A 526657-nucleotide genomic window follows, 5' to 3' on the forward strand; every position below is an offset into this window, starting at 1 on the left:
CCAGGCTAACTTGCTCATATTGCCTAAGAGGGGTGGGTATGATACAGGAGGATCTTTCACCTGGTGACAAGCCCACCAGGCTGTCACTTGGGCCTATCTCAAAGGAGTGCAAGTGGCTGCCTGAACCTTTTTGTTCTGTGATCCCTCACTGCAGGAAGTGGACCTCATACCACTAAAAGTTGACTAAAAGTGTGAATTCTTTGGATCTAGCAATGGGATCTCTAGAGTAAGGGCAGTGTACCTCTGTTTGACTTTCTGTCTTTTTCTGGTTTGTACCCTTGGGGATTGAAAGAAACTCCCATCACAGTAAACAGCAACTAGACCTGGCTAGCCAACAGTGAAATGAACTGTGAGATCAATTTTTCCTGAGATAGCTTTAAGGTCATCAGAGGGGATGCATCTCCCAAAGCAGAAAGGGACCTGTGGAGGCTGGAAGCCCTTGACTTTGACAGCTAGACTGGGAAAACTTCAGCTTAGGAGAGGGGGCCCACACTGATACTTTCCTGATTCACTCGGGTATGTTCTCTTCAGGTAGCAGCTTTTAAAAGAAGGGGAAGCCACTTTGCCTGATGCCTAGGAGGGTCACTGGGCAGCCTGATGAGATTTTTCAGGAAGCACATGGGGCTGTGCTAGGGACCCGCCAGGTCACCCTCACACATTGACTTACTTTTGTTATGTGTGTTAGAGGAGTCTGTCATTATTTGAGAGGAAAAATCAGTCATTTCACATCTGTATAGCTGCTAATTTGTTATTTAAACTTTGAGAAGCTAGGATCGAACCCTAAATAAGAACTCAAGGGTATGGGGAACCTGACCTCTGTATCAGAGCAAAGCCCATTAGGGTTTATTCTCTAAACACTAGAAGATTTTGGGGTATTCAGACAAAGCCTATTAGGGTACATTATCCAACACTAGAAGATTTTTGGGTATTCTCCAATAACTAAAAAGAAGATGATTTTCTTTTGTAACACAGCCTGGCTACGGTGTGTCCTAGGTAGCCAGGAACAATGGCAGAGGGACAGCTCACTTAATTACCATGTCATTCTTCAGCTGGATATTTTCCATAAAAGGCAAGACAAAAGGGATGAGATATCACATGTCCAATGTTTTATGGCCCTTTACCAGAATAGGGACCTATATATAAAGTGTGGATTTTACGCTCTCAAGGTCAGACCACCTGGATCTCCAGCTAAGCCACTGGAGAAAGTGCTGCCAATCCTAGAGAGCCTTGTGGATGAGAAAAACTCCCTTCACCCCATGAAACCCAGGAAAGAAGAGAGTGGAGAGAGGGAGGCTGTCATTCTAACAGATTATCGGGGATGTCCCCTCCCACATAACCACCTGACTTGGCAGATAAAACCCAACTAAAATGCCAGAGACCTCCCCAACTAATGTGTCAGGGGCTTCCTCATCCTCCTCTTGGAATCTAGCCTCCTCTTCCAGATAGCACAATCCCGGAGTGGGAGCTTTTACAATCTGGGAGGCGGGATGTTTCCCCTCAGGCAGGTTTTGGATAGGATATGCGTTTATTTCAAGTACATGTGCCTTTTACCACCTCTGACAACTGTAATTGTGAAATACATACAAAAGGCTTTCAAGCTAACCTGAGGAATTTACTTCCCTTATAGGAGGCATATTTCCCATTTACAACCTGACCTGGGCTGATGCTCAGACCTTGGTGACCACTTTTTTAACTACTGAGGAAATATCCATAGTTTTAGCTGAGGCTGGGGCAGAAGCTGGCAGGCAGTATAATAACCAACCCAATAGCACCATCTAGTGACCAGAAGAGCAATTGGTTCCGAATGCAGAAGCCCATTGGGACCCCAATAACAGAATAGGGAGGGAGAACTTGGAAAACTACCAGAACATATTATTGAAAGGAAGGAAAGAAGTTAGCAAACCTCCTTTTAATTGGAGTAAGCTTAGGGATGTTCGTCAGGGACCTGGTTAGAACCCCTCAGCGTTTCTAGAATGGCTGGGAGAGTGCCTGCAGGACTATACCTCCTGGGACCCTGAGGTACAGGGAAGTCAGATGGTCCTTAGCACCTGTGTATATCTCAGAGTGCCCCAGATATCCACAGAAATATCCAGAAATTGGCCATAGGCTCTGACATTATCCCCTCTCCAGTTAGTAGAGATGACCTTCAAAGGTTTCAATAACAGAGATGTGGTTGAAGAAGGCAGAAAGCAAGACGAAGAAACAAGCAGCTTTCTGGTAGTTGTGCCTCAGTCCATTCCAGACAACCCAGAAAGAAGAAGGGAGCCAGCTTGGGTGACTGATCCCAAGCCCTAATGTGGGATCAGTCTTGGGCCACCGAAAAACTAGGACCTAATCAGTGTGCCTATTTCAAGTTAGTGAGACATTGGGAGAAGGACCATCCCAGCTGTCTCCAAAGACAGAAGGCTAGGGACAAGCTCTCCTCAACCAAAGAAGACTGGCAGGACCCAGGGTCTCCCCAACTGGCTCCTCAAAATAAGATCTCTATCTCCTTAGAAGCAGGGGGAGAGCCGATTGAGTTTCTGCTCAATACGTGAGCCACATTCTCTACACTGGCTAGCAGAAAGGGTACTCAGAGTGTGTAATATTAAGGGGATGTCAGGAAAGGGAGACAGTGAGCAGTTTCTGGAGGCTCTGTGGTTCAAAGACCCTGACCCACTCTTCCCTGTATGCCCCTCAGTGGCTCATCCCCTTGCTAGGGAGGGACATACTGACAAAACTTGAAACCATTGTCTGCCTCAACCAAGTCCACTTAGAAGTAGAGGTGCCAAGAGCTCAAAGAGCTGCCTTCCTGGCCCTTCTTCATGAAGACCTTGATCCTCCAGGAGAAACCCTAGGTGATATTCTAGCACAAGTCAACTCTGAAGTATGGTCACAGGGCCAAATAAGAAGGGTTGTCACAGCAGAACTTACTAGGATACAGTTAAAACCAAACAGCCCAACACCAAGAGTAGGACAATATCCTCTAAAACCTGAAGCACTGCAGGGAATGGAGCCTGTGTTAGAGAGTCTCTTACTCCAAGGACTGATCAAGCCTCATCACTCCCCATATAATACCCGACCCTTGCTGTTAAAAAACCAGAAACAAGAGAGATGGTTAACAGTACTGCTCAGGACATTTACCCCGTAGAGCCTAGTCCTTCTATATTGCTAGCCAGTCTCTCAGGGGACAGCAAATACTTTAGCATGCCAGCTCTCAAAGATGCCTTCTTTTATGTGCCTATAAGCCATGAATCTCAGGAATTATTTGTCTTCGAATGAGAGGATCCTAAGATGTTTCAGAGAAGTATTGCTGGATGGTACTTCTCCAGACTTCAAGAACTCCCCGAACATTTTGCGGGGCCCTAAGCTGAGCTCTATGAGACTTGAAGATATAGTGGATCATTGTCTTGCAATATGTGGATGATATCCTCATAGCCAGCCCCATTGAAGAAGATTCTGGTAAAACTATCCTTCTAGTCCTGAACTTTCTAGCAGAAAGGGACTGTAAAGTGTCAGAAAAAAGCCCAGATTTCAAAGGAGACTGTCCAGTATTTAGAGTATGTTATCCCTCAGGGCCAGTGCAAACTTCCCTATGAGCAGAAAATGCTGTTTACCACCTGGTCCCTCCTAGGAACCATACACAATTGCATGGATTCTTGGGTACAGTGGAATTCTGTTGCATCTAGACCCCAAATTTTTGGCTTATAGCTAAGCAACTTTATGACAAACTCCAAGGGCTAACAACCACCTTTTTCTTTTCTTTTTTCTTTCTTCTTTTTTTTTTAAGACAGTCTCGCTCTATCACCCAGTCTGGAGTACAGTGGCATAATCTCACTGCAACCTCTATCTGCTGGGTTCAAGAGATTCTCCTGCCTCAGCCTCCAAGTAACTGGGATTGTAGGCATGCACCACCATGCCTGGTTAATTTTTATAATTTTAGTAGAGACAGAGTTTCACTACATTGCCCAAGCTGGTCTCAAACTCCTGGCCTCATGCAATCTGTCCACCTTGGCCTCCCAAAGTGCTGGGATTTCAGATGTGAGTCACCGTGCCTGGCCACACCCACCCTTTTGAATGGGATGGGCAATTTGATCAGGCTTTCCAGAAGCTTCAAAAGCTGTTACTTGAGACTATGGCCCTACAGCTCCCCAACATAACTGAGCCTTTTGACATCTACATCCATGAAAGACAGAGAATAGATCTTGGAATGCTGACCCAGATGCTAGGACCCATGAAAAAAGTACTGGACTACTTCTCTAAATAATGTGACAGTGTGACAAGAGGTTGACTCCCCTTGCATAGGGCAGTGGCTGCCATTTGTATGCTTACCCAGGAAGCTGAGAAGGTTACAGAGTCAAGAATTGACTATTCAGATCCTCCACCAAGTGACAAGTGTACTGGAGTCTAATGGAGTTATTGGTTAACAAGTTCCAGAATGCTGCAATATCAGGTCTTGTTGATAGACACCTCTGACAACTGCATGTGTACATGCCAAGCCTTATCCCTGCCCTCCCAATGCCCATCATCCAGGATTCCCTAATCCATTACTGCTCCACCACCATAGAAGAACTATACTCTGGAAGAAAAGATTTGTAGAGTGAACCTCTTCCTAATTTGGAAAATGTATGTTTGTAGATGGCAGTGGCTTCAAGGAAAGAGGCAAAAGAAAGGCAGGTTACGTGGTTGTCTCCCCATGAGAAACCATCAAAGATTAGAGCCTCCCCATAGGAACCTCTACCCACAAGGCTGAGATAATAGCATTAACTTGAGCCTTAATGTTAGGAAAGAACAAGGCCTTGACACTTTATAGATACGTGAGATATGTGTCCTCTGTTTTCCATGCCCGTGGAGCAACCTGGAAGGAAAAGGGACTTCTAAATGCCAAAAACAAGGAAATCCAATACGGAACTGAAATATTGTCACTGCTGTGGGCTGTGGAAATGCCCAGAATGATTGCTGTAGTCCTTTGCCAAGGTCACCAGGAGGGTCTACGAAATAATACAGGAGAACAACCTGGCAGTCACCATGGCCAAAAGGGCTGTGCTGGGTGGGGAGGGGAAGTCCTCCAAACTTCCTTGCTTCCTTTGGTACCTTTTCATGAATATAAGCCAAGATGCTCCCCTGGGGAATTATAGGAAGCCAAGCAAGAGGGATACCAGAGTTCCCTGTCAAGGGAGTGGGCTCAAATTTAAAGAGGTAGAATATGGCTGCTCAAAAACCTAAGTTGTGCTATTACAAAGCATATCCATATTTCCTCACACTACAGCAAGGAGGCTATGCACACCTGGCTCCTTAGGATAGTAAAGACCTCAAGGGTAAAGAAAATTATGAAGTGGCTGACCAGTGTGTCTTGTTTCAGAAAAGCATGCTCAAACCAGACCTCCCATGTCTACTTTGGCCAAGATGGTACAATTCAGGGGAACCATGCCAGGGGAAGACCGGCCAATTGAGTTCATTGTTATGCCTACAGCTCCTGGGGGATTTAAACACCTCCTGGTACTTACAGATATCTTTATCTGTTGGACAGAGGTTTTTCCATGCTGGACTATGAAGACAGGAGAAGTCATAAAGGCTTTATTAAAGGAAGTTATGCCTTGATTCAGTCACCCTGTGTCGGTCCAGACTGATAATGCACCTGCATTTGTTTCTAACATAGTGACAAAAACTTCCCATGCCTTGGGCATATAGTGGAAGTTGCATGCAGCCTGGGGTCCACAGGCTTCAGGGAGAACTGCAAGAGCTAATAGAACTCTCAAGGGTATCCTAGCCAATTTATGCCAGGAGGCCCAAGAGAATTGGTTAAAGGTATTTACCATAGCCTTGGCCCACATATGGGCAGTACTCGGAGGTAAAGTGGGGTTTCACCCCTTTGAAATATTATAAGGAAGGCCTTATCCAGGCAAGCAAAGTCCCCTTTTTTGCCCAGATACAGAGATAGAAAGAACAATAGAGCATATCATTCATCAACAGTCAGCAGTATCCTCTATAAATCATTATGGCAATCACAGCCTCCCAGTCCCCCCTGGGGTAAACCTTCCCACCCATACAACCCAGGAGATAAGGTATACCTTAAGATAGAGAAGACCAAGCCCCACCAGGACCAGCTTTACCCTTTATGGACAGGGACCTACCTAAAGCTTCTAAGCACTCATTCTCCCCTTAAACTTCAGGGAGTAACCCATTGGATCCATCACTCAAGAGTGAAGAAAGCCAAGAAGCTCCCACGTTACCCCCTGTCCAAAATACTTGTGAAGCTATCATGGACTTCAGATTGGTTTTCAGAAGATAAGGTCCAGATAAGTAAAAATGAACTCTCTTTCCTTTATGCTGCCTAGCCCTTTTAGTTCCGATGGCCAGTGGTCTCCAGGAGGCCAAGGTAATAGTAAACTTCCAGTGGGAACAATCTGTCCCAGTGCTGGATATGCCACAGGCATCCCTAGACCTGGGATGGTGGCTGTTGCCTTTCCTTTGAGGGGAGACATTAACATCACAGTGGTGGATGGAGATCCAAAATCTCACCCAAGCCTATAGCTGTCCAAATGGGCCCTTCATGTTCTATGTTTTGTGTGGACCTCACCCATAAGAGCAGTGTCACCAAGAGAATAGTCCCCATTTGTTTAAATTGCCCAAAAGAATAGAAAAAGTGTCAAGAATGTTCAGATCAAGAAGATAATGAAGGCAAGCCTGATATCTACCCCTTTAGCTTTAACCTCACTCACCCTTGCACTCCAAACACTACCCATTTGTGTCCCATCACAAAGGGCTATCAGGCCCCAAAAGATCTTAACACCAGTTATTACCATCAATGTAAAATTTGGCAAGCAATAAACAAAGCCTTTTTCCTCTGTTGGGGCCCTGAGTGGCCACTGTTCTGTTACTTTTCTATCAAAAAAAAAAAAAAAAAAAACAGTACAGGTGACTTTGAAAAGGTACAGTAGGGAGCACCAAGCTTAGACTTGAGGGATCTGCTTAGGCTTTACCTAGGAAGAAACATTTAAAAGCTTCAAGGAATCTCATTATTGAGCCTCATACTATTAAGTAATTTCTTTCTCTGTAAAAGATTTGCCATTATTATTTATAAATATGTTATGAGAGACATGTACATTTATAGATATCGAAATATAAATTTATCATAAATGTATATCATATATATGACATACAAATGATATATACATTAATATATCATACATGTATAAATAAATATGTAAATAGATATATAGGCGTATTTGCTCCTGAATTTCTCCTTAAAATTGTTATTCAAAAGAACTGACAAAGAGGAATGAAAATAATCTCTATTGAATGATAACCCACAAAATATTTCCCACTAACAAGTTATTTGTCTTTTATAAAGAGTAGAAGTCAGAAAGATGTTTAAGGAATATAAACTTATTACTGATTTTGGTATTTACCATGTAGGTTTGTTTCAGTTCTTGTTATCAAATCTTAACAAAATTTTAAACTTTGCATATAGGACAAGAATATGTAAGCAGGCTGATAGTTTATAGTACCATGCTTAGCCTTTATCTATTAAAAAATAAAATTTAGAAAGAAAACTAATAATTCTTTGCTTCCAGGGAGAAAAAATTTGTTTTGAAGGCTCAAAGACATTTATCAGGAGCTTAAAAAGCATCATAATCACTTCCACATTTAAAAACCTTTTGAAAATATATAATCAATTTTTGATAACTTTTTAGAGAAGTGGTGTTTATGTAAGCTTTTGAAAATTTTAGACAGGTGTGTTTTGGCAGCCTAATCTTGGTTTTCAACATCCAGCAAAAACAGAAAAGTCTCCTTACTGTAAAAATTATTAATAATACAGAGTATACTTTTAGTTGCTTTCCGCTTAGTTTTTGACAAATAGTAGTAATTTCAAAAATGGGAATTATTATAATTTGATCAAACATGAATTGAAAAATCTGATTGTAGTACATATACCCAAGACCTTTTAAATAGTGATATGTTTAACATCTTGGTTGACAGACAAAAAATTATACAATAGAACTAATGAATGTATTGTTGATTTAAGTTTCCAGATTCAATTTATTTATGTTAAGGAGTGTTTACTATGTATGACTTCATGATCCACCCACCTCGGCCTCCCAAAGTGCTAGGATTACAGGCGTGAGCCACCAGGACCGGCCTTCTTTTTATCTTTTTAGTATCCTTATTTGTTCCTTATTTACACAAAATTCCACAAGTAGGGATGGAACTTAGAAACAAAGTCAAGTTTTCTGTGTTTTTTTCTCACTTCTCTGCTTCTAAAAATCAGCATCAGCACATAATATTAGAAATAATAATTACAACTGCAACATTTTCATTTACTAAGCGCCCTTCATGAGGCTGTCACTACTGTAAGAACTTTAAATTGATTACCTAGCTTTATACTCACACCCACTCTTGAGGTAGATGCACTTGTAATCTTTGTTTTACACATGGGAAAAGTTAGGTGCAAAATGTGCAAGGCAAGGTCTGGTGTGTTTTGACTTCTCGTGCTTTGATCTTTCTCCAAGACTTTGACTTAAATAGGAATCAAACTTAAGGATCCTAAAACTTGTTTAATCTTCAACCTTAGAGCGAGACATCTTTGTACCTCCAATGCATGTGCTGAATTTTACTTTATAATATTGGATAGTTAACCATTATTATTGAGCAGCTTTATCATGTTATCAGTGACTTTAATTATTAACTCCACAGTGTGTGTATTTCTCACCAGTTCACAGTGCAAGGGCTGTAGCCCGCTTGCTAGGTTCAAATCATGGATATAAATCTTCCTAGCTGTGAATTTGGGCAAGCTCCTAATCTCAAATCACAGATTTTTTTTTTCATCTATAAAACAGAATAATAGAAATTAAAGGAAGGCTGCAAAACAGTCTTTCAGCTATTTCAAAAATCACCATCTATGCATCCCAAAGTTTCACCAAAGGATGAATTTTCAAAGACGCCGCTGAAACTATTTTTAGAAAGCCTTTTGAAATTCATAATTTCAATTTTTTTTTTTACTTTACATTTTGCATGGTGAAATAAAAATAGGAATAATTAAAAGGATACCACTGTCATATTAGTATCTGCAGATAGCTGATCAATCATTAGATACATAGAAAAGGGGTGTGTGTGATTGGTGATTGTTACTGTGTTGCACTATTTCTTAAATTTAAAGATAATTGAGAAGAACTTTACATGATTTATCATTTAGAGGACATTAAATTATATGTGGATGCAATATTTGGCATTTTACTCATATTAGTTTTTTTTGTCTAAGAAACAGATTGACACCCTTTTTTTTATTGCAGAGTATTTTTCAGGAATGTAAAATATCTAAGCATGTAAATTGTCTCTGTTAATGGACCTCTGCGTATTTACTTTGTGTCAGCTAAATATAAGGTTATAACTTGCAGTTTCTCTAAGGAAATGATATAAGGTTGTAGAATAAATGTAGACAACACTCTCTAAATTTATGTAGTTTTAAGCATTATCTTTGGCAGCCATGAAATATACACTACTTAATTCCATTTGGATTGTTTATCCCCAACCTCCATTTTTCATCATTCTCTCAGTACTTTATCTTTCAAACTATCATGAAAGGAATGAAGAACATATATTTTTAACTTCATCAATAATCCTGAAGTAAATTTTAAAAATAAAAATAGCTCTTAGTCACTGAGCTCTGTTTACAGAATGAATTAATACAAAGCTTTCCTTTGATTCATTGCTATGTATTTTCTCTCTCTGGATTTAGTAATTTTATTACCCATGTCTCCACAGTTACTGATGCATAAGAGTTATGTATACAAAATCTAAATATTTCTCAACCTGGGAATATTAAACCAAGAGAGAGACCATATTTAACATTCAAATACATATGATAATATTTATTTGGTCCATTTTTCTAATTCCAAAAATGCTAACCTCACATTAATGGTTTATAGATTCGTTTGATCAGCAGATGTTTTTAAATTATTTCTTCATCATGAGATACTATGATAGACTCTGCTATTAGATGCCTAAAAAATAGTAACTGTCCTCAAGTGACTAACAACTGGAATACAGTTTCATTGATGCCAATATTTCTAATTGAGAATACAGAGGAATAAGTAAATAAGGGCATCTGGGTGACTGGGAGGCAGAGGATAGTGACATAAAGGAAAGAGTCACCAAGGAAGAAATGTTGAAACTGCCTCTTCAATGCGTACCTGGAGGACAAGGCGAAATAGGGTTTGAGGCATGGGACAGTCAGTCTATAGAGAAATAAATCACTCCCACTGGCAGCTGTAAGCATAGATTAAAAACACAATGATGTGTTTAAGAAATTGTTAGTAGTTAAATATGTTCCAAGTGCACATTGCAAGAAAAGAGACAGGGTTGAGAAAAGATAATTTTCAGGAGAAAATTAGGGGCCAGTTCATGAAGTAGGCCTGCCTTTGATGTTCATGAAGCATGAGGGAAGAGTACAAACAAAATGTGCACACCTTGCCTCAAAAATTTTATAACTTATAAATGAAGTTTACATAAGTTCTATTTTTTTACTGTGACTTATAAACCTTGTATAACTTGGAAGGCCAGTTTTTAATTTAAAATTCTAGGACATCTTGGGAATCTATATCAGAATGTGACAGTAAGAGAGAAAGCTGTTTCGGATCCTCTGGCATGCAGTCTGCAATGCCACTTTTCTCGCCCGTCTGCACCCCTTACCTTTCCCTTTAGAGTCCCCAGTGTTTATTATTGCCATCTGTATGTCCATGTGTACCTATTGTTTCACTTTCACTTATAAGTATCAACATGCAGCATTTGATTTTCTGCTTCTGCATTATTTCACTTTAGATAATGGCCTACAGCTGTATCCATATTGCTGCAAAGGACAAAATTTTATTCTTTTTTATGACTGTGTAGTATTCCATGATGTATATGTACCACATTTTCTTTATCCAATCCACCATTGATGAATACGTAGGCTGATGTCATAACTTTGCTATTGTGAATAGTGCTGCAATAAGCATACCAGTGTAGATGTCTTTTTGATAAAATGACTTCTTTACCTTTCAGTAGATAACCAGTAGAAAGACTGCTGGTTCAAAATGGAGTTGTATTTTTAGTTCTTTAGTTCTTTGAGAAATCTCCATACTGTTTTTTATAGAGGTTGAACTAATTTACATTCCCACCAATAGTGTATAAGTATTCCCTTTTCTATGCATTCCATTACAGATTTTTTTTTTTAAGAGATGGAGTCTCGCTCTGTCGCCCAGGCTGGAGTGCAGTGGCACAATCTCAGCTCACTGCAAGCTCTGCCTCCCGGGTTCATGCCATTCTCCTGCCTCAGCCTCCTGAGTAGCTGGGATTACAGGCGCCCGCCAACTCGCCCAGCTAATTTTTTGTTTTTTTTAGTAGAGACGAGGTTTCACCATGTTAGCCAGGATGGTTTCAATCTCCTAACCTCGTGATCTACCTGCCCCAACCTCCCAAAGTGCTGGGATTACAGGCATGAGCCATCACACCCAGCCCAACATCTGTAATTTAAAAAATTTTTAATAATAGCCATTCTGGCTAGTGTGAGATGGTAGCTCATTGTGGGTTTTATTTGCATTTTTTTGATGATTAGTAATATTGAACATTTTTTATCTGTTTGTTGGCCATGTGTATGCCTTATTTTAAGTATCTGTTTATGTCCTTTGCCTACTTTTTAATTAAGTTATTTGTTTATTCTTGTTGATTTGTTTAAATTCCTTATAGATTCTAGATATTATTCTTTTGTAGGATGAATAATTTGCAAATATTTTATCCTGTTCTCTAGGTTGTCTGTTTACTCTGCTCATTGTTTCTTTTCTATGCAGAAACTCTTTAATTTAATTAAGTCCTATTTGTCTTCCTTTGTTTTTGTTGTATTTGCTTTTGAGGTGTTAGTAATTAATATTTTGCCTAAGCCAATGTCAAAAAGAGTTTTCCCTAGGTTTTCTTCTAGGATTTTTATAATTTCAGGTCTTACACTAAAGTTTTTAATCCATCTTGAGTTAATTTTTGTCATGGTAATAGCTAGGGGCAGAGTTTAATTCTTATGCATATGGCTAGCCACTTATCCCAGCACTATTTATTGTTAATCCCCAAAACAAGAGGAAAATGTCTCCAGAGCATATCAGAGGTCTTCACAGCAGCCCCTCCCATCACAGCCCTGGAGGCCTAGGAGAAAATGATTCTGTGGACCAGGTCCAGGGTCCCCGTGCTGTTTGCAGCCTAGGGACTTGGTGCCCTGCATCCCACCTGCTCTGGCTGTGGCTTAAAGGAGCCAAGGTAGAGTTCAGGCCATGACTTCAGAGGGTGCAAGCCACGAGCCTTGGCAGCTTCCACATGCCGTTGAGCCTGCAAGTGCACAGAGGTCAAGAATTGGGGTTCAGAAACCTCTGCCTAGATTTCAGAAGATGTATGGAAACGCCTGGATGCCCAGGCAGAAGTTTGCTGTAGAGATGAAGCACTTAAAGAGAACTTATACTAGGGCAGTGAGGAAGGAAAATGTGGGGTAGGAGCCCCCACACAGAGTCCCCCCTGGGGCACTGCCTAATGGAACTGTGAGATGAGGGCAACCATCTTCCAGAACCCAGAATGGTAGATCCACTGACAGCTTGCACAGTTTACCTGGAAAAGCTGCAGACACTCAATGCCAGTCCATGAAAACAGCTGGGAGGGAGTCTGTACCCTGCAAAGCCAGAGAGACAGAGCTGCCCAAGACCATGGGAACCCACCTCTTTCATCAGCATGACCTGGAGTGAGACCCGGAGTCAGAGGAGATCATTTTGGAGCTTTAAAATTTGACTGTCCCACTGGAATTTGGACATGCATGGGCCCTATAACCTCTCCTTTTTTGTGCCAAGTTCTCCCATTTGGAATGGTTGTGTTTACCCAATATCTGTACCCCCATTGTATCTAGGCAGTAATTAGCTTGCTTCTGGTTTTACAGGCTCATAGGCAGAAGGGACTTGCCTTATCTAAGATGAGACTTTGGACTGTGAACTTTTGAATCAATGCTGAAATGAGTTAAGACATTGGGGGACCGTTGGGAAGGCATGACTGCTTTTGAAATGTGAAGACATGAGATTTGGAGGGGCCAGGGACAGAATGATATGGTTTGGCTACATGCCTACCCAAATCCCATCTTGAATTTTTCTCCTATAATTCCCACATTTGGTGGGAAGAACCTGGTGGGAGATAATTTAAATCATGGGGCAGTTTCCCCCATACTGTTCTTGTGGTAGTGAATAAGTCTCACAAGATATGATTTTATCAGGAGTTTCTGCTTTTGCATCTTCTTCATTTTCTCTTGCCGTTGCCATGTAAGGAGTGCCTTTCACCTCCCACCATGATTTGGAGGCCTCCCCACCCATGTGTAACTGTAAGTCCAATTAAACTTTCTTTCGTAAATTGCTCAGTCCCAGGTATGTCTTTATCAGCAGTGTGAAGATGGACTAACACACCACTCTATGTCTTTTAATTGGAATGTTTAGGCTATTTACATTCAAAGTTAATATTAACATATGAACTACCATTTACCTTGAGAGCTTCACCTTTGTAACTCCTCAGTGGGTGATTCTTGCCTGCTGCCCAGATACAGCCAATATACCAGACAGGGGAATTGTTACAGAGAAAGGGTCTTATACTCATAGAGCTGGCTAAAGGGAAGACTAGAGTTTTATTACTATTCGAATTAGCCTTCTTGAGAACTTGGAGGCTAGGGTTTTACAAAGATATTTTGGGTGAAGGGAGTGGTTAGGCAATGAATGCTGCTGATTGGGCGGGGGTGCAATTATAGGGATGTGGAAAATGGTCCTTCTGCACATTGAGTCGCTTCTGGTTGGGGCCACAGGACCAGTACCAGTTATGTGTCCAGGTGGAGCCATCACTCATCAGAAATGCAACAAAACCCTGAAAAGATATCTCAAAAGGCTAATGTTTCAATAATAATGATGTTATCTGCAGGAATAATTGGGGAAGTTGCAAATCTTCTGACCTGTGGAATAATGACTGATAATCGTTTCATCTACACCTTAGCAGAATTTGGGCTCCTCATCCTCCTAACCTGATGGTCTCTCAGCTTTAAAAGGGTGTTTGAGTTTGGGGGAAGGGCTATTATCATTTAAACTATAAACTATATTTCTCCCAAAGTTAGTTTGGCCCAAACACAGGAATCATTAAGAGCAGTTTGAAGGTTAAAGCTCCACTTTGTCACCAATAGCTGGCCAGACATTACTAAGAAATTACAGAACAAATGTTTCAAATGTGGAAAAATAGGTCACTTTAAAAGACAATGTCTTGAATAGGAAAAGGAAGAAGTCATCCCATATATGGCTTTTGAAGAAGATTAGGGAAGTCAGAGGCTCTATCTTTTATCTTGAGTCCAACTAAGAGCCCTTGATAAATTTAGAAATGGGACCTAAACCTGAGCTTATTACCTTTTTAGTCAATTCAGGAGCAGCTTGCTCCCCAGTTTGTTATCTTCCATCTAGTGTAACTTGTTCACAAGAACTTTTTATCTCCAGGGTAAAAGGAGTAGGGTTTACAGCAAAAATCTTAGAGGAGACAGAAGTAAAATATAAAAACCAATAAGCTGGTATCAAATTTTTGTTAGTTCCAGAAGCAGGCACAAATCTATGAGAAAGAGATTTAATTCTAAAATTAGACTTAGGCCTCCAAATCAATCATGGAAAATTCCTCCCCTCCCTAAACTTGCTCACCACCACAGACAAAGAACACATTCATCCCGAGGAATGATCCAAAGAGAGGAATTAAGGAAAGGTACAGATTCCTCCAATTCATGTCAAATTAAAACCCCCTGGGGAAGTATTAAAGAGAAAGCAATATCTTATTCCTTTAGAAGCCAGGGTAAATTTAAAACATATAATTGAAGTCTTCTTTGTGATGGGCTTCTTGAACCCTGTATGTCTCCCTATAACACTCCAATACTGCCTGTAAAGAAGCCATACAGGTCATACCAGTTAGTGCAAGACCTTAGAACTATTAATTAGATAGTCCAAACTGTACACCCTGTTGTTCCCAATCCTTATACTATTGTCAGTAGGGTCCTACACAGCCACCAGTGGTTTATAGTAATAAATTTAAAAGATGCCTTCTAGCCTTTTCCATTAGCAGAAAACAGCTGGGACCTATTTGCCTTTGAGTGGGAGACCCTCACTCTGGTCGAAAATAGCAATACCGATGGACAGTCTTATCCCAAGGGTTTACAGAGTCTCCAAATGTATTTAGTCAAATATTAGAACAAGTCCTAGAAAAATGTTCCCTGCTCTCGCACATAAACCTCCTTCAGTACATGGATATTCTTCTAATGTCAGGAGGCAATAGAAAAGGAGTTGCAGCCTTCTCAATTCATGTCTTAAATTTTCTATGGGATAAAAGGCTAGGGGTCTTGAAAAACAAACTCCAATTTGTAGAACCTGAAGTAAAATATTTAGGCCATTTAATGAGCAAAGGTAAACAGAAAATTGGGCGTGAATGGATTGAAGGCATCATATCCTTGCCTCTGCCAGAGACTAAATAAGAACTTAGAAAATTTTAGGATTAGTCAGATACTGTCATCTATGGATAGACTCTTATGCTCTAGAAATGAAACCCTTATACAAAAAGTTCATGCAAGACAAGCCAGACCCCCTCATTTGGCAATTACCAGAAATCCAACAGGTGGAAAGGTAAAACATCTATTAGTAACTGCCCCTGTCCTAGCTTTACCCTCCTTAAGAAGCCATTCCATCTTTTTTCAATGTAAACAAAGGCATAGCCTTAGGAATACTTATGCCAAAGCACAAAGGCCACCGGCAACTCGTAGCCTTCCTATCAAAACTCCTTGACCCAATAACCTGTGGATGGACCAAATGCAATCTGTAGTGGCAACTGCTTTGGTAACAGAAGAAAGTAGAAAAGTAACTTTTGGAGGAAACCTCGTTGTAAGCACACCTCACCAGGTCAGAACTATCCTATGTCAGAAGGCAGAAAGGTAGCTTACTGACTCAAGAATTTTAAAATATGAGGCTATCTTGTTAGTAAAAGATGATTTAACCCTAACCACTGATGATTCATTTAACCCTGCTGCCTTCTTAACAGAAAATCCAAACCCAGAAAAACAAAACAAAACAAACAAACAACAACAACAACAACAACAAAACCCACGCCCTAGACCAGAAGAACTTGGGCATAGATGTTTAGATATCATTGCCTATCAGACAAGTTAGACCAGACTTAAACAAAATTCCCTATCAAGCTGGAAGACACTTTTTTGTAGATGGATCCTCTCAAGTAATAAAAGGGAAAAGGCATAACAGGCACTCAATAGTAGATGGAGACACTCTCACAGAAATAGAATCAGGAAGATTTCCTAATAGCTAGTCTGCGCAAACGTGTGTTATTAGCACTAAATCAAGCCTTAAAATTTCTACAAAACCAGGAAGAAACTATTTATACTGACTCCAAGTATGCCTCTGGAGTAGTCCACACCTTTGGGAAAATTTGGGCAGAGTGAGGCCTCATTAACAGTAAAGGCCAAAACTTAGTCCATAGAGACTTAATAATCCAAATACTAAAGAACTTACGCTGCCAGAAGAGATAGCAGTTGTTCATGTTCCAGGTCACTAGAAGAATCTTTCCTCTGAGAACCAAGGGAATAATCTAGCTGACCAAGTAGCCAAACAAGCTGCCTCTTCTCAAACAGCACCCATTTTCCACCTAACTCCTTTTCTTCCCCCTCCAGCTGCAGTCCCTATCTTCTCCCCCATAGAGCAATGAAAGCTAAAAGAAATAGGAGCCAAAGAAAGCCACAAGGGAAAATGGGTACTACCAGACAAGAGAGAAATGCTGCCTAAGCCCCTCATGGGAGATATATTGTTACAGCTATATCAAGGAATTTGCTGGGTCCCCCAAGCTATGTGTGATGCAGTCCTTAGAGTTTATGGATGCATAGGAATTTATACCCTTGCTATATAAGTTACAGATAGTTGCATAGTGTGCAGAAAAACAACAAACAAACCCTAAAGAAAATGGGAATACCACACGCCACAGCATCCGCCCTTATCAGGGAAAGTAGAAAGGTATATTGCCCTGTTGATAGGCTTATCCTCTTATGAGATGCTTTATGGATTGCCTTATCTACATTCTACTACTGATCCTCCTACATTTGAAACAAAAGATCAGTTTCTTGGAAACTATGTATTAGATCTATCTTCTACCCTTTCCTCCCTCAGGATTCAAGGCCTCCTAGCACAAACTCCATGCCTTGAATTCCCAGTTAATCAACATCAGCACGGAGATCACATCCTTATCAGAAGCTGGAAAGAGGGAAACCCACTTGGGAAGGACCTTACCTGGTGCTCCTCACAACTGAGACAGCAGTCCAGACCACTGACAGAGGATGGACCCATCATACCCAAGTCAAAAAGGCTTTACACTCTCCAAAGTCATGGACTGTCATTCCAGGACTTACCCCCACCAAAGGTTAAAAAGAAAAGCTTAATCTGCCTCTTCCTCCTTTTCCTCTTTCCCCCAGCTACCCACATCTTATTATTCATGTTACTAAGTCTAGCTCACCTCGAACTATCACCTTTGATGCTTGTCTTGCTATAACCTGTGGAGATCTGTCAGGTCAAAGAAAACTCTCTACTTCAGAAAAGTATCTTTGTCTTTCCAGGTTCTCCTCAGACTGGAAATCCATTACTGGTATCAGTTGGTCTGGGAAGATTTTAACACAGATTCCGTTAATTGGGAATCTTGCCCTCCTAAAGCAGCGCATCAGCATCTCTGCCGTAGATGGTCTAATGTTCTATGGACCACCAAAAACCAAGGATGGATGACCCCAATGAGTAGTTGTATATTCCTAAAACCATACATTTATTTTACTAAAGGGAGTACTCCTTCCAATTGCCAATATAACCAGTGTAATCCTGTACAAATTTCCATTACTATCCCAGCTTCCCAAGGTTCTTACCCTTCCTTGAGCCGTTTTTACGGTACAGAAGCAGAATTCTCAGGGACAGACCCTATAGACTATTTTGAAATGCACTTCATCACTCCTCCACCTCCTTCACCCACTTCTCCCTCTCCTAAACCCTCCTCTAACCAAACCTTTTCTTGCTTCATACCCAATGATAAAACTAGCCATTGTGGAAGTTAAAGATTTAAAGCAAATTCTAGCTACTGAAATAGGATATCAAGATGCAAAAGCCTGGTTGGAATGGATTAATATTCTATCCACATGCTAAATAAAAGCGACTGTGAAACTTGTGTGACAGATAGGCCAGAAACTCAAATTGTGCCATTCCCACTTGGATGGTCAGCTGACCAATGAGGCATGAGCTGTATGGTAGCTCTCTTCCAGAATCCCACAGCCTGGGGTAATGAGTCATGCAAGACACTTTCACTGCTGTTCTCTGAAGCCAAAGCCCTGTGGGTCTGACCCCAACTGCCATCCAGTCTCCAGTCCCTGATGTTAATTTCCTCTTGTACCTTTCACGGTAGGGGGAAAAGTTAGCATTCCTTGGAGATCTAACAGGGTGCAGTGAAACCAAGCCTTTTCAAGAGCTTACCAATAAGTCTGCCTTTGTTCATTCCCAAGAAGGTGTGTAGTGTTATTGCAGGGGACTATTGCTGGGTACTCTGCCAAGTAACTGGAGTGGCACTTGTGCTCTAATTCAATTGGCTATCCCTTTCACCTTGGCATTTCATCAACCAGGAAAGTTGAAGACAGAATATCGTAAAAAGAGAGATGTCCCTCATGGATCCTTTGATCCTCATGTTTATATAGATGCTATTAGAGTACCATGAGGGGTACCAGATGAATTCAAAGCCCGAAATCAAATAGCTGTAGGATTCAAGTCTATATTGTTCTGGTGGTCAACTATAAACAAGAATACAACTTAGATCAATTATATCTATTATAATCAACAATGCTTTCTTAATTTTACTAAAGATTCAATTAAAGGAATAGCTGAACAATTAGGCCCTACCAGCCAAATGGCTGGAAAATAGAATGGCCCTTGACATAAAATTAGCTGAAACAGGGTTTATGTCATAATTGGAGTCCAATATTGTACTTTTATTCCTAATAACATCGCCCCTGGTGGAGCAATAACAAAAGCCTTATAAGGCCTTACCTCCTTATCAAATGAGCTAGCTAAAAATTCTGGAATAGATGACCCTTTTACAAGCCTCATGGATAAATGGTTCAGGAAATGGAAAGGAATTATGACCTCAATATTCACCTCCCTTATAATCGTTATAGCTGTGCTCATTCTTGTAAGATGCTGTATCATACCCTGTATTCATGGTTTAGTGCAAAGACTTATAGAAACAGCTCTCACCAAAACCTCCCTTAGTTTACCCCTGCCTTATTCAGATAATCTCTTCCTTCCTGACATCCAAGAAGAACAACAGAGCCTAGAAATGTCAAGGTGTTTTAAAGAGGAAAAACTATAAAATCAAGAGGGGGAAATTGTCAGAGATGATAAATTCTTCTCAAAAAGCTTTAGTTCCCTGTTCTTTGTTTCTTAAGACCAATTTCCTTGTACTTCTTTGTCTCCTAGCTACCTGTTCTGTAAACAACCTTCCCACCTTTGCCACTCCCAGACAAGTCCAGATATGCCTTCCCATCTAGTAACAGACAGTCCCTCTTCCTCCTGCCTAATATACCCTATTCAATTTTAAACCTTAGCCAATACGAGTTAGCTTAGATTGTGAGGTCCAACCCCAGCCAATGGGGAAAGGACACAGAAGTGCTAGGAACTGCATTAGGGATAAAATCCCCTGCCATACCCCGCTCGGTGTGCTCTTGCATTTGTGACTGGAGCAAGCTGCACCCTTCTGCAGAAGTAAATTTGCCTTGCTGAGAAATCTTTTGTTTGAGTGCTCGTTTTCTTTATGATTCTAAGCTCTTACTTCTAACACTGTGACCTTTTACCTTCCCATGAGGATCTGGCTAATCCATAATGCTAGTAACAACATTCATTTGGAAGAGGGCATTGCATGACTCAGCTTCCAGGTTAACCTTCCCTTTTGCAAAAGAAGTTTGGCAGTCCTGAGTTTTTGTTTTGCTTTGTTTTTTAATTTTTTTTACAAACCAACATAAGAGATAGAATTAGCAAACTACATAATTAAGGTATATGTTACTATTTGTCAAGTGTAATGCTTTATTATTTTTAAATTCCTTAATAACCACACAAGCTGTAGATTTAATCCTGATAATGTTCACTCTGATCACTGAGAATGACAGATTTTCTTCAATGGAGATTTGCAAATGTCTAGGCTAATCCTCACAGACTTCCTGAGAAGGGACAGGAGAAGGGAAAGAGACATAGTTTTTAAAAAATGGAGACTTAAGAATTGAATCTAGGCCACCTGCTTTTCCAATAGCCCAATCATATTGTTCTACATGTATTCCTTAAATTCACTGATTGAGACTATCTACGAATCCTCCAATAATTATCTTATTAAATATGATTTACCCACATGAGTCATACAATATATAATTATAAGAATGATATTGACTTATAGTAGAATTTAAATCTCAGAAAATGTCACACACTGTAGTGCATGGTGTGGTATGCCAATCCCCACCATCTCTGGAACAAAAACACTTATTTCCTCAAATGCTTGGTGACTGAGTCCCTCTTTAGGAATTGCCCTTTTCTGAAGAGAACCACTTCTTCCAAGGTTATACCTCCTTCCCAGGGGGAGTCAACATAAAATTAGTAAACTTAAGCCTCCTTATAAAGATCCAGCCACTTTGCCTCCATGTATGCAGGGGGCCTTCTCTGCAACAAAGCTGATTACTTAACAATCTCTTCCTTGTGAATCCTGCTTCCATCACTCTCCCAGAAGTGTTGATCCTAAGGATTCCCCATTAAACTCCTTTACATAACTCCTTTACATACATTTCTGTTTCTGAATATACTTTTTGGGTAACAGGACCAGAAACATATACTGAACTCATTATCCCTTAAATTTGTCATCTCAAGGGATGGGAAAAAATATTATAGTTCATATGTGAAGCCAATACCCTCATATTTTCCTTAATATTGTAATTCTGGAAAGGAATTATTTTACCCTTGTAAGTGTAAATTAAATTTTTTTGAAGAAATTTCCCTGATGCCCAAAGTCAAAAAAATCTATTTTCTTCTTCCTTTCTTAGAGCATTTTCTTGAGCTGTAAAATGCCTGCAAAACCTCTCTATCCCTAGGATATGTATGTAAATCTTTTTAAAGGGTGAATAAGCTAGTGTTACAACCCAGGAATGTTTCTCTTAAGAGCCTAGGAGCTATCTCTTTGAAATGTAAATGTCATGGATGCTAGAGTCCCTATCTACCTATCCTCGGAATTTTAGCCTAAAGGCCTTCTCCAAGCTGTAACCATCTACTTGTCAGAAAGATACAGAAGTTTTCCTATTTCTTCAGAGTAAAGCAATTAACTAGCCCAGCTGGCTACTCCGTTACCAGGCAAATATGGGATGAACTATGAAAAAATGTATAACAAGCGATGTTGCAATGTCATCTTCCAAGAAGGCAAATTATCATTATTCTTGAGAACCTGTACATAATGGATTATATATTTTTGATAGTATAAAAAGGATGAGATTTATTTCTGTCTTTATCATCTTGTTAGTAGTAGATATACCTGTGATGTATATCTCAGTCTAATTTAATGTTTATTCAATAATAAAATAATTTTCCTACATTTGTGGAAAGGATTTTCTGAGTCCACAGGGAAATTAATTTTAATTTTTCCACAGTATCTTGAACAAATTTCTATTGCAAGTACAAATATACAATAAAAAAAATGCTATTATTAATCCTAACTCTGCTGATATCACTGGTTCTCCTATCACTTTAGCATTCCTGGGGATGTAGTTTTAAAGCTAGATGAAGCTTCACAGTGGAAAGAGTTAGAGAGGTGCTTGCTTTCCGTCTTTGGAATCCTCATTTGTGCAAAGGGATATGAACAAAGTCACACTTCACAACACTATACAGTTTGAGTCTCCCACCACAGATCGAACACTGGATATGAATAAGCTGGATCTGGACATGTGTTTTGAGAGGACTCTTCTAATCTAGAGCTAAGCGTTCTTGTCCAAAACCCATCTTTCCCGTCTTTTGTATCCAGGACAGTAGTTATTAATTTTTGGGGGGAAGTCATTAATTCTTGGACACTCTAATGCCAGCCTTGAAAAGCACTCAGAAAAGTACACATATCCACTTAAGTTCAAATTTTTGCATGAAAATAAGGAAACTTCTGAAATAACTCAGACTTTTTTTTCCAGTTATCGTAAGAATTAAACATTCCTTAATAGTGTACGATTTGCATCCAGTGGGCACTCAGTGAATATTGGTTAGATAAATCCTGGTGCTACTCAGAGAAGTGAATGATGCCTGTGATTTAATTTACAAACTAAGTATTTTTTCTTGTTTACCTATAAAGAACTAAGTTTCCAGAATAAAAGGGTCCTCAGTCATCTTAGAATTTCAATTCAACTTTATTGGGCTTTTACTAAGAGCTCTGTGCATACTACCATAATATAATATATGAGTGAGGATAATGTAGTATTTAAGAACACAGGCTCTGGAGTCAGATTACCTGGGCTTCAAATAACAAATCTCTCTATTCCTCAGTTCCTTATAAAAAGCAGATAATAGCAGTATCCAGCTCATTTGGTTTTTGTGGATTTTTTTTTGTGAGAATTAACAAAATAATCTATGAACTACATTTAGTAAATATTTGACATAGCAAAGGCCCAATAAGTGATCATAGAAGAAATTTTATATTCAAGAAATACTATTTAAGCATTCTTCTGGCAAAAAGCAACCATTAGAAAAGTTAAGATATAAAATACTGATATTTATATTGTAACAGTACTGACTCTATGTTAGAGAAAAGCTTATTTGCTTGGATATAGTTATTACTTTGATTAAGTTTGTAAATTATTCATTATAAACAGCCTCAGGAAGACAGGACCTTCAATGAAGATAAAAGAAAATATCCTAGCCAGCAACTCTGAGAATGGGCTGACTGGCCTGATAAGAATAAAGAATAGCCTGATAGTGACTGTAGAAGGCCACAAAACAATAACCAAGAAAGCAATGATTAACTGCCAACTTGAGACAGTGCACATTTCACAAGAATGCTTTGATCATCATTTGTACTCTCCTAGTTTTCCTTAAAAACTCCTTAACCAGAGACACAACTTGGAGATGCAATCTCTGAACAGAGATTCCTAGCCCCTCCCCAGGTTGCTGGTTTGCCAAAAAATACTGATATGATTTGACTGTGTCCCCGCCAAATCTCATCTTGAATTGTGACTCCTATAATCCCCACATGTCATGGGAGGAACCTGGTGGGTGGTAATAAAATCATGGGGGCGGGTTTTCCTGTGCTGTTCTCATGAGAGTGAATAAGTCTCATGAGATCTGATGGTTTTATAAAGGGCAGTTTCCCTGCACATGCTCTCCTGCCTGTTGCCAGGTAAGACATGACTTTGCTCCTCCTTTGCCTTCTGTCACGATTGTGAGCCTCCCCAGCCATGTGAAACTGTGAATCCATTAAACCTTTTTTCTTTATAAATTACCCAGCCTCAGGTATTTCTTCATAGCAGTGTGAAAATACACTAATATAGTAAATTGGTACCAGAGAGTTGGGTACTCTTACTAAGGATACCTGAAAATGTGGAAGCAACTTTGGAACTGGATAACATGTAGAGGTTGAAAGAATTTGAAGGGCTCAGAAAAAGACAGAAAAATGTGGGAAAGTTTGAAATTTCCTAGAGGTTTGCTCAGTAGATTTGCCCAAAATGCTGATAGTGATATGGACAATAAAGTCCAGGCTGACGTGGTGTCAGACAGAGATGAGGAACTTGTTGGGAACTTGAGTAAAGGTCACTCTTGCTATGCAAAGAGACTAGTGGCATTTTGCTGCTGCCCTAGGAATTTGTGAAGCTTTGAACTTGAGAGAGATGATTTCGGGTATCTGGTAAAAGAAATTTCTAAGCAGCAAAGTGTTCAAGAGGAAGTAGAGCATGAAAGTTTGAAAAATATGTGGCCTGAAGATGCAGTAGAAAAGAAAAATCCGTTATCTGGGAAGAAATTCAAGCCAGCTGCAGAAAGTTGCATAAGTAATGAGGAGCCAAATGTTAATCACCAAGACAATGGGGAAAAGGTCTTCAGGGGATGTCAGAGAACTTTGTGGCAGCCCCTACCATCACAGGCCCAGAGACTTAGGAGGAAAAAGTGGTTTTATGGATTGGATCAGGGTCTCCCTGCTGTGTGAAGCCCAGTGACTTGGTTCCCTGTGTCTCAGCTGCTCCAGACTTGGCTAAAAGGGGCCAAGGTACACCTTTGACCCTTCAGAGGATGGCTTCAGAGGATGCAAGATCCAACCCTTGGCAGTTTCCATGTGTTGTTGAGCCTGCAGATGCACAGAAGTCAAGAATTGAAGTTTGGAAACCTCCACCTAGACTTCAGAGAATATGTGGAAATGCCTGGATGTCCAGCAGAAGTTTTCTGCAGGGGCAGGGCCCTCATGGAAACCTCTGCTAGGGCAGTGTGGAAGGGACATGTGGGGTGGGAGCCCCACAGAGACTCTCCACTGGGGCACTGCCTAGTGGAGCTATGAGGAGAGGGCCACTGTCCTCCAGACCGTAGAATGGTAGATCCACCGACAGCTTGCACTGTGTGCCTGGAAGTATTGTAGACACCCATCACCAGACCTTGAAAGCAGCTGAGAGGGAGGCTGTACATTGCAAAGCCAAGGGGGTGGAACTGCCCAAGACCATGAGAACCCACGTCTTGCATCAGCATGACCTGGATGTGAGACATGGAGTCAAAGGAGATCACTTTGGCTTTAAGATTTGACTGTCCCACTGGATTTTGGACTGGTATGGGGCCTGTAGCCCCTTCATTTTGACCAGTTTCTCCTATTTGGAATGGGTATATGATATGGTTTGGCTGTGTCCCCACCCAAATCTCATATTGAATTCCCATGTGTTGTGAGAGGGACCTGATTGGGGGTAATCAAATAATGGGGGTAGCCTTTCTTTTCTGTGCTGTTCTTGTGATAGTGAATAAGTCTTATGAGATCTGATGGTTTTAAAAATGGGAGTCTCCCTGCAGAAACTTTCTTCTCTTGTCTGCTGCCATGTGAGACATGCCTTTCACCTTCTGCCATGATTTTGAGGCCTCCCCAGCCATGTGGAAGTGACCAAAAAGCTTCTTTCTTTCATTCAAAACAAAAACAAACAAACAAACAAAAAAACAGAAACAAACCCCACAACCTGTGCAGGTTCTTGCTGAAAGCAAAGGGAATACAGAATGGGTAGTAGAAAAAGGTATTCATATATAGTAGCTATGACCATGTGACTAGTTGCAGAAACAAGGACTATAATTGTCATGAGTATTTCCTCCTTCTTTTGTTAAAAACATATTTGTGCATGTATACACTTGTACTAAGAAAAATCTTCATTTTATTTCCTTTTCATTTTATCATGTGACATAAGATTTATTGACTTCATATCAGCAATTAAGTATTGTTAACTTTGTGTGATAGCATTTTGGTTGGGATTGGTACATTTCCAGTTTTACAAAGGATAGTTGTATCATCTTAGGCATAATTATGACCTTATTATTGTCTTTATTTGAAGATTATGTATGATCTCAGGAGATGTGTATGGGTTCAAGTTGACAAGGGGTGGACTTGTGATGTTTGATACTCAGTGCCAAATTGATTGTATTGAATGATACAAAGTATTGATCCTGGATGTCCCTGTGAGGGTGTTGTCAAAGGTGATTAACATTTGAGTCAGTGAGTTGGGAAAGGTAGACCCACCCCTAATCTGGGTGGGCACCATCTAATCAGCTGCCAGCTCAGCCACAATATAAAGCAGGCAGAAAAATGTGAAAACACTAGACTGGCTTAGCCTCCCAGCCTACATCTTTCTCCCATGCTGGATGCTTCCTGCCTTCAAACATTGGACTCTAAATTCTTCAGCGTTGGTACTCGAACTGGCTTCCTTGCTCCTCAGCTTGCAGATGGTCTATTGTGGGACCTTGTGATTGTGTGAGCTCATACCCCTTAATAAACTCCTATATATATATTAGGATATATATATATATGTGACAGCATTTTGGTTGGAATTGGTGCATTTCCAGTTGTAGATAGTTGTATTATGTTAGGCATAATTGTGGCCTTATAATGATAGGATAATAGGATATATACATAGATAAATATATATATGCATGTAAATATGTATATGTGTATATATGTAATATATATATTATTATTTCTGTCCCTCTAGAGAATCCTGATTAATACAGTATATTTACCCAATGCTTGTACCCCCATTGTATCTAGGAAGTAGCTACCCTGCTTTTGATTTTACAGGCTTTTAGGCAGAAGGGACTTGCATGTCTCAGATGAGACTGTGGACTGTGGACTATGGACATTTGGGTTAATGCTGAAATGAGTTAAGACTTCAGGGGACTGTTGGGAAGGCATGATTGACTCTGAAATGTGAGGACATGAGATTTGGGAGGGCCAGGGGTCAAATGATAAGGTTTCGCTCTGTCCCCACCCAAATCTTACCTTGAATTATAGCTCCCATAATCTCCATGTGTCATGGGAGGGACCTTGTGGGAGGTAATTGAATCATGAGGGTGGGTTTTTTCTGTCCTGTTCTTGTGATAGTAAATGAGTCTCATGAGATCTAATGGCTTTATAAAGGGCAGTTTCCCTGCACATGTTCTCTTGTCTGCCACCATGTGAGACGTGGCTTTCCTCCTCTTTTGCCTTCTGCCATGATTGTGAGGCCTCCCCAGCCATATGAAACAGTGAATCCATTAAACCTCTTTTTCTTTATTAATAACCCAGTCTCGGGTATTTCTTCACAGCAGTATGAAAATGGACTAACACAAATACTAACTTTACTTTTCACCAAAGTTTTTCTCTTGTGTTTTGGCTTTCCAGTGACTAGTGTCCCAGATATGAGTTTGGTTACAATATGTGTACTTGAAAAGCAAAATTGTTAATAAAGTATATAAGAAACATGTACAGACTTCTTTTCTCTTATTCAAGGTATAGGAATAGGAAATAGAGAAGAAGAGAAGAAAAAGTAATAGTAGTCTGATTTTCATAGGTGAGTAAAATTAAGCTGAGAAACAAACCATATTTGAAATTTTCACACAGGGAAAGAAGCTTTAGAAGTTTTAATAGGGCACAGATAAGTTTCTTTCCCTTTGAAACATATTAAATTTCTACTTAAGCATACATAGATTTCAAGCTGATGAATGGGGAACGAGAAGTGAGTCTTTTCTTTTTTTTTAATTTTAGACAGAGTTTCACTCTTGTTGCCCAGACTGGAGTGTAGTGGCACTAATCTTGGCTCACTGCAACCTCCATCTCCTAGATTCAAGTGATTCTCCTGCTTCAGCCTCCCAAGTAGCCAGGATTACAGGACCATGCCACCATGCTCAGCTAGTTTTTTGTATTTTTAGTAGAGATGAGGTTTCATCATGTTGGCCAGACTGGTCTCAAACTCCTGACCTCAGGTGATCCACCTGCCTTGGGTCCCCAGAGTGCTGGGATTACAGGTGTCAGCCACCGTGCCTGATAGAAAAGTGAATCTTGATTATTAGGTTGTAAATCATTTGATAGAATTTGAATAATTTGAAAGAGATTGGGAAACATAGTTATACTGACACTTTCTCTGCTTTTTCTAGCACCTTGCCCAAAAAATTATATAGATTTTTAGTTTTCTGGTGGAAAATTATATTTTGTGAAAACATAGCATTATACACTTCAATAGGTATTATTTCCCTTTTAGTATAATTGTACTAAATGTGAAAATTCATATCATTAGGCTCACTATTTGTGAATTGCATATAAGGAGTTAATGTTCCAGTTTTTATTTTGCAATTTAGCTAGGCAGCCAGAAAGCAAAAGCATTTTTTTTTCTACTTCATTTCCATTGCAGGCCCCAAAAGGGACGTGTCTTTCTTTTGTATAATGTCCTGGGGATAACAGCTACAAATCCTATCCTCCACAAAAGGTAATAACTTTTCATAGCCAAAATAGTCAAGGTAGATTTATTACAGAGGAGCTCCATTTTATTCTTTTTTTCTTCTGCTTCTATAAATTCAGTCTGTTGGATTGACCCTCTGGAAGAGGGAGTCATTCTCTTTGTTTTTATTTGACCTGAAGATGAAAGTTTAATGACCTCTATTTCACATATGATTGTAGGATAGTATACTACTTCTTCATAAACATTGGCAATATCCACAAAGCCAGTATTTTGTGTTGTTGCTTTTATAACTTCCATAAATTATTTGTAGTTATTTAAAATTAATGATGTCTTACACCAGATTCCTGCTTTCATTGTTTTTGCTCACTGTTTATTACACTTCAAATGTTTTTCTCCTACATAAATTTACATAAATTCTATTTGTGGATCTAGACTTTATTAAAGTTCCAAAACTTTTGGGTCCACCCAAATTTGAAATGATATCTTATTTCTTTCTATAGCATTGATTACAATCAATATTTATGATTTGTTGCCTGGACAAAATCGTAATGGGTTATTTTGTGTGTAAATAGACATGTAAATGAATTCTCTGAATGAGATTGTCACTTCTTCCATGGCAGAATCATTGGGTGTGCCACAGGAAATAAGTACTTTATTTTCTATGTTTCAGAACCCACAGGGATATTTACTATGTAGCTAAAGATGCTTAAGATACAGAATAGCTCAGTCACAAAGGCTTCCTTCTCAAGCTCTGAGTGTTCTCTGGGACAAAAAAAAAAAAGAGAAAAGAAGATCCCATCAGGGGTAGAGAGTGAGAGAGATGCCCCAGCCTGGGAAAATTTTCTTTGTTTTGGTGGCAATCCTGGAGCTGCAGATGAGGACGACGGTTGGCAGCATGACTTTTTCACCCATCCCTCCCCACACAGCAACCTGTTCTCATGACCTCCTTGTGCATCTGGACTCCATTTTTGTCTCCAGAAAGGACTGAATGAGCTATTTCTCCACTCCTTGCTTTGGCAGCACGAAAACCCAGGCTTCAGGAATGCTTTGCTCACCATAAAAAAAATGTGATTGGAGTAGGGTGAGAGTGGGGTAGAGAGAGAAACAATGCTGAGGAAATGGATGGGCAGACTAGGGTCTATGCCAAGGCCAGTGTTCCCAACTGATATGGTTTGGCTGTGTCCCTACTCAAATCTCATATTTAATTGTAGCTCCCATAATTCCCACATGTTGTGGGAGGGACCTGGTGAGTGGAAGATAATTGAATCATGGGCAGTTTCCCCCTTACTGTTCTCATGGTAGTGAATAACTCTCATGAGATCTGATGGTTTCATAACAGGAAACCCTTTTCACTTAGCCCTCATTCTCTCTCTTGCCTGCTACCATGTAAAACATGTCTTTCTCCTTCTGCCATGATTGTGAGGCCTCTTCAGCCATGTGCAATTGTGAGTCCATTAAACATCTTTTCTTTGTAAATTACCCAGTCTTGGGTAAGTCTTTATCAGCAATGTAAGAACAGACTAATACACCAACCATGAAGCAGTGCCTGTTTGTAAACACCCAGAAAGAAAATTAAAGACATGACATTATCAGTAAGGGCATGTAAAGGTGGAAGTAGCTTTTCTAACCTAACCTAACCTAACCTATTATTTTAAAAAATCAACTATGATGGAAGCAAGATGGATTCATCTTTCCTTTCCTCTATAGAAAATGGTGTTAAAATATGTTTATCTTATGAAGTGGCAAGCAAGGAACACGAAGTAAAAAAGAATCAAAGAAAAAAGTATTACAGATCTATGGCTGGCAGTTAATTAAAAAAAGCAAAATTGATACAATTTTTCCAGAATAATTTATAATGTTTTTGGTGTTTGTGAACTTTTCAAAAATGTGTATTTTGTTGTGATATTTTTTCTAAGAAAAATAAAATAAGTCTTTCCTTTCGTTGCTAATTTTGTATTCCTTTTTAAAAAGAAAATGCCTAAGATTTAAAATTTGAATCCCAACCCAGATATGACCTACCAGAACCTCATGCTGTCTCAAACCCTCCACCTTCATGTCTCAGATTCATCTCAGACTCAATATGAACTAATCAGCTTTCTCAGCCATAAATCTTTTTCTCATTCTGTGTTTGTTATCTAATTACATGACTTCACCATCACTACCTTCACCCATAGGACCCAGATTGGAAGAAAATTCCTCAAAGGAGAATTCTCCAACTATCTTACTCACCAGCTGAATTATTTCATTTCTGGTGAAGTAGCCCCTAGCGTCTTCATCTAAAAGAGCACTCTTCACTCTTTACCCTGATTGAAACACTTTGGCTTCTAACTGTTTATTGAGTGTCTCTCTAAATGGTTTTTTTTTTGTTTTTTTGTTTTTTTGTTTTTTACAGTAGAGTCTATTAAGTCTTCTCTGTTTAGCATCTTACAATTTAGCACAGGGTTTAACTTCATAGTTGGTAGGAACAGACTAATTATCAAATGGTTAAATAAAATCTTCCTGAACTTCCTGTAAACTTTATTCCTTACTTAATCAAGTCATTGGTACATTTATTTGATAAACAAATTTTGATTAGATATAAGGCACCGGGTATTCTGTTACTGGGGACACATAGTGTTGCATTAAAGATCAGAACCTAGTATCAGGTTACTTTCAAGTTTAGGAGAAAGAAATGTTAAGTTGACTCATAAAAAAAAAAGTTTGATGTTTCCTGGGTACAGAAAAGAACAAAAGATATTGGAAGTACATCAAAGGAGCAGGTATCACAGTTTGGAATTTTCAGAAAACATTTCCCCAAGATATAAAACCAAAACCAAGTCTCAAAAATTAATAAAAGTTGAAACAGGAGAAGGGCGGAGCAAGATGGCCGAATAGGAACAGCTCCAGTCTCCAACTCCCAGCGCCAGCGACACAGAAGACCGGTGATTTCTGCATTTTCAACTGAGGTACTGGGTTCATCTCACTGGGGAGTGCCGGACGATCGGTGCTGGTCAGCTACTGCAGCCCGACCAGCGAGAGCTGAAGCAGGGCGAGGCATTGCCTCACCTGGGAAACGCAAGGGGGAAGGGAATCCCTTTTCCTAGCCAGGGGAACTGAGACACACAACACCTGGAAAATCGGGTATCTCCCACCCCAATACTGCGCTTTAAGCAAAAAGGCACCCACACCTGGCCAGGAGGGTCCCACACCCACGGAGCCTCCCTCATTGCTAGCACAGCAGTCTGTGATCTACCGGCAAGGCAGCAGCGAGGCTGGGGGAGGGGCGCCCACCATTGCTGAGGCTTAAGTAGGTAAACAAAGCTGCTGGGAAGCTCGAACTGGGTGGAGCTCACAGCAGCTCAAGGAAACCTGCCTGTCTCTGTAGACTCCACCTCTGGGGACAGGGCAATAACAAACGCAGCCGAAACCTCTGCAGACGCAAACGACTCTGTCTGACAGCTTTGAAGAGAGCAGTGGATCTCCCAACATGGAGGTTGAGATCTGAGAAGGGACAGACTCCCTGCTCAAGTGGGTCCCTGACCCCTGAGTAGCCTAACTGGGAGACATCCACCACTAGGGGCAGTCTGACACCCCACACCTCACAGGGTGGAGTACACCCCTGAGAGGAAGCTTCCAAAGCAAGAATCAGACAGGTACACTCGCTGTTCAGAAATATTCTATCTTCTGCAGCCTCTGCTGCTGATACCCAGGCAAACAGGGTCTGGAGTGGACCTCAAGCAATCTCCAACAGACCTACAGCTGAGGGTCCTGACTGTTAGAAGGAAAACTATCAAACAGGAAGGACACCTACACCAAAACCCCATCAGTACATCACCATCATCAAAGACCAGAGGCAGATAAAACCACAAAGATGGGGAAAAAGCAGGGCAGAAAAGCTGGAAATTCCAAAAATAAGAGCGCATCTCCCCCGGCAAAGGAGTGTAGCTCATCACCAGCAACGGATCAAAGCTGGATGGAGAATGACTTTGACGAGATGAGAGAAGAAGGCTTCAGTCCATCAAATTTCTCAGAGCTAAAGGAGGAATTACGTACCCAGCGCAAAGAAACTAAAAATCTTGAAAAAAAAGTGGAAGAATTGATGGCTAGAGTAATTAATGCAGAGAAGGTCATAAACGAAATGAAAGAGATGAAAACCATGACATGAGAAATACGTGACAAATGCACAAGCTTCAGTAACCGACTCAATCAACTGGAAGAAAGAGTATCAGCAATTGAGGATCAAATGAACGAAATGAAGCGAGAAGAGAAACCGAAAGAAAAAAGAAGAAAAAGAAATGAACAAAGCCTGCAAGAAGTATGGGATTATGTAAAAAGACCAAATCTACGTCTGATTGGGGTGCCTGAAAGTGAGGGGGAAAATGGAACCAAGTTGGAAAACACTCTTCAGGATATCATCCAGGAGAACTTCCCCAACCTAGTAGGGCAGGCCAACATTCAAATCCAGGAAATACAGAGAACGCCACAAAGATACTCCTCGAGAAGAGCAACTCCAAGACACATAATTGCCAGATTCACCAAAGTTGAAATGAAGGAAAAAATCTTAAGGGCAGCCAGAGAGAAAGGTCGGGTTACACACAAAGGGAAGCCCATCAGACTAACAGCAGATCTCTCGGCAGAAACTCTCCAAGCCAGAAGAGGGTGGGAGCCAATATTCAACATTCTTAAAGAAAAGAATTTTAAACCTAGAATTTCATATCCAGCCAAACTAAGTTTCGTAAGTGAAGGAGAAATAAAATCCTTTACAGATAAGCAAATGCTTAGAGATTTTGTCACCACTAGGCCTGCCTTACAAGAGACCCTGAAGGAAGCACTAAACATGGAAAGGAACAACCAGTACCAGCCATTGCAAAAACATGCCCAAATGTAAAGACCATCGAGGCTAGGAAGAAACTGCATCAACTAACGAGCAAAATAACCAGTTAATATCATAATGGCAGGATCAAGTTCACACATAACAATCTTAACCTTAAATGTAAATGGACTAAATGCTCCAATTAAAAGACACAGACTGGCAAACTGGATAAAGAGTCAAGACCCATCAGTCTGCTGTATTCAGGAGACCCATCTCACACGCAGAGACATACATAGGCTCAAAATAAAGGGATGGAGGAAGATTTACCAAGCAAATGGAGAACAAAAAAAAAGCGGGGGTTGCAATACTAGTCTCTGATAAAACAGACTTTAAACCAACAAAGATCAAAAGAGACAAAGAAGGCCATTACATAATGGTAAAGGGATCAATTCAACAGGAAGAGCTAACTATCCTAAATATATATGCACCCAATACAGGAGCACCAGATTCATAAAGCAAGTCCTTAGAGACTTACAAAGAGACTTAGACTCCCATACAATAATAATGGGAGACTTCAACACTCCACTGTCAACATTAGACAGATCAACGAGACAGAAAGTTAACAAGGATATCCAGGAATTGAACTCATCTCTGCAGCAAGCAGACCTAATAGACATCTATAGAACTCTCCACCCCAAATCAACAGAATATACATTCTTCTCAGCACCACATCGTACTTACTCCTCAAAATCGACCACGTAATTGGAAGTAAAGCACTCCTCAGCAAATGTACAAGAACAGAAATTATAACAAACTGTCTCTCAGACCACAGTGCAATCAAACTAGAACTCAGGACTAAGAAACTGAATCAAAACCGCTCAACTACATGGAAACTGAACAACCTGCTCCTGAATGACTACTGGGTACATAACGAAATGAAGGCAGAAATAAAGATGTTCTTTGAAACCAATGAGAAGAAAGATACAACATACCAAAATCTCTGGGACACATTTAAAGCAGTGTGTAGAGGGAAATTTATAGCACTAAATGCCCACAAGAGAAAGCAGGAAAGATCTAAAATTGACACCCTAACATCGCAATTAAAAGAAGTAGAGAAGCAAGAGCAAACACATTCGAAAGCTAGCAGAAGGCACGAAATAACTAAGATCAAAGCAGAACTGAAGGAGATAGAGACACAAAAAACCCTCCAAAAAATCAATGAATCCAGGAGTTGGTTTTTTGAAAAGAACAACAAAATTGACAGACCACTAGCAAGACTAATAAAGAAGAAAAGAGAGAAGAATCAAATCGACGCAATTAAAAATGATAAAGGGGATATCACCACCGACCCCACAGAAATACAAACTACCATCAGAGAATACTATAAACACCTCTACGCAAATAAACTGGAAAATCTAGAAGAAATGGATAATTTCCTGGACACTTACACTCTCCCAAGGCTAAACCAGGAAGAAGTTGAATCCCTGAATAGACCAATAGCAGGCTCTGAAATTGAGGCAATAATTAATAGCCTACCAACCAAAAAAAGTCCAGGACCAGATGGATTCACAGCTGAATTCTACCAGAGGTACAAGGAGGAGTTGGTACCATTCCTTCTGAAACTATTCCAATCAATAGAAAAAGAGGGAATCCTCCCTAACTCATTTTATGAGGCCAACATCATCCTGATACCAAAGCCTGGCAGAGACACAACAAAAAAAAGAGAATTTTAGACCAATATCTCTGATGAACATCGATGCAAAAATCCTCAATAAAATACTGGCAAACCGGATTCAGCAACACATCAAAAAGCTTATCCACCATGATCAAGTGGGCTTCATCCCTGGGATACAAGGCTGGTTCAACATTCGCAAATCAATAAACATAATCCAGCATATAAACAGAACCAAAGACAAGAACCACATGATTATCTCAATAGATGCAGAAAAGGCTTTTGACAAAATTCAACAGCCCTTCATGGTAAAAACGCTCAATAAATTCGGTATTGATGGAACGTACCTCAAAATAATAAGAGCTATTTATGACAAACCCACAGCCAATATCATACTGAATGGGCAAAAATTGGAAAAATTCCCTTCGAAAACTGGCACAAGACAGGGATGCCCTCTCTCACCACTCCTATTCAACATAGTGTTGGAAGTTCTGGCTAGGGCAATTAGGCAAGAGAAAGAAATCAAGGGTATTCAGTTAGGAAAAGAAGAAGTCAAATTGTCCCTGTTTGCAGATGACATGATTGTATATTTAGAAAACCCCATTGTCTCAGGCCAAAATCTCCTTAAGCTGATAAGCAACTTCAGCAAAGTCTCAGGATACAAAATTCATGTGCAAAAATCACAAGCATTCGTATACACCAGTAACAGACAAACAGAGAGCCAAATCAGGAATGAACTTCCATTCACAATTGCTTCAAAGAGAATAAAATACCTAGGAATCCAACTTACAAGGGATGTAAAGGACCTCTTCAAGGAGATCTACAAACCACTGCTCAGTGAAATAAAAGAGGACACAAACAAATGGAAGAACATACCATGCTCATGGATAGGAAGAATCAATATCGTGAAAATGGCCATACTGCCCAAGGTAATTTATAGATTCAATGCCATCCCCATCAAGCTACCAATGACTTTCTTCACACAATTGGAAAAAACTACTTTAAAGTTCATATGGAACCATAAAAGAGCCCACATCTCCAAGACAATCCTGAGTCAAAAGAACAAAGCTGGAGGCATCACGCTACCTGACTTCAAACTATACTACAAGGCTACAGTAACCAAAACAGCATGGTACTGGTACCAAAACAGAGATATAGACCAATGGAACAGAACAGAGTCCTCAGAAATAATACCACACATCTACAGCCATCTGATCTTTGACAAACCTGAGAGAAACAAGAAATGGGGAAAGGATTCCCTATTTAATAAATGGTGCTGGGAAAATTGGCTAGCCATAAGTAGAAAGCTGAAACTGGATCCTTTCCTTACTCCTTATACGAAAATTAATTCAAGATGGATTAGAGACTTAAATGTTAGACCTAATAGCATCAAAATCCTAGAGGAAAACCTAGGTAGTACCATTCAGGACATAGGCATGGGCAAAGACTTCATGTCTAAAACACCAAAAGCAACGGCAGCAAAAGCCAAAATTGACAAATGGGATCTCATTAAACTAAAGAGCTTCTGCACAGCAAAAGAAACTACCATCAGAGTGAACAGGCAACCTCCAGAATGAGAGAAAATTTTTGCAATCTACTCATCTGACAAAGGGCTCATATCCAGAACCTACAAAGAACTCAAACAAATTTACAAGAAAAAAACAACCCCATCAAAAAGTGGGCAAAGGATATGAACAGACATTTCTCAAAAGAAGACATTCATACAGCCAACAGACACATGAAAAAATGCTCATCATCACTGGCCATCAGAGAAATGCAAATCAAAACCACAATGAGATACCATCTCACACCAGTTAGAATGGCGATCATTCAAAAGTCAGGAAACAACAGGTGCTGGAGAGGATGTGGAGAAATAGGAACACTTTTACACTGTTGGTGGGATTGTAAACTAGTTCAACCATTATGGAAAACAGTATGGCGATTCCTCAAGGATCTAGAACTTGATGTACCATATGACCCAGCCATCCCATTACTGGGTATATACCCAAAGGATTATAAATTATGCTGCTATAAAGACACATGCACACGTATGTTTATTGCAGCACTATTCACAATAGCAAAGACTTGGAATCAACCCAAATGTCCATCAGTGACAGATTGGATTAAGAAAATGTGGCACATATACACCATGGAATACTATGCAGCCATCAAAAAGGATGAGTTTGTGTCCTTTGTAGGGACATGGATGCAGCTGGAAACCATCATTCTTAGCAAACTATCACAAGAACAGAAAACCAAACACCGCATGTTCTCACTCATAGGTGGGAACTGAACAATGAGATCACTTGGACTCAGGAAGGGGAACATCACACACCGGGGCCTATCATGGGGAGGGGGGAGGGGGGAGGGATTGCACTGGGAGTTATACCTGATATAAATGACGAGTTGATGGGTGCAGCACACCAACATGGCACAAGTATACATATGTAACAAACCTGCACGTTATGCACATGTACCCTACAACTTAAAGTATAATAATAATAAATAAATAAAAAAAAAAAAAGTTGAAACAAGTGAAGAAAGTATAAGGAAATAGATCTTCCAAGAAGAAAGAGCAGCTTTTACAAAGGCACGGAGTTTTAAGAGCATGACTTGTTAATGCCACTGTAATTATTTTAGTATGAATTGCACATATAAAGCATGGAACAGAGTGAAAGAGGTACAGTTGCAGAGTCTGGTGTTGTTACCAAATGCTAGGAATTTGATTTAGTCCTGTTGTTCACTGCAGAGAAAGACAATTACTGAGACAAAAAGTATCACAAGGAAAGAAGGCTTTATTATGGGTGATGTCAGCTGTAGAAACAAGAGATAAGCCTCAAATCTGTTCATCGTCCTTCATGCCCAACTAAAGTTAGGAGTTTTTAAAACAGGGGAGGAAAACAGGAAGTGCAAGAAAAAGGGGTTAACTAACAGGAAGCAGGTATGTCTTATTGTACAAGTTTCTCAAGCTTCACTTCTGTGGACATCCAGCTTACTGGAAAAATGGGTGGGTTTCAGGTGGACCCATAGTTTATGATTCCCTCCTCTTACTTAACTCTACCAATGGCATGTTTCTGTTATCAAACTATATTTGTCATACACTCAGTCAATTACTAATCTATTTTTATCTTGATGTTATGACTATATCTTAATCACATTACTTTTTGTAGTTCTTAAATTCTGTCGCTAAAATTATCCCTATAAACTTTATTAAATTAATCAGATAAAAAGGGAGAGGGAGAAAAGATAAACCAAGCTGGCAGCATATTCAGCATTAATCATTAGGTCAGTTGCTCTCTGACCTGCTTCTCAAGTTTGCTGACTATCATGTAGACTCTGTCACAGGATTATAGCAACCCCCGCCCCATCTGCTCTATAGATAACAACTTGAATGTTTTGAAACGTCAAATTTTCTATTTAAGACATTCTTCTAGGTCCTGCATATCGATGAAACTACTGACAGCAGCTGTCTGAAGGACCCCACGAGAAGCTGACTTACCAAAGAATTCAGTTTCCACATCCTGGTGATTTAATACTCCTTACTATGACAAATCAATGACCTTAATTTTGTAGCCCCTTATCCTCCATAATCCCCTTTAAAACCCTAGCTCAAAACTCTTCGGGGAGATGAATTTGAGGGTTTCTTCCTACCTCTTCACTTGGTGTCCTGTAATCATCAAACTCTTTCTCTGCTGCAAACACAACTGTCTAAGTGTATAGATATGTTACTGAGCAATGTGCATACATACCTGTTGGTCCTATCAAAGTGCTGTTTGCAAAAAAAGCTAATGTGCTTTGTACATTTTAGATGCTCAAAAAATGCTGCATTATACATGCATAAAATTGATTTAGCATTTGTTTAAAATCAATATTTGAACTAAAATCTCTAATTTAGTCTAAAATGATGAACTAATGTAATGAAATGGCATAAGGAACATAATATCAGTGCATTTGATTGAAAATAATTGAAGAATTTCGTAGGCCTTTTTAGCATCCATGCTTTATACCAATTTCTACCTTTAAATGCAACAAGTTTAAAAACTGTTGAAAGTGGGGATAATATTCTAGATTTGGGAAAGAGGGAGATAGTATTTATTTGGATACCCTCTCTTTCTAATTCTTCATGTTTTAAAACCAGCACCTCAACATCAAGAATGTCTGCTGTCATATATACGCCCACTTTGAATCTACTGGCCTTTAAAGAAGACCGAAAGATTGCTACAGCTTTTGCTATGGCAACTGAAATTTACCAATCTAAAATAATATAGCTTCAAATAGAATACAGCTGTGTTTTTAAAGTAAGACTCAGAACAGAAACCATGACTTATTTATCCAAGTATGTCACAAGAGACTAACTTCACTTCTTCGTGAATAAATGTTTATTGAGACAAATTAAGTTGTAAGTCAGATTATTTGGGGTGTTGAAGATTAGGGGTTCTTTATGACAGCAATTCCAATATTTCAAAGCACATGAGAGGAATAATTAATGTGAGTTTTGTGGCAAATCTAAAATTAAGATGTTCAGCTTGTTAGAGCCCACATAATATTTTTAGTTTGAAAATTAATTCCAGCCAGGCGCAGTGGCTCACGCCTGTCATCCCAGCACTTTGGGAGGCCAAAGCGGGCAGATTGCCTGAGCTCAGGAGTTTGTGACCAGACTGGGAAACACAGTGAAAGCCCATCTCTACTAAAATACAAAAAATTAGCTGGGCGTGGCAGCATGCGCCTATAGTCCTAGCTACTCGGGAGGCTGAGGCAGGAGAATTGCTTGAACCCAGGAGGTGGAGATTGCAGTGAGCCGAGATTGTGCCACTGTACTCCAGCCTGAGTGACAGAGTGAGACTCCATCTCAACAAAAAAAAAAAAAAGAAAGAAAAAGAAAAAAAAAAAAGAAAATTAATTCCAGGAGCTGATTCTAGGTGATATTATAAAATGGGTCACTTTTGATTTTGATTCCCTTTTATTTGTTGCCCAATTACTAAATCCATTTGGTGGATTCTCCCAGTAGCTTTGTTTCCCTCCAGAACCCAACACCTTCACTGTGATACTTCACTTAAAGGCTCCCAGTGAAGGCTCCCAGGTGTGCAAATTGCACTCCCTTTCCTGTCATTACAATTTCTCATGTTATATAGCATTTCCCCACAACTTGGATGCACAAAGTATTCTCAGGTGAGGATCGTTGCAGTGTAATACTTCATTATCATAAAAAATTAGTATGGAAATTTTAGGAAACCAGGAAGACAAATGGAATATTTGTGAGAAGGAGACTTTTACAGGGATTACAGAGCTTTCATTCCTCCACTACTTGTAGCAAGCATTTATTGGACACTTCCAATGTTCCAGCATTGTTCTGTATACTTCACATATACCAGCACATGTAATTTTTACAACAATCCTGTGAGGTGGATATTGTTATATACACGTTTCATATATGAGAATCTCAAGGCTCAGAGAGATAAAGAAACTTGCACCAAAGTTACACAGTTTGTAACTGGCAGAGCTGAATTAAATTCGGGTAGTCCAGATTCGAAGTTCATGCTCTTAACCCCTTCGCTTTCTAGTAAAATGCTATTCAGTTTTGGTTTTGGGGGCATGTCAGGTAACAGGAATACTGACATGAATTTGACATTGCTCTTGCTCTCAAGGAGCTCATAGTAGGGTGGTGAAAACTGGTATTTAAACCAATAATAGTAAAACTGAACACCTTATGCAAAGGACTTTCATTATTTCATATTACTCACATATTTTTATTTTGAAATAATCAAAGCAAAATATTTGCTGTTAGAATAATGTAAAATAAAAATTAAAATGATAAAAAGAAAAGATATTTCTCAAGCCCTTCATGGAAAAAAAAATCACATTTCTTTTTTTTCCATGTTTTCCTACTAGACCTTTTCAAGTGTTTAGAAATTATTCCATATTTAACTTTTTGCTACTTGCTTACCTAATATGTCACTGTATATAATGCACAGAATTTGACCTTCATAAAAAGAGCTCTGTCCGTACTTTGTCCTTGGCTTCTGGGAGGTAATCTACGTCACACATAATAGGACTATCTTTGCTTCAGGTGCGGCTAACCCTATACCTATTATAATAGGGTAAGTATTGCTCACATCTCGAAAAATCAACCATGTGATTTAGGGTTTGGACTTTGGGTCATGCTGTATTAGTCAACCTAAAGGCTGAATACTGATGTTCAGCTGGGATTCCCTGGGTGACAATCCTCAATGCCCATTGTCACAGATCAATAACAGGAAAGTAACACACTCTGAGGACAACAAAAGCTTCATGTTTGTAACCTTCACAGACCTTATCCTGTGCATCTCTTCCTTTGGCTCATTTCAATCTGTAAATTTTCTTTGTAATAAACTGCAATCGTGATTATAATAGCTTTCAGTGAGTTCTGTGATTCAGTGTAATGAATTACGAAAATCAGGAGTAATTTTGGGAATTTCCTGAACTTTCAACTTGTGTCAGAAGTGGAGATACTCTTGGAAAATCGACCTTCAAACCTCACTATTTAGCTAACTTGGAAAGTCATTCAGAATAAACCATACACTTAATTTTTCAGTTTGGGACATTTTGGTTGTTTCTAATTTTCTACTCTTAGGAGTAATTCTGCAATGAAGATTTCAGTCCATATACATTGACTCTTAGATATAAATATGTATCTCTTTTATTTCCCAGGAAATTAATTCTCATATAAAAATTTCTAATTGTAATATCACATTTTTGCATAAACCAAAAGTTTTTCTTTAGCTTCAGTTGTTATATTAGTCAGTTTTCAAGCTGCTGATAAAGACATGCCGACATGCCTGAGACTGGGTAAATTGCAAAGAAAAAGAGGTTTAATTGGACTCACAGTTCCATGTGGCTGGGAAGGCCTCACAATCACTGCAGGAGGCAAGGAGGAGCAAGTCACATCTTGGGTAAATGGCAGCAGGCAAAAAAGAGGGAGCTTCTGCAGGAAAACTTCTGATTTTAAAATCATCAAATCTCATGACACTCATTCACTATCATGACAACAGTGCAGGAAAGATCTGCCTCCATAATTCAATTACTTCCCACTGAGTTCCTCCCATGACACATGTGAATTGTGAGAGTTACAATTCAAGATGAGATTTGGGTGGGGACACAGCCAAACCACATCATTCTGTCACTGGCCCCTCCAAAATCTAGCACCCTTTTTACATTTCAAAACCAATCATGTCTTCCTAACAGCACTCCAAATTCTTAATGCATTTCCGAATTAACTCAAAAGTCCATAGTCCAACATCTCATGTGAGACAAGGCAAGTCTTTTCAGCCTATGAGCCTGTAAATCAAAAGGAAGTTAGTTACTTCCTAGATACAATAAGAGTACAGGCATTGGGTCAATACAGCCATTCCAAATGTGAGAAATTGGCCAAAAAGAAAGGGGCTACAGGCCCCATGCAAGTCTGTAATCCAGCAGGACAGTCAAATCTTAAAGCCAAAGTGATCTCCTTTGACTCCATGACTCATGTTCAGATCATGCTGATGCAAGAGGTAGGTACCCATGGTCTTGGGCAGCTCTGCCCCTGTGGCTCTGCAAAGTACAGCCTCTCTCCCAGCTACTTTCACAGGCTGGTGTTGAGTGTTTGTGGCTTTTCCAGGTACACAGTGCAAGCTGTGGGTGGATCTAACATTCTGGGGTCTGGAGGATGGTGGCTATCTTTATAATGCTCCACTAGGTAGTGCCCCAGTAGAGACTCTGTGTGAGGGTTCCAACCATACATTTCCCTTCCATACTGTCCTAGCAGAGGTTCTCCATGAGAGCCCCACCCCTGCAGTAAGCTTCTGCCTTGACATCCAGGCATTTGCATACAGCCTCTGAAATCTAGGCAGAGGTTCCTAAACCTTAATTCTTGACTTCTGTGCACTTGCAGGCTCAGTACCACATGGAAGCTGCCAAGGCTTGAGTCTTGCATCCTATGAACTCACGGCCCAAGCTCTACCTTGGCCGCTTTAAGCCATGGCTGGAGTGACTGACACAGGACAGCAAGTCCCTAGGCTGCACACAGCATTTCCCTAATTGTTACTTATGCAAATGCCTATAGCCAGCTTGAATTTCTCCTCAGGAAACAGGATTTACTTTTATATCTCATTGTCAGGCTGCAAATTTTCTGAATTTTTATGCTCTGCTTCCATTGTAAAACTGAATGCCTTTAAAGACACCCAAGTCACATCATGAATGCTTTGCTGCTTAGAAATTTCTTCTGCTAGATACCCTAACTCATATTCCCAAATCTCGAGGGTAGGGGCAAAATGTCACCAGTCTCTTTGCTAAAACATAACAAGAGTCACATTTGCTCCCGTTCCCAATAAGTTTCTCATCTCCATCTGAGACCACTTCAGCCTAGAACTTAATGCTCATATCAATGTTGGCATTTTTGTCAAAGACTCATATTCCCAAATCTCGAGGGTAGGGGCAAAATGTCACCAGTCTCTTTGCTAAAACATAACAAGAGTCACATTTACTCCCGTTCCCAATAAGTTTCTCATCTCCATCTGAGACCACTTCAGCCTGGAACTTAATGCTCATATCAATGTTGGCATTTTTGTCAAAGTCATTCAACAAGTCTCTAGAAGTTCCAAATTTTCCTACATTTTTCTATCTTCTGAGCTCTCCAAACTGTTCAAACCTCTGCCTGTTACCCAGTTCCAAAGTCACTTTCACATTTTCAGGTATCTCTTAAGCAAAGCCCCACTCTACTAGTACCAATTTACTGTATTAGTTTACTGTACTTGTTTTCATACTGTTGATAAAGACATACCCAAGACTGGGCAATTTACAAAAGAAAGAGAGGTTTAATGAACTTACAGTTCCATGTGGCTGGGGAGGTCTCACAATCATGGTGGAAAGCAAGGAGGAGCAAACACATCTTACATGGATGGCAGCAGGCAAAGAGAAAGAGCTTTTGCAGGGAAACTCCCCTTTTAAATGCTCAGATCTTGTGAGACTCATTCACTATCACAAGAATAGTGCAGAAAAATTCCACCCCCATAATTCAGTCATCTCTCACTGAGTTCTTCCCATAACACATGGTAATTGTGGGAGTTACAATTCAAGATGAGATTAGAGTGGGGACACAGCCAAACCATATCAGCTGTCATGTGTACTTACTTATTTAATTTTTATCTGAATCAGTTATGTTTTTGGCTAATAGCTTCATTAAAGTATAAGTTAGAGGTTGTGGCCAAGATGGCCTCTTAGAAGCAGCTTCAGTCTGTAACTCTCACAAAGAGCAATAAAAACAGCAAGTGAATCCTGTGCCTTCAACTGAAGTATCCAGATTCTCACATTGGGGCTGAGTAGATAGATGGCTTTACCCAGAGAGAGTGAGAAAAACAGGGTGGGACACTGCCACTGGGGAGTGTCACAGAGTAATGGGAGCCCCCACCTTCAACCAAGGAAGGCAACGAGTGACTGTGCAACCCTGCCCGGGAAAGCACGCTTTTTGTATGGATCTGTGCAACCCACATATCAGAAGATCACCTTGTGAGCCCATGCCATCATGGCCTTGGGTCCAAAGCACAGAAATATGCAAGTCTTGGTGAAAACACTCACTAGCTCACTCAGACATGCAGGAAGACCCAGGAGTTTTGCATATTCCAGCCTCAGAAAGTCCAGCAAGGCAGGGTATCTATCTATGCATTCCCCTAGGAAGGGGGCTGAATCAAGAAAGCCAAGTGATGTCATTCTGCAGGCCCTACTGCTATGGCACCTCACAAGGTAAGACCCACCAGCTTGGAATTCCAGCTGGCCAGTGGCAGCAGGCTGGAGACAGCCTGAGATGAACAGAGTTCCCAGGGAGAGGGGCAGCCACCATCTCTGCTGTTCCAGTTGGTGACTCTAGCCTGCCTGCACTGGGGACTGGGAGCAGGTCCCCTCAGTGCAGCCCAGCTCTTGTGCCTGATTGTGGCCAGACCACTTTGTTAAGTGGGACCCCAATCCATCCCTCCTCACTAGGTAGGGCCTCCCTGTGAGGAATTTCAGCAACCATAGCCAGGGTTATACAGAATTCCTGAGGGGAGGGGCAGTCACTGTCTTGGTGGTTCAGTTTACTTAGTCTGTCCAGTCCGCTGGCTCTGAAGAGTCCAGGCAGTTAGCACAGTGCACTTGCTCTTTGGGCAGCCAGGCCGCTTCTTTAAGTGGGTCCCTGATCCTATTCCTCCTGACTGGGTGACACCTCCCAACAGGGGTCTCCAAACATCTCCTACAAGAGTGTTCCAGCCAGCATCAGATTGGTAGCTCCCTGGGACAGAGCTCCCAGAGGAAGGAGCAGACTGCTATCTTTGCTGTTTTGCATCCTTCACTGGTGACACCTCCAGGTGTGGGAGGAACTAAGGCATCTAGGGTCTGGAATGGACCCCAGCAAACTAGCAGCACTAGAGAAGAATGACCCAACTATTAAAAGAAAAATAAACAAACAGAAAGCAACAACAAAAACAACATCAACAGAAAAGACCACATAAAAATCCCATTCAAAGGTCAGCAACCTCAAAAATCAAAGGTAAATAAACCCACAAAGATTACAAAGAATCAATGCAAAGATGCTGAAAACTCAAAAACCCAGAGTTCCTCTTCTTCTCCAAGTGACTGCAACACCTCTGCAGCAAGGTCACATAACTGAGCTGAGGCTGAGATGACTGAATTGACAGAATTAGGCTTCTGAAGGTAGATAATAATGAACTTTGCTAAAATAATGGAGCATGTTGTAACCCAATGAAAAGAAGCTGAGAATCATGATAAAACAATACAGGAGCTGATAACCAGAATAGCCAGTTTTGACAGGAACATAACTGACCTGATGGAGCTGAAAAACATAACACAAGAACTTGACAATGCAATCACAAGTATCAAAAGCTGAATAGACCAAACACAAAAAAGCATAAGAGCTTGAAGACTATCTTTCTGAAATAAAACAGGCATACAAGAATAGAGAAAAAAGAATAATAAACAATAAGCAAAACCTCTGAGAACTATGAAATTATGTAAAAAGACTAAACCTATGACTGATTGGGGTAGCTGAAAAAGATGGGGAGAACTGAATGAAGTTAGAAAACATACATTAGGAGAACAGTCAGGAGAACTTCCCAAACCTAGAAAAACAGGCCAACATTCAAATTCAGGAAATCCAGAGAACCCCAGTAAGAAATTCCACTAGAAGATTAACCCCGAGACACATAATCATCAAATTCTTCAAGGTTAAAATGAAAGGAAAAATACAAAGAGTGGCCAGAGAGGAAGGCCAGATCAACTACAAAGGGAAGCCCATAAGACAACAGCAAACCTCTCAGTGGAAACCCTACAAGCGAAGAGATTGTGGGCCAATATTCAACATTCTTCTAAAAATGAATTTTCAACCCAGAATTTCATATCCACCCAAACCAAGCTTCATAAGCAAATAAATATGATTGTTTTAAGACAAGCAAATGCTGAGGGAATGTGTCACCATGAAACTTGCCTTGCAAGAGCTCCTGAAAGAAGCACTAAATATTGAAATGAAAAATCATTACCAGCCACTTCAAAAGCACCCTGAAGTCCACAGACCAGTGACACTATGAAGCAACCACATAAAGAAGTCTGCAAAATTAACCAGCTGCCATCATGATGACAGGATCAAATTCACACATAACAATATTCATCTTAAATGTAAATAGGCTAAATGCCCCAATTAAAAGACACAGAGTGGTAAGCTGGATAAAGAGTCAAGCACCATTGGAAGGCTGTCTTCAAGAGACCCATCTCACGTGCAAAGACACACATAGGCTCAAAACAAAGGGTTGGAGGAAAATTTACCAAGCAAATGGAAAACAGAAGAAAGTGGAGGCCGCAATTTTAGCTTCTGACAAAACAGACTTTAAACCAACAAAGTAAAAAATACAAAGAAGGGTATTACCTAATGGTAAAGGTTGAAGTTAGCCCTTCAACAAGAAGAGCTAACTATCCTAAATATATATGCACCCAATACAGGAGCACCCAGATTCTTGAAGCAAGTTCTTAGAGACTTTCAAAGAGACTTAGACTCCCACACGATAATAGTGTGAGGCTTTAACACCCCACTGACAATATTAGATCATTGAGACAGAAAATTAACAAAGATATTAAAGATCTGAACTCAGCTCTGGATCAAGTAGACCTGATAGATATCTACAGAACTCTCCACCCCCCAAAAAACAGAATATACATTCTTCTCATTGCCACAAAGCTCTAACATCCAGAGTCTACAAGGAACTTAAACTTCAGACACCTACTCTAAAACTGACCACATAATCAGAAGTAAAACACTCCTCAGCAAATGGAAAAGAACTGAAACAATAACAAACAGTCTCTCAGACTACAGTGCAATCAGATTAGAACACAAAATTTAAAAAAACTAACTTAAAACCACACAACTACATGGAAATTAAACAACCTGCTCCTGAATGACTACTGTGTAAATAATGAAATTAAGACAGAAATCAAAAAGTTCTTTGAAATTAATGAGAAAAAAAGAGATAATGTACCAGAATCTCTGGGATGTAGCTAAAGCATTGAAGAGAAAAAATTATAGTGCTAAATGCCCACATCAAACAGCTAGAAAGATCTCAAATAAACAAACTAACATCACAAGTAAAATAACCAGAGAACCAAGGGCAAAAAAAACCCCAAAGCTAGCAGAAAACAAGAAACAGAACCAAGATCAGAGCAGAATTGAAGCAGATAGAATCACGGAAAGCCCTTCAAAAATTAACATAACCAGGAGCTGTTTTTTTGAAAAAGAATAATAAAATAGACCACTAGTTAGACTAATAAAGAAGAAAAGAGAGAAGAACCAAATAGACACAATCAGAAATGATAAGGAGGATATCATCATTGACCACAGAAATGTAAACAACTGTGAGAGAATACTGTGAACACCTCTATGAACATAAACTAGAAAATCTAGAAGAAACGAATAAATTCCTGGACACATACATTCTCCCAAGACTGAACCAGGAGGAAACTGAATCCCTGAATAGACCAATAACAAGTTCTGAAACTGAGGTAGTAATAAATAGCCCAGGATCAGGTGGCTTTACAGCTGAATTCTACCAGAGGTACAAAGAGGAGCTGGTATCATTTCTTCTGAAACTATTTCAAACCATTGAAAAGGAAGGACTCCTTCCTAACTCATTTTATAAGGCCAGCATCATCCTGATACCAAAACCTGGCAGGGACACAACAACAACAACAAAAAGAAAACTTCAGGCCAATATCTCTGATCAACTTTGATGCAAAAATCCTCAATAAAATACTGGCAAAGTGAATCCAGCAGCACATCAAAAAACTTATCCACCACAATCAAGTTGGTTTCATCCCAGGAGGGATGCAAAGTTGGCTCAACATACACAAATTGATAAATTTAATTAATCACATAAACAGAACTAAAGACAAAAACCACACGATTATCTTAATAGATGCAGAAAAGGCCTTTGATAAAATTCAGCATCCCTTTATGATAAAAACTCTCAATAAACTAGGTACTGAAGGAACATACCTCAAAATAATAAGAGCTATCTATGACAAACACACAGCCAATATCATAGCAAATGGGCAAAAGCTGGACGCATTCCCCTTGAAAACTGGCACAAAACAAGGATACCCTCCCTCACCACTTCTATTCAATATAGTATTGGAAATTCTGGTCACGCAATCAGGCAAGAGAAACAAATAAAAGGTATTGAAATAGGGAGAGAGGAAGTCAAATTATCTTTGTTTGCAGATGACATGATCCTATATCTAGAAAACCCCATCATCTCAGCCCAAAGCTTCTTAGCTGATAAGCAACTTTAGCAAAGTCTCAGGATACAAAATCAATGTGAAAAAATTGCTAGCATTTCTATACACCAACAAAAGGCAAGCAGAGAGCCAAATCATGAATGAACTCCAATTTACAACTGCTACAAAGAGAATAGCATACCTAGAAATACAGTTAACAAAGAAAGTGAAGGATCTCTTCATGATGAACTACAGATCACTGCCCAAGGAAATCATAGAGGACACAAACAAATGAAAAAATATTCCATGCTCATGGATAGGAAGAATCAATAACGTGAAAATGGCCACACTGCCCAAAGTAATTTATAGATTAAATGCTATTAAATCACTATTGACATTCTTCACAGAATTAGAAGAAACCACTTTAAAATTCATATGGAACCAAAAGAGAGCCCAAATATCTAGGACAATCCTAAGCAAAACACTACCTGACTTCAAACTATACTACAAGGATACAGTAACCAAAACAGCATGGTACTAGTACAAAAACAGACATATAGACCAATGGAATAGAATAGAGAACTCAGAAATAAGACCACACACCTACAACCATCTGATCTTTGAGGAACTAGACAAAAACAAACAATGGGGAAAGGACTAAATGGTGCTGGGAGAACTGGCTAGCCATAAGCAGAAAATTAAAACTGGACCCCATCCTTACACCTTATATACAAAAATTAACACAAGATGGATTAAAGACTGAAATGTAAAACACAAAAGTATAAAAATCCTAGAAGAAAATCTAGGCAATACCTTTCAGGACATAAGCACAGGCAAAGATTTCATGACAAAAATGCCAAAAGCAATTGCAGCAACAGCAAAAATTGACAAAAGCTATCTAAATAAAGAGCTCTTGCACCGCAAAAGAAACTATCATCAGGGTGAATAGGCAACCTATATAATGAAAGAATATTTTTGCAATCTACCCATCTGACAAAGGCCTAACATCCAGAGTCAACAAGGTACTTAAACAAATTTACAAGAAAAAAAGAAATCACCCTATTAAGAAGTAGGAAAAGGACAGGAACACACACTTTTCAAAGGAAGACAGACATGCTGCCAACAAACTTATGAAAAAATGCTCAACATCACTGATTAGAGAAATGCAAATCAAAACCACAATGAGATACAATCTCTTACCAGTCAGAATGTCAATTATTAAAAAGTCAAGAAACAAAAGATGCTGCTGCGGTTGCTAAGAAAAGGAACACTTTTACACTGTTGGTGGGAATGTAAATCAGTTCAACCACTGTGGAAGACAGTGTAGTGATTTCTCAAAGATCTAGAAGCAGAAATACCATTTCACCCAACAGTCCCATTACTGGTTATACACCCAAAATAATATAAATCATTGTATTATAAAGATATATGCACGTGTATGTTCATTGAAGCACTGTTCACAATAGCAAAGACATGAAGTCAATCCAAATATCCATCAACAATAAACTGGCTAAAGAAAATGTGGTACATATACAACATGGAACACTATGCAGCCATAAAAATGAACAAGATCATGTCTTTTGCAGGGACATGGATGAAACAGGAAGCTGTTATCCTCAGCAAGCTAAAGCAAGAACAGAAAAACCAAACAATGGATGCTCTCACTTATAAGTCAGAGCCAATGAGGAGAACATATGGACACATGATGGGGAACAACACACACTGGTGCCTGTAGTTGTGGGGGCTGGAGAAGGGAAAGCAGGAAGAATAGCTAATGGATGCTGGGATTAATACCTGGGTAATGGGTTGATCTCTGCAGAAAACCAACATGGCACATGTTTAACTATGTACAAACCTGCACATCCTGCACATGTACCCTAGAATTTAAAATAAAAGTTGAAAAACAAAAAAATACACAAAAATAAAGTATCAGTTACATACCATAAAGTTCATGCATTTAAAATGTGCACTTAAGTTGGACATGGTGGCTAATGCTTATAATCTCAGAACTTTGGGTGGCCAAGGCAGGAGGATTTTTTGAGGCCAGGGGCTTGAGATAAGCCTGAGCAAAATGGTGAGACCCCCCATCTCTACAAAAATGTTTTAATATTAGCTGGGCATGGTAGTGTGCACCTGCAGTTCTAACTACTTGGGAGGCTGAGGCAGGAGGATGACTTGAGCCCAGGAATTTGAGAATGCAGTCAGCTATGATCACTTTATTGCACTCAGGTCTGGGCAAGTGTATTTCAATGTTTTTTAAAATATATATTTACAGAGTTTTTCTTTTATAGCAAAAAGTTATCAGTAATATAAAACAGAAATACAATTTTATCCTTTCCTCTTAACAGTTATTAGGCAGAAAAAAATGGTAAATTAAAGCATTCACTTTACTCTAGCCATGGAACATTATGTAAGAAACTTATTCTTTTTTTTTTTTTTTTTTTTTTTTCCTGGCACTTTGAAGGTATTGATAACTATATCTCCTCTTTCCAGAATTTTTTGTTCCTAATCTATTATTACAGTTGTCAAATTGTATCAGCTCTCTTAGTTTTGTTTGTTTTTCATTCTTATTGAGACCATCTATAGCCTATCAATCACCACTCTGACCTTTAAAGACTGCTGGAACTCAAGAGAAGACTGCTGACTTGCAAATAATTATTCAGATGTGTAAAACAATGAATCTGATTAGGTTTTGTTAACGTTTTATTTAACATGATTTTTAAGCCTTGTAACAACTTCCTCATAGCTGTATCCTACACTGTACTAGTTATTCAGGAATTCCTATGGAGAATCTTGCCAAAGAGTCATTCCCCCCAATTCTTAAACTTACATTCCCTTATAGTTTGCTGTGAGGCTTGTTCTCAGCTGATGAAATAGGAAACACCAAACATTTAAGGTTTTTGCCTGCAGTTACTTTGATGGATTACCCTAGGAGGTAGAAGAGCTACAACACTGTCAGAAATTGTCTTGCTATTGCAGCACATTTCCTAAACTAAAATAACAGCACCATCAATTTTTTGAAATACCTTTGAGTTTGTATTGGACCTATGTTTTCCATAAGGTGATTCCTTTCTTTAAAAAATATTTTCTTTCTCTGCAGTAGGAAAAAACATGGTAGTTTCTCATAAATATACTGTAAGCTGCAATATAATTTATGACAGAAGTTATTCCTTCCTTTAATTTCCACTGGTTCTATCCTAACCTGGATACCATTTAATACAATGTACTTGGTCATTGCATTAGTCTTTTAACTTCCTGATTTTAATATGTCTGCTCAAAATCATGACACTGATTTGCCATATGAAAAATTCTAAAATACAGCTATTTCTATGTTTTCTCTGGCTCAAAAATCTTTACTAGCTCCCCAGTTTTTCATAATAGAAGTATCTTAGGCATTATTTAATAAGAGAGTAAGTTGTACAGACAAGATTTTGAATTCCTACTTTGTTACTTAGCAATTTTGTGATTGGAAGACTATTGTGTATCTATGCACGTCACTTTTTTTTTTATTAAAAATGCTTAGAAATTGGCTGGGTGCAGTGGCTCATGCCTGTAATCCCAGCACTTTGGGAGGCCGAGGTGGGCAGATCACAAGGTCAAGAGATCGAGACCATCCTGGCTGACACAGTGAAACCCCATCTCTACTAAAAATACAAAAAAATTAGCCGGGTGTGGTGGCAGGCACCTGTAGTCCCAGCTACTCGGGTGGCTGAGGCAGGAGAATGGTGTGAACTCAGGAGGCGGAACTTGCAGTGAGCCAAGATCACACCACTGCACTCCAGGCTGGGTGACAAAGCAAGACTCCGTCTCAGAAAAAAAAAAAAAAAAGGTTAAAAATTATTTCATATTTAACTTTTTAAACATGAACTTTTAATTTTGACTCTTCTTTCAAAGGTTCTGAGAAAGTTAATTATGTTAATGAGTGCACAGTTTCTGAGAAACTATACATGCAAAATCTAGATTTCCCACATTTTCTTAGCCTCATATTCAAGATTTTCCATGATCTTGACTCAATTACTTTTTAAAAATAAATATTTCCTGAATACGTACTATGTTTTATACATAGTACAAATTTCAGCGAGGGACAAAAGAAAGAAACAGCATGATGGCTGAATAGGAACATCTCCAGTCTGCAGCTCCCAGGGTGATCGACACAGAAGATGGGTGATTTCTGCATTTCCAACTGAGATACCTAGTCCATTTCACTGGGATGGGTTGACCAGTAGGTGCAACCCAAGGAGGGTGAGCCAAAGTAGGGCAGGGCACCACCTACCTGGGAAGTGCAAGGCATTAGGGAATTTCCCTTTCCTAGCCAAGGGAAGCCATGAGAGACTGTACCTGAAAAACTAGACACTTCCATCCAAATACTGCACTTTTCCCATGGTCTTAGCAACAGGCAGACCAGGAGATTCTCTCCCATGCCTGGCTCGGTGGATCCCACACCCATGGAACCTTGCTCACTGCTAGCACAGCAGTCTGAGATCAGCCCATGAGGCTGCAGCCTGGCACGGGGAGGGGTGTCCACCATTGCTGAGGCCTGAATGGGTAAACCAAGCAGCCAGGAAGCTTGAACTGGGCAGAGCTCACCACAGCTCAGCAAGGCCTTCTGCATCTATAGATTCCACCTCTGTGGGCAGGGCATAGCTGAACAAAACGCAGCAGAAACTTCTGCAGACTTAAACATCCCTGTCTGACAGCTCTGAAGAGAGCAGTGGTTCTCCCAGCATGGCGTTTGAGCTCTAAGAATAGATAGACTGCCTCCTCAAGTGGGTCACTGACCCCCGTGTAGCCTAACTGGGAGACACCTCCAAGTAGGGGCTGATGGACACCTCATAAAGGCAGGTGCCCCTCTGGGACAAAGCTTCAAGAGGAAGAATCAGGCAGCAATATTTGCTGTTCTGCAGCCTCCACTTGTGATAGCCAGGCAAACATGGTCTGGAGTGGATCTCTAGCAAACTCCAACAGACCTGCAGCTGAGGGACCTGACTGTTAGAAGGAAAATTAACAAACAGAAAGGAATAGCATCAACATCCAACAAAAAGGACATCTACACCAAAACCCCATCTGTAGGACACTAACATCAAAGACCAAAGATAGATAAAACCACAAAGATGGGAAGAAACCAGAGCAGAAAAGCTGAAAATTCTAAAAACCAGAGAACCTCTTCTCCTCCAAAGGATTGTAGCTCCTCGCCAGCAACGGAACAAAGCTGGACAAAGAATGAATTTGATGAGTTGACAGAAGTAGGCTTCAGAAGGTCAATAGTAACAAACTTCTCCGAGCTAAGGGAGCATGTTCTCACCCATTTCAAGGAAGCTAAAAACCTTGAAAAAATGTTAGACGAATGGCTAACTAGAATAAACAGTGTGGAGAAGACCATAAGTGACCTGATAGAGCTGAAAACCATGGTATGAGAACTTCATGATGCATGCAAAAGAATCAATAGTTGATTTGATCAAGTGGAAGAAAGGGTACCAGTGAATGAAGATCAAATTGATGAAATAAAGTGAGAAGACAAATTTAGAGAAAAAAGAGTCAAAAGAAACGAATGAAGCCTCCAATAAATTTGGGACTATGTGAAAAGACCAAATCTACATCTGATTGGTGTACCTGAAAGTGACAGGGAGAATGGAACTAAGTTGGAAAACACACTTCAGGATATTATCCAGCAGAACTTCCCCAACCTAGCAACACAGGCCGATATTAAAATTCAGGAAATGGAGAGAACACCACAAAGATACTCCTCGAGAAGAGCAATCCCAAGTTACATAATTGTCAGATTCACCAAGGTTGAAATGAAGGAAAAATGTTAAGGGCAGCTAGAGAGAAAGGTTGGGTTATACCCTAAAGGAAGCCCATCAGACTGACAGTGGATCTCTTGGCAGAAACCTTACAAGCCAGAAGAAAGTGGAGGCCAATATTCAACATTCTTAAAGAAAAGAATTTCAATCCAGAATTTCATATCCAGCCAAACTAAACTTCATAAGTGAAAGAGAAATAAAATCCTCTACAGAGAAGCAAATGCTGAGAGATTTTGTCACCACCAGGCCTGCCTTACAAGACCTCCTGAAAGAAGAACTAAACATGGAAAGGAACAACTGGTACCAGTCACTGCAAAAACATGCCAAATGGTAAAGACCATCGGTGCTATAAAGAAACTGCATCAATTAATGGGCAAAATAACTAGCTAACATCATAATGGCAGGACCGAATTCACACATAACAATATTAACCTTAAATGTAAATCAGATAAATGCCCCAATTAAAAGACACAGACTGGCAAATTGGATAAAGAGTCAAGACTGATCAGTGTGCTGCATTCAGGAGACCCATCTCACATGCAGACACACACATAAGCTCAAAATAAAGGGATGGAGGAAGATCTGCCAAGCAAATGGAAAACAAGAAAAAAGCAGGGGTTGCAATTATAGTCTCTGATAAAACAGTCTTTAAACCAACAAAGAACAAAAGAGACTAAGAAGGCCATTGCATAATGGTAAAGGGATCAATTCAACAAGAAGAGCTAACTATCCTAAATATATATGCACCCAACACAGGAGCACCCAGATTTATAAAACAAGTACTTAGAGACCTACAAATAGGCTTAGACTCCCACACAATAATAATGGGAGACTTTAACACCCCATTGTCAAAATTAGACAGATCAATGAGACAGAAGGTTAACAAGGATATCCAGGACTTGAACTCAGCTCTGCACTAAGCAGACCTAATAGACATCTACAGAACTCTCCACCTGAAATCAACAGAATATACATTTTTCTAAGCACCACATCACACTTATTCTAAAATTGACCACATAATTAGAAGTAAAGCACGCCTCATCAAATTTAAAAGAACAGAAATAACAACAAACTGTCTCTCAGAACCACAGTGCAATCAAATTAGAACTCAGGATTAAGAAACTCACTCAAAACTGCACAACTACATGGAAACTAAACAACTTGCTCCTGAATGACTATTGGGTAAATAATGAAATGAAGGCAGAAATATAGATGTTCTTTGAAACCAATGAGAACAAAGACACAACATACCAGAGTCTCTGAGACACATTTAAAGCAGTGTGTAGAAGGAAATTTATAGCACTAAATGCCCACAAGAGAAAGCAGGAAAGATCTCAAATCGACACCCTAACATCACAATTAAAAGAACTAGAAAAGCAAGAGCAAGAGCAAACACATTCGAAAGCTAGCAGAAGGCAAGAAATAACTAAGATCAGAACAGAACTGAAGGATATAGAGACACAAAAAAAAAACCCTTCAAAAATCAGTGAATCCAGGAGCTGGTTTTCTGAAAAATCAAAAAAATCGATAGACCACTAGCAAGATTAATAAAGAAGAAAAGAGAGAAGAATCAAATAGATGCAATAAAAAAATTACAAAGAGGATATCACCACCGATACCACAGAAATACAACTACCAACAGAGAATACTATAAACACCTCTATGCAAATAAACTAGAAAATCTAGAAGAAATTGATAAATTCCTGGACACATACAACCTCCCAACACTAAACCAGGAAGAAGATGAATCTCTGAATAGACCAAAAACAGGCTCTGAAATTGAGGCAATAATTAATAGCCTACCAACCAAAAAAAGTCCCGGACAACATGGATTCACAGCCAAATTCTACCAGAGATAGAAAGAGGAGCTGGTACCAATTCTTCTGAAACTTCTGATCAATAGAAAAAGAGGAAATCCTCCCTAACTCATTTTATGAAGACAGCATTATCTTGGTAGCAAAACCTGGCAGAGACACAACAAAAAAAGAGAATTTTAGACCAATATCCCTGACGAACATAGATGTGAAAATCCTCAGTAAGATATTGGCAAACCAAATCCAGCAGTACATCAAAAAGCTTATCAACCATGATCAGTTTGGCTTCATCCCTGGGATGCAAGGCTGGTTCAAAATATGCAAATCAATAAATATAATCCATCACATAACCATAACCATGACAAAAATCACATGGTTATCTCAATAGATGCAGAACCAGGGATGTGAAGGACCTCTTCAAGGAGAACTACAAACCACTGCTCAATGAAATAAAAGAGGACACAAACAATTGGAAGAACATTCCATGCTCATGGATAGAAAGAATCAATATCGTGAAAATGGTCATACTGCCCAAGGTAATTTATAGATTCAATGCCATCCCCATCAAGCTACCAATGACTTTCTTCACACAATTGGAAAAAACTACTTTAAAGTTCATATGGAACCAAAAAAGAGGCCGCATTGCTAAGACAATCCTCAGCAAAAAGAACAAAGCTGGAGGTATTATGCTACCTGACTTCAATCTATACTACAAGGCTACAGTAAGTAAAACAGCATGGTACTGGTACCAAAACAGATATATAGATCAATGGAACTGAACAGAGGCCTCAGAAATAACACCACACATCTATAATCATCTGATCTTTGACAAATGTGACAAAAACAAGAAATGGGGAAAGGATTCCCTATTTAATAAATGGTACTGGCTAGCAATATGTAGAAAGCTGAAACTGGATCCCTTCCTTACACCTTACACAAAAATTCATTCAAGATGGATTAAAGACTAAAATGTTAGACCTAAAACCATAAAAATCCTAGAAGAAAACCTAGGCAATACCATTCAGGCCATAGGCATAGACAAGGACTTCATGACTAAAACACCAAAAGCAATGGCAACAAAAGCCAAGGTAGACAAATGGGATCTAATTAAACTAAAGAGCTTCTGCACAGCAAAAGAAACTACCATCAGAGTGAACAGGCAACCTACAGAATAGGAGAAAATGTTTGCAATCTACCCATCTGACAAAGGGCTAATATTCAGAATCTACAAAGAACTTAAACAAATTTACAAGAAATAAACAAACCCAACAAAAAGTTGGCAAAGGATATGAATGACACTCCTCAAAATAAGACATTTAAGCAGCCAACAGACATATGAAAAAATGCTCCACATTACCCAAAGTTTATGGATCAAGCCAGTTGTTAGATGGCAGCTCTTATTTTACAGTGTTTTATTTTTCAAATGTTCTCTCTTTTTATGTGGATGCCCACTTCCCTCAAATGAATTGGACATCTCTTAAGCTCATATGCTATGGTATAGAATTATTTACAAATACCAAAGAACTCTGTATATAAAACAGCCACTCAATAAATATTTGACGAAGGAGTAAATGCTTGTAGGGAAGAAGAAATTTGGAGGCAAGTGAGGTGTGCCAAGGATGAGAGACTTTCCTCATTACTAGCTGATTAATTCAATCTCATTAAATAGTACCAAGACTTTACTGACCCCCATAGTGAATAGAATTACTTTAACAAAATTCCAAAGATGAAAACAACTCTATTTCAGTCATTTTAATTCCATCTCTTAAAGTTCTTAAAAAGCCAAAAATAACTGACCTATGTTTTACTTTTGTTTCTTTTTTAACTTAATAGTGGCAAAGGCAAACTGAGAAAATGTATGCAGATATTGAAAGAAGGAGAAAAACAAAGAAATAGTTTATATAAAGAAAAACTATATATTTTTTACTAACATTTTATGATAAACTACAAATAGCTGTTTACCAAGGTGTTCTAATTCATATACACAAGTGTATACATATATAGATATAAAATACACAAGTACATACACCCATGTATATATTTAAACTACTGATTAAATTACGAAATTATTTAAAACATTTAAGTTTTGGAGAACAAAATATTTTTTAAAATAAAGTAACCAAAGTTATTTTCTATAGTACTTCGAAAGAAGGTAAAAGAATGTAAATATAGTACATCCATTTTTTTCTTTCGTTCTTTTTTTTTTTTTTCTTTGAGATGGAGTTTCACTCTTGTTGACCAGGCTGGGGTGCATAGAGTGCAATGGCGGAATCTCAGCTCACTACAACCTCTGCTTCCTGGGTTCAAGCAATTCTCCTCCCTCAGCCTCCCTAGTAGCTGGGATTACAGGCATGTGAGACCACACCTGGCTAATTTTGTATTTTTAGTAGAGACATGGTTTCATCATATTGGCCAGGCTGGTTTGGAAATCCTGACCTCAGTTGATACGCCTGCCTTGGCTTCCCAAAATGCTGGGATTACAGGTGTGAGCCACCATGCCTGGCCAGTATATCCATTCTTAGTAGGAATTTATAACTGGTCATTCATAAAAATATGAGGTTGAAGGGGAAACCGAAATAGCTCTTGGTTTTCATTCAGAAGCAGAATGTTGGATGGAATTGAACATGGCAGTGGCTGGGAGTTGTGTTTTGGTTATCACAATAGACCTCACCTACTGAAGGAACAGAAATACACTCTCATTACCACTTGTAGTTGTTACTATGTGATGCTGTCCATCAGGTAGTAAGAACAGTTGTTCCCCAAGTATAAACTAACTACTGGGGGGCAGGCTTGTTTGTAAATGATGATACTGACATGAAGAAATTATCTCTGTTACAGAAGCTTATGCTTGTGGAGTGTTAGGCATGTAAATAGAAAATTATAATGAAATATGACAAGGATGACCCCAGGCCCACAAATGACATCTCTAATCTTGCATGGAGCTCTTTTCCACTGAATCCCGACTGAGCTTCCCACTGTTTCTCAACACGGAGATCCTAGGTGCTTATTTGGGTCATTTGGAGTTGGCTAGTGCACTGAGGTTATATGTAATTTACAAGAGCTTCTTCCTTGTAATATGAAGAGAGTTGGGAAAGCATAGATCCTATCTCTGATCTTATCAAGGCAACCTACTTCAAACCAAGTGATTTTGATCTTGCTGAACGAACAAACAACAACAGGGTTCCTAAAAAACATAGCAGCAGTATGAATTGCAAGCACCTTAAGCCCACTCATTAATGGAGTAAATCCTTTTAGGAAAGCTAGTCCCCTACTAAGTAAGTTAAAGTACAGATGGCTCAATGAGAAGTTGCTTGGTATATTTAGAGGGGCATATGTTATGTTACATTACCCACATCCTCAGATTTTTTTTTTTTTAATTTTTCCTCTCAGGAACTGTATCTAGCAATTGGCAATACTCTATACCTCATTTAGCATGTCTGTAAGTCTGGCATGCTTCTGAATTTTCCTCACAATTTTAACAGTAAAATATCTGGAAATAATTTTCACAGCTACATTAAAGAAAGGTAGATGCTCTACGGAGTCACGGCTGAAAGCACCTGCAGTCTCCATGCCACTGTCTGCTGTGTGGTAACTCACGCATGGCCCAAGTCACGTGTCAGGCTCAGAAATGTCCTTAAAGAGCCAAGGCTCCTGCCCATATATAGGTTGTCTCACTCATTCATATTTTTCTTGTCACAGGAAATTGAGTTTTTGAGTCAAAACAGTTTTTGAAGTACTCTACTTTCTCCTAGGCTGAGTGTCAGGGAAAGAGAAGAGTTTAGGAGATTCTAAAAGTACGAGGCAGAATTTATAGAGCAATGACTAGGATGTCAGGAAGCTGAAGAAAATAGTGCCTGGCTTTTAGTGGGCTCTCCATAATTCTTATTGTATGTGGGAATGAAAACCCTTGCAACCTGAGCTCAAATAAAAGGCTTGTCTTCCCTAAAAGCTGGAATTCAAATCTCCTCTTTGGTCAAGAGGATATAAGGTTGTCATAGAGAACCTATATTTTGGTGTTAATCTTAATAATAGAGAATTCTGTAAATAGATGATATAACTAAAATTTGTCTTATTTTTTAGTTTTTTAATAGAGTAATGTTGAGACTTTTTTGTATTTCTGGTTTTTTAAAAAAGGAAAAATTATCAAATTTAGTTGTTCTTCAATATGCTTTATAGATTAGTATCTTTGACATTACCTGGAAAGATTTTTAACGTTCCTAATCTTGGATCCCATCCCCTACACATTCAGATTACACATTAGGAGGTTGAATTAAAGTAGGTACATCAAATTGACCTGGTGAGCATTTAAAGAATACAGATGACTCGGCCTCAGGTAAAAACTAATGAATCTGAATGTGTCTTGGAGAGATAATTTGCCACCATATTTTTGGTTTTTATGTCAGGGGACTCACTATTCTCCAAAGTAATGCACTTTCTTACTAGTTACGGTTGCAGTCACTGTAAGCATTTCTTTTACTAGTTACAGTCACTGTATATGCAAGCTGGAAGAGAACAATTATATCTGTGTGTTAAACTCTTCCCAATATAATACATAATATTAACCATGTTTGAAATATCACCTTCAGCAAGATTAAGGAGAATATAGACTCAACCATTTGACAGGTGTCTCTGTTCATTAATTGAACACTCACATGTACCACATGTGAGACTTGAATCTTTACATTTCTTCTCTGATTGGAGCTGTGGAAATAAATGAAAACCACCCAAATGAGAACAAACAAAGGATATTTATTTAGTTTGCTATGTAGATCACCAACATTTGGCAGAGACTTAAAAGTAGGCAGAGTCATGGGAAAGATTTACAGTGAAAAAATAAAAAGGGGAATCGTTCAGGCATTTTTTTAAGCAAGTTTTTGGAATGGGGAGGCTTATGCTAACTACAAGTGGAGGGTCTATGTGACTAGTTTAGGGGAATATTTGACTTTCTATCATTAGTCCTGAGTTGGAAATAAGGACGACTGAAAAAAAAAAAAAAAAAAAAAGGAAAAAAGAGAAAGTTTGGTGATCATGAACTAAGTCCTGTTCATGCTGGGTCGATTGCTACAGAAGTAGTGGCTTGGCTCCCAGGGATCGTTGCTACAGAGATTGTAAGTTAGTTTACTGGAATATATGGTCTGGCCACTTTTGGTTTGTATATGTGTCTCTCAATCTTTACCACTAACTGTTTGGTATGTTTTATTACATCTATTTTAGATGACAAAGAAATCGAAGCACAGAGAAATTGAATAACTTTCCCAAGATCATAAATGTAAGTCAATGTAGTAGCTGGGATTTAAAATAAAGTCCCACTGATTGGAAGTTCTTACTCTTTCTCAACCACTACTTTACCTGCTTCACAATTAGAAATGATGTTTAAAAAATAACAATCACTCTATCTGTATTATCCATTCAAGGTTTTGCACTCTTCTTTTCCCATTTAAGAGCCCTGGATTTATTCCAACATGGATTATGGCTCATGCAAGATCAAAAGGTCTCAACTAAAAGACAATGTTAATTTGGCCAGATGCAGTGGCTCATGCCTATAATCAGCACACTCTGGGAGGCTGAGGTGGGCAAATCACCTGAGGTCAGGAGTTCAAGACCAACCTGCCCAACATGGCAAAACCCCGTCTCTGCTAAAAAATACAAAATTAGCTGAGCATGGTGGCATGTGCCTGTAATCCCAGCTACTCAAGAGGCTGAGGCTGGAGAATCACTTGAACCCGAAAGGCAGAAGTTGCAGTGAGCTGAGATTACGCCACTGCACTCCAGCCTGGGCCACAGAGGGAGACTTTGTCTAAAAAAAAATACACACACACACACACACACACACACACACACACACAAATTCAAGACAGGAAATTATAAATATCAAAATAAAAATATTTTTACTTTGTGTTGTTTCTAAAATCAGTATTTTCATAAATAAATGTTTATTTTAAAAATTTCTTCATTATATGTTATTGGGATGGGGTGCTTAATTATAGATAATTTTGCCATGTTTTGGATAGACAGGCAATTTTCGCAATATTATCAGGCACCCAAGAGAAAAGTAGCCTAGTGGTAAAATCATAAAATGTTTAGTGAGAAAAGAACCTTCTCTATACTGCTGCATATTTTCAGCATGACCTTAGAAAACTCTCCCTTTTTGCTTTTTTTATTTTCAAAATTGTATTTTTCACATGTTCCTATTTCCTCACAGGATTTAATAGGTAGTTCTTGAAAGTGATCCCACAGGATTTTTTAGAACTACCTGAACTCCTTCTATATTTTTAAATGTGAATTCTGTGGGCAAGGTAGAAATGAAGAGAAAAGAAAGAAATCCTGATTTGACATACGTGTTCTTATTGAAGTTGATAATTCAAAAATAAAGAATAGTCTGGTGATGATTGAAAATTTTCAGTCATTTAAAAATATTTATCATTTTAATAATATGAACAAAGAAATTGCAAGGAGATAATGTATTTGGTAAATGAATATTGTTTTAAATAATGTATATTTAACTTATTTCCTTTTACTTGGATTGGTATCTTCTTGTTAGGCTTAGGAGATAAAATGGATCTTGATACCTAAGAACTTTGATATAGAAAGGGATTTCAAGGACAATTTTTTTTTGGAATGTTGCATATATTTCTATGCTCTAGTGAAGAAATGTAAGATTTAAGATAAATGATACTTTAAAAATGACATTTCCTTATTAAGTTTTTATCAGTTTAGAGTAATTTTAATTCGAAGTATATACTTTAATATGAGAGAAATATTCATTTCTCTCATCTGATCATTATTATATTCATTTTATTAACCATCATGGAGCTTATTTTGCTTTGGAGAACAATTTTCATCAGCTATGTAAGTAGCAAAGGTACTTTTTGCATTGAAGTATATAAAGGTGGCTAAGTGTCTAGTCTTTCTAGTTTTAATCTCTCTCTCTTAAAAAGAAAGTGAAGGGACAAAGTTCTTCAATATTAAGTTGAACTAAAAGAAATTACATGAAAGAGAATCATAACCTACTTAATCAGATTTTCATAGGATGTAAAATACATTATATGACAAAAGTTTTTGAGCTTAAAAATGATTCATAGTAACTTTTATACAGATGCTCCTTGACTTACAATGGGGTTGCAGTCCAATAAACCCATCAGAAAATGAAAAATTTTAAGTCGAAAATGAATTTAATACACCCAACCTAGTGATCACCATAGCTTAGCCTAGCCTACCTCAAATGTGTTCAGAACACTTACAGTAGCCTACAGTGGGGCATAAACCTCTGACACAAAGCCTGTTTTATAATAAAGTCTTGGATATCTCATGTAATTTATTGAATACTGTACTGAATGTGTATTATGTTTGCATCATTGTACAGTTAAAAATTGTAAATCAATTTATTACATGTTGAGGGTCATCTGCAATTTAATAGATTAAAAATGTCAATTCTTTATAATGATAATAATTATTAGAGTAAACAATAATAACAATAATAGATGATGTCACATTTATTTCTTTTAAAATATTACTTAAAAGCTGGGGTTAGCAATAAGAACTATCCCAGGTCTATTTGTATTTAAGAGTAAACCTAAAAAAATATGATTTCTTAGGAAGAATAGCATGTGTATTTCAGTAAATTTGTTTTAATATGTGAGATAAAGGTGGGTTTCTTCATGCATTAATTTTAGCATAAAGATTTAAAAACTATTTGATGAATGTTTTCATTGTTTGCATATGACACCAAGTTTTCAACTGGGCAATTTATTAGATTTTTATTTTCCACTTAGGACCTGTATCCTATTATATGAGCTGGATATGTGTTGAGAGTGAGAAGTGATGAAATTGGAGTTTGGGATGAAAAAGTGGGAAAGGAAAGGGGTGACATAGCACGAGTATATATATATTTAAATATACATCCAAAACGTTAAAATAAATTACAGAAAATAAATTTGCACTGGGGTGGAAAGGAATAATACATAAGAGGAGTTGGTGGGGAAGGTCAAGAGTGCACTTTTATTGTTTTTGGTGTTGTTATGAAGTCATCGTGGGTTGAGTTAGGCTTATCCCATTTTGTCTAGTAGGAGAAAGTTTGAGATCCATAAAGAACATCATTCTCTATCAAAATACTTTCTAAAGGTAACTTGGCAATATATTCTGTCCTTAAAAAGTTCTTCAAATTTGGTATTTATTATGAAGTTAGCACACAGAGGACACTGAGAAGTATGTAGTGGAAATAAATATTATCAGGGCCCAACCACAGCCCTGTGTTGAGAACTACTATAAGCAAATTATTGGCCATGCTATAAAGCAGGTTTAAAGAAAGAAGAGTGGATATAATTTTGAAAGGAGATGATATTGAAAGAAGAACTGTTTTTTTGAGACATTTTAGGTTTATAATCTGAGTTTAAATTAATACATAATTTAGTTTCAGTTATTCTAGCTGATATTTAATTATCTAAGAAAAAAAACTGCTCAAAATTTGACAAGGTTGAACAAATTATTTTATCTTATCTTCCGTCACAGTCACCTTTCTCTGGACAATTTTCTAGTATCACAAATTTAAAGATGAATGTCAGAAAGTGTGATAGTACTTGTACTATTTGTACAATAGAAAGAATATTCTGGAAATTAAAAATCTACAATTTTTTTTCTCTCAGAACTTCTGTTTGTGAAAATAAAAACAAAAATCTGTGAATATGATTTAATATATAAATTTTGATCATTTCTAGTGTTGGGTATTTAAATTTAACTTTAGCTCACTCTTAACAGGTTAAATTGAAAACAACCTTGTCAAAGCATGATAATACTTTTTTTCTTTTGAAAAGATATACTTTGCATTTAAATAATAAATGCATAAGAAAAGCAAGAAAAGCAAAACTTTGTCTTTTGGGGATATTATTTCTGATAGCTTTGACAATTCTTACATTTTATGGAATTTACTGAAATACAGATGTCATTCTTCAAAGGATGAGTTGAGTTTATGGCAGGAAGAGAGAAAAACATTTTAATAAATTTATCTTTAAAGCAACTCATGTAGTAATTGATAACATACAATAAATTATGTAAGTAATTTTTCAGAAACAACTATTAAAAACACTGAATTTTTATACTTTGGTCCAGTCCAAGTATTGGACATGTTGGAAATAGTGTAGGCTTGTTTTGCAAAATGTTACCATTGGGAGAAATCAAGCAAAAGATGCATGGGATTTCTCTGTGTTATTTCTTAAAAGTGTATGTGAACCTACACGATTCTCAAAGGGAGTTTAATTTTAATTTTTTAATTTTTTGTAGGGCAGGATCTCACTATGTTGCCCAGTCTGGTCTCCAACTACTGGGTTCAAGCAATTCTCCTGCCTTGACCTCTCAAAGTGCTGGATTACAGGCCTGAGTTACAGTGTCCAGAAATTCTTTACATTTTTAATGTGTACTCTGCCAAAAATGTGAAGACAATCATTATGATAATTCTATAATATAAACATGAGGAAGGAATTAGTATTTTCTTAGTATCTACTATTGGCCAGGCAGTGCAGTAGGAAAAGTCTATATAGTAATTAATCTCACATAATTCTCAGTTAAATCCCAAGGAATACATATTATGATCTCCATTTTGCATTCTAGGAAATTATGGTATAAAAGAGTGAAGGAATCTGTGCAAGGTAACATAGCATACAGATTTCAGAGTTTCAATCTAGCTCTGTCCCAAAGTTCATGTCTACCGTATTTTTGTGCAGACATAGCTCTGCATACCCGCAGATGAATTAGGTTGTTCTAGGACATGTGAGGAACCTACAGAAGGAGCCAAGCTGTAAGGAAGCAGGAAGTTACTTCCCACCTATCTAAAAGCTGTAGTAGAGAAAACACCTGAGAAAGAAGAAAGACAATGGTCCCAGTAAGAGAAAGGAAATAAGGACCCCAACTTTCCCAGTAGGCATATTTGTAAAATCTGCGTATATTATTTATGCTATTAAGAGTTATAGGGAAAATAAAGGAAAGTGAAAAAAAAAAAAAAACCCAAAGTCAATTACAGTCAAGAAGGGGAGGGAATAATAAATATGATTTTGACCCTATATGTCATTGGAACACTAATTATAAGGAGGGTCTGTCCCCAAAGACAAAGAAATAAAAATGGAGAGTCATCTTCAAGAATAGCAAGGAAGATAACTAATATGCAAGCTGGTAATTTGCTAACCTATGGAAGGAGTCTTTCCAGTTTCATCTAGAAATCATTAAATCAGTGTTACTAAATATTGTTTTCTGTTAATAAAATCTTAAATCTATGTTATGTGCCTCAAAAATGTCATAAAGAAATTTATCTCCTTTAACAAGTTCACCAGGAGAGGTAAGTTTAATTTACTGAGACTGATTCCCTGAAATCTGGCCCCCTAGAAACAGAAGTTACATTCTGCTGAGCTCCGCGGGAATACATAGTGCTTAGCAGTTGCAATCTTGATCCACTTATACGGCTTGAGGCTCAGCCTCCCTGCTCTCATTCCAAAGGAAAAACCAGTGCTAAGATCAACTATGAATGTGAGCTTATAATATAAACTGAAGTCAGTGTGAGACTGGCAGGTAGAGAAAGAACAAAAGCCCCTTACTCAAGCTGCAGCTTACCTAACTTCTAGCCAGTCAGCAACAAAAGACCCAAGAAGCTATGAACCACAAGTTCCTGTCAAAGGGGGACTGCAGACTTCCCTGGGACGCTGCATGTGCAATTAGAAGTAAACTTCACCTTATACTGGACTCTTCCTCATTTAAATGGCGAAAATCACACGCAGGGTGGAGATTTAAAGTGCTAATGCTACCTGCAATGTATGAAAAAGCATGAGAAGCCATTGTGCAAGCACTAGAGAAATCCCTCTTATACATGCCCTGATGAAACCCTCCCATACAGAAAAGCCCACATACTACTCTCAGGGAGCAGCCAGTCCTTCTTCCGTGGTGCTGGCTCCCATGTGCACAAGCTCCATAAACTTGCACTTTCTCTTTGCTGTGTCTGGTCATCTCTCTTGACTTCTATTCTGGGAGATTACAAGAAGCCAGGGCAAGCCACCGGTAACAAATGTTCTGCCAGTAAATATGGCTATTTAATCTGGCTCTGCTTCCACTAGGGAAGAGTGTGGACCTTGCCTAATCATATAGTTTAAAAGCCACAGAGCTCAAGGACTTAGGGTCACATTCTGGCTCATGACATCTCGTCCTGCAGGATATCTGTGAACTACCCTAAAATAAAAGGGTGATGCAGACCTTCAATACACACACACACTACTGATGCTGTCAATATGAGTTTTCACCAATGAACATAGCTCCATTGGCTACATGTGTCTATTCTTTGGCCGTGTACCCTTGCTTGTATTCTACAAGGGTAACACATATCAAACAAAGATATTAATACTCATACAACTCTTAATCTCAATTGGCAAGCAGTATTTAAGATGACGGTAATATTTTTGTTACCCAAATAACCGGAAACATCACGAGTTAAGTGTCAAAGCTTCATAATCTTGAGTTGAATGTTTATTTTAAGATCCCTGGGACTCTTAGGACAAGAAAGCTTTACCACCTTTTGCTTCTACTGTTCAATCAGAAACTTTCCTAATATTACCCACTCCACCCCTTCTCTGTCCTCTCTCTGTCTCCCTCTTTGATGTATGCATTTCATTTGCATACATTGTAGTTATTATGTAATCTGGAATGCTTTATATATTTAAGGCTTCTGTTTCCTAGAGTGAATTGTTGCTAATCATGTTGTTTTGGTAAGCATATTTCTATGGCAAATTGTGAAACAATGCACAGTATTCAGAGGAGCAATCTGTGTTTTCATAGGGAGAATGTCTCTTTTTGTTAAGAGGTAATTCTCTTTTGGGAAAATAATTTCTATACTGTTTTGCACATTCTATGTCCTTTTTGGACAGTGCATATACACAAGATGTTTAAGTCTTTCCATTGATGTGCAGTCGAGGAAGACTGACAAATCAAGAATGTGTCATGAGACCTACGTTCTAGAGTGGTAAGAGAATTTAACATCAACCCTTTTTTACCCTCTGACTCAATAATTGTATAATAATCCACAGGTGTATTGTTGCTCCACCCCACTGTTGTTTCAGGGTTAGCCACTAAAATTGGCAGGCCATATTCCTCAGTGTTGTTTTCTCAAGATGCTGTTTACGGCTATTCTAAGGCAACAAATAATTAGAAACATGAGTCCAGATAAGCTAATGACAATATATGTTTATGAAGAGGCAATAAGCATTTGCTTTTTCAACACATATTTATCATTATTTTTGTGAGTTTTTGTCTAGGGGGTAATCACAGGCTCTGATTCTCTTCTCCCTGTCCTTACACTGACACATCTAATTCCATCGTTCCCTACTGACTGTGAGGATTTTAAAGATATATTACCATGTTTTGAGCTAGATGTATCTCCGTGGATTATGAGCAAGGACATTCTGCTGCTTTGTTCTGTTTGTGTTTATCTTGATATTTACAGATTTCTTCATTCCAAAATAACAGTAGCTATAAATGTAATGAGTCTTCTTGTTCTTTCTTCCATGGAAACATTAGATGTCAGATAGGCTTGAACATTTATTCACCACCTATTTGTACAAACTCTTCTAATTTCATTTTTCATATCAGAGCCTTTGGGGATTTTGATGATTTTCTTATGGCACTAAAGCTTTTCTAGAAAGAGTCACAGCTTCTGATGAAAAAAAAATCAGTACTAGAGATTAACATAAAATCCTGTTTTGTAAATCAATAAATCCCCACTTACACTAAACAAATAAATGTGTTTGCTTTCATATTCAAGTAAGTATGGATAGAATACAGGTTACATTAGCAATGCTATAATAAGTAACTTGAAACACAATAAAGCATAAACAAGGCATTAATAAATGAAGCATAAATATTGATGGGTTTTTTTAAATGAAATAATGTGTTAGGAATATAATATCTCTCCATAAAAGAAAGGACTATATAGAATGTCATTAGTAATGTTACTTTCTTTTGGCATATTTTAGTTTAGGAAATTGTCTTCTAATTAATCTAGATGATATAAAAGAGGTGAAGATCTCTGATATGCTACTTTGGATTTGTTCTATATCAAGAGAAAAATCTCATTAATACCTATTTACTGTGAAATAATATAATGATTTTCACTGTAAAACAAATGTTTTACCTCGATTTGAGCTTCAAAAAGTAAATAAATTGAGAACAGTTTGGATAACATTTAACTCTAATCTCCCCAATCCCCCACCATCAAGTCTCTTTAAGTAAACTCCAATTACTCCATTTTTTACTCTCTGTAATAGAAAAATATAAAAGACCATGTAACTGCAGCCATTCTCTGTATCCATGGGTTTCACAACAAAGGCTCAAAATTATTTAAAATACATTAATAGAGTAAAAAATAAAAATACAATGCAAATACAAATAAAAAAGCAATTTAATGTAACAACTATTTACATAGCATTTATATTGTATTATGTAATATTATTAGAAGTCATCTAAAGACGATTTGAAGTATATAAGAGGATGTATGTTACATGCAAATATTATACAATTTCATGTAAAGGACTTGAGCATCTGTGGATTTTGGTACCTGAGAAAGGAGTGGGAATGGGGGACATTCTAGAACCAATCCCCCCGGATACCAAGGATGATTGTATTTTTAAAAAACATACTTGACTGGGGGAACCCAGGATATAAATGTATTAAACTTTAAGCAATAATTAACAATGAATGCAATCAATATAGAAGAAAGCATCTGTATAACTACAAAATAAAATGAATGGTGCAGACAATAAAAACTATGACCTCAGAGAGGGAGACACACTCATGAGGCTATGGGGCAAACAGCCACCCTAAATATGGAGAGGCAGTTTCATCTGCAAGGATACAACCAAAATCTACTTATATGGAGCAGAAGCTACTGCAACCATAAACTAATAGGAACACTTAAATGATGAACTTCTGGAAGCTGAGTGCGAACTAGCATTAGTATAATATTCTCCTGGGGAGCACAGTCCTTTACCTCCTATATCTGCACCCAGTTCTTATAGTGAAGACATAAAGAAAGATCCTCTATGAGTTCCAGAAGGGGAGGGGAAGAACGACTTTCAGGAAATATGTCCAGAGTCTTCTATAATGCAAAAGCTTAAGTTCTAAGGGAAATGACTTTGCAAAGCCCTTAGCCCATTGGAAAAGTGTCATGTGATCCATATCAAATGATGCAGAAAAACATTTAATAAAATTCAACATATATTTAAGATAAAAACTATCAGCAAACCAAGAGAGGAACTTTCTCAACTGGATAAAGAACATCTATAAAAGCCTATAATTAATATTATACCTCATGGTAAGGCACTGGAGTCTTTCTCCTGAAGATCAGAAACAAGGAAAGGATGGTTTTTCTTACCACTCACACTTATTTAGTACTTAAAGTCCTACCTACTGAAATAAAACTAACAAAATGCAAAATATATACATATTGGAAACAAATAAAACTGTCTTATTTGCAGATAATATGATTATCGAGGTAGAAAATCACCAAAAAACTATAAAAATCCTCTTGGAAATAATAATTGAATATATCAAGGTCACAGGATTCAGGATGAACATACAAAAGTCAATTGCTTTGCTATGTGATAGCATATTAGTCAGGGTTCTCCAGAGAAACAGAATCAATTAGAGACACAGATAGATAAAAGTAAATTTATTATGGGAATTGGCTTAGGCAATTACGGATGCTCAGATGTTCCACTGTATGCTGTGTACAAGTTGGAGAACCATGAAGGACAGAGAACCAGGGTTGGCGGTGGGGGATTCTGGAGTCAATCCCAGAGTCTGAAGGGCTGAGAACCACAAACTCTGATGTACAAGGGCAAGAGAAAATGAACAGCCCAGTCTAAAAGGGGGCATTCTAAAATATACCTGCCCAGTACCCGAAACTATCAAGATCATCAAAAACAAGGAAATTTTGAGAAATTGTCACAGCCAAGATAAGTCTAAGGAGAAATGAGGACAAAATGTAATCAGGAATCTTGGATGAAATATTGAGATTTTAAAAAAAGGGGGGGGCCATTAGGCAAAAACTAAAGAAATATGAATCAAATGGACTATAGTTAATAATTTATTCATATCAGTGCTTTCATCATGACAAATATACCATACTAATGCAATGTGTAAATGATGAAAGAAACTGGGTATGGTATATACAAGAACTTTCTGTATTATCTTTGCAATTTTTCTATAAAGCTAAAACTATTAAAAAACAAAAAATTTAAGAGGTACTTGAATCTACATTTCTGAATAAAAGCAATGACCTTACAGGTACACTAATTTTGTTAGCATTAACATGTCTAAAGATAAAAGACATTTATCCGAGGTTTGATTTAAAGCAGCTATGGCAGCTACTAGCTAATTCCCTATTCAGAACATTCCACCAAATGTTTTTCTATATATTATTGATTTCCAACTTGACTGGATATTGTTTTGTGTCAAGCTAAAAAATAACCAGAGCATAATATTTGCTGAGAGCTTAAAGTTTACAATAATTGGCTATTTTCAGCTAATAAATTTGCTTTTATTACTTTTGGCAAAATTCATAGTTCATTGAGTGAATGTGGAAGAAATGTCTTATTTTTCTTCCTGAAAGGTTATAAATATTCTGGAACACTTTTTTAAGAAAGCTGAGTCAAAATGGCAAGTCAATATCAAAGTGAACTCCAAAAGAAATCTATATTGAAATCTGTTCACAGCATAGATGTTTTGAAAGTCTTTATTTTGTATCTGCTTACAACTGATCGTCTCTGAAGAAATACTAAAAAATTGCTAATTGTAAGGTAATTTAATGCTGAAAGATAAAAATCCATGTCTTCAAATCCATGTATTTTAAAATACTGCCTTTAGTCTCAGTTCTTCCCTAAAGCCTCTATTACACATTCTTGTAACCACATTTTCTCTAAATTGTTAATAAGCAACTTTTTGAAATACGTAATTTAAAAAAATTATAATTTATATTGAAACTTAGGTCTTACACAGATGCTATGAAATGACTACTAAAGAATATTTTGTTTCCAAAGAATCTTTGGCTAAATTAGACTCAGAATGTATAGGTGAATTAAATACTTTGCATTTTCTGCATTCTGTATCCTAAAGCTGTTCTCTTTTCCTTGAGGAAAACACCACAGTAGATAAGACATGCAAATGTAATTATTCCTGGCTGCCATTGTTCTCTGATCCTAGGATTGAGAGAAAATTTGGAGTCTTTAACTGTGAAATGTAGGGAACACATATGCAAGAGTCTTCAGTAGATCTATCCCTCATTTCAGCAAATAGGCACAGCAGCAGGGCAATCCAAGAGACAAATTGGAAGCACATTATCTTCCTAATACATGCTAGCAAGATCAAGACTTCCAGTCCTTAGGGAAGACACAGTTCAGTAAAATCAAACATATTTAGCAACCTTTTCTAAATTTGTTGCATTCATTGGTGCATACAGAATTGGTAATTGTACATGTAAGTAGCTATTTTGTTCTATGAACATCTGTTTGCAGATCCAATGTGCCGATTAATGGAAAGGGAGATATTGGAGAAATGATAACATCTGTCTTTAGAAGATTTACCTTTTTATACTTAACACACATGCCCTAAAAGCCTCCTGTTTTTAAAAAATGAGAAAAAATATAATCATGTGTATTCATAAGCAGCTACTATATTCTCATCCTTCAGGAAACTGCCTATGAATAATATAAAAATATGAGACATGATCCCTGACATTGGCAGGTTTATAATATATTTAGAATGATAAAACTAAATAGCTAAATCAAAAAATGAACAACTCAAAACACAGTCATTTGCAAAGGACTCTGAGAACAATAGGAAATTTTGAGTTAGGACAGCTGGGTTGAAACACCTGATGGAAGTGACAGAATGAACTTGAGCTAACCAACCTCTCTGAATACAGTTTCCTATTTGATACAAAGAAGATGCTGTTACTATTATTTAACTTATTGGACTGTATTTTGTAATACCCATTGAGCATCCATGTGCAGGCAATAAGACAGTGAATTTGTTTGACCCACTCTTAAGACTTTCAGATAACACAGGTAATTGCATCAACAGGGACCTATTATATTCTCTGACCAAATAAGAAGTATTGCTATTATGAAGATGAGTAATCCAGGAAGAGTCACAGGTGATTGTTGACCCATGCCACCCTTAATCTCCAAAGGGCAGATGTCTTTGTTCATCTTCTTAACTGCAAAATCAAGAAAAGCCTGAAAACTACAGATAATCAATAAATATTCTTAAAGAGCAAATTAAAATGTGACCAGAAGTTCAATATAGTTTCCCAGTTACTGATATGGTTTGGTTGTGTCCCCACCCAAATCTCATCTTGAATTCTCACGTGTTGTGGGAGAGACCCAGTGGGAAGTAATTCAATCATAGGGACAAGTCTTTCCTGTGCTATTGTCATGATAGTGAATAAGTCTCATGAGATCTGATGGTTTTATAAAGATGAGTTCCCCTGCACAAGTTCTCTCTCTCTTTGCCTGCTGCCCTCCATATAAGATGCTACTTGTTTCTCCTTGCCTTCCACTATCATTGTGAAGTCTCTCCAGCCACATGGAACTGTAAGTCCATTAAAACTTTTTTTTTTTTAATCTTCCTAGTCTTAGATATATCTTTATCAGCAGTATGAAAGCAGACAAATACAGTAAATTGGTACCAGTAGAGTGGGGAGCTGCTGTACATACCTGAAAATGTGGAAGAGACTTTGGAACTGGGTAACAGGCAGGGATTGGAACAGTTTAGAGGGATTAGAAGGAAACAAACAAAAAAAAATGTGAGAAAGTTTAGAGCTTCCTAGAGACTTGTTGAATGGCTTTGCCCAAAATGCTGATAGTGATATAGACAATGAAATCCAGGTTGAGGTGGTCTCAGATGGAGATGAGGAACTTGTTGGGAACTGGAGTAAAGGTGACTCTTGTTATGTTTTAGCAAAGAGACTGGTGGCATTTTGCCCCTGCCCTAGAGATCTGTGGGACTTTGAACTTGAAAGAGATGACTTAGGGTAACTGGCCGAAGAAATTTCTAAGCAGCAAAGTATTCAAGAGGTGACTTGGGTGCTGTTAAAGGCATTTAGTTTTATAAGGGAAACAGAGCATAAAAGTTCAGAAAACTTGCAGCCTGACAATGCGATAGAAAATAAAATCCCATTTTCTGAGGAGAAATTCAAGCCAGCTGCAGACATTTGCATAAGTAACGAGGAACCAAATGTTAATCACCAAGACAATGAGGACAATGTCTCCAGGGCATATCAGAGACCTTTGCAGCAACCCTTCCCATCACAGGCCCAGAGACCTAGGAGGAAAAAATGGTTTCATGGGCCAGGTACAGGGTCCCTCTGCTGTATACAGTCTAGGGACTTGGTGCCCTGTGTCCTAGCCACTCCAGCCATGAATAAAAGGGACCAAGGTACAGCTCAGGCCATGACTTTAGAGGGTGCAAGCTTCAAGCCTTGGCAGCTTCCATGTGGTATTGAGCCTATGGGTGCACAGAAGTCAAGAATTGAGGTTTGGGAACCTCTGCCTAGGTATCAGAAGATGTATAGAAATGCCTGGATGTCCAGGCAGAATTTTGATGCAGAGGCAGGGCGCTCATGGAGAACTCTACTAAGACAGTGTGGAAGGGAAATGTGGGGTGGAAACCCCCACATAGAGTCCCCACTGGGGCACTGCCTAGTGGAGATATGAGAAGAGAGCCACCATCATCCAGACCCCAGATTGGTAGATCCAACCACAGCTTTCACCATGTGCCTGGAAAAGCCTCAGACACCAAGGCCTTGAAAGCAGCCCAGAGGGAGGCTGTACCCTGAAAAGCCACAGGGGTGGAACTGACCAAGACCATGGGAACCCATCTCTTGCATCAGCATGACCCAGATGTGAGACATGGAGTCAAAGTAGATGATTTGGAGCATTAAGATTTGACTGTCCTGCTGGATTTTGAACTTGCATGGGGCATGTAGCCCCTTTGTTTTGGCCAATTTGTCCCATTTGGAATGGCTGTATTTACCCAATGCCTGTACCCCCATTGTATCTAGGAAGTAACTAACTTGCTTTTGATTTTACAGGCTCATAGGCAGAAGGGACTTACCTTGTCTCAGATGAGACTTTGGACTGTGGACTTTTAAGTTAATGATAAAGTGAGTTAAGAATTTGGGCGACTGCTGAAAAAGCATGATTAGTTTTGAAATGTGAGAACATGAGATTTGGGAGGGGCCAGGGGCAGAATAATATAGTTTGGCTGTGTCCCCACCCAAATCTCATCTTGATTTTCTATGTGTTGTGGGAGGGACCCAGTAGGAGGTAATTGAATCATGGGGGCAAGTCTTTCCCATGCTGTTCTCATGACAGTGAATAAGTCTCACAAGATCTGATGGTTTTATAAAGAGGAATTCCTCTGCGCAAGTTCTCTCTCTCTTTGCCTGCTGCCATCCATGTAAGATGTGATTTGCTCCTCCTTGCCATCTGGCATGATTGTGAGGCCTCCCTAGCCACTTGAAACTGTAAATCCATTAAACTTCTTGCTTTGGTAAATTGCCCAGTCTTGGGTATCTCGTTATCAGCAGGACAAAAACATACTAATACAGTTACTATCTCAGTCAGATTATTAAACAATGCATCATGAATCGTAGTGCAACTCTATATTGTGAAAGTCATATAATTGTAGTATGTTTCTTTACATTTTATCAAATGATTTTATACAAACTGAAAATAAAAGGGACAGTCTGTTTGTTTGGGGGCAGCAAGAAAAGTGATAAGAGCTATAACTAAGGAGGAAGGAAACTATCAAGGGATAGAGTAGATGAAAACAAGAGAGAGGGAAGTATCTAACAATATTGTTCAATGCGGGGTTGAGTGGTACAGACTGAAAACTTTTTAAGAGTTTCTTGATGAAAAAGGCATCCTACAAAAGGTAAAATGAAATGTTGAACTTTAAGACAATATTGGTAGAATCTCCAAAGTGAGGAAAGTGTTTGCAGAAGAAATGAAAAAAAGCCTGAGTGAAATACAAAAAGATAAGTCTACTAATTTGTAATAAGTAGACTATAAAAGAGCAAAGTCAAATTCCTTTATCTTGTTTCCTAGGCTCCTACCATTGTTCATTAATGTTGTTCAGCAGATGCTCCAACATCTCAAGCAATCCTTCAGTTAGGGGTTTCTAAGCCATAATACCTGCCTTACAGAAAGGACTGAATTGAAGATAGAATCAATATTGCAGGAAATAAGAGAATAATGTGTGTTCTAGAGCACTAGAAATAGTATTAGCCAAGTATTAAAAAGTAAAAAGTTGTTTAGAAGATGCTATGCTTTGTTAGTGATGCTAAGAAAAAAATAGAACACTATTGACAATCACATTAAAGAAACAAAATGGTAAGTATAAGATTTAAGGAAGGGATAACTACAATGGGTTAACAATATCCTTGAAAAAAAAAAGCGGGGGAATTGGTAAAGGTATACAGGTAGGAAGGGAAGTCAATGCAAACAAAGACAACTTATTCATGATTAGACCAATGAGAAAAGAAAGGAAGGTAGTAATGAAATGATATACTTTAAATAAAGTAAACACACGTGATACTTTCAAAATAGCAGAAAGATTAAAGATGATGCCATGATATGGATTCTCAATAACATATGTACATTAAATATAAAGTTCAGAGGGAAAAAAAACAGTACTTTTCTTATTTTAGAGACATGTTTTAAAACTTGTTTTTTTACTTTGCCATGTTGTGTGACCTCAGAATATTTGTCCACTTGTTAAATAATCTTAAATAATCTTACAAAAAAGTGATCTTTTTTTTTAAATATTCTCCCTTGAGCATTGTGATAAAGGGGAGGTAAATACCAATTATTGGCTTCATTTGTACACTTAAATTTTAAATATCTGAGTTCACTAAAAGAGATTGGCCATTCTCTCATTTCAAAATCACAAGTTTAGTTTTTTACTAGTGTTGTCAGATTTAGCAAATAAAATTTAAGGGTATCCAGTTAAATTTGAGTTTCAAATAAACAGCAAAGCAAATTGTTATAAGTATGTCCCAGTTTTTTTCAAAAACTTGTCATCTTTTTAATCTGGCAACCAATTTTCAATGAATAATGTTTTCAGCTCAAGAGCAGCAGACAAAATTATTAAACATCTCTTACGTTTGTGTTTTTCATAACCAAGAGATGGACATATGGGACACTGAGTCTAGCTGTGATGTTCTCGTCCCTGAAGTTATGACAATGAATAATAGTAGATTCATTCAGGTAAAAAATACTCGAGAGCTCTGGACTTGAACAAAGATTACATGATTAAACTACTCATATTTTTTTTGACTGTAGGAGGACCTAACTAATGCATGTACTAACCCAGTATTTTCAAGTTTTCAAAGAATACAATAAATCTATAATAATATTTCTAATATTTCAAACTTTAAATAAGTCATTTTAAATAAAATAAATAAATTAGTCTCCTAACCTTTCAGAAAAATTAAATGAGAAATAAAAAATATCCCTCTGGGCAGCATAATTAAATTTTCTTCAGTTCTGAATTGCTACTTTTAAAAATTAAACACAATATGTTAGAAAATAAATAACTCTATAAATTAACCAAATACTTTAATCTAAAACATTAACTCACATCAAATGTTGACCCCAGATTGAGAAAATGCATAATATATTTTACTAAATTTAAGGATTATAAAATTATTTTGTCCACTGTCATTTCACAAGTGAGATAACTAGAGAGCACAAATATTTAAAACTGTTGAGATTCCCTGAGCTTCCTCTAAAGTATCACAACCATGTGGAAGTTCAAAAGGCCACTCTCTTCCCTCTTACCCACTCCAATCCAGGGCCTTCAATAGCCCACATGAACTTCTATGTAGATTGGAAAAACATCCCCGTTTCTTAAATGGATTGAATAAGAAGAATATCTGCCACATCTATCAACTCAGTTGTTCAGGAGATGACAGGGAAGCTTCTGTAAGGAGAATATTCCCATCTCCTTTCTGGCCCATACTTGTTCTGAGCAAAAAATTAAGCCAGAAGAGCACAGGCAAACTTTCAGTTCCCATTTGTCCTTTGAGAAGATGTTTTTATGCCATGCACAAAATGCACCGCTATCCAAGGTGGCTGTGTACTCATTGTTGGTTCCTTTGTTAGATTCTCAATTTCATACTGTTTTCCCAAGATTTTGTATGACCAACCTATTGGTTTGCTTGTTTTTATGTCCATGGTAGATTTGTCCTCAGTGGAATGTCAGGAATTCTTTTCTAACCACCATAGTGGTTTTAGAATTCAGAACCACAATAGTGGTTCTTCCCCTCTATTCCTACTGAATGCCCCTCCCTCATCATCTACTGATTATACCCTAATTATACACAGTCACGTGCTGGCCCTATTGATGTTACAGTGCCTCATTTCTATTCCTAAAAAACAAAATGAAACTGTAAGATATGCAGCACAACAGGTCTGCTTCCCTTTAATGATACTAATAGTTATCAAGGAATTTCTCTGACATAAATCTGTGCTTGCCTATGTTTTATTTCACTTAATCAAATTATTACAGCATCATATTAATACATGGACATGACTTCCATGATTAATTATCTGTTAATCACATAATTAATGTTGAATATGCTATATTAAAAAAACTGTTAGTTCATATGAAATAGCTTCCAAATTATAACACATTATTTTAATTTAAAAGTTTGTTATTTTTAGAACATTCTATAGCTTTCTGGAGGTGTCAGTTTCATCTAATACAAAATTAAACACATTTTCTCTCCTTCTGGGCATCCAGCTATATTATATTTCTTACTTTTCCTTGCAATTAGTTGTGGTAATGTGACAGTTTTAGCCATAAGATTTGAGGGAAAAGATGGAAGCCATTTCTAGGCCTGGCCCATAACACACTCCCAATCCAGAAAACTTGGTATTCTTTTCCCTTTTGTTAGATTGACACAGACTAGCACCGTGATCATGGAGACCACTTAACAATTACAGACCCATGTGTTAGAGGATCCTAACTCCCCAAATCACAAATTGGAGAATAGCTATCTACCTATTAGGAAAACCTCTTTTAGATTTCATTTGAACATGAAATAAGCATTAATTATGTTTAGGCTTTTATCATTTCTGGATTTGCCTGTTATAGGAACTAACATTAGTTTAACGAAAACATGGTCTTCATCATAAAATTAGACCATAAGACAGAACTCTTAAGCAGTGATGGGCATAGGATTATGTTATACCTCAAAAATTGTTATATTTAATCCTCATTTTATGGGGAACATTTTGTGGGGAACACAGCATTAAAATAGAGAGTAACAATTTTTTTTTTTACTAGGGTAATGCCAGACTTTACCGATTCCATTTTAGGCAGAAATGCTATGCAACACAAATCTGGAATTTGGGAACTGGTTTAAACCTCAAGCTGGCCAAAAAGTTATCACTGAGAAAATATGTTCAAATGTTTTATGAATCTTTGAAAGATTAACTTTTCATATACTCTAGGATTCAGATTCTGGTTGACCCCTCGTGTGAGAAGTATATCCTTTGTCTCAAATGCATCTATCTCAATTTTATAGGCCTTTATATCTCAGTGTGCTACACATGTGCCCTTTGACTGATGACACATAATAGAACCTGGAGTTCACTTTGAAATACATAGACATTTTCTGTTTTGAGGACAAAGAGGTGATTGTATTCAGAAAATAGTTGCCAACAAGACTATTAAATTCAGAAGAGTTAGAAAACTTAAGTGCTTAAAGATGGATATAGACATAGATGATATAGATATATCTCCAATGAATAATTCAAAATAACCTTACTCATAACTTACAAGGCTGAAGGCATGAATAAAAACACTACAGCATATAATTCATTTCCACAGTTAGGCTTTTCCCCAAAAAATAGCTTTTAAAAGATTGGACAATATTTCTAACTTCATCTAATAAATTATGGGTGATGTTTTAATCTAAAATTTTCAACAATATAAGAACAGTATTCTTAAGACTGAATATTTATAAATTATTGTATGCTCGTGCCCAAGTTAAGCATAAGGACGATGCTGGAAACTTTAGGAAGACAGACTGACATTTTCCACTATCGAAAATCAGGAATTACATCTGCCATTATCTGTCATTTCTGGACACTGAGTCAATGTTAAATTCTTTTTCTTAATTTTTAAGAAAAATAAATGGAGAGGACAAAAGACTGCTTTGGAGAGAAACAGCTTGAGCTCATATATTTGGCTAATGATAACTTACAATCCCACTGTATTTCACTGTGAAACAAAAGATCTGGCACTTTTACAGCATACTGACCATACAGCAAGTATCCATGGACTAAGTGAATGGATTAGTTCCCAATGACAAAAATAAAATAAGGCTTTACAATTATTCAAATTGTTCATGAAAAACCACATAAATCCTAAAAAGGAGAATACTCATATTTTTAAACTTTTAAGCAAAACCAGAAAAACTTGCTAGAATTACTGTTGATTCCCCAAAGAAAAGGCAATATATACACATATAATACATAACAGTGAAAATTTAAAAATAATTTCAATTTTTAAAATATATTTCTGGGGTTATATTCTCACTACTTTTTTATATGTAGTACTTTGGTACACTTCCTATTATCAGGTGCCAGATACTACATAAGTAGTTTGTAATCATTACCTTATTTAATGGTTGCAACAATTCTATGAGGTAACACATTGTTTTCCTCATTTTTACAAATGAGGACTATTTATTTTACCTTTCTAAACAAACATTGTGCTTATTAGTGCTGGAAAGCATGCTAAATATTTTAGAAGTATTAACTTGCTTAACCATCATAATAACCCTCTGAGGTAAGGACCATGATTATCTACAATTTTCAGATGAGGAAACTGAGGGGCAGAAAGATGAACTACTTTGCACAAGGTCTTACTTGGTGGAACAGGAATTGAAACTGGAACATTCTGGCACCAGACAAACACTTAGAGTGGTAAAGTTAATTGTCTGAGAAAACACAGCTCTTAATTGATGAGTAAGATTTACACTAAGGTCTATCTGCAGCATCACCATCAGACTCAAGGAAAAGGGTTCCCTGCCCTGGCCCTGTTTTTAGAGGATCTCTCTCTAGTCCTCCTCTCACCAAGCTTCTTTCTATGCACCTGAACCTCATGCCTTCCTTTTGGAACCATACTGCTAGCAACTAGCCCCCAGAATTGCCCCTGCTTCGAGGTTTACTGATGCCTCCAAAGAACTGACTGCACCATCAGATATGACCCCCAGGTATGACAGAGCTTGGACATATATGCTAAGGGCTTCCATACATGTGTATATAAAAAACTCTGATGGTTCAAGACACATCCAGAGTTGGGGAGGAATGGAGGTGGGTCATAGTCCAGAGGCCAGCAGCCACATCTCTTCATGCTTCCATGTTTCAGTGCAGAACTCCAAAGAGTTTGAGCATTGTAAATGTAAATATGAATATCCAGGTATTGTGAAGAATATTTATCAAGTGAAAAGATAAGATGTAATTTATTAGTTTCTTTCCTTTTTTTTCTTTTTTTTTTTTTTTTTTTTTTTTTTGAGACTGAGTCTTGCTCTGTCACCCAGGCTGGAGTACAGTGGCACAATCTTGGCTCACTGCAACCTCCACGTCCTGGGTTCAAGTGATTCTCCTGCCTCAGCCTCCCGAGCAGTTGGGACTACAGGCACATGCCACTACACCTGGCTAACTTTTGTATTTTTACTAGAGATGGGGTTTCACCATATTGGCCAGGCTGGTCTTGAACTCCTGACCTCGTGATCCACCCACCTCAGCCTCCCAAAGTGCTGGGATGATAGGGGTGAGCCACTGTGCATAGCTTCTTTTTTTTTTTCTTTTTTTTTTCTTTTTTTTTTTTTTTTAACAGAGTCTTGCTCTGTTGCTCAGGTTAGAGTGCAATGGTGTGATCTCAGTTCACTGCAACTGTCACTTCCTGGGTTCAAGCGATTCTCGTGACTCAGCCTCTCAAGTAGCTGGGGTTACAGGTGTGCACCACCATGCCCAGCTAATTTTTTTTGTGGGGGTGGATTTTTAGTAGAGATGGAGTTTCACCATATTGGCCAGGCCAGTCTCAAACTCATAGCCTCAAGTGATCCATCTGCCTTGGCCTCCCATAGTGCTGGGATTACAGGCTTGAGCCACCATGCCTCGCCTGTATTTTATTAGTTTCTTAATTTGCAACACTTCCTCATTTAGATATACGGCATGTGACCTCAATTTGAACTTTGGCTACGTGCTACAATTGTTGGGATCGGATTCATCTATTCTAGAAAACACTCATTACTAATCCTATGCTATTTGGCATCTTTATATGTGGATATAAAATGTGAAGACAAAAATGGTTGAGCAAAGGCTTCTAGCATTTCCATGGAAAGATGAAAATTTTCTTCCCTGAAATGTATCCTATCTGTCTTTTATTGAACTTTATAATTTAGACGTACAGAAGAGTCAATAATGAGGTGCAGAGAAATTTTTAAAATGGTGATCCAAGAACAGCAATAGCAGGACTGGGACTAGGGTAAAGCCTGAGGGACAACTAAGGTCTCGAGTTTGATGAGACACTTCCTCAAATGTTGTTCCCTTGGCATCTCACCCTCAACCTGGCCCTGAAAATTGGCCCTGGACTCCACCTTAGGGATTTCTAGATTTATTGCCCCTTGGCTGGTACCTTAGTCCATTTGTGCTGCTATAACAAAATACCTGAGACTGAGTAATTTATAAAGAACAAAATTTATTTCTCACAGTTATGGAGGCTAAGAAGTCAAAAACCAATCATCTGCAGGCCCAGTGTCTGGAGAAGACTCAGTCTCGTCTTTCAGGATGACACCTTGTTGTTTCATCCTCACGTGGCAGAAGGCAGAAAGGCAAAAGGGTCTAGCTAATTCCCTTCAGCTTCCTTACAAGGTTGCTAATATCATTCATGAGGGTTCCATCTTCATGACTTAAAGACCTCCTAAAGGTCTCACCTTTTAACACCATCACATTGGGTCTTAAGTTCCTATATATGAATATTGGGGGAAGACATACATTCAAGCCATAGCGGAAGCTACCACCCCTTTTCTAAACATTTATTTCGACTGAGAAAATAGAGTAACTTGAAGTTTCCACACTGCTTCACAAAGTATTTGCAAAGTCTGGCAACTCAAATACCCTTCTTACAAATTTCTGTGACACTGTTTTTGTGGATGGCACCAGAACTTTTGATAAATATTCCACCATGTTAGCAATCCATCTTCTTTAAAAATTTTAGCAACAGTAAAGAAACAGTATATCATTTGAAGTGAAAAATGCTTCCAATTTGCAATAACATATAACTTCAGAAGAAATCAATGTTATATTAGCTAAGAGTTTAGCAAGAATATATGAAAAATAGCAGTCAACCACACTAAGACTAGCCATAAAGAAAAAAGAAGAAAAGACAATTACACAAGGTCAACCTTGCTTCTTAGAGATAGAATTTCCAGGAAAAAAAAATATCTTTTTATTATGTTATTATATATCCATTTTGAAAAATGGGCTTTGAAAACCTAGTCACATATGAGTAAAAAATGATGCTTATAGTGAACCCACTAGATTAAAGCCATACACTTTGTGAAAGGAAAAAAGCTATTATTGAAAAAGTTCCTGAACTTTTTGTATTCCATTAAAAAGTTTTCTATCTGACCATTTTTAATAACTTTTCTATTGGAAGATTTTTATGTTATGAAGGTAAAATGGAAGTGTGGTCATATCTAGTCCTTTAAAAATGTTCCAAATTATATAGGAAGAGCTCAAACAAGAAACCTAAATCGGATTTCAGCTTTTTCTCTCCTTGTAGTCTTTTTTCTGGACACTCTGCTATTACATGGTCCACTTCACCTGTCTAGTTAGAGACGGTTGCACTGATATTGAATGACACCTGTCTTCCTAAGTCTTGGTCTTTGCAATAAGGACTCATCACTCATCTTTTAGCAGTGGGTCACATAATATTTATTTTATGATGCATCCTTTAGAAACAACTCTTTTAAAAAAATTCTGATCATGAACATAAACAACAGTTGATATTGAGGGGACAAAAAGAAAGGAAGGAAGAAAGGAAAGAAGGTAGGAAGGAGGGAAGAAAAGAAGGAAGGAGAATAGGAAGGAAAGAAGGAAGGGAGGGAAAGAGAGAGAGAGGAAGGATGAGAAGATAATCAACAAAGTTGCCTCTTCCTCAACATCAAAATATGTATATAAGGATAATGCAATCACTCATTCTGATATCTTATCTATATAATCCCCAGAATCTGCATCTTTACATAAGTTAGAGTTTACATATCTTTTTTTTTTTTTTTTTTTTTTTTTGAGATGGAGTCTCATTTTGTCACCCAAGCTGGAGTGCAGTGGCATGATCTCAGATCACTGCAACCTCTGCCTCCTGGGTTCAAGCGATTCTCCTGCCTCAGCCTCCTGAGTAGCTGGGATTACAGGTGTGCGCCACCATGCCCAGCTAATTTTTGTATTTTTTAGTAGAGACAGGGTTTCAACATGTTGGTCAGGCTGGTGTTGAACTCCTGACCTTATGATCTTCCCGCCTCGGCCTCCCAAAGTGCTGGGATTACAGGAGTGAGCTACCGCACCCAGCTGATTTTATATATCTTTTAGTAAACAATGATCAAGGCCAAAGAAAATGATGTGTGGTATAAGGAGAAAATTACATTGTGACACCCAAAGAAACATATGGAAATCAAAACAAGTTTAGTACATTTTCTCCAAAATCCTTCTTATTTCTATTGTATTATGACCTACTATTCAAAAAATGAAAAAATTCTATAAAGTTGTTGCTTTTTTAGATATAATTCTAAAGAGTTTGACTAACTGTATTTTCTTACCAAATGAACCAATTTGGGAACTAGTTAGTATTGTTGATTACTTCTTCAAAGAGTTAGTGGATATATGCTAATTGAGGAAACATTGGGAAAGTCTGTGTTCCAGTGTGAAATTTGACAGGTTAGGATGACGTAAGCTCTTTTGAATGGCTATAGTTAAAATGCATTGGGGAAGTCTTGGGGAGAAAAAAAGTTGAAAAATGTCACGTATTTTGTTTTTCTTTCATTTTCCTTTGTCAAAGTATCATATAAGCAAAGTTTTGAGCATATAGAGGAATTTTCTGATTCAGACTCTTAAGCGGGAAATGAAATAATAAATTCATATGTGCTTTAAAAAGATATTTAGTAGCTAAACAATTTATTTTTGGAAATAAGTGTGTCCAGAAACACAATTAAAGACATTTTGAATTTTCCTCCTTAACTGTGGCCAATTGACTTTTCTTTGGAATCAAGTTAATTCATAGTGATGATGGTACACATGTACAGTGAATTTCAGTAGTTTTATGTTGCCTTCACATCTATTTTGAATACAGGTTTCACTTTCTCATATCACAAGCAGAGCTTAGTCATCCTTGACACAGTTTCAAGTGCCCTGCCTCACCCCAGGTCCTCAATGTGGCTGATCAGATATCTGCCTTATACATTCAACTCCTGGTGACCACCTTCCTCTGAAAAATTTAGATATAACTTACTTGACTTGCTTCACTGACCCCCACACTTGGCATGGACTGTGCAGATATGCTGTAGTGACAACCTCTCAAGTGTGACTCCGTGGAACACATGGTGTATTAGTCTGTTTTCACATTGCTAGAAAAAACTACCTGAGACTGGGTAATTTATAAAGAAAATAGGTTTAATTGACTCACAGATCCACATGGCTGGGAAGGCCTTAGGAAACTTCCAATCATGGCAGAAGGCAAAGGAGAAGGAGAAGCAAGCACCTTCCTCACAAGGCGGCAGGAGAGAAAGAGAGAGCAAGGGCGAGTGGGAAACCACCATACACTTTAAAACTATCAGATCTCATGAGAACTCACTATCACGAGAAGAGCATGAGGAAAACTGCTACACTGTCCAAAACAATTTACATATTCAATGTAATCCATATCAAAATATCAATGAAATTCTTCACGGATATTTTTTTAAAATTTTAAAATTTAGGTAGAATCACCAAGGACGCCAAATAGCCAAAGCAATCCTGAGCAGAAAGAATAAAGCTGAAGGTATCATACTACCTGACTTCTAAGTATACTACAAATCTGTAGTAACCAAATCATTATGGTCTTAGCATAAAAACTGATACATAAACCAATGGAACAGAATATAGAACCCAGATAAAAATCTACACATTAACACTTAACTCATTTTTTGACAAAGGTGCCAAGAACCTGCAATGGGGAAAGACAGTCAGATAGTCTGTTTAGTAAATGGTGCTGGAAAAACTGGATGACCATATGTAGAAGAATGAAACTAGATCCTTATTTCTTACCATATACAAATATCAAAATCAAAATGACTTAAAGATTTAAATGTAAGACCTGAAACTACGAAACCAATATAAGGACACTGGGGACATGTTACAGGACATTGCTCTGGGCAGAGATGTTTTGCATAGGCAGCAAAAAAAAAATGGACAAATGGAATCATATGAAATGAAAAAGCTTCTGCACAGCAAAGGAAATAATCAACAAACTGAAGAGATAACCCACAAAATGGAAAAATGTTTGCAAACTGTTCATCTGACAATCAAAATATAAAAGAAGCACAAACAACTCAGTGGCAAAAAAATTTAAATAATTTGATTAAAAAGCAGGCAAATGATCTGGATAGACATTTCTCAAAAGAAGACATAAAATGGACAACAGTTATATGAAAAAATGCTCAACATTACTAATCATCAGAGAAATGCAAATAAAAACCACAAGGAGATATCATCTCACCCCATTTAAAATGGCTTTTATCCAAAAGATGGAATAATGAATGCGGTGAGAATTTAGAGAAAGTGGAATCCTAGTACATTTTGGGAATGTAAATTAGTACAGCTGCTGTGAGAAACTATATGGAAGTTCCTCAGAAAACTAAAAATAGAACTACTCTATAATCCAGCAATTCTACTACTAGATAGATAGATAGATAGATATATAGATAAATGTGTATATATAGACATAGATGTATATATACATATATACACATATACTAGATATACACATATACTATATATATGCAATACTATATATAGTATATATAAATACATATAGAGTATACATATATAAAAGAAATCAACATATCAAATAAATATCTGCATCCCCAAGTTTATTGCAGCACTACTCACAATAGCCAGAATATGGAATTAACCTAAGTACTCAACATGAATGAAGGGGTAAAGAAAATGTGGTATATAAACACAATGATATATTTTTCAAGGTTGAAATGAACAAAATCATGTTATTTGCAGCAACATGGATAGAACTGGTGGACATTATGTTAAGTGAGGTAAGCCAGGCACAAAAAGATAAATATAGCATGTTCTCACTCATATGTGGGACCTAAAAAAGCCATTCTTATAAAGATGAAGACCAGATTGGTAGTTACCAGGGACTGGCAAGGGAGGTGGTGAATAAAGAGTGGTTGATTCACTGGTATAAATACACAGTTTGGTAGAAGAAATAAGACCTACTGTTTGAGATATCAGTAGGTTGAATATAGTTTATAATAATCTATTTTATATTTCAAAATAGCTGGAAGGGAATCATCCAATGTTTCTAACAGAAAGAAAAGACAAACATTAATGCTGAGAGATATTCCAACTATAGTGATTGGACCTTTGCAATTTATACAAACGCATTAAATTATCACATGTATCTCCAACATATATACATCCATTTTTATTCATTTAAATTGTTTTAAAAATATGAATTTAAATACTAATATATTAATGAACTACTGGTGAATTAAAAAACAACCTTGGATTGAGCTTGACACAAAGATCACGGAACTAGAAAGAAGGTTTTGTTAACACTGTTTTTTCATTTCAATCCCTGACACTCACTGGCATCTTCAACTCCAGTTCCCCGATTCTTGTATCAAAATATGGGTGCTATAATGTTTCTTAATATTCCAAATCACTAAATTTACTACTAATAATAATAGCTAACACTTACATAAAGCTTACTATGTGCCAGGTACTACTCAAACATTTTAAATAATTTAAATATGGTACGAGCTCTATGAGATAAACAATACTCTTCATTTTAAAAAGTAAGCTCTTTGTTCTTTTCTCCAGTTATCACTATCCCCATATTTATTTCAGTTATGTATTCATTCAACAAATGCTTGTTGATCCCTGCTCAGTAGAGGGCACTGTACTGGGCACTGAGAGAACAATAGAAAATACACATTCTCTTTCTTCACAGACAGTATGATGATCTAGTAGGGGAGAAAGGCAAATAAACCAACAGCCACAGGAGTAGTTAGAATAGATGTGTGCAAAGAATGCCTTAGAACCACAAAGGGGGCATCTGAACCAGACCAGGAAGATCTTGGAAGACTTTTGGTATAAAGAACACCTCAGCTGTATTGAGAAAGATCAAGTAATAGTTAGAGAAATAAGTTTGTGTGAGCAACAGTAGATGTGTGTGACTGTGTGTATGTGTGTGTGTGCATGTGCTCATGTGAACTCACAGGCATGCACATGTGCATATGCAGCAGAATAGCATTCCAGCCAGGGAAAGTAAGATGTGTAGCAACAATTTTGATTATTTATAAGCAAGATTTTGACTGGTAAAAAAATACAATTTTGATGAGATGGAACTTTTAATCAAAAAACTGCTGGGAGTGGGTGGTTACTTAACTAGCAGAAGAGCCTAGCTTACTGCTCAGCAGCCATATATGAAAGATGTTATTGTTTGTCCATGCTTATCTAGTTCATCATAAATCTTATTGTGAGATAAAAAACACACTTTATGGGTTTATGAAATGTATAATTCTGAGATGAGTACCTAGCTAGCTGACTGTAAAACACAGAGCACTTAAGAGAGACTTAGGAAATCTCAGGGCCATGTAAACAGAAAATGAAGTCATTCTCCGATAGTAAACAGCTATTTGCACATGGGAAGGAACTTAAGCCTCCTTATCAATACGGTTGATAAAGATTGTTTCTCTTCCTAAAGGGAATCTTAAGCAAGTACACAGAAGGGCATAGGATTAAAATAACAAGGGACATGGAGAAGATGATAAAAACATCTGGAAAACTGATAGAGAAATCATTTCCTTAACCAGTTTTGTGAATGGATTTCATCAGTTTCTCAGGAAAGAAGAGTGATTGAAAATTAAAGTCATTAACCTATTTTGTGTAATAGTTTTGTATGTATGAATATTTCTAAGTTAACCCTCTTGTAACTAGCATAATGTCTTCATTCTATATTGTGAGTTGAGCCAATCACTAGTAAAGCCTGAATTGAAAAAAACTGCTGTATTTACTTGGATCATATAGAATTCTTCTAAATTCTGCTGCTAAACCTCTAATGCCACAGCAGACAGATTTGGTAAGGAGAACTTTAAAATGAGTGCTGCCTACTGTCTTTCCAGATTTTCTGTATGTACCTGGCTCGTATTTCATAAGCATAAAATGTAAAATAATATGTACAGTTGAATTAATTAGCAATAGCATAATTTTATCCCGCCCAATTCCAAATGAGCTTGATGCTCAAAATAAAAGCACAATTACGATAGACCTAAATAATAGACATAGCAAAATAAGGTGTATAAAACTTGAGTTGGCAAGATGTGAAGAAAATCAGTATTAATTTATTCTCTTTGAGAAAATATAAAGTGCAAAACTTAGCCATGAGCTTCTAAGAAGGGATGACAACAATAAAAAGAAATCGATGTAACTATGCTTTAAGTGGAAAAAAGGTCAGATTCATTGATAGGATCGGAAAATTTCCCTTATTTAAAAAATAATGAGTTGTTTTCATGTAAAATTATTTTTGGCATAAATTTTGACTCCATCCTTTGAAATATCCATGAGTCAATAGATATAATATGTTTGTGGATGCCCATGTGGGTTTGCAGCATTTCCATTTTTTTCCAAAACACCTTAGAAGTTAGTTTTTAAAAATAAATGTGGGTTGCAGATAGTTGAGATCACTAGTCTAGATAGAATATGAACTAATATGGTTAAATTTTTGTCACAATGGATAAAATTCTATAAGGCGAGGTCATTTATATTTTTCTGCAGTGAAAATGTACTATTAATTTTTATCAAAATTGTGTGTAATATGAATTATAAAAATCACTGAAGAAAAAGTACTTTCTGTGTTGCCTTTACATCAAATTGTTATCATTATTATTATCATCATCATCATTATTATTGAGATACATGGTCCCTCTTTGTCACTCAGGCTAGAGTTCAGTGACATTATCATAGCTCACTATAACCTTGAACTCTTGGGCTCAATTATCCTCCCACCTCAGCCTCCCAAGTGACTGGGACTACAGGTGTGCACCACCATACCCAGCTTATTCATTCATTCATTCATTCATTCATTCATTCATTCATTTTTGTAGAGATAGGGGTCTCCATATGTTGTCCAAGCTGGTCTCAACTTCCTGGGTGCAAGCAATCATCTCTTCTCAATCTCCCAAAGTTCTGGGATTACAGGTGTGAGCCATTGTACCTGGCCCACAATTTTTTTTTTTTTTTTGAGACAGAGCCTCGCTCTGTTGCCCAGGCTGGAGTACAGTGGCGCCATCTCGGCTCACTGCAAGCTCCGCCTCCCAAGTTCACGCCATTCTCCTGCCTCAGCCTCCCGAGTAGCTGAGACTACAGGCTCCTGCCACCACGCCCAGCTAATTTTTTGTATTTTTAGTAGAGAAGGGGTTTCACCGTGTTAGCCAGGATGGTCTCGATCTCCTGACTTCATGATCTGCCCACTTCGTCCTCCTAAAATGCTGTGATTACAGGCGTAAGCCACCATGTCCCACCCCACAATTTTTAATAAAACAAAAAGTATAGTCTGTGGTACTTTTACATCAAAATGATTTTAGTAAAAGTATCTTTTTCAATATGTTTAATAAAGAAATAAAAGGTAAATCCAGATTTATTTATATTATTGAAAAGCCTTCATATTACCAGGTATCCACTGCTTGAGTTTCTCAAGCTAGTGCAACAAATATACTATGCATGAATCAACAGAATAACTATGGAACACACTTGGAGTATAATTTTTTCTGGAAGATTTCAAAGCAATTAACCTTCTAGTTAAAGAAGGTGTGTGCCAGAGTAGACTAAAATATCTGCGTGATATTTTCGGTCAGCATTCTAGACTCCAAGGCCTATGGTGCTATTGATGAGGCAAGTTAGATCACATTTCCAGAAAATGGTGGGCTTGAGGAATGGCTAAGCAGGATGTGAGATCTTCTTATAATGTCTTTTTCCACCACCCCCAGTCAAAGAAAATGAAAATAATCAATGCTACTCTTTAAGAGATATCATAGATTAAAGATAAATGGAAAACTTTTATTTATTTTTTATAATATACAATCTAAGGGAAAAAAAATCTTCTTGCCTCTTTCTCTACACCATTTCCCTAAGCCTCCCTAAATCACCAGCTCCCAGAACTCTTGCGTGTACACGTTTACTTTTCTCTACAGAAAAACAAAAAATATATATATAGGAAGAAAAAATTTAAGATACATGATCTTAGACTATATGATGTTCAAAAGCAAGAAATTGATCCGATTTCTCTGTGTGTTCCCATGACCAATGGGGTGTCTGAACTCAATAACTGTTTATTATAGTAGACTTTCCTCAATTCTCTCACCTTAAATATCCCAAATTCCCAAAGAATACATAAACCCATTTCTAAACTTTTCACCAAACAAAAGCTCACAAAGAAATCTTAAATGTAAATGTTTTCCTTTCTTACTGGCTATTTCAAATGAGAATATTACTGGCAATTTGTCACTTTGCGAAGCAACTACAGGAACCTGGAATAGCTCAGGGTCTATTCAGAAGTTCTTTGTTAGAGAGGCTTTGGGGTGTCTATCTAGTTGGAGGTAGGAGATGGGGAAACAGGAGAAGTTGCATGATTACAGCTAGCACATTGTTCTTGCTTAGAATCTCTGTTTATTTGGGCGGACCCATCACAAATATAAATTACTAGTACATTACATATAATAATAATAAAAATAATAAGTTTTTATAAGTTACTTGAAAAGCCAGTAATTTAGAAGAAAATCACAAAGACAGAAGCCTAAACTGGATAAAAGTTTATTTTTCTAAAACGTTTAAACTATTAAAGTTAGAAAACTATACCATTTATAATTACTAGAATCAAAATTTTACACAAAAATTATCTGAGTAAAGGTGAATTTTTAAAATTTAAACTACGTCTTATAAAAGATTGTTTAAAAATAAAACCATTCACCGTTCTATTCATTGTCTTGTCAGTGTAAATAATATATGCATTACTGCATGAGCATTGTTTGTATACCTACATATATACAAATTTAAGAGCAATCTGAATTGCTTAATGTTATAAAATGTCCCATAGTTTCTATGTACAATGGATGTACATAGTGTGCTAGATTGTGAGTAATTACAAATTGGAACACAAAGAGAAGCAAAAAAGTAATGAACACTCAGCATTATTGTTAAGACATAATTATGTATGTAAGTATTGTTTGCATTCAGACTATCTTAGAGAACAAATTTGACAGTTTAATTAATCTGTCTTTTCTCTTAAGCATTTCTGCCTGTCAAATCATCTTTGCCCTCTAAAACAATGTGTTATTAACATCAGCAGTGGCAAAAGCCATGTATCTTCACTGTACACATGCCATCATCTTTTATTCCAAGAGCATATACAGAAAAGTATTTCCCTGGGACATAGACAGGATTATATACAACAGTTCTGACACATAAACACTTCTTGCCCTAATCTAAGAATATCTGTATATTTTAACTTTGTATTAGAATTCTGCCAAAATAATACTCTCTTTTGTTTGTGTCTGTCTCTCACACTGCAGGCCTTCTAGAATTCCTAAACCCTACCAACATAATGCCTGTGGCACTTTCAATTATTTAGGCAACTATTCTCACAGATTATCTAAATACTGTCAGGAGGGTATAAAATTCTCATTGGAAAATAGCTACCTAAAGTGAGTCATTAGAACTAAGAACTGTAATAATTTAGACGCTAATGTTAATGTGGCTTCATTTGAACAAAAGCTGGTGAGACTTACATTTGGGTTAAAGCTTCAAGAAGGATGGAGTCAGTTATCAAGACTTTTGTACAACAAAGAAACTATTGTTAATTAGTGTTATGACATGGTTTCTGTGTTAACCAAGCAAAACTGTACCTTCAATGGGATTACAAAGTACCAATAACTCATTAATTATTGCTCACCAGCTTACTTTCACTACTCTGAAAACATGTAGCTCTAAGTAGTCAGGTACATAGAATGTGCATCTGTCTCCTTTTTGCATTGAAGATGTGTCACACTAATCAAACATGGAAGATGTGTCACACTATTCAATCCAGGTACACCTTCCTGATAAACATTATGGATCCTCTCTATTCTTCCCAGACCCACATTCTAGGTACCCCAAATTAGATGACCTTGAAAGAACTTTAGATGAAATTCGTTTGCCATTGTTTTTGTAGATAAAGATGAACAAGCTGTTAATGAGGTAGTAGTGTGAATAAAGGAGATTGTTAAGTTCATTTGTTACATCTTAAAAATATCTGCAAAAAAAATGTACAAGTCTAGGTGTTCTGAAGTCACCACAGTAAAAATAAAGGACAACAATAAAGCACCAAGGGCTTTACTCTCTGGCAGGAGGTTACAGTTTATCTGGGAGGCATGTATTCCGTTAACAAGCCTATTCTAAAACTCCTTTTCAGAAAGTTTGCTTACATCAAAATTATTGAGATAACACATGCTCCTATTTCAAGTAAGATGGAGTAAATGCATCCCACTCTATCTTTCATACTTATTGCAACTATAAAATGTGCACAGAATGCATGATGCAGCCATTTGAAAACTGTGAAAAGCAAGCAATAGTTGGCAGACTCAGGAAGAAGATGAGTATTTGAAGTACTGCTATATCACAGGTGAGTTTACTTGTGTGTGTCGGGGGTGGGTGGCGGTGTGTGTGTTTCCATTTGGTATAATACCCAATCTCCCCAGGCTTGGAATCCCAGCCTGGATTCAATATAACCTTAAACTTGGAACTGCAAAGGGATGTGGATAGAGAGAGCTCCACAAGGAACCTTCTGATTCTGGCTCTAGGAGCTGGAAATGGGTTTCATAATGCAATGCTCAGGGGTGGAGGATAGGGAATCCCTTGTGTATTTGTTTGTTTCTCTATTTTCTCATGTATCAGTTCTCAGGCAATCCTGAAATAATGGGGCTCACAGGACTAAATCTCTGAGAAAAGAGAAACTCTTCTAATTAGAGGATCTGTGGTGCCAAGAGGGTGAGACAAGCTCCTATTTCCTTTTGTTCTCTGTCTTCCTGTTGCTTGGTCTTGAATGAGGGTATATTCATGGGAAGTGTGAAGCTAAAGGAAGATAAATAAAACCTGGCTTTCTGGCCAGAGGACAGATAACAGAGCCTAGAGAGATCACAGAGAGGAATGAGCTCAGAAAAGCAACCTCATAAAGTAGTAAGCTGTGCATTCACAGATCTGACACTAAATAGCACATCAGACATTAAAAGCTAAACTAAAGAATAGATAAGTGTCAAAGTCCCATCTAGCCATTTACTGGTGCACACATGGAACACGTCGTTGGAGTAGCACTACAAATGCTTTGAAAACGTAACTGAAACCAAAACTCACAAAAAGCAGGTTAAAATGTATGACCTGAATACAACTGGGTAAATTGCATGCTAAAACAAAAATACCAAGCCAGGCACAGTGGCTCATGGATATAATACTAGCATTTTGAGAGACTGAGGAAGGAGGATCCCTTGAGCCCAGGAGCTTGAGAACAGCCTGGGTAACATAGAGAGATCCCATTTCTATGAAAAATTAAAAAAAAAAAATACAAATCACAAAAAAACAAGTTTCATATGATGTTTAAAATTTCCAAGAAACAAGCCAAGATCACTTACAATACCCACAGCCAGGAAAATCACAACTCACATGAAAATGGTAACTGACAGAAACCAATGACTAGGTGATACCAATGTTAGAATTATCAGAAAAAAGACTTCAAAGTTGCTTTAGAAAAATGCTCTAAGAATTAAGGATTTCAAGGGCCAAGTGCAGTGGCTCATGCCCATAATTCCAGCACTTTGGGAGGCTGAGGGAGGCATATCACTTGAGGTGAGGAGTTTGAGACCAGCCTGGTCAACATGATGAAACCCCATCTCTACTTAAAATACAAAAATTAGCCAGGCCTGGTGGTGCAAGCCGGTAGTCCCAAATACTCGGGAGGCTGAGGCAGAAGAATCGCGTGAACCCCGGAGGCGGAGGTGCAGTGAGCCAAGATCGCACCACTGCACTCCAGCCTGGGTGTTAGAGTGAGATTCCATCTCTAAATAAATAAATAAATAAATAAATAAATGGAATTAAGGATTTGAAATCCTTGAAATAAATGGATACGTTAAAAATATCAGGAATAAATTTCCTTACTCCTTATACGAAAATTAATTCAAGATGGATTAGAGACTTAAATGTTAGACCTAATACCATAAAAATCCTAGAGGAAAACCTAGGTAGTACCATTCAGGACATAGGCATGGGCAAAGACTTCATGTCTAAAACACCAAAAGCAACGGCAGCAAAAGCCAAAATTGACAAATGGGATCTCATTAAACTAAAGAGCTTCTGCACAGCAAAAGAAACTACCATCAGAGTGAACAGGCAACCTACAGAATGGGAGAAAATTTTTGCAATCTACTCATCTGACAAAGGGCTCATATCCAGAACCTACAAAGAACTCAAACAAATTTACAAGAAAAAAACAAACAACCCCATCAAAAAGTGGGCAAAGGATATGAACAGACATTTCTCAAAAGAAGACATTCATACAGCCAACAGACACATGAAAAAATGCTCATCATCACTGGCCATCAGAGAAATGCAAATCAAAACCACAATGAGATACCATCTCACACCAGTTAGAATGGCGATCATTCAAAAGTCAGGAAACAACAGGTGCTGAAGAGGATGTGGAGAAATAGGAACACTTTTACACTGTTGGTGGGATTGTAAACTAGTTCAACCATTATGGAAAACAGTATGGCGATTCCTCAAGGATCTAGAACTAGATGTACCATATGACCCAGCCATCCCATTACTGGGTATATACCCAAAGGATTCTAAATCATGCTGCTATAAAGACACATGCACACGTATGTTTATTGCGGCACTATTCACAATAGCAAAGACTTGGAATCAACCCAAATGTCCATCAGTGACAGACTGGATTAAGAAAATGTGGCACATATACACCATGGAATACTATGCAGCCATCAAAAAGGATGAGTTTGTGTCCTTTGTAGGGACATGGATGCAGCTGGAAACCATCATTCTTAGCAAACTATCACAAGAACAGAAAACCAAACACCGCATGTTCTCACTCATAGGTGGGAACTGAACAATGAGATCACTTGGACTCGGGAAGGGGAACATCACACACCGGGGCCTATCATGGGGAGGGATTGCATTAGGAGTTACACCTGATGTAAATGACGAGTTGATGGGTGCTGACGAGTTGATGGGTGCAGCACAACAACATGGCACAAGTATACATATGTAACAAACCTGCACGTTATGCACATGTACCCTAGAACTTAAAGTATAATAATAATAAATAAATTTAAAAAAAAAGAAATAAATGAAAATTTTAAAACAGTAAATACAATAACTGAGATGTAAAACCTCACTGAATGGCCTTGAAGGCAGAATGCAGATTTCAGAGCAAGAAACCTATGAGCTTGAAGACAGATGAATAGAAATTATCCAGTCTGAACAACAGAGAGAAAAAATAAAGTGAGGGAAAAAAAGAGATTCAGGAACTTGCGAGATAGTAACACAAGTTTTAACATGCAGTGAGGTCTCAGAATGAGAAAAGAAAATACGATGTGCAAAAAATTTTTCTTTTAAATAATGTGTGAATATTTTCTAAGTTTGGCAGGAAACAAGAAAATTTTTAAAAAGCTCAGCAACCCCAAACAAGAGAAATCAAAAGAATCTATATACAGACACATCACAAACTTCTAAAACCTAAAGAGAAAAAATAATGTTTAAAGTAGCCAAAGAAAATTGACACAGTACCTCTATAGCAGTGATTCTCAACGGGTGTGATTTTGTCTTCTGAAACAACCCAGGGACAACTGGCACAGTCTAGGGATATGTTTTACTGTGACGGCCGGGGATAGGTGCTACTGACATCTAGTGGGCAGAAGCAATGAAGTTTCCTGCAATGTACAAGAAAGCCTCCCATGAGAATTTCTGGCCCCAAGTATCAGTGCTGCTAAGGCTGAAAAACCCCGCTTGTAGGAAAATAACTATTCAAATGACTGAGAATTTCTCATCAGAGATCGTAGAAACCAGAGTGAAGTGGAAAAACATTTTTTAAGCACTGAAATAAAAAAGCTGTCAGTCCAGAATTCTTCATCCAGTGAAAACATCCATCAACAATGAAGATGAAATAAAAACATTGCTAAATGAAAGAAAATGAAGAATTTGTTGCCAACAGACATGCCGTAAAATTGTATAAAAATGTATGTCAAATGTAGTAATAATAAATTAAATGAAATATTAAAGGTGTTCAAATAACCTAAAGGAACACAGAAAGGGGAAACAGACAAATGATGAACAGACAAAACTAAAAAAAAAACTTAATAGAGTAAGAGAAGCCAGCCTCATCCTGGCACACCTGTAGTCCTATACAGAGGAGGCTGAGGCAGGAGAATTGCTTATACCCAGGAATTCAAGGTTACGATGAGCTAGGATTGTGCTACTGCACTCCAGTCTGGGCAACAGAGCAAGACCCTGTCTCTAAAATAAAATAAAAAGAAAATAAAGTTAAATAAAATATTGTTTAAGGAAAGAAGCCGGTCTTAAAGATTAGATAATAGATGGTTTCATTTATATAATTTTTTTTTGCAATAACAAAACTATAGTGCTAGAGAACCCCTCAGTCATTATCAGAAGTTAAAATTGGAAGGAGGGTGTATGTGGAAAGGTATTGCAAAAGGAAATTTGGAGAGGCGATGAAATTTTTCTGTATTTCAATTGTGGTGTTGGCTACTCGGATCTATATATGTGTTAAAAGCCATAGAACTGAGAGGAGGTGTCAGCCGGGCTTCCTAGGTCGAGTAGGGACTCAGAAAGCTGTGAAACTCACTCATTTCCTGCATCAGGACTTACTTCAGTCCTGGATGAATAATATTGAAGATATATGCTTAAAATATACCTAACACCAGGATTTGTGCATGTGTTTTCTTCCCCAAGAAAGCTATAAACAGTGAAAATTTTACTGTAAGTTTCCCTGTATCCTCTCTCCCTTCCCCCACCCCCAAAACTAAAGTAAAAGAAATGTTAACTGCCTGTTTTTCTGTGACCAGCCGACCTTATCTATGCTCCCAATTCCAATTCCTTGTAAACATACTTTGTAAAGTCTTGTAAGATACTGTCTCCTTTGCCATGCCCCTGCAAGGTCATAAAGTAGATAAAACCTAAGTTGCAATTCTGGTTTTCCTCAAAATCTAAGACATGTCACAAAATAATTTGCTGCCTTTGTTTCTCGCTCTGGTAACATCTTCCCAACACACGTAAAGAGTTTAAAAGGCAATCACCCAAAACCAACAGTGGCTACCCGTTCAGGACCCCTTCCACACTGTGGAAGCTTTGTACTTTCACTCTGTTCAATAAAGCCTACAACTTTTTCTTGCTCTCTGCCCATGTCTCTATCACTCCTCGTGGTCAGCTGCCACACCAATTCTTTGGCGTGGCTAGGCAAGAACCTTAGGCGTTACAGAACTATACACAAAAAAGAGTCAATTTCATTATAACATAGTCTATGAAAATAAAAATCTTTAAAGAGAATATATTCTTTGTAGGTAGCAGAGTATTGAAAGCACGATTTTAGACTAAGGATTTTTTTTCCAAATCGGTAAATCAGTTCACAAACAACAAAAGAGATAACCATTGCAAATGCCTCCAGGGCTTAAATATTTTTCCAACTCTTAATATTAACAATAATATAATACAATAATGATAACACCAAAAATTGAAATCATATTCAGATACGAAGGCAAGCATTTTTGTACCTTTCTCATATATTTACATGTGGGTTGGATTTACACATTATATAAAAAATTCGAGTATTTTTGTATATTTATTGGCCTCTTCAAATTGAAAACTTTTTAAAGCACTATTGTCAAGTGAGAGAACAATATGGCAGAATAAAGAAACCATCATGTGGGCATTCAAATTCTTTCTTCCCAGCTTTATTGAGGTGTAACTGGCAAAATAAAAGTATTTACGTAAGGTGTATAAGATGTATTATGTGATTGTTGGAAACACATATATATGTGTGCGTGTATACATATATATATATAGTGAAATGATTACCACAGTTAAGCTAATTAGCACATCCCTCATCTTTCACAGTTACATTCATTTATTTATTTGGTGGTAAAAATACTTAAGATCTAATCTCTTAGCAAACTCTTTGAAGCTGTAATTCAACTCTCAAGAATTCTTCATATGAGAATAATTTACAGAAGTATAACAAAAAAAGTAAAAGTATTTCATTCGCTAATCACTTATAATAGTAGAATTGTAAATACATAACAGGAAGGAAGGAGAAGAAGAACAAAGAAAGAAAAAAGCAGAAAAGAAAGAATGAATGAAGAATATTAGGTAAGGCATGGTGGCTCACACCTGTGATCCCAGCACTTTGGGAGGCCGAGGCGGGCAGATCACGATGTCAAGAGATCGAGACCATCCTGGCCAACATGGTGAAACCCCATCTCTACTGAAAATACAAAATTAGCCAGGCATGGTGGCAGGCGCCTGTAGTTCAAGCTACTCAGGATGCTGAGGCAGGAGAATCACTTGAACCAGGAAGGCAGAGGTTGTAGTGAGCTGAGATCGCGCCACTGCACTCCAGCCTGGTGACAGAGCAAGACTCCATCTTAAAAAGGAAGGAAAACCAGAAAGTCAAATATACGTTCAATAAAGGAATTTGCTAAACTATATCAAAAAATACAATATAACATAAGCATGAATAATTATGTAGTCTTTCAAGATACAGTAGAGATGCTTATAATATGGCTTCAAATTTAGAAATATGATTTCAAAATCAGAAATGGTGTGGAAATAATGACTGCAACTATCAAATGCATAGGCATGTGGATTAGAAATCAATTTTCATCTGTGAGTGAAAATTAATGTCATTAGGATGGCAAAGTTATGAAAGGGTTTCTCTCTGTTTTGCAGTAGTCTTCAATTTGCTATATTTCTTTCCTCATTCATAAAAGAAAGTACTTCAATTTAGAATATATATAGGTAAATAATTTATAAACCTGCACACAGGAGGTTATTCTCTACTAAGATAATTATGATCACTATAGCAGTTTACCTTTAAATAAATCTTTAACAAAGAGTGTCTTAGAAGACCCACAGACAAGACAGAAATTTTTAGTGAAAAGGTAAATAGATTTAAATAATGCAATTTATTATATACAAAATTGACTTAAAGAAATATTTGCCCATGATAATATATATGTGATAGCACATCTGACAGCAAAATAAAGCCATGAAATATTAAGTAGCCTAAATGAATGAATGGATAAAACACAATTTTAGCTACTTTTATTCAAGCTCTATCTCAACATACTATAAATTAAGAAAAAGAATGAAGAAAATTCATTCCCAGAGCTTTGTGAAGAGTGTCTTATACATGTGAAAGCGATAACTGATACACAACGATGAGTCAAACTTTGTGAAATAAAAAGACTAAAATCCAGAACGGAAAAGACTGCAATTAAATATATGCATACATTCATGAATAAAGAATCTGAGAACCCAGTATTCTGTCTAAATGTCCAGTTACACTCAGTTATTATGTCCTCTCTCTCTCTCTCTCTATTAGTCCTGTAGCTGATAAAACTGTTTATCTTTATGACTCTAGTTATTATGCTTTTGTAATTTGTATTCCCAGAGCTTGTACTTGTCAGGCAAACCAATAAATCATAAAGCTTTAAGAGCCATTTTAGGTCTAAAATAGAAGCAGCCCTAGTCTAGCATGTGATTCTATACTAACTGGTGAGACGTCTGAGCTTGGGTCACTTTAGGTCACTAGTCCAGAGACCCATTAGGTCGGAAGCTATAGCTAAATGGGGCCAAGTATTGTCCAGTTGTGTTAGTGATGACCCCCCACAAAAGAAAGGAAATGAATAATTACTGAGCAGCCATTGTGACCTTTCCATCTTTCATATCAATTTTCCTGAACAACCACTCTCTGAGGTAGGTATTATAATCCTTTGTATTTTATTTATTTATTTTTTTATAAGGAAATTGACAATCAGTTTCTTACATTTTCCAGATTTACTTGCTCCTGAGGGAATAAAACTGGCTCTCTCCCTCCTAATCGTTTCACTTTCATCTCACTCTCTCTATATATTTTTGGTTTTTGTTCTTCTGATGCATATCAAAACACTCACAGATATCAACAACTAAAACCATTTTTTAAAATAAAATAAAAGAATACTTATGAATACCAGAATGAAATACCAGAGTTTCTAACTGGGCAAAACCAAAAAGGCAGCCTCACATGAACGCTTTGGTAGAGGAAGATGAAGTACAGATAGCAGGAGCCATAGGATAGAGGTTTCAACATATTCTTTCTGTAGAAAAACCATATTCCAACTGTGAAACATACTCGTGTTTGGAGATAGAAGGCAAAATAAAAGGCATAAACCATACTTAGAGTCAAAGAGAATCATTTCTGTCCCTGTATATCCTTTTATTCTTGGCAGTTGCATAGAGCAGCTGAATGAACAGTATGTTCCAGCTGCACACAATGGAGACATCCACGGCAGGTGCAGCACAGGTATGTCATTTCTTATTTGTTAATTATTAAACAAACATATAAAGAAAGATTGCAGCAGTAGTTTGAAATAAACTGATGATCAAAATATTTTAATAATTTATTTTCTTCCCAATTTACTCTTTGGTAAATAGTGTTTTTGTTTTTAGTGCAGGTCAGTAAAATAGCATAACTAAATTATGCTCTTTTATATCTGATTAACTAAAATCATAACAATCAAATGACTCTTCAGCCCACCCAGCTTAAGTCTCTCACTTTATAGTTGGCAAAAAGTGAGACCTAGTGGGGTGGATGTGAGAAGGAAGTTACGGAGTAAAACCTTTGCCAAGGTCTAACCAAAGGCACAGAGTACTTGCATGATTAGTAGCTTTGGACTTGGCCAGGTGCCTTGGGTTAGTCAGTGTAAAAAGGCAAATAAAACGATGTGCTAGATCTGAATGTAGGCACTGAAAACCCTTGAAAGTCTCCACCTGTAGTCTTTTGCTTCTGCAATTACCATGATAATAACCTTCCCCACTGGCCGCTGGTCCAAAAGAGTATTAGAGACATAAGAGGACTACCTTTAGGTCAGATGCTTGAATCGAAGCCTCCCAGCTGAACCTAATCTAGATCAGAAAGCCATTCGCTTCACCCCACCATCCCACCCCTGCATAGCTGATCTGCAGAAACCATGAGTGAGCTCCTCTGAGATCAACAGAGCTGCCCCAACTGACTTGCATGTTTATAAAGATAAATCAATTTTGTTTTAAACCAATGTGTCTTGTGGTGGTTTGTTATCAACACCATTTGAGTAATAGCAAACTGAGACACATGAATATTGCTTGCCCCAACAGGAAAATCACATGTACACACACACACATACACACACACAAAAAAAAAAAATAAAGTTGTGAGAATAAAAATTGAGTCACTTACGCAAAATCCTAGCAAAACGTAATCAGGGCCAGAAAAGAGAGACTTTCATGCATCTATGATAAATGCAATGACAAAGACTCACTGTAAACCACAACCTTGCAGAAGGACCACCTGAACTTTAAACAAAGAACACTTCTAGGAGGACTTCTGCCCAACAACTTCCTATTCAACCTTGGACCAATGCCACCTTTGTTGTCTATCCTTGCAGCTAAGAATAATTATTTCAAAACAACCTATGTTTTGTATAGCTTTCCTTATTTTGCCTTTAAAAACCCTAACTTTTCTTTGCTTTTCTGGGTATACCCATTGTCAGGCCTCTGAGCCCAAGACCAAGCCAAGCCATCGCATCCCCTGTGACTTGCACGTATAGGCCCAGATGGCCTGCAGTAACTGAAGAATCACAAAAGAGGTGCAAATGCCCTGCCTCGCCTTAACTGATGACATTCCACCACAAAAGAAGTGAAAATGGCCAGTTCTTGCGTTAAGCGATGATATTATCTTGTGAAATTCCTTTTCCTGGCTCATCCTGGCTCAAAAACCTCCCCCACTGAGCACCTTGTGACCACCCCCCCCCACTCCTGCCCGCCAGAGAACAAGCCCCCTTTGATTGTAATTTTCCTTTACCTACCCAAATCCTATAAAAAGATAAAAATCCTTATCTCCCTTTGCTGACTCTCTTTTCAGACTCAGCCCGCCTGCACCCAGGTGAAATAAAGAGCCATGTTGCTCACACAAAGCCCGTTTGGTGGTCTCTTCACACGGACGCGCATGACATTTTGGTGCCATGACTCGGATCAGGGGACCTCCCTTAGGAGATCAATCCCCTGTCCTCCTGCTCTTTGCTCCGTGAGAAAGATCCACCTATGACCTCCAGTCCTCAGACCACCCAGCCCAAGGAACATCTCATCAATTTTAAATCAGGAAAGGGCCTCTTTTTTACTCTCTTCTCCAACCTCTATCACTATCCCTCAATCTCCTTCTCCTTTCAATCTTGGCGCCACTCTTCAATCTCTCTCTTCTCTTAATTTCAATTCCTTTCATTTTTTAGTAGAGACAAAGGAGACACGTTTTATCTGTGGACCCAAAACGCCGGCGCTGGTCAACGGACTGGGGAAGGCAGCCTTCCCTTGGTGTTTAATCATTGCAGGGATGCCTCTCTGATTACTCACCCACGTCTCAGAGGTGTCTGACCACGCTACAGGGACGCCTGCCTTGGTCCTTCACCTTTAGCGGCAAGCTGCACCTTTCTGAGGGAGGGGCAAGCACCCCGATCCCTTCTCTCCCTGTCTCTACCCCTTCTCTGCTTTTCTGAGGGAGGGGCAAGCACCCCGACCCCTTCTCTCCCTGTCTCTACCCCTTCTCTGCTTTTCTGAGGGAGGGGCAAGCACCCCGACCCCTTCTCTCCCTGTCTCTACCCCATCTGTGCTGTTCTGGGGGAGAGGCAAGAACCCTAACCTCTTATTTTTGCCTCCCCTCTTATTTTTGCACCCCAATCTCTTTTTTGCACCCCAATACCTTATCTCTGCTCCCTGACCCTGCTTTTCTGGAGGGCAAGAACCCCCAAACTCCTTCTCTCTGTGTCTCTACTCTCTGTTTTCTCTGGGCTTGCCTCCTTCACCATGGGCAACCTTCCACCCTCCATTCTTCCTTCTTCTCTGTAGCCTGTGTTCTCAAGAACTTAGAACCTCTTCAACTCACACCTGATCTAAAACCTAAATGCCTTATTTTCTTCTACAATGCCGCTTAACCCCAATACAAACTCAACAGTAGTTCCAAATAGCCAGAAAAGGGCACTTTCGATTTTCCATCCTACAAGATCTAAATAATTCTTGTCGTAAAATAGGCAAACGGTCTGAGGTGCCTGACTTCCAGGCATTCTTTTACACATGGGTCCCTCCCTAGTCTCTGTTCCCAATGCAACTCGTCCCAAATCTTCCTTCTTTCCCTCCCGCCTGTCCCCTCAGTTCCAACCGCAAGCGTTGCTGAGTCTTTCTAATCTTCCTTTTCTACAGACCCATTCCACCTCTCCCCTCCTCGCAAGGCCGAGCTAGGTCCCACTTTTTCCTCAGTCTCTGCTCCCCCACCCTATAATCCTTTTATCACCTCCCCTCCTCACATCCGGTATGGCTTACAGTTTCTGGCTTACAGTTTCCTTCAGCAACTAGCCATCCCCCACCTGTCCAGCGATTTCCTCTTAAAAAAGTGGCTAGAGCTAAAGGCATAGTCAAGGTTAATGTTCCTTTTTCTTTATCCGACCTCTCCCAAATCAGTTAGCGTTTAGGCTCTTTTTCATCAAATATGAAAAACCCAGCCCAGTTCATGGCCCATTTAGCAGCAACCCTGAGACACTTTTCAGCCCTAGACCCTGAAAGGTCAGAAGGCCATCTTATTCTCAATATGCATTTCGTTTTATTACCCAATCTGCTCCTGATGTTAAATAAAACCCCAAAAATTAAATTCTGGCCATGGGGTGCCTAGACATTTGGTCATGCAAAACACATCCATGTAAAGAATTGTTCTCAAATGTTCATATGAGATTTATTTAGTAAAATCTTGTGAATGAAAATACAAAGTGTTCTTTATTCACCCAATTTAACATCATAAAATGATTTAAACGAGGAACGAACTGTTGTTACGAGAGATAATGGATTAGTTGCGGTAAAATTATAGAGGCAGAAAGCAGATTGGTGGTTACTAGCCTGAGGAACATGGAGGGATCAGTTGCAAAGGGGTGATTTCAAGTGATGGAAATGTTGTATATCTTGATTGTGGTAGCGGTTGTACAACTATGAATATTCGTCAAAACTCGTTGAATTAATTGTATGCTTAAAACTTCTGAATTTGACTACATTATATTTTAACAATGCTCTTACCATTATATTGCACTAATTTTATAATTTTTTATTTATATTAACTTTCTGATGAATTAAGTATAAAACAATTGAGAGACAAGAGTTAGCAATGTTTGCTTCTGTACAGCATCTTTAGGTATGCCAGAATTATTGTCTAATATTTCACAAAATAAATGTCTTTCTAATATATTACTTACTATTATATTTTCTATCTGTTTTTTCTTTACCTTTCTTAGAGCAAGTTAAAGGTTTGTTACCAATCCTGCATTGGCCCTTTTTGAATTGCGGATAAAATTTACCTTTTATAACTTGGTTTGGAGTATATAATCAGACTTGCAAGTTTTCATTCCATTACTCTTCTGAGCATCTTAGTGAGATGTTGCCATGCTAAATATTGCGAATGCAATTTTTCTTTGAGTGGTAGTTAATAATGACATAATGATGCTTTTTAATGTTAAGGATATTTTTATTAAAATCTTATATGTTTTTTTCTGATTATAAAATAATTATGCATTTATTAGAGAATACAATAAGAAAAATAAAATAATTTGTTATTCTAGCCAGACGTGACTGCACTTGAAATTTTATGAATATTCATACATTCATCATGTATATAATTTCATGTATAAAATTGGGAACAATGACATCTTTATAAGCTCTGTAACTACTTTAAAAACAGAAAATGACTTTGCCATCAAGTTTTTATAAATTTTTCATGGTATTTAAAGTGACTAAAAATTGGTTATTCTGCAATATACTGTTTATTAATCATATGTATATCAATAAAGAAAAATTTTTTAACCAGAATTTAAGAATCATATACTTACCGAAATCCACAAACATGCATAGAGTGGGAAGAATGAAGAATTGGTTATTAATGAAAAGAAATACTAGAAGGTCTCAAAATATACATTCGTTTATCATTAAATTTTATAGTTAGAAGGAATATTAGTGATGAAATAATATGCTTTATAAAGACTAAGGTTGTGACTAACAAAATGATTTATCCAAAGTCAATAAGAAATTTAGTGTTGAAAAAGTACTCAAATGGCCCACCTTGGTGGTCATTCTTCTTGTCATGTGTCTAGTCTGCTTTCTGCTGCTATAAAAGAATACTACAGACTGGGTAACTGACAAAGAAAAGAAATGTATTCCACAGGTCTGGAGGCTAGGAAGCCTGGGAGCACAGCACCAGCATCTGGTGAAAACCTTATTGCTGCATTATCCCAATGCAGAAGGACAAGGGAGCATGCAATAATGGCATTATTTTACTCATGAGAGGGTAGGTTTCATTACCTAATCATTTTTTATGGGGCCCTTCTCTTAATACTGTTACATTGGCAATTAAATTTCAACATGAGCTCTGAAGGAGACATTCAACCTACAGCAACAAGCTATCTCTTTTTCTTTCTGTCATAAATAAAGATAGAAGCACTACAGTCATACATGGTGCTTCCAGGGCTGTCATGTTCAGCTGCATAGTGTATTGTACGGCTACAGACAACTTTATTTAAAATGCAGTCAATGTGATTACATGCCATAGAGTTGCAAGACATGCAAACTATACAACTTTTTGAAGTGTGGCCTCTATTTTTTGTCTTTTGTCCTCCAAGGAAGCTTAATAAATATACACATTAGAGGATATGCTTTTGAAGTTTCAAAGGATTAAAAGAATAACATTAAGTAAATTTGTATTAATAATCCCAGTATTGGTTCCTGTAAGCCAATATTCACACAGTTGTCAGTATCTGATCATTTCACTCTCCTGTTTAAAATTTCTTCATTGTTAATGAGACAAACCAAAGGTAAAATGCTGATTTCCAGATTGACCTCATCCTTCTCCACACAATCAGTAAATGCCAAAGAAAACTGGATCAATCACCTTATTAGATCGTTAGATGTCATTTAATATTTGATGATCCTACACTAGATTTTCAGCAGAGAAACAAAAAAGAGAATAATCCCCCTAAAATCTGAGGCTACAACTGATTAAGGCCATAATGATCAATAAAATTCTACGAAATATGTTTTCCATAATTGATGTATGAGATTTGAATTACTGCTATAACAAATCATCACAAATTTAGTAGTTTAAATGATAAAAATTTATTATCTTTTCAGTTCTGTAGGTCAGAATATTAGATCTCACTTGTCTAAAATGAAGATTCAGCAAGACTGTTCTTTTCTGAAGCCTCGAAGAGAAAATCATTTCATTTCCTGCTCATTTAGAATTTGATTCTGTGCAGTTGTAGGACTGAGGTCCCATTTCCTAGAACCAGGTGATGGCTGTTCCCAGTTGCTATAGGCAGCCCACATCCCTTGGCTTATGACCCCACCTTCCACCTTCAAAGCCAGTAACAGTGGGTCAAATTCTTCTTGTGCTTTGAAACACTTCTCATTCTTTTATCTCATCTCTCTCTACCTATTCTGTGTTCTACTTCCTATCTTAAGGACCATGTTTATGATGGGTCCACCCAAATAATACAGGATAATCTCACCATGCTAAAATCTGCTGATTGGCAAACTGAATTCCACCTGCCACCTTAATCCCCCTTAATCATGTAATGTAACACGTCCACAGGTGTAGCACAATGGGGAGAAGATCACGGCTGCCAAAATCCTGCCTATAACCACTTCTGAATATGTTATTCTGATTGTCATCCCAGCGGGCATATCAATCACTAAAAATTGTAGTTTAATATGCAGATTCCTGTACCACATTTCAAGAAATTCAAACTTACATAGGTCTTTTGGGCTATCAATCTTTATTTTACACATACCCCAGGTGATTCTAACACTGGCTGATAATGAATCATACTTTCTATTTTGTAGAGCATTAGTGTTTCAGGCCATTTAGAATGCCAAGACAGTTTGTAAACGAACTCATCAAACACAAATGAGCACCTGCCATGCATCGGGCACTGTTAGAAATGCTTCTGGGAATGAACACTGAAAAAACACAAAATCCTTACAAATATGGGGCCTACATCGCAGGGCATGGAGATATTTGTTAAGTAGCTAAGTAGCTAACATTTATAGCATGTCAGATGATGATGAATTATAGGAAGAAAAACATGGAAAGAGAAGAATGAGCAGTGCCAGTGTTGGGCATGAAAGAAAATGCATTTTTAACTAAGAGTCAGGAAAGACTTTGCCAAGGTGGGCAAAAACCTAAAAGAAAATAGAAAGTAAGCCAGCTATATCTCTGGGGCAAGAGAATTGTGGAAAGGTTAAACAGTTGATGCAAAGTCTTTGAGAGTAACTGGCATGTTTAAAGGTAAACAGTAAACAGGCTTATGTGGATGCTGCCAATAAGGCCAGAGAGGTATGTAAGTGGTTGTATGTTTTGAAGTAATTACCATGGAGGCAGAGGGATGAATAAACTATGGACAGTCAAGGCAAAAGCAGTGAGATAAGCTAGGAGGCTATGGTAATTGTCCACCCAAGAGGTGGTGACTAGGCTGCTAATGGAAAAGTGGTGGATTGAATCCTAAGTACACACAAGTGCATTCAGACAAGAACAATTATATCTTATAAATGGAGTGAAAATTAGATAAACAACATCAAAAAAGAGTCAAAGATGACTCCTGTTAGTTCAGGAACTAGCAGGAAGGGATCACCTCATTGAGATGGAGAAAAACATGGGAGGGCAGGAGAAAGAGATGCTTATTAGACACCCAATTGCATTTGTCAAACAGCCAGCTGCCTATTTCAGCTTAAGTTTCAGGGAGAGTTTAGAATAGAGATATAAATTGGTGAATAATCAACATATACATGGCCTTTAAAACCAGAAGATGAAAGAGGACATCCCCAGGAGAGTGAGAGTAAAAGAAAGAAAAGTTCCAAGTCCCAAGCTTTGGGTCAGTTTCACTGTTTTGAAATTATAAAAATAACAAGAAACCAAAACAAGAGACTAAAAACTGCAACAAATGAGAAAAGAGAAAAATCAGATTTAACTTTAGCCCGATTTTTTGACTTAAAAATATACAGTGACCTGCTAGGCCAAGGTTCTGAGTAAACATTCTTTCAAAGAAATGCAAAAAAATGACCAACATATATGTGAAAAAATGTTTAACATCACTAATCATCAGAGAAATGCAAATTAAAATCTTAATGAGATATTACCTCACAACTATTAGAGTGGCCATTATAAAAAAGATGAAAGATAACAAGGATTGGTAAGGATGCAAAGAAAAGGGAACCCTTGTACAATCTGGTAGGAAAGTAAATTAGTACAGCCAGAATGGAAAACAGTACAGAGGTTTCTCAAAAAATTAAAAATATAAATACCAGAAGCTACAGCAATCCCACCACTGGCTATATATTCAAAGGATATGAAGTCAGTATATCTAAGAGATCTCTGCACTCCCACGTTCCTGGTAGCATTATTCACAACAGTCAAGATACGAAATCAACCTAAGTGTCCATCAGTGAATTAATGGGTAAAGAAAATGTGGTATATATACACAACGGGATTTTATTCAGCCTTAAAAAAAAAAGAAAATCCTGTCATTTGCAACAACATAGATGAACTTGGAGGACCTCATGTTAGATGAAATAAGCCAGATGTAGAAAGACAAACACTGCTTGCTCTGACTTGTATGTGGAATCTAAAAATGTTGAACTCACAGAAACTGAGAATGGAATGGTGGTTACTAGGGGCTGTGCAGGTAGAGGGAGGGTTAGAAAATATTGGTCAAAGGATATGAAATTTCAATTAGATGAAGGAATAAATTCAACTAATGCATTTCACAGCATGATGACTATGGTTAATAACAACACATTTTATACTTGCAAATTACTAAGAAGGTAGATTTTGCGTTCTCACCACAAAAATTAAGTATTTGAAGTAATGCATTTGTTAATTAGCTTGATTTGGCCATTCCACAGTATATACATGTATCAAAACATTATGTGGTACACCATAAATATATACAATTTGTATTTGTCAACTTACAAATAAGTAAAATGCAGTGACCTCCAAAAAATGTATGTCAATTCTGAAAATCCACATTCTCAGAGTTAAGGCTGGCTCATATTTTAATAGTTAACTGATGAATGATCTTACTCTCTATCTTAGTTAATAAATTTATTTAACTGTAAGCAAGTAAAACCTCAACAAATAATGGTTTCACATAATGGTTTCATAAGAAGTCCAAAAATCAGAAGTTCAGGGTTGGTGTGTCACCTCCATGATTCCCTAGAGGCCTTATGTTCTTCCTACATTTATACTGCCAGCCTTAGCATGCAGGCCTTGTCCCTGTGCCTGTATAATATGCAGGTAACATGAAAAGGCATTGTGAATAATTTGGGAGTAAGAAATCTATGGTGTGGGCCACTATGGTCCAGATATAAATCCTAACCTTTGTCTTGATTGGCATATATGTGCATAATCACACACATATATACATACACACACACACCACTCACACCAGGCATTTTATTGCATAGAATTTACTAATAGGTTGGGAAAGAAGCTGTAAGGTTTCCATGCAGAAATGTGCACTCTTTAAAATTAATTATTATACATTTCTTTTCATAAAAGTTCATTAGCAATTCCACTATGTTCTCAGCTATTTTCTTCTTTTTTCTGCTTTCTTCATCTGCCAAGAAAATTATGAAGAAATTGCCTCCCATCACAATTTATAACCAAGAATCCATTTTTATTTGCTTTCATATCACTTCCAGAAATTATTTTCTTTTTTTTTGAAGCGGAGTCTCGCTCTGTCACCTGGGCTGGAGTGCAGTGGCCGGATCTCAGCTCACTGCAAGCTCCGCCTCCCGGGTTTACGCCATTCTCCTGCCTCAGCCTCCGAGTAGCTGGGACTACAGGCGCCCGCCACCTCGCCCGGCTAGTTTTTTTGTATTTTTTAATAGAGACGGGGTTTCACCGTTTTAGCCAGGACGGTCTCGATCTCCTGACCTCGTGATCCGCCCGTCTCGGCCTCCCAAAGTGCTGGGATTACAGGCTTGAGCCACCGCGCCCGGCCCAGAAATTATTTTCTTTATTTCCATTTGTTTTCAATATTCTCAGCAAGAAATGCCAGTGCTCAAATAATAAATTTACTGGTTGTTAGGAAGATTTGTTCAGTGGGGCATATGGGCTTCTTACAGAAATGAAGAACATCAAATTATTTAAAAAATTAAGTTCCAAGTCTTTAAATCATCTGGAAGGTAGAAAAATGGGTCCTCTTATTTTTAGTGGGTCTTTCCTAAAAGTTGTTACTAGGTGGCTATGAGTAACCAGTGTTTCCCAAAGTATGGCATGTATATAACTAGTGACACATGAAAATATATTTTTATTTTAATAATGATGTATTAATTTTAATATGCATGAGAGTAGAAACATAGCTAGCAAATCAAAACTATTAAATTATGAATAAGCATATTTCAAACAAAAACAGTAAATTAAAAAAATATTAAATAATAGTACTAGTGGAATCCCAATAACACCATAAAAGTATAATGAGAACAGTAGAGGGAAAAGTCTAAGAGGCATTAGATTATGCCATCTAAGATTCTCCCCCTGAGTCACTAGGGTGCAATTCAGAGGTGCCCAGGTCATCACCAAGTCACCAAGTAGAGATTGGATTGATAGCAGGGTCTCATAGAAGGATAATCACAGAGATGCAGAATCCAAAGCAGTGACACAGGAAGTCACTAAATAAATTTAGTAAGGAGAACATTACTTTTAAGAGCATGGAACCTGGCCATTTGATCACAACAGCCAGGAGAGTCTTCAAAAAGCAGCTTCTCTCCAAAAGCCTTTGCTGCCTCTTGTCTGTACTTCTCTTATATATCAGTCCCTTTGAGGTCAAAGGATTTTTTTTCCCTGCCTCTGACAGGTATAGTCCTGTTGATTTCAATAAGCTGGCGTATGTCCCCAAAGGACTGAAGTCAGGAGAGATTCCCGTATTACTTGGGAGCTGGGGGTCTGGGCTGGGAGGCAGAGCTGAAGAGTTTTTTTTCCTTTTGGTGGTCTCTCTTCAAGAGCAGCCCAGGGCATGTTTTCAGGGATGTTGATACCCTACATATTACAACTACTTCAAAAAAGCAAGCTGCCAGGTTGTCTCTGACATCCTCAAACAGAGGAGGAATGTTGTCCGGAGCTGCACGCCCCGGCCATAGCGAATAATAACTGACGATTAAAAACGCCTGAGCTCTATTCATTTCCACCTTCTACCTCCTCCCTAGATCTGCCTTTTTTCCCTGTATTAATACCTCATAAAAGATGGCGCTCTTCCTGCTTCTTCTTCACCCATTTTTCCCGCGCCCGCGAAAATTACTACCTGACAGCGCAGGTGCAACATGACGTTCGACCAGAGAAACCAATACCTACTTGGTCACGCACTTTGCGATGAGATCATCTCCGCCTCTGGCCCAACCCCTTCCCCTCCAAGTGTATATAAGGCACTGCATTACCGCCATTAAGAGAGACTTGATCAGAGCACTGTCTTGTCTCCATTTCTGGTATCTCTTGTTCCACAAATTCCCACCCCCTCCTCCAGGGCCTGCTTCGACTATCCCGCGGGCCGGGATAGAATGTCAGCTATTTCATTTATTACATGATTACATAATCCATTTGGCAAGTTATCTGCATATCTGTTAATGACAATTTTCAAAGCTCTAAAATGTTAAAAGTTCCAGTTACAGTGAAGTCAAATTCAGTCTATGTGATTTTGAAACTTAGTTCCCTTTAGCAAAAACATTGAAATACCTTCTCTAATGCAAACCTGCACCTGTATATATATGATATCCAGAAAGGAACACGTTTCTCCTAGACTTGGGAATTACATGTTCAAATTCCCTTGGAAGCATATGCATTATAAATTAGCTGGACTAGTTCTCATGATTAGTATTCAGTTGCTCAGTATACAGTGAGGCCCACTATAGATCCCTGAAGTTAATAGACGGAAGAGAAATGGATCCAATCTATGAAACAGGTGCAGGTTCCTCTGAAAATCATCCATGACTAAAGGACCAGAAGAATTTTGTATTTCTGATTATTTGCCCCAGTACCTCAACCCCTATGACTGCCACCTCTAATCATGTCATTACAGGAATTGTATCCTGGAAAGCCACTGGGATTTTTGTTCTGTGATCTACTCTGATATAATTACTTACCAGCTTCTAGAAGTAAATTAGGTTATTTTTCTGTTTTTCTACTTGGCTGATTTACAGCTATAAGTAATTGCTATAACGAATCTAAAGTTTTATAATAAAAAAGAAACCCTTCCATTCAGACCAGCTCCACTGATAATAGAAAATTCCTTTATTGCAGTCAAGGAGTGAAGTTTGCTCTAATGACTGGCAAGGAGTGGATTTTAATTAAGTATATGTGTGTCTCTGTATACATATACTTTAGTTAAGTATATGTGCACACACACACCGTCTACACTAGGTAGCCTTCATTTCTTCATCCACTCTACTATCCACCTATCTCCTTCTTACTCGGCTTTCAGAGACTGACTTGTACAGACTACATCAACCAGCTTTAACACTCTCTGGCTTCCATTTAGATTTACCCAATTAGCAGCCCCAGCAGTTGCTCAAAAGAAGCAGGAGAGTAAAATAATGGTATTTATTCCATTAGATGTCTCATTTTAAGTAATTTGGTCTCTTGATCAGAGATCTTTTCTTTTATCAAGATTAGCATCTTAGTTGATTCTGCCCATGGTCCTGTAAAATTTCCTCCAATTATGCTTCTAGGCCTGGTTCAGGGAGATGGGAGACAGTCATAGAGGTTGTGATCTTTAAGGTGCACTCAAAGTCTGAAAGTTTCTTTCAGACTAAGTAGCAGTGAAAAGGAAGAATACAAAAGAAGACAGTGCCTATTTTCTGAGATGTTTCCAAATATCAGTGTGAAAAAGATTACCAGAGGTCAGCAGAACAGAAGAGCTTCTTCCTGCTGAAGGATTCATTATAGAAGATAAATGGTTATCAAGAGAACTGAAAGCAAACTATCTACTCTACTGGTTGCCAAGCATCAAATACCATGGATGGTCTGACTTTCGGGAAGGTAGAAATCTTTCCACAAAGGAGTTTCCAGTAGCTTCATGTGATTATTACAATGCTAAATATTGACCCACAGAAAATAAGCATTCAATAAAATTTTACTCTTTTAAAGTAATCTAAGCACTTTATTGCTTCTTTGTTGATTAAATCTCTTATATTCATGCATTTTATTTGCTTGGTTTCTGTAGCCTACTATTTATACTCCTTCCAATGGGCCCAGCTTCTTTGAATTCACATTTTACACAGTATTATACTGTAGAGATTCCCAAACTCACATAAAAAAAATGTGTTCTATAAATTGATTCCCGGGAAAAAATTCAGAAGCAAAGCCAGTTCTTCATCATTTCAAGATATAAGAATAACTCAAGTCATCTAAAATGGTAATTTTTAAATGAGGTACTTAAGATACCTAAGGGCAGGCAGTGTAATAAGATGGTTAAGAATACGGCTTTGGGTTAGGGCTGTTAGACAGATCTGAACTCCAGGCTTAACTTTTCTGGTTACTGGCTGTGTGATTCTAGGCAAGTTACTGACCTTCAAAAAACCTCAGTTTCTTGATCTGTAAAATAAAGAAACTTGCATATGAATATAATAATACCTACCCTGCAAGATCATTGCGCTGACAACATTTTTTTAAAAATACAGGTAAACTGAGCACAGTGGAGGTAGTACAGTGTGAAAGTTCAATAAATTTTCCTATTATGTATTAGAGATGCCTTAAAAGGGAAATTGATACTAATTGAGTGAGATACAGGAACCTCATTCTGTCTTTCAAAGCAGCTTTGCCATTTTCTAGTTTCCATTTTGAGTTTTCAGGTAAGATTTTACTTAAAAAAGATTTTCACTATATATATAGTGTGTGTGTGTGAATATATATGTGATATATATTATATATGGAATATATATGTGATATATATTATATATGAAATATATATGTGATATATAATATATATGAAATAGATTTGTGATATATATATATATCACAACCACAACTTTAAAAATAAAAATAACCAACAGTCTTTGAATATTCATTATATTTTAGACACTTTTCTAAGTGCTTCCTGTGCATTAATTTACTTTTCACAGCAAATCCTGTGGTAGGTACAATTATGTACACTTTGTAGAAATGAAATGAGGCACACAGAAGCTGTTAAATTTGATGTAGTTTACCCAGCTAATAAGATGAAGGGCCAGGATTTGAACCCAGGAATACTAGTGCCTGAGCTCATACATTTAGCCTCTCTACTGACTTGTGGAATATTTTTTTTTAAAAACTTTAGATTTCAAATGCCACTTTTTCCTTAATATTTTGAAGGAAACAATTACATCATTCACTTCCACATTATCTAAAACAGGATATGGACTGAAAATATAGTTATACATGAACAAACAATGGTGGCTAAAAATAATTCCAGGGCCTACATACATTAAAATACTATGAATTAGTTCAGTGAAAAGTCATAAACTGTTAAGTCACACAGACATAGTTCAAATTCAAGGTCTGTCCACAGTAGCTGCATATTCTATATTAGGACTTTTAAGGTGGCAACTGACAAAAACTGAACTTTATACTGACATAAGGATTACAGGATTGATTGAAAAGATACTGGATGCTTCAGGAAACCTGAGGGTCAAGACAAGGGACCTCAAGAATGAGAGCAGAGGACTCAGTACCAACAGAACTTTCTTTTTCTCTCCTCCTGACATTATTTCCTTGCATTCTCTCACCTTCTCCTGCAGCATCAACAAGACTACCCTCAACTCTGGGATTACATACATAGCATTGGTGGTCAAAAATAAAGAAGTTTTCACTGCCAGCTCCAGCACAGAATCCAAGCTAGTGACTCCAATTGCCCCAGCTGGACCATCTCCTGTTTCCACACAGATGAGATCTGTCATCAGAGGAATGATGATAATGAGAATGTCACCAAGTAACAAAACCATAGTTGCCACAGAAACTCAAGCCGTTATCTGAAAAGTGAGGTAATTCCATTCCCCACTGGCTTATAATAATGGTAAGTTAAGTAATGTATGTAAAACAACTGGCACACGACAGATGCTAAACAACTGTGAGGCTCTTCAAATTCTACAGCCCTTCCTCCAAGTTTTGGGAAGCTGCTGACAAAGAACAGGAAGACGGGATAAAACGGTGTATGTATGTGTTCATGCACACACATGTGCCTGTGTGTGTTTTGTAGGGGAAATGAGCTTGCCTCTCTTGCTCTGTGCCTCTCTTGCTCTGTGCCTCTCTTGACTCATGTCCTAAATATTATGTAATCCATGGTGAAAGTAGAAATAGAAAAAGTTGTCTCTTCTTTCTGGAGCTTTACTGTATGCCTCCTAAAAAGTAACATTTTGTAATTGCTCTATTATAGTTTCCATCATTCTAATTACAGTTATTAATTTACATGCCTTTCTCCTCTGATGAAATGCAAACTCTTCAAATGCAGAAAGCATGTTGTATTCATCTCTGCACTTTTAGAATTCAGAATTTTCATAAGGTATGTGTCTAATAAAATTATTGAATGAATTAGTTGAGAGGGTGTGGAGTTTATGGCTGTGGTTATGTTTTTATTGCATTGTTTATAAGGTATACATAATCATAATCAAAGTAATTACATGTATCCTTCATTAATAAGTTACTAATAAAGACATAATATCTAAATACTTTGCATGTACCACCTCATTTAATTCTTCCAATATTTTCTGCATTTGGAGTATTTCTTTACTTTTCCCTTCTCTCCTGCTTCTCTCCTTACTCTTCCCTTCTCTCCTTACTCTTCCCTTCTCTCCCTTTTCTCTTATTTTAGATAGAAAAAATAAGAGTTAAAGACATGAGGTAAATGAAAGTTAGAGGTCAAGTAATATTTCCCAGTTACTTACCCAAATAGTGTCAGAATCATCAGTATTTTACTGTTCACAATGTAACTTTTTCTGAATGTTATATAGTCACTTACAGAAATGTTTACAGGAAGCAGTATATAATTTTGGCAACTTCATTTTTTAACATCATCTGCAGGTATTGATCTGACAGCGTATGTCAGGATCAGGTGGGTTTACTCTGCCCTGACTTGGGGTTGGTAGATATCCAAGTACTACAAATTGCTTGTTGTGCTATTGCTACCCCTCACATTTATTATTCTGTATTTCATAGAGAAATACATATTTTTATGGAAGCATTTTTCTCCCACTCTGTTAGCTTCTTCCTAGGAAATGCTCCTAAACTTCTGTCACGTACCCTGTCTTGCAGCATTTAGCTCAGCAGCCTTACAACCCGGTGCAGCTAGCTAATGAGGCTGAGGAAGAAGGTAAAGCCTGCTTCTGAAGCAAAATCTCTGCTGATCACTGTGAAATCAGTGCTAAAAGAGACCCGCTTTCACTTAGAGGATATAATGTTCTTCTCCTCCCCCAAATAACATTTTCTTCTGATAGCCAATTTTTACAAACAAAACTCAAATGAGAGATACAGATAAACCTGGATTCTACACTTTTCCATTTGTTATGGGAAGTATTCTTAATGGTAAGGTCTGAGTCTGTGATCCAAGGTGCTTCTTCTGAGTAGAAAGTTACCCAGGAAGGCAGATCTTTTCTGAGCAAGTTATATGAAATGTGCAGAATTAGAATGAATGTGAGGGAATATTTGCCTTGAGTCAGAGATCACTAATAAGCTACTGATGGCTCTGAACCAAAGAATGAATGTGTGTGCGTGTGGTCTTTTATTTTTCTTAACTAATGTATTTTGCAGTATTAGACTCCATGACAAAGTTCCTTCTCTGTATCCTTTTTTTTTTAGACAGTCTCGCTCTGTCGCCCAGGCTGGAGTGCAGTGGCACGATCTTGGCTCACTGCAAGCTCCGCCTCCTGGGTTCATGCCATTCTCCTGCCTCAGCCTCCCGAGTAGCTGGGACTACAGGCACCCACCACCACGCCTGGCTAATTTTTTTGTATTTTTTAGTAGAGACAGGGTTTCACCGTGTAAACCAGGATGGTCTCGATCTTCTGACCTTGTGATCCGCCTGACTCGGCCTCCCAAAGTGCTGGAATTACCAGTGTGAGCCACTGTGTCCGGCCTCTGTACCCTATTTTTCTAAGATGACAATTCTTCTATCCTTGCCCTCCTCAGCTCTGGCAAGATTATGGTGAATTGTGGTATTCTACAGTGGGTCTCACAGTAGTTTACCAGTGGCTATTTTACATTTACATGCATCCACATTATATAGCGCTGAAATGGAAAAACTTTCACATCATACTACCATTACTGGATGTGACATACTCTCACATCTATGTTTTCGTCAATCCTTTTTAAATTGTAGTTAAGGCAGTTCATAATTGAAATCGTTTGGCTCTGTCCCCACCCAAATCTCACCTTGAACTGTAATAATCCCACATGTCAAGAGCAGGGCCAGGTGGAGATAATTGAATCATGGGGGCAGTTTCCTCCATGCTGTTCTCATGGTAGTGAATAAGTCTCACAAATCTGATGGTTATATACATGGGAGTTCCCTGCACAAGCTCTCCTGTCTGCTGCCATATAAGATGTGACTTTGCTCCTCATTCTCCTTCTACCATGATTGTGAGGCCTCCCCAGCCATGTGGAATTGTGAGTCAATTAAACCTCTTTCCTTTATAAATTACCCAGTCTTGGGTATGTCTTTATTAGCAGTCTGAGAACAGACTAATACAATTGGTCCATTAAATTGATTTCAAGATTCATTAAAAGGTCATGAGGTCATGATTACCACTTTAAAATACTAAGACCCTGGAACATGAGGGGACATCTTGGATGGAACAGTCAGCTGAGTGCAGCCCTATGCATGAACTGGCCTTCATGGTATCCAGCAAAAGGGTCCAGCTGAGCCCACTGAACCCACAGGATAACAAGAAACAATGCATTATTTTTATTTTTTTAAAAAAAAACCCAGAAACAACAAAAAATTGATTTTGGTAACAGTGAGGAAGGTCAAGGGGTGAGGAGCTGGGTTTTCTTTATTTGTATCAGTTGTATTAGGTTTTCTCTCACAGTTTTAAGGATGCCTCTTGTGGTTGTCCAAGGGAGAAATTGTGAAGCCAGTGCTATGAATCCCTTCTGAAATGCACACATGGAATGACTAAGGGTAGAAAGACAATGAGCAACTTGATGATACTCTCAACCAGAATAAGAAAAACATGGACTGATTAGTAACATAAAATGTTATGTTTAAGAGCCCAGGACTTGAGTTTACATGGTTCTGAGTATAAATCTACTACTTAGTTTATAATAATTATTTAAAATCTCCAGTTCTTAACCTTTGTCTTCTGGATAATAGAGATGGAAGTAGTGTAGTATCTTCTCATTAGATTTTTAGATAATTAAATGCATCAACATATGAGAACGGAAATAACCCGCTATATAATTTAGGATATAAATAATAGTCTGCAGTACATTTCCTGAAACACAACCTTTGCATTCATACATTTGCAGCTTATCAAAGGATCCAGTGTTTCTAATCCACTGCAGCCTTCCCCATATATGAAGGGCTTATTCTTGTCTAAAATGTATGTTTTCTCTTTCCTTGTCTCTGAAGTCAGTGCTCAGATATGCCCCCTGGAGGCTGGGAGATTTTAAAATTGCTTCTGCCTCTCAAACTTGGTTGCTACAGAACAATACCCTATACTATGTATACGTCATAGCTAGTGTCAAAGCCCAAGGCTGATTGACACCATGACACTGACACATTTCAAAAGGATCCTAGGCTTGCTGCTGTGGGCAGGTCTAAAATGTGTCATTATAAATGAATTCCCTGTTCTTGACCTTGCAACTGTTGACACACAGGAGTTTTCTCCAAGTTGTAGAGAATCTTTCAGGCAGGAGAAAGAACATTCTTTACCTCTCTACCCCCAGTGATGTGTCAAGCAGAAAATAGTGCTGCCTTGGGACCCAGTAGATAGTGGATACAGCATAATAGTGAGTGAAAGGAGAATAGAGGAAATAGTAGCCCTACAGCACCATTAAGGAATGCTACTGCGGTCTTAGCATCCTCCTCTTTTACATACCAAGACTGAAGAGACAGTAAAGTGCTATTCAGTTAATTCAACATATTTTACTCTTGGTTCCATGTAAGAGACTGGCTTCGGTTCTCCTGGAAGGGGGTTAAGAGATTCCTAATTCATCTGGAGGGGTAACATGCAGGTTGACTACACTATGTATTCAGCTGGTTTCAGGATGATCGATGAAAATGTAATTGTGGACTCATTCCTCATTTCTTGTGTGCCACATCTAGACTTTCTAAAAAGATCCTAACAACAATTTTGTAAACATATTTCCTGTGGTCCCAGAGAGCTACAGAAGAACAATATGGCAGAGTGGAAACATTATGAGCCTTGAGGTAGGTTGTGGGTTTTTAGTAATGATTCTGTTATTTATTATTTTTGTTATCTTAAGCAAACTATTGACTTTGGTGAACAAATTTCCTTGCTGATAGTTGATATGGTTTAGATACATGTTTCCTCCAAATCTCATCTTGAAATGTGGTTCCCAATGTTAGAGGTTGGGCCTGAAGGAAGGTGTTTGGATGATGGGGGCAGATTCCTCATGAATGACTTTGGTTCCTCCTGGTGGTAATGAGTGAGTTCTCACTTGAATTTACATGAAATGTGGTTGTTAAAAACAGTCTAGGACCTCCCCTACCACTCTGTCTTGCTCCCTCTCTCTCACGATGTGATACACCTGCCCCCGTTTGCCTTCCACCATGACTGGAAGCTTCCTGAAGCCTCACCAGAAGCTGAGCAACTGCTGCTGCTATGCATGTACGGCCTGCAGAACCGTGATCCATAATAAACCTCTTTTCTTTATAAATTACCCAGCATCACATATTCCTTTATAGAAATGCAAAAGCGGATCTATTACATCTTCTTTTTGTATGTCTTTTCTCACAAAAGATAGAGAAAGAGAATCACAGCAAAGGATGGAAACTGAAAAGACAAACCAAATAAAGAAGAAAAAAAATTGGCCACTGTTTCAATACCTGTGATTGGCCACATGTATCTGAGGCTCTATTTGTCCTTTTAAGAGCAGAGTTTCCCAGCAGAGGCACTACTGACATTTCAGACCAGATAATCCTTTGTTGTCATAAACTGTCATGTATATTATAGGATGTTTAGCAGCATCCTTGGCCTCTACCCACTAGATGTCAGTAGCAAACCCCATGACCCTCCATCGCCTGCCAAAGCATAGCAATTTAAAAAAAAGATATGTCTGCAGAGAATGCCAAATGTTTCCCTAAGTCACCAGTTTGAGAAATCTCCATATAATGAGCTACCTTATTTCCTACTAAAGAAAGGAAAATTCCAGATTCCCACTTTTCTGGCCTTTCTTGCAATTGAGGCTCAGGGACATTATCCGTTCTCCTCCAATTGCATACATCCATTTGAGATTTTGAGTTAGATTTTGAGTTATACGTTAGTAAAGCAAAAAATTGAGAAGGAATGAGTCTGTTCTGTAAAGAGTATCATTTATAGTAAGGCTAAACAAGAGATAAGCTACACCACAATTTCAAAAGCAGTGTTATGGACCAGTGCTGATGATATCTGCAGAGTATACTGTGGTGACTATGACCAAACGAGTACAGTGGTGTCTAGAATAGACCAGTCCTTCAGTGTGATTTGGGGTATTATTATGGGCTACCTAGTTTCTAACACTTATAGCCTTCTCAGAGATTCTAAGAGCTACTCAATCTTTCAATAAATTTTCTGCTCAAATTAGGTAAAGTGATTACTGTTGCATGTACTTAAAAACCCTGCCTGATACAGTAGCTAATGCATAAAATCAGATCTTCCAGGAGGCTTTAGCAAACGACTTGGATAGATATTTTTAATTTTTTTTCTAAGTCAATTTTCTTGTCTTTGTCTTTAGAAAGGCTAGCCAGCCCCTTTTTGATATCTACTCATTATAAGATAAACTAGATAGATAGGTAGATAGATAGATAGATAGATAGATAGATAGATAGATAGATAGATAATGATATATTAGAGGAACAGGTGCCAAATCTGATAAATAAAAATTGCTTCTAGAGAGAAAAGCTAGCTTGATAGAAAAAGAAAGTGTACCTTTGTGATTTTCTGTGTAAATTTTATAAGGTTCCTGTACAATATGCACTGTCATTTCTGAACAATGGTAACTGGACCAGTACCAAGCTCATAAAAGGGTCTCAGGGAAAGCTTCTTAACTTGACTACTTGCGGCACAACATATAAACATTTCCTAAACATATTTTTCCATTTTCTAAACAGAATGTTGATTCAGCTGGTGATTTCAGAATAGGAGCTACTCTTAGAAAATCACATAGTAGAACTTTTCATTCACATACCTACATATTGGCTTTTTTTTTTTTTTTTTTTTTTTTTTTTTTTTTTTGAGACAGAGTTTCGCTCTGTTGCCCAGGCTGGAATGCAGTGGTACAATCTCAGCTCACCACAACCTCCACCTCCTGGGTTCAAGCGATTCTCCTGCTTCAGCCTCCTGAGTAACTGGGATTACAGGTGCGTGCCACCATGCCCAGCTAATTTTGGATTTTTGGTAGAGACAGGGTTTCACTATGTTTGCCAGGCTAGTCTTGAACTCCTGACCTTGTGATCCACCTGCCTCGGCCTCTCAAAGTATTGGGATTACAGGCATGAGCCACCACACCCAGCCCAAATCCACTTCTTAACACAAGAGGCCTTCTGCAGTGCAGAGCTCACGGAAAGAAGAATTTAAAAGATGCTGAAATGTTAGGGAAAAATTAAGAAAAGGACTTATTTATCTCTCTGAAGTTGTGCTTTCAAGTCAAGATCAAACATTCATTCAGGGGTAGGAAAGCATCCAGTGCTACCAGCCTTGGGCACCCTATCCTTTTCATGAAAATACACTTAATTATCACACTTGCCTCATACACTTGCTCTGCTCTCCCATCTGGGGACTTCTGATCTTTGCATTTTACCCTTCAGACTCAGCCTTAGGTATACTTGGATTGTAAGCTTTCTTTTGGCTTTGAATCTCTGAGCTTCCTGGAAATTATCCTGCACTCACCTGCAGACCTTTTCCCCATCTGAATGCTTCAGAATACCCACACCCTCCTGACCCAGTTCTATCTTGCTACACTCCAACACAAGTCTACTGAAATGAAATCTCAGCCTTCTCCAAAAACCAAAGATGGTACCAAACACCACATCTATCAGTGAGAAGGCCTGCCACTGGAAGAACGAAATCCTCTAACTAAAACCAGTTTAAGCAACACTAGCAATTACTATCTCACCTAATCAGAAGTCTAGAGGTAAGAACTGCTGGTGTTTGTGCAGCCATTAAGCATTTTTATCAAAGATCCAGACTTCTCTCATCCTTTCTCTCAGCTATCCTCAGATTGCTGGCAATGAATCCCAGTCTGGCTGCAAGATGGCTGCCACACAAGGCATAAAGAAAGGGCCTGGGCAAAATGGGTTTCTTCTTACACGGCTCTCTGACAAGGAAGGGAAACCTTTTCCAGATACTCCTATCAGACTCTCCATATATCTAATTTCCCCTCACTCTCAGAACGATCACTAGTGAATATCCTGGGGTTGTGTACCGTATCTCCCGAACAGTTTGGAATTCTGTTGTCCAGAAAAGAAGAGATGGTTTTGGATGTGCAACCAGAAATGCTCACCAATCTGTACTGAGCAGGAATAAAGAAAAACATGGCAGTGTATGTGCTATCCTTGTTCTGTCTACCTTTTTCTCAAAAAATAACCAAGCCTCCAAAGTCAGAAGCTTGGAAACAATCTAAATTTTATTCAAAACAGTGTATTTATTGTTATTAATACTACCTATTTAATACTAGTATGCAGCCTAAAATTGGAACCTCCTGTTTGCAGAAGGACCCATTTGGTAGCTGTCCCATGAGAAATCATCTTAGACACTACCATCAACAACTCTGTTCCTGTTTCCCTTCATCATATTTGTGCTGCAATAAGGCGGGAGTGGTGGCAGCAGCAGCAGAGCTAGGACATCCACATGATGGAGATGAGTCACATCAGTGCTTTCTTCTGAAGGATCCCAGAGCACAGCACAGCACTTTATGGGGTAAATCATGCATGTGGAGAAAAATGAGCCAAAGGCAGATGTAAACTGTTTTTTTCTATGGGTTGTGTAACCCTGAGATGCCTTATGGAGATGTAGCCCATGATGATAAATGCTAAAGAAGGAAAAAGAGAGATTCAGCTGAAAACTATTCTGACTGCACCACAGAAAATGCTGCTGACTTGCTGGCATATCTGCTCAAATAGAAGGTTTTAGGATAGACATTTAAAACCAAATTTTTCACAGTGCAGAAAGTCTTCAATCAATAGCCATGCCTAAATAACACATTCTGCAATTGCCTCTGCAAATGGAATAGGTTGGACTGAAATAATCCCCACAGGATAGAAACTTCTTTGGGAACTTTTAGTTTCTTGGCATTACTTCTTCCAGAAAATAATCTTTAACCTGAGTCACTAGGCTTATTTCATCTCAAATAAGTACATTTGATAAATCCCTATGTAAAGAATGACCACATCACTATTAGTAGCAATTGATTTCTAAAGACAGACAATGACAGAGGTAGAAATAATGTTCAGGAAAAACAGTCACGTTCCCCAAAAACCCTATCAAAAATAAATAAATAAATAAATAAACAGAAAAAAAGACATGAATTCCATCTTGTACTATGAAGAGCACACAAAGGACTGACGAAAAGACTGATAAAAAGTTCTCTTTATAACACGGCACCTAACAGTTGAGAAATGTTGTTCTAAGTAGCAGAAAAAGTAAGAGAATTTAAACAGCACCTAATTTTTTTTATGCTGAATCTTCACATTGGCAACAATCATAAAGCAATTCTCATCATTCCGTAGAATAGTCTAGTTTTTTTAGTCCAATTATCATAAAAAATAGTAATTTATTCGCTTAAATATTTATTACTACGTAACCCATGCCACGCAATTTGCTAAGCCTGAATCACGAAGACAAAAATATTTAGTCCCTGTTCTGAAATGTCTTACAGTTTAATGAGTGGAGCAGGGAAAACAGAATGGCTATATAAAGAAATACATGTAATAAAGTGTCACATTTAGAGAGAGGAGACAATGTATAAATAAAAAAATGATTATAGCTTCCTTTATACTGTTAGCTCTAATGTCAGGCTAGGAAATATTAAATTTATTACTCCTTTGTTTAGTATTTATTGTTTCTATGGTCAATGATAAAGAGGAGCTACATATATATCAAAAAAGAATTTGTACTCAACATTGCTATTTGCAGCGGAACAAATACATCCCTTCACAAATAATTTCCTAGCCAAATAAAAATATTTACAAAACTTTTCTGAAGAGTAATGCTGGAATGCAGTGCATGTTTCTTTCTACTGCCTGACAAAATAAGACTCCAGAGCTGGGATGACCAAAGTTCCAGTTTTCTTGGGATAAGGGGAGTTGCCAGGATCTGGGACTTTCAGTCTTAAAAGTTGGATAGTCCCAGGCAGATCAGGACGAGTTGGTCACTCCAGCTTCTCCATGTGGACAATACAGAAAATTCAAATGACGTCAAGTTTCATGTTCTAATCCTGGTAGTTCTTGATGGGGGTCTAAATTCTGTATTTTTTCTTCATATTTTGTGAGAAACCCTAGTATCTTTCCAAAACCCTTTTTTGTTTAAGCATTTCAAGTTTGGCCTCTGTCACTTGCAACCAAAAGTAGTCCTAATTTACACACCCATTTAAACTTCAATGTGATGCAAGTTAAAAAGTTAGAAACAAATTATGAATTGAACAAGTTATGGTGAATCCAAACATTGTAATGTTTTGTAGCCATTAATAATTATGACAGATATTTAACTTATTACCTGAAAAAAGAATTGATATATTTATCCATGAAAAAAGCAGGCTGCAAAGCATTTCCTAGTCTATAAGTCACCTTTAGTATATACAGATATACATTGGGATTTGTCAGATGACATTGTCAGAAACTATAGTCAAACATGATTAGGGCCAAAAAAAAAAGGAAATTCTGGGCTCATATAATGTATTATTAGGATTTGAGGGTAATGGGGTTGAAAGGGATAAGGTTTGTTGGTCAGGAAAACATAGATATGGATTGAGGTAGTTTCCAAATGTAAAACGGATCCTGTTTTTACCCAAAGAATGGTAGGAAGGGCTACTAAACAAACTAGAAAAACAATTATTTCAAATTGAATGGATTAGGTAGGTAGGTAGATAGATAGATAGATAGACAGATAGATAGATAGATAGATGGAAGATAGGTAGACAGACATGGAAAGAAAAATATAGTAGATATGTGACCATGTTAACAGCTATTTTATATGGATGGTCATGTTACAAGTGATTATTTTTTTCTACCTGGAGCTTCTCTGTTTGTGAGATATACTCTGACTCTCAATCTCTTTTCCACTCTTTGATTTGGAGAGTTTGGAAAGCTACAATCTAAATTGCCCCTAGTATTCTTGCAGCTAACATTCTGGATGCAAATTATCTACTTCCAGTACTTGAGAGAAATTGAGAAAATCGAGAAAGTCTGCAAGGTAGAATGAAGAAAAGATGATAGCATGTTCCTGCAACTTTTGGCTCTTGCTGCTGGCATTTTAGAAATGTGAGACTTTCCTGTAGCTGCATTCCAGGTCTGTGAACCATTTTTCCGGGTAGGAAACTGCAGAATGACATACTACTCTGGCTTCCTAAAATCAGTCACTGTGAGAGGCAGCTGTGGCAGCAGTACTAGCAGCTGCCTCAGGGATAGTAGTAACTCCTCTTTGGATCAGCTCGGTATTCTTTTGGAAATCAGTTCAGAAAGTCTGGAACAGAACCTGTTCTTTCAGCCCTTCCAACAATAAGCAATAATAGTTGCTAAGCTGTAAGCAACTAATATCTCGTATTAAATTCCTTTCTACTTGCAGCAATTTCTGTTTTCTGCATTCAACATTACTGATTTGCCTATATTTTATTATATTGTGATTGTACATATATATATATAGTGTAATAAAACATACTTAAAAAGTCATTTTATTCTCCACCAACCCAAATTCCTTATTTAAATTAAGCTGGTCATAATGTATGTATCACATACATCTGTGTCTCCTCCTGTCTGTGTCTCCCTCCTGTCTACTCAGACTTAACTGGGAGAAACCACAGCACATAGTGCAGTAGCAGAGAGTTCCGGCTGTCCCCACCATGTGCACTACGCTCAAAAAAGCAACAGTAGTTTCCACAGGAAAACTGTTGGGTCCAATATGGCAAGACAAAAAGATAGTGAAGTGGAGATATGAGGAATCTTCTAAACTCATGGAAAAACAGGGGTAAAAAGAGGTTTTGCAGAAGTCCAGAATTTCTCTTTGGCATGGTAAGAACAAGAGTAAGAATGATTTAAAATTGTACATTTATATCATCTAATCTTTATGCATGCTTTCATTATCATTTTTTGCCCGCAAGAACTCTGAATTGACAGTGTCCATTGGACTTTAAAATCATCTACCTGTTTGCTTGACTATGATTAATTTCCTCTTCTTTACTCCTATAGAATAAAGTTGACATTAGATTGTATTATTTTGTGTCTTTTTTAGTTTTTTTTTTTAAAGGAAATGCACTATGGGAATTGACCCATATTAGACTCTGTCAAATGTATCAGGAGGGAGTTTCCAATCTTCATCCCTGTAGCCATCAAGCAAGGAATTCCATTGCTCAGAGATAACTGGTGACACCAGCTTGGATAAAGACTTTCTGACATTTTTTTGATGCATTTGCATTACCTTACTTTCTTTTTAAAATGGAAACACACTGTACATACTGTTTACTACTCAATACTTCCTCTCAGCAATGTATCATGAAAATATTTCCATGTCAATATACAGTAGAATCTATCTTTTTTTTTAACGGCTGCACTGTGGACCACTTTATGTATGTAGCTATTTAACATGTATTCTGTTGATCAACTTAGCGATCGTTTCCTGATTTGGCCTCTTAAAAACAGTGAGGCAATCTATAGCTTTGTTTACACGTGAATTAACTTGATTTGAAAAAACTCTTCAAGTGCAGGTTTCATTGGCCACCTAGCAAACAATGTTAAGAACTGGCCAAGTGCAGTGGTTCATACCTGTAATCCTAGCAATTTGGTAAGCCAAGGCAGGATTGCTTGAGCCCAGGAGTTGGAGGGGGCAGTGAGTCACACAATTATATCACTACACTTCAGCCTGTGCAACAGTGAGGCCATGTCTCCAAAAAAAAAAAAAAAAAAAACTACGTAGTTTATATAGTATGAAGCCTGAGAATGAATTAATATTTTTATTATAGTTATAAAATCTGGGTTGAGGTGCAAAAGTCAGGAGCTATTAGTATATTGAGTGTAAACTTCTTCACCCTTTCTCCTGCAGCAGACCAAAAATAGATTCATGAAACAAAGAGGTTATTAGTCACTTTGCTGTATGGATACATTTGAGAATATTTACATATTTGAAATAGAGAATTTAGTCTACCATCAAAAGCAAATTAAACATGTTTCATTGTTCTAAAATACAAATGTATTATCAAAAATATATCAATGTTATCAGTGATTCAGTAAAAGTTATACCAGAAAAAAAATAAAGTAGATAATTTCAGTTAACAGAGAAAATAACTCATCTGAAAAAAAGAATCTATCTATATTTTATTTCAAGTGTTTCCCAAGAAGAGGCTGGCAATGCGAGCTAAAGCTGAAATTAGTTATAGATGGTGTTAGGAAATCACATATCCTTTAAAGTCCTAAACTCAATAAAACTTAATTCCAAGAACTCTAAGGTGGAACCTCCATGCACTCATCATTGGCCTTATAATGCATTCAGCACGGCAAATACAGAGATAATCTTTTTAACAAAGTATACCTCCATAGGATCTCAAAGCTCAAAGGGAGTTTGAAGTTCATCTAATTGTTCTACCAGACTACTAGTTTATACAAATGAAACAGTAACTTATGTTTGAATATCTCTAGTTACAGGCAACTCTACCAATCACAGACATTTGTTCTATTTTTAGATACTCGGGTTTTTTGGTTTGTTTTTAGTTTTAGTTTTGTTTGTTTGTTTGTTTATCTTGGGTTTAATTCTTCCTGCAAGCTTTCGCTCTTAGAGCAGCCTTGCACATACCAAAGTTATCATCTGCATCCTGAACCTTCTCTTAAGGGTGAATAGCTTGCCATTGAAAAATATTCTGAATCCTTCAATTTAATTTTATTTTCCAGAGGCCTCTGCTTTTTTATTTGTTCATTCATTCTGTCATGATATGATATGGTACGCTCATTCACTGCAAATCCAGTAGTGAGAAAGGTGATGAACATGCTTCTGTCCTCATGAACTTACACTAGGCGTAAGGCCAGATTTAGATAGAGGGAGGACAGTGTGATAAATTTTGTATAGAAAGAAAATGCTATAGAAAACGATTGGAAAGAATGATAAGAGACAGACCTGGAGAGGTGCCTTTTGGGCACATTGAGGTTTGACAGCTTAGAGAAGTAAAAAGTTATTGAAAGCTTTTATAAAAATAGAAATGAAATCATCAAATTTGTATTTATAAAACATTACTCTTGATCTCTTGAAAGAAAACGGATTAGAGGGGGCAAGAGGAAGGTAAGTCAATTCCTAGTAGGCTATTGGATTGCCCCACTAGCTGAAGGTAGGAGATAGAAGGAAGTAATGTGGTATGTGAGAAATGGATTCATTTCACAGATATTTAATAGGCAAGTATTTAGAATTCAATGATCTGACAACAATTTTTAGAAAATAAAGTTTCTGCTAATATTAAAGCTTAAACAAAGTTATGAAGCTGTTTAATTTTTACTTCCTATTGTTTAAAGTGATTAAAGACTTAAACATTGGCAACAGAATAAACAAATAAATTAAAATTAAACAGTATTTTAGAAAAACTCATGAAGTATTATAGAAGAAATATTTCAAACCTTTTTTTTCCTGATTTGAACATGTTAGAAAATGTGTCTGCAGTTTCCCAGATTTCCTAATTCAGTGTTTCATCTTCCTAAGAAAATCACAGTGGAGAAATAGAAAGAAAAGAGCAGAGGATTAAGTGGTGTCTGATAAGTACATACTTTTTAAAAATGTATAATCTTCAAACATATACAGAAACAGTACAATAACAATATTTAAATATGCTCTCTTTTTTGCAAAGACTATGAATAATAAAAATTAAAGTATTTCTTGCTTTCATGAGCTGGGCCAGAATTCTTTAATTGTAAAAACAATACACTTAAAGTTGAAATTTAAAGGTATGGAAGGTAGAGGATTCAGACAATGCTCTTCACAATACTCAGATTATAAATCCTGTGATTCAGTAAAATTGAAGTTATCTATTTCAAATGCAGACACTGATTTTAAACATTGGTCACCTAGCTCCACCTTCTGGCTAAAACAATAACTTTTGTTTCCCTACCCACTCCTGGCATAGTTTCATGGTTAAATATTATGATGTTGGCGCCACCTGCTGGAATGTTTTTCTAAAAACAAACACATACCCTAGAGATGGGAAATTAGATAGCTGCTATACTGCAGAAATATGACTTCTAATTTATCTGGAAAAATAAAATATAATATTTGAAAAATAGCTAGATTATTCTAAAGATTATTATGAACTATATTTATTCTTATGAAAAAAGTTATATATCCCTTTAGCAATTCATTTTCTATTTCCTCTTTTGCTGTACCAATGCAAACTTTAGCCACAAAAGAAACTATCCCAAAATAGTTTGAGGAAAATTAATATTTGAGCACACTGAAATAGATTATTCCTTAAATTGTATAATTTTAAGAAGTAGATAGTATTCGTCCCCCATTTACCCACTAGAAAATTGAGATTTATTTAGTTTAGCTGCATCTAAAGTGTCTTATACCAAAATAAAATACAGTAAAATTTGAATTAAGGTATTTTTACACTGAGATTTTGCTTTTTCTACTCTACTTGTTTTCATTGCTAGTTAAGGGGGGTTGAGAAAATGTGGATTGTAATTAAATATGATTTTTTAAGCCTGTGAAAACATTTGCTAATCTCTGTTAATAGTAGGTCTTTGTCAGAAGTAAACAACTACTCTTAGCCAAGATCACTCTATTTCCTTTATTAGTTTTCCACAGGCTGCATGCCACACTTTCTATTTGTTGCCTGGGTTTTTTTTTTCTGCCTAGCTATCTCTAAAACCAATCATGATATTCAATATTCAAATCAAATTTGAATATTGACATTTGGGCAGAAAGGTACAAAAGAAGAAACAATAACTTGTTAATTATTCCAAGATCTTGATTAGATTCTACATAAACATTAGGATGCTAAAAGTTCCATCAAATTAAAAACAGATGCTTCATGAATTTACTAATACTAATCTTATTTGATCTAAACTTTTTAAAGGATTTCCTTTTTGTGTTTTCATTGGTATATTATAGCTATGCATAATTTGGAGGTACCTGTGATATTTTGATATAGTTACACGATGTGTAATTATCAAGTTAGGGTAACTGGGATATCTATCACCTCAAACATTTATCTTTTCTTTGTGTTGGCAACATCACAATTCTTCTAAGTATTTTGAATTATACAATAAATAATTGTTAAGTGTAATTTACTTACAGTACTATTGAATACTAGAACTTAATATGAGCTTTTAAATGCATTTTGAATAGCGTTTTAGCTACTAATAAATGCCAGTCAGGATCCTCCATTGCAGCTGGCAAGGAGGACTCTCTTTTAGGTTAAGTTGTGAAGAAGGATGGCAGCCTAGCAGAATGAAGGTGGATGTGAGAAGCCTCCCTCATCTGCAGAGAGACCTATTAGTAGTAGGACAGAATAAGGTCAGCATACAGAGGGAATAAAGCTAATACTAAGACAAATAGTTATTATTTGAACAAAATTTCCTTTTGTTTTTAACCTATTATCAAAACAAAATAATATTCTTTCCAGTGTGCTGCTTTCATAAGTGTTTCTGCTCTTGCAACTAAAAGAGTGCTAATACAGTACTCCAAAAATACTTACTGATGAATACAGTACTAATCCTTATAGTACTTATTGACTAATACAGTACTCCAAAAATATTTATTGACTTAATATATTTAGAATGGAATGATCTTATTCTCCTAAGTTCTCTTTCATTACTTTATTGAATTATGAAAGTTAAGGTAATCATGTACACTTTACCTTTTCTCATATTTAATACGGTTTATAAATGTGCTATAGAAATATCAAAGATCATGACATTTAACCTGCCATATTGTTCAACAAATGAATCCATGCACCCGGAAAGTGTTCCTTAAATATGGTATATGTTCAATAAAGGTAAATGTGTTTGCCAGAGTAATCTGTTTCCATGTGTCAGTTCTAATACATAAAGACAGGAAGGGAGAGTTTTCCAAGGGTTTTATAATTTCATACAGAACTGTAACTCACTGTTACGACAAAGTAAGTTAAGTTAAAGTATCAGTATAATGATTACTAACATCTATATTTGTCATATAGTAGGTGCTTGAAAGAAAATCCTTTGTATGAAATAATAGTGCATTTACATTTTTTCTCTTTGTAAAAAAAGTAATTCTGTCAATATAAGAGGAAATAATTTCTCACACAAATTTTTCAGTTCTTGCTATCTGAAAAAATATCTTATCTAGGATGCTAATCCAACTGTTAGTGTTCCTGTGATTGTGTAAGTATCAGAAGAGCAATTTGTATTTATTTCTGTGATATTAAATACATAATGCAGTTTTCAAAGACTACTTAATTAAATACCTAGGATACAATAAAATCAAATGTCTTTAAAAATGTCTTCAGTAAAAATGAGCATATCTTAATAAGGTTACTTTTTTTGCTTAATAAATAATTCTGTATGCTCTTTGGATAAATTTCCAATCTTCCATTCTGTATCATCTATTTTCACTTTTGTTCTCAAAATAGTAACTTACTGTAGAAAATTGTATGACAATCAAAACTAGAGAATGCATAGAGGAAGACATTTGTTATCTCTGTGAACTTGAATACAATTATTTGCTATTATAACGCAATGACAGTTTTAGTACACTCACCCTGTTATCATCCTAGCTTTCCCTTGATTTGAGATTTTAAGAATTATAAGTACTGCAAGAGGAACTCTCTTCATTACTAAAACTTAGCTGGAAATTAATTTTTGTTCTAAAAATATATTGCATTGTGTTTTTCTAATAAGTGCAAGCTAAATAGTTAAATAAGCTGAAGACTGCAAAGTAACAAGAGGCTTCAAATGAGTCCCTTTATTCTCCTGTAAGCTCACACACATATAGTATAAACCTAGAGGAAAACGGAGAGTAACAGGAAGCTATGACTTGCCATACAGACTCTAAGTCTTGAGTATTACTGATCCTAACATCAAGGTACTTTCAATATACAATTTCTAAAAAGGCATACTAGCTAATAAAGATACATCCAATATTGATCCTTTTAGCCACGCCTTATCTAGATTAAAAGTTAAGTACTCAACAATTGTAAAGTGTGACTATTAATCATTCATTTCACCTTTGCTCTGATGGTTGTCCAAAAATTAGTATTAGGTCCTGAAATTCAGGATTTTTTTTTTTTCAGTAGGCAGTTAATTGTCACTCCAGCTAAATAATCAACCAGTATTTCCTCTTTAGATTTATATCATTTCCAGGAGCAAATATGACATTATCATCGCTTTTGAAAGATTTCTTCAGATCAAAATTAGGCAAGAAGAAATTTTTCTATTGCTCTGAAGATTACCCTTCATGGGGAGGGAGTCATTTATTTTGCTATGAAAGTTAATCACCATTAGCAAAAAAAGAAAAAAAAAGGTACTTTTGTGTTGATACTTTTATACTTTTATGTGTGAGTATCTTCCTTTCACTATGAAGCAGGACCAAAGGATTCTGTAACCTTGACTTCCATAAATCAGAACACAAATGAGAAACCAGGAAGAGCAGGTTTCTCTAGACATGTTTCTCTAGACTGATTGCTTGCAGGAGAAGGTGAGTCAGGGCAGAGACTGGACAGCATGAGAAAATGTTTTATATTAATCTTTGGATTCTTGTATGTGTTTGATGAGCTGATGGTACACTTGGGTCCTTTCTAGAAAGAAGTTGTGTTTTCAGTCTTTCCCAAAAATTTTTATTTACTTTGATACAAGATTGATAGAAAGTTAAAACATTCCAACTATGAGAAAAATAAACTATTTGGGGTGCAAATATCACAAAAGTTTGTTGTCAATTTGACTCTTTAAACTTGTAGAGATGTAGCTAAAATAGCTGTTTCTACTTGTAATAATTTATTAATTTATTACACATCTCTATTTAAACCCATGTTTTATAAATAATATTTACAAATGTCCTACATAAGTTTAGAAATATTACTTATTTTCATGCCCACATTTCTTTAAACAGTTGTATTCAACTTCTTCTTATGTGTGTTCAACATTACTGTCATAATTGTCACTGGAGGCTGGTCAAAGTGGCTCACACCTGTAATCCCAGCACTTTGGGAGGTTGAGGCAGGCAGATCACTTGAGGCCAGGAGTTCAAAACCAGTCTGGTCAAAATGGCAAAACCCCATCTCTACTAAAAATACAAAAATTAGCCAGGCCTGGTGGCACACACCTATAATCCCAATTACAAGCATCCCTTGAACCCAGGAGGCAGAGGTTGCAGTGAGCCGAGATGGTGCCACACACTCCAGCCTGGGCCACAGAGTGGAAACTCTGTCTCAAATAATAATAATCATCATCACTACAACAAGTTTTTGCATCATATAGTGATTTTCAAAGCCTTATTATTTCACTCCCATCTCAGTGTCTTCAAACACAGCACTTTTTAAGTTCTAGTTTTATGCCATTTCATGTTACAGGGAATTTATCCAACGCCTCGACACTCTTTCATATTACATTAGAATAGTTGTTCATTTTTATCTGTCCTTTAAGTGTATATTTAGGATCTCCAAAGTGTAGCCATTTATTTATTCTATTAGCTTTGAAAGTGATCTCTAAAAGACTTGCTTATAATTACTTTCAGAACTCTAAAAGGTGAAGTTTTACCCCAAGAGATAATTAGTAACTTTTTCTTGACTTGTGTTTTTATTGATTCAGCTAGGTAACATTAATAAATATTAAAAACTAGCATTCATTACTTCCATTTCCAACTAATGTGTTTTCCAAAAAAAAAAACCAAAAAAAAACTTTATTTTCCAAAATAAAATAATTGAGGAAGAGCCCTGAAATAGAGACTTCATAAGGGACCTGAGATGAAGCAACTCTCTTCTGTGAAATAACTTAGCGAAATAAAATGTAGATCAAGTTCAAAATAACAGGAGAAAATCTAAATGAGTGGGCATAATAGTTCCTTAAACTTACGAAGTTGGAGAGATGGGTAGAGGAAGGAAAGGAGAGAGGCAGTGAGAAAAATAGCAATCACCAAGGGTTTGGGATCTCTCAGCTGAGTTATTTCCCTTTTCTAATCTCAACTCTTAGCTCCATTTCTAACCATTTAACCTTATCTTCTTCAACTGCTAGATTTCACCCATCAGTCTCTTATGACTATAGGCAAATGAAAAGATGGCCCTTAAATGGTCCCTCCTGGCCTATAAAGCCATTTCTTGTTAATTCTGATTTTCCTCTTATCCCTCCTCCGATACATTCATAACCGATGCATTAATATAAAGTTAATTTAGGAAAAGGGCAATGCCCACTTCTAATTTCCTGAACCTTGTGGAATCCCTCTAGTCCAGGCCTCTTACTGTCTCTACTGAACATACTTGCTCTGCCTTATCCTTTCTGGCAGCCAACTGATGACTTTTGACCTTAGTTTCTGTTCATCTACCAAGACCCATAATTTATGAGGCACCATCATCAGCCAGCAGCTCACCTCTGCCAGCTTGTGCCTATCCCCAGCCTCTACTTATCCACTAGTCTAAAAGGAAATCAGAGATCAGAAATGGTGACATACGACAGTCAAACCAAAAAGGATATGTGATTAAAGTGCATAAAAAATTGTCAAAGAAAAATTCCCATATGTAATAATAGCAAAGGGGGCCATTTGTTACTTTTTTTTTTTTTTTTTTGACAAAGGGTCTCTCTGTTACCCAGGCTGGAGTGCAGTGGCATGATCACAGCTCACTGCAACCTCAACCTTCCTGGGGGTCCAGTGATCTTCCAGTTCCGTCTCCCAAGTAGCGGAATACAGGCCTGCACCACCATGCCTGGCTAATTTTTTGTTGAGATGGGAGGGTCTTACTTTGTTACCCAGGCTGATCTCGAACTCCTGGACTCAAGTGATCCAGAGATTTGAGATCAGCCTGGACAACAATTGTTATTTTTAACATTCAAACTGCAGCTCCTGGTTAATTGCTTTCCTTGCAATGGCCCAATGACCTAGTGACACATTAAGCATGGCGCTAACTTTGTGCCAAAGCTGTGAGAAGCTATAGCTCCAGGCAGTAGGAAGAATAAGCAGGTCTTTATGGGGTAAAAGGGAAGGAGGTGAAATTAGCCCCTATCCCAGAACAGGTTAAGACAAATCATAGCCCTAAAGATGGAAAATGTGACATGCTTTCTGCATATAATTCAAAACTAAAATGCAATATTAAATCTGACCTGCTGATAATGACTCCCAAAAGCGTGTACACATCCTATCTCTAATCCCTGGAACCTATGAAAGTTACCTAATTTGGAAAATGGGTATTTGCAGATGTGATTAAGAGTTTTGAGATGAGGAGACTATCCTGGATTATCTGGGTGGGCCCTAAATGCTATCACAACTGTCTCTATAAGAAGGAAGCAAAGGGGGAGATTAGATACACACAGAGGAAGGGGACATGTGAAGATAGAAACAGAAACTGGAGTGACATGGCCTCAAGCTAAGGCAGTCACCAGAAACTGGACGAGTCAAAAAATTGTTTCTACCCTAGTAGGTAGCAAAGCCATGCTGGTATATTAGTCTCAGACTTTCAACCTCCAGAACTGTGAGATAATACATTTCTGTTCTTTTTAGTAACCAAGTGTGGTGACTTGTTACAGTGGCAATAGGAAACAAATACACTAACCCATAACATAAATTTAGGGAAGTACAACAAAAATGCTGCCCCTCCACCCTGGTGTGACTCCTTCATTGGTTTTCATTGATTTCTCTCTTTTTTTTTTTTTATTTTAAGACAGAGTCTCACTCTCACCCAGGCTAGAGTACAGTGGCGTGATCCGCTCACTGCAACCTCCACCTCCTGGGTTCAAGTAATTCTCCTGCCTCAACCTCCCAAGTAGCTGGGACTTAAGGTGTGTGTCACCACGCCTGGTTAATTTTTGTATTTTTTTTTTTTTTTGAAAAACAGGGTTTCACCATGTTGACCAGGCTGGTCTTGAACTCCTGACCTCAAGTGATCTGCCCGCCTTAGCCTCTCAAAGTGCTGGGATTACAGGCATGAGCCACCGCACCTGGCCTCCTTCACTGATTTCTTTGTTCAACACTAAGTCTGTAGAATTTCACCTAAATTGTTTCCAGAGTTAGGGAGAAATTGCTGAAAAATCTTCAACATGGACGTTTCTATATTTTAGCAATACATTTGAAAAAGAATTTTATGATACACATTCAGACGAAATGGATATAGAAAGAACTAGTTAATTGCAAACTTGGGTGAATGGGAACTAAGTAAACAATTCTGTCAAAAGGTATTGGCAAATCAACAATGATCAACATGAAAGGAAGCTTTCTGTGCTGTGCTACAGAGCATGCTTCTCAGTGCTGTTCTATGCAAGGTTTGTATCACAAATCTGGATGACAACATGACACGATATGGAGGCATTATGTTGCAGAGATGAATAAAAATGACTCTCGACAACAGAGTGATAAGTTAAATCTAAAAAGATGTAACTTAATATAGACAAATTAAAAATCCTATAACCAAGACTTCACAAGTTAACTGTATAGGCATGGAAAAGGAAAAATCCGCCATATATTCCTTACATGACAAAGATAGGAAAAAAGAATATTAAATGTTACAATGAGCCAGATGATAAAGAGATGATAGAGATAGACAGGTAGATAGAAGATAGATAGATATGCAGATAGAAGATAGAAGGCAGATAGATAGACAGACAGATGATAGATTTCTCGCAAACTTTGTGGTGTAGATTTAAGACCACCTACATAATTTGCAGGTTCTAGCACCAAATAAAAATGCAGAACCACTTGTTCAAAAATTAAGAATTTTATCAAAAGGCTGCAGGAAAACCATATTAACTCTTCTTTGTACAAAACCTCGTGTGACTGCACAGGCCATATACCATGAAGCCAGCCCCATACTGGTATTATTTTACATGAGATCCATTTATATAGCAATCATAAGCCATCATATCTGCCTTGTTGAGTACTAAAACTGTAACACAAAATACAGAGCTTGGAATCATAGGATGCTCAGTAGATATTACAGAATGAAAGGATGGCCAAAAAGAAAGAGTCATGAATCTCTCAACATCCCATTTACTAAGAGGACAAATAACATTTTGTATGGAAAGGTAAGAGACTTTAATTATAAGAAAAAATTCCAGTGTTTAGAGAATCATAGGACCATAAACACAGTTTACCTCCCTCAAACTTTGTTTTCAATAAGAAAGTCACAGGATAATACTACAGATCTGAATTACTCACAATTCTCTCATTTACCTTGAAAAATAGCTTCAGATTGTATGATAAACAGTTATATTGAAATCAAACTAAATAAGTGAAAGTCTATTAATATTCCCAAATGGATTCCACGGCCCACTGGAAACCCAGAAAACAAACTAATAAAACAGAAAATTAGTGAATCGTACAAGATAGATCAGTGTTGATATTCCGTTTGTATTTCTGCTCAAGTTGTTTCATTTATGTGAAAAACCTTACAAATTACTTTTTAAGAACTTACACTGTGTTTGCATAAATTTACAAATGTATAATCTAATTACAGAAGCATCAAACAAACATGACAAACATTTTTTCTTAAAATGTAAATAGACGGGCGGATCACGAGGTCAGGAAATCGAGACCATCCTGGCTGACACGGTGAAACCCCGTCTCTACTAAAAAATAAAAAACTTAGCCAGGTGAGGTGGCGGGCGCCTGTAGTCCCAGCTACTCGAGAGGCTGAGGCAGGAGAATGGCGTAAACCCAGGAGGTGGAGCTTGCAGTGAGCTGAGATCCGGCCACTGCACTCCAGCCTGGGCGACAGAGCGAGACTCCATCTCAAAAAAAAAAAAAAAAAAATGTAAATAGAATATTTGGTGTTTCTATAAATTTGGTTGCCAAATGACCAAGTTTTAAAACACTGGGAGTGAAAGAAAGGAAAAATGAAGAGACACACACTTCAAATTATTTTATCTACAAAAAATAAAAAAACAATATTTAATATTAATATTTAAACTAACAAAAATTGTGTGGAGGCTCGGAAAATTCTTGTTTTATGGGACATAGATATAGCATTTATTAGTGCAATGGTACTTTAACTAATTTCATCAGTATATATGCATCAAGCACCCAGAGAAAAATAATAAAAACGGCAGCTGAAGTACAGCAACATCTTAATAAGTTAATCTTACTTGAATTATGAAATAGCACATCAGATATAAAATAAAAATTAGCATATATTTCTTAGACAGAAAATGAGAAAAATAATCAGATGTGAGAAAATCTGATTTAAATATTAATATTCCAAATTCTTGGTGTAGTTAATGACATAAAAAGATAACATTTAAAGTAATATAAAATTACATCTAATTTTCAGACATAACTGATGCAGGATTTTTCTCTGTCTCTTTGCTAGACTCACAGAAGGGGCACCCTGTCTACTCGGCCTGCCATGCTCAACCCCTTGCAGAAGGGAGCTCATGAGCAAGTAAGTGGGATCTGACTGGCTCAAAGCACCAACACAGGAGCAAGCTCTGTGTGAGGCCCATGGCCAGACCAAGAATGTTGCCATGAGGAGAATGCAGTGGTGCCCAGGTGAGGGTGCCTGTGACCCTGAAGTTCCAGAGAGGGTGGTTCAGCACTCCTGCTGTCAGCAGATGGTTGTGTGTTAGCAACTCAGTTGGCCCCTTGCCTTGTTGCATGGGGTGGTTGCCTTCCACTAGTGAGGGCAAAGGGCCAGTGTGACAGCCCTTTCTGGTTTCCCACACTCAGTGGGCCCTAGGTTCTTGCCCAATATCCAAGAAGAATGAGGTCACATGGATGGTTGAAGGATGGTGAAGGCAGAGAATTTGATTGACAGATGAAAACAGCTCTCAGGAGTAAGGGGAGCTGGAGAGGGAATAGGAAGAGTAGGTCATCTTCCCCAAAGTCAGGTAGTCTCTTCCCCTAAGTCATGCCATCTCTTTTCCCCAAAGTCAGGCCATCTCTTCCCTAAAGTCAGGCTGTCTCCTTCTCTTGACTGAGTCTGGAGTCTTTATAGGCACAGGATGGGGAGTGCCTGCTGATTGGTTTGTGAGTATGCAAAAGGGTTAAAGCAAAGACACCACTCAAAGGTGAGCATGACAGTGAAGAAAACCAATTAGGAAAGGGTAGGTATATGTAAAATAGGTGAAGGGTAGGGATCAATCAGAGGAAAACACTCCAAACTTAAAGACAAGTTCTCAACCTGGTCCAAGAACTTAACGTGTAGCTTGGCTTTTGGGCTTTAAACTGTCTTTGGCTTGGAGGTGGGGCTTCACCAGGTACCCACCACTATCTGCCTAGGCGTTTGGCTGCCTCCGGTCACTATCATAACTGCTATCTTTAATATAGAATCCTCCACATATAAGTTAGAGATTATATAAGGCACACTGCCAGGGAGTCCCACAGGCAAGTAAATTGAGGAAACATTGTATAATATATACCCTTCTGAAAATTCATAACCACTTTAACATACTATAAGTTCTGAAAAGTTCTACATAAAAATATTTGTTTAACTTTGTTTGACCTAGAATTTCCCAAACTTATTTAAATTCGATACCTAATTAAGGTAGGGAAATACGTGGCTTGTTTACCTGTTTATTTTTACATAAAATTATAGGCATTTTGAGATGGTGTTTTTTCTGGAGTTTACTTTGAATCATAATTCTATATCAAACATGTACAGACAAGAATACTGCCTATGCTTACATTTAATAGTCACAACTTTTCACAATTCATTTTACAGTTTAACTATACTCATTTTGTGAAAATGTAATGTTTATGCAAATATACTGTATGGAATCAGGGAATTAATACTCTTTCTCCTTACAGTTTTTACTTTGTGTATTAGTCAGAGTTGTCTACAGAAATAGAACCAATAGGATATATTCTACTAAAAGATACATATGTATCCTGTTTTATATATAAAGGGATTTATTACCTAAGAGATTTGTTTATGTCTCTAATCAGAGACAGAGGTAAGTCCAAAAGAGCCTATGCTCCAGTTTGAATCTGAAAGCAGGCAGGCTGCTTTACAATCAGAAAGAGCTGGTGTCTCAGTTCAGAAGTCATCAAGTAGGAGAATTCTCTCTTAATTGGAAGATGGCTGTCCTTTCTTTCTATTTGGGACTTCAGCTGATTGGATAAAACTCCCCCATAATATGGAGGACAATCTGCTTTAACCTACCGATTCAAATATCAACCACATTTTAAAACATCCTCACAGTCACACTCCAAATAATGTTTGACCAAGTATCTGGGCACTCTGTGGCCCAGCCAAGCTGACTCATAAAGTTAATGATCACACTTGGCCTGATCAAAATTTTGAGATTTCTGTCCTGTGCGGGACACTGGCTGACTATAGTATAATAAAGGTTATCAACCAATGGTGGGGAAAATAGAAACCATTCTAAGAATGTCTCAGTCCCTTTTATAAAGATATAGAGGAATACCTGAGGCTGAGTAATATATAAAGAAAAAAGGCTTATTTAGGTTACAGTTCTGAATATCTACAGGATATTCAAGAAGTATTGTGCCAGTATCTGCTTCTGGCAAGGGCCTCAGCTTACAATCATGGCATTAAAAAAAGGGGGGCCAGCGCGGTGGCTCACTTCTGTAATCCCAGCACTTTGGGAGGCCGAGGTGGGCAGATCACGAAGTCAAGAGATTGAGACCATCCTGGCCAACATGGTGAAACCCCATCTCTACTAAAAATATAAATAATTAGCTGGGTATGGTGGTGGGCGCCTGTGTCCCAGCTACTCAGAAGGCTGAGACAGGAGAATCACTTGAACCCAGGAGGCAGCGGTTGCAGTGAGCCAAGATTGGGCCACTGCATTCCAGCCTGCGCAACAGAGCGAGCTCTGTCTCAATAGATAGATAGATAAATAAATAAATAAATAAATAAATGAATGGGGGGCAGGACTAGGTGTGTCACATGGCAAGAGAGGAAGAAGAGGAGGAGGATATGCCAGGCTCTTTTTAACAATCAGATCTTGTGGTAACTAATAGAATGAGACCTCATTCATTACCACAAGGAGGGCACCAAACCATTCCTGAAGAATTCACTGCCATGGCTCAAAATGAGGGTCACATTTCAACACTAGATTTGGAGAGGACAAATATTCAAACTATATCACAGAGGTATCATTGAAGGAATGCTTGTGGTTTAGGACCTGATGGTTGATGCCACTTATTAAGCTCTTGTCTTTCAAATGTAAATCCACTCTTTCATAATCTACTTTGTGAAGGCAGGGTTGGAACTGTTCATATTTTATTTCTCTTTAGAAATAAAGAGCTGAAAATTTAACCAGCTGGAGTCTTGGAAGGTGTATCCAATAAGTGACACTGGAAGGAGACTGGAAGGCAGGTGGAGGGGTAGGATATTGTTTGTTTGTTTGTTTATTTATTTATTTATTTGGCTCGCAGTGTCATCCTAGCAAGAACACTAGACTTTGCAGCAGCAAATATTTCTAGCAGCAGTTCTTTCCAGTTTCCAAGATCTTTCCACATTCCCAGAATTGGTTTTATCATTCTTCCTTAATCATACCAACACCTACCAGATACTGCCCCCTTCTAAAAACTCTCCAATCCCCAGCTCTGAAGGACCTCCCCCCACCTCCCTCCGCCACTACCCTCCATCCAACTTCTTGTGATACTCGCTCAGATTGGCAGTGTTCCCCTCCTCAGAGGTCTGGTTCCTAGTTTACCGGGCTGCTCCTCCAAACTTCTGAACTCTGACCATCCCAGCCTCTTCCCCAGCCCTGTTATCACGTAGAAAAAAATGAATTTATTGAGTGAGGACTTTGAGAATATAACTAGGATAATAGAGTAACATATTTCAAATCAATGTAGGTGAGAAGGTTTCAGTAATTAGAGGTGTCAAAAATTGAATGGGTTGGATTGAATTTTTGATCATTGATTTAATCAAAACAAGCTGAATTGCCACTAAATGAAGATATTGCCAAGGGAAGGCAGTGTCTTCATTTAGTGGCAACTCCCTTGACAATATCGTCATTTAGTGGCGATTCAGTGGGAGACTGGGCTGAAAGATGTCTAAGGTTCTTTTCATTTGGATGATCTTACAATGTAATCCATAGTAAAATATAATCATAACTACCATGATCAATAACCACTACCTAACAAGTACTGGATCCAATTCTTTATTTATATTATTTATAATGATTATAACAACTCTATATTGTTGGATATTACCACTGTCATTTTATAGATATAGAGAAAGTAATTGAGGATCATGCATGATAATGAATTGGCCAGGGTCACAAGAGTTTTCAAGTAGTTACAATAGGATTTGGGCTCTTATGGGTTCCACTACCAACTTCCTAATAAGTCTCAGACATGTGACTCTGGAATATTCTTTCATTCAGTCTTACAGTTCCTGATTCCTGCTAACCCTTTTGATTTTTTTCCGTACAAAATATGTTAGGAGGAAAAGCAGTGAGACATCATGAGTAAAACTTGATGACAATAGTTACATATTCATCAAACCCATGTTACTTATCTGTACCCACTGCCATTTGGACATGCTGCACCTCTGTCAGAAATGCTCTTTCTTTAGCTACCTGGCAAACTCTGGCTACTCTACTCCACTGAGAAGGCTATTTGGGCCCATCTTCAGAGAGCATTAGGGGCTCCCAAATGTCCGTACAATACAACACGTGTAATTATTGAAGCTCACTGTACATTGTTCTACCTTTTTGTTTTTGCTAATCTATCTGACTGCCTTTGAGGGCAATAATTTATTCATTTTGTATGCATAGGACCTGACAAAATAAGTAATAGTAGCATTCAAAACATTTTAAATAGTGTGTCAAGTCAATTCCTGGTTTGTGATAATGGGGAAGTTTATACAATTTTTCTACAACTTATTGCTCCCAGAGGGGAGCATTTCAAGAAGGGCATGGGTAATGGTTTTGAACATTACAGTTGGGCAAAACTGTTTAATTTTTCTAAGCCTAGCTCATCAGAGAGACTTTTCAGCAGTTTCTAACATGATACAAAAGTCATATGGCAGAAAGTGTCCATTGAATTCAGGAGAAAGATCATTTGATTAACCATTTTGAGACAAGCCCCAGTGGAACAGTGGGAGTTGAAACAAGGAGTTGAAACCAGAGGAACAGTGGGAGTTGAAACAGTGAGCCAAACATTACACTGAACATAAAGAAGAGGCAGAGGTACAGACCACTCTCATGAATATTTATATAGAGGGGATGGGCAATAGATACAATTGGTTGTTGTTCTAAGGAGTTTCCTTTATTAGTTTGGAGAAGGGGAGATTTGAACATATAGTAATGAAATGTTTAAAGGAAAGAGGCAATATAGAGAAGTTAACAAGGAGAGGAACAATCTGCAGAGCTAGATCCGAGGAGGCTCCTAGGAGGGAAACGGCATGGAAATGCAAATGGACGGATTTATTTGAGACAAGAGAAGGGATGCCATTTTTTTTTTCCCCATTTCGACAGGGTTACATGGAAAAGGATAATGTGGATAATGACAAGATTATAGGCTTTGAAGTAGTATTGATGTAACCCCAGTGAGGGCTTCAAAAGCAATCGTAGCATAGCACACAATTAGGAGCACACGGTCTAAGGGACAACTCTGGATTTACATTCCAGTTCACCCTCTTAAGAGCATAACCTTGAGAAAGCAATGTAACATGCTAGTGCCTTCTTTCCCAGTGATTATAATCATGCACTTACCCTCCTTGAGTGGTCTAAAGAATTGATCAGTTAACACACATAAATTCATATAACAGTGCTGTGCATAGTAAGCTCTATATATGTTCACCAGCATCAGAGTGTGAAGCACGGATTGTCCCACTTCCACTGGAAGTGCCTGAGTGATGGTAGATTCAGAGATTTTAATAGAAGACTATTTGAAGGGAATAACGCAGAGCACAAAAAGACCTGGTGCAACATAAAAGTGTTAAGCAGCATCAAGGACCCAGTTTAAATTGGGGGTCACGGCTGGACGTGGTAGCTCACGCCTGTAATTTCAGCACTTTGGGAGGCTGAGACGGGCAGATCACCTGAGGTCAGGAGTTTGAGAACAGCCTGATCAATATGGTAAAACCCCGTCTCTACTAAAAAGACAAAAAAAAAAAAAAAAAAAAAAAAAAAAAAAAATTAGCCAGGCTTTGTGGCGTCCGCCTGTAGTCCCAGCTACTTGGGAGGCTGAAATGGGAGAATTGCTTGAACCCTGGAGGCAGAGGTAGCAGTGAGCTAAGATCCTGGCACTGCACTCCAGCCTGGGTGACAGAGAGAGACTCGGGAAAAAAAAAAAAAAAAGAATAAATAAACAATAAATAAATAAATTAAGGGTCACAAATATGTATTCCAACCATCTTCAAGCTTCTCCTCGCTTCACCTGGTATAGATGGATGGGAAGAAGGCAGACAGTTGGGTCAACCCAACTAGAAGCTGTGAAGGAACAAGAATGAGGTAGTGGAATTGAGAACCCTAACAATAGATAGACAGTCTGAAGTAACAGAACATGTAGACTAAGTTAGGTATGTTAACAAATAAAAGGGGCTTTATAAAGAGAGAGACTAGAGAAATGAAGGGTAGAAAAGGTGGGAAATTGGTATTCTTCAATTTTCTGAGGAAGATGGATAGAATATAGGGAATTATGGTAAACTGACTTCCATAAGTCAAAGACACTGCAGACAACTTGAGGCCTTGCCTTCCCTGCACTGGACTGGAATACAACTGGGCAAAGGGCGGGGCCCATAGCAGGGAGGAGAATAAAGAGAATTGTGATGGAACTGGGTGGGGGCAGGGTTTGAAGGCTGTGAGTGTTGGACCCCATAATCACTTGGTCCAGGACAGGCAGTAGGCGTCAGGGGGTGCCCTAAGGCTCCACGGCATGTGCCTGTACTGCTGGGACATCGAGCCTTCCCAAGTCAGCCCTGTGAGTCTGCTGGGGTCTATAACCTCACCTCTGCTACTCTGTCCTGTGCCTTGAGCTCCAGGCCACTGTGGCCTTGGCCATGGTACTTCTAGCTCTTACAAATGTGGTTTGGTGGTTGGGGTTGGGAAATTCCAGGTGATGTAAACAGACTACATCCTGACTGCTGGACCCCCCTGAAACAAGACAAAGCTCCACCTATTGTGTGCTTAGAGGTCAGGTACATCAACTGTATGTTGACTGCCCCATTGACCTGCCCTAGGAGGTGGAGTGGAAATTACAGAAGTAGGGAGCAGGATAAAGTTCTCAATTGCCAGATGTGGAACAGATTTCTCTTGGGTCTTCTGGTTAAAAGATTAGATGAAAATGAGTGAAGGAAGAAGTATTTAAGGTACAATCAAGAAATAGAGGAAGTGGTGAGAATCTAACAGCCAAGCTCCCTGTGCTTCAGAAAACCACATGATCTCAATACATCACCAATTATTCCTAGGCTTTGAAACCAGATTGAAGACTAGATTGTTCAATGGCACCGCTGAAGTCCTATACAAGCAGAAACATGCATTTTTCTATTTCTTGTACATTCTTTCCCTCCTGAATAATTGTTTTCTTATTTCTCATACTCTGCCTTTTATCTGTAAGGTGGCTCACAGTTGGTTCTTTTTATCATAATACTGTCTCCATCTTCCACCACAATTTTTATCTTAGATGTTTTAATTCTGAACCTTTTTTTCTTTTTTCTTTTTGTTTTTTTTTAACCTGCCTCTTATAGTCGAAATGATTCATATAATACATAAATGTAAAAGTAGCATAGGCTTACTAATAACTAATTTACTATTTTTTAATGACTTTTTTGTGTGTCAATGTGTTTTAATTTTGCATATTATATAGGAAGGACCAAGACAACATCATCCTTCAGAAGTCACTGAGCGGCAGGTAATGTTCAAATAAAGAACTAGGTTCTGGTTGTTTAAACATTGTGCATGTAACTTGTTCCTTTATGTAGTTGTCCCTAACATAATAGAACTTGTATTAAGTAGACACTTCGGTATATTTCTTGGGACTCTGGGATCTCATGACTACTATTGGAATGGGTCTTAACTAGAGTAAAGTAAATGACTTATGTTATTTTTTAATGTAACATTTGATACATATACAAAAACATACGTGGCAGATATAATTTATAAACTATAATATGTCTCCCATTTAAGGATTAAGATATTCGGTATTTCTGAATCCAGCTAGGGAATGCTTTTCTATTCTACCTCCTAAGATCTCTCCGAGAGGTAACCACCATCTGGAATTTTAGTTACATCAATCTCTTCCTTTTCTTTAATAGTTTGTTACATAGGTGCCTCTATGAGTGCATTATCTGCTTTTGCTTGGGTTTGAACTTTATAAACATAAGATCACACAAAATTTAGTGTATGATTTACTCTTTCTTCTCAGTATTATTTCCTAAGATCTATCTATATTGCTGTATATAGTCTCTTTATTTTCACTGCTGTTCAATATTTTGTCATGGAACATATCACAGTTCATTAATCCTTTCTCTTGTTTATGGACATTGTGTTATTTTTACATTTTCCTAAAATGAATAGTACTACTGCAAACATTCTAGTACACGGCTTCTTTCCCCATGCACAAGAATGCCTTGATTATTTAGGCAGGAGTGCAATGGTTAAATCATAGGGAAAGCAAATTTTCTATTGTTAAAAAGTAGTGCCACATTGTTTTCAAAGCAATTGTTCAACTTTATACTCCATTAGCAGTGGATTTTTTAAAAAGTTTGTTTTCAAAGCAATTGTACCAATTTATACTTTATTGGAAGTGGATAAAAAGTTATTGTTATTCATATCCTTTTTATTCTATTACTGTATTTCATTAGCTTCAAAGAATTCTAGTTTGATCTCCTAGGTCTCTGCTACTTGTAGATACCATACAATGGTGGCATAAAAATTTATGTGCGTCATGCAACATTTCAAAGGAGTGAATAATTGTTTTCTTGCTTCTGTAGAGAAAATTCGCTAGGTGTCTTTAATAACATTATTTTTAAAGGAAAAGTAAACACACTAATCCATGTGTCTGGATCTATTTAAATGTACACAGTGGTAAGATGAGAATCAAGAATAGTCTATTTGAAAACTCTACTGATGCTCCAATGTGGTTTTCTTCACCTATGAACCACACATTTGAACAAAAGGGATTTTCCTCCCTATTTCTATGTAGTTACGTAAACCGTTTGCAGTGGTGGTGTTTACCTTTTTTATTGACACAAACCAAAAATATAATCAGCATGTTATCTTTATATGTTACAAAAAAGTATGATTTTTCTTTCATTTTAATTTTTTTAAAGCTTGCAAATAAACGTATTCAGAATATGCAAAACCTAAAGAAAGAGAAGAGGAGATTGAATAAAAGGTTTGCAAGGCCTTCTCCTATTCCAGAACCAGGACTCCTAGTAAGTATAGAGGTTTCACTAAAATTAACAGATCATTAAATGCAACTGACATCCTCATTTTAATTCATGTAATATTCACTATAAATTTTGTTTTTCCCTTTCTCTTTGAGAAATTTGTAATTTCAGTCTTAAAAGTCTTATAATCAAAGTCTCATCTATTATTTAAATATCCTTTGCAGTCATCTCCTGTAGGTGATATGGTTTAATGAAAAGAGGATTATCATTGAAACCAGGTTGTTCGGGACTCCAGTCCTTGTTTTGCCATATGTTCGATGACTACATAAGGTTAATCACTTAAATCTTTTGGCTATATATCTGAAAATTTATTGCCAAATTTAAGGTCATATTAGTTCTCTTATATATTATCTCCTAGAAGTTTTGCAGTTGTATATGTTAAATTTAGGTCTATGATCCATAGCGAGTTAATGTTAATGAAAGGTGTCAGTGCCCAGATTATCATTATCATTTTCATGTAGATATCAAGTTCTAATACCATTTGTTGAAAAGACTATCTTTTCTCTATTGTATTGCCTTTGCTTCCATATCAAAGGTTTATTGACTATATATTTATGTGGGTTTATTTCTGAGTCCCCTATTCTGTTTCATTGAATCCTGCTTTTCACCAATAATATACTGTCTTGAAAACTATAGATTTACAGTAAGTCTAGAAATCAGGTAGTGTCAGTCCTCTTCTGTTCTTCTCCCTCAATGTTGTGTTGGCTATTCTGGAACTTTTCCCTTTCAATATAAAATTTAGAATCAGTTTGGTGAAATCTACAAAGTAACTTGCTAGAATTTTTATTGGGATTGTGCTGGATCCAAAGGATCAGTTTGGAAATAACTGATATCTTAAACAATATTCAGTCTTCTTATAAATTAACATAGAATTTCTCCTATTTATTTAGATCATCTTTTTTACCGGAGTTTTATAATTTTCCTGATCCAGATTTTATACATATTTTCTTGGATTTATGCCTAAGTATTTTATTTGTTGTTGTTAATTTAAATGGCAGGCTGTTTTTCACTTTGCATTCAAATTGTTCATTGTTGGCATAAAGGAAATCAATTGAATTTTCTGTATTAAACTTACATCCTGTAAACTTACTATAATTGTTTATTACTTCCAAGAGTTTTTTTGGTTGTTTTTTATTGCTATTATTGATTCTTTGGGATTTTCTACTTAGACAGTCAGGTCATCTGTGAAGGAAGACACGGAACAATTTATTTCTTTCTTCTCAAATGGTGTAACATTTATTTCCTTTTCTTGTCTTACTGTATTAGCTATGTCTTCCATTATGATGTTGAACAGAAGTGAGAAGGTACATTTTTGCCTTTTTCCTAATGTTAACTGAAAAAAAATCTGGTTTCTTGCCAGTAACTATAATGTTAGGTGTAGGTATTTTAGAGATGTTCCTTATTAAGTGGAAGACATCCCTCTCTACACCTACTACTGAAAACTTTTATCATAAATTGGTGCTGGATTTTGTCAAATTCTCATTATTCATTGTTCATATGATCATATGATTTTTCTCCTTTAGCCTTTTGATATGATATTTTCATTACATAATTTTTAGATGTTGAAACAGCCTTACATTCTTGGGATAAGTCTCAGATTGTGTATACTTATTTTTACACATTTGGATCAATTTGCTAACATTTTGTTGAGAATTTTTACATCTATGTTCATGAGAGATATTTGTCTATCATTTTCCTTTCTTTTAATATATTTTTCTGGTTTTGGTATTAGGATAATGCTAGCCTCACAGAATGAGTCAAGAAGTATTACCTCTGCTTCTATTTTCTGCAAGATATTATAAAGAATTAGTAAAATGTCTGCTTTAAATATTTGGTAGAATTAATCAGTGAAACCATCTGGGTCTAGTATTTTGTATTTTGAAAGACTGGTAATTATTAATTAATTTTTTAAATATATCATAATCCTATCTAGATTATCTATGTCTCATGTGAATTTTAGTAGATTGAATCCTTTTTAGATTTGGTCAGTTTTACCTAAGTTTTCAAGTTGATGAGCATAGAGCTGTTGATTATATTCTTTTATTTTTCTTTTAATGTTCATGGGATTGGCACTTATGGTCTGTCTTTTATTTATGATGTTAGTAATTTGTGTCTTTTTTGGTTAGTCTGGCAAAAGTTTATCAATTTTACTAATATTTTCAAAGAATTATATTTTGGTTTCATTAATTTTCTCTATTGTATTCTGTTTTCAATTTCATAGATTTCTGCATTAGTTTTTATGTCTTTTCTACTGCTTACTTTGGGTTTAATTTGCTCTTCTTCTTCCGGTTTCCTAAGGAGAAATCTTAGAATATTGAGTATAGATCTACTTCTTCTCTATTAATGCTATAAAATTTCTCAAAGCATCACTTTTACTATATCCTATAAATTTTAATAAATCATATTTTCATTTTCATTTTGTTCAGAATAGTCTAAATTTCTTTTGAAACCTCTTCATTGACCCATGTGTTAGTTATAAGTATATTCTTAATTTCCAAATATTTGAGGATTTTCCAGTTATCTTTCTTGTTATTGGTTTCTAGTTTAACTCCACTGTGGTCTGAGAACACACTTTGTATGATTTCTATCCTTTTAAATTTGCTAAGGTATATTTTAGTGACATTGAATGTGATCTGTCTTCGTGAATGTTCCATGTGTCTTGAGAAAAATGCGTGTTCTGCTGTTGGTAATTAAAGTAACTATTAACGTCAATTAAATTCAACTGACTGATGGTGCTGTTCAGTTCAAATATATTCTTACAGATTTTCTGCCTGCTAGATCTGTCAATTACTGTTAGAAGGAACTGACATTTCCAGCTATAATAGCAGATTTGTCTATTTCTTCGTGCACTTTTATCAGTTTTTGCCTCACATATTTTGACGTTGTGTTGTTAGGCACAAACACATTAAGGATTACTATGTAATTTTACCTCATTATTACTATGTAATGCCCCTCTTTATCATTGATAATTTTCTTGTTCTGAAGTCTGATTTGTCTGAAATTAATAATCCTTCTTCAGCTTTCTTTTGATTATTGTTAGCAAGGTATATCTTTCTCCATCCCTTTGACTCTGTCTGCCCTTATACTTAAAATGAGTTTCTTGTAAACAACATACAGTTGTGTATTGTATTTTTATTTATTCTGACAGTGTTTGTCTTTAAGATCATTGACATCTGAAGTGATTATTGATATAGTTGAGTTAGTATGTGCCTTATCTGTTACTGTCTTTTAGTTGTGGACTTATTTTTTCTTTCATTTATGTCTTTTGTTTTTCTACTCTTCTGCATTCTCTAGTTTTGAGCAATTTATATTATTCAATATTCTCTCCTGTCTTAGCATATCAATTATACTTGTTTTATTTTATTTTTTAACTTTTTCAGTGGTTTCCTTTACATTTGAACTATACATTTATAATTTGTTCAAGTTCACTTTCAAATAACACTATACTACTTTATGGGTAATGCAGTTACCTTCACAGTATTCCCATTCCCCTTTTCTTATTCTTCATAACATTATTGTCATTCACTTCTCCATAAAACATAAAAAACACATACATTGTTGCAATTATTATTTTGAACAAATTATTACTTAGATCAGTTAGAATAAGACAGATAAAATATTTTATTTTACCTTTTTTTTTTTTTTTTTTTCCATTTCTAATGCTCTTCCTTTCTTTATGTGCGTCCAAGTTTCTGACTTACAACATTTTCCTTTTCTCTGAAAATTTCTTAACTATCGCTGTGTGGGCAAGCTTACTAGGAACAAATATTCCTTCCATTTTTGTTTGTCTGAGGAAGTCTTTAGTTGTCTTTCACTTTGGAAGGATACTTGCACTTGATACGGAATCCTAGGTTTCTGCTCTTTTTCTTTGAACACTTTAAATATCTTACTCCATTCTCTTATTACTTGCATGATTTCTGTAAAGAAATCCTATGTAATTGTTGTTATTTATGTTCCTATTTATGTAAGTTATCCTACCACTTTTCCCCAGCTTCTTTCAAGATTTCATTTTCGTCTGATTTTTTTGCAGTTTAAATATCATATGTCTAGATGTAGACATTTATCTGGTGTTTATCCTGCTTTGTGTCTTACAAATTTTCTGGATCTGTGGTTTGTTGTCTATCATTAACTTTAGAAGTTTCTCATCTATTTTTATGTCAGTATTTATTCTGTTTCTCCTCCTTCTCTTCCTTCTTTCCTTTCTTTCTTCTTCCTTCTTCTTTCTTCTTCCTCTTCCTCTTCTTCCTCTTCCTTTCCTTCTTCCTTCTTTTTTCTCCAATTATGTATATTTATACTTTTGTAATTTTTGCTCAGTTTTTAAATAATGTATTCCTTTTTTTAATACTTTTTTCTCTTTACTGTTAGTTTGGGAAGTTTCTATTTACATATCTTTAAGCTATTTATTTTTTTTCCTCTGAGTTCAGCCTATTAATGAGTCTATCAATGTCATGCTTCATCTCCATTAAAATATTTTAGACTTTTAGTGTTAGTTTGATTTCTTCTTAGATTTTCCATTTTGCCTTATATTACCCATCTTTTCTTGCATTATGTCCACTTTTCTATCAGAACTTAGCATATTTGTCATAATTATTATAAGTTCCTAGTCTGATAATTCTAAAATATCTGCTATTATCTGAGTCTGGATCTGATTGATGCTTACTTTTTCACTTCAGATTGTTTCTGCCCTTTAGTGTGTCTTGTCATTTTTTACTGAAAGCTGGAAACGATGTATTGGGTAACAGAAACTAAGAAAGATAAGCCTGTAGTGCAGGTTTTATGCTTATCTGACTAATATTTAGGCTGCATTTTCTGTTCACTTGCAGCTGTGATATCAGAGGGTAAAATTTCCCCTGATTCAGTTTTGTCTTCCTCCTTATTTTTGGTCTTGCTAGGGACTCTTTCTTAAATAATATCTGCAGCTTGTAATTTTTTAAAGCTGAAATCCTCTGATATATACAGGAGACTAATTGATGTGTTGGTAAGTTGTAGAGGAAGAAGGGTTCCACAGCTTATGATTAGGATTCAGTCTTTAAGTGAGTCTGTATCTATAACTGCCCAATGGGCTCATTTTGCAAACTACCCAGATAGAGCCAATTTATCAAGACTGGGAATTGCAATAGAGAAAGAGTTTAATACACATAGAGCCAGCTAAACAGGAGACTAGAGCTTTATTATTAATCAAATCAGCCTCTCTGAAAATTCGGAGGCTAAGCTTTTTCAAGGATAGTTTTATGGGCAGGGGCCTATGGGAATGGGCTGTTGGTTGGTTGGGAATGAAATTACAGGGGTATGGAAAATGCCCCCTCATGAGACGAGTCCACTTCTGGGTGGGGACCACAGGACTAGTTGAGCTAAGGGTCTTGGGTCAATATCAGGCTGCCTGGTCATCAGAAATGCAAAAGCCTGAAAAGACATGTCAAAAGGTCAATCCTAGTTTCTACAATAGTGAATAGGGGAAGTTGCAAATCTTGTGACCTCCAGAATAATGGCTGGTAATCATTTGACTATGCCTGCATCATAGCAGAATTCAGGCCACTCTCATCCTCCTAACCTTGTGGCCTTTCATTAGTTTTACAAAGGTGGTTTAGTTTTGGGGACGGGCTATTATGAAACTGTAAACTAAATTTCTCCTATAGTTAGCTTTGTCCATGCCCTGGAATAACCAAGGGCAGTTGGGAGGTGAAAGGCAAGATGGAGCTGGTTAGATCAGAAGTCTTTACTGTCATAAGTTTTCACTGCAAGAGCAGTTTCCTATCCCTAGGATGTAAATTTCACAGCTTTTTCTTTGCTATTCTCTCTATTAGGTGAGATAGGAAAGCTATAGGGAACAGGAGTTGTGTATTTCCTTTCCCCTAAGTCACTTAGAATTTGGTAAAATCCAATTTATTTAGGCTCTGCTAAAATAGTTTCTCTTGAGAGCATGCTCTTGTAAAGAGAACGGAGAGCTCTGAGGTATTTTTAAATGATTACTTTTCCCCTTTCACTACTAGAAGCAAAAAAAGATTGTTCTCTGATCTTTACAGTGAGATCTAGTGAGGCTCCTGGAGGTAAAATTTAGGAAACTATGGAAGCTTCCTTAAGACTGTCCTCTCTACACCCAGAGCTTTTAATTTAAGCTGATGCATACTGAGCTTCCAGCCATTCATCAAATAAAGTTGACATGTTCCCACTGGTATTGGCCTTAGAGAGAAGGCTTCTGTTCCTGGCAAGTTCTGATTCTCCACATCCACTTGTCTGTCTCTCTGGTTTTCAGGGTAGTAGTTTGCCCTGTGCCCTCACTTCTTTGATGAATGTAACAAGATTAATTGCTTTTCAGTTTGTTCTGACTTTTTCTTATTGTAAGGATGGAAGGAACAAGCTCTTTTTATGTCAGACTGGAAAGCTCCACTTAAATCTCTTTGATCAAAATTGGTTTACTGGCCACCCCTAGCTGCAAATAAATTTAGAAATGTGAAAAATTAAACTGACTTCCTTGCTGCCCTGAAGAGAATAGAGGTACCATTAGCATGGAAGAAAGTACTTTCCTTCCTTTTATAGACTGTGAGGATTCTCTTTCTGCAACTTCCTCCTCTCTGAGATTTTGGAGAAAATGCATATTATGAGTAAAAGTTCAACCCATTGGCTTTGTTTTCCATTTTGTTTTTGCATAATGAAGGGAACTTACACATTGCCATACAGAAACCTAGGACCATCAACTATACACAGTTAGTGTTTTGCCTTAAATATCAACAAACCTCTTCCCTTGCTGATATACCAATGTTTATAACTCCAACCCCATAATCTGTGTCTCTCTTTTAAGCATTAAAATATGCCTATGCAACATATATTTTCACCTTTCAAGTTATCTCTTAGTATAAAGTATAATAATTTGAGATATAGGAAAGAAAAGAGAATTATTCCTGAATGTACCTTTCTATAGTGCAAGACAATTGCCATCATTTCTGAACCAAGTACCTCTTGATTCATTTACACACAGTTATTCGTTACTCTTTCTATCTCTTTGTCATTTCAATATCTAGTACCATCAATCTTTTTTTCTTCCATGACTTGGCCCTTAACAAACCATAGAAGGTTTTTAATTTCAAAAGCTCCCGTTTTTAACTAAAGTTAGAACTACCATTTGATCCAGCAATCCCACTACTGGGTATCTATCCAGAGGAAAATAAGTCATTATATCAAAAAGGCACTTACACAGGCATGTTTATAGAAGTGCAGTTTGCAATTGCAAAAATGTGGAACAAGTCTAAATGCACATCAAACAACCAGTGGATAAAGAAAATCTGATATATAGATAAAATGGAACAGTCATAAAATGAAACAAAATAATGGCATTTGCAGCAACCTGGATGAAGTTGCAGACCATTATTCTAAGTGAAGAAATTCAGGAATGGAAAATAAAATATTATGTATTCTTGATACAGGAGTTAAGAAGAAATTACTTAGGCAGATAGTGAGGGCATGGAAGTCCTTGTTAAGGTTTTCCCTTTAATGAAAAGCAGCCCCAAATCATTTTCCTTCTAACAAAGGGCAGGCCATAAAATCGAGCTGCAGACATAGATCTGGCCATTGTGCCAATCATGTTCAAAATGACAGTTCCATCTTCCCTTCTCTGCCAGCCACGTGTATAGTAAGAAGCAGAGAAGATGTCAATGGTCAAGGGGAAAATTCATCTGCATAATAAGGTTAGGGTGAGATGGCCAGCCTTCCCTGCATGCTGTGTAAACATCATACCTGATTGAACCAATCTGTGAGCCCTATGTAAATCAGACGCCTCCTCAAACCTGACTGTAAAATCTGTGGCCTCCACCACCGGCCAGTCTTTCCTCTCAGGAATCTCCTCTCCCTCACTAGAGAGAGAGCTGTTTTCCGGTCTCTTTCTTCCTCCTATTAAACCTCCACTCCTAAATTCCTCATGTGTGTCCGTGTCCTAAATTTTCTTGGCACGAGACAATGAACCCTGGATATTTAACCCAGACAACGTAGCTGCCTCATTCTCACCTACAAGTGGGAGCTAAGCCATGAGGTCACGAAGGCATAAGAATGATATAATGGACTTTAGGGACACATGGGGAAGGAAGGGAGGAAAGTGAGGGCTAAAAGACCATACCCAATGTATAGTCTTTATATAGACCAATATAGTGTATATTGGTCTGTTGATGGGTACAGCAAAATCTCGGAAATCACCACTAAAAAACTTATGAATATAACCAAAACCACCTGTTCCCCCCACAAATTAAAATAAGTTGCTATAAACTGAAAGAAAGCACCCCCTTTTTTCTTGAAGTGCCAGATGTTTTTTAAAGAAATGTCTACAAAACTGTTCTATACCATTCATCCCACCAACTCGTTTGAGGTTTCAGAGACAACTGAAATGTTTCATAAACAAATAAGAATATACAAAATAAGATATATTAAATATGAAAATCCTAAGTTCACTCTGGTACTTATGTTTTCATTTCCATTAATACAAAAATTCTGGGATTGTCTTCAGAACATCCAGATACTTTTTACTAATGGTATTGGGCATTTATAAAAGCTCTGACAACTCATAAAAGAGAAAGTATACCTTTCTTCCAAGAAAGAACACTGAGGAGCTCAAAGGTCCAAAATACACACTATGCTAAAAGGCTTCTCTTCACTTTTCAGAGAATGATAATAACAAGGAGTTACTGTGAAAACCCTATTCTAGTTTTTCTTCTATATATTGACCAAGATGTATAGTATCTCCTATTTAAGCTCAGGCATTCAGTGATTCTCAAATGTGGTCAAAAACAGTTTTTTTAATTTTGCTTTGTTTCATTTCAATTTTCAAATCATTGTGGATTGATAATTTTTAACATATACAATCACTCATAACATCGTCACAGTATCAAATTGTTACAAATGAATATAAATGTTTACTCTCAATTTCTCTATTAATCTTCTCTCAAAGTGATAATGAATATGACACACCAGAAACCATACTGCAGAGTAATACTGCTTTAATCTTTGTTGATTCTTCTCATTTTATCTTTTCATCTCTTATACATTTTGCAGTTTGCTTTGTTATAAGCAGTATCCCTACTATTGCTCTCTTCTTATTTTTTTCTGCTTAAATCGATTTTTAAGAAAAAATGCGATAATAGTTTTTGTACAATTTAAATGTTTTGGAACAAAATAAAGGCCTGAATTCCTAAAAATAAGTACTTTATTTGGCAAATAAGTTGTGCTCAGTAGAACAGAGGATGTGTGATGAAGCTAGAACACAGTTGTTAAAAGAAGTTTGAAAAAATATTTTTGTTTTTATTTTTGTCTGCTAAACTTCTTTTTTTTTTTCTTTTGAGACAAAGTCTTGCTCTGTTGGCCAGGCTGGAGTGCAGTGGCACAATCTCTGTTCACTGCAACCTCTGCCTCCCCGGCTCAAGCAATTCTCCTGCCTCAGCCTCCCGAGTAGCTGGGATTACAGGCGTGTGCCACCACGCCCAGCTAATTTTTGTATTTTTAGTGGAGATGGGGTTTCACCATGTTGGCCAGGCTGGTCTCAAATTCTCCTGACCTCAGGTAATCCGCCCGTCTCAGCCTCCCAAAGTGTTGGGATTACAGGCGTAAGCCACCATGCCCGGCCAATGTTTATATAATAAAACCTTTTAAAAATTATATTAAGTATATGTACTTACGAATGTTAAAATTATCGTTAAATATTATTTTAAGGTTAAACTTCTGCCAGTACTGATGTAGACAGTTTTTTCATTTTTCTTGTCTTTTATTTGTCCCTGTTGCTGACTTTATTCTGGGTCATTTTAAAACATAAACACACTCATCAGATGCCTAAGATATGCTGCGTTAGTGACTCACATAACATAAGACCTGGAAAATAAAAGCTTTATATTAACGTCTCTGTCACATCTATTATGTATAGAAATGACTTTGACCTTTCTCGTAACTGATATCCTCGGTTTCTACAAATTCTTTCTGCTTGCAGTATTTGTTGTATGAATTATAGAGGATTGTTCTATATCATATCCATCTTCAGATGTGATTTATTTGATGATAATGTTTTCTGTATCTGGCTTCTATCTGAATGTGACCTTACTTTAGTTTAAAATAGCATTCCTAGCTATTAAGAATTAATTTTTACAATAATTCTTGTATGAAATAGGTTTTCCCTGAGACCATTTCCAAATCATTTATGATATATATAATCTTTCCTTATATAAATTTTAATTACATTTCTTATTCTTTGTGTATTTTAATCTTGTTTAGTGGTCATCTTGATAAAGCAGGAGTCTATTTGAAGGAAACCATGCTCCAGATCAAAATGTGTGGATTGTGAACATCAAGTGACATATCATGAATTGATCATCTGAAAAATAAATGCAATACTCCACCATTTCAGGAAAATAAACGCAGTACAAGTATTTAATATCCAAGCTACATGCTCTAGAATTTTATTAAATACCATATCTCACTAACATGTTTTTTTTCCCCCTGTGGTAAACTTGAAATTTGCTGCTTTTCAACAAATAATAATGAATATGTGTAGCTAGGCTTTTGAAAAATATTGTTATCATGTTTAAATTTTTGCAAATGTTTTATGACATATTTAGATGTTTAGAAGTATGTTTTAATAATAGAACACCACATTTCCTCTGACGTATATTTATAATGGCTTACACTTAAAATGTTTAAATACTTTAAACAGTCCTAGGAGACTGTTATTACAACTAACTCCTATATTATGTGTTGCTATTGCAGATAAGCCATAGTATAATTAAAATTTCCATTTAAGGTAAAATTTGAATATTGAATTAAAATTTTACTTTTATGTATGAAATAAATGATAATTATCCCTGTCTCTCTAAAATTCTTAATTATAGTACTTAAGTAATTTGTAATATGTAGATTGAATTATCACAATTATTTTATAAATTAAAAGATTACAAAACTATTGGATTCACATGAACATTATATTTGGTAACCGACTTGCAATCTCTAAAATGCAATTTAAAGTGAGGTACAGGGAATTCTACTATTGGAAATGATGAACGTACTGTAATTATGTTTCCAAAATAAGCAACTAGAAAATAGGACAAAATACTGAAAACAATGGTTTCCCAGAAATGGAACAAAAGTGAGAAGGACTGTGATTTCTGAGACAAGAGAAATAAACGAGAGGAATCTATAATTATCCATTTACTGCCTGGAGGAGCATTCCAGATTATCGTCCAGGGAAAAGGATTATAAGTAGAGCACAGCAGTAATCCTGAGTTGAAGGTGAGTTGATGAACAGAAATAAAAAGTCAGGGAGTCTGAAGAAGCTAGAAGTTGTAGGGAAGGGTTCCACAGTAAGAACTATGTGAAGAACTTTGCAGATGTGCATATTGCTCATGTTGAGTCTTTGCTCATTGGTAAGCTGCATGTGCACAGAATGAAACTGAAAAAGGTCACATCATTTTATTCCTTCTGTTCTCCACAATGCCAGGTAGTAAAGAACTGGTTAGTGATAAGCTAAACAACCCTCAGCATTCATACCTCCAGAGGTAGATACTTGAATTTTGGCCAGCAAGCATGGAGAGTCCTTGTTGTTCAAACAGGGCATTTAGTAGAGAGACCACAAGAGTCATGTATTAGTAGAAGTGGTAAATTACCTGTAGCATAAAGATGACTCTAGGCCCAGCCTAAAGATGCTTAAAAACTTGTTTGAAAAAATCAGACTTATCTACAAGTAACTGCCCACCGGAACAAAGACTACAAAATCCAGGTATTTAACATACATGATGTCTAGTATACAATAATAAATTTCTAGGCATGCCAAAAAGCAGGAAAACAAAACACAGGATTGGGAGAACATAAAATCAATAGAAACCGAAACAGAAATGAAAAAAAATAGAATTAGAAAAAATTAATTTAAACATATATTACAAATACGTTAACTATGCTCAGTAATTGAAACAAAAACATGAACAAAAAGAGAGGAATGAAATATTTTAAAAAGAAGTAAATGGAACTTTAAAAAATATCAAAAATTCAAAAATTCACTAAATTAAATTAACAGTATATTAAATACAAATAAAGAAGTCACTAAAATTGAAGATATAATAAATATAGCCAGAAAAACCCAAACTGAAGCAAAGATAAAAAAGAGTGGGAAAATGACTAGTGCTTCACTGACTTGTGAGACCATATCAACTGGTCTAACATATAAATAACTGGGTATGTCAGAATGAGTTGGGATGAGAATTTTAAAACCATTTTGTATTAGTCTGTTCTCACACTGCTAATAAATATATAGCCGAGTATGGCTAATTTATAAAGAAAAGAAGTTTAATGGACTCACAGTTCCACATGGGTAGGGAGGCCTCACAACCATGGTGGAAGATGAAGAAAGAGTAAAGCGACTTCTTACACAGTGGCAGGCAAGGGAGAGCTTGTGCAGAGGAACTCCCATCTATAAAATCATCAGGTCTCATGAGACTTATTCACTACACTGAGAACAGCACAGGAAAGACCTGCCTCCATGGTTCAATTATCTCCCACTGGGTCCCTCCCATAACATGTGGGAATTACGGGAGCTACAATTCAAGATGAGATTTGGGTGGGGTCACAAACTATATCATTCTGACCCTGGTCCCTCCCAAATCTTATGTCCTCACATTTCAAAACCAACTATACCTTCCTAACAGTCCCCCAAAGTCTTAACTCATTTCACTATTAACTTAAAAGTCCACAGTCCAAAGTTCCATCTTAGACAAAATCCCTTCTGCCTAGGAGCCTGTAAAATCAAAAGCAATTTAGTTTGTTTCTAGATACAATGAGGGTATAGGCATTGGGAAAGTACCCATGCCAAATAGAAGAAATTGGACAAAACAAGAGGCTAAAGGTTCAATGCAAGTCCAAAATCCAGAGCAGAAGTCAAATCTTAAAGCTCCAAAATGATCTTCATTGACTCCATGTCTCACATCCAGGTCATGCTGATGCAAGCGGTGGGTTCCAATGGTCTTACACAGCTCCACCCCTGTGGCTTTGCAGGGTACAGCCCCCTCCTGGCTGCTTTCATGAGCTGGCATTGTCTGCAGCTTTTTCAGGCGCATGGTGAAAGCTGTCGATGGATCTACCATTCTGGGGCCTGCAGGACGGTGGCCCTCTTCTAACAGCTCCACTAGGTAGTACCCCAGTGGGGACTCTGTGGGTGCTTGCACCCCACATTTCCCTTCCTCACTGCCCTAGCAGAGGTTCTCCATGAGAGCTCCATCCCGGCAGCACCCCTGTCTGGACCTCCAGGCATTTCCATACATTTTCTGAAATCCAGGCAGAGGTTCCCAAACCTGAATTCCTGACTTGTGTGAACCCACAGGCCCAAAACCACGTGTAAACCCACCAAGGCTTGGGGCTTGCACTCTCTGAAGCAATGACCTGAGCTCTATGTTGGCCCCTTTAAGCCACATCTGGAACACGAAGCTCCAACTCTTGAGACTGCATGAAGCAGCAAGGCCCTGGACCTGGCCCACAAAACCATTTTTCCTCCTAGACCCCCTGGCTTGTGATAGGTAGGGCTTCTGTGAAGACCTCTAACATACCCTGCAGACATGTTTCCCATTGTTTTGGCAATTAACATGTGGCTCCTCATTATTTATGTAAATTTATCCAGCCAGCTTGAATTTCCCCTCAGAAAACAGTATTTTCTTTTCTATCTCATTGTCAGGCTGCAAATTTTCCAAACTGTTATCCTCTGCTTCTTCTTGAACGCTTACCACTTAGAAATTTCTTCTACTCAATATTCTAAATCATCTCTCTCAAATTCAAATTTCCACAGATCTCTAGGGCAGGGGCACAATGCCACAAGTCTCTCTGCATAGCAAGAGTGAGCTTTATTCTAGTTCTCAACAAGTTCCTCATTTCCATCTGAGACCACCTCAGCCTAGACCTTGTCGTCCACATCAACATCAGCATTTTGGTCAAAACCATTCCACAAGTCTCTAGGAAATTCCAAACTTTCCACATCTTCCTGTCTTCTTCTGAGCCTCTAAACTGTTCCAACTTCTGCATGTTATCCAGATCCAAAGTCGCTTTTACATTTTCAGGTACTTGTACAGCAGTACTCCACTCAACTGGTACCAATTTACTGTATTAGTCTGTTCTCACATTGCTAATAAAGATATACCTGAGACTGGGTAATTTATAGAGAAAAGAGGTTTAATGGACTCACAGTTTCACATGGCTGGAAAGGCCTCACAATCATGGCAGAGATGAAGGAAGAGAAAAGGAACTTCCTTTTCTCGTTTTTGAGATGGAGTCTTGCTGTGTTGCCCAGGATGGAGTACAATGGCACCACCTCAGCTAACTGCAGTCTGCCTTCTGGGTTCAAGTAATTATCGTGCCTCAGCCTCCCAAGTAGCTGGGACTACAGGCGTGTGCCACTACGTCTGTCTAATTTTTGTTTTTTTTGTTTTTTGTTTTTTTTTAAGTAGAGACGGGGTTTCACCATATTGGCCAGGCTGATCTTGAACACCTAACCTCAAATAATCAGCCTGCCTTGGCCTCCCAAAGTGCTGGGGTTACAAGCATAAGCCACCATGCCTGGTCCTACAAAGGAACTTCTTACATGGTGGCAGGCAAGAGATAGCTTGTACAGGGGAACTCCCATTTGTAAAACCATCAGATCTCCTGAGACTTATTCACTACCATGAGAACAGCATGGGAAAGACCTGCCCCCATGACTCAATTATCTCCCACCAGATTCCGTCCACAACTACACGTGGGAATTATAGGAGCTACAGTTCAAGATGAGATTTGGGTGAAGACACAGCCAAAACATGTCACATTTCTAAAACATTTCCAAATTAGATGGAAATGAAACCCACAGATCCAAAATGCTATAGAGAACACTAAGCAAAACAAAGAATAAACCTGCTCAAGTTACCTTGTCATAAAATTTCTCAAAAACATTGAAAAGAGAAAAGAAAGCAGCAGGGGAGGGGCCACCTTAAATGCTAAGAAACAAAGTGTAAGATATGAATCCCTCTCTGGCTGCCCATGAATCATGGCTGATGTCTTTTGCACTGACGTCCTCGGGGGAGGTGTCCTTCCAAACTGGGGAGCTTGTCCATGGAAATGGACTGGACTCCATGATGTGCCCTGCAGACACTGATGTGGCTCTATCCATTACTGTCTCATAGATCTCAGCCTTATAGGTGGACAGAACATGAGTTACCATACCAGCAGCTGCAACTACTTGAGTCTTATTGGAGGCAAGAAAGCTGAAGTATGGGTAGGGCCAGTATTTTCTGTTTTTTCCTTTTATTTCTAGTTGACACATAATCGTACATATTTATAGAATACAGAGTGGTATTTTGATACATGTGCAAAACACGTATTTTCCATATTCTTGATTCTGTGGCACCCAGGACTTTGTAGAGCCAGGGAGGGATTACCTTTTACAGGGTTACTTCTTAGAGGCAGTAAACAATTTGCTTGTGAGCAAGCCTTGATATTCAACCAATCCTGAGTCCACACTCTCACCCATCTCCTTTTATCAAGCTCCTGCAATCTGGGACACTGTCCCTCCAGTCTAGTCACCTCAGGGTCAGGGACTAACAACTAGGGGCCAACCTATAGCTGAGACCTCACTGAAATTATACAAGTTATTCAAACTATTTAATACTCAACTTGTTTAACTTGCTTACTTTTCTTCTCCGATTATTTTTTTCCCAGGAAAACCACAATAGTCACCCTCCAGTGCTCTCTCTGCCTGTTCATTTTGTCTCTGTGCTTCCCTGAGTGGCCCTTAACAGCATGACATGCCTACTAGTTCTTGGCGACTGTGATGTGACTATAATAAAAACATTTTCCTTCATGACAAACATTTTCATGTCTGTATGTCTTGCCATACCTGATTAAACAAAATCCCAGGTACATCTTAAAACTCCTTCATAAGATGAATTGGGGCATATTCCTTCTGCCTGTGTTTTCTGAAAATATTTGTATGAGATCGGTTTAATTTCTTATACGTTTGGTAGAAAACACCAGTGTACCCATCTGGGACTGGAGAATTGCTTATAGAAAGATTTTTAATTACACATTCATTTATATATATAAATAATATATACATTTCAAATTATATATGTAAATATATATATTTCAAATATATATGTGTTCAGATTTTCAATTTTGATCACTTTTAACATTTCTGCTAATAGTTATTTGTGTCTTTTCTTTTTGATCACTCCATCTAGACTTTATTAATTGTATTGACCTTTAAAAATATAATTTGAAGCTGGGCATGGTGGCTCACGCCTGTAATCCCAGCACTTTGGGAGGCCGAGGCAGGCAGATCACAAGGTCAGGAGATAGAGACCATCCTGGCCAACATGGTGAAACCTTGTCTCTACTAAAAATACAAAAATTAGCTGGGCATGGTGGAACATGCCTGTAATCCCAGCTACTCGGGAGGCTGAGGCAGGAGAATCGCTTGAACCAGGGAGTCAGAGGTTGCAGTGAGCCGAGATTGTGCCACTACACTCTAGCCTGGCGACAGAGTGAAACTCTATCTCAAAAAAAATATATATATATATACACACACACACACACACACAAATATATATATATGTATATATACACACAAACATATATAAGTATATATGCATGTATACATACAAATGTGTGTATGTATATAAAATTTAGAGTTTCATTTATTCTGTTATTTCTAGTTCATTTCTAGTCATATTTTCATAGTTCCTTCCTTCTACTTAACTTGGCTTAATTTACTCTTCTTTTCCTATTTTCATAATATACAACACAAGTTCAATTTCATATCTTTTTTTCTCATTGAGAAGAGCTATATGTGTTCTTTTAAGCACAAATTTTAGCTGTATTCACAAATATAAAGTGCATTTTATACTGAATTTTTATTCATTACAAAGTATTTTCTAATTTCCATTGTGAGTTCTTCTTTGACCCATGTATTATCCACATCCTTGTTTAATTTCCAAATGTTAGCAACTTTCCAGATATATCTGTGTGACTGATTTTTTTCATTAATTTCATTTTGACCAAAGAACATATTCTATATAACTTTAATCCTGTGAAATTTACTAAAACTTAATTTATGGCTCAATAGATGGTCTGTTTTTGTGTTGCAAGTTGCACTTGAGTATGTGTTCTATTGACATTGAGTGAAATATTTTATAAATGTCAATTAGGTCAAATTGTATGATAATGTTAAGTCTTCTGTATTTTTACTTATTTTCTTTTTGTCATGTCAGCTTACAAGAGAGGAATGTTTATTTTCCAACTATATGACTTATTCTGAACTATAATATGTTCTATTAATATAGCCATTTCACATTTTTCAGATTTATGTTTGCACAGTATTATTCCACCCTTTTATTTTTAACCTATAATAGTTCATACAGGCATACCTCATTTATTGTGCTTCACTTTATTGTGCCTGGCAGATATTGTTTTTGTTACAAATTGAAGGTCTGTAGGAACCTTGCATCAAGCAAGTCTATCAACACCATTTTCCCAAGAGCATGTGCTCACCTCTTGTCTCTGTGTCACATTTTGATAATTCTCACAATATTTCAAACTTTTTCATTATTATTATATTAGTTATGGTGACCTGCAATCAATGATCTTTCATAATACTGTTATAAATGTTTTCAGGTGCCATGAACCACACCCATATAAGATGATGAATTTAATCAATAAATGTATGTGTTGACTGCCCTACTGACCAGCCATTCCTCAATCTCACTCCCTCTTTTCACAACCTTCCTATTAACTGAGACAAAACAATATTGAAATTAGGTCAGTTAATATCCCTACAATGGTTTCTGAGTATTCACATGAAATAAAAAGCTACATGTCTCTCACTTTAAATCAAAAATAAAAAAAATTATTAATCTTAGTGAGGAAGGCATTGTGAAAGATTACAAAGGTCAAAAGCTATGCCTCTTGCACCAAAGAGTAAGCCAAGTTGTGAATGCAAATGTTTTAAAGGAAATTAAAAGTGCTACTTCAGTGAAGACGCAAATGATAAGAAAGTGAATCAGTATTATTGCTGATACAGAAAAGGTTTTAGTGGTCTGGATAGAAGATCAAACAAGCCACAATATTCCTTTACACCAAAGCCTATCCAAAGCAAGGTCCTAACTCATCAATTCTAAGAAAGCTAAGAGAGGTGAGGTAGCTGCGAAAGAAAAGTTTAAAGGTAGTAGAGGATGATGATACATGAGGTTTAAGGAAAGGAGCTGACTTCATAACATAAAATATCATAAGATAGTGAAAGTAGGCGTCCAAAAATGTTACAGGTAGAGTTAGAGGACAGTAAACAACCTAAGCGGCCAAAAACGTCACTGCATGCATCATCATATTCTTTGATCAGACTCACAATGTGTTTACCCTCCTTATCCACGGTCATTTGAACCTTATGATAAATCTTATTTGAAGATTTTATGAACATTAAATCATAATCCAATAAATAGTCTCTCTTCTGGCCAATATATCTCCATGGGTATAACATCCTGAGAAGGGTATAAATCAAATGCAAGGAATGCCTGGTCCTCAGTGTCTAAATTGTTATAAACTTGTTAACAGTAGACAAATCTATTTTTCCTACCACTTTTGTATTGCACCGTATACTTGTATTTGGGAGAGAAAAGGTTTGTCACAGGAGAAGTCATATAATTCTACAGTGTCCTTTTTTTTTTTTTTCTTTCCTGTCCCTTGGTGGAACTCCCTGTGGCCAAGGGCCTTAACAGTCAAAAGAGAAATAGTTAATTAATTGTTCTAAACCACATAGGAATGGATGTGGACAGACATTTGTTACTTCTTAAAATTATTATTTTAAGTAAAAAAGCCAACAACAAAACAAAACAAAAAAAAGTTACAAGACAGACTTATTTTTAACTTCTATGTGTTGAGCTACTGTGAGCTTGGTTTTTGTTACAGACTTATAGTAGTTAGCCTTATATACCAAACATAAGCATTGTTCTGAGAAATATAGATACATAGATAGATAGACAGACAGACAGACAGACAGACAGACAGACAGATAGATAGATAGATAGATAGATAGTGTTATACCCAGGAGGCTTTGTTACAAGATATTTTTATCCTGTTAGTAAAGAATTTCCTTTAATTCTATAGTAAGCAGAAAATTTCTATGGTTGGGGTGGATGCAAAAGTGACACATAATAGCTTAGAAGGCAACTAAACTTGTTTTACCAGCTGTTTAGGCATTTTTATACTCCCTTCTTGATTTGGAGGATTTGACCTTAACCTAATTTTTTCGCTGAAAGCTGGCCCTTACAATCTTATGCACCCACCTTTTCTCCAACAGTCGAGGCAGCTTGTATAGTTTTGGCAGCAGAATATTAGCAGTGAAACAGGTCCAGGCCCAGTGGGATACAAAAAGACGGAGATTCATACCTCTGGTTTTCAAAATACCATGATTTTGGTTTCCTTGGATGTAAAACAAGGAGAGATAATTAACATTTATAGTTTGACAATTATAAGAGTAATTCATATATCAGAATAGAAAAAGGAACCTATTACATTAGGGCACTAACTAAAAATATGAAGAAAAATTATAACTTGGTGCTTTCTAGAGGATTCTTGTAGCCAAGAAATAATGATCTAATCTGTTCTCAAAAAGTTAGGGATGAAATCTAGTATTAAGTGTTATGTCTTACCCTTGAAACATTTTTTAGCTGCCCTTTTAATCAAACAAAAAATTATAGCAAGGCCAATTTGTGTGCGAGGTAAGGTTTAGGCTTATGATGCTTGCCTGAATAGCTGCATAAAATGCAGCAAGAATTGATTGGCCATATAGACTCCTTTTGAGTTGGTTTTGCTGAAAGTTTACCTAAAAATAGGATACTTTAGTTTCAGTCTTGGTAAAATATCCAATGTCTCCAATTGTTTGAAAAAAATAATTGTAATTGAACTTATGCAGACAACTACATTGTCATAACATTCAATCTGAATTTTGGAGGACTCAGAAAGGTAAATTTGCTTAAAAAAAAAAATTTTACCCAAAAAAATTAAAATATTTTTTGACCCTTTTTAAACCAGAGCCACAGCTTTTAAAACAAGTGTTTGCCTTGGAAATGCCATTTACAAAACAAACAGCTCCTGAGAACTATTAGGCAATGTAGAATTTAGCAGCTCCTCACAATTAGTCCTAGAAAAGAGGCTCTTTGCTTATTAGGTAGCAAGATTTTGTGTAAGCCATTTTTATTTTACCATGGAACTCTTTTGGGAAACATTATTTCCATTATCATAGGGGTAGCTTCAGTTAATATTTCATAGCAAGGCAGTAAATGCCCTATCAAGTAGAAATTGCCTAGTTCGGTCATCGTCAGTGAAAGGTACTCACAGTTTTTTCCATCAGCCCCGATAAAAGCTCCACATAAAGGGCTATGCAGCAGAGGAAAGCGTTACCCTATATTTGTGGGCTTTTACTAGTTTCTATTTAGTGTGTTTAAATAACATTTTTAAACAAATAAATTTAGTAAATGTTTAAATAACATTTCCTAAAGAGCTGATTTATATGTCTTCAGTTTGTATAGTACCAGAAAAGGGAAAAACATCCTCCAGGTAGATATAGTACCCATTTTCATAAGACTTTTCAGTAAAAGGGGGTTACAACTACCTTACATAAAGCTGGTTTAAACATCTTAAAATCTATAATTCTATTAAACTGCATGTTTTTATGTTCAGGTCTCAGGAACCCTTTTTTACCCCCAGACCATTTTACTTTTTCTGGTGAAAAGGGTTTGGTTTCCCAGCACGGAGTTACATCTATAAGACCTATGAGGGACCGCAGATTTGATAAGCCTTCTTAAACAGTCCTGTCATTCTGTCACAGAGGCACCCATGTAAAAGGGGTCCCCTTAACCCCCAAATTTACCATGACCTAGGTAATAGGCATATTTGGCACGAGGTTATCCCAGTTATCATAAAGCTAGTCCAACATGGCTTGCATATGAAGCATATTAACTGCTTCATCTGCGGTACTTCACTTGGTATTTTATAGGGAGAGTGGGGCAATCCCCTTCTCGGTGCAAACAAACCTTACAATGGCATTATCTGGCCCACTAGGCTGATTGCTTTCTTAGGAATAACCTCCCGTGCATTTGGAACACATATACTCAGTGATTGTTCAGTAAAAAGCTGTGGGTCTTACATTAATCCAAACAAGCTCTTAAATTCTATAGCATTTAAAATTAATACTTTTGTCCTTAGAGTGTTTATTTTTGTAATCCACTATAGTAAAGATGTTTTTGAAGAAGTTGAATGATACCAATCTACAAAATGGAACAATTGCTTTACATTGCACCCTTTGGTTTTAAACAGTTACTTGGTTTTATCCTTCCCCCATATCGACCATTTTCTTGGTAACCACAGGGCTCACAGTTTTGTTGCCCTGTTTTTTTTTTTTTAATTATTTAGTTTTATCTGTATATTTTCCTTTTTTTATAAAGCAACTCTTAAATAGTTTCTTAACCAAAAAAACTTAAGATTTTTTGAAAATTGACATTCTTGTGTTTATAAAATTTTAACAAAAGCATACTTTATGCTTCTACTACTCTAACTTTTTAGTAACCCAAATTTCCAGTGGGGAAAAACTGAGGGTTTAAATATGACTTTAAGATTTTTAAATTACTGAAGAGTTTTGAGATTAAACTCACCGAAGTCATTTTACCAAAGATTATCAACATTATGTGAATTAAAAGGCATCTGAGCTAGCTTCTACCAATTTGATAAGCACTTACATTTTTTAAGTTACTCCATCAGAGCTCTTTTATGTAGCTTGGTGGTGAAATATCACTTCCACATGACAAATATAAATATAGGAATATAACAGGCATGCAAAATAAAAGTCATGTTCAAAAGTTACTTTATTTGCCGGTTTTCAAAAAAAAAAAAATTATTTCCCTTACTTTAGATAATTAGTAAAAGTTACAGGAACCAAAAAAAGGTGAAGGAAAGAGCCATCATTTTAGGCCTTTTCAAAAGAGAAAGAGTGGCACTTTTAAGATATCAATCTGAAGAATGTTAAAGAGGAGATTATAGAATTAAAAAACTTAAAAATTTCCTGCATTAAAAATAAGTCAACATTTCTAATAAAATATTGTTTTAATCAATTATTTAGTTTTGTATTAGTGCATTTTTAAATATTAAAGACTTATCTCTAGAAATATTATTATAGTTTCTTTTTAATTATAGCCAACTGAATTATACAACCCCTTAAAAATTCTTTTTACTAACCATATTACGACTTACACAGACCACTCACAGTAGTTAGACTTTCTGTTTTGCCCTAAATATCTCTCTTTCTTGAGCAACCCAGTTGTTTTGTTTTAGGGCAAAAGTTCACCACACAAGATTCTTTCTTTCCTTTTTACCTCCTTTACCAAAAATACCTCTTCATATCTTTAACATCCTTTATATCTCTCATTTCCTGATTCCTTTACCTTGTTTCATACATAACCCTTAAATAAGCTTTGAATTAGATGAAGATATTTTACCTTCAATAAGAACACTAAAAAAGTTTTTTATATTTTTTAATTTGGAAATTACCCAGATAGTTAATATCAAATAACCTTAGATCCTAAATTATGACACGTTTGTTCATAAGTATTTATTCCATTACACTTACCTGATTAATAGTTTACCTAGATTATTTATAAAAACTGTGATAGCTAGTATTTAAAGTTATTTTCCTATTAACCATTTTTATAACTTAATTTCAGGTATTTACTTAAATAATAACACTTATTAATTTTAAGGGTATTTATACCAAAAACTCAGGATTTAGCTGTTTTCTTTCAGCCAACAATATTTTATAAGCATATACAAGCAAAGATCATTCTTTCTTGGACTGGGTTTTATAGTTTATAACCCTTATGGCAAATCTGATAGTATTCTGCAGGAATAAACATGAAACTACTTGATCAATAAATGCAAACAAAATGCTAACATTGCTGATATTATTTTACCAATAGTTTTAAAGCCACCTTATTTATTAAAGATTTTACTTAAGTCATGCAAACTCGAAAAAACATTTTACTACTCTTTTTTTTTTAAGCCTCTGATTTAAGCACTTTTACCTATTTTATCTGTATTTTAGTAGTGAAACACTGTATGCATGACATAAATACATGGACATATCTAGGCATGCCGATAGAGGTACATTTATAGATTCATAAAGACTTCCTTCCTTTTCATTTTTTTTTTCAATTTTAGACTTTCAAATTCTTGATAACATGTTGCACCACCTAAGTAGTTTTCAGTTAAAAAGACCTAAATTTGCATATTAAAGGAAACAACTCAGGTGACAATCAGATAGCAAAATTTACATCATAAGGTACAGAAAGAAAAAGTTTGGTACGCTAAAGGAAAATTAAAATGAATTCATCTGCCAATTAAACATAAAATTATAGAATTTATAAAGGCCTTCAAATACATACACACATATATACATACATACATATACATACACAAAGATCCTATAGATTTACTTTAGTACTTTGGCCATGAGATGAATATAAATTCGCCAGTTTGCAAAAAAACGGTTAGATCCAAACAGTGGGTTTTTTTTTTTTTTTTTTTCTCAGTCCACCAGATTTAAAGCAGGCAGAAAATAGAGAAAGAGAACTTAAGAACTCTATAGTTTGCAGGTCGACCTTAGGGCTCTTTTTCCTTAAAGTAATATGTGCACAAAGACCATATTACTTCTATTTTACATAAACTCTGGAAAGTAGAGTTGCCACAAAACCTACGGAGTGCTCAAAAGGGGGTCATTCTCCTTGTTTATTTCCATATTCTTAGTGAATTTATTTCCTACTTTTTTTTTTTTTAAGGAGGAACTGATGAGCCGTGGATGAAAACGACAGTTCAGTTCCTCACTCAAACATGCACGGACAAGCCAAATTGAGATTAATTCTGAGAGAAAAGCAATTGAGGAGACCCTTTAGAAATGCATCTCTGAACTCAAATTGGGATCCTAAAGCAACAAATTCCTAGGAGAACAAAACAGCTCGGATAAATCAAGGACTATCAACCAAAACTGGAGGTCCGAGGCGCAGGAGGACTCACCAGTTCCACAGGAGGAGAAGCTCAAACTTGGTGAGGCTTCAGTGGGCTCCAGCTGGTACCTTAGCTCTGGTTTTGGGATACACCTTCGGGATCCAGAGTCTTCTCTGAGGCCCCGTGTGTTTGGGCGCCGTATTATTGTCGACAAAAAGAGTCGAACTCTGTAAATTATTTGAAGAGATTTATTCTGAGCCAAATATGAGTGACCATGGCCCGAAACACAGCCTTCGGGAAGTCCTGAGAACCCAAGGTGGTTCGGGTGCAGCTTGGTTTTATACATTTTAGAGAGGCATGAGACATCAATCAAATACATTTAAGAAATACATTGGTTTGGTCCAGAAAGGCAGAACAGCTCAAAGCTAGAGCTTCCGGGCTATAGGTAAATTTAAACATTTTCTGGTTGACAATTGGTTGAGTTTGTCTGAAGACCTGCGATAGATAGAAAGGGAATGTTCAGGTTAAGATAAGGATTGTGGAGATCAAAGTTCTTTTGAAGCCTTATAGTGGCTGCCCTTAGAGACAACAGGTGGCCAGTGTTTCCTATTCAGATCTTAGTTAATCTCTTTAGGATTGGGAGGGTCTGGAAGAAAAATATCTAGCTATGTTAATAGAGATTCTTTACAGCTGCACATTTTCCCCCACAAAGAAAAGCTTTGTAGGGTCATTTCAAAATATGGCAAAGAAACATGTTTTTGAATAACATATTTTGATTTTTTTTCTTTGTCTTGTAATGTTATGCCAGAGTTATGTTGGAAAGTAAATCATGATATATAGGATTAAATAAAATCCATCTGATGAGAATTTATGATTTGTAGGGCATGACTCCCCAGACCCCTTAGATAGGGATTTGGGCAAGATAAAAAAAGTCAGAGTTTAGTCCTCATTCCATACATGTAAAATATAAATCAGTTATTCCATTTTTAGGTAGTCAAGACAAAAAAAACTTCACACAAATAACTGCACACAAATATTCATGGAGCTTTGTTCATAATGTCCTGAAAAGGCTCAAAGGAGCCCATACATCCATGAATAGGTAAATTGACTTTTGGGGGGTTTTGGGGTTGTTGTTATTGTTTGTTTGTTTGTTTTGAGATGGTGTCCCACTCTGTTGCCCAGGTTGGAGTGCAGTGGTGTGATCACGGTTCACTCCAACCTCGACTTCCTTGGGCTCATGTGTTTCTACCACCTCAGCCTCCCCAGTCACTGGGACTACAGGCACACACGACCGTAGTCAGCTATTTTTTGTATTTTTTGTAGAAATGGGGTCTCCCCACGTTGCCCAGGCTGGTCTCAACCTCCTGGGCTCGAGTGATCCTACCTCTTCACCCTCCCGAGTAGCTGATACTACAGGCAAGAGCCACTGTGCCCCCTGGTAAATTAACTTTTTAAATGTAGCATACTTATAACAATGTAATATTAAGAAACAGACACACAATAACACTGATGAATTTCAGAAACTTTATGTAGAAGGAGCAGAGCCAGACAAAAGAAGCACTTAGGATATATTTCCATTTCTATGAAATTTTAGATAATGTGTAGTTAATTAATAGAGACAGAAAACAAATCAATATTTGTCGTGGGCTAGAGGTCAATGGGTGGTTGTTTGGAAAGTGGCACAGGGTAACCTTGAAGAGTAAAGGAAATGTTGTATACCTTCTTATGGTGTTTACAAGAGCACATATAATTGTCAAAAACTCTAATATCAAAGAAAATTTGCACCTGACAGAGTTAAACAGGAACAAAAGACTTTATTTAAGACCATTGTAATAGGGCACAGAAAGAGGGCTCAATGCCACTGAAAAAAAAAAGCAGATAGATTTTAAGCACAGAGTGAAAAAAATCACAGAGGGGAGAGATTTTAAGCACAGAGTGGAAAAGTACTGTATGTTGGTCAATAGAGTTAGACCATCTGTGTTCAATGATTGGTGCTTAGGGAAGTCAGGCTCCTACTCTCCCACAGAGATTAGGAGATAAGAAAAGGTTCTACCTTTCTTAATTATTGCATTTCAAAGAGATGGCACCTAGGTTTTTGAGAAAGATGGTTCTGCATTGTAGAACTGATAAGAGACCAGAAGATTTACATCTTAAAGGAGCAGAGAAAATGTACACTTTGCAAATTTTTTTAAAGTGAATGGTCTAAAAATAGGGAAGTCAGAGGCCAACAATCAGGAAGAACCCTGTCTAAAGGTTAGTCAGGCAGTGGGAAACATTAGGCTATCTTGATCAGTGACTGTATCTGCATTGTTTTTTTGTATACATAATACCTATGATAAAGTTTAATTTATAAATTAGGTTCAGTAAGAGATTAACAAAAACGAATACAACCATTATAATAATATGCCATTATCACTAATCTTGCACTTGGATCATTAATATGTAAAATAAGGGTTACTGGAACACCAGCACCATAATACCAGAATGGTTAATGTGACAACTGAGATGGCTACTAAGTGACTAATGGGCGAGTAGCTTAGACACCGTGGATATGCAGGACAAAGGGATGATTCACACCATTCACATCCTGGGTGTGATGGATTAGGACAGCCTAAGATTTGATAAGATACTTAGAAGGCAAGCAATTTATAATTTATAAATTATTTCTGGAATTTTCCATTTAATATTTTTGGACCTCAGTTGACCATGCAGTTGACAATATATGCAAAACAATTATTGTATATTTCATTTATGTAACTTAAAGATTATAGTGATATTAATGTTGAATAAACTGAAACTTTACCAAATCAGGAAAGGAAGGCACTACTGTACACCTAAAGTAGATGTGTTAATTGTATTTTATATCTCATAAAGTTTATTAAAAATAAAAATCAATAAACCATGGAAAGTGTTGGGGAAATAATTATGTCATGGAAAGTGTTTTCATAATAATTAAAACCAAAATCCCTACAAACGCAGGAAATAAACAGTTTTATCACTGAATAAGCATTAAACCAATTGTGATTTCTATCAGAAGCAATCTACTAAAGAGTTTGCAATGAAAAAATTCTTCACCGTTTTTATATAGCCTGGCAGATACAATCCACTACACACATGTTAATTGTTTTTATCTAAAGAAAATCTAAAGGAAAGAATAACACTTGTATCTCTTGACAAGCAGAAAGCTCCATCTTGAAGCCAAGGGCCTAGACAGTAAACTACCATGAAGACGGGGAGACAGGTGCCACTCTTGGATGTTTTCATTTCTAACAGAAAGCCAATAGGCCTCCAAAGACATTCGGAGGATACAAAACTGGCAAGAGACTTATTTAGATTGATTCCTTCCTTCCTTCCTTCCTTCCTTCCTTCCTTCCTTCCTTTCCTTCCTTCCTTCCTTCCTTCCTCCCTCCCTCCCTCCCTCTCTCCCTCTCTCCCTCTTACTTTCAACTGAATCTACTGGCGCGAGCTAGGCTCACTGCAACCTCCGCCTCCCGGGTTCAAGCGATTCTCCCTGCTCAGCCTCCCGTGTAGCTGGGATTACAGGCGTCCACCACCACGCCTGGCAAAGTCTTGTATTTTTAGTAGAGAAAGGGTTTCCCCACGTTGGTCAGGCTGGCCTTGAACTCCTGACCTCAGATGATCCAACCACCTTGGCCTCCGAAAGTACAGGCGTGAGTCACTGAGCCTGGCCTGCTTTTTTTTTTTTTTTTTTCCATACATTTCAGTGAGACAGAGATAGAGCTTACAATTTCAAGTTTTCTAAACACAATGCTAAAGAGGAGGTGGGTAGTTATCTTTCTCTTTTTGCAACAGAGAACCTTCACAGATTTTTATTTACCCTTAGAAAGCGCCCATGCAATCGAATAATAGTTTTAAAAAAGCATCATCCCCTATTATTTAAGGAATAAACTACCATTTCCTTCTATAATATGGAAGAATTTAAAAAACATTATGGCTTTTGCAAAACATATCGTATATTTCATTTATGTAAAACTTAAAGACTATAGTGATATTATTTATGCAAAACTTAAAGACTAAAGTGGTATTAAACAAATTAATAGTTTCCTGGATCTAGGTATAGGATAGAGTATTGAATGGGATTGGGTATAATAGATTTTTGGATGATGGAAAACTTACATATCTTGAATGTGGTGATCACATGTTTGTTAAAACCAAGTGAACTCTACAATCAAAATAAGTGCATAATATTATATGTAAATTATATATCTATAAAAAATTAACCAGTAAGAATATGTATCAAAAAGTTGACAATGGTTTTGAGATGCTGTCACTATACATCCTACCTTTTTGTAATGTTTCAAAATTTTCCAATAAGCAGAAATAACTAATAGAATGCAAAAATAAAATAAAATAAAATAAAAGCATTTGTGTGGGGACGAGGTCAGTAACTTCAGTATCACCTGTGGGTTTACTGGAACTGAATCTCAGGTCCCACCTTATACTCACTAAATCAGCATGTAAATTTTAACTAGTTGCCCAGGTGATTCTCATACTTATTAAAATTTGAGATGTTATTAAAATATTTCTCAATAGATGAAACTTTATTATTTCTCTCGGAGTGATAAGTGACTCCTAAATACCAGAAACTAGTGGAAATCTCAACTAATGCCACATTTATGACGCTAGATTCATCGTCATAATAATGGATTTTATATTCTGCCCTCTGTTCTGGTACAGCATTGTCACTAAGGGAGCAAAGGGTACTGATGTTGACTTGGAATTTGGGCTTTAATTTCTAGGATACCAGAGTCCCATCTCATAAAAAAGGTAGCATGAACTACCCAGAGTTGTGCCACTTACTCATTTGTAAATGGTAAGGCAAGGCTAGCAGGAAGAGCTTTGGAACCGTAGCGAAGCTTTTCCATCCCTTCCCTGCGTTGCTACCCACAGCAGGTGCTTCCTGGAACCTAGGCTTTGGCCACAAGCCCTGCGCTCTCGGGGCGGGGCTACGCGGAGCTGTGGGTGAGGAAGGGGCAATGCCTTATGGGGACGCAGCTGAGCTGTGGGGACTGGTTGGTGTCGCGAGAAGAGGGGGGCGGTGTCGCGAGAAGAGGGGGGCGGTGTCGCGAGAATAGGAGGGCGTTGCCGCAGAGAGGCGAGACGGGGCGGAGCCGCGGGGTGGGGGCGGGGCGTTGTCGCAGGGGTGGAGCCGAGCCAGTGGACGGTGGTGGGGGCGGGGCAAGCGCGGAGGACCAGGGACGCGCTTCCGACCGCGCAGTTAGCGCCTCCTGGCCTGGGGGGAGCCCGGTCAGGGTTCCCCAGTTGTTGTCCCTATGGGGCTGTGTTTTCCTTGTCCCGGGGAGTCCGCGCCTCCCACTCCGGACCTGGTGAGTAAAGCAGGTCCCTACGTCCGCCGGGCTGCGCCTTGAGCACCTGTCCTCGGGCTGCGGGGCGGGCCGGGCCGTTGGACCTAGGGGCGCAGGTCGAGAGCCCGCGAGGGGGACCCTGCTGGCGAGGACGGGTGGACGGGTCAGGAGGGTCGCTGGGTCCTGTCAGAGCGACCTAGGCCGCTGCCTCCGTGTAGATCTCCACTTTTGTAACAAAAAATTGTCCAAAGGCGGCTGTGGCGTCTTTTACCTTCCACTGAGTTGGGCTGCACCGGGAATTCGTAGGGCGCCGGCGCACGCAGAGGGCGTTGCGCGTGGGACATTCTAGGGGATGCGGTAGATGGAATTCGGCGCAAAAAGACATTGCTTTCACCGGGAGCTCTTTAGTCGTCTAGGAGAAGTGCATTTTCAACTGTGTCTACCATTTTTTAAAAGAAGGTGCTCAGAAAGTCGCTTATACGCCTGAGCTTTATCGGATATGTTATTTTAATGATTTCTTTTTAGTATTTATCTGATTATTTTACGTTCTCCCTTTAAAAGAATATGTAGTACAGAGTGTCCAATTTGTAATGTTGTCGTATTTGACAAAAATGCTGGACACCCAGTTACATTTGAATTTGAGATATACAAGTAATACATTTATAATATAGTTTTGTGCTGTGCAATATTAGGGATCTAGTTCTACAAAAACATTACTCATTGCTTATCTGAAATTCAAATGTAACTAGTGGGTGTGTGGTACAATAACATGTACACTTTTTGTAGCTTTCTGTTAACAATATCTTTACGTTAGTACTCCTTACAGGGAGTTAACATAAACCTGTTTCTCTTCTCTAACTAAACATTAGTTGAAGAAAATGAAGTATTTAGGAAAGTACATTAACTCTTCAGCTATTATAGATACTAAAAATTTAGTACTTATAAATTTGATGTGGGAAAGTTCAGCTTCTCTTTGTTGTTGCTGTTGTTTTAAATTATGTTGATTTTGTTGTTCTGGCTGTTGATAAAATATAACATGTCAGATTGGTTAAGCCCTCCCCCATCCTCATGCTATACCCTCTTGATACCCTCATGATAACCACACGGCTCGCTGCTTGGATGTCACTTTATTAGTGAAGCTTTTACTGACCACGTTAAACAAAATATATTCCCCACAATACCACCCACCCATTCTCCCATTACTTATCTGCCATACCATCTGAGAGGCATTTACTTACTTTGTTATATTTGTCTGTGTGCCCGCAATTGAAATTTGTTTCATTTGGGAGGTGACATTTATCTGTTTTTACACTGCTGTATCCCAGCACCTAGAAAAAGGGTTTTAATAAGTAGTACATGGTCTAGAAAAATAACATTCACTGTTTTCTGATACGGAACAATACCTGTCATGAAATTACTCCAATCCGTCTCTCCTGCACACTGAGATTAGCCCACTTATGCATTAACTTTTGCTAAAAACACAGGGTTACTTCAGACTCCATTTTAACTGGCAGTATCAAACCATGTATTTTCCTTCTTGTATTTGTAAACATTATTTGTTTTATTATTGCCCTGACTAGCTTGTAGGCCTTTTGATTTAAAAAAAAAAAAAAAAAAAAAAAAAAGAGTAAAGAAATGATTATATAGGCAAACCTTGTATCTGTTTTAGCATGTGCTGATTTGAAGGTGTATTGATTAGGAGAATAAAATTCAGAAAGTTGAGTAGCGGCATTCTTTGTGGGACATTTAGGGCCAGTACTGAATATTTTTGTGAACTGTTATAGTACCTATGAAATAAATGTTTATAATTTTTTCCCAATAATGTTTGTTATTATTTTAATACATATTTTTACGCATTTCCTTAGGAAGAGAAAAGAGCAAAGCTTGCAGAGGCTGCAGAGAGAAGACAAAAAGAGGTAAGATTAAAGATCAAGTTTTGCCTACTTAGATAATTTTGTACTTTATTCTTCATAGATGTCCATAGTTAAATTCTCTAACGCAAATGGCCTTTGATATCCCAAAAATTTACCTTTAAAGGTAATTATTTTCAAAATGATTTCCTTGTTTGTATGAGTTGCATTAATATATTTATATTATTTAATATATGAAAACTATCATATCTTCTCTAAATTCAGATACTCTTTTAGTAACATCCTTCCTTTTAAAATGGCTGTGCATTGTAAAATACAGATGTGAAGCAAGTTTAGGGGAAAATTTGTACAGTTACAAAATACCCAGTGAAGAAATGATGTTTTATGTAAGGCTGTTGTAGAAATACTCCTTCGTTACCAAAAATAAACCAACTCCCTACCCCCAAAGAAAAACCTAGAAAGCAAAGATAGATAAAAATATGTTTTGCACACTGGACAGATTTTTGTTGTCTTTCTGTATTTCTTACCAAATTTCTTCAAGGCTGCATCTCGGGGAATTTTGGATGTTCAATCTGTGCAAGAAAAGAGAAAGAAAAAGGAAAAAATAGAAAAACAAATTGCTACATCTGGGCCCCCACCAGAAGGGGGACTTAGGGTAAGTATTAAAATTTTCTTGTGCTTAACTTAACTGGCATTTTAAAAAACTTAAGTAGCAATCCATTCAATAATTTTCTCCTGAAATGTATTATCAGAAAATTTTGAAATAGTGTAAAATCATGAGTAGTAAATATTGGAAGTTATATCGATTTATTTTAACATTTATTGTAATCAATTAGCTTTTTTTCCCCAAAATAAAATAATAGATTTATTATTTTAATGCTATATTTTAATACTCTTATGCTTACTACTAATCTTAAATAATTCAAAAATTCAAGCAATATGGAAAAGTATAAAGAAGTATAAAAGTCATCTAAGTATCATTTTGATAGACATAATTTCTAACCTTCATTTACATACATTATTAAATTGGATTACACTATAAATTCTGAGCTCTTTTACCCATTGATTTGGAATCTTTGATCTTTCCATTGCCACCCTTTATTATAGTTACGTAAATGTTAATTTGGATCACAGAATGCATACAGGTGTGGGTACACATACCTCCCAAGGTATGGATCACAGAGCTAGACACTGGGAATATAATGGTGGACAAGTTAAGCAGAGTCTGTGAATGCTGGAGTCTTTACAGTCTAGCAGGACTTTAAAGGATTTATTTTTAAAATCCTTTAAAATTACATAAAGCTCAGGAAAATAATGGTTCAGATATTAAGAATTTATTCTTGGTCCATTTTTTAAAGTAAATATAGAAGTTTATTTGTGAAAATGTCTTTAATTTCAGTCATTTATATTTAACTTGTCAAGGATTTCTGAGTACTTTTCAACAGATTCATTTTTTTTTCTTCTCAAAACTACACAGACACGCACATACCTACACATGTACATTTACACGTATACTTGCCTACGTGTAGATACTCTCCTAACTTGGGGGTCAGGCAGCTTATGAACACCCTGAGCAGTTTATTTTGGCTCAAGAATATCACAGAAATAAGAATGTGTGTCTGTGTGTTTTACTATTGTAAGTTACTTCATCTAATACCATTTAATGAATGAAATTTTTTTAATAAAGTTTGTTTTTTCATGGTGATCTTTTAGCAATGTATAAGGTAATTAGTTTCAATATAAGATAAATAAGTCTGACCATTTTGCTTATGCTTTTTATAATTCCATAATAGAACAGAATAGGTCTAGTGTAAAGTAAAACAGTTGGGTGATAACAAGGTCAATTCTTTATCAGAAATATAGATTCTTTGAATATTCTGTTGAGATAAAGTGCTGTTTCACTAGGTTTACTTCATATAGGGTTCTCAAAAACAAACACAAAATTACAAAAATTACATTGTAGGACTGGAAATAATGTTGAGATCCACTATTTCACAGTAGAAGTGGTGAAGGTATTAAGTTAAAGTCATATATAATGTTATAGGAGGATACTTTAATCAACACTTAATCATAATTGAGAAGACACTTATTTCACAAGTTCTAACCTAATGAAATTAATATCAGCTTTTAAACTGTAAGAAAGAAAGAGGCTTTCTTAAACTTGAAGCTTCTTACACTCTGAAGTCTATACATTAAAAAAAAAAATAGCCCCTTTATTATCCCTTCAAAAGTGCTCAAAATGTAAAATGTAAAACATACCCAATGTTAAATTTAGTTCCTGTTTTTCTTTATGTACTGTTCTTGGAAGAAATCTCTCAAACTCCCTTAGTAAAAATTACCTTCAGGACCATGAAACTAGATAGTGGCAGGAGGATTTTCTCCAGTGGCTCACTGTCATTAGCCACTGCTGTTGTCCACTGTGAGCAATTTTTCCTTGGAATATTCCTCATCACCTATCACTAACACACTGGCTTCAAGGGGCATGCTTCATTCTGCTTTACACATGCACAACATGTCAAGAGCATCAAGCGAAAATCAAAATTCTGGAAGGCTCAAGGATAACAGAAGGGAAAAGTACAAGGCAAAAGTACTTAACCCTCAAAACTCTTGGCCTGTGGTCCTTTAAGGGCTCACTCTATCGCCCAGGCTGGGGTGAGATGGGAATGGCTCACTGCAGCCTCAACCTTCTAGGCTCAAGTCATTCTCCCACCTCAGCCTCCAGAGTAGCTAGGACCACAGGCACAGGCACATGCCACCACACCTAATTAATTTTTTTATTTTTGTAGAGACAGGGTCTTGCTATGTTGTCCAGGCTGGTCTCTTAACTCCTGGCCTCAAGTGATCATCCCATCTTCTCAGCCTCCCAAAGCCTCCCCCTCTCAGCCAAGATTACAGGTGTGAGTGACTATGCTTGGCCTCTTCATGTAAATGTTACATGCATGGGTATTCTGTCCTTTGGACTCTGAAGTTGGTAACCACTGGCTCATTTCATCGGCTGGCCTGAAGTATAGGTAGAGTCTTCCTAAGGTAGGAAGGTTAGGAAGACTCTTCCTTAGGTAGAGTGCTGCATCTTTCCAGGGTAATTAGCATGGGTAATGCTGTCTTCTGACTTCTTACCTGAAGAAGTCAATGTAATGATGGCATTAGGATGCAAAGTACTATCAGTACAGGATATAGCAGCACAGGAGTAAGGGCAGACCTCTAGTACAATGGCTTTCAACCTTAGCTGCATGTTGGAGTCTCATAGGCAGCTTTCAGAAAGGATTGTTCATTGAGCTCCACTTCACACCAGTCAGAGTCTCCGAGAGTGGGGTTTAGCCATCAGAAGTGTTTTAAGCTTCACAAGGAAATCTACTGTGAACCCAGATTGAGAATCACTATCCTAGCGTTTATAACACTTGTCCTAAGAAAGATGTTTTGGAAGATAGAGTCCCATGGGAATAAATGTTTAAAAATGCTAAATTGTATATTGTAGACTTTATCCCCTTCTTAGAGATTAAAAAAGGCACAAAATTATGGCCTCTAAGAAATTGTACAACGAAGGAAAGTTTACTTGGATTAATCTTTAATTTTGAAAATTTATTTAAACATAGATTTTATATATATGTATAACACCCAATAATATTCCTTGGATGTACTTGGAAAACACTATCAAGAGATTGCTAAATATCTCTAGTTCTATCCCAGTGGCTCTTCAGGACCTATCACAGATTTAATAGACTTGATTAAACAAAGGAGCAATGGAATATTTTCTCAACTCAAGCAAGGAAAAGACCTTGCCAAACCATTTTTTAATGGTTTCTGCCATTTCTTGACTCCCTGGCCCAAACAAGGATTTTTAAATTTTTGTTTTGTGGTGTTTTATTTTGTGTTCCTTTACTGATTATTAGATATTTAGGATCTTGCTACCGAATAGCAGGTTCACTGTGCAGTGGTTACCAACTGCAGAGTCCAATGGACAGAATACCCATGCATGTAACATTTACATGAAGAGGCCAAGCATAGTCACTCACACCTGTAATCTCAGCTGAGAGGGGGAGGCTTTGGGAGGCTGAGAAGATGGGATGATCACTTGAGGCCAGGAGTTAAGAGACCAGCCTGGACAACATAGCAAGACCCTGTCTCTACAAAAATAAAAAATAAATTAGGTGTGGTGGCATGTGCCTGTGGTCCTAGCTACTCTGGAGGCTGAGGTGGGAGAATGACTTGAGCCTGGGAGGTTGAGGTTGCAGTGAGCCATTCCCACCTCACCCCAGCCTGGGCGATAGAGTGAGACCCTGTCTCAAAAAAAAAAAACAACAACAAAACCCCAAAACAAACCCAAAAACATTTAACATGGAGTGAGTTTATTACTTACAGATTGGCAACAAGGGACAACAGAAGCCTAGGATTCATTATAAGCTTGTCTCCCAAGGATAACTGCCTGGGGTTGATGGCATCTGTGTGTGCCCCACTTGAACCTCAGATGAGTGCCCTGGGTTTTATGACCTGGGGGTTAGAAGGGGAGGTACTACATGACTCCTTGGGCTAAAGCACTAAAGGACATCCTGTTCTTAGGGAGGGACTGGAATAGAGCTTGAGCTATTCTGGCCATTCACTTGCTCTCCCAGGATGTTACATTCCCAGCACATTTACAGTTGTTCCTGAAAACTACAGGCAAGACAGTGGGAGAGAGCTATCCTGCTACTACTCACTGATCTGACCAGATATTTTGTCTTCTTTATACTTTTAAACTATCACCTTATTTCAGGCTTTGGACTGTAATGTTAAATTTTATGAATAGCTGCTATTCAGAAAAATCATTTTGCATTTCTGTGTCCCATATTCCTCTTTTTACCTGTTTGTTCAATAAAATACCGTTATGTAACTTTAAGTAAAATGTACTTTTCTGTCTCTTTTTTATCTTTTCTAGTGGACAGTTTCATAAAGCATAACATGAGTAGAAGAATCTACTGCCAATAACTGTTTATTATCTGCAATCAAGTAGACTTCATCAATTTAATTTCTTCTCTTTGAATAAATGAAGATTCAGACTTTGTAATATTATTGCCCTTAAGTGCAATGCTAAAAAACTTTGATTTTCAAGCTTAAAAAATGGCTACACTTTTCATTAAATACTAATTTTTCTACATTTGCTCTTCTGCCGTTAGTGGGTGATTTGCTATTTTTCTTAGTAATTAAAAAATGGAACTAAATAGTGAATATACATACATTGCATGTAAAAATTCTGCATATACCTCTAAGATTAAAATTTGCAGTGGTCTTTTCATCCTTTGTAATATGATCTAACTACTTATATTTGTGCTGCGTCGCCTTACATCTGTTTTTATTTCACTATATATGAGGACGTTTGATGAAACTTACGGACTTAGTGCCTTTAAACTGATCATCAGGGAGAATCTTGAAAAAATCATTTGAAGGGCTGATGTGAAGGAGCACTGTAAAGCTTTATAACTTACTAAGTAATGAATCTTCTTAGGCAGATGTTAAATTTTTTCTAATTCATTTTTATTTATGTAGCTTGTAAAATTAACATACCATGTTTTACATTATGATAAAAGGTTTTTTTTGTTTGCTGAATTTAAAATTATATGTTACTGATACCATCAGAGGGCAGTGATGTTCTATTGTATATTAAATTCAGCTCTGTAAAGATCTTTGTAGTAATTGAATGAGTTTAATAATCTGGATGGGTTATAATGAGTAGTAATATATTTGTCCATATTTCATAAGTAGTGTTAATCTTGTGTACTAGAGCTTGATCATAAGATTTATACAGATGTGAAACTGCCAAGGCAAGTATGAATGTATAAAAAAAAAATGTAAGTACTGTACTTACAAAAGGTCTACTTCAGATGTAAAAATATTAGGAGGTAATTCTGTACAATGCATAGTCATAAACCTTAACGTTGTTTATTACAAACATGAATTTTATAGCATTTTTTGTTTCTCCTATATAATACACTGAAATAAAAGAATTGGTGTTAGCTATTAAGGCTGATAGCTCTTTTAAATGGCAAGGCCACATGTTGAGCCCTAAATTAGAATTTGCAGTTATTAAGTGCCAATAGAAATTTTAAGTTAAATCAACCAAGTTCACTTGCTTTACGCAAAGGAAACTGAACCACTATCTTCATCTATCCTTCCCACAAAACTTATACTGTGGTGTTTTGTACATGTTAATTTTTAAAAGTTTGAACTATTATAATAATACAGGTCTCTTGACTTCTCATGGAAAAATTATTTTTTCTATTATGGCGTGAAATAGTCTGTGAATATCTAGGAAAACATAAAATTTGACTCAATTTTCTTTATTCTTTAGAGGATTCTTGCTGTTTTTGTTCATAAAGGATAGTGAAATCATTGAACTATAGAATGAAAATTTTTGATTTTATTAAAATGATTTTTTCAAGGCAAAAAGGAAAAGGAATGATCAATAGCTCAGTACATATAGAGCTAGAGCATACCATCCTTGAACTCTGCAAATCCTTTCTCCCATTTTAATATAGCAAGAACAATTTTCTCTTTACTGCATCTTAAAGAATTAGAACTTGGGTTGGTGTAAATGACTTCCTTCCAGGGAATCATGCCCTATTTCTACCAGCAGTTCATACCTAAATGTCATGTTTGTCTATTGTTAACCATGAATGATACTCAGATATATTACTTTTCGGGAAAAATGGAACATGTTACTTCCAACCATGGCCTGTCACCATGAGTGTGATCAGCTTTCTCCAAAACCACGTGGGTTGCAGTAGCTAAGGGGTGGTACCCAAATGTTAGGAACAGTGTTAGGAAAGGGCAAGGAAAAAGAGGTGACTGGGTGTCTGATGAGAAACCAGTAAATGCCAAAAAAAAAAACAGTAAATGACTAAAAACATGACTAAAAAACTATATATAATATATAATTATGTGTGTATATCTACATAATATCTGCAAATTCTAATTTATATATGTGTGTGTATATGCACACACACATACACACACAGTCCAGACATCTCCCTCATAAAATAACTAGCAGTTCCTATGAAAACCTTAAGTGGAAGCCAATTTCCCATAGTAAATAATTTAGGAGAAAATTATAATGCTTAAAGTGTTGCTCAAAACCCCTAACTTATTACTAAACTATAATTGGAACAGTAAAATGCATATATGTAATTATCCTATCATGATTTAAAAATTGCTTAAACCATTGCTGCGTAATACTAATCAAACTTACGGCTGCTAACAAAAGTTGTGAATTATTACACGACCCCTTTGTAACGTGCTGCATGTTTTTTGAAACATCTCTATGTGTTTCTATTTGTTCCACTGCTGGTATTTGGAATGTAATTTAACAGTTCCCACACTTGGTTTGGTTATAAATTCTGTATTGCCTTTTAGGGATATAAATACACATTTTTTTCTATGTAAAAAATAGCTTTAGCTGTCTAACAAAATTTTGTCTTTGCTACATCCTCAATACTTAGAACCTGAGTTGGTAGTTAGGGAAACCTCAGGAACATTTTAATCACATTGGGATTCAGAATAGCAAGAGAACCAAACATTTTTTGGTGTGTTCATACAATCCCTGGATTTATAGGTGGATTTTCTATAACGGAAAAATGATGTAATTAGTATCCTGTTTTTTTCCTAAAGAAATAATACTATAATAAAAATTCTGTCCTCTATACCCCAGGAAAATGGACATGAACTTTGAATTTTCCCTTTCTCCAAATGTTTGACTTTTTATTTTCACTGATAAGTATTATGTGATGTCTTTAGAAGACAAAAGCAACTCTTGCCAGTTTTGAATACTTTCTGCATAAATAGACCAGTAAGAGGTAAGTAGCCATGACTGCCTACATGTGTTGAGACATAAGGTATATTTCTTTAACATCTCCAAGCAAGCATTTCATATTCTCTTAACTACTATACATGCTCTAAGCTAATTCAAATATAGTATTGTGGCTTTTTTCTTCAATTTTATCAAAAGCTACAGACACAAGGCATTTGTATGTATAACAGACTTTGATGAAGTTTTAGTTCCAGTAACTCAAACACTAAGTTTCCCATTTGACATGGCTTTTTATTGTCCTATTCTCCCTCTTCTAGTTATGCTTCATCTTGCAAATATAAACTTGAAATGTGATTACTATTGCCTACATTACTCCTGTGGATATCATACTTTTTTGTTATATCCTGAATTGCATAGACATTTTTTTTTTTTTTTTTTTTTTGAGATGGAGTTTCACTCTTGTTGCCCAGGCTGGAGTGCAATGGCGGCGATCTCGGCTCACCGCAACCTCCGCCTCCCAGGTTCAAGCGATTCTCCTGCCTCAGCCTCACTAGTAGCTGGGATTACAGGCATTTGACACCACGCCTGGCTAATTTTGTGTTTTTAGTAGAGACGGGGTTGCTCCATGTTAGTCAGGCTGATCTGGAACTCCTGACCTCAGGTGATCCGCCCTCCTTGGCCTCCCAAAGTGCTGGGATTACAGGCATGAGCCACTGTGCCGTGCCTGCATTGGCTATTTTTATAGTACCAAATTTGTGTTGAGTTTTGAGTTAATGTCTTCTAGTTATAAAAACAGGTTTGATCCATTCTTTGCAAGCACCTCGAACTTATCTCAAGTGGAACTAATTAGTTTTGCATACAGATTGGTGCTATCTAGGCTATTTCTCTGAAATTTATCTTGTCATATAAGTCAGATGTCAAGGAGTTATGCTAAACTCCTTTTCCTATCTAACTCCTAAAATGTCCTTTTCTCTGTCTGTATTTCTTAGACATAGTTACATTATAAGTAACAGACATATTTAAAGTAGGTTAATACCAAGTATCTCATAGGTAGAAAATTCTCATAAGTTCCACAAAAACTTACGGAACTAATAAATGACTTTAGCAATCTTGCAGAATGAAAAATATATGAAAGTCAATTCTATGTTTATATGCAAGCAATGAACAATCTATAATTGAAAGTAGGAAAATTTAAATTACAATATCAACAAATAAAATATTTAGGGAAAAAGAAAACTGTAGACATTAAAAATGACAAAACGTTGCCAAGAAATTAAGATCTAAATGAAGAAACACTGTATGTTTTTGGATTGGAAGATGGTAATTCTTAAATGGGTCTTAAATTCAGTGCAAAATCTCAGCAAACTTTTCTAGAGAATTAAGAATTCTTATTAAGAATCATCTTAATAAGATGATCCTTGAATTTATATGGAAATGCAAGACTTAGAAAAACCAAAACAATTTTGAAAAAACAAAGTAGGGAAGTACTAGCCAAAGCAATCAGGCAAGAGAAAAAAATACAAAGCATCCATATAGGAAAAAAAGTTGTCAAACTGCCTCTCTTTGCTGACAACATGATGCTATACCTAGACAACCTTAATATCTCTGCCAAAAGGTTTTAAAGGAGATAAACAACTTCAGTAAAGTTTCAGGATACAAAATAAATGTGCAAAAATCAGTAGTATTTCTATACATCAATAATATTCAAGTTGAGAGCCAAATCAAGAATGCAACCCAATTTACAATAGCCACACACACAGTAACTACCTAGGAATGCATGTAACCAAAGAGGTGAAATATCTCTAAAAGGTGAATTACAATACACACTGAAAGAAATAAATGGAAAAATGTTCCATGCTTATGGATTGGAAGAATCAATATCATTAAAATGGACATACTGCCCAAAGCAATCTAAATTCAGTGCTATTCCTATCAAGCTACTAATGTCATTTTTTCACAGAATGGAACAGAATAGAGAATTCAGAAATAAAGCTGCACAACTAGAGCCATCTGGTCTTTGACAAAGTTGATGAAAATTGGCAATGGAGAAAGCACTCACTAGTCAATAAGTGGTACTGGAATAGCTGGCTCACCATAAGCAGAAGAATGAAACTCAAGATGGATTAAAGATTTAATTGTAAGATCTCATAGAAGAAAACCTAGAAAACACTATTCTGGATATCGGCCTTGGGAAAACATTTATGCCTAAGTCCTCAAAAGCAACTACAACAAAAACAAAAATTGGCAAGTGAGACTTAAATAGTTTCTGCAAGCAAACTATCAACAGAGTAAACAGACAATCCACAGAATGAGAGAAAATAATCAAACTATGCACCTGATAAAGGTCTAGTATGTAGAATCTATAAGGAACTTAAACAGTTCGACAAGTAAAAAAAATAACCCCATTGAAAAATGGGCAAAATACATGAACAGACACATCTCAAAAGAAGACATACAAGTGGCCAATAAATGTGAAAACATGCTCATCATCACTAATCAGAGATATGCAAATCAAAACCACAGTCGGATACATTTCACGCCAGTCAAAATGGCTAGTATTAAAAACTTTAGAAAACAACAGATGCTGCCGAGGCTGTGGTGAAAAGGGAATGCTAATACACTATTGGTGGGAATGTAAGTCACTCAGTTCAGCCACTGTGGAAAGCAGCTTGGAGACTTCTCAAAGAACTTAGAACTGGCATTAGACCTGATCCAAAAGAAAATAAATCATTCTACCAAAAAAGACATATGCATTCGTGTACGTTCATTGCAGCACTATTCACAATAGCAAAGACATGGAATCAACCTAGGTGTCCATCAATGGTAGACTGGATAAAGAAAATGTGATACATATGTGCCATGGAATATTACACAGCCATAAGAGCAACATAATCATGTCCTTTGCAGCAATATGGATGCAGCTGAAGGCCATTATTCTAAATGAATTTATGCAGAAACAAAACCAAATACCACATGTTCTCACTTATAAGTGAGAACTAAGCATTAGATACTCATGGATGTAAAGACGCCAGCAATAGACACTGGGGACTACTCTAGAGTGGGGAGAAAAGGATGAGGGCAATGTTTGTAAAACTTAACTATTGGGTACTATAGTCACTACCTGGGTGATGAGATCAATTGCACCGCAAAGCTCAGCATTATGCAATGTATCCGTGTAACCTTCATGCGTACCCACTGAATGTAAAATAAAAGTTGAAATTATCTTTTAAAATTGCAATTTCTGAGAAAAGTAGGAAAATTTATACTACCTGATATCAAAATGTACTATAAAGCCACAGTAGTCAAGATAGTGTGGTATTGGCCTAAGGGTAGCTAGCTAGATTAGTGAAACAGAATAGAAGGTTTAGAAATAAACTTACATTTTTTACAGGGCACTTCAATGGAGAATGGGGAAATAACATTTTCAACAAACGGTGCTGGGAAAACTGAATCCATATGCCAGTAAAATTAAACTCAAGCCTTTACTTCACACCATACACAAAAATTAAAATGTATCATAGAGCTGAATGCAGTAACTAAAACCATGAAACTTCTAGATGAAAACATGGGAAGAAACCTTATAATCTTGAGTTAGGCAAAGATTTCTTGGATATGACACCAAAAGCATTATTAATTTAAAAGATAAATTGAACTTCATAAACATTTTAATTTCAAAAGCACTATTAAATTTCAAACGCAGCTGGGTGCAGAGGTTCACGCCTGCAATCCCACCACTTTGGGAGGCCAAGGTGGGTGGATCACTGGAATTCATGAGTTTGAGACCAGCCTGACCAACATTGTGAAACCCCGTCTCTACTAAAAATACAAAAATTAGCCAGGTGTGGTGGTGCGCGCCTGTAGTCCCAGCTACTCAGGAGGCTGAGGCATGAGAATTGCTTGAAACCAGGAGGTGGAGGTTGCAGTGAGCCGAGATTTGTGGTACTGCACTCCAGCCTGGACGATATTCTGTCTCAAAAGAAGAGGGAGGAGAGAGAGGAGAGAGAGGTGGGGGTGAGGAGGCGGGGAGGTGGCGGAGGTGAGTGAGGAGGAGGAAGGGAGAGAGAGAGACAGGAGGAGAAGAGAAGAAAAGAAAGAAAGGGCAAACTGTAAACTGTAAATAAGTAGCTTACATCCAGAATTTATAGAACTCTTACAACTCAGTAAGATAATCCAATTAAAAATGGGCAAAAGATTTGAATAGTATTTCACAAAAGAAACTAAAACAAACATTACCACGTAGGTGTTCAGCTTCATTAGTCATTAGAAAAAAGGAAATTAAAGTAAAAAACATGATCTCCCTTTTTTCCTCCAATGGCTATGATTTGTAAAAGTGGAAATACCAATTGTTGGCAAGGATATGGAGAAACAAACTATCGTACATTGCTGATTGGTCCACCCATTTTAGAAAACAGTTGTATATTTCTCAAAATGGCAAAAATAAATTTCCCAAAGGGCCCCAAAAATAATATGAATTACTTTTATAGGAGATAAACACATGATATAGCAATGTGAACAGCAGTTATCAATCAGGCCATTAGTCTTCAATACTTCAAGCCACCTTCCAACTCTCAGCTACTAAGATCCTTTTATGCACAAAGGTTTTGACACTAGAAATAATAGAAATAACATTTAATTGTGCATCTAAAGGCCTGAATTTTAGATGCATGTTTAACTTTGATGTTTAACTTTGGGGAAATTTAGCTAGAAAATTTCCTCAACTCTAAAATCAGAGGATTTGAGATAATTTTTTATCTTTCCACTTTTGAGTTTCTATGAATTGGGATTGAGATTTGACCTGTTTTACCCCACTCTGATTAAGAGTCATGAAAGAATTCTAAGAAAAGAAGAGCATTGGAATTAGAGCCATTACCTGTTTTACCGTAGGCAAATTATTTAAACTTTCTGATGCCTTATGGCCCTTAAAATGCAAAATGAGAGGATTATAAGATTTCATAACTTCATTGTTAATCTGAAGATATTTTACATATTAGAGATGTAGTTGGTTTCCTTCTTCATATCTAGAAAAACTCATTTCATGCTCTGTTCTGAGAGAGAGTCAATGGTCTTCAGAAACCCTAAGGACAAAGATAGCCACAACATGATCCAGAGAGAGCAATCTGAGAAAAGATTTAATTAATCACAAACAAGTTTAAATTTAGTTTACTCACCCAGTGTTTTTAAATGTTCCTGTGGTAACATCTTTGAGGAAGTCAACTCTAGTTGATATTGTCTTTTCAGTGACAAAGTGTCAAGTACATTATGAGGTGGGCATTGTGTCGTGAATCATTTTTGTAACACAGTTCCTCTTTCCTTTGAGCTACATTGGTGATCCAGAGTTTTCTCCTCATTCTCCCTGCTTCTATTCTTTTCACTAGTACAAAACAATCTGTAGACAAGACAGCTAACAGTTCCTCCAAGTAATTTCTTAACAGTAAAAATGAATACCTCTCAGTGTTCCTGAAATCATTCCTTATATGTCTCTGATTCAAGCACTTTTACCACATATCTTGTAGGTACTATTCTGTCCCCACCCACATCAGGAGACACTGAATATGATAGCAGTGAGTCACTTAATTTCAGAATCAGCCTAGTCTGCTCAATGTGTTGATATTATTTCTCACTGTGGCCTTTTTACTATTTACTTGAACTTCTGGTTTGAGATGTTTCCACTCTGTTTGCAGCCAGATTTCTAGACTACTTAGACTTTTTAATTCTTTATTCATTGGCTATTGGACCCATCTCTCCATTGTCCTTCCTTGGATCTTACATCTAGCTGAGAATAAGGTGACATAAACCTACTTTGTCTATGTCCTGGCCAGTCTTCAATAAGGAGTCGAGGAGTAAGAGGCTGAATATAGTCTAATTTTTTTTCACATCCTTGGTTGGTGCTGATTGACTAGCAGCTAGACTCCAGTGGCAGTTGTGACCATGTTTTCAGTGACACTTCAAAGACCATCTTAGATGTGGTATGGGTGTCATAATCCTTCCCTCCCCACCAAATACGTTCATGTCCTAATCCCTGGAACCTGTGAATATGTTATGTTACACGGCAAAGTGGATTCTTTAGATGTGCTCAAGTTAATCACCTTAAAATACATTATCTAGGTAGAGCCAATCTAATCATGTGATCCTTAAAAGCAGAAAACCTTTCTAACCTATGAGAGAAAGAGATATGAAGAAAGAAGACGGGTCATAGAGATGCTGCATTGCTGATTTTGAAGATGGAGGAAGGAAATCATGGAGCTTAGGAATGCAGGTGGCCTCTAGAAGATGGAAAAGGAAAGGAAATGGATGCTCCTCTAGACTCTTCAGAAAGGAAAACAGCTTGGTGACACTCTGATTTTAGCCTATTGAAACCATGTCGAATGTCTGACTGCAGAAACGTGAGATAATAAACATGCTTATTCAGCTACCAAGTGTGTGACAATTTAATGCAGCAATAGATAACTACTAATGCAAAAGATAAAGAGGTTAATATTACTTTTGTTAAGCTGCACTTATTCTTTAATGAAGTTGACTATTATTTTAATTTTTGTTTGTTTTAGACACAGGCAGTGAAATTATATTATTAAGGATATAAATATGCTTATGGAACAAATTTAGGCACAGGAGAAAATGTTGATGGAAATATTGTCATTAACTATACAAAGAAATTCAGTGTATTAGGTAACTTAAATATCTTAATCACTCAAGATTATACTTTTAAATATATTAGAATTATTCACTGTACCAATGTGACTATCACCTACAACACCTCAGGGGTTTTTTTTTAATCTATTTTTTTTTTTAGGTTTCACTGACTTTCTCTCCCTGAAATGATTATCATCACTTCCAGCACCACAAAATTATGCCACGCATGTTGTTTAAGAACTTCTCAATTATGTATGTTTTGACTAAATTTGTCATGTAACAAACATTCTTCCTTCCTGACTTTTTGGAGAAAGAAAGGTGGATTCTTTTGTTAATGTTGAAAAATTAGTACATGAAAAATTAACTTTCTATCCTTTTTATACTCAGAGCAGCACTTACGTTACTACCAATAATAAAACCTGAACTCTCTACTAAGGAAGACTAACACCACCATCACTCATCTCCCAAAGTGAAGAAGTGCCAGGGAGCCCTAATTTGATTCTTCTTATAACTCTTGGAGAAAGTTGCCATTTGAAAATTAACTTGATTTCAGAATGAGGCACTGATTTAGAGACAGATAACATTTTTAAAATATATCCTTTTAATTCTTGAATGAGTAAGGACAATATTTTGCTGTTTATTGGTATAAAACAGCCCTGTCCCAGGTATACAAGGGTATACGTGAGTCTGTAACATCATTAGCTACAGTGAATTTACTTTACTAGAAGGCATAGCAAAATAGGATTAACTAAAGATATATTTTTAATAAGAAAATGCTTTGAAATAACATGAAATCAATGAACATTTTGACTGTACAATTTACTCATCAAAGTATCAACGTATGTCAGCTCATGTGTGAATTACACTAGATCATTCTAAACACAGCCATGTGCTCAGCAATGTGAGAAATAACTCATAAGCTATTCTCTAAGGGGGTGTACTGAAAACTTCTAAAAGTACCCCAGATATTTGGTCACAGATAAGAGATATACTTTAAGGCAACCTTCCAAGTGAATGTAAACTTTTCTGAAGTGGCCTTTCCAGTAACATATTACTATTGTGAATACTCTGTACTTATTTGTAGTGCTGTTGGATATTTTTTTTTTGTAGCACATTATCACACTAATCAAAAATGTAATGTAAAAAAAACAGCATAAAAATCTTGCAGTTATAAAAATGTCTGGGGTGCTTTTACTCATGGATGTAAAGCAGGCACTTTCTGTTGACTTATCTGCAAATCCTAAATGTTCTCTCCTTATAGTGTTTATCTTTAATTAGAATTGTGTTTCTAATAGTTTGTGTTCTAAATACTGTGTTTGCATATTAAGAAATAATAATTTGCCTAAAATTTGGCTAATTTAAATTTGAGTTTAGAATTTCTTTTAATAGGTCATATTCTACAGAAGCGTTAAAAATAAATAGTGCTACTCTTTGAACATTTTTCAATATGATGACATTTTTCTGTCTATCTTTCTCCAAAACAGTTTTCAGAACATATGAACTAAACTGACTACACTGGAGAAGCGGATACAGGCCATTATGAGGGTCCCCTTGTCGTGACCAATTTGTTTCACTTAATTTCCTTCTTAGCCTTATAATTGGCAGAGACCACCAAGTAGTTATCTGGATTCGTGTCCTTTAGAGTTGGAGATTTGCTTTGGATAGGGGATGTTTTGCCATCCACACGGGAGATCTGCAGCATTCGGCAGGGGTCGTGTTTCAACAAATACCCTGCAAAAGTTTCCCAGCCTCCTCCCACACGGACCATGACATGTTTGTTGTGCAGCATCTGAAATGAAAAAATATCAAAAGTGTTAAATTATGAAAATTCTTATAGTATCTTGAATCAACCCCTGATTCTAGTGAAATTAGTGTTTTGGTTTGGATTTCATGACCCACTGTTTTTCTACTTGGTGCACAATGTCTGAGGTAGCATATAGTCTATGAAAGAAGTCCTTTTTTTCTATGGAAGTGAATTAAGGATAAACAACTCCAGAACCCAGCTTTGCTGTGCTATGGGAACCAGCACCTATGTACAATTCTTTGGTTTAATGTGTCTGGAGGCTTCTCTCTGACATCTGATGTTCTATTACAGTTCTTATCACTGTCTCTAGTTCCTGCCTACTGACTCAGCTTAGTGCTCCATTTTTCCCAGTGGGTTATTCCCCTCTGAATCAGGATTTTAAAGACCATGGAAATGTCTGCTAATGAATTATAATGCTAAGAGTCAAACAAATACTCAATACAAAATAACATGGAAAAATGCACTAAAAAAATTATTGAAGTTTTCCCCAGTCATTGTCTGAGCCCTTGAAGGCAAAGTGTTTTTGAATAGGCAAACATTTATGTTTTTCTTTATTCTTTTTCTTCCTAATTATCATAGAATATGTCTTTGAAAACAAACAAACAACTTACCCCAAGCCCAGGAGCCATCTAGAGCTCCAACTTAACAAGGTTATTGATTTAAATGTGAAGAATGCATGATTCTTTGTATCTAGTAAAAATATGTTATGGCAGTTTGACATGGAAAACCAAATAATTTGTCATCAACTTCTTTCAAATATCAGAAAATTTAATATTAAGAGGTAATGTTGCACAATCATCAAAGACCCTGTTGACGCCCTCTCCTGCCCAAAATGTTATGGATACATATGGGCACTGTAATGTTGGGAAGAGGATGTGATTGCGAGAGAAAATCTGGGAAGTCACATCATAGAGTCTATAAAATCTGTTTCAATTCTTCTTACTTGGTGTCAGCTTGAGATCTAGACTTTTTTTTTGACTCCCAGCCAGTGGGAGATGACTTGTGTTCTTACCACTTTCATGTAGCTTTTGATAAAGGTTTTGGACCTGCTTTCTATCTGCCTGTATCTAAAATTTCTGCATGTGTATTTGGGGGTTTCATAGAACTTCATTTATGTGGTTGACATGGAGCAGTTTTCAAAATCAAATGTTGTGCCAACTAATAAAAATTTAATGAAAAATAGTAATTAAAACTATTTGATTTATATGAATTAAATGTATTTCTACTGGTTATTCTCATTTGAGTATTAGAATTTTAGAACAGAAAGTGAAACCAGCACTACTGTCCCATAGAAATGATGTTTGTGGTTTCTTTTGAACAAATACAGAAACTGACCCTCTCAGTCTTAAAATTTGAGAAAATTACAATTGTCTTATTTGAGTTCCCTTCTCAGGAAACCAAACATCAGGCATCCCAGTTAGTATCAAGGAGCTGCAAGTTACCAGATCACCACATCTGGACAATGAGACATCAGACCCCTCATCTGTTGTGATTGCCTAATAGACCATCTGTTCCCTGTTGACCAATTACTCTTCCTTACCATTCCCTAATTCCTGTTTTCAAGGCTACATATCTTCCCTGCTATATAAACCCTTAATTTTAGTCCATCAGGTAGATGGATTTGAGACTGATCACACAGCACCCGAATAAAGCCTCTTTCCCTGGAAACACTCATTGTTTCAGTGACTGGTGTTCTATGCAGTGAGCAGCAGGACCTAGACAGAATCTCTGACATTTCAGTAGCAAAAGGACCTTATAACACATCTTCCAGTTTGAAGTCTTCAAACTTATTTTAGCATCAGAACGTACTCATTAAACAAAACATCAGTGAGAATCCCTGAAACATAAAGCAGATAAAAAGAGGGTTTAGCTTGGAATTACTTTGCCTTTCCTGGCCCTGCCAGTGGCACTGAAATTGGCTCAAGTGTCACACAGAACTAATAGTTACTTTTAAAAATAAATAAATATGGTCGGGGATGGTGGCTCACACCCGTAATCTCAACACTTTGGGAGGCCGAGGCGGGTGGATCACCTGAGGTCAGGAGTTTGAGACCAGCCTGACCAATATGGTGAAACCCCATCTCTACTGGAAAGAAAAAAATATAAAAATTAACTGGGTGTGGTGGCAGGCACCTGTATTCTCAGCTACTCAGGAGGCTGAGACAGGAGAATTGCTTGAACCTGGGAGGCAGAGGTTGCAGTCAGCCGAGATCGTGCCACTGCACCCCAGCATCAGTGACAGAGTGAGACTCCATCTCCAACAATAATAATAATAATGAAAATAACAATAATAAATATAGAAATTGACCCTCCCTGGTCTTAAACTTGAAACTTAAATTTGTCTTATCCGAGTTTCTTGCTCAGCAAACTGACCTTTAGGCAAGGAACAGATGACACCAGACAGTTAAATGCCAGACTCCTTGCCCCTCCCTAAAATTCCTGTTTTCCTGCATGTAGCTACATTCCTTCTGCATTATAGAAACCCTGAATTTTAGTTGATTGGTGAAATAAATTTGAGACTGATGTGTTCTTCTTGGCTGCAGCATCCAAATAAAGCCTCTTTCCCTGGCAATACTCATTGTCTTAGTGATTAGCTTTCTATGTAGCAAGCAAGAGGACCTAATCCCTGGTGTTCCGGTCACAGTACCATGTTGTTTTACAGATGCAGACACCAAGAACCAGATCTTAGGATCTAAGCAAATCAAATCAAAGATCTGGTTCTCAGTGTCTGCATCTGTAAAACAAGAACCTAACTGGAGGCAGGTTGGACTGGAGCCAGGTTCTTAGCATCTGACTCCAGTCTAGTCCTTTTCTCATGACAGCTTTTACTAAATAAATAAAATCAACTAGGGCTTTTATAATTTTATCCACATATTCATAGTCCTACAAATTTCTGCATATGTTTTACTACCACCAGCTTCCAAAACTTGAATTCACTGGGACAAAAACTGCAAAGGTCAGTGTCAGAACAACACTTGGATTCTTTCTACCACTGTTCGAGAGAACAACTTTGCCTATTTTGAAGTTCTGGCACCTCCTAGCTCTGTAAATTACATTTAAGTCTTGTCTCCAAACATTCTTGGTATCAATGCCCCTGGCAAAATGCCCAAGTCTAATTCAGTGTTTGTGAGCAGGCCATTTCAACCAGAAAGAACCGCCAGTGAGAACGGTTTTTAAACAATTCTAGGAAGCAGTGACACAAACACTTTTCAGCCTGGAGTATACTGACCATTTAGGCACATATGCAGTTTGCTAATTTCTTAATGAATCAATAGTACTTTGCAAAGTGGATACAGCATGGAACAGAGTCCCATATCGAATATGAATAATACAGGAATTAAATTTCTGCTCACTTCTTCTTCCACATCCTTTCTACTGCAGATGTTGGTTTCAGTCCAATATTCTTACCACAGTCAATAGAGGAGGATTAGCAGGAAATACTTTTACAATGTATCTAGGTTTACTTTCCTGCCTTTGTAAGAGTAGTCTAATGGACATAATTGTATTTTTGCGAATAACATCCATCTCCAAAGTCTAGCTTCATCATGTGAAAGTTCCTTTAATAAGAACTACAGTTGGAGGAGGCATACAGCTTTGTTGATTGATTTTGTGTGACTGTGAGGTGGAGGGATATATTTGTTGTTTTCTCATTTTGAACCCTGAATCTAGGTGTTTCATGAGATTATCTCATCCTTTTGAAACTTGCCCAAGGGTCCCATAGAACTGATGTTTATGATTTCTTTTGAATAAACACAGACATTGACCCTCCCAGTCTGAAAATCTGAGAAAGTTAAAACTGTCTTATCTGAGTTCTTTTCTCAGAAAATCAGTCATCAGGCCTCCCAGATAGTGTCAAGCAACTGAAACTTACCAGATCATCACATCTGGACTATGGGAGCCAGACCCCTCACCCACTGCCTAAGGGAACACCTGCTTCTTGTAACCAACTTCTCCTCCTTACTCATCCCTAATTCCTGTTTTCCCACACATAGTTACATTTCTTCTCTGCTATATAAACCCCTCATTTTAGTCAGTTGAGATGGATTTGGGACTGATCTCCCATTCTCAGCTGCAGCACCTGAAAAAGCCTTCTTTCCTGGCAACACTCATTGCCCAGTGATTGACTTTCTATGTGGAGAGCAATAGGACAAACACCAAACCTCTAGTGTATTGGTAACAATTTCCCTTTGATTGTGGTTCTGTAGGCAATAACTGGAGAGGTGTTTTTCTCCAAAGGTATAAGATGACCTCCTTCCACTCCCAGGCTTTTAAAGGAAATAATGAACAGACAATTTATACCTACATTTTAAAAACGTGTTCCACAAAATTAGAGAATTGTTTTCCTTTTAGAAACAGATGCAACTTCCTATAAAACACTTTACATGAGACACTGCTTTATATGGACACCTTAAGAATGGGACATTACTAATAGTAAAATCAGATATCAGAGGTTTCTTTCTCTTGGAAGATTTCTTTTAGGTATCAGCCTTAGTAGTTTGTTTGGATTTTCCAATTATTACAAAGAGAGTTTATATTTTTCCTGATCTTCTCTATGGACCTAGTCAGTGCTCTGCAGCTTGGGTCCTTAAAAATTTATCAGAACTGTAAAGTGCTTCTCTCTTTCTTTGAAGTAGTCGTTTTTTTCTTTATTCTTTGCTTTTGTGTTTCTAAGCTACACTGAAAAAAATGACAACATACATAAATATACTATTGCCTTTCACTGAATGCTTCCTTGATGCTGTGTTTGACAAGGGTGTGAGCATCCATGATTCATGTACTTACCCATGATACTTAAAACAGAAAGGACTTTCTACATCTTCAAAGAAGAATATTGATTTCATATTGAAGAGGAGTAATTGTAGAATCCATTACCTTTCCTCATGCCTCATTTTGGCTACTCTCGGGAGATGGAAGGGTTTTAGGTCAATATTATAATGTTTCCACAGCAAACCTTACAAACTATCTCCATGAAATAGGCGGCCCTGTCTGAGGATATCCTCTAGAAAACAGATTTTCACTTCTGAGTTATTCTTGCTGATGTCTCAGTTAGACCTTGCTAATCAGTAACCTAAAATTTGCTAAGAAAGCCAGTGGCTAAGCTGTTCAGAGGTTTCAAGCATGGGATTAAGATATTAGGGTCATACAAAAGATAACAAGTGTTGGCAAGAATGTGGAGGAAAGGGAACCTTTACACACTATTGGTGGAAATGCAAGTTAGTACAGCCATTATGGAAAACAGCACAAAGATTCCTCAAATTATTAAAAATAAAGGTACCATATGATCCAGCAATTCCACCCCTAGGTATATATACAAATGAAATGAAATCAGTGTATCAAAAAGATATCTGCACTCTCATGTTTACTGCAGCACTATTCACAATAGCCAAGATATGGCGTCAACCTACACGTCCATTAATGGATGAATGAGTAGAGAAAATGTAGTATATGTACATAATGGAATACTATTCAGCCATAATACGGAAGAAAATCCTGTTGTTTGCAACAACAAGAATGAACCCAGAGGACATTGTGTTACTTGAAATAAGCCAGGCACAGAAAGACAAAAATACCATATGATTTTGTCGGAGGCGTGTGAACAAGAGCAACACCATCTTGAATAGGGGCTTCAAAATGAGGCTGAGACCTACTGGGCTGCATTCCCAGATGGTTAAGGCATTCTAAGTCATAGAATGAGATATTTCACAGGATAATTCATAGGATAAGATATAGGATAAGGTCAGCACAAAATACAGCTCATAAAGAAGCCAACCAAAACCCATCAAAACCAAGCTGGCAACAAGAGCGACCTCTGATCATTCTCACTGCTACACTCCCACCAGTGCCATGACAGTTTACAGATGCCATGGCAACATCAGGAAGTTACCCTATATGGTCCAAAAGGGGGAGGCATGAATAATCCATCCCTTGTTTAGCATTTCATCAAGAAATAACCAGAATATGGGCAACCAGCAGCACTCAAGAATGCTCTGTTTATGGAGTAGCCATTTTTTTGTTTGTTTGCTTTTTTACTTTCTTAACATACTTGCTTTCACTTTTACTCTGTGGACTCATCCAAAAACCCGCGCTTGGTGTCTGGATCCAGACCCCTTTTCCGTAACAGTTTCACTCATATATGGAATCTAAAGATGCTGATCTCATAGAAGTAGAGAAAAGAATGGTGGTTACTAGAAGCAGGAGTGGTTGGTGGGTGAGGGGGATAGGAAGGTGTTAGTCAAAGGATATATAATTACAGTAAGTTAGGAGGAATAAGTTCAAGAGATTTGTTGTACTGCATGGTGACTATAGTTAAGAATGATATATTGTATCCTTCCTTAATTAAAAAAATGCAAAAAGAGTGGATGTTAAGAGTTCTTGCCACAAAAATGATAACTATGTAGGTAATACATTTGTTAATCAGCTCTATTTAGTGATTCCACAATGTATACGTACTTTAAAACTTTATGTTGTACATGATGAATATGTATAATTTTATCTGTCAATTTAAACAAATACATACATAAATAGAAGAGGATCCATATATAAATTCTTTTTTATAAAAGATACTACTGTCATAGAGATTTATAGCCCTGATTAAAGAGATTAAAATTCCATGTTTTTCTGGTATGTGACCGATCTAAAAAAAAAAGTTGAACACTCACCTCCATCTCCATAAACCAAACTCCCACTGTTTAACCTAAAAGCGAATCAGCCTGCTATTATTATTCAAACTCTTCCCTCCCTTTCCCTAGAATGGTTGCACTGCAATGAGCTTTTCCAGCACAGATGCTGAGCTGGTTTAGAAGGAAGATTATATACTTCATCCAAGAACTCTTCCATCTCACAGATTAGTGACATTAGGTCAATTGCAATTAATTGATTCTTTTAGTTTTGGTCAGCTCCATTTCCCATTTTATCTATTACCCTCAAACACACCACTTGTCCCCCTCCCTCCATCAGCCTACTGATGACTTCACCTTTATCAAGCATGCATCCTCTATTGACACCTCTACTGACCAATATACCTGAATCTATATTTATCATTTACTCCACCTTTCTTATCTCAGAAGTTCTCCTGTCCAAGTTCAATTCCTCCCACTATGTTCTAACTCTCGTTAATTTCTACTCTTACTCTTATACCTTCTGCTTACATCTGACCTTCTTGATAGTTACATTCACACTTGGTGTCTTCACTTCTAACTTGCTCATCACGGTATAACCTACAGTACACTTTTCTTCTGCCCCGTACCTCTTAACTGACTGCACAGGGAAAGGGAGCCAGATGGCATCTACTGTATCAAATACAATGTATGGCCCTTAAACTTTATTTCTCATGATAACTCTGTCAAGTAAGGTATCTAATGATGTTGACCACTCCTTCCTTGAAACTCCCCACCTCTTGACTACCTGTGACAAGTATGTCTCCTGAATTGCCTACTACCTATCTTGTTGTTCTTTCTCTGACTCCTTGATAGGTTACATTTCTTCTACATTTTAAGTTTTGCCATTCCAACATATTCTGTCCTTTGTTTACTGCTTTTCTGACTCTAACCACTCTCTATTTGCAACCTCATGGTTTCCACTACCACCTACTTTTGTCTCCAAATTGTACCTCTAGCCCTAGCCCTGATGTTCAAAACGTCACCCTCAACTGGAAAATCTTCCATGGTCATCTCCTTCCCCAGATAAGTGAATCCTTCCTTGCTGTGTACTGTTTAGTTTCCACATGATTTCACTGTTACATGCACCCCACAATATTGCAATTGCTGATTTACCTGTATGTCCCTTTTCAGAATATGTGAGCTCTCCGAAGAGAGGGATGATGTAGTCTTCATTTCTGGAATCTCATATATGCAAGCTCAGAACAGGGCCAATATTGTTATCATATAATACTTCTTTTCATTTGATACTGCCACAAGTTGTACTCACTTTATCTAATCTATAATGTCATTATCAGTATTACTGCTTTTATAGACAGGAATATTGATGCTCTGAGAATTTAAGCAACTTAGGCAGGATCACACAACAAATCAGTAGCAGAACAGGGCAAGAATCCTTTATTCCATTAAACCATACCTGCTAGAGTTTGGTTTTCACCCATGCTTGGTTACTTACCTGTGGTAATTCAGCACAGGCAAGACATCACTACTATCAGAAGTAGTAAGTAGGGTAAGCAGATTAACTGTGCTCATTTAAAATGAGTCATAGGCTTATGTCCTAATAAATCTTAAATAAATATTAAATTTAATTTCAGAAGATTATCCTCAAGTAGCCCTAATTATTTCAGAAGTAAATGTGTTAAGTGAGGTAACACGATGGAATACATTCATATCTAGTTATCTGTTGGCATAAGTAAGAAGGGGCTTTGATTTCTGTCCAGTGTGTATCTCACTGGTTTTTTTTTTTTAATTTTAATGCTTCATAGAGTTGAACATTTTGTTCTTCATTCCAAAAGGTAGCGGCTCTTGCCCAGTAGCATCAATGCATATGTCAATTGAGGATGGTCGTGCAACACGTAATAATGAGAACACAATCTGAGAAATGTGTGTCAGGCGATTTCACCACTATGTGAACATCACAGAGTGTACTTACACAAAACTAGATGGTACAGCCTACTACACACCTAAGCTATATAGGATAGCCTGTTGATTCCAGGCTACAAACCCGTACAGCAAATTACTGTACTGAATATGTAGGCAATTATAACACATGGTAAGTATTTGTATATCTGAACATATCCAAACACAGAAAAAGCACAGTAAAAATCAGTATTAAAATCTCATAGAACCATTCTTATTGACTGAAACAGTTATACAGTACATGACTACATTCAATATCGAGTCCTATGTTGTTGTTATTTTTCTTTATTCTTGTTGTTGATAAGAAACACAAGAGTTGCTACAAATAGCCTCCAACACCATATGTTGCAAAGCAGTAGCTTTTGCTTGTTAGTTTTATTATGGCTGTCACCATTTTGAACAACTGGTTTCATTCCTTACTGTGCCTCTGATCATAGCAAAGCCCAGGCGATCCATTACTGACTTAAGCAACATTTCTCAATTCTGAAGGGGGGAAAAAGACAGTGACCAAAATCTTCTCTCAGCTTTTATCCCAGTGGCCCTAATGAAGTTCTATAAGCATAATCAGGCTGTTGCAAACACTGTAAATCGTTTCTTTGTTTCTATTAATGACACACATTCCTTGAGGAAAGAATCAACATGCCTCAAAGTTGTCTTTTTGTTGCTTTTTTTTTTTTAAATATTTTCTCTCAGTAATGAGAAGAAACACTCCCATTCTTAATCAAGAGCATTTTGTTTCATGACTCTGTCTTACTGTGATGCTTAATTATGTGTTTTAATTAGAAAACCTCTTCATATGTGACACTAAGAGGGAAAGCGTTTCCTTGGATGACAGAGTCATACAATAGTAGAGTGCTTACTATGTGCCAAGTAATCTACAAATACCCCCTGTTGAAATTAAGAGGATAAAAAGAAACATTGAGGTCACTGGTAATGTTTCACAGATGCACAGTCTGAGAGGTCACATAGGTGGTTCACTAGAGCCAGGCTAGAAACCACATCTTTATTCCCAATCCAGCATATGACCTTACAATTAAGGACCTGTGTTATTTCAAAAATTATTTTCCTGGCCGGGCACGGTGGCTCACGCCTGTAATCCCAGCACATTGGGAGGAGGAGGCAGGCAGATAACGAGGTCAGGAGATCGAGACCATCCTGGCTAACACGGTGAAAACCCGTCTCTACTAAAACTACAAAAATTTAGCCGGGCATCGTGGTGGGCACCTGTAGTCCCAGCTACTTGGGAGGCTGAGGCAGGAGAATGGCGTGAACCCAGGAGGTGGAGCTTATAGTGACCTGAGATGGCACCACTGCACTCCATCTAGTCTGGGCGAGAGAGTGAGACTCTGTCTCAAAAAACAAAAACAAAAACAAACAAACAAAAAAATATTTTCCTAATAATGAATGCAATATTTAAGGGTGGATGTATCATTTAGTATATTGAAACAGCAGTGATTTACATCAGGTCAGGTAAGTCACTATGTTTTACTGAATTGAATACACATTTTTGAGACTATCATATGTTTACTTAATGCCTACTTTTTAGTGCTATCTTTTAATTTTATTTTCCTAACATTAAAACAAACAAACAAACAAACAAACAAAAAACTATCTCATGCTCCAACCCCAATCAAGTTTCTTAGCTCATCCAGATACTTAATCCAAAGGGGAAAAATAAGTTGATATGAAATAAGTTAACTTTCTCATGTTAACTCAGAATGTAATAAAAATTTTGTAAGTTGTGGAATGATCAGTCAGCAGCTTCCTATGGGTCTTGGGGAGGTCACTGCAGCATCAAGGGGTCTAGCGCTCTGGCTCCTATGACACATGATAACAGGATTTCAGAAAGTAGTTTTTTTTTCCCCCCTCTGTCTTAATTATGTAGTTTAGCAAGATAGGTTGGAATCACATTATATGGAGTTAAGAACTTAAAGCAATAAAAAAAAAAAAAAGAAGAATGTCTTTTCCTTTTTCTTGGGAACATTTGTGTTTAGAAACAGAAGCATATCAACTCAATTTTCATTGAAAAGGTAAGGCCTACATTCATGTAGATCACAGAAAATCATATATTTTACTAAGTGAAAAAGGCCACATAGGACAGCCAGAAAAAAATGTGCATTTATTGGTAACGTACTTGTTTTTTAAGATAACCAAGCTGTATATATCTTAGCTATATTACATAAACAACAAACAAGCAAAACGACTAACAAAAATAAAAACTACCCAACAGAAAATGTCTTTTAGATGAGAATTTTAACTTAAAAGGTTCATGTTTATATTTTATAGCTTTATTTAATTCCCCAGCATAGATCTGCTTGAATGTCTGTGTCTGTTTGAAATCATAATTCGTATGAAATGCATCAGGTCATCGCCCTCTCAGGATGACAGGGACAAATCTGTTTCATTCTGTCTCTAATCGTGCGCTGGTGGCCCTGAAATCTGAGGGCAGCAGGAGTATCTGTCAAGTGCTCTGAACACAGATGTCATTAGACCTTGAGGACGTGAATGCTCTTCTGCAGGATGCCCCCTCATCTCTCACTCTTCACTAATCCACCTTCTACTCCAGAGCCACAGTAACATTCCTCAAAGGAAAATCTGAACATGCTTCCGCCTTCTTAAAAACCTGTGAGTGGCTCTCCATTGTCTAGTGTTTCTCAGACATTCTTAGCTATAGCTCACCTGAGAAATATGACTCACAGTAAATTAGCAATGTGGCAAAGATCCTGGGAAAGCGGGGGTGGGGGGTGGGGGTGGGGAGGGTAAGGGGAGGATATCAGCATCTCCATGGTGGTCAGAAGCATACATAATGTGGAAAATTTGACAGCAATTCTGATAACCTTCTCTTTTACCACTACCCCCATCCCTCCATAAGAATAAGTAACCTGGCTCACAAAGCACTTTATAGCCCAGCTACTATTTTCTTTTCCCACATTCTTTCTCACTATGCCAGAGTTACCATGTATTACTGTTCAGGATGTGCGCTGCACAACTGTACTATACTGTATGTAGTCCTACCTTCTGAGCCCAGGCCCACTCTCCAAATTACTCACTCCATAGATATTCGGAACTCCTTAAAATCCCAAGAAAGTTTCCTGCCTTTATACATGCAGAGAATTGTTCCACATTCACCAGGTGAAGTAAAGTGAATCCCTTCCTTTGACCATTCAACAAATATTTGTTGAGTGGCAGGCAAGGTTATTCCTTGCTAAATTTCATACCCTAGGGACCTAGCACAATGTCAGGCACACAATGCTTACTAGATGAATATTAAATGAATAAATGCATGCTAAACGACTGGATGAACAACACTAATACTTACTAATGCCCCATTCTGAGCAACACTACCTTTATAAAATACATCTGCATTGCTTATTTATGAAAGGATAGGAGAAAGGGAAAGGTAAAATGGTTTGTGCCCTTATTTAGAAAGAGAAGTCTGAAAAAGAAATCTGTGTGTGAATAATTCAGACACCAAGTTTTGCTTCAAGAATTTCTTTGAAAGAAAGATAGTTTTGGGTCAAAAATTGAAGCTATAACAGGAATTGCATAAGAAAGTGGGAGACTGTATTGAGAATCAAGAGAGAAACAGAAGAAGAAATGGGGAAAAGGGAAGCAAAAAGAGAAGAAACAAATACCATGACAGAATCCATAGTGAATTAAGTACATTATTCTCTTCATGATCTTCATTCACAAATTCTTATTATACCTGGAATGCATTTTTTAAAAAACATGGTTTACAGGAGTAATAAATTGCTTCATAAAATTTTCACCCCTTCCTTTTCTCTCTTTTAATGCCTAAGTGCCATGGTTCCCTCAGTACAATTCTGGGTCTCATTAAATGATTCCCCACTTAATGGACCACAGAGGCTCATGTTTCTGCACAATCTGTTAACTGCTATTCACTGAAGTCATCCTTTTAAGAGGCAATGGTATCTGACACCAACTGCCTAGAAGAGACAACCCACCTAAATTTAGATCTGTTCAGTCCCCTGGGATATCATACGCTTCCCAACACCTTCTTGTCAACTCCATTCACTGTGTGTTTTTACAAGCCATCATAACTCGAGAGAAAATATTGTTTTTAGAATGCAGTCATCTGCTCTCCAGAGGAAGAATGTTAAATTAATTTATAGGACAACAGACTCTGTCATTGTCTACTATTATTCTGAAATGGCATATGCTCAAAATTGGGCGATTGGGAATTCAGCTATTTGCCTGAGGTACCTTAACACATGGAGGAGTGAGACAGCAGGTGTTCCATGGATAGTTTGCCATGTTGAAAGCTTGATTCTAGCATTTTCAAGATAACTGATAAGGTCACCGGTTAGCAGGGCAAACTGAGGCACTACTAATAACAAATGACATTTGAAGACGTCCTTGCCAAAGGTGGGGAATTCATTTCAACCTCTCTAGTTATGTGCAATTATAAATAGTTAATCACAACCCAAATAAACAAGCTTCTGGAATTACCATTTTACTGTTTACAAGCATTTTTCTTATTTATCATCTTATTTACTATCTCATTTTAACTTCCCAATAGTCCTTTAGCCTATTATACCCTTTCCTTAGATAAAACTTCAGAGAGATAAATAACAGTAAATAAAGCAGAAACTACTATTTGTTTTTCCTTTATCAGACTGCTAACTTGCTGTATGACCAGAATAAATTTATTTAATCTGTGTCTCAGTTTCTCATCCACAAAATAATGACTATAGTAATTCCTTCGCCCCATAGTTGTTCACACACAGATATTAATATGTGTAAGCATGTAGAAACAGTGCCTGGAACATAATGTAGACAATAATAACCTGCTATTGTTATTTTTAAATAATAATGTTGTGCTGCTGCTGCTGCCACTGATAATGATAAGGTTGTTACAGGTTTTATTTAACTTAATCCTTGGAGCAACTCTAAGTGGTTTGCATTATGTCCATATTTAAAAATGAGAAAACAGTGGCTCGGCAAGGTTGAGTGAATTGCCCAAGGTCACCTAGCTTAGAAGCAACAAAGTTTAGCTTTGAAAGTCTCTTATGATTCAGATAATACTCATTACTACTCAACTATACATCCTAAAGTGACTTTGCCAAGGGTTAGAGCCACCTGAGTTTTTATCAAAGGTCTTTCCATGGGCAACACCCCTTTTCTTTACGGATACATATTGCCATTTTATCAAGTCCTTGCTGACGGTCATATTGCCCAACTGGGAATGAACTCCAAAACCACAATAAAGAAGGTGTTTTACATGCTTGGAACAATTTACATGCTTGAAACACTTTACTTGAATCTGAACCTCATTGTTTCGGCCATACAAAAATGCTGAAAGCTAGGTGCAGCCTGAATGCTTAGCCCTTGAGCCCACATTCAAAAATGAAATCTTATTAAAATCCTGACAGTACTTCCTCCTATTTAATTTTGTTATCACCATTACCCAGTGGCTCAGTAGGCAAGTATTACTGTTACCATTATTCGGATAGAGAAATAGGGCCTCAGAGAGGTTAAGTGGGTAGCTCAAGGACACACAGTGCACTAGTCTTCTGATGCCCAGTTGTGAGGCATTGTCTCCAGTGATAAATCACACATTAGGGTGAATGTCATCCTCAAACCTTTATTTGAAGGGTGAACTACTATAGTGCCCTAGATGTTGAGAACCAATCTCCCAACATGGACAGGGACTTGGGTCAGAAATATTCTGGCTATTAGAACTGAACAGAAAAAAGTTCCTGGCTTGCTATAATTGTCTCCCTCTGGTGGGGGAGGGAATTCAGCTTTATAAAGCAGGCTCATTGTAGAGACAAATGACTTTCACTAGCCTCTTTCTGGAAGCAAACATGGGAAAAGCAGCAAGTAAGTGACATATGATGATGGACTGGTGAAAAGTTCCATTTGCATCTTCTTGGAAATATGTGTAGGAGCACTTAACGCCAACTGCCTGTCAGTCCTCATCTCCTTGTTATGTAAGGTCTCCATTTTCCCAGCCCTGCATCAAATGAAATTAAGAAGGCTTAGTCTCCATCTAATTACCAGTGTATAGCACCATTTCAGACAGAGAAGACAGTCATAATAAATATTTTATAGAACAGTCAGCATAGTGAAAGCAATGAGATAGAAAATGTTAGTGTTAGAGGAAGGATTGGTAGCTGGTCTATACCAGAGTGAAATTAGAATTTACCCACTCCAAAGATGTAATAACCTATTTAGGAAGGGAAGCAGGATTCCATAGGGCAAAGAAAAACCATTCCCTCTACTAAGCAGACAGGGTCACATTTGCCTGATTCAATCTGAATTCCATTATCACTTCTAAACACTAATACCAAAATCCAACAAACAGGCTAGAATAAGTAAGCACTGGGAGAGCCAAAGTTTAACACTGCATGATGGTGATACACAACAGTGGTTTCCAAACTGATGTCGTCTTGAGTCTTAAAAGGCAACAAAAGAGTTAGTAACCTAGATACTCTGAAAAACTATTACTTTGCTACTGGTTTTAATGTGCCTTTAGTATATTGATATTACAATGGAAAATTAAGTATTACTAAATATATTCAGTTTTTTCTATTGGTAAAATATTTAAAAATATGAGCCTCCTTCCTTTTAAAACCCTACTTAAATGAAAAGGAAAGAATAATGTTACAAAGTCAAAGGATAAGGGAAGTTGAGAGGATAAAATGATAGAGAAGAAAGAGCAATACATTTTTAGAAGCTGGAAAACAAATGAGTTGTAACTAAGAGAACAGAGGTGGAACTCAAAGCCTGAAACAGCAGCTGTCAAAAAGAAGCAAGCAAAGCAATGCCTGGAAACTATAGAAAACGTAGGCTTTAGAATCATCATACCTCCATCAGGTGAGGAGAAAAATGCAGTTTAATAAAGTAGAATGGGTTGAAAATTAGTATAAGGATTGGTTAGCACCCAGAATTACTATGTCCCCACCCCAGATTTCCCATGCCAGTGACTGTGTCATCACAGCAGGAGACTGAAGGTTTATCTCTGCAGAAACTGAATCAGAGAAATGTCTGACTGGCAGATGATTCAGCCAGAGGATGGAGAGAAGGAAAAATATATGATAAAGCAAATACAGCAAAAATTTCATTGCACTATCCATTTGGTAGTTACATAAGTATTACCATCTCTATGTGTATGAAAATTTTCACGGTAAAATATTAGAGGAAAAATACATCTAGAATCCAATCTTTTCTCACCATCTTCACGGCTGTCTCCTTAGTCCAAAATTCTTTGATCTCACCCAAATTATTGTAACAATTTTCAAATTTGTCTTTGGGCGTTCACTTTTGCCCTTCAGTGTATTCTCAATGGAGCAACTAGAGGGATCTTGTTAAAAGAGAAGTCACCTCATGCCATAACTCTTCAAAACCCTGCATGGCTCCCTATTTCCCTGGGAGTAAACTACAGAGTTCTCCCAATAACCTAAATTTCCTAGGGGATCTGGACTCCTGTTACTTCTCTGACTTCATCTCCTACCACTGCACCCTTCAAATGCTCTGTGACAGCCACACTGGTGTCCCTATTTCCCAAACACTCAGGTCCACTCTAGATATTCTTCACTTGGTGTTCTTTCTGTCTGGAATCTTTCCTCCCAGATAACCTCAGAGTAAACACCTCACCTCCTTCATACCCTTGCTAATAACTCATCTTCTCAATGAGGGTTATCCTAACCACCCTGTAAAAATTGCTATCCCTCCTCCTGTTACTCCCAATCTGCCTTACCCTGTTCTGCTTCTCCTTCCCCATTGCAGCATGACATTGATCACTCTCTACCATGCTATTTATTTACCAGGGTTTTCTGGTATACAGTCTAATCCCTCCCAGTTAGGGTTGTCATATTTAGCACATAAAAATATAGGACACCCACTCAAATTGAATTCCAGAGAAAAAATTAAATTTTCTTAGTATATCCTTTACAATATTTAGAAAATATTCGTACTGAAAAGTATTCATTGCCTGAAGTTCAAATGGAATACAGCACTCTGTATTTTATATGGCTAGCCTACACACTACACACATAAATATGATGTCCTTAGAGAGTCATGGATCTTCTGTTTTGTTCCCTGATATATCCTTATTTCCTAGAACCCTTTTGGTTTCATAATAGATGTTGAATAAATATATGTTGGATGAATGAATTACTGATTTTCTCAGGATGAGCTCTGGAAATTGAGGGAGTAATCTACAGAAGACTCTGATCCAGTAAATAAGGGATCCAACAGAACAAGGTAGAGAAGTTTCAGGGTGACACTGTGAGATCAGGCTGGAGAAATGTAGGGGACCGGAAATGAAATGGAGAAATTCACTGGCATGTTTGCCTGTGACATTATTGTGAGGGTCCTACCCTTCCCTAAGGGGATCTGGTAAGGGCCTTTTCATCACACTTAGGACAACACAATGAAGAATTATTGACTTCAAGAAAAATTGAAATTATTTCAAAAAGGAAGAGCAATCATAGTACACTGTAATATTAACATGATCATTATAAAGTAAATGCTGAATAACGATTTGACCAACGTTATGGCATGGCTAATGATGTTGAGCAAATAGAAAGAAAGAAAGTGTAATATGTGTGGTGAGTAGGGGAAGGGGAGAGAAAAGATGGCTAGATCGTCATCTCCCTACTCCTGCTACACTGAGTTCATGAATATGCCATAGAAAATATCTAAAATTTAAAACTAAGATAAAGCAGCGTAAGTGAATAATGTTGAAGCTTGGAGATAAATACAAGAAGAAACAGCCATAACAGCTGTCTCTGGGGAGAACTAAGGAGAAAAAAAGAGTGGAAAGGGGTAAGAAAGGAGGAGCAGGTTTGCTGTTTTGAGGGCATAAGTCTTATAGCACCATTTTATTAACAATGTATATGTATTTCTTCATAAAAATAAAATCGGGTTTAAAATGCTCAGCTCAGCTACTTAAAAAAAAGCAAGAAGACAGAAATATTTCCAAAATGTCTACATTCAGAAAATGTTTTTCTTCACTGAAAAAAAATTGTTTTATTAGTATGAAGACCTTATTCTTGTTGTGCAGACTAGCTGGCATGCTGTCATACAATTCACTACATAAAGATGCAATTTTACCTGAAATCATTACAAAAGTAAGGATGAATAATGATCTATTCCCCCTCCCCCACCATACTTCAGGAGTAGCAGATAATGGAAGAGTCCTCAGACCTTAGGCACAATCTAGCCACCCAATTTCAAATCCATTTCCTAACATTTTAATTGCACTTTATGGTTATAAAATCCTCTCTTACACCATTTCACTTTATCCTTTAATGTTACTTTTTAAACTATTTTCATATTACACATTATTTGAACTCCTCCCATCACAAAACACAACCATCATAATATCCTCAGACAAGGCCATGACTGAATTAGGACTCAGAGCTTTGCTATCTGTATTGCTTTTCCTTTGTTTTATCTTCCCCTTTCTATAACATACTTCTGACTTCTGAATAACTATAAGCCTTCGTATTTCTCTCTCAGAAAATTTCTCCCCAAGATCATCATTCCCTGTTCTTCCTATTTCTCTTCACACTTTCCATAGCTTCATCATTTTGTTCCCTATAAATCTAATAGGCTCCAAACATTTTATCTGGGGCACAAAGTGTTCTTCTTTCTCTAACTCTGTGTTTCTCAATCATTTTTTGCCCAGACTATACTAGTTGACTTCTTTCAAAGCTTTAATGATCATAAAGTTTTCCTACTATCTGAACAGTTAATGAACATAGAAGAAAATTATAAACCAATTTCATTTACCTATATGTAAAACTGACTTTTGTAATTGTGTTCTTTTTAAAATTTTTATTTTATTTATTTATTTATTTATTTATTTATTTATTTTTGAGATGGAGTCTCACTCTTGTCATCCAGGCTGGAGTGCAGTGGCATGATCTTAGTTCACTGCAACCTCTGCTTTCCGGGTTCAAGAGGTTCTCCTGGCTCAGCCTCCCAAGTAGCTGGGATTACAGGTGCGTGTCACCACACCCGACTAATTTTTGTATTTTTAGTAGAGATGGGGTTTCACCATGTTGGTCAGGCTGGTGTCAAACTCCTGACCTCAGGTGATCCACCCACCTCAACCTCCCAAAGTGCTGAGATTATAGGCTGAGCCACTGCACCCAGCCATGGCCTCTTTGTAATCCCTGTTTTTGTCTTCCATACATATGATCTTCGTTATGTCTTTTAAATTCTTTGACCTATTCTGAATTACAAAGTCTTTCTTTACTGAATATTCTGATTCCATCACTCATTTTCCAATATGAGTAGGTGACGCTTGGAGCTCACTTCCAAATTGTTCAGTCTTCTTAAAGATGAAGTCCAGAAGAATTAAACAATTCATCACTGACTATGTCTATCCACCCTAGCTTCAGAGCTGGTCACATGCTGACTTATAAATGAGCCTATTGTTCCATGGGGCCACCCAGAGGTCTCCGTAGGGAGGATGACACAAATGCTGTTTATAAAAGCCACACATAACGAATGCCCTAGGAGCTTTTCACCACAAACTGCCTGCTGAAATTCAGCCACTTTTTAGACATAAACTCCCAAAGCTCCCATGTTGACTCTTTGCTCTTAAATTTACTTTTGCCTCTAGAAATTCTAGTAACTTTATTCCTTTCAAAATTTACACTAAAAATTGTCACCAGTTCATCTTCTATTTTTGTATTTCCACAATTGTATATTTCTATTCTCTCATTTCTATAATTTTTTCTCATGATTTCCTAAAGTCTGTCATATATGTGTGTACAGGTCTCCTATATGCACACATGTAGTAGAGAAAAATGTATATAAATTTATCCCATCTGATATAAAATATATACATCCATCCCATTCCCATGTCTTTTTTCCTTCAACTATTGTTAGAAGGATGTTGTTTAACTAATTAGGGCCCAGCTGGCATACTGGAACTACTTTCTATTCGTTTAGTCCACCTCTCTCAAATGATGTGTGTTTTCTTATGGCAAACTATGGCACAAATCTTCAGCTATGTGGATCCCTCAGCCACTTCCTTTTCTTTCCCCAGTAACCCACTGTGTGCAATGATATGCTCCTGCTTGCACAAATATCTTTAATATTTCAGAATTTTCCCTGCATACCCATATCACTTTGTGTCAGTGAGAAACTGTAAGTTTTCTGATAAACACCTTCCTGGGCCTTTTGTATTTTAAGCTAAAAAATGATGTTGAAGGAACACCAATATTCACTCCTCATTGATAAGTCTAACCTATATATCCTAATACCTTGTTTTCAATTCAGCTCAGCCTCCAGTGATGTGCTTGTTTATATAAGGGCCTAGTATACAAAACCATTCCTAAGTTGCCACCACTTTGGCTTCATGAAGTCATCCCCTTATCCATAGTATATGTGTAGGGAGGCAAAGCTGGCAACAGTGTAACTCACTCTGATTCTGTTCATTCCTTCATTTGTCTTAAAAGCCCTCTTTCCTTGGCTCCAATATCTTTTAAGTTCACCCATATCTCTTTTCTGCCACTTTGTGATTCATTCTCCCTAGTATCTAGCCAGCTTATTTTAGTGAGATCAGAAAAAGAAAATTAATTAACGTTCAAGTCACATTAGCAGCCTCCAGATTTTAAGATCCTTCCTCTTTCTTTTCCTGTATATTATGATTAACACATATACTGTAATGGAAATGGATATTTCATCTTTGGCCCATTAGCTTCTAAAAGTAGTTGCAAAAAGCATGTCTGTCAGGTCTTGAAGACCTCAGCACTGAGACCTGCAAACTGAGACAGATGTGCTATCCATCTATACCACAGACCTGGTGGTAATCTCTGATGTGTGATGTCAGCACCTAAAAGGCTTGCCTCTCCCTTTTTTATTTTTGCCTATTTCTCCATTTAGAGATTCTTCCATCCCCTCTATACCTTTTCTAGATTTTTAACTCAGTGTCACAAGAAATTCCATTATCCAGTCTCTCAGCATCTTCACCATAAATTCATTCTCAAATCTCACACTTACCATTTTTTTTTTCTTCTCTGTCTATCCATTACCCTAACAGGTCTTCAGGAAGGGGATTTAATCTTGCCTAATCTATTCTTTTTCATTTTGAGTTTATTTGGTCTCTGATAGCAGCCATTTCTGCTAGAATTTCTTCACCTTTGTGATTTTATCTATGCTCTCAGTGTTTTTATTTATCCTCTGATGTCCATTTATATAGCTGTTTTATTTCTCCATTATCTTTGATACTCTGAAGCAAAAAATAGGTCTTCTCTGCATGTACTACATTTCAAATTTCTCATTATAATGTAATTTTAATAATCTATATTAACTATATATATATTTAATAATATATCTTTGTTAAGCTTATTCTAATAAAGGATGCTAAGAAAGCATACTGAAAACCGGGTGTGGTGGCTCACACCTGTAATCCTAGCACTTTGGGAGGCCAAGATGGGCGGATCACTTGAGGTCAGGACTTCGAGACCAGCCTGGCCAACATGGTGAAACCCTGTATCTACTAAAGATATCCTGATGACAGAGCGAGACTCTATCAAAAAACAAAACAAACAAACAAAAACACAAAAAAAAACAAAAAAAAAAATTGAGGATACTTTCAGCCTAGTCTTTGAGGGCAATAGGTTTTGTGAAAATGTCTCATTGGAGGAAATGATATGAGCATTAAAGAAAAGTAAGACTTTGTTGGAGAAAAAGGATAAAAATGCATTCCATCTGAGGGAAATCAGGTGCAGAGGGACAGAAATGTAAAGCAGCATGGCTCTGTACATAGCACTGAGTAGTTCACTATTAACACAACTGTGAGAGGGATAGGAGAGGCCAGTCTGAATGCTATTGCAGTGGTCCAGGCTAAAGAGGGTTGACTGCACCAGGGGTGGTGTAGCTACTAGAATCTTTCTCGTAGTGTTCCAGTTACCTCACTCTCATCCAATTTCCCACCAGATTTTTGCTATCATTTTCCCAGGATGCACCACTGATTCACAGAGAGAGATCATGCCGTTGGCTGTGACATGTGTTAGGTAGGTAGAGTAGGTAGGGGTACACATAACCCATTGAACAGAGGAGAAAAGGGAGACACAGAAGAAAAATGTGCTTACCAAATATGTTGTCTTTCTAATGACTTCCAGAACAGACTCAGAGAACCATGTTTATATATCATGCCATGTTAGAAAAATAAACATGCTTTCTCATAATTAATGTGTTATAATGAACCGTTTACTTGTTTTATAACTCAGTCAGCATTCTGAAGTAAAATATATATCTATATATCTATCTCTCTATATATATAGATATATATTTCTTTTCTGCTAGTTTCAAAAACTACATTAAAATATATATCATATGAGATACACACACACACACACACACACACACATGAAATCTAGGCATACTGCCACAAGAAATTGAACTTTTTCTACTTCAGCCAGTTAACTGCTGACTAGCATTGATTCCCAAAGGCATCTCCAACAAATTGGTGTCAATCCTAATAACAATGACACGTCATAGGATCTTGTACTTCTTCTCTATTATAGTAGTGATCAAGATAATTATATATATAACTATATTTGAATTCTTTTCCCACTACACTGATCTACTTTGGGAAATGATGGATAAATCATCATTATTTCCCTAGTAACTGTAACAATTCCTGGCACATAGAGGGATTTAAAATATCTATTAAATGATAATTAATACTTACTGAGTTATTACTAATTGGTAGACACTGTGATATGGACTTTAAATGCAATATCTCATTTAATTTTTACACTTATTTTGTGAAGGCAACGCAATAATTATCTCCAGTTTATGGCTGAAGAAAATGGAACTTTAGATTTTAATATTAATAGAGATAGTAAATTATTTAATCACAAAATTTAGTAAGTGGCAGAACTGAGATTTAAACGTATACTACTTATCATTATATGATGTTGTCTCTCTCAAATACATAAATGAGGGAATAAGTAATTAAATAGCTTGAATTTGCTGGCAATTCCTGAGGCATCACACAAGCTCTGTCCCCAATTAGTACAAACCCTAGACTAATTAAAAATATAAAAATCACTTTTGATCTGTAATTACCATAGTGTGCTTTTCAGTGGTTCTCAATCCATGAGACATTTGACAATTTCTGGAGACCTTTCTGGTTCTCACAAGAAGGGGCAGGGAGACGGGTGCTTATACTGGCATCTAACGGGTAAAGGCCAGTGATGCTACGAAATCTCCTACAATACACAGGACAGCCCCAGCCCCCAAACAAGGAATCATCTCATTCAAAATGTCAAGAGCCTGAGTTTGAAAACATACTATTCTATATCATGTGATTGTTCATATGAAGAAGTCAAATCATACTGAAACTTTTCCTGTCAAAGGAATAAAAACATGTTTTCCTCATATTCTACATCTCAGTGATAATTTTTTGTTTTTCATGTCTCTTGGGCTTTCCTTTTGGTGCCACTTTTTTTTTTTTTTTTTTTTTGATGGAGTCTCGCTCTGTTGCCCAGGCTGGAGTGCAGTGGCCGGATCTCAGCTCACTGCAAGCTCCGCCTCCTGGGTTTACGCCATTCTCCTGCCTCAGCCTCCCGAGTAGCTGGGACTACAGGAGCCCGCCACCTCGCCCTGCTAGTTTTTTGTATTTTTTTAGTAGACACGGGGGTTTCACCGTGTTAGCCAGGATGGTCTCGATCTCCTGACCTCATGATCCGCCCGTCTTGGCCTCCCAAAGTGCTGGATGGTGCCACTTTTACTACCATGAGCTTAATTAGCATGCAAGACTCACACTATAACATTCTACTATAACATAATAACAGCGAAAATGGAGCAGATTTAGTGCTACATTCCTTTTTCTTGCAGAGCAGAAGTGTCTTGCTTAAATAAAAACGTAAGGAAATGCACACCATTTCATGTTGCAGAGGCACTCCGGCAGCTTTCAAAAAGATGAGCTACATGACAAGAAGCCAACAAACCATTCCACTTAAGCCAGAAGCTATTCAAAATTACATACTCTAAAAAGAAAGGTGAACCAATACACTAACACAAACATATATCAACCATATTTAAGATTCCTTTCAAAAGAACTAACAAAATACCATGCTGTTTTCCAACCCTGAATACCGGACATTAAAACCCGCAGAGCAAAATAGTAGTTATTGAATCTAAGCACTAGGTGGCAGCAGCACATTAAGTGCGTGGGTTTGTCCCGGAATAAAAATGTAGTGCTGCATTGTTTAAATTCTATCGGAACTAAAGAAGCAAACATGATTTTCCCCCAACGCTTCTCACCAATGTCTCCAATGCATTTTACAGGGCTAAAAACTATTTAGCTGCTCTTTTTTCTTTTTGTTTTTTTTCCGGAATAAATCTACTTGTCACTCCGGCACATGTGTTTCTCTGTGTGAAAGTAACAAATATTTAATATGCATATGTGTATGTATACATATATATACACAACAATTATGTATACATAACTATGTATATGTGCATGAACTGCATATATTGCATTTAATTGTATAAGTTTTGCACATGAAATTGATAATAAATACTGGATAATAGGAACAATATTACTTTCTATTGAGCACTTTATCTCATTTAATGCTTCTAACAACCTTACGAAGAAAAATATTTGCTTTCTACCTTTGCAGTTTAATTGCCAAGGATCAGAGAGATTGAGTAGCCTGTCCAGGGTCACACAGCATAAATAGCTACAGAGCGAGCCTGGATTCACGTCATACATTTCAGAAAACTCTAAGTCTGGGAGCTTTTTGAGAGAAAGGAATCTTGTTTCATTAGTGTCTATTCTCTCGCACCAAATATAGACAAATGCTCAAAAATCTATTATATCAGTTTTAAGAACAATTGTGTATTTTCATGGTGGTGAGGAAAAGAATTCATGTGGGGAAATGAAAGTGATTATTGGAATACATATTAAAATGTGGATTATCAGGCCTCACTCCAGACAAATGAAATCAGAATTTCTTACGGAGGGTAGTTTTCTAAAAGTTATCCATGTGATTCTAATATGCATCGTTTGAATCTATATTGCTATAGTAGTGATATATATCTCATAGTAGCAACTATGAGAATGAGATTTTAAGTAGTAGTAGAAGCCTTTCTCACTTTTCTGAAAAAGTTCTCAAAAATAAAACTGAAAATATCTAATACCTAATAGTGTGATGTTTAGCACTGAAGGAGATACAAGTTTGTAGCTCACCAACATTGACAATGTCCTGCCCATTTGCATCTACTTTTGTGGTCAATTTTGTGACTTCATTGTCAGAGGCAGGTATCTGTTTTTGTCTATTTCCACACAAGGCCAACATTCATAGAAGTAAATGACAGATAAAATTACAATCATTTCTGTACTACATTGCCGATTATCTTCTAGAAATTCAGCAAATTGTTCAAGACACATCTTGAGATATGACTTATTATTAATACTCTCCTATATTACTGTTACTGAACACCAATCCTTGCATAGTGGACAGTGATAAGTTCTTTCTGCATGAATAAGTGGATAAACGCTTATCTATCCATAAATAAGTAAATGAATGGACATAGGATGACTTGTTAGGTAATGAGATATGCAGTTGATCTTATTGGTTAGTCTTCAAAAACCCACTTCAAGACATTCTCAGTAATTTCTACCAGTATTTCTATCTGGCCAATTGTTTTTAAAAATAATACAAATTAATGGTGACAGCTTGGATGAAGTTCATTTTCACAATTTTTTAAATCCAACTCATGTAAATGTAAATCTCTTTTCACAAATAAAAGCCTGGTAAGCTTTGTGATTGTTCTAACAGAACTATGAGACATAATTAAGAACATTTTAAGCCATTCTGAGGTGGATACCACAGAAGCAGAATCTGTTTTTGGACAGATAGAACAATAAAAGGGTAGTTCTTTGCTTGGTTTGCTTTGGATTTTAACCAAAACTCCCCATAGAAAACTAAGTCCTTTAGAAGGATTTATCCAAGAAGTATGCCTTGCATTTATTATATCCTTTCATGTTCAGAAATTCAGAAACAATTTCAGATAACTACATATTACTCACAGTCCATATCATCATGTAGGTAATTCCTGAATATGCTAATATGCTGACATCTTCCAGAATTATAATGCCAGTTCTCCCAAAAAAAGCACAGCTATCTATGCTTACAGTTTTTGCCCTATACTTCCTTATAGACTTACAATCCTGAAGAGAGAGACAAGGAAGAGGACACTAGAAAAAAAACTTTTCAATGAAAGTGGCATATATCTAGGACTTTGAATGGCAAGCAGCTTAGAGCAAAAAACCAAGTGCTGAAGATATAGTTTAAAAAAAAAAAGGTGAAAACATGCTTAGCAAAGAGTCCCCCACAAAACTTGTAGTCTGCATAAATTGTCAAGGCACAGCTGTGGAGGTGACCGGGGCATTTCCTGATTCCCAAGACATCAGCAAAGTCCTTTAATCAACACATACATTATTCTGTTCTGTATGTAATATTGTTCTTGAATATTAAGCAGCCAGCGATTCAGTGCCATCTGGCACTTCCTGGTTAAGCACAGCTCTGATACAGTAAGAATGTGTCAAGAGTCCAGAAAAGCACTTTCCAAGGAGGATAATGCAACAGTGAATTAGATGGGCTAGCCAGGAGTGGGACAAAAGAGACACTCTTCCTTCACCCAGGATGAATGGAAAAAGAGGAGGTGGTAGGGCATCATATGCTTTGTGCCACTGACCCTCTTCTTCCATGCAGACTATAAAGATGCACTTTCTGAGTGCTATGGGGGGATTTTTGTTTCTGTTTTTTACCCCTCAGCAATGATGTAAAGTGTGGCAGAGTACATCGGGCTTAGATGACAAAACATCCACGACTCACACAGACCAAACAAGTTGTTCTTGGCCTTCAGAATCTCTAGATTTGGAATATGTCGAGTGTGATGGAGGAACACTGGAATTTTTGCTATTCTTTTTCCTCTTTTTGTCCTCTAAGACTGAAGACGTCCTTGCAATTTAACCACAGGATTTTGCCTGTGTCAGGTTTACTGGAACCTTCTGTAGCCATGCCAGAAGATGCAAAATGGTCTTCAAATGAATCTAAACCATGACCTCAGATCTTATAGTTGAAAGCAACAATGAGTTGGGGAAAACAGGTAGAAAGAGAGACAGGAGAAATGTCTCAGAAATGAAAGTGAATGCCTCTACATAGGAATAGAAGACAGAAGATACACAGAGGATTTAGGCTACTTATTAGAGCATATTTATAGGACTGGGTTTGATTCTGAGGCTCATATTGGAGGAGGGATATAGTCAACTTGGAGCATATACAATAAATGTGCATAGGATGGTGAAAAACCTATGAAACCTTGCTTGTGGGGAAAGGCTGAGTAAGCAGCTACCATTTACATTGTGAGCAATGACTATTATATACCAGGCTCTTAATGTATAATCACTTGGAAGGCAGTTATTTCTATATCCATTCTATAGATAAGGAAATTTAGAGTTACAGAGGATTCATGCCTTGCCAAACAAAACCATCTGTATCAGACCTGGGGAGGTTGGTATATGGTAAGGAATATGAACTATCTGACCTAGAAAGTACCTTGAAATTTAGTTAACTTTACTAGTAACTTACTATTATCAATCCAAAGCTTTCCTTCTTATCATTGAAGACAAGGAACCCTTAAATGATATCATTACTTTCCCAAGATAGTTTATAACAGAAAATACAAACACAGATCAGTTGAGTCTTGACTTCATGAGTACTCAAACACTGCTTCCCAATTTACAGATTCAACACTATTCCTATCAAACTACCAATCATTTTTCAGACATAGAAAAAGCTAAAATTCATATGAAACCAAAATGAGTCCAAATAGCCAAAGCAATCCTAAGCAAAAAGAACAAGACCAGAGGCACTGTATTACCCAACTTCAAACTATACTATAAGGCTACAGTAACCAAAACAGCAAGGTCCAAGTATAGAAACAGAAATACAGACCAATGGAACAGAAGAGAGAATGCAGAAATAAAACCACACACCCACAATCAACTGATCTTTGACAAACTTGACAAAAATAAGCAATGGGGAAAAGACGCTAATTCAATAAATGATGCTGGAACGGCTGGCTAAGCATATGCAGAAGAACAAAACTGGACTCCTTCCTTACACATGTACAAAAAATAATCCAAGGTGGATTAAAGACTTAAATATGTCTCAAACTGTAAAAATCCTACAAGAAAACCTAGGAAATATCCTTCTTGATATGGGGATTGGAGTAAAAACTCACAAAGGGCAAATAAAGAATTTCCACTCCTCCCACAGGCGTGCTAACTCAAAAAAAGTAAGTAAGTGGAATCCTTAAAGGGCCAGAGAGAGGCTCTATGCAGGTGTACAAACTGTTTCAAAAGTTACTGGAAAACTCGGCCTGTGGGAGTAACAGGAACAAAAAGCACATGGCAAGTCATAAGGAGCCTTTGCAAAGAAATTATGGCTAAGTCCTCAAGAGCAGCACTGCAATAAAAACAAAAATTGATAAGTGGGACCAAATTAAACTAAAGAGTTTCTACAAAGGAAGAGAAACTATCAAGGAAGTAAACAGACATGTTACAGAATGGGAGAAAACATTCACAAGCTGTATCTCTGATAAAAGTGTGATATCCGGAATCTATAAAGAGCTTAAAGAATTCAACAGGCAAAAACCAAATAGCCCCATTAAAAAGTGGACAAAAGACACGAACAGAACCTCTCAAAAGAAGACAAACAAGTGGCTAACAAACATGAAAAAATGCTCATCACTAGTCAAAAGAGAAATGCAAATCAAAACCACAATGAGATGCCATCTTGTACCAGTCAGAATGGCTTTGTTATGTCAAAAAGAAAAGGATGTTGGCAAGGTTGCAGAGAAAGGGGGACATTTACACAATGTTATTGGGGTATGTAAATTAGTCCAGCTCTGTGAAGACCAGTTTGGAGATTTCTCAATGCACAAAGAGTGGAACCACTATTTGACCCAGCAATCTCATGACTGGGTATGTACCTAAAGGAAAATAATCATTCTACCAAAGGAACACATGCATGTGTATGTTCATTGCAGCAGTATTCACAAGAGCAAAGACATGGAATCAACCTAGGTGGCTATTAGTTGTAGATTGGATAAAGAAAATATGGTACATATATACCATGGTATATACACACTATACAGCCAAAAAAAAAAAAAGAACAAAATCACATTATTATGGTTATTATTATTTGCAGCTACATGGATGCAGCTGGAGGCCATTACCCTAAATGAACTAACATGGGAACAGAAAACAACGTACTGTATGTTCTCACTTATTAGGGAGAGCTAAACATTGGGTACATGTGGACATAAAGATGAGAACAATAGACACTGGGGACTACTACAGGGGAGAAGGATGTGGGAGCAAGAGCTGAAAAACTCCCTGTTGGATACTATGCTTACTACCTGGATGATGGGTTCAAGTCATACCCCAACCTCAGCACTGGGCAATATAGCTTTGTAACAAACCTGCACATACAGTCTCTGATTCTAAAATAAAAGTTGAAAAAGAAAGACAAAACACAGTGCTTTCCATTTGACTCACAGCTAAGGAACCCCTTAACTTTTTCTTTTAAACTTCCGGTTTTGAAAGAAAAAGAATGATAATGATGCTACTGCTGCTTCTACTGCTGATGATAACTCTCCATCATTAAGAGGCTAGGCTACTATGTGCTAGTTATGAGCTGGGTGTCCTCTCCAACTCTCACAACAAATCTGTCTAATTAATATTATTAATCCCTTTTATGTAGATGAGGGAATTCATTCCCACAATCATTGCATAACTTATTCAAAGTGACAAAACAGTCAGGACCAGGGTTCCACCTTACAATTCCTTCCAAAATCTGCATTATTTTTCACATACCATGCTGAAAGACTTTATCAGCAGATGTTATTCATTAATAAATAACTTGGTCCCCATTTTAATTAAGAAAAAAATATATGAAATGCAGAACATCAACTGATTAGTAGAAAGAAGCAATTTTTATATTAATTTGGCCTAAAGTATGTTATTTGGTGAGTCAATGCAACCTAGCTATTGGTAAAGGTTCAAGTTCCATTGTCCTTTCTGAAACACTGAAATTAACCTATGAATCCCAATTTCTATAAGCACAAGACCCAGGGATCTAGACGGTCCTAGAGGGGAACTGCTTTGTTACATTACAGTATTATAAAAAAACAATTCCTGCTAATATTATATTTTTTGGACCATATAATATATTACACTGGGGTCAATAATAGACCTCAGGGAGTTTACCCACATATCTTTAGCTCAAAACACAGACTAACAATTACGATTTTCTTTCAATCAAGGTTCCCAATGAAAATCTATATGTTGTTAAAGGGGTTACTAATCTCTTCCTACAGAAAGAAAGGCACCATAACCATGCAAGAGGTCATGAGCACTGAACTTTTTTCTCTCAGAGAGAAAAAATTACAAAACAGAAATGATAGATGGTGCTTGCTAGAAATTTTAATTAAACCTGTGAGTGAAAACATCTAAATCAGGCTGAGTGGCAGCTGCACTCATACATGACCTGCTTCAGCAGCAGAGGCGGGAACATGTCAGGATATAGATATTCTGTGAGAAAAGCCATAATACCCTTGAGTTTCATTTAATCTAACTCTCTACGTGGCCTAGTTCTGAAGGGCCTTCTAGGAGATCGCCCCGCACCTCCCGCCCCCACCTCAGTGAATAGCTCGGAATACAAAGAAATCTCCTCTTGATTGCTAAGTGACAGTACAGTGTGGACCACAGGATGTCTGTAGTGTGTGTGGGCTGTCCCTTGTTTACCAAAGGACAGCAGACTCTGCCATTCTGCAACTTCCAGTTTTGCTGCAGTAATTAAGCAAGACTCTATATGCAATTTCGCTAAGAGCTATGATTAAGAATGCTAGCTATCCATAAAAATACCATAATGCATGCTCCCTTTCTATATTGCCTACTTTACCAGAAAGACACTTAGGTGATCCATCTTTTTTCATCCATAGCTTTACATGTCAGGCTTTGACATGCCCTTGGGAACAGGATGAAGAACTTGGACTTAACATAGGACGAACATGGTTCAGTCTTGACTCTATCACTTATAAGCTGTCTGTCTCTACTCTGATCTGCTTTTTTCTCAGGTTCTCACCTCTTAATCTATCTAGTTTTGGGGGATGTTATGAGGTCAAATGCCCTAATTCAGAATGCTCTGCTTTGTAAATGGTCAAGATGCTGTGATTATCTTTTTAAAATTTCTGAACCACATTTACTTTGTCATACTTTTTGAAATTTACAGACATAGAAGGCTGATTGAATTTAATCCTGAATCCAAGTTAGAATTAAGCTATTTCCAAGTCAATATATTCATCAGAAAAACATGCAATTCCTAGGCCGGGCGCAGTGGCTCACGCCTGTAATCCCAGCACTTTGGGAGGCCGAGACGGGCTGATCACAAGGTCAGGAGTTCAAGACCATCCTGACTAACATGGTGAAACCCCGTCTCTACTAAAAATACAAAAAAATTAGCCGGGCAAGGTGGCGGGCTTCTGTAGTCCCAGCTACTCGGGAGGCTGAGGCAGGAGAATGGCGTGAACCCGGGAGGTTGAGCTTGCGGTGAGCCGAGATCGCGCCACTGCACTCCAGCCTGGGTGACAGAGCCAGACTCCACCTCAAAAAAAAAAAAAAAAGAAAAACATGCAATTCCTTATAAAAGCCATCTTTTTCTCCATCTTTTTGCCTGAGACACAGAACCACCTTGGACCATATGTGTCTGAGACCTACCACCAGTGATGGCAGAGTATTGAGCTTGAGTAACTGAGTCTGTGGGGACTTCGAGTCATCAAACCACCTGGAATTTTATGATGAAGAAACAATCTTTTATCTTCTTTAAGTAACTGCTGCTTGATTGTTTTCTGTTACTGTTGTTTAAGTAACTACTGCTTGATTGTTTCTGTAAGATTGTTTCTGTAAGACAATCTTACAATCTTTTTTTGAGACAGAGTCTTGCTGTGTTGCCCAGACAGAGAGACAGTGGTAGGTCTCAGTCACATATGATCCAAGGTGGTTCCGCTCTGTTGCCCAGGCTGGAGTGCAGTGGCACAATTTTGGCTCACTGCAGTTTCTGCCTCCCGGGTTCAAGCAATTCTCCTGCCTCAGACTTCTGAATAGCTGGGATTACAAGCGTGCGCCACCACGTCCGGTTAATTTTTGTATTTTTAGTAGAGACAGGGTTTCTCCATGTTGGCCAGGATGGTCTCAATCTCCTGACCTCGTGATCTGCCCGCCTCAGCCTCCTAAAGTGCTGGGATTACAGGCGTGAGCCATGTCCGGCCCTCACAGCCAATCTTAACCCTAGCTAGTGAAATTACTTTTCTACTTTTCAGAGTTCCCTGACTTCCCAAAATCCTGTATTATGTCTAAACAGTACCTGTTTGTTTTAGCTCAATTCATTTGACAAATAATTATTAAGCAACTCATATATACCACGCAATGTACTAGAAAGTACACTGCACTGGGAAGAGAGTAACAATCAACCCCAAGTCAACCCTTAAGGTCAAAAGCAGTAAAGAACGGAATAAAACACAGCAAAGATTATGGCATCATGAATGTCATGAAAGAAAATTACAGGGTGGTTGGGATCATTATCCCCAACAGGGAGACCTAATCTAACAGTGGCCTAATTTTGGGAGGAAGGTTGGTTAGTTGTAGGACAGGACATTGGGAGTAACCACTAAAAAGAATTGAAATGAGATGTTAGACAATGGATAGAGAAGGGAGGTACATCCCAGAAAGAGTTACTGTAATTCTTTTTTTTGTTGTTTTTTGAGACGGAGTTTCGCTCTTTGTTGCCCAGGCTGGAGTGCAGTGGCACGATATTGGCTTACAGCAACCTCTGCCTCCCGGGTTCAAGCAATTTTCCTGTCTCAGCCTCCCGAGTAGCTGGGATTACAGGCCCATGCCACCACACCTGGCTAATTTATATATTTTTAGTAGAGACAGGGTTTCACCATGTTGGCCAGACTGGTCTGGATCTCCTGACCTCAAGTGATGTGCTCACCTCAGTCTCCCAAAGTGCTGGGATTACAGGAATGAGCCACCGTGCCCAGCTGAGGTATTGTATTTCAAAAGGCCCTTGAACAAGATACAACACACTGTGTTGAAAAAAGAGAAGACCAATATGGCTACAGAACAAACAAGAACTCAGATATAGGTGTAGAGGTGGGCACCATCCCCACATTTTCACTCTATTCTCTATTGTCTCCCCATCATCTCCAAAACTAGGGAGATGGGCACAAAATGAGGGCAATTACTAGGGATCATGAAGAAAAAAATTCCAAGAACCATTTTTCAGAATTTTTTTGTGGGTGGAGAGATAGAATTTAAACCCACACAACAGAATCAAAGTATTCCCTGATTCTATTTTTTTTCCTTTATTTTATCCCCCCCAAAAAAACACTGAAGTGAAAAAAAAAACCTTAATGGGGTCATTGTTTTGCCCTAGTTTATATAAGAATGAACAGACCAAACTAAAATATGCAAGTCATCCCTCTCAACAGAACACTTCTTGTTCCCCTCTGTTTCCATTCCTTCTCATTTACAAAAATAAATAAATATATTCCTCTTCAACAGAGCTGCCTTCTCAGAATTCTGTTTCCTACATAAAGAAAGAGTAATGCATTTCACAGAACCAATGCACACATTCACAGTTTCAACATTCTTCATGGCACTTGGAAAAGCCTATTAACAGGATTAAATAAGCCATAGAGGACACTAGAGGGCATGTGACCCTTTTAAATCTGCTATGATTGCTACCCACAGACTAACAATTAAGTATTACATTTGTAAGTGCGCATTTCCTAAAAAGTCTGCTACACTGCTCCTCAAATAAGCCAGCCTTTGCACTTGCTCTTCCTGTTACCTCTGAACTGCTTTTCCTGCTCTTCGCAAGCCTGGCTCCTTCTCATCATCTCACTTCAAATATCACTTCCTTGGAGAGGCCATCTCTTCAAGCTTTACCCAAAGTAACCCCTCCTGAGCCCTATTATTCTACATTGAATCAAATGTTTCCTTTCAACTCAAGGTTTAATCTTATTAGAACTCAAAATTACCTGTATATTTGCTCACTGAGAAAGAATCTGTCTCCACCAGAAAATATACTTAATGGCAGGGACCTTGTCTCATTCATCACTCTATTCCCAGGAGCTAGACAATAATTGATGGAATATCAGCTGAATGAATAATCAGCCCTCTAAAAATGAGTAGCATTATAATTCGCATCATAGATGAGTCACAGAGACTTGATCAAGGTTATGTAGCAAGTGGACGACAGAATCATTTCACCTCAGAAACTCTTTTAAGCTAGAAAGATTTCAACTAAATTTTTTTCTAGGGGTGGAGTTATTTGTTTTAAGAAATCACTATTTTCAAAATTCTAGTTTCTTCTTCACTTTTTCCCTCTATTCCATTAATAGCCAATCAAGTCTACCCTCAAAATACCACTAATATTGCCTGTCATTTTCCCATTCTACCATTTTTGTGAATGTGCATAGCATATGAACAACTGAAATAGCCTCCTAATTGGCAGAATTGCCTTTGGTTTCTTTCTGCTCCACCTATAATTGTACATACAAATCTCTGTCAGATTAATTGGGTTAAATTTCAATTTACCATGCTATTGCTCAGTATCTCCAATTGTTGTGTAATGCCTTCAGGTTAAAATACCAAAATTTTGACTTTATCAAGGCCCTCCAACAATTGCCCCCAACCTACCTTTCTCACATTATTCCCTGCTGGAATTCTCTACATAATCTCCAGTCAAACTAATTGTGCTCATTGTTCGAAGAGACCTTGAGTTCTTCCTATTCCTCTGCCATGCTTACCCTTTAAAATGGTGCTCTCAAATTAAAATCCCAAATACTTCTCAGGACACTGGTGAATTTATACCTTCTCTTTGAAAGCTTTCCAGATAAATCTATATCATATTGATCCTACTTGTTACAATTCATCAGTGTCTAGAACAATATCCAGCTCATTATAAGTACTCAGCACAATTTTGTTGAATGAATATGTACTCTAAATAATGCTGCTTCATGGAACTTTTCATTTTGTCTTATTTTATTTGTGTAATTAACTCTTGAGTCTTTCTTAAACTGGATCGTCGAGGTCTGAAGCCATGGCTTCTATCCAGTTCCTTATATACAAGAGGTAACACCTGTTGTCTGACAGATTATTCCACATGCATCAACAAAGGGAGCCAAATGACACAGAGTATTGTTCATAAACTTGTACTCTTTAATTTGTTGTATGGCTTAGGATTTAACAACAACTACAGTACACATAAAACAACTAAGTCTACAAATCTTAGAGAGATCACTTGAGATTCACAAGTAAGCCTCTCCTTTTCCTTCAGCTAATGTTTTCCATATAGGAAGTTTTCGTGCATTGTGAAAGCAAATTATCAATCTGAGCCACCTCTTCTTGGAATACTAGCTGCACTCTCTTTTAACTTTTCTGATCCTCATAAAATGGTAATTCAATGGTTATGACATGCCAACGACAGAAGATGCCAAGCTGAGAGGCCAATTTAGAAACTAATATATAACACTGCCCACACACTTCAGGTCAGCATACACAAAAGATACACTAACCAATGTTACATTTTCTTGGGGCTAAGTGAATCTCATCATTTAATAAATGCCATGGAAATTCAGAGGGAAGTATGAATTAAAGAAGCCTGGAACTTTTGAGAAAGATATTATCTGAAACTCTCTTCAACAATAGCACAACAATTATTGAGTCCAGGTATATGTCAGCATGTTCTATATGATTCCCACCTCCTATAAACGTGTGATATATAACTTAATTTTCATAGCTTTATATATAATTTTAAGAGAACGGTAAATAGATGATAAATAGATGATATTGACAACTTGCTCTTTAATCACTTGGACACTGATTTAACCCAATCACAAAAAAAGTCTTGCACAATCACTTTGGCGAAAGCTGTCACAACTACTTCCTTCCATATTATCCTATTCTATTTTCTTTCTTATTAGTAGATAAGATGAACTTCCTTATTTAATGATCTATGTTAGGGGTCAGCAAACTATATGGCTTATAGAACAAACCTGGCCCATACTCTATTTTTGTAAGTACAGTGTTATTGGAACACAGACACGCAAATTCATTGCTAAAACAATAGAGGTAAGTAGTTGTAACAGAAACCATACACCCCACAAAGCCTAAAATAGTTATATCTGGCCCCCTTGGTCTATGTATTTATTTCTGTCTTCCCACTCCCAGAACATAAAAACAAGACTGTTTTGTTCACTGCTCAATTCACGACACCAGTTCCAGGCACATAGTAGGTAATTACTCTCTGCTACTGACAATCAACAGGCATAATAGGAGGTAAATAAATTGTGTTAACATGTACCCAAAGTTCTTAACTCAGCCGTACATCTGAAATCAATGCTTTCTGGGTATATTTGCAATGAACTCACGTAAAGAAATTTGTAAATGGCCAAAGAATGCTCCAGAAAGGATCTTGGCCCAAAGAACAGTTTTAATATAATGTCTTGGTCTCTATGAAAGGTTTACTGTGGGCAGAGCCCTATATTTTTTATAGTTCTTCTATGCTAAATGAGGCATGTACTAAATCATGAGGCAGACCTAGAACTGAGAATCTGAATAACATCTGGAGAATAAGAGCTTAGGGTAACAAATTTCTAAAAACTTGCTGTTAGGAGCACCAGTCTATGCTTTTTATTAATTTATTTGACTCTTGTCAGTTGATATTACCTGTTTTTTAAAATAACAATAAAAAAGAAACTCACTACAGCGGTAAAATGTTAAAATACTATTTCCCATCACTCTCTTTTAGTTTCTGTGAGTAGCCCCCAATTTTATTCTACATAAAATTCTCACCGAAGAAACCACACATTAACAAGCAGAAATTCTAATATTTTGAAACCCAGTCAATTCCTCTATGCCAGGCATATGTATCAGAATAAGCCAAAATCAACGCGTTGCTTTTCTGTTATTGTTTGCAAGACAAAGATGAACTTAACGGTGTTTCCATTTTAAATAACCAAAACACCAAGATAGAAAGCCTCACCCAGCAGATAATAATATACATATCTGGAATTTCATGAGATAGGTTCCCAGACTGAGCTGCCACTCTCTTGACCTACACATTCTCCAAGCCAAAACGGTGGGATGCTATTCCTCCAACTTTATACCATTTCAATTCATTATCTGCATTACAGCCTGCATGATTTAAAATGCAGTATACTCATGTTTCTCCTTGTCTAAAAATTATTTAGAATTTCCTTATTGACTTTAGGAGAAAGCCAAAGCTTTCATCATACAGGTAGCTCTCCATGAGCTGGCTCTGTGTGTCTGCCTGGCATCATGTCTCCCTTGCTACACCAGCCCCTCACTGCCCACTCCTCCTCTTGTTCTCAAGGCTGCACTTCTACAGTTCTGATGAGGTCTCACTCTTTCTCTTCCCTTCATTCCTCCTCTGTTACTTCTGGGCCTTTTTGTATGCTGTTTCCTTTCTTTCTGATTCTGATTGAAACACTTTCACTTTTACTTTGTTTAGCCAACATGTGCTTATTCTTTGAGTCTCATCTCAGACGTTACTTTCTGCAAATACCCTTTCTTGACTCTTGACGTCCACATTAACAGCAAAAGAAATGTATTGCATGAAAGATTCATGAAAGGAAAATCTCTACCTTAAGTTTGATGTTAAATTGGTATCTCCTCAAACAGAATCTCAGTTTTTAAAGTCAGCATACCAAATACTGCCTTTAGTACTTGCCCATGCAATTCAGTTTGGGTCTCCCAATATTCAAGCGCTTTGCTACTAAAAAAATCTAGGAGTTGTTACTTTAAGAAAATGTCTTGTTTAAAACATGATACTAACTACATTTCCATGAAATATATGTCTTGTTTTGAAAGCCTTCACTTTAAGAAAATCAGAAAGAGATCATGTTTGAAGATAAGTCATTTGTAGTAGCTCTAACACCTAGTAATTTGAGATAGTTCTGGGTTATTTTAGAGAAATACTTGTAACAGTAAATAAATTTGGAGATCATTGAACATAAAATTGCACAAAAGGCTGGGCGCAGTGGCTCATGCCTGTAATCCCTGGACTTTGGGAGGCTGAAGAGGGCCAATCACCTGAGGTCAGGAGATCAAGACCAGCCTGACCAATACGGTGAAACCCCATCTCTACTAAAAATACAAAAATTAGCCGGGTGTGGTGGCACGCTCCTGTAATCCCAGCTACTTGGGAGGCTGAGACAGAATTGCTTGAACCCAGGAGGCAGATATTGCAGTGAGCTGAGATTGCACCGTTGCACTCCAGTCTGGGCAACAAGAGCAACACTCCATTTCAAAATAAAATAAAATAAAATAAAAGTGCACATAAAATAAAAATGGAGCTCTTATGTATTTAATTGAGAATGTCTAGGAAGCACATGCCAGTTGGGAAGCACATTACATACATCAGTGCCTCCCTCACTAGCCTCTGGTTATGTGAAAATTGCTGGAATCTAAATGCTTAAAATGGTCTTTGCCACTTTTTTTTATAACCTGCTGTGGAAGGGGGGTCAGGAAGGAGATCATGTTGAAATGATGATCAAGTGAAAGAAACTGATCTGAGAAATGCAAACAAAAACAAGTAGAAAGGGCAATCTTGCTTCAGAGAGAAAATATTTCATAGCAAATAAGCCCCAAGGAGAGTGCCAGTTCCAGCCGTGTACAGATTTGGCAAGACTTGATGGTGTTCTAAAGAGGAGAGATTAAGATTGAGGTGTGACATTGGACATAAAGAGCAAAGATGACTGGAGCATAAGTTCCATCCTTGGAAAAGTGCTTGAAATTAGGCAGGGAAAACTGGGCCCAGATGTGGGTAATGAGACTCAGGAATGAAGATATCTTGGCAAGCCTCCTTACCAAAAGTCAGAAGGGCCAGAGGACAGAGGTTATTCTGGGGAATACTGGGAAAATGAACCGCGACCACAGACAGAAGGCTGCAGCCTCTAGGAGGAGGAAGAACTAAGAAGTTGGCACTACGTAGCCTCTGCTGGCCTCCAGGTGTTTCAGCCCTAGGTGCCAAGGTATGAGAAAGCCTGAACCTCTTAGCATTCTCCTGGAACTTCCTGAGTTCAAGAGTAGAAGGAGAGATGACCCTGGAAGGGGTTATACACACTAAAGCTCCCTCTCTTTATTCTAGGACTGAAAAAGAGCCCACTGGTGTAGCTCAGCTCCAAATTATTTCTTTGGGCATTGCAGAGTGTGAGAAATGTAGGAAGCATGCTTTGCTCTTGATTTTATTGCATTTAAACTTTAAGTAGGATAATGCCAATGCTGTCATTCGATACCTGCATTTAGAAAGAAAAACAAATCAAAATGGGGATGCTACTGCCAAAACTTAGCAAATTATCCTCCCTCCTTATACTCATCTCTGGGAAAAGATGGAAGGCAGAGGAAAGGAAAGAAGAGAACTCTGCATGATTTCTAGCCCCTCCAAATGGAGACCTGAACTTCCTTCAAAAAACTATCATGCAAACTCCATTACAAACCTCCAGAATAAAATCCATGATGCCTACAGAAATCATACTAACTTTAGCGATATTTTTTTGAAATTTATTCTAAAATAAGAATTATTCCTAGGGTTTTTAGAAAATACCACCTCGTCTATATAGTCCAATACACACACCCCTTTAAAAGATACTGATGAAAAGTAAAAAACAAAAAACAATAATTTTATAAGACACAAGGAGAACAGCAGCAATTTCAGGAGTGAAAATAACAGAGGTACTCATATTATTTGAAGAAAACCTGTCAGCCAACATCTTCCTCTTGAACCAAGTGACACCTGAATAGTGAAAGGGGGAAACTTAACACCAGCCAGCAAGAGGGGTTCAATCGACTTTGGTGACGAATGGGGGTCAGGGCTGTCATGGTCAGATTAGCTCCACAGACTTAGGTTTCATGTTCATTTACAAGTAACTTGCTTCATAAGTCTATACAATGCCTTTCAACAGCTCCAAGAAAAGTCATGTCTGGTGTTTCTGTCACACAACTGAGTTATACTTGTATCTTGTACGACACATTTGCAGGTCTGTTGAAGGAATTTTAGAAGTAGATTTTCAGAAACTCACATCTGGTCTTTGTCAATTATTAATGGGGATAAGAAATTAAATTATATTGAACTGTCAAAATAATTAGTGGTATATGACCAATATTTACATTATTAAGCATTATCTTTACAAGGAAACAGAACCTACAAAGAAATCACATCCTCAAGATTTCTCACAGTTCTTTCAAATAGCACACCCTCATGTATGTGATGAATGAATGACAAAATAAATGATGGACAAGGAAATACATTTAACCGTGCTCTTTTAGAAATCTAAACATTCTCATAATGTAGTTTCAAGATACATTCATCTAGTTTGAAGTAGAATTTATAATACAGGGTTTCTCTTATAACTATTATAACAGACAAGACTTTCTCAAGTAAGCTGTGCTTCCTAGATATAATCATTAATATTTAAAAACTAAAAATGAGCCAGTTTTCCTGCATGCAATGCAACTTCAGTACATCAAAATCAAGTCCCATTCCATTTCCATCCTCTCTAACTTTCATCATACTGAAGTGTTAAAACATGACTGATACATCTGGAAGTTTGGTATGGTGTCAGGAGCAAAAATGTGGTAGAGGTCCATGAGGTTCCTTTTGCATTAAACTACAAATAGGAGTAGAAATGAGACATTCTGAAATTATATAGTGTTTCATTTTTTATTCTATAAGTGTATTGTTTCAAACATTTGAAAGCAAAGACCAAGATGATATTGCATACAGAAGCTAAAACCCAGGTTTATACAGACAATTTTTAACAGTAAGCTCAACATTCCTGGAGCACAAGAATTTTACTAAGAAAATGACAAATATTATATTACCAGGTTACTGTCTTCTAACCGCCCACAATAAATCTGAGATTGCCATTTTTAAAAAGTATCATGGTAAAAACAAAAGAAGAAACAGTGTTTTAGTACCTCATGAAAAAAAGGTAAAATATGAACTTTTGAGTGCCCAACTTCCCTCATTTGACTAAAGGCCAAGGCACCACAGTGAAAGCAAAGTGGAGATTTGCCCATTAATTATCTAAGTAATTACCTTAAATGTCTGCTTTGCTTTGGCTGTGGAGATATAGTCACAACCATGAAGACCCTACTGAAACAAGAAGATATTAAGTTCATAAAATGCTCTCCGTCTTCAATGAAGAAAGGTACATGAACGCCACCTAAAAATGCAAACTATGATCTTTTGTGACAAGACTAAAGAAAAGCTTTTTGAACGACAATGAGAATAACTATTTCTATATTTTTCATATCTTATAGTGAAGTTTCATTGCATAGTAATCCACATTAAAAGATATGTGAGACATATATACTCTGAGAATCACCAGTTACATTGGTAGTTGGCAGTTTGAAATACATATGTTAGAATTACCTCTCTTCTGGGGTTTTAGTCTCCTGTTCCAAAATAAAAGATACCTGTAAGGAAATATTCTTTGCTTAAGATGACAGATATCAAGTCTGTGTCTCAATTCTACAAGAGAAACATATCAGACTCTAGAGAATGTCTAATAAAGTCCTAGAGAAAATTGTTAAGTAAATGAAATGTTTAATTTCAGTGCAAAACTTTCTACTTTGGGGAAATATCCTACTATATTGTTCTGAGTTCCCTCTCACCTCACTCGTGTTGGCCCCTTGCTTCCTGTCTAGGCCCTACCACTGTATTATGAAAGTAATGAACCTACCATTGCTATTTATTTATTTATTTATTTAAACTTCAGTTAAGTTCCAGGGTAGCTGTGTAGAAAGTGCAGGTTTGTTACATAGGTATACATGTGTCATGGTATTTTGCTGCACCTCTCAAGCTGTCACCTAGGTTTTAAGCCCTGTATGCATTAGCTATTTGTTCTGATGCTCTTCCTCACCTCACCTCCCCTACTCCCACAGGCCCCAGTATGTGTTGTTCCCCTGCCCTTGTCTATATGTTCTCATTGTTCAACTCCTACTTATGAGTGAGAACATACGGTGTTTGGTTTTCTGTTCCTGTGTTAGTTTGCTGAGGATGATGGCTTCCAGTTTCATCCATGTTCCTGCAAAGGATATAACCTCATTCCTTTTTATGGCTGCATAATATTCCATGCCTACAATTTGTTTCAATGGCAAAAACTGCAATTACTTTTGCACCAACCTAATATTTACCCTCAGAAAGTTACATGACACAGGAGGCACTCTTTTCTACTCTACCGCTTTCTTTTGCTGTAATTAAAAATGTAATTTAGGTAGCATCTTAAGCTCACAATTAGAGAGATTAACTCAAAATTAGAGATTCCAAACTCACAAGGAGACAGTTTATCTGAAAGGTAATTTGTTGAAAGGCTTTCAATAGGAATCAAAGGATATGTTTCAGATTTTCTGACTAAGCATCAGGATGACAAAGTTAAGTCATCTTTGGGAAAACTGTTTCCCCTCCCATGATTACACAGTATTATGGCTGTAATTTTTAAAATTTACTATTTCAGGCTACTTTCCCTTTTGTCTTTAGAATATTTCATCTTCACTTTTCCTCTAGTTAATATATGTATGCATGTTATCTATCAGATCTACGAATGCTGTACATGAGGGAAGAGACTGTTCATGTCGCTGTTGCCAAGCTGTCAATTAAATTTCAGGTTCATCTGGAATTCTTTCAGTACTTATTGGTGGATTTATTTTTGTTACAAGATGTTGGGGGAAAAACAGGAGATAAATAAGATCTTCAAGGTTGGACATGTTATTCCTTGCTGTGCTCCTTAGAATGCATGCCCTTACCTGCTTGTCATGTTGGCTGTAGGTTGTTAGAGAAATAGTAGGAGGTATGAAGGTGTTTTGTAAACATCAACATGGGAGAGGAGTTTTGTGATACGTATCTTGTGGTTCAAAGTGCCTCCCTGGGCAATGCTAAAGCCCACCTTAGGTTAAGTCCTACCAGGTGGACAGGCAATGTGATGTGAATAAAATTGTGTGCCATATGAGTTTCCATACTTTTTCTATTAACCCTGGACCTCATTAGGAACATAAAGAGTTCCTTAAGATCTTAGCATGATTACCAAAATAGAGTCCGGGACTGAGTAACATTAGCATGCATAACACATTGGTAGATGATGACAAATTAATGTGTTACTTTGTCTGCATGTTACAGTTCTGGAATGAAATTCTTAGAGACCTTATGCCTAATGCAAAAGTTAGAAGACAAATTTGAAATAAGACCTGCCCTTTATCTGCCTTTAAATGAGATCTTAGGAAGACTATTCAGTCGTCTCTGCATTCCCCTATAGTCTATGAAGCTAGATTTTAGGAAAAATATGATAAATGAACTATGTTGAGAGTAAAAGTTAGAGACTGGGAACCAAGGTATCAGTTTCTGAGAAAGGGAACTAATAAAACGTTGGATAGGTTGGTTTAGCAACAACAACAAAAGGTCAGGAAGCCCATTACAAGGTGAAGTCTCAAATAATTTGTTCCCATGGAGTTTGTAGTCCCTTAAAACTTGCTAGAGAGAAGGCAGTTTTCCATAATTGGCAAGAGTGTTTGAAGGGCAAGGTGTGAGTGTGGGGCTGGGAGATTAGAAGCTGGCATGAAAAGCTGGTGTGTAAAAGAGATAGTGATGTAAAAGAAAGCTACAATTGGGAGATGAATAACACCTTGATGTAGTGATTTCTTATTGCTGGTGTTTGTTTAAAGAAAGAGACAAAATGCCATTAAATAACTTGCCAGGGTTTTTGTTGTCATTTTGCTTTGTTGTTGTTTTAATAATATCTGGAATTTCTTTATAAAGAAAATTGAATAATATATCTTTAGGACAATATGTAACCCAAATTTTCACACACTGCTCCTCCCAAAACCTACCTAAAGAGCTCCTTAAGATCTTATTCTGCTTCTAACAAGATGGCAGACTATATCATGAAACACTGTACACTGAGCCTTCAAATGAAAATGTTAATACACCGTTTCAGTGAACTAAAAGTTGCATGTGAATCAGTAAACCTCTTGCAATGGAAGGACTGGCTGTTTAGATGAAGGAGGTGCCTGCTGGGTCCAGGACCATGATTATGTGTTTTTACTGAGGAGGTGAAATTCAAAATGTCAAGTATTAAAGGGAAATGCAAGGCAAGCTCTAAAATGACCAGTCATGTAGAAACTTAACTCACTAAGTTTATGAAAAAGATAGCACTAAACGAGTCCTAATTTATCATAGTGAATCTTGTAACAGCAGCATTTCCACCACGCTTGACTATGTTCAACAAAAACTCAAAATGGCCACAAGTGCAAAGCATATTTCTTAATGAATCTAGCTACATCCTACTTATGCAACTTGAGCCCATGGGAGAACTATAGACAATTTATATGACAGTTATTTCACAGGTTTTTTTCTTTGGCAACTAGAAGACATCAATTATTCAATAACAAAACGTATTGTGCATAATTATTTCATTTCTTTCCCCTTTGCAAAAAAATCATTCACATATCAGTATAGAACATATAAACCAAGAAATATTCTTGTCAGGATGTCTACAAAAAGATAAAAGAAAAATCTTACAAACATTGCGAGTAGACATTACTGTGTTGTTTACTTTGGAATTTAAGGAAAACAGTGCCAAAATCAAAAACACAGGGAGCGACTATTTTCACTTACATAAAGTTTTTTTTAAAAAAGAAAACTTCAGGCTGGGCGCGGTGGCTCACGCCTGTAATCCCAGCACTTTGGGAGGCCGAGGCGGGCGGATCACAAGGTCAGGAGATCGAGACCACATTGAAACCCCATCTCCACTAAAAATCCAAAAAATTAGCCGGGCGCGGTGGCGGGCGTCTGTAGTCCCAGCTACTCGGGAGGCTGAGGCGGGAGAATGGCGTGAACCCGGGAGGCGGAGCTTGCAGTGAGCCGAGATCGCGCCACTGCACTCCAGCCTGGGGGACAGAGCAAGACTCCGTCTCAAAAAAAAAAAAAAAAAAAAAAAACTTCAAAAGGAAATTTTATTGTGTGAAGTTTAAATCATATAAAATTTAGACATAAAATTTTCATACTATAATTAAACCTGGATCAATCACTTACTAACAGGATTACTTTAGGAAAATTACTAAATTTCTGTTAGCTGCAATTTCCTCATCCATAAGTTTTATAAATTAACAATCACACTAATTTTTGTCATAGAGTACTAATGAAGCTAAATTGAGATAATGTATAAAATGAAAGTACTTTACAAACAATATAAAAGAAAGATATCTGTACTGCTATCAAGAAACAAGACAAAAACAGTTAAGAAAAAATGTTATGTAAAAATTACTTGACGCTTAATTTTAGGAAACTTGCTTTCAAAGCATTAGTTGCTATGCCAACGTTTTCAGTTTGCACTTGGTCATATATTTAGTTTAGACCCTTTAATAAAAGTAAACAATGATATAAAATGCAAATTCATCTCTACGCTATACCATAGCATGCTCAGAAAATCCTTCCATGCCTAATGAAATTAAGAGGATTTAATCTTGACTGACCAAAGGCCATAAATATAAGTTTATAATTGTAGTAAATTGTAAATATTCCTTAGTTTCTTCATTCCTAGATAAATTTTTGTTTCTGGAAGACTTTTCAAGTAAAGAAAAGAAAATCAACAACTATACTGAACTATGCTAAACTACTGAACTATTCTTGTTGGGTTTTCTAGTTTATGTTGTTGTTGTTATTGAGGCTGTTTTGTAAGATTCTGTTTCCTGGGTGCTTTTTTTGTTTTGTTTTGTTTCTTTTTTTTTGACTCTAGAATAGGGATTGGCTGTTAAATTCCTTGTTTTGCTAAAGCACAAAGGCAAAGGAATAAGCAAACTAGGAGCCATTCATCGAGTATAGGTAAATTACTAATGGATTGAGCAGTAATACTTACAAAATGACATGCCAAATGTCTATATGGTCTGAAATGGAATGAATAGCATATAGTTAAAACTGTGGGCTCTGACATCAGATACATTAAATTCAAATAAAGGTTTTGACGTTTACTAACTGTGTAATCTTTGACAAGCAATTAACTCGCTAACACTTAATTTCCTTATTGTTACTATTAGGATAACAACAGTGCCTACCTCAAAGAGTTGTGAGAGTTGGAAAAAAAAAAATCCAAGGAAAGCACTTAGACATCAGATGCACAGAAAGTGTTTGGTTAGTGTTAATTAGTATATGACACAGTTTAGATATTTGTCTCCCACCCATGTCGCATGCTGAAATGTAATCCCCAATGTTGAAGCTGGGACATGGTGGGAGGTGTTTGCATGATGGGGGCAGATACCTCATGAATGGCTTGGACCATCCCTTTGATGATAAGTGAGTTATCGCTGAGTTCACAGAAGATTTGGTCATTTAAAAGTGTGTAGCACCTCCCCTCCCACTCTCTCATGTTCCTACTTTCACCCTGTGAAGTGCCTGCTCCCTCTTTTTCTTCCACCATGAGTAGAAACTTCCTGAGGCCTCCTGCGAAGCAGATGCTGCTTTCTGTACAACCTGCGGAACCATGAGCCAATTAAATCTATATTCTTTATAATTACTCAGTCTCAGGTCTCTCCCTCTCTCTCTCTCTCTCTCTCTCTCTCTCTCCTCCTTCCTTCCTTTCTTTCCTTTCTTTCATCTCTCTCTGTCGCCCAGGCTGTAATGCAGTGGTGCGATCTCGGCTTACTGCAAGCTCTGCCTCCCGGGTTCACTCCATTCTCCTGCCTCAGTCTCCCAAGTAGCTGGGACTATGGGTGCCCACTACCATGCCTGGCTAATTTTTTGTATTTTTAGTAGAGACAGGGTTTCGCAGTGTTAGCCAGGATGGTCTCGATCTCCTGACCTTATGATCTGCCCGCCTCATCCTCCCAAAGTGCTTGGATTACAGGCGTGAGCCACTGCCCCCAGTCAATCTCAGGTATTTCTTTATAGCAATGAAATAATGGCCTAATGCAGTAAATGTATATATAAATATAGGATAAAAAGGTGGATTTTTCCACAACATTTTTAAGTTGGGATTTCAATTTCAGTTGTAGAAAAATCAACCTGAGATCCCTGTTAAAATCAGTTAAAATGCCAAATCATTGGACCAATTCAACTCTCTACTATATTGTTGCTTTTCACTATACACACATGTATTTCTGTATTTTTTTGTGTGTGTATGGAGGTGTGTGTTTATCTGTATAATATATACATACACTATATATATACATATATATATACACACACATCACTAGGTATAAAATACACATATATGGAACAAATTTATCTAAATGGCAGGAAGGCCATAGCAATGTAGAAATCCGAATGCAGATTATAGAAGCTGTGCAGTTTATTCAATGAAGTCATTTGACTTTTCAATGCTTCCTTTAGTTTATATAATTTTGATTTGTGGCCAATGAAAAAGCAATTGTACATTGATTCTAGATACAGCGTTAACGGCAAAAGAAAATTATTCAAACTAAAGTAAGGTGGCATGTGTATTGTACAACTTAAAACCATAGTAAACCTTGCTAACTGAGTTGGAGATGAGTAAGAATGCTTATCAGGGCAAGTGAAAGTAGACACTATTGAAAAATCTACTCATTGCTAAATGGCCAATGGTGGTAAGTTTTTAATGAAGAATAATTTTTGGTTTTGAGCTTCTATTTATTTAATGTTTTTCACATTTAATATGTCAGTGGAAGAAGAAATGAGTTATCTAACTTAATTTAGAATATAGAAAACTGCCCAGATGTATTATTAGGTTGGTGTAAAAGTAATTGTGGTTTTTGCCATTACTTTTAACTATTGTAATAAATACCAAATTTCATTGTCTTTCTTGCTTTTTGAAAAAAATGGATGTAGTTTCAGGGTGCAATTCTTGACAAAGCTTGTTTTGAATTTTTAAGATTTTTTTAAAGGTTTTCAACCTGAAAGGGTAACTCTCAGAAAAAAAAATTACCTGAATTATTTACAGCAATGGTTAGTTACTTAAACTGCATTTATCTAAAACATATGCCTTTCTTAGACACTATAGGTTAAGAGTATTTATCAATATCTGCAAAGTCCTTTGAGATACATTTTACCAAAGTGTCATCAATGGATGATAAAACAAATGAGAGTGTCTTTAGTGAAGCAAAAACATAAAAGAATTAAAAGCTAAAAGCATTTGAACATATTTAAAATACTATTACTTGCATTTCCTGAATTAGTGTTTAGTTTCGAGGCAGTTGGGAAAACTGAGTTTGGAAATATTCATGTATTAATAGCACTCATATTTCTCTTACTATGGCTTAGAGCACTATAAATGTCTGAGGTTTTATATACCTCAGAAGCAAACACACCCATATTTTCCCCCTAGAAACAAATCTAGGCATTAATATAATTTTAAAATTGTATTCATTGTTCTCATACATTGCTAAATTAGATGATCTGTGTGTGTGTGTGTGTGTGTGTGTGTGTGTGTTTTAAGGAATTGTTGACTTTCAGCTGCTGAGTAATGGCTGCTTCTGCAGCGTTTCCACTAAGGATAAATGGAGGTTTTAACTTCCTTGCTAGTTGTTTAAAACTCCTTTACATTTTCACACAACAGCCCATTTTTCATCACTAGGAAAAATATGAAATTTGAACCATGCTACGTTTTACTTACAGTAAATCAGCATGTGTCATAAGAGCAGAAAGGAACATAATATCACTCCCTATCATGGACCTTTCGTTAGAGCAAGTCCCAGAAGACATTGCCAAGTTCAGTTGCTATAGCAACCGAGCTCTGGTGCCTCTCTTGCTTGGTTTGTTTCAGAGAGTTGATTTTTACCACACAGGCATAATCCTGAAGAATTTTTATGCTAAGGAAGAAATTACACAGAGTCAATAACAATGTGTGTGATCTTTCTATTGATCGGTGATGATTTAATTTAAAAGTAGTACAAAGGAGGTTAACGCCATAACATTTCAAATCCCTTTGCTGACTTCCAATTAAATTATTCATTGTCTTTTCTTTAGGCCCCTCAAGTACTCATATTTCTTAACTAGAAAAGTACTCGTAAGCCACTGGAGGGTCAGTATGGAATTTCATATTATTTTACCCAACTGTGAAGTTCTGCTATGAAAATATCTTGAAATAATACCAATATACTTTAAAAAAAAAAAACTACAATTAGCAAGAGAAGACTCAACAAGACTATACGAGCAATATGGGAGAATTATCTTCTGATTTGTATTGAAAAGATATCAGGATGGATAACCATATGTCTTATTATAGAATGCTAGTTAATTTTGCCTATTAAGGAGATAGACCACATAAAGCATTTTATATAGTGTCCATCATACAGTAACAAAAATATTATCATACGTTTTATCCTGTCATAATATAGTCAGGCAAATATATTATATATCTTTACATTAGGCACTATTGATTATGCAATTGAATACCCTTTGGATACTGAATACTTTTAAAGTAAAAATGGTATAAAAATACTTTACTATGGTTGAGCATGAAATATATTATAAAATATATTATAAAAAATATATTTCTACACAAAGTTATTTTATATGTAAATATAATTTAAAAGCCTATTTTTTCACTTACAATGACATCTTAAGCATTTCCTTCCAACAATACATAAAAGTCTTCAAAATGATCATTTTTAGCACCTAACTGCTAATGTTCTTTCATGATCAGACATGCAAATGATTTTGAGTTGTGTTGATTATTTTTAGAGGACTAACCTTTTGAATAATATATTTGCATTTAATGGACATGCCACAGGCAGCAGCTTAGAGAGGAATGTGTTGTAGGTTTGGCAAGTCAGGGCTTTGACTTTTATTTATTTTACTACTTACTTAAGAACTTCTCTAAGACTTTATTTTTTCACCTGTAACAAAAAGATAAAAACAATTTCCAAGCTGTATGGTTTAGAAAGAATCCTGTGATATAAATATAAACATAAAGCAGCTGGTAAAATGCCTGGAACAAATGATCCTTATTAAATTTTAGCTGTCTTTTCTTTAAAGATTTTCCAGTCATGTCCTTGAAAATCATTTCCAAATGGGATCTGAAGGTAAAAATGAGTACAAATTAAATATTCCTTAATACCTTAAAAATATATGAGTTTTAATTGTGGCAAGATGTGGAAAACTTTCAATATAAATTCTATGTTACAAATTATTCCACTTGCTTCAGTTGACTTTCTCAAACTATGTTTTCATGACCTCCTAGCAAAGGAAGATGATCTGGGGGGAAAGAAAGGTGGGAGGGAGACTATTTCTATGGTTAAATACATTTGGAAAATGCTGAACAATATATTTCCCTCTAAGAGCTTACAAATCACATTAGTATTTTGAACTGTCCAAGAAATTCCAGGTAAAGTGATCAATACTGTTTAGTGGTAAAGAGTATACATTTAGGAGTTAGGCTGCCAGGGTTTAGTACCCACTTCCAATGCTTATTACCTTAGAACTTTGAGAAGTTACTCAACCTCAGTGTCTCAGTTTCCCCATCTGTAAAACGGAAATGGCAACAAAATTTTCCACACGAGTTTGGGAGGTTATAATGAGATATGTCAAGTGTTCTGATTCAGGCTAACAAAGGCAATTATCAGTAAATAAGAGCAATTAAAGAAACCTGTTTCAACCCTTAACCATGTTAATTTTACAAATAATATTTTTGAATGTCATCTGGAACTATTATTCTTGGGAACACACTCTGAACAACTCTAAAGTAAAATATTAGGGTAGTGATAAATTGCAATTAAGTAAAAAAGTATTCATTACATTAGTGAGCAAACCAAGAAGCACAAAATGTCATCTACCTCACAACATGTGACCCCACTGGCTGCTACTTTGTCAGAAATTTTTATTATCAGAACATTAGAGCAGCTTAGTTAAGTGTGAAGACCTTATCCCATAGATGTTCTATTCACCGGGGCTGTCTGCATCCATTTCATAAATTAGCACAGATAAGTTTATCATATTAGGTTATTTTCCTGTCACTAAAAACTGAGCCCTAAATGAATGGAACACCAAATGGTTAAAATTGTAATGATTAGTAGAGAAAAATCTGAGTATGTAGATCACTGATAGAGTCTGCAAAGATAAGGAAAGACAAGGCATATTATCCAGACAGTAAACATTTGCATATTTCCAGGTACTAATCCTAAACAACATCAATTTCCAAAATGGAGACATAAAATAGTAAAGGAAGACAGCTTCATCTAACGAAAAGTATGCTACAAGTTCACAAAAATATGCAATAATTCTCTGTAGTCTAAATAATACCATGACTCCAAAAAACCTCCCCACCCTTTTCCGGAAGATAGGAAGCTGAGCAAAAGGACCATTTAAATGAGCAGTCTGCTAATTAACCTGACAACTTTCAGAGGGCTTTTAATTTATTCTCAAATTTTTAACTGTATCTGGTTGCTGGTTTATCCTAAAGAGTTCATATTTTTTAAATGATCATCAGAAATTTGCAGAACAGAAAAAAATCACTCACTCATAATTCCATGTCCTTGACAAATAAAAACTATTTTCTATGTTTCCCGTTTTCTTTGTCTTTATGCTAATCATTTCTACACAAAGTTATTTTATATGTAAATATAATTTAAAAGCCTATTTTTTCACTTACAATGACATCTTAAGCATTTCCTTCCAACAATACATAAAAGTCTTCAAAATGATCATTTTTAGCACCTGACTGCTAATATTCTTTCATGATCAGAGATGCAAATGATTTTAAGTTGTGTTGTTGGTGCACTGAATCCCTTCCTATATATTGTTCTAAAGTGATTTTCAAACTTCAGGACACATATGAACCACCTGGAGGACTTATTAAAACACAGGTGGCTGGGCCCTGCCCTCAGAGTTTCTGATTTAGTAAGTCTTGGGTGAGCCCCAATGATTTGCATTTCTAACAAGTTTCCAGATGATGCTGATGCTGCTAATCTGTGGCCATTTTAAAAATTACTGTTGGAAGAGGCTGAGTGTGGTGGCTCATGCCTGTAATCCCAGCACCTTGGGAGGCCAAGGCAGGCGGATCACTTGAGGCCGAGAATTCGAAACCAGCCTGGCCAACACAGTGAAATCCTATCTCTACTTAAAATACAAAAAAGAAAAGAAAAAGATTAGTTGGGTGTGGTGGCACACATCTGTAACTCCAGTGACTTGGGAGGTTGAGTCACAAGAATCACTTGAACCTGGGAAGTGGAGGTTGCAGTGAGCTGAGATCACAGCACTGCATTCCAACTTGGAGTACTTAGGTAGAACATAGCCATCAAATCGGAATTGATAAGTCAAATAACACAGACATTATTATTGCATCTAAGACATATTTCTGAAGTCCGTTTTTACAGGCTCATTCGGATTTGTAATGCCAGGTGACTTCTTGATACTTGAAGCCTATATAAATACCAACTGACTGAATAAACAAATGAACAAGAGAAAATTCTCTCCTCCCTGAAATCAAGACATTAGTCCCGAGATCCACCTATTTACATTTCAAAGATATGTATTATGATTGAACGGAAATAATCCAAATCTCTATTACTGCAGAAATCAGCAAGGTTTTATCATCGCTCTCCAAATTCCTGAAAAATAACTGAAATATTTATATCTTGGAGGAGAGTATATTTGCATGTACACAATACAGACAAAAATTAGCTGCATTTGATAGTTCAAAAAAAAAAAAACCGTTGCTCTTTGGAAAGCACAGGGCAAAAATCTGGCTTTGACAAATTATTTTTCATAAGCTAGAAACAAAAAAAATTCCCATTTGGCAATGGATTATTAGGATGTTTGCCTAAATCCTCAGAGGTTTTTCTTTGTATTAAAGGATTCTTAATATTTAGGCATGGATTAATCCTCACCTGTAAAAGAGAAATATGAACATAAACAAGTCTGTCTACAAAAGTACATCCACGCCTCTATTAATACATAAGTACACATTAGATAGCCATGTATGTGAAGTATCTATTCATACATTGGTTTCCAGAAACCCACAGACAAGACATATGCTTAGTAAAGATATTCTCTGCAGAAAATATCTTCCTGAGTCTTCCTTTGAAATTTGCGGGCATTCTTATTTTTTTCATTCATAGTTGTTATTACTGTATCTGTTTGAATGTATAGGGAAGATACATTCATATACATACATAATCATAAATTGACACATAAAGTAGTTATTGTCAACAAACCTTGTAAGGCGGTTAGCAATGGAATTGTTAACTCTGGCTTAGTTAAGCATCAGTCAAGAGTCAACTGTGTTAGGTACAGGCTTATCAAAAGACCATGATTTTCTTTTCTTTTCTTTGTTTCTTTTTTTGAGATGGAGTTTTGCTCTTGTTGTCCAGGCTGGAGTGTAATGGCATGATCTTGGCTCACCACAACCTCCACCTCCAGGCTTCAAGCGATTCTCCTGCCTCAGCCTTCCAAGTAGCTGGAATTACAGGCATGCCCCACCAAGCCCGGCTAATTTTATATTTTTAATAGAAACGGGGTTTCTCCATGTTGGTCAGGCTGGTCTCAAACTCCTGACCTCAGGTGATCCACCCGCCTCGGCCTCCCAAAGTGCTGGGACTACAGGCGTGAGCCACCGTACCCGGCATATCTATGACTTTCTAAGGAATAATTCTTACTGAGTTAGTGTTCTGATAATTGTTTTATCTTTAAGTAAAAGTAAACAGTTTCATTAGCCTTAAGTGACTCTGAATTGTTCTTTGCATTTGGCATGTTCATTATGACCACATGAATACACTGCTGCTCTCAGGGTGAACAGCCAACTAGGGGACAAATGTTAAGACACAATGTATATGTCATCGTATGTATATTTTATAGAATAATATACATAAATACTGCCAGTAAATATGACCATATTAGGCAGCCTCTAAAAATATGTGACAAAGTTTAAAATATGCCCATGTGAAAAATGCAAATTTAAGAAATGCAAGAACTGTAGTGAAGACACTATGAGGCAGTTGTTCACCTAGTATGTGTGAGAATTTGACTATAGGCACTTGCTACTTAATCCAGGTGTTCAAGGAAATACAGGTAAAACATTAGCAGTGACAACCATATGATCATTTGAAAACCAATTCAATACCTATGAGATTTTTTGAGTAGTAACTGCCAGTTTCTTACAATGAGTTGGAGCAGAATGACAATCCCTACCACAAATCGAAAGTACTAGCATATGTATATGCACATTAAGGAGACATTTTTAGTTTCTCTAGTTAACACAGAGGAGGAAATAGGGAAAAATATGCAATTCAAGGCACATGTGACCTGCCTATGAAATTTTAATTTTTAAGCCTCCACGGATAACCAGACACATAGAGAGAAGCCTTTTTTGAATCACGTTACTCCTTCAGGGTAGAAATGAACTCATGACAAGCCAAAGGATAAGTATTTCAATCAACATATGTTCAAAAATGTTTTCTTTTTTTTGACAAATAGTTTTGGTTTGTAATTTAGGCAGTGATGGAAATTTATCTTTATTAAAAATTAAATTTTTAAAAAATTTCATTTTAGAGGGAAATGTTATAAAAATAGTAAAATTGTATGTGGATAGTACAAAAATCAAGAGAATAAATTATTAAAGTTCGTTAATACACTATTCTAAAACATGTCATAACAGCATGATGCCATAACTTGCTGGGCTAATCAGTGAATAACCACATCACAGTTAACTCTTATTGCAGGTTCACCTGGAACATTAGAAGTAAGAAACTGAGTGTGCACAACATGTTCTTATGTATCAGTTGCTATTAAATTAATATCCCTAAGAAATTTGATACAATTTTTTTCAGTACAGCAAATCTCAATTTCTCTATAAATAATGCATGAATAGATTTAAAATCAAAAGATAAATATTTCTTGAAAAGAGAAATGGAACAATGAAAAACCTGTCTTATATAGTAAGGACTATAAAAACATGTTATTCATAAACGTGAACATTAAAATCTTTGACGAATGACTAAATTTGCATGTGAAAGCTCAGATGCAAATAAACATATGTAATATATATATTTTGACTGAATAGGTTACGTTGGAGGGAGCAGTATATAATTTATTAATCATGTGTTTTAGTAACACTTTTATTGCAAAAAGGAGTAACTGTTTAAACAAATGACTCTCTATGTTTTGATTCTGAGCTCTGGAGCCTAATATTCTAAAGGAGACTGATTATCAATTGAGAAAGGTCAACCTGGTAAAATTTAAACACATCTGTGGCGATTCTAGATCACTATTATTTAACGTACTAAGTGACAGCAGGCAGTTTGACTTAACAAAATATGTATGCTATCTTTGCAATAAAGAAGAAAAAAACAATAAGCAACCCAGACAACTGCCTTTCCTAGTGAGGCCATCTACCCAGATCTCATACCCCTAATAATAACACATTGTTATATCATTTTTGCTGCTATTCCAAAGCAGAACAGCAATTTTTTCCTGGAAAATTAAGAACTATATTAGTAAACACTAATCTAAAATTAGATTAAAATTCAAAATCATTAACATTATATTTTAAGGCTAAAATTATGATTAAACTTTCTTTTTTCAACTACATGTTGCAGAGTCTTTAAAAAGACCTGTTATGCAAATAAGTTTTGGTCAAAAATAGAAATTAAGAAAACTTTACAAGGGCAAAATTTCAACAGAGTCATTACAGATTTGAGTATTGTGAGAATACACATTGCTGGTACTAGATGTACGTATTCAAATCATTGTGTTCTACAAAACAGCAAGATATTTTTTAACTTTTTCAACTGAGGAAAGAATATAGTTTTTTTAAAAAAATCACAACCTCTGTTCCTTTAGAAATGACTAAACCATAAAGCAGAAAATTACTTTTATTTTCAACTGCCGATTTCTAGGAATGTATCGCTATTTTTCATTTTCTTATTTTTTAAAAAAAAAAAGAATTATTGGTCTTAGTAAAAGTCACAAACTTGCTTTGATAGATTAAATTATCTTGATTCTTAGCAAAACAGAACACAAATGGAAAGGCTTCTTCATTCTATTTGATCTCCACCTGTCTTTGGTGTGTATGTGTTTTGGTATATGTACAAAGAGAAAACAGTTCTATTTAGCCTTCAGTAGAACATTATAATGTATGCTACTTAAAAAAAAAAAAAAATTCGTACCATGTATCTTTAAATGTAAGCACCATATGGAAGTTCCTGCTCTTATCTGTCATATTTCCCCTAACTCAAATTCTGAATGTTTCCATTAGGAACAAAATAAGTGAAAAGTAAAACTTTACCCTAATGAAAAGGATCTTCTCTCCCACTCGGTATCGTCCTTGGGAGAGCCGCTCCACACAGAACTTGTTTGGGCATTTGCAAGGAGGATCTTCAGAAATTCGTTTCACCTGAAATAGAAGAGCAGGTAAATTCATTCTTCTTAATTAGGTTGCATTTATGTTAATTTGCTCCAAGGACTCCAGGGCCGCTGAACCCTTAATGACTTTAAACTTGTTCTTTATCTATGGACATCATGTGAGCATAAGAATATCACATTAAATCATAACTACATAAAGTTCAGGTCCCAAAGACATCTGAAGGCAAATGACTGCACTAAGGCATAAGCTAGCTAATGACAGTGACGAGGCTGGAGGATAATGAGCGGGAAATCAACTGAAATTATAGAATATAAATAATCAGCTGGGTTCCTACTTTTGGAGGACTGAAAAGACGATGCACATTTGGGTTGTCAAGGTCAACCTGTTGAAAACTAGAATAGAAAGTATGTTAACATAGAGTTTATGTTACTTCAGTATAATTTTAATTGTATTAATTTTACTCAGTTTCAGAATAAATTGAGAGTGAATTTAACAAGTTGTTGTTGTTGTTGTTTTATAAATGAGACTATTGTTTCACCTTATTTTGAACTCTAAGATTTTCTCTAAGAATTAATCTCATTTACTCAGATTTACCCTGCAACTCATTCCATCTCAGTAATTCCTACCTATCAAACCCTTCTTCGACCATGTTTTACAGCTTACGTGTGTTCTATGTAATCGATGCCTGAATATCAGATTTTCATCCCTGTTATATCTATTCTTCCACTCTTTTAAAAATACATAATCTAAATGATATGTGCACAAAGCTTATGAATAGTTGTCATTACTAGAAGATGATATAATAGCCCATGATTTTAGGAACAATTTAATGTTTATGTTTTCCCTGACTGGGAACCACCCACTCTGTCTGCTCTTCCACTAACCAACCAACCAATCAACCCAAAACAATAATCTCCTGTGTTTTGAGGAAAAGTTTCCACAGAAGAAACAGAAAGCTATAAATGATGTGCAGCCTGCATTTAGAAGCTAGATAGAACAAATTTAGAAATTGGCCTGGATTTTCCTCACCGAAATTCTTCCACGAAGATGTCATGGTGTCTACATTTATGTCACAAAAGAAATGCAATCATTCCTTCAAATAATTCAATTTCTGACTTTAAACAGCCTTCTAAGCAAAAACTGTGCAGAGGGTAAAACATGAACTCAATTGCATGTTAATGTAAAGGAATTAAATTGTTTTTCCTAGAATAAGAAATGTTCCAGAAAGTATGGAAGCATAAGACACTGGAAGAATAACCAAAAAAAGGAAAAAAACCCTGAAATTAAATTTATCTCATAAGCAATTATGACTCAATGAGGATGTATACAAAGAGAATCAACACTATTTGGGGGGGGGGAAAGAACAAAAGAACCAACTTTAATATATACATTGCCATCAGTCCCTTTTGCTGTCCCTAATTCTGCTGACATATAAACCTATAGCTTTTGGTACTTATTTTTATCATAGCATATTGTATCTCATTTAGTGGTTAACCTTAATGTCTTCTCGCTAGACTGAGTTCCTTTAGAGTTAAGATGGTATTTCACTATATTTTAAAATCATTGATATAAAGCACGTCTTAACTGCAAATAAATATTCATTAAATATACATTGACAAAATAGATAAATAAGAACATGAATCTATACAGGCCACAGGGGGAAATTAGAGGAACAAAATAATCATGGATTCACAGAATCTTAGAAATAGCTTTCATCAAAAAGTGAGAAAACTACTTAACATTAAGTTAGTGATCAGGGCAATTTCTTTGTGTTCTGTGTTTGTTCTATCTTCTTATACTCGGCCCATAGATACATTCACCCCAGTACTAAAAGACTTCTGTTCTAAGAAATTGTTTGAAAGGTTATTTCTAATGGGACGATGATAATAAAACAAGATGCACAAAAGTTGAATAATGATCATATCATTTCCTTCCAATAATGCAGAACCACATTCTGGGACTGAGGGTAGGGTCACAGGACCAATGAATGTTGTCTATGGTTCCTGTTTTCAGTGTTTTTTCTATGTGTATCTCTTTCTATATGTGTTTTAAAATATGTTTAAATATAAATATGTGTATATATATGTAAATTATGTTTATGCCATTGCTAGAAGTGGTACAGTTTTTCTTTTCACCACAAATAAGGGCTTCCATGAGGAAAGCAAGGATGAAGAAATGGAGGGGCATTGGGAGGAAGGGTTGATCATCCAGAAGAAAATCAGACTGACAGCATCAAGAAAGCACATGGCCTGAGGCCTAAACTTTAGGAGGATCATGCTTGGCACAATTTTGCTGCCATGTGGTAATTAACCAAAGAGTAAATTGATGTTCAACTGGTTCCTCCAATAAAAAATGACAATCATAAGTCTGTGTGGAAAGTATTTCCATTTTTCAGTGTTCTTAGACAAAAGACAGAAACTCTTGGTATCAAATGAAGTAAAATACAAGAAACATTTTCTCAAGTGGCCTGCCCTTCTCTAATGCCTTTCTAGCTTTGAAAATGGAGTTGATTTTAAAAATCAAGGGCTGTTTTTGTAGTTGTATGAGAGGTGGAAGCAGAAATGAAAGAAACAAGGCCAGACTGTGGCCAGTGGAAATATATTGTTAAGTAAACAGTGACTGATGACATCTATGCTTCTTACATTACCTAGGGAAAAGTCAGTCTGGCAGGTGTTCTTTTTTGGCTAGGAACCCAGCCAGTTTTCTGCTGAAATGGGATTTCAAGAGGAGCCTGATTACTCAGAATTATGCTATCTCTCATCCCCAGACTGAGGAAGTTGATGGAGAAGAGGAAGAAAGTAAGAATGATTTCTGAGAACCGTATTCAACTCATTGTGTGAGAACTAGCCCAGCAAAGAAGAGAACTAAACCTGACTCCACCGTTTTATCACAGCTGAATCACTCTATCAGGACATCTGGAGAATAAATTAATCTGAATGGACACCACTGTGTTTCTTTCATGATATCTTGATTAAAGAAGGTGATATATTTTCCACATAAATGGTCACCTATTTTTTCCCACTATTCCCCTAAGTATCAAACAAAGAAATGTGAAGAAACATTGAAGGTTTCAAAACTGGCAGTTATTGCTGAAACTGTTCACTGGAATATAATAACTTAACACAGATCTGCTTATTTTGCTTTCTGTCTTTTATTTTTATTTCTTGTTTATTTTCCCCCCTTTTATTACCCCTCTTCTCTTTTTCCTCCTCCTTTTCTTTTTTGAGGTGGTAGATAATAGCTTTCCCAGAGTAAAAATAGCCAATATTATTAACTAAATGCAGAAACTCTGCAAGCAATCTCTATTTTATATTTCTATTCTAAAACCCATGTTGGGGTACATCAATTTGAACTCCCAACTGCTATATATGCCCCACATGCAGTGAAGCGGTTACTATAGGAACAATTTCCTTTTATATTAGATATATTAATTTCTGATTTAAAACGTTAGTGAAGTTCAAATTACTTTTCTCTCTGTTCCACTGTTCCTGAAATAAAACACTTCAGTAAAAAACAAACAAACAAACAAACAAACAAAAAAACCCTATCAAACAGAATGCAAATAGTTCAATGTAGTTTTCTCCAGTGTAAAATGAAGGAACAAGAGGCTTCTGTGGTCAAATAAGTTTGGAAGATTCCAGGTTAAACAAGATCTTATTATGGAACTCACTAGAGTCTTTGATATGCCAAACTAGAGTCTTTGATATGCCAAACTATATCACCAGACTCTAGATGAGGACTATAGTAAGTTGTATTTCTCAAACTAATTTAACCATGGTGTCTTTGATCAAACATTCCTTGAAAAATGCCATTTTAAAGACTTGTGAAACATAGTATTCTAGCTGACAAAGGCACAGAAATATCCACATTGTATATTTCCTACATTCGATTAAAACTTTTAACTAAGCAGATGGTTATGTTCTAAACTCTGGTAAACTTTAAAGAAGGTTTAAAGTTCCTGTGAAATCCCTTCCATTGTTCTCAATTGAGAGCACACAATTTGGGAGTAGGGGAGAACCACCATGGACTGACTGACTGGCTTACAATTGTATGGAAAGTCTTTATCTCACTCTCTTTTTCTGAACTGGAGTATTGGTTTAATTCTGAAATCCTTTTCATAGATTTCCTACCACCTTCCTGCCCTCTCTTGTTTTTCTCCCGATCCCAAGGATTGTCAGATATGAGACAAGCTAGTGAAGAAAGAAAATCATCCTAGCTACTTTTTCTAGGTTCACAGAAATAGCTTCAAGTGGCAGCATCTCCTCCCTCTACAAAGTTACAATAGAAATGAAAGGTGCATGCATTTTCAGAGCATGTGGCCAATTTGGATAAATAGAATAAGGGAGAAGGTTAAACTTTGATTAGCTACATTGATAATTTATCCAACAAACATGGTACTGGATATAGATCGATAAAATATGGTCCTTGTCTTTGAGTACAAGGTCTGCACCTTGAGATGAAAGAATATTTGTGCCTAATACAGTAAATGCTTCATTAAATATGTACAAATACTTGTAACACCAAGGAATAATTTGCCAAGTATACCTGGGATGAGAGATACCAGAAAAATCTTTATATAGGAGGTAGCACAACCTTAATTTTAAAAGATGGAAAGGTGCTTAAAAGTAGTGTAATAGGTGAGTAGGCAGAAATATGGTGAGAAAGCAACAATGGCTTCATCAAAATGCAGGGACAAGAGCAGCAGACAAAATAGCCAGAAAACACACAGTAGGCCAGAACATGGAGGGCAATGGACTATATAACATGTGAACGATCTTGGGTTTCACCCTAGATGTTATAGGGAACCCTATATAATTTTAACCAAATCCAAAGCGCATTCAGTTTGATCCTTCTGGTAGCGGAAATGTTGTGGAGATGCATTTCAAGAATGGAGTGGTCAACAGTGTCAAATACCAGGAAGCGATCTCATAATTTCAGGACTAAAAAAATTCATTTGATACAGTAATTCATTCAATAGGAGGTTAAGACGAACATTAACCAGATACTCTTCAGTGGTCTGGAACTCTGACTATAAGGTATTTTTTGAAAAAATGAATGAAGGTGATAGCTGAGAGGATATGGACTATAAGCAAGTATATTTGCCACAGGAAAATACATTTATAACAGAAAGACTAGAGGTACATCTTACCCTAAAGTAAGTCTAGTCAAAAAAGTATATTGACAGAGAAGAAAGAATGTTCTCATCAATATATAAACAATAGACCATTATCTACTATTAACATAACGTTACTCAATTTCCTTACAAAATAAAAAGTGAAATACTATGAAAAGTAAGGTATATGACCAATTCTTCGATAAAGTTATGTGATTTTAAAATCCTTTTCAGTAGCATTAAATCAAAATGTCTTACCTGTTCTTCTTTAGTTCCAGAGTGATTGAACAGTTACCCAGAAGAAACCAAATTAAACTGGCTAAGATACCTTTAAGAGCTAATATGTTTGCTGCCCTTAAAAGAAATGAGGGTTCTTAATCTATGAGACAAACCGTTATATTTCGGCTCATCTAAGTCTGCAATAGCGTTTATAGTGTCACATGGGGAAAAGCAAAAGTCAGATAAATCTCTTTTTCTGCATCCTGTAGTGTCGAATCATTTTCTCAACTCTTTTCTGCTCATATCCTGGAGGAAGAAACTCACAGCTATGGACAACCAGTCCTTTTCAGTTCTGCCTGTTTTTACAGCTGGCATTGTGGTTGGTGCTAGTTTCTAAGGACTCTCTCCATGTATGTGAGATATACGTCAGTCTAATGCCTCTGGCATAGAGATTTTCTATAAAATTCATAAGCAACTACAACTCCCAAAATACAAACTTTGCATAAACAACATCCCAGTCACTCATGATTTATCTCCTTTATTAATATTTTTTACATTTGCACTTAAAATATATGTGTGGAGGGCATATGCATACACACACTCAACCACACCGCTTTTCATAAGCAGTAACTACTTAACAGACAACCAAGGTACCTTGAGAGTTTTAATTCACCGTGTTTGCTGCTATACCTAAAAACAATTTACTGTGATTCTGAGAGAATTGTTAAAACATTTTCTAACTACAAAAAATTGTGACTCAAGTACTCTGCTGAGTAGAGGGACCTTGAAGAGTTAGACAAAACTCTGTTGGAATCTAAGCTCCTCCCCTCCCCTCAGCAGGTTACTCAACTTCTATGTTTCCATTCCTCAAGATGGAACCTGCCTTTCATAGATGAGAGCACTTGAAAAACAATGGTAGTCCATAAAAGGCACTTATCTTCTCTATCACATACTTACTTTCCCTTCTTTAACAATCCTCAAGATCTTGTTTTCAGACTTCTTATCTGTGAAAGTGGGAATCGTGATCTAGTGACAAACAGACTTTCATGTTTTCAAATACAATTTTCAGGGAGCTGACTTATTCTAAAGTTTTAGATATTGCTCTGCAGCATTACGTGACACTTTATTTTAAACAACTAGTTCAGTTTTGAATCTCAAAATGAATTGTAGGACTACAAAGTTTTTCATATGGGCTTAAAAGAAATTTCAAGAAAATTGATATTGGTAAAGATTAGACTGACATGACATTGCACAGAATATGTTTTGTAGTGCAGGAGAGACTAACCGTTGGTAAGAAGTCTGACTGATTTTACTTACTGCATCATCTAGTAAGTTTCCTGTACTCTTTTTTCCAGAAGACTTTGATGAAGGAGAAGGTGAAGGAGAAGGGGCAGAAAGTGTTTCTTCTTGTTCAATCTCTTTTTCCAATTTTATCAAACCAGGAGGCTCCACACCATACCTTTAAAAAGACACTGGATCATTACACATGCATAACTTATAATGATAAAATTACAGTATATTACGTTTGATGACGAGCACCATGGGAGTAAATTGCTGACTTTTAAAAGCAACATTCACTTTTTTCTGGCATTGAAATGGTAAGCTCTTGAATTAGCATCCTTCTAAGCAGAGGAAAAACACGTATACCTGCTGTGTATTCATATGTGCACATATATGGACACATATAGTATACTAAAAATAAATAAAAGCACTCAATGCAATATATTAATGAAACAGCAACATGAATAACCATGTAAAATTTGGTCTCCAGCATTCACATTTACCAGCTTTACTGATATTAGTGCTGTAATTAAACTATTTTGAACCTAAGTTTGTTAAAAATAGAAATACAATCAGAGGGTCAGAGTCAAGTCTGCAAACAGCAATCCCCAGAAATAAACATCTTCAAATGATTTAGCAGGAGAGAATTAACTTTGAATATATTTCCTATGGGCCCAGAACAATGTACTATGGGTTATACAATGTCATAGGTTATGCTCCTAGGAACAGCATAATGAAAGCACATATATTGTGTTGGGAAACAACTGAGCAGAGAGGAAAGAGACATAATTTAGAGAAACAAGGTACAAAAAATGTGTGTTGCAAATTATAAATGCCAGAAAAGTTCAAAGAGAGAGACATAGTTACTATCTCCTGTAATCATGTATTTCTTTACCTAAATATTAAATTAGATTTGGTTTCCTAAGTAGATATCAACTGTACCTAGAAGGCCCACAATAATTCTAGAATTTGAGAGTTGTGAAGGGTTTTGGGGGTCATTAATTTACACCCTTTCACTTTTACAGGTAACAATAGAGATCTAGAGAAAATATATAACTAGTGAGAAGCAGGATAAAGACTTGAATGCAGATTCTCTGACTTTAATCAGTTGACTGGGTGTTAAAAAGGAGAGGGAAAAATCACTTGGAGAGTTATAAAAATAGATACTTTTAAAAATCAACTATTATCTACTTTTTTTAATCTACAAAGTAAATAATCTATAGGTAGATAATACATTGACAATATGTTTTAGTACCTCTTATTGAACAGTATATGAAAACATCATTAGATTTAACCTTAAATAGCTGTCCTATTCTAATGGCTTATTATTTTAACTGATACCATTACACATATGTTCAGTACATACTCCTAGGGGAAAGCAATTTCCCTATTCTTGGTGTTTGGTTTTTGCAGTGGATGCTCAAGTAGTTTTATTCCTGGCTTTTCTGCTTCATTAACCATCCGCTACAATGTAAAGGGATTTATAAAATCAGTAAATTTAAGAATAAACTGAACATGCTTTACTTAGTTTACCCTACTTCTTCTGGAGAAGAAGCTGTCCACCAGGAGCCCTCCACATGGACCCCCACTTTGCTTGTGACTAGGCAGTTAATTGGCCTAATTCTGGAGTTCTGTTAAAGACACTAAGCATGTCTCTCAGCTTGGATCTTTTTAGCTGTAAAGGTGATATGTAAGTCTTTTATTTTCTATTTTTTCAGAATTCAGATAGTAAAGAGGGGTGCTATGTGTTAGGAGCCCTTTGAGAGATGGAAAATTTAAACAAAACAGTCTAGTGAGCTCAATTCTACTGAACAATTACTGCTTTGAGAACAGCCTCTAGTCCACAGATTCGTGTTTACTTACATCGATATCACTAGCTAAAAGGCTGTAGGCACCACTGAACATATTTCTAATCTTTCGTACATAGGTAACAGTTTATGGGACAGGACAATGGCGGAAACATGCTAGACTGCAAACTCTGTAGTGGTCGAGACCACCGTCTGTCTCATTCCAAGAATCACAAGCATCTCCCATAGACCTGGGCACAGGGTGATTACCTAATAGCTACCATTTGAATGTAAAAAAAATTCCTCTATTCTCATATGAAAATAAGGTTCTTAATATGAATTCAGTCTTATGATTTTGAATCCCTAACTGCACACAAGGCTTTAATAAAACATGTAAGTATTAAATGTACCAAAATGCTTCACCAAAAAAAGTTAATCTGGAAGACTTTAACTTTGTCGAAAACTAGAGCACATTTTTTTATTTTTTTATTTTTTAGTTTTCTAGTAATCATTGATTATGCTGAATTCTAGACAGCATCTGGTTACCTTGCTCTTGACAAGTACCAACAATACTCACACTAAGATTTATTTCTCATTCTTCTCTGAGTTCGATTTTGAACTAACTGCTCCATTAATCTACTTTTTAATTTTTTTGTTTTTTAAATAACTTCAACTTGTATTTTAGATTCAGGGGTACATGTGCAGAATTGTTACATGGGCATACTGCATAATGCTGAGGTCTGGAGTGCAAATGATCCCATTACCCAGGTAGTGATCATAGTACCAAATAAATAGTTTTTGTTTAGCCTTTCCTCCCTCCCTTGCTCTCCACTCTAGAGTTCCCAGTGTTGATTGTTCCCATCTTTATGTCCATGAGTACCCAGTGTTTAGCTCTCATGTATAAGTGAGAACATGCAGTATTGGGTTTTCTGTTTCTGCTGTGTTAATTTGCTTAAGAATGGCCTTCAGCTGCCTCTATGGTACTGCAAATAACATGATTTCATTCTTTTCTATGACTGCATAGTATTCTATGTCTTACATTTTCTTTATCCAATCCACCATTGATAGGCAATTAGATTGATTCCATGTCTTTGCTATTGTGAACAGTGCTGCTATGAACACATGAGTGCATGTGTCTTTTTGGTAGAATGATTTATTTTCCTTCGGGTGTATATCTAGTAATGGGATTGGTGAGTTGAATAGCGGTTCTAAGCTCTTTGGAAAATCTCCAAACTGCTTTCCTCAGTGGCTCAACTAATTCACATCATACCAACAGTGTATAAGTCTTCCCTTGTCTCAGCAGCTTCACCACTAACTGGTGGGTTTTTTGTTTGTTTGTTTGTTTGTTTGTTTTTGAGACGTGATCTTGCTCTGTCACCCAGGCGGATATGCAGTGGTGTGATCATGGCTCGCTGCAGCCTTGACCTCCTGGGCTCAAGTGATCCTCCAACCTCAGCCCCCTGAGTAGCTGGGACTACAGGCACATGCCACCATGCCTGGCTAATATTTTTTTTTCTGTATTTTTTTTGTAAAAGTGGAGTTTTTGTAATTTTTTGTAGAGGTGGAGCTCATCTCAAACTGGAGTCCAGCGATCTGTCTGCCTTGGCTTTCCGAAGTGCTGGCATTACAGGTGTGAGCCATTGTGCCTGACTTCATTATTGGTTTGATTCACATTTCTCTGATGATTAGTGATATTGAGAACTTTTTTGTATGTGTTGGGGCCAGTTGTATGTTTTTTTAAGTGTCTGTTCATGTCTTTTGCCCAAATTTTAATGAGGTTATTTGTTTTTGCTTATTGAATTGCTTAAGTTTCTTATAGATTCTGGACCTTAGATCTTTGTCAGGTGTGTAGTTTGTGAATATTTTCTCCCATTCTGTAGGTTGCTTGTTACTCTGTTGAATTTCTTTTGTTGTGCAGAAGCTCCTTAGTTTAATTAGTTCTCACTTGTCAATTTTTGTTTTTGTTGCAATTGCTTTTGTGGATTTACTCCTAGTATTTAGAAATCCTAGTATTTCCCAGGATTTTTTCTAGAATTCTTATAGTTTGAAGTCTTACATTTAAATCTTTAATGTATCTTGAGATAATTTTTGTATATAGTGATTGGTATGGATCCAGTTTCATTCTTCTGCTTATGGATACTCATTATCCCAGCACCATTTATTGAATAAGAGAGTCCTTTCTCCATTGCTTATTTTTGGCAACATTGTCAGAGATCGGATAGCTGCAGGTAGGCAACTTTGTTTCTGGCTTCTATATTCTGTTTCATTGTTCTGTCTGTTTTTGTACCATTACCATGCTATTTTGGTTACTGTAGCCTTAGGGTATAGCTTGAAGTCAGGTAATGTGATGTTTCTGGCTTTATTCTTTTTGCTTAAAATTGTGTTTGCTATTTCGGCTCCTTTTTTTTGGTTCCAAATGAATTTTAGAATACGTTTTTCTACTTCCATAACAAATGACAGTTGCAGTTTGATAGAAATGGTGTGGAATTTATAGATTGCTTTGGGCAGTATGGTTGTTTTAATGATATTGGTTTTCCCACTTGTTTGTGGGAAAGAAATAATAATTTCTTTTCTGCAGTGTTTTGTGGTTCTTCTTGTAGATATCTTTCACTTCTTTAGTTAGATGTATTCCTAGGTGTTTTTGTTTGTTTGTTTGTTTTTTTGTAGGGAGATAATTTGACTTCTTCTTTTCCTATTTGGATGCATTTTATGTCTTTATCTTGCCTGATTGCTCTGGTTAGAACTTCCAGTACCACGTTGAATAGGAGTGAAGAGAGTAGGCATCCTTGTCTCATTCCCGTTCTTAACGGAAATGCTTCCAGTTTTGACTAGCTTTTGCTTCAATATGATGTTGGATGATGTTGGCTGTGGTTTTGTCATAGATAGTTCTTATTCTTTTGAGGTAGGTTCCTTTAATGTCTAGTTCATTGAGTTTTTTTTTTTTTTATCATAAAGGGATTTTGGATTTTATCAAAAGTTTTTTCCATATCTATCAGATGATCATAGGATTTTTGTTTTTAATTCTGTTTATGTGGTAAATTACATTTATTGATTTGCATATGTTGAACCAATCTTGTATTCCAGGAATAATGTGCTGTTAAATTCAGTTTACTACTATTTTGTTGAGAATTTTTGCACCTGTGGTCAACAGAAATATTGGCCTGTAGTTTTCTTTTTTCATTGTGTCTTTGCCAGATTTTGGAATCAGGGTGATGCTGGTTTTACAGAATGAAGTTGGGAGGTGTCCCTATTCCTTAAATTTTGGAATAGTTTCAGTAGAATAGACACCAGCTCTTCTTTGTATGTCTGGTAGAATTTAGCTGCGTACTCATCTGGCCCAGGGCCTTTTTTTTTTTTTGGTAGGTTTTTTATTGCTGATTCAATTTCAGAATTCAATATTGGTCTGTTCAGGGTTTCAACTTGTTCCTGATCCAATCTTGTGAGGTTGTATGTTTCCAGGAATTTATCCATTCCTCTAGAGTTTCTAGTTTGTGTATATAGGGTGTTCATAATAGTCTCTGAGGATCTTTTGTATTTCTTTGGGATCAATTGTAGTATCATCCTCGTCATTCCTGACTGATCTTCTTTGGATCTTCTCTTTTTCTTTGTTAATCTAACTAGTGGTGCATCAATCTTGGTATCCTTTCAAAGAAGCAACTTTGGGTTTCATTGATTCCTTGTATGGATTTTGGGGTCTCAATTTTGTTCAGTTATGATCTGATTTTAGTTATTTCTTTTCTTCTGCTAGCTTTGGGGTTAGTTTGTTCTTATTCTCCTATTTCCTTTATAACCTACTTCTAAAATTTCACAAATCACTTAACCTCGATGAGTCTATTTTTCTATCAGAAAAGTAGAAATGAAAATGGCCTGTTCTCAAGATCTATTGTAGCAGTGGAGGGAGGGAGGCAAGAGGAAGAATCTTAGAAAAGCAACTGTTACTGAACATCTTCCATGCACCTGACATTGTTGGATATCTTGACATATATTATTTCTGAATCTCAGTTTTATTTAAATATAAAATGGAAATTCTAATTTCTATGTTTTAATGTTATTAGAAGGAATTAAAATAGTATACTTTATGTGTCCAGTATAGTGTCTGACACATGGCACAACATCTGAGATTGTTGATAAGTTAATTGACAAATTACGTGTTGCACAACCTGGAAACTGCAGCCCTAAGGTTCTGTTGCTAAAATTCTTGGTTTTTAGAATATATTATACCACTGAATGACATCGTGTTGACTTCAAAATTAAGGTGTTAAAATACAAAGTAATATTGTTATATTCTTTACCAAAAAAATTACTGTACGTATTTTTTAAATAAATTTCCCTAGAATTGTGAAATATCAGAAAAATCTCAGTTCTGGAGTTTAGCAGATCAAGTTATAAATTCAGCTTTGCTACTAACTCACTGGATAAAATTCGGCAAGCAGTTCCTTTTAAACTCTGTAAACTTTTCTGCCATCTTAGTTCCAGGAAGCTATAAAATTTGGTTATGTATAATGTTCTTAAGAGTATAACATAAACTTGGTAGTGAGGCTAGAGTAACTTAAGACATGAGAAGTCACAGCCAAATAAAAGTCATCCATAAGTGAAAATATCATATTTGAAACTTAAATTAGGTGAATTGGAAAAATATGATTTCATTTGTAATTGTAGGTGGATTCATGCCCCCTTTCAGGGAAAGATTGCATAATTTTTAAATTTTTTTACAAAGTGAAATAATAATAAATATGTTAGAGTAACAACAGACTTGGCTCTATGTCCAATATAAACAAAGTAGACTAGGTTTGAATAAAATTGGTAACAAAGTCACACATGGAAAACCTTTCTCTGGAGATTTTTCTTTATCTGGGAATGCTGAAAATTAGTTATGCCACTGAACATAAAAAATCAACACTAAGTCCCAAATCTCTGCTTATATTGGCTTTTGAATACTTCAAACTGCCTAAGGTACAGTCAGCCAGTCCTGAAATGCATACTTAAACACAATTCATTGGCTTCCTGTCTGTCTGGAGATGTCAACAGATTGTAAATCACAAAATTCCCTTTGGGTTGGGGGCTTGCACCTGCAAGCCAACTTAGTCATCAAATAGATCTTTTTTCTGTTCTCCAAAAGGCTGCTTCATTCTGGTTTCCATGAACTCTGTACCACTCCACATTTTTATTTTGTCTATGAGGTTTTTACACATTTATAGTATTTTCCACTCCCTTCCAACTACAAAGATTTCAGAGTTTTAGAATGGAGTAGCTGTTGTTCTCCAACAAATTAAGGGTCACACCAAAGAGACCAAGAAGGTCGAATCTACTAAAATCATATCCTCATACCTTTATACCCCAGTGATATGAAAGTAGGGTGAATACTCAGAGGGCAACATACCCTTGTCTTTTTTTGAAAAAAAGTGATAGGGAACAGGTCTTATGGTTAATGACTTTATGATGAGGTTTTAGGAATGGATTTCTCATTTTTCTGGCACTTGACACAATTTTCGAGCTCTAGGTAAAATAACTAAGTCCCCAAACTGAGACCTGAACTAGAAAATTTACTCAAACTATTTAGTAGTCTAGAGTTTTCAAACAAAAGACATCTGGATCCTATTTTACTAGGGTTAGAGGAACAAATTTTACAGCCTAGTGTAAGAAACTGCCCTTTTAAAGGCATATAACAGACAGTTTATAGATTCTTGCAAGATAATTTTTTCCTCATTTATCTTCTGTTTTAAAGCAATTTAAAGATTGATTTAGATTTGGAAGGAAATTTCAACCATGTGAAAGTATATGATGTTCTCAGCAGTTAGCTCAAGTGCTTTAAATAGGATGGATCAGTTAATCATCTTTGTATAAGAACTTTTTTTCTTTTAAGTAACTTTTCCTTTCATAATACCATGGATTAAAATGAGAGATTAAAGAAAATGTTCAGAAAGTATATTTCTTTTAAATGGTCATAAATTTTGCTCCAAATCAAGGAAATACTAAAAATTAAAAATCACAAAAACTCCACTCTACCACTGATTATTGATTATGACCCCAAAAGAAAATATCAAAAGTTGTTTTTTACTTCTATTATAAGGATCATTTTAATTCTACAGTCAAAAAATGTTGAATTTATACTAACTTCGTTTTCAGCAATGAATATCAAAGCACTGTCATTAAAAATATCTTTGAGGTTTTATTAACTTGCTTTTATACAGAGTTTTACTTTTCACAAGTCAAACACATATTTTATATTCAGAAACTGATATTTTTCCGAAATATTAGCAGAGGGATTTCACTCTCCAGTGATGATAGCTCTATTTAGTTGAAAATAAAGGAAGTTTTACCCATGAGAACAAAAATAAGTGGTCTCATTCAGCCATCTCAGAACTCAGAGAAGCCCACAGCTTGCAAAGGAGCTTCACTAAGTGTCCCCAGAGAGGAAAACATGGCAGAGAATCAGAAACTCACTGGGAATCATTTCCAAAGTGATGTTTATGGTTTTAAAATTATGTTTATGTAATCTGGAAAAGTGTTTCGAATCAAATATAAGAATACATCGTCTTTCAATGATGAAAAACACAAAACTCACAATATTGTACTGGAGACTTCATTAAGGTTTAAACTCATCTGCTCTGTGTGCAAATTACTGTTGTGATTATTGAGAGTGCTCCCAAAATCAGTTCTAGTTCTGCCTAAAACTGCTTTAAGTTATTACTTTGTATAATCCTTTACGGGTTTGTGAGAAGCACAAATTTAAGCATTTAGATGTAAGTTTAATGTATGGAAGGCAAAATTTAGGAGTAAAATTAGATTAAGAGAAATTTCCCTTTTTTCTTTCAACTAATTATGCTTCAACACAGGGGTAAAACAGTAAGATCTGGGTTTATTGGGTTGTTGTTTGTAAAACACATTTGAATTTGCATCAAAATGAAAAAAACTTTAAATGTATCCAGAGAGAAACCTAGACATTCTTACTTAAATGTTCAATCTATCCTACTGGTATTCAACTGTTTACCATCACGTCACACACTGAAACAACAGTAGCACCATGAGTAACTCATAGGATATTTTTATTGCTGGAAGTACACAATACTTCACACCATCCAAATGAGTAAAGAAGATAAAAGACCAAATTTGCAAATTAAATATTTTAATGTAAGGGGTATCTTAATCCTTGTGGATCTTCTTTTGTAAAATCCATAATTTATTTTTTGGTAAAGTGAATAATCACTGCTTTTATCAGGTTGCATGGTAATGAAGCACGGTCAGAAATGGAACAACCCCAAATCACAATTTTAAAATATTTGGGTGGGAGGAACCCTTCATATAATGTATCACCTTGAAAATGACAAGGCCATTATAATTCACTTTCATTTACCAAGATTTTAATTTGTTGTACATCCTGTAACAAGGGACAATTTATGCCAGACTCAGAGCTGGAGGAAAGGTGATCCTTAAAGGCATTTTATAATTGGGCAGCTTGTCTTGCTCTTTGATGGCTTGCCTATGATTAAAATGTTTATTCAGCGGGCTCCCTAATCAGAGTGCTCATGTAATATAATACATAATAACAATATATAAAATAAAATCCAGAAATAAAGCAAATGCTATAAACTTAAATTGGAGGAAAATTTATAAATCCCACCTAATTCTAGAGATAGAATAATCCCGTCTGTTTACTTCTGTATCACAACTTTCAGAAGCAAGATGCTTATCTGATGAAATATTTAGAATATTTAAGTAACAAAAAAGTTTTTTTTTCTCTATTCTCTCTTTAAGTAGGAACTCTAGACAATCTATATTTCTTTTTGTTTGTTTGTTTTTGAGGTGGAGTCTCGCTCTGTGGCCCAGGCTGGAGTGCAGTGGCGCGATCTCAGCTCACTGCAAGCTCCGCCTCTCGGGCTCACGCCATTCTCCTGCCTCAGCCTCCCGAGTAGCTGGGACTACGGCGCCCACCACCTCGCCCGGCTAGTTTTTTGTATTTTTAGTAGAGGCAGTTTAATCCTGTTAGTCAAGATGGTCTCGATTTTCTGACCTCGTGATCCTCCCGCCTCGGCCTCCCAAAGTGCTGGGATTACAGGCGTGAGCCCTGGCTTCCGGCCAACTTCCCCTTTCTTAAGCGATAGATGCTAAGGCCTTGGTTTTCACTTGACTCAAGGCCATTTGTCTTCCAGGCCAGAAGCCCCAAGGTTTGGTGGGGGAGTAGGTGTGGCGGGGTCCTAGAAGCAAGAGGTGTATCTTTATCCTGCTCCTTCACAGAACCCAAGTATGTGGCAGCAATGATAGAGAACAAAGTCCTAAGAAACAGCCAGAGGCCACAAGTTTGAACTCTGCCTGCGCAGTGGATATCTGAGAGCACCAAGACTAGAGAGTTCTCCCCCAGAGGCCTTCCCACAATTAACTGGGAAGAGTGTGAGGTAAATAGAAAAATCTTCACATGTCTCAAATTGTTTTATTTACTCCCTGTTGAGGTAAGACTCAAAAATATTCAATTTGAATTGAAAAACATTAAAGCAATATTTTGCACACCCAATTATTGTCGCAAAATAAAATTTATACCCGATGCACAATTCACGAAGATTGTATTGATATGATGATATAATTTATTGTCGCAAAATAAAATTTATACCCGATGCACAATTCACGAAGATTGTATTGATATGATGATATAAAGAACTTGAGGTTACACATTCTGATTACAGGTTAATTTTCTATTGGATCAAAGAAAGGTCTATTAATTGGCAGCAAGTTTTCTAGCCATGTTGTAAATTGCTGGTGTGCTCACCCATTTTTTTCTTGATTTTATTAATAAATTATTTGAGAATATTCATTCAGTGTTAGTTCTCACTTTATCTTACTTGTTCATCTAATCTCAACCCTAAAAGTATACCGAGATGTGGATAAGAAACCATTTTCTAATTAATCTTAAATTTTTAATTTGCATCAAGACTTCTTCAAACATTTGTATCTTCATTTCCTGTTCTTTGGGCTTCACGGACTGGCCAGAAGCCCTGTCTGATGGTATATGCAATATAATAAATGGGAAAACATGAAACCAAAGCAAGTAGGTTTAGCTAACAGAGTTCCTTCCTCTGCTTATTTAGCTATGATTTCTGCAATTAATTCTTCTTTTGCCTTCCTACAGGAAAAAACAGGTTTCAAAGAGGCTTCTACATAAGGATAACATTCTATATCTTTTTCTAATAAAAACATAGATAATTTTAAAACTATCATCCCAGTCAGAAGTGGAAACGAAAAGAGCAAAATGTTGAATGAGGGAAAGTAAAAAAAGGAATAAAAAGGGAGGCTGAAAATTATTAAAAAGTAAATAGGAAGCTAGGAGGTTAAGGAGGAGGAAGATAGACAGAATATGGGAATAGACTTCCACTAAGGAGAACTGTCATATAAAACTGCATGTACGATGTCCTCCCCCACCCCCAGGAAAGTTTTGGAGGGAAAATGTATTTTATTAAACGATATTAGCAAATGCTTAGACATAGTGGCTTTGACAACAAGATCTTGAGGTTAAGAATATTGGTGGCACACTTTTAGTTTGGTCAACTGCTGCCCTAAAGAAGTTCATACTATCATTCCCGAATGAGTAGATTCTCAACATCCAGGTTAAACATTAGCAATGAAAAGCCAGCAAGCTTCTGTGTTGCTTGGATGCTGAAATCGTCTATGTCGTGACATAGTTGCAGTGGTTTGACCTACCTGGCTGCAATCCGGCCAAGCTCTAGCAGACAGAGACACACTTCTCTGGGTTGCTTGTGGAGGACTGAAAGACAAGATAGAGGCAAACACCTTTACAATAGGAGGAATAAGCAGCTCAACAGTACTGGCTTGCCAGTGACCCTCATCCCTCATGCTCCCAGGAAAGGATCTAGTCTTCATTCTGACAGTCATAGAACCCATCGCATTCCTCAATTCACCTGGCTCTACTAAAAGTTTAAATTCGTTCTCAAAACTCTGCCTATGCTTCCTCTTGAAAGCTATTCGTCTCAGGAACTCTCACCCCAGGTAAATCTCACCCTAAAAATGTTTTCTTCAATTAATTAATATTGGTAAGTCAATATTGGATACCTATGTAGCTGTAATTATATCTGTCAATAATTGATATTTAAAAACACAAAACACAACTATGGAGCAAGGGCTAGCCATTTTAATATTATGGGCCTACCTCCAACAGTGGTTTTAGCAGGAAAAAAGTGAAATAAGGATAAACATATTATACTACATTCTTTTGTTATCCTCCAAAGATGAATGTCAAAGTGAGACCCTGTCACTTCATGTGCCCTTCGAATCAAATCTGATTAAATAATACTTTAGGAAGAAACAGTTTCAACTGACTGAATTTTGTAAATATGTACCAATGCACCATCAGCCAGTTTTGCCCGTCACAAAAGCAAATCAGAAGGTTATACTTTGAATTGATATTTCTATTATAATGTGATTAATTAGTGCATTTGCTTTATTGATAGACATTCAGTAACGTTGACAAATCATACTTGTTTTTGTCAAGCCTACAAGAAGAGCATGTAAAAGAGCGTACTATTCTCTTTTTTAAGCAAAATGTGGGGATTTTTACAATATTCTTTTATTCAGCACTGAATAAAGATAAGAGAGATTGGAAAAAATTTGCACTGAGTACAGTCTTACACTGATAAATAATATTCTAAAAGAAAATATTAGCTTATTGATTGTTTATTGATAGACTTTAAGAAAAAGAGAATATTGCCTTTATTTTTAAACACAGAATTCTGTAATAATTTAACTTGCCAGCGTTAGTCTATTCACTCAACTTAAATATTCTAATTCCTTCTTTCTACAGATTATGGTAGTGGCAATATTTGGTCCAGTGACAGCACAGTGGAATTTGCTGGGTGTGTGTAGTAAATAGAATAAACAGTTTTACCTGATTGTAAAAGTATGTGATTTCATTTGGTTTTAGGGAGACATCCAAATGTATTATTATTTGGTTATAAAATGACATTTTAAAGCTTTTAAAATAAATTTGAATCCTACCAGAATTCTAATGCCTCCATTAAATTTTAAATCCTACAACTAATTATGGAAAATCTGAATTGCAAGATATTTCTATTACTGATAACACAAATTTTAGATTCAGATGACCATTAGTAAATTGTCACAAAGTCCTAGTTAGGGAATTCTTAATTACTTTTAATTAAAAGGGTTTAAAATGAAGATATTTACTACCTCCAGTTTCAAATGTACTACAAGTTGACTGTGGCTAGAATGGTATCAACTTCATAAGGTTTAGCATATTAAATAAATTCCAGCACATAGCAACCTAAGGGCTGTAATATCACACAGTCATCAATTTCATACAGAGAACAATAACACATATTACAAAACAGAAATAAACAAATGAAAATGGATCTTCCTGTCTAGATCATCATTTTTTTTCTGATTCAGATTTTTTTTTAACATATCCATGGTACAAAATAACAAAAGGGAGTTTTGAGTGGGAGAAAAAAGTATATAAAAACTGAGGAGAGGAGGACTTTTAAAGCTAATGCTTTCATCCTAAGTAAAAGCTGTGTGAAGCAGTGGCTGTAGCATCAAGAGCTTTGGATACGATGTCATGCATTTCTTGATGACAAGAGTGTCAAAATCTAAAAACTATTAGTTAACTGACTAAATTATGTCAATGTGCTGCTAATAACCAACTATAAAAGGTAATACCTGATAATAATGGTTCTTTAACCAACTTACTGTACATATTCTGAGTACTAATTTGGAAAATCAAATTCATTCTGAAGAAAAATAATAATGTGAGTGCTATAAGAAAGACAATTTCACATGTAGGATGCATCAATTTTGTGTATTTCTTTGCTTCTTCATTTACCAATTTAAAACAGCTTTTGCATGCCAAAACTCAATATCAACTCTATCATAGACTCATTAGGAAATCAGTTTGGCAAACTGAGAAGAAACTGCATGATTCTCCATTTTATTTCCTTAACAGAATCAGCCCATTAAAATTTAACACAGATAAACCTCTTCCCCAGTATCACTTCTTAGGAAAATGCTAACAGAAAAATGGTGTTTTACTTTCAATTTTTTGTGTAACTATCGCCTTTTTATAAAGCAATAACATTGCTTTAAAGCACATCTGTAATATTACCTCACACGTTAATAGCTTTTCAAATAACGAATATACCAAGCCTGGCCACTAATGGACCAAAAAAAAAAAAAAGAATGATTGGTGACCAGTAAGCAATGACTTAGATAAATCTGTAGAGTTGCATAACTTAGCTCAATACTTAAAACAGAGAAAGGCCTTAGTAACTACTATGCCTTATAAGACAAGGAAGATGATGGTTATGTGGTGGTGGTGATAGGGATTGTGATGCTGAACAAACTGAATAAAGGCTAACGTTTTACCTAGCATCTTTGGAAAAGGAAAGAATTTAAATCATGCGAATATTTAATTGCAAAACCAAGCACTCTTACCTTCTGGCTATAAAATTTAAATTCAAATGTCTGTATGTAGTATCTATATTATACTAAAAAGGTGACTTTTGTTGTGGCACTAGAGCAAGTTCTAAACTAAAGTTAATAGATGAAAAGAGTATAATGGCTGTGTAATTCAAGCCACAAAGCTCTGAGTGTGAGTATGAGCACTAATATTTGCTAGTCATGTTATTTTGGGAGGTTATTCTACAAAATCACATTTTTCTGCAGGAAAATAATAATGCCCACCTCATAATATTTTTGTGATGATTAAACAAAATAATATTTACTGTTATGCTTAGCACAGTACTTGGCATATAGAAAATACCTGCCCAATGTTAGTTTTATATTTTTTCTTTTCATTATTATTATTTTATTTGGTTTAGTCGATTAACATTAATTCACTTTTTTCCCCATAGGCACTTTTTTTTTTGTGCATCATAATGTGTCAGTTACTAGACAGTGAAAGAAACTCTGAAATGAAGAAAAGATTACTGTTATGAGATGTAATTTCAATTGATTCTGTTATAATGAGTATACATTAAATTTTTATCTTTTATATTATATCAGATATAATTTTAAATTTAATAAAATTTCATGTCAAATGAGTCAATTTGGCCAACATATAAAATATAAAGCAGATATCCTTCAGTGATTACAAGTTGATGCTAAGTATAAAGTTCAAGTAACAATTGCATTAGGACATATATCAGTTTCTGAAACACCAAATATCTTGCCTTTAATTTTCCTTTGTGATTAAATTTAGTAGAGTTCACTTTTAGTAATTATTTATGTTGATTATGTATTATCTATTTTAGAAGATAAAATAACTGAATGTATACCTTTGTCAAGATGATTAGACAGGGAACTTTCATTGTATTGTGTTTGTACTAAAGCCCTTGCATCCAGTCATATGTACTAGTCATTTTAAGCACATTTCATCATTTATCTTTTTCAAAAGAGCGTCTAGTTACTTTAAAATTTATAGTAGGAGAAATTTTCCCCACTTTATCATTGTAACATTAACGAAGTCTTTTGCTTTGAGTTAGGGGTAGAAGAGAGGATTGCTGTAGCTTTCCTCTGAACAAATTCTCTTCAAAACAAATAAAGAGCTCTCTAGTCAATGGTGATTATTACACAAATGGTTTTATCATTGGCGGCTTCTTTTTAAATAATCAAAACCATTTCAAGAAAAGCATAATGTAAAACACCTCTGGGAAAAGTAACACAGGTTTCCATTCTAAAAATATGTGGCAAGAGACTCAATCTCATAACCTAGATTCTATAAAAAAAATCTCATGGGCATCAAATGTCAAATGGAATGCTGCTAGCCCCAGGAATAGAAAATGAGGCCTTCCACTAAAGCAAGCGGGTAGAATTTCAATGTCACAGAATCTGCAAGGATAAAATGCATTGGACCATGAATATATAGTTTAGCTAAATATATTAAGTTTTAACAGATGGGCAAAGAAATAAAAGCATGAAAAATTGTGTTGTCCATTTGGTTTCTATATAACTAGAGGTTATAACATTAATGGTAATGTTGAAGAAAATTGCTTTTTAGCCTTTTGTTTAGTAAGGAAACTTGAAAAATATACTTTTAGATAAATGTTGTTCACTTATAAGAATATCATAAATTAATGACTGCATACTTTCCCAGAGTAGAGAATTGCTTCTAATATGCCAAGGAGAGTGGTATTGTAGAAGAAATAGTAATCTAGAGGTCAGAAGAATTGGGTTCCACTTAAGGCTAATTTCTTCAACAAGTGCCATGTTTTCTACTTGCTCTTCTTTATAAGGTAACCATACAGTTAAGAACACTTGGTACCTGGCAAACACTCAATAAATGTTACTCTCTTGCACTAAAGTGTGACCCACAGACCAACAGTATTGGCATGGCACAGAAGCTTGTTAAAAATGCAGATTTGGGGCCCTATCCAGCTCTAATAATCAGAAACTACATTTAAACAAATTTTCCAGGTGATGCGTATATAAAGTTTGATAAGTACTGTATTAATCAATGTTATAATAATAAATAGTGGTTAAAACTCCTACATCTGTTTTGCTGAAAATATTTAAGTGTGCTTTGATATATGTAACATGCTCTACAAATGTGAAGGATAACAATGGTGTTAGTGGTGATGATGATGATGATGATGATGATGATGATGATAATGATAAATGGAAGGGAAATAATGTGAATGTTGGATTAGCCCTTAATAAATATTATAGGCATTTCTCTCCTGCCAGAATCTGTAAGATACATAAAAACTTTCATGCTTCCCAAGAAAGTGAAGACAGTCACAAACTACTTTCTGTGTCATGTCACTCTGAGTAAGACCCACACAAAAATCTGTGAGGTTAAATGTAGGTGTCAAATATGGATAGTAATTTAGGGGCTATAAAACTGATCTGAGGCTAACAAGAAGAAGGAAAAAGCAAACAAAGAAGAATCTCACAAGCTCAATAATCATATGTGTGAGTATCCACATTTCCCAGAATCACCAGTAAAAATGATTTAAAATGGAATATGGCATCCATATAAATCATTTGAACAAGGAGCTTCCATTCATAATCTCATCAGTAATGGAAACCCTACAGAGTAGAACGTATTTCATTGCCTTTGCCCCGGAGTTGAGAAATATCCTGGAAGAAAGAATGCTCTTTCTCTAGCACCCAGTGCCCAGGTTAAAATAATGGATTAAGCCACCATCACTCAGAACAGTAATGAGAGGTGAGTCTTTTCTAAGTTGGTGTATATTTTTTCCTTTTGCTTGAAATAATTCTAACAACATCTAAAATGAATGCAGACAAAGTATACATTTCTATAACAGATGGGGCATGATTTTTGAAGGTGACTGGAGTTGAATTCAAACTGTAGCTGGGCCATTTAAAAGTTGTGTAACATTGGGCAAAGGATTTAATTGCTCCCTCCTGCATCTTCCCTGGCATAGGGGAGAGGGCCAGATTTGAAAAGGGTTTTCTCAGTTCCAGAGTAAAAGTGAATTCAAATGCTAAATTTCATAAAACCAAAATGTGTTAAAAAGCAAAAAGTCTAAAAGAAAATGATCCTGGGAAATAAATGAATATAAATAATCCAGGGCTGAATGAGTAGCCTGACATTATTTTTGTAAATTAATACTAACAAAAGTAATATAGCTTTTTTTCCACAAAAATACTCTCATAGTCTTCAGTATAGACAAAAACAAGAATAAGGAGTGATTTATCAAACACTTAAAGGCAGGCATAGATTCTTTTTCTGATGCAACATGTGACTTTAAGAAATGAAATGGAAAATGCCAGTATTTAAAAATCCACACACAAACCTTTTCACTTCAGGTAGACAATGTTTGGCTCTGAAGCAAAATGCTGGCCAATGTTCAACAAAACAAAATATTCATAAAATTCGTCATCAGAATGATGCATCAGAAGAAGACAATACCACACAGCAAACACAAACACAGAAAATAAAAAGTTTTTAAAGTTATACTCAAACAAATCACACACATTTGCATGCTACACCGCAGATAGCAAACCCTTTTCTTGTTGAGTAGATTCTTTCTCAGAGAAATAGATGAAGCATAGTCACTGGATTCCAAGTCCTATAATTATCCAATAACATAATGATATTGACACAATTATAGCAAGCAAAAAAAGTGTGTATTTTTAAAGTACTTCCCCATTCCTTTTTTCTCCAGCTCCCAGCTCACCAGAATATATATAAATAAAACAAAATAAACAAATTTCTAGCAAAAAAAGTTAACTTGACAATTTCTAAATTGATAGGCCAATGTAAATTACAAATAATAAACTGTACAGAAAGACTAGCAGTAATTTAAGAAAATGGTTACTCAAAATATCTTGGTAAAAAATGACATAAAACCATCAACTTTATGATTCATAATTGAAAACTCTTTTTAAGCTTGAAAATAAAGTATTGATTTCTGATCTTAATTTAAATTGTAAAAATGAGCCCCATAAAAACACTCAACATCGTTTTAGAAAACGTGCTTAAATTTTTTATTTAAATGAACATTTGAAAAATTACTAAATTTACTGTTAGCAAGATTATTCATTAATACAGCCCAATAACTTTTACATTTTGGTGAAATTGAAAATATAAATGCTTTCACACCTAGAGCCTTCTATAGATATATATTTTTTAACTCTACACTAAAAATTAATTCCTTATGAAATAATTATTGGGGTCTATTTTGTTTTAGACTGATCAACTACATACTTCTGAATTCAAAATATTTATGCTCATCTTTTTACCTTAAAGCACAATCCTAAATATTTTAAAGGAATCGAATGAAACTGTTGTTCATCTTAATATATCAGAGTAATGAAAAGAAATGTTTCTCTTGTCACTTGTATGTCAACATGGTTTGAACAGCAGGGGTCAGAGTGAGGGTTATACGTAGACCCTTCTGGTTACAACATGCTCCGCAGACCACGCAAAAACCTTTGTTATGATACAACATAGAATTCTGTAATCACTTAAAATATCAGTTTAACTTCAACAATGTGAAAAATCCTTTTAATATACTGATGTATAAAATTTTATGTCAATAAATCTCTAGGCTAATTGGTCCAATTGCATAATATAAATCAATTGTTCATGTTTCAGATTACATGCCATAATTGTTCACTATCTTAAGTTTGTTTGTTAATAGATAATTAAAGAAAATGATATAATTTACAACCTAATTACTATTTATTTTTCTTTCAAAGTCTGAATATTAAATTTTATTGTTACATATAGACACAAACGGGTGACCTCATGTTAATCATATATCATATTTCCCATATCCTTAAATAGTTTCAAGAATATTATCTTTGGATGGTATCTATGGATGACTACAATGTGTTTAAGCTGCTACCAAATATCATGGGTTCCAGCTATTTTTTGTTAATGTTTCAGTAGACATTCTGGTTCCTATCTCTACTAATTGCCTTTTAATACATTTTTGGAAGCAGAAGAACTTAATCAAAGTGTATAAATATTTCTGAGGTCTTTGATATATAATATCAAATTGCCTTCCAAAGAAAGCATGCCAATTTCCAATTTTCTTCAGCAATGTATGGAAGATTCTGATATAATATATACTTACCAATACTAACTATATAATTTTCTTAATTTAGCTATTTTTTCATAGCTTTTATTCACATCTACCTTATTACTAAAGTGTCCAATATTTTAATATCTTAATTGGATTTTTATAAGTCTTTTGCTAATAGGTTCTTCATGTCCACTTTTCTATAGGTTTATTTCTGAAACAGTTCAGGATGTAGCGAACATATGATCTAAGAACGGACATTCTACAGAGGAAAAATTATCTCTAAAGAATGCCACAGAGTATAAATTGCAGGTTAAACCCTGTATGTGGCATAGGAAGTTACCTGCCAAGCATAAAAAAGACAAGAAGCATGACATAAACATATGGAATTAGTTGCTCTCCATTCTCCCCAGTTCATCCCTTGCACACCTTCCCTCACCCACTGAGGTTTCTTGTCATTAGCTGTTGTGAAAAGAGAACAGTGAGTTGTGAATCAAGATCCTCTAACAAATACTTGTACAAAAAAGCACTGCAACAGAGGGTAGCATATCAGTTGCCACAAAGATAAGGATGCTTTATGCAGGCAAAGACCTTTGAACAGCTAAACACAGAAGCCTCTTCATACGCACTCTCCAGCGATCTACTTTATCATTCAAACACATTTTTTTCCCGTTCATCAGAGCATCTTTTCATTTTATTTGCTGTTCAAAACACTAGGACACAAAGGATGTGCTTCATCTTCTGTGCCACTGAAATGAAATCTTGAGGTAAAAAAAAAAAAAAAAGCCTTGCCCTAAATTTCCTTTCAAAAGTGAAGTGTGAAAAGACATCAAGCAGAGGACACAGTGTTATTGTTGCAAGAAAGTCACTTCTGCAAGTAGAGTCCAAAGTCATCAGCAGCGGCTCAATCTCTTCCTCACCCATAATGAATAATAATAATAATAATAATAATAATAATAATGATTATGAAAACAAGGAGAAAGGGTTCCACTTGTGGAAATGGAATTTCTTATTGTGCTTCCTCCTGATTATCATGAACATCTATGAGCACAGCTGTTTCCTTTCTCTGACTAATCCTAAAGTCAATGCCATAATATTGACCCCCTTCTATTACATCCTTAGAGCCTATTATATATCACTTTGGGTTCTATTCTGAGCAGGAGAAATTGAAAATGTATCTTTTCATTGAGCAGCAACTGGAAAACCTAACTAATTAACTTAACTTGGTACTGATAAGTTTAGAAATGATTTTTAAATTTTTATAACCTTTAAAAATTGTACAAAAATTTTTGTACAATTATATATATATAATATAAATTACGGACATTTTATAATGTCAGAATATATTTTTTCAAACAGACTGAAGAAGTAGGGCATCTAAAAGTTCTTCCTGACATAATTTTGTTTGCTACAGAATATGCATTTATGTACCAGGGTCATTATATAAGTTGCTTTAAACTTTATAATTTTAGGGTAAAATGTATTATTATTTGAATGGAGTTTTTAAAAGCCATCAAAGTAAATACCCATGAGAACCTTCACCTATAGTGCTATTTCTAGCAGAGAGGATTTAATATTAGATGGATTCTTTTCGGTGTCCACAGGAAAATTTTATTAGTTCGAATAACAAAAGAAGTCATGGACAATGAGAAAATAAGACAAGACCATATTTACATTCATAGATTTTATTAACCAATTTCACCTATAGTAATCACTGAGAAAATACTTCTTTAATGAAAAATTGTACAATGAATAGACTAGCAAATTAACGATAGTTCTCCATGTCATTGTTCTTTGGCAATTCAGAGGCACTGTAGAATTTTAAATCGTGATGTTAATTGTCCACACGTGCAGAGTGTACTACTTGTTACTAAGATTTGATTTTATGGCTATATATTTTTACAAGATCTTAACATTTACCAGATCTTGTAAGTGATTTTATTTAATTGTGCAAATAATTCTTCTATACCCCCTTCCTATAATCCTCCACTCACATGGTTTCCTACAAACCTGAAAGTTAAAATTGATCTGTAAATTAACCACAGGACTGAAAAACAGGTATTATCTATGTACACACACATCTTCCACCAAATTTTTTTACTTTGATATGAGGAAATGGTAATAATAATCAAAAGCTGATTTATTTACTGAGCATTTCATGAGCACACTATTGTATACAGCAGACTACTGTGAGATTATTCTGTTTCCTTTTTTTAAATTCAGGTCTAGAATATTCCCCCAGGCTAAATTTATGCTGTTCCCATCTTTGCTAAGAGAATTTTCAAAAACTTGATGGTATTTCTTTGCCATATCACACCAACTCCTCTGAGAACAAATACAGATTTCCTTAAGCAGATAAAATGAGTAAGATTTCAGCTGTTTCCATAAATTTCCTAGGTTACGCATGGGAATGGGGCCTAGGGGCAATAGGCATTTTGGCTCTTTGGAAGGTAATTTGTATACTTGTTCTCTCTGAAGGATGCTCAGCTTACTTTGATATTAATATTCTGTATTGTATGACCTATTAAGTCGACTTTTTAAGGCTTCAGGCAAAAAGAAAGCAAAGGTTTTTTCTCTAGATGTCTCCTTTCTCAACTTGGTTGCATTTTGCAAAAATGAGCCTTTAGTTCTATTATTTTACATATTCGAGTTATACTGTGGTGGAGCCTACAAGGAAAGTTTCAACATTTTATCCTAGTATATGGAATGGTATTGAAACACTGAATGCTCCAATATATGTTTTCTTCCAAAGAAATAAGCTCATTCTAAGATTTGGAAGTGACTTTGCCAAAATCCAATCAGAACACAACTACAGAAATCTAGACAGTTATCTCAGTAGGTGTAGGCACTAAGGTATCTGTCTTTTAATTCAACATCTTTGATGATATCAATCTCTTGTTTTCTTGCCTGATTTTTAACTCACTAAAAAATAAATAAATGAACTAATAATCTGTAGTTTCAATAAAGGTAGAGCTTATGGGCAATAGTGTTTCCATACTGCTGTAGAGGTAAACAGACAAGAGTGCTCTCTATGGCTAGAACATGCACAGCTACCCTTTAATCCAGATCAAAGTCTGGGGGTAAAATTTGGCCCTGTGTTTTCCAAATACCCACAGTTTTACACTAATGGCCCTTGTATTTAGCTTGGAAAGAATTGTGCTACTTCTGTTTCTATTCTTGTATCCATGAGGTAACCAATAGTAAGAGGGCATATTCATTTTTCTATTTTCAAAGTATCAAGTTAGCAGCAAACCTGCAAGTTTTCAACAAACTCAGACTTTTTAAGCTGATAATCTGCAAAATGACATCATACAGAAAACTTTTTGATGGCTATACTGACAAAGACAAAAGATAACTTGAGTATCTTATCAACTAAAATTCTGAAGGAAATACATACCCAAACCTTCCGATTCAAATAGACATGTTTCATCCACCCCTAAATCTCGGCACCAGGATAAGAAATTTGCTGTATTGTCTCGGGCAAAAAAGGAGCCCGAGGGTGCATTGGCTTTGCATGGGATCTTCTTCAATGGTAGATTCTGAAAAATAAAGAAATTCATTCTAGGAGAAATCTGTCAAAGTTAGCACAATGATGTTTTAAAAACATGTTTTCAACAAAATGCTTTGGAATGACCTCATGCCAATAAATAGGCTTGTGAAGAACCCTAGAAAGGAAATATAATGCTATGCAATTAACCTGGCAGTAAGGGACTGAAAATGTGTTCCTGCAAGCACATATCCTTTTCTTTTTCGTACCTAGAAGGAAAGATAGTTAAGTACTTTTCTTGGCTCGGGCTGCCGCTTCTCTTTCTCTTCTATAATTTTTATGGCCTTCCCTTTCATCTAAGCATTCTATCAGTATTTTTCACAAAGTACTTATTAATGTATTTCTCATTGGTGAAAGAGGAATGGGAGAAACACAAATATATTATATGAATATGATATACATATAACATATATACACCTGCATTCTTACAGATATAAACACATACTGTAAAAATTACACAAGAATTATAAAGTCAAAAGAGAGCAGCGGAATTATTTAACATCACAAGTCTCAATCATCAATACCAAGAAAGGGAAATGCTAAAAATAATGTAATGATAACATTTGCTGTGTGTGGTGGCTCATGCCTGTAATCCCAGCACTTTGGGAGGCCGAGGCAGGAAGATTGGAGTCCAGGAGTTTGCAACTAACCTGGGCAACATAGTATATCCTATCTCTACAAATAAAAATTAGCCAGATACTGTGTGCACCTGTAGTCCCAGCTGCTCAGGGACCTGAGGCAGGAGAATTGCCTGAGCCCAGGAAGTTGAGGCTGCAGTGAACCTTGACCATGCCACCGCACTCCAACTTAGGTGACAGAGTGAGATGTTCTATCAAAAATCTAACATTCTACAGACTTTTTTCCAGACTATTTTCTTTTAAACCACAGGATATAGCAATAGCATATAATACAAACATAATTCTGGTCTGAACTCTGCTATCCGACCTTGAAATAGATTGTTTACTTTCTGCATCATTTCTATTCTGGGATAAGAAAGTGCTTAAGATAAGGGTGGGGGTGAAACTGGATAGAGTTTTCTGTTAACCATCTCATAAAATTTTAAGCAGGAAGTCTCCCTTGGAACCATACCAAGTGTTATCTTTTTTCTTTAATAGAACATAACTTATTTCCATGACATTCCATGAAACTAAAGAATGTAATTCTTTATGATGTGAAAGAATGAGCCATGCCTTTGGGTGAGCTGGGCTACATAGGACTTTGCCTCAACAAGCAAAAAAATCAAAGAAGAAGCACTCTGTGATTTAAATTTATAAAATCTTTCTTATATTCACAGTGAACCCTTAAATACAACCAAAATATTGTTGATTGTTGAACTCATTTACAAGGATGGTTATAAAAAAATAAAATAGTGGCTAAGGTGGATTGGTGAAGTCCTGCCAACATGCAACTCTTACTAGAGTTCTTACTAGAGTTCCAGGGATTTTTTGATTATATATAACAACTTAAAACATTCAGTTACTACGTCACTCAAAATGCATGTCTGTCTAATCTCAAAGATCCATCTCTTTGTTGCAACTTGAATTTGATTTAGGATAGATGCAATCAAAGTTTCTGCATAAATACACAGATACATACTTCAAGCACTATAGCTATATAAACCATATATAGGGTTACCTATATAACAATATTTCCTTAAATGATTTTGCCCAGATATCAAGTAATGGCTTTCAAAAGAATGCTTTCCTAGATGAGTTATAAAAACAATCAGAAATAGTGTAGTATAATGTCTCCCTTGTAACGTATTCATAAGCATTAATTAGCATGTATTGAAATTAAAATATAAATTCCTTAAGTCTAGCAATTCACTTCTAAGAATATATTCTACACATAAAATAGCACTCATGATTAAAATATATGTACAAGTATATTTGTTGCAACACTGATTGAATAGGAAAAAAACAAAAACACATCAAGAGAGCTAGTGGAATGGCATATAATATATAAATACAATGAAACTCTATATAATCATAAAAGTACAACATATGTACATGTATTGAACCAGAAATATGTTCAGAATATACTCTTAAGCAGAAACAAATTTGCAAACAGATATTTGTTCCATAATGTATCATTTTATGTTGTATATACATGTGTACACATTAGTGTGTGTGTATATACATGCAATATAATTGGCCATATATAAAGTTAAATTGCATGTAAATATATTGTGATACATATATAAATATTTACATAGTTATAGAATGTAGATTTAGAAATAATTCAAGAAGGACCTGCCTAATTGATAGTAACTGCCTTTGAGGAAAGGAATTGATTGATGTATCAAGGAACATTTACTTATTTTATATAATTCCAAAACAAGTAATAGGATTTTTAGTGTCTTTTATGTTTTATCAATACTACCAAATTAAAAAAAATCAAAGTAGTAGGCAAGTTATGTCAGCCAAAACATATTTTTTAAAAATCTGCTGAATAAAATCTCCAAGAGATGATGGTAAAGCTTTTTAAAGACACGAATAAGGCAAAAACTATGTTTAGGAAAAGAACATAATTAAATCCAAACAATGAGTCGCTTTAAGATCTACCACCTGTATCCCTGGTGGGCAGGAAAAACTACATGTGAAACCACTTCAAACCAATATGAGTTTGCAGGTAAAAATTGTAATCTAGGAAGTATAAAATAAGTCACATAGCTACAGACTTGCTAAATGACATGAGGTACATGATCTATGTGGCAAAAAGGAACAAAATATCCATTTTGCACTGAAGAAGCAAGAGATTGATTTGACACTTAATCCACCAAGGGGTACATTTTGAAAGAACAGGCACAAGTGACAAGCCCTCAAATATCATTCAGCCCACTCTTGAAGAATTTACAAGGACAACCACTAAGCGTGTAAATGAAAATAGCATTTATTTTCCCTTTACAAAGTCATGTACCTATCATATGCCAGAATCTCACTATTTACTTAAAATTCAATGCAATCGTACTGGAAGATGGGAAAGTCATTTTAAGACAAAATGATGCTGGCTATTGATACTGAAAAACTTGGGAATTCCCAGTGTAGAAGAATTTAGCAGTAACCCTGATCTAACTACTTGGCATTTAGGTAATTTATGGGGTGTTTGCTTCTGAGGAAGAGCTGTTAAATTGAGTGTTCCCATGCCAGCTGAAGACTGGAAAGTAGTAAACAGTGTGAATAGAAGCTTCCAATTTTCATCCATATAAAACATTTTGTTTGAGGATTTTTTAAAGTCACACTCATTAGTCCTATCAAGTCCATCACATATAACTAGAAATAAGCATCTCTGCTCATCAGGAATTTAAAAGAGAACCTTCAATAGTTCACCTGATATGTTTTCCATATTAGTTTTATTGAGCATATTGAGCAGTATTAACCACTCAATTCTTCAAATAACTACAACATTTAAATTATATATTATCTTCGTTTACTCAGGAAAGTTTTTTTAGACAATATTATGTTCTCAAAAACGAATTGATGAATGAATGAATGAATGCTAGACTGCCTCCTCAAACTAGATCATAATCGACTTGAGAACAGGACCAAATACTCTGTATTAGAAGTTTTACATCCCCAAGGGACATGTTCCCAGGCCTTCAAAATTCACTAAGTTAATGGGATAACCATGCATAAAATGCCTTCCAGAAATTCAGAAAAGCATAACTGAAAAATTTAATACCTTCAAACCTTTTCTGAAAGTTACTGAATATGAATAATGAATAGAAAACAGTCAAGCTGAACCTAAGTTGGACAGAAATTTAGTCTCACTCACTCACTAGCAAGAGTCATGCTATATTGTACAATAGTGTCCAAAGTGTAGGATTCAATATTTTGTGTTAGCAAAATGAGAAGTTACTACCAATAAGCTATTGGGATTGTGTGCAAGCAGTCAACAGGATGAACAGTAAAATTTCTAACATCAAGACTCTACTGATTTTATCTCTCAACAAGATTAATCCAACATACATACTTATAGCTTCTAAAATACTGATAGATTGGTTGATTGACCTATAAGAGAACAGTTATGCATTCCAAAAGGGCCCTTCCCATTCCCGTCAGGAAACAACCAAGATGGGTGACAATAAATAGAAAAAAAATTAAATTTTCTTCTAAAGGTTGTTATTACTAATTCAATCCACTGCTTTTCAGATTAGTTGCCAGGTAGGGCTCTGGAGTCCAATTACCTGAGTTCAAATTCAGCTATATTTCCCTTCATGCTGTGATTGGTAAATGTACTTAAAATCTATATTTCAGTCTCCTCTGCTATACGATGTTCATAAAACAAGATGTACACCCCATTGACTATGTGTATTGGGGTGCAAATTAATTAAAGTGTATTAGTAAGTATTTAGAAAAGGTCATCAATGCAAGTAAAAACATACTGAATATCTGTGATTTCCTTCTCTCATATTTTCTTGCCAGCATTGCATTATTTCCATTATGGGTATAAGAATTCAGAAATAGACTGCCAAATAATTTAGTTCTTCTTATCTTTACCCTAAATTTGAACCTTAGCTTCTGAATAGTTTTCTAATATAACTTTCTACATTGATAAAAATGTCCTATATCTGTGCTAACCAATATGGTAGTCATTAGCCACATGTGGCTATTGAATATTTGAACTTTTAAGCATTTATTTCATTTATCAACCTAAATTTAAATACCCACATGTGGCTAGTGGCTATCATATTAGACAGCACATTCATGGGGGGACAGTGAAGCTACAATTTGGAGTTTTATAAAGTGAGGTGTTTGACTGCCTGACTAGCTTCCCTCCTAAATCATCTCCATGTCTCTCAACTCCCATCAAATCCAGTAGTTACCCTGGGTGTAGTTACTAAGACATACAAACATGAAAATCATTTTCAAATATTGTACATATATGCTTCAGTATGTCCTAGTTATGGTGTCATGAAGCGCATTCATAAGTAATTCTATTTATAATGTTGTAATAATCTGCATCTGGAGAACCAGGATCTTATTTAGCATTACACTGCCACAGTGCCAAATATGGTGCTTTACATACAGGGGGTACTGACTTACTGTTTCCTGAAAGTTATGGTGGGAGTGGGGAGGAGGGTACGCGTGTTGTAAGTGCCTTCAGTGCTCTAGGTACACAACGTTTACTTTCATATGACTTGTCCTATTTAATTCTCAAAAAACACCACTAAATGAATTGGGTAGGTAAGAGAAGCCCCATTTTCCAGATGAAGAAACTGAGCTTATGCACAGTTCAAACCAAATCATTTGGTCTCTTATGCTCCTACACTTTCAACTGTTCTGTGATAGCCCACCAATGCCTTGAAGGTAATATATTTCAACATTTGATTTATCTCCCAAATGTTTGTCCAGGCAGCATTAAAATCAAGAATCATATATTCTCTTTCACCTATTCAAGTCAGAAGAAAAAAGACTGAGAGAATGGTATCTTTAGTTCCCTTGCATTGTGTGAACTGAAAATTTAATACTGGTAGTTTAAATAATTCATTCTTCACAAAAGTTTAAGTCATACTACTCCCCTTGATTACATCAAGTAGACATTTGAGATATAAAACAGAAGAGATAAATGAAGACACGAGGCTTGCCAAGAACTAATATTTTTTTCTTTTCCAAAGGGTATATAAAGTGTACTGTTCAAATAGGCAGGCAATAAAGTCACCCTTTCCATGATGAAATTAATGTTTCTGCCTGTATCCCCTTGCTACTTTTAGTTTCACTGTATATTTAATAGAAAAATAATCTCTTTCAATAAAATTATTTCCTTCCTGATTCATAGTATCAAGGTGTCTAACTATAACAACCAAGTGGCTTGATAAATGATGAAAATATAGTCTTTAAGATAAAAATTATAGAAATGTTTTAAAAGGAAAAAAAACTTTTGTGGCACCCTAACCCTCTCCTGGGGACTCTCCAGTAAGACCCTGTGCCTCAAGCAGTGAGCTATGATTTAGGACAGTTGAACACAGTAAGCTTGAATCCAAAATTGACCCTTTCTCCTTTTTCTGTCTCCAAGATAAATTCCACTTTATATAGAACACATCTTACATCAAAATTTTAGTGCAATATTCATGCTGTAATGCCATAGGAATATTCACATGCATAAAAAGGAAATATAAAACAAGTTTCTCATAGCAGAGTTTTAGTACACCCTTCTTCCTCTGAAATCATGAAATTAATCACTTAACTGACAAAGTTGGCAAATAAGTACAGCATTTTGAATTATCTGAAATCATCTCTGGCGTAATATAAACTAATGTTTGAAATGAAGGTCAAACCTAGTCCTCAAGCCTCAGGCTTACAAGATGGACAATAAAAGTTACTATGTAAAGGAGTTGAAAACATTATCTACTAAAAATCTGCCCATGGATGCTTATAGCAGTTCTATTCGTTGGAAACAACCAAGATGTCCTTTAGCAGATGAATAATAAAGAAACGATGGTAAAGTCAGACAATGGATTATTTGGTGCTAAAAAAAAAAAAAAAAGGGCGCTATCAAACCATTAAAACACATGGTGGAACTTTAAATGCATATTTCTAAGTGAAAGAAGCCAATCTAAAAAATACTACAGACTGTATGATTCCAACTATATGACAATCTGGAAAGGCAAAACCATGAAGACAGTAAAAAGATCAGGGGTCAGCAGGGAGGGACAGATGAAAAGGTAGAATACACAGAATTGTTAGGTCAGTGAACCTATTCTGTATGATACTATATTGGATACATGTCATCTGTAAAAACACATACTGTTTAACGCTAAGAGTGAACCCTAAAAACTATGGACTTTGGGTGACAATGTGTTAACGTAGGTTCAATGACTGTTAACAAATATCCCATTCTGGTGTACTTTCCACTCAATTTTGCTGTGAACTGAAAGCTTCTCTAATAAGTGAAATCTAAAAATGTTGAACTCATAAAGTCAGGGAGGAGAACGGTGATTGCCAAGGGGAGGAGAAAGGGGTTGAGGTCTTGGGAGATGCTAGTCAAGGGTACAGTTTCAGTCAGCCAGTATGAGTAAGTGCTAGAGATCTAGTGTACAACCTGGTGACTATTATTAATAACAATGTATCACAATAATTGCTAAGAGAGAGGATTTTAAATGTTCTCATCACAAAAAAAGTAAGTGGGGTGATGAATATTTTAATTATCTTGATTTAATCATTTCACAATACACACATATATGAAAACATCACAAATACACCATAAATACATGTAATTTTTGTTACACGTTAATTATACCTTAACAAAGCTTTAAAATAATGTCTGCAAAAAAGGTTACTATGTCATTGATAGTTTGAGAAGCAACAAATGCTTCCCAAAGGAGAAAGTACAGGAAGTTTGACAACAAATGCATTCCTTCCATTTTTTTATACTGTGTGCCTAATTTATATATCCATCCACATGGAATCATCATCAACTATGAAAAGCTTGTGTTCTCCCAACTAATCGTTTGCATATGAACACACTGAGATTAATTTCTTAAAACCTCCAAAAGTCTAGTTCTACACTTTAAAATTAGTCAATTGGTGAGGCTATCGAAAAAATTTAAATAGAAATCTCAGTGTTCATAATGAGGAGTAACAGAAAGATTGTAACATTTACTATTATTATTATTTCAATAGTTTTGGGGAGACAGGTGGTGTTTCATTACATGACTAAGTTCTTTAGGTATAATTTCTGAGATGTTGGTGCAGCCATCACTTGAGCAGTGTTCAATGCACCCATTGTGCAGTCTTTTATCCCTCGACCCCCTCTCACCCTTCCCCCAAAGTCCCCATAGCCCATTATATTTTTCTTATGCCTTTGCATCTTCATAGCTTAGCTCCCAGTTATAACAGAGAACACACAATGTTTGACTTTCCATTCCTGAGTAACTTCACTTAGAATAATGGTCTCCAACTCCATTCAGGTTGCTGTGAATGCCACTATTTCACTCTATTTTATGACTGAATAGTATTCCATTATATATATATATATATATATATATAACATAATATATATACACACACACCATATATATACACACCACATTTTATCCACTTTTTGGTTGATGGACATTTAGGCTGGTTCCATATTTTTGCAATTGCAAATTGTGCTGCTATAAACATGTGTGTGTAAGTGTCTTTTTCATATAATGAATTATTTTCTTCTGGATAGATACTCAGTGGTGGGATTGCTGGATCAAATTGTACTTGTACTTTTAGTTCTTTAAGGAATTTCCATACTGTTTTCCGTGGTGGTTGTACTAGTTTAATTTCCCACCAGCAGTGTAAAAGTGTTCCTTTTTTACCATATCCAGGCCAACATCTACTTTTTTTTATTTTTAAATTACGACCATTCTTGCAGAAGGTGGCATCACATTGTGGTTTTGATTTGCATTTCCCTGATAATTAGTGATGTTGAGCATTTTTCCTGTGTTTGTTGGCCATTTGTATATCTTCTTTTGAGAATTTTCTATTCATGTCCTTTGCCCACTTCTCGATGGGATTATTCAATTTTTTTCTTGCTGTCTTGTTTGAGTTCCTTGTAGATTCTGGATATTAGTCCTTTGTCAAATGCATAGTTTGTGAATATTTCTCCCATACTGTGGGTTGCCTGTTTACTCTGGTGATTGCTTATTTTGCTGGGCAGAAGCTTTTTAGTTAAGTCCCATCTATTTATCTTTGTTTTGTTGCACTTGTTCTTGGGTTCTTGGTCATGAACTCTTTGTCTAGGCTAATGTCTAGAAGAGTTTTTCCTGATGTTATCTTTCAGATTTTTTACAGTTTCAGGTCATCTTAGAGTTGACTTTTATATAAGGTGAGAGACAGGGATCCAGTTTCATTCTTCTACATGGGATTTGCCAGTCTTCCCAGCACCATTTATGAAATAGGGTGTCCATTCTCCAATTTATGTTTTTGTATGCTTTGTTGAAGATCAGCTGGCTGTAAGTATTTGGCTTTATTCTGGGTTATATATTCTGTTCCATTGGTCTATTTCCCTATTTTTATACCATACCATACTGTTTTGGTAACTATATCCTTACCCAATAGTTTGAAATCAAGTAATGTGATGCCATCAGATTTGTTCTTTTTGCTTAGTCTTGCTTTGACTATGCAGGCTCTTTTTTGGTCCCATATGAATTTTAGGATTTTTTTTCCTAGCTATGTAAAGAATGATGATTGTATTTTGATGGGAATTGCACTGCATTTGTAGACTGCTTTTGGAAGTATGGTTATCTTCACAATGTTAATTCTACCCATCCATGAGCATGAAATGTGTTTCCATTTGCTTGTGTTGTCTATGATTTCTTTCCTCAGTGTTTTGCAGTTTTCCTTGTAGAGGTCTTTCACTTCCTTGGATAGGTATACTGCTAAGTATTTTATTATTTTTTGCAGCTACTGTAAAAGGGGTTGAGTTCTTGATTTGATTCTCAGCTTGGTCATTGTTGGTATATGGTAGTGCTACTGATTTGTGTACATTGATTTTGTATGAATTACTGAATTCATTAATCAGATCTGGAGTTTTTTCAAGGAGTCTTTAGGGTTTTCTAGGTATATGATCACATCATCAGTAAAAAGCGACAGTTTGACTTCCTCTTCAATAATCTGAATGCCCTTTATTTCTTTTTTTTCTCTTTCTTTTCTTTCTCTTTCTTTCTTTCTTTCTTTCCTTCCTTCCTTCCTTCCTTCCTTCCTTCCTTCCTTCCTTCCTTCCTTCCTTCCTTCCTTCCTTCCTTCCTTCCTTCCTTCCTTCCTTTCTTTCTTTCTTTCTTTCTTTCTTTCTTTCTTTCTTTCTTTCTTTCTTTCTTTCTTTCTCTTTCTTTCTTTCTTTTTTCAGAGACTTGCTGTGTGTGTCACCCAGGCTGGAGTGCAGTGGCGTAATCTTGGCTCACTGCAACCTCCACCTCCCGGGTTCAAGCAAGTCTTGTGCCTCAGCCTCCCTTGTAGGTGGGATTACAGGTGTGTGCCATCGCACCTGGATAAATTTTGTATTTTTAGTAGAGACAATGTTTCACCATGTTGGCCAGGCAGGTCTCAAACTCCTGTCCTCAAATGATCTGCCTGCCTCAGCCTTCCAAAGTGCTGGGATTATAGTCGTAAGTCACTGTGCTTAGCCTGAATACCCTTTATTTCTTTCTCTTGTCTGACTGCTCTCACTAGGACTTCCAGTACTATGTTGAATACAAGAGGTAAAAGTGGGCATCCTTATCTTGTTCTGGTTCTCAGGGGAAATGTTTTAAACTTTTCCCTGATCAGTAAAACATTTGTCATAGATGGCTTTTATTAACTTAAGGTATGTCCCTTCTATGCCAATTTTGCTGACGGTTTTAATTATCAAGGGATGCTGGATTATTGCCAAATGCCTTTTCTGCGTCTACTGAGATGATCGTATGTTTTTTGTTTTTACTTCTGTTTATGTGGTGTATCACATTTATTGACTTGTTAAACCACCCCTGCATCCCTGGTATGAAACCCACTTGATCATGGTGGATTATCTTTTGGATATGCTGTTGAATTTGGTTAGCTAATATTTTGTTAAGGATTTTTTCATCTATGTTCATCAGGGATATTGGTCTGTAGGTTTCTTTTTTTGTTATGTCCTTTCCTGGTTTTGGTATTAGAGTAATACTTGATTAATAGAATGATTTAGGGAATATTCGCTCTTTCTCTATCTTTTGGAACAGTTTCAGTAGGATTGGTACCAATTCTTCTTTGAATGTCTGATAAAATTCAGCTGTAAATCTTCCTGGTCCTGAACTTTTTTTTGTTGGCATTTTTAAAAATTACTGTTTCAATCTTGCTACTTGTTATTGGTCTCTTCAGAGTTTCTATTTCTTCCTGGTTTAATCTAGGAGGGTTGTATATTTCCAGGAATTTATTCATCTCCTGTAGGTTTTCTAGCTTGTGTGCATAAACTTGTTCATAGTAGCCTTAAATGGTCTTTTGTATTTCTGTGTTATCGGTTGAAATATCTATTGTTTTGTTATGTCTTCCTTCCTTCCTTCCTTCCTTCCTTCCTTCCTTCCTTCCTTCCTTCCTTCCTTCTTTTTTTGAGACAGAGTCTTACTGTGTCGCCCAGGTTGGAGTGCAATGGCACAATCTCGGCTCACTACAGGCTTCACCTCCCGGGGTTCAAGTGATTCTCCTGCCTCAACCTTCTGAGTAGCTGGAATTACAGGCATGTGCCACCACGCCTGGCTAATTTTTCTATTTTTTTGTAGAGACAGGGTTTCAAAATGTTGTTCATGCTAATCTTCAACTCCTAACGTAGTGATCTGCCCACCTTGGCCTCCCAAAGTGCTGGGATTACAGGTGTAAGCCACTGTACCTGACCTGTTTCTATCTGGAGCTTATTTGGAAATTCTCTCTTCTTTTCTTGGTTAATCTCATTAATGGTCTATCAATTTTGTTTATCTTTTCAAAGAACAAGCTTTTTGTTTCATTTATATTTTGTATTTTTTGTCATTGTTTCAATTTCATTTAGTTCTGCTCTGATCTTTGTTATTTCTTTTGTTCTCCTAGGTTTGAGTTTGGTTTGTTCTTGTTTCTCTAGTTCCTCGAGGTATAAGCATAGATTGTCTATTTGTGCTCTTTCACAGTTTCTGGTGTAGGCAATTAATGCTATGAATTTTCCTCTTAGCATTACTTTTGCTGAATCCCAGAGATTTTAATTGGTTGCATCATTGTTATCATTCCGTTCAAAGAATTTTTAAATTTTCATCTTGATCCTTGGGTCCACAATGAAATCAATAACAGATTATTTAATTTCCATGTATTTGTATAGCTTTGAGGATTCTCTCTGGAGTTAATTTCCAAATTTATTCCACTGTGGTCTGAGAGAGTACTTGATATAATTTCAATTTTCTTAAATTTATTGAGACTTGTTTTGTAGTTTATCTCAGAGAATGTTCCAGGTGTTGAAGAAAAGAATCTTTATTCCGCAGTTGTTGGATGGGATGTTCTGTAAATATCTGTTAAGTCCATTTGTTCTAGGGTATAGTTTAAGTCCACTGTTTCTTTGTTGACTTTTTGTCTTGATGATCTATCTAGTGCTGTCAGTGGAGTATTGGAGTCCCTTACTATTACTGTGTTGCCATCTATCTCATTTCCTATGTGTAGTGGTAATTGTTTTATAAATTTGGGAGCTCCCATGTTAGGTGCATATATATTTAGAATTGTGATATTTTCCTTTTAGCCTAATCCTTCTAACATTATATAATGTCCCTCTTTATCTTTTTTTAACTGTTTTTCCTTTAAAGTCTGTTTTGTCTGATATAAGAATAACTACCCCACTCGCTTTTGGTTTCCATTTGCATGAAATATCTTTTTCTACTCCTTTACCTTAAGTTTAGGTGAGTACTTATTTGTTAGATGAGTCTCTTGAAGATGGCAGATAGTTGGTTTGTGGATTTTTATCCATTCTGCGATTCTGTACCTTTCAAGTGGAGCCATTTACATTCAACATTAGCATTGAGATGTGACAGAGTAGTGTTCTATTCGTCATGCTAGCTATTACCTGAAAACCCTTTTTTTTTTTTCTCATTGTGTTATTGTTTCTCATTGTTTTCTCATTGTGTTATTGGTCCTGAGAGATTTATGATTCAAAGATGTTCTATTTTTGTGTATTTCAAGGTTTTGTTTCAAGATTTAGAACTCCTTTTAGCATTTCTTATATTGCTGGCTTGGTAGCGGTGAATTCTCTTAGCATTCATTTGTCTGAAAAAGACTTTATCTCTCTTTCTTTGGTGAAGCTTAGTTTGCTGTGTACAAAATTCTTTGCTGATGATTATTTTAAGAAGGCTATAGATGGGACCCCAATCCCTTCTGGTTTACAGGGTTTCTGCTGAGAAATCTCAGGTTTTATTTTATAGGCTACCTGATGCTTTTGCCTCTCATCTCCTAAGATTCTTTCTTTCATCTTGACTTTAGATAGCTTGATGACTATGTACGTTCCTAGGTGATGATCTGTTTGTGACGAATTTACCAGGTATTCTTTAGACCGTCTTGTATTTGGATATCTAGATCTCTAGCAAGACCAGGGAAGTTTTCCTTGATTTCCCTCGAATAAATTTTCCAAACTTTTAGATTTCTCTTCTTCCTTGGGAACACCAATTATTCTTACGTTTGGTCATTTAACATAATCCCAAATTTCTTGGAGTCTTTGCTCATTTTTTAAATTATTTTTATTTGTCTTCATCATATTGGGTTAATTCAAAAGACTTCTTGGAGCTCTGAATTTTTTCTTCTACTTGTTTGATTCTATTGTTGAAACTTTCCAGTGTATTTTGCATTTCTCTAAGTGTGTCTTTCATTTCTAGAAGTTGTGATTTCCTTTCTTTATGATATCTATTTCTCTGGAGACTTTTTCATCTGTATCCTATATGTTTTTTGTATTTCTTTTTTCTTTTTTTTCTTCCTTTCTTTCTTTTTTCCTTTTTTTTTTTTTTTTTTTTTTTTTTGGTTTTTTTTTTTTTTGTTTTTTGACACAATCTCACTCTGTTGCCCAGGCTGGAGTGCAGCGGCACAATCGTGACTCTGTCTCCTGGGTTCAAGCAATTCTCAAGCCTCGGCCCCCCAAGTAGCTGGGACCACAGGCTTGAGCCACCACACCTGGTTAATTTTTTGTATTTTTAGAAGAGATGGGTTTTCACTACCTTGACCAGTCTGGTCTTGAACTTCTGACCTCAGGTGATCCACCTGCTTCAGCCTCCCAAAGTGCTGGAATTACAGGCATGAGTCACTGCTTCCAGCCTTTAATTTCTTTAAGTTGGTTTTCACTTTCTTTCTTTCTCTGGTGACACCTTGAGAAGCTTAATAATCAACTTTCTGAATTCTTTTTCTGGCATTTCAGAGACTTCTTGGTTTAGACCATTGCTGGACAGCTAGTATGATCTTCTGTGGGTGTCATAGAATGTTGTTTTGTCATATTACCAGAATTACTTTTCTGGTTTCTTCTCATTTAGATAGAATGTTTCATTGGAAAGATCTAGAACTCAAGGGCTGCTATTCAGATTCTTTTGTCCCACGGGGTAATCCCTTGATACAGCGCTCTCCCCTTTCTTCTAGGAATAGGGCTTCCTGAGAGCCAGACTCCTGTGACTGTTATTGCCCTTCTGGATCTAACCACCCAATGGGGCAACTGGGCTCTAGGCTGGTGCTGGGGAATGTCTGCAAAGTGTCCTGTGATGCAATCTATCTTCAGGTCTACCAGCTGTGGATACCGGAACCTGCTCTGGTGGAGATGGCAGGGGAGTAAAGTGGACTCTGTGGGAGTCCTTGGTTATAGTTTTGTTTAGTGCACTGGTTTTCTTGAGTGTTGGTTATGCTAGCAGTGAAGTTGTCATGTGGACAGACTCAGGACCTCTGGTTAGCCAGGGTGTGTCAGGTGGTAGAATTAGCTGTTGTTTTTTCCTGCTTCGAAGCAAGGTTGTTCTGTTATGAGTTGCTGTAATGACTTGAGTTGGCTGGCCTCCAGCCTGGAGGTGGTGCTTTCAAGAGAGTAAAAGGAGGATAGCAGTAGAAGAGGGATATAATTTTGCCTACATTGACCAGATGAGTGCTCAGGTTTCTTAGGTGATGGCAGGGTCACACAGCTCTCAAGAGATTATGTCTTTTGTCTTCGGTTACCAAGGTGGGTAGAGAAAAACCATCAGGTAGGAGCAGAGTTAGGTGGACCTGAGCTCAGACTCTCCTTGGGCAGGACTTGCTGCAGCCACTGTGGGGGTTTGGGGGTGGTTTTCAGGCCAATGGAGTTATGTTCCCAGGGAGAGTATGGCTGCCTCTGCTGCATTGTACAGGTCACCAGGGAAGTGGGGGAAAGCTGGCAGTGACAGGGCTCACCCAGATGCCACATAGTCAGCAAGGCTAGTCTCACTCCCACTGTGCCTCCCCAACTGCACTAAGTTTATATCCAGGCAGCTTGTGGGCAGGGCTGAGATCTTGCCCCAGGCTATAAGCATCCCAATTGAGAAAGCAAGCAGGGCTCTCAGGCCTTGGCCTGTCTACCCACACCATCTGTGGCTTCTGTACTTGTATCTGCACTTCCTGTTCTCCCTCTCTCCCCCTGATTCTGCTCAGGAAAGTTTGTGCTCAGTCGAAATTATTACAAAGTTAAGCTAGGAGTCTGCCTTACCCTGTGCACCTCCCAAATTCCACCAGCTGCTTTCCTTTCCCCAAGGACCTCTGTGAGATAAGGCCAGAGATGGCTTCCCTGGACTTGAGCTGAAGACTGGAAGTGCCTATGGGGCTCTTCCCCGCTGCTTCTTCTACTTTTCTTTCATTTGGCTTCCTAAATCTGTTTTGGCTCTCGGTAAGGTTAAATCCTTCTCCCATGATCAGTATTTTTTGGTTCACAGTGGGGATATATGTTTAGAGGCTGACTTTTTACCCCACACACTTTGGGAACTCATAGTTTTTTCAGCTGTCTCATGGCATTTGCAGAAGCAAGCTGCTTGTTTCAAAGGGTCTTTGAATTATTTCTGTTTTCCTGATTTGTTCCTGTAATGGTTCTTGGAGCAAAAGTTCACAACGTGAGTCTCCAGACACTGTTCTGTCCATCTAAGTGGGAGCTGCTTGTTAGTCCTGTCTCCTATCTGCCATTTTTCCTACTTGAATTGTAGATTTTAACATTTTAAACTAAGAAGTAACATAGACTTTGGAAAAAATAATTATGACATTGCTCTCAAGGAGGGACTAAAGGAAAAAAATTAATAATACTTCTGCAGAAGTAAAAACACTGATTTCTTTTTCTCCTGACACTTTCATCTTGGAAACCCTTAAGTCATAGCTGAGTGATAAGACAGAAAAAGTGACATACAAAATGGAATATGAAAGATTTCTCAGAAAGAGGAAGGAGTTTGAGACAGCAGGTATGACAATCCTCAGATTCTCCATACGATTAATAGAAATTATTATTAATTATAGATCAATCAAATTGATGATAGTTTTATTTTTGAGAATGTGCATCAGTTTTTCTGTCTCTTCCACAATTGAGTAACTTTCTTAGGAGTATGAAACTTTCATATATATATATATATATATACACACACACACACATATATACACACACACACATATATATATATACACACACACACACATATATATATATATATACACACATATATATATATATATATCTTGAATTTTTCATTTCCAACAAATATTCTGCACGTTCCATGACATCATAATTTATCATTATTGGCAGCAAATTGTGAGTTCAGAGTCTCTGGCTCTAATATTTTAGTCAAAACTACTTCTGGGTACTCATCTGTAAATTATATGTGAGATAAGTATTTTCAAAAGTTCAAAGATTTTTTAACAGATGGATTCCAAGAAAGGAATTTATTTTAGTGGCTCACAGATTACTAAATGATTTTAGGGGAAACTTTTTTTTTTTTTTTTTTTTTTTTTTTTGCTGCTAATGTCACTGCACTAATAATAACCAAGAACAGCAATTTAATCTAATTAACCTTTCAAACTGAAGGCCTAACATTTGTAACATGTTTTGAGAATTAAATAAGATATCCTAGAAAGCACCTAATACCAATCCTAGAAAATAGCTTATCTTCAACTAATTTAATATTTTTTTCAAATACATGTCTACTTTTAATTACTTTTACAAATAATGCCCTGAGGAGAGTTGATTATTAGTTATCTCACCACATCTGTAATTACTGTAGTAAGCCCACATATACACAGGAAAAAATAAACATTTAAGACAAATGTTTTACCTTTCTATGGTGATTTAATTACAATATCTTCTGTTTTGTTTTGTTTTGTTTTGTTCATTACCATGCTGTCCATTCACCTCTGAGTTCTACAGTCTAATCAAATTAAGGTTTTCAAACGGAAAATTTGATTGAGATTTTCCCTGCTTAAAAATCTTCAATGACTTCCCAGTGCTTTTAGGATAAAGACAAAGCTCCCTATGATGTGGCTTCCATGGTTTGTATTAGCCTGCACATGGTCTGCTCTAGTACCATAGGCCCTCTGTCTCCTGTAGCCATGCTAGCATTTGTTCCAATTCCTGCATGTTCTCCATCGTGCCTCCCACCACACACTTCTTGCACATTATGTGTCCTCTCTGCCCTTCTCATACTTCTTCACCCAAATAACTGCAAGTCCCACCCCTTACACTTCAGTTTACCTGGGTAAAATCCACATTGTTTAAGTGGTCCTGCTATCAAGTTCCTTCATATGATTAATTGATTAACAACTATCTCTCCTTTTAGGCTGTAGGCTTCATGAGGAATGGAACAGTGACTGGTTTTGTTCACCACTTTATCCCTAGCACCTAATGTAACAACCCATCAAATAGTACTTATGAAATATTTATTGAATAAATACAAATATGATTGTAGCTAAGGCATATATTCCATATATAGTGAGGGGCAGCAGAATGGAGTGGTCATAAGTACATTTGGAACCAGACTGCCTGAGTTTGAATACTGGATTTTCAATTACTAGTTGTGTTGACATAAGGCATATTAACTTCGTCTGTGAAATGGCATAATAATAGCATCTACATCATGAAGTTGCTATGAGGGTTATATAAGTTTAAACAGAATTTCTTGAAATAATGACTGGCATATAGTAAAATTTAGGTACATGTTTGTTAGAAAACTGAAGAAAAGGACATTTAAAGTAATTGAAATAAAATTCAGTCTGGGGTGCCAATGAAAATTTGGGGATTTTAAAAATCACTAAAAAACATAAACACAATCTCAAAAATATCTGTAATATCTACCTACATATCTTGCTATTCAGTACATCTATCAAGTCATTATATGTCTCCCACAAAAACAGAATTTCCTCCTTTTGTTTTGTCCCCTAATCATCATATTGTCTCAAGTTGCAAAAATTATAGTAGCTTTGATTCTTCCTTCATCCCTTCTTTTTGTGCCCAGTAAATCACCAATCTAGCTCATTGTTGTTTTCCAAAAATATCTCTTCAATTACCCTGCCCCTTTTAATCAAATGTTGACACACTAACTTCAGACCATTTAACATCTCAGATCTCAACAAATGCAGAAACTTTACCCCACGATCCTCCTGTCTCCTACCTCAAATTTCTCCAACTTAATAGGAATATACATCAACCTCAGATTAATCTTCCTAAATTTAATGATCTCATTCTCCAGCTCAATGCTTACAAAAAAAAGTTCAAATACTTAAGTCTTACAGTTATGAGATGTGAGCTTCACCAGTCTGTGTGCCAAATGTTCTCTCCATATATGATCCACATCAACCATGTTTTTCTATTCACTATTCCTGGTATATGCTTGCATTTTTCCAACTTTAATACTTGGTTCAGTCACTACATGTTTATATTGCATTTGCCACAAATTTCTCTGTACATTTATTTGCACCATGTTTGGACAATTTAAATTCCATTGCTGACATGCAAGCTTCCCCGAGCACTTAGACAAACTGTTTCTGAACCCTTACAAGAACCTACTATGTATATCAGCAGAGGTCTGTCTAAACAATGGTGTGTCTAGATCAGCTGAGAGGCAAGTCTATAAACATTTGTTACTTTTAAAAGTATAGATCTTAACAGCTTACAACTGAAATATTTTTCAAGGACTAGGTCAAAGAAAATTCAAGTTTACGTCTAAAGCACCTCCTTACTCATTTGTTTACGTTTCCTTGAGCAGAAATGAAAGGAGTGGCGTGACAGGGAGCCGACAAGGCCCATAACCCTCAGGTACTCGTGAAGATAGAATGCACATGTGTGTAAGAAACAACGATGTTTCCCCAATCCTACTCTTCCGTGGCCTTTCCAGTTGCAAAACAAAGCACCACCATCCATCTGTGTCCTCAAGTCGGAAACTCTGGACGAATCTCCCTAACCCATTCTATCCAATTTATCACCAAGCTCTGACAAGCCCACCTGGTCTCAATATACCTCAAAACCATCTATTCTTTCCCATTCCACTGCCACTACCCTAGGATAAGTGGTCATTATCTGTCACCTGAGCTGGGAAATAGCCTTCTGACTTGGGTAGTTAGTTCCACCTTCACTTCTCCTTTCCAATCCATTCTCTATACTGCTAATGTTGTCATTTTAAAGGAGTCTATCATGCTTCTGTTTAAAATATTAATACTTCAATGGCATATTGTTATACTTAAGATAAATGCCAGCATCCAACAAGACTTAGCTCTGGTCTCATCTCTTGATTCTCTTGAGTTATGTGCTAGTCTCCAGACATACTTGCTTTCCTTTACTTCCTCAAAGCCATCATGCACCTTCACATCTGAGGGCTTTCACATGTGCAATTTACTGTATTTCGCACACTCTGTATTCCCTCTCTGTCTTATTTATTCTCATTCTGCTCCAAAATAATCTAACATATCCTTTGTACATGACTAGTTTAGGTCCTCCTCTTAAAGCTGTTCATGTATGTACACTTTCTTGTATCTATACACAGCAGTTGAAATTCACTGTTTGCATACTTTTTAATTACCAGCTTAATGCTATTATCCCCTGCTAATCCACAAAGGCATGAAGCATGTGAGCATTGAATATTTTGCCCTGTATATTTTAGGTGTTCAATATACATATGTTGAATAATCAATGGAATGTTATCACTGTAATGTATGTTATGGTTAAACAAAAGTTGAGAACCACTGGTGGGTATCATTTATTTAGCACTTGCCATTGATATCTATATTATTATATGTTCATATTTTATGTACCTAACTAGACTGCAAGTTCTTGGGGAGGACCCAGTAATGCTTTACTCTTCTTTATCAGATCTTGTACACAGTTAGCATTCAATAAATGTTTGGCAGTTGAAGAGTCTGGAAGAGCATTCTTGAAAGGTTCTTTATATAGGTTGGTCAGGGAAGGCCTCAGATAAAACATGACATTTGAGCAGCGACATGAAAAGAGTGAGAAGCAAGTCATACACATCCCTGGGAAAATAATACTCTAAGAAGCTAGGAGAACAATTGTGAAGGCTCTGTGGTAGATGGGACCTACTTGTCAGGTTCAAAGAATTGCAAGGAGTCCAGTGTGGCTGCAACAAAGTGAGGTAAGGGACAAGTTAATAATAAATGAGATCAGAAAGGTCGCCAAGGAACAGTGCATATAGAGCCTTGTAGGCTGTCATATAGATTTTGGCTTTTTCTCCAAGAAAGTTGAGGTGCCATTTGAAAAAATTTGAGCTAAGAAGTGGTAAGCTCTATCTTGAGTTTTAAATTATTTGATGATTTAATACATGTAAAAAGCTTACTCTGAATGACATGAAGTAAATACTAAGTAAATGTTTGCTTTATTATCATATCAGATGGCATTAATTAAGTCTGTGGAAAAAAAGGATCATATATCTACTTTTCAATCTTTGAACAATTTTAAATGTAGCAAATATAACAACATAGAACAACATATGGTTTGGTTCCACACATATATGTTTGCACACACATTTATTAGATAAGTAAAGATTAATCTCTCCTGTATTAATCTTCCCACTGCATTTTGTTTATTCTGTAAAAATCCATTTATTCTGAGTTTTGTTTGTTTATTAGAATATGCCTTACTACAATACTCCTCACTACAAGAAAGGGTCCTTTTCTGGGAGAATCATGAATTTGAGATGAGCAAAAAAAAAAAAGGATGTTTATTTTCACTAGCTTGTATTTGAAATTTAATATCCCTTCAATTATAAATGTAGACAAAAAAATCACAGTAGTTCTATCATCAGTAAAAATTGTAGAAGCTTTTATTTCATATTACAATTGTTCCTGATATCTAGAAATACTGGGTTTACTCTCTTCTCTACTTTATAACTATAGGATTTATTAGAAGCAATGCCAGATTAACCTTTTTAAAATACAAGCACATAGTAACCAAAACAGCATGGTACTGGTACCAAAACAGAGATTTAGACCAATGGAACAGAACAGAGTCCTCAGAAATAATACCACACATCTACAGCCATCTGATCTTTGACAAACCTGAGAGAAACAAGAAATGGGGAAAGGATTCCCTATCTAATAAATGGTGCTGGGAAAATTGGCTAGCCATAAGTAGAAAGCTGAAACTGGATCCTTTCCTTACTCCTTATACGAAAATTAATTTAAGATGGATTAGAGACTTAAATGTTAGACCTAATACCATAAAAATCCTAGAGGAAAACCTAGGTAGTACCATTCAGGACGTAGGCATGGGCAAAGACTTCATGTCTAAAACACCAAAAGCAACGGCAGCAAAAGCCAAAATTGACAAATGGGATCTCATTAAACTAAAGAGCTTCTGCACAGCAAAAGAAACTACCATCAGAGTGAACAGGTAACCTACAGAATGGGAGAAAATTTTTGCAATCTACTCATCTGACAAAGGGCTAATATCCAGAACCTACAAAGAACTCAAACAAATTTACAAGAAAAAAACTAACAACCCCATCAAAAAGTGGGCAAAGGATATGAACAGACAGTTCTCAAAAGAAGACATTCATACAGACAACAGACACATGAAAAAATGCTCATCATCACTGGCCATCAGAGAAATGCAAATCAAAACCACAATGAGATACCATCTCACACCAGTTAGAATGGCAATCATTAAAAAGTCAGGAAACAACAGGTGCTGGAGAGGATGTGGAGAAATAAGAACACTTTTACACTGTTGGTTGGATTGTAAACTAGTTCAACCATTATGGAAAACAGTATGGCGATTCCTCAAGGATCTAGAACTAGATGTACCATATGACCCAGCCATCCCATTACTGGGTATATACCCAAAGGATTCTAAATCATGCTGCTATAAAGACACATGCACACGTATGTTTATTGCAGCACTATTCACAATAGCAAAGACTTGGAATCAACCCAAATGTCCATCAGTGACAGACTGGATTAAGAAAATGTGGCACATATACACCATGGAATACTATGCAGCCATCAAAAAGGATGAGTTTGTGTCCTTTGTAGGGACATGGATGCAGCTGGAAACCATCATTCTTAGCAAACTATCACAAGAACAGAAAACCAAACACCGCATGTTCTCACTCATAGGTGGGAACTGAACAATGAGATCACTTGGACTCGGGAAGGGGAACATCACACACTGGGGCCTATCATGGGGAGGGGGGAGGGGGGAGGGATTGCATTGGGAGTTATACCTGATGTAAATGATGAGTTGATGGGTGCTGACGAGTTGATGGGTGCAGCACACCAACATGGCACAAGTATACATATGTAACAAACCTGCACGTTATGCACATGTACCCTAGAACTTAAAGTATAATAATAATAATAAATAAAAAAATACAAGCACATTATTTTAAATTTGTGTTTTAATGCTGATTTTTAATATTGAAATAACTGTATTTTAATAAAGTTGGTTCCTTTTATTTTGTATTTATTTCATGCATTTAAAAATAGCATGATGAGAAATGATCCACAGGCTTCACCCAAGTGCCAAAAAGAACATGGCACAAAAGCACTTAAGTGTTCCTGATCTAGAAGAAAGAATCTATGACTTATTTGCTTCACATGCTCCATAACACCTACAAAACAGACTCTCAAAAGACTTTCTGAATTTATTGAATTGTTTCACCTTCATTTTCGGGTTCTTTTCTTCCTTGTCACTTCAACGATTTAATTCTTTTTTTAACAATTTTTGATTGAGCTGGGATTTTTGTTTGTTTCTTTTGGCTTCAAGATATGTAAATTATCACTTTTTTTATTTCTTATATGAAACAGCAATGCTAGCGAGCCATCTGTTAGACAAGCAGCTTACACTGGTGTGAAATTAGACATGACCAGCCCAGTAATATAAACACAAAACACATACTAGAAGGCTTCATGCATGATATGTAATGCATTTTCAAACTGCAAAGTCAAACAATAGAAGGCATTCATGTAGTCAGCCCCTAAGAGCTTAAGATACAGTTGAAGAGCTCTATATACTGTAAACTCAGTTACCTCATCTAAAAAACATTATTCCATTACTCTGTAATGTACCAGTACCACATACCTTGGACCACACACACATAAATATGGTGAGTGCTTACATTTTAAATTACCTAGCAATTCTCAGACATTTTTAAATGAAAAAGCAACTCTTTTCCCCAAATTTCAGCCTTTTAGAAAAGGCTCTTAATATAAAATGTATGAATGTTCCCCTTTAAGGAATAGCATACATATTCATTATTGATTTGTTCCAAAGACTTGAGTTTCTCCAACACATTTAGTAACAGCTCATTTTAAAGTAATTAATTTTCCATTTTCCATATGGTGAGAGTGACTTTTCCTGACATGATATTCTACATCCACAGTGCTTTGAAAGCAGTGACCACAATTAGTGCTATCAAATATCATGAAAACAGTTCCCCAGTTAGACTCCTTTTACAATCTTGTCTTACTGATGTGCCTGCATGTTGTTAAGTGCAGGATGTGAGACTGTAAGTAGAAGGGATGATATCATCATGGAAAAATTCAGTCAGGTTTACTTTTATGCTCAAGGGACAACACTGTGCTAATGCTAGGAAATCACGTAGATGAAAAATGTGTGTGTGTGCATGTGTGTGTGCACCTCCCTTTTTTTCAATCCAGAATTTGTTCTTCTTCTTTTTATACTTTCTGGAGTTTCAATTTAACATATTTTATTTTCAGTCATATGTTTCATATGCCTTTAATGCAACGGTTATTTACACTACCAAATAATATATTATGGTTTGAGCTCATAAGCAAAAAGAACAATTTTGAAGGGGCCCTTTATAAGCAGATTCATATAAATGTAGTAGCCTCTGGAATCTAGACAAATTTCTAGGTTAGAATCCACCACCTGGTCTTTCCCCATCTCTTCTCCCTGCTCTGAACTATGTAGATTCTCAGCAGGGTACAGAATAGGGCTAGATATACTCTTCCCCACATCTCAGCACAAAGTCCTTATTAGGAGCATATCCCAATATGAAGAGAACATTAGAATTGTGGAAATGGCTTTTTGCTCATATGAGAAGGCTAGCAGCTACTGGCCTACAACAAATAAGAAAGGAGACAAATATGAAGATGATAGATTTTATGTTACCCTCTTATAATTTAAGGGAAATTCTAAAATAAATTTTACTTTTGCCATTTGCTTCTTAGGGCGTAAAAAGTAAGCTATCTCAAACACGAGTGCTTTTTACAAAGGCTTTCCAGGCTTTGCATATGGTCATTTTTCATTTTGCTAGGGCCTATATACTCTTATCCAAATAATTTTAAATACATAGGCCATAAAGTACTTTTGTTCAATTTGTAATTCCATCTACAGATAGTTCAACAAACTTCATACTCTTTTAAGTATTATTCCTAAAGAACTTCAGCCCAATATCTTAGACACTGGCTTCTTCTGCCACCCACCTCTAGAGTTATATATCAAAAGGATGAGAGACAATTCCTTCTATGATTCATTGAAAACAAATAAATGAGATTAATTTGGATTTTGACCTTGTGATAATAAAAACAGTAAAGAAAATGATAATGTATGGGTAGTCAGAATGGTCAAATTAATCAGTTTAAACCCACTTAAAAATCATTGTAATAGGTGTATACATAAGCACTTTAGACATTGCAATGCATGTGTGGCTCCTGTATTTATATTATATGGCAGGTATTTTCATTTTTAATTAATATCATTTTTGATTTAAGAAGATAGGACACACTTAAAATAATTTTAAAAGCATGAAAATGTTTCAGTATGTACTGTTATATCTTTTAACTTCTATTCTAATTTAAGCTCCATAATAAAATAATGCCTTTTTCTGAAGACCTGTGACTGCTTGCAACTAATTTTTTTCCCAACTGTTTTGTTTTTTTTTTTGAGACAGTCTCACTCCGTTGTCCAGGCTGGAGTACAGTGGTATAATCTTGGCTCACTGAAACCTTGAGTCTTCCAGGTTCAAGTGCTCTTCCTCCCTCAGCCTCCCGAGTAGCTGGGACTACAGGCTTCTGCCACCATGCCTGGCTAATTTTTGTATTTTTAGTAGAGACAGGGTCTCACTATATTGGCCAGGGTGGTCTTGAACTCCTGAACTCAGGTGGTCCACCTGCCTTGGCCTCCCAAGGCTGGGGTTACAGGCATGAGCCACCGCGCCCAGCCCTTTCCCAACTTTTTTTTTTTTAAGCTTGATCTCATAAGCTATGCATTACCACATACAACACATTTCTTCCTAATAGAGAGTAAACTCTTTGAGAATATTCTATATTTAAATCACACCCTTTAAATCACAACTATCTTTCTCACCATCAAGACAAATGCATATTAACACTCACAGCCAATAACATCATCTTTTGTTGCTAACATATACTAAAACTATTCAATTCTAAAGTAACGTATATAAGTAGGACTCAATTATCATGAAATATTTGTAGTTGGTAATATTCAATATTATAAAAGATTGATACAATGAACTTGCTGTACTCCATGATCATATTTAACTCCTTTTTGAGTTACCCATTGTTTAATAACACATTTTCAGAAAGTCGATAGCAGGATTTATTGTGCAGTTTTCCTAAGTACTAGAATTCTGATTCTCTCCTGCAATTTTATAGAATTTGTATTTTTACATTGGTTGTTAAACAGTGCTTTGACAGACAGCTAATTAGGTGCTCTGAGAGAAAATAAAGGTTCTAATATTCTCATTTCCCTCACCAACTATTTTATTGAGCAAAAGAGGCAGTTATTGGGAAAAAGATGCAAAAGAAAAAAAATGATTTCATCTTTATGGTTCCTTTAGTCATTGAAAGACACAGCATTTCGTTTCAGGTCAAAAAAATATCTTGAGAACCTGTTACCTAAGAGCCCTACAATTATTTTTCTTCCTAATTTTCAATGCTCAGCAAATTCATGAAACCATTGGCTATCGTACATCTGATGCTTATTTTATACTGCAAGCAGTATAATCAGGCCTTGAAAAGAAATCCCCAAACTGAATGAACCATTGGATATAAATATGCTCATTTTTATCCTAATTTTTACCTTTATATAATGCTCCGAACTCAAATAATACATCATGTGACTATATAATAACATTTACAATTAACTAAATGATTAACCTCCTCCAAGATTCACTTTTTCCTAACTAGTTTAAATCCCCATGGTCTGTTACTTCAGCCAATCTCTTGTCAGTGCTTTTAACATCCTCAGATCCTTGTTCTTTCCCTAGACCATTCTAAAATTCTCAAATCTTCCGTCTTTACTACTTGAAAAGTCAGATTTGCTCCTCATGCTTTGTCATATCAAAGACTTTTGAGCTAAGCAAACAGGCAGAGGGAGGAATTTCAAACTTAATGAGAATAAAGTCTTCAGGATTAATAATCAAAGATGGCTAAAACCCATGGATAATAGTATTCTGGATCTAAAAGTAAATATCCATATCAGGGCATGTATTTATTCATTCATCCAACACCATGTCTACTGAGCATCTATATGCTAGGCATTATGTTAGACTCACAGATGAATAAAACATAAACTAGGTACTCAAGGATCTTAGAGTCCAGCAAAGGGATAAAGACTAGGAAACAACTAAGTACGACAGTGTGGTACAAGAAAAAGTGGTTAACATGCAGATGGAGAGCAACCGTAAGAGAGAGGCCAGATCTACAGATACAGAGTGTAGAAACTGCAAGAGCATCTCTACACTTCCAGTATCCTTTTCCCTTCTTAGGTAAGAGTATATTAATTTTCCTTAGGGACACTATCATTCTTTCATTTTATTCAGTCTGAGCAGTCAAGGTATGAAGCCATGATCTAATCAGAATATTGGCTGTTAATCAGGCTCTTTCTTGCTGAAATTTTAGTCTTCAGAGGAATGATACAATAAAGTTAATAGCTAAATGTTAATGTGCACCCATATGTGCTAGGTACCACTCAGTGCTTGTGCATACTAACTTACTTAGTCCCCATAATAACTAAATGAGGTAGTTACAATTATTACTACATTCTACAAATGAGAAAACTAAGGCACAGAGGAGGAGTTACGATTTCACCCCAGGTAGTGTGACAACTGAGTTTAAACTATTAACCATTTCTGTTCAGCTGCCCTCTCTAAAAAATTTCTGAAATTATTTGCCCTAACAGTGGTACCCTGAAATGACTGTGGATCTCTGCTGCATAATCCTTGCAAATAGTCTAATTCTTAAGCCCTCAAAATCCAGTTTAACTTTCCTTCACATGTCTTTTCTCTCTAAGAAGTACCCCCATATCTTTCCAACAAATTCTTTTGGCAATAAGTTCATCTTTTCCAAAAATTTTAGATTTTAAAAAATCTACCTGTCACCTGATTCCCCACAAGGCATTTCTCTTCCCTGAATGCATAATAGAGAGTCTGGATCCCTTTAGAAATTAGAAGGAAGCAGTACAGTAAAGACTTGAGATCATTACTCCCTTCATTCAGAATTCTCCCTTCATTCTGTAAATTTATCTCAATAAATTCATCTTTTCCAATAATTTATTTGGTACCAGAGTATGGAGTTAAGTTGTCAAGACTCAGAAAAATATGTTATATTTGGAACTGGTGTTGAGACTGATAACGGAACACAACTGTGGAATAGAAAACTAGCAGCCCATACCATTTACACAGGGGCTAGAAAAGAAACAGTTTTTGTGGGGTCTTGAGCTTATTTTATTTGGGGGCTTTCCTTATAAAAAAGAGCAGAATTATAATTACAAAATTAGATATGGAATTAAATATTTTAGCATAATAAAAAATACAATAAATTAATAACTTTTAAAAGATGGCAAACACTAGAGCCATCACAAAGCACAGAAAATTAACATAATATTTCTTATTAGTTAACTGCATGAAGGAATGCTACTTCACATTTTCTTAAATATCTTCATTTTAAACTTTTTGGTCACCTCTTCTTAAAACAATGTTTTAGAAATATTTACATAGGAAAAATATACATACATAGGAATCTTTCCTTTAGCATGATTAATCAGGATAAAATTTCTAATAATTCAGGAAAATCTCTTTCAAACTCACAGCTCATTATTGGTGAATATCACAAAATTTTGAAATTTTTTCTTTATTTCAAATTTGTTTGACAAATATTCTGTTGTCAAATTTAGAGAAATCACCAAGTTTCTTTCATTTGTGAGCTGTTGCATACGGAAGAATTTTCCACTGAAGAGCTGTGATATATGGAATTTACAGAATAATATGACTTGCATTTGCTACTGTTTCCTGTCCTTTGCTAAAATCCTGTCCCCTTGCCAGATCCTGGTCTCAGATGAGAAGGGACTAACATTCTTTTCTTGGGAAGAGAGTCAGAGACATGAAAAGAATGGACAAGTTGGGAAAGAAAATAGCAAGCATACCCTCCCAGGAAATAGGGAGGGTACATGGTGGATTCCTCTACATCCGGTATGCTCCTGGACCAGGTTAAGAAAAGTATATCAATTAACTTGGACAGTTAGGAAACAATGGCTCTGTCCTTAAATTTTAGCTAGCCACAGAATAAAGAATTTTTTTTTTTTTTTTTTTTTTTTTTTTGAGAAAGAGTCTCACTCTGTCATCCAGGCTGGAGTCCAGTGGCATGATCTTGGCTCACTGCAACCTCCGCCTCCTGGGTTCAAGCGATTCTCCTGCCTCAGCCTCTCAAGTAGCTGGGATTATAGGTGCACACCACCACACCTGACTAAATTTTTTATGTTTTTGTTAGAGACAGGGTTTTACCATGTTGGTCAGGCTGGTCTCAAACTCCTGACTTCAAGTGATCCGCCTGCCTTGGCCTCCCAAAGTGTTGGGATTACAGGGGTGAGCCACTGCACCCAGCCAAACCCACACTTTTTTAAGCCATTGCTGACAACCTCTACCAGGTGTCAAAATACTGCAGCCTGGCTAAGGATTAATTTAGATACATGTTACAGTAAAGCTCAGGAATCCCTGGATAACTAGTTACAAAGCCTCAATATACATTTAAAATGTTGAGTGCCACTAAATATATTATGGCAGAGCATTTTTTCGTTTTGTTTTCTTTTTCTTTTTTTTTTCTTTTTGCTGTCTTTGCAATAAATTTTGAGGGCATTAGTCTGAGGAGAGCAGAATGTAATTTTAGAATCAGCAAAATTAATTTACTCATACTGGACTAAAAAGATGTCCCCAATTCAATAGGCTAGCATGAAATGACCCTATTAAAGTTTGCTAGATTTGCTAATACACAGGTAGATTCAACAATAGCTTACATTAAATGACACAAAAAGGCCAGGAATCACTTGGTATGATATAGATAAAGGAATTAAGAACTTGAAGAAAAAATTCCACATTCCATTCAACCTATAGTGAATACCTCACATAAGCATACTTTTCACTATGCCACTCAGTGAGGCCCAAGAGGCTCTATTTTCCACTAAAGGATGAAGAATAAGTTGATGAAGAAAGCTTCAAAAATTTTAAGGTGACATTATTCTTCAGAAAGTCTTAGGAGCTGTTGTTGAAATAAGCTTCCTCATTTTAGTGTGAATGGAAATTCTCAGGGTAGCAGTAACACGTGTTGGCACTTAATTTCCAGAGGCAAAATAGATATGGTGGATAGAACACAATCTGGAGAGGCCAATCAGATCTCCTAGAATGACCTAAAGCACAGGAAATCTGATTATGGTTTATTAATCATGGGGCCTTGGGAAGTAAATTGAAAGTCAGCTCCCTAAATTCTTGTTTGTTTGTTTGTTTTTTTTAACTTTTATTTTAAGTTCAGGGGTATAAGTGCAGGTTTGTTACATAGGTAAACTTGTGTCAGAGGGTTTGTTGTATAGATTATTTAATCACCCAGGTATTAAGCCTAGCACCCATTAGTTATTTTTCCTGATCCTCTCCCTCCTCCTACCCTCCACCCTCTGAAAGGCCCCAGTGTGTGATGTTTCCCTGTGTGCCCATGGGTTCTCATCATTTAGATCCCACTTATAAGTGAGAACATGCAATATTTGGTTTTCTTTGTATAACAAAAAGAGCAACAATATGAGAGAATCTTCTGATTGCCCAATTCCCAGACTGGAGCCAAATTATAGATCCAGAGCTCACTGAATGAAGGCAGTAATGATCTCAAGTCTTTATGTAAAGCTTCCTTCTAATCTCCAAAGGGACCTGATCTGTTTACTATGCATTCAGAAAGGGGAAATGCTTTGTGGGGAATCAGGTCACAGTGAGAATTTTTACCTAAACCTACTTTATACTATGACTAGTACACCTTTGCAAACATTAGATGTTATTTTTATAGTTTTTCCTGAGTGCATAATTTGCATGGATATTCTCAACAATTGTCCTAATTTTTATCTTTGACACATGGAATAAGTTCTTTTGTGGTAAAAGGATCAAATAAAAAAAGCACACCTATTTAAAAAGCCAGAGATTCATGCAATTATTAATGACCTGAATATTGCAAAAAAATAAAAAGTGATTTCTACCACCTCTCAATGAAAATCAGTAAAAAAAAAAGATTGATATGACTTGGAAACAGCAGGGAGATTACAATGAAGTAACATATTTAATCAGAATCGCTGTTACAGATGTGCTCTTTTCAATGAAGTGTATCACTCAATATCCTGGTTCTTGACATTCATCTCTTGGTTTGGAGAATGCAGCTTTCTTTATTCTAATGAGTAGAAAATTCCAGAATCAGTTTGCATATGTTTGACAGTAACAATAGAACTCTTACTATCCTATACACCATCTCCAGCCTTGTGACATAACCGACAGGGACCATGGATATTTCAACATCACAGGTCATCAAGCTCCTCTACTATTTTATGATATTTGACATTGGAGATTTGATACTGGAAAGCAAGAATAGTAGGCAAACCAGACGGTTTCATAAAATACACACATTCTGGAGGGTAGAGAATAAATCTCATGAAAATGCAGAAAGGGGGTTCTGCCAACTAAACAAAGTTTCTGGGTCTAGTAGTAGGGGCCAGGTAGGAACATTGCCGTTTTAGGAAGGGCACGATTCAAATGTTCCTCGCTTGTTCTTGTTGTCTGATGGAGACTGAATTTCTACCATGGGAACCAGTAATCACGAAACATTAACTGTTTATGATGAACTTATTGCCATGTGATCTACTGGGCCATATTTTTTATTGTGCCCAGCACTACTTTATCATTGAATATGTGAAAAGAAAATATCTTGGGCCCCCAAAATCACTAAGCTAAAAGGAAAACTCAAGCTGGAAAGTGCTTAGGGCAATCGTGTCTCCCATTCTATTCAAAGTTATACCTCTGGTCACTCAGATAAATGGGATTTCTGATTGCCTCCTTTGGAAAGGTTAATCAGAAACTCAAAAGAATGCAGCTGTTTGTCTCTCATCTGTTGGTGACCTGGAGCATCCTCCCCACTTCGTGTCTTTCTGCCTCTGCCTCAAGTTGTCCTGCCTTTCCAGACCAAACCAATGTACTTCTTACATATATTGATGGATGTCTCATGTCTCCATAAAATGTATAAAAGTAAGCTGTGCCCCGACTACCTTGGGCACACGTCATCAGGACTTCCTGAGGCTGTATCATGGGTGCACGTCCTCAATCTTGGCAAAATAAACTTTCTAAGTGAACTGAGACTTGTCTCCGATTTTCTGGGTTTACAAGTTCGAGTGCCATGTATGGGATGGGCTCAATTAGACATTAAGATCTAAATAAGTTCTATAGGCACATCACTCATTCCCTATCTTGCCCACTTTTTCACATTACTGCTTTCTGTGCCCCCCGCCAACTGCAAATGTAGCCCGTATCAAGTCTCCTGTGACCAGTTTTATTTGAAAAATAAAAGTCAAGTTCCTTTACGTACTATTCTTTTTATTCTATATGATATACCAACATGTAATGATATGGCATTGAAACCCCATTTAGGCATATCTCTGGAAGATGGTATAGAACAGAAACACTCTCGGGGAAAAGAAAAAAAAAATTAAGGAAGACATTTCATTGTCTTTCATTTGGAGGTGAATAATTTGGCTATTTGGTCAGACTTAGAAAAATAGTGACAGGGGGATTTAATTTTATACTGAGAAATAATTCAACCTGAGGAAGCAATTACAAAGTAAATAAAAAATTTAAAAAATTCAGTGTATTTAAAGCTTAAATATATTTTACCTATATTTTACAAATCCTGAGGAACTGGTCTTTACCACTAACTTTCTTTTTCCTTTAGTCTCTGGTAGCAACATACCTATAAAAAATTATTTCTTTCCTCATCATTCCACCTATATTCTTCCCATCTCATCATAATATATTCTGTTTAATTCTAGCATTATGTTTGCAATTTAGAAAAATAAATTTTTAAGGGATATAAAATCATTTAGCTGTATAGCCGGCAACGAATGACTCCAGAATAATCACAGCTGAGATTTTATCTTCTTTTTCATACAAAACCTTTTATTGCATCTACCATACTTTCTTGTTCTGCCAGAGTGATCAGCAGTAAACACAAATATCTGGATTTCTCAGAATTAAATCTTGATAAGATGTTCTCTGAACACAAAGTGCTACTGATTTTTCTGAGAAGAAAATCTCTAATCTTTATGTCTTATTTAATTCCCGGAGGGCACAAAACAACATCCTGAGGTATTGTTATCTTGCAGCTCAAGGAACCAAGTACTCTTGATGGGCAAATGCTTGCAGCTATTCTATCTGCAGGATGTTCTTTCTCCTGAACAAGGACTGGATTCTACATTTAGACGGTTAATGTTCAGTTCCTTCCTTGGAGCATAATGTAGCATTCTACTAGGTAACAGAACTTCTTTTTTCCCCCCTCCTTCATCTGCTTCAAACTTGATCTAACCACCCAGGGTTCTTTGAAGTCAGAGGAAGCTCTGAACCCAGAGAAACTCTGATGTCTGAAGAAGAGACTCAAAATAAACGAGACAAATGCAAAGGAAAATTAGTAGAAAAAGAAAGGTTAAACCTTTTGAATGTCTTGCCCTACACTGATGCCCCTTGGTTGAGAGAGTCTTTTGCATCAATCAGCAAACTTGTGATTGGTGGGGGGGAAAACAAAAAAGAGAGAGCAAATATACAATAGGAAGGGGTTTGTACTGTGGAACACTATTTGCACCAGGAAAAGAAAGTTCATGCATAAATGTAACAATTCCCCTGTCTTGATTAGAGATGCCAACTGGATCAGGTAGCTGAGAGCCAAAAGGCATAAAACTTAGCCTTAAACTTGCCATTTGGTTTGGTTTTCTCATCCTAAAACGATACTGCAAAGATTCGTTTCATTTATATTTTTGTCTTTAAACATTCTCAACTCCAGAAATATTGAGATTTATAATTACAGTGAATTTATATTATACTACCTATAAATGAATTAAATAAAATTACACATTAAACGGCTGCACACTGGTCTCAAATGTTTCCACCCATCTACTGCCCAACTCTGCGAAGTCTCTGCATTGCTCTCATGCAGAGTTAGAAAATGGCCCACTACACGAAAGCTAAGATTAACTACTTAGAGCTCACACACACAAAGAAGCTATTTTTAAATTGATCTATTGATGTTTACAAGAAAGAATCATAGGACAGAATTGTTTCCATTCAGAGTATTTTATCAAAGCAAAGCTGGATATAAAAGAGTCATGGATTTATATCTAAAATATTAAATATGTGAACTAACATTTATTAAAATTTGCTTTCAGATTTAAGAGCATTTAAATCATCCTTAATACAGACATACTTCACACATACCAGGCATAACTTACTCGTTCAAATTTGTTTACACAGCTGTAAAATCTCCAAATTAACTATCAACCAGGAAAAGTAAAAAATATTGCTATGAAAATGAGGAGATAAGATTAAAGCTGCTAGAAAAAAAATTACAGAGAGCTTCCTGTGGCGTAGCTTTGGATGGGAGCAAGTTCGTTGTCAATTTTTTAAAAGTAATTCTGTTTCGACATCTCCCTATGCACAGTTTCACTAATTCAGAGAATGTATTGACTAATGCATCTATTTTTGCCACCATTTTTTTGGAACTTCAAAATGCCAAAATGAGAAATAATTCTGTACAAACCATACATGAACACATGAGTATAAACACATGTAAAAGCAGACTTAATATTGTAACCTCCAGACTATTTAAACTCAATTTTAAAGCCTCATTTTTTCTCATGGGAAATATTCACTGTAATCCTAATTACCTGGGTTGTAGTGAATCCATTATTGTTTAAATTTGTATTTAGATTTAATAATATCAACATGCTTACAATCTCATAACTTTTTTTTTGTTTGTTTCTAGACCAAAAATGAACTGAAAATCTTGAGTTCAACAGAAGTATATTTATGAACAATAGTAGCCATGAAGATATACATACTAACGTTTTGGCTTTTCATCTTTTAAAATTTTACTATAAAAGGCAGAAAAGAAAATGTAGTGATCTTTGCACTTTTCATATGGTAAGGCACAAATTATTATTGATTTAAGCTGCATATTACTGGCGGTCAGTTGTGAATATATAAATGCTGCTAAGAACACAGAAGGCAATTCAGTCAAGAGCAACTATGTCAACTTTTACTTCAGATCAAATTTGATGTATTGAGCAGTGAAAGTGAGGTCATAACTGGTATTTTTTTTCAACTTTTATTTTAGGTTCAGAGGGGAGACATGTGCAGGATTGTTACATGGGTAAATTGCACCTTGTTGAGGTTGGGTATACAAATGATTTCATTACCCAGATAGTGAGCATAGAACCCAATAGGTAGTTTTTTGACCTTCACCCTCTTCCCGCCCTTCCTGCTCAAGTAGGCCCCAGTGTCTTTTGTTCTCCTCTTTGTGTCCATGTGTATTCAGTATTTGGCTCCCACTTATGCGTGAGACCATGTGGTGTTTGGTTCTGTTCCTGCATTAACCTGCTTAAGATAATGGCCTTCAGCTGCCTCCATGTTTCTGTAAAGGACATGATTTTGGTTTCTTATGGCTGCATGGTATTCGTGGTATACAGGGACCATATTTTCTTTATCCAGTCCACTGTTGATGAGCATCTAGGTTGATTTCATGTCTTTGCTATAGTGAATAGTGCTGCTATGAACCCACAGGTGCATGTGATTTTTTGGTGAGATGACAATAAGTATTTTTAAACCTGCACTTGTTCAAGTAACACATTTAAGGTTTTATACTAAAACCTTTATCACAATCTGAAAAAAAATTTAGCTTCATATTCAGTCAAACAAAATTGCCTAGGTTCACAGAACTATTTCAAGTTTAATAACTTGCTGCAGTTCTACTACTAACTGAAAAATATTCTTTTGTTTCTTTATGTTTTATAGTTTTATTATAAAAATTATAATATTGAAATAAATGTTTAAAAGGAAAGTGGTTACATAACTTTCGATCCGTAAATATCCTCAATATTACATATTATCATGGAGATTGGGGCAAATGTATACATATCTGCACATAGCAACTCTCATGCTAAATACAAACATTTATAAAGCATTTATTTTCTCCCTTCCGAGTACTAACCAAGCCCGATCTTGCTTAGTTCCCGAGATCACATGAGATCGGGCATGTTCAGGGTGGTATGGCCATAGACTATAAAATATTTATTTTCTTATAGTTAATCGAAAATTCTTATGAGGGTCTCTTACCTTCCACATAGGAAAAAGATATTTTATCAAGAGTCCTATTTTGTGCAATGCTCTATGGAAGGTATGCATGCATAAGTATTACTCCTATTTCACAGATAAGGAAACTATGGCTCAGACATGTCCAATGAATAAATAAAACTAGAACCCAAGCAAAATGCACTTAATGTCAAAGCCTTTGACCTATAGGCTAATGCTTTAGGGTTATCTTACATTTGAGTCTTACAATTGCAAATCTATTTGGGAATCTTTGCTTCTGTTTTAAAAAAGCAAAGACTTACAAACAAAGCAAAACCAGAAAACCGCACAAAGGCCTTAATAGAGTTGGTTAATCTTTATTACTCTGGAGGATTCAAGGATTCTTAACACTGAGGCATTGGGCTCTCCATCCTCAAAAACAAGCAATACGGGTTTCAGGAACCTCGTAATGTGAAGGTAATGCTTTCAAATGTCTGGGCACCACAGCTTATTTCCCTCTGTTCATTGCTTTACAGTAAACCTTCTATACAAATTGTCCTCTTATTGGCATTATATTTTCTCATCAGTAGCTGATGTAAAGGCCAGTTACATCACGATGGAAATGAGAGCAGAAGAAAAATTGGTGTCCTAACATTAAGCTTGACACAAAGCATTTTCATAAACAGTCTCCTCATTCCTGGGCTACCCATAATGAACCAAAATGAGACAGCATTAAACTTGCAAAGTTGTCTGTATCAGCTTCATGATTGGTCATTTACTAGCCAATCTTGTACAAATTACTTAGAGTCTTCAACCATCCAATCAAGGAGAAAATTAAAAGAAATTCATGGTTATCAAACTTTGCTGTGCATTAGAATCACCTGGGGTGCTTTTTAAAAATTCCAGTGCCCAGGTTTCACCCTATGGGATTAAATCAGAATGTTAAGGCATGGGATCCAGGTCTCGGTATTATTTTATTTTATTCTTTTTTTTGAGAAAGGGTCTCACTTTGTCTCCCAGGCTGGAGTGCAGTGTTGTGATCTCGGCTCACTGCAACTTCAACCTCCTGGACTCAAGTGAACCTGACGTCTCAGCTTCCCAAATAGCTGGGACTACAGGAACCCACCACCATTCCCTGCTAGTTTTTTTGTGTTTTTCTTACAGATGGTGTTTCATCATGTTGCCTAGGCTGATCTTGAACTCCCGAGCTCAAGCAATCTGCCTGCCTTGACCCCCACAAACTGCTGAGATTACAGTCATGAACCATCACATCCAGCCCAGCTCTCAGCATTTTTCTTAAAGATGCTCAGGTAATTCCAATGTGCAGCAAAGTTTGGGAGCCACTTAATTAATTAATACCTTCACAGAGCTGCTTTTAAGATTTAAAAAAATAGAGGAAGGTTTTGTATATTATACAATACAGAGTAATAGAAAATATCTAAAAAATAAATTCAGTGGCAATACACACATATACACACACACACACAAACACACACACCCCTTTTATTTTTTCTGTCAGAGTTGCACAAAAGCCTTAACAGTTGCTTTCTGTAGTAAGTTGTCTTCAACATTTTTATTTTTATTTTTTTATTTTTATTTTTTTTAGATAGAGTCTTATTCTGTCACTCAGGCTGGAGTGCAAATGGTGTGATCTCTACTCACCACAACCTCTACTTCCTGGGTTCAAGCAATTCTCCTGCCTCAGCCTCCTGCGTCGCTGGGATTATAGACATGTGTCATGGTGCTGGGCTAAATTATTTTAATTTATTTTTTATGTATTTATTTATTTATTTTAGTAGAGATGGGTTTTGGCCAGGTTTGCCAGACTGGTCTCAAACTCCTGATCTCACGTAATCTGCCCACCTCAGCCTCCCAAAGCAAAGTACTGGGATTACATGCATGAGCCACCATGCCTAGTCAACATTATTTTAATATTTTTTATATCTCTTTTCATTCTCTATTAAAAATTAAGTACAATCTCTCTTGTTTTCTTCAAAAAAGTCAAACACCATACTTTCATCAAGTGTTTATAATCACTAGAAAAGAATATTAGAATTAATGTGGAGAAAAGAAATCTGAGTAGTTAGAAATAAAATATATAATTTGTCCAAATTTACTTAGTTCAATGGTACTATTATTTAGAATAAACAAAAAATTACAGTCCAGAAATTTTGATCTAGTATTCTGCCATAATATTTTTGAAAACAAAGATCTATTCAGTAAATCTTTCTTGGCTAGATTTGTGCATTGCCTAATGACACAATTATTTCTCTGCTAAGATTTTAGTCAATACTTTAGATTCATTGAGTTTATATACAACACTCTTTTAATACCATCATTTTTCATAAGCTTTTATTTAATTAGATTCACCAAAAGGATTATGCAATTTATGTAATTAGAGTGCAAATAACACATTACCTAATTAAAAAGAACCCTCTGTACTTTGTTGTTAGTATAGACCTTGATGCATCTGTTCACAATAAATTTTTTTATTACATTCAATTTATAAGCAATTATAAATGTAATCTACCACCTAAGAGTGATTTTTGCATTGGGATCTTTTACCTTTGTGGGCTTGTTAACATCCATGCTCTCCTTGAATTTCTCCTGCACAGTTTCTGCAAGTTGACAGAGCAAGGCACCATTGTCCAACTTCTCCATAAAAGTTTCTGCTGTAATCTCCTTCCCTGAAATGACAAAAAGAAGCATTATAAAAAGAAAATCAAAATGTCAGATTCACACTAAATAAAATATTTGACACAATCTTATTACTAAAATTGCTATTCTAGCTGAGTTACGTATCTGGGATAGGAGCTTACCAGAAATAGTCATTTCTTTGGAATTTTCTATCTTCCGTTGGTTGCAAGAATTTCAGCATTTAATATTTTCATAACATAGTGCTAACTGCATAAAAGTTTTATTTCATATTAAAGGTGGCAAAATGATATCCTGGGTAAAAGAATTCCATCATTTAGTAATCAGGGGGAATGAAAACTAATCAACAAAACTCAAAGAACCAGCTTTACCAGTGATTTCACAATTTGGCCTCCATTAATCATTCCATTCTCATCCTCAATGGCCCATTCAATTACTTTGACCCATAAGGCAGGACATAATGCAGAACAAGTATTTTTTGTTAGGTGTATGTCTGACTACAAGAACAACGTAGGTCTCTCTCTCTCTCAACAGGATTGTACTCTATCACCCAATCTGGAGTGCAGTGGCAGGATCATAGCTCACTGCAGTTTCAGACTCCGGGGGCTCAAACAATCCTCCAGCCTCAGCCTCCAAAAGTACTGGGATTACAGTCATGTAATCTGGGGTGCACCCAGCCAGATCAATTTTCTTTAATTTAAAATAGAGCCATGTATATATTTTTAAAAACCACCACTGGGAACTTTAATAACATGGCCAATATATAAAACCATATCTCTAGATTCTATTGAAATGGTTTTCCTGATTAAAATAACACAGGTAGGCTGGGCACAGTAGCTCAGGCCTGTAATCCCAGAATTTTGGAAGGCCGAGGTACGTGGATCACTTGAGCTCATGAGTTACAGACCAGCCATGGGGCAACATGGTGAAACCCCATTTCTACAAAAACACAAAAATTAGCCAGTCATGGTGGTGCATGCCTGCAGTCCCAGCTACTTGGGAGGCTGAGGTGGGAGGATGGCTTGGGTCTGGGAGGCAGAGGCTGCAGTGAGCTGAGATCCTGCTACTGCACTGCTTTCTTATATACTCTTTCAAATCATATCTTTCTCAAAGCCCTCTCCTTTTTTTGTTTCCTATTAATCTAAGTTTCAGAATATTCCATTTTCCTGCCTTATGTTTCTGTAAATTATTAGTCAGAAGTCCTACAGATTCAAGCTTCCTTCTATTTCTCATGCCATAACCTTAATAAAAATCTTCATAATGTGATACTTAAACCTCTAGCAACAAGAACAATGGCTATTCTTTCTGTCCTCAGCTTCTCTCTCCAATACATACCATGCTCACTGCTAAAATTAAGATTGCTAAACACCGTCCTCACTGAGGCATTCTCCAGACACCTTTATTGCACAATCCCTAATTTTCTCCTTTACCTGGAATATGAAAACTACTTACATTATTTATAATATTTACTTTCTGTAATTTTGTGAAATAATTTTCTTATTATTTGAAAATGCGGCCTGGCATGGTGGCTCATGCCTGTAATCCCAGCACTTTGGGAGGCCAAGGTGGGCAGATCACCTGAGATCAGGAGTTCAAGACCAACCTGGCTAACTAGGTGAAGCCCTGCCTCTACTAAAAATACAAAAATTAGCCAGGTGTGGTGGCGCACGCCTGTAATCCCAGCTACTTGGGAGGATGAGGCAGGAGAATGGCTTGAATCTGGGAGGCGGAAGTTGCAGTGAGCAGAGATCACACCACTGCACCCCAGCCTGGGCGATAGAGTAAGACTCTGTCTCATGAATAAATGAATAAATAAAATCTGGCTGGAACAACAGATGAACCATTTACCATTTAAGTTAAACTCACAATATCTAATATATTTGAATTTCAAGAAACATCTGCTTAAAATGAATTTTTTTTTCCCATTTTGGGGGGCAGTCTTAGGGACAAAGAATTACTTTTTAAACGAATGTTCTTTTTCCCCTACTGGGTAGTTCATATTTTGGCCCCCAATTAGAATAATGACTTCTGCAGGTGGAAAAACATCAGTAGCTTTAAATATTCACCACACAGGTAGCCTGTGCAGAACTTTCATTTCAAAACTGTGTGCAGCTCCGTTCAGAAATGAAAGTAGCATGCCGAAATACAAAAAGCCAGCATAACAGAATGTGTATTGTGTATTCATCATATTGGCCTTCATTTTCCTTTTCTTTTCTTTTTTTTTTTTTCCAACAGAAAGTGACTAGCCACAGACTGGAGTGCAGTGGCACAATCTCAGCTTTATTGCCGAAATCTATTGCTAGGCTGGAGTGCAGTGGCATGATCTCGGCTCACTGCAACCTCTACCTCCCAAGTAGCTGGGACTACAGGCATATGCCACCACGCCCAGCTAATTTTTGTATTTTTAGTAGAGACAGGGTTTCACCATGTTGGCTCCAATGGTCTCGATTTCTTGACCTAGTGATCTGCCCACCTCAGCCTCCCAAAGTGCTGGGATTACAGGCATGAGCTGCCACGCCAGGCTGCATTTTTTAATAATAACAAAATTATTTCACAAAATTACAGAAAGTAAATATTAGCAATAATTTTCTTAATTATAGTGTTATTCAAATAAATTTAAATTTTAAGATAAAGAAGATAAACTTTAAATTGTTGAATTATTTCTTTACACATTACTTGCAAGACTTTCCATTTTTAATAGATCTTTATATATTTTTATTTCATTAAATTCTATGGCAATTTGAAGATTCTATTCATAATTTTAAGTTATAAGATGTTTACAATATACTTAAAAGAACACATAAATCATAAAAAGAAAAAAATTGCTTTCATTAAAAACCCATTAACAATTTACCAAAAGGTACGATTTTTACTTTTTATGCATTATATCTTTTTAGTTATCCTGTTTTTCATGAATACTTGTAAAAAGAATTTTACATTGAACATCTGTATCTAATGAAAAATATATTAGGTGTCAGCTTTCAATTCTGTACATTTTATAGCTCTGAAAGGTGAGTTTTTTTTGGCTAAAACAGACTATTACATACTTTATAGTTGAAATGTACTGCCTCAAATGAAGAAAAAATACAAGTCTGAGACTTTTATAAATAACTTCATGTGTAACATATTTTCCTTCCAATGATTAAAAATTATTAAATATATACTTTATGATTACAATCACTGTGTGATTGTAAGAAATCAGTTGTAATCTTTATATGGGGATGATATATTATCTAGTTCTTTATTGCATTAATATTAATAATATCAACAGTATTTTTTTCAAAAAACAATACAATATAAAAGTAGTTGAATTTATCTATGGCAAATTCTTAAGAACGGGCTATGTAGAAATAATTACAATTTCTCAAGTAAAAGTCATACATAGGTAAATATCTCTGTTAAACAGAATCAGATCTTCTGTAATTTAAATTGTGCACCTGGTTTAACACATCAGACTACACGTACTGGAAACAGTGTGATTTTAGCACCAGAAAATCATTTCTTCCCTAACCCTAGCATTTCATTGTGGTTGGTGTTTGCAGGGAAAGAAAGAACAATAAATAGATACAATTAAAGTATGTTAAAGTCCTGACCAGTGCTGGTCCATAAAGCCATTGGTTTGAACATTAATCTAGCGTATCCTAGTCTAGAAGTAATAGTTTTGCTTCCTGAATTTATAATTGTGATATTTAATCTTCACATGATTAATTTAGTCAAGAATGACAACTTGCCAGTAGATCAAAATCAGGAAATTTGATTAAATATTGTGGCTAGTCGCTTTCTGTTAAAACATTATAGCTCAAAGGTGGGATATAAACATCTGCCTGAAATCTTTTGCCAGGCAACTATAATCAACATGCACACACATACACATCAGCGTATTCCTCCCAGAAATATGTTTGCCATAACTTTTGTAAAGATTTACATATCAGTCTATAAAGTGTTTTAGACTGGGGCCACCTGGAAAAAAATAATCCTTTTAATCTTCTAAGTTGCTGAGAAAGAATGTTTTCTTCCCAATAAATTAGCAGTATTAAATTTCTAAAGAATTCTAATAATAATATTTAACAGTTGAGTTATTATTATATGTCAAGTACTGTTCTAAGCATTTTACATGAATTAATGCATTTAATCTTCTCAAGAAAACTGTGAAGTGGGTGCTACTATATATCCATTTTACAGATGATGAAACAGATGTATAGATTAAGTAACCTGCCTCAGGTCACCTAATTCGCGGGCAGAGGAACTTGGCTCTTTGGCAATTTAGGTTCAGAGTTTATGCTTTTAGCCACTATGCTTGACTACTTAAATATTTGCTGAATACACAAATGACTATTTTCCATGACAATGAATTATCCCTCTTGCAGTTGTCTTTTTCTATGTAGAAACACCACAGAAACCTCTTTAGGAAAAAAAGAGAAAAAAAATAAAAGCTTGAGGTTGAAGATTGTGGTGCTGAAAAATGAATCGCAATCCACCTTGTAGGTTGGAGAATGGCTAACAATATCATTCAGGCAAGTTCTGGTACTTGGCATGATTCACTGAAGAAGAAAGTTGGTATATTTTTAATCCCTAAAGATGATCCAGATACTATCAAATTCTATTTTCATCCCCACTGTACCTCTCAATACAAATATATTTTTCTAACTGGAGAATTCAAAGTGGTTCATATGCTGTCTACAGTTTCAAGGTTGTAAGATAGGAAACAGTTCATTATATGCAAAATCCCTAGACCAGCACCTGCTTCACACTAATTTTCAAGTGTCTACCCTGAATTTACATCAAAAAATATAAAGCTGGTTCTGCTGCACAAATCACATACAAAATTAGGATAACTGCTCTGAAAGGTGTCAACTTGTGAACATGAAGGTGATTCTGTAAGCTTTTGAACTAACACAAGATACCACCTGTCCTACGGAATTTTTGTTGGCTATACCAAGAATATGAGAACCCTGCAGAATAAGTATCTGGCAAAAGGGCCACAAGAAAAAAGAAAAGCAAGCTGTTCCAAACTCATTAGATAGTAGCTGTATTTGACAGCAGCAACCCTAATAAATAGGTGCTTAAATGTTTAATGCTGAAAATTTTATTTTTTAAGAATAACTGAAAATAATGAAATGTTACATATTGCTTGTATTAAGTAGAAAACAACTGCATTTTATTTTGTATGCATGCACAAAGCTCAGAGAGGGGGAAAATCACCATGATATCAACTGTCAATGCATTTTCTAAATATAAGTAAAATCAATTCAGCATAACTTGACTTTTAATATATCTGATGATGTATTCAAAGTCCCTGCATTATCCAAACACATATGCCTATATCCTAAAGATCTATAAGCTTTAAGAACAATTTTAATTTATTTGATGTTTAACAACTATAATCCTTTCTTTGAAATACACTCCCATGTAATTTATACAGCATTAGACAAATATTAATTGAAAATAAAGGCAAGCCATCATTTTCAATTAAAAATACATATGAAATAGACAATTTGAGAACATTTATTTTAGTGTATAATCAAAGCCAAGCCAGTAATATTCTTCAAAAGTCCATCAATAATTATAAAAGTAGTAGAATATGCCTAATGTATTTGAATAATGGGTGGTTGCCATAATCCAGGACTGTTAATGTAATGACATGCTGTTTGCTCACAATGACAATTAAAAATTTCCCCAAGCTTTATTTACATATGCAATTCATGTTCTAATATACCCTAAGGGCATAGTTAAATAACAGATTAGTAAAGGCCGGGCGCGGTGGCTCAAGCCTGTAATCCCAGAACTTTGGGAGGCCGAGGCGGGCGGATCACAAGGTCAGGAGATCGAGACCACAGTGAAACCCCGTCTCTACTAAAAATACAAAAAATTAGCCGGGCGCGGTGGCGGGCGCCTGTAGTCCCAGCTACTCAGGAAGCTGAGGCAGGAGAATGGCGGGAACCCGGGAGGCGGAGCTTGCAGTGAGCCGAGATCGCGCCACTGCACTCCAGCCTGGGCAACAGCGTGAGACTCCGTCTCAAAAAATAAAAAATAAAAAATAAAAATAAATAAATAACAGATTAGCAATATTTGGTTCATGAGCAAAAATAGCAAAAGACCTAAAATAAAAATAAAATGTGTATATTTAATGTCAATAGGCAACAATGGCTGAAGAAACTTTTTATAAAGAAAGACGATAAGATCTTCATGACTGTTTTGCTGTCTTTTTTGAATGTTGGTCACAAAACTGCTCCGTGGTGCCAGCCATTATTCAAAAACATACTAGGACTGCAAAGAGTATTTTCTATAAGATCAGTAGATATATCCAAGGATATGTAAATAGTCAGTAAATATTACATGATAATCTTCTCGTTAATTAATGTGTGCTACCCCCTAGATAAATCTCAGCTACTATAAACTATTTATTCATTTTAACTAGTTAACATCACAAGACAGCTTGTATTTTATATTCTAATATATAAATTTCAGTTAGCTTAAAAGTTTGCAGTTGATGCTTTAATCCTATGCCTAGGAATTTAAAATGATATTTATTATTATTACTGATTAAGTAAGTATATTTCTGGGAAATGACAGTATAATACATATATACATTACATGAATATGAACATTGGTTTATGAACTAATAAAATTACTTTCTTCTCCATCGAATCATTTTGATCCATCAAAATATCAGAATATAAATGGAGTATTCTTTAAGGAACCATATTTTTAATAGACAGTTTATATGTACGATCAGAAATATCTGAATTTAGAACATCATTAATACTCCTTTTGAAAAACATAAAAGGAAAAAAATTACATTTTAGACAAGCATACTAGAAATCAGGAGAAAAATCTTTCCACAAGTAAACTCTAATGGCACAACAGCAACATCTAATTAAAAGCTTTAATTTAACATGTAAATTTCTACCTCAGTTAGGAATTCAGAGGAGATATATCAATTCTGAAGTTACTTTCAAGACATTTTCTTTTTATGTTTTTTACTTTGTATCTCTTTCAAGTAGATAAAAAGCAAGACTTGAAAAAGAGTGGCATAATAAAAATCTGCAAATATTTCTGAAGTGACAAAACAGCCAATAATAAATTATTTTAAAATATACTTTAATTGCTCTATTTCCAAAGTATGTGAGTACTAAATGTACCTAAGTGTAAGAAAAATATCTTCTAACATAACCATAAATTTATTCTTTCCCTCCTTATTATCACCATTCTAGTACACAATGCATTTTTCTACCTCCAAATGTTTTACCACTTTTCAATAATCTCGGGTTATTAGTCCACTTATCAAATTGCGATGAGAATATTGACTTGAAGTCTATTATCTGTCTACTTTGTATGAACTGAAGTCAATTCAAAGGTTAAACTTTACTGTATCTTGAGATTCTTTTAGGATTCCTTTTCTGAGAAAATTTCACAAGTCATCAATTGCATTTGTGTTATAACTACTAACATTTAAAAAGTCTTAATTTGAAGGAAAAAAGTCATTCATTTATGTAAATCTCCTCCCTGTTTATGTATATTGATGACTCTCTCAACTACCCCAAACTGGGTCTCAAGAGATGGATTTCCTAAAACTCAGACTTTGGGATCTGGAAAGGACATTAGAGATCATCTACTTCAACCCCTTCATTTTATGGTTGAAGACACTGAGCCCAGAAAAGATGGCTGAGTGACTTTGGGCAAGTTTCCTACCAAGTAGCAGAGCCAGAACCAGAGGCCAGGTCTCCTGACGCCCAGTTAGGAGCCAGGTCTCCTGACTTTTAATCCAAGGATCTTTCCATTACAAACACTGACTCTCTATTCTTTGAGGCTGTCTTGGGCTGCTCACACTGATCAAGCTGCCTTGTAAATTACCACACTCACTAAATAAAATGCCTTTGATGACAAGTCATAGGACATTATAGCATACCTTTATAAGCAGGCTATACTCTAATTAATCACACTCTTCCTCTGTTTAGAACATCTCAATGGTTTCTCATAGATCATACTGTAAATTATAAGCTCCTTAATATGATCTTCAAAGTAATATATGATCCAGCCCGAACATGTGTCATGAAACTCTTTTTCTATTTCTTTTCTGTTGAAACTAGACTTGCTTCATTTCTTGCAATGTACCAAGCTCCTTCCTACCTCAATACATGCCCTTCCCTCCTTGCAAAGGCTCTTACCCCATGTTTGGGCTGGCTAGCTATTAATCTTAGTTCTCAGTTTAAATATACATTCCCATAAAGAAGATTTCCCAATCCCTCTGATCCTTTGCCCTACTCCTACCTCAATTTACATTTTAATTGCAACTTGTATCTTTTAGTGTTTATAACAAGTAATAGATTATACATTCAATTACTTATTTACTGTGTTTTTTTTTGCTAATCTACTCTAAGCTTTGCAAGAATAGGTACTACATCTATTCTTAATCACTATCTTCCAGTACCTAGATGACTGTCTGGAACACAATAATCATAATAGTTATTATTTACTGCTTGATTATGTGCCATACCTTCTTCTAAAGGCAATTATCTCATTCAAACCCCCAACAATCCCATAAGGTCGGTTTTATTATGGTATTTATTTTATAGATTATATAACCAAGACACAGTGCATAAGACACGTGCCCAGTATCACATAGTAAGTGATAAAACCAAGATTTGAATTGAAGCATTCTTATTCCAGAGTCGATGTTTTTACCAATGCTTATGCTGCTGCACACTCAAATGTTTGTTGGAAAAAAAATGAAAAAAATGATGCACAAAATCAAATTTTCACTGAACTATATAAGTAGTATAATAACAAAAACAGTATAGTGTTTACTAGGACCAGATACTGTTCAAAGTACTATACGTATTTTAATCATTCACTCCCACAGCAGCCCTACAAAGTAGTTACTACTGTTATTACCACTGTACAGATGAGGAAAATGAGGCACAAGAGAGGTAAGTAACTTGCCCAAGATCACACTGCTACCAAGTGGCAGAGCTGGGGTTCAAACACAGGCAGTCTATTTCCAGAGCCTGTGCTCTTAACTTTTATTCTATACTACCACACTTGTGATTGCCTACATCGGAAAACAGATAGCTCAAATTTAATAATTAATTCCTAATATAGCAATCATTAGTGAACCCAAAAAAGACAGAAGAGAGAGAAAAATCCATCTGCTTAGGCTTAAATAACCCCCACTCCTTGATGGAGATAAAAGATCCTCTGCATGAATGAATTGCTGAAAGGTGTAGCCCCTTCCTTCTGGAGGAGAGACTTCCATAGCAGCGTAAAGGGTCTTTCTGGGGAGTGTCTTCTTTTTCTGACCTCACTATTTGCTGGTGAAGGGTACAATTTGCATACCCATATTCAGTAGCCTTGGTTAGACTACAGCGTTGCCAAAATTGTGTGCACACCATGAAGAAAAACGAAACATAGGATAAAGAAATCCTAGGATAAAGACTAAAAAATAAATAAATACAAAAGCCATGCAAAAATCCAGAGCCATGGAGAGAAAGCAAAACTCTGATAAAATGTGCTAAACCCCTGCCAAAAATTGCTAAAATTTCAGATGGACGGGGTGCACCTTCCTAAGCTCTTTAGTTTCATTAGCTAGAAAATAAGGATAACAGCCCTTACCTTGACAGATTCTTTAAATAATAAAATAGTGTTGATGAAATCTCCCCTGCAAATGATAAAGCTGCATGCAAGTTCTATGTTTACGCAATGCTCAAATCTTGTATCTTATAAAGTCTACAGGGATCTTTTTTCTCACATTTAAATTAAATTTATTCTCTGTAAAAAACTTAGTGGAAATAGTGTTGCTATATATGATGATCCTTTAAATATGTGATTCTATTTTTCACATAGTTGAAATTTTATCCTGTGAATATGAAAGCACAACAGCAACAAAAGGAGAGGCATCTTTACCAGGAGGTAGCATGAGGTCAGCAAAAGTACTGTTAGACTAGACCTTAAAAACAAAAGCAAATGGAAATGAAAAATTTTAGTTCAGGGTTAGATGATTCCAGTCAGCTCATTTGGAAAAAGGATACATGATTTTGTTCCTGAGTTTGAGTATTCAGCAGTTTTAGAAGGTGTGCTGTAAAAGTAGGGCAAAGAAATCCAGATTTAGAAGCCAGATTTTACAGACACTGTGGCCTGTGTACAATGTCAAAAGAATAGGTCAAATTGGTCAGCTGCATGAAAGAAAAGCCAAAAATAAATCAGACCAGCATATAGATAAAATAAGCAATCTGACCGCATATTTCCACATTTGAGTGCATCATATTGGAATTACTAAGCACAGTTAATGTGACAGACATTGGGAAATTCATTAAAATTTTCCACCTGCCTCAGGTTTCCCCAGTGCAAATGCCAAATAGTAAAAGTCTTTCTTTCCAAGGTGCTATCACATGCTTAGGTGAAGGACACTACAGGAGGAAAAATAAAACAAAAACTGTTATCTTTGATCACAAAATGAGATCTTATAACCTTACCTAATAGATTGGTTAACCACAAGGCCAGATCTTCTTTCATTGGTAGCAAATTAGCTTCATGTCTGCTGGCTAGCCATTGGCTATACTGATGCATATCAGAGAGGCCAGGTCCACTGCGTACCTTTGGGCTCAGAGCAGTGCACATTATTTATCCACTTGTAATACCTGTTTTGGAAACAAAAGAGCAATTGCTTTTTATACAGACTTCTCTCACTAAAATGTTGTCATCATGACATTATAATGAACTGGATCTATGGGTTTTTTGATGACAGATCAGTTTGTTAATTATTAAACCCCAAGAAACACTATTTGCTTTATCTGTACTGGCCCTCTCACTTTTGGCCAACCACTTAGCAGGAAAACAGCAGTAATCAAAGGTCAAATAGAAAATCAAACAAGAAGCTCCAAGTTTGTATGAAACAATATACTTGGAAAGAGCCAGCTTCTAAGCAAGAAATTCCACTTATTGAAACACAAAAAAATGTTAAAATGTTAGTGTCCAGTTTGTTAGCTCCTATTGTTTGGCTACTATTTAAAACCATAGATTTTCACCAAATTTTATGAACTGAACACTAGCAATGACAGCATTTGTACAACTCACTGTAAACACATGATCATTACCTTTAATATTGTAGCCTAAAATGTTAAGCAAATCACTTCCTTTTTGGAGACGGCCAAGCAATCATGGACTCACAATTTAGAGAACTGGATAAAAAGCGGGGGAAGAGGTATACCCAAAGACTCTCTACTACACTTCTCTCTTGCAGTCAAAGGAACCAAAAAAAAAAAAAAATAAAGAAAAAGAAAGAGAGAGAGAGAGGATAAGTGACTTCACCAAGATCATATAGCTAGGTCATGACAGAACTAGTCTTGAACCTGAGTCTTCGTATTCCCAAGACCACTGCCCTTTCTGTAATGACACATTTTTACAAAACGGAATAGTTAAGAACCCATATTGATGATAACCCAAGAACTGCACCATAGTTCTAACAAATGCTGCCAGAGGTGTTTGTTTGTCCTCTGCTATCGCTACAATAATCTCTTTCTCTTTCTTGCTTTTTATCTTTCCACTGTATTTGTTTTACATGCAGGGTTTTGTTTGAAATTATCTTTGGAGTAGAAGTACTTAAATATCTTACACCTATAAAAACAAGGATGCTTTCATTAACCTGACCATATTGTAAAGTAGTGCAATCCCCCACTTGGGTTGTAGAAAAGGTATTTGAAAAATAGTTGGCCTTGAATATAGCATTTTGGTTTATTTGTTTGTTTGTTTTGTATTTTTTAGTGGAGATGGGGCTTCATCATGTTGGCCAGGCTGGTCTTGAACTCCTGACCTCAAGTGATACACCTACCTCGGCCTCCCAAAATGCTGGGAGTACAGGCGTGAGCCACCATGCCTAGACAGACTATAGCACTTTTGTATGCATTATTTATAGGATGTAAGACTACAGAAGAACTAATGAAGCAGTTAATATAATAGTCATAATGTTTAACAACATGTAGGATTCTACTCTGTATATAAATATGCTTATGAAATAACCAGATGCATTATGACTATATGACAGTGAAAATGAAAATATTTACAATAGGCCAGAAGTAATGTTTATATGGTATCATGGGGTTTTCAGCGATATTCCAGTATTTATGGCATTTTAAAGTTACCAATAAGTTATGTATTCTCCTTTTGGTTTTATCATTTGAAACTCTACATAGTATTCCTTTCCAGGTAACCTCAAACTCTAATTCACTTAACATAAGTTAATTTCTTTTAAATATTGCCTTTGAAGAAAAAATAAGACACTGGTGTTTAGAAAAATGCAAAGTGGGAGCATCTCCCAAATATTTTGCTGTAGCGATAGAAAAGACTGTTGGGAGTATGAGTAAGTACCTAAAAGGTATCATAAGTACACTATTTAAAAGCATAATTTCATTTATAATTAAATTACTCTTGAGTAATTTTTTGAAAAAAATACCATAAATTTTCTCTGAAAACATTACATATATGTGTGTGTATATATATATATATATATAAATTCAACCATTATAAATGTGAACTGCTTTTAATATACTTTGCCATATGTTGTTAGATTGTCATTACGGGAATCAGAACATCACCACTTTTTATTATTTCATAGTTAATAATGACATTATCCATATAAAGTCCTAAAGTTTTCTCCAAATTCTGTGATTAAACACCAAAAACCTAAAGCATTTTCTGCCCCAGTTAAAAAAAATATATGTCTAGTCCCAGAAAAAACAAAACATCTCCCTGTAGCTGGTTAAGATTCCTATATGCCAGCTAGCCTCAGAAACATTTAAGTAATACATGTGAGCACAAGATTCATATATTGAAATAACTAATTGAAATCTTAAAAGGGTTACCTCTAAAATGCCTTTCTTCTCAAGACACAATCTCTCCCACTACTTTCCTGAAAGTGAGATGTGGCCGTTCAGTAACTTTACCTACACCCTATTATGTGCTCTGCAACTTCCATTTAAGCATCAGAGTCCTATTTTGCTCTACAAAAGCAAGAAGACACCTCAGATTCTTAAGCTCATTGTCCGGCAAAGAATTTATCAAGGGATAGTTTACAGTAAGCCTAATGGCATGTAACAATTTCAATGAGCCAGAAGGACACAATCCTTTCCCTCAAAACCTCTAAACAGTGAAGTTTTTATTTTCCTTGACAGTGGCACATTTATTTCTCATGTACTCTGTCCTGTGTTTTGCCAGAAAACTAACTCAAACTACCTTCTAATAATTAGAGATGAACATTAAGTAAAAACAATAAGAAAAATTAGGCAATTTTTATTTTGCTACTTTGTATACAGTCAAAAGTTTAGTGGTGAAAAAAAAAAAGCAAAAATACAGTTACATTTTCCCACAAGATAGAGGTGAGAGAAAGAAGGCTTAGTGAGTAATTAACATGCAGTAGAAGTTACACAATTAGACTTATGTCAAATATGTAGAAACCTAAAGTCACTGTCATAGATAAGGACTCTTCTGTTTAAGTCCCTTCTTAAAAGAATTCAGATTCTCAATCCAATTTCTCCTGATCCTTTAAAAGAATTCAGATTCTCAATCCAATTTCTCCTGATCCTTTTTTCACATTTCAAATCACTGCCAAACTTAACATGACTCAACGGTTTGGCTGAAAGTCAATACATGGAGGTCTTGGATTTAGATTTGGCTAATCCATGAATACGAAACATGAAAATGGATTCAGCTAGCATGATCAAAATTTGGAGTATGGAGAATTTACCCCTTGGTGAAGTAGTTTCCAACTACAATGATTATATTGTGGTGAAGAAAGGTCAAATTAATTTCTATTATTCCCATAAAAAGATCACTATGGAATTTTACCCGTCTTATAACTTTTTAAAGAAATGTTTAGTCAATATGGATCAGATGAATTACATCCTAAAGAACAAGCTACACAAAAAGATCATTTCAGTTCTTTTAATTCATTCAAAAGTGTTCAAAACCACAAGAGATGCCAAGGGGTAACTTTTAAAGGTGGGAAATAAAGTGACTGATGATTCATCAGACTTGAAGAAAACAGTGAGGTTAGGAAGAAAGAAAAACCTTTTTGTATAATGTGCCTAAACATTGAATGATGTTTCCAATAAAGTATATATAGTCCAAGTATTTTAAAAGCTTGATAAGTAACTTTGGTAATTGTTAAACAAAGTCAATACTTTAAAAAGAAGAGTAAGACTCAAATACTTCTATGGCTCCTCCAAGCTTTCTCGGTCTTCCTAAAATGGATAACCAACCCTTAGGTCTAGGAATTCAGAAAAATAAAACTTAAAGAGAAAAACATGCAGAAACTTAATACTAAATCCTTCAAAGACTGTGTGTGTATATATTTTTTCTTTCTTTCCATAGTAGAAGTGATTCTGGAATAACAATTATGAATATGATGAGACTTGAAATAGCCCAGGAGAAAAAGAAAAAAATAATGACTTTGTAAGTAAAATATCACATGTTTAAAGACTTTGTCTAGTTTGTTGTCCCAGAATCCCAGCTGAGGACATCAGTTTTGACTCTGAAGAAAAAGTATTCTTCCATGCCACCTAGAGGTGTGCTTTGACTACGACCAAGATGATTTCTGGCTTATCTCTAGACTGTGCCGACATGTTAGAGAAAATGCATTGCGATATGACATAGAAAAGCAACTGAAAAGACAAAAAAATGAAATGATATACACTTCTGTCTGCTATGAGGTTTCACTTAGAAGCCTGAATAATGGATAGAATATTGGAACTGGAATGAGAAGTCCAGGATCAAATAATAGCTGCACTACCTAACCATTTAGTAGCTATTCTATTCTAGTCATATGAATTTTCCTCTTTGTACCTGTGTTTTCTACTCTATACAAGGGAGGCCAAAACCTTAAAGATAATTGTGAAGATTAAATATTTATGCCAATGCTTGGCATATATTTAATATTCAATATATTTTTATTAGCAAAATAGAAATGATCACCATCAGAAATGTGCCAAAATAAAACTTCTATTGACATATCCCAAAAAGAAAAGCAATTCTGTGACAAAATAGGAATATTTTATAGAACTCTAAATCATTAAGAAAAGACAAAGAACAAGGGGGAGAACAAATAAATGTATTAATGATACAACAGATAATGGATTATTCCAAGTTTTCTTCATATTGAGAAGAACGCTACCCCTAAGATGATGATTAATCAGTTAATAGGGAAATGCTATATGCCTCTCAAAGTAAGTGTGAGAGGACATCACTACCGCCATCCCATCTACACACACAGATTCAACTGTGAACATTGAAAACAATGAATCCTAATCAACCCACAGTCAAAGGTCTCCTCCCTAAAGGTAACCTTTGTTTTTCTCATCTGCAGCACTTGTCCTTACATCTGTTCAGTTTCATGTGTTACAGGTGTCAAACACTGAGGAAATAGTTTATCAGTCAGTCACATTACCTTTTAAAATTAAAAATAAACAGTGCTCCAAACTGAATACCCTTCCAAAATCTGGAAAGAGAAAATGCCATTTTTCTAGCTGAACTCAAAGAACAAATTACCCAGGAAAGTTGTAGATGTCTCTTTCATCATTGTGGGTTCTTTACTCTTGTGATTCATTTTGACTAATTAATAGTATCTCACAAAATATACAATTTCAACCAATGTTATGGATGCAAAATCTTACTATAAAGGTCTAATCAGAAAATAAAGTCCATAATTTCAACCGAAAGGCAATTTCAGACCTTGTAATGGTACCTCCACCTCGGGTTCAGTAGAGCAATTTATCCACAAATTGAAAAGCACCAAACATAAAGCAAAATGACACTTAATGGTAGTTTATCTAATTCCATAATAAATCTCTTTAATTCAAAGGAACCTTAGAATAACAATATATTCAGACTCCCCGTTATTAATAAGGGGTTGGTAGCCTAAGAGGATATTTTGTCCACAGTAACAAGACTGTTTAGTCATAATTATTAAAAGTATCCTACTCATCTCTTGTGATTCTTAATTTTGTATAGTGCTGACTCCCTTTTAGAGAGTTCTTTTTTATCCCACAGTCCCATCTTGATTTGTCTTGGGTGAAATGATGGTATAGTTACAAATAACAATTTCTTCTCAAATCATGATTTTAAAAAAACTGAGTGAGAATTGATTTTCTATATTTTCATGTTGTTAGGGATATTTTAAAGTTTTAAAAAAATCATATTAAACCATCCTTCCAAACAATTTAGCATAGTTTTTTTTAACCCCTACCAGATTAGCTTGGAACATAATTAAAATAGAAAACCATCTGACAGTTATTAACAATATTAACAACTAGAATATTTAAGGATTTACATCAAAATTTTATCTGAGTTGATTAGGTAAACCTCAATTCATGAGAAAATTCTTTTCTGTTGTTTAAATATAAATATTTCTGTTTTAATTAGCTATAATGTAGTTAAGAACCAGCAGGGTTCTACATTCTGTGGAAATATATATACGTATATGACATGGTCTCACATAAGGGAGTAAAATCAACAAAGTTTTAATTGTATTGACCCTGAAAACATTTAATACAGAAAATTACATAAGCCTCTTACTTAATTTTGACAACATATTATTTTCTACTTCTACTCCAGTTCATTTTACTAGTCAAAAAACATTCAGTGGAAACCTTCCTAGTTGCTCAGGTTTAAAGAACCAGTTGGATCCTGTTTGGACCTTAATATCAAAACCACAAAGATACCAAACTAACCTCACAACATACCCTGAAGTTTTAAACAGGAGTCTCTCTGTAAACAGTGATAGCCTCATCATGCCGTTTCAACCAAGGTAACTTAGCTTTCCAAAGTTTCCCTGAGTCTTCAGTGCAGACTTCCAGTCTTGAAGTAAGATTTTTAAGTAACACACAACATACTTAGGGTTAATATAAGACCAGATATTTCACCATACTTGAAAGTTTGAGGTTTAACTGAAGTTTCTAACCAAGATGCTAAAAAAATTCCAGGGCAATCACATGACCTTTTGCACCAGGTGAAATAATTTTTTGCCATGTGAACTTATTTCCCAGTAAACCACAGTCCATAACTCCACAGTATAGTGTTTAACAGTAAAGTAATGAAATAAACCCAAACTTCAGTAGCATTCAGGCTGAAATCCAAGCTACCTTTTCCATGTAAGGGACCATGCAGGCAGCCCCGTGCAAAGTCTCCAGTGTGCATTGCAAAGGCACACTGTCCCATGCCTCATCCATCTGTCCCTTACCTTCTCTTAGGCAGTCAAAACCCAGACACCCATGTTGGAGAGGACCACCAGAGCCACCACCTTCACCGCAGTTAGAGGAAAGCATTCCTTGAGAAGGAGTTCATTGATCAATATCAAAGTCAAGCTGGGCGAATCAGACCCCACCTGCAGTTAATCAGTGTCCACACTGCTAAGAGTTTGGGGTAAAGAAGCAATGAGCACAGGGCTTGTTACCTGCCTTGCCTCTGTGAATCTCAGGGGATAAGTGGGGAGGAAAGGTGTTCTTCCTCTGCCGGGCTGGCACATCCAACCTATCCAAGCCTTTATTTTAATACTAGAATGTCTAATGGATGTTCCTGTGCACAAGCAGATCTTATTTCCTTGGCATAAGAACTCCCATACACAATTGATCTAACTTTGTTGGAGAGGGTTGGAGGAGATAATTTTATAAGAATAACGTTTTGCAAACACTTCACTGTAAGAAGATCGCAGAGGTGAGAGGATGAAGATGAAGATGGAGAGGGTAAAGACTGTGGTTTCAAAAAGGTTAACTGGGAAAATAATAACCCTCCCCCAACCTCAACTGTTTTTGGAATGTAGAAATAGAATATGTTAACTCTCACTTTTGCTCCCTCTTCATTCAAGACAATGGAAACTTCTTCGGATGTCTGAGCTAAGTTAATGGTAATTTACCATACTGAGTTGACAGAATTTAATTTTGCCAGTGTAAATAATGTCTCCAAACCAAAATTGCCTCCTTTGTTCCCCAAACAATTTCAGATTCCAGTCTCAACTTTGGACCGAACAAAAAGAACAATACCATGCAAAATCTTCCCAAAGTGTGTTGATATATATCGGCTAGCGTTTTATTCACATAAAACCTAATTTCATCAAACTTATCAGACACAAACAGTGAGTATCACCGCAGATCACACATGTGGTGCTCTTTTCTCCCACCCTGGCCTCAACGACTGAAGTAAAACATTCAGGATCAGCCCTTTAAGACCATTCTGGCTCCATCCCACCCACTGCCCGCCGCCCCCATAACAGGCAATGCTGAGCATGCATTACAGATATTCTTGTGCACGAATGCATATGTGTACATTTATAATCGATGTGTTCATTAAAAATCCTCACTCTGTCCCTGGTTTGCAGAGCCACCTCAGCGGGCTTACGCGCTGCGGTCATCTGGGGTGTTCCACAATAGGGATAAGGAACACATGGTTGTTTCCAGGGAATCAGAAAGTCACCCCCTGCAGCGAATACCCACTCTTAGAGAAAAAGCCTGTACAACTGTCTGCCGCTCTTCACTCTTCCCCGCCTCGTTACTGAGGTTATTTTTTAATGACCTCTCCCCTCCCCCGCCGCCCCGGGTGCAGCAGACAGGCAGGGGCTCCCGTGAGCCCCGGCTGCAGAGCGCGCGCGCTGCGGCGGCGTTGGCGCAGAACTGGGCCAGCCAGTCATGCTCACCCCCGCTTCCCGAGCTGGGCTGCTGGCGGCTCTCAGAGGCTCTTGGGCTCCGGGCTGGGCTCCTGCAGCTTCTCGGGGCCGGCCCCCTCCAGGCGCAGGTCCTGCAGCAGCCGATCCCCGCACCCCACCAGCCTGGCGGCAGCGGCAGCAGCTACAGCCGCACTACCCTTCTTCATACTTCTCTGATGGCTCCTTTTAGTGCTGTTTGGGAAAACGATTTTTTCTCCCTGCCAGAAACAGATTTCCTACATTTCATCAGTCCTCATAGACTGAGCGGAAGTAAAATGCTTACTTTTTCTGGTGGACAGCAAATGCAATTGACACTGATTTACCCTTCAAACGGGGAGAGATTGTATTACAAGCCCTTGGCAGCAATTCCGAGGTTGGGGCCAAGCTCCAGCCCCCTCCTTGTCCCCCAAACACTAACCTAAGAGAGAAAAGGTGGGGGGTGGGGAGGGGATCATATTTAACTCTAGAGGTTTAACAGAGTCAATAGCTTTAGCAAAATATTAAAATTGGGTGTTGGAAAAGTTTTTGCTTTCCTGGCCAGTGATTTTGCAGACGGAGGCACGAGCTTTCCAGTAACTTCGGCCACTCTTCATTCCAAATTGAACATTTTGATGTCTTACAATTCTCTTTAAATATCACATTTTTAGAAGAGCCTGCACTTAACGGCTGTTTTTGCTTTACCAAAGGAAATACAATTCCACCCTTCCTTCTCTCAGCCTCAGCTCAGAATTATGTTGAATGTCAGAGACAATTGTCTCCAACTGTTGTTTATTAGTACGTGTATTCTGAGATGAAATGTCTTCCACGAAGTGGACAGATGTTCAAGTGTCTGATTCACCTCTAATGCGCGTGGACTGCTTGTTGAGTGTACTGATTGCCACAGGTTACCACTTCCCACGGAGCATAGATAAAACGTATTACACTTTTTATTTTGTTTCGTTCTCATGTTCATCAGTTTCATGTATATTGCCATCCAATGTTTACAATGGCAGTGGCACAGGTGTTCTGATCCTTGCTTGGATACCATTTTTATAATGATGAGTTACCTAGCCTCACTCCCAAATAGAAACTACCTGTACCTCCACAATAGCTAAATGATGTAGATGATTTTAGATATAATTTAAAAAATTATTCACATTTCACATTTATTATTGCTATTATCTGGCAGAAACTGCATCAGTTATTTGCTTCTAGTGGCAATACATGTAATAAAGAAGAGAAAACAGACCGAAAAGTTTGGAGTCATCGAACTCCAAACTTTTTATTTTAGTTTAATTTGGTTTTGCAGCTATCAGCTCCACATTTCCTCCTTAGCTTTCTAAAAGAAGGAAGAAATAGTCATTCTTAATTTTAAGGAGAAACAGCATTTTAAAGAGCTCTACATAACAGCTTGGATAAACATAAATAACAACAAAACATACAGAACTCGTTACTGATGAGTTTTAGTGAACGAATCTGAATGATAAAATTTCCTAAAATTTGATCAGATCTGAGTATTCCTAGAGCCCCAACAAAGAATTTTGAGTGTCTGAACACATACAATTTAGTAAAAAATCAAATGTTCTTGATAAGTTTTCCTGATCAAAACATCATCAGCCAATAAATGTTAATTTAAGAATTATCCATATATGTAATGAGTTCAAAAAATTTAGCACCTTGAACTTTCAAAATCTTGCATCCTATTTCTCCCCAGATATGAATATTCTTGTCACATTGTTCATTATTGGTGTTATAAAAAGCAAAGAGTAAGGCAATGTTTTTGTTGATTCAGGAACAATGCTAAATACAGTTTGGCGGGAAAGAAAAGGAGGCTTACATCTCCATGTCATTTCTTCCAGGCATTTTTTTTTTTTTTTGGCCTTAAATTTTGCATTATAGCAGATCCTCTGTCTCTCAGAAAGATCCACAAGAAAAATACCAGGAGAAATAAAGAATGTGTTTTTTCTTTCATTAACATCTAAGAGTTGCGCTGAATAATTTTTTGTGTGTGTGACAAAAGAGAAGTAATACCAAAGATTTCTCAAGAGACACGAATATAGTGTTTTTATTTTAATTTTTTTAGCATATGTAAAAATTCCCATTTGATTTTTATCTTGTGTTTTTCAAAATCGATATTTCTATTTATATATTCTGATCACTCACTGATACATTTATCAAAGATTATCTTTTGTCTAAGTATTTTATTAGCTTAGTGTGGACTCAACCCAAGCTGTTCACCTTAGGAAAATGTAGTCCAACTGAAGCAACTATAGCTTATCTCATGTGAAGGCAAAGGAAGCAAATACCTCACTTAATAAGATGAAAAAATATTTAAATATATCCTTGAAACTTAACACCATTAAAAAGAAAAGTCAAGCCAGATTTAAACAGTTTAGCTTTTATTGTCAAGTGATCACAGTTAGAAGACTTTAACACGGGAATTTTCTGGGTTACTATGTGTGTCCCACATTCTAAACTTTCAACATTGTCTCAAACATGAATTTTCTCATTTCTCTAAGAAATACTTAAATTTTGAGTTTAAAAATGATCAATAAAGACATTATTTTTTTCCTCCTATGTAGATAACTCTCCTTTTCTCTCATAGTCTTTCTCCCAAATGAAAATAATATATGTAGCACTCACTCTTAAAAGTGAAGCAAACCTTCAATAAATAATTGAGGTTAGAGGACACTTTGAGAAAAAATTAAAAAACACGGAAATAGACACTGGGTTAAATTTGGTAAAATAAATTTCCAGAAGTGACCAACAAAGACTTATATTCCTAAACAGCTTCCAAGGAGCAATTAAAAATGACAAAAGACAGCCTGGGAAGCAAGTGAGAATAATGATACAGAAAGCAGTATGAAGACATACAATGGTATTAAAAAATACATGAAGAAATATATTTAATAATAACTTAAAACATTTATTTACATTTTGTTAAAACACTTCCTCAGTGAGGTCAAATATGTTTATTTTTCCCAACCTACCATCTTACTCTATAATACAAGGCCTTCAATTAACATATTGTGAAATACAGTTTTTTAATGTCATAAAGCAAAGAGAATAAATTTTATAAATCCTAGCACAGTAATTACAAATACTGTTAGGAATAAAAACAGACTGTTTCTGAAATTTTAAACGATAAATGCTATTACTTTCCACCACCATTCATATATAAAATTACAAAGGATAAATCAAAGAAATTTCACATGTAAAGTTCAAGGTTTACTCACCATCTAATACGCAATTTAAAAAATCTATTACTTTACTCTCAGTGGAGAACTTTAAACTTTTTAAGTACAACACAACAGTAGCATAAATATTAATTCCCTCCTGTGCAAGACTCATTTTTTTGGCAAATCATGTTATATATAAGCATATGTTTTCTAATTTTTACATAAGAAATAGATTAAAAATCATTTCATGAAATATGCCATTTGTCTTATCTAGTTTTATTTATTTTAAATTTTTGTTTTTTAATTTTTTGTTTTTTTTTTGAGATGGTATCTCACTCTCACCCAGGCTGGAGTGCAGGGGCGTGACCATGGCTCACTGTAGCCTTGACCTTTCAGGCTCTAGCTATCGTCCCATCTCAGTGTCAGGGTAGCTGGGACAACAAGTGAGCACCACTGATATGGTTTGGCTCTATGTCCCCATTCAAATTTCATCTAGAATTGTAATCCCCAAATGTTGAGAAAGGGACCTGGTGGGAGGTGACTAGATCATGGGGTCAGTTTCCCCCATGCTGTTCTCATGATAGTGAGGGAGTTCTCCCAGACCTGACGGTTTTAAAAGGGTGGCACTTCCCCTCTCTCTTTCTCTCTCTCCTGCCGCCATGTAAGACATGCCATGCTGCGCCTTTGCCTTCCCACATGATTGTAAGTTTCCTGAGGCCTCCCCAGCCATGCAGAACTTAAAGTCAATTAAACCTCTTTTCTTTATAAATGACCCAGTCTCAGGTAGTACTTTACAGCTGAGTGAAAACAGACTAATACAGCCACCAACTCTGGCTAATTTTTTATCATTTTTTTTTTTTTTTTGCAGAGACAGGGTCCCATTGTTGCCCAGGATAGTCTCAAACTCCTGGCCTCATATGATGCTCCTACCTCAATCCTCCAAAGTTTCTGGGATTACAGGCATGGGCCACCACACCCTGCCTCATCTAGTTTTAAATATCCTATGCAGTACATGCTGTAGTGTGACGTCTGTTGTCTAAGTTGAAGGTGTTTTTTTTAAGTTTTCTTTATTTGTATGTCTTGTAGTTTGCTTCTAAATCTTTAAAAAGTCTATGTCCTGTCACTTTAATCACAAGTACCTCAAGTATAATATAAATATTTAATGTAAAATATGTTTATTTCAACAACCTTTCTTGTCTTTTCCACCACTATATCTCTAGCATGTAGAATATCATTAGACATAGTAGACATTCAATAATTGTTGAAAGAAATGAATGATTATTTTAGAAGAAGCTTGTGTCTTAGAAAATATACAACTAATTGGTTATATCTTTACATATTGTCTCTAATTTAACTGTTTAGAACTCAGAATAGAAAAGTAATGTTAAAATAACATTACAAATGATAGTTTCACTCCCAAGCTAGCAGCATTTCATCTGGTAAAATGTAACTAGAGTTCACTAAAACAGATGCTTGCCTGTGTGCCAGGCTTATAAATGAGGTCAGTCTGTGTCACTTGTCACTTCATTAAAAACCAAGGTTCATTTGGACTCAAGGTTTAATCATAACCAATATAAAAAGAGTGCAATGAAAAGTAATAGAAAATATTACTACTGCAGTGGCTTTCAATTTTTTTTTATTGTGACCCACAATATGAAATACATTATGGAACAGACGCATAGAAACACACTTAGACACAAATAAACTAAACATGTTTCACAAAACATTACGTACTTTCCTATTATATTGCACTCTGATATTTTTCTACTTGACATTATTATAGTCTCTTCTATGCTATTCAATTTAAAAGAAATGCTATTAGAGAACTGCTAAATTTGTTTTATGACCTACAGTTTTTTAAAAAATCTGACTGTAAGGAAACTAAACCAAGGGGAAAATCAATAAAAAGTGAGGTAGGGTCTCAATTTAATGGATGGTTTCATTATAAAGTATGCAACAGATATGTTTATATATTGTCATTGGTAGACTTGATGCGATGTAATGTCACAACATCCCAAACATCTTAGACCCTCACACTTTCAAGCCTTTGCTCATGCTAACCAAAATGATCTTTCACCTTCACTGTCTCCCTCTGAAGAAATCTGATTCACTCTTCTAGGAGAAGCTTAATTGTCACCTTCTTTGTAGTTCTCTTGATCTCTCTGGTAGAGATATTTTTTTGTGACTCTATGTTCAGTGCTCTGAGCACTTTGCTATTTCTTTTGTTTCTCACTTATAATGTAGCATCACAGTTATTTGCTTATGCATCTATCTCACTTACCAAACTGTGAGTAAGTGAGTAAGGACTAGGCTATTCATCCTTATATTTCAAGTCTTTATCACAATACCAAGCCTAAGGTTGCCAAATAATTGAGTAAATAAATAAATAAGTAAATAAATAAATCACAAAACCACTGCATATCCAAGGGAGGAAAAAGTGGGGGCCATTGGGTGAGAGAAGGGATACAGCAAGAACTGTGCTCATCAAAGGAAAATTCAATGGAGATCCCTCTGTAAAGACAATACCAGTTATTAATTTTGCATCTTTATTCCTAGCACAATTTACTTACAAGTGAGATTTTAGTATCACATTTCTTGGGATTCTCTTGCAGTTAGATATTGTTCCAGTTGTTAACTGATTTTTAAGTACGCTGATAATTTCAAATTTAGGATTATTTTGTTGAAGAATGAGAAGTTTGCTGAAACTTCCATTATTGTAACTATAACATAGGTCACAAATACGGAATATTTTCCAACTGTTGATTTATACAAAGCACTTAGAGATATGACACTTAAAGTAATCTCGTTAAAGCATTTTTGTAGCTCCAAATAATGGATCAGGAAGCATCCTATAAAAGGGCAGTACTCCAAGCCCAAAGTGAGAGAACTGTCTGAGGATGGGGTCAGTGTCAGTGGGGCTTTTCCTAGCATAAAGGAATATTGCCATTCTGCTATGATCACAGTAGTCACTGAGTCTCTAGAGTCATTTGCAAAGAAGTTTCACCAGCCATCATCCCCACAGAAGTTCTCAAGGAATAGGCATAATAAATTGTAATATAGTAGTCACTACAGTTAGCAGAGTAATCTGGAGTCCAGATTGGGTCATGGATGAAATCAGGCAGGGTCCACTTCTAGCTTCTTCGCCTGTTTGCTAAAAGTTATAAGCAAATGATTTTACCTTTTCAGTATCAGTTTCCACATCTGTAAAGTGAGATTAACAAATACCACTCTCTCATAGGCATGTCTTGAGAGTTATACAAGTTAATACATGTAAAATAGTTTACTGTTTGACATATAGCAAGTTTTAAATGAATGTTAGGTATGTTATTGATAAGTGAGCACCCAAATATTCTTATTGACTCATTAAACAATTCCCTAAGATAAAGATATTAGCAGCATTAAAAATATAAACGTTCAGAGAATCTTATACATTCTTTCTCTGAGTCTTCCCCTCCTTGCTTCCTACCATTGCATTTTACTCTCTTTAGACATCCAGTGGCTTCATGATTTGTTGGTTTACTCATTCATTTATTCTCCAACCTCCTCTGCATTAGGCACTTGTATCAAAATGAAGCCATATTCCCTGCATTCCAGGAGCTCATTCTAATAACAAAAAATGGTTTTAAAAAGCTTACCTAATGACACATATCTATTAAGCAGCATAGGTAAGATTTCAACTCATGCCTGAGTCTGACTGATTTGAAAATATGCTCATTTCCCAACACAAATGGGAAGCAACTTCAAGCAACTTATTTGAAGCAACAGAGCTTTCCTTTCCTTCCCTCCCTCCCTCCCTTCCTTCCTTTTTCCTTTCTCCTTCCTTCCTTCCTTCCTTCCTTCCTTCCTTCCTTCCTTCCTTCCTTCCTTCCTTCCTCCCTCCCTCCCTCCATTTTTTCCTTTCTCTCTTCTTCTTTCTTTTCCTTCCTTTCTTCCTTCTATCCTTTCTTTTTGTTTCTTTATGAGGAGGTGTGGGGATTCTATATATCATTTTTAAAAATTTCTTAGATAAAAACTAGAAGGATTTTATATTTAAAAGTTAAAATGTGATAATAAAATTATTTGAGAAAAAAATCATTTTTGAAAAGAAGTGTGTTTCTGTCAGGTATCCTAACTCCAAGCCAGATGAGCTGCCCCCTGTACTGAAGTTTCTGCATCACAGAGAATGAAGTCAGATGCCTCATAGAAGTATGAGAAGGAACTCATGAAAAGAATACTGAAGAAGGCTTTTGAGGAAAAACTTTTAACCAGGAAAAGTCACGAGAAGGTTTCAAATCCTACACAGAAATAATCTCTTTTCTTTTGGATTTGGTATCAGTCGAGGATAGATGGGGGTCAGGGAAGATGTCTTCTTAACTAGCTCCCAGGCCTAAGCAGGCTGAATAGCCAGGAGACTCAAAGTGCCTCTTAAAGGGGAGGGGTTGCATTCCTATTTTTAATAATAAGCTGACTAGGAACTGAGTCAAACAAATTTGACTTCAAAATAAGATGCAGAATAAGAACATACCAATCAAGATCCAGAGTTGGATTAGATTATCAGAGCTAATAGTAAAAGATCTTCCCTACCTAGACCATCTAGTCTCACACATTAATCGCCTCTGGAAACACCATCATGGACATACCCAAAATAAAACTTCAACAGGTTTCTAGGTATTCCTTAATCCAGTCACATTGACACACCTAAAATTAAGTTCACACATCTACTCCTTGTCAATTTAGCAACCATATGCATCTCCTTAAACTATACTTAATTTCCAAAAAGAGGCAATAACAAAATCATAGTTATATCCAATATGATGCTGCTAACATGATGCAACTATGCTGCATACAACCAAAACCACACTAATCTCATCCCCACAAGTTGGCTTTCGTAATTTCAACATTCAGACTTACGGCATTTAGAATTGCATCTTTAAGGAGTATAATCCAAACTCCTATGGCAGAATCAATAAATGAGGGGAGAGGAGATAAAAGTCAGGGAGATCTTTTGAGTGGTTATTATCTTCTCTTTTATTCTTTCTCAGTATGCTCATCTTCTAAAAAAGCAGGTGAATTATGTGAGCATTCAATCCTACTCTACAAACATACATCATCCATGATATAATTCATTATTTTAAATTACGATTTAGAGTTTATTATGATTTGCTGATAGATGGGTATGTGGTGTGAGAAACAGACAAGGAAAACTCCTAGATTTTTTTTTTGGATAGGAGGTTGCAAAAATTATGCTGCCATTTAATGAAATGGGAAAGATGGGAAGAAGTTGTTTTGCTTTGTTTTGTCTTGTCTCATGTTCAGTGGAATGAAAATCAGGGTTTTAGTTCTAGACAAGTTAATTTTGAGATGCCTATCTGATAACTAGAGGGATCTATCGTGTGGTCAGTGGGCACAGGAAGAGGGTAAATCAAAGTTAATTGAGTCTTTTTTAAAATTAATTAATTAATTATTATTATTATACTTTAAGTTCAAGGGGACATGTGCATAACGTGCAGGTTTGTTACATATGTATACTTGTGTCATGTTGGTGTGCTGCACCCATCAACTCGTCATTTACATCAGGCACATATACACCATGGAATACTATGCAGCCATAAAAAAGGATGAGTTTGTGTCCTTTGTAGGGACATGGATGCAGCTGGAAACCATCATTCTTAGCAAACTATCACAAGAACAGAAAACCAAACACCACATGTTCTCACTCATACATGGGAACTGAACAATGAGATCACTTGGACTTGGGAAGGGGAACATCACACACCGAGGCCTATCATAGGGAGGGGGGAGGGGGGAGGAATTGCATTGAATTGAGTCTTTTAGAAGCAAAGGCCAGGCACAGTGGCTCACGCCTGTAATCCCAACACTTTGGGAGGCTGAGGCGGGCAGATCATCTGAAGTCAGGAATTCAAGACCAGCCTGGCCAACATGATGAAACACCGCCTCTACTAAAAATATTTTAAAAGTTAGCTGAGCATGGTGGTGTGCACCTGTAATTCCAGCTACTTGAGAGGCTGAGGAGGGAGAATCGCTTGAACCCAGGAAGTGGAGGTTGCAGTGAGCTGAGATTGTGCCATTGCACTCCAGGCTGGGTGACAGAGTGAGACTCCGTCTCAAAAAAGGAAAAAAAAAAAAAAAAGAAAAAAGACAAAACGCAAATTGTGTTCAGTTGCCTACATTCCACCACTTCTCACAGATACATCTGGATTGTTTTAAATTTCTAACACCAAATAGTGGCGAATTCCTACATAAAAGTAGAAATTATAAATAGTTCTAATTGTTTACTAGTTGTTGCACAACTGTGTGGGAGACTCAGTTCATTACTAAATTGTGAAGTAAATTTAAATTCTAATAAAACACATTAAAACTAATACATGATTGTGGGCCAAGATTTGATGCTCACATAAGTCAGCTGCCCCGTTTGACAACAAAAGACCTGGAAAGGAGTGTGAGGAAGTAGGCAGTCATGACCCTGCAGGTTAAAAGAAGAAAATAACCTTGTAAAGAACCTTCTGTTCAGGAGCAAACATATATTTTTTTCTTCCCTATTATTTTCTCTGTTTTATTTGCCTTGTTTGTATTTAGAGTTTATTCAGCTCTTTTTTACTTCGTGTATGTGTGTGTGCATGTGTGTTGGGGGGGGCACACACACACACACACACAGGAACAGCCAATGAAGCCCACACTCCAACCACTTCCCTTAGTGAGTTCTCACCCTCTGAGCCACTACACACTCACCTTAATCTCCCCTGGGACCAAATATCAGACAACTAGGGGGAGACCCTCTGCTCTAGAGTCTTCAGAAGTATTCAAATTAGCAATCCACAGGGAGGGGAAAACCAGCTAACCCCACCTTGTTTGCCATACATAGCTGCTCTCCACAGCTGCAGCTTGCTGTTACCCTGTCCCAGGGTCCAACCCCTGTGTGGTTCTGACAGCCTTCTCATTTGGAGAGGTAACAGAGTCCTACCTTTCATCTATCAGGTGTCAATGTGTTGTGTCCCACCATCAACAGAATCTTTAAGTTTTACAAATCAGTAAGGGACGAAGAAGTCTGTTTTTAGACTGACCACTTAGCTTTCTTCATCTTATTCACACTTCCAGAATTCCTCCTCTTATTTGATTGCTAGATTCTTTCTACTTCACTGCCTTCCTCTTTTTACGAAGTTCTTTCACTCCCACTGTCTTCTCTCTATGGAAATATAGTGATCATACTTACTGGGATCAGAAATTTCTGTATGTTATCTCAAAACACATCATAAAAGTTAAAGCTAAAGAAATGACATGTGTAAAATATATGAAGTTTAATAGAGTAAAAATGAAAATATTCAGCACACAGCATGAAAGCACGTAAGTGCTATAAGTACGTCTCCTTAACACACACACACACACACACACGTACGTCATGACAAACACTATCGCTGAGAAAGTAATAAGCAATATCTCTGTGTCATGTGCACTGTGATATGACCTGCCTTTGACTATTTCCACTATTACAATCTTCTCCAGCTCATACATCTTACAGGTTATTATTGTAAGTTTGGGGATGATTTTTAGGTGTTAATGCTGCTTTACCTTTTGATTGTGGACTCATGAAAGCATACGGTTTACTTCTAGATGCTTTTAAGTTTTTCTTAAGCTCCAGTAATTCTTTATAGTTTACTTGGATTAGGCATTGTACTTTGTTTTCCTCAATATATGAATATTCTTTTTATAGTTATTCAATTTATCCTTCACACAATTTTGTAGTATTTTTTCTTTTCTTATATCAACCCTCTTTCATTCAACAGGTATCTTTTTCAACATTCTGTGCCTTAGGCAGATCTCTCTAATTGGTGTTGGTGTCTGTCATGTGTTGATTTAAGAACAATAGCAAGGGAAGTTACCCAACTCCCTTCATTAATGACATATGTTGCTGCAACTCAGAAGGAGATGATGAAAAGTTTCAGGTTTCAAAAAACATAGCCAAGTTTAAACGCCCAAAATATAAGTCAAGAATTAAAAGAGACATCAGCAACTAGTATATGCTGTGGTTTTAAGATTTGTAGAAATTATAGGTATGACTGAAATTGAAAAATTCAATTTGTTTTAAAACATTTTAGTTCCTTGTTCATTAATAAATTTGGTCCACAGTTTTACTCAGACAACATGACACCACCCAAAAAGATATTTTTATTTTTTAGTGAATGAGAATATTTCTATGAAACAGTGGAAGAATGTATGACCCACTAGGAACAGGAAGTATAAAAACATACTATAGAAAAAATGTTTGCTTACCATTCTTCCTCAGAACTATTTAATAATTGATAAAATCGCATACATTAATCCTTAAAGATTGTGTTAATTTTCAGTCTAGACACATAGAAAGTAAAGAAATAAAAGTAGGCTCTGTATGAAGGAAGAATATGATTTACATCTTACGGTTTGGTTTAATTTATTTGCTGAATGAGCAAACAAGACATTTGTGAGCCCTGCCAAATCATACATTAATTTTTTTCATTGAGGCAGATTTTATAAGTGGAACCAAATTATGTGTAGGAACAATACAGATGCCTTCATGAATAGAGACACTAATTTTTTCCAAAGAAAATTGGCAATTTCCACAATATGAAGTTTATGACTTCAACGAAGTGCAGTGATTTTTGTTTTTGTTCTTGTTTTTCAAATACTTGGATCAAATTTTTGAATCAGTGAAGAGTAGATGGAGATTCTGCTAATGTTTTTGGAATGTTTCCTTTTTTTCATATTGTTTTTAAACATTTATGAACTCTTTATTGAGTACCTAAACTGGGCATTGTGGGAATACAAGATGAATTAGACAGAATATTGTCCTTGAAGAATTTTCCATTGGTGAAGGAAACATAACCTAATGCAGAATCAAATAATTGCTACATATAAATAGAGATGACGTTCCATGGGAGAGCAAAGACACGCAAGATAAGTATGCCTCTGGGAATCAGGGTAGGTGGCAAGGTTCAGTGGCCCTGTCAGGATAAGGTAAGTGATTGAGCCCTAGCCCAGAGGTCTGAAAATGTACAGTCTTCAGAAAAGGACAGACCGTCTGCAGAACTTAGGAGATCAGAAGATAAAGGGCAGTAGGGAGGGAGAGAGGAGGCTCTGATCAGGTTTAAGGTGGTTTTGAGCACCATTTTAAGACGTTTGGACTCTTAATAGTGACACTAAGGTTTCCATTCAATTTTCTGACAGATTTGGTTATTAATTCAGGTTTAAGAATCACACACTACGTATTTCATTCTTTGATGAAAATGTTCATTTTCTAATCATGAAGACTAGTATGTAGTTCCAAGTTAACCGTAACTCTTTATGCTCTTTTAGTTTTATGATAAAATTTCAGGGAGATACTACCTGGGGAAGGAATATATTCTTTATCAGATAAATAATAAGTGATTGTCATTTGGACCTATGAGTTCTTGCATGTCATTTTATTCTTACTTAAAACAGTCCAAGCGTGATGGCTTGCATCTGTAATTCCATCACTTTGGAAGGCCAAAATGGGAGGATTATTTTAGCCTGGGAGTTCAAGATCAGCCTGGGCAAAACAGCAAGACTCTGTGTCTACAAAACTTTACAAAGTTAGCCAGGCATTGTTGCACATGCCTGTAGTCCCAATCACTCAGGAGTCTAAGGTGGGAGGATTGCTTGAGCCAAGGAGCTCGAGGCTGCAGTGAGCCATGATTGCACCACTGCAGTCCAGTCTAGGTGATGGAGAAAGATAAAAGAAAAGGAAAAAAGAAAGAAAGAAGGAAGAGAGGGAGGGAGGGAGGGAGGGAAGGAGGGAGGGAGGTGAGGAAGGAAGGAAGGAAGGAAGGAAGGAAGGAAGGAAGGAAGGAAGGAAGGAAAAAAAATTATCTAAATAATTTCAACTAGAGGGGTTTAAAAATATCCCTGGATCATCAAGTGATAATGACCTTATAGTCTTTAGCCTAGTTTTGAATTAAGCACTCCTGTTCAAGCATCACCTAATGCTCCAGTTACTACTGTTGTGAAATAAACCATCCCAGAATTAGTGATATAAAACAACAACAAAGTTATTTTGCTCATGGATTCCATCAGATGAATCAGACAAAGCACTGTATTGTGGCAATAGCTTACATCTATCCCACAGTGCCTGGGACGTCAGGTGGGAAAACCTCAACATTCAAGAATCAAAATAATTTGGGGGCTTTGCCATTCACATATCTGATGCCTGGTGTGGGATGACTGAGCCTTCTCCATGTGACTTAATTTTCTTACATTATGGAGGGGGGTTCCCAGAAAAAGCATTGTTAAAGGAGGGCCCTAAGAGTGAGCAGAATAGAGTGGAAGCTGTATGGCCTTTTGGGATTTTGCCTCAGAAGCCACAACGCATGTCTTTTATCATGCTTTATTGATCAAATCAGTCACAAGTCCATTCTCTCCAGACAAGGAGTGTCAAATAATTCTGAAGACATGTTTAAAACTGCCACACCTAGTGTCTCAATCCTAACTGTGACTGTCCACCATTTGAAGTTTCTTTTCTTTTAGATTATGTTTTGCTAATGCAGACTCTATTTTATTCATTATTGTATCCCTAGAACATAGTATAGCATATAGTGCAGGTTCAAGAGTATTGATTGAAAGAATAAACAGATTATTTCCCAAATGCATCCTGATCACATTATTTTTTCATCTTCCAGTCTTCATATAGATCTGGAAGTGATTAAAAACAAGAAAGTTTATTGATACCTTTTTCACCATATTTGCTATTTACACTATTTTGCTACTTGCTAATGTTAACTGTACACTTATAATGTACTAGTCACTGCGCTAGGTGCCTGGCAAACATTTCATTGAGTCCTCACAATGAAATGTAATTATCTAATAAAAAGTTAAGTAACTTGCCTGAGGCACAGTTCTTGTTTAAATTCTTCCCATACACTAAATGATAACAGCTCTCTTTTTTTTCTAAGTACTTACATGTGAGAATATTGGTACTCTGCAATCGATGAGTCTTATTCTGACCATATATAGAAGCAAATGAGTATACATAAGGAGAAAAATAAGCAGGAGGAGAGGAGAGGAGAGGAGAGGAGAGGAAAGGCAAGGAGAGAGGAGGAAAGAAAGGACGGAGGAAGGAAGGAAGAGAGGAAGGAAGAAGGAAGGAAGAAGAAGGAAGGAAGGGGAAAGAGAAAGAAAGCAGGAAAGAAAGCAAGAGAAAGAGAGAAAGAAAAAAGAAAGAAAGAAAAGAAAAAAGAAAAGAGAAAGAAAGAAAGAGAAAGCAAGCAAGCAAGCAAGCGCGCACAATTGAGAAGAAAAGAAAGAAGGAAGGAAGATGGAGGGAGGGAGGGAGAGAAGTTTATAAGAATGACAAAGCAAGCTGTGTGTCAATACCACTTAACTAAGCCATTTACCGTGGATGGTGTATGAAGTAGGTTTTTGCTTTCTGGATTAAGTTCTAAAAGAAATGCCATAAAAATACAATTTAACAGAGGCAAATGTCATGGCTCTCTGTTTCTAAAATACCGTGCTTTTCTCAAAGTAGATTTTTGTTTTAAAAGTTTCTGTTGCATATTTCCTTTAATGCTGTCAGAAGTCCTTACAATGCCCTGTCATCTGGGTATCATAGTTTATGTTCCTTGATTATATACCAAATGAGATTACAAAATTCAAAAACACATAGATCGACTGGAAGTTGAAAATATTTGGAATGCTAGAATTCAAGTGCTAGATTTGGTGTATGCTAAACTCTAAATTGTAAAGCATAAAAAGGGAAAATTTGGCAGCCAGCATAGGCAATAAAAGGTAAACTGATCCTAAAGCACACTGTAACGACATTAAGTCATTCTGCTAAAATTAAGTTAAGCTATTTTTTTAAGTATAATCTGTAAACAAACTAATTGAAATTATCACATCAGAGAGCTAGAAAAGAATTTAGCATTTCCCTTAATACGTTCTCATTATACAGAATTACAGATATTACATGATATTCTCCTGGTGAGCAGAAGACAGAAAACCAAATTGTTTTTTCTCAGTAAATAAAGATGCCCGTAATCCCAGCACTTTGGGAGGCGGAGGCGGCTGGATTACCTGAGGTCAGGAGTTCGAGACCAGCCTGACCAACATGGAGAAACCCTGTCTCTACTAAAAATACAAAATTAGTCGAGCGTGGTGGCGCATGCCTGTAATCCCAGCTACCCGGGAGGCTGAGGCAGGAGAATGGTTTTTACCTAGGAGGCGGAGGTTGCAGTGAGCCGAGATCGTGCCATTGCACTCCAGCCTGGGCAACAACAGCGAAACTCCATCTCAAAAAAAAAAAAAAAGAAAAGAAAAAAAAAGCAAATGAAACAAATACCACTTTTTGCAACTAAGAACACCAAGACAGAAAACTTTATCTGAACTAGAAAATTATAATGTCACAATTCAAAATTTACAATTTTTACTAACAAAAATTTTCACTATAAAATTTGACATTCTTTGTTTGGAATTATATCATTGACTGTGATCCCTAACTTTGTAATATTTTAATAACAATATTATTTAGAACAACATCTCTCTGAAAATTTTCTCAATATTTCCCACTAAATAAATTTAGCCTGAAAAATTTTATGTGTATATATGTATATATGTATTTATATATGTATATTTATATACATATATTTATATTTATATGTAAATGTGTATTTATATCTATATACGTGTGTATATGTATATATGTTTATGTATATATGTGCATATATGTATATATGTGTAAATGTATATATGTATTTATATATGTATATATATCTGTATATATACCTGTGTATATGTATATTTTAGACAGTTTCACTATGTCACTCAGGCTGGAGTGCAGTGGCACGATTTCACTTCACTGTAGCTTCTGCCTCCCAGGTTCAGGCGATTCTCAGCCTCCTGAGTAGCTGGGACTACAGGCACAAACTACCATACCCGGCTAATTTTTGTATTTTTAGTAGAGACAGGATTTCACCATGTTGCTCAGGATGTTCTTAAGCTCCTGACCTCCTGATTCACTCTTCTCGGCCTCCCAAAGTGCTGCGTGAGCCACTGCACCTGGCCATATATACATACTTTTAATCTCGCCTTTATTATTATCACTGCTTTCCTCCTTCTACCCTACAATTCTCTCTGTAATTTAGACTTGTTCTAAACTCTTGGCATTTTATGATATGCAGAATTGGCTATGGAATACAAAACGTCTTTGAATGGATCCAGGTACAACCATCATCCTGGTAACAGTGATATTGCTCCATTGCGTACTTCTCCTCCTCTATGTACAGCATCAATAAGATAGAAAATTCTAGTTATATCAACAAGAGAGAAGGTGAAGACACATTTTATTCTAAGATAACAAGAAATAGGCAGCGGTAGTGGTGGCTCATGCCTGTAATCCCAGCACTTTGGGAGGCTTAGGCAGGCAGATCACTTCGAGCCCAGGGGTTCAAGAGTAGCCTGGCCACTGTGGTGAAACCCCATCTCTACTAATAATACAAAAATTTATCCAGGCGTGGTGGTGCATGCCTGTAGTCCCAGCTACTTGGGAGGATGAAGCATGAGAATCATTTGAACCCAGGAGGTGGAGGGTTGCAGTTAGCTGATATCACGCCACTGCAGTGCAGCCTGGGTAACAGAGGGAGACTGTCTCAAAAACCAAAAACAAACAAAAGCAAGTAGGAGCTTTCACTCAACATATCTGTTTAAATAATATATGCAAATTCTGAAATTATAGCATTTATTAATCTGTTCAAAAGAACAAAGGGAATAGAAATGTAAGCTATAGTAGTTTTGACTTCAAATACCCCTCTATTCCCTTAGAGTGGTTCTCTCAAATCTGATAGAATATTCTCTGTAAAGCCTCCCTTTATATTTGGAAATTAACTGATAAAAACAATACTGGAAAAAATTTTTACATTCTAACAAAATGCCTCTGTGATATTGCAATTTTTTAAAAAATCACTTATTTGGCTTATTTCAGCCAGTTTATTTTGAAATGCTAGGGAGCTCTGGGAAAATGCTCCTTGACATTAATGATATTAACAGACTAACCCAATCTAACTACTCAGATTACGTCTGGAAGTAATTTTAAAAAAGAAATTTCCTGATACCTTTTATATCATAATTGCTACTTAGTGAAAGAGTAATAAGAAAAATTAGATTCATCTATTATCTTTTAAAGGAAATTAAAAATGAGTTTACATATCTACATACAGGTAATGCACATGCAAATTTTTCTTTGCTTTACATTTTCTTAGCTTTTTTATATTAATTCTCTTAAGACATTTTGTGTTATATGTCTGGAAATTTCAGCCATCCAGAAAAAAAGGAGGTTGGGAAATAATGAAAAAAATGTGCTGAAAGAATTCACATAAAAGTTTTGGAGATTTGAAAATGGGAACAACAGACACTTAAACAGTTATTGAACCAGAAAAAAAAATGTCCTTCCTGGCAGGTATATAGCAATATACTGATAACTGCTGGATAAAAATAAAGGCATCCAGACATTATTATAGAGCTCTTCTATATGAAATGCAACTTCTTATTCAAAAGTAAAAACAGAGCCTGGTCTGTATTTTTTTTTTCTTTGTGGTTTGAGCATTAGAAAAATATCATCAATTGTAAAAGAAAAACGAAGTCTTAAAAATAAATTTAGTTTATTTAGTTCAAATATCTGCTTAATAAGTTCTTCCCATTTATTACTACACAAAAACACACTTACATACTACAGAAGATATGTGGGTTATCTGTATATTAATAGGAAGTTTCAAAATAATTTCTGTTAATATGATTGCCATTGTTGTCCCTTCTATATATATATATATTTTTTAAAAACAGATGTCCAAGAAGTGGCAAAAATGTAAAAATGGTAAAGTCATAGAAGCCCCTTCCAGTGGGACTAACTCAAGTATTTATGTAGTTTCTGAATATTAGCAATGCAAGAGGTTTCGAATTAAATGCTCAGATTCTGGGCATTGAACTGATGATTATTTTAAGGAAGAGGATAATTTCTTGTTTAAATTCTTCCTTTTTTATATTTTAATCCATGGTTTAATAACTCATCTCTCATGAATTCAAGATGTTGTCTGGTAGACTTTGAACCAAGTCTATCTGCCTTTAAATCTCATGAATTAATAAAACCAACCAACCAAAGCTGGAGGCTTTTTATACTTTTCCCATTATTCATTTATTTGAACTTTATTATATAAAGTTATTTAGAAAAAAAAAGTTAGAAAGCAAAACCAAAAAAAGTTAGAAAGCAAACTTTATAAAGTGGAGCCAAAATATAAAAATAGAAACAAACATAGGACCTTAGATTCTATGCACTGAGCAATAAGAAGTCGTGAAAGTCTCTCAAACTCAAGAGTAAGAGAACAAAATGCCACGCAGATGTTGGTCTTGCCGCTGTTTTAACATCCTTTTCCTTCCTGAGTTTGAGCCCAACTACAGAGCAGGCAATGGGTCTAGAATAATTTATAGATAAGGTTCCACATTATGGCATACCTATAAAACATATTGATAATTTAGCCAGAACATAAAATCATTTTTTTAGTGGATAGAACTATCTTGTTCTTTATATTCCGTGTAAATTTTCAGATGTCATTTTTAACATAATTACAAGATACTGACAAAATAAAATAAGCTTTCAGCTGGTATTGATTGCTGATTTAAAATAATCCAGATGTCTTCTGGACATTTTGTGCATACCTTATTATCCACTAATTATCTATTATATTCTATAATTGTCTTATCCAGGGGCTCTTAAAGAGTGTGAGGAATGACAGTAGTCTGTGATTAAAAAACAAGTTTATAAGAATTTCCACTGAGTCAATGTTCTGCTATGAATTTTGTTTTATTTTTCCTAATTACTGGCATCAGTCTAAATCAACACTAATTCAATTCCAGAGGTAAAGAGGCTTCACCCAATCACGTAAACGAGAAAATGCAGAATAATCTTTCGCATTCTTCTCTCCATTAAGATTTGTTTATTCTTCATCAAAATTTTCAAATCTCAGCACCATCCTATCAAGACTTCCTAATATTTCCTCTGCCACTGCTGTAGTGAGGCATCATTTTGCTCATGAGGACTATTGCAATATTTTTCCAGCGATCCTCTATCTGTATTCAGTTGTTCCAGCTAGCAGTAATCAATTCTCTACATTGTTTTATAACAGATATACTCATCATTCCTGTGCTTCAAAATTCTCAGTAAAATTGGAATGTCAATTGAACACAGACTCTCTTCCTTAGCAAGGTATTCTAATGTCTTCACAATCTTAGTCCATCTACAAATATTTCCACCATTTCCCACACTATAAGAAATGCTTTTCCCCTTCAATTTATTTAATTACTTTTATGAAAACACTTCATATTGTTCTGTCATATATTTTTCATTTATTACTGTAACAATGATGACTTTGTCATAGATTGGCAACATTGCATGGTAATGACAGGTATTTGGGAATCACTGTATTAGACTTCTCATCATTTTCTGAAAACACACTGATGGATAATATTATGACTCACTAACTTATATTAATTATAAGAATGGCTGATAGTTCAGGCAACTGCGTCAGTCAAGCTCCTGGCAGGAATCAAAAGCACATTCAGCAGGAATTTTTAAGACCATTTAATAGAGTAATATTTACAGAAGTATGGGTAGGGTTAAGGGAATCAAAAAGGTATGTTAGAGCAGTTAGGAATTAGCAACATCAGGAGGCCCCTACAGTTGCAAGGAATAATATGTGTTACCTCAGTCTGGGGGACATCTTACAGGACTTCTAGAAGGGCCTGTTGTGGGGTGGGGGAGTGGGGAGGGATAGCATTAGGAGATGTACCTAATGTAAATGACGAGTTAATGGGTGCAGCACACCAACACGGCACATGTATACGTATGTAACAAACCTGCACATTGTGCACATGTACCCTAGAACTTAAAGTATATTTATATATATACTTTATATAGATATAAAGAATATAAATACATATATATATATAAAGAAAACCCTCTATGACTGCCTTGTTTGAAGACGTGGAGTCCAATTCTATTTGTTCATATAAAGAAATATTTCATCAAGCAAAGAGCTGTAATTAGTGTGCACGTCATTGAATTTTTATATATATATATATAAAAAATCTATCTATCTATCTATCTATCTATCTATCTATCTATCTATCTAATCTATCTATCTATATATATATAGAAAGAAAGAACGAACCAGAATCCTGGAACCTTAGCAGAGACCAGGGAATAAAAACCCTTAGTCTCTCTCCTCCAGTTCTAATTTTTTGCTAATGCCTCCCCTTGGTCAATTAAAAAAAAAAGCTGGCGCACAAGGGAACAAGGCCTCACACAGTCAGTAAAGCTCAGTTCACTCCTCTGCACAGAGAGGCGGTGGGAAAAACAGAAGAAACAGATGAAGCTAAGAGGGAAAAACAAATGGAGATTAACTAGCTAACTTACTTTCTCCCAGTCCTATTTACACAAATCTAGCACACACTAATTTGAATCACAATGCCCTTTCTTTTGCCCCCTTTTCTTAGTTAATTGTGTTAGAATGCCTGTATTAGAACAGTAATTCCCAAACTTTTTCAGACCAAAGCATAGGCAGTCAACCAAAGAGCATTTAAGAGGCATACATACATACGTGGTGAAATAAATTCTTTTGCATTTGCTTTGTATGATAATATGAATACAGGTGATTAAATATACAATTTATATAAAAATTCCCAACATCTAGAATTCTCATATTTTTAAGAGAGAAATTAAGCTTGCTTCATGAATGCAATTTTTTTTCACATTGGTTTTTATGTTTGAAATGGTCAGTTACAATTCCTGATCAAGACTTTTAAACACGTTCTCTTTATATTCTTGAGAATCTCCGTTGACTCTCATAGAGAAATGTTGTTGACAAAAAAGGTAAAATTATTTTGTGAATGTCTATAAAGCCATTCAAGGTTTATAAGAAATGAGATTACATTTAAATAAAAGCTCTTTTCTATCCTTATAAAAGCAATAAAATGTTAAACATTACTATGATGATGCAAATACATTTTAAATTCAAACAACATTTTCCATATCACAAATTTCAAAGTGTTGATGAAGCTTGAATTTGTAGAATATACATACATTGTTATAGCGGTCTTTCTGCTGCTGGCTTTAAGGCCACTTAAAGTCACACCCACTGGAACTAAAAAGATGTATCTCAAATTTGTGAAAACAGATTTGTGGCCAACATTTAGATGTGTGCCAACAAGGAAATTCTATCTTTAAATTCCTCTTCCACTATGTTCCTCTGAATTCACTATGTTCTATTATGTCCTTCTTGGACATCTGAAATTCTTCCACTAACTTCATGGGCCCTTCGTCTATGATGGATTGCAATGTATGCCCTTTCTAGCTAGTGTATAGATGTCCAGGTGGTAATGAATATCTAAAGAAGACCACAGGATGGATTAAAGGATCTCTTCCCATCTCAGCAATGACAGTCATGTCCCAGACCTCATTCATATGCCCCAAAGGTAAAGGAGATTGATATCTCAGGCATACACTTGTAACCCTTTCTGCTGTACACGAAGTAGAATGCTCAGGAACCAGAAAATTTTTTGTCTAGTTACAGTCTATTATGGCCTACTGAAAATAACTCTAATGGTAGGAAAGGTAAACCTAGTGTGTTTTCCCCATTAAAATATAAATTTAATTTTTTTTAAAGATTTAGTATGGCATTTATAGTTTGATCAGGGAATAGTTATAATATCATAGGATGCAAGACTGAAAACCTAATTACCAGATTTTACATGCATAAAGTCTTCTATCCATTATAATTCATTTGGCGATTTTCCCCTTTTGTAAGGGAAATCAATGAAATGAAGAAATCACGATTTTACAAGTAAATACCACTAAGATCTATGTCTCAGTCCATTTTCTGCTGCTATAACAGAATACCACAGACTGGTAATTTTGAAAGAAAGGATATTTATTTGGCTCATGGTCCTGGAGGCTGGGGAGTCCAAGGTGAGGACCTTCTTGCTGCTTCAAAACATGGTAGAAGGCAACACATGGTAAAAGACGGCAAGAAAGAGAGGAAATCGATCTATACTTACTTTTATCTGAAACCTACTCCTGGGCTAACTAACCATTTACTTAATATTATATGAGGACAAAGCCCACGTGACTTAATCACCTGTTAACAGCCTTCCATTCCAATACTATTATGTTGGCAATTAAATTTCACATGAGTTTTGGAGAGGACATTCAAACTACAGCAATATGGAAAGCTTTTTTCCAGAAAGATAGTTTGCAATACCACAAACATGGCAAATATGTTTGCAAAGTTTCTATTAGAAATCTCGATTAAAAAATTGCTCCAGCTTGCTCTTTATAGTTGCTACTAAAGCACATAGAAAGACCTAACCTTATCCCTGACTTGACTGAGATAGTGAAGTGGAGTTGCTATCAGTATAATCACCACCTATAATATTTACCCTCAGAGTGATTGCCAACACATCAAAAAATTTCCCAAAAAGTAGATTTCTGGATGAGGAAAAAACCCTCTATGACTGCCTTGTTTGAAGATATGGAATCCAATTCTATTTGTTCATATAAAGAAATATTATTTCATCAAGCAGAGAGATGTAATTAGTATGCATGCCATTAAATATAATATTGTTCAGAGTAAAAACATCAGAATAACTTGTTTTCATTCGTCCATCAGTTGCATAGTGTCCTATAATTTCTTGCATATCTTAAAATAATAACAAGCCGGGTGCGGTGGCTCATGCCTATAATTCCAGCATTTTGAGAGGCCGAGGCAGGAGGATATTTGAGGTCAGGAGTTCCAGACCAACCTGGCCAACATGGTAAAACCCTGTCTCCACTAAAAATACAAAAATTAGCCAGGTGTGGTGCCAGGTACCTGTAATCCTAGCTACTTGGGAGGCTGAGGCAGGAGAATCGCTTGAACTGGGGAGACAAAGGCTGCAATGAGCCGAGATCACGCCACTGCACTCCAGCCTAGGCAACACAGTGAGACTCTGTCTCAAAAAAAAAAAAAAGTGTTATAATAACAACAAAAATTAGATTCAATGTAGAGAATGAAATCAACTCAAGTTTTCAAGTCCTAATATTCCATTGGACAAGATTTTTTAGAAACCTCTCAGGACCCAGAGTACATGTTGCAGCAGCAAGTTGTGTCTTTGATAACATTTCCTCCACCACAGCCCATAAAGATGTTAGTGGTTGCCTTTTTACATTTGGCAGTGGTGGAATAGGGAGAAGACATGGGAAGATGTAAACTTTGGAGGCTTATGTAATATTTATAACAACAATAGCCAATGCTCATTGAGTATTTGTACCACACAGTATTCCAAAGGGCTTATACTTGGGTGCATTTAAATGAAAACAACAGAAAGTAAAACTGAAACTGGAAGAAAAAAAAAAAGCATTTGGGAATACATGTAAGGTTACATAATTTTAAACAGGTTTGTTTAAGGTCTGTCTTAATCCAATTTTTATTTGTGATTCTGAGATTTTCTTGGTTTGGGGAAGGAGATATCTATGGCAGCTTTGGGTTTCAGGTATATATACAAAATATATATGTAATTTATATATAAATCTATAGTTTACATATATGAATAATATATAAATGTAAACTAATTTACATTTAAAAATAAATATTTATTACTACAAATACATGACTATGTAATATTAATTATATTATAATACAATATAAATTGTATTATATTAATATATAGATTATACTACTATAATATAAATTATAGTAATATAATTTATCAATAATATAAATTACATATATAATTTTTACATATAAAGGGAGATGTATGGTATATACATAGTTATATGTTATATATAGATGTTATATATGTCTAGTAAGTATATATAAATATATAACATTATTTTAAATAAAAATTTATATTACCTTTTTATATTACCTAACATAAACATAATATACAATATTTATATTAATAATAAAATATTATTTTATTAATAATATAAATGATTTAAATAATATATTGTTAATAATATATATCAATAATGCATTTAACTATATTAATATTATTGCTGTAATATAAATCATTATATTAATACTAATATAATTATATTACTAATTATATAATTAAAATATAGTATATTATAATTTTTAATACATAAAATATATTTATATATTATATATTATATATTTTAATTATATAATTAGTAATATAATTATATTAATAACAATATAATTATTTGTATCAATAATATTAATAAATATAAACAATAATACAGTTAAATGTATTGATATATATTATCTACAATATATTATTTATATTAGTATAAATAATACATAATATGTTATCATGTATTATTTATACTAATATAAATAATATATAATTATTAATATAAATATATTGTATATTATTATATTAATATAATTATATATAAATATATTTCATATATTAAATATATTTATTATATATTATATATAAAATACATAATCATTTAATATATAATCATATAATTAATATATTATATAATTAATTAATATATTAATATATAATTAATCATATATTAATATATAACTTATTATATATTAATATAATTATATTAATTATTAAGTGTATAATAAAACATGATATATTAATATTATATCAATATATTAATATAATATAAATATTACTATTATAGTTAAATGTATTATTGATATAAATATATATTAACAATATGTTATTTATATTATTAATATAAATATTGTATATTGTTATATTTAAATAATATAAATAGGTAACAAATTTTTATATAAAATGTGTTCATATATACTTACTAGACATATATACCATCTATATATAACATATATAACTATGTATATAACACATATATCTTCCTCTTTATGTAAAGAGGAAGAGAGAAAGTATCTAGTATGTTTGATATTAAGCCTGTATACTCTAACATTCTCTTATGGCTAACTTAAAATTAATTAATGTTCATGTACTGACACTGAAGAAAGTAATAAAAGTTTTCACTAGATCCTCTAGGCCTAATTGATTAAAATTAATTCAGTTCATATGGATATTTCTGAACAAATTTCTGACATTAGAGAATGCTATACATTGATTGGCTTAAGGCTAGGTTCTTGAATTAATTACTGAATTAGAACGGGATTGAATTAACATGATTGGCTCAAAATGATCAAATCCCCCATTGAGCTGAGCTGTGGTCAGTATCCCAAATTGCACGGCTGTTATGCAATGTGGGTGGGTAAGCGGTAGAATTCATATTAAAAGACAGCCACAATTTTATATTTGTGGCATTTTATATTTGTTATCCCATTTAATCCTTACCAGGGCCCATGAGGTAGATTGTTTGTGAAAGCATCTTTTCCTGATCCTTAGTTGTTTGTGTTGCTAACTCCTATCGTTTGAATGACATCTTAATTTAATACAACCTCCTGTTTTTCCAGAATGGTGGATTGGAGGCATTGTTAGCATGTCTCTCCCACTGAGAAAGACAAAACACTGTGTAGAGATTCATGCTGTGAACTTTTCTCCAAGAAGCAACACAGGAATTTAACAGAAAAACTGAAAAAACAAAAAACAAGCAAACAAAAACATAGACCCTTTGAAAGAAGCAGTGGGCAGCAACCTACACCCTAAGCCAGGCAGAAAACTGAGTCCCCAGAGTGTGAGTGGGGAGAGACTGCCTCCATGGTAAATCCACAAGTCAGGCAGAAAACTGTGAGTCCCCAGAATGTGAGTGGTGAGACTGCCTCCATGATATATACTCCCATTGGGGAACCTGCCCCAGGCCATGGAGGAAGGCCTTAACCCTATCTAACACTGGAGCTGATTTAGTGAGTGGTGAGGAGTATATGAGAAGGAGCAGCATCAGGACATGCTTTGCACGCACTCCCAGACTCCAGTGGAGACAGAGGAAAGCCATTCCAAATCCTACCTCACAGAAGTAAGCCAGCTAACTCAGGCAGCAGTCACAGGTTGAAAGAAGCTCCCAGTGGAGATTCACAATATAATCTTGAACAGGGATGAACCACTTTGGTGAGAACTGAGACAAGTGGGAAGTACTATAAGCCACAGGTGCAGGACCTGGGTACCCCAGCTCTGCAGGCAGACAGGGAGGGGTGTGGTCTGAAAGCCAGCGTTCCTGTCTTGGTAGGGAAGGCTTATGGCCTGGGGCAGTTTTGAGTGCTGAGCACAGGCTATCTGGAACCCAGTTAGCTGCTGCAAGTGGAACACTGCAGGTGTGAGATGTGCCTTGACAAGTGCGTAGGCACCAGGTGAGGCTTACTGCTATTGACTACCCACTGCTCACCATACGGATTCTTCTGCACAACAAAGGCAGCTGTGCTCCTCCCTGGAATGTTCCCTCAGAGGCCACAGAACTGCCCTTTGATCTCCACTAGAGCTGCTGCTTATGCTGGCATGTGGGAGGCCAGAGTGTGGGACTTGATTGATCCAACAACCACCTGGCTTTGCACCTCCATCTACCCTAGTATCCTAACACAAAGGGCAGGGACTTTGGGGAGTCCCACGACCCTGCCCATTGCCTGAGACAGCACAGTACCTACCCTGGGTAACATAACATAAGCACAAATCCCATCACAATCACTGCAGCTGACACTCTTTTGCAAGCACTGCCTCCTGGCTGTAGGCCAACTGACACAGTCCATTACAGCATCTGTTGGCACAAAAACACAGCTCCCCTGAAGGAGAAAACTTTTGGATGACCTCAGCACCACTGCCTGCATTACTCTGGGTAACCAGGAGGTCTTTAGTCTATTCACGTGACTAGCATATTACTACTAGAGCTGGCATTTTAGAATAGCAATGCATTAAGGCTATGTATAACCAAGAAAATCTCAGAGTCTACATCACTCCCCTGCCACCCCCATCAGAACTTCTGCTGGTACCCACTACTGGGAGATTAGAGAACAGGTCCTATCACTGGATCCCTTCCAGACATTCCCCAGCACCATCCTGGAGAATGGCAGCCCCACTGGGTGGCTAGAACCAGAAGAGAAGCAGCAGGATTGACAGTAGTTTGGCCCTCAGGGATCCCTCCTCCTAGGGGAATTGGGAATATACCACATCAAGGGAGCACCCTGTGAGACCAAAGAATCCAGACTGCAGGCCTTTAGTCCCAAAACTGTCCGTTTGTGGGAAGTTTATTTCAGCAAAGGCACAGGTACAGTGCAGGGCTCAGTGGAGAAAGTTTGTGCCTCTACTCCAACCATCAGGTAGCCCTGGTGCTCATGAAGCATCCTGGGGAAGAAGACTTTTTCTTCCTGATATGGTTTGGTTATGTCCCCACCCAAATCTTACCTTGAATCGTAGTTCCCATAATTTCCATATAATGTGGGAGGAACCCAGTGGGAGATAACTGAATCATGGGAGCAGTTTCCCCCATCCTGTTCTCATGGTAGTGACTAAGTATCACAAAAGCTAATGGTTTTATAAGGGGAAACCCCTTTCACTTGGCTCTCACTCTCTCTTTGCTAGCCATTGTGTAAGACGTCCCATTGCTCTTCCTTCATCTTCCGCCATGAATGTGAGGCCTCCCTAGTCATGTGGAACTGTGAATCAATTAAACCTCTTTTCTTTATAAATTGCCCAGTCATGGGTATGTCTTCATCAGCAGTTTGAAAACAGACTAATACACTTCCTCTTGCCCATCACTGAAAACATAGCTGTGGCTTCTCCCACAGGAGCTTGGCATGGGTGCACATGTAGAGAGGCTTCCTGGAACACTTCCGGGTGACTGCATCCCCACAGGAGGAGTGTCCTCCAGGTTCAGACTTACATGAGGGATAGAGTCATAGTCCTTTTCTACATGTAACATCATCATTCCTGCAGAAGAAAAGGGATGCCTGTGTCATCTGAATAGCTGGAACACTGGGTCAGGAGTGTGACTGGGAGTTGGATCACTTTCCTGCTGGCCTGGCTGGGGAACTACAGTGGCTCCTCCCTTCACCATGAAAAGACCTTAGTGCATTTCACTGAAAGCTTCTCCAGATGCCTCTGTCAAGGTTAGGACCTCTGTCCATCACCGGATATTGCATTAAAGTCCCTGCTTTAGCTGCAGACTGTTTTTACCCATGAATACCTCCTACTTGCCTGAAGCCTGAACTGTTCAACCCAGTAAATAAAATACTGAGAAAATAAATGAATTAATGAATGAATTAATGTACACCACTGGGGAACAAAATAAGCTTCGTGACATCTTTGTCATTCTGGCCCCATAGGAGACAGTGAACCTGCTCACACACTGAGCACATTGCTACTATAACCAGTAACTGAGAAGGCCATCACACCAAGGAGTTCATACAGATTTTTCATACAGATTCTTCATCATTGAAAACACCAAGAGCTGAAATAAACTATAAACATTAAAGTCACATCCTCAAGAGGGAAAAATAGAAATTGAAAAACCACATTTGAATAAAAAATAAATTCAAAAAATAATTAGAAGAAATGGTCTACCCAAATGAGAAGAAATCAGAAAAATAATTCTAGCAATATGTAAAAACATGATTCTATAACACCACAAAGATTCTACTAACTCTCCTGCAATGGATCCAAACCAAATGAAATCTTTAAAATACCAGATAAAAAGTTCAAGAGGTTGATTATTAAGTTCCTCAAGGAAATACAAGAAAAAGATGAAGAACAGCACAATAAAATTTAAAAGAAAATCAGGTTATGAATGAAAGATTTCCTAAACAGATTGATATTTTAAAGAAAAAAAAAAAATCAGAACTCTGGAGACAAAAGACACATTTAGGGAATTATAAAATGCAGGGAAAAGTTTTAACATTAGACCAGACCATGTGGAATAAAGAATTCCAGAACTTGAAGACAAGGTTTTTGAATTAACCCAATCACATACAAATAAAAAGAAAGAATTAAAAGAGATGAATAAAATCTCTAAGAAACATGGGATTATGTAAAAGCGTCAACCTAAGAATCATTGATGTTCCTGAGGGGGAAGAAAAAGCAAAAAGTTTGGAAAACTTACTTATTTGAGGGAATAATTAAGGAAAACTTCCCTAGCTTTGCCAGAGATTTAGATATCCAAATACAAAAAAGCTCAAAGAACTCCCGGGAAATGCATTGCAAAAAGGCCAACACCAAGACCTAAGTCATCAAGATATCTAAAGTCAATGTGAAGAAAAGAATTCCGAGAGCAGTATGAAAAAAGCATCAGGTAACCTATAAGGTAAAACCTTTTAGACTAACAACCAACTTCTCAGCAGAAGCCTTATAAGCCAGAAAGGGCTATGGCCCTATTTTAGCCTCCTTAAACAGAATAACTATCAGCCAACAATTTTGTAACCAGTAAAGCTAAGTTTCATAAATGAAGGAAAAATAAACTGTTTCTCAGACAAGAAAATGCTAAGGGAATTTGTCACTGTCTGACTATTAGCTAGTTTAACCAAGAAAAGAAGACAGAAGATCCAAATAAGCTAAATTAGATGAAAATGGAGATGTTACAACCAACCCCAAAGAAATACAAAATATCTTTCAAGACTACCAAGAACACCTCTTTGCAAACAAACTAGAAAATCTAGAGAAAATGAATACATTTCTGGAAACACACAACCCTCCTAGCTTGAATCATGAAGACATAAAAATACTGAATAAGCCAGTCACAAGCAGTAAGATTGAATCAGTAATACAAAATTTGTCACACACACACACACACACACACACACACACACACAAAGTCCAGGGCCAGATGGATTCACAGCCAAATTTTATCAGACATTCAAAGAATTGGTAACAATCCTACTGAAACTATTGCAAAAGATTGAGAAAGAGGGAATCCTCCCTATTTCATATGAAGACAGTATCACCCTGAAACCAAAGCCAGGAAAAGACATAACAAAAAGGAAAATTACAGACCAATATCTCTGATGAACATAGATGCAAAAATATTCAACAAAATACTAGCAAGCTGAATCCAATAGCACATCAAAAAGATAATTCATCATGATCAAGTGGTATTCATCCCAGGGATGAATCAATGGCTCAACATATGTAAGTCAAAAAATGTGGTTCATCACACAAACAGAATTAAAATAATAGCAACATGATTATCTCAATAAATGCAGATAAAGCAATCATTAAAATCCAGCATCTCTTTATGACATAAATCTCAACAAACTAGGCATAGAAGAAACACACCTCAAAATAATAAAAGCCATATATAACAAACCCAAAGCCAACATTTATGTTGAAGCATTCTCCCTAAGAATTGGAACGAAACAAAGATGTCCACTTTCATCACTTCTAATCAACACAGCATTGGAAGTCCCAGTCAGAGCACTCAATCAAGAGAAATAATAAATAAAGGTCACCCAAATTGGAAAAAAAGGAGTCAAACTATCTCGGTTTGCTGATGATGTGATAATATACCTAGGAAACCCCAACGACTTCTCCAAAAGACTCTTAGATTTGATAAATGAATTTAGTAAAGTCTCAGGTTACCAAAGCAATGTACACTGCTTTATACCAATAGTGTCCAAGCTGAGAATAAAATCAAGAACTCAATCCCTTTTACAGTAGCTGCAGAAAAATAAAACACCTAGGAATTTACTTAACAAAGGAGAGGAAAGATCTCTACAAGGAGAACTACAAAACACTGCTGAAAGATACCACAGATGACACCGAAAAATGGAAATACACCTCATGCTCATGGCCTGGAAGAATCAATATTATGATAATGACCATACTGCCCAAAGCAATACACAGATTCAATGCAATTCCTATCAAACTACTAACATTATCTTTCACAGAATTAGAAAAAGTAATCATAAAATTCATATGGAACCAAAAACCAGCCTGAACAGCCAAAGCAATCCTAAGCAAAAAGAACAAATCTAGAGGCATCACATTACTCGACGTCAAATTCTACAAGGCTGTAGTAAGCAAAGCAGCATGACACTGGTATAAAAGTAGATATACAGACCAATGGAAGAGAATAGAGAACTCAGAAATAAAGCCAAATACTTACAACCAGCTGATCTTCGACAAAACATACAAAAACATAAATTGGGAAAAGGTCACCTTATTTAATAAATGGTGTGGGGAAAAGTGGATAGCCCTGTGTAGAAGAATGAAACTGGATCCCTATATCTCATCATTTAAGAAAAATCAACTCAAGATGTATTAAAGACATAAATTTAAGAGCTGAAACCACAAAAATTCTAGAAGAAAACTTAGGAAAAACTCTTCTGGACACTGACCAAGGCAAAGACTCATGACTAAGACCCCAAAAGCAAATGCAACAAAAACAAAAATAAGTGGGACCTAATTAAACTAAAAAGCTTCTGCACAGCGAATGAAATAGTCATCAGAGCAAACAGACAACTCCCAGAATGGGAGAAAATATTTGCAAAATATACATCAGATAAAGGACAAATATCTAGAATCTATAAGGAACTCAAATCAGCAAGAAAAAAAATAATCCCATTAAGAAGTGAGCAAATGACATGAATACACATTTCTCAAGAGAAGATACAGAAATGGCCAACAAATGTATGAAAAAGTACTCAACTTCACTAATTATCAGGGAAATGCAAATTAAAACCACAATGGGATACCACCTTACCCTAGCCAGAATGGTCATTATTAAAAAGTCGAAGAACAATAGATGTTGTCACGGATGTGGTGAAAACGGAATGCTTATACACTGTTGGTGGCAATGCAAACCAGTACAACCTCTATGGAAAAGGATACTATCTTACTCCAGCCAGAATGGTCATTATGAAAAAGTCGAAAAATAGATGTTGGCATGGATGTGGTGAAAAGGGAATGCTTACACACTGTTTGTGGGAATGCAAACCAGTACAACCTCTACGGAAAACAGTATGGAACTAAATGTAGAGTTACATTTGATCCAGCAATCCCACTACTGAGTATCTACCCCAAAGAAAATAAGTCATTATATCAGAAAGACACTTGCATGTATATGTTTATCACAGCACAATTCACAATTGCAAAGATACAGAACCAACATAAGGGCCCAACAACTGAAAAGTGGATACAAAAAGTCATACACACACACACACACACACACACACCATGGAATACTACTCAGCTATAAAAAGAACGAAATAATATATTTTGCAGCCCACACACACACACACACACACACCATGGAATACTACTCAGCTATAAAAAGAATGAAATAATATATTTTGCAGCCACTTGGATGGAACTGGAGGCCATTATTCTAAGTGAAGTAACTCAGGAATGGAAACCTAACACTGCATGTTCTCACTTGTAAGTGGGAGCTAAGCTGTGGGTATGCAAAGGCAGACAGAGTGGTATAATGGACACTGGAAACTTGGAAGCAGGGGAGGTGGGATGGGGTGAGGGATAAAAATCTACATGTCGGGTACAACATACACTACTCAGTTAAAGGGTACACTAAAATCTCAGGCTTCACCACAATAAAATTCCACCAAGTAACCAAAATCCACACTTGTACCCTTAAAGCTATTGAAATAAAAATAAACAAAAAAGAAAAAAAATAAGTCTGTTAAAGTAATGAAAAGAGGACAAAAAAATTTTATGAGCTACAATATTTGAAAACTTCACCAAATAGAAAAAATCAAAATAAATAAATAAAAATAAAATCTGCTGAAATTTGGCCTTTTTCCCCCCCAATTTACTGTATTCAAGGAATTTGGGGATCAAAACCCAAAGGAGGGAGACTGTTCCTGGTATTCATGGCACACAGTACACACATTTGTGTTCTCATATATTTTACCTTATATTATTTATCTCACTTGGATTTTCTTCTGTCCCATGATTGTTCAAATACTTCGAGGCCTAAATCAAGTATCAGTCCTCTGTAGTCTTCCGAGAACTCTCCTGTCAGTTTATATCTAGTCTTTCATAGCAACATTCTTAAAATTTTCAAAATATATAAAATCTGCTTTGCATTATAATTTTTTGTATCCCTACCCACCCTGCCTCAAGAATATAGGTTAAAATCCTAGGCTTTTCTTTCTTCTACAGGGGGAACTTCATAGACATTTCAGTTAATGAAAATAGACTAACCTGAAATATGTAGGAGTTTATATATTACTATGCTCAAGGAAGAATTTAAAATCAAGATTTAAATACATAAGTTGAAAGGTATGAAGCTAAAGTTAATCTGCGTAATTCTTGCCATACACTGTCATCCCCATTTTGAATCAAAGCTTTTTTGGATTTTTCCACCTCCTTAAATAGGCCTGGTTCTTTCAACTCAGATACCTGCAAAAAAAAATTAAGGATTCCTGTAGCCTTGAAGGCTCCTCTCAACACTCAGCTTTGAACTTTCAACTGAAAAGTCTGTTTCTTTTCTTTCCCCCCCACCGCCAACTCTTTTTTTTTTTTTTTTTTTTGAGAGGGAGTCTTGCTCTGTCGCCCAGGCTGGAGTGCAGTGGCCCCATCTCGGCTCACCGTAACCTCCACCTCCTGGGTTCAAACTATTCTCCTGCCTCAGCCTCCCGATTTGCTAGGGTCACAAGTGTGCACCGCCATGCCCAGTTAATTTTTTTTTTTTTTTCCCCAGTAAAGACAGAGTTTTGTCATGCTGGCCAGGCTGGTCTCGAACTCCTGACTTCAGGTGATCCACCTGCCTCGGCTTGGCTCTCCAAAGTGCTGGGATTACAGGCGTAAGCCACTGTCCCCAGCCTGAAAAGTCAGTAATTAAAGAGACCTTCCTATCACCTAAGACTTGGTGACCCTACTCAATTTCATCCTCCTACACATTTGAGGTTATTCATTTAATGTCTCTCTTAAACGGTACAACATGAACTTTTCCACTCATGCTAGGACTGCATTTATTTAACTACTACATCTGTAGCACCTCATACTATGTATCATAATAGGTGTTCAATATAAGAATAAATAAATGAATTAGTGATGCCTGTACATTTGCTAAAGGCAGGCTGCACATTTGGTTCTAAGTTTCTAGTAGCCAACAAAAATAATTTTAAGATTCGTAGTATCCTTAGGATAAAATAAAACCACCATTTCAGGACCAAATACGAGTTTGAGATAACTAATAAAAATCAAATAATAGCCGAGCGCAGTGGCACACGCCTGGAATCCCAGCACTTTGGGAGGCCGAGGCGGGAGGATCACTTGAGGTCAGGAGTTCGAGACCAGCCTGGCCAACAAGGTGAAATCCCGTCTCTACTAAAAATACAAAAATTGGCCGCACCTGGGCGACAGAATGAGACTGCCTTTCAAAATAAATAAATAAATGCATAAATTTGAATTAACAGCATGCACATGACTGCTTTACTTTCTAAAAGGTGTAGGAATGCTTATTTTAATAAATGAAAAATGACTTTTCCTCTCTTAAATTTCTCTTCCCCTTTTTGTTAAAGTACAAAACAAAACACCTTGCTCCCACTTTTTCGAATAGGACTAGAAAAAAAATTTTGACTGTCTGTAGGACTAGAAAGAAATTCAGCTCAAACGAATTAGTATATGATCAACTTTAGTAAGAATTGTGCATTTGGTACACAATGTAACTCCTAGGAGTTGACAAATGTTTGTTAAGTGCATCAATGAGCGACATAAGACCTTCTCCTCCCTACTCTCTTCTCACAGTTTTTATTTAATCATTTATTTATTATTGTTCGATGCTCTTAAATGCCATTTCCTTCAGCTGATTATTTGTGTGACAGAAGAGTCAATTAAGCTATTTTGTCCCCAAAATTACGAAAACGAAATGTACAATTGTGAAGTAAAATTTTGTTCTTTTGCAAATTTTAATAAATCATTAAACTTTTTTTTTGTTTCAAATAATCAGGGCTTCGGTTCTAATAACGAAAGGACAATGTGAAGGCCTAGAATTTAGCATAGTGCCTGACATTAATAGGACGTCAGTACATTTTTAGTACATGTTTCTCAAATAGATCTTAAAATTTCATTTAAGAGCGTTTCCTCACGTCACGGTATGTCTCTGGCGTTACTTAATTTTGAAAAACCTCAACACAGATTCTAGTTTTAGGCAAAGCTCAGAAAAGTTCTACTTAAGGATATTTCCAAAGCGAAAGGAAGCGCGGAGACGTTCATGACTGGCATCATCTCGCATATAGGCTCCGGAAATTCTCGGTAGGATGCCCTACATCTGCTCTCCCTCCTCTAAGAAGAACCTCTTTGTGTGGCGAAAGTAAAAGTATTAAGGCTTTTAAGTTGCCCAGTCGAGGAACACGGATAAAGACGCCAGGAGATTGACATGCATTTCGACCAATAGCATTGCAGAAAGGCGTATCATTTCACGGATGTCCCAATCAGTACACAGAGAGTCGCTGTCTCCAAGGTGAAAGCGGAAGTAGGGCCTTCGCGCACCTCATGGAATCCCTCCTGCAGCACCTGGATCGCTTTTCCGAGCTTCTGGCGGTCTCACGCACTGCCCACGTCCGCACCTGGGACCCGGTCACTGTGCGCCGGGCCCTGCAGTGGGCGCGCTACCTGCGCCACATCCATCGGCGCTTTGGTCGGCACGGCCCCATTCGCACGGCTCTGGAGCGGCGGCTGCACAACCAGTGGCGGCAAGAGGGCGGCTTTGGGCGGGGTCCAGTTCCGGGATTGGCGAACTTCCAGGCCCTCGGTCATGCTGATGTCCTGCTCTCTCTGCGCCTGCTGGAGAACCAGGCCCTCGGGGATGCAGCTCGTCACCACCTGGTGCAGCAACTCTTTCCGGGCCCGGGCGTCCCGGACGCTGATGAGGAGACGCTCCAAGAGAGCCTGGCCCGCCTTGCCCGCTGCGGGTCCGCGGTGCACATGCTGCGCTTCAACGGCTATAGAAAGAACCTGAATCTCCAGGAGGACTCTCTGATGAAGACCCAGGCGGAGCTGCTGCTGGAGCGTCTGCAGGAGGTGGGGAAGGCCGAAGCGGAGGGTCCCTCCAGATTTCTCAGCAGACTGTGGGAGCGTTTGCCTCAGAACAACTTCCTGAAGGTGATAGCGGTGGCGCTGTTGCAGCCGCCTTTGTCTCCCCGGCCCCAAGAAGAGTCGGAACCCAGCATCCATAAAACACCTGGAGAGGGGAGCCAAGCGCTAGTCCACTGGCTTCTGGGGAATTCGGAAGTCTTTGCTGCCTTTTGTCGCGCCCTCCCAGCCGGGCTTTTGACTTTAGTGACTAGCCGCCACCCAGCGCTGTCTCCTGTCTATCTGGGTCTGCTAACAGCCTGGGGTCAGCGTTTGCACTATGACCTTCAGAAAGGCATTTGGGTTGGAACTGAGTCCCAAGACGTGCCCTGGGAGGAGTTGCACAATAGGTTTCAAAGCCTCTGTCAGGCCCCTCCACCTCTGAAAGATAAAGTTCTAACTGCCCTGGAGACCTGTAAAGCGCAGGATGGAGATTTCGAAGTACCTGGTCTTAGCATCTGGACAGATCTCTTATTAGCTCTTCGGAGTGGTGCATTTAGGAAAAGACAAGTTTTGGGTCTCAGCCCAGGCCTCAGTTCTGTATAGGCAATGCTGTGTTGTTATTACTTGAGTATAGAATATATAGTTTACAAAATGAAAATTACAATGTTCTCACCAAATATATGCCTTCGTGTGTCCAAAGTATAATTATTTTAGATGCTAATTTTGAATAGTTTATTAAACAATTATAAATGTGCAAAGTAACTGGCATGTAGTATCATGGATTTGCTGGATAGAGGAAGTGATTGGAAGTACTCAAAGCCATGGAATTAGCAATAGTTTGCTTGTTAATAGAAGGCCCATTTGTAAGAATATTGAAAATATATGTACCGTTTGAAGAAAAAGGAGCTTTAAGGTGACAAACGAAATACCCTTTTTCTTTCAGTATGGTTTATTTTTCTAGGTTTTCTTTCCCTCCCTCAGTAGTGAAGAGTTTTCTTTAACCAACCAATATGTGACAGTGTCAGGAATGTTGGTTTGAAAAGCTATTGGCCTGTCTAGAGTTTGGCCTTGTTAAGCTAGTATTCTAAGTATTCTAGCCAGTTAACCAGCCTTAGTATGCATTAAAATTGTATTATTAAGAAAGTTTGTTTCTCATTTTCTGCAAATTCTTACTCTGAAAATGAGTCACCACATAGTATGTCCATTTAAAGCATTGACTCACCGACAAATGTTTAAAGCACAGTAAATATAAATATATGCCTTTGGATATCAAATTAATGCTTGATGATGAAATAATCAAAACAAACTTTTTTTTTGAAACGGAGTCTTGCCCTGTCGCCCAGGCTGGAGTGCAGTGGTGCGATCGCTGCTCACTGCAACCTCCGCCTCCCAGGTTAAAGCAATTCTGACTCAGCCTCCCAAGTAGCTGGGATTACAGGCCCACGCCACCATGCCCGGCTAATTTTTTGTATTTTTAGTAGAGACGGGGTTTCACCATGCTAGCCAGGCTGGTCTCAGACTTCTGACCTGGTGATCCACCCGCCTCAGCCTCCCAAAGTGCTGGGATTACAGGCGTGAGCCACCGCGCCCAGCCAAAAGAAACGTTTTAAGTAGAAGATCCAGGTTTTAGTGCAACTTCTGCCGTTAACTAGGTTAATAAATCACAAACTTGGGACCACAGTTGCCTTATATGTAAATGAAGTGTTTAGACTAAAATAGTTAAATGTCCTTGTTTTTCCCTCGGTGGCTGCCCTATGGAAACAGTTTAGAATATTTGTTTTGCATGTAGGAACCTGGTTGTGTTAGTTTACCTGGGTGTTCCATAGCTGATAGTGATTTCCAATAACCAAACTTAAGGGCAATTTATTCATTTTTACTAGGGAGGTAGAACTTTACAGTAATCAAGATATTTTTGTCCATATTCAGGTTAGCTGGTAACAGGATTTTTTTGGAGGTAAAAAAATGGTATTTAGAAAGTTAATTTCTATTTCCAGAATAGAATAAAAACAGAGCTGTGTAATCTTGTGGAAAAAGAGTTGTATAATCTTATAGAATTTCTCATTCTGTGGTACAACCCAGGGGTAAACTATTATTCCAGTAGTAAATACACTTTTCTAGATAATCTTGAGTGAAAACCAGTAATTTCTTTTTCCCTGTGGTCAGATTCCTTTTTCTAATCCATGAAGGCCATCTTGTAGATTACATTTGTCATTAATGCAAGAATAAAGACAATTCCTCCTGTCAGTTACATGAAATTATTTTTTTTTTAAGAAAGAACCCAGTGAAGAGTTATACCATAGCAAGGCCTAATATTAGCTTTAGCTTTAGAAAATAAGTTTGTGAACTTACTTCCCTATATTTGCAGTGGTATCTCACACTATGATTTACAGTGAAATTATAAAGATTGACAATAGACTTAAATAACATTTTAAAATCTATTTTATACTTACCATTTATTATTCTTTTAGTCTCCATATGTACATTACATACATAATCTTATTTAATCTTCACACCAAAACTGTATTCTTATGAATATAAGCTAAAAGATTAAGTAAAATGCCCAAGGGTATAAACAAAAGCAACATGAAAGTGGAAACTGTATCTGTTATTTATTTTGTTTCCAGGAGCCTAGTATAGTGTTCAGGGTATGGTAGATATTTCTAGTGTTTGAATAAATGAAACCAGCTTTATATACTTTCTCTTAAAGACTTGAAAAGATTAAGAATCTGTGCATACACTGAGAGAAAAGTGAGAGGAAGACTATAAAAATAGAATATTTGATAACTTCTTTATAACATCTAGAAATATTTATTTTGTGTTTTTTTCCCTATGTCCTATCAAATGAGGGAGCACTATTGAAATCTCCCATTGTAACACTGTTTCAGGAAATTTTATCAATTATCATCTTACATATTTTGGGCAATTTTATGACATGAAAACAAATATACAATTGTTATATCATCTTAATGAATTGAACCTTTTATTTGTAGTGACTGCTTTTCTGCTTTAAAGTCTATTTTTGTCTATTGTCATTGTCATATATTAACTCTATATGATTGGACTTTTCCCTGCTATCCTATTTTGTGCTTTCCACTTCCTTTGATTTCTCTATGTTTCATTTCTCTCTCAGTTCTTTAATTGACTAAATATGTGTTTGCCTTCTTATTTCATGATCTTTTCCCCTCTACCAGTTAGGATGTTATATTCTATACCCATGCTTTTACTCTCAGAACTTATCATATTTAACTTAAAAATATCTAATATTAGTATCTAAACCCTCCTCTTAATGATACGATGGACCTTAGGAAACTTTAACCCTGATCTCTTATCTCTAAACTCTCAAGTTATTATCCAGTGTTTTGGTTTAACAATTTTGTTTCCCATGATTGTACCTCAAATTCACTTGGAGAAGGTCTCTTGGTGGTAAACGTACTCAGTTTTTATTTACAAAGATCATTCCTTGTTGATGTTGTTGGAAGGTAATTTTGCTGTGTTCCTGATTTGAGGTTAACATGTTAAAGATATTAACTCTTTTCTGGTTTCCATTGTTGATATTAAGAAAGCTATTCACCTACTTGTGGTTCTTTTGTAAGTGATTTCTTCTTTCTGGTTTATTTTAAGGTGGTCCCGGTTTCAGTGTCTATAGTCACTTCAGAATACCTAATTGTAAATTTCTGTTTTTCTTGCTTGTTTTATGTTGTGTTTCATTTATGTGTGGATGTGCGTTTTTCTTCATTCTGAAAAATTTCCAGCCATTTTTTCCCCAATATTTCCTTTCTTCCATTTTTTAAAATCATTCCTGTCACTTTGATCAGGCCTATAGCAGATCTTCTCACACTACTCAAATCATGTAACCTCTCTCTTCCAGTTTCTATCTCCATATCATTCTATTTTGCTCTGGAAACTGCTGTTATATCCCAAGATAAATTTCCCCATCTTCATTTTAGCCTACCACCAGGTTTTAGCTGAAAATGGCCACTCAGAGAGTAAATTTCCCAGTTTCTCCTACAGTTACATGTGGCCATAATGCTAGGTTTTGGTTACTTTTATATAAGCAGAAGTGATATGTACAACTTACTATTCATTCTTTAGAAATCTGAAATGATTTTCCCTTAATGCTCTGCTTCTCCCTTTTGATGGGCTGGAAAGTTAATTTGCTGCTAGTTTGCCGCTACCTTGAATCAGATGGCTGAAGATGACTGGGACAATTGCTGTAGACCCAAAGATGAAGTCATATGTACAGAATGGCAAAACAGAGCCCACCTGCGTAGCTTGTCCTGTTAATATAGGAGAGGTATACAACTTTGTCTTATAAACACTGCTTGAGATGTCTTATGTCATCAACATTGCCTATAACCCTAAGTAGTGTTGGTATAGTCTTGGTAATTCTGTCTGATCTGAGGTTTAAGCTATCAATTGAGTTTTAAATTTCAGTGCTTTTTTAAAAGTCTTAATTGGCTTTTTTTCTCCTAATCTGTTTACCTTTTAATAATCTCATATGGCAGGCTTTTTGTGATTCTATTTTCATTTTTTATCATTGTTATTTTATCATCTAATAATCACAACCTGAAGTATTGGGGATCTAAACCTGTTGATTCTCATGACAGTTTATTTCTTTACATCTTTTGTAATTTCTTATTGTAAATTCACATGTGTTTGGTCATAGTCTATGTAAACCTAGGAGTCTAAATAGGGTATTCTTTGCCCAATGAGGGTATATTTAAATGCTTCTGCTAGAGAAATAGAGAACCCCCCTAACCTAGGACTACTTTGGTTTATTGTAAGAGTTTTGGCTTGAGTTTTTCTACCTTATGTTTTGCTCAAAGCATATTTTCCAAATTTTATTTGCTTACTACTCAGATCTCCCTGTTTTGGAGAAACAGATATGAAGGGGTGGCTTGGAAATTTCCTTTATTTTCTGAAACCCCAACAAAACATTCAAAGAATGTTATATTGAGAATCTATTTGTTTTGTAGCAGTTGGGCCCTATGGAATATCTAGTTACTGATTTGCTAAAAGTGGAAGTCCTCATTTTCCCTTTAGTCCACACCAACCTAACTTCTGCCATCAACACTCCTCTGAAATAAGTCTTGTCAAGCTCACCAATCACCTGCATGATGCTAAATTCAAAAGACACTGTATTAGTCCATTTTCACACTGCTATAAAGAACTCCCCAAGACAGGGTAATTTATAAAGGAAAGAGGTTTAATTGACTCACAGTTTCACATGGCCTGGGAGGCCTCAGGAAACTTACGATCATGGCAGAAGGTGAAGAAGAAGCAAGTACCTTCCTTACGAGGCTGTAGGAGACAGAGAGAAAGAGAAAGAGAGAGAAGAGAGGAGGTGCCACACTTTTAAATCATCAGATCTCATGAGAACTCACTATCACAAGAACAGCATGGGGAAAACTGCCCCCATGATCCGATCACCTCCCACTAGGCCCTTCCCTCAACACGTGAGGATTACGATTCAAGATGAGATTTGGGTGGGTTCACAGAGCCAAACCATACAGACACTTTTCTGGTGTTCAGTTATTTGACTTCTCAGCAGCATTCAATACCATGGCCTATCCTCTCTTTTTTGAAACTGGGCTTGGAATTCTATTGTTATAACATACATGACACCACTCTATCCTAGTTTCCTCTTACCTCTCCAGCAATTTTTTTACAGTCTACTTTTTTGTCTCTTCTTCTTCTAATCATCCTTTAAATATTCAAGATTTCTCAGTGTTTAATGACTGCTGCCTCTTTTTTGTAGTGCTCTCACCCCATATGATCTCATCCATTTCTGTGGCGTTAAATACTACCTATATGGTATGAATTGCACAGTTTATATCTTTAGCCTGGCGGTCTCATCATAGCTTCGGGACCAATATCCCCACTTGAATGTCTCACAAGCCTCTCATACCAAACACCCAAACCAACTCTAAATATCAGAGAGAGGGTGGAGCAAGATGGCCAAACAGAAACCAATCATTCCCCTGCCTCCCCAGCAAGGACACTGAGTTAAGATAGGTATACAGAAAAAAGATCTTCATAGCAACCAAAAATCAGGTGAGAACTCATAGTGCCTGGTTTTAACTACATATTGGTAAAAGAGGTACTGAAGTGATTTAAAAACAGCCCTGAATCACAAATGCCACCCCTTCCTCACACCAGGAAGCAGCAGCCTCTGAGCACTGAGAGAGGGAGAACACAGCAATTGTAAAGCAATGAATTCAGTGCTGTCCTGTTACAGCAGAAAGGAAAACTGGACCACACTCATCCTGCCCACAGAGGGAACATTTAAACCAGCCCTAGTGGGAATCTGAATTCCTGCAGATCTCACCAACATGGGCTACAGGCTATAGCAGTCTGTGCCTCCAAGTAAACTTGAAAGGCAGTCTAGGTCATAAACTCTTAGGAAAGTCCTTGTGTTGAGTTAGGCCCATAGACAATGGACTGAAAGGGCACACGGCATACTGATAAACCAGCTGGGGCAGCCAAGGGAGTTCTGGCATCACTCCTCCCCTAAACTCAGGTGGCACAGCTCATGTCTCCAAAAGAGACCCTTTCCTTTCACTTGAGGAGAACAGAGGGAAGAGTGGGGAGGACTTTGTTTTGCATGTAGGATCCCAGCCCAGCCACAGCAGAATAAGGGACTGATCAGAGTAGTGAGGCCCCTGTTCCAGACACTACCTCCCAGATGACATTTCTAGATACACGCTGGGCCAGAAGGGAACGGAACCTGCTGCCTTGCAGGAAAGGACCCACTACTGGCAGCATTTATCACCTGCTAACTGAAGAACCCTTGGGCCCTGAACAACCGGCAGTGATGCCCAGGTACTATATCAAAGGCCTTGGTGAGCCTCTGAGATTTGCTGACTTCAGTTGAGACTCAGTACATAACCAGCCATGGTAACTAGGGGGCAAAATTCCTTCTACTTGAGAAAAGCTGAGGGAAAAGTAAAGGGGACATTTTTTTCCCACACTTTGGGCACCAACAAGGGGAGGAAGGGACCAAGTGTGATCCTGAGGTCTTTGATTCTAGGACTTGACTCTTGGATGACATTTTTGGACCTGCCCTGGGCCAGAGGGAAGCCCACTGCTCTGAAGGACGAGTCCCGGGCCAGGCGGCATTCACAACACACCTAAGAGACTTTGGGCCTTAAGGGAACATTGGAGGTAGTCTGCCAATACTTCTCACGGCCTGGGGTGGCAGTAGCTGTGGGAAGAGGCTTCTCTGCCTTTAGAAAGGTATAGGGAGAGTGGTAAGGACTGCCTTGTGTGCCTTGAGTGCCAGCTCAGCTGCAGTACTTTAGAACATCGAATAGACTCCTAAAGTTTTTGACTCTCATCCCTGACTCCCAAATGGCACTTCTGGACCCACCCAGGACTTGGGGCACCTTGCTGCACTGAACGGACGAACACAGGCCTGGCTGGCTTTACTATCTGCTAAATGTAGTACCCCAGGGCCTTAAGCAAATATAGACAGTAGAAAGGGAGTTGTTGTAAGCAGGCCTTGGGTGAGACCCAGTGCTGTGCTGGCTTCAGGTCTAACCTTCTGCAGTCATCGTGGTGATGGACACAGAGGTGCTTGTGTCACTCCATCCCCAGGTTCAGGTGGCTCAGGAGAGAGAGAGAGAGAGACAGAGAGAGAGAGACTCTGTATATTTAGGAGAAAGTAAGGGAAGGAAACAAGAGCCTCTGCCTGGTAATCCAGATAACTCTCCTGGATCTCGTCCAAACCCATCAAGGCAGCACCTGTATGAGTCCACAAGAATTACAACATTGCTGGGATTGGGGTGCCCCCTAATGCAAATATAGTTTAGATCACAAACCCAAGTCATTTTAAATGTCTGAATAGCCTTCCCAAGAAGGACAGTTAAAAATAAGCCCAGACAGTGAAGACTACAATAAATACCTAACTCATCAATTCTCAGACACCGAAGAACATCTGCTAGCCTCAACAGCATGTAGGAAAACATGATCTTACTAAATGAACTAAATAAGGCACCAAGGATCAATTCTGGAGAAACAGAGATATGTGACCTTTCAGACAGAGAATTCAAAATAACTATGTTGAGGAAACTCAAAGAAATTCAAGATAACACAGAGAAGGAATTCGGAATTCTAACAGATAAATTTAACAAAGAGATTGAAATACTTAAAAAGAATCAGGGCCGGGCGCGGTGGCTCACGCCTGTAATCCCTGCACTTTGGGAGGCCGAGGTGGGTGGATCACGAGGTCAGTAGATCGAGACCATCCTGGCTAACACGGTGAAACCCCGTCTCTACAAAAAATGCAAAAAAATTAGCTGGGCGAGGCGGCGGGCGCCTGTAGTCCCAGCTACTTGGGAGGCTGAGGCAGGAGAATGGCGTGAACCCGGGAGGCGGAGCTTGCAGTGAGCCGAGATCGCGCCATTGCACTCCAGCCTGGGCGACTAAGCGAGACTCTGTCTCAAAAAAAAAAAAAAAAAAAAAAAAAGAATCAGACAGAAATTCTGGTGCTGAAAAATGCAATTAGTGTACTAAGAATGTATCAGACTTCTTTAATATCAGAATGGTTCAAGCAGAAGAAAGAATTACTGAGCTTGAAGACAGGCTAATTGAAAATACACAGTCAGAGGAGACAAAAACAAAAAAAAAAGAATAAAAAGTAATGAAGCATGCTTACAGAATCTAGAAAATAGCCTCAAAGGGCAAATCTAAGAGTTATTGGCCTTAAAGAGGAGGTAGAGAAAGAGATGGGGGGAGAAACTTTATTCAAAGGGATAAGAACAGAAAACTTCCCAAACCTAGAGAAAGATATCAATATCCAAGTATAAGAAGGTTATAGGACACCAAGTATATTTAACCAAAAGAAGACTACCTCAAGACATTTAATGATAAAACTCTCAAAGGTCAAAGATAAAGAAAGGGTTCTAAAACAGCAAAATAAAAACAAATAATATATAACGGAGCTCCAATATGTCTGGCAGAAGACTTTTCATTAGAAACTTTACAGGCCAGAAGAGAGTGCCATGAAATATTTGAAGTGCTGAAGAAAAACAAAAAAAAGTCTTTACCCTGGAATAGTAAATCTGGTGAATATAGCTTTCCAACATGAAGATAAAATAAGACTTTTCCAGATAGGCAACAATGAGGGATTTCATCAATACCAGACCTGTCCTATAAGAAATGCTAAAGTACTTCAATCAGAAAGAAAACGATACTAATAAGCCATAAATAATCTTCTTAAGGTAAAAACTCACTGGTAAGAGTAAGTACACAGAAAAACACAGAGTATTATAACATGGTAACTGTAGTGTGTAAATTACTCTTGTCCTAAGTAGAAAGTCTGAATGATGAACTAATCAAAAATGATAACTACAACAACTTTTCAAGACATAACCAATACAATAAAACATAAATAGAAACAACAAAAAGCTAAAAAGAGGGGGATAACATTGAAGCATAGGACTTTTATTAGTTTTCTTTTTGCTTGTTTGTTTATGCAAATAGTGTTAAGTTATTATCAGGTCAAAATAATGACTTATACGATAGTATATGCAAGCCTCATGGTAACCTCAAACAAACAAACAAACACAAAACATACAATGGATACACAAAAAATAAAAAGCAAGAAACTAAGTCATATAACCAGAGAAAATCACTTCCACTAGTTGAAGACAGGAAGAAAAGAAATAAGGAAGAGATTACAAAGCACCCAGAATGTCAGGTATAAATTCTCACTTATCAATAATAACATCAAATGTAAATGAGCAAAACTCTCCAATCAAAAGACATAGACTGGCTGAATGGTTGAAAAAACAAGACCCGTTGATTTGTCCCCTACAAGAAACACACTTCATACAAAATACACATAGACTGAAAAAGCAGTGAAAAAAGATATTCTATGCCAACAGAAACAGAGCAGCAGCTGCAATCCTTATATCAGACAAAATAGATTCCAAGACAAAAACTGTAAAGAGAGACAAAGAAGGTCATTCTAAAATGATAAAGGGGTCAATGCAGTCAGAGGATATAACAGTTTTAAATATATATGCACCCAACCCTGGAGCATCCAGATATATAAAGGAAATATTAGAGCCAATGAAAGACATAAGCCACAATACAATAGCTGGAGACTTTAATGCCCCACTTTCAGCACAAGACAGATCTTCCAGACGAAAAGTCAGTAAAGATACCTCAATCTTAATCTGCACTGTAGACGAAATGAATCTAACAGATCTTTATAGATTCTTTAGATTTCTATAAATTCTTTTCCTCAGGACATGGATCATTCTCAAGGATAGACTATGTAATAGGCCACAAAACAAGTCTTAAAATATTTTTTAGAAAACTTGAAAAACATCGAGCATCTCCTCTGACCAGAATGGAATAAAGTTAGAAATTAATAATTAAAGGAATTTTGGAAACCATACAAATACATGGAAATTAAGTAATATGCTCCTGAATGACCAGTGGGTCAATGGAGAAATAGAGAAAGAAATTTTAAAAAATTTCAAATCAAATGATAATAGAAATACACCATACCCAAACCTATGGGATACAGCAAAAAGCAGTACTCAGTGGGACGTTTATAAGTGCCTACATCAAAAAAGAAGAAAAATTTCAAATAAACAATATTGCAATGCATCTTAAAGGACTAGAAAAGCAAGAGGAACTCAAACCCAAAATTAGTAGAAGTAAAGAAATAATAAAGATCAGAACAAAAATAAATGAAATTGAAATTTCAAAAAGCATATCAATGAAACAAAAAATTGTTTTTTTGAACAGTTAAATAAAATTAGCAAAACTTTAGTCAGACTAAGAGAAAAAGATATCCAAATAAATAAAACCAGAAATGTAAAAGGAGACATTAAAACAGATACTGCAGAAATTCAAAGAATCATTAGTGTCTACTATAAGCAACTATTTGCCTATAAATTGGAAGATCTAGAAAAAATGGGAAATTTCTAGATATATACACACTGCCAAGATTGAATCAGGAAGAAATCCAAAACCTGAATGGACCAATAAAAGGTAATGAGATTGAAGCTGCAGTAAAAACTCTCCCAGTAAAGAAAAGCCTGGGACCCAGTGAATTCATTGCTGAATTCTAACAAACATTTAAAGAAGAACTAACAATACTACTCAAATATCCTGAAAAACAGAGGAAGAGAGAATGCTTCCAAACTCATTCTACAAGAGCAATATTACCCAGATACCAAAACCAGACAGACATATCAAAAAAAAAAAAGAAGAAGAAAGAAAGAAAGAAAGAAAAAAGAAAGAAAGAAAAAAGAAAAGAAAACCAAAACTACAGGCCAATATCTCTGATGAATATTATTCCTCAACAATATGCTAGCAAACCAAATTAAACAATACATTAGAAAGAGCATTCATCATCACCAAGTAGGATTTATTCCCGTGATGCAAAGATGGTTCAATACATACAAATCAATCAATATGACGCATCATATCAAGAGAATGAAGGATAAAAACAACAGGATCATTTCAATTGATGCTGAAAAAGCATTTGATAAAATTCAGTATCGCTTCATGATAAAAACCCTCAAAAAACGGGATACAGAAGGAACATACCTCAACATAGTAAAAGTCATATATGACAGACCCACATCTAGTATAATACTGAATTGGGGAAACACATCCTCTAATACCTGGAACATGACAAAGATGCCCACCATCACCACTGTTATTTAACATAATACTGAAAGTCCTAGCTAGAGATATCAGATAAGAGAATGATATAAAGTGTATCCAAGTTGTAAAGGAAAATGTCAAATTATCCTTGTTTGCTGATGATACGATCTTATATTTTAAAAAGCCTAAAGACTTCATGAAAAAACAATTAAAACTAATTCAGTAAAGTTGCAGGATACAAAAATCAACATGCAAAAATTAGTAACATTTTTATATGCCAACAGTAAACAATATAAAAAAGCAATAAAAAAGTAATCCCTTTACAGTAGCCACACATAAAATTAAATATCTAGGAATTAACCAAAGAAATGAAAGATCTCTGTAATGAAAAATATAGAACACTGATAAAAGAAATTGAAAAGGACACCAAAAAAATGGAAAAGTACTCCATGTTCATGGAGTAGAAGAATCAATATTTTAAAAATGTCTGTATTACCCATAGCAATCTACAGATTCAAAGAAATTCCTATCAAAATGCCAATGACATTCTTCAGAAATAGAAAAAAAATCCTAAAACTTATATGGAACCACAAAAGACCCCAAATATCAAAAACTACCTTAAGTTAAAAGAACAAAACTTGAGTAATCCCATTACCTAACTTCAAATTATATTACAGAGCTACAGTAACCAAAACAGACAGCATGGTACTGGTATAAAAACAGACATATAGACCAATGGAACAGAATAGAGAACCCATTAAAAAAAATCCCTATAGCAGACTTATTTTTGACAAACATGCCAAGAACATATACTGGGGAAAGTACAGTCTCTTCAATAAATAAATGGTGCTGGAAAAACTGGATATCTATATGTAAGAGAAGAAACTAGACTCCTATCTCTCACCATATATAAAAAACAAATCAAAATGAATTAAAGGCCTAAATCTGATATCTTAAACTAATAAACTACTACAAAAAATTGGGGGAAAACTCCAGTACATTGGTCTTGGAAAAGACTTCTTCAGCAATATCCCACAAGTATAGGCAACCAATGCAAAAATTGGCAAATGGGCTCACATCAAGTAAAAGAGCTTCTGCACAGTAAAGGATACAATCAATAAAGTGAAGAGACAACCCACAGAATGGGAGAAAATTTGTAAAATTATCACTCTGACAAGGGATTAACAATGAGAATATATAAGGAACTCAAATAACTCTATAGCAGGGGTCCCAAACCCAAAAGCCCTTTCCCCACCCTGGTCCATGGCCTGTTAGGAATCAAACTGCACAGCAGGAGTTGAGCCATGGGTGAGCAAGAATTACTGCCTGAGCTCTGCCTCTTGTCAGATTAGCAGCAGTATTAGATTCTCATAGGAGCACAAACCCTATTGTGAACTGTACATGCTAGGGATCTAGGTTGTGCTCTCCTTACGAGAATCTAATGCCTGTTGAACAAGAAATCATACTCCCATCACCCGCATCATCCATAGAAAAATTATCTTCCATGCACTGTTCTATAGAAAAAAAAATCTAATAATCCAATCAAAAATGGGCAAAATATTTGAATAGACATTTCTTAAAATATAGATAACAAACGGGCATACGATAAGGTGCTCAACATTATTGCTCATCAGAGAAATGCAAATCAAAATTACAATGGTATATTATTTGAACCAGTTAAAAGACTTATATCAAAAAGATAGGCAATAACAAGTGTTAGTGAGGATGCAGAGAAAAGGGAACCCTTGTACACTGTTGGTGGGACTGTAAATTAGTATACCCACTATGGAGGTTTGAAGATTCCTCAAAAATCCGAAAATTGAGCTACTATATAACCCAGCAGTTCAACTGCTGAGTATTGATATGGTTTGGCTGTGTCCCCATGCAAATCTCATTTTGAATTATATCTCCCATAATTCCCATGTGTTGTGGGAGGGACCTGGTGGGAGATAATTGAATCGTGGGGGGCAGTTTTCCCCATGCTGTTCTCATGGTAGTGAATAAGTCTCACGAGATCTGATGGTTTTATAAGGGTAAACCCCTTTTATTTGGCTCTGATTCTCTCTTGCCACCACCATGTAAGAAGTACCTTTCACCTTCCACCATGATTGTGAGGCCCCTCCAGCCATGTGGATCTGAGTCCATTAAACATCTTTTTCTTTATAAAATACCCGGTTTGGGGCATGTCTTTATCAGCAGAGTGAAAATAGCCTAATACAGTAAATTGGTACTGGTAGAGTGAAGGCGCTGCTGTAAAGATAACCTGAAAATGTGGACGTGACTTTGGAACTGGATAACAGGCAGAGGTTGGAACACTTTGGAGGACTCAGAAGAAGACAGGAAAATGTAAGAAAGTTTGGGACTTCCTAGAGACTTATTGAATGGCTTTGACCAAAATGCTGATATTGATATGGACAATGAAATCCAGGCTGAGGTGGTCTCAGATGGAGATGAGGAACTTGTTGGGAATTGGGGTAAAGGTGACTCTTGCTATGTTTTAGGAAAGAAATTGGTGAAATTTTGCCCCTGCCTTTGTGATATGTGGAACTTTGAACTTAAGGGAAATGATTTAGGGTATCTGGCAGAAAAAATTTCTAAGCAAGGAAGCATTCAAGAGGTGATTTGGGTGGTGTTAAAAGCATTCTGTTTTATTTATTTATTTTATTTTATTTTATTTTTTTGAGATGGAGTCTTGCTCTGTTGCCAAGGCTGGAATGCAGTGGCGTAATCTCGGCTCACTGCAAGTGCTGCCTCCTGGGGTTCACACCATTCTGCCGCCTCAGCCTCCCGAGTAGCTGGGACTACAGGCGCCAGCCACCATGCCCAGCTACTTTTTTTGTATTTTTAGTAGAGACAGGGTTTCACCGCATTAGCCAGGATGGTCTCAATCTCCTGACCTCATGATCTGCCTGCCTCGGACTCCCAAAGTGGTGGGATTACAGGAGTGAACCACCACGCCTGGCCTCATTCTGTTTTAAAAGGAAACAGCATAGAAGTCTGAAAAATTTGTAGCCTGATGACGCAATAGAAAAGAAAAACCCATTTTCTAAGGAGAATTTCAAGCAGGCTGCAGAAATTTGCACAAGTAATGAGAAGCCAAGTGTTAATGGTCAAGACAATAAGGAAAATATCTCCAGGGCATGTAAGAGACCTTTGTGGCAGCCCCTCCCATCACAGGCCCAGAGGCCTTGGAGGAAAAATGGTTTTGTGGGCTGGGCCCAGGGACACCCAGCTGTGTGCAGCCTAGGGACTTGGTGCCCTGTGTCCCAGTGGCTCTAGTCATGGCTAAAAGGGGACAAGGAACAGCTTGGGCTGTGACTTTAGAGGGTGCAAGCCCAATGTCTTGGCAGCTTCCACATGGTGTTTAGCCTCTGGGTGCACAAAAAGTTTGTGTACACAGAGAAGAGGATGAAGGAGTCAACTTTGGGGCACTCCAATATTAACAGTCAGTAATTGAGGTTTGGGAACCTCCACCTAGACTTCAGAGAATGTATAGAAATGTCTGGATATCCAGGAAGAAGTTTGCTGTAGGGGCAGAACCCTCATTGAGAACCTCTGCTAGGGCAGTGCAGAAGGGAAAGGTGGGGCCAAAGCCCCAACACAGAATCTCCACTGGAACACTGCCTAGCAGTGCTGTAAGAAGAGGGTGACCATCCTCCAGACCCCAGAATGGTAGATCCACTGACAGCTTTCACCCTCACCTAGAAAAGCCACAGCCATTCAATGCCAGCCTGTGAAAGCAGCTGGGAGTGGGACTGTACCCTGCAAAGTCACAGGGGCAGAGCTACCCAAGACCATGGAAATCTGCCTCTTGCATTGATGTGACCTGGATGTGAGACATGGAGTTAAGAGATCACTTTGGAAATGTAAGATTTGACTGACCCACTGAATTTCGGACTCCCATGGGGTCTTTAGTCCTTTAATTATGGCCAACTTCTCTGATTTAGAATGAGTGTATTTATTCAATGCCTGTACCTTCATTGTGTGTAGGAAGTAACTAACTTGCTTTTGATTTTACGGGCTCATAGGCAGAATGGACTTGCCTCATCTCAGGTGAGACTTTTGTCTGTGAACTGTTGAGTTAAAGCTGAAATAAGACATTGGGTAACTGTTGGGAAGGCATGATTGGTTTTGAAATATAAGGTCATGAGATTTGGGAGAGGCCAAGGGTGGAATGATATGATTTGGCTGTGTCCCCACCCAAATCTCATCTTGAATTGTAGCTGTCATAATTTCCATGTGTCATGGGAGGAAACTGGTGGGAGATAGTTGAAGCATGGGACAACTTCCCCCATATTGTTCTTATGGTAGTGAATAAGTCTCAGGAGAGCTGATGGTTTTATAAGAGGAAACCTCTTTTGTTTGGCTCTCATTATCTCTTGCCACCACCAAGTAAGAAGTGACTTTTGCCTTCCGCCATGATTGTGAGGCTTCCCCAGCCACGTGGAACTGTGAATACATTAAACTTCCTTTTCTTTATAAATTACCCAACCTCAGGTATGTCTTTATTAGCAGTGTGAAAACGAACTAATACAGTATATACCTCAAAGAATGAAAATCATTCTATTGAAGAGATATCTGTACTCATATATTTGTTGCAGCATTGTTTACAATAACTAAAATTTGGAAGCAAACTAAGTGTCAATTAACAGGTGAATGGATACAAAATGTGGTATATGTACACAATGGAGCACTATTCAGCCATAAAAAGGGTGAGATACAGTTATTTGCAACAATGTGAGTGGAACTGGAAATCATCATGTTAAGTGAAATAAGCTAGGCACCAAAAGACAAACGTCACATGTTCTTACTTATCTGTGGGATCTAAAACACAAATCAATTGAACTCATGCATATAGAGAGCATAAGGATGGTTACCAGAGGCTGGGAAGGGAAGTGGGAGGTTGAGAGGGGAAGGTGTGGATGGTTAATTTGTACAAAAATCTAGAAAGAATGAATAAGACCTACAATTTGATAGCATAATAGGGTGACTATAGTCGATAATAACTTAATTTAATTGTATATTTTAAAATAACTTAAAGAATGTAATCCAATTGTTTATAACTCAAATGATAAATGTTTGAGGGGATGGTTAATCCATTCTCTGTGATGTGCTTATTTTGCATTGCATGCCTATAGAAAAGCATTTCATGGTACCCCATAAATATATATACCTACAATGTACCCACAAAAATTAAAAACAGAAAACAAAAAACCCAAAACAACTCTACATATATCCACAGAAGCCTGCTTATCCTCATATGTTTCTCAGTAAATACCCAGAAACCTGGGAATTATCCTTAAAATATTTCTTTCTCCTAAGCACCATATCCATTACATCAACATATGTCACCTTTTCTTTGTTTCTACTCATCACCTTCATATCAGATATGTTAACCATGTATTTTTATTTGCTCAGGAAATATTTGGGATATGTCTGTTGTCCAAGCATAATTATTATAAGTGTCCCTTTTATTCTCTAAGGTGCCATGGTTTCACTGATAATTTATATGATCACGTTGGTCCCAGTCATCATATCTCCACCAGATTATTGCAACTGTGTCTTGACTGTTTTCCCTGCTTTCTTTATTACACCTATACAATCCATAATCCACATTACTGCCCAGGTAGTGATATTTTAGTGACATTCATTGAGAAATCTGAAGCAACTGGAAGATAACTTAGTCTCTCACCACAATATCTATTTATAGTAACATTTATGCCTATGTACTTTATCTTCTGCTTGTTTTCAGTGATATGTTATTCTATACTAAGCCAATTTTTTCTACTTCCCCACTAGATTTCATACCTCTTCAAGCACTCAAGATCAGGGATTCAGAAATTCTTTCTTTCTTACCACTTCAGCCTACATACATACCACTATTTTTACCAACTTAAAGCAAACAAAACATCTGTTCCCACTTTACATACCAAATACCTGCTTCATTTATTTGGTCTCCATTGCAGCAGGTTTCTCGAAAGCCTCTATTTTCTCTTAAGACTGTTCCAATCTGGATTCTCCCACTGACCTTGCAATTCCATCAAACATGCCCTTGCAAGGACACCTAGTTTCTTCTACCTTACTAAATCCATTGGTAAGTTCTCAGACTTCATCTTGTTTAGTTGATCAGCAAAAGTTTACATCATTGATGCTTCTGTTCTTATTACAATTTCTCCATTTGGCTTCCAGAATAACATAGTTCCTTGATATTCCTCTACCTTTATTATAACTCCTTTTCAATATTCTCCTTTCTATAAACTGTTAATATTGGAGTGCCCCAAAGTTGACTCCTTCATCCTCTTCTCTGTATACACGAACTTTTTAAATAATCTTGTCCTTTCCATGGCTTTAACATCATCCATGTGTCAGTGACTCAGATCTTTCTCCAGCCCGGACTTTTTCCTCAAATTCCAGATCTGTATATTCAACTTCATGCTAAATACCTCCTCTTGGATACCTCAAACTAAACACGTGCCAAACCTATTGATCTGCAGCCTTCCCCATCCCTGTTAGTGGCACTTCCATCTTTCCAGTTTTCTCAGGACAAAAATCCTGCAGTTGCTCTTCTTTCCTCTCTTTATTGTTCTGTGTCCAAACTGCCAGACTTTTAGTTCAAATGTCTTCAGAATGTGTCTGCATCATCTCTGTTGCTAAACCCCTTGTCTGAGCCACCATCATCTTTTACCTGGACTCCTGCAATAGCTTTTTTCTTTTTTTAATAGGCTTTTTTAAAAAGAAGTTTTAGATTCACAGCAAAACTGAGCATATGGTGTAGAGATTCCCCCAACCCTTCGCCCTATACATGCATAGACTCCTCCATTATCAACATTCCCACCAAAATTGTATGTTTATTAAAATTAATGAGCCTAGAGTGACATGTCACTGAAAGTCCACAGTTTACGTTGGGGTTCACTCTTGGTGTTACACATTCTATGGGTTTAGGCTAATATATAATATTATGTATCCACCATTATAGTAGCATAGAGAGTAGTTTCACTGTGCTAAAAATTATTTATGCTCTGCCTATTCATTCCTCTCTCCCCATTTATCATTGAAACCGCTGATCCTTTTACTGTCTCTATAGTTTTCCTTTTCCAGATTGTCATATAGTTGGAATCCTACAGTAATGTATCCTTTTCAAATTGGCCTCCTTGACTTAGTAATATATATGTAAACATCTTCCATGTCTTTTCATGACTTGATAGCTCATTTCCTTTTAGTGCTAAATAATATTCCATTGTCTGGATGTACCATAGTTTATCCATATACCTGCTGAGGGACATCTTGGTTGCTTCTAACTTTTGTCAGTCATAAATAAAGCTTTCATAAACCTCTATGTACAAGTTTTTGTGTGAATACATGTTTTCAACACCTTTGGGTAAATACCAAGGAATGTGAGTGCTGGATTGTACTGTAAGAGTATGTTTAGTTTTGTAAGACACTGCCAAACTGTCCACCTAAGTGGCTGTACCATTTTGCATTCCCACCAGCAATGAATGCGAGTTTCTGTTGCTTCACATCTTTGCCAGCATTTGGTGTTGTCAGCGTTCTGAACTTTAGCCATTCTAATAGGTATATAATGGTATCTCATTGGTTTAGTTTGTGGTAGATAGTAGCTTTTTAATCAGATCCTGACTGCATTGGGGTCTCTCTACCATCCATTCTGAACAATGCAGTTAGGGTAATTTAAAATATAAGACAGATCATGTTATTCCTCTCCTTAAAATACTGCATTGGCATCTCCTTTTATCGAGTCCTTCTAGTGTCCTACAAGGCTTTATATAATCAGCACTTTCTCTTGTACCCCTCTGCCTTTTCTCTTACTCTTACCCTAACTCCCTCTGCCCTAGCCACACTGCCCTTCTTGCTGCTCTTAGAAAATGCCAGGCATGGCCCTGCCTTATTGCTGTTCTCTCTGCCTGTGAAACTCTTTTTCCCATTACCTGGTTAGCTAACTTTCTAACCTACTTCAAATCTTTGCTCAACTTTCACCTCGTTGAATCTTATTCTAAGTACTCTGTTTAATATAGCAACTTTCCTCACTACCAGAGATCCTGCCCACTTTTGTCCCATCCCCATTCGTGATCCTCCTCGTACTGTTCCATTCTTTCTTGTTTCCATAGAAATGTTCATCATTACCTACTAATTTACTATTTCCTTGTTTATTTTATTTATTATTTTTTTTCCGCCTTATCTCTATAGAATGTAAACTCCTTAAAAAGAGGGTACTTAGTCTGTTTTGTTTGGTCATATATCTGAAGAGTGGGGAACAGTTTTTAGCACAAAGTGAAAGCTCAAAAAGTATTTGTTAAATAAATATATGAAAGAATAAAGTAGTTTTTATAGAGTCAATTTTATGATTTCAGTCACTTACTCAAAACCTTTTAGTGGCTTCTCATTCCACTTTAAATAAAGGCCATTTTTCTTTCTTTCCTTGCCTTACAAGATTAAAAGTATACTCTCCTTCTCTACACATGTTTATTTGCTCATCTCTTGTCATTCTCCTTTCCATACACTCCAAAAACATGCACATTCTTTCAGTTTTTGAAATAAACAGATTCTTTTTTTCCTGTTCTAGCACTTTTGCTTACATTATTCCTTCAGTCAATAATGTTCTCATTCAGGTCTTTCACCTCTCAGCCTAACCTTATCTTCTCACCATAACATCTCTGTCTAAATATATTTCATCCTGATATTTTTCTTCAGGTGGCCCATTTTTTATTAATTATAGTTTTCCTGTTCATTTGTGTCTGTCTTTTTCACTGGACTATAAGCTCAGGGAGGGTGAGAATGCCTCTCTTTTGCTAACTATTGAACATCTAAGCCCATCATACTATGACTGACATACATTAAGTAGCTTATGAATAGGAATAAGTTAGAAATTTGACGAGAGCATCATCCTCTGTGTCATATATCTAAGAAACATAAGTCATTTTGGTAGTGGCTACAAAGAGTGTAAACTCACACAAGAAGAGTGAGGGTCCCAATATATGGTAACATTTTCATGCTACCACCCAACAATCTGAAAAATCTTCCAAATCTTCTTTGTTGCATTTGAGTTGGATCAACAAGATTTATCAATGTCAAGATTTAGTTGCTGTGGTTAAATTTCCATTTTTTTCTTGATCTTTATAGCTCTTTTATATATGTTAAAAGCTCTGAAACAATATACCGAAGCTCTAAAGTAGAAACCAATTATAAATAGAATGGCCCATCTTCCCTAAGAAATTGTGGATATAGGGTATTTATTATTAACATAAATTAATTAATGTAAATGCTCTAGGAAGGAACCATTGATTTCTCTCAGGAATAAATTGAAAATGATCAATCACTATATTAGAAGTGTGGCAGTAGCATCATTTATCAGATGCTAATTGTCATAGTGGGCTAAGAATGCCCTTTTGGCTTAGAAATATGGTGTCCCTAGGGAAAAGTAGCTTGAATCATTACAATAATTAACGTGTATACAACTGTCTCTTGGAGCTTCATTACTCTTAATATTGGGGTTAAGATCTGAGTTCAGAATAGCTTAAGGTGTTCTAAAGCGCCATTGTGGTTTTATTCTTTTAACTCATGAATGATCAGGACTTAAATCTTAAAATTTTTTTATATGCAATGATTTCAAAGTATAAGTGCAGGGATATAACATGAATAATCAAATTCTATTTTACATTTATATGTAATACAAGTAGTATCAATCTCTAAATGAGGTCTATGATAATCTCAGAATATTGAGCATTTATTTAAAATTCAGATTTATACTTCAATGTTTAATTTATTCTAAAGGCAAATTTATTTGCTTATCACTACAAACAAAGCCTTCTCACTTTATACACAACCTTTAAATTTTATATTAATGTCACAAGTTTTTACTCATTCATTTATTCAATAAGAATTTGGTAACGAACTATATGTCAGGATGTGATTTAATGCATTAAAATGATTACACACCAGTTTCCATAGTTTATATATTTAAATTTTATTAACCAAATTTCTCATTTTTTTAAATGAAAATCTTTCTGGAAAGCAGTATGTAAAGGACACATATATGTACAGATCAATATTGGATTTTTACCCTCCACAATTTTTCAAAGCTTTGTGGAATAGCTGTTAAAATATCCATTATTATACTAAGCATCTGACATAATATCAATAGTCTTTTTGTAAGATATTCTGTGTGAGGTTATGCATATATTTATAAGCACTGACAATATGCCAAGATGGAATAAGAAAATAGAATGCCGTTAGCTTTCATTGTATATACATGCACCAATGGAAAAGAATGGATAGAAGTATTTGCTAATCTCAGGCACGTTAGGCACCTTCAAAATGTTAACTGAATTTAAATGCACAATTGAATTTCAAATAATCTTTCATGAAAAAATTGGCTATCAAAATCAGAAAGTAAAATCAATGCAGATTATAAATCATTTCATAATCTCTTCTAGAAATAAAGGGATTTCTTAATTTTATAATAAATACTCTTGGTAGAAAGAGTATTTTTTCTATCTATTTTGTATTTTCTAATAGAGAAACATAAAACCTTGTTCGTATTTTTTGATGATTTACAAAAATAGTCAGTAGTTTACATAAACCTTAATATCCAAGAGTGGGGGTGAGATTGAAGGTGGACGTTCATCTGTTTTTCCAATAATTGTAAAAACATGTGTTTCTGACACTGCCAGTTTGAAATTGTTGTTGAAAACATAAAATAAATTACAAGTGACTAATGAGCAATTTACAGAAGATACACGATATAGTTCAATAGTCAGCAGACATAGGTTGCATATGGAATTGCTATAGTAACCAAAACTAATCAAGAGCAGGCACCATTTTCTAATTATAGCTGGAAAGCACTGAACCTTGTGCAGTGCACCAGCAAATTGGCCCCTGTAGATTAAAAATGATTTCACTGCTTGTCATTATACATATTATCCAGGGCAGGATATTGGTAGAATATAGTTTCTGCAATTTGTTAAAGGTATTATATTCATATTTATAATCTAGTTCTATAAATGGAATATTATACTTACTGTTACAAAATTATAATTAAAAGACATTTATAATTCTATTTAAGAGCAAAATAAAATTTAAAAAACAATATTTTTTATGGTGTGGGAACTAAAGAGTATGGAGACAAAAGGGGGAATATATTTAAAAACTTGTTAAATGGGCTCTTTAGTGACTTATTTTTATAATGTAAAATTATCTCTGAAAATCTTGGGTAAACTCTTCATTAAGTTTCCTTGTTCTTATTTACACAATTTACATAAAAATAATAACTACATCTTCTCTCAATAAAACATGAATATTTTGTTAAAAAATTCTTTTAGTCTTTGTTTAGAGGAGGTCTGTTGGTGACACATTGTCTTAGCTTTCTTTCATCTGAGAATGTCTTTTTAAAAATTAATTAATTAATTAATTAATTTGAGATGGAGTTTCACTACTGTCACCCAAGCTGGAGTGCAATGGTGAGATCTCGGCTCACCGCAACCTCCGCCTCCCGGGTTCACGGGATTCTCCTGACTCAGTCTCCTGAGTAGCTGGGATTACAGGCACCCGCCACCACGCCCAGCTAATTTTTTTTTTTTTTTTTTTTTTAATAGAGACAGGGTTTCGCCACGTTGGTCAGTCAGGCTGTTCTCAAACTCCTGACCTCACGTGATACGCCCGCGTCCGCCTCCCAGAGTGCTGGGATTACAGGCGTGAGCCACCGCGCGCGCCAAATGTCTTGATTTTTGAAGGATAATTTAACCATATATAGAACTGGAGGCTGACATTGCTTTTCTTTCAGCATTTGAAAATGTTGTACCGTTTCCTTCTGGCATCCATGGTTTCTGTAGACAAATTTGTCATTTATATTATTTTTGCTCTATTGTTAAAATGTTGTTTTTCTCTCACCACTTTAAGAATTTTTCTTCACAGTTTCAGAAGTGTAATTTTAATCTATTTTGGTTTGGATTTCCATCCATTTTTTCTGTTTAGAGTTGGCTTATCGTTTTGATTCTGTAGGCATGTCTTTTGCCAAATTTTGGAAAATATCGGCAATTATTTCTTAGAATATTTTTTTAGCTCCACTTTCTTTTCTCCTTTCTAGATTCCATTGACATGATGTTAAATCTTTCATTTTAGTTCCACAGGTCCTTTAGTTTCTGTTCATGAATTCCACCCCTTCTCCCAGTCTATATTTTCTCTTTTGTTCAAGTTGGGTAATTTTTACTGTTCTAGCTTCAAGTTCACTGTTTCGTCTGTCGTCTTCATTTTGTTGTTAAGCTCCTCCATTGAGTTTTTTTTAGTTTTTGTATTTACTTCAGTGTTTTCTCATTGTCCAGTAAGATATTTTGATGAAACAAGTTTATTCATTCTATCAAAAATAAAAAATTATATACCTCCTCGAAGGTTAAATGCCCTAGTAGATGTTATTTGTAATGTTAAAATCAGAGACTTTCCACATGGGACCCAATTATTTTTAGAGGCTCAATGATTTTTAGAGGCTCAAATAACGAACCTGTATTACTGTTGAACTCCTGAAATTACATGCAAATTTCATGTAATTTGATGTCCATGTGTTCTCTTCTATAGGGGGCAGTCCTCAGCTTTCATCAGATTTTCAAATGGGCAAATTATACAAAAAATCGTGTTGACTCATGCTACCCTATGCAGTACCTGGATGTATAAAGCAAGATTATATATCAAAATCAACATGATGTTAGTTATAATCTATAATTATAACAAAATAGCTAATATTTATTTAGTCATCTCAGTTGCATATACTAATATACTGAATTGTTATAACAACTCTCTGAAATGGGTTACACTTATTTTTTCATTTTTCAAATAAGAGCTTATTTGGGAATTATAAATCTTTTCCTTTTTGAGTAAATGCCTTATTTTCACAGCCATTTTAAAATTTCAGATTATATTATCACATGTGTAGACTTCTAATTTTATTTTCCTACTGAACTTAGCTCTCAAACTCTGACTGCTATTTATTGCAGAAAACATTATTTTACCAAATTAAGGTAAGAAAATTCCTGGTGGTTTAAATCACAGTCTTTTTGAGTAAAGACTCCCCATTCTATCCCTATATTCCATAGGAAATTTCAGCTCAAGAGCCCTGTGGCACTCTTCTATTGGTGTCACTTATCTGTGTTTTTGGCCTGGGCAGTGTATTAGTCCGTTTTCATGCTGCTGATAAAGACATAGCTGAAACTGGAAAGAAAAAGAGGTTTAATTGGACTTATAGTTCCATATGGCTGGGAAGGCCTCAGAATCATGGTGGGAAGTGAAAGGCACTTCTTACATGGCGGTGGCAATAGAAAATGTAGAAGATACAAAAGTGAAAACCCCTGATAAAACCATCAGATCTTGTGAGACTTGTTCACTTCCATGAGAACAGTTTGGAGGAAACCACCCCTATGATTCTAATTATCTCCCAGGGGGTCCCTCCCACAACACGTGGGAATTATGGGAATACAATTCAAGATGACATTTGGGTGGGACACAGAGCCAAACCATATCAGGCAGTGCATGGAGATCTTGATGGTCACTCCTTGAAGAATATGCCCACACCTTAACTACGAGTGGCAGTACTGATACCATAAGTAGCCACATCCTTCATCCAGACGACACTTTAGACTGTGTAATGTCCAGCTGATGCTAATGGTTCCCCACGTATACCCTCCTTCCTCTGCACTGCATTAGGCATACAGGCCCTCAATTCTCAAGTATGCAAAACACATGTCACACCTTGCCAATGTTCTGTGGAAGTGAAGTAAAACTCAAAAGGGAAAGAGATGAAAAAATCTGAGGCCCTTTATCTCTTCAGACTTGCCTTGCCTACGTGATAGCATGAACCATTCTTCATGACTCTCTCCTCTCAGAGTTCCATATGGAAAGTGACACAAAAGTTCTCAAGTTCCTTCTACTTTTGGATGGCCAAACCTATTGACCGCGTCCTATAATCTCTTTATGATTTTGACTCTAAGGAAAGGTAAAACTAGAAACAGACTTCCTTATCCATATTTAAGTTGTCTTGCCTTCTCTTTCAAAACTTCTCCCAACTCCTATGCACATTCCAGAAAATGATTTTAATCTGTTCTCTAAGGAAAGACTGGATTAATGTTGTTATATAACTTTTCCTCGTTATGGGATTTATTATATAATTTTATGTTCTCAGTCATCCAGACTTGCACTCTTAACATGCAGAGCCAGGTTTTGCAAATCCAAGAACAGATAAACAATCACAATAGATGTTTAGAAAAACATGTTTGGGATACTATTTTATATCCGTGTGCTAAGTGATATGTTCTCTTTCCCCAAAGAAATAAGCACTTTTTACTTAGTGGAAATTGTAAGAAATTATATTACAGGAATGTTGGCTGTCAAAATATTGTAATGCCCTAGTAGAATAGAAATGGATCCAAAAAGTCAACAAATAAGAAGATTTTGGAGTGTATCTTTCAGGTACAATGGAAAAACTAGTATAAATTTACCTTTAATTTTGGGTAAATTTCTACTTTTTTAACCTTCATCTTTAATTTTTTAACTTTAATTTGGGGCAAATTTATACTTTTTTTAAATACTAGGAAAAGGGAGGAGAAGAAACCATGGTTATTCTTGGAGCTAAGATTAAAAATGAGAATACAACTTCTTGGGCCTCATACAATCACTAGTCACTTTTTTCTTAAGATATTCATGATACTTCTAATGGAACCAACTAGTTTCTATTAAAATGAACAAAACATCGGGTCATGGGTAGTCCTGGGGCCCAAAGGGAGAGAGTTTAATATTTAGTGAGCATCTCCTATTTGCTTTGTTAGGTTATTTCCTTTATGATTTTATTTAATCACCACAATAACCTGGTAACATAAATAGCATTATCTCTATGTTGTAAATGAGAAACAGAAGTTTGTAAAGGTTAAATGACTTGTCCAAGGTCATTCAGTTAGTAAGTGAAGGAGAGAGGATTATAACTCTATTCTTTCCAAAATTTTGTCCTTTCCTCTACTTCAATCATTGGCTACATGTAGGCCATTGACCCAGGGTTCATGGGAAAACATTTTTAAAGTTTTTGAATTCACATTTGCTTATGTGCATTCTTTTTTTTTTTTTTTTTTGACAGGCTCTTGCTCTGTCACCCAGACTGGAGTGCAGTGGTGCAATCTTGGCTCACTGCAACCTCCGCCTCCAGGGTTCAAGCAATTCTCCTGCCTCAGCCTCCTGAGTAGCTGGGACCACAGGTGCATGCCACCACACCCGGCTACTTTTTTGTAGACACGGGGTTCACTGTGTTAGACAGGATGGTCTCGATCTCCTGACCTCGTGATCTGCCCACTTCAGCCTCCCAAAGTGCTGGGATTACAGGTGTGAGCCACCGCACCTGGCCGCTTATGTATATTGTTATTTCACAGATACCAACAATAAGGCTACTCAATAAGAGTAAGCAGAATGTTTGGACAGAAAAGAAGTGACAAGAAAAATATGCAAGCACACCACCACACACACAAACTTTTGTTTAGTTTGTCATAAACAAAAAGGAAACTGTTCTTGAAGAAAACATAACTTAAGGAAAAGGATAAAATTCCCCAGTGATTCTTCATACTGTAAAAAACATAAGTTAAGGAATTCAATGAAAAATGAACTCAATGACAACATGACAATAAAGAGAGGTTGCAAAACTAAAACAAATGGTGAATCATTTCTGAATATATAATAAATAGATTTTAATGTGCTGACTTAGAGAAAGGTTTGAGATAATCACAGTAATTTTTAAATGGTAGATGTGAGATTAAAATATTAATGAAATTAGAGAGATAAAAATGTGATGGATAAAGATAGTTAAAAATAAGGGTACTTGACATCCTTGAAGAAGACAACCAACCCCTGCCAAAATGGAACAAATAAAACTATTCAAAGATATGGTAGAAAAAAACGAAAAGAAGAAGAACACCGAAACTAAGGAATGAAAAAGCATGCCACATTCTTGGAAATAAATGATTAAAAATATCAAGCAAATATGCTGATTAAATTATTGCACTTCAATGATGAAAGAAAAAGTTTTGGAGAACCAGGTGGAAAAAAATGAGTCACATACGAAGAAAAAGATCAATTTGGCCTAAAATTTCCCCTCAGCAAGATTGAATGCCACAAGATAATAAGTAATATAAATATACTCTGATGGTAGGTGCTGGTGGAGAGTGTGTTGCAGGAATATTGTATTAGTCTTGATTACTTTTTCAAGAACAAGATAAGAGGCACATATTAATCATGGGAGAACTTAGGAAATTTAGAAATAAATTTGAAATAACCTACTTATATAGGCAATCTAGCCAAAAAGCCAACTCAAAGATAAATGGAGGAGGCTTTGTCCTCAACCAAGCAATGGGCACTATTTTGGGGAAATGAATTTGAGTCATGAATTTTACATCCAGCCATACTTCCTTTCAAGTATTGTGGCAACAGTCATTTTCAAGGAGGCAAGATTTCAAGTAGGAACTCAGAAAACCTCATCTCTAAGTAAAATTTCAAATTTCTTTCTTTTTTCTTTTTCTTTTCTTTTCTTTTCTTTTTTTTTTTTTTTTTTGAGAGGGGGTCTCACTCTGTCGCCCAGGCTGGAGTGCAGTGGAGATCTCGGCTCACTGCAACCTCCGCCTCCCGGGTTCACGCCATTCTCCTGCCTTAGCCTCCAAGTAGCTCGGACTACAGGTGCCTGCCAGCACACCTGGCTAATTTTTTTTTGTATTTTTTAGTAGAGACGGGTTCCACCTTGTTAGCCAGGATGGTCTCGATCTCCTGGCCTCGTGATCAACCCTCCTTGCCTCCCAAAGTGCTAGGATTACAGGCATGAGTCATCGTGCCTGGCCATCTGTAAGTAAAATTTCTAAAGAAATACTTAAAATGCAGCCAACTATGAGAATTATCAAATTAAGGAGCATAAGTATGTAGGAAGCCTAGTGGTAAGTATTGAACCTATTAAAACGTGCGTGTGTGTGAGTGTGTGTGTGTGGCATAATGTGTATTATAAATTATGGCCCAGTAGTCAACATATAACTGATTTTAAAAAAATGTGAGATAGAGGTAAACGAAGAGGGAGAAAATGGGAGTGATAATTTGTTCATCTTTTGTGACAAAAAGTCAATACTGTCTAAAGTTGAAATATGGAATTAACAAAAGTCACCAACCCTTCTTATTGTCATAATCTTTTGAGTTTATTTATCTAGTAATTTGGTTGTTGGCTTCCAGGTCTATTTTTCACCCCTGCCATTGGTCTGCTCCGTATGTCGTAGAGCTAATTTCTATAAGCTATATTTCTTAGGCTTCTTTACCCAGGACTTTCGGTTAGGTTTGGCCAATGGGAATCAGAGGTGGCAGATTGATAGGTGGGGAAAAGCCAAGATACTCCTTTCTTCTCTGCTTTGGGTGACATCTCTGGCAGTAACTGTGTTTATGTGATCCCAGCTCCCAAAGAACAGCCTCTGTAGTGCCTGCTTCCTCCATCCAAGCAGCGCTGGCTCCTGTGCTTTGAAAAACCACTTCCTTCTTTGTCCCTGAATGGTGGTGGCTTCTCAACCTTTTTAATAATTAAATTGTGCCACTTTTTTGATTATTGTAACTAACTCCTCACATTAAATTTCCCTTATTTAGCCATCTAATGGGCCACTTGGCATAGGTTTTGTTTTCTTGACTATACCTTGACAGTTATATATCATCCATAAGAGGAACTTTAAGTCATTAATATCTCTTATAGTAAACAGATATGTGTTATCAATTTTTAAAGTTGTATTTTGTTTTTTTCTTAAATTCAATTTTTATAATGCTATCTTTAACTATCTACTTACTTATTATCTAACTCCCTATCTACACATCTATCAACATCTATAGCCACATCTATAGATATACATACAGCTATGCATAGAAAAGGATCTGCTAGTTCAGCTTAACCTAATGATCATTATTTTAGATAGTAGGATATGGTCTTGGTTTCGCTTTCTTTTTTGAACTTTTGTTGTATTAAAGAAGTAAACATATATAATTTTCTATATATAATAAAATACCATACATTTATCTTAAAAATAATCTTTTTGAATGCAGTTAAGAAAATATATCAATTTCAGCCACCATCAAATTAATTTAATAACCATTGCCAAGGTGACCAGACACATTAATTTCATACTCACTAGCAGGGCATTGATTTAGTGATTTTTAAATGTAAGCCTGTAGATGTTATGAAACTGATTTATGCCTTGTATGACAGCAGTTGTGCAGTTACCAGATACATTTTTCCCTGCGGACCACTATTATGCATCATAACAAGAGAAGACAGAAAGATGAGAGAAGCTAGAGAAAAAAGACAATTAGCTAAAGCATAAAACAAACTATTTGTGTATATGTGTATGTGGCTATATATAATTATATATAATTAACAGTCAAACATTTTGAACATGAAATTTATTTATGTAGCCAGAAGTTGTTTTCCTTTTTAAAAAGTTAGGAAAATAACATACTTGGTCTTATTAGATGTGTGAATTGAAAATAAGTTGTCTGTAACTTTGACATAGAAATACCAAACCAGATTCCTTTTAAACGTTCTTTAGAGTCAGGAAAGATTGATAGAAAGGTAGAAATAATTGTGACCTTTCTGCAACAAGAAATTAAGAACTACTGGCATGTTTTAAAAGATAACATGTCAGTTAACACTGCCTATTGTTATCAAATAAATCTCTACCTTTTTGATGTCCTAGTTATGGAAAAATATATAAAAATACAACAGTGCTGTGATTAAAAGAAAGAAATAAGAGTATAATCATTATTCAAGTATCCTATTTTACATTAAACTGGGTAAATATACCTTTGTTTGCTCTGCTTTAAATATTCTATTCTGAAACTGTGGTGTGAGTGAAAATAACTGTTTTACAATGGCTCCTCAGAGATATAATTACATATAATAAATAATTTAAACAATAACACAATTATAGAATAACTTTCTTTCTTTCTTTCTTTCTTTTTTTTTTTTTTGACGGAGTCTCGCTCTTGTTGCCTAGGCTGGAGTGCAATGGCGCGATCTTGGCTCACTGCAACCTCTGCCTCCCGGGTTCAAGAGATTCTCCTGCCTCAGCCTGCCCAGTAGCTGGGATTACAGATGCCTGCCACTACACCTGGCTAATTTTTGTATTTTTAGTAGAGACAAAGTTTCACCATGTAGGCCAGGTTGGTCTTGAACTCCTGACCTCAGGTGATCCACCATGCTTGGCCTCCCAAAGTGCTAGAATTACAGGCGTGAGCCACCTCGCCCCATCCTAGTAACTTCCAATAAATGGGAATTTATAATGTTTTGAAGCTAGGATAATATTTGAGAGTTTGTCTTCCTAATCTGTTCTTCAGACTATTTCAAAAGAGAGATGTTGCTAAGCTTTAACTGAGTCCAGAAATTGCTAAGGGGAAGGGTTTTTTTTTAAGAAATCACTGACAATACTGCCATTCATTGTGTTTACAGCCAGTTTTTTTTTTTTTTTTTTTTTTTTTGGCTTGTTTGTTTTTTTCGAATTCTGAACACATACCATGTCAGAGAGAAAAGGACAACTTAAAATGTGTGACTTGGACAAAGCCCAAAGATTCACCTTTTGACCAAATTTTAGTAACGCTTCTCTGAGCCTTCTTTCAGCTTGGACTGCCCCCACCTCCACCTGCTTTTGGCCTACTCAGCCCAGTCTGAGCAAATAATCCTGCTAAGTCAACCCCTACCCATGATATCAGATGAAGTTCATTATCATTCACCTTTGATGTCTTGACCAGCCTTTAGCAAGATTCCTGTTAGGCCAGTTTAGCAAGAATTCCTATCCTTGATGTCTCCTGTTAGTAATTTTCCACCCACTGAGATTCTTACTATGATTATGGCTATTGTAATACTACTATTGCAGTCTTGAACAAAGTCTGTCACTATTCATAGATGGGGCCTCACATGGCAAGAGGCCAGGCACATGGGAACTAATTCCATTAGTGAAGGCTCCACCCTCATGACCTCCTAATACCATCACCTTTTCTGTTACGATTTCCATGTATGAATTTTAGGGGAACACAAACACTCAGACCATAGCAAACAACTTTACTGTTAACTAATGTGTCCAACACAGTATTTAAAATTAGACAAATGCAAACTGGAAACCTGTTGAGCAATAGGTTAATTTTCATTTGACAAAAACTGAGAATCATAATACTACCAACCCACCCAGAGTCCTTGTGAAGATAAACAGTATGTGTAAAATATTTAGAACAGTATTTGCATATGATAAATGTTCAATGACTAATACATATTATATATTATTATGGAACCGTGATCCTACTACTACTGCTAATAATAATGAGAGAATAAGAGGAAGAAGAGGAAGAAGAAGAAGACCAAGATGAAGAAGGAGGAGGAGGAGGGAGGAAGAGGGCAAATGGTATATTTTTCAGCGGTGTGTGTGCGTGCATGTGCATATTTAAAATGGTTTTGTGCATGTTTGAAAGGGAAGTATAGCAGACATTTTTAGCTTATGCCTTCCAGCATGCAGTTCCTCTCCAGGTAACAAAACCTTATTTTTACTTCAGGAAAAGTATATTTTTTATTTGTATACAGTTGGAGCTCTGCTTCAGGTGCTCTGCTCTCCCTGTTCACCCTGATCTTGGTGGTCTGACAGGCTTGAGCTGATTGTCTGGATCCTTAGATGTTTCCTGTTTCTTTGGCCCTTTTCTATTTTTATTTTTACTTTTTCCAGCTATTCTTACATGTGAAGAATACATATCCCTGTAATAAATTATCTTTTATATAGATTGACCAGGGATAATCTCTGTTGTTTGCAACCATATAATTCTAACTGGGTGTAGAATAAGAGTGAATAGAATTTTTAAACAAGGAGGGAAAGAATAAGAGTGAATAGAATTAAAAAAACAAGGAGTGGAGCAGTCATTCTAGAGCAGAAGGTAGGCTTTCCTTCAATTCATCTAGGATTACAACAGCAGGGAGGGGAGAGAATTACAGACAAGAAGGTGTGGAAGCAAATGGTATTATAAAAGATTTCTATGTGAAAGCACAGGTAGATAACCTTGATCTCAGTAAAGACAAATATTACACAATCATCCATTCTAAATGAGAATAAAAGGGAGTAAGTGGAATCTTAAGGAAAAAGAGGGTGCAAAATAACCACCAGGAAGTGTCCTCCGAAAAAAGAGAACTTATAAAGCTAGTGTTTTTTAGACATTTGCAAGAAAACCTCATATTAAATTTAAGAGAGAGAGCACTGAGTATTCTAATATATTTTCTCATGATAAAACCACTCAATATCAGTAAGCTTTGCCTAATCCAGGTTCTTGTTCTCTGGCAGCAAGTCATAATGAAAAGTAATTTAGTTTATACAATGCAAGTTGAAATATTAGATTTTCAACCAGAGTAAAATATTTGAGTCTGAGAGAGTGATAAAATCTTGGGAATTAATGGTATAGTACCAGAGTGGACTCAAAGCATAACATGCCTCAAAGAAACATAGAAAAATAGGTCACATCCCTGCCACATCTGTCAGAAAGATGCACAAAACAATACTTAGCAACTAATGGCTGCTTCTGTCATTGAAATATCGAGAGGACTAAAAGGAAAACTTTGAATTATTTATATACAACACTGTGACTTCAGAAAGAGTATAACTTCTAGTTCCTGCAGCAAGTTTTATCTCAACTCTCTACACCATAACTGACCAACAGAACTTTGGTGATGATGAAATGTTCTATGACAAAGATAATTTGACACATATAGTCTGTACTGTCACATGGGCCCAGAGGCTAGGCTACTGTATTGAATAGCACAGCTCTGCACCATATATATTTTATTAATCTATTGATATTCTAAAAATGTATACACAATATCCAAGAACAGCCCAAATGGAAAGTACAGATGATAATCTAAGAACTGATAAAATAGCTAGAATTTTATTATGGTTTCAATTTGTTTGTAAAAAGTATGCTAATTTTTATTACACATACTAGTGTTCTCATATATTTTCAGTTTAACTTTAAAAGAAAATAAAGTGTGTCTGTGGTGGTTAATATTGTGTGTCAACTTGATTGGATTTTTTTTTTTTTTTTTTTTTTTTTTTTTTGAGGCGCAGTTTCGCTCTGTCTCCCAGGCTGGAGTGCAGTGGCCGGATCTCAGCTCACTGCAAGCTCCGCCTCCCGGGTTTACGCCATTCTCCTGCCTCAGCCTCCCGAGTAGCTGGGACTACAGGCGCCCGCCACCTCGCCCGGCTAGTTTTTTTTTGTATTTTTTAGTAGAGACGGGGTTTCACCATGTTAGCCAGGATGGTCTCGATCTCCTGACCTCGTGATCCGCCCGTCTCGGCCTCCCAAAGTGCTGGGATTACAGGCTTGAGCCACCGCGCCCGGCCTACTTGATTGGATTGAAGGATGCAAAGTATTGTTCCTGGGTGTCTCTGAGGGTGTTGCCAAAGGAGACAAACATTTGAGTCAGTGTACTGAGAAAGGCAGACCCACCCTCATCTGGGTGGTCACCATGGAATCAGCTGCCAGCTGTGGCTAGAATAAAGCAAGCAGAAGAAAGTGGAATGAAGAGACTTGCTGTGTCTTCCGAACTCCATCTTTCTCCCGTGTTGGATGCTTCCTGCCCTAGAACATCAGACTCCAAGTTCTGTAGCTTTTGGACTCTTGGACTTCACCAGTGATGTGCCAGGGGCTCTTGGGCCTTTGGCCACAGACTGAAGGCTGCACTGTCAGCTTTCCTACTTTTGAGGTTTGGGGACTCCGACTGGCTTCTTGCTCTTCAGTTTGCAGATGGCCTATTGTGAGACTTCACGTGTGATCGTGTGAGTTAATACTCCTAATAAACTCCCCTTCATATGTACATATATCCTATTAGTTCTTTAGAGAACCCTAATACAATGTCTAAATTCCAAATTGACATTTTTTTCACACAAGTGGGAAAGAATATGAGATTATTTTTAAAGATATAAATAATTACCTTAAATTACATTTTACTTAGTTTACACCTAATAGTTTTTTAGGAAATGATTCATTTCTATTTTTGGAGGATTTACTGATTTGAGTGACATATCCACTGAATAAATTTTGATGAAACATTTTGGAACAATATTTTGCTTTATCAGTAAGAATTTTGCTCCTGGAGTTTATAGCTTAATTTCCTAATAAACTATTATGAAAACTCTTATCATAAAAGATCAAGTAACATCTTTTTTTTAAAAAAATATAAAGTGTGCAGTACATGTCAATGTTTAAGAAATAGTTCCTGTGTAAAATTTCAGGAAAGTGGGGACAGTGGGGAATAAGAAAGAATAGTTATGTAGATATTTCTATCTTGGTCCATATAGGTAGAAATGCAAGTGCAACCTTTGAGATTTTCTTGCTGCCAGAAATGTCCAATCAAATGAAGAAGATATCATAAGTAATTGTAGGTAGAGTAGTAAAGAACATATGTGAAAATACAGAGGAAAAAAGATTAATTCAAATTGAGATGTTCTGATAAAATTCTAGGAGGTGGACAGAAAGATATATTTCTGATCATGTAGATATTAAATGAATTATGCTAAGTTTATAAAATATAGGAATATAAAAATTAATATCCATTAAGACCTCTGTGTATAAAAACTACATAAGAAGTAGTTGTCTATTAACTTACATTTCCTAAGAATTATGCAAATAGAAAAGAATAAAAGATGTAATTTCTTATGAGAGACTTCACAATGCAGAGAGAAGTGAATTATATTTATTAAGATCTAGGAAACATATTTTCTGCATGTATAATATTTTTTACACAAGTGGGGGACACTATGAGATTAGTTCTTAAAGATATAATTACCTTAAATTAAATTTTACTTCATTTACACTGAATGGATTTTTAGGAAATGATTTATTCCTACTTTTCGAGGATTTACTGATTTGACTGAGATATCCACTGAATAAATTTTGATGAAATGTTGAAACAATATTTTGCCTTATTACTAAGTGTTTTGCTACTGGAGTTCATACCCTAAATTACAAATAAGTATATCTATTACTGTTGGTAAGTTTAGCTATAATAACAACAGAAAAATATATAAAGGCACATGCACATATGGGAAAATACACACACACACACTTAATATCTAGTGGATTTATCTCAAAATCTAGAAGATTGAACCCAAGGATGCATCTCCATCAAAATAAACAATGTACATTTTAGTCAGTTATATGGATGTGTTATCTTCATACAAGAGAAGTACTACCATATTATCAGTTATCATGTAGGAACTACTAATATCATAGGAAAGCACAGTACTTAACGTGACATGTGGTAGAATTTAGATATACTTTAGATTAACATATGCATGGGGAAAATATACAAGTTAAGATAGTATAAAGACAGTATTTTGCTTATATATAGTTAGCAATATGTGTATGAGATTCAAATAATTAAAAATTAAGTTGTATCCATGGGATATAATAACCATATTCAGACAGCTTGCTTAATGCCAAAATAGATTACAGAATAAATTCTGCCTTAAACACATATTTTGATTTGGATAATTGTCCTCATAGCCATTTTTTCTTCTCTTACCTTTACATTTAATACTGACTACATTATTTGCCAGACTTGAAAGCCTGCAATTAGTTTAACATTTTAATTTCTCCAAATGAATCATGTGAACACTAATTTCAAAGGATGTTCAACAACTTGCAAAATGGGCATTTAAAAATTAAATAGTTTTGTTTTGTTTTTCTTTACTGAAGAACTAGTTAGAACCTTTAATATGTAAGTATAAGTCATTTATTTCTATTTGGGAGATATTTTAATAGAAGTTTAAAATACATTATTGAGGGCTTATTGTTTCCTGGGATGAATAAAATAAATAGGGATCCAAGTATCATGGATTTATAGACTAATGGGGAAGACAGATATGAAATAAACACACAAACATATATACAAGTAGACAAACACATGTAGATGTAAAAGATAAACAGAGAGGAGATATGATATTTCTCACAAATAAGACTACATGACTATTTTTTTCACAGCATCTCAGGGCACTAGTATTATTAGGGCCAGATTTGGTGAAATTTTGATTATGAATTTCCCAACCTTATCATTTGTCTATATGTGATATATTTGCGTTTTGCAACTAATAAGTAACACCTTCTCAAATATGTTTCCTTTCGCTTGGGACAATAATTTCTGTGTTCTGATTACTCTCATATTCTATGGTTCCCATTAAACAATTGTAATAATAAAACTAAGAACTTTGAAATGTAAAGTATTTTTACTTTTTGGTTTCTAGCCATGATACAATGGCATGCTACTAAAGTTATGATGACCTCCAATAATAAATATAATGCATTTGTGTACTTTCGTTAGAATATGTTATTTCAATGATAAATGATAACTGAATTATGTTAAATCATATTTTCCTGGGGCCATTTGCAGGAGTTGAAATTATCGGCTCTCTAGTCTTTTAGTGAATATATACATTTATTAATTAAAATGAAGTTGTTATGTTTCAGTTTAGTTTAATATCATCAATAGCCTAGTTTACATATAAAACACATTTTTGTAGATTGGGGTATTTTTCAAATTTAGACTTTTATAAAGCTTTTTACTTAAATTAATGGCAGTGAATTTTCACTGCATTGGCTTAATTGTACTCCTAATGTATCTGTCAGTCTGGAATAAATTACCAAGCCAGTTCAGCAATATAAATAATAACATTTAAAGTGAAACATGAATGCCTATTAAAATATATCTAACAAAATAAATTATTTGGACTTTGTGTCCTAATTTATTTTTCTATATCACAAGTCATCAAGCAAGAGTGTCCTAATTTTTAAAAAGTATGGTTAATAAAACTCATTTTCCTATTGTACACATATTTTGCTTTGAGTCATTATCTGATCATTATGTATACTATTCCAGGAAACCAAAATGATTATGTGAGAAATAATATACTTCTACTGAGTATGTGTGACTAACACAGAGTGCAGAATGCAAGAAAACTTTTTGGTCCCAAATTTCCACTTATGTATGTTACTTGTCAAATCTCTTCATATTTTAATTGGTGAAGTAGTTTTTGGTGAAGCCATGAAGACAATTCACCATTGTATTCAGTGTTAAGTGTGAGTGAGTGTTGTCTACATACAGTTCTAGGTACATCTTGATGTTCCTAGAATACAGACCTAGCTAAAGAGGACTATTTAAGCTACTGTAAATCAGAGACAAGTTCTCCCCTGCTCTCTTTCCGGACCACATGAAGCCACTTATTGAAAGGTTCATCACCACATTAAACATGGCAAATACGGAAATTTAAATCAAGGAAATATAGTTAGCATTTTCTAGAATGTGTTTATAATTAACTTTATTAGTCTTACTTCACTAATAAAACAATTAAGATTATCTAAACAGCTGGAAGTCTATGTGGGCAATAGAGAATAAAAAAAGAGGCATGACACCATTATAAATGTGCATAATAAATACACACAATAAATTTTATATATCAATGTATAATGTGCTATACTTACTCATCCTTTCAATTAAAGACTGCAAATGTCTATCTCAATACATATGATCTATTCATCAAATGAATTATGTTTTTCTTAATCATTTTGTCATTCATGCATTGAATTCTTCGCTCAATTGATGACTTACTGTAACTTCTACAGTGTAAGACTCAGATCACAATAAGAAATTAACAAATGCATAAGATAAACACTTTTATTATAGGATTTGTTCCCTTGCAAAAACTGTTAACAAATTATTCCAGGTTCCAACAATGGAATACAAAATTATAAAATTTTAGTTGGTTATTTCATAAAGCTTTAAAAAGCAATTTTGTCCATCACAACTATGAGGCATAAAACTAAGTGGATTAGCAGAATTTAATAAATAATCAGGTTTGACAATGGAAATGTAACCAGCACCTTAAGTTATACATTTGCTAAGTGCTTATTTTTATATCAAGTAACCTTTTACTTATTTGATTTATTACATTTCACAAAATTCTGCTTATTAACTTGTTATTACATAAATAAACAATATACTAAATTCTTTATCAAGTTCTCTTTTTCTATCTATAGGTATTAAAATAAAGGAAAAGCAAGTACAAATGCTGTGATAACAATTTAAGGGCTGCCACTAAAATGATAGAAGCCAGAAGAGATGAAAACCTCGTATTAAACTTTGCTTTTTTTCTGAGATATTTGAAAATGATGTTTATCTCTCAAGAACCTTGGAAAGTACAAAATTTTACATGCCAAATATTCAGTTATTCTTAGTTATTATACAGTAAGAAAAAGACTAATAATTTTATCTTTGAAAGTATAAATCAAAACTATTTTTTAAAAGAAAATAAAAAATAGTTTATTTTTCCAATATAGAAGTCTAAAACAATACTGGGTTACATATTGAATTCTTAACATTCTATTTAACTCATAGTACAGTAAGTGTAATGCCAAAATCATGTGAGAATTATAATGAAAATACTTTTCTATTGAATTGAATTCTCTTATTACTCTCATACACTATGAAAATTAAACTATCAAGATTATTAAAACTATAAAATTATCAAGATCAATAGCAATTCCAAATTTCTTGATCTACAAAAAGTTTTGGAATAGAGATAAAGATTCAAATGGTAAATGGAATTTCTTTACTCTCCCCTAGATTGGCAAGAATTCTATTTGATTGATAGTGACTGCCTGACTTGTTGAATTGAGAAGGATTCTGAGACCATGTTGGAACTCAGCAATTGCTGATTAGTTTCTGCCAGCTCCACTGGGATGAAAGATTAGGGACATGTACAGCATATATTTACCATAGGCTGCCTCTAACTTTTCGTTAGGAATATTTATTTCTCTGTGTAGATTGTCAGTTGATCAAACCAGTAATAGAAAGTGCCTCTACTTAGCTGTCTTTTTGATTTACATCATAAGTAAAGGCTATTCTACACCATTACGTTAGTTGATGGTATGGTTTTGCTACAGTTCTGTTACTGAGCAGGGACAGGGTTTCAGAATAACATAGGTGGATGTGATTATTTTAATTTTTGGCTGGCATATGGTTCTTTTATTGAAGAAAGAAATCCCTCCTGCTGATTTGGTTATTTTTCATGTTTATAAGGTATAAGTGTAGGCTCATATGGTAGATCTATATGAAGCAGTCAATTGAAAATAACTTATAAAACATGATTTATTTATATTAGTTCCACGTTTTCCTTTTTATATAAAATGCATTCTATATATTATGCCAGAATGATCACATTTTATCATGTACATTTTGCAAAGATTATGGTTATCCTTTCTTCTTCGCTTTTTAGTTTAAAATCAAATTTATTACTTTTGGCTGAGTAAGCACTTATAATGGGAATGCCATATGTGCCAGCAAAGATAGTTTACATTTTTGCTTGTGCTGGCCTTGGCTGACTGTCATCTCTGTAAACTCACTTTCTCACTCTTGCTAAATTTTGTAGTCTCCAACTCAGGATCTTAGAGTGTGGCCATGTGAGGAATTTCAGCGGCTGGCACCTTTCTTCATGACTTCATGTATGCCTCTGCCTTTCACAACTCAGGGGGTGTTCTTAATATCTTTTTTTTAATTTCAAAAATAATGTAAACCCATATACAGAGCAAAAATAGTGACGTTCTTCTTCATATTGCCACTATCACCTATACCCAGCTTCTTTCCATTTTGCAGAGGTAATTACTTATAACAATTAGTTATGTATCCTTTTAAGCAGAAAAGATTGTTTAAAGACTCTCAGTTATATTATACATATTGTTCAGTAATTTGTTTATTCATCTAACTACATATCTTGAAAATATTTCAGTCTTTGTTCATTCATATCTAGCTTTGTCTTTCTAATAGCTGTATATTATTCAGTTATGTGGATAGATCGTTATATATACTATATGTTATATAAATCATAATATATATATTTAGAATATATATAGATTATGCCCATTTTAAGAGCATTTAGGTTTCTGTTTATTTATGTTAAAATGCTGTTATATGCATTGTTTTTCAGACGTCATTTTATTATTTTTATTTGACAACTAAAAATCATATATATTGATGGTGTATGTGTTCATCCATTTGCATTGCTATAAAGGAATACCTGAGGGTTTATAATTTATAAAGAAAATAGGTTTATTTTGCTCAGGGTTCTGCATGCTATACACAAAGCATAGTGTTGGCATCTGCTTCTGGTGAGGGCCTAAAGAAGCTTACAATCGTGATGGATGGTGAAGGGAAGCCAGCAGGTCAAGTGGTGAGAGAGGGAGCAAGAGAAAAAGGGAGGAGTTGCCAGGCTCTTTTAAACAACCAGATCTCGTGTGAACTCAGAGCGAGAACTCACTCGTTACTGCAAGGACAGCACCAAGTCATTCATAAGGGATCTGCCCCCGTGACCCGAACACCTCCCTCTAGGCCCCACCTCCACCACAAGGTCACATTTCTACATGAGATTTTGTGGGGAGGGGACAAAACATCCTAATTATATCACCATATAACAGGATGTTTTGATACATGTATACATTGTGGAATTGCAAAATCAAGCTACTCAACATATGCATTACTTCAATACTTATCATTGTTTTGTGGTGGGAATACTTACAATCTACTTGCTTAGCAATTGTCAAATATACAATGTATTGTTTTTAACTATAGTTGGCATAATGTACAATAGATATCTTGAACTTATTTGTTCTAACTGAAATTTTGTGTTTATTGACCAACATTTCCTTCATTCCCCATGCCTCAGCCTCTGGTAACCACCGTTTTACTCTCTGTTTCTACTGTTTCAACTTTTTCACATACCATATATAAGGGAGGTCATGTAGTGTTTGTGTTTCTGCTCCCGTGTTATTTCACTTAACACAATGTCCTCCAAGTTAATCCATATCATAGCAAATAACGAAATTGCCCTGATTTTAAAGGCTGAATAGTATTCCTTGGTAAATACATACCACATTTTCTTTGTCCATTCATCTTATGTATGCATATTTTTTATGTTATATTTAATTTATTTGAGTTTATCTTTAATCTACCTGGGATTTATTTTTGCCTGTAGTGGGTGCAAATGGAGATATTAAATAGTTTTCCACTGGATTGCAATGCTAATTTTTTTTTTTTTAACGTTTTAACTTTTATTTTAGGTTGAGGGGTACACATAAAAGTTTGTTATATAGGTAAATTTGTGACTCAGGGATTTGGTGTACAGATATTTTGTTACCCAGGTACTAAGCATATTACCCAACTGTTTGGTTCTTTTTTGATCTTCTCCCTTCTCGTTTCCTCCTCCTTCAAGTAGGCCCCAGTTTTTGTTGTTCCCCTCTTTTTCTCCATGGGTTCCCATTATTTAGTTTCTACTTATAAGTGAGAACATATGGTTTTTGGTTTTCTGTTCCTGGGTTTTCCAAGGGCTAACTTTATAAATACTAAAATTCACATCCAAGTGTTTCTAGACTCTTCTTTCTGTTTGACTAATCTATTTCTTCATTAAAACCATTCTGTTTTCATTTTTATATGCTTATAATGTAACTTGATATCTGGTAAGAAAATATTCCTTGCACTATTTTTTACCAGATATATTTTAGTTACTCCCTCTATTTTTTGACTCCAGGTAGACTTTAGAATTTGCATACCAAAATCCATCTAAAATTGTAATGGCTTTCTCATTGGATGTGGTTGAATTTATATCTTAGTTTGTGGCATCTTTAAAATTTGTAAGTCTTCCCATCTAGGAAAATCTTCTCTCTCTCCTTTTATTCTGAGATTTTTTATCCTCTTTGTATTCTGTATTTATTTTGTCCTTTATGTTGTGTTATTTATTCCTTTATAGTTTCTGAACATTTCTTGTTAAATTTTTTTCCCAGCTATTTTAAGATTTTTGTGCTATTTTGGAGTACCTTTTGTTTCTAAAGTACTTAACCCTAAAAAAGAGTCAGTTACTTCTGCCAGTCATTATTTATAATTAACTATTTTGTCCTACTGTATATAAAATATTTTATTTGAGAAAACTAATTATACACCTATATTTTGGTGTTGGTTTATTAAGCTTCAGCTATTTAAGGGTTAATTTAAATCTTGCCTTTTATAACGAAACTTCCAACATTTCAGAAGAAAATGCTCTACATTTCTCATTCCTGGAAAAGGCAATTCCCCCTTTCTTCCAATTTCAGTATTTTTGGTAACAAGTATGGAAAATATATTCAAGTATTTTTAGTTTTTCTCTTTAGATTCAATTTGTGTGCAATGTGAAATATGGAACTAGATTTGAGTTCTTCAAAACAGAACATTTTAATTTATTTTTACCCTAAGACACTTCTTCCATGTTCAGCCTCTAAATTTCTGGCAGTCAAGTTAGGAAACATACATTTGCATAGCTATTTTGGACATCATTCATTATAGTATTGATTTAGTTCTACATCTTTCACGATGGCTTATTCATTTCAGAAAGCGGGAATGCAAACAAAAGGGACAAACAATTTTTAAAAGTCATATGGGTTAACCATATTTTTAGTATAATACTTTGTTTATTGTGGCATACGGTTTTTGGACGTTCTTCTCTCTCATCTACAACACTAAGTTTTAAGCAACTTGGTTATAGCTGGCCTTCGTTCCAATTTCTATTTATGCTGGTAATGCTTACTAACACTTCCGTCATCTTGCTTGCTTTCCCTCACTCTGCTACTGAAGAGTAGGTTTAAAGAAAAAAAAAGAGAAACAGAAATAAAATTAAATAAAAAGCTCATGTTGAAAAATAAGACTAACTTGCCGGAAACATCGACATTTCCAGGCAGTATCTCACAATAAGAAGCTGTAGGCATTGAAAGAGTCACAGACAAATAATTACTTTCTTTGTTAACGGTTGTCCTGGGCAGTGTAATCAATAAAGTTTATATTGTAATGTGATATTTAGTATGCTGGCATCTTTCATTTTTATGTCGTTAAGTCTCCTTTCTTTCTGTCAGGTTTGAATTTGAACCTTGAAGACTTGTGACTCTTTTTGCAAAATTGTCTTCAGGTACTGGGAACTGCTTTGCCAGCCCCTGTGAAGAGCTAGAAGTGTATAGGGTGTTCAGTTTATGTCTTCCCCAATTCTCTGGGGTGCTTATAACCAATGAAGAAAACTTCAGCTCCGTTTCCTCAAATCAGGACAAATTGAAGGAAAACTTACACTCCAGGGATTCCCTGATTGTTCTGTGGAAGTTTTCCTCTGTGATGCTTTGCTGGAAAGCTCACCCTTGCTGAAATTTCTCCCTTTCTCTAGTCAGCTGCTCACATGCTCTTGCTGGTTTCCTCAAGAGCACTTCCTTATTGTACCACTTACTATGCATCTTTGTCTCAAGACCTGTCTTCTAGGCCAGGTGACCTAAGACATGGCAAACAAAAGCATTTTGAATATCATTTTATATTTTCTGCAGGTTTTCAAGTTTCCCCATCAAATACACTGGCTCTTTATGTCCTTTTCTTTAGCCCTTTTTAAATTCTTTATCTTACTGTAAAAATTGCCTTTTTCAGTAATAACCCCCACATTCCTATCTAGATTCTCTCTTTGTTTTTCATTAGTTTTGCTTTCTCACTCAGTCATAGCTTACAACTCTGGGCCTCTTGCATTTGCCGTCAATTTCTGAAGGGGTCTGAGAGAATTAAACTTGGCAAGATTAGGCTTGAGGTTTAAACTCACTTAGCCTACAAAGAGTTCTTCGAAAGTATAATCTCAGGCATTGGAAGAAGAAAAAATAGGAGAATACATAGCTACCATTTATTGAGTGCTTGCCATATACCAGCCATTCTGCCAGTATTTTTCTATAATATTTCATTTAAATATCATAACACCTATATGAAATATACTATTATTGTCAGCATTTTATATATAAAGAAATGAAAGCACAGAAAGATTATTTTTTTCCTGTGTTTACTCAACTAATAAATACAGGAGATAGAATGTGAGCTAATGTTTCTCTGACCCTAATTCATCTAATTCATCGTCTTAACCACTATGCGGCATTGGCTCACAGAAATAAGACTCTTAGGAGCGAGTGAGACTTTTGTTTCTGAAAATATGGTCCCAGTGTTAGTAGCATTAAATCTTCTGGGAATTGATTAGAATTGCAGAATCTTGGACTTCACTCTAGATCTCCTGAATTAGAATGTGAATTGTAGCAAACTCCTCAGGCAATCATATTTACATTAGTTTGAGAGACACTAGGTCAATTAAGCCATTGACCTAGATGGAAATTAAATTGACAGTTAACTCCACAAAATTTTACTGAAATTTACTCTGGGCAAACTTTGAATTAAGTATAAGGAATAAAATTGATACCCACTTTTAAAGTGTTTACAGCTGAGTTAGAATCCAAATGAGTCAACCAAATGAAATAGGTCGAAATTCTCACTCAATTGTCATTGTACAAACCATTGTAAAGCATATAGTCATATAGTTGATGAAGAAGTTTCCTATTTAGAAAAGTTGAATCTTGTTGTATATGTGTGTATACATATATATGTGTATTTATAACATATTTTAAAACAGCATCTGACCTTGGATCGTAGACCAAAATTACTCATGTTTTAAAAAAGACGTTAGCATTTTGGCATTTGTTTACAATGTGAGACAGAAGAGCATTCTGTTTTATTTTGTTTATAATTGATAAAAATGTACTTGACTGACCAGGTATGCACCACAGTTTATTAAGTAGTGGGGAAGCTTGTTTTCATATTAATATACCAGCTTAAAATGAAAACTCAGTATGTATTTTAAATGTAAAATAATATTAAAAATAATGAGAACTCAATAGAGCATTTCTTTTTCTTTTTTTTTTCAAGAAGTGATAGAGTCTTAGTTATTTCTGTACTTGCTTTGCTAACTCCCTTGTGATTTAAGTAGAATACCTGACACTTCTAAAACTGTCTTTAACCAACTAGGTCAAGGATTCATGCAAATATTATCATGTTAAGCAGGAATATATATATCTTGGCACAGCAAGACCATTACTTTCCATTTTGTAGTCCAAGTTTTGAGCTGCCAGATATCCATATAACTTCCAGATTACTAATGGAGCAATGAAAAAAAAGCCTCTATTCCCCACTCCTCTATCTAGGACCCAAGGCTAAGTGTTTGGTGATATGATCATCAGGAACTCAAGAACAACTAAACATTGCCTTGTCTATGTTCCAAGAAGTTTCACAGAAAACTGCACATTCAAACAATAGCAGTATAGGTATTGTTAGCTTGTGAAGTGTCTGGTATAATTGTGGTATTCTGATAAAGCTCTGTTGGGAAGTCAGCTTAGATTTGAGATCTATATAGAGTCCCCATCTTTCATTTTAGCTCAAATTGAAAACTTACCCTTAGCTTTTCTCTGAGCTGGAGAAAATGACAGTACCATAGCGTGCAGGGAAGAAATGAGGAGCAAAGAATGAGATGGTTGGGTCTGCTCTAAAGAAAGAAAACTTAATTTACCCATACAGCAGCATAGCATGAACATGGGTGCCAGTAAGTAGTAAATAAGGCCCAACTTGCGTCTGTAATCTAGATACTCAAATATCTGTGTCTATATATTTCCCTTTGGAAAGAGAATTTCTTTTTTTTTCTGATATGAGAAGAGAGCTGAGAGCTCCTTCCTTATAAAAAGTCTACAACATGTTTTGTCAAGTAAAATTTTTCACATGTCAGTCTGAAATTTGAACAACTCCACCAAAATTCAGGACTGAGTTGAAGATATTGAATAAGAATTCAGCTGAGAGAGTCATAAAATGATCTTTCTCACAACTTAATAGAAAAAAAGGAAAAAATAATTTAATGAAAATAAAATATTTTTCTACACTTAAAATAATACACATCTAACCAGTTTTGGCATTTAATCTCTGCTTTCATCCATAAAAAGTTCAGGAATATTGAATTTTGTTGGAAGTTACAAATTTAATTAGCACTTCCATCTTTCATCTTAGCCCAAATTGGAAACTTAACTCTAGCTGGTCTTTGAACAGAAAGAGATTTGATACAGCTTGTTGGGTACTTGTAAAATCACTAGAATGGCTGGAGGAGCCAAGTTTTATCCTTGGTGCTCTAGGAAAGACTCCCAGAATGCACTGCCAAACTAGTTTATGAAGGGGCGGTTGTCTTCTACAATCAGGAAGCTGAGGAATCAGAACATGACATACTAATTACTGGCTCTAGTATTATATTATCTTATTCATAATCCAATCGGAAAGCTGTTATGAGACATTATTGTCTCCAGGAAATCATTGCTTATCAGTATTATGGAAGTCAAGAAGAACCTGCAAGAAATGTTGGCTTCAGACCCGTAATCCACTGGCTGGGTCTTCAACAGTAAAATCAATGTCTCAGGTCTTTACTATCTTTCAGGGTTCACTTGATTGGCAGAACCAACATTACATCTAGAACTCTAGCTGTAAGGAAGTCTGAGAAATTTCCTTTTTACCTTTGCTAACTCTGTCTACTGAAAGCACTATAAAAAAAAAGCTGAAAAAGATGTTGAATGAGTGAATACAGAGAATAGGACGCAGTCCACTCTAGTTTCAAAGAACCCTGCTACAAAACCAAGAATGGCTTAATGATCACAAAACAATTTCACATTTCTTATTTTCTTATTTTATTTATTATAAAGGAAGTTAAGATGTCAAATTATTAAGTCCAATTTCACATACCTGGCAAACAAGTAGGAGGAGAACTTTCAGTACAGAAATGAAAGTTGCAGAAAAAGTTGGTGATGAAATCATAGAAAGCAAGAATGGAAAATTTTTCAATTTCTAAGTATACTGCTTCCTTAGTCATTATGGAAAAACTTATGAATAATTAATAAAAGTATCTTCTATTCATTCTACTTTCCATGATAAGTTCTGGGAATTTTAGAACATCCTAATTTTTCTTGATTTAATTATTTCTCTGATAACTGGTAACTATTTGGGCAGGAATTTCAATTTTGTCAATGACTGGCAAGGTTGGATAATTCAGAGTAATATTTTGAGACACAAATCTGAACCATGTATCTGTTTTGTCAACTAAGAAGATACAATGTTAGGCTGACCAAAACCCTACTTTACAATTCAGAAATATATAATGTAGCTTTTAATAACAAAATCAAATGTGTTAATAAAAGTATTCATATTCTCATTTTTTTCCCATTAAGATTAAATTTTTCTTTTGATTAAAATTTTTTTGTACCATACACAGGCTATTTAAGGAAGTAAAACAATGGATTTACAACTCATTTCATTCCCCTTGGATAAAATGACATTAATTTTCTGTCTGAAAAATTAAAGTGCTCTTATAGCTATCCAAGTCAATCTGTCATTCCTCAACCTCTTAGAGGACCTATTCTGTATTTTCTATAACTTTATATTCATCATATGCCTTAATATACTGCTAAGGCAAGGCATCTTACTTCCAAAAGAATGTAACTTAAATATTATCAACTCACACAGTCAGGTAGTTACCCATGGATTGTGTATGAGGTTTCAAGATTTGGACATAGGGAATCAGACTGGTTACATGGAAAAAAAGTAGGTAAAAGGCAACCACAAAACCATAGGTGGATCAAAAGGAAGTAAGCATATTTTATGCAGCCAGCTTTTGGCATGGACAGCTCTTTCTTTTCTTTTTAAAAATATTTTCTAATAACTTGCAACTTTTAATATTTGTGGGTACATAGTAGGAGTATGTATTTATGGGTTTCATAAGATATTTTGTTACAAGCATACAATGTGTAATCATCACATCAGAGTAAATGGGATATCTATCACCTCAAGCATTTATCCTTTATGTTACAAACAATTCAATTATAGTTTTAGTTATTTTAAAATGTACAATAAATTATTGTTGACTATAGTCACACTATTGTGCTCTCCAATACTAGATCTTATTTATTCTATGTAACTATATTTTTGTACCCATTGTCTGGCTCTTTCTTGACATTTGGTCTCAGCCCTGTCTTTACCTTAACTGGCATTTCTGGAAATCAGATACCCATAGCCCTTGAGCAGTTCCTTTCTATCACATTATTCTGTTTTCTTTTTTTTTTTTTTCACTTTACACGTAAGAAAGTATTCATTTATTGCTTTAGTTGAATGTCTCCTAACTCCTTCCACTAGGATGTTATCTCCACAAGAACGGAGACGTCTTGTCTTTCTTGCTCTCCATTTGTTTCTCCAGGGCTTAAAACAAGGCCTGCCATATAATAGTAATTTAATAAATATTCCTTAACTGAATGAAAAAATAAATCCTTAGCCAGATGCTGTCTCTTTCTCTCTCAAAATGTATACATATGCCTGAATACACGAATTATAATATGTAGTTCCTGGGATTATCTTCAGTTAGGCCTCAGTGGAAAATTCCATAAGGGTGTTTCAATACCACCATATATCCTTCAGCTTATTGAATCTACTAAAACTAGTCTATAAAATCTCAAAACTAATAACTTGACACTTCTAGTTAGAGCCAATGTTGCAAGTAAAATGTGACTCACGATTAGATGCTCTGTGAGGGTTCATGTCACAGCTGTTATTTATTGGATATTGCTAATGAATTGGGTCTTCATATCAAATCACCCTAGGTCCATTTTACAGAGCATTTATTTATATAGAAAATAATAGCAATATTATAGACCTTGGCATAGCCCTTGGAAAATTCTCTCCCAGGGTTAGACTTTTCTCATAACAGTCATTATTTTTCCTGCCAATATTTCTGGCCAAGGCAATGAACATTCTACCATACCCAGTGTTGACTTTCCATTGTTGAGTTTGGGTTCCAGATTTATGGCTTTGCTGTCTATCCACCTCCAGGGTTTGCCCTTATTTTTATAATCCTTTTATTAAGTGCCCAATAATGTATTTGCATTTTTCAAGTTATGAGGTATTTTTATTAGATTTCTTTTTCTGATTAGAGGTTGATTTGGTAAGTGTGGTGGTGTCATTGAATCTTTGATGATAGTAATTTTATATTGCCGAGAGTCATCAATTTGAACATTGACTTCCATTTAAAGTACAATAGGTGCAGAAGGAAATGTTTTGTAGACATCAATGAAAGTAATTTTTTATTATATCTCAGAAAAAGAGCAACTGATCGGCTGTTCAGCTAATTTTTTAGAAAAACAGAAAGGAGGAGAAAAATCTGATCAATAAAAATGTTGTAACTATGTTTAAAACAATCGACATTTTATATGTTACCGAATTATTTCAAAGATCTGGATTCACTTATAAATAAAAAAATCCTGTTCTTAGTGTTTATTCACTCAAAATCACTCACATTATTAAAACATTTTATGTAATTCAAAAATATCCTTAAAATCTATTTATAAAACAGGCTGTCATTCTCCTTAAATTATGAGACTATACGAATCATGACATGTCTGAGTCCTCTATCTAAAAATTGTATATTGCCTGTGCAGGTTTGGATTAGAAAGTGGGAACGATATCTACTAGGACTTGAGAATTGGGATCATATGATAATTTTTTTTTTTTTTTTTTTTTTTAACAGCTTCGATTCTGTAGTTGGCTCAATCCGGCTTTAAATCTCAGTACTGATAACTACATTTTGGCCAAGTTATTTAACTCAGTTTCCTCATCTGAAAGTGCAAAAAACTATATTACCTACTTCATAAGATCAAATGAGGGACTATTAGCATGGTAACTGAAACAAAGCAAATCATTTCTAATATTAGATATTGTTGCTGTTGGTTTTATAATTCCTTATATCCAGAGAAAGTTGTTCCTAAATTATCCTCTTCTGTGAAAACGCAAAAATGAAAATGTTTATGATGTACTAGAAGATCTTTGAATTAGGGGCTAAATATCTGAACCATGGACTAACATTAGCAGCTTAAGATTTACCTGTTAGTTCAAAGTAGTGACCTGTGAACCACCTCTCCCTATAGGTTTGTTTTATTTGTCTTAGACCTGTTTTGGGTCACTCATTTGTATTATCTACCAGTTTCCTTCAGGCATTTGAGTTTTGATCCCCTGGTACATGCTATTTAAAAGAACAGACACCCTTCTACTCAAAATTACCCTCTTATCTACTATGAAAAATAAATTTTCTTTTATTTCTTCATTCAGAAAACATTCAATAAGCATGTGATATGTTCAATATAGCATATTGGAAACTGGATGTTCAATGATGTCAAGCAAAATTTCTCTCTTCGTGAAGCTCGTAATCTGCAACGCATGTGAAAACCCACTAGGATACCCTAGACTAAGTTGTGCAGCAGACTCAGAGAATTTTGAGCTATACTGTGGCTGTTTTTTGTTGTGTTGTGTTTTTGTTTTTGTTTGAGGCAAAAAAACAAGCCTCTGTCGCCCAGGCTGGGGTGCAGATCTTAGCTCACTGCAAACTCTACCTCCTGGGTTTAAGTGATTCTCATGTCTCAGTCACCCAAGTAGCAGAGAGTACAGGCATGCACCACCACACCTGGCTAATTTTTGTATTTTCGGTAGAGACAGGGTTTCACCATGTTAGTCAGCCTGGTCTCGAACTCCTGGCCTCAAGTGATCCACGTGCCTCAGCCTCCCAAAGTACTAGGATTACAGGTATCCCAATATTAAATTATCATGCCCGGCCCAATAGTTGTTGTTTAATGCCATAGTTTAAGGCAGCTTTTTGCATAATAGAGATAAATTATATAGAAATGGAAACTAGAAATGAAGTGTTGCCATAAGAAAAGTTAAAACATATTGCGTTGACTTTTTGATTGGGTGGATGGGTACAGGCTGGAAATGCAGTGCAGTGACACAGCAAAGTATGGAAAAATAGTGATCAGATTATCCCAGAGGCTGCACATGTGTGAGGAAATCGTTACTGCGGTCTTTTATAACAAACTGAAAGAATGTTGATTTGAAAGGTAGAAAATGTACCTAATACAAGTTTGGACTTTGCAAAGGCAAAAATTTAAAAGTGTCACTGCTTCTTTTCATTGCTTATGATCAAGTACAAGAATAAGGAGCTGAACTAAGAAGAAACTGCTTAGTTTGTAGTCAGAATTTATTACAGGAAATAGAGAACAGAACTTGCTGGATTGGAAAAAAAAATATTTATCTTCCCCAATCATTTAGTTACAAAAAGATTCTCTAAATGAAATGAGGCCTGGCCACAAAGATCAAATAAGATGTGGCTATAAAGTCATTTATTATTATCTTTGAGATATTTAAGATTATGTTCAAAAGACTTTCTGAGCCAGATGAGAAGACTTCTAAGAGTATAAAGGGTATTGTCTTGCAGCCTCCTGAAATGCCAAAAGCACAAAGAGCATGTCACAAAAAGAGGGACAGATATGGCTTTGGGACACAGAGCAGATGTGGAAAACATAGGAAGTTCACGTTTTAAAGAGAGATGTATAAGCACCATATTGAATTAAAAGTAACTGAGATTGCTTAAATTGCAAAAGGCCTTCAGACCTTCAAATTTTAATTGTAAGGAGACAGAATAAGAAAGTAACACAGATGCAAATGATATCTATTTTTTATGGAAAAGAAAGGACTTCTCAGAGGGCAAAAAGCCCACAGTTCAGAGTCAAGAGATGTGGAGAAGAATGAACCAGAGAAGCATTCAGAGGAAGTGGTAAGGGGCAATGTACTGAGGAGCCACTCAATAGGAACCACGTGACTCCTATTCAAAGAATGTTTCCAGGCCTGCATGTAGGGCAATCTGTCAACTTATGCTCTACAAGTCTTCAGAATGATAATGAGGCAGTGATACTATGTGCCTCCCACTGGAATACGAATACTGATTTCCATTTTCCACCATTGTAACTTAGGTTTGTGGGGATCAGGCAAATTGTAACTTTTAGTTCATGTACATCAAGAGGAGCCACTCCTAAGGAGTTACACCCCACACTGGGTAGGTTAGGAGACTTTGAACTTCAAGCTTGATGCCACAATAGGATGGGATTTTAGGGATTCTAGAATGGGATTGACATTTTATATAGAATAAAAGAGTATAGAATGTTTGTGGCCAGACTATATCATGTGATAGATTGGGATAAACAACCATAGATTCTTGTCCTCCTCGAATGCATGCCCCTTGCTGTGTAACTTTGAGTGTCCTTTCTCTAACTCTGGGCTTGGCCATATGACTTGCTTCAGCTGATAGTAAATTAGCCACTATAATGCAAGAAGAGTGGAATTTGGGAACTCTGTGACCACCACTACATGAGTAACTCACTGCACGTGGACGGAGAACAATGGAGAAAGAAGGTCCACTTGTGCCAGCTGTCCCAACCAAGGTCTGAGTCATATAAATAAGGCCATTTCGATCTTCTACCTCCCAGCTGACCTCTAGCTAACTACGGTAAAAGAGCCTAGACCTGCCTAGACCAAAGGGACCACCCAGCTGATACCAGCCCAAATTGCTGAATAACAGAATCATGTAATACATGGTTTTGTTTTAAGCCAGCAAAATTTGGGTACTTGCTAATATTGCCAATGTATCCAGCCACATTATCAACCAAATGTCATGGTGTGATGAAGATATTCCAAATGAGTGAGGATAGAAGACAATTTTTTGTCCTGCATCTCTTCTTAGGATGCTACTGGAAGATGTACTTCAGAAGAATAAGGAAATACACCAAGAGTTAGTTAAGTGTTAAGAAATCACTGAGAACACAGCCGGGCATGGTGGCTCACACCTGTAATCCCAGCACTTTGGGAGGCAGAGGCAGGTGGATCACGAGGTCAGGAGATTGAGACCATCCCGGCTAACACAGTGAAACCTCATCTCTCCTTAAAAAAACAAAAAAAAATTAGCCAGACATGGTGGCAGGTGCCTGTAGTCCCAGCTACTAGGGAGGCTGAGGCAGGAGAATGGCGTAAACCCAGGAGGCGGAGCTTGCAGTGAACCGAGATCGCGCCACTGCACTCCAACCCGGGCAACAGAGTGAGACTCCGTCTCAATAAATAAATAAATAAATAAATAAATAAATAAAACCGCATGCTCCCTTTATGGGACCATGTTAAATATACATGTTAAATATACCTTGATATAGCCCTAAAATAGAATAAAACAGAGTAGGGAATATATAACCTTAACAAAGAATGAGGTCAATCTGTTTGTGCTGATATGGATGGTCTCCCTCATAACTTATTAGTGGAAAAAAGCATGACATAACTTTCTATATGATTCTTTCCAACTAAAGGCATCTATGTATATGCTAAAATATGCATTTTTTGGAAAGATATGTAAGAAGCTATTAGTATGAACAACGTTACTTTCAGGGAAAGGTACTTGGTGTTGGGAAATAGAAGCTTTAAATTGTATATGTATTTTACAGTTCATAGATTGGAAAATATTATTTCAAAGCAGTTCCATCCAAAGCTCCTATGTTAAATGAGTGGGGACTGAGTGATTAACCCTAACCTATCCTGTTTCTCTCTCCTGATTCCACATATAAGTCCTAGTCATAAATTATAGAATGAAAAGTATGAAAACATTTGGGTCCTATTATCTCAACTTCTTCATTAATTTAACAAAGTTCTGCTTATGACATTGAAGATAAGCAATGCTAATTATATAATGAAACATACACTCATGATAACCATAACTCATGGTTTATTTGCTATGGATTTGAGGACATAGTTTAGTTACAGCTCTGCATGAACGAGAACTGGCTGATATTATAAACAGCATTCCACACAGAACACTTCTAACTTACCCACCGAGGCTTTGTGTTGCATTGATTGAGCATGCCAGGGTTTTTCTAATGACGTCTTGCTCAGTAATGGTGGCTGATTCTTAAGAAAATACCCAGGGACTCAGCCCAGTCCCCACTCATTTGACATAGGGGCTTTGGACAGAAATGCTTTAAAATATATTTCCTAACATATAAAATGTAATAAATCAATTCCAGAGACCATCTGGAACAAAGTTCCAAAGCACAATGTCATTGAAGGTGAAGAAATATATCATTTTAAGGCATTTGACAGGAACGTATTTACAATAGAGAAGAAACTTGAATTATGTCTAATTAACAATATAGTTTTATCTCCTTCCAGAAGAATAGTCAGATAGAGTGAGAGACAGATTTATTTTGTTTGAGATACCTTTCAATATGGGCTACAAGTGAATCAATATCGTTTTATAAATTGTACCATAAATACACTTCGTAATCCCATGATGCTCAGGGATCTATTTGGGAGTTATTCATCTAACAAAAAGGGAGAACGTAGGCTGTTTACTTATGAAAAAGCGAGCCAGGTAAACTGTTAATGGGATACAAGGGCCCTTTGTCCTCAGCAGCAATGTATGTCTTTGAGCATCAATGGTTAGCATTTACTGGGTTTTTCTTTGTGCCAGGAAATGTAGTGAGTACCAATATGTGTTATTATATTTAATTATCTTACAAATCTTGTGAAGTAGGAGCTATTTATCTCTATTTCACACACACACACACACACACACACACACACACACAGAGAGAGAGAGAGAGAGAGAAGTTAATTGAGGTTCAGAGAGGTTAAGTAACTTAGCATGAAGATTGTATCTAGACAAGGTGAAATTTAAACTAGGAGGTCAAATTCCAAAACTCATGCTCTTAATGAAAAAGCAATGCTGATTTTAACAAATTAGATCATTTAACTGAAGGATATATTATACAGTTTTTGGAATCCTTTGGCGTGTGTGATAATCCATAATTGCATTTGTATAACCTGTAAATAACATTTAGTGATTTATGCTGACCTCAAATTAGGACTACCACAGTTGTCTTACCTGGGATCCCCAACCTTTAAACTGAAACAACATTCTTGATAATTACAAAAAGACATGTGGTCACTCTAAAAAGAATAAAAGGTAGAAGAGTTGCATGTGGATGAGAAATTAAGGAGAAAATGTCTGCTACCTTGTATCATGAGAAAAGGCCCTTTTGCTGCCATCTTGGAGTATCTGAGACTAACTCTAGGTTTTGTCCTCCTTACAAAGTTGCAAGGTAGGTATTATTGATAGTAATTTAGTCATGAGGAATTGAAGGTGAAAAAGGTTAAACAGCTCTCACAATTTCACACAAAACTGTGATGATGGGTCTCTTATATTTTTCCTCTGAATCATACTGATATTTCATGATCAACTTGGTGAAATTTAGTAAAGAACTCCTAGGGCGTCTTGTTTGAACTTTCCAGGCACCTGCAGCCTTCAATATCCCAGCTGTTTAGAAAGCATGTTCAAAACTTCTGTATAATCTATCCTAAGATTATTAATATAATAAAGCAAAGAATTAAAAAGTGAGACTAATAAATATCCACAGTGTTTTTTAGCCCATGCTTAAGAACTCATGACCCTAAGGAATAGAATAATAATCATGAGGGTGAAAAAATAAAACATCTTGAGTTACTTTTGTACATGGTTAAAGCTAAGAGTCCACTTTCATTCCTCTGCATATGGCTAACCAGTTATGCCAGCACCATTTATTGAATAGGGAGTCTTTTCCCCATTGCTCTTTTTTGGGCAACTTTGTCAAAGGTCAGATGGTTGTAGATGTGTGGTTTTATTTTCAAGTCCTCAAAAACTATTACAACAAAAACAAAAGTTAACAAGTGGGACCTAATTAAACAAAATAACTTCTACACAGCAAAAGCAACAGTAGAGTAAACTGACAACCTGCAGAACGGGAGAAAATACTCAAAACTATGAACCTGACAGTTGCTTAAGGGACTTGAAAAATTCAACAAACAAAAAACAAATAACTCCATTAGAAAATGGGCTAAGGATATGAATAGACACTTCTCAAAAGAAGACATGCAAGTGCCCAACAAACGTGTAAAAAATGCTCAACATCACTAATCAGAGAAATGCAAATCAAAACCACAGTTGGATACTATCTAATACTAGTCAGAATGGCTATTATTAAAAAGTCAAAAAATAGCAGATGTTGGTGAGGTTGCACAGAAAAGGGAATGCTTATACACTGTCGGTTGGAATGCATATGAGTTCAGGCACTATGGAGAGCAGTTTAGAGACTCCTCAAAGAACTTAGAACTAGCATTTGATCTAGAAATCCCATTACTGGGTATATACCCAAAAGAAAAAAAATCCCTCCATCAAAAAGACACATGCACTTATATGTTTATCACAACACTATCCATGATTCTACCATCATGGAATCAGCCTAGATGCCCATCAGTGGTAGACTGTATAAAGAAACTGTTGTTTGTGCCAACCAGATGACTTAATAGAAGCAGCTAGTGTATACCACCGTCACTCAGAGAGAAGAAAAGTGTCGAGTAAATATTAGCTCTTCAACTGGAATATCCAGGTGGAAACAACAGGATTCATCAAGGAAGCAATGTGACCCAAGGAGAACAGAGAAGAGTGAGACAGGACATCTGCCCACCTGGGAGTGGCACAGAGCCAGGGGAGGACACCCACTATGGGAAAATGGTGAGTGAGTGTGAGCCCTTGGGGACTCACACTTCTGCCATGTACCTTTGTAAGCCTGGGCTCAGGAGATCCCCCATAAGTCCCCAAACTGGGGCCTCCAGACTAACACAGAGAGCTATGTGGAGTCTGGGCAAAGCTGCTGCTCAGGCACATGCAAAGTCACAGGGTCCTTGGATCTCCCAGCAGCCCAGCACCAGTGACTGCAGTTCCAGCCATGGGGGAGGCCAGGCTCCCTTTCTTACCCCAGGACAGGGGCCCTATTCCACTGCACTTCACAGGGTAAGGTCTACTAGCCAGGGACCCTAGCAAGGGCTGAGGTCTTGGGTCAGGAGCAGCTCTGCATTACCCTGGGACAGAGCTTCTGGAAGGAGAGGCAAGTTGCCATTTCTGGTGCTCTGCAGCCATCACTTCTGTTGCCCTCAGGCTGTGTGGACCCCCCAGCACAGAGCAACCACCTTACAGAAAAATGGCCAGACTATTCTGCAAGCACGTCCCCATCCCCACTACTTCTCACTGAGCAGGGCAACCCAACCTAGGACTCTAGCCATTCCCCACCTGGGCTCTTGGGCTGATGACAGCTCTGGACTTCCTGGGACGGAGTTCCCAGAGGTAGCAGGCTGTTATTTTGACTGTTCTACAGCCTTAATTCCTGTTGCCCTCAGCCTCAGCCAAAAATGTAGTGGTTGGGAACTGACGTGGACCCTCAGCACTGCACAGCTGCCTTATGGAAAAGCTGCCAGACTGTTTCTCATGGGGTTCCCACCCCCACTACTCTTCACTGGGCAGTGTCTCTCAACCTGGGTCCCCAGCACAACCACGCTGCCCCTGCCTGAACACTTCACTCAGTGGTAGCTCTGCATTTCTTTGAGGAGGAAATTCCCAAGACAACTCACAAACCCTCTGCCATTGCAATTGCAGTGATACCAACCTTACTACCCTCAGCTGTGGACGAGTCAAAGGACCTGGACGCTATGCTGGCACCTTCAGAATACTGTAGCCACGATACAGATAGGAGCCCCATCTCTCTTCTCTGTGAAGCTCCACCACCCACTCTTCACCAGGCAGTGCCCTGGCTAGGGAGCACAGAACAGCTGTCCCACCCCTGGTTGAGCATCCCCAGTGGCAGTGGCTCTGTGATTTCTTAGGGAGGGTCTCCCAGAGTTAATAGACAATGCTGCTGCCATTGCCATGGCAGCAGTTCCACCGCTGCTGCCCTCAGTCAAGGGAAGAAACAAAGAGCCTGAGGGCTTTTACTCAGTTACCATAAGATGAGCCCAGTCTCTCATTCTTGTGAACCCTCGACCCCACCCCTCTTCACTAAGCAGGGCCAGCAGTGCAGTCTCCTCAACTCCTATCTGAACATTCCCAGTAGCAGCCACTCTGTGTTTCTCTGAGGTGGAGCTTCCAGAGGCAACTGAAAGCTCCTCCACCACTACCATAGCGTACTGCCCTTGCTGCCCTTAGACTGGAAAAGGAGCAAAGACCCTCAGTTCTTTAATCACACCTCCAGCAAGCTGTAACTGCCCTAAGGAGCAGAAACCAATTGATCAACCCTGTGAGGTCCCTGCCGCCTTTCCTTGTTACCAGGCAACCTCTCCCACTGCTCCATGCCAATCACACTGATTGATAGCTGCTTCACATCTCTTTGGGGTGGAGCCCCAAGAGACAAGGTAACAGCCCTCTGCCACAATCACTGCCAAGGTCCCTTCCCCTGCTGCCTCCCAGCTGGAGAGGGGATATAAAGCCTGAGCTCACCCCAGGGCTGCAATGTGCTGCCTGTGAGTGCCAAGTCAAGATCTGCAGTCAGCACTTGAGTGGGAGAGAGGAGCCAGTCCAGGCTTTCAGAGAGAGCAGGGCTGCAGTCCTTAAAAAAAAAAAAAAAAAAAAAAAAAAAAAAAAAAAACAGAGGAGCCACGTGGCTGAGCTAGAGCCTACCTACCAGCCATTAGGCTTAAGCTTCTTCTACTGGATCACAGCCCAAAATTCAACATCAAAAACAGTTGGCTAATATACCCCACTGTGAAACCAAGGGCAAGAATTCAGCTACAAATAAAGACCCTGCACAAAGCCTCAACCCTCTGAAAATATCCAAAACCGAAAACAACTGACTGTATAAAATTACACCATAATTAAAGAAATATGAGCCCATACAGATGAAAAAGACCCAGCCCAAGAACTCTGGCAACTCAAAAAGCCAAAGTGTCTTCTTTCTGACAAATGATTACAGTAGTTCCCCAGGAAGGGGTCTTAACTGGGCTGAAATGGCTGAAATGACAGAAATGGAGTTAAGCATGTGGATAGAAATGAAGGTTATTAAGCTTCATAACAAACTCAAAACCCAATCCAAAGAATCTAAGGATTACAATAAAACAATACAGGAGCTGAAAGATGAAATGGTCATTATCATAAATAACCAAACTGATCTGATAGAGCTGAAAACCACACTATAAGAATTTCATAATGCAATCTCAAGTCTCAACAGTGGAATAGATCAAGCTGAGTATAGAATCTCAGAGCTTGATGTCTGGTTCATTGAACTAACTCAGTCAGAGAAAAATAAAGAATAAAAATAATTTTAAAAAACTCTGAGAAACATGATGTTATGTAAAGAGACCAAATCTATGACTCTTTGGCATCCTGGAAAAGGAGGAGGGAGAAAACAAGGAACTTGGAAAGCATATTTCAGGATATTGTCCATGAAACAATTCCCAGCCCTGCTGGAGATACCAACATTCAAATTTAGGAAATGCAGAGAATGCTTGCAAAATACTCCACAAGACCATTTCCAAGACACATAGTCATCAGGTTCTCCAATGTCGAAATGAAAGAGAAAATGTTAAGCGTAGTTAAAAAGAAGGGTCAGGTCACCTGCAAAGAGAATCTCAAAAGGTAACAACATACTTCTCAGCAGAAACCCTATAAAGCCAGAAGAGATTGGGGGCATCTCTTCTATATTCAGCATTTTTAAATAAATAAATTTCTAACCGAGAATTTCGTATCTTGCAAAACTAAGCTTCATAAGCAAAGGATAACCATCCTTTTCAGACGAGCAAATGCTGATGGAATTTATTACTATCAGACATGTCTTACAAAAGGTCCTGAAAAGAGTGCTACATATGGAAAGGAAAGATCATTATTGGCCACTGCAAAAACAGACTTAAGTACATAGGCCATTGACAGTACAAAGCAACTGCACAAACAATTCTGCATAATAACCAGTTAACAACATGATGACAGGATCAAATCCACACATATCAATATTAACCTTGAATGTAAATGGGCTAAATGCACCCATTAAAAGGCACAGAGTGGCAAGATGAATAAAGAAGCAAGACCCAATGGTATGCTGTTTTCAAGAGACCTATCTCACATGCAATGACACCCATAGGCTCAAAGTAAAGGGATGGTGGAAAATCTACCAAGCAAATGAAAAACAGAAAAAAACAGTGGTTGTTGTGCTAATTTCAGACAAAACAGACTTTGAACCAACAAAGATAAAAAAAAGACGAAGATGGTCATTACATAATGGTAAAAGGTTCAATTCAATGAGAAGATCTTACTATCCTAAATATATATGTACCCAACACAAGAGCATCCAGATTCATAAAGCAAGCTCTTAGAGACTGAGAAAGAGACTTAGATTTTCACGCAATAATAGTGGGAGACTTCAACACCCCTCTAACAGTATTAGACAGATCATTGAGGCAGAAAACTAACAAAGATACTCAGGAACAGAACTCAACACTTGACCAAATTAACCTGAAAGACATCTATAAAACTCTGTACCCCAAACCAACAGAACATACATTCTTCTCATCTGCATATGGTACATTACTGTAAAACAGGCCACACAATTGGCCATACAAAATTCTCAGCAAATTAAAAGGAAAACAAAATTATACCAACAACACTCTCAGACCACAGCACAATAAAATTAGAAATCAATACTAAGACAATTGCTCAAAAGCATAGATATACATGGAAATTAAAAGACTAGTAATCAATGAAATTAAGGCAGAAATCAAGGAATTCTTTGAAACTAATGAGAAAAAAAAAATCCAACACATCAGAACCTCTGGGACACAGATAAAGCAATGTTAAAAGGGAACTTTATAGTGTTAAATGCCCATGTCAAAAATTTGAAAGATTTCAAGTTAACAACCTACATTTCACTTAGAGCAGTTAGTGAAACCATAGCAAACCCAACCCAAAGCTAGCAGAAGACAATAAATAATCAAAATCAGAGTTGAACTGAAGGAAACTGAGATGTAAAAAACCATACAAAAGATCAATGAATTCAGAAGTTAGTTTTTTGAAAGAATAAGAAAACAGATAAAGTGCTAGCTAAACTAATAAATAAAGGGAAAAGATCCTAATAAACACAATTAGAAATGACAAAGGGGACATTACCACTGACCCCAAGGGGAAAAAACAACAACCCTCAGAGACTACTATGAAAACCTCTATTCACACAAGCTAGAATCCCTAGAAAAATAGATAAATACCTAGAAACATTCAACCTACCAAGGTTGAACTAGGAAGGAATTGAATCCCAAAACAGTCCAATAATGAGTTCACAAGCAAATCAGTAATTAAATGTTACTAACCAAAGAAAGTTCAGGACCAAAAGGATTCACAGCTGAATTCTACCAGATGTATAAAGAAGAGCTGGTTCCTAGTGAAACTATTTCAAAAAAACTGAGGAGAATCCTTCAATAACTCATTCTAGGAGGACAGCATCCTCCTGATAGCAAAACCTGGCAGAGATGAAATAAAAAGGAAACTTGAGGCCAATATCATTGATGAATATAGATGCAAACATTCTCAATAAAATACTAGCAAACTGAATTCAGCAGCACATCAAAAAACTAATCAACCTCAATTAAGTAGGCTTCATCCCTGGCATGCAAAGCTGATTCAACATACACTAATTAATAAATGTGATCCATTACATAAAGAGAACTAAAAACAAAACCCACATGATCATCTCAATAGATGTAGAAAAGCCTTTCAATAAAATTCAATATTGCTTCATGTTAAAAATCCTCAACAAACTAGGAACTGAAAGAATATATTTCAAAATAGTAAAAGCCATCTATGTCAAATCCACAGCCAACATCATACTGAATGGGCAAAAACTAGAAGCATTCCTCTGGAGAATAAGAACAAGACGAGGATGCCCACACTTACCACTCCTATTCAACATAATACTAGAAGTCCCACCCAGAGTAATCAGGCAAGAGAAAGAAAAAAAAGGCAACAAAGTAGGAAGAGAGGAAGCCAAAGTATCCTTGTTTGCAGATGATATCATCCCATACCTAGAAAAACCCATAGTCTTTGGCTGAAAGCTCCTTGATCTGGTAAACAACTCCAGCAAAGTTTCAGGATAGAAAGTTGATGTACAAAAGTCAGTAGCATTTCTATACACCAATGACATCCAAGCTCAAGGCAAAACCAAAAACTCAATCCAATTCAAGATAGCCACAAAATAAATAAAATATGTAGGAATATAGCTAACCAGAGAAGTGAAAGATCTCTACAATGATAATTACAAAACACTGCTCAAGAAATCAGAGATGACACAAACTAATGAAGAAACATTCCATTCTCATGGATAGGATGAATTAATGAATTGTTAAAACGGCCATACTGGTCAAGCAATTTACAGACTCAGTGCTATTCCTAGCAAACTAAGAATGATATTCTTCACAGAATTAGAAAAAAACCTTAAAATTTATATGGAACCAAAAAAGAGCATGAATGGTCAAGGCAGTCCTAAGCAAATGAACAAAGCTGGAGGCATCGTGTTATCTGACTTGAAACTATACTACAAGCCTACAGTAACCAAAACAGCATGGTACTGGTTCAAAAGCAGACACATAAACTGATGAAATAGAATAGAGAGCCCAGAAATAAAGCCACACACCTACAACCATCTGATATTTGACAAAGTCAACAACAACAACAACAACAAAAAATGTTGGGGAAAGGACTCCCTATGCAACAAATGGTGCTGGGATTTGGCTAGCCATATGCAGAAGATTGAAGCAGGACCCCTTCCTTACACTGTATACAAAAATCAACTCAGAATGGATTAAAGACTTAAGTGTAAGACCTATAATTATAAAAATTCTGGAAGATAATCCTGGAAATAGCTTTCTGGACATAGGAATGGGCAAAGACTTCATGATGAAGATGTCAAAAGCAATTGCCAAAGAAACAAAAATTCTCTAGTGGGACCTAATTAAACTAAAGAGCTTCTGTACAGCAAAAGAAACTATAAACAGAGTAAACAGAAAACTTACAAACTGGGAGAAAATGTTTGCCAAGTACACATCCAACAAAGGTCTAATATCCAGATTCTACAAGGAACTTAGAGAAACTTACAAGCAAAAACCAGACAATCCCATTAAAAAGTGGTCAAAGAACATGAATAGACACTTCTCAAAAAAAAGACATACATGTGGCCAACAAGTATATGAAAAAAATGCTTAATATCACTAATCATTAGAGAAACACAAATCAAAACCACAGTGAAATACCATCTCACACCAATCAGAATGGCTATTACTAAAAAGTCAAAAAATAATAGATGTTGGTGAGGTTTCAGAGAAAAGAGAACGCTTATGTACTGCTGATGGGAATGTAAATTAGGTCAGCCATTGTGGAAAGCAATGTGGCTATTTCCCAAAGAATTGAAAACAGAATTAACATTTGACCCAGCAATCTCATTATTGGAAATATATTCAAAGGAATATAAATCATTCTTCCATAAAGACACATGCACATCTATGTTTATAGCAGCACTATTCACAATAGCAAAGAATGGAATCAACTTAAATGCCCATCAGTAGTAGACTGGATAAAGAAAATATGCTACATTTACATGATGAAATACCATGCAGCCCTAAAAAAGAACAAGATCATGTTCTTTGCAGAAATGTGGATGCAGCTGGAGGCCTTTATCCAAGTGAATTAATATGAGAACAGAAAACCAAATACTTCATGTTCTCACCTGTAAGTGGGAGCTGAACATTGAGAACACATGGACACAAAGAAGACAACAACAGAGACTGGGGTCTACTTGAAGTTGGAGGGTGGGAGGAAGGAGATGATCAGAGAACTACCTGTCAGATATTACGCTTATTGCCTGGGTGATGAAATAATCTGTACAACAAATCCCCATGACATGCAAGTTACCTATATAACCAACCTGCCCATGTACCCTTGAACCTAAAATAAATGTCAAAAAGAAAATGTTGTACCTAGACACCATGGAATAATATGCAGCCATAAAGAGACTGAAATTATGTCCTTTGTAGCAACATGGATGCAGCTAAAATCCATTATCCTAAGCAAATTAATGCAGGAACAGAAAACCAAATACCACATTTTCTCACTTATAGGGGGAAGCTAAACACTGAGTACATGTGAACATAAAGATGGGATAAATAGACACTGGAAACTATCAGGGGTGAAGAGAGAGGGAAGGTGAGGGTTGAAAAACTACCTATTGGGTATTATACTCATGATTTGGGTGGTGGGATCATTTGTACCCCAAACCTCGGTGTCATGCAATATACTCATGTAACTAACGTGCACATGTACCCCCGAACCTAAAATAAAAATTGAAAGTAAAAAATTATAAAAAATAAAGTGGGGATGATCATGATAATTAATATCCATCTCATTTTGTATAAAGATTAAAGAAAATGCCAAAGTTAGTGCACCTAGGAGATTGCTTGGCACATGGAAGGCCAAGAAGAACAAAATTCACTGTGTTCCAGACACTGCACCAAGTGCTATGTACACATTATTTTATTTAATCATCATTAGAAGCTTGGAAGCTCCACTTTCTAACATAATACCCTGAGGGACGTAACGGGAAGTGCCTCTATAATTCCAGAACTATTTAAAACTGTGCTTAGCCCAAATGGTAACAGAAAATTACCATTTTCTATGAAGAGTCCTTCATTAAAAAAGTGAATATAAGTATTTAAAAAATTAAAGTACCTAACATACATCCCTTTATCTTTCTGTAATTCTAACATTATAGCACTTAATTTGCTTTTTATGAATATTTAATTAATCCACATCTACCTCATCTATCTCATTGGATCATAACCTCTGTGAGGGCAGGACATTTCTCTTTCTGATTCATTCATCCATCCTCAGCACTTAGCACAGTACCTGGCACAGAGTGAGGCTTCAATAAATATTTACTAATTAAATAACTTACTGTAAAGGGTTCTGGTGAAAAATTGATGAGGACTAGCTTTGTAATGGTAAAACAACACACATCCATGAGGTTTTATTACAATTAATAATTTGTATTAGTATATTTGTGTATTCCTTCAGATTTAATGCAAGCCTATAAAAAGGACTTGGGCTCTTTCCCAGAGGAACATTATAGGATACAGTCCGAAGACAAATACTATCTTTCATGAATAAAACCAGTTATGTTTCATCCATCAGAGCGATGCTATTATATTCAGTATGCAAAAAGTAAATATGAGAAATGTATCTATAAACCTGATATATTTTAAGCAGATACTATAGGTGTGTGCTGAACATGTTCTAATCCTCGAGTTCCTGCATAACCTAGAAAAGGCAGTGGACTCTGGTTCTTGTTTGACTCTCAATAAACCCACCTTTTTTAGGCAATGTGACTGGGCATTGTATTAAACCAAGAGACATAAAGATAAATATACATAGGTTTGGCCTGCACTTCAGGCACTTTAACTCTAGTAAGAGAGAAAATATTACTGTAAATCAGATTGAACTAAGATAAGCAATACATTTAAATAATATGAGGCCCAAAAGAGAAAGCGCATTTTGATACAAAAATATTGAGAGACGTCTAGAAGGTAACTAGGAATTTGAATGTCAGGAAAGAGACAAGAAAGGAACATATATATTTGTACTTATTTTTTGTCTTACATTATTTTTAATAAAGTAATTCTTGATGCTGAGCAGTTTACACAGAAAGTAGATGTAGAGAGGGCTGCCTTCCAGGCTCTTAGCATTAAGAGGCCATGTGTGTCTTGACACCCCTTGGATGGGATGTGTTATTGCATCTTACTGGAATAGCATGTTTTAAATTAATGTTAGAATACTTATTTTTTGTACAGAAAAATCTGTTGGGCATGTATAACCCAGTTTGGCTGCAAGCTCCTTAAAAACCTTAAAATTTTTTCTTCAAGATTCACAATGTGAATGAATGACTTAAAAAAATAACATTTGCATTTCTGACTACAAAAGCAGTCCATACATTTATGGAACACTCATTTTCTGAAGATTTACTATATAGCTTGCACCAGAAGCAGCAATGTTAACACAACAATCTGGAGAGGTTACAGAAAAGAGAAGCGGTATCAACAGAGTGGGCATCTGGTTCATCAAAGTAGTAAGAGTGGCGTCATGAGGTGGGGTACCAGTGTAACCATGGGTGTCCTGGGTTATGTGGGAGTGTGGAAGAGACAACCTGGGTATCATTTAAAAGGGAAGAATAGGAGGACAAAGGTGAATGGTAGGGTTTCAAAAAATGTTACTGATCAGAGAATGAGCTTCAATATTTTTCCTTTCCACCACTGGGACTCACATTTTTCAGCGGCAGACTTATTCTGATATGGGCAGAATAAAGTGTCTTTTAACTTGCTCCAATTGTTTTACTGTGCTTATATAGTTCTTTATGACTCTGGCTGCTAATGTCATAACATGTGCAAAAAGAGTCATAGAATGCCTTCCATGCATACGTATCGTGGAAATTACAGTGGTAAACAAGAAAAAGCTCTTCCTTCTTGGTGTTTACAGTGTTATTGAATTTACAAACAAACATGTATTTTCAGTTTGTGATTTTTTTTTTTTTTTGGCGTTAGAGATTCAAAAGAAAAAATACTTATCCTTTTTTTTCTTTTTGGTCTTTCTAGAAATGGTGATGAATGCAGCTATTTAATGTATTTAATTCAATTAGTCTGTAGAACTAAACAGATATTATGACTGCTTTTATAAAGGTGATTTTCCCCCATTGCAACCCTTGTAAATGACTTGTCACATAATATAGTTAAGTAAAGTGAAATGATATTTTTCAAATTTTTTTTCTATCTTCTTTCCTCTGACAAATGTACATTTAAGGTGAGATTTAAATGCAAACTTCCAAACTACTACTCAGCATGAAAGTGTCTCCAATGTACTTGTATTTATGCAGGGCTATAGAAAAGTAAGGCATGGAGAGTTATTATAATAAAATGATTTGGTGATGAGAAGAAAATGAAACAGCTGGGACAAAATGAAGCCATGGACTCAAGGGAAAATTAAATTCATGTCCACACTAATGCTCTTACTAGCTGACTTGTTGGAAAACAAATACAATTTATTAGATAATTTTGCTATAGTGAACGTTTTTTGCAGAATCAATCATTCACTGCTGCTGAATATTACAATAGTGGAATAATAAAGATTTTTAATCAAAATGATTACTGATTTTTTTCCATTTACTTTAAAAGCTGTTTGTAAAAAAACACAGTTGCTTGCTGTTTCATTTGGCTTGATGAAAAAGTGAAACCCAATATATAAAGAATTATGAGTTCATTTTCTTTCTCTTTTTTTTTGGTGTAGATTTTCAGCACATAATAATTTATACTGCATTTCCTTCTAATTAGACTGAACTGAAATTTCAGCTAAAGCAGGCATGAGCCCCCTATTGTTTTATTTGAATAATGAATGGTCGGAAACCTAGCATTTAATCTAATGCAGAATGGGGAGCAGGTCTAGAAGGTTACCATTGAGAGGGGGAATGGCTGTTTTTATTTAAATGGAAACTTCGTATTTGGTGACCTTGCTGTATAATGTTTTCTTTTTATGTGTGTGTGCAATTTTTATTTTTTCACAGGGAGGTAAGACCGTGTGCTGTGGAGTTTTCTCTGGAGGCCTGTTCTCCTGGCTGGATGTGTATGACAGGTTTAGGCATTAAATGGCTTTAAGCTTGTCAAAGAAAGGTTATTAAAAATGTCCCTGCCTTTCAGGCTCCATGCTCAGTAGGAGCCCAAATGCAGTCCTCTGAGGCTGTCTTTCTATTTAGTCATGTCATTTGGCTCTTTGCCTATAGCAAAAAATGAGACACCATCTGTTATTTTTCACTAATGGCTGTCGGTCCCAAGCTTGCCTGGATTGCTTACCCTTTTCCCACCAGCCGCTGGACACAGATTCACTAACATGATTCTCTATAGAGAAGTGTGTTTTATTATCAACAGGCTAAGAAATGTGGAAGTGCTTAATTACTTGAAAACACGATTCGAGTCTAAGCTATTGTCCTTAATTCATTACCACATTGAAATGTACATATTTTTTTTGTATTGGATTGATCTGCATTTTATGGGAGAACTAGCATTTTTGCTTATGATAACAATAGCTTGTATTAATTTAAGGCATATAAGAGTTATTCTTTTAATTCTCACAAGTTCGTTTGTACTAGGCGTTATTGCCTCCACATTACAGATGAGAAAATAAGCACAGGTTTTCATTACTTGCTGAGTTCCAGATCAATTAAGAGCACGATTAGGATTCATCCAGATCACACTTTCTTCCAGAGCTGTACTCTCAACCACAACACTGTTGCTTCTCTACATAATGTATTGAGTTACTTGAGGTAAAATGTGAAACCTGAAGCCTAAAAAACACTATATGCCGGGAGCAAATTGTTTTCCCTGGGGTAATTTTTGGTGTCTGCATTTATTTACGAGTGAAGAAACACCTTCTCTTTTGCTTCAGGAACCATCTTGGATTTCCAGCTTTGCAGTCGGCCTTGCTAAAAATTCTCCTTGGCTTACACATGGAGTCTCAGAACCCCAAAAAGACCCTCAATGTCAGTGTGTTGTCAGACTCTTACAAACAGCACTCGCTTGAAAAACATTGGCTGAAATATCACTTATCACCAAGGCCATGATGTCTTTTCCATTTCAAAACCTCAACATGAGACAGTGCATTGGAACAAACCTTTGTTAGATAGCAACAGACAACTGTTGTATTAGACTAAATCTTGGTAAATTTTATAGGTAGTATATATTTTGTAGTTGAAGTTACAACATTGTTACCTAGTTTAAAAACTCTTACTGTGTATTAGTTACGATGATGGAACTGAAAATACTGAAAAAGCTAAACGAATAAAGATCAGTTTGGTTTTCTTTGTCAATTCGAATTCAAATCGTTTCTGGAAAACTTCATTATGATTTATGTGAAGCTAAAAAGTAGGTTAACTGCATTGTTAGAGTGTCATTATTGGCAATTTTGCTGGACATTTAGTGATGAGTTGGGCAAACTAAATTGTTACAAACTAAATTACTCTGCAGAAAGCTAGATTTACACTATGTTAACAGAGGTTGCCCAAAAGGAAGACTCCATTGTCAAATACGTTTGTGAAACATTACCTTGAAAATATATGGTTCTCTCTACTAGAGAAAAAAAAACAATCAAAACCCCTTTGATCTTTAATACATTGGTGTGTATTGAAAATTTTTTCTAAGGCATAATATTTACACTATTTCCTAACCTTTTTAATCATGGAAACTTATTTTTTGAAGTTTTTACATGTCTAGTTTTTGGTAAATATGCTTTGGAAGATACTTACCAGGTATGCTACCTGCATATTCCAAAGACACCTTAAACTCGTATTTGTACTTTTTCATCTCGCAATTAGAGCCTCTCTTAACTCACTTCGCTAGTTGTCCAAAACAACAGCTCATCAGCTTCACTCATGTATTATTTTCTTTCATTTCTCACATCAAATTAATTGCCAATTGTTATACATTTTACCTCCAAACAACTTCTTGGAAACAACCTCTTCTTTTCATTCCCACTGTTCATGCCCCAGATCACATCATTATGATTTTCTCTCTCTGTACTGGAGTGATAGCTTCCCAATTGATCTCTGTGCTTTCTATCTCCACGTATAACCAGAATGATCTTTATAAAATATAAATTGGGTTTTGTAAATCAGGTCCTTGCGTAACTTCACAGGGTCTCCACAATGAATAATAAAAGTTGCAGTCCTCCACGTGGCTTTTAAAGTCTTCTGTGATCTGATCCACACTCATATCATCTCTTCTCCCTATACTTTAATCATTTGGGCTGCTTGTTGTTTCCCAAATACAGGGTGACTTTTTTTCATGTATTTGTGCTTTTCCTGTTTCAACTTCTTAGAGTGTCCACCTGTCAACTCTACCCACTGATTAATCTCTTGCAAAAACTTTCTAGCCACTCCACGCACTGTTATTTATTTTGTCCTCTTTTCTTACAGGGTTTCTTAATGCAGGGTCTGTGAGGCATTCTTCTGGGAAGAGGTCCATGGAGAATGTGGTAGTCAACCCTAAAGTTATTCTCTGATAATAGCTGCCTCCTGGTATTTATATTCTTTTGTAGTCTTCCATATTTTATCAGGTCACATAGAATACTGCATAAAGGATAATATGTCACTTCTGATGGTAGGTCATAAACAGCATTTTGGCTTTCGTCTTTATCTCCTTCACGGATCACTTGCTCTGAGGAGAACTAACTGCCCTGTCATGATCAGTCCTAGGAAGAAGCCATGTGTTTGAAAAATAAAATTTTCTGAGATAACCCATAGGGAACTCCCTGAGGCCTCCTTCCAATAACCATGTGAAGTGAGCCATCTTGAAAACATGTTCTCCAGCCCCAGTCAAGCTTTCGGCTCATAGTAACCCCAACTGACATCTTTACTACAACCTCATGAGAGACCCTGAGCCAGAACCATCCAGCTAAGCCACTTTCAAATTCTTGACCTTCAGTAATTCTATGAGATAATAAATATTCGTTGTTTTGAACTGCTAAGCAATCAGGCAAATAGTTGTTATATAGCAACAGCTAAACAATTTAGACTATCATTTTCTCAAAAGGGTCCATGACCCAAAAAGGATTAAGAATCTCTGGCATGCATATTATTCATACTGTACTTCTATTAGCATTTGCCACTGTGTGTCATTTAACTATTGTGTGTTTGCCAGTCTTTCCTTACAGGAAGCTACCCCAAAACAGCAAAATTACATTTATCTTTGCATCCTCAATACTACTTCCGAGCTAGAACTATAAGACAATATTTTAAAAGATTTTCTGATTAAATGAAACTTTACATTTTATATGGAGCTTGATGTGAATATAGGCTTACAGGAAAGGTTATAAGAAAGGCAATGAAGGTCATCTTATGGTGCTTTGATGCATTAGTTTATTTACTGAGAACTTCTAGATAATTCCAACATATCTGAGACTTTTAAAGGAGCTCTCCCAGTGGAAGAGATACAGGGAAAACAAAATGTATAGATGCAAAACGTTACGTATGGAAAATACTTGATTTTTCTTCTCTTTTAACAGAATCTAAACCTGTGTCTCCTATGATGTAAGAGCCAGGGAAAAAATATCTCAGCCATTTTCAGGTGATTGGGCCCTCAATCAATAAGGATGATATAAAGTAGGTATGGCTTCGGACTAGTCCGTGTGTGTGTTTGTGTGTGTATATTTCACATATGTGTGGTTAGGAGGCATTTAAAACGTGTCATGTTTCTGTAAAAACCAAAGTCTGGCTTGCAGAAATGTTTATGGGAATCTATAAAAGGCACACAGGGCTTTTGCGTGGAGTTAGCTGAAACACATATGCATAAAAAGAGAAGTTCTTTAAAATTGGCTGTTGTGCTTTATAGTATAATTATATATATTACAAAGCACTTTTGTGCTTTATAATAAAAATATTACTTTTTTTGTTTTCCTTGTTGCTTTTGCAAGAGAAAGTGTTCCCTAATACAGCAATAATTGAATGGGCAGTACAGCAAGTCTGGCTGCACACTTATAATTCACAATCAAAGAAAATTCTAGAAATCTCAGATCATTTAAAATTACCAAACAAAAAGGAGATGAATTAGAAGGAAAGAATAGGCTTATCAAAACAGATCTACCTTGCAAAGTCCTTATGGCAATCTATAGTTTTAAGTTTGATAACATGGGTATTCAACAGTTGAATAAACACAATTTTGTAAGGACAGATTGATGCTATCTGCTCATACTCTTGTTTCATCATCACACTTGGGATGCATTCATGTTGTTGACACAAATCACAGACAACAGCAAGATTTTCCATGTTTTGACATCTTTTTTTAGAGGGAAAAAGCAATGAAAAAAATATAGATATACCTCAGAGATATTGTGGGTTTGGTTCCAGATCACTGCAACAAAATGAATATCACAACAAGGCAAATACTGAAATAAAGTGAGTCACAAATCTTTTGGTTTCCCAGTACATATGACAGTTATGTTTAAGTTATACTAGAGTATATTAAGTGTACAATAGCATTATGTCTAAAAAGCCAATGCACATATTTTCACTAAAAATTAATTTATTGCTAAAAAGTGCTAACAATTATCTGAGCTGTCACTGAATCACGTTTGTGCTGGTGAAGAGCTTCACTTCCATGTTGATGGCTGCTTTGAAGCCAGGCATTGATTTCTTCTCTCTAGCTATGAAAGTCTCAGGTGTCACTTCCTTTCAATAGAAAGCTGCTTCATTGGCATTAAAGATCTGTCTTTAGTGTAGCCACATTTATAAATGATCTTAACTACACCTTCTGGATAATTTATTGGAACTTCTCCATCAGCATTTGCTGCTTCATCTTGCACTTTTGTGTTATGGAGATGTCTTCCTTCCTTAAATATCACGAACCAACCTCTGATAGCTTCAAACTTGTTTTCTACAATTTTCTCACCTCTCTCAACTTTCATAGAATTAAAGACAGTTAGGGCCTTGATCTAGATTAGGCTTTGGTTTAAGGGAATATTGTAGTTGGTTTGATCTTCTATCCAGATCATTAAAACTTTCTCCATATCAGCAATATGGCTGTTTCACTTTATTACCATTTCTGTGTTCCCTGGATTAGCCCTTTTAATTTTTTCATCAACTTTTCCTTTGCATTTACAACTTGACTAATTATCTGGATGCAAGAGGTCTAGCTTTCCACTTATCTCAGCTTTCAACATACTTTTCTTATTAAACTTAATAATTTTTAGCTTTTGGTCTAAAGTGAGAGATGTGCAACTCTTCATCTCACTTGAACATTTAGAGGTCATTACACTTGAACATTTAGAGGTCATTATTAATTGGGCTAGTTTTAATATTGTTGTATCTCAGGAAATAAGGACACCCAAGGAAAGGGAGAGAGATGGGGAACAGCCAGCCCATGGAGCAGTCAGAACACACACAACACTTACGGATTAAGTTCCTCTACATTTCATTGTGTCTTACACGGGCATGGTTTGTGGTGTCCCCAAGTAATTACAAGAGTAACACTGAAAATTACTGGCCAGAGATCATCATAATAGATATAATGAGAAAGTCTGAAATATTGTAAAAATTACAATGTGACACAGAGACACAAAGTGAGCACATGCTGTTGGAAAAAATGGTGCAGATAGACTTGCTCAAAGCAAGACTGCAACAAACCTTCAATTTTTTTTTAAAAAAAGCAATATCTGCAAATCACAGTAAAGTGAAGCACAATACAATTAAATGTGCTAGTGGCTTTTTAAAAATGTAAATGCTGTATTTTCAGGACTCTTCAAGTATAGCAGGACTGATATTTCCTAAAAGTTTGCAATTGTCTCATTGGAAAAGAATTTCCAAGATTCTTTTGTCTTTGGGGAATTTTTAATAGTATGTACCTTCATCAGATGTCTACCCCTGAGGCTAGCTTTTTCTTTTTAACTGAAAGTAAGTGATTCACAAAACCTCCTAAATGAAATGAACTTAAATATTCAGCATTTCCAACACTCTGAATCATCTCTACAAAATGCTAACCAAGTTGTGATACAGCCTACATGCAAATGGCTCTGGAGACAGACACTGCCTTCAAAACACTGACTCAAGAAGCAGGACGTTTTCCTTATTTTAAATTAAAATATCATTTTATGGCTGTCACACAATGGAACTGTCTCAGTCTAGTCCCTCTTCCATAGGACAAGTTATCTGGAACTCTCACCTTGCTCAACTTCACCCCACTCCCATCCCAACACCGTACCCTGCTCTTCTCTAGACTACATATTCAAATTCCTTGGCTTAGCTTTTCTTTCAGTCAGCTGATGGGTTTCTACCTCTTGGTTTAAGACCTCAGTGCCTTCACTTTCCTCATCCTGAAAGGCTCCCTCATCCTTTACCCAGTTAACTGTTACCAGTCTCTCAGGACTCAGTTTGTCACATCCTCAGAGAAGCATTCTCATGTATTGCCTGTAGGGCAAACAATATACTCTGTTAAAAGCATAGTGTACATTTTTTATTATTCTTTTGATCTGTAATTCTATATCTGTGTGACTCCTAGATGAATGTTTGTGCCCATGTATTTGTCAAGTTGAGCTGCTATAACAAAAGACTGTAACTGGGTAGCTAGAACAACAGATATTTATTTGTCACTGTTCCGGAGGTTGGGAAGGCCAAGATCAAAGTCAGGGAAATTCACTATTTGGTGAGAGTCCACTTCCTAGCTTGCAGAAAGCCACCATCTCATTGTGTCCTCACGTGGCAAAGAGAGAAATATCTGGAATATTTTTTTTCCTTCTTATAATAAGGGCACTAATGGGAGCTGTCAATAAGGGCTCTTTATGGGAGCTCCATCTTCATGAGCTCAATTAAACCTAATTAATTATCAAAAGATCAACCTCCTAATATCATCACATTGGAGGTTAGGGCTTCCAAGTATGAATTTAGGAAGGTACACAAAACATTCAGCCCACAACAGTCCCCTACTAGACTCTTCTCTACGGAACAGAGAACTCTGTATCTCCAGCACTGGCACAGTGCCTAGTACATAATAGACATTCAATAGTTGCTGAATGAATGAAAGAATTCCTTATATGTTGTTTGATCATCTTAATATCCTAAGGGGTCCTTCTTAAAAGAGAATTTCTTAGGATATTTTTGATCAGTAGCATTAGAATGAGCCTGCCACATCCTATACTTAAACATAAGGATCACATAGTAGCCCAAGATCTCATTAGCATTTTGGTGTTTACAACCCCTTGTATCACCCTGTTGACATATAGAGAGACCTTTTCTTCCAGTGGTAGTATGGGATCTTCACCTTTACGCCTGCAAATAAAAGCAGGAGGGTCAGACTGCAACTAAAAGCAGGAGGGTCTTGTGCATATGAAAAATGTTGCCCAAATTTTTTTCCAGGGCAGTAGGGAGTTAATTTTAGTCCATTGCCAAGATTTTGGTCCAGATCTTTAGTAGGATTACTTGAACTCCAACAGGGTAAAACAGTTTCCTAGTTTTACAGAAGGTTTGTCTACTAGATAGGATAACTAATAGAAACTATTGTGGTACAAACTAGCCGATGCTCAGGTTTAAAACTTAGCTCAATCCAGGATGAGTATAAACCATAATTTAGTCTCTACAGGAACATCTAGGTGCCATCCTGTTTTGTGTGAAATCTACCGTCTGACTGGAAGCAAATTAGACTCTAGGTAGGAGGTAAAAAGGGGTTCAAGGACACGAGGACCCAGGAGCATTGCTGGTGCCACAGTACTCCAGTTCAATAAGGATGATTAGGTGAACTTATAAGTCACATTAGAGAGTAAAAGGACGGGTTATTAATAATTAACATAATAATTAATGTCAAGTGTAACCTGGAACTGTCTTTGGAAAACCAGGCTCTATGGTTGTCCTAGTGATGGCATAATTCTTAGTCCCATTAGTCTCTGACATTGTTTAACTGTTTCCTGTTTTCTGTTTTTATCATCTGTAAAAAGTGAGCTGATACTGTTTATCTTATGAATAATGCCTAACAAACCACCTGACACACTATTAATGCTCAAGTGTAATCATAGTAGTTACCTTCCTTCATTCTCCTCTAATCTCCCAGTACTGGCTCAGAAATTGAAAGACTGCTCCTGAATAGTGGAGGGTAGAGGAGGCATCAGCAGACACAGAAGAGTGTTGGTAGAGACAGAGGAAACTGGTTCTTCCAGCTCAGAGCTGTATTTTTTAGCTTTGGTGTGTGTGGGCTGTGATGTTGGCTTTCTAAACTTCATAAAATCATAGAACATAAGAAACTGCCACTTGCCTACTCATGTACCAGTACCAACCAGAAAGGGTTATTGTTGCAGTAATTTTTAGGAGGAGATATTTTTGACAATTAACACCAAAGGTCAAAAATAATTAATGTTATAGGCATTTGATTTATGGGCCAAATATTTAGGGAAACCTGTTAAGGAAAAGGAGAAAAAAAGAAGTGATCGATCGATCAGCCCTTAGATGTAGAGGCCCAGGATCCACTAAAATAAACATTACGAAGCCATAACACTCAGTCCTCCCAAACTCACACGTTATTTTCTTGGCTTATATATTTAGAATGTTTATGATTTTTTATTCTCTGAATACGTTTTTCCCAAATATTTCGGTCTCAAAAGTAAGTTTCCAGGGAGGGAAAACAAAACACAAAATAGATAGTGGCTGATTTTTTTTTTCCTTTGAAAGCTTTCACATAGATTATCATCTCAAAAACACAGTGACATGCTAAGAAAGCAAAAATCAGATGAAAAATGAGCCAATGGGCGACAAAAAGTAGCTGTGAGAAACGAGGTTTATTAGCATCTTCCCAGGGGATGTCAGAGAATAAGGGAAGCTTTCAGGACTTGCTTCCAACTCTTCCTTACTCGTTGTTCATGAGATGGAGCTGATAGTAAGGTCCTGTGGGGATCGAGAATGTTGGTGATCAGAAAACCAAATTCACTCTTTCACTGCCCTAAATAAAAGTGGGGGGTCTACTGCCTCAGCTCATCTTCAAGAAGGTGGAAGAGGATCGGGAACACTGGAAAACTGTTTCTCCTTTTTCTCTCCTCTGGCGCTCGTGGTAATAGGTGAGATATCTTGATGAATAAGAGCACCCAAGTTGGCTGGCTTCATCTCGGCTCTGCCAGTTACTAGTTATGTGACCTTGGGGATATTATTTCATCTCTCTAAATCTCATTTTTCTTATCTATATAGTGGGGGCAATTCAAATGCATGGGATTTTTGAGAACTTTAGATTTAATGTGCACATATTTTATAGAATAATGTTGGGTAGAGTAAGTATTCTGTGAGTGTGTCTTTTATTATCCATTATTGTCAGTAAAATACTCTCTTCTCCTGTCTTTAGATGCATCAAGAACCCCATATACTTTCTCACACGATTCAATGAGTCCTATAATTGATTAGTCGGTAAGGTGAGGCTTGATTAACCTATGAGGTGGTCCTGAAGGACTTGAGCTAAACTAACATGGACAATTTCCTGTCCATCACCAAATCCTTCCAGAATCATATGTGCTTTATCTGATTGCTAAAAAGGGTAATGAAACCAAGCATGCTCAGTTCTTTCTCTGTTCATTCTGCAATCTGTCTATGCAGACAGATGGCATTCTAGTCTGCTTTCTAATATCCAGTAAGGTTACTAGACAGGGTCTGTCTTTAGTAACTAGGAAGATGAGCTACAGGTGTCCAGTTGAGTCACAAGTGGGTGGGGTAATCTATTTACTAATGCATCAGTGAAATATCAGCAACTCATTTAGCCACATACCTAAGCAATATTCTCCACATGTCTTATTTTTCACTTATTTCTGAACTTGAAGGTAAAGAAGGGGAAGTTAATTGACTTTGTATCCTCCAAAAATTATCTGGCCGATACATCAAGTGAAGGCTCCCTCAAAATAGGCAGTTCTGTTTTTTCTTTTTTCTTTTTTTTGAGACAGAGTCTTGCTCTGTTGCCCAGGCTGGAGTGCAGTGGCACAATCCCAGCTCACTGCAAGCTCCGCCTCCCAGTGTCAAGCCATTCTCCTACCTCAGCCTTCTGAGTAGCCAGGACTACAGGTACCAAACACCACGCCTGGCTCATTTTTGTATTTTTAGTAGAGACGAGGTTTCACCATGTTGGCCAGGCTGGTCTCGAACTCCTGACCTTAGGTGATCCACCTGCCTCAGCCTCCTAAAGTGCAGGGATTACAGGCGTGAGCCACTGCACCCAGCCGGCATCTCTTTTATTCGTTTTGAAAATTAGATTGTAGAGGATCGATATTACATATACTTGGTCTTTGTTTTAAGTTTTCTTTTGTTTTTTCCTTTTTTTTTTTAACTTTGGTGCCAACTGGTGTACTTTAAGTGTGACTGTCTATTGCAACCTGTCTAATGAAGATAGACAAATGGTAGTCATGCACTCTTTGCCTTCCCCTGACCCAGATTTGATAGTTTGCTTACCCAAAAACCTCTCAGGTTTCACTTAATGCCCTGATTAATTGCTCTGGTTTGCTCATTTATCATTTTCTCCATCAATGCTACTGTCTAGCCTCTATTCTTACCCCAAAGCTTATGGCAAACTCTATAAAATGAAGCATATTGTATATGGGGAGGGAACTTTAAAAGTATTCCTTAACAGTATCATTTTCGCTGGTATTTTGAGGGTATTTGATTAGTTCCATAGTTGTTCCAATATTTTTTATTTTATCCAGTCCTTGCAACTTTTTTCATTTGTGTACCTTTTGCAGTGCCTGCATTGCAAACTACTTGAGATCACAGCCTTGTCATAAACATCTCTGTATTACCTGCATGGTTTAGACTAGTGCCTTACAAAGTATAGTTATTTAATATGACAGTCTTTGACCAACACATAATTCTACAAGAACCCTTCCAGGTTTTCCAGGTATCAGGCTCCATCATTCTGACTCTGTTGGCTCTGTTTATCTACCAATGTCTTTGGATTCCTGAGAGGTAGAACAGAGAGAAAATCCAAACCAGAGGCATGTTCTACTGATGACAAGAGTACTACCATAAATCTTATGTTCAACGCTGGTGAGATAAATGAATTATTGGTGGAAACTCAACCATCTCCATTTAAGAAACTCTCAGTGCCTGGGAGATGGTGTCAAAATTATCCTGGAAGTGGGGTGGGTGGGAGTCATTAGTTTTGTAAAATCATGAACTTGAGTATTAATTAAGCAGTTGGTAAAATCGAAGTTAAGTAGTCAATGTCTCTTCTTCCCATGTCCCCATCTACCCCATGTTAGAGAGTTGGAATTACTGAGGGAGGGGATGTATACCTCAGGCATGAGCAAGTAGGCAAAAAGACGCTTCCCAAGGAAATGATGCATTTAGGGCATCTCACTCCTTTTCAAAAGAGAAAATGTTTCAATCCAATATTTATTTTTCATCTCTTCACTTCGAGCCACTACATATGGTCGTGTGGGTTATTCCTGAAGTGGCAAGTCTGGGTTTCCCTCTCCAGGTCATTTGTCCATAGTATAGCAACTCCACATCATGAAAGATGGTGCTTTTCACAAATTTGTGTAGCTGTATTACTACCCTCACCCCTCCAACCAAAGATTTTATCCATAAACCTAGAAAGTAGGACATTTGGAGACCTGCATGATAAAATTATTACACCAGAGTCCTTCCCGAGGTTAGGCTTGATGGGTTAATGTTGAGGGGATGGGTAGACAAAGGGGAAGGTGATCAATTGCAGTTGAAGAAGATTTTGACTGGAAAATCTAGTCTGGATTACACAAAGATGGGGAAACTCATTAATTGGTGGAACATGTCAGAATAAGTCATTCATCCATACAATCCAAACAGCCTTTTCATCTGTAATTCATGATTTTGGTTTTAATTGATGCTCCATTTTGGAGGATTTGCTCAAATCAGCAGTTAATTGAATTGATTCATAAGCGAAAAGCTTGCATGACTAGCTCTTGTTTATGTTTCATTACCAGCATTCACCAACACTCCCATAAGAATAAAAAAAGACCCCTTCCCATAACCTAAAAATCTCTTATTTCTCAGATTGCTTTTGTATTGTTGCTCTGGTTTTCATTTTAGGCTGCTTGAGATTTTTTTTTTTAATTTGGACACAATATTAATAGAATTCATCATTTTTGTCTGCTGATTTAACTACCAGGAGGCATCATCTGGCAATTGTCCCTTGTGCATCTAATTGCTTAATTAACATTCAAATCCAAGGATTTAGGAAAGGGTTGGTATTATTTTAACTTCTGAGTTAGTTAATTGCCACCATAACACCTTTAAAGCTGTCACACAGCATCTAGAAAGAGATTCTTGGGAGATGGATCTAGCTTGAGGTAAAATAAAAAATCACAGATTTAAAAATACATGTGAATAGTAACTCAGAAATGAGTATTTTTCTTCTAGAAAAATCATATTTAGGCATGAAATTTATAAATCAGTACTCTTTATTCAATCCCATTGATGAATAGCTCTTAAAAAGTATCTATGTATTTTAAAATGATTTTATGTTGTTTCAATCAGTGTTTACAAAAGAAGATGGTTAAGTGCCAGTATACTTCACTTATTTATAAATTGCAGAGGACCCATTAATAATGAATTGATTTGACAAAAAGATAGCACAAGCAGATTCAGTGATACATATTTGGAATATATACTCTATAAACAAGTGTAACTTCTTTGATCCGTGTAAAACATATTGCCTAAAAAATGCTATTTCCTAAAAATAAATATAGTAGGCACTACAGAAATAATTATTTACAATGTAACATTTTACATTTTGCAAAATGCAAAACAGAGACGATAGGGTATGGAATTTCTTAAACAAATTCAAATCTGAGAAAAATGAGTTGTTGGAAAAAAAGCTCAAGATTACAATGGATAGATAGATTGAAAGTACAAATACAAGACTCACAAAGGTAAAAATATTAAAAAGGAATGTGTAAATAAGGTTAACAAATAAATAACAAAAAAACTACAGATAGAAAAACAGAGCAATGTTCTTTACATCTATGTTCATCAATATAACAACTAAAAATAGTAATATTTAATGCCACAAAATTGTGGAAAAATTTGTACATCCACCACTGGTCACAGAATAAATTGATATAACACATTTAAAAATAATTTGGTGATTAACATCTATCAAAACCATAAAATATATAAAGAAAGAAACTGTAAGACACATTAACGTCTAAAAATAGGGAAGCCACTCAATGATTTCCTTTTGTCAACCAATATGTATAGAGTAACAATAGTAATAATATTTATAATATCAGGTGAACTATGGAATATGAAATTTTATTTGTGCCAACTGTAAGGAAAAGAGGCACATGACAAAAGAGCATAGAAATGTAAAAATTATTGCTGTCTTGTGGTGGTAGAATTTTAGGTGGCAGCTTACTAGTAGAAGAGAAGGAAACAAATGTAGGCTGAAGAGATGGTTTTTGTTAGCTGTGTTACTGTAGAAAATTATATAGCCTCTCTGAATCTCAATTTTTTTTTTGCAAAATGATGCTACACCTACCTTATAACTTTGTTTCAGTGTTATATGACGTAACGCAGGTACAGTGTTTTAAGGAGTCTCAGAAAACAAAAGCTATAATACTATGTCATTCTTGGCAGTCTTGGTATCAAGAAATATATGAAAGGGAAGTTGAATAACAACATTCTTATACCAGGATAAGAATCACAGGTAGAGTGATGACAAGGGTTGAGTGATAATGTAGACAGCATGCCTATCACAGGAAGGGCTTCTAATAAGATAACAGAATTTTAGTAGAATATTGAAGAAGGCAAGAGAGAGCTCTGTGAATATCAAGGAAGATATTTTCCAGGTATAAGAAAGAGCAAATGCAAGTACTTTGAAGTGGAAATTTTGTGTGACTTTTGTTGACAATCACCTATACAACATAATAGCATCAATTTATGTTTAACATTCTTTGTTAGCATCTTCTGAGTGCTAGGTACTGGTTGAGTATAGATATAAAATATCCTTCCCTTTAATGGGCTCAAATTATAGAACTGAAAATATGTGAATTTAATCAATGCATTACAAATACCACAAATGCCAGTGGCTAAAACTGATATTTAGTTACCCTTATAGTTCATGCATCAGTGGGTCCACTAAGAGTTGGCTGGCCACTTGGCTGATCTTGGCTGGCTTGTTCATGTTTCTGCCAGTTAGCTGGGGGCTATTCTATTGGTTGGGCATAACTTAGTAAGGCAGCTCTGCTCCACATTTCTCTCATATTTTTCCTGGGATCAGTTGGCATGTGTTGTCATAGCCTTGAAATAAATGCAAGAAAGTAGTCTAACAGTTTTTTCAAGAACCCTGAAAATGACCCCTCCCTTATAGTTTTCACCCTAGGTACTTCACCTGATGCTCTTTAGTACTGGCCTGCAATTTTTCACTTACACCATGTCACTGCCGACATCCCACTAGCCAAAGCAAGTCACATGAGCAAGCCTGAAGGCAGGAGTTAGGGAAACAGCACTACAAAGTCACATGGCAAAGAGTATGAATAGAAGGAGAAACTAAGAAATGGGACTATTTAAAGCAATCTAGAAACAATTCATCATAATTTGTTTCATCTTAACAAATATATAATCTAATGGTTTCCAAAGCATGGTATTCCTTACACTAGTGGTATGATAAATGATTTTTGATAGTATTTCAAACAATAAACATTATTTATAATTTACAGTTATTAATAGTATATAGTTATTTTTATTTGTTGAATAATACAATAAGTGCCCTGAGCTCATAATTTTATGAGTATTGCTCCATAAGATGAAGTTGGATTAAGTAAAACAGAAAGTTAATTTATTGAAAAATACATAGTTAATAATGGTAAAAGTGTATGAGCGTATAGGGAAAAAACTCAATAGAAACATAGAAGAATGAAGTGTAGAAGACATTGCTGGTTGGTATATGAACCAACTAAGAGCTTAGCAATGAGGAATATGGAGAAAAGGGAAGATTACAGGGGTGAGGGGTGACATTAGAGCAACATCTTGAACAAGTTGAGGTTTATAAGCCAGGGAAGGGAAGGAATTATCTTCCAGATTGAGAAAGCAGCATGTTCAAAGTTCAAAGGTATACAAGTATATGGCACATAATATAATAATAGGTTCCATTGATCAGATGCTTATAGCGCCAGGCATTAGGCTAGAATCCTTCTGCACAGTATCTCACCCCTGGGTGATTAGAGAGCCTCAACTCTTTCCATTATTTAATAGGCAGGGTTTTGTATGCAATAGGTTCACAGCAAATACCTGTTGGCTGAAAAAATTACTCATGAACTAGTTGGGCAATTTATATAATATCTTAATCCAAAGCCCAAGACTCCCAAAATCAATTCTCATTTTCAATATTCCTATTCCTTGGAAAGGACAATTTTATGTTTTTAGGGTTGCCTCAATTTGTTTTTCAGAGTGAGCTGTTTGATTCCTAAATGACTTACTTCACCCAGGGGTATCAGAGTTGAATGCACACAGACAAAACAAGAGCACATTCACAAACTGAGAGAAATATTTATAAACGAAAAGACTGGAAACTATCTTCAGAGAAATAAATGAAAACCCTTCCTCTCTTTAAGCCTGAGCCTGAGGAACAGCTACCATCTGCCTCTCTTGGCCCGGGAGCCTGTGTTTGAATCATGATGCTGATTTCCCTCACAGAAACAAGTCAAAACAAGGTTTTCAAAGCAATTGCTCTTTTAAGTATAGTTTTATTTAGTTTGGCTGCGCTATATGTATTTTATGCATTATTTGGAGTTCCAGGACTGCTCCCTCTTCAGTGTTTTCCATAGATATAAATAACATCACCAGTTATCCAATTCCTTAGGACATAAACTTTGGAGTCACTCTTGACTGCTCTACATCCAATACATGAGGAAATGCTGTAAACTCATCCTACAGATTATATCCCCAAATGCTCCTTCTCACCTCTGCTGTTGCAGCTTTCTCCAAGACATTATCACTTTCTTGGAGCTCCTTGCTTCTACTCTTGCCATCTTGCAATGTGGTTTATTCTCTACGTTGCAGCTACAAGAATTCTTATAAAATATAAATGGGATCATGTTACTACTTTTCCCAAAACTCTTCAATGGCTTCCACTGTGGTTAGAACAGCATCAAAGTCTCTCCATGACTCACAAAACAAAATGACGTAGGTATGCCAAAGGGAGCCAAGAACAAAAGCTCCCAATGGGTAAAGCTGGAGCAAAGTGACCACCACCATAAGTAATGTAGTATTGTATTATATCCCAGAAGATAAAGTCAATATCCATGAGTCTACGATAATATAAATACACGAATGAACAAACATATAAATGGGAGATAATGGACAAACCTTTCGTGAGGAACAATTCCAAATAGGTTTTATTAGATACTGTTCCTTCAAGGAGATAAAGCACAACAACCTGTCCCTTAAGTGTGGGATGCTGATAGTAATGCCCTTGTAAACAGTATGGTATGAAAATGAGGAAAAATTACTTTACAGTCATTTAACAACAACTGTCTCAGTCAGGTGACCAATGATAGACGTTAGTGATCAGTCATGTTAGTAACAGGTATTCCCGATACAATGTGATGAGAAGAGCATTTTACCTCTGTGGCCTTCCTGTCAAGAATGTACAAACCATTCTGAACATGCACAAATTGAGGGACATTTTATTAAATGTCTGACCAGTACTTTCAAAACTCTTAAAAATCATCAAAAACAGGGAAAGGCTAAGAAACTGTCACCACCAAGAGAAGCCCAAGGAGATATGATGACTAAATGCAGTGTGACTTCTTGAATAAAATCCTGGGACAGAAAAATGATTGTTATGTAAAAGCTAAGAAAATCTGAATACAATATGGACTATAGTTAGTAATAATGTATTAACATCAGTATTCTGGTTGTGACAAATGTGCCAGACTAGTATAAGATTAATAATAAGAGAAACTGGGGATGAGGTATGGAAAAACTATCTGTATTATCTTTGCAACTTTTCTGTAACTCTGAAGTTGTTTAAAAAAATTATTTGAAAAAAAAACCACTTCCTGGCCTGCAAGGCATTGCATGATCGGTACCCTGGCTTCATCTCTATATTTTACCTCCTTACTCGCTTCAGCTACAGTGACATTCTTGTTATTCCTTGGGCCCATCCAAGCATTCTTCTACCCAGGGCCTTGGCTCTATCTGTTTCCTTTGCCTGGGATGCTGTTTCCCCCAGATACTCACACAGTTCTCTCACTTTATTCAGGTCTTGGCTTAAATGTCACTACTGCAGAGAGCACTTACGTGGCCATCTGATATACAAAAATTGCATCCTCCGTCATTCTCTATCCTGCTTTGTCTTCACCACAATGAATTTGGTATGTTCATATATTTCATATTCATTTCTTTACTCATTGTTTCCTCTTTCACTGTAATATAAATTTCAGTAAGGTGGAAGCCTATTTGTTTCGCTCATGATTGTATTTTCTGTTCCTGAAAGAATGCCAGGCATATAATACACGCTCAATAAAATATTTGTTCAATAAGTGACTGAATGAATTTAAATATTTCCCACAAAGTTGCATCATGACATTTCCAAAGGCCAGATGCTTTTAAATTTAAAACTTCCACCCTTGGAGAACCATTACATCTGCCAAGCACATCACATCCATGGTTTTATTTGATTCTATGTATGATGGTTCTGTTTGATAAACAGGGCAAGTGGGAATAGGGATGTTCCATTACTTGCTTCAGACCTGTGGTGACTTTGTTAGAGTGTTCATCTCAGTTCTCAGATTCTTAAACCTGGGGTCTTTCTACTGGAACGCATATTGGTAGTATTTTTCTCCTTCTCCCCTTTTACACACACACACACACACACATTTTAATTTCTGAAGCAATTTGGACACTGACTGTCTGAGTAAATTTTTACCTCTCCCTTGGTGTAGCACAAGTGAGAAGATCTTTCTGGTCCTTGCTTAGAAGGAAGAAAATAAGTGTGAAATCAGCTCTTGTTGGTGCGACACCTGGTTTCCAAGGAGAAAATGGCTCTAAAGAGCTCTAAACTCTTTCCTAACTAGTTTTTGAGACTTAACTGGAGCCTTCGGTGGGATTTGGACCAGTGGATATAATCCATCATTATCATGAGTCTCTAAAGTCACAGGTCAAGTTGTTCATGAATTTGTTCACTCACCAGGTATTTCCAGAATGCCCATTAGGCACCAGGTGCTGTGCTGGGTGATGTGGAAGGGACAGAGATGACTGGAGCACAGCTGAGTTTCCCAGAAATATACAATGCAAACAATCTACTGAAATACAAATTATAAGAAAAAAGGTTAACAGTGACAAGAAAATAGAAGAACAGGCACCAAAAGGAAGATTTTGTGAGCCAGGGAATGAATGATCAGAGCCCTAGGAATTAGCTGTGGAATTAACTAACAGAGAGGAAAAGTCAAAGCTATGATAATGAGGCAGAATGCAATTTTAAAAACATCTAAAATTGACATTTATCAATGTGTGTGCAAATATGTAATTTGCATTTATAAACTTCTTTTGTTTTATTCACATACATGTACTATATATAGAACATGAAAGTTCCTGTTGAAAATTATTTCTTACCATCATTATGGGAAGACAGCAATGAACTCCGCTCCTGTGAAGAATAAAATGACCGTAAAAGATAGGTAGCTTTGAGCTACACACACTGTAGTTCTTTTTAAATTGAGGTGTTCTACCTATTAAAGAAATGCAGTCGGCCGGGCGCGGTGGCTCAAGCCTGTAATCCCAGCACTTTGGGAGGCCGAGACGGGCGGATCACAAGGTCAGGAGATCGAGACAATCCTGGCTAACACGGCGAAACCCCGTCTCTACTAAAAACACAAAAAATTAGCCGGGCGAGGTGGCGGCGCCTGTGGTCCCAGCTACTCGGGAGGCTGAGGCAGGAGAATGGCGTGAACCCGGGAGGCGGAGCTTGCAGTGAGCTGAGATCTGGCCACTGCACTCCAGCCTGGGCGACAGAGCGAGACTCCGTCTCAAAAAAAAAAAAAAAAAAAAAAAAAAAAAAAAAAAAAAAAGAAATGCAGTCATTATCCACCAGACATTTTCTGGACAGAGAGGAACAAGGGAGCAAGATCACGTGTGAATTCTACCATTTACCTGAAATATCCTGTCGGTAATTTTTTGAAATCCACAATTGGTGGTACATTGTCCAGAATAAGAATCACTACTGCTAATTCCACTGTACCTCCCCATCTTCCAGCCTATCTCCTTCTACCACTAGAGTGCACCAGAATATTTATTACCAGCGTGGAGAACCCTGTGACCGAGCTTCAATGATAGAGTCTCATCTTTTCTTTCGATTTGATAATTCTATCACATAAACATTCTCATGTCTGTGAGAGATTAGGCACAGTCCAGGACCCCTAGTTTATAGAAAAAAAAATCCAGTTGGAATCAGACAAGGATGATGACTTCATTCAGTGGCCAAAATTGTAACTAGTTATTCTTTTTGGTGTGTATTTTGAGTTAAAAATTGGTACTGGATGTGGAGGAGGGAGCCTGTTTGGCAAGTGTAATAGAACAGCTTGAAATACACAAAATCCTGGTATGAAATTTGGCAAAAGATCCTTTTAACACATCAGTGAGCTAGTGATGTACTCTACAAATTCCTGGAAAACTCTAGGGAGTACACAACTTAAAAATCCAAACTATTATTAATATATTTTAGTATGATGCAGTTTGTAAACATCATCTTAACACCTACTATGTTCTTGGCACTGACGGGCTAGGTTTTAGGGTGGATTTAGCATTCTTGTTGAAGGCTACAAAATACTCTGCTTCCAAAAATATTTCTTCCATAGCAATTCCTCCTAAAATGCTTACTTCTGCTTAAATTTTATTATTTGAACATCATTATCTTTGAGTTAAGTAATATTTCCAGGACACTTTTATTAAAAAGAAAGTTTTAAGCAAGAAAGGTTACCCATGGAGTTATTAATAATGATGATGGTGATCTTGGCAGCTAATACTTATTTATGCTTAACACAAGTAAAAACTTTTTAAGTGCTTTGCGTTTAGCTTATTTACATAAGGTCATTGCTATCATCATAACCTATCTGTATTACAGACAAGTCTGTAATACAGATAGGTTAAATAACTTGCCCAAAATTACACAGCTAGCAAATTGCAAAACCAGATGCAAACCCAGAGAGTCTATATTTAAAGCCATACTTTTAACCACTATTCTGTATAATAACAATTCCCAAACTTATATTTCCAGTATATACACTTTCTCTAAGTTGTAGACTTATGACTGTCAACTTGACATTTCCACTTGGATGTCTCAAAGGCACCTCAATGATAATGTGTCAAAAATCGATCTCTTTATTTCCACCACCATTTCCCAGAAGTTACACATGAATACACCCCAAAACAAATATTCTCTCTCCCTCATTCTCTCTCTCTCTCTCTCTCTGTCACACACACACACACATATATACACCATCATTTCAGTTAAAGTTACCGCAATCTACCCAGTATTAAAGTCAGAACCATGAGAAGCATGCCTGATTCTGAATGGTCTCTTACTCTCATATCCAAAACACCTGCAGATTCTATTGGTTTTCCATCCAAAATGTATACCAAATATGCCCATTATCTCCTACTTGATCCAAGCCACTGGCATCACCACTGAATTAGCATCCTATCTGATCTCTGTGTTTTCTTTCCCTATCTCTCCACCACCACTAAATCAATATTTGCATTGAAATTATTGTGAACTTTCAGAAACCTGAGTCAGAAATGACACATTAAAAAAAAAAAAACCTTCAAGAGTTTGTACTTAAGTAAAAATTCTTGATTATGACTCAAATATTCTGTGTCTTTTCTCCTCTCTCTCTCTCTCTCTCTCTCATATCCTCTTAGGACCCACCAATCCCTTACTTACAATGTTGAAGTTGGGGGTGCTGACCTGCATATTCCTAGAGCATGCCAAGTTCTTGATGGCACAGGGAGTCTATGTGCTCTTATCCCTCTGGTTATGTTTGATTTTCCTACCTTTTCACATGATTGACTTTTTGTTCTTCAGGTTTTAGCTTAAACGTTGGCTCCTCTTAGTCATCTTCCCTAACCACTCCATCTTAGATAGTCTACACCCATTATCATTTATCCTAACACTTTGTTTCTGTATTTCATAGTACTGATCACAATCTATAACCATTTAGTTACTTATTATGTACTTATGTATTTATTTCTCTCATGTCAATGACATTCCAGAGTATCAGGAACCTAATGTCTCTTTTTCATTGTAGTCCTAGTACCTAACCAAGAATATGGCTTCCAGGGGACATTCAATAAATAGCTACTGAATAGTTTATCTACAAGAAAAACATGTAAAAATGAAGGACATGAGAATGCTAAAGTTTAAAGGATAGTAAAAGATATACCAGGCAAAGACAAACCAAAAGAGTTGAAGTTACTTTTATCAGCAGGCAACAAAACTAAAACAAAACACACTCGTCTTTAAGAGAAAAAATATATATAATAGACTATATTAACCAATTAAAATATATACTCTACTACATAAACTGATTCGACCTACACTTTACTTAAAAGATAAAACATGATCATTTCAAAAGATGAAGTAAAAGCATTTGGAAAAATTCAAAGCTCATTTATGATAAAAACAGCAAACTAGGAATAGAAGGCAACGTTCTTTATCTGATGAAGGGTAGTTTCAATATGTTTTCAACAAGCCTCATGTTTAATAACGTAATGTTATGAGCTTTCTTTTAAAATTAACATACAAACAAGTTTAACCACCATCATTCTGTTCAAATAACAATAATTTAAAAATAGATATATTAATATTTGGAAAAAAGGATGTCATTGGTGACAAATACACATGTTTACATAAGTAAAAAGATTTTCCATTGGAGCATTAGAATTTATACATTTAGGAAGCTGTGTGCTGATTAAATTAATACATAAAAATAAACTGCATTTCTTTACAAAGGATTGGTACAGTTCCTTAGAGCTTTTAAAATGTGAGTTAATCTATTAAAATGCTATTATTTTCCCTTTTTACACAACTAACTAAAAATCAGAAGGCTATTAGAGTCCTCAAGTTGTTCTCATCTAAGTTAAAGGGAAAGTTTTGAATTACAGGGTCATTAATTTCTGTTAAGGAAAGAACTAATATAAAGAAGAATAATTGTATTTCCTACAGATGGATGTGTTCTGCAGAGGGAAAATGAGAACCTAATGACATTACATTTAATTTCTCTGCCTTTTCTTACTCTACAAATAACCAAGATTTGAAATATTAATACTTTCAATGATTATAAGAGTCACGCAAGAATTTATGAAGGCAGGAAAACTAAGTAAAAGTAATGTGCATAATAAGTCTCTGAAAAGTAAAGGTAAAATTTGTTTTGAAAATTTCCAACACAAATCTTTCACCCAGATTTTTAACCTGAAATAATTTTGGAAATAATTTGGAAACATTTTGGATTACATTCAAAATACAATCATTCCCTACCAGAATGGATTTTTAATGCATGTAAGAATCCCCAATGAAATATTTATTTATCAACATTCCTTTGGTATAACAGCATTTTGTAATGGGGTTTAACCACTACAAATTCCATATGTTATTTGTTTCATTTTAAATTACTTTCTATCAAATAAATTTACCTAATTACAACTATGGATAACAGTGTTTTCTTCACCATTCGTTCATCCAGTAAGCTTTCCTTGAATCCCTGGTATGTGCCAAGTACCCATATTGGTAACAAGACTCAATTTCTACTTTCAAAGTCTTGACAGTCTAATAGATGATCAAACGCATCAACAGATTATTATAATATGTAATGGTTAATTCTATGAAGGGCTAAGACCAGAAAAGCCAGAAAAATATATGAGTCATTTCCCCACAATAGAGAGGTAGTCAAGGAAAGCTTTCTAGAAGAGGTAAGGATTGAATTTGAGCTGAAAGATTAGCTGAGCTACCTAGGCAGAGAGAAGGCAGCAACTGTGATAGAACACTGTTCAGGAGGTGTTTTTAGTGGAATAATGAAGAGAAGGAGTATAAGAAGGGTGATAGCAAAAGACAAAGATAAAGATGCAGACAGATTAAAGATTACAGAGGGTTTGTATGCCATAATTCATCCAGAGTAAAAGATTTCTGTGGATCCACTGAAAGATTTTAAGTTTGAAGGATCATCCCCTAGAGGCTTTAGAAAGAGCATGGCCCAGCTAACACTTTGATTTTATACTTCTAGCATTCAGAACTGTGACACAATGAATATCTGTTGTTCTAAGCCAACGGGTTTGTGATTATTTTTTATGGCTGCCCTAGGAAACCAATATGGAAGCTATCACACTGCTGTAGACTGAATTGTGCCTCTCTTCCCTGTCAGATTGATATGTTGAAATCCTAGTCTACAATACCTCAGAATATGACTATATTTGAAGATAGCGTCTCTAAAGGGGTTAAAATGAGGCTGTTAGGGTGAGCCCTAACCTAATCTGACTTATATAAGAAGAGGAAACTAGGACACAAAAGGAGACATCAGGACTGTGCATGCATGGAAGAAAGACCAGGTGAGGATGCAGCAAGATGGCAGCCATTTGCAAGCCAAAGAGGGAAACCTCAGAAGAAACCAAACCCCACTGACACCTTGGTCTTGGACTTCCAGTCTCCAAAACCGTGGAAAAAGATGCACTTCCATTGTTTAAGCCACCGCGTCTCTGGTATTTTGTTATAGCATCCGAGGCAAGCTAACACATACAGTAGTACAAATACAAAGAACTAAAGCCTTGAAATAAGTTTGTGACTATGGGGATGGAGAGAAGTGCACAGACTGGAGTTTAGTAACAAGATGGAATTGACATATTCTGTGTGATGAGTAGGAGAGTGAGGAAAAGGGCCCTGATTTGGACACTGAGAGCGAAGAAAGAGCTGTAAGGAGGAAAGAGAAAGACATGGGTTTCCCTATTAGACATGCTGGGAGTGTAACATGCTGTGGATGCGTGAAAATGGTGCACTGGCTGTTGGAGATGGAGGTTTGGATGTCAAAAGAGTGATCAGGTCTAAATTTTTAGCTCTTACAGTCATCATTATATAGAAAATCTATGAAGTCACAGGAAATGATAGGCTCACTTAGGAGAGCCCAGAGAGAAAGGAAAGAGAACTGAAGATCTAAGGAACACCAACATTAAGGGACAGGCCGAGGAGGTGGAAGCCACAGCAGTGTCAGTAGAGTGCTACGGCAATTATTTGTGTTCTATGGGTAGAGAGGATCCATCAGATCTGGCAGTCAAGAGTCCACTGGCACCCTCGCCAGAACATTTTTATTTGAGTGGTAGTGGCAAAAGGTAGACTTTAAAGATAGGTTGTGGGGCACATGAGACAAAAGGAGCAATATGTGTAGGTGACTCAGGATGGGAAACAGCAAAAATGTTATGGTATCTTATAATGTTTCTGCATCAAGGGATAATTTACTTTTTAAAGGTTGGAGACAACTAAGTATGTTCAAATGTTGATAGAAAGGAGTCAGTGGAGATGAGGAAGAAAAAGAAGATATTTAGTAGGGAAATACGTCTGAGCAAATGGAAAAGCACAGACATCAAGAACAGAATTGAAGAAATCAGCATTACATAAGAGGAGCAAAAACTAGTCCGTTTGGGAGAACAAAAATGGAAGTAAGATGGAGTGAGGGGAAGTAATGTGAGGGTAATATGAGTAAACTGATGGATGAGGTTGCAGGAAATAGAGTTTCTAATTTTGTTGTGAAACAAAAGGGCATAGGTCATGGATAGAGTGGGGTGGAAGGCAGAGAAGCAGGAGATTTGTGGAAAGCTGAAAGGGTTTAAATGGCTGCTGTGGTGAAAAAGATAAAGTACTGCTTAGGGGCAGATAGAAAGCTAGCAGGGCGGTGTGGGGGATTGATTATTTTCTGGCCTCAAATTCGTCCCATGTGTAACAGATTCACCAGCAAGTCTCAATGGCTTGGGACTAGAAACTGAGAAGACATCCTGTACTGGGGAGTTGCTCAATTCCAGTTAATAATTCAAGTATTTATTAAGCACGCAGACAATGCCAGACAGTTTTAGGGCCTGATGATACTATACAAAGAAGAATAAGGTATGGTCTTAGTCCTTAAAATTTTATTATCCCTGAAATATTTACTAGATAAACAGGAGGATTAAGTCAAGCACACATGTAACTTCAGAAAATATAAAATACAGGGGTGCAACAAAGAAACCACACAGGACTACGAGGGTTAAAAAAAAGGAGTTTGAAGATGTGTTGAGAGCCGATTACATGACAAGCTCTAAGCTGGAAGTTTTGTATACACAATGTAGTCCTTAGCACAATTCTGTGTGTTTGGTATGACTATCCCCATTTCACTGATGAAGAAACAGGCTCAGAAGGAAGCATAATTTAGAAGGATAAGGAAATTATTCATAGGGTAATTGGTATGTAGAGAAGGCATTAAAAGGTAAGAGAGGTTTGGCCAGATAAAGATGAAGGACTGACCTCATTAGTGGCTGCATGCATTTGTGAAATGGCAAGTTATTGTGCTTGATTTAATTATAGGAATGAAAGATCAAGTTATTTTGCATTTGGGCCTCAAATACTAGCCTAAAGAATATGGTCTTTTATTTTTTAGGCACTGAGAAAGGATGCAAAGCCTTTTAAACAGACTGACATTGTCAAAAAGTTAAGTAACTTTAGATAACATGGATCGAAAAACACAAGAAATTGGGCATGGTGGGAACATTTAAGAAGTCAATTTTGCTATCTAAGGGAGAAAGGCCAAGAGAAATGAGACCAGGGTACAGTTCTCAGATTCCCATCTATCTAATTCTGCACTTTGGACACATCCTTTATCCTCTTTTAGTCCCAAATTTTTGTTATAAAATTGAAGAGATTGGAAGAAATAACTTCTAACGGCCCTTTTGAGGAACATAGTTTTATGATTCTGAGGTTCTGAACAAGAAGGGTGGCAGTGAGAAGGGAAATTATGGGGAAGAATGGAGCAAAATTTTTAGAGCTTTTGAAACCTTAAACACAATGTGAATACAAATAAAGTATTTTCCACTTTATCTCCATACGCAACCTCTACCCCACTTAGGTCTGTTGATTACCAAGTCTCTTGCATCACAAACACACATGTATACACACACACGTAGCCTCTTCTATTCAGAAAATGAGATGAAAAATTTGCTATTCATTATTCATCTGGTTGACTGGTCTAGTTTTTTTTTTTTTTTTTCTTTCTTTCTTTCTTTTTTTGAATCAGGGTCTCACTCTGTCACCCAGGTTGGAGTGCAGTGGTGTGATCATAGGTCAATACAGCCTCAATCTTGAGCTCAAGCAATCCTCCCACTTCAGCATAGAACTACAGGCACCGGCCACTGCACCTGGCTATATATATTTTGTTGTTGTTGTTGTAGAGATTTGGTCTCACTTTGTTGCCCAGGTTGGTCTCAAACTCCTGCCCAAGCAATTCTCCCATCTTGGTCTTCCAAAGTGCTGAGATTACAGGCATGAGCCGTTGCACCTGGCAAGTTAAGTGTCTAGTTCATACTCATTCTTTTACCTCAGATTCATCTATCCTTTTTAGAAAGTTTTCTCACACTCAAGATATCAAAAAATGAATTTATAATTTCATTGCCTTTGCCTTCTTGCTAGCTGGTTTTCTCTTCTTCCAGGATTCCCCTCTCTGTACAGACTACCATTCACCAAATGTTCAATTCATTATGATTACCTCCTCCCCCCTCAACCTTTCATCTACCAAATCACTTCTCCCTCATCATCAATCCATCACTTAATCTCATGGAGTCTGTCTCCTTGTATATTTCTTCATCGGTCTTTCCCTTTTACTCCTCCTGGCAGAAGTACTCAACAGCTTACAGTGGGATCATTCCTGTTGTCTACCAACTCATTTTGCTTATTCCATTATAACTCATTATCTACACTTTGTTGCTGAAAATTTTCTTTTCTTTTGCTTTTTTCTTTTCCTTTTCTTTCTTTTCCTTTTCTTATTCTCTTTCCTATTCTTTTTTATTCTTTCCTTTTTTTAAATGTTCTTTACTGTTTCTCTTTTTCTTTCCTTCTTTTAACTTTTCTCACCTTTATTGAGGTATAATTTACAAATAAAATCATATATATTTAAGGTGTACAACGTAATGTTTTGATGTGCATATGCATTATAAAATGATGACCACAAATCAAACTAATTAACATTTTTATTATCTCAGTTACCTTTTTTGTGTATGGCACGAACCCTTACAATCTACTTGTTTAGCAAATTTCAAGTATACAATACAATAATATTAACTATAGTCACTCTGCTGTACATTTGATCTCCAAAGTGTATTTATCCTGCTTAACTGAAGCTTTGTACCCTTTGACCAAATGAAAACTTATTTCTAATAATTTTACTTTTCTACTTAAAATAGTTTAGATACTTGACTTAGAAGTTTATGCTCTTTCTGCAATATATTTTGTAGGTTTTCATTTATATCCACTTCCTTCTTCATTTTTTCAAAAAAAATATATTTAAGGAGGCTTTATTTTCTTGACAGGATATCTGTCTGTCTTCTATCTATCTATCTATCTATCTATCTATCTATCTATCTATCTATAGCTCGACTATATATATGTATATCCAACAGAAAGACACATGTAAGAATATCTGTAGATGTATTATTTTAATATCCCAAACTGGACATATCCAAAATATCGATCAACCATAGACTGATTAAATAATTATTAAATAAACTGTGGTATATTTTGATCATGGAATACTGTAGATCAATGAAAATATATGTACTACAGCTATATAAAGCTGTAATACTTTGAAAAATTATTTTGATTTTAGAAACTTGTGGCATTATTACAGAAAATAGATGACTCTCACAAGGGAGAGTCAGTAGATGAAGGGGAAGACAGTAGACCCAAAATAGTACAAAAATATTATGATTTTATTTATATAAAGTCAAAATGTGGCAAAACTAGGAAAGTGGGATTGGGCTTTGAGAAGGCACAAGTGATGATTTCTGGTACTGATAATGTGTTTCTTCATCTAAGTGTGGAAACATGTGTTAACACTTAGTAAAAAGTCATCAAGGCATACACTTTTAAGTGTGTATGGTTATTTAATAAAAATTTATTAAATTAATAAACATTTGCAATTATGTAAAATATACAGTAAAAAAGGAAAGATTGAGAGTCAGGAGAAGTGACACATGGCTATAGCTCCAGCTACTTGAGAGCCTGAGGAGGAAGGATCATTTCAGTCCTAGAGTAGTTCAAGTCCAGCCTGGACAACACAGAAAGACCCCATCTCTAAGATAAATAAATAAATAAATAAATATTGAAGAAATTGGGGGGTGATAAAATAATGAAAATGGAAAAGTAGAGAAAATGTCAGCATACAATGTGTATATGATGAGGTCTACATCAGTGTCTGTACCTGACTCACAAGTTCATTCTGGGCTTCCTAGCACATCTTTCCTTACTTTCCCAAACTGCTGTAACCAATAACCTCCTCAATAACATCCTTTCGATACAGGATGTGTCTACTATAATGTTCTACAGTGAAGGCTGTTGCCATCACAACCAGTGGCAATGTAGTAAAAATAATTCAATGGGGTGCTAAAACAATGCCGTTTGGTCTTTTAGAATATTCAGAGTAATAGATAGATTACACATCTTTCAGATAATCTTCTATGGATGTTAACTATTTTAATTGTACTTTCTCTAATAAATGAATGGCAGCAGTTTGAGGTCACACTTTCCAGTAAAAGCCTATAGTGCAGATAACCTAGGTTTCCGATTAAGAGCAAGTCTATAGATTTTCAATCATTCTAAAATAGGGTAAGGTTTACCCATAATAAGGAAAATGAAGGCACTTGCCTGGCACATCTGGCTGACAAGTTGGCCACCATGATTCTGAACAGAGATTGCTCAAAGGAATCCACTGGGGCTTAGGTCGACATTTTGCTTAGGAAACAGATTTGGAACATTCTACTCTATTAAGAATCACTGTAAAATCTTTAAAGCAGTATTAGTAATCACTCACCAGAGCCATAAAGATTCACCATAGAGCAACTTCCTGGTGATCTCACCGAGGTAAATTAATTGCAAAATATACTTCATTGATAGCTGCAAGATTTGACCTGATGAATAAAATGGTTGAAGGTAAGCCAAGTAAACACTAGGAGACTTCTGCCATGAAAAATTATTTTGGTTTTAGAAACTTGTGGCACAGAAAATAGAGTATGTGATCAATTGCCTTATCTGGCAGGCCTTAGTATGCCACTGTAATCATGCCATTATCAAAGAGAAAAATATTTATCATTATATTCCCAGTGGCAGAAAGGTGTATGTCTATTTAATCAAGAAATATCAAGTCATTAATGTATAATTTCCAAAGGAGGAAAGTTAAAAATGAAATGTATTTCTAGTTTTTATGCTGCTTGAAATTGTCATCAAAGGACTGTGACTCTCTATGGCATTAGGGTGCATTTTTAGATTAAGATTAAAAGTGAGTTTATACTGCTAATTCCATGTCCAAAGGCTCAATGGGCTTTTGTTCATATTTACCTATGAACTAGTACAACAAGCAAACAAACAAACAAAAAAGCCAAGATCCAATAAAAGCAACCAAGTTGTATTTTTAAACATGTTTTACTTAGGAATTTAGTGTATGATATAGATAGAGTATAAATGTAATGGTTGACTTTATCATATCTTGAGAAATTTACTAAGTTAAACATTTGTCTTCGTTGATATAAATTCAGTTCAGTAACCCATATCATCTTGGTTATGCAGGGTAAAACCTTTAAATAATATTTAGCTTTCCCTCTCACCTTATACATGTAGTCTTTAGAAATATTATACTTATTATTTTTCCTAAAATGCCTTTGCCTTGGGGTAGCATAGCATGGTGATTAAGAGTATGCTTTTTGAAAAGATATGATCTCAGTTTTAGCCTTGGGTTTGCCACTTCCCAACTGTGATCATTCAATTTTAAACTCACTCAATTTTAGGTTCATATTTCATAAAAGTTAAAGTTATCATCACGCCTACTTCCTGAATTTATTAGGAAGATTCAATAAGATAATGCATATAAAACATTTAGTGTAGAGCCTGGCACAGAATAAATGCTTGGCACATAGGGGCTGAATGAATGGGTAAATGAATGAGCGATTAGAAAAGTCAACCCATTCCATTTTCTTCTCTATCTTTGGCATCTGTGATCTCCACCAGCACTTATTAAAATAACAAAAGAAAGAACAATTATGAAAGTTATAATGAACCATGTGTCCTTGTGCATTATGATGCAAAGTTACCAAGGACAAATTGTGCATAAAGAATTCACCAGTTCTTCTTCCACTAAGGGACACATTTAATGGATAAAAGTTCTACGGTTAATATAATTTTCCTTTTCTTCGAAGATATGCTGGCTATAGCAATTATCTTTAAATGTTAGTAAGTTAATGCATAACGTTAAATGCTACTTTAAACAAAGCTTTTATAAAGACATGCTTAACGAGTCCTTAAGACAAAGTGAAGTCCACAAAAGACAAATTTGAAAAGTTTAGAGCTTGAAACATTGATTTTTTAGCTTCATGATTGCTTTCAAATGACAGAGATGATACAATTCACTCAGTAAATATTTATTGACTATCATATTACCTTTAGTAATAAATGGTTTTTATTATCTATTTTATGCTCTATATTATTTGTTTTTATTGAATCTTCAGAATAGCCCTTCAGGAAGAGTATTATAATCCTTTAACAGTTGAAGAACTTATGACTGGTGTACATGGGACCAGAAATTTGATTGCAATGCCTTGATCACTCCTCTACTTCTCAGTCTATAATGTTGCAGTTCCTATTATTATTATTAGACATTTGATACTGTGTAGAGGATTATTAAACAGATTCCTCCTTTAAAAACCTTTTAGAGTTTACAAAGTAATCTTATATATTATCAACTTTAATCTTTACCATAATTGAATAAAATTATTCTTTCCATTATATAGAAAGTAAACACAGGCTGGAGATACTAGCTAATTTACTCAAGGACTCACATCCATTAAATGTAAAACTAAATTTAAGCTGGAACCTTCTTTATTAACTATCAACTAAATGTAACTCCTTTAAATAAAATATTATTTTTTCCTGTCAAATTGGCAAGTATAAGAACATGGTAATATGCAGTGTTTGCAAAGTTGTGTGGAGATCACCACTTTCATGTATTCTGATGGAAATATAAACCAGTGAAACCATTATAGAGGGCCATTTGACAAGGTATCTCTCTCTATGAGATGCTTATACCCTCCCGCCTCCTTGAAGTCAGACTTGACCACATGACTTGATTTGGCCAATTAATTTCAAGAGTCATCATGTGCTTCACTACTCTCTCCTTACTGCCTTGATAACCGGCAGTGTCCAAGAGAATGACTCTCTGACAGCTCAGTTCCAGAGTACACAATACGAAGCAGAACCCAAGCAACCCTGATGACTCATATCACAAACCACTGTCTTAAGTCTCCGAGATTTTGAGTTGTTGTCATCCCAAAACAACCTAACATAGCAGAAATTTTTCCACAGAGAATTTATCCTAAAGGAATAGTTAGGTATTTCACAAAATGTATCTAAATGTATCTTCATGACAGTAAACTTAGAGATAAACTATATAACTATATCTCAGATAGATAAATAAATCAAGGTACTTTTAAGTACATCTAAAACGTGGAATATCTGCTATAACACTAAAAGAAATTTGAGATGATAATAAATGAAAAAGAAGATCAGCCTTAAGTATTACATAATCATAATTTTCTTTTTTTATTCAGAAAAAATATATACCATAGTGTTTACAGAATTATTTCTACATGGGTTCCATTTAGTTTTAAATCTTTTTTTCTTATTTGCATTTTCTAATTTCTCAATAAACTCTTTAAAAGTAACAAGAAGAATAGCACTAATAACAAGAGAAAAACATTGTATACACTTTTATCTCAAGTCCTATTCTCATTGAGTTATATTACGCTATGTCTTTAGTGGGAAAACTATATATTTTCATAATGAATAAAAGAGACTCCAGGAAGGCTTGGCTTTGGACACTGGAACTCTATTTTTCTTTTAGAGCCAGTGATTGGACACTGCTTGGAAGGAGTCCAATCATCCTAATAGCAGTTTACCGGAGTACCCCTGCAAAGCTGGAATGTGATGCTCTGGCAAGTTAAACAAATATTTTGCCCTTCTGTTTTTGCTTATTGACTGAAATAAGAAATGTGATGTACTCAGAGTAGAGGTGAACTGTTAAAACCCTGTGCCCTTCTGTATTCCTCAAACTGAGACAATTATGAAAATGAAGGAAAAACTATGAAATTCTCCTAGTTTAGAGGAGACTTCGCCCAGAAGACATGACAACTAAATAAAATGTGGTATTGTGGATTGGCTCTTGGAACATAAAAAGGATATCATGGAAAAATTGTGAAATCCAAATAAAGTCTGAAGTTTAGTCAATAGTAATGTATCAATGTCAGTTTCTTAGTTTTGTCAAATGTACAAGGGTAAAGTAAAATGGTAACAATGAGGGAATTTGGATAAGGGGTATGATAGGCAGAATAATGGTCTCTGAAGAATGTCCATGCCCTAAACTCTGAGACCGGTGAGTTTATTAAATTATCTAGCAAAGGAGAATCAAGGTAGCTGATAGAATTAAGGTTGTTAATCAGTTGATCTTATGATAGAGAGATAATCATGAGTTTGTCCAGGTAGACACAAGATAATAGTAAGAGTCCTTAAATGAGGAAGAGGGAGAAATAAGAATCAGTGTCAAGAGTGACGCAATAGAAGAAAACCTTGACTGGCTGTTGCTGACTTTGAAGATGGAAGCGGGCCACACACCAAGCAATGCAGAAAGCCTCTAAAAGCTGGAAAAAGCATGGATATAGGCTTTCCTCTTAAGCCTCCAGAAGGAACGGAGCCTTGGCAACACCTTAATTTTACCCAATAAGCGCTATTTCAGACTCCTGACTTCCAGAATTGTACAGTGATAAATTCACGTAATTTTAAACCACCAAGTTTGTTACACAAGCCATAGAAAACTCCTAATTTCTTATAAAAGTCATAGAAAACTCATACAAGAGGTACACAGGAACTCTCTGTACTATGGTTGCAACTATTCTTTAATTCCAAAATCATTACAAAATCAAAAGTTATTAAAATAAAACTTTAAGAAAAGTCAGGGTGAATTTATGGAGCTCAGTCATTCAAGGGACTGCTCAACATAATGGAACACTGAACTCTTAAATATATTTGGATTTCCTGGTCATGGGCCCCGGTTTCTTGGTGCTGCCTCCTCTTCAGTCTTTGCCAGGTCTGCCACCTTAGTCAGATGCCGAGTCTAGGTGACTAGGATTTGACATCATTCCCACCACTCATGGATCTCTGACCTGTATGTCTTCCCTAGTTGCGGTTTTGCCATTACTGTTTAGGTGCTGACAACTCAAAGTTGTCACCACCTGCTACAAAAGGCGGATAAAACAACCATTTTTATGTAACATATTTTAGAAAAGAACTGAGCTGTATTACCATAGCAACAAGCTAGAAATGGAAAATGCAGTCAACTCTTTTGTTTGGGCTACAGAGTATCGAGAAACGATGCTATCACCAAACCAGTTTGAATAGCCCTTCTCCCTAGATCCCAGTCACTATTCTTTTTTTTTGAAATGGAGTCTTGCTCTGTCACCCAGACTGGAGTGCAATGGCATGATCTTGGCTAACTGCAAGCTCTGCCTCCCGGGTTCAAGCAATTCTCTGCCTCAGCCTCCTGAATAGCTGGGATTACAGGCACCTGCCACCACGCCAGGCTAATTTTTGTATTTCTAGTAGAGACAAGAGTTTCACCATCTTGGCCAGGCTGGTCTTGAACTCCTGACCTCATGATCCACCTCCCTCAGCCTCCCAAAGTGCTGGGATTACAGGTGTGAGCCATCGCACCCAGCCCCAGTCATGGTTCTGATTGTGTACCGTGCTGTCAGTGTGAGACTTTTTCTCAGGTGAAAGACAGTGTTACCCTTAGAGACACAAAGAGTAATTATACTGTAGGAGTAAAAGAATGACCTTTTAGGAAAGGGACATCCTCAACCAAAGACTTTCTTTAGTTTATGTTGTTGTTTATATTATTTTAGGTTTTTTTTGTACTTATTTTCTCAAATACAGTTTTTTTATATGCCTTTAAAAATTGTCTGTCAATGGGTTCTGGGAAGTCTTCTCTGTCTTGAGTCATTGTTCCTGCTTGCATGTGTAGGCAGCTGAAAAGCCATCATTAGTGAGTCATCATTTAAGAATTGTGTTTGGGTCTCAGCTTTACTGGGGTATGTAGCAGACCTTGCCACGTAAGGTTAATAAACCATGCAGAGTACTCTACCTCTATTTTGTTGTGAAATATCAATGCCACATAACAGGTGCTTAGTTATGGTTAACTCTCCTTTTCTTCTCCTTTTCCTTATCTTGGATTTTATGGTCTTACATGTACCTGTAAAAATGCAGGAGAGGTAACCTGGAAAGGTAACTAAGATTATGAGTTTTTCTGAATTCTAAACATTCATAAAGATACTTTACAACAAACCCCCATGACACTTGTTTACCTATATAACAAACTTGCACATGTACCCCTGAACCTAAAATAGAAGTTAAAAACAAAGACATTTCAATTCAATTCTTCATCATGCAGGCATGGAAACTGAACCCTGGGAGCTCTTCCCTAAATCAGAACTTTAATTACTGGAAGACCCATGGCCAAAAGCTAGGTCTTCCAAAATTTTATTTCTTTCCCATGGCAGAGAAGGTCCTAGCAAACTCTCTCAGTATAGGACATGTGGAGGTAATTCGTTGACAAATTCCTAGGAGTTTACAGAAAAGACTTTACTCATCTTAGTAAATAATTTCCATGCATCTAATTGTCTGGTTCACTCACAACTTTTTATGTACCCTGGGGAGAGAAAACATGCTAATCTTAATTATTTTAGCAATGACAATGCCTACTATAATGCCTGTCGTATGTGAAAGGCAAATATTTGACATTTTTCTGATAATTTAGATGCTTCTGTAGTGAAAAACCTCTCTGCAAAAAGAATGCAACTAATTGCTATAACTTCATATCTGTTAGTTATTTACAGATAGCTAACAGTCATTCAATCATTAATCACACATTTATGACTCTAATATGGAAATTAGATAAGGTGTGAAATTGTGTAAGGTATGGATAAGTATGTGTCTAGTCAGGAAAATACCCTGAGTACATTTAATAAAATAAATCTAGAAGCAAGATATTGTGGGTTGTTTTGTAGTTTTCCATCATAATTTGTCTTGTTTTCCATGATATCGTAAGATGTTGTGTCAATTAAAACAACAATACTTTTTTGAAATAACCTTATGGAAGAACAAAATAATTCCTATCTGGCATGGTCTGGAATTTATAGCTCCTTCAGAATTCTCTAACTTTACCTTTTCTGGGTCAGCACAAAAGGAAAAACAAAACCCACAAAGAACATTCATTTTATCCTCTTATTAATGGAGAAATATTAGAATATACAAAACAAAGTGTCCACTGAAAATAGACATTTTTTTCTGTATACATTTTTGAAAAGGACAGGCTGCATATGACAATGAGTTGATCTTTCCTCTCCTTTTTAGAAAATCAACAGCATTTTTTAACAAGGTTTTATTTGTATTGTAAAAAAGGAAAATCAAGGTATGGAGATGTAATTTGTTTTTCACTCTAAAATATTTCTTAAGGTGTGGGGGATGAGGAAGAAGAATAAATAGATTTGCACAGCCCCACTTAAATTAGTTTAAATCTTAAAATAATATGTCCTTTGGCAATCACTTAATCTTACCATTGGTTCAAAGCAATAAATCTTCCAAGGCATTGAAAAAAAAAAAAAGGAACACCATTGTACTAATGAGATTACCCTGAAAATAAAGCGGTGGATTAGTAAAATCTAATTTGGAAGTGATGAAGTATATGTGATGTCCAAGTAATTATTCCTGCACAGTCCCCATCCATGGGGAGCTTGGAGTTATTGGACACTGCAGTATGTTAATGATGCCACTGCCTGACATTTGAGTGAATGTGCTGACCGTCTGCTGTGTCCCGTCTCCTATTGTCAATACTCACTACTGGGTCCAGCAGTTGCATTCATAATGCTACCTCAGACACAGCCAGAGCTGAATGTGTGCATGCATGTGTGTGTGTCCTGTTTCTTAGGCCAGTGTTATTACCATTTTGAAATCTGGTCAGAGACAAAAGAGCTATCCAGAGTACTGCTTTGTAGAATCCAAAATCCAAATTAATTTCTCTGAGTTTTATTTAAGCACTGAAACCAAGCACACAATTTGAGTCCTCTTTGTATTCCCTTGTCTTTCAAAAGCATATACCTAAACCCACAATTGGCCAAAAGCAGGCTGTCAGGTAACATTAGGTCCTGTGGTAGTGAAAATATTTCTAATAAAATATTTTACTTCTCTGTACCTTGAATAATGAAAGTCTCTATGATTAGGTGCGTAATGAAGTACTTTTTGTGATAGAGAATATAGAGAATTTTGTGCTTTAATGCATAACTAATCTGAATTCAAGTTAAACGTACAAAAATTACTAAGGGAAGTTGAATGATCACACTCAAAGTAAAAAAAATACAAAATACAAAAAGCCTTTTTATATTTAATCCATCAAAAACTTAATCAGACTGATCATTTAAGAGGCATTCCAAAAGGCTAACATTAGGTATGGTCAGGGAGGGCTATTTAGAGAAGGAGAGACATTTGTGGATGGATTATAAAAGGTAAAGTGGAGTAGGAAGGGAGGTAGTCTCAGGAGAATGACCAGCAACGGCTCAAAGGTGCACTGTATTTGGCATCTTTAGAGTTAGTTATTTTATTTCAAAAACTAAAATTTAACTAGAACTATCTGTAAGTAAAAATAAGCTATTATAAATATATTGGAATATCTCATGAGAGTCCCTTTCTGTGTGTCTATTCATTCTTCTCTTTCTCTAAAGATTGACTGCCGCCTCTTTTTTGCACATAGTAAAAAACTTATCTAAGATCAATCCTCAGCATTATTTCTTAGACTTTAAATTCTATGTCCAAATGTCCCAGGGAAGGGGCTCATTGGCCCAGCTTGGGTTAGATTCCTTTCTCTAGGTCCATTTGTAATGCCAAAGGTCAGAAAAAAATTAAAACATAGCTGGTGGCCAGGAACGGTGGCTCACGCCTATAATCCCAGCACTTTGGGAGGCCAAGACGGGCAGATCACTTAAGATCAAGAGTTCGAGGCCATGTTGGCCAACACAGTGAAACCCCGTCTCTACTAAAAATACAAAAATTAGCCATGTATAGTGGCAGACAGCTGTAATCCCAGCTACCCGGGAGGCTGAGGCAGGAGAATCGCTTGAACTCAAAAGACAGAGGTTGCCCTACTGCACTCCAGCCTAGGCAACAGAGCAGGATTCTGTCTTTCTGTTTTTTATGAATTAAGCATCTTTAATTTTTGCCAGTTTGATGAGTGAAAATGATATTTTACCATTTTTATTTTCTAGTGAGACTGAACATCTTTTCATACATTTCAGACTATTTGTATTTCCTCTTCAGTACATTACAGGTTCATTTCTCTGCCAATTTTTACTTGAGTTATTTATCTTTTTTTATACTTTAAGTTCTAGGGTTAATGTGAACAATGTGCAGGTTTGTTATATACATGTACATATACAGAAAAAAAAAGGGGCGGGGGGAAGGAAACAGGAAACAAGAAACAAGAAAAAACCCCAGCTGCGTCCACTGCAAACACGGTGGAGCAGTGATTCCTAGAAATGGAGTATTGAGCAGAAAATACCATATATGTCTACCAAACACAATGTTTCTTTAATTGCTTTATTTCTAACAATTTTAAGGCCACAGAAACCCTATAAAAAGCCACTGCTTTCTTCAGAAAGGAATTGTTCTAGGTTACACCTCCCACTCTCCGACTCCGAAGCAAACCCTTACTGTCCGTTCTTACTAGATCTCTATGGAACCTGCAATGCTGTGTTTCATGTCCTCATCCTGAGTCCATCCTCTTTGGAGTGCTGACTGATTTGGAAGGTCCCACCTAGCATCTTATTCCACTTCTGAAGCACAGTCCCTCTGGTTACTCCAGCTTCGTGCTTTACTCCAGCCCCAGATACGGCACCTTGGTTCCGTCTATCTTGAGAGACATTCAGTCAAAAAGATATCCAAGGTTGCCAGAGGGCTGGAAATATATTCAGTGCTAAAGAATAACACAAGAATTAAATGCTAGAAAAAGTGAAAAATTGGTAACCAGGGCAGTCAAGAAAATGAAGTGAAAAGAACAGCATGGAATAGTAGAGTTAGAGGTTCAAGAAATCAGATGTCCATAATGCTATAAATGCAGTAGGGACTCCTTTTCCCACTGAGCAGGATCTGTGCTGCAGGGAGTGCGACACTTAAAAGGCACTCATACTCTGGCATGTACACAGCTCATTTTCTTTCCACAGCAGTAAAAAATATGATTATCAAATGGATATTATGGACTGAGAAGGCAAGAAAGGAATTCCCTTCCTCTAGGGGCAGAGAACAAGTGCTATATCCCGAAAAAAATGAAAAAGAACATTACAGAAAAAAGGTTGGTGGTAGGGTGGTTGAGTGGTTGTGATGATCAGTAGGGTAAAATGTTCGAGGACTCTATTAGAAATACCTATTATAGAGAAGCGATCAACATTTGCTGATTTAGACACTGCTCTAATTGCATTACATGCTTTATATCACTTAGTCAGCAAGTGAAATCTGCAAGATAGATATAATTCCTATTTTATAGAGAAGCAAAATGGAGGCTATATGAGATTAAAGAATGGACAGTGGTTAGATATGCCAGAACTAGAATTTTATACTGGTTATATCTTATTTTTAATTCTGTATACTTTCAACAATATAATACTGAAGGCTAATTAAATTCTTATTATATCTGGGACATAGTGCGGAATGTGTATCCTAATAAATCCATAGCAATCCAGTGTGTGTGCACGTGTGTGTGTGTGTACGCGTGTGTATCTATCTATCTCACCATTTAGGAAGAATCCTTGAAACACTTGCGTTTAAATAATAGAAGTGCATCTTTACTGACTTTGCTATCTTTCCGAACAAGTGCCTCAGGGTGGTTTATGCGTCGGTGGGGGATGGGTGGGAGGCAGAGAAAGGGACTGAAAAAATAACGGCCTTGGTATTCATGAAGCAAGAGGAAAAAATAACAAATCCTTTGTTCCAGGCCACTTCCTTTCTCCCACTTCTTGGGTCTGCAAAGTGTAAATTCAGGCAATGGATTTTAGGTTTTTCTTTTTTCTTTATAGGTTCCTTAAAAGGCACAAATAGTGAGTGCAAACTACCTCACTGCATTACCATCCTGGACCATGGAACCCCCTGCCTACCTCAGAGCCTGACTGATTTGCACATCCCAGCCAACTTTTGAGCCCTGGGCTGGTCATAGAAACCCGTGCTGACTGATGACTGGCAGTCAGCCTCACTTGGCAACTCCACATGAGCGAGTAAAAAAAAAAAAATTTCCCACTCCTCAGATTGAGACGAGAACTCCCCCTACACACACAAACACACAAACAAGCACTCCACTGTGAGATCAATCTTTATTTTTAACAAGTTGTACTGATCCTGAGGCTGTGGTGAGGCACTCTTCATGCGTTACCTCAGTTAAATCTCAGAACAAGACAGGAAGGAGAAATTCTGACCTCCATTTCACTGACAAGGAATCTAAAGTTCAACAATAGTAAGTAATTTACTGAAAATCACAGAGATACTATAGTGATGTGGTTATGTCCTAAATGACCTGGAATGCAAATTCAGGTGCCTCTTACTAGCTGTCTTACATTGGATGGTTGCTTAACCTTGTTAAGCCTCAGGCTACTAACCAGTGAAATGAAAAATACTCATAACAAAGCAATACCATGCTTCTATGAGGTTGTTCTAAGAATGAGATAAAACTCTACACACACACACACACACACACAAACACACACACACAGAGTGCTTATCACCTTATTAAAGTTTCAAAAATACTAGGTATTAATTTGAGGCAGAGTCAAGAGTTGAATCCAAAGTAGTATTATATTCCTCCCACCCTACTGATTCCCTCTAAATGTTAACTACTCCAGGAAGATTTTAAAGCACTGGCATAGTTCTCTAGAAAGAGTTAGTGGCTGTTCTGCTCTTATAGGCCAGTGTTAGGTTTCATCATCCTCAGGGGCCACTGTTTCTATCTTGCCCGGCCACAGATACCCTGAATTCCCAGCATATCTCTTGCAGTCAGAACAGACAATACTAAAGAAGTCACTCAGCTGCTCCTGCTAAACATCTTATTCATCTTCCCACCCTTATCTCATTTAATCCTTACCATACACCTGTGCCCACTTCATAATTGAAGCCTCCAAGAGGTTAAAAACACCTACGAGATGGCATGCTGAGAATAAGCTCTTCCTCTTTCTGTTACGTCACACAGCACACTGCAACATTTTCAATGAAGATCCTCCTTACAAAAGTCTGGAAGAATATAGTTATTAATCCATGATCCACTTGTAAAATATTCCAACTAATTTTACTGATGATTGTGTAGTTAGAGTATGGGGAATAAATAAGTCATCTTTTAAAATCTTATGGTGTTAGATATTCCTGTAACACTTCCAAGCCAGTAATTCCAGTGTTTAGCATTAAACCCTGAAGAGTGTACCTTAATTAAATCAGATTCCTTGTAAATATTTCTTCCTAATACATTGAGATGTTTGGCCAAACCAATTTTCCAAACAGGGTCATGTTCCCAAAATCATCTCAGTTAGAATCTCTAAAAGCATTTGACTCCATAAATGTCTCTCAGAGCCTCTGCTTTCTAAAGTAATGGGAATTTTGGGCCAGGTGCAGTGGCTCATGCCTGTAATCACAGCCAAGGCGGGTGGATTGCTTGAAGTCAGGAGTTCGAGACCAGCTTCACCAACATGGTTAAACCCCGACTCTACTAGAAATACAAAAATTAGCTGCGCATGGTGGCATGCGCCTGTAATCCGAGCTACTTGGGAGGCTGAGGCAAGGAGAATCGATTAAACCTGGAAGGCAGAGGTTGAAGCAAGCTGAGATCATGCCACTGCACACCTTCCAGAGGTGAGTAAGAAATGATTAATGTTTTTATAAGTTACTTTCCAATATAGGAGATCCACATGCAAACGAATAATTAGAATAGAGTGACTCATGCTGTATAGAAGTTGGTGCAATATGCTGTGAGTGAAGAGGTAAGTGAGCAATCCTGAGGGGTGGGGAGAGACAACTAAGGAGAAGTTAGTTTTCAGAGCTGGCTCAGGAAAGCTCTGTGAGAGTTCACCAGAAAAATTAGGGAAAAAAAAGGACAGACGAAAGGGTATAAACAAATAATCTGAGGCATGATGAGCATGACATATTTTAAGAAACTGAAGTATTCAAGGTCTTGCTTGGGGTCAGGGAAATGGCAGGAATTGAGTGGAGAAGGGAAGACGAAAGCACGTCCTACCTGAAGGAACGGCAGGACCATTTAGAGTCTGGACTTTCCTATAAAGAGTAGGGCCTTTAAAACCAAAGTTCTTAATCTGGATATCAGGGATTATATAAACCCTCCAAAATTGCACAAAATAATATGTAGGGGTGTTTGGAGTGCTGAGCAGAGGGGGAAGAGGGCTCACAGCTTTTCTCAAGTTCTCAAAATCACCACTATTTAAGAAAAAGACTCGCATATTCCACCTTATAGTTTCTTGGCAAGAATGGATTCAGAAAGAATTGGAGTTGAGTACATTGCTTGAGTCTCTTTAATCATGCTAGAGTGTTCCAGGTTTATGACGGAAAGCAGAAGGGATGTAGTAGTAGTCCTCTGCCAATCTCATCCCTGACTGGCTCGGGGGCAAGAGGGTGGGGGAAGAAAGAGCATACTTTAGGGCCTTCAGAAATATTATAATTCAGCAGCCTCTGTTTGAGCCCTGTCATATTTCCTCCACCTCTTCTGTAAGTTGGCTCTTCACAGCTTGAGCAACACACAGGCTCATTCCAGCTCCACTCAGCCTGTTGTAACTTCAGGTCTGGAAGCAATAAATGAAGATCAAAATCAACAACACGTTTCTTAATAATATCTTTAAATATTAATTCTGCTCTCTTTCAGTTAATTGTCAAAACATATCTGCACTCAGTTTGTGCTGGAGAACATAACCTATAATTCTTTGTTTACCAGTTATAATCAAGCCTGTTTGTAGGAATTAATATTTCCAGGTTAGCTTTTTCATATTCCCTTCATTTTTTCTCTCTACATCATTCACATTCTGTTCTTAAATGAACAAAAAATATATCAGAGAGATGAATACCTGTACTACATTGTTTTGACCCATCTTACTAAAATTACTTTTACTAAATTATAACTGATATGAAAGAGATTAAACTTCATTCAGGAATATGAAAAATCAGTTTTAATATTGATTATAGGACCGTGACTGAAGAGGCTGATCACTATAATCTCACAGAGAACTCTGTTATAGAGACCCCATCAATGTGCTGTTCCAGGAGAAATTTATATCAGATCTCATTATTGTGTAAAATATACTGCCAAGGAACTAGAAAGTTTATACCATATGTCTATAGTAAATTTTGAAATTTGCTTTGTTTAAGTTTTTGCTTTGGCTGCTAGAAAATTTAGAGTCACATAGATGACTTATCTCTAGCAATGATGTAGGATTGCATAGTATAAATTTTGGGAACAATGCTTTTTTAATTCCTTACTTTAGCTTTATTGTTACCTCTATTATTATTATTATTTGCCTCATATCTGTGCTACCTAGTAGCATTACATGCATTTGTGTAAACTGATATTTTGGATACATCCAAAATATCAGGTTAAGTATTATCAATGTATGCAAGAAATACATAATTTTTAGAAGCATATATTGCTTAAAATTTATGAACTGAATATGAACTAAATAAAACCCTAGGTGTCAGACCTGTGTACTGTGTTTCATCTTTAAATTTGAAATATCTTTCCTCTGTACTCACTCCACAGAGGTGTCTGTCACAGTTCAGTGAAGCACCCAGAGGTCACTACAAGTGACCTGTGAATTTACATCCCCATAAATAATCATTCACAAGCAGGCTATGGCCCCAGTGCTCACCGCAAATACAGAGGAACCTTGCATGGGTTAAATTAACCAGCCAGGAGAACATGTGAGCTGAACATATGGTGAAGTGTTTTGAGATTTAGAAAAGCAAGTTTCTGGTACAAACAGAGTCTGGCCTCTGAGACCCCACTGTCAGCATGAAAAAAGATCTCCTTATTTACCAGAGTGAAAAGAAAGGGGCGCTTTCAATGACTTCACCTTCTTAGCTCTACACAATGAAACAGGAGGAGAAATTGCACATTAATGGAGAGGAAAACAAGTGTAAGTTCCTCAGGGAAGTCATACAATGCTGCAGAAGGTGAGTAAAAAGCAGTTTGCAGCTCTGATTGGAAGTGAACAGAGAAGAAATCAGAAGTGAAATCCCACAAATTAAAATTAAAATTGCAATTCCCTTGAGCATTCTGATCCTCACATCCCCAGACCATCCCCCACACTGCGCTAATTGTACCACTTCAAACCTAATGAGTTGGGTATGGAAGTACTGAGGTCTGTAAATGAAACCGTTTATCATTGTAACACTCTTATTAGATATTTGATTGAGCACTTGTTTTTAAGGCTTGGAAATACAACAGAGAAATCAGTCATTGGCGGCATCTTCACCTGTGTTTAGAAAAAAATGAAAAAAAGGTATGCTTAGCCTAAGAAACAGTGAGTTGTTAAAGATATTATTTGGCTAACTCCTTAGTTTATTCTTAGGAAGATCTGAAGCTGGAATTTTAATTCCTATTCCACTCATTAGGACTGGCATTTTAGAACAGTTGCTGGTTGGCTTCAACATGTGAGAAATAAGAGGAGTCTCCTCTTGCAGCTGAGCAGTTAGGCAAGTATCTTATTTTCTCTATGTATCTCTGTAATTATATGTAAAATGAAGATTATAACATAATCTTAAAATAATGCAGAATTATTACAATTAAATGTTATAATATGAAAAGAGTGCTTAGGGCAGTGTCTAGCACATGGTAAATGCTTCACAAGTAGTAGCTGTTATTATTCTTGCACTTGTGCCCAACCTTCTGGAGTTAGAATAGCAAATCAACATTTGGTTGATAGCATAACATTATTCCCCATCATTCTTAAATACATAATTAAAGAACCACATAATTTAAAAAATACAATGCCTGTAATCTTGGCAAAGATTTAAATATTTGTTAGTTCTCAATATTAGTGAAAGTAAAGATACTCTCAATAAGTATAGGTAAAAATGTCTTTTGAGACTTTTTTTTGAAGTGCAATTTGGCAATATCTGTCAAACTATTAAATGTTCATACACCTGAATGCAGGAATTCCACCGCTAGGAGTATTAATCACAGCAATGTTTATAGTTGCAAGAAAAATGGGAAATGACTTAAATGTTTATAAATGTGCTAAGAATTAAATAAATTGTGGTCCATCCATACAATGGGATGTTAGCTAGTTGTTAAAAAGCAGGATAGATCTTTATAATGTATTGATTATAAAAAAATAACCAAGACAAAGAATTAAGTGTCAACAGAACGTTATAAAACAAAATGTATAAATGCATGAATTATATTAAAAATTCCTATAATGTATGCATATGTAAATTACTCAAACCATCGTGTTAACAGGTTAAAAAATAAAAACTATATGACAGTCTTAATAGATTCAGAAAAAACATTTAACAAAACTCAATACCCATCGATAACTAAAAAAATAACTTCTCCGAAAGCTAGGAATAGGACGGGAGTGGTGACTCACTCTTGTAATCCCAACATTTTGGGAGGCTGAGATGGGCAGATCACTTGAGGCCAGGAGTTCAAGACCATCCTGGCCAATACAGCGAAACCCTGTTTTTACTTTAAAAAAAAAAAAAAAAAAGCAGGGTATGGTGGTACACAGCTGTAATCCCAGCTACATGAAAGGCTGAAGGAGGAGAATCACTTGAGCCTGAAAGGCAGAGGTTGTAGTGAGCCAAGATTGCCAAGATTGATTTATTATCAATCAGATAATAAATATCTATGAAAAACCTGTGGCTAGTATCATAATTAATGGTAAAGACTAAGTGTTTTCTTCCTGAGATTAGATACAGTACGGGGCTGGGTGTGGTGGCTCATGCCTGTAATCCCAGCTCTTTGGGAGGCCGAGGTGGGTGGATCACGAGGTCAGGAGATCGAGACTCTCATGGCTAACACGGTGAAACCCTGTCTCTACTAAAAATACAAAAAATTAGCTGGGCATGGTGGCGGGCGGCTGTAGTCCCAGCTACTCGGGAGGCTGAGGCAGGAAAATGGCGTGAACCCTGGAGGCAGAGTTTGCAGTGAGCCAAGATTGCACTACTGCACTCCAGCCTGGGCGATAGAGGGAGACTCCGTCTGAAAAAAAAAAAAAAAAGATTAGAAACAATACAAGGATGTCGTCTCTCTACACTTTTATTAAACACCATATTGGAAGCCTTAGACAGGACAAGAGGAAGACATAAGATTGTATTATATCCAGTTAATATTGATGTTTATACAGAAAACTCTATTTGACTTATAAGAATAAGTCACTAGAATTAATAAGTACATTAATGTTACTGAATATAAAGTATGCATAATAAATGGATTGTACTTCTATAAGCAAGAAGCAGAAATTGACCTTTAAAAACAATAACATTTACAACAGCATCAAAATTATTAATATTCAGGAATAAAGTTAACAAAATATGTGCAAAAGTTATGCACTGAAAATTATAAAATATTGCTGAGAGAAATTGAAGAAAACCTAAATAAATAGAGAGACTGGAAGAGTCAACATCAAAATGTTAGTTTTCTACAAGTTAATCCACAATTCACAGTAAAATCTCAGTAAGTTTTTCTGTGTGTGGTAGAATTGATGAGCTAAATGAATGTGAAGGACCTAGAATAGCAAAATGGGTAAGAAAAAAATTAAAGTTTAAGGACTTTTACTACTAAATTTCCACACTTAATATACAACTTCAATAATTAAAACAGTGTGGTACAAACGTAAAAATATACCTAAGTGGAAGAGAATAGAGATCCCAGAAATAGGCTCCTTCTTATCAATTGATGTTCAATGTAGTCACCAAAGCAACCCAAAATATAATCTTTTGAACAAATTATGCTGGACTAGTTAGATAACCATACACAAAAAATTAACCTCCACCCTTGCCACATATTACACACAAATTTAATTTGAAATGAATAAAAAAACTAAAGGTAATAGTCACACATATAAAACTTCAAGAAAAAAAAAAAATAGAAGAAAATTAATGTGACCCTGGGTTGAGGAAAGTTAGCTAGGACACAACAAACAATACATAATAAAGAAAAAATTATAAATCTCATTCAAATTAAAGATAAATTTTCCTCTTCAAAAGACATCATAGTGATAAGCAAAAGGCAAGTTACAGTCTGAGAGTAATATTTGCCAAACATGTATCTGATGAAGAGCTTTGTTTCCGAACTAAACCCTGCATGTTCTCACTTAGAAGTGGAAACTGGACAATGAGAACACTTGGATACAGGGAGAGAAACACATACTGGAGCCTGTATGGGGAGGGCAGGGGCTGGGGAGAGCATCAGGAAAAATAGTGAATGCATGCCATTCTTAATACTTAGGTGATGGGTTGATAGGTGCAGCAAACCACCATGGCACATGTTTACCAATGTAACAAACCTGCACATCCTGCATATGTATCCCAGAACTTAAAAGAAAATAAAAAAGAAAAAAAAAAAGAATTTATTTCCACAATATAGAAAGAACACTTATTGGGGGTGGTTCCAAGATGGCTGAATAGGAACAGCTCCAGTCTATAGCTCCCTGCGTGAGCAACGCAGAAGATGGGTGATTTCTGCATTTCCAACTGAGCAAACGGCACACCAGGAGATTATATCCCACGCCTGGTTCAGAGGGTCCCACACCCACGGAGTCTGGCTCATTTGCCAGCACAGCAGTCTGAGATCTAGTTACAAGGTGGCAGCAAGGCTGGGGGAGGGGCGCCTGCCATGCTGAGGATTGAGTAGCTAAACAGAGCTGCCGGGAAGCTCCAACTGGGTGGAGCCCATCACAGCTCAAGGAGGCCTGCCCGCCTCTGTAGACTCCACCTCTGGGGGCAGTGCATAGCTGAACAAAAGGCAGCAGAAACCTCTGCAGACTTAAATGTCCCTGTCTGACAGCTTTGAAGAGAGTAGTGGTTCTCCCAGCCAGAGTTTGAGATCTGAGAATGGACAGATTGCCTCCTCAAGTAGGTCCCTGACACCCAAGTAGCCTAACTGGGAGGCACCACCCAGTAGGGGCAGAATGATGCTTCACACGGCCGGGTACCCATTTGAGACGAAACTTCCAGAGGAACGATCAGGCAGCAACATTTACTGTTCAGCAATATTCACTTTTCTACAGCCTCCACTGCTGATGCAGAGGCAAACAGGTTCTGGGGTGGACCTCCAGCAAACTCCAACACACCTGCAGCTGAGGGTCCTGACTGGTAGAAGGAAAATTAACAAATGGAAAGGACACCCACACCCAAACCCCATCTGTACGTCACTATCATCAAAGACCAAAGGTAGATAAAACCACAAAGATGGGGAAAAAACGGAGCAGAAAAGCTGAAAATTGTAAAAATCAGAGTGCCTCTACCCCTCCAAAGGAACGCAGCTCCTTGCCAGCAATGGAACAAAGCTGGACGGAGAATGACTTTGACGAGTTGAGAGAAGAAGGCTTCAGGCAATCAAACTTCTCCCAGCTAAAGAAGGAAGTTTGAACCCATCGCAAAGAAGCTAAAAACCTTGAAAAAAGATTAGATGAATGGCTAACTAGAATAACTAGTGCAGAGAAATCCTTAAATGACCTGATGGAGCTGAAAACCATGGCACGAGAACTACATGACAAATGCACAAGCTTAAGTAGCCAATCCAATCAACTAGAAGAGAGGGTATCAGGGATTGAAGATCAAATGAATGAAATGAAGTGAGAAGATAAGTTTAGAGAGAAAAGTAAAAAGAAATGAACAAAGCCTCCAAGAAATATGGGACTATGTGAAAAGACCAAATCTATGTCTGACTGGTGCACCTGAAAATGACGGGGAGAATGGAACCAAGTTGGAAAACACTCTGCAGGATATTATCCAGGAGAACTTCCCCAAGCTAGCAAGGCAGACCAACATTCAACTTCAGGAAATACAGAGAACGCCGCAAAGGTACTCCTCGAGAAGAGCAACTCCAAGACACATAATTGTCAAATTCACCAAAGTTGAAATGAAGGAAAAAATGTTAAGGGCAGCCAGAGAGAAAGGTCGGGTTACCCACAAAGGGACGCCCATCAGACTAACAGCAGATCTCTTGGCAGAAAATCTCCAAGCCAGAAGAGAGTGGGGGCCAATATTCAACATTCTTAAAGAAAAGAATTTTCAACCCAGAATTTCATATCCAGCCAAACTAAGCTTCATAAGTGAAGGAAAAATGAAATCCTTTACAGACAAGCAATCCTCCCTAACTCATTTTATGAGGCCAACATCATCCTGATACCAAAGCCTGGCAGAGACACAACAAAAAAAGAGAATTTTAGACCAATATCCCTGATGAACATCAATGCAAAAATCCTCAATAAAATACTGGCAAACCGAATCCAGCAGCACATCAAAAAGCTTATCCACCATGATCAAGTGGGCTTCATCCCTGGGATGCAAGGGTGGTTCAACATATGCAAATCAATAAACGTAATCCAGCATATAAACAGAACCAAAGACAAAAACCACATGATTATCTCAATAGATGCAGAAAAGGCCTTTGACAAAATTCAACAGCCCTTCATGCTAAAACCTCTCAATAAATTTGGTGTTCATGGAACGTAGCTCAAAATAATAAGAGCTATTTATGACAAACCCACAGCCAATATCATACTGAATGGGCAAAAACTGGAAGCATTCCCTTTGAAAACTGGCATAAGACAGGGATGCCCTCTGTCACCACTCCTATTCATAGTGTTGGAAGTTCTGGCTAGCGCAATCAGACAAGAGAAAGAAATCAAGGGTATTCAGTTAGGAAAAGAAGAAGTCAAATTGTCCCTCTTTGCAGATGACATGATTGTCTATTTAGAAAACCTCATCATCTCAGCCCAAAATCTCCTTAAGCTGATAAGCAACTTCAGCAAAGTCTCAGGATACAAAATTAATGTGCAAAATCACAAGCATTCTTATACACCAGCAACAGACAAACAGAGAGCCAAATTATGAATGAACTTCCATTCACAATTGCTTCAAAGAGAATAAAATACCTAGGAATCCAACTTACAAGGGATGTAAAGGACCTCTTCAAGGAGAACTACAAACCACTGCTCAGTGAAATAAAAGAGGACACAAACGAATGGAAGAACATTCCATGCTCATGGATAGGAAGAATCAATATCGTGAAAATGGCCATACTGCCCAAGGTAATTTATAGATTCAATGCCATTCCCATCAGGCTACCAATGACTTTCTTCACAGAACTGGAAAAAAACTGCTATAAAGTTCATATGTAACCAAAAAAGAGCCCACATTGCCAAGACAATCCTAAGTCAAAAGAACAAAGCTGGAGGCATCACGCTACCTGACTTCAAACTATACTACAAGGCTACAGTAACCAAAACACATGGTACTGGTACAAAAACAGAGATGTAGACCAATGGAACAGAACAGAGCCCTCAGAAATAATACCACACATCTACAGGCATCTGATCTTTGACAAGCCTGACAAAAACAAGAAATGGGGAAAGGATTCCCTATTTAATAAATGGTGCTGGGAAAACTGGCTAGCCATAAGTAGAAAGCTGAAACTGGATCCTTTCCTTACTCCTTATACGAAAATTAATTCAAGATGGATTAAAGACTTAAATGTTAGACCTAAAACCATAAGAACCCTAAAAGAAAACCTAGGGAATACCATTCAGGACATAGGCATGGGCAAGGACTTCATGTCTAAAACACCAAAAGCAACGGCAACAAAAGCCAAAATTGACAAATGGGATCTAATTAAATGAAAGAGCTTCTGCACAACAAAAGAAACTACCATCATAGTGAACAGGCAACCTACAGAATGGGAGAAAATTTTTGCAATCTACTCATCTGACAAAGGGTTAATATTCAGAACCTACAAAGAACTCAAACAAATTTATGAGAAAAAATCAAACAACCCCAACAAAAAGTGGGCAAAGGATATGAACAGACATTTCTTAAAAAGAAGACATGCAGACAGCCAACAGATACATGACAAAAATGCTCGTCATCACTGGCCATCAGAGAAATGCAAATCAAAACCACAATGAGATACCGTCTCACACCAGTTAGAATGGCAATCATTAAAAAGTCAGGAAACAACAGGTTCTGGAGAGGATGAGGAGAAATAGGAACACTTTTACACTGTTGGTGGGACTGTAATCTAGTTCAACCATTGTGGAAAACAGTATGGCAATTCCTCAAGGATCTAGAACTAGAAATACCATATGACCCAGCCATCCCATTACTGGGGATATACCCAGAGGATTATAAATCATGCTGCTATAAAGACACATGCACACGTATGTTTATTGCGGCACTATTCACAATAGCAAAGACTTGGAATCAACCCAAATATCCATTAGTGACAGACTGGATTAAGAAAATGTGGCACATATACACCATGGAATACTATGCAGCCATAAAAAAAAGATAAGTTGGTATCCTTCGTAGGGAAAGGGATGCAGCTGGAAACCATCATTCTCAGCAAACTGCCGCAAGAACAGAAAACCAAATACCGCATGTTCTCATTCATAGGTGGGAATTGAACAATGGGATCACATGGACTCTGGAAGGGGAACATCACACACAGAGCCTATTATGGGGAGGGGGAAGGGAGGAGGGAAGGCATTGGGAGTTATACCTGATGTAAATGATGAGTTGATGGATGCTGACGAGTTGATGGGTGCAGCACACCAACATGGCACAAGTATACATATGTAACAAACCTGTACGTTGTGCACATGTACCCTAGAACTTAATGTATAGTCAAAAAAAAAAAAGTAGGTATTCAATAAATACAACTTTTTAAATTAAAAAAAAAATTTAAATGAATAAAACACCAAAAATAAAGGACCGGTTTGAATACTAACATGGTATTTTCTTAAATAAACCATCAGGGCATAGGGATTCAGTAGAGGATGTGAAGTAGATATTATCTCCACAGAAATTTTGGTAATCATAAGAATATATTTATTTTCACAAAAATGGATTGTGATTTCTATAATTTAGAAACTCTCTCAGCACAGCTGGAAAAATTCTTGGGTGCTACAAATTGATAATGGTGATCATTGATTTATGACAAATCAAGCATTTACCGTAATGATGCCCATTAATTTTTGGTTTAATATACCAGTAACCCATCATTTGTGTATAGAAGCTAATTCAGAAATAAAAGGAAAAATATTCTTATGATTATTTTAGTTCAAAATGAAAAAAATAAATTATTTTATTAGATACTATGGCTAAATTGATTTTTTTACAACTCTCTACAACATATTAATGACATTATGAAAATTGACATCATTTTTAGCTTCTAAAATGCTAAAACCTGGTTATGTTTCAAGTGGTAATATATAGACATCTTTCTTACCTGCTCATCATTTGTTACATATGTGTTCTCTAGGAAGGCAGAGATTTTTATTCCATTCAGTACTGTATCCCCATGGACTAGGACAATGCCAGCACATACAGACCAATTCAATAAATATCTGTTGAATGCTTGAAGTACCTAAAAATATGGTTTATGTAATTGATGACTGAATAACGTCACTAAAGAAATTTTTTCAGGTTATTTGATTCAACAAGTTATAATTACATTCTTCTTAAGGATAATACTGTGCAATGAGTACCATGGTGGGTAGAAGCTTCTTTAAAGTCTTTGGCTTTAAAAAAGATTTGGCACAGAGGAAGAACTAATGTTTGTTAAATATATGTGTCAAGTGTCATAGTGAACACATTATTTGTAATCCTTACAAGCCTCCTGGAAAATCAATGAGACTCAGATAATTCAAATGATTTGATATCGTTCACATTTTTGGAAAGTAGTCGAATCCCTCTTCAACTTCCAGTTGGCTTGGACATTACCATGTGCTTTCTATTATCCCAAGTATTTTATATCTGGTCAAGGATATAATAAAGCAACTAATATGTGCAAAAAACAATATTCGACCAAAGGATAAAATGTGTAACTCATGGAGGAATCAAAAATAGTATGTGAGATGATTGCAGGCTGGAAAAGTTGAAGGTTATTTTTTATTTATCTATTTTTTTTCTTTTTCTTTTTCTTTTTTTTTTTTTTTTGAGACGGAGTCTCGCTCTGTCACCGAGCTGGAGTGCAGTGGCCGGATCTCAGCTCACTGCAACCTCCGCCTCCCGGGTTCATGCCATTCTCCTGCCTCAGCCTCCCGAGTAACTGGGACTACAGGCGCCCGCCACCTCGCCCGGCTAGTGTTTTGTAATTTTTAGTAGAGCCGGGGTTTCACCATGTTAGCCAGGATGGTCTCGATCTCCTGACCTCGTGATCCACCCGTCTCGGCCTCCCAAAGTGCTGGGATTACAGGCTTGAGCCACCGCGCCCGGCCTATTTATCTATATTTTAAGAAGACAGAATTTAGTTACACCCCCAAAAAACGTGCTAATGTATTAATGCAGATTCTTCTGGGAGCCATGAGAAAACAAATGAAGATTTCTGACTTGATGTGTGGCATGGCGGTGTTGATGTTTTGGGAGGTTCATCTTGGAGCAACAAGGCAAGCTGTAAGCAAAAAGGAAGCCCTTTGGATTCCCAAGATCTAAGAAGTATTTCATTTCAGTCACTGATGTGTAGTAAATCGGAATATCAAAGAGTACAAGTTTTATTGTGGATTGCTACTGTATTTTGCAATAACTAAAACATAGATGATCAAAACAATCAGAAAAGAGTAGCTAATCACTACCTATGGCATAGAAGTCTGATATATAAAAGTGATGTTTTTTTTTTAAAAAAAGGAAGAGCTGTCCTCATATTCTCTTGGAATTATAACCCCAAAAACATACTTGTCTCTCTGAACATTCCTATAGAACATACTTTAAAAAACATTTGATACACGCTAAAATATCATGTGACCATTTCTCTCTGGAGACCTCTGGTGGTTTCCTCAAGAGCCTAAGACAAAGTTCGAATTCCCAGGTCTTTGGTTTTCAAGTTCTTTGGCTTCACTTTAATAACAATTTGTACTATAATTCTGATTATAACTGATAACACTGTTGTGATATGTTATCATCTCATTAAAGATGTGACCTCCAAATCAGAATTTCTAAGAGAATATTGCATGACCAAATAAATATTGAAAACACAAAAACCAAAATTGAATAAGAGATGTTAGAGGACTTAACAGGGCAATAGTCATTGATAATTTCCCAAAAAGTATACATATTATAGAATTTCCTTTTTTTTTTTTTTTTTTTGATCATTGAAACTTTCATTGGCTACTAAGTTGAAGTACTAGAATTTTTCAAAATGTATTTTAGTAAATACTGCTCTGAATGTAAGTTTTAAACATTGGATAAATTAAAAAGTAGAAAGCAATTAGTTATTTATATTCTTCAGGTAATAAATTATTCTCTTCTCTGTCCTTTGTGGTCATAGCCCTTATTCCTTTGTAAGCAAGATACAGTGGGAAGAGCATGGGGTTTGTTATCAAATAAATCTGGCTCTTATTCTTGTTTTATTGTGTGTGTGTGTGTGTGTGTGTGTGTGTGTCTGTTAGTGTGTGTATGTATGCATGTAAAAACAATTAAAATAATTTTTGTTTGATTTTGTTTTGCTTATTTTCTGCTTGACTTTTAATAAACTTTAAATCTTTTATGAATGATTGCTCCATAGTAGAACCAAGGTCCCTACCCTGGTTATATAATGTTAAAATTAAACCTACTGTGCTTTCCCCCTTGATGGCTGGCATTTTGGGCACAGATTCAATGCCAACAGCACGCCTAAAAAACAGGGATCTAGTTAAAGTGAGAAGACCTGAATTCTGTTCTTTTGAAACTCTGGGCTTCCCGGCCCCCGCCCCCCTTTTTTTAACCAGAGGAATAATTTCCACAGACCTCAAAGAGAGGAGAAATCCAAATAATTCGAAAAAAATTCATCTCCCAGATCTCTTTTCTGATGGTCACGGCTCTAGATAATTAGTAACTCAATGGGAAATTCATTAGTTTGGGCACAAGGCCCAATTCCAGAAACATTTTATTTTCACCTTCACACCTTTGAGGAAATTCTTCTTTTAGGCATCTGGGTTTTGGATCTGAGTGAAACTGTCATATCTTAATTATATTCAAAGCTACCCTCTTGACTTCTATTTCAGCTGTGACATTAGCCTTCACACTTGGATTGGCTTGAATTCTCTCTGGCTTGAGAGTGAGAATTTCATATGTTTTCTTTTCATCTGCAGACATCTGTATTCTGTTTAACTCAGAACTGTAAAACTCACAGAGCAGGAAGAGCTTGAGCACATTGTGATCACTGTGGGACTTGATCCTTTCAGGCCAAAAGCTACAAAAATCCTTTTACCAGCACTCCAAAGAAAGTTTTTCACACCAAAGACCAAGGATAGAGAACATCAAATTATTATAATTACAAGTTTAGAAAACTTTTTCTTTAACTATAGTTTACTCATCATTACACACTTTGTCCACACCAGCTGTATTAAATGAATTATTAGAAGAAAATACATATTTAATTTAGAGAAGAACCTAACCTCTCTTGATGCTGTGGAGACACAAACACATTATTAATTTATATGTCAGATATACTTACTAAGTGCATTCTTGTGAATGAGGAAGAATCATGGTCCCATAATCTGTACAGTTTTATAATTCTTAAGGTACCTTTTTATTCATTACATCATTTGATATTTTTGCAATTCTATGAGGAATGAAATGGGTATTATTGGTGGAAAATATGAAACCCAGAGATTTAAAGACTTGCTAAGGTTACATATAAGTGGATGGATTAAGACTATAACACAAGGTGTTTTTTTGCATTTTCTTAGCTCTTTGTAGTTGTAGGTCTACAGCTTTATATTGTCTCTTCAAAATGTGGCCACTAACTTTGAGGAAATAATTTAACTGAGGAGAAATGATAAATAAAATAAAATATAAAAGAAATTAAGAGAGAGCATAAAATTTCATTTTAGTTAAATTAATGTGTGTTTTCAGTTCATTACTGGACTTGTATTTTCAATTTCTGCCCAAGAATTTTGTCATTAGATTGGGCATTTGACATCTTCCCTAATCCAGTCCCTATAGAAACAGTTAGAGATATTTTTAGACTGGATTAATAAATAATAATAATGTTCTAACATAAGTAGGAATTAGTGTTGTTTTTCAAGCTGATCACATTCCAACTGGAGCCATTGGTTGAATTCAATTGATAAACTAATTAGTGACCTGGATAATGGCCATACAGAAATATCATGTTTTTCAATAAACAACAGAAGAATCTAGGGAAAACCAGCTGTGTGTCTACCTTGGAAAAGAAAGACACTAGAGAACATAAGTATCACCTAAATTTTTGAATGAGCCTCATGTTTAAGAAAGCATAGATCTAGTCACATATTTTTCCATGTTTGTATAACAGGGATAAATAACATTTTGAGTATTGTCAGAAAAGAAATGAAATATAATATTTGTATATGCTAATATCCATGTAATTTATCAAAATTATTCTCTATAGAAAACATCATATTTTGTGATTCTCTTGGATTGTTCAATATTCTTTGCAACTTTGGGGCTTTTATTAATAATTTGAAATTTTACTTTATTTTTCAACCATTAAGTTTCATTTTCATGAAAAGATACTACCAGAAATGCAAAGTGCATTTTTCTATAAATAACTTGGAGTCCAAAAGAAGATAGTCATAATTTCAGTTTGGAGTAGGGGAATTAGGACTTCTTAGCAAGTGGCTTATGTGTAATGAAATATTAAATATTCTGTGTTGTTTTGGTATTTTCCAATAGGTCAATAGTGCTCCTAACAATAGATTCTGAAAGTCTAGTGGACTCTTGCAATCCTAAAAGTGAGTTATTTTCTACAACAAATTTCCTTGCTAAAGGAAACTGGCAAGTAAATCCTGAAATTGAAAGCCTGAGCATTTCTGGATTTCCAGTGGAGGTAAAACAACTCAGGACAATATGAATGAGGGATTTCATGCCTGTATCTAAGAGATGTAAAAGTAATTAGGTTAAAGTGATTAGGAAAAGAATAAGATAGAGATGAAGGACATGATAGAGATGTGATGACATCCAGGGATGTTTACATTATTGCTCTTGGTCCTTCACAGGACCAAGATACATAATGAGTGAATGAATACAAAAATGAGTGAATGAATAAAGTTCTGCCTTCTCAAGTATTCATTTGAAGGAAACTTTAAAGGAAAGGGAAAGACAGACAGACTATGACCAGTTGAGTGTAACATTATTTGGCCACTTTAAGGGTTTTACAGCTTTGGGAAGCATATACAGACTTCTAGTTAAGACAGCACTATTCTAAGCCAAACGTGGCAATGCTGGATATTGTAGGGCACTGTCTATAGGCAGGGAGTGACCAACAGACATAACAGATCAAAAAGTGAATGTGGATGGAAAGTGAGCAAAACTAGAAGACATGAATAAATGTCAGAATTATTTATCTATCATGAGCAGTTTCTTTCTCTACTTAGAGTCCATCCAAGGCTTCTTTCAACCTTCCTTTTAAGTTTCAGGTCCTACAGCTTTCTCTTGCTGCATTCTATAGCTTACAAATATAAATGCTATTCATTCTGCCTGATGCCTGAAATGTACTTTTTTTTTTTTTTGAGACAGAATCTCACTCTGTTGCCCAGGCTGAAGTGCACTTGCATGATCTTGGCTCACTGCAACCTCCACTGCCTGAGTCAAGCAATTTTCCTGCCTCAGCCTCCAGAATAGCTGGGATTACAGATGCCCACTACCATACCCAGCTAAGTTTTGTATTTTTAGTATAGATGGGGTTTTGCTATGTTGTCCAGGCTGGTTTTGAACTCCTAACCTCAGTTGATCCGCCAGACTTGGCCTCCCAGAGTGCTGGGATTACAGGCGTGAGCCACTGTGTTAGACCAAAATGTACTTCTTATCCTCCTCTTTTCACTTATAAAACTACTCATTCCTTAGGATTCAATTCAAACGTATAGTTCAATGCCAATCCTTGTTTCATTTCTGTTCCCCATCCTCCAGCAGAAATAATTTTGTTTTTCTTCAATAGAGTTCCCACTATAATGTTACTACACTAGCCATATTATTTCATAATTAGATATTCACATCATTTCCTACTAGATTAACAATTATTTGAGAGCCTTTGTATCACATTAATGTTGAAATTTCTAGCACCTACCATAGTCCTTAGCATATAACAAATCTGGTAAATAAATGAATAGATGATGTGAAGACTGGATGGTGAATATGCACCTTTGAATGACATTTATGCATCCCCTAGCCATTTATTTATTCATGCAATCATGCATGCATTTAGATGGCCAAAATAAACAAATATATTGACTAACTCCTATGCTATTATCTAGAAATATTATTTCCATCATGGGGCTCAAAGGGTTGACTTTTGCACAGTTTTACCTTCCTCCAAACCATCCCTGACATTGTGAGCTGTTCAGTCTCGCAGTCCATGATAACTGATAGTTTGCTCCCATGCTTTCTTTACCCCAGTGACTTGCTGCTGCATAGCTGGTAGCTGAGTTCTCTAGGGAACCTGTTTCCAGATTTGATTTGTGCCTGAGCAAAACCCTGGTAGCCATTTGGAGGTAAGGTCAACAGTTCTGGAAGGGTTTCTGCTCTTTGATACCATGGGCTGCCAGCTTGTGAGTAATGTGGCAAACTGGATCTAATAGCAGTTAATGAAGCCAGTCCACATTTCCTTGGGAGGCACTTAGTCCCTGTTCTCCATATACTTGAACTAAGATGCCTCCTGCTAGCTCAGTGTGGTGCAGAGGAGAGGGCATGGCCTGCCAGATGTGAAAGTACACGGGCAGAATAAATTGGTACAAAGCACCCTGTGAGTGCACTTCATAATAATGGAAACGTGTTTCAATCAGTCACTACGATAACCCTCTGCAATAGGGATTATGATCTTCCTTTTATAGAAAGAGAAAACGAGGTACTGAGATACTGAGTAACTTAAGTTAGAGTCACAGCTACTAAGTGATAGAGTCAGGACTGAAGGCCAGACTTAGTTGATTTCAATGTTCAAGGGTACATTGTTTTTCTGTACAATCAGGTATCATCCCAGGAAGGTTAATTTCAACTCAATATGAAACAAGACTTTCTGAAAAATAGAGCTATCAAATGAATAAATGTCTTCAAAACTCAGTGAACTCATTAAGAAGAATTCAATAAGAGGTCAGAAGAACATGACAGAATAAAACTGTCAAAGAAGCTGGAAAATGAATTACTCTATTTGTTGGAATGTTGGTTTATATATTCCCCTTTTTGTCTAAGATTCTGTGATTGCATGCCAATTATAGACAAACACACACACATGCACACACACATAGAAAGCCCTCATGTTAATGTGTAAAAGATTAACACAGGTAAAACTGTGTGTGCCCCAAATGTAAGTGCAGACAAAATTAATAATAGTAGCTGGTATTAATTGCACCTCTACACTACACTCTCCTTTATACTAGAAGATGTGCCTAACACATTTCATGCATTATCTCATTTAAGGGACACAATAATAGTAGGTACCATATGGGAATTTTATACAGATTAAATTAATATATGTAAACTGCTTAGAGCAATGCCGGACATACATTAAGTGTTAAATGTTATCATTATTACTATTAAATGTTAAATTACTACCAAGTGTTTATTACTATTGCTAAAAACTAATAAATGTTTAACTATTGCTATTACCAGTAATTACTATTAAACGTTAAGTTACTATTAAGTGTTAAATGTTATCATTATTACTATTATTCCTTGCAGCAAGGAATAATGATAGAGCATCAATAAGTTGCATGTTTTGGTAGACTGCAAATTTATAAGGAAAGAGGGAAAGCAAATGAGAGGAGAAAGGAGCAAGGAAGTTGTCTTACATTTACTATGGTGTGGGTAAAGGCAAGTTGGTATTTTAACCCACAGTAAATATTTTGACAAGTGTCTTAATCTTGCAAAGCCTTAATTTCCTTACCCCTAAAAAGGGAATGATTATAGCACCTACTTCATAAGGTTGTTTTGAAGACCATATAACATCGTGCAACCAAAGTACAAAATTTGGTGCTTTGAAAATAGATGTCTTTAGAAAAATCTCCAAATACTTAAAAAAATGTAAATTCGCAAGTTGGCATAAAATAGCTCCAGATTTTTTTTTTCTTTCTGTTCTCACTATTTTCTCTCCCCTAGACAATTCCATTGAATCTAATAGGGTATATCAATGTCCAGTGTGGTGGCTCAAGCCTGTAAGCCTAACAATTTAAGAGGCTGACGCAGAAAGATCGCTTGAACCCAGGAGTTCAAGACAGCCTGAGTGACATAGGGAGACCCCCATCTCCCTTAAATAATAATAATAATGAAATTAGCCAGGTGTGATGGTGCATGCTTGTAGTCCCAGCTACTCGAGAGGCTGAGCAATCGGAAAGATTGCTTGAATGCATAAGGTGGAGGCTGCAGTGAGAGAGAAACAGAGAGAAAGAGACATGAAGGAAGGAAGGAAGGAAGGAAGGAAGGAAGGAAGGAAGGAAGGAAGGAAGGAAGGAAGGAAGGAAGGAAGGAAGGAAGGGGAAGGGAAGGAAGGAAATTAGCCATGCATGGTGGGGCACACTGGTAGTCTCAGCTACAAGGCAGGCTGCTTGAGCCTGGGAGGTTGAGGCTGCATGAGCTGTGGTCTTGCCACTGCACTCCAACCTGGATGACAGAATCAGACCTTGTCTCAAAAAAAAGAAAATAAGGCTAGTAGGATTTATTAGAAAACAGAAAACAACACAGAAACAAAGATTTATATGGCTCCAAAATGAATTTCATGATTTTACTGAAAATACGATTCAACAAAAATTTATTAAGATTTATGATGTTACAAGAGCAACTGTATTTTTCTCAGTGATGTGAAGGAAACCTGAGTATATGAAAATGCATAACATGGAAAAGGTATGCCTTTAGTAGTCAGAGAGCCTGACTTGAAATCCCACATATACATTGAAGAATATTTTGGGCCACTGTTTTAACAACTCTTGGCCTCAGTTTCTCCATTCATAAAATGGGAATGATAACAGTAATCACATAGACAGTTGTGAGGATTAGATAAAATAATCATGGCAAATGCTGGCACATAACAGGCATTCCATGTGTGTTAGTCATTTATTGTATGTAAAGCAACAACAATTTCCAAATAAATATTGCTATACATTGACAATTTCATGTACTTTCATAGTAACAAAACAGAATATTTTAAAACTAAAATTGGCATGAAATTTTGTGATTTAGGATCACTCCCACACACATAATGCAATCTCCAAAAATTTATAATTTTGATGAGAATAGAGACTTGCACATAAGTAACAACCAAGAATAAGAAACATATGTAAATAATTATATATTGAAATGTAAAAGATCTCAACTACAGAAAAAAAGTAAGTATAAAATGGCGAGTACAATGGATACACCCTGCACTAATAGTAAGCTCTATAAGGACTAAGACCACACCTCTTTCATTCTTCATTTTACCTCCAGTCCGTCACATTGGGCCTGTCACACAGTCTTTGTTCAATAATGTACTTATTGTATAAATTTTAAAAGTGCAAAAAATGATGGCTATAAAGTCCACTGTAGAACCACTAGAAATGTTTATGTTATTGTATCCTAGAGAAAAGCACAATATAATATTCTAATTATATATTACTAAATACATTTATTTATCCATATAAAGCTGAACTAAAAGGATTTTTTTAAAAATAAAATCTCGCTGATATGTTAATTCTGTAACATGTTTTATTTCAACCCACGAAGTTTGAAGGCATCTTAAAGAAATACTGATTCAATCTGCTCAGGTTACAGACAAGGAAACAGAGGTCTAGAAAGGAGAAGTGATTTACCCAAGTTTGTTCAGGATCAAGTATCAAAGGCCAGATTTCTCAGTCCCCTGTTTCATTCTACTGGACCAACCACACTGCTTCATTCCTACTCCACCAACACACACACACGTGCGCACACACACATGCACACACACACACACAGAGTTAAGAACTTGCTTTAAGTAAATTTTATTTTCATCTATTTATCCAGTATTTCTCAATGAAGTTTAGGAAAATAATTCATCTATATTACCCATTATAATATACGGCACACAGAATGTGTTCAGTAAACGTTTATTTAAATATTGATTCCCTCCAATGGAATTAATATAGAGTTTCAAAAGATAACATTTTTCAGATCTGGAAAAGGGGCAAGATGAGAGCCCTTTTCAGTAGATAAGAATTTGACAATATTCTGTCAACAAATATTCATGCCATACTTACATATTAGGCTCTAGGAATAGAGTAAAAAACAAAAACTCATACTGTTCCTGTTCTCACAGTTATCCCTGCATTGTCAGGGAGGTAACATTAATTAATTAAATAGCTGTACTAGCAATGTATAATTACAAACTGAGAAAAATCTATGGACATAAATTAACATGATTTTGTGAAAGCATATAATGAAGTAATCTTCCACTAGAAAGTGATACTTGAGTTTGAATATCGGTTGAAGGATCAGTAGAAGTTAAAGTATGACACCAGTATAATATGATAAATTTGAGGCTCTGTGAAGAGGCTATCTGATCAGAGTGATGAAGACATGGTGATGAGAAATGAGATATGGGAAGGATTATTAGAAATCAGAATGGGCCGGGCGCGGTGGCTCAAGCCTGTAATCCCAGCACTTTGGGAGGCCGAGACGGGCGGATCACGAGGTCAGGAGATCGAGACCATCCTGGCTAACACGGTGAAACCCCGTCTCTACTAAAAAATATAAAAAACTAGCCGGGCGCGGTGGCGGGCGCCTGTAGTCCCAACTACTCGGGAGGCTGAGGCCGGAGAATGGCGTGAACCCGGGAGGCGGAGCTTGCAGTAAGCTGAGATCCGGCCACTGCACTCCAGCCTGGGCGGCAGAGCGAGACTCCGTCTCAAAAAAAAAAAAAAAAAAAAAAAAAAAAATCAGAATGTACAGATGGATGGAACCAAGGCAAGATTATGAAAAATCTCAAAGATATAATAAAAAGATCAACAAAAAAGGAGACATTAAATAATAGTAAGAAATAATAGAAGATACAAATAGTAGAAGATACATATACATATACAAATAAAAGAAATAATGGAATAATAGTAAGAAATAATAGAAGATACATCTTATATGTATATGTGTATATATACATCTTATATGTATATGTATACATATAAGATGAGCCTGATTAAGTACTTTACAGAGATTATCTCTGTAAAGAGATTATCTCCTTTGACCTAATTACTTCCATATTTACAGATGAGGAAACTGAGGCTCAGAGATACCAGACAATTTACTGAAATATGTCAATCAGTAAGTGCTCACTTCAACCCATGACTGCCTGCATTTGAGTAGAAGTTTTCCAGAAGAGGACTGAAGTAATGACAATTGATGATGCCTTATAGAATAGATTGGAGAAACTATATAACAATAGATTATGGCTTCTAGAAGGGATTGGAGGAACTAGGATCATGGGGCTGTTTCAGAATCCAAATGGGAAGAAATCTGGGCCTTACGCCAGAGTATTGGTCATGAGAGAGGATAAAGCCAGACAAACTGACAGAATAAAATTGTCTTTAAAAGGAAATTTTAATAAGAAACTGGTTTTCAAGGAGGCAGGTGTTAAATTAGGAGGGGGAGAAATCTATTTAAATTTTATACATGGAGTGCACTAGTAAGAATATAAAACATTTTTAAAAAGTTAGTAATTCAAGGTCCAAGGTTCAAACTTGTCTGAAATGGGCTTTCAAATATTCATCAGAATTTATGACTCAATGCCAAATGTATTCAACTAATACATATGTTAAAATGCACACTACACGTCTTACTTTTGACTAATGAGATTTCAAATCCACCCTGATTCACTCCCGTTTACAGAAGGAAATTAAAAAATTGATTGGTTACTTCCTTCGCTGCATACGGACACCTTGATTGGCCAGCTGCCGTGGCTAGGCAACCAGGCGGAGAATCTTTGGAACAAGTAGCAGACTTCATCACAGCAGGAGCCGTGAGGCAAGAAGCTCTGGGATCAATTAAAATGCCAGGCTTTTCCAGGCTGGTTTCCAGTGCATCTGTGCATGATTCCACATAAATTTAGGGAATTAGAGATCAGACAAAGGTAAACATTTCTGTGCTTTGCTTAGCATTGATTTAGAATGCGAAGATGAAATATACCACAGTCATCCAGCCAGGAGGGGGTTTACACCTTCAGCTGATTTTTTTTCCCTCCTCAATTGCTTCATTATTTTAGGTATGTTGTAATCGAAGTCTGTTTAAATCATCTGTGTGTTCCTTTGGGGAGGGGAGGAGAAAGAGAAACAAAAGAAAAACCAGTTCCTACTTTCATAGACTAAACAGTAGAATGACTCATTCTTTAATTTTATAATGACACCTCTTAAAATAAGAAATTATTAATGATCTTCATTTTCCAGCTATTTGGTTTCCTGAACTTCGGTTAGATAAAAAGCTCACTCGTGTCCTCCTAGAAAATGAAAGACTGTTTCTCCCTTAAAGTCTGGAAAGTCTAACCTTTTGTGGAGCCTTCTCTCCCTTTTTTTGCTTGTTTATTTGTTGTTTGTTTTTTGTTTTCTGTTGTTGTTTTCTTACCTTATCTATCAGTTAAAGTCTAAGGTTTTGTTTGTGTTCTTAGTACGGAAGGTCTTTTAAGGCCTGTATGTTGGGGAGAGGTTTAACTTCTGCACTTCCTTTGTACCTGGGGTGAGGTGAGGGTTAGAGGTTTATCTTTGAAGTACCAAGCAGCATGACAAGGACAGTACAGAGACGGGAAAAGTACAGACAAGTGGCTGGAAACAATGACAAGGCAAACAAATATCATGAACAGCAAATTACAGATTTTAAAATCCTACAGAAAAAGACAATTCCCTGACGTCACAGAGGTAGTACAGACTTACCCTTTTATTAAGCAACAAGAAGAAAAGCAGAAAGCCATCAGGCTTTAGCTGAATATTAGGAAGGAATCAGAAGTGGGGCTTTAAGCCATCTTCTAAATGAACATCACCAACTCAGTATCTCCTACCCTATTTCCACACCAGTGATAAGTGTTACAAAGATGTCCAAAGTTCTTTTCAGCTTTATGGTTGTAAAATTCTGTGAATTAATTCAAAATTTTAGAAAAGTTGAGGAGAAAATTAACATTTATTGAGCTCTTGGGACTGGGTTCAATGCTCAATACATTTACTCTATTTTTTAATTCTGATGACAATCCTGTAAGGGAGACAGTATCTCAATTCTACAGGTGAGGAACCTGATGTTTTGATTCTATTAATCAAGCTCATGTTATTTCTACTTCCTCTACCCTCTGAATTATGTAATCCTCAAGAATTCTTATACAATGAGGACTACCCACCTAAAGTTTGACTTAGGTGAAATAAATCATTCATTCTATATGCATTATAAACATAAGTGCAGTATAATATAAATCTATAATGACCACTTCCAGGAGAACATAAAAGCTTAAGAAAATATCAGTTAACGATCTCTTGCCGTTTGGTCAGCAGACTGTGTGAGAAATGGCAACCTCCCAACAGAACACAATATACGAGAGGGTTGAGAGTCAGACTCTCAAGTCTGGTATTCCAACTCTAGATACCTTCAGAGTAAGGTGATACAGATCTTGCCAAAGTACATGGTGAAATATTTTAATGCGAGAGTGAGTGTAGGTTAAAACTCCAGCAGCTTGGAGTTTTAATATTCTGTCATCCACAAGTGCCTGTAATTAATACTGCTTACATTCAGTTGGCATATTTATGAGTTGAGTTTCCTCCGTATATCCATTCTTCAGTTTTTCCCTACCTATTAGCAGTGCTCAGAGACCAGGGAGTAACTGACTGCAATTCAGTTGAAGCAGAAAAAATTGCCTAAGAAGACATCAATAAAAGAATGATTTCCATAAAGGAACAATTACTTCTGCTACATTCTTTGAGCTGATATAAATCTAATTTTAAAAGTTCTTCATTAGTTTAGAAAAATTCTGCTTCTTCTCAAAGGGAGTTTTGCTTTGCTTTTGCTTCTTTAGAAAGAGGAGTTCCTCAATAATACAACTCTAGATGGTAAATTGCTATCTTAGTTCCCCACCAGGAAAGGATCATACCCCTGAAGCTTCAGAAATCCCTGCCACCATGGCTTCTGTTGGAAGCTGTGCTCTGTCAAAACCTGATGCTCTCTGAATTGCCTTTGGGCAATTCTTTTTCTTCTTCTTCTTTTAATTTATTTTTTTTCAAGAATAGTGCAAATTTAAAGCTGAATAGCTTTATCATTCTGTCCTGCAGAAGCTAACAAATTTGAAAGTCTTCCTTTATTTCCATTTATTCCACTCTCTCTCTCTCCCTTTTAATTCAAATTATCTGTGATTCCACTCTGTCTGTCCCTTTTAATTCAAATTGGCTGTATCTTTGCTGCATAACCCCATCTCTATTTCTGGCTTCTGTTAAGATGGCTGATTAGGTTCATAGTTCACACCATCACTTATCAACTTACCAAACTGTTGGTCAGTTACCCCCTTGGTGTTCTCTTATGAACGTACCTTCTCATTTTTGCAACGCAGACAGGCTGAGAATTTTCAACATCTTTAAGTTCTGGTTCCTTTTTGCTTAACAATCTCATCTTCAATTCATTTCTCTCTCCTCTCATGTCACTATAAGGAGTCAGGAGGAACCAAGATGCTCCTTCAACACTTTGCTTAGAAATCTCTCTAGCTAAATATCCAATTCTATCACTCACAGGTACTGCTCTCCACAAAACACTAGAATACAAACACATTTCAGCGGAGTTCTTTGAAACTTTATGACAAAGAACACCTTTTGTTCTTTGTCCAATAATATGTTTCTCATTTTCATCTAAGACTTCTCTAGAATGGCCTTTGTCATCCATATTTCTACCAAACTTCTGTATGTGATTATTTGTGTATTCTTTAAGATGGGCACTTTCTCTATAGTTATTTTCCTTTCTTTCTGAGTGCTTAACAGATTTATCTTTAATATTCCCTTCATCCCAATATCTGCTTTTTCTAGCATGCACCTCAATCTCTTCCAGCATCTACCCATTACCCAGTTCCAAAACTGCTTCCACAATTTTATGTATTTGTTATAGTGGCACCCTATTTCTTGGTAATAATTTCTGTCTTAGTTTGGGTAGTGATAGCAGAATATCATAGAATAGGTGACTTAAAAATATTAATTAATTTCTTACAGTTCTGGAGGCTTGGAAGTCTAAGATCAGGGTGCCAAAATGGTTAGGTTCTAATAAATCTCAGTGGCCCTCTTCCTAGTTTGCATGTGGCCTTCTTGCTGAGTCCTCACATGGCAGGAGGAGAGGAAGAGAAAGAGATAGAAAAAGAGAGAGACACAGACACAAAGACAGGAAGTTCCCCCCCATGTCTCTTCTTATGAGGGTACTAATTTGATTATGAGAGCTTTGCTGGGATGTCCTAATTACCTTCCAAAGGCTCTGTCTTCAATACCACGTCACAGTGGGAATCAGGATTTCAGCATATGAATTTTAAGGGAACATAAATATTCAGTTCATGGAAATTATTACAGGTTTTGAATTCAATGAAATAAACAAGCTGATTGTAATAGCATTAGACATTGAGTTTTCAATAATGATTCAGGGAAGGTGCATTGCACTTATTGATAATTTTGCACAAAATGTGTATTCACAAATATGTAAGAAGAGAATTCTGATTTTGGTAACATGAATAACATATCCAACATAGACTCCTCACCCCCTCAAAAACGCACAATAGTAGAAGTTAACAATAGCAACAACAAATGCACACAAATGAATAGGTGTACTCAGGAGAATTAGTAAAAATCCCAAATTTTAGAAAAAAAAAAAAGAGAGAGAGAACTCAAAAGAAAAAGGTAAACAATTTTATTAACCCTGTAACATCCTAGGGAGGAGAAAACCCTGATATAGGTCCTATAATCTAGTACTTAGGGTATGTTTCTTAGGGATAGAAACACAGTGGTTTAAAGCTGAAACTTGGGGCCCTGAGTAAAGCTAGAAGAGCATTAGAGCAGCCTCCTTCATGTAAGTGAGACTAAAAACAATCAGTCCATAAAAAAGCAAGGAAACTTGACTCTGATTGGGTCTTGGAGTGTGAAAAAGTCTCCAATTAGCAACCGAAACTCAGCCTATTCCACATGCAGGTGTGGAGTCAAATTTTAGCTATCTTCTATTAATCTATATATTTGTCAGCTTGAATTACCACAGCAAAGCACTTTAGTCTGCTTAAGCAACAGAAATTTATTTTCCCATGGTTCTGAAGGCTGGAAGGCCAAGATCAAGGTTCTGATCAATTCGGTTTTTGATGAGGGCTTTCTTCCTGGCTTGCAGTTGGTTGCATTTCACTATGTCCTCACATGGTTTTTCCTTGGTGCATGCATGTGGGTAGGCAAAGAAAGAATGAGAGATGATCCACATAATTAGGAAATGCAAATTAAAGCTACAAAGTCATACCATTTCACATTCACTAGAATATCTATAATAAAAGAACAGACAGTATTATTAATGGTGAGAATGTGAAGAAAATGAAACTCCCACATATTGGCAGAAATGTAAAACTGGTACAGCCAGTTTGGAAAAGTTTAGCGGTTTCTTAAAAAGTTAATCATAAACTTACTGAATTAGTTTCCTACAGCCATCATAACACAATACCACAGACTAAGAGACTTAAATAATGGAAATTAATTTTCTCACAGTAATGGAGGTTGAAAATCCAAGATCGAGGTGTTGGTAGTTTTGGCTTCTCTTGATGCCTTTTTGACTGTAGACATTGGGCTTCTCATTGTGTTCTCACATGGACTTTCTTCTGTGCACAAGCCTTCCTAATGTCTCTTCCTCTTTTTATAAAGATACCAGTCATACTGGGTTAGGGTCCCACTCTTATGACCTTGTGTCACCTTCATTAACTCTTTTAAGATGCTATCTCCAAATATAGCCACATATAAATTTTGGCAGAACACAATTTAGTCCATTACAAATACAATCCAGAAATTCCACCCCTACTTGTTTACCAAAAGGAAATGAAATAGATGTTTACACATATATTTTACACATATAAAGACATGTATGTGAATGTCACAACAACATTACTCTTAGTGGCTATAAACTTGAAATAATTTTAATGTCTGTGAACTGGTGAATACATAAACAAAATGTGATCTATCCAATGGAATAACAGCCATAAAAAACTACTGGTCTATGCTACAACATGGAAGAATCTCAAAGCCATGGTGAGTTAAAGCAGCCCCTCACAAAAACCTATGTATTGTATGATTACATTTACATGAAATATCCAGAAAAGACAAATCTATAGGGACAGAAAATAGATCAATATTTGCCTGAAGCTAGTTGTGGTACTAGGAATTAATCACAAAAGTGCACAAAGGAACTTTTGGGAGGGATATAAATGTTTTAATGTCAGATTGTGGTAATGGCTGCTCACCTCTATAAATGTCCTAAAAGTCATTGAATTGTACACTTAAAAATGAGTGAATTTTATGTTATAAATTATACCTTAAGCCGGGCGCGGTGGCTCATGCCTGTAATCCCAGCACTTTGGGAGGCCGAGGTGGGCAGATCACCTGAGGTAGGGAGTTCGAGACCAGCCTGACCAACGTGGAGAAACCCCATCTCTACTAAAAATACAAAATCAGCCGGGTGTGGTGGTGCACGCCTGTAATTCCAGCTACTTGGGAGGCTGAGGCAGAAGAATTGCTTGAACCCAGGAGGCAGAGGTTGCGGTGAGCCAAGATCATGCCATTGCACTGCAGCCTGAGCAATAAGAGTGAAACTGTGTCAACAACAACAACAACAACAACAACAACAAAATATATATATGTATATGTATATCTTTGGAAAGCTGTGAGGAAAAAGAAACATTTAAGGAATGAAATAGTATAGGTGTTCATAATCCTTGCACTTTCTCATTCTCCTTCTCCATATGCCACATTCCTTTCTGAAAATGACCTGCTTATTTTCCAAGTATTTCTGGTCATTTAAAAAAAAAAGCCGACTTTGAAATGAGCTATTGATCATGAGCCCTTGGTCTCAAGAGAAATTACACAGTCAGTGGTGACTTTCTCTTATGGAAGCATTCATTATATGGCATCTTTCTGTTTTGTTTTGATTCAAAACTAGACAGTGAATTTCTTTCAAAATGTTAAATAAACATATTTTTAAGCATTACTTTTCTCTGGTGGCAAATTAGAAGTCAAATGCAATATGCAGTTCTCATTAATGACCAAGGACACACTAGACATCATAATATAGGTAAGATGTAAATTTATTTTCTTAATAAATTACATGTTGACAATTACATTCATTTATAAATGTTCCTCCCAGATGTTTTCCCTTAAAGGAAAAATCATAGACCATGAAAGACCATGGTCTTTCACATTCATATTTCAATTAGAAAATTTCAAGTGACTGTGGAAAGGTTAATGCCACTATGATGCTTTCTCAAAGCCCAAAAGTCTTCACAATCCCTTTGGACCTGGCCCCATTTCCCAAGCCAAAAGTCATTTCCATCTGTATTCTGAGAGTTTCACTGAGCTTTTAGATTTGTATTGTGCTACTTACAATTTCATACAATTTGGATACACTTTTGCATCTAGAGGCAGTTTATGTCTTAGGCCAAACCCTGAACTTAATTAACTTACCATAAACCTTCTTACCTTATAGCTATATCAGACCATAACACCAGTGCCCAGTTTGTGAAATCGATGTAAGGCATGCAGTAGGAATCTCTTTGTGTGTCAGCTAATGAGGCATTCTTTTCAAATGTCAAAACCTTCTAGCAGATAGGCATTTTTAATCATTCCATTTTGATAGTACAGGGGACAAAGTTCAAATTATAATTGCCATAGGACAACAGTAAGAAGCAGATATTTTCCTAATTTCCTCGAATTACAAGTTTAAAAAATTAGATATTAAGTGATAAAAACAAAAACTGAAAAACTAGATTTGAAGTATGATATGATTAAAATTGACCAAACTCGGATTCAGGTGGATCTGAATTTAGTTTCAGTATTGCTTCTCATTAGCTATGTGAACTTGGGCAAGTAATTATTTTACTTCTTTAATCTTTTTTTAATTGATAGAAGGGCATACGAATATTTATTTCTAAGACTTATTCTGAGGAATGAGTGGGAGTTCTTAAACTGAGATATTTGAACTACTTTCAGGGTGATTGTGAAGCACTGAAACCGCAAGAAAACATGTGTAGGTTGTTTGAGTGTTCATAGCTTTCATCAGTTCTCAAAGGAATTTCTGTGTTCATGATCACTAAGAAGGGATACATAGGTGCTTGTAAATACAACTTTGATAACACTTGAGAATGTGTCAGTAATGTCAATAATGTATTTCCTTCTCCTTTCTGAAGCAAATGATCAGATTAAAATTACAAACAATATAAGATTTCATATTAAATACTGTTTTATACCACATGTATAGATGTTTTCAACAGACAATGAGAAATAACACTCAGTTTTGTTCTGTACAGACCTTCAACGGATGGAGCAAAGCCCATCTACTTTGGGGAGAGCAATCTGCTTTACACAGTATACTGATTCAAATGTTATTCTCATCCAGAAACACTCTCACAGATACACCCAGAGAAATACTTAACCCAATATTGAGTACCCATGGTTCCAGTCAAATTAACACATAAAATTAACACTGACACAATAGATTATGAAATAACTGTCCCTAGAGGTAAAATACATGTTCTTAATATAACTTAGCAGTTATTCATGCAATAGTTTACTTCCAATATTTAGTCTTATAGAAACCACAATTGAAACACGTATTTCCTATGCTAAATGCTTCCATGTTGACTAAAGATTGCTAATATCTAGAACTTTTGCTTATAACCTGCTTTCTCCTGTTTTATTTTCCAATTATTATCTTTGTCGAGTTTTATTTTGTCTAATAGGTTATTTGTTCTTCCCTGTAAAGTTGCACTTTTTTTTTTTGTAGTTTCTCAGAGTTTTTGCAAACCATTCAGCAATTTTCTTCAAATTTTTAAACTATTAATAAAGAAAACCTCAGAAAAGTATACAATGCTTACATTTTTATGCATTGAGTCAAGTTCAAAGTTAGTGACATAGAATTTGTGAACTTATTTTCAATGAGATTAAGTAAATAAATACTCAGAAACACACATAATTCTTACAGCAGTGACTGCGTGTCAGTTAACATTTCTAGGCTGAGCATTCCAATTCTGAAAACCCCAAATCTGAAATGCTTCAAAAGCCAAAACTTTTTGAGCATTGATATGACAATAAAGGAAATGCTCATCGTAGCATTTGGGATTTGGGATTTTCAACCAGTAAGTAAAATGTAAATATTCCAAGTCCAGTCTGAAATTTCCAAGATTTAACTGGTTTGGTGTATAACTTTAGCAGTTTCACCTACTATAAACTTTAGATTTAAGACTTATTTTTCAGGGTCTTTTCACTTAAAGAGACACATTCTCACTTTTTAAATGAATCATTATTTTTCAGGTTCTTCTTATGATGATTCTCTTATCCTTTGAGTTTTTAGGTAAAATTTCATTTTTTTAAATGAGGTCTTTCTTGACCATAAAATGTAAAAGCACCAAATTTCACCCGCAGTGAAATTAATACTTTTTACTTCCTCAGACTCATCAGTATCTGAAGTGCTCATTTGTTTACTTATTAAGACTTTCCCTCTCTCAAAGGAAAGCACTTAGTACTTTCTATATAGAGACTGAGTATCCCTTATCCAAAGTGTTTGAGACCATATGTGTTTCAGATTTCAATTTTTTTTCAATTTTGGAATGTTTATGTTATACTTACTGGTTGAGCATCCCGAATATTCCAGTAAACATTTTCTTTAACCATCATGTACTCAAAAGGTTTTGGATATTGGAGCATTTCAGACTTTGGATTTTTAGATTTGCAATACACAACCTGTAGTAATTACACAATAAACACTGAATAAATAAATGAGCTAATTAATGCTTAAGATTATGTTGCTGTGTTAGTCCATTCATGTTGCTGTAAAGGAATACCTGAGACTGGGTAATTTACAAAGAAAAAAGGTTTATTTGGAGTCACAGTTCGGCAGGCTGCACAGGAAGCATGGCACCAGCATCTGCTCAGCTTCTGGAGAGGACCTCAGGGAACTTACAATTATAGCAGAAGGTGAAGGGGAGCCATGTATCACATAGCAAGAAAGGTAGCAAGAAAGACAGAGAGAGAAGTGAGGTCTCAGACTCTTAAACAGATCTTGCATGAACTCAGAGTGAGAACTCACTCACTACCATGAGGACAGCGCCAAAACATTCATGATGGATCTGCCCTCATGACATGAGCCAAATACCTCCCACCAGGCCCCACCTCCAGCACTGGGGATCACATTTCAACATAAGCTTTGGAGGGAACAAACATCCAAACTATATTAGTTGGTTGGAAAGATCACATGAAAACTCTTTGGAGTACATTGTAAATATACATATGCCTAAAATGAGTTTTAAAAACTTTTCTCTGATGATAAGAAGAAATAAAATGATGAAAACCCCCAGGCACCTATAAATTAAGGAGAACAAAGGTGGAACTGTGGTGAGAAGTGTGTGAGAGAGAAGACTCTGGAGGAATCAGAAAAGGAGAATTCAAAAAGTAAATGCTTTGGGAACATTGTTATCCATGGATCTTTCTCATTTTTATACTGTTTGCAAACAAAGGCACTGGCTGCCATTGTTCCCCATTGTATTTTCCAGGCTGCTTGTATAGCAAATGGCCTTGGTAGATGTAGATATAATACCCCCAACTCCCAGAGCAAAGGGTAGCTTTGATAACTGTCTGGTATACTAAAGATAATGTCTCTTCCTGGAGCAAAGGTCACAGGAAATGTGAATGCTTAGAATCAGACAATCTGTATATGAAATCTGGTTCTGACACTTATTGGTAAGGTATTTTACCCATTTTGGGTATCAGATTTCTAATTTTGTGTGACAGTTTTAAGAAAATATGCCTCAAGAACTGTTTAAATAAATAAATAAAATGACATGATGACTTGTACCATGTGTCTTAGTCTGTTTTGTGTGTTGCTATAACAGGATACCACAAACTTAGTAATTTACGATATACAGAAATATTTCAGCTCACAGTTCTGAAGTCTGTGAAGTTCAATATCAAGGTGCTGGTATCTGACACATGATTTCTTGGTGTGCTATCCTATGTTGGAAGGTGGTAGGGCAAAATGAAGAGAGAGAGGGAGAGAGAGCCTACACCTGAAAGCCCTTTTACGAAGGCACTCAACCCTCAATAATTCTCCATGGTCTAGTTATCTCTCAAGTCTGTACAATGGAAATTAAATTTTTTTTTTTAATTTATTTATTATTATTATACTTTAAGTTGTAGGGTACATGTGCATAACGTGCAGGTTTGTTACATATGTATACTTGTGCCATGTTGCTGTGCTGCACCCATCAACTCGTCATTTACATCAGGTATAATTCCCAATGCAATCCCTCCCCCCTCCCCCCTCCCCATGATAGGCCCCGGTGTGTGATGTTCCCCTTCCTGAGTCCGAGTGATCTCATTGTTCAGTTCCCACCTATGAGTGAGAACATGCGGTGTTTGGTTTTCTGTTCTTGTGATAGTTTGCTAAGAATGATGGATTCCAGCTGCATCCAAGTCCCTACAAAGGACTCAAACTCATCCTTTTTGATGGCTGCATAGTATTCCATGGTGTATATGTGCCACATTTTCTTAATCCAATCTGTCACTGATGGACATTTGGGTTGATTCCAAGTCTTTGCTATTGTGAATAGTGCTGCAATAAACATCCGTGTGCATGTGTCTTTATAGCAGCATAATTTATAATCCTTTGGGTATATACCCAGTAATGGGATGGCTGGGTCATAGGGTACATCTAGTTCTAGATCCCTGAGGAATCGCCATACTGTTTTCCATAATGGTTGAACTAGTTTACAATCCCACCAACAGTGTAAAAGTGTTCCTATTTCTCCACATCCTCTCCAGCACCTGTTGTTTCCTGACTTTTTAATGATTGCCATTCTAACTGGTGTGAGATGGTATCTCATTGTGGTTTTGATTTGCATTTCTCTGATGGCCAGTGATGATGAGCATTTTTTCATGTGTCTGTTGGCTGTATGAATGTCTTCTTTTGAGAAATGTCTGTTCATATCCTTTGCCCACTTTTTGATGGGGTTGTTTGTTTTTTTCTTGTAAATTTGTTTGAGTTCTTTGTAGGTTCTGGATATTAGCCCTTTGTCAGATGAGTAGATTGCAAAAATTTTCTCCCATTCTGTAGGTTGCCTGTTCACTCTGATGGTAGTTTCTTTTGTTGTGCAGAAGCTCTTTAATTTAATGAGATCCCATTTGTCAATTTTGGCTTTTGCTGCCGTTGCTTTTGGTGTTTTAGACATGAAGTCTTTGCCCATGCCTATGTCCTGAATGGTACTACCTAGGTTTTCCTCTAGGATTTTTATGGTATTAGGTCTAACATTTAAGGCTCTAATCCATCTTGAATTAATTTTCGTATAAGGAGTAAGGAAAGGATCCAGTTTCAGCTTTCTACTTATGGCTAGCCAATTTTCCCAGCACCATTTATTAAATAGGGAATCCTTTCCCCATTTCTTGTTTCTCTCAGGTTTGTCAAAGATCAAATGGCTGTAGATGTGTGGTATTATTTCTGAGGACTCTGTTCTGTTCCATTGGTCTATATCTCTGTTTTGGTACCAGTACCATGCTGTTTTGGTTACTGTAGCCTTGTAGTATAGTTTGAAGTCAGGTAGCGTGATGCCTCCAGCTTTGTTCTTTTGACTTAGGATTGTCTTGGAGATGCGGGCTCTTTTTTGGTTCCATATGAACTTTAAAGCAGTTTTTTCCAATTCTGTGAAGAAACTCATTGGTAGCTTGATGGGGATGGCATTGAATCTATAAATTACCTTGGGCAGTATGGCCATTTTCACAATATTGATTCTTCCTATCCATGAGCATGGTATGTTCTTCCATTTGTTTGTGTCCTCTTTGATTTCACTGAGCAGTGGTTTGTAGTTCTCCTTGAAGAGGTCCTTTACATCCCTTGTAAGTTGGATTCCTAGGTATTTGATTCTCTTTGAAGCAATTGTGAATGGAAGTTCATTCCTGATTTGGCTCTCTGTTTGTCTGTTACTGGTGTATAAGAATGCTTGTGATTTTTGCACATTAATTTTGTATCCTGAGACTTTGCTGAAGTTGCTTATCAGCTTAAGGAGATTTTGGGCTGAGACAATGGGGTTTTCTAAATATACAATCATGTCATCTGCAAACAGGGACAATTTGACTTCTTCTTTTCCTAACTGAATACCCTTGATTTCTTTCTCTTGCCTGATTGCCCTAGCCAGAACTTCCAACACTATGTTGAATAGGAGTGGTGAGAGAGGGCATCCCTGTCTTGTGCCAGTTTTCAAAGGGAATTTTTCCAGTTTTTGCCCATTCAGTATGATATTGGCTGTGGGTTTGTCATAAATAGCTCTTATTATTTTGAGGTACGTTCCATCAATACCGAATTTATTGAGCGTTTTTAGCATGAAGGGCTGTTGAATTTTGTCAAAAGCCTTTTCTGCATCAATTGAGATAATCATGTGGTTCTTGTCTTTGGTTCTGTTTATATGCTGGATTATGTTTATTGATTTGCGAATGTTGAACCAGCCTTGCATCCCAGGGATGAAGCCCACTTGATCATGGTGGATAAGCTTTTTGATGTGTTGCTGAATCCGGTTTGCCAGTATTTTATTGAGGATTTTTGCATCGATGTTCATCAGGGATATTGGTCTAAAATTCTCTTTTTTTGTTGTGTCTCTGCCAGGCTTTGGTATCAGGATGATGTTGGCCTCATAAAATGAGTTAGGGAGGATTCCCTCTTTTTCTATTGATTGGAATAGTTTCAGAAGGAATGGTACCAACTCCTCTTTGTACCTCTGGTAGAATTCAGCTGTGAATCCATCTGGTCCTGGACTTTTTTTGGTTGGTAGGCTATTAATTGTTGCCTCAATTTCAGAGCCTGCTATTGGTCTATTCAGGGATTCAACTTCTTCCTGGTTTAGTCTTGGAAGAGTGTAAGTGTCCAGGAAATTATCCATTTCTTCTAGATTTTCCAGTTTATTTGCGTAGAGGTGTTTATAGTATTCTCTGATGGTAGTTTGTATTTCTGTGGGGTCGGTGGTGATATCCCCTTGATCATTTTTAATTGCGTCGATTTGATTCTTCTCTCTTTTCTTCTTTATTAGTCTGGCTAGTGGTCTGTCAATTTTGTTGATCTTTTCAAAAAACAAACTCCTGGATTCATTGATTTTTTGGAGGGTTTTTTGTGTTTCTATCTCCTTCAGTTCTGCTCTGATCTTAGTTATTTCTTGCCTTCTGCTAGCTTTCGAATGTGTTTGCTCTTGCTTCTCTAGTTCTTTTAATTGCGATGTTAGAGTGTCAATTTTACATCTTTCCTGCTTTCTCTTGTGGGCATTTAGTGCTATAAATTTCCCTCTACACACTGCTTTAAATGTGTCCCAGAGATTCTGGTATGTTGTATCTTTGTTCTCATTGGTTTCAAAGAACATCTTTATTTCTGCCTTCATTTCGTTATGTACCCAGTAGTCATTCAGGAGCAGGTTGTTCAGTTTCCATGTAGTTGAGCGGTTTTGATTGAGTTTCTTAGTCCTGAGTTCTAGTTTGATTGCACTGTGGTCTGAGAGACAGTTTGTTATAATTTCTGTTCTTGTACATTTGCTGAGGAGTGCTTTACTTCCAATTACGTGGTCAATTTTGGAGTAAGTATGATGTGGTGCTGAGAAGAATGTACATTCTGTTGATTTGGGGTGGAGAGTTCTATAGATGTCTATTAGGTCTGCTTGCTGCAGAGATGAGTTCAATTCCTGGATATCCTTGTTAACTTTCTGTCTCGTTGATCTGTCTAATGTTGACAGTGGAGTGTTGAAGTCTCCCATTATTATTGTATGGGAGTCTAAGTCTCTTTGTAAGTCTCTAAGGACTTGCTTGATGAATCTGGGTGCTCCTGTATTGGGTGCATATATATTTAGGATAGTTAGCTCTTCCTGTTGAATTGATCCCTTTACCATTATGTAATGGCCTTCTTTGTCTCTTTTGATCTTTGATGGGTTAAAGTCTGTTTTATCAGAGACTAGGATTGCAACCCCTGCTTTTTTTTGTTCTCCATTTGCTTGGTAAATCTTCCTCCATCCCTTTATTTTGAGCCTATGTATGTCTCTGCGTGTGAGATGGGTCTCCTGAATACAGCAGACTGATGGGTCTTGACTCTTTATCCAGTTTGCCAGTCTGTGTCTTTTAATTGGAGCATTTAGTCCATTTACATTTAAGGTTAAGATTGTTATGTGTGAACTTGATCCTGCCATTATGATATTAACTGGTTATTTTGCTCATTAGTTGATGCAGTTTCTTCCTAGCCTCAATGGTCTTTACATTTTGGCATGTTTTTGCAATGGCTGGTACCGGTTGTTCCTTTCCAGGTTTAGTGCTTCCTTCAGGATCTCTTGTAAGGCAGGCCTAGTGGTGACAAAATCTCTAAGCATTTGCTTATCTGTAAAGGATTTTATTTCTCCTTCACTTATGAAACTTAGTTTGGCTGGATATGAAATTCTGGGTTTAAAATTCTTTTCTTTAAGAATGTTGAATATTGGCCCCCACTCTCTTCTGGCTTGTAGAGTTTCTGCTGAGAGATCTGCTGTTAGTCTGATGGGCTTCCCTTTGTGGGTAACCCGACCTTTCTCTCTGGCTGCCCTTAAGATTTTTTCCTTCATTTCAACTTTGGTGAATCTGGCAATTATGTGTCTTGGAGTTGCTCTTCTCGAGGAGTATCTTTGTGGCGTTCTCTGTATTTCCTGGATTTGAATGTTGGCCTGCCCTACTAGGTTGGGGAAGTTCTCCTGGATGATATCCTGAAGAGTGTTTTCCAACTTGGTTCCATTTTCCCCCTCACTTTCAGGCACCCCAATCAGACGTAGATTTGGTCTTTTTACATAATCCCATACTTCTTGCAGGCTTTGTTCGTTTCTTTTTCTACTTTTTTCTTTTGGTTTCTCTTCTCGCTTCATTTCATTCATTTGATCCTCAATCGCTGATACTCTTTCTTCCAGTTGATCGAGTCGGTTACTGAAGCTTGTGCATTTGTCACGTATTTCTCGTGTCATGGTTTTCATCTCTTTCATTTCGTTTAGGACCTTCTCTGCATTAATTACTCTAGCCATCAATTCTTCCACTTTTTTTTCAAGATTTTTAGTTTCTTTGCGCTGGGTACGTAATTCCTCCTTTAGCTCTGAGAAATTTGATGGACTGAAGCCTTCTTCTCTCATCTCGTCAAAGTCATTCTCCGTCCAGCTTTGATCCGTTGCTGGCGATGAGCTGCGCTCCTTTGCCGGGGGAGATGCGCTCTTATTTTTTGAATTTCCAGCTTTTCTGCCCTGCTTTTTCCCCATCTTTGTGGTTTTATCTGCCTCTGGTCTTTGATGATGGTGATGTACTGATGGGGTTTTGGTGTAGGTGTCCTTCCTGTTTGATAGTTTTCCTTCTAACAGTCAGGACCCTCAGCTGTAGGTCTGTTGGAGATTGCTTGAGGTCCACTCCAGACCCTGTTTGCCTGGGTATCAGCAGCAGAGGCTGCAGAAGATAGAATATTTCTGAACAGCGAGTGTACCTGTCTGATTCTTGCTTTGGAAGCTTCCTCTCAGGGGTGTACTCCTCCCTGTGAGGTGTGGGGTGTCAGACTGCCCCTAGTGGGGGATGTCTCCCAGTTAGGCTACTCAGGGGTCAGGGACCCGCTTGAGCAGGGAGTCTGTCCCTTCTCAGATCTCAACCTCCGTGTTGGGAGATCCACTGCTCTCTTCAAAGCTGTCAGACAGAGTCGTTTGCGTCTGTGCAGAGGTGTCTGTGTGTCTTAGTTTACTGTGCCCTGTCCCCAGAGGTGGAGTCTACAGAGACAGGCAGGTTTCCTTGAGCTGCTGTGAGCTCCACCCAGTTCGAGCTTCCCAGCAGCTTTGTTTACCTACTTAAGCCTCAGCAATGGCGGGCGCCCCTCCCCCAGCCTCGCTGCTGCCTTGCCGGTAGATCACAGACTGCTGCGCTAGCAACGAGGGAGGCTCCGGAAATTAAATTTTAACATGACTTTGGGAGGGACCAATCATTCAAACCATAACAGCATGATAGGCATATCTTTTGTGCACAATTGCTTACTATTTCTATCTTTGTTTCACCTTCCTTTTTCTCTGCCTTTCATCCTACCTTCTTTGAACTGTCTTTAGAAAATCAAAATGCCCCCATTTCCTTAGAAGATCACAACCCACCTCAAACTGATAAAGAAACTGACATTTATAGAACACATCCAAATATAATTATCCTAAAACTTTTTGGACAAAACAAACTAACAAACATAAATACAAAGCAGAGATTACAGAGGCTTAGACAATTAGTCAAACTCCTCTATCACAAAGTATGTCTTTCACCCAGTTATCTTTCCTTGACATACCAACCATCTATTGAGCACTCACCAAGTGGGTGTATTGAGAGAGAAGAGGAGATGTACTAGTATGAAATGAATTCAGCCCAGATAATAGGAAACCCAGCCAACAGTGGCTTGAACAAGTAAAAGGTTTATTTGACTCATGCAAAAAGAAGCCCAAGATAATTTGGTTTAAGTGTAACAATGCCATCAAAGACCTTTTTAATACGCCACCCTCAACATGCAGTTCTTCAGCTTCTAATATGCCATCCTCAACATGAAGGTCTTCAGCTTCAAGCTTCTCTCTTCTTGGTAACATCAGATGAACTGTGTGAATTACATACATTCAACTCTGGTACCTCTTGAACTCTTCTTTCAAAGTTCTTTCAAAATTCCCTAACAGCATTTACTGACCAGAGATCTCACAGCCTACTGGTACTTAGCCTCAGAGACATTTCACCCAATGGGGAATGGAGCTGTATTCCATTTCCAGAATGCTGAAGGTTGCCACCAGCCTTATACAGCTTTCTTTCCATCAGAAGATCCACGGTATTTTCTGTACCCTAATATTGGGCAAGGATCAGGCACCAAGCTCTTTCATGTTCTCTTGTCCTCTCGAGTAGAATTCTTTCTCTCTCTCTCTCTCTCTCTCTCTCTCTCTCTCTCTCTCTCTCTTATTTTTTACCCTAATATCTTTATTATGTTGAAATTAAACAGATTGTTGCAAGTGATCATATCTCAGGTTACATTCCTTTTCTTTCTCTGATAACATCAAGAAAGATTAACCATAATCAAGAATGGCAGTTCCAGTGGAAGGAATGACCCTCCTGATCCCTTGGCACAGGCACAACTAGGTGGAAGCCTGTCAGCTCCTAAGTTGAGGCCATGAGAAGAGTGTAGGTAGGAGGAAAAAACACAGTGAGAGTATTTCTAACAGGCTCAGAATTAGGCAACTGTGTACACATACAAATATATATACATATATACATATATATATATATATGTATGTACACACACACACACATATTTTAGAAAACAAAAAATTCTGTGCCTGAGTAGTTACAACTTCACAATGAATCCAGAATCTAGATCCCTCCATCTTTCTGTGTGACTAACCATAACTAATGTTTCTTGCTCATAGTTATAAGACAGCTGTTGATGTCCCACTCACAGTTATAAGACAGCTGTTGATGTCCTACTCACCAGTTAGGAGGATCGAGAAGAAGCTGCTTTCCAGGAAATCGCAGTCAACTTCCAAAAAGATCTCTTTGGTCAAACATGTGTCACAGATCCAACTCTCTTTTTGTAAGGTAGTATGGGGAATAAAATATTTAAGTAGTAAAATTGGGCCTCTGCCAATAAGAAAGAAGGAGAGGATAGATATTGAGTAGATAACTAGCAGAATCCTCCATGTGATATACTGGAATGAGAGACATGCTAGCTTTGATAAATTACATCTGCCTCCATTTGTTAGCTCTTGTCACATATTGAATTATTTTCTATTGAATCCAAGGAATGCACTTAAATTACATTCAAGTTTTCAGTTTGAAATGAAAGTACCACATTTGTTCCACTCTACTCTTATTATTTCCACCAAACCCTGAATTTCTCCATTCCTTACCACTATGTTCCATGGTATTACATTCAAAGCCTCAGTCACAGCCCACTGAAATCCATAGCAGTCAAATGGTTAAAAATCAGAGTTCCTAGAAAATCCACCTGAGATGATTAGTTAAAGCAATCTGAAAAAGCAAGATATTTCACTGCCTACCACATAATGTTTCTCCAGGCCCAGCCCCTGTAAAAATAAAATATCGTTAATGGAAGCCAACTCGTTACCCCATAAAATTACTACAACACATGTGCTTGAAAACGTAAGACAGATATTCTTAACTTGGCAAGCCACAGGGAACCACAGAAACGTTCTCCAAGAAATGATTTCATTTTGTTGGTTTTATATTTAAAGTCACATTTTTGGCAGGCAATCCCAAAGACAAAGTTCCAAGAGTAAACTGGCCTATGGGATAGAACTCAGACTTCTGGTCACTTGCCCACACGTGTTTAAATCACTTACCTGTCCTTGTATACTGGACATAATGATCTGGGAGCCTGGCTCTGTTCCTTCTAGTTGTAGACCTCTTTTTGCCATCTTTTCTTCTACCCTCCATACTGAGTGTAGTTTATTACTTTAGCACACATATGTGGGGTTATAAAACAGTCTAGATTTGAAGTGCTACTCTGGCACTTAAGAGTAGTGTAACTTAGACAAATTACATAACCACACTTTGCTTCAGTTCACACATCTATAAAATAAGCATCACAATAATGTCTATGTCATAAAGCTGTTATGAAGATTGAATCAGTTAATGTATTAAAGTTCTTAAAATAATGCCCAGCATGTAGTGTGATATAGGTGGTAGCTGTTATTATTATCACCCGGCTGGATAACAGGACATGACCTAAATTAGCCAGCAAAATTATTCCCTGAGGTAAGTCAGCCATAACCCGAATAAAAAAATTCTGTAGAAATGTGTGTGGAAGCTGACAGATATTCCCCCAAATACTACAAATATAAGGGACTCAGCTGAGTGATCAGGGAAAGTTACCTGGGATTCAAATTCACTATTTCCTCTGGATGCTTAAGAACTGTGAAATTTTAGTGAACAGAAGATTCTCAGGGTTTATCTCATATAGTTCCTTCATTTTATAAAGAAAAACCCGATCTATGAGTAAATACAAGGTTACATAAGTAATTAGTGGACAGCTTCCTGGGCCCTGATGCAGTGACTTTTTTTCTTATATTAAGGTAAGATAATTTCTTTATTCCCTCTCAAGTGATGATGGGAAGAGAAAGACAAGAATCTGAAATAGGTTGTAAATCTCCATAATCTCTGCTTACAAAGAGGTCCATTCCAACTCAGAAATATTTACTTAACACAGAATCTTGAAACTGTAGAAGTCTTTGGGCTTGGAGCTTTATAACTGTTTACTCAGCTGATTATCTCCATTTCTTACAGTGAAATGTGAAACTTGTTTTTTAAGAGTGTATGTGCAGCTTGAAATCTTCAAGATAGGTAAAAAATGTGAGTTAGGTTTTCCCATTTGGGTGCCAAACTTACAATCTTAACCTTTTCCTCTTCTCATCTTTGCTTCTATTATTCTGATTTCAGAATAATGTCCAGCCCCATTATATACATTTCTGTAGCATTTTCATTTCCCAAGGGTCTTCCTGATTTGACTTATATTTCTCAACAATTGTCATTAGCTTTATCATCCTCACTTGACCAATGAGGAAATCAAACTTAGAAAGGATTCAGCGACACTCTTCTATGATCACATAAGTAAAGGGGAAGCCTGATTAAAAAACAACGACAACAAGAAACAAACAAAACAAAACAAAAAACAAAGAGACAGGTTTTCTGAGTCATTCTGTCTTTCATTTATTCAATATTATCTTGCCAATATGACTGTGTGTTTCCCATGTGCACTGAGGATAAGTGTTTTTTGTTTTTTTTTTAAATCACTCAAGATCCTTTCTTAAA

General features: G+C 36.5%; 4 protein-coding genes and 1 long non-coding RNA gene across 11 annotated transcripts; 3 read left to right on the top strand and 2 right to left on the bottom strand.

The window, feature by feature from the left end:
- Positions 1-97076: 97076 nt before the first annotated feature.
- Positions 97077-178479, bottom strand: LOC126934722 (uncharacterized). Of its 2 annotated transcripts, none has more exons than XR_007719090.1 (4): positions 178301-178479; positions 168772-168907; positions 130602-130678; positions 97077-97214 (listed from the first exon to the last, which is right to left on the bottom strand). It is a non-coding gene; the product is annotated as an uncharacterized LOC126934722 (long non-coding RNA). The 2 variants fall into 2 exon arrangements; XR_007719089.1 differs by lacking the exon at positions 97077-97214 and adding an exon at positions 119493-119747.
- On the top strand, positions 146880-159873 carry CCDC179 (coiled-coil domain containing 179). Its single transcript, XM_050755503.1, has 4 exons — positions 146880-146994; positions 147880-147924; positions 149345-149449; positions 159707-159873. The coding sequence occupies exons 1-4, from the start codon at positions 146950-146952 to the stop codon at positions 159716-159718; spliced, it is 207 nt and encodes a 68-aa protein (XP_050611460.1). The 5' UTR covers positions 146880-146949; the 3' UTR covers positions 159719-159873.
- Positions 178480-178622: 143 nt separating the features above from the next.
- On the top strand, positions 178623-185975 carry SVIP (small VCP interacting protein). Its single transcript, XM_050755502.1, has 4 exons — positions 178623-178827; positions 180672-180722; positions 181219-181332; positions 185590-185975. The coding sequence occupies exons 1-4, from the start codon at positions 178774-178776 to the stop codon at positions 185602-185604; spliced, it is 234 nt and encodes a 77-aa protein (XP_050611459.1). The 5' UTR covers positions 178623-178773; the 3' UTR covers positions 185605-185975.
- A 9687-nt stretch (positions 185976-195662) lies between these two features.
- Positions 195663-340198, bottom strand: GAS2 (growth arrest specific 2). Of its 6 annotated transcripts, none has more exons than XM_050755469.1 (9): positions 339180-340198; positions 330976-331140; positions 320414-320535; positions 282202-282343; positions 270982-271045; positions 259541-259682; positions 252814-252921; positions 237666-237719; positions 195663-196873 (listed from the first exon to the last, which is right to left on the bottom strand). In XM_050755469.1, the coding sequence occupies exons 2-9, from the start codon at positions 331118-331120 to the stop codon at positions 196655-196657; spliced, it is 996 nt and encodes a 331-aa protein (XP_050611426.1). In that variant the 5' UTR covers positions 331121-331140; positions 339180-340198; the 3' UTR covers positions 195663-196654. The 6 variants fall into 6 exon arrangements, 5 of the variants coding, with proteins under 5 accessions (XP_050611426.1, XP_050611421.1, XP_050611423.1 ...); XR_007719077.1 differs by having other exon boundaries at positions 196796-196873; positions 237666-237722; positions 339180-340191; XM_050755464.1 differs by lacking the exon at positions 237666-237719 and having other exon boundaries at positions 339180-340190.
- Positions 340199-373721: 33523 nt separating this feature from the next.
- Positions 373722-377467, top strand: FANCF (FA complementation group F). The gene has a single exon (XM_050755450.1). It carries the CDS (start codon positions 374702-374704, stop codon positions 375824-375826), a length of 1125 nt encoding a protein of 374 aa, XP_050611407.1. The 5' UTR covers positions 373722-374701; the 3' UTR covers positions 375827-377467.
- The last annotated feature ends 149190 nt before the right edge of the window (positions 377468-526657 follow it).

This window comes from Macaca thibetana, chromosome 14 (genome assembly GCF_024542745.1).
Source record: "Macaca thibetana thibetana isolate TM-01 chromosome 14, ASM2454274v1, whole genome shotgun sequence".
In the NCBI taxonomy this organism is placed as follows: domain Eukaryota; kingdom Metazoa; phylum Chordata; class Mammalia; order Primates; family Cercopithecidae; genus Macaca; species Macaca thibetana.

What these genes read in the sequence shown, in the direction of transcription:
- SVIP (XM_050755502.1), top strand. Translation starts at nt 178,774, where the DNA reads ATGGGGCTGTGTTTTCCTTGTCCCGGGGAGTCCGCGCCTCCCACTCCG. An exon ending in CGCCTCCCACTCCGGACCTG is followed by an intron (nt 178,828 to 180,671) that starts GTGAGTAAAGCA and finishes GCATTTCCTTAG; the next exon opens with GAAGAGAAAAGAGCAAAGCT. An exon ending in CAGAGAGAAGACAAAAAGAG is followed by an intron (nt 180,723 to 181,218) that starts GTAAGATTAAAG and finishes AATTTCTTCAAG; the next exon opens with GCTGCATCTCGGGGAATTTT.
- CCDC179 (XM_050755503.1), top strand. Translation starts at nt 146,950, where the DNA reads ATGTGCCTGTACTGCTGGGACATCGAGCCTTCCCAAGTCAGCCCT. An exon ending in AGCCTTCCCAAGTCAGCCCT is followed by an intron (nt 146,995 to 147,879) that starts GTGAGTCTGCTG and finishes CATATTATATAG; the next exon opens with GAAGGACCAAGACAACATCA. An exon ending in CAGAAGTCACTGAGCGGCAG is followed by an intron (nt 147,925 to 149,344) that starts GTAATGTTCAAA and finishes ATTTTTTTAAAG; the next exon opens with CTTGCAAATAAACGTATTCA.
- GAS2 (XM_050755469.1), bottom strand. Translation starts at nt 331,120, where the DNA reads ATGTGCACTGCTCTGAGCCCAAAGGTACGCAGTGGACCTGGCCTCTCT. An exon ending in AGAAGATCCTTTTCATTAGG is followed by an intron (nt 237,720 to 252,813) that starts GTAAAGTTTTAC and finishes TTGTTTCAGTAG; the next exon opens with GGTCTTCATGGTTGTGACTA. An exon ending in AAGCAAAGCAGACATTTAAG is followed by an intron (nt 196,874 to 237,665) that starts GTAATTACTTAG and finishes TTTTCATTTCAG; the next exon opens with ATGCTGCACAACAAACATGT.
- FANCF (XM_050755450.1), top strand. Translation starts at nt 374,702, where the DNA reads ATGGAATCCCTCCTGCAGCACCTGGATCGCTTTTCCGAGCTTCTGGCG.